At 48.0% G+C, this 570058-nt stretch overlaps 12 protein-coding genes, 6 long non-coding RNA genes and 1 other non-coding gene across 50 annotated transcripts; 12 read left to right on the top strand and 7 right to left on the bottom strand.

The window, feature by feature from the left end:
• Positions 1-4515: 4515 nt before the first annotated feature.
• On the top strand, positions 4516-39108 carry GOSR1 (golgi SNAP receptor complex member 1). 4 transcript variants are annotated; one of them, XM_006059523.4, is made up of 9 exons: positions 4516-4672; positions 7663-7777; positions 13476-13563; positions 13907-14014; positions 18042-18133; positions 22274-22348; positions 29972-30001; positions 35792-35874; positions 38549-39108. In XM_006059523.4, exons 1-9 carry the CDS (start codon positions 4642-4644, stop codon positions 38671-38673), a joined length of 747 nt encoding a protein of 248 aa, XP_006059585.1. In that variant the 5' UTR covers positions 4516-4641; the 3' UTR covers positions 38674-39108. The 4 variants fall into 4 exon arrangements, with proteins under 4 accessions (XP_006059585.1, XP_006059584.1, XP_006059587.1 ...); XM_006059522.4 differs by having other exon boundaries at positions 7663-7783; XM_006059525.4 differs by having other exon boundaries at positions 7663-7783; positions 38538-39108.
• A 953-nt stretch (positions 39109-40061) lies between these two features.
• Positions 40062-48479, top strand: LOC123332676. The gene is made up of 2 exons (XR_006549627.2): positions 40062-45877; positions 47661-48479. It is a non-coding gene; the product is annotated as an uncharacterized LOC123332676 (long non-coding RNA).
• Positions 48480-66283: 17804 nt separating this feature from the next.
• On the bottom strand, positions 66284-79876 carry TRARG1 (trafficking regulator of GLUT4 (SLC2A4) 1). The gene is given in 4 exon segments (XM_044939467.2): positions 66284-68041; positions 69723-69855; positions 78630-79109; positions 79649-79876. Coding segments are annotated over 3 exon segments (534 nt in total). The 5' UTR covers positions 79017-79109; positions 79649-79876; the 3' UTR covers positions 66284-68027.
• A 7523-nt stretch (positions 79877-87399) lies between these two features.
• On the bottom strand, positions 87400-88646 carry BHLHA9 (basic helix-loop-helix family member a9). The gene has a single exon (XM_006059527.4). The coding sequence runs from the start codon at positions 88629-88631 to the stop codon at positions 87609-87611; it is 1023 nt and encodes a 340-aa protein (XP_006059589.4). The 5' UTR covers positions 88632-88646; the 3' UTR covers positions 87400-87608.
• A 32061-nt stretch (positions 88647-120707) lies between these two features.
• On the top strand, positions 120708-120814 carry LOC112584092. The gene has a single exon (XR_003108442.1). It is a non-coding gene; the product is annotated as a U6 spliceosomal RNA (small nuclear RNA).
• Positions 120815-133218: 12404 nt separating this feature from the next.
• On the top strand, positions 133219-319426 carry ABR (ABR activator of RhoGEF and GTPase). 18 transcript variants are annotated; one of them, XM_045164930.1, is made up of 24 exons: positions 133227-134478; positions 221339-221523; positions 246834-246932; positions 254820-255005; positions 260609-260716; positions 261047-261157; positions 263498-263558; positions 268975-269027; positions 269599-269739; positions 271881-272002; positions 273664-273829; positions 277824-277946; positions 278347-278422; positions 278897-279001; positions 279727-279801; positions 282194-282291; positions 282760-282891; positions 312414-312473; positions 312721-312830; positions 313552-313691; positions 314828-314962; positions 315987-316092; positions 318247-318394; positions 318964-319426. In XM_045164930.1, exons 1-24 carry the CDS (start codon positions 133410-133412, stop codon positions 319051-319053), a joined length of 3699 nt encoding a protein of 1232 aa, XP_045020865.1. In that variant the 5' UTR covers positions 133227-133409; the 3' UTR covers positions 319054-319426. The 18 variants fall into 18 exon arrangements, with proteins under 18 accessions (XP_045020867.1, XP_045020869.1, XP_045020868.1 ...); XM_045164935.1 differs by lacking the exon at positions 133227-134478 and adding an exon at positions 177540-177899; XM_045164931.1 differs by lacking the exon at positions 261047-261157 and having other exon boundaries at positions 133229-134478.
• On the top strand, positions 177908-192022 carry LOC123332675. Its single transcript, XR_006549626.2, has 3 exons — positions 177908-184040; positions 188845-188924; positions 189714-192022. It is a non-coding gene; the product is annotated as an uncharacterized LOC123332675 (long non-coding RNA).
• LOC123332674 lies at positions 215723-219769 on the bottom strand. Its single transcript, XR_006549625.2, has 3 exons — positions 219597-219769; positions 218813-218968; positions 215723-216153 (listed from the first exon to the last, which is right to left on the bottom strand). It is a non-coding gene; the product is annotated as an uncharacterized LOC123332674 (long non-coding RNA).
• LOC123465577 lies at positions 246939-248758 on the top strand. The gene is made up of 2 exons (XR_006640817.1): positions 246939-247812; positions 248579-248758. It is a non-coding gene; the product is annotated as an uncharacterized LOC123465577 (long non-coding RNA).
• A 4081-nt stretch (positions 319427-323507) lies between the features above and the next one.
• Positions 323508-329442, bottom strand: TIMM22 (translocase of inner mitochondrial membrane 22). Its single transcript, XM_006052698.4, has 4 exons — positions 328842-329442; positions 326791-326987; positions 326098-326170; positions 323508-324073 (listed from the first exon to the last, which is right to left on the bottom strand). The coding sequence occupies exons 1-4, from the start codon at positions 329077-329079 to the stop codon at positions 323997-323999; spliced, it is 585 nt and encodes a 194-aa protein (XP_006052760.1). The 5' UTR covers positions 329080-329442; the 3' UTR covers positions 323508-323996.
• A 20340-nt stretch (positions 329443-349782) lies between these two features.
• Positions 349783-510818, top strand: NXN (nucleoredoxin). 2 transcript variants are annotated; one of them, XM_025280927.2, is made up of 8 exons: positions 349783-350272; positions 485121-485238; positions 487617-487750; positions 488254-488354; positions 490050-490156; positions 503980-504159; positions 505910-506034; positions 509199-510818. In XM_025280927.2, the coding sequence occupies exons 1-8, from the start codon at positions 349913-349915 to the stop codon at positions 509379-509381; spliced, it is 1308 nt and encodes a 435-aa protein (XP_025136712.1). In that variant the 5' UTR covers positions 349783-349912; the 3' UTR covers positions 509382-510818. The 2 variants fall into 2 exon arrangements, with proteins under 2 accessions (XP_025136712.1, XP_044796538.1); XM_044940603.1 differs by lacking the exon at positions 349783-350272 and adding an exon at positions 473416-473561.
• LOC123465576 lies at positions 391207-437955 on the top strand. 3 transcript variants are annotated; one of them, XR_006640815.1, is made up of 2 exons: positions 391207-394704; positions 436583-437955. It is a non-coding gene; the product is annotated as an uncharacterized LOC123465576 (long non-coding RNA). The 3 variants fall into 3 exon arrangements; XR_006640816.1 differs by lacking the exon at positions 391207-394704 and adding an exon at positions 394711-395219; XR_006640814.1 differs by lacking the exon at positions 391207-394704 and adding an exon at positions 399144-399805.
• Positions 510819-516439: 5621 nt separating the features above from the next.
• MRM3 (mitochondrial rRNA methyltransferase 3) lies at positions 516440-522680 on the bottom strand. 2 transcript variants are annotated; one of them, XM_006052710.4, is made up of 4 exons: positions 522358-522680; positions 521854-522098; positions 520973-521140; positions 516440-518860 (listed from the first exon to the last, which is right to left on the bottom strand). In XM_006052710.4, exons 1-4 carry the CDS (start codon positions 522669-522671, stop codon positions 518328-518330), a joined length of 1260 nt encoding a protein of 419 aa, XP_006052772.2. In that variant the 5' UTR covers positions 522672-522680; the 3' UTR covers positions 516440-518327. The 2 variants fall into 2 exon arrangements, with proteins under 2 accessions (XP_006052772.2, XP_025136698.2); XM_025280913.3 differs by lacking the exon at positions 522358-522680 and having other exon boundaries at positions 521912-522049.
• Positions 518856-521285, top strand: LOC123332985. Its single transcript, XR_006550217.2, has 2 exons — positions 518856-520363; positions 520562-521285. It is a non-coding gene; the product is annotated as an uncharacterized LOC123332985 (long non-coding RNA).
• A 42-nt stretch (positions 522681-522722) lies between the features above and the next one.
• GLOD4 (glyoxalase domain containing 4) lies at positions 522723-542222 on the top strand. 2 transcript variants are annotated; one of them, XM_025280914.2, is made up of 9 exons: positions 522723-522887; positions 526141-526190; positions 526777-526897; positions 530830-530974; positions 533749-533885; positions 534804-534890; positions 535164-535277; positions 535367-535453; positions 540959-541233. In XM_025280914.2, the coding sequence occupies exons 1-9, from the start codon at positions 522798-522800 to the stop codon at positions 541145-541147; spliced, it is 1020 nt and encodes a 339-aa protein (XP_025136699.1). In that variant the 5' UTR covers positions 522723-522797; the 3' UTR covers positions 541148-541233. The 2 variants fall into 2 exon arrangements, with proteins under 2 accessions (XP_025136699.1, XP_006052771.1); XM_006052709.4 differs by lacking the exon at positions 540959-541233 and adding an exon at positions 541873-542222 and having other exon boundaries at positions 522728-522887.
• A 975-nt stretch (positions 542223-543197) lies between these two features.
• Positions 543198-554707, top strand: GEMIN4 (gem nuclear organelle associated protein 4). Of its 2 annotated transcripts, none has more exons than XM_006052706.4 (2): positions 543198-543336; positions 551348-554707. In XM_006052706.4, the coding sequence occupies exon 2, from the start codon at positions 551371-551373 to the stop codon at positions 554515-554517; it is 3147 nt and encodes a 1048-aa protein (XP_006052768.1). In that variant the 5' UTR covers positions 543198-543336; positions 551348-551370; the 3' UTR covers positions 554518-554707. The 2 variants fall into 2 exon arrangements, with proteins under 2 accessions (XP_006052768.1, XP_006052767.1); XM_006052705.4 differs by lacking the exon at positions 543198-543336 and adding an exon at positions 547546-547678.
• LOC102397816 (diazepam-binding inhibitor-like 5) lies at positions 546375-547529 on the bottom strand. The gene is made up of 2 exons (XM_025280923.3): positions 547398-547529; positions 546375-546818 (listed from the first exon to the last, which is right to left on the bottom strand). Exon 2 carries the CDS (start codon positions 546759-546761, stop codon positions 546498-546500), a length of 264 nt encoding a protein of 87 aa, XP_025136708.1. The 5' UTR covers positions 546762-546818; positions 547398-547529; the 3' UTR covers positions 546375-546497.
• Positions 554708-555704: 997 nt separating the features above from the next.
• TLCD3A (TLC domain containing 3A) lies at positions 555705-564659 on the bottom strand. Of its 6 annotated transcripts, XM_025280917.3 has the most exons (5): positions 564386-564649; positions 563857-563940; positions 559818-560022; positions 558316-558411; positions 555705-557406 (listed from the first exon to the last, which is right to left on the bottom strand). In XM_025280917.3, the coding sequence occupies exons 1-5, from the start codon at positions 564505-564507 to the stop codon at positions 557137-557139; spliced, it is 777 nt and encodes a 258-aa protein (XP_025136702.1). In that variant the 5' UTR covers positions 564508-564649; the 3' UTR covers positions 555705-557136. The 6 variants fall into 6 exon arrangements, 5 of the variants coding, with proteins under 5 accessions (XP_025136702.1, XP_044796536.1, XP_025136703.1 ...); XM_044940601.2 differs by lacking the exon at positions 558316-558411; XM_025280918.3 differs by lacking the exon at positions 563857-563940.
• Positions 564514-569832, top strand: LOC112583767 (neural Wiskott-Aldrich syndrome protein). Its single transcript, XM_025280922.3, has 2 exons — positions 564514-565056; positions 569285-569832. The coding sequence occupies exons 1-2, from the start codon at positions 564666-564668 to the stop codon at positions 569326-569328; spliced, it is 435 nt and encodes a 144-aa protein (XP_025136707.2). The 5' UTR covers positions 564514-564665; the 3' UTR covers positions 569329-569832.
• Positions 569833-570058: the final 226 nt, after the last annotated feature.

The following is a 570058-nucleotide window of genomic DNA, read 5'->3' as shown; positions in this document are numbered from 1 at the left end:
ACTCGCTGCAACTCTGTGGACTGGGTAGCCCACCAGGCTCTTCTGTCCATGGGATTCTTCTGGCAAGAATACTGGAGTGGGTTGCCGTGCCCTTCTCCAGGGGATTTTCTTGACTCAGGGACTGAACCTGCATCTCTAAAGTCTCCTGCATTGGCAGGCAGACTTTACCACTAGCGCCACCTGGGAATGGCAGTAAATTTTTAAATTATGCCCAATGCTTCACATTTGGTTTTAAGTAAAATTAGATTATATTTATGCTTACTCATTGAAAATAGCCTTACTTAACTGCTGCGAGAAATGAACAGTAATGGTGGTTCTCTGTCCCCCAATATTTGAAGTATTTTCCTGGATTTTTGGAGTTTTCTCAGAAAGAACAAGAACCTTTTGGTTTATGTCATAAACATTGAGGTGAACATCCAGATCACTGAAAACATCGGTGGCAGCCTAAGCTACCTGTCTCCCATTATTTCACTGGAAAATAATGCAAAAAACAAGAAGGAAAAAGTAAATATACAGAAACCTCAGTGTAAGTTGAAGCCAGAGAATTTCAAAACTCCAAACTAACAATAAGATGAGAAAAATAACCACATCTCAGCATGCACTCTCACCTGCCCTGCCCCAGCCCTAGCCCAGTACCAGGCTTTGTGGAGAAAGGCAGAAGAGGAATTTCAGCACTAGGCCTAAAGTGAGTGCAAAACTACTTCCAGAAAAGTCTTTCTGGAAGTACATCTTAAGTCTGAATGGCCTAAAAAAGAAAACAAACATGTCCAAGCAGATCAGATCAGAGCACAAACCATATAGAATAGGCTTTGGAGTGAGTATAACTTAAAGGGGTCAAAAAGAGTCAAACACAGCTTAAGTGACTGAACAATAACAACAAACAACAATAACGAGTCAATCTTGGACGCACAGGAAAAAAGACAAAAGAAGAATCACCCTTTGACAATTGGGTGATGAGAACAAAAAGAGAGGACAATTTAGAGTCCTGCAAGATAAATGAAAACTGGGCTTCCCCGGCGGCTCAGTGGTGGGGAATCTGCCTGCCAATGCAGGGGACACGGGTTCAATCCCTGGGCTGGAAAGATTCCACAAGCCACAGGGCAACTAAGCCTGTGAGCCACGATGACTGAATCCACGTGCTGCAACTCCTGAAGCCTGAGTACCTAGAGCCTGTGCGCCTCAACAAGAGAAGCCTCTGCAATGAGAAGCCCACACACCCCAACTCGAGAGGAGCCCCTGCTCACCGCAACTAGAGGAAGACTCAGCGCAGACAGAAATTTTTTTAAAAAAGATAAAACCTGTCAAAGGATTGGAAAGTTACTAAAGTAACAAGGAGTTAAGGGTCAAGACCCTAGCAGAGGGAGCTCAGAGGTTAACGTGATGAAGTTTTCACCTTAAGGCATTTGTTGACTCGTAAGTCGTAAGAGTGGAGAAGGTGATGGCACCCCACTCCAGTACTCTTGCCTGGAAAATCCCGTGGATGGAGGAGCCTAGTGGGCTGCAGTCCATGGGGTCACTAAGAGTCGGACACGACTGAGCAACTTCACTTTCACTTTTCACTTTCATGCATTGGAGAAGGAAATGGCAACCCACTCCAGTGTTCTTGCCTGGAGAATCCCAGGGGCAGGAGAGCCTGGTGAGCTGACGTCTATGGGGTCACACAGAGTCGGACACGACTTAGTGACTTAGCAGCAGTAGCAGCAGCAGCAAGTCGTAAGAGAGACACAGCAGCAGAGAACCCACACAGAAGCTTTAGGCAGGTAATGTGAGTTCAGCACCTGTCAAGGAAGGGGGCACTACTGGTCATCAGACTTTCAATTAGGACACTTGCATGACTACACATTATGAGTAGCAGTAATTACAAGTAACCGAAAACAGGCCAAATTTTACATAGAATCCCACTTGGTATTAGTCCCACCCCACACTGGAGTAAACTGATCTGCACCTACAGGAAGTGCCTACAAGAAGCAGAAAATTGTGTGGAGGAAGATAACCCCTAGAGTCTCCTACGATTACTACAAATTTTAATCAATGTATAACATCCATTTAAAAGTTCCCTTTATTATCCCATCTCAAATGATGAAAGATCAAGGAAAAAATAGAAACACTGCCACAGAAGTCACAGATTTTTCAGTTACCAATCAGACTTTAAAATAATGGCAAGGAATACATTCAGAAAAGTAAAACAAGATGGAAGAATTTTAGCAGATAATTGTGCTAAGTCGCTCAGTCGTGTCCAACTCTTTGCAACCCTATGGACTGTAGCCCACCAGGCTCCTCTGTTCGTGGGATTCTCCAGGCAAGAATACTGGAGTGGGTTGCCATGCCCTCCTCCAGGGGATCTTCCTGACCCAGGCACTGAACCCACATCTCTTACATCTCCTGCATTGGCAGGCAGGTTCTTTACCACTAGCTCCACCTGGGAAGCCCTTGGCAGATAATTAACATTAAAAATTGGAGACTTTCACTTCAGGACAAAATGGATTAGATGTAGTTCTATTCCTCCTACCAAGCACAGCAAAAAAACAAAAAACTCATGCATTATACATAAAGGAGACTCAGGTAGAGAGAAGAAGGCAGACCACCCAGGAACCTCCAAGGAACCTCCAAGTGACCTGCATCTAAGAGATGACACAGTGGTGAGTTCCCTGGGTTTTCTTTTTTGCCTCATGTATATCATAATAGATGTTGCCTCATGTATCCCATAATGGATCCTGGAGACACTAACAACCCAGAAATGCCAAAGGGCACAGACAAAAAAAAAATTAAAGAAAAGCCTTCTCCAGCCAAAGAACCTGGAAAGGGGCAACCTACCAGGGCAGAACAGTCTTAGATAACAGTTGTACTACTCCAGCCAATTGCTACAGAAAAAACCGAGGCCATCTCTACCCTCCGCCAGCATAGGCTGAACGGGCAGCCTAGCACTCTTCCCCACTGCCTGGGTGGTATCAAAGAGGACCACGTGTGGAGCTAGGACTCTCACTACCACACAGTGATAATGAAGTCCCCTGTCATGGTGTCAGTGGAGGGCACGTGGGGAGCAGCAACAAGTCACTCTTCCCACCTGGGTTAACAACAAAGGCCAAGGTGGAGGGGGTGGGGGGTGTGTGTGTGTGGGTGTGGGTGTGTGTGTGTGTGTGTGTGAACTTTCACTCCCAGCTAGTAGTAACAAGATTCTACTATCTTTCCCATCAGCATAGAGCCAAAGGAGCTCTGCTTAAACAGAGGTGTTAAATAAGATCCAGAGTCTTATTGAATATAATACCTAAAATATCCAGAATACAATTTTTAAAATCACTCATTATACCAAGACCCCAGAAAATTTCAACTTGAATGAAAAAAGACAACAGATACCAACATCAAAATGACACAGACATGGAAATTATCTGACAAGGATATAATAAAAATAGTTCAATGAGCAATTACAAATAATCTTAGAATAAATGATAAAAAGAATCTCTGCAAAGAAAAACTTTCACCAATTAAATAAAAGATATAATAAGGAACCAAATGAAAATTTTTGATCTGAAAAATACAATGATTAAAGCCAAAGAAACCTATGCTAAGACCCACCATAATCAACCTTCTGGAAACTAAAGATAATGAAAAAGTTTTTAAAGCAGAGAGAAGAAATATATTAGTGGAAAAAAATTCAAATAACAGCCAATTTCTCATCAGAAACTGTGGAATCAGGAAGGAATTGGCACATTTTTAAGTGCTGGGGGAAAAAAGCAATTGTCAGCCCCAGATTCCTAATCTGGCAACGAAAATTTTCAGGAATGAAGGGGAAATCCAGACCTCTCAAATGAAGAAAAACTAATAGAATTTGTCTCCAGCTGAACTACTTTTTAACAAATGGCTAAAGGAGGTTCTTGAAACAGAACATGATACAAGGCGGAGGTAGGATGCACAGGTTGGTCTCCGGAAGAAAAGAGCCTCTGGCTCCGAGAAGAAAAAGAGGTGGCTAAAGATACACGTTTGAGAGAGGGTGAAGGAAACAGGCAGTTCGGTCTGAGGATGACTTTCTTCTTAGCCTGGGAGATAGCTCCCGCTGCAGCTCCTGCTGCTGCTAAGTCGCTTCAGTCATGTTCGACTCTGTGCGACCCCATAGAGGGCAGCCCACCAGGCTCCTCTATCCCTGGGATTCTCCAGGCAAGAACACTGGAGTGGGTTGCCATTTCCTTCTCCAATGCATGAAAGTGAAAAGTGAAAGTGAAGTCGCTCATTCGTGTCCGACTCTTCGCGACCCCATGGACCGTAGCCTACCAGGCCCCTCCGTCTATGGGATTTTCCAGCCAAGAGTACTGGAGTGGGTTGCCATGTCCTTCTCCAGGGGAAGTATCGCCTAAAGAGGGGATAAACCCGGCCAGCTCAAGGCGATGATGCTCAAGGGTTTGGGACGCGGAGAGCGAATACAGACACCAAAAAGACAGATGTTCAGGGAGTGTCAGGCGCTAAATCTGAAGCTGTCCATCTCGCTATTCAAAAGGTGTAATATGAAATATTGACCACCAGGTGGCGGTGTCTGTGGAAGCTCACGTATCCCATCGGCCCTGGCGCCCAGCGGAAGAAGGCGTGGACGTGACTCTCTGGCTCTCCTCGCCTCTACTCTCCTACCCCCACTGACGTTGGACAACAAAGATGGCGGCAGGAACGAGCAATTACTGGGAAGGTGAGGGGAGACCTCCTCGTACGTCTTGGCAAGGGGCAGAGGGGCTGAGTAAGGACGGGTCTTGGCGGAGGCAGCAGAGGGAAGAGCCTGGCCTCCAGAGTGGCTGAGTTGAGGGGTAGGGCTGGTCTACTGGGAGTCCTCGGGCCTGGGAGTTGTAGAAACCTTACGGTCTGGGGAGGAGGCTGACCTGATCGGCAGCGGGACCTGGGGCAGGTGTTGGGCAGAGAAGGCTGAGCCGCGGCCGACAGAAAGAGGGTCTGATTCTCCGGAGGAGAGCTGGGCTGAGGCGGTAGCGGAACTTGGACGGAGGGGTCTGGGGTGTGAACTCTGAGAGGAAACGAGTGTTGAGTCCAAAAGTCTGGAGGAGTCAACGCCTTAGAGTTGAGGTCGCTGTTGGACAATTGAGTAGGAAAAGAGAAAGGAGGAACTTGTCGGTCCGGTCCATCGAGGGAAGTTGTGTGAGCGGAATGACTCCCTCCTGTGGGGTCCCCTTGGCAGCTTCGGGCTGGGACTTCTAGGATTGAGTGGCGAGTCGGCGTTTGAAGGCAGAGGAAATAACTTTACCCTCTGCTCCGGAGATCGGTTTTGTTAAAAAGAGAAAGTTGAGAGAATCAATGTGAATTGTAATGATTGCATCTGCTATACCTCTTCTACCAAAAAAAAAAAAAAAAACTATCTTGTGACTTGACAAGTACGTTTATTTAATTCCTGAAAATATGATTCGATAAAGTGGTCTCAGGTAAAACTCATTTCTGGACCATGATGATGAACAGAGATCAGAGAAGGCTCACCTTTTTTTTTTTTTAATTGTCTCTTTGCTCTTCTGCAAAATATAATAGAAACTACTCTCCGAAACCCCTTTCCTTTTTACCTATTTCCTCTTGCTCCCCACTGAAGCCTGTGGAGACCACCACAAATAACATTATTGTCACAATCAGCCTCTTGGTCTCAAATACTTCATTCTAAGTTCACGAGTACTTGGCTGTCACACTTTCAATATGCTTTTACTTGATACTTTATACTGCTGCTGCTGAGTCTCGTCAGTCGTGTCCGACTCTGTGCGACCCCATAGACGGCAGCCCACCAGGCTCCCCCGTCCCTGGGATTCTCCAGGCAAGAACACTGGAGTGGGTTGCCATTTCCCTCTCCAATGCAGGAAAGTGAAAAGTGAAAGTGAAGTCGCTCAGTACTAGAGAAGACAATTACTAATTACAGAGAAGTGTGCTGATAGTTTAAAACGTATTAAAATGCTTATTTGAAATGTGTATGCTAGCTAGAAAATATTTTTCAATTATGTAGAGGTGGTTATTGGTATCTTTAATTTAGTCATTAGGCTATACTTTTTTGAAGCATCGTGCTATAGTAATTATAGCAGCCTATCTTTTTATTGAGTATACTTGCGTTACAGTGTTGTGTTCGTTGCTGTTGTACAGTGAAGTGCATCAGCTGTGTGGATACATCTATCCCGTCCCTCTTGAACTCCCCCCGCCTCTCCCATCCCACCCATCTAGGTCATCACAGAGCCCGAGCTGAGCTCCCTGTGCTGGGGCTCCCTGTTCCCACGAGCTATTTTAGGCATCTCTCTCTCTCTAGTCGCTAAGTCTGTGTCTGACTCTTTGGACCCCATGGACTGTAGCCCGCCAGGCTCCTCTGTCCATGGGATTCTCCAGGCAAGAATACTGGAGTGGGTTGCCATTTCCTTCTCCAGGGGATCTTCCCAACCCAGGAATCGAACCCAGGTCTGCTGCGTTGCGGGCAGATTCTTTACCAACTGAACTAGAGGGAAGCCCTATTTTTTTTTTTTAAGTAGTGTATTTATGTCAAACCTAATCTCTCAGTTCATCCCACCATCCCCACCTGCCTCTGTGTCCAGCACGTTTCTTCCCTGTGTCTATAGTTCTGTGCCAGGTGCTTTAAATACATGATTAGTAATGCATAGAAAAACTCTGAAGGTAAAGATTTATAAAGCAAAAAGCTGAGATTCGTAGGTTAAATCAATTGTGAATAAATCTCAGAGCCAGTTCTCAGAGAACTTTAGGCTGAGCTGAGATTGTGAGGTTTAGTCTCTGGGAAAATGTACTTCACTGTATTACCTGCATGGTGCTTCCTACATCTGGTTGCTGGTTAGTCTATTGAAATAATGTTTTATATTCTTATTCCTGAAAGATGAGATGTTTATACTATGTGTTCTATATTCCAATAGTTTTATTTTGACCTCTACTTCATCATGAATGAAAGTACTCATTTCTAGATAAGAGTTACTGGACTGGCTTCTCTCACTTAACTTAGATGCCAAACTATTACATGATGCCAGTTTCTCTCCATGTATGTTTTCTTCTGTTCTTTTCAAACTTATGCTCTTATTTCTGTCATACTTAGAGTTGACCTTGTCGGTAGCACATTGTTCATTTGCTGTTAAACTCAGCCTCTTCAAATATCTTTCAGTAAGCTTGTCGAAAGATAGTTTTTTAAATCTTTGTCAGTGATTTTTTCTCTTTAACAATCACTCACTCTGTTGTTAAGAATTTCATAAATTTCATAAGCCTAGTAAAGCTTTGACACTTAAAGAGATAGGATAATCCCTGTCAAAAATAGTGATGGTTTCTTTTTTATAAAATTAGCTGGTAAATGGATACAGTGCTGGTCATAAACCATATTCAGTTCCTTTGGTGCTTTGTTCTCTTCTGTTTTCCTGAGTTACAAAATTTTAGTTAACTGCTATAGAAATAATTTGAGGGACATTAGAACAACATTCGTTGTCTAGCTATCTTTAGTATAAAGCCGAAAATTTGCATTTCCCACTATTTCTCCCCTTTTTGCCTCATCTGAAGTTTAATAAGTGACAGTTTGTTTCCATGGGTAAGTGTTTGGTTCGCATCTTCTAGTACTCTAGATGTATGATCGTCTTCATAGTTTGTTTTCTTCAGAAGCTTTGTGTTGTTTATAGGACTTTTTGTGTCTAATTATTTGCTTTTGTAATTTTGTTAAAGATCTCAGGAAACAGGCTCGACAGCTGGAAAATGAACTTGACCTGAAACTAGTTTCCTTCAGTAAACTATGTACAAGTTACAGTCACAGCAGTGCCCGAGATGGAAGACGCGACAGGTATAGGTACTACCAGATTCTCTCTCTTTTGCCTTATAGTTATATAATATTTTTAAAGCATTAAAAAAATAAAGTAAAATATATAACTCTGTAACTTGGTCTATTGGTGAATTTTTGGTGGTTTTTAAAGTGATTTATAAAAATTATTAATTCTAGAGACTGACATTTATTTGGAATCCTTAGACAAAAATTGTGTTGGTATCAGGAGGGAAATGCTAAGGTTTAAGAATGAGTTCATCAGAAGTAAATTTCTCTTTCATCCCGTATAAGGAAATGTTGCTTTGCCCACATTGTGTTTCTTATATTTTCTGATTGCTAAATGGATCTGAGGGACTACTCAAATGCAAAGTATACCTACTGCTATTCTGCTGTTTTAGAATTAATCTAATGCAGTGGATATGTCCTCACTGTTAATGATCCAAGCTATTTTAAATTTTGGTTCTTTTTTTTTTTTTTGTATTGGGGTATATCTGATTAACAGTGTTGTGATGATTTCAGGTGAACAGTAAAGAGACTCAGCCATACATATACATGTATCCATTCTCCCCCAAGCTCCCCTCCCATCATCCAGGCTGCCACATAACACTGAGTAGAGTTCTCTGTGCTATTCACTAGGTCCCTGTTGGTTATCCATTTTAAATACAGCAGTGTGTACATGTAATGTTTGTTCTTTTTTGAGAAACTGGTATACTACTCTTTGAACAGATGTAAGTGTAGTCTTATCTTTGAATCTCACTTTAAGTCATCCACTTATTTAAAAAAATATTAGGAAATACTTAAGACAGGAAGATAGAAAGAATAATATAATGGATCCCTGTGTGACTATCTCCCACTTTAAGAAATAATCATTATCAATTCATTTGAAGCCTCTGATGGCATCCCATTCTCTCCCTCCCTATAATCTCCATATGTTTTTACTACGTATATTTGTGTTCCTGAACAATTCATAATGGTTACTTTTTAACTTGCTTTTTTGTTTAACATTATTTAAAAAAAAATTTTATTTATCTTTGGCTATGCTGGGTCTTCGTTGCTGCATAGGCTTTCTCTAGTTGTGGCAAGTTGAGGCTACTCTTCGCTGCAGTGCTGGGGCTTCTCTTGTTGTGGAGCACGGGCTCTCGGGCACTTGAACTTCAGTAGTTGTGGCTCCCGAGCTCTAGAACAGAGAGTCAGTAGTTGTGACACATGGGCTTAGTAGATGTTACTATTGTAATTGTTTTGGGGCACCGCAAACTACACCCTTGTAAGATGGCAGAGTTAATCAGTGTGTGTGTTCTGACTCCTCCATGGACAGGTCGTTCTCCCTTTTCTTTCCCTGTCCTCAGGCCTTCCTATGCCTGAGACATAACAATATTGAAATTAAACCAATTAATAATTCTACAGTGACCTCTAAGTGTTCAAGTGAAAGTGTCTGTCACTTTAAATCAAAAGCTGGAAATGATTTTAAGCTTGGAAAGGAATTCATACTGAAAATCGAGATAGGTCAAAGGCTAGGCTAAACAACCGAGTTCTGAACACAAAGGAAAAGTTCTTGAAAGAAGCTTAATACTGCTGCTCCCGTGAGCACACGAATGATAAGAGAGTGAACAGCCTCACTGCTCATACAGAGAAAGTTTTAGTGGTCTGAACAGATCAAACCAGCCACAGCATTCCCTGAAGCCAGAGCCTAATCCAGAGCAAAGCACTAACTCTGTCCAGTTCTGTGAAGCTGAGAGGGGAAGCTGCAGAAGCTAGTCGAGGTTGGTTTGTGAGGTTTAAGGAAAGAAGACATCCCTATAACGTCAGAGAGCAAGGAGAAACCACAAGTGCTGATATATTCATAGAAGTTGTAGCAAGTTATCTAGCGGATCCAGCTAAGGTAATTAATGAAGGTGGTGACATTAACTAGCAGGTTTTCAATATAGATGATACAGCTTTCTATTGAAAGGTGTCATCTAGAACTTTCATAGTTAGAGAGAAGTTGATGTCTGAAAGCTTCAAAGGACAGATTGACTCTCTTGTTAGGGGCTAATGCAGCTGATGACTTTAAGTTGAAGCCAGTGCTCACTGACCATTTCAGGAATCCTAGGGCCCTTAAAGATTGTGCTAGATCTGCTCTGCCAGTGCTCCATAAATTGAACATCAAAGCCTGGATGATAACACATGTGTTTACAACAGAATATTTTAAGCCCACTGATGAAACCTACCCTTCTGAAAAAAGATTCCTTTCAAAATATGAGTGCACACTGACAATGCACCTTGTCCACCCAGGAGCTCTCATGGGGACGCACAGTGAGGCTGACGTTATTTTCATGCCTGTGTTAGTGTCCGTTCTGTAGCCCATGGATCAAGGAGTAATTTCAACTTTCAAGTCTTACTACTGAAGAAATAAGAAATAATGGAAGCCGTTATCTATCTATCTTCCTGTCTTAAGTATTTCCTAATATTTTTTTAAATAAGTGGATGGCCTAAAGTGAGGTTCAAAGATAAGACTATATTTACATCTGTTCAAAGAGTAGTATACCAGTTTCTCAGAAAAGAACAAACATTACATGGCTTCCACAGATAGTGCTTCTTCTGATAGGTCTGGACAGAGTCAATTGAAACCCTTCTAGAAAGGATTCACCATTCTAGATGCCATTAAGAGCATTAAGATCACAGGAAGAGGTCAAAATAATGTTACCAGGTATTTGGAAGAAGTTGATTCCAACCCTCCTGGATAACTTTGAGGGGGTTCAAGACTTCTGTGGAGAAAGTAACTGCGCATGTGGTGGAAATAGCAAGAGAATTAGAAGTTAGAAGTGGAGTCTGAAGCTGTAACTGAACTGCCACAGATGATAAGATATTTCTTATATATATTTACAGATAGATAGATATAGATACAGATACATGTATACATATGGATATATATGGGCTTCCCCGGTGGTAAAGAACCCGCCTGCCAGTGTAGGAGACATAAGAGATTTGAGTTCAATGCCTGGGTCAGAAAGATCCCCTGGAGGAGGGCATGGCAACCCACTCCAGTATTCTTGCCTGGAGAATCCCATGGACGGAGGACAGACAGGCTGTAGTCCATGGGATTGCAAAGAGTCGGACCTGAGTGAAGCAACATAGCATGCACACATGCATGGATATATGTGTGTGTGTGTGTGTGTCTAAGTTTCTTATAGATAAATGGTTTCTTGAGATAGAATCTACTTCTGGTAAAGATGCTATGAAGATCGTTGAAACGACAACAAAGGATTTAGAATATTACATAAACTTAGTTGATAGAGCAGCAGCAGGATTTGAGAGAATTGACTCCAATCTTGAAAGAAGATCTGCTGTGGGTAAAATGCTGTCAAATAGCATCGCATGCTGTGGAGAAATCGTTCGTGAAGAGTCAGTTCAACAACTTCAGTGTTGTCTTATTTTTTAAAATTGCCACAGCCACCCCAGCCTTTACCAGCCACCACCCTAGTCAGTCAGTAGCTGTCAGTAACAAGGCAAGACCCTCCATCAGCAAAAAGATTACTCACTGAAGGCTCAGGTGATGGTTAGCATTTTAAAGCCATAAAGTATTTTTAAATTCCAGTGTGTACATTGGTTTTTTTTTTAAGAATAATACTATTGCATACTTAACAGATTACAGTAAAGTGTTAACAACTTTTATGTGCACTGAGAAACAAAAAAATTAATGTGATTCACTTTATTGAAATGCTTGCTTTATTGTGGTGGTCTGGACCTAAACCCACAGTATCTCTGAGGTATACTTGTACTTTTATGACTCCTTTAAAGGGGGAAACTATTCGAAAACATCCCATCAGAAATTCTACAACAAATTGAGGATGAGTTTGTGGGGTTACTTCACTCTCACTGTCCCTTTTAACAAGAAACCTAGGGCCATGGGGATCCAGTGCATCTTAAAGTGTTTGTTGCCCAGGTTGAAAGCACGTCATAATGAATAAACTCAGTGATGACCATAGTTTTTCTTCCAGGAGGTATTTTTTTTACTTTGTGTGTTTTGAGAACTATGTGGTCTGTGAATCACCACATACTTATGAAATGAATTAAATTTAACTGAGTCTCAGTATTGTGGAGAGGATGTTTTCCCTCATTTCCCTGGACTCATACCTCCCTGAGAGTGGTGAATGTAGAGATTGCCTCCTCATTCATTCAGCAAGGATTTTAATGAGCATCTGCCATGTGCCAAGCACTGTTCTAGGTGGTAGGCTTATATCTGTGAACAAGATAGAGGCAGTTTTCTTCCTGATGGAGCATACATCATTGGTCCATTGTTCTTTTTCATATATCTGGTAGGGGAGGATCTGCATTAGTAGTGTATAAAGTATTTCCCCTGGGCACATTCTAAGAGATAACCATGGAACCTTGGGTTGACTCTGACACGTAATAAAGAATGAGATATTTTAAGGTGAATGAATTAAAATTTTAAAGAAAAATTTGGACCTAAGCATCCTAAATTGAAAATCCTCCTTATTAGCTACTTTTTGGCTATTTCACTGTTTGTTACTGTTGCTATAAATGTGTATGTAGAAAAGAGAAAGAGCCAAGGTCAATTTTGCCATTTAAAAAAGAAGTGTTAGTGTTAGTTGCTCAGTCGTGTCTGACTCTCTGCGACCTCATGGACTGTAAGCCCATCGGGCTCCTCTGTCTCTGGAATTCTCCAGACAAGAATACTGGAATGGGTTGCCATTCCCTTCTCCAGGGGATCTTCCCGACCCAGAGATTGAACCCGGGTCTCCTGCATTGCAGGCAGATTCTTTACCATCTGAGCTACCAGGGAAGCACACTGATAAAGCAACTGCCACAGGGCAAGACAAAGTCTTAGTAAGAGTGGAGAACCTAGTCATTGTCTGGTATTTATCTGTGTTCAGTGTAAATAAGACCAGTATTGAGCTACAGCTGCTCATATGATAATATATTCCACTTGGGGACTTAATGAAGGTTAATGGTTTTTCAGAAGAGACAGAAACTTTCAAGACATTTGGTTTTAGAATTTGAATCTGCCAAACATAAGTTTCACTTGTAAAAATTAGGTTTGACTTTCCAGACTTTAGAAGACAGTTCAGTACATTTTTGCAAAGCAAAACAAAAGTAATTATATAATCTAAGAGGAAATGTAAAAGATTGGTATTAAAACTTCCCTGCCAGACATAGCTATCTTTATTAGACTTGAAGCCAATTCCTGATTATTTAATATTATTTACCCAGTTTGTGGATTGTTTAAATCTCAATTTTATTTCATTTTGAAAAGAGTCATGGAAGGAAGATAGAACTTAGGGGAAAAAATTTAAAGATTATTTCTCACAGATCTAACATAATCTCTCTAATACATTTATGGCTCCTCTCACATGCTGTACTATGTAGTTCTGCAGTTTTATTTCACATAATTTGTTCCTTCAGATCCAGCATTTAATTAGGCACTGTCATAGCTTAAGTTATTTTCGTTTGGGAAACAGGAAGCAAGCATTTAGAATTTCTTTGCATTATTAAGATTGGGACAGTCGTACATTCAATTTTATTTAATACTGAATTTAATATTCAGGATGTGTGATCTTTACAGGAAAACTTTAATAAAAATTACATTTTTTTATGAAACAAAAAGAATGTCTCAGGGGTTCCACTTGACCTTTTTAAAAATAATTACCTTATCATTTTAAGTATATTTTAAAGGATTAGGTTTAAGTAACAGATTCTCTTTATTTGAACTTGTCTTTAGCTCTGACACAACACCCCTTTTAAATGGATCAAGCCAAGACAGAATGTTTGAAACTATGGCGATTGAGATTGAACAGCTTTTGGCAAGAGTGAGTACCTTCTGTTAAAGGATTATTTTCCTAGTAACTGTACTTGTTAGGTATGGTGCTAGATTATATTAATGCAGACATATTTATTGAAATTACCCTTTCATTCAAGATGTGTGCCTCCCCAGGCCACTTGAGTTTTGATAACAGCCATTCCAAGGTCCTATTTTATCAGCCCTTTTGGATTATTTTGGGGAAATACCAAATCCTTACATGCTGTCTCTTGTTTTTATTTTTTTGCTGTTAGCCAGAAGGGCATATAGGCATTTAATTTGCTTTTATCTCTCTATCGTGCTTTCTCAAATGTTTGTATGGATTTTCTTTCTTTCCTTTTTTTCTGTTTTAGCTTACAGGAGTAAATGATAAAATGGCGGAATACACCAACAGTGCAGGTGTCCCCTCCTTGAATGCAGCACTGATGCACACGTTACAGCGACATAGAGACATACTGCAGGTAATACACTGGGCTTGAGGGTTTTATGTCATTATAGGAGGCTTTTGAGTTTTCTTTGCTCCACGAAGAGAACATGTACACATGTATTTAGCAGAACAAAGGGAAAAATCTTCCAAGAGGGTAAATGCTGTGCTATGGAAGTTTGTCCTGTTTTGCTTTTTTTTTTTCTTGTTACTATAAAATTCTAAACGTGTTTATTAGCTCTCTCTTTTGCCTGGTAAAATTGAATCATATTCATCAGTAGGTAAGTATGTTACTGCTGTGGAAGATCTTGCCACCTAGCTGAAGCAGTGAAGTAGCCAGTGGTCATACATAAGCAGTCATGATGGTTTCTAGTATACTTTCATCAGGCTTGGAAGATAGCAGGGAAGAGAAGTAATTTGCTATATTTAATGTATTGTTTGAGAAAAATACTAAAAGTATACCAATGAAACAAACAAACTCTTAAAAGATTTACATGGGAGGGTGCTGAAAATATAGTAGTACAAATAGGAAGGCAAATTTTTTAATACTGAAAAAATCCAGTCATTTCTAATTTTTAAAACTCATGTTAAAAATAGAAATAGAATACTTTATTTACCTAGTACAGAAATGTGTACATGAGATTAAAATCTATCATCTTGCTTAATAATAAAGCAGTAAAAGCTTTCCCATTAAAAAAAAGACAAGGATACCCCATAGTCCCCACAGATATTTATTTAACATTGTGTAGAAGTTGTTTGTAGTTCAATTACACAGTAAAAAGAACAAGATATAAATATTGAAAAGGGGGACGAAAATCTGTATTCTGTACTGGTGATAAGGTTATATAGCTAATATAATCAAGAAAACTAAACAAAAATTAGAAAAAAATTCAATAAGTTGATGACTTGCAAAATTAATATATAAAGCAAGCAGTTTTCTTACACACAAACAATAACCTGTTAGAAAGTACAGCAGAAGAAACTAAAAGTTTTACGTATAATTTAATAAGAATGTATAGGAAGGACTTACATATATAAAGTTCTCCTGAGGAGCATAAAAGATTTCTCTCTAAATCAGCCTATCCATTGAATGTTCCCTGGTAACTCAGTTAGTAAAGAATCCGCCTGCAATGCAGGAGACCTTGGTTCGATTCCTGGGTTGGGAAGATCCGCTGGAGAAGGGAAAGGCTACACAATCCAGTATTCATGGGCTTCCCTTGTGGTTCAGTTGGTAAAGAATCTGCCTGCAATGCAGGAGACCTGTGTTCAATCTCTGGGTTTGGAAGAGCCCTTGGAGAAGGGAAAGGCTACCCACTCCAGTATTCTGGCTTAGAGAATTCCTTGGACTGTATAGTCCATGGGGTCGCAAAGAGTTGGACACCACTCAGAGACTTTAACTTTCATTGAATGTTATCCCAATGGAAATAACAGGGTTTTTCTTGTTTGCTTCATTTTTTTAAAAAAATGGCAAAATGCCACCAAAGTTTATTTGAGATGGTCATACAAAAATAACCAAGAAGAAAACATGTGAAGATGAAGGTAAGTAGTAAAAGATACCTAGTTCTACCACATATTAAAACCTGTTAAGAATCTAGAATAGTGAAGACCATTTGATTCTGGAAGAAAATTAGATCAATAGAATACAACAGAGTTCATATATATAGACCCAAATATGCATGAAAATTTAGTTTCTGAGAAAGGTACTATTTTGAATCAATGGGGAAAAAAGATTATAAAATAAGAGTTGTTACAACTGGCTAATTTCTGGCAGGGGAGCGGGGAAGCACTCAATTTCTATCTCGTTCCTCCTATCCAGAGTAAATTCCAAATGGGTCAAAGATTTATATGTAGAAAAAGAAACTATAAAATTTCTTGGTGGTTGAAATTATACATTTTGGGGTAGTAAAGGACTTTCCTGCTGCTGCTGCTGCTGCTGCTGAGTCACTTCAGTCGTGTCCAACTCTGTGCAACCCCACAGACGGCAGCCCACCAGACTTCCCCATCCCTGGGATTCTCCAGGCAATAACACTGGAGTGGGTTGCCATTTCCTTCTCCAATGCATGAAAGTGAAAAGTGAAAGTGAAGTCACTCAGTCATGTCTGACTCTTAGCGACCCCATGGACTGCAGCCTACCAGGCTCCTCTATCCATGGGATTTTCCAGGCAAGAGTACTGGAGTGGGGTGCCATTGCCTTCTCCGAAGGACTTTACTAAGCAAGACCTATTACCAGAAACTTTAACAAGTGATACAGAGATACACTGATAGAAATAAGAAAAAGGGAACCCAATAGAAAAGTGGGAAAAGGACTTAAACTTATTTACAGGAAATGAGTGGCCAAATTCATAAAAAGATGGTCAGCCACATTCTCAAATGAAAAAATGCAAATCAAAATGAGATAAGATTTTTCACCTGTCAGATTAGCAAATACTGAACCATTTGTAACCCATTTATGGCAAGAGTACAGAAAAATAGACACTCTTCATTTTCTGGGAATGTAAGTTGTAGCCTTTCTAGAAAGCATTTTAGCACTATCCAAATTTTTGTGTAAGATTGTTTGACCCAGTTATTCTACCAGGCATTTACCCTTTAAATGTACCTAGCGAGTACAGTAAAATATATACACAGCTGGTTTATTGAAGCTCTTTTTAACAGCCAGAAAAAGGGAAAAAAGGCAACTAAATTGCTTATCGTAGGGAATTTATTAAATTACGGCAGTGGTGGCGCTAGTGGTAAAGAATCCGCCTGCCAACACTGGAGACACAAGAGACGCTAGTTTGATCCCTGGATTGGGAAGATCCCCTGGAGGAGGGTGTGGCAACCCACTCCAGTATTCTTTCCTGGAGAATCCCATGAACAGAGGAGCCTGGCGGGCTACAGCCCATAGGGTAGCAAAGAGTCAGGCACAACTGAAGCAACTTAGCACTTAGCATGCAGTCATAATTTAAAAATTACATATTAAATTTTAAAAAATATAGATTCAGTTTGCTAATAGGGAAAGATTACTTGATATTTTATGAACTTAAAAGATTACAGCAGACTATGAGGTTTTTTTAGCATAAATGAAAGAAATAATAAACTTGTATACACAAAAACATATTTCCTGAAAGAAACTGAAAGAAAAGGTGCTCTTTTAGTTCATGGTGCCCCACATGCTTGTATAATTTTTGCTTCTAAAGGATCAATAGGGGCTCTCTGGGAGGTGGGATTATGTTTTTTTATCTTTTTAATATATTTATCTGAATTTTTAAAAGCAATGAATATTCCTTAATAACTTAAAAATATGGTAGAAAAAAGAAAAGGAAATATTCTAAAATTATTTTATTCTTTACGATCCTCTTCATTTGATTGGTTTAGAAATAACTTTCTGCAGGAGTTCCAAAATGATGAAATTTGAAAATAAGCCCCATTGGGTACACTAATGAGTAGAAAGAGCTTCCAAATTTTTATCTTAGGCTATTTGAATTTATTTTATCTGAGGATTATTTTTTCTTTACAATTCTGCCCTGTAAGACAGGGTATGAGAGGATACACAGGATGGTGATCTAATGGCACTATTACCCTCGTGCCGGGCTTCCCAGGAGGCACTCTAGTGGCAGAGAACCTTCCTGCCAGTGGAGGAGATGGAGGAGACCTGGGTTTGATTCCTGGGTCGGGAAGATCCCCTGGAGGAGGGCATGACAACCCACTCCGGTATTCTTGCCTGGAGAATCCCATGGGCAGAGGAACCTGGCAGGCTGTAGTCCAGTGGGTTGCAAAGAGTTGGACAAGACTGAAGTGATTTCACAAACACACGTACATACATACAACTGAAGTGACTACACACACACATACCACACCACACCACACACACACACACCACTACCACCACCCCTCTGGTGCCAAACTGTTTTCACTTGAAAAAAGTTGGTCACTCTTCGGGAAACTGATTATAATGGCATTTTTACCTCTTGACAATTAGATTTCTCAAATAGCAGTTTTCTTGACAGAGATTTGTAGTATAACAATACATAACTGGCTCAATAAGGTAAAAGTTTATGTTGAGACTGGATATTAATTTATTGCAGGATTATACACATGAATTCCATAAAACCAAAGCAAACTTTGTGGCAATACGGGAAAGGGAGAATCTCATGGGATCAGTACGAAAGGATATTGAGTAAGTTACCTTTTATATTATTTTGTAGGGTGTTTACTCAGAATTAGATTGAAAGTGTATCCATGATTAACAACAAATTGAGTAGCAGAACCATGAATTAGATTTCAGGGTTTCTATTTCGCATTTCACAATTCTTTAAACATTGCTGCTCCAATATGGTCCTAATCTACTCTGCTGGTCTTATCTCCAGCTTACCCTAGTTTTATCATTGACTCTTGCCAACCGTGACTTTCCTGTCTTAATTCAAAGTCCAGTTCAGATGATGTCTTCGTGAGTTTTCCTCTGATTGCCTCCTACCCACCTTGAGCATTATGTTAATAACATCACCAATAACCAAAGCTCTGTGTGTTTCCCTTCCTCATGACCCTTTCTGTCCCTCTACCCTCTCCCTTACCACAACAATTACCTACTTAAGTAGCTATTAGAGTAGCCTTTACTGCCCCAGAATCCTAAATCTGTTTTTTCCAGGTTTTATACAGACTCATAGCTTTACGTCAAATTATTTAAGGACTCCCAGCATTTTTATGCTGCTCTTAATCCATAATTTTTGACTGTGTTCTTTTCCTCCCTCCCTTTACCTCACCTTTAATAAGCATTTTATACACAGTTTCGAATTTTTTTTTACAGCTGTTCTTGACTGACAAGGTCAGATCCATTGGGCATCTAATAAAAGCTGCAGTCCCACTTTTAGGCCGTCTGTTGAGACCTTTCCTTGTCTCACTTATGGTATTTAGGTTTCATAAGTACGATATTGATGATTCATGAACTGTGATGTGTACTACCATCTTATGAACTGTACATATCATGTGTACTCTGACAAACGTTGTCTTGGAGTTCCTTTACTTTGTTGTAACAGTAAGACAGTTTTACAGTATAAACCACTTAATATTCATTCTATTCAAAATTTTTGTCCAAAACTCTAAACCCAGAATTGTCCAGTCATCAGTTATGTTTTTACCTCCAGAAATTATCTTGGAAAATTAATTCTTATTGTTTGTCTCTGTTTTATCTGTTTTTCTTATATTTAGTCATATGTACTTTGTATAACATATAGGAGTAAAGAAAATGAAACATTTTTGCTGTATTTGGAATTTTGTATTATTATTAGTTCTCAGGCACATATAGGTCTTGTGTCTAGTTTCTTTATAATCTGTATACGTATGTATTTTAAAGAATGCATTGAGAACCAGTGTAACAGACAGCCTTTAATGTATAGTCATTTGGCTACCACACAATTTGTGGGAATTGCTAGACTATATTCCAGTGTAATAACTTGTTTTCTTAAAGTTTATCATGAAAGAAACATGTTCATCCATTTGCTAAACTATTTCTTGATTACTGTTAGATAATATGTCAGTTGCAATAGCAGGTAGAAATGAAAAGATTAACTTGGCCCTTTAGATGCTGGAGGGGAGTAAGCACATATTCAAATTAGTATAATATATGGCAAAATATAGTTAATGAGATGAGATATAGTAGTAATACACTCTGTGGATCACTATTAAATTAGAGAAAGTAATACACTGTGTGGATCATGACAAACTGAAAAATTCTTAGAGATGGGACCACCTGACCACCTGACCTGCCTCTTGAGAATTCTGTATGCAAGTCAAGAAGCAACAGTTAGAACTGGACATGGAACAACAGACTGGTTCCAAATTGGGAAAGGAGTACATCAAGGCTGTATATTGTCACCCTGCTTATTTAACTTATATGCAAAGTACATCATGAGACATGCTGGGCTGGATGAAGCACAAGCTGGAATCAAGACTGCTGGGAGAAATATCAATAGCCTCACATATGCAGATGACACCACCCTTACTGGCAGAAAGTGAAGAAGAACTAAAGAGCCTCTTAATGAAAGTGAAAGAGGAGAGTGGAAAAGTTGGCTTAAAGCTCAACATTCAGAAAACTAAGATCATGGCATCTGGTCCCATCACTTCATGGGAAATATATGGGGTAACAGTGGAAACAGTGACAGACTTTATTTTGGGGGGCTCCAAAATCACTGCAGATGGTGACTGCAGCCATGAAATTAAAAGACGCTTGCTCCTTGGAAGAAAAGTTATCACCAACCTAGATAGCAGAGACATTACTTTGCCAACAAAGATCCGTCCAGTCTAAGGTATGGTTTTTCCAGTAGTCATGTATGGATGTGAGAGTTGGACTGTGAAGAAAGCTGAGCACTGAAGAATTGATGCTTTTGAACCGTGGTGTTGGAGAAGACTCTTGAGAGTCCCTTGGACTGCAAGGAGATCCAACCAGTCCATTCTGAAGGAGATCAGCCCTAGGATTTCTTTGGAAGGAATGATGCTAAAGCTGAAACTCCAGTACTTTGGCCACCTCATGCGAAGAGTTGACTCATTGGAAAAGAGTCTGATGCTGAGAGGGTTTGGGGACAGGAGGAGAAGGGGACAACAGAGGATGAGATGGCTGGATGTAATCACCGACTCAATGGACATGAGTTTGAGTGAACTCCGGGAGTTGATAATGGACAGGGAGGCCTGGCATGCTGCGATTCATGGGGTCGCAAAGAGTTAGACACGACTGAGCAACTGAACTGAACTGAACTGAATCTTTTGATATAGATATAAATTATTAGTCCCATTTTATAAAACTAGATATTAGGAGTCTTGTTTGAGGTTTACTGGTTCATGGACTTCCCAGGTGGCTCAGTGGCAAAGAATCTGCCTGCCAAGCAGTAGACATGGTTTCAGTCCCATTCCTGGGTTGGGAAGATCCCCTGGAGAAGGAAATGGCAACCCCCTCCAATATTCTTGCCTAGGAAATCTCATGGACTGAGGAGCCTGGGTGGGGTCCGTGGGGTCGCAAAAGAGTCGGACACGACTGACCAACTAAACAACATTAGTCTTCCAAGTCCAGTGTGGTACTGGTTATATTGTGCAGCTTTCCCTGGTGTTTTCTTTCCTGCTGCGCTTTGCACATTAGAACCTGCTCTCAGGTCGTGGTTCACTTTAATGGCATGACCCCCTTTTGTCTCACTGCAGTATGTGTGCAGTTACTTGAATTTTTTTGTTGTGGTTCTTGATACTTTGTAAGTAAAGAACTGAAACATGAAAATGTTGGTAGTAACGATACAAAGCATTTTCTTGTAAATTGTAATGAACTCAAGCCAGGACAGAAATCCTGAAGTACTCCACAGTTGGCAGATCCTTAGCTTCCCTTTAGGGCAACATTCCCTTTCAGTGGCTTCCCTACCTCATGTGCTGTGTCGTAATCAATCAGGAGTATTATTCCCACTTGGGGAAAATAAAGACAAGAGGAAATAATAGAGAAAGAAAGGAAAGGCTCTAAAAGCCCCTGCTTTTCTCATCTTTTACAGTACCCTCCCAAACCTCATTCTGCAAGATGGATGATACAAAGTTTCTTGAAGCCACTCTGTTCTTCCACACCCCATGACACTGCACATGCAATCCTTCCTTCCTGAAATAATCCTCCACTTTTTACAACTGTAAATTATCACTTGTTTTGTAGGGTATTCTTTATGGATTTTCTCTGCTTAAGAAGGTTTCTGTATTTCTCACAAGCTCTGTAATCTACCTTCTGCCCTGTAGTAATGACTACTCTCTTCTTTTGTATATAAATATTATAGTATTTATATAGTATTATAGTAATAGTTCCTATTACACGGAATTAAAATTAAATAATTTATGTACCTGTCTAAACTGTGAACAACTCATGGCTAAGTAGCATGTTTTACTGTTAAAATGTGTGGTACCTAAGAGATGTTGAATAAATATTTGCCGAGTTAATGAATAAACAAATGAATGAATGTATATTCTCTTTTCATGTACTTTAGTGAGTTGGACTTTTTGGCAACTGATACAAAATACACATTTTTAGAAGTTATCAAATGTGTATATAAAATTTAAAAAAGGAAAAGTAAGATTTTTGTCTAAGAATGTTGGATTATTTTGGTGAAAAATAAATTCTTAAACTAGAAAGCCGTGTATATTTATCTATCATAGATGCCATTTTTAAAAGGAGATAAAAAGGATTATACATTTTAGTTGTATATGGAGAGGCTCAATTTGTCCACTTTGGATATTACTGGAGTAATCATTTAATCATTTTTTATAGTATCTGCCAACAAACATTCTAAAATTTTCTTTCTTCTAGGTCATATAAAAGTGGGTCTGGAGTAAACAACAGAAGAACTGAACTATTTTTGAAAGAACATGACCACCTTCGAAAGTAGGTATTATTGAATAAATGCATACTATGTGGTACATACTTATTAATTTATTTACACATATAGCAGACATTTTGTGCTGTTTATTATACCGAATGCTTTACCAGTGCTAATTCATTTAATTCTTCTAATGAAAGAATTACAACTTTTCTGACCATAATTAGGAAAGATAGGATGCTATCAAATATATACACAAAAGTCTGCATTCACATTACTTACTTGTTAATGTAATTTGTAATGTATTAGTAACTGTGAGGAGAAGGCAATGGCACCCCACTCCAGTACTCTTGCCTGGAAAATCCCATGGACGGAGGAGCCTGGCAGGCTGCAGTCCATGGGGTTGCTAAGAATTGGACACGACTGAGCGACTTCACTTTTACTTTTCACTTTCATGCATTGGAGAAGGAAATGGCAACGCACTCCAGTATTCTTGCCTGGAGAATCCCAGGGACGGTGGAGCCTGATGGGCTACCGTCTATGGGGTTGCACAGAGTCGGACACGACTGAAGCGACTTAGCAGTAACTGTGAAATGAAGTCGCTCAGTCATGTCCGACTCTTTGCGACCCCATAGACTCTAGCCTACCATAGGCTCTAGCCTACAGGCTTCTCCATCCATGGGATTTTTCAGGCAAGAGTACCAGAGTGGGTTGCCATTTCCTTCTCCAGGGGATCTTCCCAACCCAGGGATCGAACCAGGGTCTCCCACATTGCAGGCAGACGCTTTACCCTCTGAGCCACCAGGGAAGCTGTAACTGTAATATGTCTTTTGTTACCTTAATGTTTGTTTCCTTTAGCAAGTCTGTTGCTCTAATACTTTGTCTACTACTGTAGGTTAATAATAATATAGATACTGACTTATATTTGCATGGCTTGATACTACTTATATATGTCAAGAAGCTTTATAAAGGGTAATTAGCCATACATCAAATTCAAAGAAAATATCTTTTCTAAGAGCTCAAAATACCTAAAAACTTGGATGAACTGTATGTATGTGTATGTATATGTACAGACACACACACGTACACATATATATAAAAATGTACTGTATGTATATGTACAGACACACACACGTACACATATATATATAAATGTATATATATATTTTAAAATAAGCCACCATACTCTATTCCTGCTTCATCTAGTTTTCTTCTGAAATATACTGGTTTCTTTAATTATTTTCTTTGTATTTTGTTATAGAACTTAAGGATCAGAAAATTACTTAAACTCTCTGAATTCGGCCTCTAAACACTTGAATAGCTAATAACCATGATAGTTAAATGATATGAATTATGCTTTTGTTGCTGAATGTCATAAATTAGTCATGTCCATATGAGCTTAATGTACTATTCAGTTTACTTTTCTCTGAAGATCACCACTTTAAATATGAGCTGTTGAAATCAGAACATGGAAAGATCAAGACCATTTTAGTAGAACTCTGGCTACTTCTAGTGTCAGAAAGTTTTTAGTGTTTTTTTCTTAGTATGTTAAACATTACTGATTGGCACAAGGGGGCAGTCTTTCCTAGAGTAGCTTATAGTTATTTATAGCTTTGGTAGTTCTTTTTGTATTTGATAAAGACCACCACAAAAGAATTTTGCATTATATCTGAAAACATATTAATATATTCTTTGGGTACAAAGTAAGGAATAGGATACTCAAGTAGCGCAAAAATAAAGATGAGCTTGCATTAACATTTTTATATTCATCAACCCCAAAAGAAGTTAAACAGAAATGCAGTTGTTTACTTTAAGGATTATTTGATGCTGAAAAGAGTTTATCAGTTATGTAAATTAATATTCTTTATTTCAGAACACATGGTCATAAATTTTATATGAAAATTTTTACTTTTGCGTTCATTAGTAATTCAAAGAAAACCCTTCCCACTGTCCATTTTACAGGGGGAAAAATACATTAATTTAGGGTCACACAGCTTAAATGATGTATTTAGGGTTATAAAAAATAGCAGTAAGATTGGCTATCAAAAGGCGTTTCCATTTTTGTTTCTCGGGTGATTTTATGTAGGATATGTGAAGTGAAGTCGCTCAGTTGTGTCCGACTCTTTATGACCCCATGGACTGTAGCCTACCAGGCTCCTCAGTCTGTGGGATTTTCCAGGCAAGAGTGCTGGAGTGAGTTGCCATTTCCTTCTCCAGAGGATCTTCCCCACCCAGGTCTCGAACCCGGGTCTCCTGCAGTGTAGGCAGACGCTTTACCATCTGAGCCACCAGGGAAGTCCTATGTAGGATATACTTTACATATATTCCTTTCAGCATTCTTGTGAAAAAGTTTGTATGTGCTCATTCTATAAAGAAAGAAACTAAGGCAGGATGAAGTTGAGTGGAATATGAGCTGATGAACTTGAGGGGAGTTGTTAAGTTACATAATAGATTATATTGTATTGGTATACAAGGTTTTTCTAGAGATTTCAGAAACAAATTATAAAATGCTTCCTTAATATTTCATATTCTTTATGACTCAGGTAGGTTTTTATGATTTCAGTCCTTTTATACCATTTATCAAAAAACAACAAATGGGAACTGTGATTCCTCACATTTTCTCTTAGTCTTTCTGTTTCTGCTGTAAACAAATTTGTTGACATTACAAAAAAATTTTTTTACACCAAAATATTTGTTAAAATACTTTGAGGGGAGAAAAGAAGCAAAAACTGTCTCCCCATTAAACTTGACTTCCTGTGTATATTGTTTGTAATGAAGACAGTGTGGTATTGGTGAAAGAACAGACAGACAGATCAATAGAACAGAAGAGAAAGTCCAGAAACAGACACACAAATATAATCAAATACTCTTTGACTATATTTATGTAGAGTAGAGGCAGTTCTATGGAGAAGAGGTAGTCTTTTGAATAAGTGGTGTGGGAACAACCGGACATCAACATGCAAAAAAATGAATATAGACACTGACCTTATACCTTTCCCCAAAATAACTCAGAACAGATCATAGATCTAAATATAAAGTACAAAACTACTAGAAGTTTTACAACACAGGAGAAATTCTAGGTAACATTGGGTTTGGCAATGTATTTTTAGATATAATGACAAAAACATCATGAACAAAAATGTTAAGATTGAATTCATTAAAATGAAAAACCTCTGCACTGTCAAGATGATGAAGTGGACTGGAAGAACATACTTGTAAAACATATCTGATAAAGGACTGTTACCCAAAACACACAAAGAACTCTTAAAACTCAATAGTTTCAGTTCAGTTCAGTCGCTCAGTCATGTCCAATTCTTTGTGACCCCATGGACTACAGCACGCCTGGTCTCCCTGTCCATCACCAACTCCTGGAGTTTACTCAAACTCCCGTCTATTGAGTCCGTGATGCCATCCAACCATCTCATCCTCTGTTGTCCCCTTCTCCTCCTGCCTTCAATCTTTCCTGACATCAGGGTCTTTTCCAGTGAGTCAGTTCTTCACATCAGGTGGCCAAAGTATTGGAGTTTCAGCTTCAGCATCAGTCCTTCCAATGAATTTTCAGGACGATTTCCTTTAGGATGGACTGGTTGGATCTCCTTGCAGTCCAAGGGACTCTCAAGAGTCTTCTCCAACACCACAGTTCAAAAGCATCAATTCTTCAGCGCTCAGCTTTCTTTATAGTCCAACTTTCACATCCATACATGACCACTGGAAAAACCATAGCTCTGACTAGATGGACCTTTGTTGGCAAAGTAATGTCTATGCTTTTTAATATACTGTCTAGGTTAGTCATAACTTTTCTTCCAAGGAGCAAGCATCTTTTAATTTAATGGCTGCAGTCACCATCTGCAGTGATTTTGGAGTCCCAAAAAATAAAGTTGTCACTGTTTCCCCATCTATTTGCCATGAAGTGATGGGACCAGATGCCATGATCTTAGCTTTCTGAATGTTGAGTTTTAAGCCAACTTTTTCACTCTCCTCTTTCACTTTCATCAGGAGACTCTTTAGTTCCTCTTCACTTTCTGCCATAAGGGTGGTGTCATCTGCATATGTGAGGTTATTGATATTTCTCCCTGCAATCTTGATTCCAGCTTGTGCTTCCTCCAGTCCAGCATTTCTCATGATGTACTCTGCGTATAAGTTAAATAAGCAGGTTGACAATATACAGCCTTGATGTACTCCTTTCCCAATTTGGAACCAGTCTGTTGTTCACGTCCAGTTCTAACTGTTGCTTCTTGACCTGCATACAGATTTTTCAGGAGGCAGGTTACATGGTCTGGTAGTTCCATCTCTTTCAGAATTTTCCACAGTTTGTGGTGATCCACATAATCAAAGGCTTTGGCATAGTCAATAAAGCAGAAGTAGATGTTTCTCTGGAATTCTCTTGCTTTTTCAGTGATCCAATAGATGTTGGCAATTTGATCTCTGGTTCCTCTGCCTTTTTTAAATACAGCTTGAACATCTGGAAGTTCACAGTTCACGTACTGTTGAAGCCTGGCTTGGAGAATTTTGAGTATTACTTTGCTAGCGTGTGAGATGGGTGCAATTGTGTGATGGTTTGAGCATTCTTTGGCATTGCCTTTCTTTGGGATTGGAATGAAAACTGACCTTTTCCAGCTCTGTGGCCACTGCTGAGTTTTCCAAATTTGCTGCCATATTGAGTGCAGCACTTTGACAGCATCGTCTTTTAGGATTTGAAATAGCTCAACTGGAATTCCATCACCTTCACTAGCTCTGTTTGTAGTGATGCTTCCTAAGGCCCACTTGACTTCACATTCCAGGATGTCTGGCCCTAGGTGAGTGTGAGTGATCACACCATTGTGATTATCTGGATCGTGAAGATCTTTTTTGTACAGTTCTTCTATGTATTCTTGCCACCTCTTTTTAATATCTTCTGCTTCTGTTAGGTCCGTACCATTTCTGTCCTTTATTGAGCCCATCTTTGCATGAAATGTTCCCTTGGTGTCTCTAATTTCCCTGAAGAGATCTCTAGTCTTTCCCATTCTATCGTTTTCCTCTATTCTTTGCATTGATCACTGAGGAAGGCTTTCTTATCTCTCCTTGCTGTTCTTTGAAACTCTGCATTAAAATGGATATATCTTTCCTTTTCTCCTTTGCTTTTCACTTCTCTTCTTTTTACAGCTATTTGTAAGGCCTTCCCAGACAGCCATTTTGCTTTTTTGCATTTCTTTTTCTTGGGGATGGTCTTGATTCCTGTCTCCTGTACAATGTCATGAACTCCCATCCATAGTTCATCAGGCACTCTATCAGATCTAGTCCCTTTAATCTATTTCTCACTTCCACTATATAGTCATAAGGGATTTGATTTATGTCATACCTGAATGGTCTAGTGGTTTCCCCCACTTTCTTCAATTTAAGTCTGAATTTGGCAATAAGGAGTTCATGATCTGAGCCACAGTCAGCTCCTAGTCTTGTTTTTGCTGACTCTATAGAGCTTCTCCATCTTTGGTTGCAAAGAATATAATCAGTCTGATTTTGGTGTTGATCATCTGGTGATGTCCATGTGTAGAATCTTCTCTTGTGTTGTTGGAAGAGGGTGTTTGCTATGACCAGTGCGTTCTCTTGGCAGAACTCTATTAGCCTTTGCCCTGCTTCATTCTGTACTCCAAGGCCAAACTTTTACATTCCAGTCCCCTACACCTTTTTGGGGTGTTAGTTCTAGAAGGTCTTGTAGATCTTCATAGAACCGTTCAACTTCATCTTCTTCAGCGTTACTGGTTGGGGCATAGACTTGGATTACTGTGATATTGAATGGTTTGCCTTGGAAATGAACAGAGATCATTCTGTCGTTTTTGAGATTGCATCCAAGTACTGCATTTTGACTCTTCTGTTGACTATGATGGCTACTCCATTTCTTCCAAGGGATTCTTGCCCACAGTAGTAGATACAATGGTCATCTGAGTTAAATTCACCCATTCCAGTCCATCTTAGTTCGTTGATTCCTAGAATGTTGATGTTCTAGGTAACGTCATGTGATCATAAAACAAAATTTCTGTGCTACATAAACCATGAAAAATGCAAGTAAAGGTATTCCTGGGACTTCCCTAACTGTCCAGTGGTTGAGAGTCTGCTTTCCAATATAGGGGATGCAGGTTCGATCTCCTGTAGGGAACTAAGATCCCACACACTGCATAGTGACCAAAAAAAGAAAGAAGGGAAGACAAAAACAAAAAAAAAGATGTTCCTTGGGCTACCCAGACAAGAAACAAATGTGGCACTCTTTAATGGAAGAGTGGTTACAAATGATTTCTACATTCATCTTTGTTTTTTTGGTATTTTCCAAATGTTATCTATAATATAAAACTCTGTTAGCACTTAGCTTTTTGTGTCCTACTGTAGCTTAATAGTATCGTTCACATGTCTTAGAAGATATTTATATAAAAGTAAAGAAGACATAGGGTCCCTCTGGTTAACTGTAAGTAGGCGGAAGACTGAAATCACCACAGTGCTTGATGTAAATTATCTCATTTCTTGGTGACAACTTCATCAGATTGTTTTTTACAGTTTACAAAGGGATCAGTTTTTACATTTTATTTATTACATACTTGCTTGTTTGTTTTCTTGCTTGCTTACCCATTTACTTGTTTATTCTTTTATTCACCTCCTCTTTTAAAAGATTCTTATTAGTTATTAACCTAAATGGTTTTGCCAAGTTCTTATATTTTGTTAAACTGCTTTAAAATATGTGCTTGAAATTTGTATCATTTGCAGTTTGTATATTGAGGGAAATGAATTACCTTTTAAGCAGAATTAATATCTAAGTGTGGCTTTAGTGATTCCTTGGTACAGTAATTGATGACAAAATTTAGCTCATTGTTTTCAGCTAGTTTAAATTGGTTTCTTGAAAGAAACAGAAACTTGTTGCTTAATCACAGACAATAGATGCCTCTTTGGAATACCTCTGGGCTGTTATGAAGTATTTGTTTACGAAGGATGATTCCACTTGATTATATGTTATGTATCCCCAAAGGAGAGTAATTTTAAATTGTTTTTACTAGATTGTGGTGTCTTTATGGTAAATGGATACATATGTCTGGGAATTTGTTTCTGCTGTAAAGCTCCCCTTTTACCAAGCTTAGCTACCTGTGCATTCCTCCCTAAAATGGATTTTTTGGAGGTGTCTTTCTTTCCAGTATTTGACGCATAAGTGGAAATGTTTCACTGATCAACAGTGCATTGGTATCTTTATTCAGATTCTTGAATTCTAAAGTGTGGCAAGCTGAGAATTGATTTTGTTTTTCAAAAAAGGAAGAAATTTTAAGATGTAAATAATTACTGCTTATAGGCATTGAAACTATTGCCTATCCTGTCTCAACAATTTGGCTGTAATTCTGAAGTTTTGGATAGACAGTGGTGACAACTTGGAGCTATCTAGATTAAAGAAGTAGTTTTATTTTTTTGTGCTCTAATTAAAACTGTTCTGACTTTAATTATTAAGTATCTCTGTGGAAGAAATAGATTTAAGCCAACAAATTAAGATGAAAACTATATATGTGGGTTAACTAATTTCAGAGTCCAGAATTTTCTCTAGCTGCTTTCAAAAGTGTGGGTGTTTTTCACATAAATGACTGGAAAAATAATCTACCTGTAAAATATAGAAAAATTAAGTGCAAGTTTTAAATGTGCTTTTAATAATTCCAGAATTTGAATTTTCTTTTTATTTGCAGCTCAGACCGTCTAATAGAAGAGACAATAAGGTAGGAAAAATGGGGGTTTTTTGTTTATTGTTTGCACATTAATGAACAGATGAAGTTAATCCTATAACTAAAGTCAGTTAATCTTCTTAAAGATGGGAATTTTATTATATGGTAATGTATTTTTACTATGACTTCCCCTTATAAGATACTTGAAGCCTAAAACATTTGTTTCCGAACTATTGGCATTAGGGTGTTTTACCTAGGTTAATTTTCCTAGTGAGTTCATTCTCAATATTTTCAGCCTCTGTCTTTTTATTCTCACTTTTTAATGGAAAACAGTCTTGAACATGTGATTTGTTAAGTGTCTTATATGTAACATTTATATAGACTTGGTTTCTGTCATAGCAGTTATAGAAAGTCTGCAGTAATTAGTATTATCTGTAATAATAGTGAAGTAACTTCTTGTTTAAGGTAAGGGAAATTTGTTGGTTTTAACTGCCTAATTCTCTAGGTTTGATAAATTTTTAAATACCTATTTTAAGACAGTAAAAAAAAAGTTAACTAGTAATGGTCTCAACTCTTCAAAATTAAGCATTGTCTAAAGCACTTTTTCAGGAAAGGTAGCATGAAATACATGGAAACAGCAAACATTTGTATTCTTATCATAGACTTTGGTATTGTGTTCAGGGCTTCCCAGGTGGTGAAGGTCCTGCCTGCCAATGCAGGAGACGTAAGAGACGTGGGTTCAATCCCTGGGTTGGGAAAACCCCTTGGAGGAGGGCATGGCAGCCCACTCCAGTTTTCTTGCTGGAGAATCCCATGGACAGAGGAGCCTGGAGGGCTGCAGTCCGTAGGGTTGCAAAGAGCTGGACCCGAGTGAAGCCACTTAGCATGCATTGTGTTCAAGGGTTGTACATGCTATATGTTGTTTAATCTCCTCAGTAACTCATGAGATAGGCACTAATCATTAGATACTATCTTCAAAACAAAAGAGAAGTTAAGGTAAGTAATTTGCCCATAATCACATTACTAAAAATAGTATTGAAGATTCAGATCCTCAAACCTGAGTCTCTAACTCTAGAGCAAGAGCTCTGTCTAAACCACTACTACATTTCCTGCCTTACTGAAAGAGGATGAGCTTTGGAGTATGATTTGGTTTGAAACCTGACTGTGCTACTTAATTAGATCTCTGTTCTTGAACAAGTTTCTTGGAATCTTCATGTTCTTATGTGCTTAAATGAATTGATGATAATACCTACCCTAAAAGATTGTTGTGAAAATTAAAGATAATATGACTAAAAAGATAATATAAGTAAAATCCTTGAATCAAGAAGATCCCCTGGCTGCTACTAAGTTAATTTAAATGGCAGCTCTATTATTAATTTTTTTAAACTGTTTATTTTGATATTTCAGGTTTCAGAAAAGTTCCAGTGGTACTAAGAGTTTCCACATACCTTTTACCTTAGATTCTCAAAATGTTATCATTTTGCCACATTTGCTTTTTCACTTTTTTTTTTCTGAACTACTTGTAAATAAGTTCCACACATGATGCCTCTTTACCTCTGAATATTTCAGTTTCAGTGTTCATATCCTGAAATTTTTATGTTGAAATGAGCTCATGGATTCTTATTGTATTCAGTGGATTATAGTGTGTTCCTGTAATTGAAAATCATAAATTATAATTTTATAATAAGATGAATTTATCATATCTTGGAATTTTGTTTGAATTTCATGCACTCAGTCTTCTATCCCTCCACAGTTTTCACAAAATTGCTTAATTGTTGACTGAAATATCTCCCTTGTGGCTCCTTTGCTTTCATCAGAGCATAAAGTTGGGTCACATTTTATCAGGGATTCTTTTCTTAAAGTTTCCCCATAATTCTACCTATAAAGTTTTACCTTTTCCTTTTGGAGCTATATTTTAAAAACAATGTACACAACTGAATATAAAACTGGCATCAATTTGTTGAAAAGACCTAATATTTATAAGTTTATTCTTAAGCTTTAAATGTGTAATTAGTATTATCTATTGTTGAAAAAATGGCTTCCTATGTATCTCATTGGTAAAGAATCCACCTGCCAAGCAGGAGATGTGGGTTGGATCCTTGAGTCTGGAAGATCCCCTGGAGAAGGAAATGGCAACCCACTCCAGTATTCTTGCCAGGAAAATCCCATGGACAGAGGAGCCTGGTGGGCTATAGTCCATGAGGTCGCAAAAGAGTCGGATACAACTGGACGACTAAACAACAATTGTTAAAAAAAAATGTCTGAGTTTAGTTCACAAGATAGGTGAGAATGTTGAAATTCCAGTAAACATCAATGATTTATCATTTTAAAAGCATTACATGTTATTTGGAATTTGTTTTGTCCCTGCATATTTGACCCTTGAAATAACAACAGCCTACATCTCACTCCACTTGACTCCAGATGGTGAAATGAGATAGGAAAGGATATCTAGATATACTTTGTGTGCTACTGGAAATCATGCATATTCAACAAGATAATAACATAATGTATGATGATAATATCTGTTCTCCAAGGAATACAAAGTGCTTTGCGGGAATTATTTTTTAATTTTCTCTACTTCTGAGTCAGAGTGCATAGGAGATAGTGATAGTCCCAGTTTAAGAAAACAGAGGGATATATGATTCAAAGATTGTTGCTCAGCCCAGGTTTGAATTGTTACTTTTTTCAAGGCTGTAGTACCTATTTTTAAATATCTGGTAAAGTAAATTTACTATAAAACAACTACATTTTAAATGTATCATATTCTACCATAGATAGACACTTAACCTGAAAAATTAGGAATAAGAACTAGTGATACAAAGGATGTTGTTAGTTTCACTCTTCTTATGATCTTCTTGGATCTAAAATTCAATGTGAAGGCGAGGGTGGGATGATTTGCGAGAATAGCATTGAAACGTATATTACCATATGTAAAATAGATGACCAGTGCAAGTTCGATGCGTGGAGCAGGGAACCCAAGCCAGTGCTCTGGGATAACCCAGAGGGATAGTGTGTGTGCAGAGGGAGGTTCAGGATGGTGGGGGCACATATTTGCCTGCGGCCAATTCACATTGATGTATGGCAAAAAAAATCACTATATTGTAAAGTGATTATCCTCCAATTAAAATCAATTAATTAAAAAAGTAAAATTTAATGTGTTATAAAATTGACACTGCCTGCCTCTTTCTGCTTGAATCTTGACTGGTTGTGCTTTAGACCTGGTGCATTCACTGTCCGGGTCCTGGGATGTCTTTTTACCATTATCCTACAATGACCTCCTTAAATGGAATCACTTATTTCTAGGATTTACTGTCTTCTACTTTCTTAGTTTATCCCCTCATTATGTTGGGCCATGTTCTTTAGTAGCTTCCTCAGAAAGAATAAGAAGTAAATTTTTTGGACTTTACACATCTCAAAAAAGTTTCTATTCTACCTATATTCTTTTTTCAATTTTATTTATTTTCTTTTTGGCTGCACTAGGTCTTTGCTGCTTTGCATGGGCTTTCTCTAGTTGTGGTGGACGAAGGCTACTCTTCATTGCAGCGCGTGGGCTTCTCGTTGTGGTAGCTCCTCTTGTTGCAGAGCACAGCCTCTAGGCACACAGGCTCAGTAGTTATGGCTAGCAGGCCCTAGAGGCAGACTCAATGGTTGTGGCGCATGAGCTTACTTGCTCCACATGTGGAATCCTGGACGAGGGATCAAACCCATGTCTCCTGCATTGGCAGGCGGATTCCCATCCACCGGGCCCCAGAGAAGTCCCTATTCTACCCATATTCTTGATTCGTTGTTTAGCTAAAAATCAGAATTGTAGGTTGAAAATAATTTTCACATTTTTTAAGGCATTGTTTCCAGTACTGCTCTTTAAGTCCAGTGCCAATTAAAATTTTATGTCCTTCGTAAATGATGGGCTTCCCTTGTGGCTCAGCTGGTAAAGAATCTACCTGCAATTTGGGAGACCTGGGCTCAATCCCTGGGTTGGGAAAATCCCCTGGAGAAGGGAAAGGATACCCACTCCAGTATTCTGGCCTGGAAAATTCCATGGGTGGTATAAGTTCATGGGGTCACCAAGAGTCAGACACGACTGAGCAACTTTCACTTTCACTTTTTGTAAATAATGTTTTTTCCCTCTGGAATCTTTTGGATCATCCCTTTCCCCCTATATTTGTGTTTAATCTCACCATGATGAGGTTCACATGCATCATTTTTAGTCTGTTTGATGGGCTCTTACAATCTGAAAACTTATCTTTAGATCTGAGAAATTTTCTTACATTTATCATTTTCTTCTCTCCTCCTTATTGATCTTCTTTTAAAAAACGTATGCAATTTATATTTGTCAAATATTCCTAAATAAAGCAGGGAAGAAAAAGAATTCACTTAAAATACAATTACTACATTGGTTAATAATTTGGTGTGCTTCCATATTTTTCTCTCTGTAGCTTTTCATATCTGTGTAAAATGATTTTAAAAATATTAATGTATTCATTTAAAAAGGCAGACACATGTATAGTCATGCATTTAGAAAAAGTGGAATGATATTAATCACATCAAGTTAGTTTGTGCCATCACCAAACTTGTCCATGACTTAAAACAGTAAGTTGTGAGAGGGTCATATGGGTAAGTGTTAACCCCTAAAAAGGGAAGGGGGGTTGCTTGTAGAATGCTAGTTACAGACACTGCAAGTGGGGTTCCTCTTCTTGACCAAGGATAAGAACTGGGTGGTGGAAATACGTGATGGTCTAGGGAGCTGCCCTACTGTAGCCAATTACTGAATGGTGGAACAACAACATGCATTTCTCCTGGTTCCTTTTATCTTTCAATGTATATTTTTTTGAAGTGTAGTTCCTGTTGTTGTTCAGCTGCTAAGTCGTGTCTGACTCTCGTGACCCCATGGACGGCAGCATGCCAGGCCTCCGTGCCCCTCGCTATCTCCTGGAGTTTGCCCAAATTCATGTCCATTGCATCAGTGATGCCATCCAACCATCTCATCCTCTGTCACCCTCTTCTCCTTTTGCCTTCAAGCTTTCCCGCATTGGGGTCTTTTCCAGTGAGTTGGCTTCTCACATCAGGTGGCCAAAGTATTGGAGTTTCATTTGTCCTTCCAATTAATATTCAGGGTTGATTTCCTTTAGGATTAACTGAATTGATGTTCTTACAGTTCACGAGACTTTTAAGAGTCTTCTCCAGCACACTTTGAAAACATCAGTTCTTTGGCACTTAGCCTTCTTTATGGTCCATCTCTCAAATCCATACATAGCTACTGCAAAACCATAGCTTTGACTGTATGGACCTTTGTCAGCAAGGTGATATCTCTGCTTTTTAATACACTGTCTAGTTGGTTCTCCAATAGAATTTTGGAATACAATCTTTTCATAAATTAAGGGCTGGTTGTGTATAAATATTTTGTGATATATTACACATTTGGTTCTATTTTTATAATTGTAATTCCCCACTTCCCTCTCAAAGAGTTTTTCCCAATTAAAGATGTTTTGGTAGCTGGCCCCTTTTAAAACCATTTTAAGAAGCTTTTGTAATGTGTGTTTCGTCAGTTGTCTTATTTCATTTGTTACTTTGAATTAAAAAAAAAAAAAAAAAAACATGGGAAATGGTTCACTGCTTTGTCCAAAAAAATATCGGAAGATAGCATTGGGGATAAAGTGATCATTCAGAAAAAGAACAATGGGAAGATGACTTGGGAAATGATTTTTTTTTTCATGTTCCTTCCCTGGTGCTTTTCAAAGCTGGTGTCATTTACCTTGGTTTTCTGTTCATTTTTATGTGTACAATGAATCCATGCACGACTGTCTTAAACATCAATTGATGAGCTTCTCTTTTTCTCCCTTGCAGCATTGCTATGGCAACAAAAGAAAATATGACTTCACAGAGAGGAATGTTGAAATCAATTCAGAGTAAAATGAACACTTTGGCTAGTATCCTTTTGGACAGTTTGAAATCTGTGTTTTTAGGGGGAAAATCTCTGTGTGCTTCACCACTCTCTCTCTCCCCTGGGCAGATTGCTGTCAGCAGTGACAGTAGAAGTTGTCCGTAATTCTGTATTATGGATGTGCCCTGCGCTTGTACTTTGTGGAAGTTCATACTGTTAGTGCCATTTCTAAAAGACAGCACACCAGACGTTTCATACTAGTAGATCTCGAAAAAAACGATAAATATAATTTCTAAATTATTCACAAAACTATTTTGCATCTTAAAAGCTCTTGAATCCATGTTAGAAGTCTACAGTGTACACTATTTTTACACAGAGGTCATAAATTTTGTGCTTTTACTTCTTTCTTTTTTCATTTTGGAGAATAAGTCAGTGGCATATGCTTAGAAAGGGAGGGAAGTAGACAGCCATACATGTAAGTGCTGATCACTGCTGATTACCGTATTTTCATTTTGCACAAGCTGAACTCTAATATAGATTTGCTGCTTGTTTGTTGTGACCTCTACCTTTTTTAGTTCTTCAGTTTCCCAGTTTAAATTAGTACTACTCATACTCTGAGAAATCCAGCAAGGAAACTGCTAAGACCAAAAACATTCTGTTTCCTTTGAGGAATCAAGCCTTTTAGAGAAAAAAAGTTTCCTTCCCCAATTACTAATAAGGAAAGGACATATAATTTCAAAAGTTGAGTATCTTCTGACCTAGATAATTTGAGGTCACTTTTAGTTTGATCCCTTATTGGCCTAAGGAAAAGAATATCCTGAAGTATGTTGATATTTTCCAGTTTTTGGTGAATCTTGTTCTTACTTTGTGCTTCCCTGGTGGCTCAGACGGTAAACCATCTGCCTACAATGCAGGAGACCTAGGTTCGATCCCTGGGTCAGGAAGATCCTCTGGAGAAGGAAATGGCAACCCATTCTAGTACTCTTGCCTGGAAAATCCCATGGATGGAGGAGCATGGTAGGCTGCAGTCCATGGGGTTGCAAAGAGTCGGACACGACTGAGCGACTTCACTCACTTGTCACCCTAAGTATAAAACCATACATCTAAAATCATTTCTGTTTTATATAGGGCTTTGCAGTTAGTAGAGTACTCTGATATACATTATCTCATTTTATCAGTACAATAAGTTAGAATCATTTCCAAAAATATGTTTTAAAAAAATCAAATAAAATGGGTTTGATTAGTTAGGACTCCATAGAAAGATACTAATAGAAACCTAATTTACACTGACCTAACGAGGAAAAGGAGGGAATTAACTTGTTCATATGTCTGTAAAATTCAGGAGTAGAATTTGGCTTAATGGATGGCTTGGATGCAGAGGCTCAGATTTTATTATCAAGAATCTGCCTTTCCGTTCTCTGTTCCCCTCCTCCATCTCTCATTTCTGTTTACTTATGTGATAGTCTTATTCTCAGACACATTTTTTCCTCGTGCTGATATGAGATGGCTACCAGGGTCACCTCCTGCCAGATCAAAAATTATGAAATTTCTAACAGCTCTGGCACCTGTCCAAAGAGGACTGTGGTTGCCTCACTTGAGTCACTGCCTAACCCAGCCACTGGCCAAGGGGAGGGACTGTTCTCTCCTGCCAGCCCTGAGTGGGTATGCACACCTGATGGCAGAGGACAGCATCAGCCCCACCCAGTTACATGAACTGAATAGATGATTAGAGAAGGAGCAGGGAGAGTCCCCCAAAAGATAAATGAGGTAGAAATGTGTTCACTACAGACAGGGTTTCCTAATGTCAGCAGTTTTCTTCTTTCCTCTGAGGGCAGTGTTGACCCTTGTACCAAGCCAGAAAAGATTAAGTATCTGCTTTATATGAGATTTGTACCTGACACCATGTAAGTTTTTGTAGTCAGAAGCCACTGCTGGAAATGAAAACAGCACAGGACGCACAGGCGTGTGCTTTGATGACAACATACTACCAAGTGAGATACAGTACCAGGTCCAGTACGGTTGTGACTGCTGCAAGACTCCTGAACAGAATTTCCCTCTTGCCTTTTGTTGTGTTCCCCACAAAGGGCAGTCAGAGCAGTTTAACCCACCTTCTGACCCTGTTCCTGCCCACTCCTGCTAAGTGAATTTAAAATTTTTAAATAATTAACCAGTGTTTGATTATACAGACCCTTAGAGTTTGTTCCCACCAATTGTCTGAATCCAGGGGGGCTCATCACCCTGTGGGGAGATCGTGTACTCCTCAAAACCCTTCTGGAAGAACTTCCCAGTCTCCCGAGGAAAGGGATTTAAGAGAGAGAGAGAGGAAGAGAAGGAAATGCAGGATGGTGGTGATGGCTGGCTGTGCCTCCGCCTCCCTGCCCTGCAGCGTTCCTTCATTCCTGGCCACACTGGCTCCACCTGGACAGTACTCCCTCTGCACATGGCAGCAGTCATCACTGCTGCCTCCTCCTCTCTCTCAATGTTTTCCTTTTTGTTATTCCTGCTCGGGTCCTGCAGTGTACCAGGGGACTCAAATTTGCTTGGGACTTTGAGCAGTAAGGCATTGGTGTTTGCTGCAGCTCCCTCAGTGTGATTTTCTTCCCCTCTGTTTCTTATCATTTGTCTTTCTGGACTCCACTGATCTCTGTTTTTTGTGATTCCTGTGACTTTTCATTAAAGAGGCTTCTTCAACATATGACCTTAATAAAGATTCCCCAAAGATCGTTTTCCTGCTGTGAACAGCCTCATCCAGCGAATCAACCTTAGGAAGCGGCGAGACTCCCTCATCCTGGGTGGTGTTATTGGCGTCTGTACCATCCTGTTGCTGCTGTATGCATTCCATTGATGGGACATCCCAGGGACTCTTGACAGCCACCACTTTCACACCCTGATCCAGAAGAAGAAAAAATAGGAAGGAGAAGTTGACTGACCTGCTAATTAGCCTGACCAGCAGGATTCATTCAAGACTGATAGTGATGGACTCTGATGTGCTCAGGTTGAGCGGAAGTCACAGGTTTTCTGTGCTATCTTTTCTAACACACATTTCCCTCTGTTTTTAGTTTCTAAAAAAAAAGATGTTTTGTCTCCCCAAGAGGTAAGTAAACCCATCAGAAACAGAGTTTCCATGCTTCGATGATAGTGTTGAAGGCTGATGACAAGCCAGGTCATGAGGCTGGACTCTTCAAAAAACCAGGCTTCTGTATATCCAAAGACTGCTTTCCTTTCAGCCACCAGATGGAGTTGTGAATAAAAATAGCTTTTTCCTTTTATTTTACACTCATGATGAGAAATCCCAAGTCATTTCTTGATAATCTCTGCTATAAATTTCTACTCTTTGTCCCCAACTTTTTTGGTGTTCAAAGAAAATGGCAGTTTTCAAAGAATCTTTGAGATTTTCACAGGCCATCTTCAGCACAGTTGAGGTTATCTGAAACAGAAGACAAGCACTGCAAAAAAGACTTTATCTTGTCTTTTAATCATGCCCACACTCGGGTTAACTGTATTCCTAGAAAAACCATCAAGAATGATAGGCTTATTTTTGCTCAGTCATTGTTTTTTACTTTTGGTTAATTTCTTCTATTGAGTAATATTTATTACTACAAGAAAACAAAATTCCAGTTCTACCACGGCAAAAAGCCAGTGCCTGTCAGTGCCCCAAACTTTTCCTCCTCATGTCATGGTTAACACTGACAACCAAGTGAGGAATATGCTTGATTTTCATTGAGATCTCTTCAACAAGCCACATGTAAAAAGACAGTGAGGGGCCACCATCCAGATGATTCCATTTGTAAATGTTCCACATGTAGCAGCAAAAGTTTAAGAACCCCTGTCTTATGTACCAGGAATTCTGTGTTCTGTAAAAACCTATTCGTTCCAAATCTGTTAAGATTCCAAATCTTTTCCAAACATCCAGAGAATGAGGGGCTTTACTACTGAAGGAGAAAATATCAGAATCTGTTTCTATCTGCACTATCAGAATCTGTCTTCTGTTACCACCCTGGACAGTGACAAAATCTTAAACCACCCACCAGAATTCTTTTCAAGTTTAACTATTTCCCGGTTTCTGTAAATGTTACAACTTTTCTAACTGCTGCTGCTGCTAAGTCACTTCAGTCGTGTCTGACTCTGTGCGACCCCATAGACAGCAGCCCACTAGGCTCCTCTGTCCCTGGGATTCTCCAGGCAAGAACACTGGAGTGGGTTGCCATTTCGTTCTCCAATGCATGACAGTGAAAAGTGAAAGTGAAGTCTCTCAGTCGTGCCCGACTCTTAGCGACGCCATGGACTGCAGCCCACCAGGCTCCTCCGTCCATGGGATTTTCCAGGCAAGAGTACTGGAGTGGGGTGCCATTGCCGTCTTCGGTTCTAATTGAACTACCGAAATTAGGTCGAAGACTTCCAACATCTGCTGTTCTTACAAGAAAGAAAGCTACTCTTCACCTCTGAAATGTACTGTGGTATTTATAGTATTGGCTTGAGAGCACGCCACAGGAGATAAAAGGATGTTAGCATGCAGTTCTTCACTCCATCACAGTGTGTTCATGGTGACATTCAGATGAACTTGATTACAGGCTGATCGGTAGACTGACCTCTGGTTGGGTACAGAAACAGAGGTTTTTCATTCTGGCATTAGAGTTTCATTATGTTCTGGGAATGAAGAGCAATTGATATATTTTTTTTTAACTATGGGGTTTATTTTTCTAAATATGGGTTGATTGATCAGTCAGTTGATTGGGGATGCCCTTAAAAGAAAATTTAAGTTTTCCCACTGTGAACCTTGAAAGATCAGAGAAGTTCATTTATTAAATTCTCTCCTAGGAGAACAAAACTGCTCTCCCCTGACTCTATTTATCTTTGATTTTTCAGAGAGTCTTGATTGGTGGTTGTGCCTCAGCTAGAATTTGTGGGACTTTGGTTGCTATATAGTCAGCATTTATAAAATCTGAAGTATCATAAATAAAGTTATTTATTTAATTATACTACCAGTGTTTTTTACTGGTCTGATTATTTGGTGCGTTCATGAAAGCTGATGGTGGCATGAGAGTAAAATAGGACCCGCGCTCATCTAGCTGCAGCTGAACAAGTGCTTTGATAGCTGGCAAGCCTTTCCATTAGGGTTATGCTTAAAGGAAGTAATAGAATTATGTTGATTATTTTCTTTATGAAAATAAACATGTTCTTCTAAGGAAGTTGAAAAAGTGTGCTGTAGATGTTGGTGTCAGACAGGTCTGACTAACCTCCCAGTGGTGTAACCCACAGTGAGGTGACCCAGGGCCAAACGCAGGGCTCCTTTCTCCTTTACGGTTCCGTCCTTTGTGGAAGGAAGCCCTGGAGCAAGGACAGACGTGTGTGCCATTGACCAGTAGAGGCTCACTTTGGATCCCATGGTAGCTGATGTGAACTCTTTTCACATTTTGCCTTTTTTCTTTTCTTTTTTTTTTAACAGCTTACTTTTCTCAACTTTTTGCTGTCGTTACAAACCAGTTACTAGGCTCAGGGGCCAACAGTAATTTGCTTATTGGAGCCAGATGCAAGGAGTTTTCTATTCCTTATCCCAAATGTTGCCTGTTACAGGAAGTTACTCTCTCTCAGTCATGTCTTATATAAGCCATGTCTTTTAGGGATCTTAAATCACTCAGAACTTTCCATTTCACTTGAAATGAGAAACCATGGCAACAAAAAGGGCAGGAGATTCCAAAAGGTATACGTCTCTGAGGGTTTGCTTTACTCTGTGCCAGTAACTTTAGTTGAAAATGGTTAATGCATCTATTACTCAAGTTCAAGCCCAGATATTCAAGTGCTTTGGTTGATCTGTCCTGGGTATTTCTATATTCTTGTTACTATTAATGATACTGAGGGAGTCCCTATAACAGGCAGCATTGCTAACCCATATTTTTCTAATGTTAGAAAAGGGCTTTTCATCTCCATTCTTCCTTTCTCCTGCTTACCAAAATTTTCTAAAGAATGTCTTTTTACATCTTGCCCAGTACTCATATCAGACATGGGAGTATGATCCTGAGAGTGGAGATGGGTAATGAGAGAGAGAAGTCAGCATGAAGGCCCTTTTGGTACTTGGAACCAAATAATACTGACTTTAGTTCTTTCCTGTTGGATGCCGAATAGAAAAATGTACTTACTGAGCCTTTTGATGCAGTGACTTCTGGCCTCCCTGGGACTGAGGCACCTCGGCCTTGCACTCCCACCATGAATTTTTCTGTTTCATTGTTACTGATCTCAGCCTGATGAAAAGGACTTTAAAGAACTGGACTAGCCTTTTTGGTTTTCTAATACCTCATGTTTGATCACTAGCCAGATATGATTTCTTGGAAACGGACTGCATTTTCTAACTTGCAGTATGAAGCTATTGGAGGATGAATGGCCATGTCTCGTGTTACACTGAATTTTGTGGCAAATGTAAAGAGGAAATAGATTCTACTGGGAATTAAAATGATTGTGTTCCATTCTTCTTTGGGGGTAGGAGTTGTTTAGCCTGGTCTCCAAAAAATACAGCTTTTCATCATGATCTTTATAAACTAATACTACTCCTTTATGAACCTGCATACCCATAAGTTTTATAGGGCAAAAGAAAATGAGGAACCAGTGACTCTGAGGATGTTACTGGGTAAGAAGCTGAGACAGCTGAGCCATGTCCTGAGGCATCTTTCTTATTTTCTTTGTGTCTACTGCAAAATGTCACTTTCATATCAAAGTGTTTGCATCTATTCCTATCCTATTAGCTCTTAGAGAGGAAGAGAAATCAATTCCAATCACACTTTACCATGATGGAAGATGTTTCCTCATGAAAAAAAATGCCAATACAGATTTTTAAAAATCTATTCCAAATGCACTTTTTAATTTTTTGCTTCTAAAATGGCTTCTTGGAACCAGGTTTATTGTATTTGTACTTCATTTTTGTTCTCATCTAAATGTGCATTTTCTGACTGTATAGAAGAAGCTTTGTTATGTAATTTAATAATAAATTAGAAATCTGAATAGCGTGTCTGTGGTTCTTTGTATCAAAACAGTACCATTGAGGCAGTTTGGGAGAGTGATTATGACATCTTTGGTGTTAATAAGTATTTCTCACAGCATTCCGAAACCCAAGGTGAAATAATATGGACACTGGAGCTATCAAACTATCATTCAAAAACATCATAGGAACATTAATAATTTAGCCCAAGAAGTGAAGGAGAGTCTCCTATCAGAGTGAAACTTCAGGAAGTATGACAGAAATGTCCAGTTGTGGAATTTAGCAAGAAAAACAGGTTCTTGCCCTCCCTAAAGAATGACATTTTATCCTATAGATCAGGAATTGGTTCTCTACCCCCAGGAAATTGAGAATTCCTCATTTCCCATTGCCTCTCCAAACGTTGCCACTCGTGTGTTCTGCATTCTTTTTAAAAATAACAGTAAAATTGAGATATAATTCACATACCAAAAAATTCACCCTTTCGAAATGTACTGGTGGATGTTAGTAGGTTAGTTGTGCAGTCAGCACTACTGTGTGACTTTAGGACATTTACATCACCCTCAGAAGAAACGCGCTCCCCACCAGTAATGACTCCGCAGCCCCCTGTATCCCTTTGATCTGACCACACTGTTTTTCCTTTGTGGGCCACTCCAAATTTTCCCTCCCATCCACTCACATAGCCTCTAAAGCCACCTCTTTGGTTTTTTGACCCTTTTTTTGGCTTCCTAATGTGTCCAGCCCTGTGAATGTACACCTATGTAGACATACATAAAATCCAACACCACTTAGAGAGGGAGGCCTCCCTTTTACAGATCGACAAAAGAGCACACAGGACTAAGTGCTCAAAGTCAGAGTGGACCGTTAAAAAAGGATTTGAATCTTGAGGGCTCTTTTATTCAAAACCTTGCTGCAGTTCTGTCTTAGTTCTACAAAATATGTTTTAACTCATGATCAAGAAGCTATAGAAGAACTACCAATTTTGCCTGATTTTACAGGCAATGCATTTAAAATATTTAAAGCCCAGTGGCTCATTTTCAAGGAATGCTAACTACTAGCCAAGTGGTTCATAAAGGGTTCTCATTTGTAAGTTATTATTTCTTTATGAGAACTAATTCACCGAAGTTGTAGGAAAAAAAATTTTTTTTTAGTGTCTTTGAATCAAACTTCCTGCCCATTTCTTCTAGTTTAGAACCTCAGAGGTCTTCCTAGAGACTGAGAGCTGAGGCTGATCCAGAAAAAGCACCTCAGGACGGTCCTCGGTCAGTGCCACCCAGACCATGTTGTGTCTTTCCCTTCAGGTGGCGTGGCTTTCACAGTCTGCCAGCTCCTACTTAACCTGAATGTTCCTTAGGATCCGAGGTTCTCCCCCATCATGACTCCTCTTACCAGAGATGCTTAGAAGTTTTTTTTAAAAAAAGGGAATCTCACCAAAGGTGTTAGCTATAAGGACATTTTCTCTAAAGCAAGAGCCATGAGAAAAACAAGTGTATTCCTCCTCTTTCTGAAGACAGATTTGCCGACTGAGTTGAAACAGAGAGTAATACACTTCAGCCTGACACCTTCTGCTCCACTCGGCTAAGATTTCCCAACTTTGGCAGAGCTGATGAGCTTGCAAAGCTCTTTATTACTAACTCTCTGAAGACACTTAAAAGCCAAGAAGATTGGGAGCTGAAAGGCTGTCATAACTTTCTGCTTAGAGGATTCCCAGAGATCCTCAACAGTGTTCTCATCATCCTTGTAAAACTGCCTACTAATTTGTGATCCTGATCTGTGCTATTCATTTTCCCTCCTTTGAGATATACAGCTCTTTAGGAAACAGTCACTTTCTCTTAATCAGTATATTTCTTTTAGATTCTCTCAAACATCCAGTGAATCTTTTACTGGTGAAACTGCTTACAGTTTGAGGGAGAGCAGGCAACTATGGTTGGGAGCTCCTTTTAACTCAGTGCCAAGAAAATACAGTTTAAACATAATTATTTCCTGCAAAGTGACAAGTTCTCTCTTAGTAAATGTGGCACTTTTTTTTAAAACAGTTCTCCTCATTAAGGAGAACACACACAGACTTCCCTGGTGGTCCAGTAGTTAAGACTCCATGCTCCCAATGCAGGGGGCACAGGTTTGATCCCTGGTTGGTGTAATAAGATCCTGCATGCTGCCAAAAAAAGATAACAGTCTGAGAATACAGCATTTTGGGGGGTTTTGCCCTGTATCAGTTCTGAGTCCTCTCCCGAAATCTGGGGCCCTGTGATTCATTTCCAGACCGCACACAGCAGCCACCCTCTAGACAGGTGCCCTGCCTCCCATCTAACCTCTCTCTGCCCACTCTGCACATAGCTGCCTAGTTTATCTTCCTAAACAAGTTCTAATCTCTCATCATTCTGTTCAAGAATATTTGGCAGCTTCCTTCCATCCTTACCAATGTATTATAGCAGATTAACATGTGGAGTGTACATGCATGCATGCATACACACATCACACATACAAAATCCTGTACTCTTAGTGAGGGAGCCTTCTTCTTTTACATATAAACAAGCCCAAGAGATCAGGGTCCTATAGCCATCAGCTGCCCTTTGCCTAACCAGAGTTTCCTTCTCTCGCGAGAATCATTAGAGCCACCGGTTGCAATGATGGAAAGAACAAGGCTTGAAGTCAGAAATCCTATATTCTGGCACTGGATGTGATGCTCTCAGACCAAGGGCAAGTCACTATACCACTCTCAGTTCAGTTTTCTTACCTGCAAAATGGACTCAAGCAACTTGATGCAGTTGTTGAGAGCAAATCTAAGATAACAGTGGGACGAAATTGCTCAGAATGTTTTCAAGAAATAGTGTGGGCTGCCCAGACAGTAAAGAATCTGCCTGCAATGCTAGAGACCTGGGTTCAATCCCTGGGTCAATAAGATCCCCTAGAGAAAGGAATGGCTACCCACTCCAGTATTCTTGCCTGGAAAATCCCATGGAAGAGGAGCCCAGCAGGCTACAGTCCATGAGTCACCGAGTCAGACACGACTGAGTGACTTTCACCTTCACTTCACATATATAAAGATGTTGATAACAGCATCGACTGTAAAAGAAAGATGGTAAGTAACCTAAATATCCATCAGAAGGAGGATGGGTAAATAAATTATGTAAATCTCTATCATGGAATACTATGCAGCTGTTAAAAAGGAAAGGTAACTTGCTATGTACTGATATTGAATGGTCCCCAGGATATGTTAAGTGGGGAAATGATATGCCTCTCCCCCAGGGAATATTTTCAACTTCTGGAGACATCTTTGGTTGTCATAACTGGACTGGGGTGGAGTAGGGTGGATGCTTCTGGTGGTAGATAGAAGCCAGAGATGCTGTGAAAAACATTTACAGTGCAAAGGACAGCAAGAGTCAGGCCCCAAAATGTCAGTGGTGCCAAGGTTGAGAAACCCTAGCTCAAACTGCATTTGTGTTAAAGTTGACAGTATCTCCCCAGAGTTGAAGATTACTCAACTGTGTCCCAAAACCACCTATTCCCTCCTTACCACCCTTGACTCACTCGAGCTGCTTAACGGGACCTAGGTGGCACCGTGATCTTCCCCTCCCCTCCTGCCTTTCCTTCCTGCCTCATCCCATTGCTTCTTCATCTCTGCAACACACACATTTGCACCATCCCAAGTGACCTGATGTCCCAAGGGCTTTGTGAATTTCGTCTTTTGGAATGGCCTCCTTTCCAAGCCTGCCTGTGAAATGCTTGCTTCTTATTTTTAAACTCTATGTATGGGAAGTAACTGCTTATTGGGTATGGCGATTCCTTTTGGGGTGACAGAATAGGAACGACATATAGGTGATGGTTGCACAATAACTGGAATGTTTTAAATGCCACTGAATTGTGCTCTATTATTTTTTCTCCTTTTTTCTCTTTTTTTTACAGTTTTTCTTTTATATTGGAATATAGCTGATTAACAATGTTGTGATAGTTTCAGGTGGACTGCAAAGGGGCTTAGCCATACTTTTTAAAATATGGACCATTTTTTAAAGTCTTTCTTGAATTTGTTACAGTGTTGCTTGTGTTTGGGTTTTTTGGCCCCTGAGGCATGTGGGATCTTAGTTCCTCCATCAGGGATCAAACCTGCACCCCTTGCACTGGAAGGTCACATCTTAACTACTGGACCACCAGGGAAGTCCCTGAATTGTACACTTTAAAATGATTATTTTTAGTATATGAATGGCCGATCCATTTTGCTGTACAGTAGAAACTAACCATTATAAAGCGACTATACTCCAATAAAAATTAATTTTAAAATTTTAATTAAATTTCTTATTATAAAATAAATGATATATTTTATGCTGTGTTAATTTCACCTCAATTAAAAAAAAAACACACATAGATGGTCTTTCCTCTGGGAAGACTTTCTGACCTGCTGCTCCTCTGTGCCTGCTATTTTCCTCTGTGATCCCACAACCCCTATCAATCAACATAGTAGGTGCTCAGTAAGTACTGAGAAGGAGAAGGAAGGGAAGAAAGATAAATGGAAGAACCTGGTCGCCCTGCATCCAAGTGCAGTGGTCGTAATGCTAGAAATGAATGTCGTCAGATACTTCGGCCTCTTCATTAACTGCTGCCTCCCTGCTTTACAGCAGCCGAGCCCTTCAGGTTCCTTTCCCTGGGTTCAGTCAGGGAAATTAGGCACTGTGAGCTGACTGATCCACACTAGTAGAAAACTAGAGCTCTGGACTGTTCATGAGACATTGAGGATTTCATGTATCGTATTTAATCATTTATGGTGGTGACGTCTGGGCTCTCTAAGACCCCATCAAGCCGACTTGATCATTTTTATTTAAATGAATAATACCATTCCAGCTTTTTAATTTCCTCTCTTTTCCCTGCAGAAGGTGACCCATGGCGAGAGATGCCAAGCGTGGCTTTCCCAACCTGTTTGTGGTAAAGGATTTGGTAAATTTTCCTTTCTTGCAGACTTGCTGCTTCCAGCCCTGCTTCGCACCTTGGGACGTGACTTAGGCTTGTAGGTGTTGTTTTGCAGACCCCAGGTACATAAGAGCTTCATCCAAGTTCATGTCTTTTTAACAAAGCAGTAGTGAATTAATAAGAAATGCTTTATCTTCCTAGACCTCTTTGTGACTCTATTCTGGTCCTGCTCTTTGCTCCAACCCACTGATGAGTTCATAAAAATTTCACATAAGTTAAAATCCATCTCTCCAGGGGCTGGGTTCTATCAGATTAACATTTAACTCCAAGGAAATGTGGACATTTGCCTTAAAGAAGTTCTTTATCCCAGGGAAGGATCTATATTGTTGTCATTATTTGAATGTCATTAATTATGCTGTGAAACTTTATTTCAGCCTGAAACTCTGCATCTTTCTGTTGAAAATGGCAAAGTTTTAGGAATCAGTTCAGTGGCTCAGCATCTAAGCTTTTTGTTATGCTTTTCCCCTCACAAAATTAATGTGTGTTTATTACAGAAATAAAGATCAAGTAGAAAAATAAAAATAAAAACTACATATTTATCCCCAACATTCTGTGATAATTGGCTGTTAATACATGGAATGTTTTTCATTTTTAAAAATATCTTAAAACACATGCATATTTTAAAAATCGGGATCCAATGGTATGTATTATCTTGTGGCCAGGTTTTTTCATGCAATACAGCATATAGAGCCTCCAATGTCATTAAATTTTCAGCCACAGCATTCTTTGCAATGGTTGTGTTGAATTTCATTATGCAGATGCCCAACTCCTGATTATTTAATTGTATAGATATTACAATATTTAGATTGAAGACAAAAGGAGAAGGGGATGGCAGAGGATGAGGGGCTGGATAGCATCACCTACTTAATGAACGTACATTTGAGCAAACTCCGAGAGATAATGGAGGGAAGAGGAACCTGGCATGCTGCAGTCCATGGGGTTATAAAAAGTCAGATATGACTAAGCGACTGAACAACAGCAAACACTATTTTGGGAGGGGAGGTGGGCCACGCCTTGAGGCACGTGGAATCTTAGTTCCCCGATCAGGAATCGAACCCTTGCCCCCTTCAGTGGAAGCACAGTCTTAACCACTGGACCACCAGGGGAAGTCCTTGGATATAGCACTCTTTTTTAAACTATAAAGTGATTTCCCATTTTTATCCCATTATAAATAACTGAGCAACACTTTGTCTTCCTTTTTAAAAATCTTAAAAGCAGGATACCTTCTGCCAACTCCCAAGGTACTGTTATGTCTGCAACCCCATCGTTTCTTTCTGGATGAGTGTGTGTATTTGTTTGCCTTTTTAAGTTGAACCCAGCTGAGCTCTCCAGTTTGCTGTGAAGAAAGGTCTAGGCTAGTCGATATAAGAAGGGAACCCAAAGGAGAAGGTGCCAGAGTGGAGAGAGTAGCACTTGCCCACTTAGAGCGAGCCAAGGTTGGTTTTATGGAAGCAGGCCTGAGTGAGGGGAACTCAGTGACCTCCTTTGCAAGATTCCTTTTGAAAGGAACCACAGTGCTGTCCATTCTTTGGAACACTCCATCTCCTATTTGTTGATTCACTACAACGATTGTTCTCAATCCTTGTGGCATATTAGAATCACCTGGGAAGGAGACAGTTAACCATATATTGAGTTGGCCAAAAAGTTCATTCAGGTTTTCCATTAACATCCTACTGAAAAACCCAAATGAACTTTTTGACCAACCCTATATATATATGAATCAGAGAAGGCAATGGCAACCCACTCCAGTACTCTTGCCTGGAAAATCCCATGGACGGAGGAGCCTAGTAGGCTGCTGTCTATGGGGGTTGCACAGAGTCGGACACGACTGAAGTGACTTAGCAGCAGCAGCATATATATATTGTCACCCTGCTTATTTAACTTATATGCAGAGTACATCATGAGAAATGCTGGGCTGAAAGAAGCACAAGTTGGAATCAAGATTGCCGGGAGAAATATCAATAACCTCAGGTATGCAGATGACACCACCCTTATGGCAGAAAGTGAAGAATAACTAAAGAACCTCTTGATGAAAGTGAAAGAGGAGAGTGAAAAAGTTGGCTTAAAGCTCAACATTCAGAAAACTAAGATCATGGCATCTGGCCCCATCACTTCATGGGAAATAGATGGGGAGACAGTGGAAACAGTGTCAGACTTTATTTTTGGGGGCTCCAAAATCACTACAGATGGTGATTGCAGCCATTAAATTAAAAGATGCTTACTCCTTGGAAGGAAAGTTACGACCAACTAGATAGCATATTGAAAAGCAGAGATATTACTTTGCCAACAAAGGTCCATCTAGTCAAGGCTATGGTTTTTCCAGTGGTCATGTATGGATGTGAGAGTTGGACTGTGAAGAAGCCTGAGCACCGAAGAATTGATGCTTTTGAACTGTGGTGTTGGAGAGAACTCTTGAGAGTCCCTTGGACTGCAAGGAGATCCAACCAGTCCATCCTGAAGGAGATCAGTCCTGGGTGTTCACTGGAAGGACTGATGCTGAAGCTGAAACTCCAAGACTTTGGCCACCTCATGGGAAGAGTTGACTCATTGGAAAAGACCTTGATGCTGGGAGGGGAAGGGGACGACAGAGGATGAGATGGCTGGATGGCATCACCGACTCGATGGACATGAGTTTGAGTGAACTCTGGCAGTTGGTGATGGACAGGGAGGCCTGGCGTGCTGCGATTCATGGGGTCACAAAGAGTCGGACACGACTGAGCGACTGAACTGAACTGAACTGATATATATTCCATTTCTAGGGCTTCACAGGTGGCACTAGTGGTAAAGACCCTGCCCGCCACCCACCAATGCTGCTGCTGCTGCTGCTGCTAAGTCACTTCAGTCGTGTCCGACTCTGTGCGACCCCATAGACGGCAGCCCACCAGGCTCCCCCGTCCCTGGGATTCTCCAGGCAAGAACACTGGAGTGGGTTGCCATTTCCTTCTCCAATGCATGAAAGTGAAAAGTGAAAGTGAAGTCGCTCAGTTGTGTCCGACTCTTCGAGACCCCATGGACTGCAGCCTACCAGGCTCCTCCATCCATGGGATTTTCCAGGCACGAGTACTGGAGTGGGGTGCCATTGCCTTCTCCAACCCACCAATGCAGGAGATGCTAAAGACATGGGTCAAGAAGATCCCCTGGAGAAGGGAATGGCAACACACTCCAGTATTCTTGCCTGGGAAATCCCATGGACAGAGGAGCCTGGTGGGCTACAGTCCATGGGCTCGCAGGGTCAGATGCAACTGAGCATGCAAGCACATTCCATTTCTGCCCCCAAGAAGTTTCAGTACAATTGCACTGGGGTGGAGCCCAGACATCGGAAATTTTGTTAAGCTCTTTAGGTGAGTCCATCTTGCAGCCAGGGCTGAGAACCTCTGCTTTCTGACTTCCAGCAGGACTGGGATCACTGGCCTGGGGGCTGAATGTCTTTAGGTCACAGGCTGCTTTCGGGGAGTCCCCACTTCCCACTGGGCTTTACCAGAGTCATCAGCAGCTGTTTCAAAAATGCTGACACATGGAGGAAACGGTATCCCAGCTCAACAGCTCATTCTGAGTGATGAGACTGGAAGATCAGCATTTCGCTACAGCTGCATCAGCCTCCCCAGACAGTCAATTAGCCACAGACTTCAGCAGATGCTGCCTGAAAGAGCTCTTTTGGGGCTGACTTTCAATGCCCAGAAGCACATTATGTAGCTAAGCAAAACTATATTCACATCAGGCAAAAGCGTCTTGCTTTAAGTCACAGTATTTATTTCCTGAAGAAAGGGGGCCTCGCCTTGGACCTGGAACTTGGTGGTACCCAGATGGATGGAGAGGAGGGACTAGGATGGAGTCCCAGATGGGACTAGGATAGTCCTAGATAGTCCTAGATGGGACTAGGATGGATGGAGAAGAAGCATAACTAGGCTTCTGGGGGTGCAGCCAGCCAAGGAGGAGGGAGCATTAACCTAGAGTTAGAAGATGGGGGTTTGAATCTCATCTCTACTTTTGCTTAGCAACATGGCCTTGCAGTCAGTCCAGCTAATGATCAACTCCTTGGAGCTAGAGGGACCTCCCTGAGGGTCTAGTAGCTAAGACGCCATGCTCCCCATGCAGGGGGCTTGGGTTTGATCCCAGGTTAGGAAACTAGATCCTGTATGCCACAACAAAGGCCCAGCACAGCCAAGGAAATAAATAAAATTTTTAAGTGGAAATAGAGATTGCTGCCACGGTTATGTCATAATTAAAACTGAGAGGTAATGCTCATAAGTATATCAACAGAGGCAGGGGTGCAGAGCTGACTTGACAGAAGAGATTTTTGTGTTCGCATGAATGGCCAGAAACTTGGCCTCTTATGCCTCCTTAGTTCCCCCTTTTGCTGATATAGGGAAGGAGAGACCATTCACAGGGGTCTGGCTGCTGCTGCTGCTGCTAAGTCACTTCAGTTGTGTCCGACTCTGTGCAACCCCATAGACGGCAGGCCACCAGGCTCCCCAGTCCCTGGGATTCTCCAGGTAAGAATACTGGAGTGAGCTGCCATTTCCTTCTCCAATGCATGAAAGAGAAAAGTGAAAGTGAAGTTGCTCAGTTGTGTCCGACTCTTAGTGATCCCATGGACTGCAGCCTACCAGGCTCCTCCGTCCATGGGATTCTCCAGGCAGGAGTACTGGAATGGGGTGCCATTGCATCTTTAACTCTGATAAGGACAGCTAAGGGCAAGAAGAAATGTGAGCGTCTGGAGAATTCCCTGGGGGCCCAGTGGTTAAGACTCCTAGCTTCCACTGCAGGGGGCTTGGGTTCAATCCCTGGTCAGGGAACAAGGAGCCCACATGCTGCATGGAGTGGCCAAATAAATAAATAAAATAGAGCTTCTGAGAGTGGAATGGGGTATCTCATGATTTTTCCTCAGGTAATTAGCATTAAGAAGGAGACTGATGGGGGGAAGGGATAGTTAGGGAGTTTGGGATGGACATGTACACACTACTATATTTTAAATGGATAACCAACAAAGACCTACTGTATAGCACATGGAACTCTGCTCAATGTTGTGTGGCAGCCTGGATGGGAGGGGAGTTTGGGGGAGATGGATACATGTATACGTGTGGCTGAGTCCCTTCACTGTTCGCCTGAAACTGTCACAGTGTTGTTAATTGGCTATACCCCAATTCAAAATAAAAAATTAAAAAAAAATGAGACTGAAGCTTTTGGTGAAAATGAAAATCTGCAATTTACTATGGATTGAATTCACCTGTGCCCTGTATAGCTGCCCTCTATGAGCCATCCATGAAGGGGGTGACTTTTTTGTCTCTTGCTCTCCAGTTACATATCCATGTCCTCAGAGCGAAGGTTTTCTTCTACATCAGTGAATCCCTCCTTTAAGCAAGGAGAAGGCTTGTGGGAGGTGGTTTTTGCTCCCTGCAGGACCTGGTATCTCCTGAGAATGAGTCTCTGATGCTCAGCACCCGCCCTCCAAACCCCCCACCTCCACGCACCCCTGATCTGCCCTCAGGAGATGCTTCTGAGCAAGGGACGTGTCCTGGGGTAGAGGGCTCTCTGGGGACTCCAGCCTCCTGGGGTGTGGCTTTCTCAAGGAGGCTCCTAAGCCAGGGGACTCTGCCCTTGGTGTGGTTGGACCCATCGGGGCTACTGTTGAGGTTGGGTCTGAGCTGCAGGAAACTTTTAGAAACAGATCTCCCAGAAACAGGAGTGGCCATCCAGAGATGAGAACCCGAAGACCTCTCATTGAAATGACTCGGTCCATGAAGTTCCATCTGAACCAGATACACTTCTGGCTGGGTAAGTGCTGATGGCTGTGAGTGACCAGAAAGAAGACCGACGACATCAGAGGAGGCGGCTGGGACAGAGGCTGGGTTTGGGGGACAGATAGACCTGTGCTGCATTTTATTTTATTATTTTTTTACACGGACCATTTTCAAAGTCTTTCAAAGTCTTTATTGAATTTGTTACAATATTGCTCTGTTTCATGTTTTGGTTTTCTTGGCCTCGAGACACATGGGATCTTAGCTTCCAGACCAGAGATGGAACCTGCACCCCCTACATTGGAGGGTGAAGTCTTAACCACTGGACCACCAAGAAGTCCCACTTTGCTGGATTTTAAATTAGTTCTCTTGTTGGATCGCACTTGTAAGCTGTTACTGGTGGGTGACTGCAAATTGCAACAGTCATCTCAAAAGTCATTCAGAGAAAGTTTTTGGTTTTGAAAGAACAAAGACCCAGAAAAGTGAGCTAGTTTATTTTTAATTGGCAAGTGCAATTGATATATTTCATTTGAAGTGATGAATATATACAGCTGATGAACTATTACCATGTCCTGCCTTAACCACAATTTTTTCACAATTATCTCAAATATACTTTACAGACATAGAGCTTTACCTTTCAGATGGATAAAGGCAAATTCATACATTAAACCAATCTGACAGCAAGAGAATCTTTATCTTTCTGCATTGAATGAGACCAGGATCACCCAATTTAAATGCTTGTAAGAACTCTGCCTCGGTTAATTAATCAGCTAACCAGACCTCTTTGTTGAATTCAGTTCTTATCAGCAGAGACTAAGGCTTTTGATGGAACAGTGTGCAGATGACAAGGATGTGCTTCAGAGCTGCTTTTAATTAAAAGCCTTTTTAATATGAAACCTGTGTTTCTGATTTGATATTTAAAAAAAAGAAGATGAAGCTTATATTATTGTAGCTTCAGTTCCAAGTATAACTCCACTGCTGATCAGCTCTGAGGCCTTGAGCTAGTTCAGCTAAGTGCTCAGATTTTTGTACAGACAACCCCAAAGAGTTACGAGATGTAGTCCCCACACAGGGCAGATGTAGGACTCTGACATCACCATCCCTAGACCACTTTCTCTGTGTTGTTCCCCATCCTCCCTGGGCAGAGGTTTGGGCCCAGAGCCACACCACTGTCTCCCCCATGCCACCCCAACTGGCATGAAGAACATGCAGAGATCAGTATACAAAATAGCATGAACTGGGTCATCACAACTGAGTGAGAACATACACCTCATTCTGGGTTCATTCATTTGTCAGACTTCCAATAAAACACAGGTGGCTCAGTGGTAAAGAATCCACCTGCCAATGCAGGAGACCCAGGTTCAATCCATGGGTCAGGAAGAGCTCTCAGAGGAGAAGATTGCAACCCACTCCAGTATTCTTGCCTGGACGATCCCATGCACAGAGGGGCCTGGAGGGCTACAGTCCATGGAGTTGACTGAGCGTGCACACACCATCTGCCCAGCTCTCTCCTGGGCCTCGGTCATTAACTGAGTGCAAGGCAGACTTAAGACAGACTCTTTCTTGGGCTTCTGTACAACTCAACTTGTATACACTCTCTAGACACATAACTAACCAAACCCAAGAGCAGATACGTTTAAAAAAAAAAAAGGATAGAATTAAGATTGTGGTGGGAGAGGAACAGACAGTAAACCAGCAAACAAAGAAGTCAGTAAGAGGAGTTCAGTTGCTGGCCAGTGTGATGCCAAAAAGGCAGCTGGTGAAAGAGTGGCTGGAGAACGCAATTTGGAGACGTTTTTGTTTTTGTTTGATACACTTTGTGCATTTTCCAAGTGTGCCACAATGAAGGTGTATTAATTTTGCAATCAGAATGAAATTAAGGAAGGAAAAACCACTCCACACTCCAGGGAAAGTCACCCAGAAGGGAGAGGTGGCTGGTGAGAGATTTCCCCACTTTCTAGCCTGTCGTCACTGTGCTGTGTTTATACGTGACCAGCTGCACAGGGAGCAGAAGCTGGTCTCCTCGGTGCCTGTTTACCTCCGGCCCGTTCACCCAGCACCAGAGCGGCTCCCCAGGGCCGTGATCAAAACATGAGTTCATCGCACTTGGTTCCCCGGGGAGAACAAGCCGGCCCTGCCTGGAACTGCGTGTCCCCGTCTTCGGGGAATGGCTTCAGGCTCTAGAATGTCTCTCCTGGCCAACCACCCAGAGGATGCCTGGCCTGGGACTTCCCAGCAGGTGGGTGGGTTTGGGGAGGACTGTGAGGTCTGGTTTGAAGGGTAAAATCACACAGGCCCATTTTTTTTTTCCATCTGGGTTTAAGCCCATCACAGTTGACTCTACAGCATCCAAACTGTCCCTTCCATGGATGGCATGCTGCAGCCACAGGTCCCTAGAGAGGTCAGCAAAGAGGGGGGAGCTCCGACCTCAGGGGGGGATGGAGGTACCGGGGGCGTCTACCTCCAGCTGGGGTTGGTCGTGGGAGGGCAGGTTCCAGCCAGGAGGCCCGGGGCGGGGCTGAGAGGAGACTCCACACAAAAGCCAGACGGAAGTACCCAGTTCTAGGGCAAGGACCCAGACTAAGGACTGACTCCAAAGCAAAGGTCAGACGTGAGCCCTGGGGAGGGGCTGCTGGCCCTGCTGAGGGATGATGAATGGAGCCCGTCTGGAGACCCACCCGGTCACTCAGTCAGTCCAAGGAGGGGAAGAGCTCCTGAGGGCTTCCAGGACCTCTGACAGCACCCACCCCACCCCACCCCACCCCTATGGCGCCTGTTTTGTGGTTCTGACACTGGCTTGTGTGCAGAGGTGGGCTTGAAGGGACCTGTTACTTAAAAGCACTGTAGAGTCCAGCTACAGTGCTAAGAGCACTTAGATGAGCCCTTTTATTATAAAGTGACTTGCTGTATATTAAAAACAGATTCCTTTTTAAAAGCCTGGAAGAAGTATGCTCAGATATTCACATTGATTGCCTCAGCTAATGGAATATGGGAAAGATTTTTTCCTCTGTCATACATTCCTACTTTTTAAATTAAATTTATAAATTGTTCAAGTAATACAGATATAAATGCTTGCTGGAAGATTCCGAGGATATGAAGTATGTGGCATAAAAACTGAAGGCTGCCTGGCTCACCACTCCAGGGCCACTTCCCCACCCAATAGTGACTGCTGATATCAGCGTGGTGTCTAGTACTTGGATAGTTTTCATGTTTAAAAAAGAAAAAAGCTTAAAGAATGAATATTGCATGGGCCGGGGAGCACAGAAAGTTCTCATGAAGGAAGGTTGTTGATCACATCTGAGGGGCCTGAGAGTCAGGCGAGCAGACAGACGCTTCTGGGCCGTGATGTTTATCCCATGGCCCTCCTGCCCACTGCATTCCTGGGAGAGTTCCAAGGAGACCTTCTCCTCTCACCCAGAAATCTCTTCCCATGACAAGCAGCTGTGTACAAGGGGATCCTTGTTAAAACTTCCCTGAATTCAAAAGTGATTAGGAAATGTGTAGAAGATTCTCCATCCAATGAGACGGCAGGAATGTGGGCTCATCTACCCTCAGCCACCCACTTCCCTAGTTCCTGACCTCTGCCTCCCAATTTGCCCCAGCAGGCAGATTCATGTGGAGAAGGAGTCTTCTGGCTGGTAGCCTGGTGCTTCCAGCAGCTGTGAAGAAAGTAAAAGCAGTTTAGAGGCCCATCCATCATTCCCAGAGGGTCCTCCAACAGATCAGGCCGGCCTCGGGGCTCCATGGGCCCAGTCACTGGGGCTTCCTTGTGTGGTCCCACCTGCCAGCATCTTCCCTCTTCCTGAGCCTGTGGTTGCCATGGTAATGAGTCAACCCTAGGCACGGCTCTTTCTTCTCCCTGGTTCCAGAGAGCAGTGGAACCCAGTGAGCCCCCAGTAGCCAGAGCTGCTCCTAATGCACCTTCAGAATTTGCTCCCCTGGTGCTTAAGCCCTGTTTTTAAATTATAGGCAGAAAAAAAATCAGAGAGAGAAAAACTGGAGACCTAAATGCTCAGCAACAGGAGAAAAGATAGGTAAATACATTCGTGATGGTTTATAACTATTATGTGGTAGTCACTCAGTCATGTCTGACTCTCTGTGACCCCATCGACTGTAGCCTGCCAGGCTCCTCTGTCCATGGAATTCTCCAGGCAAGAACACTAGAGTGGGTTGCCATGACCTTCTCCAGGTTATACCTATTATACGGCCACTTAAAAAATGGTGTTTACAAAGAGTCTTTAATAACATAGACAAATGCTTGGCTCAGCAAATCTAAAATACTTTAGCAAGAAAACACATCTCAAAGCTTGGCAGTGCGTTAAATTTAGGAAATACCATGTCCCTACCCTCTCTTACAGATTCATGTTGCACTTCGGTGGAGTAAAGGTTCTGAGAGTCCGACAATAAAGCAGCTGTATTTAGCTTTATTTAACTCACTGTTTCCTGGATCTGTTTGACAACAGAGCCCTTTGCTGTGAAGACCCCTTTTTGGGCCGAAGCATAGTCATCCTCTGCCTCCCTGTCTCCCTGTTGGGTGGTCATGGACTGCCCACACCTCCCTAGAGACCCCCAGAGAACCTGGACATGGGGATTGCGTATCCTACCTCCTCTCCCTGCCCCTGATTCCCACCCCATGGCCTGGCACTTGGGAGTTTGCAGTAAGAACTTTGGCATTGGACTGAATAACAGTCCATGTTTGTTTCCAGTTTAGCTACTGATGATCTGCCTTTTCATTCCTTCTTCTTTAAGTGCTCCTGTTGCTGTTTATGACTATGTTGTGCCCAACTGTTTGTGACCCCGTGGACTGGAGCCCACCAGGCTGCTCTGTCCATGGGATTTCCCAGGCAAGAATACTGGAGTGGATTGCCATTTCCTTCTGCACTTCTTTAAATGGTGTTTATTGTAAGAAATGAGCACTCAGTCAACCCCAGCACTACCATTAATCTACTTTCAATAAGGGATTAATCGCCAATGGGCCATGAGCCAGGTGTATCAGCTGGCCTTACTGATATTGCGGTGTGATGAGCCCAGCACTTTCCCACCTGGACCTTGGCCTGTGCTGGCCACTGGCCTGGCTCTGCCTCAACACCTTCCCCACTTCCTCACGGGGCAGCTCCTTCGGGACTCAGCATAAATGCCATTTCATTAGGGAGAACTTCCCCGATTCCATCATCTGTGTTAACTCCATCACACACTTTCATGGACATTTCTTACCTCCTGTCATAGATCCTGATTAGGTATTCATTTGTTCAATCTCTCTAGATACTAGACTATAAAATCCTTGAGGGCCGAGATCTAGTTGGTTTTGTTCAGTATGGTATACTCAGCACAGTGTCTGGCACATAGTAGGCCAACACGTTTGTTCAGTGAATGAATTTTAACCTGATATTTCTTAGACCACTCAGCCAACACCTTGGTAAGTAGCATGGAGTGTGCGTGCATACTCAGTCATGTCTGACTCTTTGTGACCCCGTGGACTATATATAGCCTGCTAGGCTCCTCTGTCTGTGGAATTTTCCAGGAAAGAATAGTCGAGTGGGTTGCCATTTCCTACTCCAGGGGATCTTCCCGACCGAGGGACTGAATCGCTGTCTCTTTCGTCTCCTACACTAGCAGGCAGATTCTTTACCACTAGTGCCCCCTGGGGAGCCCGTGGTATGCCACACCTTAAGTTAGCTCATCTAATTTTCCCAGGGCTTCCTTAATGGCTCAGCAGTCAAGAATGCAATGCAGGAGACGTGAGTTTGATACTTGGGTCAGGAAGACCTCCTGGAGAAGGGAATGGAAATCCACTCCAGTATCCTTGTCTGGGAAATCCCATGGACAGAGGAGCCTGGCAAGCCATAGCCCATGGGGTGGCAAAAGAGTCAGACATGGACTTAGCAACTTAACAACAATTTTCCCATCTGTAAAATGGGTAGCAAAAAAGGAAAGAAATTGAATTAGGTCCATAAATCCTGAAATCTCAGGTAGCATAATACACATAAACCCAATCGGTAGCTTGGGGTTGGGGAAGGGGATGCTCTGCTCCATGTAGTAATCCAGGGACCCAGGGGCCACATCTCTGCTGTCTTCAATGACCAGCTTCCAAAGTTGTTCTGGGAGTTGACATCCAGTGTGTTTTTAAGGGCCAGGCCTGGAAATGAAGCATGTCATGTCACATCCATCCATGTTTACTTGGCCAAAACCTAGTCACATGGCCACATCCAACAGCAAGGGAATCTGGGAAATATAGCTAGGTGCCCAAGATTCAAAGGAAAATGAGTTCAGTGAAAAGCTAGACTGCCACAGAAACTAGTACATTGAGCGGATTTAGAGTAGGGTTAGCAAACTACAACCTACGGTCCAATCACTGTCCACCCCCATGTTATTATAAATAAAGTTTTATTGGAGCACAGTTATACTCCTTTGTGTATTGTCTATAGCTCCTTTGTGCTACAACAACAGAGCTAAGGAGTTGCAACAGAGTCCGCATGGCCTGCAAAGAGCTGAGACGACCAGCACTTTGCAGTTTGCTTTTAGTAGCAATTGCTGAAGAGTACAAAGTTGCTTGTTTCCTGCTTTGAAAGAGTATTTGCAATCTACTGTCAGACTTGACACTTTTCCTTATGGCCCACGGTACAGATATCATAAGTAGAACTCGTGGAGAAATCCTTCTAAATCAGAGATTGACAGACTTTTTCTGTAAGAGACCAGATAGTAAATACTTTCAGCACGTTGAAAGTTGACCCAGCAGCCATCTGCAGCTGAGGGTGACAGAATGGGGGTGCCTTGTGATGCCCCCGAGGACCAGGCTGTGGCCACTTGTGTCCTGGACACCCCAGCATGCTGGTCTCCAGGGAAAGTGGAAGGAGCTCTGAAATGACTGGGCTTAAGTTTCTGCCACTAGGCAGAATGGAGACAAAGAGATGAAGTCAGATATAAAGAAAAAACAAGCAAACATTTCTTGTACACCTGAGTCTGGCCTGAGACTGTACACAGACATTACCCTTAATAAATATGTGTTTAGGGCACCTGTGGCTGATTTCATGTCGATGTATGGCAAAACCATCACAGTATTGTAATTATCCTCCAATTAAAATAAATTAATTTTAAAAATAAATAACTACATGTTAAGTGGGACCATCGAACAGAATTTAATGCCAGAGCCACAGCATCAGGGGACGAGCAGACTCCAACACCCGCAGCCCCTCTGCCTCTCCCTGGAGGCTTTGAAGCCCCTGAGACTGTGCTTTGGAAAAGTTCAGAAGGGAAACTCCTGGAGGGGTTCTGAGTCATTCTTTTGATATTGCCCCCTTGCCCCATGTTGCCAGCCCTGCTCACCTGCACCCACATCCAGGGTTCCCACACTCTTGTGCTCCGACTACCCCCGCCACCCCAAACAGCTCATCCAGCATCCAGCAGGAGGAGAACCGGGAGAATCAGCAGGGCCTCCCTGGAAGCCCATTAAGCAGAGTGGAGTAAACCCTGAGCTGGAGGCGGGGAGGAGCCCGGATGCCTCGGATTTGCCATCCTCATGCTTCCTCCCTGATGAATTATTCATGTCCACAGCCAGGCAGCAGATCAATAATTCAGAAGGAGAAACCCTGGCAAGGCCCAGCTTCTAGCTGACCAGCCCTGCTCAGCTATCCAGGGAGGGACCCTCCTACAATGGGGCAAGGTGGGTAGGCTGGTGGGGGAGGCCATTCAGCTATGCCCGAGGCCTCGGAAATCCAACTGTTTTCAGGGCTCCAGGCTGGGATCGGGCAGCACATAAAGCAGGAAGGGGGGAACTTTCGCAATTTCCACACATCCTCTGCCTGCAGTGGGCCCATCTAATCATTAGTACAGGGGAACCACGTGTACCTGGGCCAACCCTGGGAATAGGAACTTCTGGCATAGCACTGGGGTGCAAGAGGCACCACAGCTTCTCAAAATCCCTTCCTCATGCTTCCTCCAGGGTATTCATTTTGACTGCAAATAGAAGTTTCCATCAAAGCAGATTTAAAACACCTGCTTGTCTCCTCCAGCTCTGTGCAGATTCCAGCAGGTGTGTGAGGTAGGGGTGGGGTGACAGGCTGGGGAGGGGAGAAGGTCCTGGCTTCCTAGGGAATTGTGCTTTGAGGGCACACTCACCACCCACACACACACCCATACCCACACTGGGCACATTTTCCATGCTGCAGGCTCATGGGCAAATGTAACAGAGCAAAGGGCTCGTGTGCCCACAGCCCAGAAAGCCGAACTCTGACAGCGGGAGTTTGCAGTGAAGTCAAAGTTTATTGCTTCCCAGGTGGCTCAGTGGTAAAGAATCCACCTGCCGATGCAAGAGACATGGGCTCAATCCCTGAGTTGGGAAGATCCCCTGGAGGAGGCAATGGCAACCCACTCCAGGATTCTTGCCTGGAAATTTCTATGGACAGAGAAGCCTGGTGGGCATCAGTCCTTGGGGTCACAAAGAGTCTGAACGGATTGAACACCCAGCCAACCAGTGGGAGACAAGCCTCAGATCCACTCCAACTTGGTCTCTGACTTCGTAGTTTTGTTTTGAAAGGGGAAGAACAAACTGGCTGGGGTTAATCATTGTCTTGTGACATTCCTTAATCGCAGTTTCAGGAGTCAGGATGTCTCTAGTTTACGATTCTCAGGCCAGGTGATCCGTGGCTCGGGGGTTGGTTAGCTCTTGCCCTGGAGAAACAACCTGAGTCTACAGGTTAATGATAAGCTCTGCTGCTGCTGCTGCTGCTGCTAAGTCGCTTCAGTCGTGTCCGACTCTGTGTGACCCCATAGACGGCAGCCCACCAGGCTCCCCCATCCCTGGGATTCACCAGGCAAGAACACTGGAGTGGGTTGCCATTTCCTTCTCCAAATGATAAGCTCTACACCACCAATTTTAGTACATTCGTGTTGATATCTGCAAGCAGCAGTCTGAGTCATCTGATTGCTGGTTGATTTATATTTGGTTAGCTTGGGACTCAGGTCAGAGTGTCAATAAATGAATAAGGTTTTGGGGAGAGAGTGGTCATAAACTCAGTAAGGGAATTCGGTTTAAGAGGGGACTCACTTCACAAACACCCTGGGAAGCAGAGTGAACACCTTTTCTTCTATGAGACCCCCCCTAACTTATCAGAGGGTTCTCTCAATGTCCTTCTCTTGGCTTCTCAGTATTGCCTAGATTTTCTTCATCTGTTTCAATAGATTTTTGAAAGAAAGGAATGAAGATGGAAATTCCCTGGCAGCCTAGTGGTTAGGTCTCTGTAGTTCTCACTACTAAGGGCCTGAGTTCAATTCCTGGTCAGGGAACTAAGATCCTACAAGCCAAAGGGAAGGAAAACAACTATTATTTTTAGAGGGAATATAAAAGACCACCCCACCAGAAGATACAGCCACGGGGTAGACTGCAGCCCAGCTGACCCACTTGACCCGGCTTCAGGCGTCTAACCCAGAGCGTCCCCAACTTCAGCACACATGAACCCCTGGGGATCTTGTGAAAGGGCAGAGATTCCGGTCAGGGTGTGGCCGCAGCGTCTGCATCTCTGACCACTCCTGCTGATGCCCATTAACGCTGAGTGGTGAGGCTCGAGAGCCCCGTGGCTCCCACCTCAAATGACTACTGGGGTCACCTGGAAAGCTTTAACAACTCTGAAGTTCAGGCCACACCCTAGACCACTTAAACCTGATTCACTGAGAATGGAAGCCAGGCACCATAAGCCACCCAAGCTCCCGGGTGATTCCAGTGAACTGTCTGGCTTTAGAAGCTCACTCATAGACCTGCTCAGCTCACCCTGTTACCTGGAGACTGGGGACCAGAGAGGCTGAGGCTGACCAAGGCAACTCGTCCAGGGAGCGAAGGTTTAAGGCCTGGGCCAGCGAGCTCTCCTGGGCAGGTGGGGTGGTCTCTGGTAGTGGGTCCATGAGAGGAAGGTCAGGCTGGGGCTGGAGGGGAGCAGGGTCTCCAAGGCTAGCCTGGGGTGCCCTTCTAGATTCTAGGTGCTCTTCCAGCTGCAGCATTGCCCAGGTATGTCCAGCCCTTGTGGTTCACCAGGACACACCGCTAAACCCCCGCCAGCCCTGTGGGTGTGCAGAGAACAACACCAGCCTGTTCACAGTCAATGAGTCCAGGTTCAGAGAGGACACAGCCGTCTGTGACCTGAGGCCTTCTGTATTGTAGAAGCTGCAGCTTTTCCCTTGCTGAATCTCACACACATGTCCCCATCCATTTTAAAGTTTCTAAAGCTGGGTAGTGTCTGAAAAACTGATGCCATAAAAACTTTCAGATCACCAAGCCGGGCAGTAAAGTGCCACACAGCACCACGTGGAGAAGGTATCTGGATACCTGCGTGTGATTAAATGTGCAGCAGTTCACTGGTGGCATTTCATCCTAATTTGGACCCCCCAGGTAGTGCTCAAAATGCCTTTGAAAAGATCACATGCAATGCTGAAGCAAAAAGCTGCAGAGAAATGTGACCATTTCATACCAGGCAGTGCAGGTAAAGGATGCTAAAATAGCCACCTCCCTCGGAACCGCTCGCAGACTCTCTCAGGTGGGAGAGGAAGCTCACTTCAGCAAAGCTTCCATGACTGTCCTGCCTCGTGGGTTCCTGACTCTATGACCTTGGACAAATCACTTGGCCTCGCTCAGCTTCATTTTCTTCTTAGGAAAATGGGACGACACACCTCATGGGGGGTAATGTGAGGATTAAACGAGATGTGTGTGTGTGTGTTCAGTTGTGTCCGACTCTTTGCAGCCCTATGGATTGTAGCCCTCCAGGCTCCTCTGTCGATGGGATTTCCCAGGCAAGAATACAGAGTAGGTTGTCATTTCTCCCTCCAGGGGATCTTCCCCACCCAGGGATCGAACCCAAATCTCCTGCATTGGCAGGCGTATTCATTACCACTGAGCCACCTGGGAAGCCCCACAAAATGAGACAATTGGCACAAAACACGGAGCCCAGCACCCGGCATATGAAAAGCGCTCCCCTGGACCCTGGTCTAGCTGGAAAGAATTTCCCCAAGGAGACGCAGCTAATAAGTTCAGGGGCAGGATTTGAACCCAGGCAGGCTGGTCCCAACTCCCACCGCCTCATCTACTCTGCTGGGCTGCCCTGTGGGTCCTGGGGCTCTCTCTGCTTACCTGCCCGACTCGAGCCTGATGCCCTTCTCTCCCCCTTCCTCCAGCCTCTTGCCCTCAGTATAAACAGCTTATCGGGGTCACGTGGCAATTCCTTCCTTTCCTGCTGACCGCCCAGCCCAGTGGCTCTGCCTACGCCCAGCTCCCCACTCCTAAAGCCCTTGCCCCCTTCCATCATCAAGCAGTCATCCTGGAAATAGATTCTCCCTGTGCACCCTGCCCCTACCACACACACAACTAACTCACCTTGCACCCTGCCCCCTACCACACACACAACTAACTCACCTTTCCATGGAGCTCTACTCTCCAGACAGCAGAGATGGCAGCAAGAAGCCAACTTTGGGGTCAGACCTAGGGACACAGTTCACCAACATTTCTTCACTACCTTCTGTATGGCCAAGTCCTGTGTGACCCAGGTCAAGTGTCTGAACCTCTCTGAGCCTTGGTTTACCAACTTGAAACCCAGGATAACACTCGTGACTCCCTCAGATGGCCATGTGGATTCATCAAGGTTTGCAAAATGTCCAGCACAGCCCCCTGACCTCCTCTTCAACTCCTGAGGTCTTTGTTCAGAAGGAACAACCAAGGAAAGACCAGCACTCACTGGAGAACTAAGTCTAGGCAAGGGCAAATGGTTTGCCCAAGGGAATGCTTCATGCTGGCAACAGAGCCCCTGGATTGCCAGGCTCCCCAGTGCCCCCCAGTTTGTTTGGAGCCCCTTGAGCCCAGCAGCACAAACACACAGGTCCTTGATGGGCAGTCAGCTTTATTTCTTTCCATGCAGAGAAATACAGAGATGAGAACTGGTAAGTGGGGGCTGGTGGGGGGTGGTGCTTGCTGTTCCCTAGGGGGCCTGGGCAGGGGCTGGTTCAGCACCACAAGCCAGGGGACCACGGGGTTCATGCAGCCAGTGCTGGACCCACAATGGAGCTGGGATGGCAGGGCGACTGTCCCTTCATCTTTACCAAGGCTTGGGGGTGTCAGGTGCCCTGTGGGTGAGGGGCAATGAGGGCCTTCTCTCCCCGTCTTACTTCCGAAGGGTTTCCTGTCCTCAGATCCTTGGCTCCTCTTTGCCAGAAGGGCCAGCCTCTTGGAGCCTCTGAGCTACATTCTTGGTATGAGTAGAAAACTCGAGTCATTCTTGCCCAAATGGAAGGATGCTCCTGCTGTGTCTGCTCCTGCAGCTGTCTGCAGTGGCTTCTCTCTTTCTCTCCTATTCTGGGTTTGGAGGAGGAGCCAGTGTGGGTGGCAGGAGGCAGTGAGGGTCTGCCTTCATGGGTGTGACTGTGGACAGCGGGACAGGGTGTGTGTGGTGGTCCCGGAGCACACAGAGGCTGCAGTCCTGCCTCTGCCCATGAGACCATGCCTAACCAGTCTGGTTCACCGCTGTCGTCTCCCTGGAGGGCTGAAGCTGGGGACCCCTTGCGGCCTACCAGGAGACGCTCACTCATGACCCCTCTTTCCAGAGCTGGGGCCTGTGAATGTCAGATTCACAGACCACTTGACTCCCCTGGCCAGACCTTGAAAGTGACACAAAGACTCTGGGCTCATCCCCTTCCTTCCCCAACAAACAGGGGCATCTCTGTTTTGGCTTCAAAGGTCCCATAAAGCAGATTCAGCAGGCCCCTCCTTTAGGGGCGAGAGAGGCTAGGGTTATTCCCAGGTGGGGCACTGACGCAGGAACGCCAGCCCCAGAGGGATCTACACAGTACTCCTGGGCTCTGAACCCTCCCTTCAATTCCCCTCCATCACACACACCCTCCTAGAAGGCTCAGAGCTGCACCCAGGACCCAGAGCTCCTCCCAGAATACAGAGCTCTAACAGTCTTCCTCCCCAGGAGCCTCTGAGCAGGGTGGGGGAGACAGGCAGGAGCCCTAAAAGGAGGCATGAGGGTGCTGATCAGGTGCAGAGAAAAGATGCTAGCCAACTTGGAGCCAATCTGCCCTCCCAGCCTCCTGGAACCCTGGCTGCTAGGCAGGGCATCCTGGGGTGGGGGTGGGGGGAGCCCAGAGCATCACATTACCCAGGGCTTGGGGGCTGCAGTCAGCTGGGGAAGTGGAGCAGGAAAGACCAGGGGGGAAGTCTGAAGGGCCCTGCTTCACTCCCTCCTGGTGTCCCATTATGTACTGAGACACAGGCCACGGTGTCCAGGCCCCTGATTCTGGGCATGTGTGTTCTCAAGCCAAGTTTTTGAAGACAGGACCCTTCAGCTAGTCTCTTCCCTCTCTCTTGAAATTCTCTAGACCCAGCAAACAACAAACCTTCATAAAAACTCTTGGATCCACATCCCTAAAGGAGGCAGAGACATCCCTAAGGGCCTGGGAGCCTATAGGAATTTCCCCCAGGAGTGGTCCCAGGGCTGGCTCCGGGGAAAGCCTTTGCTGTTAGTGGCTGGTCAGGGGTGCAGGGTGAGGCATAGAGCATCAGAGGCAGTTGGGGTGGGAGCTGGGAGCCATGCCCCACCTAAGCCACTCTGAGTGAGGACCTTCAGCCCCTTTGCACAGAGACCCTGAGCCCCTCCACATGGAACGCTGAGTTTGTGCCCCAACCAGGTGGTCCCTGAATGTGAGCTCAGGGCTGAGTTCCTCTTCACTAGCCAACCTGGAGATGGAGTCAGGGCCCCAGGAGTTCTTGATTGGTACCCCAGACTGCAACCCAGGTAGGGAACAAGAGGCAGACTTGGGTCATCCTGGGAGATGTTCTGGGACCGGGCTTCTCAACCAAGATGCTCCTGTGGCTGAAATGTTTGAGAAGAGGTCCATGGGTCATGCTGTCCCCATTTCTGTCTCTACCAACACTCCTCTTGGTGACCTCATCCTGTGATGAAGGATTTAAAGGTGGCTGTTGCCTCTTTCCAGGGCAGCTACATGTCCCATGTGTCCGAGGGGTTCCAGGGCAGATGCTAAGCATCAGTTCAGCCTCTGAGCTCAGGGCACTGGCTGGGATCGCTGCAGGTATGTGGCACAAGGCATGCAGACAGTCTTTTTTTCATCCCACCTCAAGAAAAACAGAAACGATAAAGTCTGTGTTTTTCTTCTTGGTCATCAGACATGCAGAGACTCTCTCCCCACCCTGGTCTCGCTGGCGGGAGTGGTTTCTTCTCTTTCTGGCAGTATAAGCCTGCTTGGCCAATCCCAGGAAACCACGGGGATAAGAAACCAGCCAGAACCCCAGGGATTAAAATACCGGGATGTGCCCAGGAGAGTGGACCACATTATTCATCTGTTTCAGAGTCCATTTCCTTTCTTTTCTTCCTCTCATTTTCCGCCATTTGATGTGGGCTAGCAATGGGGTGACTTGGGGGTTTCCCTCCAAGCTTGTGCTTTTCGAGCTGCGGGATCGTCCTGTCCTCCATGAGGCGTGTGGGTGGAGCTCTTCAGCGGGCTGGGGCCGCCTCTGCTAGCACCGCTCCATAGTTAGTTTCATTTCTTCGGAACTGTAAAGAAAAGAACAGCGATAGCACGACGGAGCTCAGAACACGGGGTCTCCCGGTCCCCTTTTGGAGGATTTGGGCTTTTGATTCCTAGGGGGAAATGGTAACAGAGGTGATTCGGTTTGAGGTTCCAGGTGGAAGTCAAGTCCTGCCAAGGAGAGGACTGGAGTCTCAGTGATTGTTTCACAGGTGGGCACGGTGACCCCTGAGACTAGATCCATTCCTGCTTGAATATTTTAGTGAAAGCTAAACAGTCCCCTTGCAAATTTGAGTTCAGCAGTTGTTACTTGCCATGGAACGTAACATGGGCTTCCCGGGTGCCTCAGATGGTAAAGAATCCACCTGCCAATACAGGAGACCCAGGTTGGATCCCCGGGTCTGGAAGATCTCCCGGAGAAGGGAATGGCAACCCTCTCCAGTATTCTTCCCTGGAGAATTCCATGGACTACACATGGCTTACATGGCTTACAGTCCATGTGTCCACAGAGTCTGACACAATTGAGCAGCTAACACTAACACAGATGGAAAGAATCCTGGGTCAGATTCAAGCAGAGCAAGACAAAGAGACTGAGGTCTTGGGAAGTGATGCTGAGGCTCATGCCCTGGGCTAGTGGGCTCCTGCCTTGCAGGACCTGCATGCCTCTCAAACTTTGTGGAACATGCTTCTGCTCAAACAGGTGAAGGAGAGGACCTGCATTTTTGAACCTAGGCCAGCTGATTACAAACCTGAACTCTTCCCTCTCATATGAGGCCATGACCCTGCAGCCAAATCCCAGCATTTCTGCCCCAAGATGAACACTCTATATTCTAGGCCAGTAGCTCCCAAACTTTAATGATGGGGTTGGGAATCTTTCTAAAGTGCAGATTTTTATTCAGCGGGTCTGGGTGGGGCCTGAGATTCTATATTTACAACCTGTTCCCAGTAGCAGCAGCCAAGCTGCTGGTCCATGGAGCACAGGTGGTAGGGCAAGGTCTTTAGGGGAAAAGCATAGGTTGGTCACTAAAAGGGCAGAGATGGTTGGAGGCTTCCAGTACGAGTGTGTGATTAGAGGGAAATGGATAATACTGACGCACAGAGCCCAGAAATTCTCAAGGCTGCTGGGCTTTGTGAGTAACACCTTTGAAAAGGTTGGTCAACTTGCTTGGATAACTTGCCTGGACCACCTTTGGGCGTTCCCGAAAGTCTCACTTCCTGACTTCCAGCACAAGCATGGTTTACTTCCAGTAAGACATGACTGTTTCAGCAGGGATGCTGTGTGGCAAGCCCCTGGTTACAAGTCAGAGTCACTTGTGCTATCTCAGGTGATGCTCACAAAAGCCTCTGTGCTGGAAGTTTCTTCCTCCCACTTTCAACATGAAAACCCCAAGGCTTAACCAGGCAGACCCTGGTGCAGGACCATCAGAGCCGAGACTGGAACTTGTGGCCTCTGCCTCCTGGGCCCGTGCTCTTCCCATGACCTTTCCTGGTCATCTACTCTCCGGCCACTGGAGAGTCAGAAAGCCAGTCCCACTCAGCCGGTCCCTGCAGGAGACTGGAGTGCTTGCTTTTCTGGGGTGTGAGGTGAAGGCTGTGGCACCCATATGCTCTTACCCTTCTCCCCACCACCGCCCCTGGCCCGGAGGGCTGGGCCACATCCTTCTGTGGTCCTCACACCAAGGGAGCTGGGGTGTCGCTGGGCCTCACCTGCAAAGTTGACAGTCACGGCCACAATGATGATGATGATCCCCATGATGATGAAGGTGATGCTGAGCGTCCCAGCCAGGCGGCCCAGCCTCCGGGCCCCGTCCAGGTCCCCCTGTTGCACGCTACTTCAAGACTGCAGAGAGAGGGTGGTAGAAACCCTGTCCTCAGCAGCCTTGCAGAGGGCCCCTTGCCTGAGCCTCTGAACACACCCCGGTCCCTGCTGCAGCCCACACTGCTGGGGAGAGGCAGAGGCCTCCTTCAGGAGAAATGGCCTGGACTCAAGTGGCCAGACCTCTTGTGGGGATCCCTAACCAAGCTTGCCCATTGTTGGCTGGGGACAGCTGGAAACATAACCGAGCAATGCCGGGCATTATCTCAGGATCTTAGTTCCCCAACCAGAGATCAAACCCATCCCCCCTGCAGTGGAAGCCCACCAAGATTCCCCCACTGGAATGGTCATAACCCCTAGCATCGTCTGAACATTTACCTCGTGTCAGGAGCTATACAAGCTCAAGTCCAGACCTCAGGCTCTCTCTGCTCCCCAGGGACATTAGGGCACCAGCTCTCCTTGGTCTTCCCACCCTCTCCTTCTTGACTGTATCTTTTTCTCTCCTGTCTTGAAGAAATCCTCTTTATCTCACCCAGTTGTAAGCCCCTCACTGCCCACAGGACCAAATCCAGATTCATTTTGTGACAGGTGGCCCCCTCCGGATCAGGCCTTTCTCCACTTCTGCAGCCGCTTCTCACACCACACCTGCATGGTGGTCTGTGCTCCAGCTCCTCATCTGTACAATGTCATAATGACAATCCCTGCCTCATAGGAGTGGTAGAGGATAAAATGCTCTAACAGCTGGCAGCTCAGGTCACCGAACTCAGGACATCAACACCAAGGCAACAATGGGAGGGAAAGGGAGCAAAATATAGAAAGACTTCTAGGATTTCTAGGAAGTTCAAGTTCTGAAATCCAGGAGCTACCTTGAATCATAATCAAGGGACTCATTGTCGGCTGTAAGTACGGCCTTGGTGGGGGAAGGGCAGGGGCTTTGAGATGTGTCCTGCCCCCCACACCCCCATTTTCCAGAAAAACAGTTGTCTGTGCACAATGATTCAGGACCATGGAGAGAGGCACACATGTAGCTTCTTGGGTATGAGAGGTGAGGAGGAAAGGTGAAAGATGTTTTTTCAGTTACACTGAACCCGATTGCAGTTCTTTATCCACAGAGTGATCAATCATACATGCCTTCAAGCATGAGGGGTGCTATTAAGGAGACACCCTGGAAATGGCCAGACGGATCAGAGCAGACCTAGTTGTGGCTGCTTTGTGGTGTCAGGCACTTTATACATTCTATCCAATGTAAATATCACAACTATTCTGTTAATCTTGGTTTTCAGATCTGTAAAATGGAGAGAAAGTAATTGCCTCTAAGTATGCAGCCCTACATGGAACAACAGACTGGTTCCAAATAGGAAAAGGAGTACGTCAAGGCTGTATATTGTCACCCTGCTTATTTAACTTATATGCAGAGTACATCATGAGAAACGTTGGACTGGAAGAAACATAAGCTGGAATCAAGATTGCTAGGAGAAATATCAATAACCTCAGATATGCATATGATACCACCCTTATGGCAGAAAGTGAAGAGGAACGAAAAAGCCTCTTGATGAAAGTGAAAGTGGAGAATGAAAAAGTTGGCTTAAAGCTCAACATTTAGAAAACGAAGATCATGGCATCTGGCCCCATCACTTCATGGGAAATAGATGGGGAAACAGTGGAAACAGTGTCAGACTTTATTTTTCTGGGCTCCAAGATCACTACAGATGGTGACTGCAGCCATGAAATTAAAAGACGCTTACTCCTTGGAAGGAAAGTTATGTCCAACCTAGATAGCATATTCAAAAGCAGAGACATTACTTTGCCAACAAAGGTTCGTCTAGCCAAGGCTATGGTTTTTCCTGTGGTCATGTATGCATGTGAGAGTTGGACTGTGAAGAAAGCTGAGCGCTGAAGAATTGATGCTTTTGAACGGTGGTGTTGGAGAAGACTCTTGAGAGTCCCTTGGACTGCAAGGAGATCCAACCAGTCTATTCTGAAGGAGATCAGCCCTGGGATTTCTTTGGAAGGAATGGTGCTAAAGCTGAAACTCCAGTACTTTGGCTACCTCATGCCAAGACTTGACTCATTGGAAAAAACTCTGATGCTGGGAGGGATTGGGGGCAGGAGGAGAAGGGGACAACAGAGGATGAAATGGCTGGATGGCATCGCTGACTTGATGGATGTGAGTCTGAGTGAACTCTGGGAGTTGGTGATGGACAGGGAGGCCTGGCGTGCTGTGATTCATGGGGTCGCAAAGAGCTGGACACAACTGAGCGACTGAACTGAACTGAACTGAACTGATGCAGCCCTAACTTTTTTTTTTTTTTTTTTTTGGCCATACCACATGGCATGCAAGATCTTAGTGCTCCCACCAGGGATTGAACATGTGCCCCTTGCAGTGGAAGCACAGAGTCCTAACCACTGGACCGCCAGGGAAGTCTGGAGCCCTGCTTCTACACGAGAAGTTCTCCACTGCTAGCTGGCCCTCATTTCTGAAGTTCCTCCCCACCCCCATGAGTTACCAAATGAAGGATCCATAAGAAAACCCTCATTTCTTTTTTTGAGTAAATTACCAGCTGCTCTCCATCCCTGTCAGTTGCATCATCTTCCTCTTATACAAAACAGCTCAAGTTGAAGGCACAATAATAATAATTGCAGTAATGGTTGTAATGACTGAATTAATAGATCGTTTGTGATCGCAGGGGTTGTGGGAATGGTGAGTGAGAAAATGATTTATGAACTCAGGTTAATACATCAGTGAGGAAAGACGCTGAAAACAAGTGTGAGTGTGGGGAAAGTACGGTGGGGGCCGGGAGGATGGGGTGAAGAGGATGCTGAGAAAGGAGGCTACAGAACTCAGGAAAGAGCTTCCTCCACCCATGAGGCTCAGGCCAAGGCCCAGCAGACCTCAGGAGAAGAGACAAGATGTGCCAGGGTCCAGGGCCCGTGGTTAAGACTCTGTGATTCCCCTGCAGGGGGCAGGGGTTCAATCCCCACTTGGGGAACTAAGATCCCACAAGCTGCACAGCACGGTCAAAAACAAACAGAAAGGATGTGCCAGGACTGATCAGTTACCAGCCCTGCCACAGAGATCAAGCATCTCCCAGCTTCTGAAAGCCAAAATGTGTGCTTCTCTGTACCTTCTCTACATCATTCTCTCTGCAAATGTGCAATTCATCCTGAAAGACCCCTGCTGTGCTATACTGTGCTTAGCCGTGTCCAACTCTTTGCAACCCCATGGACTACACAGTCCATGGAATTCTCCAGGCCAGAATACTAGAGTGGGTAGCCTTTCCCTTCTCCAGGGGATCTTCCCAACCCAGGGATTGAACCCAGGTCTCCTGCATTGCAGGCGGATTCTTTGCTGTCTGAACCACCAGAGAAACCCTGAAATGCCCTGACTACAGGTTAACTCCTCCATTGCTTGAGAGAAGGGATGGATTTGGGGGGTGGGGGCCCTAGGGGAGGAGTCAGGGTGGCTGCAGTGGTGGATGGGAGCGGCTGGGGAGATTTAGGGGCTTGAGACAGCAGCAGTTTACCAATGGTTTCAGAAGTCTGTTAATATCTTAAGCTATATGCCTGCATGCCCGCTGACTATCAGCCCTGGTCAGGGCATAGCACTCTCATTGAGGAAAGGGATAAATCATAAATGAATGAAAATGAGTCTGCAACACATCAGTTAAATAATTAACTTGTCAAAAATGCCTAAGTAAGGAAGCGTTGAAGCCACTCTGGATCTCCTCATCTCTCCCTCATGCTGTGGGAACAACTTACAGAGAGGCTGCCACCAAAACCACAGACAGGGCTGCCCACCTCCTCTGGGGATGTAATGAGGGGTGAGACTCCATTATATCCAAATTGCTAAAAGCCGCATTTGCCTGAAAGCCAGATTAGGGCAGGGCCCCAATCTCCAAGATCTAATGCCTGATGATCTGAGGTAGAACTGATGTAATAATAATAGAGATAATAATAATAATAGAAATATACACAATAATAATAACAGAATGCACTTGAATCATCCTGAAACCATCCCCCACCCCCTGGTCCATGGAAAAACTGTCTTCCATGGAACCAGTCCTTGGTGCCAAAAAGGTTGGGGACCACAGCACTGGGGGTTTGCTCTTTCCTCTGACATTGCAGTTTCATTCAGTATTAATAATAACAGCAACCACTTCCATTTATTAAGCATTTACTATGTGCCAGGCTCTGGCACACTCATTAGTTCATTTAATTCTCCCAACAGCCCTAGGAGGTAGATGGTTTTATTACACATATTTTATGGATGAGGAAACTGGAGCTAAGGCAGGAAGCTGAGTGGTTTGGATATGGTCATGTGCCTTAAAAGGGATAGAGATGTGATACACACCCAAGTGTATCTGATGCTTGCTTGGTCAGCAACTGAAGGCTCACTGCTTGGGGTCCAGCATCTCTCATTGACAGGAGTCCTTGCTGGATCAGGAAGCATGGTTATTTCTCAGCTTGACCCGGAAGTAAAATGGATGAAGCCAGCCTTGCCCTGACTATCCCAGGAGGCTTACGGGAGGTTGTGGGGCTGAGCAGGGCCAGGTCTGGACACCTGTGATCACAGCTCCTGAGACAGAGCCCCTCATCCCAGCCCTGGTCCCAGCTGGCCCCTGTCAAAGCCACAATGGGAAGAATGTTTGGTGGTCCATTAGTCTTCCACTGATGGAGTGAGTGACAGGGAGGAGGCCACTGGGAGGCAGGGGAGAAAAAGAGAGAAGGGAATAGAATTATTCCCTCCCTGCACAAATGCCCAAAACATTTGGCTTCCCTGGGAGGGACATGCCATCCTTGTCGCAGAGGTAGGTGCAGGGTGGGGCAGGTGAAGAGAACACTGGATTCAGGAGCCAGCTGATGTGCCTCTTACCAGCTGTGTGAACAAAGGCAAGGCACTGCTCTGCATGCCTCAGTTGCCTCATCTGTTAAATGGGAATGATTAACCAGACTCTGTCAGTCTCATATTACAACATGCTCTGCGGACAGTGAACTCTAGCGAGGGTGTCAGGGCTGCAGGTCTCCTTCCTCCCTGGGGTCAAGGGCTTGATCTTTCACTTGGTAACTAGCAGGGAGACATCAAATGAGGAGATTTGAAGTCTATTGCCGGACCTGGAGACATCAGCATAGAGACTTAACTCTCTTTCCACACTTTCTGGCTCTCCTTCTCCCCTGCTGCTATCTGAGTGGGACTGCGTGTTTCAACTCTAAATAAATAACTGACCCCCTCCCTCCCTGGGGCATGGGGGTGTCCTATGAACTAGAAAAGTGAATATCACAACAAAGCGACTCACACAAATGTTTTGGTTTCTCAGTGTATATAAAAGTTACGTTTATACCTTACTGTAGTCTATTAAGTGTGCAATAACATTATGTGTAAAAAAACAATGTATCGACCTTAATTTTAAAATCTTGCTTAAAAATGCTAACCCTTGGGACTTCCCTGGGAATCTGGTGGTTAAAACTTTGCCTTCCAGTGCCGGGGGTTCCTGTTCAATCCCTGGTTGGTGAACTAAAATCCCACATGACTGGAGGCCAAACAACCTAAACATAAAAACAGAAGCAATGTTGTAACAGATTCAGTACATACTTTAAAAACACGTGCATGCTAAGTCGCTTCAGTCTTGTCCAACTCTTTGGACCCTATGGACCGTAGCCCACCAGGCTCCTCTGTCCATGGGGATTCTTCAGGCAAGAATACTGGAGTGGGTTGCCATGCCCTCCTCCAGGGGATCTTCCTGACTCAGGGATTGAACCCACATCTCTTAAGTCTCCTGCATTGGCAGGCAGATTCTTTACCACTAGCGCCACCAGGGAAGCCCAGACTTTTAAAATGGTCCATGTGAAAAAAAAAAAAAATCTTAAAAAAAAAAGTGCTAATCATTATTGCTCAGTGAGTTATGATCTTTTTGCAACAGTAACACTAAAGACCACTGATGACAGATCATCATGACAAATATAATAATAATGAAAAGTTTGAAATATTTTGAGAATTAACAAAATGTGACCCCGAGACACAAAGTAAGCAAATGCTGTTGGAAAAAAGAGCACCGATAGACTTGCTTGAGGCAGGGTTGCCACCAACTTTCAATTTGTAGAAAAATGCAACATCAGTGAAGAACAATAAAGCTCAAGAGAACAAAGTGTGTCTGCTTGCGAAATGCCCAGAAGAGACAAATCCATGGAGACAGAACGAAGATGAGTAATCTACTCAGGTCAGGCAGGCAGGTATTAGAAGGAGTGATAGAAAAACGTTGCTGGGTTTCTTTCAGAGGTGAGGAAAATATTTTAAAATTGATTATGGCTATGGTTGCACTTATCTGAATATACTAAAAACTGCGGAATCGTACCCTTCAGATGAGTGAATGGTATGATAGTCGCTCAGTTGTGTCTGACTCTTTGCGACCCCATGCACTGTTGCCGACCAGGTTCCTCTGTCCATGGAGTTTTCCAGGCAAGAATACTGGAGTGGGTTGCCATTTCCTACTCCAGGAGATCTTCCCAGCCCAGGGACGGAACCTGCATCTCCTGTATCGGCAGGCAGATTCTTTACCACTAGCGCCGCCTGGGAAGCCCCGAATGGTATGATATGTGAATTTTATTTCAAAGCTTTAAAAGAAAAAACCCAACAAATGTATGATGGCTTCCCATCCTCCACCAGGGAGACACTTGCCTAATTTTCTGCCTCCACATCCTAGGGCTTACTTTGTGCTGGGTGCTTTAGCACTCTGCATGGCTCATAGCCGTGTGCTTTAGGCGCTCAGTCATGTCCAACTCTTTGTGACCCTTTGGACTGTAGCCCGCCAGGCTCCTCTGTCCATGGGATTTTTCAGGCAAGAATACTGGAGTGGGTTGCCATTTCCTTCTCCAGGGGATCTTCCCAACTCAGGCATCGAACCTGCATCACCCTCGTCTCCTGCATTGGAGGCCGATTCTTCATCACTGCACCATTGGGAAAGCCCCTTGTGTGGCTCATGCAACTCTATAATTTAGGTATTATGTTGACACCCATTTTGCAGATGGGAATACTGAGGAGAATAGCGGTTTGAGTGACTTGCCTGAGGTCGCACAATACCTGGTGGTTTTGTCTAGCGTGGGCACTTCTTGCAATGTGTTGTAAGGATCTGTTTACAAATTTCTCCCCACTGGACAGGAGGCTTGTGGGAATCGGTGATGGTGTCTGATTTAGCACCGTATTCTCTGCCCCAGGCCTGGCAACCATCAGACCTGATTCAAGAACCAAAGATGGATGTAGAAATGCACCAGGGGTGGGTTCAGCGGTCCCACAGCTGTGGGCCCAGGTTTCCTTTGACAAAGGCAGCTTTTACCCAGCTCACACTCTGCCACCCCCACCAGAAGACGGATTTCAGCTGCTGTTTTCTCCTGGACCCTTGTCTGCTTTCCCTCCCCAAAGCCAGTCTCCCCCACGGGGCTTCTCCCTGTAACCAAGAGCTTGTCCCTACCCAGAGCCACTGGTGGCAATCCCTGCAGCCCAGCTCCGCCTCCAGCTGCCCCCAAGAGCCTCAGGCAGCACAGGAATTTCCTCAAAGGCCCTGCCCAGCCCTTGCTCTTCTTCCCACGCCAATTCGCCAATCGCTGGGACCTGAGAATGTTGTCCGTTTCCCCCTAAAGCCCTGGCAGGTGGTGCTGGGGATTGGGGAAAGTGCCCTTGGCTGGAAACTGGGCCTCCGTGAAGTGGAGAGAGATGTATAAGGAAATAAAGGTTTTCTCAGTGGACAGCGTGGCAGCAGGAAAGACCACAGCTCCTGGGGACTGGATGACGGATGACTCAACAGTGGAGTCCCTCCAGGGGCAAGCAGACGGTGTCTTTCCCTGCTCCTAACCTCATTCTGAAAGTTATTCCCTGCCAGCCTCTCTCTCTGTCTGTCTCTCTCAACTTCCTGAACCATGAAATTCACTTGCCAACAGCTACCAACATTTCCTGGGGCTCCTCTGCCAGTAGCCCGATCCCAACAGCTTGGATTAGAGACGATCGAAGGTTATGTACTCAAAACGCTACAACACAAGCGTGGAAGACACAAAGACGAGCCCCCATGCCCCTCCCTGGCCAGGCCAGCCAATGCCCTCTGATACACATGCGTTCCCATCTGTGGCCCAGACCACCCCCTCCCACCCCTGCGGGAAGACAGATATTGAAATCAGTACAAAGGCGAAGCCCAGAGGGCCCCAGCAAGAAGTTCCCCCCAGAGGAGCAGCCCTGGGGGAGCTGGGCCCCGGGGCCCGCAGTCCATGGCAGGGAAGCTACTGCTCGCTCCTGGAAACAAGAGTTGCCAGAAGCTGTTAGAACACCCAGGAGGCCCTGGGGGTGGGGTGGGGTGGGGAGGTGATGCCTGGCTCCCCTCCTGAGAACACGGGGCCCTGAGACCCCATATTGGTTGCAATCTCTGCTGATTCACAGCCCCACTCAGGAATGACTCCTTGCGACAAAGCCCCCGACCCCTGCAAAGGCCAGACCCCTAAGTTGGCTGTCCTTTCTGGGCAGAATTTGGCTCCGGGCATCTCTCTGGGATCCCCTTCCCAGCAGGGATGTGTGCAAAGTCAAGCTGTGATGTCCAGGAGTGGAGATGAAGGAGGACAGGAAACTGAAGCTCTGGGGGCCCTGGACCCCTCTCCAAGGGGGAGTAATAGGCTGGCTAAGATGGGGAGTTTCCCCTCCCCTGCCCCCGGCACCCCAGCTCTTCTCTCAACACACCTAGGTAGGGTGACTGGTGCCTGCCAGGGAAGCATGGCTGCTGACCAAAACCAGCCCCCACCCTGCGATGAAAAGCAGCACTTACCATGATGGAAAAGATGAGGGGCATGAGGTTGAGGGGCCAGACGGGGCAGAAGCAGGAGGCGATGGCAAGGATGAGATAATCTTTGGGAACTTCTCTGTCCTGGGCATAGGAGGTGGTGGCCGTGGAGGACGCCCGCCTGGAGCTGGCCCGGGAGGATGAGAGGGGGTGCAAGGCCTCCCGGTGCTCCTCGGATATCACCTTGAAGGGCAGGCTGTGGCCATTCTGCTCCAGGTCCAGAGGCCCCGAGAGGGACTTGGACGGCTTCAGGGGCTTGTCATCCTGGCCCCCGACCTGCACAAGGAGCTTCTCCATCTCTGGCAGGTCCAGGGGTGAGGCAGTACCTGGCTCCCGCGCCGCGGAAAACTGAGGCTGTCCGGGGTTAGCCATGCTGGCCTGGGCTTTGGGCTGCTCCAGCTCCAGGATGGGACGAGGGGCTTCCGAGGGACCTCAGCGCACCATTCCTTGGCCCAGACTGGAGGCCTACAGATCAGGGGCAGACGTGTCACCCAGGAGAGCCAGGGCCAGCCAGGGGGCTGGGAAGGTCGGCTTCTCCGGGCCAGCTGAACTCAGAGGCAGCGGCCAGCCTGCCGCCCCGTGGAGCTCCAGGAAGCTGGAGCCTTCAGCCCCATACAAGTTTGAGGCCAACTTCGCTGGTGCTGCTGACAGCTCAGATGGGCGGGGAAGGAGCAGAAAGCAGCTTTAGGAGCGGAGAGGAGACTGCTCCTCTTCTGAGTGAGGCTCGGGCTAAGTCAGGGAGGCTGTGTGTGTGTGTGTGTGTGTGTGTGTGTGTACACAACACCCAGCCTCCCTCCCTCCCTGCCCTCCTCGGAGATGCTTTTCAATTCACTTCTCCCCAGAGAACCGCCTGGCAGCATTCTGCCTCTGCCCCAGCCCAGCCCTGCCCAGGGTGGCTTGGACCAGCCTCTGGCTCCCACTGCGGACACAGAATCCCCTCCTCTGCACTGGGGGCTCTGGATGGGGGAGAAAGGCAAAGTGGGTCCAAATGGGTGTGCCTTCACCTGTCTCGGGAGACTGAGCCCTCGGCTCCTCTTCTCCTGGAACAGGCTCCCGCTTCTCCTATCTGTTGTGAAACACTGAACTCTGGACCTATTGCATCCCACCTTGAACCTGACCTCCCCCACCGCCAAGCCCCAGAGATGTCCAGAACAGAGCGGGGCTCTGAGCTCTGGAGGGAGGGGTAGAGTGAGTACTTGTGGGGCCCCTGGAGGAGGATTGTGTCTGCACCCTCTGAATGGGTGTCTGAGCAGCTCCCAAGGGGTGGCAGAGGGGCTGTGAGGGAGGAGCGTTGGCCCCGCCTCATGGCCATTAGGGCTTTTGTGAGGTGCTTTTAAAGAGCCAGCAAAATAAAATAAAATTTAAAACAAAACAAAACAAAACAAAACAGGGATCCTAGTCCACCCTACTGGGATTTTTAGATCCCTCTCCCATTGGCTCCAGGAAGTAAGTTGGTTTTCTATGTTTGTCTTTCAAAGAATACTGTGTGGATTTGCAACTGGTTGGCCGAGGAAGCATTAGTAATGGATTTATTTCTAAGAAAGACAAGTAGCTAATTTGGATATCTCTAGAAGATTCATCCTAAAAATCAATCCTCAATTTTGAGGACTCTGACTGTATAAATATTTGCTTTGGTTTGATAAACAAATTGTGTTCTATTCATTTCCAATTATAATAAGTTATTAAGAATAAAAAATGGTCTTCTCCATTCAAAAAAAATAAAAAATAAAGAGCCAGCAAAGATCTTTCTGTTTCAGGAGCTCCTTAGGGCAGGTGCCAGCTTGAAGGGCCGCGGTCTTGGCTGCCTGTCCCATCCTTCTTAGTTCTCTCACGTCTCCTCCCTCTGTTTCTGCCACCTTCTCTATTCTCTGCATCTCTTTCTACATCCCCGATCTCCTGGCTTACGTGGTCTTATAAGGTGGCCCAGAACCACCAGGGTTTGTGTGTGAATCTGGATGCTCGTCTGTGGTTTGGAGGAGGGCGTAGATCATGTGGGATTGGGGTGAGAAATTAGAGGTGAGAAGGGGTCTCAGAGGTTGTGGAGTTCATTTGAGATCAGAGGTTAGGAAACCGAAACCCAGACTCATTTCAAACTGTATCCCAATTAGGCATCAATCCATCACATCCAGAAACTGGTTTGGAGCAAGACGAGCCATTTTAGCAGAAAGAAGTAGCTTTGAATTGTGTATCACACTGGCTTCAGAAATGCTGCTTCCAGCAAGAGCCAAGACAAGGTGGAAGAGGGTGTGACGGGCAGAGAGTGGTGAGCTGGCCACAAAGGGGAAGAAGGGAAGGGGCAAGGGGAGTGAACTGGGCCCTTCTGCCCAGGAACTTCTAGAAACATGCTTTTAAAATAAGAGACCTTCGGGAATTCCCTGGCAGTCCAGTGGTTAGGACTCTAAGCTCTCACTGCAGAGGGCCTGGGTTCAATCCCTGGTTGCGGAACTAAGATCCCACAAGCTTTGAGGCAGGGCCCAAAATAAAAAGACTAAAAAAATTTAAAAAATAAGAGACCTTCTGCAGATGGTGGCTGTTTGGATGCCCAAGAGTCCTAGACTCTAAGTCAGTGTCCAGCTTGGCCAGAATTCCAAGTTACAATCTAGGAGCTCACTCTTGGTGGGGACGACTCAGGCCCTATGGACCTATGACTAACCAGCCCGACCAGGCCAGTTCCATAGCCAGCAGCCAAATCTGGCTATAGAGCCCCTGAAATGTGGCTCATCCACACTGAGATATGCCATACATATAAAACACACTGAATTTCCAACAGTACCAAACAATTTAAAATATCTCATTAACACAGTGTATGTAGATTACATATTGAAATGATAATGTTTTGGCTATATTGAGTTACATAAACATTTAAAAAATTAATGTCACCTGTGTCCCTTTTCTCCTTTTAATATGCCTACCAGAAAATTTAAAACATGGCTTGCATTGCATTTCTATCGGGCAGCACTGGCCTGAAGGATAGAATAAACCTGACATAAAGAAGCTTTTTTTTTTTTTTTTTAACTTAATAAAACTGGAAGAAACAAGAAAGAGCCAGGAAGTCCCCAGGGTGACCCATGGTAGCAAGATTATCAGGCAAACGGGTTCCCGGACTAGGGAGCCGGCTTTGCGCTGCACTGTGAGATGCTGGGCTTGTGGCGCCATCTAGTGGCCTGATGGTGATGAGGGGAAGGACCAGAGATGAGCGTGGGGACCAGGGAGGAGCGGGAGAGGCGAGGACAAGGAGCGCCTGGTTTGGGCTCCGGGGCTGGTGAGCCCAACGCAGCCAGCTGCTCCGGCTGCAGCCTGGTCCTGCACCCACCTGCAGGTGCGACCTCCCCTCCACCCCCAACCCTCAACTGAAGTCTTCATTGGAAGCCCATGGGCCAGGTTTATTGGGCAAAGTGGGTTTGGTGCGCAACGTGTTTTGTTTTTTTTTTTTAATCCACTTCATATAAAAACGGACATTCCAGACTTTTAACGTGAAGATCTGGGAAGCCTGGGCCCACTTTCTGCAGAGCAGCCAGAAGCTAAGCCCACAGCAGCCTTCAGAAGGGAAGGCGCTGAGCTCCCCCTCCAACTCTGCCTTCACTCACGCCTGTGGGCCCCAGGTGGGGGTCTGCGCTATAAGCCCCTGTAGCTACACAGGTGGTATCAGCCTTTCTGTTCTGCTGTGGGCTGACCTCCCTGCTCCCTAGTATGTTTGCAGGTCACTGAAGAAAGTCATTCCCTTCTCTGTGCCCCCTCCTCGATGGTCTGTGAGGTCTTGGGGAGGGGGCGGGTGTGCCCCCAGCTCCCTCTTCATGTGCTTGGCTCACAGTGACGGCTGACTGGAGAAACCAGAGGAAGATAAAGGCACCAATCAAGTGCCGAGGGTGTCCACACAGCTGCTAAACCCACCTCTACCTGCCTCAACCTGAGTGCATCCTGGGCTTTGAAGAATTCCGAGGTGGAAACAACGGTATGGGAAGTGGGCCTGGAGTGGGCAGAGACACAAACCTCAGAAGGTTAGGTCAGTTTGAGCCTAATGCAAGAAGAGGTAAAAAAAAAAAAAAAGAAAGAAAAACCCTGTAACTGTGACCACAAGCCTTTTCATCCTCAGTATTGCACCGGGTTCGGGAAACCCTATGGGGCTGACAGGGTAGGAGTAATTAAGCAAATTCCACTTTTCACTGAGGTCTGCCTGGGCCCAGCTCTCCTGCTTCAGGCAGCCTTCTGGTGTCTACACACACATACACACATGATTGCAAAATGTGAGCAAAACTTGATGTCCAGTTTCACATCCAGTGAGTTATGCGTGTGCCAAGTTGCTTCAGTTGTGTCCGACTCTTTGCAACCCTATGGTAGGGACTGTAGCCCACCAGGCTCCTCTGTCCATGGGATTCTCCAGGCAAGAATACTGGAGTGGTTGCCATGGCCTCCTCCAGGCGATCTTCCTGACCCAGGGATCGAACCCGCGTCTCTTATGCCTCCTGCATTGGCAGGCGGGCTCTTTACCACTAGCGCCACCCGGGGTCCCTGCAAAGGAATCCTTGCTGTCTATGCTCAAAACATTTCCCCACTCTTCTTTAGAACGTGCCCTAAGCAAACAAAACTTTCACTTTTAAAGACAATTATCAGGAGCCGAATGGATATTAACCCTGTTTACATCCCCCAAATTCTCTCCAGGTGGGTTCCTGCGCCCACCTGTTGGTCCACACTTATAAGCAGCAGGCACAGACCAGTTTGATCTGCTTTCCCTACTCATCATTGTTGGCATCCTGTTGCAAATACCTGAGTTTGCTTTGCCCAAGCCTCTCTGGTTAAGTATCTGTGTTGTTTCAAGGCTTTCACTGTTAGATACAGTGCCACTGGGAACTCCTTTTAAAAAAAAAATTTTTTTTTCCTTTTGAATTACTTCCTTGGGGTATTTTTATTGTGATTTTGCCAAATTGTTCTCTACCAAAAAAAAGGAACAGATACACAACTGCTGCTGCTGCTGCTGCTAAGTGCTTTAGTCGTGTCCAACTCTGTGTGACCCCATAGACGGCAGCCCACTAGGCTCCTCTGTCCCTGGGATTCTCCAGGCAAGAACACTGGAGTGGGTTGCCATTTCCTTCTCCAATGCGTGAAAGTGAAGTCGTGCCCAACTCTTAGCGACCCCATGGACTGCAGCCTACCAGGCTTCTCCATCCATGGGATTTTCCAGGCAAGAGTACTGAAGTGGGGTGCCTCTGTAAATGTACCCCTTTCTCCACATCTCTGACAACATTTGGGTCTTACAATTGTTATTTACTTTTGCTGGCATGTCTCATTCATGATGCAAAAGTGCTATAATTGTTGTTATTCTCTGCCCTTTCGAAGTGAACCCTTTCTCCTTTGAACACTACTTGAGTAATCTGTTGGGATTATAACCTTATAGATACATAATTTCTGTCTTTAGGTATATCAGTCATTCATATCTTTTGGCCATGATTTTTACAGCTCTGTTTTCTGTGGGTGTCTTCTCTTTCCAGAACCTTCCTTTTTATATTCATTTAATACCTATCCTTGTACTATTTTCCATTACATTTGGATAAACCTATGTGGTCTTGGTTGATAACTTACATGTCTTTAATAACAAGGGATGTAGCTTCTTTTCACCAGAGAAGGCAATGGCACCCCACTCCAGTACTCTTGCCTGGAAAATCCCATGGACGGAGGAGCCTGGTAGGCTGCAGTCCATGAGGTCACTAAGAGTCAGACATGACTGAGCGACTTCACTTTCACTTTTCACTTTCATGCATTAGAGAAGGAAATGGCAACCCACTCCAGTGTTCTTGCCTGGAGAATCCCAGGGATGGGGGAGCCTGGTGGGCTGCCGTCCATGGGGTCACACAGAGTCGGACACGACTGAAGTGACTTAGCAGCAGCAGCAGCAGCTTCTTGTCACAGCAAATCAGTCATCTTGGAGAACGGATATGGTTTTAGGAAGCAAACAAAAAACTCAAGCAAGGGTTCCAGAAAACCTGCTGCTGCTGCTGCTGCTAAGTCGCTTCAGTCGTGTCTGACTCTGTGTGACCCCAGCCCTCCAGGCTCCCCTGTCCCTGGGATTCTCCAGACAAGAACACTGGAGTGGGTTGCCATTTCCTTCTCCAATGAATGAAAGTGAAAAGTGAAAGTGAAGTCGCTCAGTCGTGTCTGACTCTTTGCAACCCCATGGAGTGTAGCCTACCAGGCTCCTCTGCCCATGGGATTTTCCAGGCAAGAGTACTGGAGTGGGGTGCCATTGCTTTCTCCGCCAGAAAACCTGGAAGGCGCATAATTAAAGGTATTCTGGTCTAGCACACTTTAAAAAATCAGGGAAAGGAAGGGGTACCTGTTAGGTCAATAGATACACATATGCACACACAAAAATTCACATATCTACACCTTTGCCTGGAAAATCCCATGGACGGAGGAGCCTGGTGGGCTGCAGTCCATGGGGTCGCTAAGAGTCAGACACGACTGAGCGACTTCACTCTCACTTTTCATTTTCCTGCATTGGAGAAGGTAACGGCAGCCCACTCCAGTGTTCTTGCCTGGTGAATCCCAGGGACGGGGGAGCCTCGCGGGCTGACATCTATGGGGTCACACAGAGTTGGACACGACTGAAGTGACTTAGCAGCACACATTTCTGTAAACATGCCAGGCAAATATTTATCATCTTGTAAATATGCAGATGTGTGCCCTCAAACAGATAGCCCGGATGAAACAATGTTAATAACTAATGTGTTGCAGACTTTATAAAATACCATCCCATGCATTCTCTCCATTTAACAGCTCTACAAATAGAATTTGTCTTAATATTAAATAGCTTTCATGCAGTGAGTGATTTCGTAGGCCAGGTGCCATGCTAAGTGCCTTAAATGCAGTCTCTCTTTTAGTCTGCAGAACAGCCTATGATATAAGGACTTATTTAGTCCATTATACCGGATGTAAGCACCTAGGCTCAAAGCCCTTAAACGATTTGCCAAGGTCACTCAACTGATAAGTAAGGAGACAATACTTCCACATCCTCAAACTGCCTTCAGAGTCTGCGGCGCACTCCCCATTTCACCTGCAGGGGGCGCCCTCTCCCTTCCAGAGCTGAGCGTGCAAGCCAGGGAAGAACCCTCATTTCTTTTCATCCTGGAACTCCGAGAAGCAGGACTTGATGGTCATTTTTATCATGTTTCCAAAGAATACAAACCTGAAGCTGAAGCAAGGTGGAAGCACTGTCCAGGCCTGTCTGTCAGAAAATTATAATAATATGCAAACACTAACAATTGTGGAACACCTTCTAATTGCCAGAAACTGTGCCTGATGAATGAAGGTTAATATTCACAGCCATCCTGAGGCGGAGCCACCTGCGTCAGAGGTGAACCCCTCCCCCCACCCGCCCCCGCACCAGCCTTAGAGAGGTTAAGTGGGCACATATGTATTAAGTGCAGAACAGAGCCTGGATCCCAGGACAGCCTGGCTCTTTCCTTTCTGCTCAGACCATGGTACTGCCTCTCCCTGACAGGGCACGCTCAGTGGGCAGGCCTGGGGCCAGGGCCCCACATTTTGCTCCTGGTGGGGCCTCAAGAGCCCACTGCCCCAAGTCTAAGGCTTTTCATGATCTGTGACTTGGCCACCCGCCCTGTGAAATGTGGAGCCCTGGGGTCTGTGGGCCTGGGGACTGGATGCCAAGTGTGCCAGCCAGGGTCTCACTTGCAGAATTAGGATGATAAGCCTCATCTCAAGTGCTCTGGGGACCTGTCACTCCTCCCTGGAAGACTATGGGCATCTCTCCAGCCTCTGTGGGGTCCCCCATTCTGAGCTGTGGAACTCCCCCTGCCCCCAACTCTCCAAGGAGACCAGCAAGCCCTCAGGCTTTCCCTGTCATATCTGGGTCCTCATAGCGAGCAGCACCAGCAATATGAGCCCGGTCAGTGAGGCTCAGTATGAGTGAGGCCGGACATGAGTTCAGAGTGCTCATCTTAGAGACAGAGCAGCTGTCCAGACTTCTCAAGGGGGCCAGCTGTCCCTCCCACTTCTGCAGCAGCCTTGGCCCAAGGCCCCACTTTCCTGGATTCCAAATCTGCCCCTCATCACAGAGGCACAGTCCACACTCCCACTTTTCCCTGGGAGCCTCATTTCCCCATTGCTTGGGGTACCAGTGGGATTTACTGATGCCCCCCAAGTCCTTGGCCCTGCCCCCAGCTTCCTTCCCTGAGGTTGGCCCACAGTCTGCTCTCACTGCCATGCTCTCTGTGGCTCACAGCAGACAGCAGTTCTGACCACATCGTCAGCCTCCCAGTCTCGCTCCTCATCTCCAGACAACGTCCTCTCCCACAGGGCCCCTCACAGTGCTCAGTCACACCTGGGCTCTTGCAGGAACCAATGTCTCCTAGTACCTACCTGTGGGCTTCAGGCCAGGGGCCCATCATTCCAGGGTGAGGCCCCAAGCCTCTCGGGGTCTTCCTGCCACCCTGGGTTCCTGGGCCCCATGGAGTCCTGCTAGCAGACAGAGATGATAGCTCCTCCTTTTTATTTGGCTGCATCTGATGGCCTCCCCCAGACCACAGACTTGGGGCATCAGCACAAGCAGGGGGAGGGGACCCACGCTGCATCATCAGACCCTATCAGTTACCACCCATACTCCCACATAAACCCCCCACTTTGTCCAAAGGTCTTCATTTCTCCTAATTTTTTTTTTTTTTTTTTTTTGTAAAGCAAGAGACAATAGGACTCAGAGGCACCGAGATGCAAAAGTCACTTTCCAAGGAGAGTTCAAGTCCAAAGGTAAGTGCCCAGAAGAATCCGGCTCCTGGCTGGGTTCGCGGGGTTCTAGGAGGTGCGGCCCAGAGTTCCTTCCCACCGACAAAGCGCTTCCTTTCCCGTCAGGCTTCAGCCCATTCAGTTCTGCCAGGGATGGCTTTCTAATCTTCCCATTCTGTGGTCATCCTGCCGTTGGCTCCTTCCTTGCCCTTCAATGCGCTCGGTGCCCGGTCAGGAGTGTTGGTGGCCCAGCCCGGGGCCCGCTCGCAAGAGGCCCCGCGGCCAGTCCGAGGGAGCCCCGAGACTTCGGCGCCAGCTTCCGGGGGAGGCCTGGGCCCAGCCCGGCAGGGCCTCGGCCACCGCCCTAGGTCGTCCCAGGGGCGTATGCGGGTGGCATGAGGCGCAGCACTGCGCGAAGGGCCCGGCAGGCGGCGGCGGCGCCGGCGGGCTGGAGCCCGGGTCCCTCGCGTCCCCGGCGCGCGCGGCCTGCCCGTGGCACTCCTGGTGCCCGCAGGGCCAGCGGGGCGCGGGGCTGGCGCGCAGCACGAGGGAGAGCGCGGCGATGCGGTGGATGGCCCTGCGCAGCGTGGCGATCTTGGAGAGCCTCTTGCCGCCCAGGTCGTGCCGCAGCGCGCGGCGTAGCGCGTTGAAGGCCTCGTTGTAGTCCAGGATGCGCCTGCGCTCACGCACGTTGGCGGCCATGCGCCGCGCCTTGGACCGCACAGGCCGGCTGCGTTTTCTACTTCCGGCGACCTCCTCCGCTTCGCCCAGGCCTCGGGGGCCCCCGTTCTCTCTCAGCACCCCAAAATCCCTCTCGGCTTCCAGGCAAGAGTTCCCCAAGTCTTGAGGAGAGCCCTCAGCCCCCTTCAGGCCCCTGAGGCCTGGTCCTGGCGCGCCTTGGTGCATGGCCTCCTCCTGGGCCTCGCTGCCCCGGCTCCGGCTCCCAAGGCTGACAGTCCACCTTCTGAGCATGCACTCTTGCAGCCTGGACACTCCGGGACAGGCCCTCTCTAGCTGGGGCTTTATGGCACCACGTGGCTCTCCGCCCTCCTCATCCATCCATCTCCCTCCTCCTGCTTTATGACCTGCCTCCAGGTAGGTTGGTGAGGGAGGAACCCAGAGGGACGAAGCATGCAGATTCTTGTAGGAAGGGGCCAGGCGGGCAGCAGGACCCGCCCAGGGCAGTGCTCCAGCCACGGGGATACTTGGCCCGGCTTCACTCCAAGGCCTCTCTGGGGTGGCTGGGGTCCACATTCTTCGCCCTGAGTGCCAAATCTGGCCTGCGAGCAGAAGAGCTGATAGGCACACAGAAGGGGCCCAGGGGTAGTTGAGTGTGTTTAAAGAACCCTGAAAGTTTTGTCAAGGCCTGTGGGCAACCACAGGGCTGTCACAGAGGGTAGCATGACTGTTCCAGCAGGAGCCATAAGGGAGGGGGCAAATCAGAGACCACAGGGCCCTGCAGTTAAGATGGACCTGGAGTTTCTGGCTCTTTCAGCTCCCAGAGTGAGGCTGGCTGGAATTCTGGGTTTGGGTTTTGCTTGGGCTTTATTCACCCTCTAGGTTTCCCAGGAGGTGCTAGTGATAAAGAATCTGCCTGCAATGCAGGAGACCCGTTTGATCAAACTCAAAATGCAGTTTGATCCTTGAGTCAGGAAGATCCCCTGGAGGAGGGTATGGTAACCCACTCCAGTATTCTTGCCTGGAGAATCCCACAGACAGAAGAGCCTGGCAGGCTACAGTCCATAGCGTTGCAGAGACTTAAGTGACTTAGCACAGCACACACATACTCACCCCTTACATCTCTTTAGCTCTCTCTTCTGCAGGCAGAGCTGAGTGCTAACTCAGAGGGTAATGGAGATTGTCTTGTGGTCCACTGGCTTCCCTTATGGTACCCACCAGGGGCATCTTTTGGAGTCCAAAGTCATTGAGTAGCTCTGTCTCAGGACATAGCACTGCTGTGTTATGAACTCAGTTAACCCACCACCACCCCCAGGGATTTAAAATTTACATAGGGTCTCAGAAAAAGAATAACGCTTAAGCCTAGAGAAAGACCCCCCCACCACCACCACCACCCAATGGAATTTCAGGCATCCACAAGTAAGTTATGTGGAGCACCAAGGTCAATCTCATTCCCATTCACAATCCAGATGCCTCCAAATTGCCAAGACTGTGGTATCAGCTGGGATGGGTATGGAATTCACACTGATCTTGCCAAAGAGCAGACCAATAACCCTGTTATTTCAAACTATGACTTGCTCCTTGGAGAAGAAGAATAAGGCTGTTCTTTTATTTTCTGTGTTGCCTACTAGTCTCTAAGTACCCTACTGCTGCTAAGTCACTTCAGTCGTGTCCGACTCTGTGCAACCCCATAGACAGCAGCCTACTAGCTTCCTCTGTCCCTGGGATTCTCCAGGCAAGAACACTGGAGTGGGTTGCCATTTCCATCTCCAATGCATGAAAGTGAAAAGTGAAAGTGAAGTTGCTCAGTTGTGTACGACTCTTTGCGACCCCATGGACTGAAGCCTACCAGGCTCCTCCATCCATGGGATTTTCCAGGCAAGAGTACTGGAGTGGGGTGCCATTGCCTTCTCTGCTAAGTACCCTAAGGACATTGTATTTCTCTATTCCCCAAACCTGAAGTATCTGTGAAATTTAAAAGTGAATGAAAGCAGCTAGAATTGGATGTTTTGTCCTCTAGATTCAGTCGTCTCCCATTGTCCTCAAAACACACATAGAATCGTAGAGAAATGCAGACCTCAAGCACGATTCGGCCCTAAGCATGGCCACCGGTGTCATGGGTGCAGCCAGGGTCTCGTGGGTCTCAGTGTGGGAGGCAGGGAAAAAGGTCAAAGCCCAGACAGAATGGTTCCCGAAAGTCACATTCCACAGCCACCTCTGCTCCCACCCCATCCTGTGTCCCTTAGACCCCCAAGGCCACTCTAGAGAGAGCTGAACCACTTTTCAGCTCAGCGGTCTTGCCTAGCCCCTCAGAAAAGCCTGGCCCCTGGGCTCAAAGGCAGACAGATCAGGAAGCAGCAGGTGGACCTTTTAGTCCCAGAAGAGCCAGGGAGGGGTGGTTTGTTAGCGAGGCAGGGAGACTTTTCCCTTCCCAACCACCCCCAGCCAACAGCTCCTTCCAAAACTTCCCCCTTCAAGGGTACAGTTGGATATATGAATGCATACTATAGACAGGCATGGTATTAAATGTATTTTTTAACATACCTTAACTTAGTCTCATAGCAATCCTTTACAGATGGCTCTATTATTATAATAATACCCATTTTACAGACTGGAAACTGAGACTCTGAAAGTATGAAGTTTTTTGCCCCAAGTCAAAGGACTAAGCTGCTGCCAAGCTCAGATTTCAAATCAGCCAGTGTGGTTCCTATTTGGAGACCAGGCTTTTAACTGCTCTAGGCTGGGCCTGCATTCTGGGCTTCCCAACCAGCAGACCCCCACTGACTACCTGTAGGTGATAGAGGCCTTGCCTCTGCCCTTTGAAACAAGTCATTGAGATAGTCAAATAGTTTCAACCACCTGTGGAAAAAAAAAAAGTGCTTGACGGATACAGAGAAAAGTGGGAAGGGGGAGGAACCTCCAAATGAAGAGAGACAAGCAGGGGAAAGGTAGAGAATATGGGCTGGAAGCTAGGAGCAATCCACGGCGCCCAGCTGTGCCTGCCTCCTGGGCTGAGATTCGCTGCCTGGGAATCTCCTTGGCTAATTCTGTGTCCCCAGCTGAACTGATGGCTGCTGGACCCCAGGGGGAGCACCAGAGAGCAGAGGTGACAGGCCAGTGACTGCCTGCCAGCCTGACCCTGGACTGCAGGTGAGCCGGGCGGGGGAGTCAGGAGGAGCCTGAGGGGACCAAGAACAGCCCACAGCAGCCTTGGTGCAGGTGCTGGACAGGCCTCTGCCTACCAGAGTTCTGGACGCAGTTCAGCGGCCTGCAGTCGGTCACCAGCCTCCACTGCTTGCGAATCTTTCCTTCTCTAGGAAGCCTGCCCTGAACCCTTCACTTCTGTGCATTACCGCATCTTAGAATTTGGCAGAACATGTCCATTTTTCCCTTCCTATTATTTGTTTTAATTCCCTGATGGCTCAGACTGTAAAGAATCTGCTCGCAATGCAGAAGACCCAGGTTCAGTCCTGGGTCAGGAAGATCCCCTGGATAAGGGAATGTCTACCCACTCCAGTATTGTAGCCTAGAGAATCCCATGGACAGAGAAGCTAGGCTGGCTACAGTCCATGAGGTCACAAAGAGTCAGACACAATTGAGCAACTAACACATTCACATTTTTCACTTCTTTTCATTGCACTTTTTTCCCTTCTTATTTTTTAAGTTAATTTTTTTATTGAAGTATAGCTGATTTACAATGTGTTTCAGGTATACAGCATAGTGATTCATATATATATATATATATGCACACACAAACACACTTTTTCAGATTATCTTCTCTTATAGGTTATTATCGGAGAAGGCAGTGGCACCCCACTCCAGTACTTTTGCCTGGAAAATCCCATGGACGGAGGAGCCTGGTAGGCTGTAGTCCATGGGGTCACTAAGAGTCGGACACAACTGAGCGACTTCACTTTCACTTTTCACTTTCATGCATTGGAGAAGGAAATGGCAACCCACTCCAGTGTTCTTGCCTGGAGAATCCCAGGGACGGGGGAGCCTGGTGGGCTGCCGTCTATGGGGTCGCACAGAGTTGGACACAACTGAATCAACTTAGCAGCAGCAGCAGCAGCATAGGTTATTGTAAGATATTGAGTATAGTTCCTTGTGCTGTGCAATAGGTCTTTGTTGGTTATCTACATATTGTAATTTAATGTTCATGTTGCATCTGTATCCAGGTGACTTCTGTATTCCCAGTTCCTAGCACACTGCCTGGTACAGGGTAGGTCCAAAGAAATGATTGCTGAATGTTGAATAAATGGTGCCTCCCTGATATTAAAATATTTGCAAAACTCTGGAAATTTCACAGTGGTCTGATCAAACAACCTCTGTATTCAAATCCAGTGAACATTTATTGAATATGCACCAAATTCCAGGCCCAGTGCTATAGATTGTCGCATGTGTTGACAGCCACGAACATGTGCATTAAATATATAGAAATACTGTATTAAAATAGAGGGATGTAATCCTTGCAGCCGGAGAAGGCAATGGCACCCCACTCCAATACTTTTGCCTGGAAAATCCCATGGACGGAGGAGCCTGGTAGGCTGCAGTCCATGGGGTCGCTAAGAGTCGGACACGACTGAGCGACTTCACTTTAACTTTTCACTTTCATGCATTGGAGAAGGAAATGGCAACCCACTCCAGTGTTCTTGCCTGGAGAATCCCAGGGATGGGGGAGCCTGGTGGGCTGCCGTCTATGGGGTTGCACAGAGTCAGACACGACTGAAGTGACTTAGCAGCAGCAGCAATCCTTGCAGCCAAAAAGAAATGCCTAGGAATCCTCCACCGACCTCAGGGAAATTTGGAAGTTATCAAAGCTGTGTTCTCAAATGTGGCTGTAATGGCAGCAGCAGTCTAACTTCTGGGACCTCACCCCACATCTACTGAATACAAAATTCTGTGTTAAAAGCAAAGTGGTTCAAATGCTCATAAATATATATATATGCGTATTCACTCTTTCAGAATCTGGTCCAGTGGTTATTCAATTTTACCTTGCTTAAGGAGAACTGACTTCAGGATTGTATACATAATACCTTATTTAAGGTTAAGTCTTTTTCAGAGATAATTTTGACTACACACCCTTTGCTTCTTGCACATTAGCCTTAGAACATCCCCACCCATACTTTGGATGGAGGGGGAAAAAAAACAAAACCTCATGTCAGTAGACTGCAGGGGGCTTAAACATAACAAAATAGTCATAGAAAATCAGCAAGGGAAGAAATGAGATGGAACCACAAATTTCTCTGCCGGCCCCCTACCATGAATTCTCAAATCCATAGGAAAGGGAGGCTAAGGAAGGCAAAGAAAATGTCCCAAGGGCCCAAGATGTCTGATGCTGGGAGCAGGGCTGCCCTTGCACCCCTTCGCTAAAACAGTTCTGGCTTCTCCTTCCCGAGTGTCCTCCTTCTCCAGGCCGGGTCCCCACTCCCGACCCTTTCCCTGCACACTCTGGGCTCCAAATGAGTAATTCTGAGGTCACACTCTCCGGACAAATGGCCGGGGCTCGCCAAGAGAAGAGCCCCCACCCCACTCGGCCGCCTTCCCACGAATCCCGGGAATCCGGGTGGACTCGGCGTGACGATCCCCGGCAGGGACCCCCGGGACGTGCAGCTTGCAGCGGGGCTCGAGCCGGGGGGGGGGCGGGCCGACTTCAAAGGCGGGCGGCGGGGCAGGCATTTCCGCGGCACCTGCAGCGGCGGCCGGTCCTCCTTCCGTGCGCCCGGGATCCGCCCCCGCCGGGAGCGCCGCTTCTCCCGGCCCCGCCGCCGGGAGGCGTGGCCGCGGCCGTGATTTAGGGCCGGGCGATTCCGCTGGCGGCCGCCAAGGTGCCAATTACTGCTCGGCCGGGCCTGGATTTCAAAAATTCCTGCTCTTCCCCTGGAAGTTCCGGCGTCGCTCCCCCGAGGGAAGACACAACTCCCACCTTGGAGAGAAAACCGGGATCCTGGGACGGGCTGTGCGGAGAAACCGAGCCCAGGGTGGTCCCAGGAGCCCCGTCATCCCAGGAGGCTGGGCTCTAGAAAGGCCGGCAGCCTCCGTTTTCTCCCAGGCCGGGGCCCTCAGCGGTTCAAGTTAGAGGTGAACTTGGCTTGGGGGGAATTTGGAATCCGGAGGATTTGGGCTCAGTTTCAGGCTCTACCCCTTCGTTCAACAACAACAAAAAAATGTGTTGATATCTTCCTAGTCTAGATACCCGTGCTGCATAGTGAATGAAACAGAAAACACCTCCTATGAACAGTGTGGAGGGCGGATCTAACGCAGACTCCATTTAAGTCCCTTAACTGTAGGGACTTCTCTGGTGGTCCAGTGGTTAAGACTCCGCGCTTCCAACGCAGGGGGACTCAGGTTCAATCACTGGTCAAGGAACTAGATCCTGCGTGCCACAGCTAAGACCTGGAGCCGTCAAATTAAAAAAAAAAAAAAAAAAAAAGTGGTATCTCATAGTTAACTGGGGGGAGAAAAATGAGGCTGCTATAAGGATCCAGAGGAGAGAGGAGGGGCCTGAGCTATGCAGGTGGTTGTGAGAGAGGTGGACTGGTATCCACACTTGTTTGGAAAGTAGAATTGGCACATGGGGATGGCCAGCTGGGTGTTAAGGATGATGAAAGGAAAGTGTTACTATCTCCATATCCTCCTTCAAGAATCTGAGGCCTGAGATTTTTGAGCAGCCCCCTAGTGATGGGTGCTCTGAAGCGTAAGGTCCAACTTTGGATGTGAGGAAGGACAGAGAGCTGATGACATTCTGGTCACTTCTTCACAGGGGCTGGGAGACCTGGGGCACCCGGGACTTGCAGTGAATATTTTTGTTACCATGGTTTGCTCTGCAGCATTGGTTTTTGTTGTTGTTTGTTAATTTTAAACAACAACAACAAAAGAAACCTTTATTTACTTTATTTTGGCTGTGCCAGGTCTTAGTTGTGGAATGTGGGATCTTTGATCTTCTTTGTGGCATGAGAAATCTTTTTAATTGTACCATGAGAACCCTTAGTTGCGGGCTGTGAGATCTAGTTCCCTGACCAGGGATGGAACTTGGGCCCCCTGCTTTGGGAATAGGGAGTCTTAACCACTGGATCAGCAGGGAAATCCCTGCAGCATTTGAATAGTCTCTCTGGGGGAAGGGACACCTCCATGGGGGAAGAGCTTGGGTGGGAAAGACTCCTGGCAGCTAGAACAGGCAGGAGTCCAGGTTCTTGACACCTTGACTTGAATGTGGAGCAGGGGCCCCAAGGAAACAGGCTCCTGGGGAGAAACTGCCAGTAGCCTCCAGTATCCTGTGGGGGCATCCACAGGAGGTTACTAGCAGGCTGTGGATCCAAGCCACCCAGTTTCCTGTAATTCTGATCAGTTTCCCAAACTTAATTCCATTAAACTTTCCACCGATCCTGTGTGCTATCTCAGAGCTCCCCAATAACTTCCTTTTCTGCTTAAGTGAACCAAGTTGAGTTGTTTACAGCCAAAATCCTGACAGCCTAGAGCAGAGAGTAAGTAACTGCTCTGTTGCGTCTCTCTTACTCCTAAATCAATCGATGCACCTACCTTGAGACCTGCGGTAGGTAACTTAACCTCTCTGAGCCTCAGTTTCCTCAGCCCTAAAATGGATCGGCAGTGTTTTGTTCGTCACTCAGTGGTGTCCAACTCTTTGTGACCCCCTGGACTGTAGTAGCCCGCCAGGCTCCTCTGTCCATGGGATTCTCCAGGCAAGAATACTGGAGTGGGTTGTTATTCCTTTCTTCAGGGGATCTTCCCAATCCGGGGATTGAACCTATGTCTCCCACATCGTGGACAGATTCTTTACCATCTGAACCACCAGGGAAGCAAATGAATTGGTAACTGCCTCATAACTGGAAGGTGTTCAGTGCAATGTCTGGCATATAGCTAGAACTTCAAAATATTTAGTTATTGTTTTTATTATTATCCTTTTCCTGGCAGACTTAGCCCCCTCCCCCAGGGGTTCTTTCTTCCAAGTTTATACAGTGCTATGCTCCTCTTCCTTGCCCCTACTCTCCAGCCCACAGAGTAACATCCCCCAATCAACCACCTCCCGACAGCATGTTCCTACTTGGTCTAAAGCTAGAATATTTCTTGACCCTTCACCTACCCTCACCTCTGCTGTGCCTCTAACAATGAACAGGAGAATGGATGTTTGGGCTCTGGAATAAGACCATCACTTAATAACCGCATAGCGTTGGGTAAGATACTTCATTAACCCCTCTGAGCCTCAATTTCCTTATCTGTAAAATGAGGGTATAGAGTAATACTGCTTCATCTGATTTGTTGTGAGGATTAAATAAAACAGTATGTTAGACTCTCCTAACAGGTCTCAGCTCCTCTAAGGTGCTCTATGAATGGTAACTTTCTCCTGCTGCTGCAACTCTGCTCCCTTCCCCCAGGCAGTCTGGCTCTGCAGCTGTAAATCATCCAGAAACCAAGAGCATCCTCCTCCCTCCCACCCCAGTACCAAACTCCTCATCACCTCCACCCACTAATGACTTGGTGATTGGCTTCTCATTAAAGCAATGACAAAGAGGCCTCTGTGCTTTTAGCTGGGTTCCAATCGTAGATAGGCCCCAGGGTCAGCCGGGGGTAAAGTAGAAATTCTGGGCTCGGCTTGTGGAGAGCTCTGTCTTCCTGTCTCTTCCCCACCCCGGGCTGGCGGGCCAGCAGACAAGGCAGTCACTGCCCTGGCCTGGAATTCTCAGGACAGGGCACCACTACTGTGGGGAGGGAAGCAGGGCTCCTACCCAGGGTCTGGAAGCTGACAGCTGTGTGTGGTCTGCCTTCCTGAGATTCAGTTTTCTCATTTGTCAAGTGGGAATAAATGATAATACCTGCCTGGTAGGGTAGGTGTGAAGATAGAAATAAATCAAATGTAAATTTCTAAGACTGTGTAGGTGTGCATAAATGGCAGCCATTGTTATTGTTGTTGCGATTGCTTTATTACTGAATTTTTAAAAGTTGGAACCCAAGTGCCAGTTTTTCTAACTCCATTTGGTAAATAGTTTATTCTGTCTCAAGTGATTTGTAATGCCACATCTCTATAATGCCAGCTCCAGCTATCTCTGTTTAATGCCTGTCTGATCTGGCGATTGCTTGGCCTCATTGTTCATTTCCAGAGTCGTCTTGATGTTCTTGGCTCGTTATACTTTCAAGGGAATTTCAGAATGCCTTTGTTTAATGTAATCATTCATGTGATTATTCTTCTGTGACTCTTTCATATCTCTGCTGTGTATATTTCTTTCTCAAGGTGGCTTCCCTCGAGGTGGCACAATGACTGCAAGCGCTCCAGGAATCACACACATACTCCATCGTGCACAAAAGCAGCAGAGGTTTATCCCTCAAATCCTGACCCATTAGAAACTGTGAAATAATAAATGCTCATGTGGGGTTTTTTTTAAGCACATTTCTTCTTTTAATTTGTTTTTGTTTATTTATTTGGCTGCACTGGGTCTTAGTTTTGGCACTCAGGATCTTTGATCTTTGCTGCAGCACACGGGATCTTTAGTTTCAGCATAAGGATCTAGTTCCCCCAAGCAGGGTCCCCTGCATTGAGCACTGCAAGTCTTAGCCACTGGACCATCAGGGAAGTCCCTAAGCCAGTGTGTTTTGAGGTAATTTGGCACACAGCTATAGATAATGAATACCGCAGTTAACATTTCCCAGCCTTTCCTGCAGTTGGCTGAATTCTGTTAATATGAGCAGAAGTGGTGTGTGTCACTCCCAGGCCTGTCCATAGTAACTTCCCATATGCAGCCCCACACTCCTTCCCTTTTCTCTGGCTCAAAGACCTGGGGCAGCCATGGGAGCCACAAGCTAAAGATTGCAGAGTTGAGGAGAAGGAGCCAGGGCCTTCATTCTGCCTGGAGGAAAACTGCCCGGAAAAACCGCCTGACCAGGAACACTCACCTGAATGACTACACGAGTGAGAAACTTTCATGTTTAAGCCTTTGAGTTAGGGGATTTATCGCCCTTAGCACCTAGTATCATCTTCACTAGTACACTTTTCATATAGCATTTTACAGATCTTTTAAAAATACAATCAATGTTCATTTAAATGTGCTCATATATTTACTATTTCCTTTGCTCTGCATCTCAGACATTCCACGTGGAATCTTCTTTTTTTTCCTGCCTGAGTTATATCTTGTAGCATTTCCTCCAGTGAGAGCCCACTAGTAATGACTCTCTCACCTTTATTTCTCCTATATAAGTCTAGTCGGTTCTACTTTTTTATTATTATTATTTTAAATATTTACTTATTTATTTGGCTGTGCCAGGTCTTAGTTGCGGCACTTGGGTTCTTTGATTTTTGGTGCAGCTTGCAGATTCTTAGCTGCAGCATGCAAACTCTTAGTTGAGGCATGTGCGATCTAGTTCCCAGCCCAGGGATCAAACCTGGGCTCCCTGCATTGGGAGCATGGAGTCTTAGCCACTGGACCACCATGGGGGTCCCTGTTCTTTTTGAATCACTTTGAAAATATGATGTTGTCTTCCTACTTCCATTGCTGTGGATGAGAGGTCAGCTTCAGAATAACAGTTGTTCCTTTGAAGGTATTTTTTTTTCCAGATTGGTTTTGAAATCTTTTCACTGTTTTTAGTTTCTGATATATCACTATGACACATTGAAGTGTGTGGGTTTAAAAAATATATATATGTATATCTATATTCTAGGATTTGTTGGGCTTCTCAGATTTGTGGTTTGTTACTTCTCAGATTGGCAAATTTCCTCACTTTTGTCTTTTCAGATATTGCTTCTGTTGCACTTCCTTTTTCTCTTCTTATGGTTCTTTAATCATACATAGGACATTCTTTATCCTTCACATCTATTCTTTTCACTTTGCTTTACAGATAATTTTGTTGCACGTGTAAAAACAATTTTGAGTACAAATGTTTATACAAAACTCATAGTTTTTTTTTTTTTTAAGTAATTCCTAGAATTCTAAAGGGATTGATTTATGTAAATTAGTTCAATGCCCAGTTTGTGTTTAGTCAGTCATATCCGACTCTTCGCGACCCCATGGACTGCAGCCCACCAGGCTCCTCAGTCCATGGCATTTCCCAGGCAAGAATACTGCAGTGTGTTGCCATTTCCTTCTCCATATTCTACAGATAATTTTAAAAAGCATCTCCATATGCTTCAGTTTAATTTGAGCCTCCTAATTTGTGCTGTGGGCAGGACAAGATGCCTCTTTTGCCAATAAGAACTCTTTTGTCAGCCAGGCAAAGGCGTTTGCCCAAGGTCACACAGGAAGACAGTGAATCAAGTGGTAGCAAAGAGGCAGGACAATCTACTCGAAAAAGTTTAAGCTCTGGGGACAGATAGCCGGGGGTATGAGTCCTGGATCTGCTACTCAATCACCTAGTAACCCTGGACCAGTCACTTAATCGATTCTTGCTTGGATTTCTCCGTCTGCAAAATGGGAACCATAATGACTAACTGGCAGGACTGTTTGGGGAAGTTCATTAGATAATATATGGCAGCTTCCTGGCGCCGAATAGGTACTCAATAAATATTTGATGAATGAATTAATAAAGTGTTTAGCCAGCTTGGCGCACAGTCTCTCAATCAATGTTAGCTATTGCTATTATGCTTATATTTTATTTATTTGTAAATGTATTCATTTAGTACTATTAATTTTGCCATTTCAACAAGGCCCTCTGAATTTGGGATCCTCTCTGGTCTCCGGTCCTACACCACACACACCACCCCCCCAGCCAACCCCGTCACCTCTGCCCCTCCAGGCTCTTCTAGACTTTCCCATCCCCAACCATAAATCAGGCTCTGCAGACCCTGGGTCTGTAATTAACAAGCCAAGGTGGGCGGGTCAGGGATAGTCACACCCCACCCCGTCCTAGGGGCTTCCTGCTCCTCTATCCTCTCCAAAAGCAGCAGGGAGAATGCAGGCAGCTGGGGGGTCTCCTACACACCCCTGATTTACCGTGCTCTGTGTGAAGGAGATTTATGGGCTATGACCCGGAGCTGGGACTGTGAGGAGGGTGGGACGCAGAGAGAGGGGACCCAGTGGTCACCTGCCTAAATTCGGCGGGGTGGCCACATACGTCCTGCCACAATTCCGGCTCAGGGACCCCAGGTCCTGGCTCCTCCTTCACCCAGTCTCTCAGGGCCAGGTCTCTCAGGTCTCTCTGAGCTGGGTGATCCATGGGCTCACTGACTCTTGACATCCTGCAGGTTGTGGTATCTGTCGCCCTGTTTTTCAGATGAGAAGACGAAATCTCAGAGACTTCATTTGCCCTGACTACAAAGCTTCAGGGTTTTTTTTGTTGTTGTTGTTGCATCCTCAATTACTTTTTGTGAGTCGATATAAAAATTTTCCTCCAATTCAGCTGTGTCCCTCCCCCATAAAGGAAAGAGCCACCTGCTTGGGGTGGGTCAGGGAAGTGGGGAGAGGGGGCAGACATTCTCTGGGCGCTGCAGGAGCCTCCTTTAGCTTCAGGACAGCCTTTTGCCTGACTGGTTTCATGCCCAGTTCATAGATGTGGAAACAGAGCCTCCCAGAGGTTTAGCGACTCCTAGGAGGTCAGGTCAAAACTCTTCTCTCTGGCTCCCCATCTTGATGGATTGAACTAAACCATCATTCACCTGGGCTTCCCTGGTGGCTCAGATGGTAAAGAATCTGCCCACAGTATGGGAAAGATCCCCTAGAGAACGGAATGGCTCCCCACTCCAGTACTCTTGCCTGGAAAATCCCATGGACAGAGGAGCCTGGCGGGCTACAGTCCACGGGGTTTCAAAGAGTTGGACACGACTAAACACACACAAACACATACAAATATCATTATCCTAGATGCTCCACCTAAACCTCCAGGAACTGTCCAATGCATCTCCCCCACTCGCTGTCCACCACACTCCCATATACTCACAATCCAGTGGTCCAACTTGTCACCCTTGCATCCCAGTTCCCTGTCCAGTGTTTCCCCTCCTCTTCACCCCCATGGCCACTGCTCTGTCCAAGCCTCATGGCAGAAGAGCCCTGCACTGCTCTTACTGGCCTTCGCGCCTCAGTCTACCCACCTTTCATGTCTCCCTTCTCCAGTCAGTGCCCACTCCACTCAAGTTACCATTTCCAAGCAAGTATGGTCACTTGCCTCCCGGCCATGATAGCATGTCAACCCGAGCAGTTCACCGAGTTCGTTCTATGGGTGTTACTGGTGTTAACAACAGCAACAGACATTCTCTGGATAAACACATTTGGAAAATGATGGATTTGAACAAAACCAGGCAGGTTTCTTTGCTGACTCCTGGGATTCTCCAGTGTGCTAATACAGAAATGGAGATAGTTTTCAGCTTTGCCAAATTTATTGACAGAAGATCCTTTCTTCACATCTCCCAGGGCAAGCTTTCCAGCACAGAGACCTGCTGAATAATTACTAATGGGTTGATGGTTAATTGAAACCAGGTGGGAATATGGCTTAAGCTCAATAGGAAGGAACTCCAGGTAACCTCCTTAACTTACCTGAGACTCTATTTATTCCTCTGTCGATGGGATTAATAACAGCTACCTCGGAGCTGATCTGTGCATGAGACAGCACTTGAAACACCATTGGACCGTAATGGCGGTCGTGTACTCTGTCTTGCCAGTGCTTCCTTGAGGGAGGAGGCAAATAAATTAGCTCTTAGATGCAGAACTAAATTCTTTTACTTAGTTTATTATTAATTTTCTTTAATGGCCCTGCCGCGAGGTATGCAGGAGCTTAGTTCCCCAGTCAACACTCCCTTCAGGAGAAGTGGAGAGTCTTAACCACTGGACCACCAGGGAAGTCCCTAAATTCTTTTTCTTCAAAGGTGTTCCTTTGGGCTATATCAAAGAGTTTATTGTCCTTCAAATATGACTGCCTCAAAAAAGAATGTTTTACTCCTGGAATCAAAGAAACTTGGAAGAGAGAAAACTGGGAGATGGGGGCGGGGGGACGTTGGTGGTGTTTGGGCGCCCTCTGCTGGTCACGTAGTGGAACTCCAAGGAGACGGTCAAGCGAGGCCTCTAGGCCTGAGGCCCAAGGCTTTGCCTAAGGCTGCAACACAAATCTGGGAGATAAGAAGAAACTGCTTTCTGCCCCTGGTCGGCTTCTTCCTGCACTCCTCTCAGGAACCTCGCCAAAGTTTCACCACTTGCTACATTTTTCCATAGGCCCTCTCTCACCTGGTAATCCACCCTCACCTTCTGCGTCATAAAGGAAACACTGAGACCACCGGATGTGAACTCTCAACTTCCTGCCCACCGCCCACAGAAGTATCTGTCCGTACCCTCCTGTGCCTCCTTCCTCCTGCTTTCTGAAGCTGCTTCCCCGTCGGGCCGGGAGCCCCTTCCTCTCCCGTCTCTTAGAAAACCTAGACTTGGCTCCTCTCTCCAGTATTTTCTTCTTTAAAAATGAGTTTATATTTACAGAAAATTTCAGCCTAATACAGAGTTCTCATAGGCTTTGCACTCAGTTTCCTTAATTATTAACCTCTTACATAGCACATTTGTTACAATTAATGAACCAATATCGATACATTATTATTAACTCCATATTACTAATAGCTCCATATTAACTGCATTGTGTGTGTGTGTGTGTGTGTGTGTGTGTGAGTGAGTTGCTCAGTCGTGTCCGACTCTTTGTGACCCATGGACTGTAGCCTGCCAGGTTCCTCTCTCTGTGGAATTCTCTAGGCAAGAATACTGGAGTGGGTAGCCATTCCCTTTTCCAGAGATCTTCCCAACCCAGAGATCAAACCCCGGTCTTTTGCATTGCAGGCAGATTCTTTACCGTCTGAGCCACCAACTCATCGAGTTGGACACCTTATATATTTGCAATTTTTATTTAAAATATGTAAAGAAAAGAAAAAAGGCATCACCATAAAAGAAAGTAAAATAAACAAAATGCTATCAAGATACAGTTTCTCTCACTTGAAGATACAAAATAGGGAAAATAGTTGCTGGAATCCCCAAGCATAACAAACTTTTGCTGCTTTTCCTGCTTCTGGTGAATTCATAGCTGTGAAAAACGGATAGTTTCCTTTTTTTTTTTTTCCTTTCTTTCTTTAAGGGAATCTGTCACCTGGGATCAAATAAGAACTTGATTAAGAAAATAAGACCCAGGGAGATGCCTTCTAGTCACTAGGGTCCCCCAACAAAACAGAACCAATAAGAGGTTATGATATTTTGATTTTTTAAAAGTACTGAATTTTGTCATAATATCTCTTCTGTTTTATGTTTTGGTTTCTTGGCCCTCATGGCATGTGGGATCTTAGCTCTCTAACCAGGGATCAAACCTGCACACCCTGCATTGGAAGGTAAAGTCTTAATTACTGGACCTCCTGGGAAGTCCCTGTGATATTGTGACTTAAAATAAGAAGCATGTACTTGGCGTTCATCCCCATTTCTGGCACACAGCTCTAAAAACGCTTGGAATTTCCTAAGTGATAAATTGCTTTTGATGTATTAATGAGATGACTATTGGACTGTATATAAGGATAGGGGGCTGGTTGCTGGGAGAACCAACCATGTGATTAGAGTACTGGAATTTTTATTCCTAACCCCCTGACCTCTGGAGAGGGGAGAGGGGCTGAAGTTGAATGGATTGCCAATGACCAATTGTTTAATTAATCATACGTCTAGAATGACACCATCGAACTCCAAATGATTGGGTTCAGAGAGCTTCCAGGTTGGTGGACTCGAGATTTGGAGAGAGTAACACTCCATGCCTTCTGCCCATACCTTCCCCTGTGCATATCTTTCTCCTGGCTGTTCCTGGGTTATAGATAATAAGCCAGTAATATAGTAAGTAAAGGGCTTCCCAGGTGGCTCAGTGGTGAAGAATCTGTCTCCCAACGCAGGAGATGCAAGACACATGGGTTCGATCTCTGGGTTGGGGAGAGCCCCTGGAGGAGGGCACAGCAACCCACTCCATATTCTTGCCTGGAGAGTCCCATGGATAGAGGAGCTTGGCAGTCTCCAGTTCATGGGGCTGCAATGAGTCAGACATGACTGAACAAAGCACACACACACACACACACACACACAGCAAGTAAAATGTTTCAGTGTTCTGTGAACAGACCTAGCAATTAGTTGAACCCCAGGAGGCTCACTGAAACCTCCAGTCTCTAGCCAGTCAGTCAGAAGCACAGGTGACAACCTAGACTTTTGATTGGAATCTGAAGTTGGGGAGGGGATCAGTCTTATGGAACTGAGCTCCTATCCTGCGAGATCTGATGCTGCCTCCAAATATATGGTACCATAATCCAGCTAGTGTCAGATAATTTCTTGGTGTGTGGGAAAGGCCCACACATCAAAGTTGGGTGCAGAATTGGAGATTTCTCTCTCTCTCTCTCTCTCTTTCCTGGTGGTTCCATCAGTAAAGAATCCGCCTGCAATGCAGGAGACCAGGGTTCAGTCCCTGGGTCGGGAAGATCCCCTGGAGAAGGAAATGGCTACCCACTCCACTATTCTTGCCTGGGAGATCCCATGGACAGAGGAGCATAGCAGGCTACAGTCTGTGAGGATTCAAAGAGTCAGACATGATTGAGCGACTAATGTGCTCTCTCTTTGGAGTAATGGTGGGACATCCATGTGGAGATATTCACAACAAGCAGGGGGTTCTAGAAGCACAAAGCCTGAGGGAGAGGTGAGCGTGGAGATACAGATGGAGAGTCAGCAGCAGATGCTGGTGGCTGTTGATGCCAGGTTGATGCCAGTGGATCACAGTGCCCAGGGGAAATGTGTAGAGAGCAGTGGTGAGTCATTAAGATCGTGAAAGTAGTGGGTGATAAAGAGGAGTCCTCAAAGGAAGCTGAAGACAGAGGTCAGAGAGCTGGGAAGGAAACCAGTGAGTGACACATTTCAAGAATGCAGCCACAGTCGTGAGCCAGAGGCTCAAGAGAAGTCAAGTAAGATGATTAGCCATTGGGTACTGGCTGGATTATGAGGTGTTTCAAGATACAAGGAAGGAGCGATTTCGCCAGCAGTCCAGTGGTTAAGACTCTACCTTCCACTGCAGGGTGCGCGGGTTTGATCCCTGGTTGGCGACTGAAGATTCTACGTGTCAAGAGGTGTGGCCAAAAAGTAATAAAAATTTCAGAAAAAGCCACAACCAAAAAGCTAATGGAACTCATAAACAAATTAAAGGAGAAAAGCAATATATAAAGAATATGTACTTATATATAAATATATGTACATGTATTTGCATAAAGAAATTCTTGAAGGGTAAATGAGAAATTAATAATAGTGGTTTCAGAGACTGGAGTGGAGCAGAACTGGAAGGTTGGAGAACAGAGGTGGGAAATAATCACATTATGGAATACTTGTTCATGCTTTTGTTTTTAATTTATTTATTATGGCTGTGCTTGGTCTTCATTGCTCCTTGGGCTTTTCTCTAGTTGTGGCAAGCTGGGGCTGCTCTCTAGTTGAGGTGCGCAGGCTTCTCACCGTGGTGGCTTCCCTTGTGGAGGACAGGCTCCAGGGCATGCGGCTCCCGGGCTCTAGAGCACAGGCTCAGTAGTTGTGGTGCATGGGCTTAGTTGCTCTGCGGCATGTGGGATCTTCCCAGATCAGGGATCAAACCTGTGTCTCTTGCATTGGCAGGCGGACTCTTAACCACTGAGCTACCAGGGAAGCCCTTGTTCATACTTAAAAAAAAAAAAAAAATTGGACCATGTGATTCTATTATCTTTTTTAACTTTTGTATTGGGGTATAGCTGATTAACAATGTTGTGAGAGTTTCAGGTGAACAGTGACGGGACTCAGCCCTCCATATACATGAGTCCATTCTCCCCCAACATCCCTTCCCATTCAGGCTGTCACGTAACATTGAGCAGAGTTCCATGAGGATGGATTCACGTATATGTATGGCTGAGTCCCTTTGCTGTTCACCTGAAACTATCACAATGGTAGCTTCTATTATCTTTTTAAAACAGACTTTATTTTTTAGAGCAGTTTTAGAGTCACAGCAGCATTGAGCAGAAGGGGCAGAGATTCCTCAAATACCCTTGGCTCCACACACACACAGCCCCGGCCATTATCCACATCCCCTATCACAGTGGGGCGTTTGATACAATGGATGAACCAACACTGACACATCACTCCCACCCAAAGTCCACAGTTTCCATTAGGGTTCATCCTTGGCTTTGTACACTCTGTGGGTTTGAATAATTGTATGATGACATGCACCCACCATCATGGTGTCATACAGAGTAACTTCGTTGCCCTTAAAACCCTCTGTGCTCTCCCTATTCATCCTTCTTTCCCCCCATCCCTTACCCCTGGCAACCAACTGTTATCTTTTTAAAACTTAATTTTTTTATTATTAAAAAAAATAGACTAGTATCTTCAGTCTCACTGCCTGGGTTTGGATCTCCTCACTTCCATGGCTGTGTAAGCTCTGGCAAATGGACGAACTTGTCTAAGCCTCCGTTTTCCCATCTCTAAAGTGGACGTGCTAACAGTATCTATGTTGCAAGACTGCTGAAAGATAAATAAGATAAAATTTGAGAAGCGTTCAGCAGAGCACCTGATAAACATACATCCAAGTACATACAGTTATGGTTATCCTTTGTCCTCTTGTCATCTCCGAGGAAGTCACCTTCCATTGTCCCATTGAGTGTCTCATAGCCATCCCTCCAGAGGAAATCTGATTGGGTGATGTTGTTGTGATCTAGTGTGGAGCATCCCTATTGGACAGACTCTCACAGACCCATATCATGGCTGGTCGGTCATTTTTATGTCCAGCCTATCCATAGCCACTTTGTGCTTGGACTCCATCCCCAGGCCAAACCACTGGCACCAGAAGAACAGTCCAGTCATATGACACGAGAGGAAACAAGAATACTCCCCCAAATAACCACTTTCCTCGGAGGAGGACTCTGGGGGTAGTGAGCACTCAGAACTATTTGACCATGTGGTACAGTTGGTTGGGAAAGGAAAAGAATCCAGGAAGAGCCTGGAAGAAAATGAGGGAAAAGAGATTTAAAACTCTATTATTACTGGTTTAGGGTTGTTGGATTCATGGAATCAATCCACATATACTCTCTAGCAAAGTGCTGGGCATGTTGTAAGCACTCAGTACGTAGTAGCATTGAGGATGACAGTGATGATGGTGGTGGTGTTGATGATTTTGACTGTTATCATGTCTATTTGAGGCGGAAGAACAGCTACAGGTAGAATGATGGGGAGAGGGAGATAAAGGACAAGGATGGGACTCAAGACAGCGGGCATGAGGGTCTAAGGTTTCAAAGCAGGAGCAGTTTCTGGGGATGCAACAGCCCAAGCCCACGTCCTGCAGGTGGGAGTGTGGCAGGCACACTCCTGGCAGCCCCTTCCTCCCTGTACCTCCAGACAGATTCACACTGCCTGAGCTCCGTATTCTCCTGGGGTCTCACCCAGTGCTGTGGTTCCATGGGGAGCCCTCTGCTACTCCCTGATGCCTGCTCAGAGGTATCCAGTTCTCTCCCCTCCCAGGACTTCAGAGAGGGGCCTGTGTGTGAGGTTTTTCTGCCTCAGAGAAGGAGCGCTCCAGCAGAGCCACTGGGTGGCACACGCTGGGCATGAGACACCTGGTGCAAGCTTGGGCTGCAGGGGAGGTTCCAGAACATGGAGCTATTCATAGCCTGGCACAGATGCCCAATTCCCAGCTAAGGGAGGGGGCGTGGTAGATGGGAAGCAATCTTGCTTTCATCATTTATTATTTTATTAACCACTTAGGATGCTGAATGCAGTGAGCATCATCTGGTTGCGTCCCTCAGTTTTTCTGTTGGCAGTTCCTTCCTGCTTGTTACTTCAGGAACAACATCCTTCCCCAGGGGCCAAAGAGGGGCCAAGGAGAAAATGAAATTGACCAAGTGACAATGAATGAGGGCAAAGAAGGGATAAATATTCATCCTGCTCCATCAGCAGTGGGAGTGGGTCCAAAAAAACACTTAGCCTCACAAATTGCTCACTTATCCTCCCCATGGCGAGTTTGCTCCAAATGGTTTGGAAAACTATTGCCACTAATCAAAGGCATCAGGCCCGTTGCTGGAAGAGGGCCAGGATGGGCCCAGCAGGAATCTGAATTGTGCCTGGATTCATTATCTCTATCTAGTCCAGCATTTTAGTGGTAGGTTTTTTTTGGTTTGATTTCAAAGTGAGATAGTTAGATCATTATTTGTTAAATTATAGCTTTTAATTAGCAGCTCCATTGAAATGAAAAGCCTAAGAGAAACTCACATGCCTCTACGTTTTTGTTTGGAATTTATAATTGTCGCCAGTTTGGAAAAGATTAGTTGGGGGCGGTTACGTTTTTTTTAAAGAAAATCCTCAAATTATATGCTTTTGGAGGAGGAGTGACGGGAGATGCCAGTAAGCTAGATACATAGACCTTACAAGTGATGCTATCTGTTGTTATTATCCTGCCTTGCTGCTGCTAAGTCACTTCAGTCGTGTCCGACTCTGTGTGATCCCATAGACGGCAGCCCACCAGGCTCCCCCGTCCCTGGGATTCTCCAGGCAAGAACACTGGAGTGGGTTGCCATTTCCTTCTCCAATGCATGAAAGTGAAAAGTGAAAGTGAAGTCTCTCAGTCGTGTCCGACCCTCAGCGACCCCATGGACTGCAGCCTTCCAGGCTCCTCCATCCATGGGATTTTCCAGGCAAGAGTACTGGAGTGGGGTGCCATTGCCTTCTCTGACTGCCCAGGGTCCTTGTGTTTGCGGAAAAAGAGAGGGGGTAGATGTTTTACAATCATTCATATGTTTTCTCCTAGGTTGAGCCCAAGATGGCAACTGAGGCATTAATGGGGTAGTGAGTTTGACAGAAGAGTGGTTAGCCAAGCCCCTGGTTACAGAGGGAGTTTTGTTCACACTGGTCACAAAGAGTCAGACACAACTGAGTGACTGAACAACAGCAACAACCCATTCCTGATTCCCGTGGAAGATAGGGAAGATGGGGAGCCCTTGATCAGCATTGGTGGATATTTCCCCTTGACTACTTGGTTTCAGGATTTGGGAGGAACGAGGAAATTTCCTTATTCTTTGTTTCAACTTTGCAACCTTCCTCTCCCCTGGGTTTGCCCTTGCTCCGCCAGTTGCAGAATGATCTTGGATCCAGCAGGGGGCGCTCCACTGCCTGATTTAGAGCTTGCCCCTCCATCTCTAGTGAAACCACACCCCCACTGTCTGCACCAACTGTGTGCTTTTCTTCCTGTCTCTGTGTCGGTTTTCCTTCTCTGGTAAGAACAAGGATGTAGATTACAATCTTTGCGCGTTGGGCCTCGGGCAGGGAGCGGCTGTCAAGGCGAGCGCCCTGGTTTTCTTCATCTTTTCACAACCAAGGAGAGCATCACTGCCTACTGCATTGGGGGCTAAGGCAGCAAGAGCCCCCGCCCCCCAGAATCTGAACCATTTCCCTCAAGACTCCTTTGCTCTGTGCTTTGCAGGTCCTACCGACAGCAGACGGGAAGCCTCTCTAGTGTATGGGGTGAGCCCACAGCCACTGTCCCTCCTCCGATTTCCTGTGGTACTTGGACATCTTGGTACTATTGGGTCACAAATCGCATTAGAACAGAGACCAGGGTTGTCCTCTGATCTATTATCCACATTTAGCACAGGGCTAACACGGCTACATGATACATAATGAATGAATTAATTAATTAATGGAAACTGTTCTTTTCATTCTTTCTTTCTTTCATGTACTGAGTAGGCACTTTGTGCCAGGCGCTGAGGAATCAGAGATTGAAATATATAATTTCCTGTCACCAAGGAGATTATAGTCTGGAAACAGAGACAGACACACATCTTGGCAACTAGAATTTCTAGATTCCCTTAGTTAGTGGCTAAATAACTACATTTAGCCAGGAAAATCACAGCAGCCACATCGTAAGGGTACAAATTCATTGGACGTGACAACATCCTTTGAAATTCAACCACTTCTTTTTTTTTTAATTAAAAAAAAATTTTTTTAGCCGTGTCTAGTGGATGGAGGTGGAGAAGGCAATGGCAACCCACTCCAGTACTCTTGCCTGGAAAATCCCATGGACGGAGGAGCCTGGTAGGCTACAGTCCATGGGGTCGCGAAGAGTCGGGCACGACTGAGCGACTTTACTTTCACTTTTCACTTTCATGCATTGGAGAAGGAAATGGCAACCCGCTCCAGTGTTCTTGCCTGGAGAATCCCAGGGACCGCGGAGCCTGGTAGGCTGCCGTCAATGGGGTCACACAGAGTCGGACACGCCTGAAGCGACTTAGCAGCAGCGGCAGCAGCTTGCGGGATCTTAATTCCCCACGCAGGGATGAACCCACACCCCCTGCAGTGGAAGTGTTGAGTGTCAGCCACTGGACCACCGGAAAGTCTCCAGCCACTTCTTATTTTGACAGTGAACTTGACTCATACTCTTTTCCCAGCGTTGTGGGGGTGGGGCAAGGTTCCAGGTTAGATGCCCTTAGTCTCCTATTACTTTGAAGCTCCAAATTAGACTTTAAATCCCATACCTCCTATGAAATCAGGCCACCTTGCAGAGGTCACTTTAAGGCTGTCCATCAGGGTCTCTGTGAGTGACTTTTCCCTCAGAAGGGGAGATGAGAAAATAACCCGTTAGTAAATAGCATTTTGTCCTAAAGGGCTTTTGAGCTTGTGTTGTTATTGAAGTTTTGTTTGTTTATTCTGGTTTCGCTTTAGCGTGTAGATTCAATGTTCCACCTCCCCATCTTGCTTTCATCTTTATTCTTAATGATCATAATTTACTCTGCTTATAGGAGTAATCAAAGAGGTGAAACCCTCTCCCAGTGGGGGAGAACAGCACAGATATGAAGCCCAGAAATAGGAATTGTTTTCTGATGAGCAAATGTCAAATATTATAGAAGATTAGCTTTGGGTATTGGAGGAAGGGTTATCATTATGGCCTGAAGCAACTATATGTATCTCTAGAGCTCTGATGGCCAAGAAAGCCGGAATAAATGTTTGGGAATTGGTTTAATGCACATATTTTGATCTCTGAAAAAGCTAGAGCATGAAATAAGTAAATGAAAAGACTTATATGCTTTTTGACTCTTGGAGCAAAACAGGAAAAAAAAAAACCCACAAAATTTAATCTTTATAATTTCATGGTATTGAAAATTTACTAGAATTAAATTTTTTTAAATCACACAATTATTCCAGCTCCAGCTGTGTGCACTGGTGTGAATAAAATACTATCTGTATTGTAGATTACATTTCTTCCCTTCATAGCCCTCCAGCAAGGGTCCCAATGACTGTAATTAAAATCATTGTACTACATGGTTTCACAGGGGAATTCTACCAAACCTTTCAAGAGAAGATAATCCCAGGGCTTTTGTTACATGTTACTGAAATGTTCCATGTTACTGAAAAAGAATGAAAATTTCAAAAATTTTTAGAAATATGAGCACAAGTCCAGTGAAGATTTTACTAAATATATAAATATAGGTGCAACTCATTAATTAATATTAATGCAAAAAGCTCAATTACAATATTAATTAAAAGAATATAGCATATTAAAATTAATATATCACATGGAGTTCATCCCAAGAATTCAAGGGTGGTTGGACATATGGACTTCTACCTCCTAAACCCAGAACTTCCTCTTCTGGTGGTAGTGGACTAGGTAATTTAGAAGAAAACTTTCCACAAGGAAAAATCTTTGTTAGACAAAGAATAATGAAATTATTTTTTAAAGTATGAAAGGGTTAATGAGATAGGGATCAATACTGAGTGAGGTCTGGGAGAGGTTGGGAATGCAGATTGGTGAGCAAAGCACTTGGGGTTGCATTTTCCAGAAAATTTGCTAAAGGTCTAAGATGTGCTTTTTTGCAGTCCCTTAGTGATTGGGCTTGAAAGATGGAATCCACCTTGGATAGGGACTCTGGTAGACCACTCCATCCCATAGCATTTAATTCAAATAGAATCTGGAAGCAGTGAGGGGACAGATGGATTTCTTAACACGTGGTATTGGAACTAGTGGGTTGCCAGTGGAAAACAAAGTTGGATTCAGACTTCACATTACATGTGAGGATAAATTCCAATTAAATCAAAGTTTGAAGTGGAAGAAAAATGAAATCATGACAGTAATAGAAGAAAATATGAGAGGATTCTCTTGTAACCCCAAAGGAAGCAAGGTCTATCTCATTATATCACAAAATCCAAAAGTCACTAAACATAAATTGATAAATTTGGCTACATAAAAATTTTTGTGGGACTTCCTTGGCAGTCCAGTAGTTAAGACTCTATGCTTCCCTGCAGGGGGCTTAGGTTTGAGGGTTTGATCCCTGGTCAGGGAACTAAGATTTCAAATGAAGAGGAGGTTGCAGCAAAAAAATTGCAAGGCAAAACGTAAAGTCAAATGACAAATGATAAACCTGGGGAAATATGTTCAACTCAAATTATAGGCAAAGAGTTAATTTCCATAATATTTGAAGAGAAGAAGATTACTAGCCCAAGAGAAAAATGGGCAAAAGATATAAACAGATGGACCACAAAAAAAAAGAGAAATGGCTCTTATTATAAAAAGATGCTCAACCCTAGTCATATGAGAAATGCAAATTAAAACCACATTGAGATTTCACTTTTCACCCATTATACTGGTAAAAATCCATAAATTTGATATCACTGCATAGGCCAAAAAACAAGCATTCTCACACGTTGCCAGTAGGAAGGTAAACTGACTCCCCTATCAAGGACAATTTGTCAGTATTTATCAAATTTACAAATGTTTATATCCTCTGATCTAGTCATCACAGAATTTTTTTCCTTCAGATATCCTTACACATGTGCAAAATGATATTCATACAGGCTATGGACGTGACTCTGAGTGAACTCCGGGAGTTGGTGATGGACAGGGAGGCCTGGTGTGCTGTGATTCATGGGGTCGCAAAGAGTTGGACACGACTGAGCGACTGAACTGAACTGAACTGATCCGTTATAATTATGTAATGGCAAAAGAATGGAAACAGCTAAATGTTCAATAATAAGGAATAAATTATGTTTCTGCCATGTGTTAGAGTATTATACAGCTATAAAAAAGAGAGTTAAGGAAACTCCTTACGTTTTTGATATTTAATGGAAAGTTCAGCAAGACACATTCTAACAACCACAAAAAGGTCAGAGAAGTGTGCTACCTTTTGAGTTTTTTTTTAAAAAAAGGGAAAAATAATGTATACCCATAGTAGCTTGGTTTCCCTGGTGGTTTAGATGGTGAAGAATCTGCCTGCAATGCAGGAGACCCAGGTTTGATCTCTGGGTTGGGAAGATCCCCTGGAGAAGGGAATGGCTACCCACTCCAGCATTCTCGCCTGGAGAATGCGATGGACAGAGGAACCTGGCAGGCTACAGTCCATAGGGTCACATGTTCATGTTCAAAGAGTTGAACATGACCAACAACTAACACTTTTATAGTAGCTTGTATGCATATTTGTGTACACATAGATGGTTAAAAAAATAACTAAAGCCAGGAGTCACCTGTTGAAGGCCATGGCACTGAGTGGATGGGAAAACGGTGGGAGGGAGCCTTTTTACCACCTGTGCTCTGTTTTATTGGATGTTTGAACAGTGCGGATGCTTTGTTTACTGACACCTTATTTAGCTTACACTGAGGTGTGAGCTTCAGTGTCATGGCTGTTCTAACCCACTATTAAAGCAGCAACTGGATTCTATCTCCCAGCAACCAGAAGAGATTGTCCTGAGACGAACTCTCTTCTGGCCAAAGGTACTAATTTCTAATCACCAGCTGGGCTTGGGTTGGGGCTGATGAGGTTTATGAGACAAGATAGAACTAACAGGCCCCAGCATAGATTTTTATCTCTAAGTTTGATTAAGAAACCATTTTAAATTGTGTGTAAAATATACATCATATAAAATTAACCACTTTAATCATTTTTAAATCAAAGTATAGTTGATTTACAGTGTTGTGTTAATTACTGCTCTACAGCCAAGGGATTCAGTTATACATATATGTACATTCTTTTGTATTTATTCTTTCCAATCACTGTTTATCAGAGAACACTGAATATTGTTCTCTCTGCTATATAGTAGGACCTTGTTGTTTATCCATTCTATATATAAAAGCTTACATCTGCTAACTCCAGCCTTCCACTCCAGCCCTCCCTCAACCTCCTCCCCCTTGGCAGCCGGTAGACTGCTTTCTATGTCCATGATCCTGTTTCATAGATAGGTTCAATTGTGTCATATTTTAGATTCCAGATACAAGTGATATCATATAGTGTTTGTCTTTCTCTTCCTGACTTACTTCACATAGTATGATAATCTCTAGTTGCACCCATGTTGCGGAAAATGTCATTATTCCATCCTTTTTCGTGGCTGAGTAGGATTCCATTGTATAGTTGCACCACCTCTTCTTTATCCATTCCTCTGTTGATAGAATGGATAAAGTTGCTTCCATATCTTGGTTATTGTGAGTATTGCTGCTATGAACATAGGGGTGCACGTATCTTTTTGAATTATAGTCTGAATTATATTTAACCATTTGTAAGTGTTTTTCACCATTTTCATTGCATTTTAACCATTTTTAAGTGTATAATTCAGTGGCATCATGTACATTCAAAATGTTGTGCAACCATCTTCACCACCCATCTCCAGAAACTTTCCATCTTCCCAAATAGAAACTCTGTACCCATTAACAACTCCTCTTCCCTCCTTGTCCCTAGCCCCTGGTAACCACTCTTCTACTTTCTGTCTCTATGAACTTGACTACTCTAGGGACCTCCTAAAAGTGGAATCATACAATATTTGTCCTTTTGTGTCTGGTTTATTTCATTTAGGGTAATATTTTGCAGGTTCATCCATGTTGTGTGTGTTAGTGTATCAGTCGCCCAGTCGTGTTTAACTCTCTGCGACCCCATGGACTGTATCCTGCCAGGTTCCTCTGTCCATGAAATTCTCCAGGCAAGAATACTGGAGTGGGTTGCCGTTCCCTTCTCCAGGGGATCTTCCTGTCCCAGGGATCGAACCCGGGTCTCTTGCATTGCAGGCAGATTCTTACCATGTGAGCCACCAGGGAAGCTCTCTCAAAACGCAGTTAAATCCCAGGCTTTTCCTCCTTTCTATTTGTGATCATTCATCAAAGGCAATGGTGTGGGAAAACTACGTCCATTCTCCAATCCTGCTTCAGAACAATTTGCTCCCCTTTCTAATTCTCACCTCAGCCTCTGAGCTGAGACCCAAAGTACGAGAGATGGTCAGACTGCTGCTCTGTCAGCTGGTGGAATTAACTGCTCACCTTCAGGGAAAGTAGATACTCCCCCTCCAACTTTGCAGCTATTGTGAATAACGCTGCTATGAACATTGGCATACAAGTATCTGTTTGATATTTGTTTGATACCCTCGCTTTCAGTTTTTTGGGGGACATATACCTGGGAGAGAAGACAAGGACAAAACCTCGTTTTGACTTTTAACCACCTGTGCTAACTAGAGAAACACTCCTCAAAGATTAAGGACTGGTTGTAAAAACTCTTGACCACAGGAATATCAGGAAGCAAGTTAAAATACAAAAACCATAAGACAGCCAAGCACGGGCTATATATAAATGCATCACAACCAAAATGAACTTGAGGCCACTAAATGCCACAGACTTTGACGTCTCCCCGTTTTTCCCCTACAGATGATCCACGATTGTGTTTGTATCTCAGGTCAGTGTTCATCTCAGGGCTGTCAGGATTTCAAAGGATGCCTGGCACTCCTCCCCTCCCTTCCCCCATGGGAAACACAGATGAGCCTTCAGCTTCTACCTGCTCACAGGTAAATTGGAACCTGAGCTGTGCCTCTTAATATCGTGGGATTTTTGGCACTCAGCAAAGATGCTCTGTGGGGACACTAATGTATCGCTTGCTGTGATACTGAGAACTCCGAAAAAGGCTGGCAAGCTCAGTAATTTGCTGATTGTGTTCTGACCTCTTCTGAGAGAGCTTCTGGGCAGGGACATCCTAAATAGCATTAAAAATGAGCCAAGGCATCACTGGATTCGTGAAATAAGCACTCTGCCCTGCTCGCTTCTCTAGCATCCGTTTTTACTCATCCTGAACAGTGGGTGAGTGGTTGTGGTCAAGGCTGCTTCCTCCGCTCAAAACATTTCAAAACGCTCCGACAAGGACTTCCCTGGTGATCCAGCCATTAAGACTTTGCCTTCCAATGCAGGAGAAGTGGTTCAATCCCTGGTCAGAGAGCTAAGATCCCACATTCAGAAACAATATGGTAACACATTCAATAAAGACTTCTAACATGGTCCACATCAGGACTTCCCTGGTGGTTCAGCGGCTAAGACTCAGCACTCCCAATGCAGGGTCCTGGGTTCAATCCCTGGTCAGGGAACTAGATCCCAAAGGCCACAACTAAAAATCTCACATGTGGCAATGAAAAGTCGAACATCCCATATGCCACAATTAAGACCCGGCACGGCCAAATACATAAATAAAAATAAATATATTTTTTAAATGCTCCACGTCAAAAAAAAAAAAAAGTCTTAAAAACCCTCCTAGAGTGGGTCACTTGGGAAGTCCAACACTCAGCCACTAAGAAGTGTCCATTAGGAACAGCCACCACACACTCCCCCTGTGTGCAATTGACATTGTGGCTTGTTGCCAGGAGGATGGCAGAAGAGGCTCACCCTTGTCTCCAAGAAGACAGGGGAGGGATCTTGATGCAAAACTAGCTTGCTCTGCCTTGAGGAGGAGAAAGAGTGAAGCAGTGAACCCTTGGAAATGGGAGAGCTCTTAGAGGCCCCTTAGCTTAACCCAGAGGCTTTTTGTTTGCCAACCCTCTTCTGTCAATACCACCCTCATTTCTCAAGGGGGATTAACCCTTCCCTGGTTCTCAACCATGTGGTTTAAATACAACTAACCCCACCTCTCAGTTCCAGGGATGGATCCTGATTTAGCTTAAGACAGAGTGTGCTGACCCCTGGATTCAGTGATTGGTTTAAAATGGGTAGTTAACTCAAGCCAATAAGATGCAAGAAAATGTTTGCTGGGGTTTCAGGGAAGGAAGAACACCCTTTTGTGTCATGGGGGGAAGAATGCAAATAGAGAAGGATTAGCCTCAGGAGTGCCTGGCAGCCATTTTGCTACCATGAGGGAGAGCATGCCTAAGATTAAAACTGAGGATCTTGAGAAACCAGCAGAGAGAAGTTGGGTTCTGGGCACATTGTTTGAACCTATATCAAATCCCACCTGAAGTTAGTCCCATCTCCAAACTGTTCAGTTACATAAATTTTTGTTCCGTTAAATGACTTATTTTTTAAGCCAATTTGGGTTGGAATTTCTGTTATTTGCAACATAAAGTTGTCCAGCTAATTCAAGCCTCCATAATCAATGCCATGAGAAATACAGATCTTCCAGTGAGAGAAAATTGTTAGCTATCTCCATGACGTGTTACTGGATGTTCAGCAGAGGATAAGGATGGGAGAATGGAAAGCGTGTGAAGAGGAAGTTTGGTGTCTGCCCCACGGAAGTGAGAGTCCCTACTGAAGACTCCTTATTTGGGGGTAGAGGGGAGGAGCTGCTGTGCCCCAAGTGGCAGCAATAGGGCCATTCTTTTATAAATTAAAGAAAGAAGACAGTTCATCTCGATCTGATTTCCCCCTATTATTCTCATTTCCTCTACAAAATGAGGGTGTTGGAGTTTGTGAGCTCCAGCATTCTACCTATCTTTGTTTCTGCAGAAAGAGCGCAGGCCTCAGAACCTCACATACATCACATATCATATCAGATCCTGCTAACAGCTGAGCGGCTTCAGTCAAGTTATTTAACCTCTCTAAAGCCTCAGTTTCCTCAGCTACAAAATATGGACCTTGATTATACCTTCTACACAGTGATTTTTGTGACAACCAAATGAAATACAATGTATGGCCCTTCCCTGGCAGTCCAGTGGTGGTTGAGACTCCATGTTTCCAATGGAGGGGGTACAGTCTCCATCTTTGATTGAGGAACTAAGATCCCACATGCCATGTGTCAAGGCCAAAAAGTAAATATATATATATATATATATATATAACCATATATGAAGGTGCAAGTATAGTGCCTAGTGTGTGGTAAATACCCTATAAATATCAGCTACCCCTACCCCATCCTACTCCCCTTCTCTGTAAGTATAGAACACTTACAGAGGATGGGCAACCTTTGGCCAGCAGCCCATGTCTGGCTCCTGCTTTTGTAAATAAAGCTTTATTGGAACACAACTGTGCTCATTCATTTACCCATTATCTATGGCCGCTTTCTAGCCCTAAGCAGAGGGTTGAGTAGTCAGAACAGAGACTGTATGACCCACAACACCTAAAATATTTACTGTCTGGCTTTTTACAGAATAAACTTCCTGATGCAGAACGTAAGGCCTGATCTAGTTTAAGGAACGTCAGCTATTTTCTCAGCAGGGAGGAGAACTATTGGGAAGGTATAAAGAAACTTCTTGATGCCCCTTGAATCTTTCACACTGACTCTGGGGACGTGCGAGGGTGGCGGCCAGTCTCAAAGGAGAATAACCTATGGCGGGAAAACAACACCCAGGAAAATAGTCAAACATGATCTAGGATTCACCCCTTCCCCAGTACTTGAGGAAAGGGCCCAAAAGGAAGATTAGCTCTCTAGATAACACATACACCCCACCCCATCCCCCAAGGAAGTGACCAGAGATTTAAAATACCAACACAAAATAGTAAATATTACAGTAGATCTTGGACACTGTTCTGGTGAGAAGATAAGACTTCTTCCGGAACGGCATCTTCTGTGGGTGTGGCATGTAGGAGAGATTATCTATGTCAGGGTCATGTGCGTTGGTTGATCACAGGATGCTTGAGTAGCCACAGCACTGACCGTTTGGAGCTGAGCTTAATGCCCCACACAGGTCACCTGACCCACGGTCCAGAGCGACCTTTGGCTTCCTCTGCACCTGTAGCTATCTGAGAAAACGACCCACGCCACAGATCCATTCTGTTGCTCTTGGAGATGGTGCGAGCCACCCAGCTCACCATGATGGTCCCTGCAGACTGAGTGCGATTTACACCCCTCTAAGCTGCATGGTCATCCCCATAGAAGATACCATCAGGGGTAACTCAGCTTTTCCTCCTACAGATAACATGAGGCACACATGCGGTGGAACAATGGACTGTTTTTCTTTCCCTTTTAAAAACTGAAATGTGACTGACATGCAGTGTTCTGGTAGTCTCGGGTGGTGGTGTTTTTCTTAGCAAGACACGCCTTGTTGGCTGAGGCCAGGGCCTCCATTCTGTGCCCTGACTAATGAAATACCTCAAGGCACTTTATTTGGTTTGTTTTGGGTGGGTTTTTGTTTTGTTTTATTTTTTAGCCTTTTCTCTGTGAGAGAAGCTCACCTCTGTGTATTCTTGTGTGTTCAAGGCTGGAGATCACCCTCCAGCTCCATTACCCCCACCTCCTGGAGAAACAGCTTTGATTATCTTGCTCTTTCTCCTTCACTCTTTTCCTTTCTTCCTGTGTTAGAAACCGTCTGCCCACCTGATGGCAAGTCTCACCCTCTGGTGGTGATCACACAGCCCGCACTGTCCTGACCTCAGCACCTGTGGGGTCTGGACTGGGCTATGTTAACTCTTTAGCTGCCCTTTGGTCTCCCTGTGCTCAGGAGCCGGTGAACTGCTTAGGTGTCAGTCCTCTGCCAGTGACGAGAGAGAGGCCTGCTGGTGGGGACTGGAACCACCCACCACCAGTCCTGAGCCGGGAACTCAGGTGGGAGCAAATGTTTCTAAACTAGGAACTCTTCGGTGCGTGAAGAGGGAAGGGGTTGACAAACTTTGCCTTCAAACCTGGAAGAGATTTCAAGTCATTTCTCCAACTTCTGCATTTTACAGATGGGGGAACCAAGGGCTAGAGGGCGTGGGGGTGGTTTCCCCAAGACCAACAGGTGGCTCTCAGCAGCGTTGCAAATCAAGTCCCAGCTTCTCTTTTCTTCATCAGATGGTAAAACACGTTGCTGTTGGGCAGCTGCCTCCAGTGAGGGTGGGCATTTGGTCTCACTTTTTTCAGAACATGATCTTTCTCATGAAAGGTATGTGGGCGTAGGGCCATGACCAACATCTCTCCTCCCATTTCCATCACAGAACATCAAAGCCTTTAGGGTAGTGATTTCCAAAGCGTGGGGCTCACACCACAGGTGGGAAGTACAGGAGACGATTTCAGTACCTACCCACTTTTTAAACTTTAAGAGTAATGTGTTTATGTTAATGTGCATTAGGGAAGTGTGTAAGTAGACACCAAATCTATTCGTGTTCATGATGTTTGTATATGACTACTGGGGTGGGGGCTCAGAAACTAAAAATGTATTCAGTCAATAATAGCATGGGTGATTTGTTAATTGGGAAAAAAACATACTATATAAGCAAGTGGCTGAAATTCTGGAAATGCTGTCATGGAGAATACCAACAATTGGGAAGAGATTTAAACCAGGGATTTGCTGGTGATGAAAAAAAACACATGCTTAGCCTCATTAATCACCAGAGAAATGCAGAATAAAACTAGAATGAGATACAATTTTTCTCCTTTCAGTTTGGTAAAGATCATAAATTTTGGGGACTTCCATGCGGGCCAGTGGTTAAAAGTCTGCACTTCCACTCCAGGGGATGTGGGTTTCATTCCTGATCAGGGAACTAAGATCCTGCAAGCCACCTGGTGTGCCCCTCCAAAAAAAGATTATGAAGTTTGTTCTCACTTCAGCAGCACATATACCAAATTTAGAATGACACAGTGAGGATTGGCATGGTCCCTGGGCACAGATGACATGCAAATTAATGACAAATCTCGTGGGCTGTTGTATGAAAAACTAATCAAATTAGTATTATTGAGAACAGGGGCTCTTTACTGAGGAGGAAAAAGGAAAAAGAGAAAGTGAGATCATTGAGAGTAAGTAAAAATTCTGTCCTCCTGAATATTAACTTCAAATCTCACTATAAACTCATGACATAGTTTAAATATGTATTGAAAAGACCTATAAATAATGACCTGTCCAAAGCAATAAACACCTCTACCACGCTGACTGAAGTCTTCAAATGCCATCTCCCACTAAGAAGTGCTGCCATCACCGGAGCGCTCTGGAGAAACAGCTGATTTTATGTCTGGGACAGGGGATTTATCAGATAAGCCTAAAACATCTTGTGAAACAAGAAAGCAACAAAGCTATCAGACTACTGGAATGCTGTCAAAAGGCCTCAGAAGTTACCTTGAAGAATCTCCCTCTGGCCAAAGATGGGATGATTTGAATGTCAAGAAGGATAATAACTGCAGCAGAACAAAATCCCTAAATACACTTAAAATCCCTGAATTTATCATTACGCTAAAAACACTCCAAAACAAAAGAAAACCTCATTGGTTGCTGCCTTCAAGGATACAGTGAACCAACTCATTACTTTTAAAAATTGGAAATAAAGGTAAAAATCAAGTAATCATTATGTGTTTCCTGTATGAACTGTACCTCTGGGTAAACAAATAGTTGATGAGGGGAAATTTCTCTGCTATGAGAAGGAATGATGGCATTGAACTCTTTTTGCAGTCATCATGAAGGACTGCTAACATCACAAGAAAAGGCACGATGACATGATCGCCCTCTCAGGCAAGAAGACAACGCCTCTTACAAAGCAGTCCTGTTGCTGTTTAGTCGCTAAGTCTCTTCTGACTCTTTTGCGACCCCCTGGACCGTAGCCCGCCAGGTCTTCTCTCCATGGGATTCTCCAGGCAAGATTACTGGAGTGGGTTGTTATTTCCTTCTCCAGAGGATCTTCCCAATCCAACCCACATCTCCTGCATTGGCAGGCAGATTCTTTATAGCTGAACCACCAGGGAAGCCTCACAGAACAGTCCTGCCCCCTTCCCAAATTAAATCTGATCAGGATTCTAGATCTAACTACCAGTTCACAGGAGGGACATATTAAAAGATACCATGAGGTTCCTAACAGCAAAATACAGACTGGGAAACTCTACAGGACAAACCATCTAATTTCTTTAACAAATAAATCTCATGGACAGAAGAAGGAGGGGTTGAGGAGACATGGAAGGAGCACTTTTAAAAAGAGGCTTATAGACTGTAATATGGAGTGTTTTGAACCCTGATTCAAACAAATTGCCAATAAAATTATGAGATAATAGGGAAATTTAAGACTGATATTTGATGATATTAAGAAAATTTCTTTATTGAAATATAGTTGATTTATAATGTTTTTAAAATTTTTTTAATTAAAATTTTAATTTCTGCTGTACAGCAAAGTGATTTAGGTATATATGTATATACATTCTTTTTCATACTTTTCCATTACGGTTTATCACAGGATGTTTGATATAGTTCCCTGTGCTATATAGTAGGACTTTGCTGTTTATCCATCCTATATATAATAGTTTGCATCTGCTAATCCCAAACTCCCAATCCACCCCTTCCCCACCTGCTCTCCCCCAGGCAACCGAAAGTGTATTCTCTATGTGAGTGAGTCTGCTTCTGTTACCTAGAAATTCCACCTATAAGTGATCACACATGGTATTTGTTTTTCTCTTTCTGACTTTCTTTGCTTAGTATGATAATTCCTAGTTATAGCCACAGTTCAGTTCAGTCGCTCAGTCGTGTCCGACTCTTTGCAACCCCATGAATTGCAGCACGCCAGGCCTCCCTGTCCATCACCAACTCCCGGAGTTCACTCAGACTCACGTCCATCGAGTCAGTGATGCCATCCAGCCATCTGTCGTCCCCTTCTCCTCCTGCCCCCAATCCCTCCCAGCATCAGAGTCTTTTCCAATGAGTCAACTCTTCACATGAGGTGGCCAAAGTACTGGAGTTTCAGCTTTAGCATCAGTCCTTCCAAAGAAATCCCAGGGCTGATCTCCTTCAGGATGGACTGGTTGGATCTCCTTTCAGTCCAAGGGACTCTCAAGAGTCTTCTCCAACACCACAGTTCAAAAGCATCAATTCTTCGGCGCTCAGCCTTCTTCACAGTCCAACTCTCACATCCATACATGACCACAGGAAAAACCATAGCCTTGACTAGATGGACCTTTGTTGGCAAAGTAATGTCTCTGCTTTTGAATATGCTATCTAGGTTGGTCATAACTTTCCTTCCAAGGAGTAAGCATCTTTTAATTTCATGGCTGCAGTCACCATCTGCAGTGATTTTGGAGCCCCCAAAAAATAAAGTCTGACACTGTTTCCACTGTTTCCCCATATATTTCCCATGAAGTGATGGGACCGGATGCCATGATCTTCGTTTTCTTGAATGTTGAGCTTTAAGCCAACTTTTTCACTCTCCACTTTCACTTTCATCAAGAGGCTTTTTAGTTCCTCTTCACTTTCTGCCATAAGGGTGGTGTCATCTGCATATCTGAAGTTATTGATATTTCTCCCGGCAATCTTGATTCCAGCTTGTGTTTCTTACAGTCCAGCGTTTCTCATGATGTACTCTGCATATAAGTTAAATAAGCAGGGTGACAATATACAGCCTTGACGTACTCCTTTTCCTATTTGGAACCAGTCTGTTGTTCCATGTCCAGTTCTAACTGTTGCTTCCTGACCTGCATACAGATTTCTCAAGAGGCAGGTCAGGTGGCTGCATTATTTCATTCTTTTTATGGCTGAGTAGTATTCCATCATTTGTACCACATCTTATTTATCCATTCATCTAATATGGAATCATTGTTAATTTATTGAGTTGTCACCTAGGGATTATGATTATTTTTGTTAAGATTCCTTAATATAAATACATACTGAATTATTTACAGATGAAATGTTTAATGTTGTGGGATTTCCTTTAGAATACTCCAGTGGTGGTAGGAAGAGGATGGAAGTTTAGATGAAATAAGATTGGCCATGAGTTCAAACTGGGTGATGGGCAATAAGAAATCCTTATAATCATCTTTTTTTGTATATGAAATTTTCCACAACAAAATTTTTTCTAAAGGCTGAAACATCCAATTTCAGTAAGGATCTAGTGAAATGGTCTCTTTCATACACGACTGATGTGAGTACAGATTGGTACAGGATTTTTAAGGACAATTTAGCAGTGTCTATCCAAATGTCCAGGGAGCATGCACTCTGACTCAGGAATTCCACTTTGGAGAATGTAACCTAAAGAAATATTCAACAAGGGTGTTTCCTGTGACATTGTTAGTGATTGGAAGAAAATGGCAAATAATGACAACAGCCATCAATAGTGGATATTTCAATAAACTCAATAAACTACTGTTAGCATTTGCAGGAGTAGGCAAACACCTGCAATGTCTGTCAATAGGAGATGTTTAAATAAATGATGATATATCTATACAATGGATTGCCATGAAGCTATTAAAAATAATGAGGAAGGTCCATACCTGTGGTAAAATAAAAAATAAATATTTATTTTTTGTCTGTGGCTCAGATTTCCTAAAACCCTTGGAATTTATTGTCTATTGTAAGTTAGTGAGATAACTCCAGATTGGGGGCTAGATAACTTCAGGATGGGACCCGTGGCCAAACAAACCAACCACAAGATTAGAGGCTTAGAACGTTCAGTGACTCCCCTCCCCGACTAGGGAGGCAAGAGGACCTGGAGATTGAGCTTCATCACCAATGACCAGTGATTTAAACTATCATGCCTACATAATGAAACTTCCATACTACTGCTACTGCTAAGTCACTTCAGTCGTGTCTGACTCTGTGTGACCCCATAGACGGCAGCCCACCAGGCTCCCCTGTCCCTGGGATTCTCCAGGCAAGAACACTGGAGTGGGTTGCCATTTCTTTCTCCAATGCATGAAAGTGAAGAGTGAAAGTGAAGTTGCTCAGTTGTATCCGACTCTTAGCGACCCCATGGATTACAGCCTACCAGGCTCCTCCATTCGTGGATTTTTCTAGGCAAGAGTACTGGAGTGGGGTGCCATTGCCTTCTCTGAATGAAACTTCCATAAAAACCCCTAAACAGCACAATTCAGAGAGCTTCTGAGTTGGCAAGCGTATCCATATCCCAGGAGGGTGTGAGTGCCAACCCTATGGGGGTAGAGGCTGCTGCACTCAGGACTTTCCAGATCTCCCCTTATGTACCTATTCACCTCACTGTTCATTTGTATCCTTTGTAATAGTACATATAATGTTTTCTTGAGTTCTGTGGTTCATTTCAGCAAATTATCAAATCTGGGGTGGGGCATGGGAATCCCTAGACTTGTAATTCACTGGGCAGAAGTGTAGGTAGCTCGGGAACCCCATTTGTAGTTGGCATCCGAAATAGGGAGTCCCTTCCAAAGTGGCTCTGATGGTAAAGAACCCACTCCAGTTTTTTGCCAGGAGAATCCCTTTGACAGAGGAGCCTGGCAGGCTACAGTCCATGGGATCTCAAAGAGTCAGACACGGCTAAGCAACTAACGTTTCATTTTCTGAAATAGGGGCAGCCTTGTGGGACTGAGCCCTTAACCTGTGGAATCTGACTTTAGGAAGTTGGTGTCAGAATTATTAATATAAAAAAAAAAAAAAAAGGAAGTTGGTGTCAGAATTGAATTAAACTGTTTGTGTCTGAGAATTGTAAAATTGATTGGTGTCAGGAAAAAAGAAGTCACACAATGTGTATTGCCATAGAAAGATCTCCAAGACCTATCTGAGCTTATTTTTTTAATAGCAAATTTTAACTCACTGGGAAGAGTGCAAATTTTCTTATTGTGAAACAGAATGTTTACAAAGCCACAGTAATAAAAACTGGTACTGGCATAAAAGACAGACCCATAGTCCAATGGAACAGAATACAGAGCCCAGAAATAAATCCTTATATTATGGTCAAATGATCTTTGAAAAGAGTTCCAAGGGGACTTCCCCAGTGGTCCAGTGGCTAAGACTGTGCTCATAATGCAGGGGGGCTGGGTTCTATCCCTGGTCAGGGAACTAGATCCCACATGCTACAACTAAGACCCAGTGCAGCCAAATTAATTAATTAACTAATTTTTAAAAGACAGGTAAACCTAATTTTTTTAAAAAATGGACAAAGTATGTGAAGAGACATTTCTCCAGAGTAGATAGACAAATGGCCAACAAACATATGAAATAATTCTCAATATCACAATCATTAGAGAAACACAAATCAAAATGACACTGGGATATTATCTCACAACGCATTAGGATGACCACCAGAAAAACAACATACAAAAAAAAAAAACAATTGTTGGTGAGAATGTGGTGATACAGCAACATTTCTGTGCTGCTGGTAGGGATGTAAAATGGTGCAGACACTATGTAAAGCAGTGTAGAGATTCCTCAAAATGCTAAAAATAGAAATATTATATGATCCAGCAATTCCACTTCTGGATATATATTGAAAAGAATTGAAAGCAGGCTCTCAAGAGATTTTTGCACACCCATGTTCACAATAACCAAAAGGTTAAAGCCCAAATGTCCACTGATAAATGAATGAATAAAGAAAATGTGGTGTATACATGCAATGGAATATTATTCAGTCTTAAAAACAGAACTCCTGTCACATACTACCACATGGATAAGCCTTGAAGATGTTATGTTGAATGAAATAAATCAGTCACCAAATGGCAAATACTGTATGGTTTTACTTATATGAGATATCTAGAGCAGTCAAAATTATGGGAACAGAAAATAGAATGGTGGTTGCGAGGGATAGGGGAAGGGGAAATGGAGAGTTGGTCTTCCGTGGACATAGAGTTTCAATTTTGCAAGCTAAAAAGTTCTAGAGATCTGTTACACAACAATGTGAATATAGTTAACATTATTGTACACTTAAAAATGGTAATGAGAGTAATGTTATATGTTTTTATTACAATTGTTAAAAATAATAAAACACTTAAGAAGAGGTGTAAGACTTATACATTAAAAACTATTAAACATCACTGAAAGAAATTAATTAAGGCCTACATAAATTAATTAAGACCTATCCCATGGTCACAACCCACCTGCCAGTGCCGGAGACACGAGAGATGTGGGTTCAGTCCTTGGGTTGGGAAGATCCTCTGGAGGAGGGCACAGCAACCCACTCCAGTATTCTTGCCTGGAGAATCTCATGGACAGAGGAGCCTGGTAGGCTACACGTCCATAGGATTGCAAAGAGACAGACATGACTGAACTTAGCATGCATGTATTCCATGGTCACAAATTGGAAGACTTAATATTGATGGGATGATAATACGCCCCAAATTGATCTACAGATTCGGTACAATCCCTATTGAAAGCTCTGATTTTCTTTTGCAGAATGACAAACTGATCCTGAAATTCATATGAAAATACAAAAGGCTCAGAATAGACAAAACAATCTCAAAAAAGAAGAAAAAAGTTGGAGGATTCACACTTTTTGATTACAAAACTTACTACAAAGTTGCAGTAATCAATTAAGTGTGGTAATAGTGCAAAGATATATGGAATAGAATTGTGAGTCCAGAAATAAACCCATATGTTTATGGTCAATTGATTTTCTATTTTTCTTGAAATATAGTTCTTTTAAAATATTATATTAGTTTTAAGTGTACAACATAGTGATTCAATAATTTTAGGTTATACTTCATGTCAGTTTTGGTGGTTTAGTCACTAAGTCGTGTCTGACTCTTGCAACCCCATGGACTGTAGCCTTCCAGGTTCCTCTGTCCATGGGATTTTACAGGCAAGAATGCTGGGGTGGGTTGTCATTTCCTTCTCCGGAGGATCTTCCCAACCCAGGGATCGAGCCCAGATCTCCTGCATTACAAGCAGAATCTTTACCTACTGACCTACCAGGGAAGCCCTGGTAGCTTCATATTAAGTTATTATAAAATACTATAAAATACTTCATATTAAGCTATTATAAAATATTGGTTCTATTCCCTGTGCTGTAAATTATATCCTTGTAACTTCTTTATTTTATACCAAGTAGTTTGTACCTCTTTATCCCCTTTACCTCTCTTGCCCCTCCTCCTACCCTTCTTCCCTTGAACTCCCTGGTAACCACTAGTTTGTTTTCTGCATCTCTGGGTCTGTTTTTGTTTTGTTATAATCTTTTGTTTTATATTTTATTAATTAAAAAAAATTTTGGCCTGACTGTGTGGCATGTGGGATCTTAGTTTCCTGACCAGGGATCAAACCTGCACACTCTGCATTGGAAGGTGAAGTCTTAACCATTGAACCACCAGGGAAGTTCCATAGTCAGGAGATGATTCCAGGAAGCAGGAGTGAGGGAGAGGGAGACAGACAAGAATGGAAATCCAATAGAGAACCCATCATGGATTGGTTACCACTGTGAACCAACTGTCATTCCTCTTGAAGATCCCTGAGCAATGATGCAGAATATATGCCTCAGACAGGCTCTCCAAAGACAGGAGCCTGTGGCATTTATTAACCAGTTCCCATTTCCACCAGCTATGGATGCCCCAGGGATAACTTGCCCCCTGTAGAAGCTTCCATCTGGGATGCTTGAGAAACACCCTAGGGCACAAAAGTGGAGAGTAGTAGGGGTGGGTGTTTGCGGTGAGACCCCAACAGCCATGGGAACTATCTGCTGCACCTGCTGCAGAAATCCACGATGGGCCAAAGGGAGGTCGCACAGAACACAGAAAGTGTCTTCTTAGAGGGTCACTCAGACTGGGGACCTGAATAGGTGCAGCAAGCAGAAGCAATTCAAGAAATGAGATTGGACAAGTAAGCTGGGGTCAGAGGAGCCATTGTGAAGAATCTGATATGCCAGGTTACAAAGTTTAAACTTGATTTGCCAGTCTCTGGAAGTTAATGGTGCTCAACAAATATTTACTGAATGAATGAATGCTAATGACAGATGCACCTGGGCCAAACCAAAGCTACTGAGATTTAGAATCTAGAAAATTAGCTGTATGACCTCTAACCTCTTTGATCTTCCATTTCTCTCTCACACTACCTTGACAATAACACCTTCTTCACAGGGTTGTGGTGAGAAATTAGATGCAATCAAAGCCATATGGCCACTAGAAATGTGGACTCAATAAATGTCAGCCACTCTACCCTTGCCCCCATGATGACCCAAAGCCAAGTAATAAAGCTGAACTATCCACCAGCTAGAGACAATGAAGTTTGCTCCTGGGATCTGTTTACAGAAGATGAATGTTGGCATTTCTGGCTATATTGGTCCTCGTGGAAAAAAATTAGTGGTATCGGTAACCACTTCCTTTGACCAAAAGGGAATCCAACTGCTGCTTTAATTAAAGGACAGAGTTGAAACTATCCTCCCAGGGAAATTACAAATTCAGAAATTGATGCCTATAGGAACTTATAGGGTTTTTTTCCTTTGTATTTAAATATGGAAACATCCTCCAATCAATATGCTGTTGACTGGGGTTATCTGTCTCTGCTATGTTGCATTTCTCCCCCATTCTGAAAGCTTTTCTTTTTTTTCCTGCACCGTGCAGCATGCAGGATCTTAGTTCCCCGACCAGGGATGGAACCTACACCCCCTGCAGTGGAAGCTCAGAGTCCTAACTATTGAACTGCCAGGCAAGTTCCACCATTCTGAAATCTTGTTGTTGTTGTACAGTTGCTCACTCATGTCTGAGTCTTTATGACCCCATGGACTACAGCACACCAGGCTTATCTGTCCTTCACCATCTCCCAGAGTTTGCTCAAACTCATGTTTAATATGTTTAATGCCATCCAACCATCTCATCCTCTGTTGCCCCCTTCTCCTCTTGCCCTTAATCTTCCCCAGCATCAGGGTCTTTTCCAGTGAGTCGGCTCTTGGCATCAGGTGGCCAAATTATTGGAGCTTCAGCATCAGTCTTTCCAATGAATATTCAGGGCTGATTTCCTTTAGGATTGACTGGTTTGATCTTGCTGTCCAAGGGACTCTCAAGAGTCTTCTCCAGCACCACAGTTCAAAAGCATCAGTTCTTCAGTGCTCAGCCTTCTTTATGATCCAACTCTCACATCCATACGTGGCTACTGGAAAAACCATAGCTTTGACTAGACGGACCTTTGTTGGCAAAGTGATGTCTCTGCTTTTTAATACGCTGTCTAGATTTGTTATAGTTTTCTTTCCAAGGAACAAGCATCTTTTTTAATTTCATAGCTACAGTCACCGGTGGCAGTAATTTTGGAGCTCAAGAAAATGAAGTCTGTCTCTGTTTCCATTTTTTCCCCATCTATTTGCCATGAAGTGATTGGATTGGATGCCATCATCTTAACAGAGGCCAAGATGCTTGTGAACGCTGCTTGATGGAAAACCCCTGCGCTGGCTGGCTGTGGACACTGAAAGCGCTTCAGTCCCTCCCAGTGGACAAAGATAGTGGTGGCCTCAAGAAGGTAGGGACAGTGTCTTCAAAACATGAAACAAAGGTGGGAGAAAAGCAGCAGCTTGAGGGACTAGGTGAAGGACTGAGAAATCACAGGAGCTGGACACTCAACTCACGTATTTGAAAACATATCCATTTCCCCATGGCAATCGGTCACAAACAGTAATGAGTCATACCAGTGACACACTAAATTAAAAAAAGAAGAAAGAAAGAAAAAGGAAAAAGGAATGTTGGAAAACTGAGTAAACACAGACTTTGTCCAGGAAGGAAATGCCAGAGTTGAGAAGTTTCAGTGGGAAGCACATTAGCTCCCAGCCTGGAGTGATTCACAATTGGAGTAGGAATTGCAAGGTGAGAATCCAGTCATCTGCCTGTTCATTCATTTCATTCAACAGTTATCAGCTATCTCTCAATCATGCTCTGCAAGAAGCAGCAAGAATACACACGTGGAAAAGACACAATCCCTGACCTTGAGAGCAGCTGTGAAAGAAAGGGAAACAAAGATGTCACTGATAATTGCCATAAAGTGGAACAAGGGCAAAAAGATAAAGCTTTGTATAAGATGAAGTGTGACATAAAGAGAAGGGAGAGGGACCAGAAAAGGTTTCTCAGAGATACAGCCGTATCGGAGAGTTGGAGCCCCCAGGCAGCAGGTAGTTGTGCCTGTGTGGAGGGACAGGAGTTCTAAGGAAGAGGAAAACGGTACATTTAAGAACAAGATGTCTTTGCGACTTCCCTGGTGGTCCAGTGCCTTCCAATGCAGGGGCCCCCAGGTTTGATCCCTATTTGGGACCCTAAGAGCAGCAGCGGGACAACTAAGCCCGAGCGCCACAAATAGAGAGAAGTCCACGTGCTGCAAGGAAAGATCCCACGTGCTGCAACTAAGACCTCACACAGCCAAAAATAAAGTAAATAAATAATTTTTTTTTTTTTTAAAAGAACAAGATGTCTTTGGGGACAGCATGGAGTTGATAAAGCTTAAGCCTACAAGGAAGGCAGAGAGGTGGGTAGAGACCAAAAGTGGGAAGATCTCCTTTGTGGGAGAGGAGTCTGGACTCCGTCCTGGAGGTGTGAAGAGCCACGGGGTGGGGGTGGGGGGTGGGGAAGGGTTTGAACAGAAGAGTGACACTATCTCATTTGTGGTTGCATGCCTGCTCATTCACTTCAGTCATGTCCAACTCTTGTGACCCCATGGACTCATCTGTCTCATGGACCCACCAGGCTCATCTGTCCATGGGATTCTCCAAGCAAGAATATTGGACTAGATTGCCATGCCCTCCTCCAGGGGATCTTCCCCATCCAGGGAACAAACCCCAGTCTCCTGCTTTGCAGGCGGATTCTTTATTGCTGACCCACCAGGGAAGCCCCATTTGTGGTTAAGAAATATCTTTCTGATATCTTTCCATTAACCAGCCTTGAGGGACAGCCTGAAAGGGATTGAAAGGTGGAAGAAGGATGGTCTGTTCAGATGGTTTATATGAGCAGCCAGTGGTGAGAACTTGGAGAGGAGGGGTCACTGAGTTTAACTCCAGTCCCCAAAGGGCACTGTGGCCAGGAAGAATTCCTAGCTGCCAAGTCACTTAAGCCTCTTACAGGATCAAATTCCTCATCCTTAAAATGAAGAAAATGTGAGTCACCAAAAAGGTCCTCCCTTGTAGAGAGCATGAGACAGTTGATCAGGCCCTCTCTCCGCAGACAGTGGGACCTCACCAAGGACCCTGCAGAAGGGGTGCAGCCAAGTGTGAAGAGGTGGTGAGGCGGGAGCCCTCCCTCTGCCCCACTCCCAGTGTCAGCCCAGCCCCCGGTCCCCAGCTCCTTTCTTCTTCTCTTCAGAGGAATTGTTGAGGCCACAAAGAGGAAGCAAAGTGGAGGGTCCTCTTAGACGCCCAGGTCAGCGTCTAAGTCCCCTGCCAGCCCTGGTTTGATTCAGTCACAAGGAGTCACACGGGGGTATCCTCAGCTTTGAAGTCACAGGGGCCTCTAAGCAGAGCCACTTGGAGCTGTCATCCTTGCCCGTGTCTCCCCTGAAAAGCTCTAGTGAGCAGTGGAGAGAAAGCTTTAACGGATCTCAAACACACACACACACACTTACACAGTCTCATCCCGTTTTGGATTAAGGAGCTTGGTGATTTTGGACATGTTAATTGTGTGTGTATGCTTAGTCGCTCAGTTGTGTCCGACTCCTTGGGACCCCATGGACTGTAGCCCACCAGGCTCCTCTGTCCATGGGGATTCTCCAGGCAAGAATGCTGGAGTGGGTTGCCATGCCCCCCTCCAGGGGATCTTCCCAACCCAGGGATCGAACCCAAGTCTCCCTCATTGCAGGCGTATTCTTTACCGTCTGAGACCCCAGGAGGCCCGAGTTAGTAGTTCAACGCGCTCAATAAATCCAAGGCAGGGACAACCCCGCCGGTTCGCCGACGGCTCCCTTGGACACCTGCCCTCGCCGCACGGCCACACCACCTTTCCCGCACCTTTTCCTTCTCGGTCCCAGGCGCCGCCCTGACCCGGACAGGCGAGACTGCGGAGGCCCGGGCGGCTGAAGGTTGGCTGCGGCCCAGGGCGCCCCCGCGCGCTCCCTCCCCGCCGCTCTCGCCTCCCCGGCCTCGCGGCCCCGCGCTCGGGAGCGGAGAGCCTGTGCGGTCTGCGCCGGCGGCGGCGGGAGCTGCGCAACGGTACTGGCTGGGAAGGTGCGAGTCGGGCCCACGGCGGCCACCTACGGGGTGGGCTGCTATGCAGGCCCGCTCCGCCGGGCTCTCTCGCAGCCTCCCAGCTGCCCGCGCCGCCCAGAGGCGCCCGCGAGGCTCCGCCCCCGCCGCGGCTCTCCAGACGTCGGAGCCCGGGGGCCGCCGGGCACTGAGCTCCGACCGCAGACCGCGGGCTCCTCGCGTCCTGCCCCGGGGGGCGGACCCAGGGCCTCCGGGCCCCCGCCTCCGCCGCCGCCGGTGGCCGCTGACGTCAGGGAGGCGAAACCCAGAAGAAGAAAAGGGCTCGAGGGCGGAAGGGGAAAAAAACTTTATTATTATTATTTTTTCCCTTATTTTCTATCTGGAGCAGAAGTGAAGAGCAGGCGACTGCGTCAGCGCGGAGACAGCCGGGCGCGACCCCAACCCGCTGCGCGCGGAGGCGCTGGGCCCCGGAGGCCCGAAGGGGCGCCCGGCATGTGGGACCCCCAGGACTTTGAGCGCCACTGGCGGGCCGAGTTCCCTGGGGAGGAGGTGCCCGTTATGCAGCTGGACTCGGTGCTGGACATGGAACGCGAGCTGGAGCGCAGCAAACTCAAACTGAAGTGGCTGCAACAGGTGCTGGCCGAGGAGAAGTTCAAAGCCGTCTACCTGCAGGCGGCCCTGGAGAAGCGGGACCTCGGCTGCGGGCGCCCGGAGGGCGGACTCGGCGACTGCGGGAGAGCCTCCGCGGAGGAACAGGCGCCGGCCCGACCGGAGCGGGAGCCGCCGCCGCCGCCGCCGCCGCGGCCGCAGCGCGAGGAGGAGGGCGCATTGGGCGGCGGTGATGGAGACCCCCGGGGCCCCTCGCTCCCCGACCCGGCCGTGGCCGCCAAGACCGAGAGCCCCCCCTACGCGTGCCTGGACCTTCCCACGTGGCCCGGGGCGGCGGGGGCCGGGGGCGCGGTGCGCAGCCTGACCGCCGCCATCCACCAGCAGCTCCTGCAGCCTCGCCTCCTCTTCAGGCCCCGGGAGGACTGCGCGCCCCCAGGCCACCATGGCACGGCTCCCGGCGCCCGGAGAGAGGAGCGGTCAGCCGGGCTCCGCGCGGGGCGGGGCTCGGAGGAGGGCGAGGCGGACGCCGCCTCGGGCGCGGACGATGGGGGCGACAGCAGTGACCACGATTTCGAGATGGTGGATCTGAACGAGAAATTCGCCCTCAGCCAGTTGCTTGTGGCCCCTTGCCGGCTCGGGACCTGCGATGAGGCCGAAAAGCCGGCGCGGGCGTACGGTTCCCATCGCTGGATGCACCTGATCCTCGGGGGCCGGCGGCAGGTGCGCGGGGGTCGGGACCTGGAGCAACTGGAGGCAGAGGCCAAGGACGGGCGGGGCTCGCCCCCGGCGGGAGAGGAGCCCCCCCGGCGTCGGGCTCGCGAGCACCTCCCCCAGTGGCGGCGCAAGAGGTTCCTAGGGCTGCCCGAGCGGGATTCGCCCAGCCACAGCTCGCCCGAGAGGGGCAGTGACTGCAGCCGCAACAGCTCCGACCACGAGGACGGCTCCTTTGCAGGTAGGCGCACCCCTGTGTGCATCCTCGCCTCTTGTATCCTGTATCTTGAATCCCCCACCCCTTCCTGGCACACCCTGATGGTCCTGTTTGGCCTCAGACGCCTGAGCAGAAGGGAGATATGATTTACGTGTGTACCTTGAAGGCACTTGTAGAACTTAAAAATGATGGTGCAAAGTGGATTTCTGTTGGGCGAGTTTGAGAAAATAAACATTATGACGATGACAGGGAATGAAAAGATGATGCCCTCGACCACACCGTGGGAGGAATCTTTCACTTGGGGCCTCAGCCTTTCTACTTCATTGCAGCATCACCGCCACCCCACCTCCAACTCATCCTCGCAGGTCGGCTAGGTTCCTCGGCGCCACAACTGATATCCTTCCCTGCACAGACTCCAGCGGTTCCCATTTCCCCAGATTCCTCGATATGGAAGTCTCAAACTTCCACTTAATTTTCTGAACGGCTCTCGCATTTTCTCCAGCCTGTAGCTTGTGTTCTGGCCAAAATGAAGGAAGCGCTCACGTTGGGAAAGGTCCATTATACCCTCAGCACCCGCTTCCTTTGCTGACTGTCTCCTTCCTAGAAGGCAGCGCCTGGTCTGTCAGCTTCCTAGGAGCCTGAGTGGGAAGGGGAGGGCTTAGAATCATAGAGTTTTTGAGCTGGCAGAATGGCCAGAGATCATGCCTACAGCCGGGCCTTCCTTTGATAACGGAGGAAACCTAAGCTCAGAAAGATTAAGTGCTTGTTGGAGCCAGCTGGGACCTCCCCTGGGGCCTCCTGTCATTTTCTTGTTTCTCCTCATATCTGCCTTCTCTTCTGAGGACCTGGGCTTAGCCATCTTGCAGTGGAATCCCCTTTCAGTGGTCAGCACGGTGCCTTGCATATCAGTTCAGTTCAGTCGCTCAGTCGTGTCCTACTCTTTGAGACCCCATGAATCGCAGCACGCCAGGCCTCCCTGTCCATCACCAACTCCCGGAGTTTACCCAAACTCATGTCCATCGAGTCGGTGATGCCATCCAGCCATCTCATCCTCTGTTGTCCCCTTCTCCTCCTGCCCCCAGTCCCTCCCAGCATCAGGGTCTTTTGCTCAATACGTATTTATTGAATAAATGGATGATTGTATTGAATTGAATGCAGTCTTCTGCCCACCCAGCTCCCCACAGGTCAAGAATGGGAAAGGGGTCCAAGAGGAGAAGACAGATAGGAATGTGGGCTGTCCTGTGACCAACCCTCTGCTGCCCCAGGGACTGTCAGAGTCTCCTCAGCCATAGGGAAAGTATAAACTGTCCTCTGGTTGGGTCAAGCCAGGAACTTAAGATGTTTTCCCTGTTCAGTGAAGGATTAAAAAAAAAAGAAAGAAAGAAATCACTGATGCTGGGATTCTTCCAAAATCTCCATTATTAGATCTTATCTGGGTGAGCTTGCATTTGAATGAAAAACTGTCCACTTTGCTAAAAGCACATTTGGAAGGGCCATCAAGTCATCTGTTGTGATCAATTACGCTTATTCATTAGCAGAGATTGGCTGCTTCTCCCATAGGCAATGCTTTTGCTGCCCATGCTAGTAACATTTTTATGTGCCTCCTTTAACTTAGAGTCTGAAGATTTCATTCTAGTGCCAAGTTCCAAATGCCCTCCATAGAGACTACCCAAGGGGCCCAGGGCCGCTTTAGAGCTGGCTGCAATCCCGTCTCCCCCCAGACCCACATCAATCAGTCTGCCAGGTGTGCCTGATGCACTGCTTTTCCCCCAGGTAGTGGTTTGATTTCTGTTCTCTCCTCTCTCCTTAAGGGCACTCTAGCACATAGAGCACCTTGATTCAGGTTGGGAACTAATTCCCTCTGCCCTAACGATTTACAAGAGGTGGTCTCTCTGGGTGGACCAACGATAAAAAAAAAAAATTTCCCTTCCTCTGAATTGAGGACTCCAGCCAGGGCACATGTCTAGCACTCATGGCATTGGCTCATGGTGCCTGGGCTGGTTTTCAGGCTCCATTCCAGGACCCTTCTGCAGGGCAGGCTTGTGTAGGGAGCCCTTGGAAAGCTGCGTGTGGGGGCCCTGCCTCGTGTCTCCCAAACCTTCCCAGTGAGGAAGCGAATAGAGGTGGACATGCATATTCATACAGGCATGCAAAACATCCATGCACTCCTATAACAGGTATACACGCGTGCACGTGGTCACATACGAGTGTCACGTGCACAGAGTCTAGGCAGAAGAGCCTTCAGACATACAGAGGGCGCTGGAGTAGAGAGGTTAGAGGACAGGCTTTTCCAGCTGTGGGTGACAGCCAGCCCACTGGAATCAGCATGATGGGGAGAGAAAGCGTCATAGGCCTTCTCTGGCTGCCTGCCCTTGGCCTTCCCTGCTTCACTTCTCTCCATAGCTCTTGCCAAATTACCATCTCAGATGCTACAATTTTGCACGTGGATCTTATTCATTCTCTCTCTCTGGTAAAATGCAAGCTCCAAAGGGCCAGGATTTTTATCTCTTATCCACTGACATAGCCCCAAAGCCTAAGAGTGTCTAACACATAATAGGTGTTCCATAAATATTTGTTGAGTGATAGTTTTTTTTTTTTAATGGAATGGAATAAAATGGAAAACATCAGAGTGCATTGCACACAGTAATGGTGAGTAGTGGTCTACTTTAAAACTTTGTTTCGGTTCTGTATACTTGTGAATGTATACTGGGTGCTGATGTAGAATGTATTTCATGCTAAGGGCTGGTTCTAAAGATTTGAAAATGCTGATAAAGACCGTGGGCTCTGAAGCTAGACTGCTTGTATGACCTTGGGAGAAGTTATTTGAATTTTCTGTGTTTTGGTTTTCTCATCAGTTAAATGGGACTAATAAACACAGGTGACATCATACCATTGATATGAAGAATAAATGGGATATCATTTCTAGAGGGCTTTGAACAGGGCCTGGCAATAATAAGTACCCATAGTATTAACAAACTACAACTAACTACAACTCTGGGTTGTTTTGTTTGAGTCAGTGCTTCAGAGCTTTCCACTCTCAGATCATTCTGGATCACAGGTGGTTTGGGTTTTTGTGGTTTTTTTTTTTTTCCTAGCCAGGCTCTGACTCTTTCTAGAACCTTCCAGAAGGAGGGCAGGACCCAGGGCAGGGTGGAGATCTTGGCTTATGAGGCTCTCTGGCTGGATTGGCCCTTAAGCTCCTCCCTCCCCACCAGGAATCATGCCCATTGTCACTACTTAGAGAGCCTCACCCCATCGGGTTTTATTGCACAATTCAGGCTTTGCTTTCCTCTCAGAGTTTCAAGAAGAGAGAGCACGTGAGACCTCACATAAAAAGGCCCAAAGGCAGAAGTGCCTTCCTCCTTAGAAAAGGGTCGCTTTCTCTCAGCTGAGCGGCAGACCTCCATACCAAGACACATTTGAGTTTGTTCTACACATAATAGACAAATCAGGCTTTGAGTTAGAATGCCAGTTCTTCTTTCTTTATTTTTTAAAAGTGTTTATTTATTTGGCTGCCACAGGTCTTAATTGCAGTGCATGGCAAGGTGGATTCTTAACCCCTGGACCATCAGGAAAATCCCTAGAATACTAGTTCTTTTAGTATCTTCCAGTTAGCATCTTATTGCCCTGTTGGTACTGAGGCCATGGATGGCATGAATGAAGGCGGCGATGCGAATGGGGTGGGGGTGGGGGTGGGGACTGCAGAGCTAGAATCAGCCGTGTTGGGTCACATGTGCTGTGAAGACAGACCCACGTGTGTGCCCAGGCTCAGCCCCGCAGCAGGCGTGAGGCCGTGAACGAGCCGCTGGCCTTTCTACATCTCAGTCTCTAGTAACAGAAATAACAAGAATAGCAAATGCTTCCTGAGGGCTTGCTTTGTGCCTGTTCCTGTTCTAAGCATTTTACACGTGTTAACTCATGTATACCACACACCAGTTTCATAAGACGGGCCCTACTACTGTTTCCATTTTATGTATGAGAAGCATGAGGCTCAGAGGGCTTAAATAAACCTGCCCAGGGTCACCCAGCTTGGGTACCTTGGTAACCCACAAGGTTACCCTAAGTGGCACTTAGGATTTGAATGCACGCAGTCTGACTTGCAAGTTTGTGCCTTTAAACACCAAGCTATACTGCCTCCAATGATAGCATTTACATCTCAGGGTAGTTATGAAAATGACATACAATAAAATACTTAAAGAGTTGACGACTTTATTCACACACTGACCTTTAAATGCATATGTGTGTATATATGTATATTCATTATTATTATTTTGTCACTAAAGTCCCCAACAGACCCCAGTTCATCTGCTGAGGTCAACCATGAGGGCTGCCGCTTGCCCATGGGACTCCTTGTGGACTTGGCCTCACAGGCGAGCAGTCTGCCTGCTAGATTTTAGGTCTCCCCGCCTCAGCTGGGAGCTCTTGGGCTCCCAACAACTGGCCAGCCACAGGTGGAGGCCCTGGTATTTTCACTTTCATGTTGGCATGCTTCTGTATCACCCCTGCTATCTGCCCCCTGGGTGACATGTCCTTCTTCAAACTTTATGTGTTCCTTCTGTAGACTATGGCGTCCCCTCTGCCACACATGGACCAAAGTGCACTCACTCTCCCAGCAAAAGCCCACATCAGGCGTCCTTTTGATTGGCAGCACCATTCATCTGGTATTCTGATCGTCGTTCAGATGACGAAGTAAATATCACTAATATTTTAAATTGGTAACATTTTTTTTTGCTTGCATTAAACTTGGCTTAGTGGAGGACAGTCTTATTTTTGCTGGCCCTCAAAAATCCTTCGTTCATTTACTCATCCATTCCACTCAACAAGGATTTATCTGAGTCTTGCTTTGTGCCAGGTCTGTGTTAAGGGTCAAGACTGCAAAAATCGGTGACCTACCCTCAAGGTTCTCGTTGGCCTTTTTGCTTCTAGGGTAGAAACTTTTTTGCTTCTTTTTAGATAAAGGAACAACTTTCCAGTTGTTAAATCCTGAAATGAGTGACTAAGTAAGGCCTGTCATTTAGAACCTCAGTGACATGCAAGGGCCTCAAATGAGAAAGGATCTTAGATTTGGTCTGAGAGTCTTCCTGCGCCTCCCCAGTCATATGAGGATCCTCGAGCCCTAAAAGTAATAACCTCAGGGTCACACGGTCATGACCCTCAAGCAGGGTCTAGGAGCCAGATCGGGGCTCTTTCCATTGTAGCCGATGGTCTTTTCTTTCTTGGAATTTTAAGCCGAGAACGCTTAAGATGTGAGTCCTGTCGAAATCATAGTAACAGGTGCAGCAGACTCTCTCATTTAACCTCATTTAGTGGGTGGAAGTTATTCTTCCCACTCTGCAGATGAATATGTGGAGGCTGGGAGAAGTGAAGACATTTACCCAGCCTCAAACAGCTTGTAGTGGAGACAGCATGGAACTTGGATCAGTCTTACAAAGCTGACACTTTCTAGCTTCCAATATGTAAGGCTTTCCTGAGCCTGGTGTAGATTTCCAGATTTCTCTACTTGGGAGGCCCTGGCATCAGATTCTGCCAGGCTACCAAGAGAGACTTTTTATTCTTAATCTTCATGGGAAATACATTTCCTACTAGGTACTCATGTTACCTAGTTTATTTGTAACCTGATGGGTTATTTTCTCTCTTCCCATTAGTGACTAATGAGATTTTTGCTTCAGGAAGAAATTCTTGTGTTTGGTGGCTGTGTCTGAATGTCTTAACTCAAAATTTTCAGCCTTAGATGTGATAATTTTTTTCCCCCATTCCCTGTTGTGGAGAGATATTAAAAAAACTGTTAAGAGATACAGGAGCTGGTGGCTGGCTACAATTCATTTGTAACCGAAGTGACGTGGATGGCATCACTGTTTGCTTGGTTTTCTAATGCTTATTCCACCATCAGCACTGTCTACGTTTCACGAACACCAGCCAGCCAGGCAGGTGTGGGTGAGCTTGTTAACAATGTCTTCCTCCTCTGCTGCTGCTGCTGCTAAGTCACTTCAGTCGTGTCAGACTCTGTGAGACCCCATAGACGGCAGCCCACGAGGCTCCCCCATCCCTGGGATTCTCCAGGCAAGAACACTAGAGTGGGTTGCCATTTCCTTCTCCAATGCATGAAAGTGAAAAGTGAAAGTGAAGTCACTGAGTCTAGTCCGACTCTTAGCGACCCCATGGACTGCGGCCCACCAGGCTCCTCTGTCCATGGGATTTTCCAGGCAAGAGTGCTGGAGTGGAGTGCCATTGCCTTCTCCAGTCTTCCTCCTCTACAAGTAGTAAATGCACCCAAGCCTGAAAACTTTTCCATTCCTCTGATCTGTTTTTCTTCTGATGAAGAGTCTATTCACAAAGCAGTTGGCTCTGTATTTAACTCTGCATCTTTGTGTATGTGTGTGTTGTTGTTTTTAATTAATTTATTTGGCTGAATGGGTTCTTAATTGTAGCACGCAAGATCTTTTAGTTGCAGCATGTGGGATCTAGTGTCCCTATCAGGGATCGAACCCGGGACCCCTGCACTAGGAGCTCAGAGCCTTAACCACTGGACCACCAGGGAAGTCTCTGGATCTTTGTGTTTTGAACTCAGGATCTTCATACCTTTTCCTGGCTTTGAAAGAATGGTGCAAACACTTTCCGCCTCTGAAGAATGGGCTGGATGTTGCCCAGCTTGCAGGGTTGTATGGCTTCCCTTGGACAAGTTACTGACTCTATCTCTCCCAATCCCCTGTCTGCCAAATGGGGGTGATAATGATAAGACTATATGATACTCTTGTCATGAAGCCACAGTCAGATAATGTGTGTAGAGTCCATACGCACACAACAGGGCACATAAGTGTTTAATAAATCTTAGATGGTGTTATTGTTACTGTCTTAAGTCCAGGAATTTTCAGTCGGCTGACCCAGGCCACAGCTCACACTTAATATTTCTTCATGGAACAAAGTTCCCTAAGCCTCTTCATCTGCCTCTTTCTCTCCTTTCTTACCTCGCTCCAGGTCCAGTGATGTTTTGCTCCTTCAGAGGGAGCAAATCTGTGGTCCCTAATCCTTCCCCAGTCAAGCCCTGTCTCCACTGCAAAACCATCACCTGTCTTCTCCTTACTTCCTGTTCTCTAGCCTCTCAGCTTCGGCCAGTGCCCATTCTTGTCAGTGTCTTCTCCAGTGCTTTTTCTGGCGTTTGAGATGCCCTCCCTCCTTCTCTTCCCCAGTTGTGAGTCCTTCCTTTAAGGCCTGGCTTTTTCTGTGGAAACTTGTATTAGTTAAGATTTGGGTTTGCTGCATTCAACAAAACCCCCCAAAAGCAAGATAGAGGTTTATTTATCTCTCATATAAAGAAATTCTAGAGACAGACAGTCCAGGGAGAGAATGGCGAGCCTATAATTGTCAGGAATCTACGTTTCTTTTTGCTTTTCTGTCTCAAGGTTCCTCATGGTCCAAAATAGCTACTGGAAATCCAGCCATCACATTCTTGTTTCAGACATGAATTCGAAGAAAGGGAAAAAGGACATAAGACTGAGTAGCAGCTGTTGGTCTGCCTTTTAAGGCACTTTCCTAGAAGCTTCTCTTGACAGTTTTTGTTTAGAGTTCACTAGCCATCTCTAGCTACAAGGGAGGCTGGGAAATGTAGTATTTTATCTGGGCATATGGCCACCTCAAATAAAATAGGGTCTCTGTTGCAAGGAAAAATGGAAGAATTGATATTGAGTAGGCAACTAGCAGCTTCTGGCACAAGCCTTTTCCAAGTCCTCCAACCCATCTTGTGGTTCCTCGAGTGAGCCCCATACTTACACAGTTGTTTTATTATTGTGCCATCTATTGATTCATTGACCCAGTGAACAAATAACAACGGAACCACTGCTCTGTGCAAGGCACGATGCCTTTATATGTTTACTCTGAAGTGTTGCTCTCAAACTAAGAGGTTAGCTGGCTCCTCGAAGCAGGGATCATGGCTTATTCTTTTTCTCCCTCACAACAGTATCTATCTTTCACAAGGTTGGGTGCACAACAGGTACTTGATAAGTTGTTTAGTCACTAAGTCATGACCGACTCTTTTGTCATCCCATGAACTGTAGCCCGCCAGGCTCCTCTGTCCATGGGATTTCCCAGGCAAGAATACTGGAGTGGGTTACCATTTCCTTCTCTAGGGGATCTTCCCTTGATAAGTAGCCGGTTGATTTTCTAAGAGTCACAAAGGAGAAGCTCAGTGGAGACTTAAATTCCAGCGTGGTACTGTGCCCGACGATTCTGGTTATGTAAGATTTGTTTTGGGTTCAGTCTGGTTTTGAGGAACCATAGCAAGAGTGGGATCTGGGTCACCTCTAAACATCAGGGCTGGGTGTTGTGGCCACACAGACTTGACCAGGTGTTGAGGTGGATTTGGCTATTTAGGAAACGATTCTGTTTGGATTCTAAACTAGAATTATAAGCAGAAATGTCTGTGCCTGACCGACTTTCTTTACCACTGCTCTGTCTGTGTAGCTGTTTTTTCCATTGCGTGAATCGCTCGTTATTTCTGCACTGCGGAGCTGCAGAGTAAATCTGCAGTCTTTCTGCAGTGAGCAGAGCTTTGGTTCGTGTTCCTGTCTTCCCATTTGATCCCTGCTCTTGTCTGCCTGAGATAAGACTGTCTGAAGGGAGGTTGCCTAGAGCTTATGTCGCGTCTTGCGGCTGCTGTGAAAATGATTGTTTTAAAAATTTTATTGGCACTTAGGAAGAAAGAAACTAGAAGATATTTTGCTTCTACTACCTGCAAGGCACTGTGTTAGATGCTTAACCTATGTGATCACATTTAATATTCAGAACAGTCTACTGTTCTTTTCTTACTATAAAAGAGGTGATACTGTTCTCTGTTTTGCAGTTGAGAAAACAGACCTGTTAACCAACAAGCCCAAGTTTGCTTAGGGCTAAGTGGTGGGATTGTTTATTCTCCCATCCAAATAATTAACTAATTGATTACTTTTATTAAGAGATAATTCACATGCCATAAAAATCACCTGTTTAAAATGGACAGTCGAGTTTTGTACTGTATTCACCAAGTTGTATAATCGTCACTCTGTAATTCTAGACCTTTCCCACCAGTCAAGTGGGACTGTTTTGAGTCCAGGCTTCTCCTACAACTGTGCCGTTTCATCTAATTTGCCACATGCAGTGATTTAAAATAACTAGACCGGATTTGGGGCAACATCAGGGCTAGTTTGGGTGAGATATGTACATAAAAAGAGCATTGCCTGTTAAGTCGCTTTCTTTCCATTACTGTAGCAGTCCTGGTGTCCCTTTGAATTGCTGCAGAGTGGGGGTGGCTTTAATTTCTCTGGGCCCCATCCCTGCTTGTGTTGCCTGAACTTGGAGCAGGGGGCAGAAAATCCCTCATTCCTGCCCTGGGAATGTGATTGACATGGTGAGAGGCACCCTTATACTGACCTGTATCTTATTTGTCTCTGTAGCCCCAGAATATCATAGTTCTTGACATATAGGAGGTGCTTATAAATGTTCGTGAATATGCAGAGGTTTATTCCATTACCTCTAATCTAAATCACTGCCATAACTTATTGTTCTGCCCTTAGCCTTTCTCCTCCAGCCCCAGTTATCTTCTGTGTTAAAGACAAAGTGATTATTCTAGTTCCTAAATCGAATGAGATTAGACAGACTGAAGTGATCATACTAGCTGTCTGGCCCTTTAAAAGACTTTCCCCCAAGTCCTACCTAGCAACTGTTACTTCCATGCTATTGGCCAACACTGAGTAGAATGGCCTGAGCTGCCAGGAGGGCTTAGAGAATCATGAATTTTCAGTCTTCAGCATCTATAGTAAAGAATGTTAAGGGAGAAGGGGAACTGTGAATGGCTTTTGGAAAACCAGTGCAGTGTTGGCCCCACAATCCTTGCCTGAACTTGCACATTCATTTGAACAGTTGTAAAATGGATTAAAATGGTTTGCCTCTCTGTTCCCCTGCTGGATTTCAAGTCCCTAAATTGTGTACATTAGAAGATGATCATTTTAGAAAATTCTAGTATTCCTGCCTCTAACACAATGCTGGCATATTGTATTTAATGAACAATAAGAGAAAGACTGTGGGCTTCCTTGGTAGCTCAGTGATAAAGAATCCACCTGCCAATGCAGGAGACACGAGTTCATCCGTGAGTTGGGAAGATCCCCTGGAGAAGGAAATGGCAACCCATCCAGTATTCTTGCCTGGGCAATCCCATGGACAGAGGAATTTGGTGGGCTACAATCCACAGGGTCGTAAAAGAGTTAGACATGACTTAGCGACTAAACAACAAGAGAAAGATTGTTTATTTTTCAAGTAAGAATTTCATGGACAGACTACTGGGGTCTTTAGCATTTAACACCTTTTTCATTTTCTCTGCCTCTTCTTCTTTACTTCCCCTTCTCCTCTTCTTCTTTTTTTTTGGACCAGTAGGACCAATTGGTGATGTATTCTAGAGCTTATGATTCTCAAGGGCTGTGTTGTGTTTTTTTCCTGAAGCCATTTTCAAACATCACCATTTCAAACACACCCCAGGGAGATTTTGAAATGTGCCCTCTGGCTTGCTACCATATCTACCCTACCTATCGAGAATTGGCCATTTTGCATCCCTCTTTCTGATAGGAGTGTGTTGTTTCTTGAAGGTGGTCAATGCAATACTTCAGATCTGCCCAACTAGGCCTTCCCCAGCTAATGAAGATTTGTGCTTGTCATTAAGACCATAAACTAAATATTTAGATTCTCCTTTGCTGTCTAGGAACACGGTAGGTAGGATTATATTCATGATTCCTTTCAAAATGAGTAGGACTGTTTGCCTAGTTCTAACCAGTGAGTTTGAATGGAAATGATGTGTGCAACCTCCAAACCAGACCATTTAGTGTTGGAGTGAGACCCTTCAGAGCACTCTTTTTCATTGGCTACTGCAATATATGCTGTTCCAAACACTAGCAATTCCGTTATCCTGGGTCTTAGAGGGAGGGCAATACAGAGCAGAGCTCCGATTCAACCCTCAGTGGCTATGTCCTGGAGTAAGAAATAAACTATTGTTATCTTAAGCCACTGAAATGTTGGGTGCTATTTGTTACTGCAGCATTACCTCATTTATCTTGACTGATACAAACACCTGAGTTATATTCATACAGAAGAATGGCTCCCTGAGCCTCAAAAATCAAAGTAATGTCCTGGAAATCTCCAAGTTCCCTTCTCACTAAGGCCAAGTGGTAACCATAGCTGTTTGTTTATGTATTTGAGAGGGTGGGTCTCAAAAGTGTGAAAAACAATGTCAGAAATGGCTGAACAGTTTCACCATTGTTTCATTCAGTGATTTGCTAGAAGGATTTATAAGACTCAGGCTTCCCTGATAGCTCAGTTAGTAAAGGATCCACCTGCAATGCAGGAGACCCCAGTTCAATTCCTGGGTGGGGAAGATCTGGTGGAGAAGGGATAGGCTACCCACTCCAGTATTCTTGGGCTTCCTTTGTGGCTCAGCTGGTAAAGAATCTGCCTACAATGCAGGAGCCCTGGGTTCAATCTCTGGGTTGGGAAGATCCTCTGGAGAAGGGATAGGCTACCCACTCCAGTATTCTGGCGTGGAGAATTAGGGTCACAAAGAGTCGGACACGACTGAGCGACTGAACTGAACTGAACTGAACTGAGTTGGACTTGACTGAGTGACTTTCACTTTTACTTTATAAGACTCAGTAGCAGACTATACTCATGACTAAGATTTTTTTTACAGAGGATTCAGAGAAAAAGCAAGAAAAAAATGTGTGTATCAACAGACCCCACAGAGGTCCAGCACAGGCCTTTGATGCCCTTCCTTGTCTGAGGCCGTGTTAGAATGTTCTAACAGCAAACTATTAATATGAAACGTGTGGAATATCTTCCCTCAAAGCAGTCTGTTTGAATCTCAGGTTTGAATTGTTTTTTAACCATAAAGAATAGATTACCTCTATGCAAATTATTTTATTTGATTGACAGAATAAAACATAGTTTATGGTAATAATATTTTATCCTAGTATTTACTCAAATAAACAACCCAACTTTATACCTAGAGGAGTTAGAAAAAGAAGAACAAATGAAACCTGAAGTTAATGGAAGTAAAGAAATAATAAAGATCAGAACAGAAATAAATGAAATATAAAACTACATTAATTCTATAATAAATATAGAATTAATTCTATATGGAATTAAATTATAGAAGTAGAAAAGATCAATGAAACTAAGACCAAATTCTTTGAAGAGATAAACACAACTGATAAAGCTTTAGCCAGACTCATCAAAGGAAAAAGAGGACCCAAATAAGTAAAATCAGAAATGAAGACAGAGAAGTTACAGCCAATACCAGAGAAAATATGAAGGATCACAAGAGATTATTGTGAATAATTATGCACTGGCAAAATGGAAAACTTAGAAGAAATAGATGAATTCCTAGAAACATACACTCTCCATGATTGAATCAGGAAGAAATAGAAAATATGAACAGACTACTACCTGTAAAGAAATTAAATCACTGATTAAAAACAACAACAAAAAGCTCTCAATAAACAAAAGTCTAGAACCAGGAAGCTTCATAGGTGAATTCTACCAAACATTTAAGGAATTGACATGTACCCTTCTCAAAGTGAGGGCTTCCCTGGTAGCTCAGCTGATAAAGAATCCTCCTGCAATGTGGGAGACCTGGGTTTGATCCCTGGGTTGGGAAGATCCCCTGGAGAAGGGATAGGCTACCCACTCCAGTGTTCTGGCCTGGAGAATTCCATGGACTATATAGTCCATGGGGTCACAAAAAGCTGGACACAACTGAGTGACTTTCACTTCACTTCTCAGAGTATTCGAAAAATTTAAGAAGCAACACTTCTGAACTCATTTGATGAGGTCAGCATCACCCTGATACTAAAACCAGATGAAGATACCATAAGAAAAAGAAAATTATAGGCCAGTATTATTGATGAACATAGATGCAAAAGTCCTCAACAAAATATTAGCAAACCAAATTCAACAGTACATTAGAAGGATGGTACACCATGATCAAGTGGCATTTATCCCAAGGTAGCCAGAATGATTTAATACCTGCAAATCAGTCAATATGATGAACCATATTAACAAATTAAAAAATAAAAATTATATGATCATCTCAATAGATGCAGAAAAAAGCTTTTGATAAAATTCAACATCCATTTATGGTAAAAGATGTCAATGTAGTTAGTATAGAGTGAACATAACTTAACATAATAGAGACCATTTATGACAAACCTACAGCCAGCATTGTACTCAAAGCTGAAAAGATTTCCTCTGAGATCAGGAACAAGACAAAGATGCCCATTCTTACCACTTTTATTTAACATAGTATTAGAAGTCATAACCATAGCAATCAGACAAGAAAAAGAAGTGAATCCAGATTGGAAAAGAAGTGAAGCTGTCACTTTTTACAGATGACACGATACTATATAGAGAGAGAATCCTAAAGATACCACCAAAAAGCTATTAGAATAAAAGTTTTGAGGCTTTTTATGAGGAACTGGTCACATGGGCATATTTGTGCCAATCATGGCAACCAAATATAGGGACCCTCAAAATGTAGCTAGATTGCATTACCAATCTTGATATTTGTGCACTGCTGACAAGAATGGTCCATTGCTCCAGATGCAAAATCATGAAAAGGACACTAGAAGTTTAAAACCATGTGGATTATGCATGTGTGATCAGTCATGTCCACCACAGTGTCATTGTTCTAGTAGAATATTAACTTATTTATGACAATGGAATGCACAGGGATTTGGCACATTTGGAATTAGCATGACACTCAGAAAAGTTCCAGAAGTACAATGCAATTTTCCGGCATCTTTGTCTGTTGATTAGATTTGGGGGGCCTTCCTCACAACCTACTCAACCACTTATACTATTATTTCAAGTCATAAAGAATAGACTTTTTGAAACTATCAGTCTGTAATTTGGGAATACCTGAGTATAATGATATTGTTTCGCCATTCTGAGTGTTTAGTAGAAGTATATATTACACACATACTTTAATCAATACAGCCCCATGAGGCTAAGTATTATTATTCTTATTCTATAATAATAATGTCTAGAAACATTGAGTCACTCAATGAGTGACTTACCCAGTGAGTCACTCAGCTAATAAGGAACAGGGTTACGATTAGAGCCCAGCTCTTTCTGGAGTCAAAGTTAGTCTACTCCATCTCGCCACTAAATCTTCATGTTTCCAGGCTACAGCTACTCATTTCTAAAATAAGGTGATTGGACTAGCTGATGTTCCAGGCCTAATTTCATGAACACTAGTAAATTAGATGGGCTGGGACTCTGTACCAATGGTTTTAAGAGCTTGGCTTTGAATCAGAAGAACCTATTTTGGATCCAGGCTGTAGGCTGCTTATTATTTTGTGCCCTTAACCAAATTACTTCATTTTTCTATGAACCTATTTTCTTTTCTATACAACAGAGATAATCATATCTCACCTGATGTTATAAAGATTAAATGAAATAATATACGGAAAATATGTAGCATAGGGTCTGGCATACAAGAAGCTCTGCATAAGTGTACAGTCACTGATATGGTGCTCAGGAGCATGCGGTCTAGGACCACATTGCTTGGGCTTGATTCCCAAGTTTGCCACTTAACTGCTGTGTGACTTTGAGCTAACTGAAATTTTGGGGGCCTTAGTTTCCTTATCTTGGAGAATGATAATAATATGATGAATACCTAATTAAATTGGTATGAAGATTAAATAACCTGATATATAAAGCACTTAGCACCTGACATGTAGTAAACAGTATATGTTGGCTAATTTTATTATTATTATTATCACAGACATTACTGGTTTGGCCATGCGCATGAAATATGTGCATGAAATAGATGGTAAGAGGATCGTGCTCATCTTGTTGCCTGGTCATATCCTTAATTGAAACCCGAGGCTCCTGGAAATCCTGCAGTTTGAATAATCCAAGAGCTGAAGCAGTGGAGCGTCCAATTACGGATGCTTCACAGCTGCAGGCCGGGGAGGAAGGTGAGGGCTCAGCACTGTCGAGCTGAGGTTGTGGTCCTATTAGAAGAAAGCCCTGCTTTGTATGCAGCTGCCTTGCCTTCAGTTTGGCTGCATAATTGTGCCTTTTTGTTTTATTTTAAAGCATCTCGAGGAATTCAGAGCCCTTTCCCGCTGACAGTCAGCCGAGAAGGCCACAGAGTGTCACATCTCTAACGAGCCTCTCGGCCACTCTGATGGCCCCGTGGAGGCAGCCAGGCGGGGAGCGCGCACACAGGCCCGTGCCCGCAGCCACAGGCTCCCTTTGAGCCCAGGCCACCATGCCGGACTTCATTATGGGGCTCCCCATGCACCCCCAGGACCCCCACGCCTGTCCTCATTGTCTCAGAAGGGCATGGTGTTCTTCCTGAATGCCGGGCTTGTTGGTAACCTTTGTGGGCTGGCAGTGAGAAAACGGAAATTAATTATTCATATCAGCGGGCCTGAAGGAGCTGTTGTTTGCAGAGTTGACGCTTCTTCTGGCTTCCAGACCCAGAATTCCCCGGGGGCCTTTGGACAAGCGGTAGACAGTGTGGTCCTTGGAGACAGCTGTTCTGAAAGCAGGAATGGCAAGTGGCTGGCCTGGCCCCGGGCTACATGCAGTCTGCTGATATGCTTTGTTTGGGCTGTAGGGGGTTAAAATTTTTTTTAATTGGGAGATTTCACATAAAATTTGGATTTTCTGAGTTTTCTTGAAAGATAGGAAGGTCAACAATACGTGTGAGTGGCACTGAGTAGCTGACCCCTTGAGACTGGACATGATTTCACTGATTGCCTCAGCTTCATCCACCTTTATCCACTCACACTGTGAGATGTGTGTGTATAGTGTGAACAGAGCTGCCTGGCCTTGCATCCTGCCTCTGCCACTTACTACCTGTGTGACTTTAGGCAAATTGCTTAAACTCTGTGGGCCTCAGTTTCCACATCTGCTAAATGGGGGTTATAATTGTTTACCTCGCAAATCTGTGAGAACTAAGTGAGTTAGAATAAGTGCTTAGAATAGAGTGTGCTTGTTACATAATAAGAATGACCTAGGTGTTCATATACGCTAGTATGACACTACATACCTGCCTAGCATTTTAGACATTTGAGATGATAATCAGAGTTTTCCATAGAAGAAAAAATTGTATTTATTACCTAGTGTGCCTCTTAACTCACTAATAAGTGTTTCCTCCCTCTTCCAGTCCCCAGTCTCAGCACCTTGGAATTAACATGCCCACTCTAACAAAATGCGTGCCTAGTCGCTCAGTCATGTCTGACTCTGAGACCCCATGGACTGTAGCTCGCCAGGCTCCTCTGTCCAGTCTTTTCCAGGCAAGAATACTGGAGTGGGTTGCCATGTCTTCCTCCAGAGGATCTTCCCCAGGGATCAAACCCAAGTCTCCTGCATCTCCTGCATTGGTGGGCAGATTCTTTACCACTGTGCCACCTGGGAAGCCCCTCTGTAACGAAGTATCAGCGGCTTAACAGGCTAAGTGTAGTGTCTGCACGTGTTCCTGGTGGGCTGGCTTGCTTCATGGTATTGCTGAGAATCCAGGCTTCCATACCCCCGTGGATCTACCCTCCTCTGGATCCCTGTCATTCTCAGTCGTCAGAGGGCACCTGGCAGCAAGAGAGTGAAGGCACACTTGCTTCTTAACTCTCTCAGCCCAGAACAGATGCCCATTTCTTCTGTTTATGTTCCACTGGCAAAGATGAAGTATGTGGCCCTCTTAGATGCAGGGGTCCTGGCATGTGTAGCCCCTGGTTGAGTAGTTGGTCCCCAGCAGCAGCCTTACTCTGGGGAGGGGACTGGGGCAGGAATCTCTGGTGGACCCTCACTTGTCTTTGCCACCAGGATCTGATTAAATAAGCCCCCAAATCAACATCTCCTTGGGCCTATTTTCTTCCATTTCACCTATGAAATGTCTGCAAGGGTGAGTGCATTGTTTTGGGGTTTTTTTTTGATGGGGGGAAGAAGAGAAGCAACCTTTTTTTTCATTTTATGCTTCAAATTCATACATACTATGAAAGCACTGATTTAGGATATCAAAATTAGATTTGAGGAGTTGTATTTCACCCATTTTATTTATTTGGAAAGAAATAGAACTTAGGCATTGTGCTTACATATACATTGAAATAGCTGCCAAAGTAATGGGGAAAAAGACATTTACAATCAGAATTTTTATTTTCAAATCTTAAGTCTCTCTTTGCTTCAAGTTAATTGTACACATTTAGCATTTAGCCTTGTTAAGGTAGGTAACTTAAAACTTAAGGCAGGACTTGCCTGGTGGCACAGTGGTAGGGAATCCACCTGCCAATGCAGTGGACAGGGTTCGATCCCTGGTCAGTGAAGATTCCACCTGCTGAGGAGCAACTAAGCCCGTGTACCACAACTGCTGAACCTGCATGCTGTAACCACTGAAGCCCACATGCCTAGAGCCTGTGTTCTGCTACAAGAGGAGCTCGAGCATTGCAACAGAGTAGCCCCCAACTGACACAACTGGAGAAAGCCTGCGCCAAGCAACGAAGGCCTAGCACAGACAAAAAAAAAAAAAAACAAAAAACCAACAATTGAAAGGGAAAGAGAAAGAGCAATAAAATAAACAATAAATTAGTATCATAAATTCTATGATGAAAGCCAAAATAAATGTTTAGGTTGGAGCAGTTCTCTAATACCTAATGGATTAGGACAAAAAAAAAGAGAAAAAAAAAAGAAGCCCCCATAGAGCATTTCACACCTCCTCAAAATAGAATCTTACACTGATGCCTTTTTTTTTGACCAGTTTCTTTAGAGCCACAGAGCCTGACATCTTTGAAGACATGCAGTCACTGTGGGGTTCATACAGTGTCTCTGCCAGGATAGAAGAACTTCTTCTGAGTTAGGAATGATCTTCAACCTCTGAAGCCTTAATTCAGACTAAATAATATCTGCTTAGGCACCTGCAGCAGGATCATCTTCCTGCTGTTAAGTCCCACCTTGACGGACAGCTGTCTCTAACGCTGAATCACAGCCTCTGGGTGAGTTGGTTGCAGGCACCACGTGGAAAGAAAACTCAGAATCTGCAGTTTTTCCTCTGACCACTTCCCTGTCTGATCCAACTCCCACCCTGAGCACATTACAAAATCCAGAGGTTTTAGAAACTGAAAAGTGGAAATAGCCAGCTTTCTCCCTTGGTACCTGGGCTGTAGTTTGGGACCATGTCTTAAAGAAAGATCCATTAGAAAAAACTGTGGATCTGTCTCATGGTCAGAAGGGCTGATTCTCCGTGACTCCATTCCAGAATAGGCTGGGGAATTTCACAGTCCTTTCACTGGTGAAAATAATCTCCGGAGTCCAAACTCTGGTCCCAGATATGGCTCCTACCCCAGGACTTGCTTTCGCACCTCAATTTAAGACTTGTTTCATTCTGCCTCTTATTATGGTAACTTCAGTGACACCCCTACCTCACTCACAAGGCTTGCTGAAGGTAGGAACTGTTTTCTAGGGGTAAACAGGGCGGGCTCTGGAGTCAGATTTACTAGCTGTGAGGATCTTTAAAAGTTATTTCACCTCTGTGCCTAGTGAGTGCTCAATAAATAACTCATATTATTATTTGTCCTGTTTTCCTAGCATTGGCCACTGCCTTATGCGTCCTACCTGCTTGACACGTGTTTGCTGATTAACTTGAAAGAATAATTAAGGAAATTACTAAACTATCATTCTTCTACTTCTGGAATCATCTAGATAAAGTACTGACTGCAACTCAGAATTCTCTTCAGGAAAACTTTAAAAAGACAGATTGCTGTTGCCACATCGCATTGAAGTGGAATCCCAGTGGACAAAACCTGGAATCTGAATTTTAACAGGTCCAAGGGGATTCTCAGTAGCCAGCCCAGCTCCCCAGAGTCCGGGAGGCTTTGCTGGGTGCTTAATATGAGGTGGTGGTCAATGCCTGGTGTTTTTTGTTGTTGTTTTTTGATGTGCATTTTTATAGTTTTATTGAAAAGAAAATTTATTACAATTACCCCCAGATATGAAAAGGCTATCTAAATTATTTTTTTTTCAAAAAAGTTTATTGTGGTAAACTACACATAACAAAATTTATCATTTTTAACCATTTTAAGTGTACCATTCAGTAGTATTAAGTACACTCATAACATTTTGCAGCCATGGCCACCATGTATCTGTAATTCTTTTCATCTTATAAAACTGAAGCTCTGTACCCATAAAACACTAACTCTCCACCCCCTACTTTCCACTGGCTCTGGCAACCACCATTCAACTTTCTGTCTCTAGAAATTTGTCTACTCTGTGAGTACCTCCTAGAAGTGGAATCATATAGTATTTGTCTTTTTGAGACTGGCTTATTTCACTTAGCACAGTGTCCTCAAGGTTCATCCATGCTGTAGCAGATGGCAGAATTTCCTTCCTTTTTATGGCTGAATTATATTCCAGTACACACCACAGTTTGTTTATCCATTCATCTATCAGTGGACACTTGGGTTGCTTCCATGTTTTAGCTACTGTGAATAATGCTGCTGTGAAATTGGCATACAGGTCTTTTTGAGACCCTGCTTTCAATTCTTTTGTGTGTATACTTGGAGTAGAATTTGCTGGTTCATGTCTGGTGAGGCTGTTTCTGTCCATACAGCCCAAAGGTTGACATTAACTAGGAAGCCAAAAAAAAAAAAAAATCTCCAGTTTACTTAAGAACCTTAGATGCTTCTAAGCAAAAGGTGGAGGAAAAAAAGCCCTTTTGAGTTTGTGTGAGTAGATAAAGAATTGCCAGACAGTTGATAAAATAATGCATTTGTTTTTGGAGCCAGCAGGCAGTCAGAGGGAGGAAGCAGCCTATGGTGACCTTTGGCCTGAAGGCAAACACAGCAGCAGAAAGCTGAGTGAGACGTGGGCAGTGGTACAGAGAAACCCATTGAGATCTGGCCAGGTGTGCTTTGGATCATGTAGGTGACCCTCTTGCTGCCCTGAGATAATGATCATGGGGTTTGAAGGTATCAGGTTTCAGGTGTGACTGCAAACTCACATTCATTCTTCCTGCTGAGCTCCAGAAAGAAGAGTACTGAGGGAGGGTCACATCTTTCCAGCCAGGTGACAAGCGACAGTCCCAACACAGGCAGGCTGAGTTTCTGCCTTTCCGAATTCCATTACTTGCTGTCTCTCTCAAAGAGATCAGCCTTCACTGATTTCGATTTCGGTGGCATGAAATACATGTGTGTGTGTGTGTGTGTGGTCTTTGGAAGCAGGGACACATTGGTCCCTGGTATTAACATGACAGTTTTGCTGTGATGTGTAAATTTGCTGAGTTTATCAATAGCAGACCTGGTGGACTTTGATAAATGGTACTCTTTCTGGTATTTTTTGAAAGTCACTGTGAGAACATGGAGTACTTATAACCTCTACACCTGTCAATAAAAAGGTCAATAAAATACCTTCACTCTAATTTTCAATGTCTATGAGGTATCTAAATCACCAAGTATTAGAGGGTTAAAAGAGAAGAATTTGGACAATAAAACACTACCTACTTCAAAACAGGTTCCCAAGAGTAAAGCATTGCGTGTCTGATTTTTTTGGCTATGAGAGATCAATTCTGGGCTACCATAAACTCCTATCTAGAAGAAAGAGAGACAGGCACCAATAAAGCAACTTTATGGACACCTGAATTGTGCCAAGCAGTGAACCAGGAGGGGTTCAAACCTCTGCTTCAAGGGCCTTCAATCTCACTGTGGAACTAGGCTGGTAAGCTGGTTTTCACCACCTAAATGTATAGACAATAGAGATCCATGCTATGGGCTTGCCATCTTCAACTGCCTCATAAGACCCAAGGTAGGTCTCTCCAAACTGTTGGCAGCCAGTGCTGTTCAAATACTAACCACATCTTCGCTGGTTGACCAGTAGTTATGAAAGTGGTAGCACCTGCTCCACAATCTTGAGGGCACATCCTCTGGCACTTTTGCTTCTTTCTTCAGCTCCAGTGCCCATGTGCCTACCAGCAGGAAGTCCTACCAGATCCTCGAAGCTCTCCTTTACAGAGTCAAAGAGGGAGCCGTCCTTGGTGCTGGTACACCCAAGTGGGCAGAGGACGTGGGTCTCCTTAACCAGAAGGACTTCTCACTTCACAGGCCAGCAGATGCCCCTGGGACACAGAGGTGGCGTGGGAATGTACTGACCAAGACCCCACACAGGCTGCTGCTATTCTTGGAGAGGAGAACGTCCATCCCTCCACGCTGAGCTCAGCTGGGGAGCTCCTGATGCCTTCGTCCCTCAGGTCCCAGGCAGAGCTGCTTCCCATGTGTCAGTCTGCCTGGGGACGCCAGATGGGACAAGTTCTAGCCTCCACCACTACTTCCTTTCCATCCCTGGGGACCCATAGGGGGTCAGGCAACTTCTCTTTTCAAACCCTCTTCTCTTTTCAAACCCAGGCAGGCCTCTGATAATCTCTTTCCTAGACTGTAGCAGGGAGGCTGTCTCTGAAGTCGGTGGCTCCAAAGTGGTTGATCTTCCAAAGACAGGCTGCCCAAGGAATGATAAGGTTATAAGGTCTGTGATTCCAAGAGCGTTTTTTCCCCAGCACCTCTCTTACTAGAGAAAAGGCAACAGGACAGATCTCATCCTTAGCAGGGTATCCCAATTTCTGCTACTCCAAACAACGCCACAGTGGAAAACCATGTACGGTATACAGTCCGTGTGTACACCTGCCTGAATATTTCTCTAGAAAATAGGGAATTGCAAAGTTGAAAAATATGTGCATTTAAAATATTCATAGGTAGGACTTCCCTGCTGATCTAATGGTTAAGAATCCACCTTCCAATGCACGGGAGGCAGGTTCAATCCGTAGTAGGGGCATTAAGATCCCTCGTGTGTGTGCTCATGCCACAGAGCAACTAAGCCTACGCACCACAACTAGAGAGAAGCCAGAGGGCTGCAACTAAGACCCGAAGCAGTCAAATAAATGAATATTTTTAAAAAGAAATAGCTTAAAATATTAAAAAATAAGTAAAACTGTTCAGTTCAGTTCAGTCGCTCAGTCATGTCCAACTCTTTGTGACCCCATGAATCGCAGCACGCCAGGCCTCCCTGTCTATCACCAACTCCCAGAGTTTGCTCAAACTCATGTCCATCGAGTCGGTGATGCCATCCAGCCATCTCATCCTCTGTCGTCCCCTTCTCCTCCTGCCTCCAATCCCTCCCAGCATCAGGGTCTTTTCCAATGAGTCAACTCTTCGCATGAGGTGGCCAAAGTATTGGAGTTTCAGCTTTAGCATCAGTCCTTCCAATGAACACCCAGGACTGATCTCCTTTAGAATGGACTGGTTGGATCTCCTTGCAGTCCAAGGGACTCGCAAGAGTCTTCTCCAACACCACAATTCAAAACCATCAATTCTTCGGCGCTCAGCTTTCTTCACAGTCCAACTCTCACATCCATACATAACCACTGGAAAAACCATAGCTTTTACTAGATGGACCTTTGTTGGCAAATTAATGTTTCTGGTTTTTAATATGCTGTCTATTCTTATTTCCTCTTCTTTGTTATATTCAAAAAAGAAAAAAAAAATGAGTCTTGCTCAGTGATGTATTTCTTACAAACTCAAAATGGGTCTGAGGGAGTCCCAAGGGACACTGGGGTCTCTCAGCTCAGCTGTACTCTCCTCTGGCAGCTGTCTTCTGAGAGACCTGAGTGGACAGGACCTAGATGTATAATTTGAATTTCAGGCCACCCACATCTGGATTTCAGATCTTCCCTTTTGTTAGGACGTGTCAATAAGCCATCCTTGAAGTGCCTCCAGGAAAAGTTTCTGGTGCTGGGGACTCTTTTAACACTTTCCCCAAGTGCCCTGGGGGAGTCCTGGAGACCCTGAAAGTGGCTTCAGCTGGGAAGAGCTGGAGGGGAGGTAGAGAAGAAATGGGGCCGGCCTGGCGCCTTCTCCCTCACTTCCGCTCTGCTCCAGGGATTTCCCCAATGGACCCAGCACCAAGTCCAGAAAATGAAAACTCTTTAAGCTATGTATTTATTTTAAAGACAAAATAAAGGCTGGAGCTGGTTTCACCTCCCCCTATTAGTTCTGCCGCTTCCTGCTGTTTGGCCTAGGCGTGTCAAGACCCACAACAAATACTACACCCTCGGTTTTGGGGAGAGCCTAGGCCTTCCTTCACCAGCACCCCCCTCAAATGCTGAGGCCCCCAGAGCATTGTGGCATCTGGCTTCCTGCGAGAATTCATTTGCATCGCAATTAACTGCGTAGACCTCGGAAACCCAGACCGCCTCGCCTACCCGGCTGGTCCTCGAGCTGCAGGCCACCAAGGGGTTTCTGATTTGATGTCAATTAGTCATGCGTGCAGGCGGGGGCAGCGCTGGTTGCCGGTTAGGTTTAGCTGCCGGTGCTCAATTTCACATTTAAATGCCGCAGCCCCCGTCACGTGACCCGGAGCCTGCGGCCCCGCCCCCTGGAGGCTGGCGGAGAGCCCTGCTGGGGTCAGAAGCCCCATGCGAGGGGGGCCTCCCCAGGATCCTCTCCATTAGTTCATGTGACCTAATGGAGAAGCTGGTGGCGCAGGGAGCGGAATTTACCATTGCTGCAGGCGTCTGGGGCCGCCTCCTTTAAATGAGAGAGCCATTAATCTTCAAGCCAGCTGTTTTCCAGCCACCGTGTTTCTAAACCCTAAACCTAGGCAGGCTTTCATCAAGGGTCTGCGGGTTAGGAATAGATGATTATGAATCATCTTCCCTTTCTAACAGGATCATCAGATTTCACGGAATATTTACCAAGGGCTAATACGTGAAAGCATGAGAAAGCGTTATTAAGCGCCAGTGGGCACACCGTGTGGGAGGAAGGATCCTTCAAAAAGAGTGTGGAGAAGTTGGACCTCCTTGTCCACAGGGGAAATACCCTCAAATGCCCTTAAATATGAACGTGTGTGTGTGTGTGTGTGTGTGTGTTTTCCTAGCTCATTTATGTTTGGGTACTGTTCGCTGAAGAGTATATGAAAAGGCAGGAGGGATAACCTTTCCATCTGCAGTTTAGAATGAGCCATCACACTTGAAGTTCAAGCTGAGCAATAAACATTTTCTGTTTGATGTGAGCTATGGGGTTCTAGCATAGCTGAATCTGTTATTATAAGAGGTCCTTCTGGATCACATGTCCCTGTTGTAATACTCAGACATGCCTTAAAATTTATAATTTGTGTAGAAGTTTGTGTAGTGTGTGTGCGTTAAGGGGGAGGTAGATATGCAAATTTCAGATTTTAGGAAATTTTTTTTCTTGGTCCAGGATTTTTTTTTGTGGCAGCACCATGTGGCACGTGAGATCTTAGCTTCCTGACCAGGGATTGAACCTGTGCGCCTTGCAGTGGACGCACAGAATCCTAACCATTAGACTGCCAAGGAAGTACCTTGGTCAAAGATTTTGATTGAGTATTTACTTTGGGTAATACAAGGTTTATCATTTTAACATAAAATTGTTGCTCAGTCATGTCTGACTCTTTGCAACCCCATGGATTGCAGCACACCAGGCTTCCCTGTCCTTCACCATCTCCTGGAGTTTGCTCAAACACATGTCCATTGAGTAGGTGATGCTGCCTCATCCTCTGTTGCCCTCTTCTCCTTTAGCTTTCAATCTTTCCCAGCATCAGGGTCCTTTCCATTGAGTTATGTCTTTATATCAGATGGCCAAAGAATTGGAGCTTCAGCATCAATCATTCCAATGAATATTCAGGATTGATTTCCTTTAGGAGTGACTGGTTGGATCTCCTTGCTGTCCAAGGGACTCTCAAGAGTTTTCTTCAACACTACAGTTGGAAAGCATCAACTCTTTGGCGCTTAGTCTTATTTATGGTCCAACTCTCACATCCGTACATGACTACTGGAAAAACCATAACTTTGACTATACATACTTTACTTTTTTTTTTTTTTTTTGCTTTGAACACATTTTAACACTTCAGACCTCAATTTCCCTTTTTTCTCAAAGAGGGTACTCTACCTTGGTGCCCTGGAGAAAATTCTGTTTCTCAGGAAAGCTTATAAATTGTACTCAATACAATTTTCAGCTTCCGTTGCCCTTGAAATCCTTCAAGGACCTTTAGCAATGTGGAAGTTCCTGCCTCACTCAAGTATGACAGTCCTAACTTGAAGGCAAAGAGATTATGTTTTTCTTATTCCAGCTGCTATTGAATAGCAAAGTACAAGGGGACACACTTAAGAAGAATAGGGTTGCTTTGAGACTAAAAAATGCTAAAAAATTAACTCTGCAGTAACAATGAGACAACTACAGAGAACAAAAAGTGTGGTTTGGCTTTGGGGGCCTCAGTATCAGTCATCATGTCTCTGCTTTAGGCTTGCGGTAATCTTTTCAGCGGGCTGTTTCACTTTTTGCCTTGTTTTGGCTCTCAAGAGAGAGGTATAAAGTGTGTGTGTGTGCATATGCAAAATTCAACCCACATAATGTTAATAGCTATAATAACTTTGCTTGGGTGGATGGGGCAGGCACTGCCCTGGGGGTATTACATCTGTTAATCTCATTTGATCCTCTCAACCATGCTGTTGAGACAGCTACCATTACTGTTATATTACAATGAAAGAAATTAAGGCTCAGAGAGGTTGAATTGCTTAAGAACACCAGATCTTGAACCCAGGTCCAGAACCCACATCCTGACCTTCACCATTAAGCTCTGCATCCGGAATAGAAGCAGCCCAGAAGCCAACCCCTTGAGGCTGTTGCTGATGTGAGCCGCTCTGGGCAATGCAGCTACTGGCACTGACCTGGTAGCAGTGCCCCGGGGAATTAGCAGGTGTCTCTACCCCCAGGCACCTAGGGTGGGCTAGCCCAGGAGCATCAGAGAAGAGCTGCTACAAAGGTGCAACCAGACATTGGTTGTGCCAATCTTGTCAAAAGGTTCCTGTTGACAGAACTGTGTTGGCAGTTCTGTCTTTGTAAAAGTAAGTATCAGTCTCCGCCTTGGCTGAGAAACAGGAACCTTTTGACAAGATTGACACAACCAACTTCTGGCCCAAGCTGTGGCATTCACCTCCAGGCTATCAGTTCTGCCTTGTCAGCAGTCATACCCAGCGGGTAAGGTGTCCTCCTGGGACGTGTGCCCTCAGCCCAGTCTGGGTGTGTGAGTGAATTCGCCTGGACATCGCCTCACTTCACCTGAGATGGGGGCTGGCATTGCTGCCCTAGAAGGGGTTCAACTGATTTTTTTTCTTGGCAGTGTGAGGGCTTCTAAATTCAGAAATGCTTATGAGGGACTTCCCTAGTGGTCCAGTGGCTAGGACACAGAGCTCCCAATACAGGGGACCCTGGGTTCGATCCCTAGTCAGGGAACTAGATCCCATGTACCACAACTGAAAATCCTGCATGCTGCAATGAAGAGTGAAGATCCCGCAACTGAGACCCAGTGCAGCCAAATAATTAGCTTAAAAGTACAAATGCTTCTGAAGCCTGTGGCACCTTGAGAGCGTTTGTTGGAAGCAGAAAACCACCTCCTCCAATTCCTCTCCCAGAGCTTCCCGATCTGGGTGCCTAGAACTCAGTTAAGGTGTGGAGAAATATTGACATCTCAGCCTCAGGCCAAGTCATGGGGCAGAGGAATGGCCCTCCTCACCTCTGACAGCTGGCAGCTTCGTCTGCTTCCCCAGGGTGCTCTGCAAACACTGGCATTTCCTGCATGTGCCACCATGTGAAAAAGGCGCTTCTCTGTCCTGCCCTTCTCAGATGAGAACGGCCTCCACTCTTTCTGTCTCTGCCAGGGTTTAGGCCTTGGGTAGTGAACTCACGCCTGAGTTTGTCTCCCATTCTCCCTGCTTCTTCCTCCCCTCCTCCTCCTCAGTTTCCTTTGCTGATGTCACTAGGACAGCCCCTCCGAGGCAAGTGGGTAGCCCCGGGCCACCCCAGGACTCCCAGCCCCCTACCCCGACCCCAGCAGCTCTCAGCTTCCTACTCTGCAGATGAGACTTGACTTCTGGTGTCCCTGGATGGTGCTGACCAGCCACTGATGTTCCTCCCTCCCCCAAGGAAGCAGCGACATCTCCCTTGCACTGTGAACAAACCTAGACAGTGAACGAGTGCTTCCACATGGGAGCTTATCTTTGGGTCTGGGGTCAAGGAGGCCCTGAGCAGCGTGAGGTCATAGCTTATCTAGGTAGCACACTTGGCCTGCTGGACATCACAGGACAGGCAGAGAGAATGAGAGCTGGACAGACTGAGGATCAGCTGTCGAGAAGCTCCTGCGTATGCTTTGGAGAGCTGCTTTATGACTACGTGAGTGATAGTCGCTCAGTCGTGTCCGACCCTTTGCGACGCCATGGATTGTAGCCCACCAGGCTCCTCTGTCCATGGGATTCTCCAGGCAAGAGTCCTGGAGTGGGTTGTCATGCCCTCCTCCAGGAGATCTTCCTGACCCAGGGATTGAACCCACTTCTCCTGCATCGGCAAGCTGGTTCTTTATCACTAGCACAACCTAGGAAGCCTCAATATATACACTACCATGTGTGAAACAGACAGCTAGGAGGAACCTGCTGTGTAGCACAAGGAGCTCAGCTCGGTCCTCTATGGTGACCTAGAGGGATGGAATGAGGGCTGGGAGGGAGGCTCAAGAGGGAGGGGATATACGTATACATATAGCTGATTCATGTTGTTGTACAGAAACTAACACAGCATTATAAAGTAATTGTACTCTAATTTTTTTTTAAAAAAGACCCCTTTGTGCACGTACCAGCAGGGGCTGAAAAATGCTAACGGAGTGGTACATTCACAGATCACATTTTACTCTTTTATTGTCTAAATTTTTTTTAAATCATGACTTTATTAATTTCACAACAGGAAAACCAAATTGTATAAACTTGCAGTTTGAAAAAAAAAAAAAAGCCAACTGCCTATACACTTCACACCTTCCCTGAGGTCTCTGATGCCATGTGAAATGCATACAAATGAGCAAATGACAGGGTGCTAATTGCAGCGTGGCTTCTAAGTGAACAGCTTGGGTGTTCTCACAGCAGGACCTCAGCCTGGTTCCTGTTTCCCCATTCATCCCAGCCAGCTGTAGAGCCAGAGAGAACTTGTGTTCCAAAACAAGACATCTGTGACCCTGACCACTCCCCGACAGAAGCTTCACCAGCTCCCTGGGAAGAACAGGCTTGCGAAGGGAGTGTCTTGTCCTTGGGACCAGGCTCCTTTGCCTGGAAGATTAGGCAAGCCAGGTGGATGGTCAGCTGCTGTTAGTGGCCCGGGCCGTGTTCTCCCAGACAAGGCAGAATCTCTTCCCTTTTTGGTCCTGAAAACTACGTTAGAAGTCAGCAGAAATGCTGCCCACGTGTCCTGCTGTTGGCGTTCATGGTCTTGCAGGAACCTGCTGGCGTGTACAGCACCATGTGTGGCCCTGGGAGCCAGGAGCCCAGCCAGGGCTTCTCTGTGGCTGCTTCCTCATCTGTGGTTAGTTGCTGTGGGAGGCAAATAGGGTGTCATTTTACAAAAGCATCCCTCTTACCTTCAGAAAAAAGCCAGCTCAGACTCCTTGCGACCCCATGAGCTGGAGACTGCCAGGCTTCTCTGTCCATGGGATTCTCCAGGCAAGAATCCTGGAGTGGGTTGCCATGCCCTCCTCCACGGGGTCTTCCTGACCCAGGAATTGAACCCACATCTCTTGCATCTCCTGCCTTGGCAGGCGGATTCTTTACTACTAATGCCACCTGGGAAGCCCCAGCTTCCCTCAGGGTACCCAGAGAACTAACTTCCTGTGTGGAGGTCTTAGCCAACCAGCCCCAAAGCCTCCTGTCTCAGCAGCTTTGCTCCAACAGTGTATTTGCCCGAAGAGCTGGGGACCTGAAGGGCAGAGAGGGCCTGGAGCCACATCCAGCTGGTGCTAAGAAGAGGCTCCACATCCTTCCTGGACTGTAAAGAGTGGCCACTACTGTCTTCTGCTTGGGACTGCCTGGCATACAGCCCATGGGCAGAGGCCTCCTGCAAAACAGACTGCTGTCTAGGGAAACTGAAAACCCAGTCAAGACATCATTTGGGGCTGCACTGTCTTTCCTGGGTGGTCCCAGAGTGGGGAGCCAGCCCTGAAGGCTCTGGGGTCCAGAAAGGGGACTGTTCCCAGAAACCCCCATCCCTCTGTTGGTGACCTACAGGCACCCCCATGTAACAAGCATGTGGCTTCTTGGAGGAAAGAAACTTGCATAATCAGATAGAAATAGGAACCTGGAAAAGAACTCAGTGGGGCATGGAGGGGATTGGGCAACGAGCTGTCTAAAAGACTCCGGGCCATGAGAGCAGGGTTAGGGGGAGGAGCCACGTTTCATCCAAGTCATAACTAAGATCTAAGGATGTCTCCAGAGCTTGAGACTCTGGAGGGGTGAGGAGGCAGAGGGACAGCGTCTTCCTGTCTGCCACCCGTCAGACTAGACATTGGGTGTGGGGCCCACTGTAGAAGGGATGCGCAGGGGCAGACAGCTGAAATCATTCAGCAGGAAGCCGAGGCTGCTGCAGCTCCCAGTCCTCACCCTCTCCACCCAGAGCTTGAGATCAGGCCCTGTTTCCCAGTGGCTCTGGAAAAGAGTCTAAGCTCCTCTTAATAACACTCAGCTGAGTGGGTAAGACCACACTCCCAATGCAGGAGGACCCGGGTTTGATCCCTGGTCAGGGAACTGGAGCCCACATGCCGCAACTAAGACCCCGTGCAGCCAAATAAATAAATACTAGAAAAAATAATACTAATTCTCAGCTGAGCCTGGGCCAGCTAGGGCTGGGGGCTGCCTGTGTATGAATGATGTCTCAGAGACTTGCCAACCCCTGTAACACTGAAGGGGCTTCCCAGGTGACGCTAGTGGTAAAGAACCCACCTGCCAATGCAGGAGACATAAGAGATGCGGGTTTGATCTCTGGGTTGGGAAGATCCCCTGGAGGAGGGGATAGCAACCCACTCCAGGATTCTTGCCTGGAGAATCCCATGGACAGAGGAGTCTGGCAGGCTACAGTCCTTGGGGGTCTCAAAGAATTGGACACGACTGAAGCGACTGAGCACGCATGAACACAGCTCTGAAAAGTCCTTCTGGCCAAGTGGCACTGCAAGGGGAACTGAAATTCCTCAGAGCCTTTACCTTTTGAGGTTCTGTGGGAAGGTTTCTCAGAAGTACAGGGTCCTTCCCTAGGAAAGTGAATCTCTTTTCCCTCACCAGGTGGTGGTATCTTCCCACAGACATCTACCTCTGTTCAGGGAACAAAGAAATTTTGAGAAAAGTTTTGAGCATACTGATCTTCTTTCTTTTTCAGGGCCAGGACAGTGAAGATATGAAAAGTTGGATAGCATAGGATGTAGAGCTGATACCCCAGTTTCCTCCTGCTTTCCATCAAGAGGGTCTTCAAAGGTTAATTGTCCTTAAAATGCTCCTTACAATACTTGGCTGAACCTGAGCCAGGCAAGCCTGGGGGGTGCTTATGTGAGAGACATATCCCTGAGACTTGTTGTCGTTGCTCCTTCGCTTAATCGTGTCTGACTCTTTGCAACCCCGTGGACTGTAGCCCACCAGGCTCCGCTGTCCATGATGAGTCTCCAGTCAAGGATACTGGAGCAGGTTGCCATGTCCGCCTCCTATGTATTGCAAAGTACTCTTACCCCCAGGGACACTCCAGGTTCAGGCCTCATGACTAAGGAGTAGTTGAAAGACCCCAGAACTTATCAGACTTCAGTTGAGGAGAAAGAGGATGGAAACACATCTTTGTGTTTTCTCTGTGGCTTTTTTGGGGGGTGGGGTTGGGGGGGCGGCGTGCCAGGTGGCATGTAGGATCTTAGCTCTGCAACCAGGGATCAAACATGTGCCCCCTGCTGGGGAAGCACAGAGTCTTAATCACTGGACCTCCAGGGAAGTTCCTTTGTGTCCTTTTTTTGTCTGGAGAATAGCTCTCAGAGCTCTGCTGATAAATCCATGTTAGCATCAGGTGTCAAAGCTGCCTGGTATGCCTGGGAACCTGACTCCCTTGCCAGTGAAGAATCTTGTGATGTCAGAGGCTAAGATGCCTTCTGCCGCGTCAGGACTGGTAGACAGGCACAGTCATGTGGTGGGTGTCTTAGCTCAGGCTGCTGTAACAAAATACTATAAGCTGAGTGGCTTAAACAACAAGAGTTGCTTTCTCCCAGTTCTGGAGGCTGGGAAGTGCAAGATGAAGGTGCCAGCATGATCGAGTTCTTGGTGAGGTGAGGCCTCTCTCCCTGCTCGGTGCCTCCTTGCTGAGTGTCCACATGTCAGAGAGAGACCTCTGGTCTCTTCTTTTTTTAGGGTATTTCTTTCTTTTTGGGGGGGTCATGCCAGTCGGACACGACTGAAGCAACTTAGCAGCAGCAGCAGCATGCCATGAAGCATGTGGGATCTAGTTCCCCTACCCAGGGATTGAATCCACACACCCTGCATTGGAAGCATGAAGTCTTAAGCACTGGACCACTGGGGAAGTGCCTTTCTTTATTTCTTTCTTTGTTTTCTTGGTTGTGCTAGGTCTTCATTGCTGCGAGTGGGAGCTTCTCTGTGTTGCAACGCACAGGCACTAGAGCCCGTGGGCTTCAGAAGTTGCGGCTCATGGGCTTAGGTGCCCCACGGCATGTGGGATCTTCCTGGACCAGGGATCGAACCCGTGCCCCCTGCATTGGCAGGTGGATTCTTAACTACGGGACCACCAGGGAAGTCCCCCTCTCTTCTTCTTCTAAGGGTAATAGCAGTCCCATCACAGGGACCCTACTCTCGTGACCTCATCCAAACCTAATTACCTCTCAAAGACCTTCAAATACCTTCACATGGAGGAGTAGGGCTTCAACCTCTGAATTTGGGGGGACACACAAACATGGCACCCCACTCCAGTACTCTTGCCTGGAAAATCCCATGGATGGAGGAGCCTGGTGGGCTGCAGTCCATGGGGTCGCTAGGAGTCGGACACGACTGAGCGACTTCACTTTCACTTTTCACTTTCATGCATTGGAGAAGGAAATGGCAACCCACTCCAGTGTTCTTGCCTGGAGAATCCCAGGGACGGGGGAGCCTGGTGGGCTGCCGTCTCTGGGGTCGCACAGAGTCGGACACGACTGAAGTGATTTAGCAGCAGCAGCACAAACATTCAGTCCATAAAAGCCTTTGAGAGCTTGGCCTCTGCCCCCAGACACACCTGAGTGTGAAGTTGGCTCTACCACTAACTAGACTTTTGAGTTTCTTCTACAAAGTAGGGGTGATGATTGTGTCTGCCACATCGAAGTGTCATGTATCTATGGTCAGAGTGACATAAAAACGTAGAATGGTGGTGAGCAGGGCCTGAAGGACAGCGGAAATGGGGAGATGTTGGTTAAAGGGTATGAACTTTCGGTTATAAGATGAGTGAGTTCTGGGGACCTAATGTATGACATAGTAACTCTAGTCAACAATACTGTACCGAATTCTTGAAATGTTCTCAGAGGGACTTCCCTGGAGATCCAGTGGCTAGGGCTCTGAGCTCCCAATGCAGGGGGCCCTGGGTTTGATCCCTGGTCAGGGAACTGGATCCCACATGCTGCAGCTAAAGATCCTGCACGCCACAACTGAGACCCGATGCATCCCAAGAAATAAATAAATAATTTAAAAACTGTTCTCAGAGAGTAGATCTTAAGTGGTGTCACCACACACGCACAAGAAGTAACTGTGTGACAGTAAACGCGTTACCTAACCTTACTGCGGTCATCATTTCACAATGCATACTTATATCAACTCATGCCACTGTAGACCCTAAACTTACACAATGTCATTTATCAATTATATCTCAATAAAGCTGGAAAGAAAAGAGTAAGAGTTGAATGCTCAACACAGTGCCCGGAACATAAATATTGGTGAAGCCAGGGACACGTTGCGTAAAGGGCTTTCAGGAATGGATGTCTCTGCCTCCAAACTCACAGGGAAGGGAGGTGGTCCTGGGCCTTTGTGGGCACACAGAGTGGAGGAGGTATCCCAGACAGGCTTCTCTATAAGGACGGGCCTAAGAGAAGCTGTAGATTCTGTCATGTCCCTGATTCATGCTGAAGTCACATGTTAGATTAGCAATATATTCCCCTAGTTCCCAAAAGAACCTTCTCCCCAGTCACACATCTGGCCCACTCCTCACCCCATTTTTGCCTCTCTGTAATCACTTATGCTTTCCTTCCCTCCAGAATGCCCTGTCTCCTCACCCCACCATTTTTTGCCAGCGATATATGAGACGTTCTTCCAGGCCCGGGGTTCAGATGGCACTTCCTTCAAGGAGCATTTAGTCATCAACTCAGTTCCATCAACTCAGTTCTCCCTTCCCTCCATTACATACTATCCAGACCACTCTCTGGGCCCAACAGCTGCTGCCTTGCCTCTTGGTGACTTCTGGGCACATCTCAAATCCACTGTCATAGCGTCCTGGGCAAAAGAACGCAATCTGCTTTATATAGGGTTCAGGGAATATTCAATGGGGTCATGAGTAAGTTTTCTAGCCCTCAAAACCCATGGAACTTTCTGACGTCTTGGGCCACTGAGGCATAAGAAAGAAAGCTTTCCTCTCTCTTCTCAGCTATTTTCTGGTTGCTGTCTTTCAAAGACTCATAGACTGGGCAACCTTCACCCATACATGTCATGGTGAGGAAACCAAGGCCCAGAGAGGGAAAGAATGTCCCTTAAGGTCACACAGCAGGTTTAGCAGACTTGTGCTGGGGACAGGGAGTAGAGCGTTGACATTACTGTGATCATCCAGGGCCTTAACACATGCAGCCCTTAGATCAGCCGTGCCGCAGCGAGCATGTCAGTGTTATTGCTGGCTCTGTTGTTACGGTTCTTCTGTCCTTTATTGTCAACCCCTCCTCCTCCCACCAGGTCCTTTCCTTTCATTTCAGGGGAGAGAAGTACACGGTGGGTATTAACCATGCCAGAACGTCTTTACGAAGCAGTGGGTGAGAAGCTGGGCTGGTAGTTTAGAGAACTAACCATCTGGATTACTGACCCCAGTGGCCTAGGGTGATTTTCTGGACCATCATAGACCTCAGGCCCAACAAGTCAGACCTGGATAAATAATTGGGTGTTGTATTTGTCCCTGTGCTGTGCTGAAGAGAATCTGAAAGGAAACCTGCTTCCCTTTTTGCAGGTGCTGGCAGACCGGCTGAGTCTGGCATATTGCCCTCCAAGGCTCTCAGGCCTGCTCAGTGGTCACCTCGGCTCAGTGCGTGCAGCAGCCGCAGAGGGTCTGCCCAAGCTCCGTCCCTCTGTCTGTCTGTCCATCTGTCAGGCAGCCTACAGAAGCTCTCAAGCTAGGTCCTTGGGAGGAGAGGGTGTCTGGAATCAGTTTCCATTGTCCTTCTCCCATCACAGGGTTGAAAGCAAGATTTCCCATGTGTCCGGCTGTGTGTGTGCATCTCCAGTCACTTTGGTCATGTCTGACTCCTCAGCGGCCTCACGGACTATAGTCCGCCAGGCTCCTCTGTCCATGGGATTTTCCCAGCAAGAATACTGGAGTGAGTTGCTATGGCCTCTGTCCAGGGAATCTTCCCAACCCAGGGATCGAACTCACATCTCCTGTGTCTCCTGCACTGCAGGCAGATTCTTTATCACTGAGCCACTGGGTAGGAGGGGCATCAAAGTTATCACTGGGAACCGGTGAGGGACAGCTTCAGCTGACAGCCCCACTGGGACTAGGGAGTTGAGTCTCAGAGTCCACATCCTACGGGAGGTGAGGCAGGACAGGCACACACACCAAGAGACCTCTTTTTCCCAGAGGAGGACTACAATTTGCTTCCCTCGTCTAAAAACAAAATTAAATGCAAATTGGGGGCAGGTCCAGGAGAAGGACTCTGAGAATGGAGACCAAAGTTCCCTTAGTGGGCTGAACCATTTCTCAGTTTCTATTCCATTTCTGTGTTGGTGTCTGATTGGGTGAAAAAGAGTGCAGCATCCAGTTCTAGCTGCTAAGCAAGGGAGCCCTGGGCACTGGGGAGTTTTTAGTTGGGATTTCATGTGAGCAGTTAGAGAATTAACTGGAACAGCAATTCTCCTGCCCCAGATCTGACTCTAGGATCCTGCTGTTTGTGTGAGTCTTTCCGAAGAACGTGACCACTCTATTCTCAACATAATGTTCCAAACGGCCCTAACAGTTCTTTTTCAGTTGGTAGAGCTGGGTTGGCTGAAGCTTCTGTACTCACTATTTTAGGGTCTTTGTGACCAAGAGCGTATTTGGCCATTCATTCATTCATTCATTTACTGATTCATTCATTGAAACCACTATTTCAAGGTGCCAAGTGTACAGTGTGAACAAGAGAGATGAGGTTCCTACTTTCTCAGAGCTCTCAGTCTAACAGAAGAGATAGGCATTAGGTGATTTACAAGAGCACTGAGTAATCAGAAATGCAGGGCTCCCTGGTTTGATAGTTAGGGAGAGCTTCTTAGTGAATAGCCCACACACCACAGTGAAGACCCAGTGCAGCCAAAACATTTTTAAAAATTTAAAAAGACTAGAGGGAAGAGTAGGAGATACCCAGGCAGAGTCGGGTGGAACATTTTGACCAGAGATACCATCCTGTACAAAAGTTCTGAGAAAGCAAGAGAGAGCCAGGAGGAAAACGTGGCAGATGAAGCAGAGAGGAGGTAAGGGGCCAGGCCACAGAGCCTTGTGTGCCACTACAGGGATGTGGTTTTTCCTTCTGACAGCGATGGGAAGTGTTCTCAAGCTGCTGTGGGATGCTGGAAAACTGTTTCCTCCACCTGATCACTCTAGCTATGATGTCAACCTCACGAGCCTGCGACTTCTCAGACCAGCAGACCCAGCTCAGATGTGACCACTGTGGGGCTTCCACTCACCACAGCAGATGGCGTTTCATTTCTGTTTTCTACCCTCTTCCTTATAACTTACGTCATGTGTGTTGGTTTCTCATGTCAGCCGCTGGCATCAGACTGTGAGACTAAGCTGATCAGTCCGGGACAGGCAGCAGTAAGCTTGGGGGAAGGAGAAATTAGGACTCAAGAGGTTTCATGATCAGCACCTGCAAGTGCCTTATGTAAAACATGGATGTCATGGGACAGTTTAGAGACAGTGGGCTGGGCTAGGTTGAGTCACCCATGGGGGAAGGAAGGCAGGGTATTCCCTTGAGGGAAGGAGCAGCTGATTCTCTGTAATCTCTTCTCAGGATCCATCTGCTGGTTCCCAGCAGTCTGAGTCAGGCTGCCGTCCAGTCTGCCTTTCCCATCCAAGGGGCATGATGACCCAGCGCACACTGGGAGCAGGTGTGTGCCTAGCTTTTGGGGTGGGACAGCCAGGGACTCTGGCATCCCTGGTGAAGGTGTCCTGGGCCAGATCAGTCCCTCGTTCCACCTATAAAGGTAAAGTGTAGGGAGGACACCAAAGGCAGAAAGATGGGGAAAAGAACAGGGTGGATTATGAGCTTGCTAAGGAACCTCAGCAAGTTTCCAAAAGCCTCTGTTCCTTCTAACCACATAGTGTCCTTAACGCTGTTGGTATCTGGGGACAGACATTCTTTGGGATGGTGCTGCATATTGCAGGACATCTTAATATCTCTGGCTTTATAATGCTCCTCCGCATTTTCAAATACCTCCTGGTGGGGCGTGGCATGGCATGTGTGTGCTCATTGTGTCCAACCTCTTTGTGACCCCACGGGCCGTAGCCCTCTAGGCTCTTCTGTCCATGGGATTTCCCAGGCAATAATACTGGAGTGGGTTGTTATTCCTTCTCCAGGGGATCGTCCTGACCCAGGGATCGAACCTGCATCTCTTGCATCTCCTGCATTGACAGGCAGATTCTTTACCTCTAATTGAGAGCTACTAACTCCAGTGTTTATGGGGACAGGATACATAGAGCTTTGCCTTATGTCCTGCAGGTGGCTGACAGAGAGACTGGATAAGTCCCCGCATTTCCAAATATCTTAATGAAGCTTTTGTCCAATGGGATGGTTTTTCTTCCCAGGCCACTCATGGGGGCTCTTGCTGTCTCCTGGCTCCAAATGGAGCTCCCCCTGATTTTGATAGCCTCTTTGCTCACAATGGTAACCTAACAGCCCTGTGAAAAATCCAGTGGATGAAGCTGAGATTTTATTGCAGACATTTCCAGGCCTCTTGGCTGGACGGTGTCCAGGGTGGCAGGACAGTCCGCTGGCTGAGGCGCTGCTCCGTTGGACCACCAGATGGCGCTCGGGAGCCCCCCTTGTCTGCCGCAGGACCACTGGTGGCAGAGGAGACTGCAGAGGGAACTCATCTTAAAGAGGCCTGGTCCTTAAAGAGACAGGGCCACACACCGCGAACTTGAACAGTAATCCCGAAACGAGACTCTCCTGATGACAAGCGACACTGGCTAGGCTCTGATGCTCCTTTGTCCTCACTTTCTCAAATGTTGAGCCGCCACCTCTCGGAGCTGGTCTCATTGACGACCTGCCCTCAGCCCCTGCGGGCCCCCCTGGATCTCACAGGGACGGGGCCAGCCTGGCTGGTGGCGTCAGAGCTCCTGGCAGAACAGCGCGGGGCTGAGAGGCATCTGCAGAACTCTGGCCGAGACAGCAAGAAGCACAGCCAGCTTTAGGAGAATAGTGGCCACGGGAGGGCAGAGGGCCAGCCTGTGAGCTCTGGCCCCAGATGGACTTGCCTCCGCTTCACTCGGGGCTGATAAGGTTGGAGCTGTTGAACTTTGTCTCTGGGTTCTGGGGACTTGGAGAATCCTTCCGTCTCTTCTGTCTGCCTCTTTCCAAATGCTGATGGGGACGCTGTGGTAAGTCATTTAGGAAGGGGGTGGGGTGCCAGACCCTACTGTTGATCCCTCGGATCAGCTCTCAGAAACCTCTGTGTTGACCCCTGGGTGGAACAAGCCGAGCCATGTTGGATGAGGGCCACTTTAGCTAGAACTTGGCCCGAGACCCTCCCGAAATTGCAGCTTGCCTAGTATGCTCTTCCCAGGATGCTGGACTCACTGTGGCCCTAGCCATGGGAGTGGCACTTCAACTCAGCTCCCAAGAAATGTGGGGGGACGTGGGGAGAGCCTCACCACTGCAGGGACCTGGATGTCACCAGGCTTCTCTCGGCCATGGTACCGAGGGAGGCAACAAGAAGGTGAATGGAATTTTCTAGTTTACATCTTGCCATGACTCTTACATCTTTCCCATGACTCAAGCTGAGATAAACTTTGGAAGAGAAGAGGAAGAAGTGGGGAGGGCTTTCAGTAAATCCGTGCTCCCTGTAGATCTCACTGCCTGCTGGAAGAGCGAGGAGGCTGGGAAGAGACGGGGAGGAAGAGGGCAGAGGACAGATCTGTTAAGCCAGACCTGCCCACTTAGAGGTGACCCAGGAGAGGCCTGGGGCATTTTCTTCTCTTCAGGCCCAAGGGCTAAGGATGAATCTTAGAAGAGTAAGCACTGCTTTGCTCTGCTGAGCTTAAAGGAAATGGAGCAAGGAGCCAGAAACAGGCCATCCTGGGGGCTACTGGGCAGATAGGAAGCCTGAGGGACATCCATCTGGGTGCCCACCTACGGATGGGAAAACAGGCTGGCAAGGCTCAAGACTGGCCTGAAGCATAGAAGCAGTGGGGTTTGGCTGGGACTGGAGTTCAGGAAATTGTCACTGGATTGATTGCAGCCAGCTTGGCTCCAGGATCATCTGGCCCGATGGAGGAGATGTGGTTTTCTCTGGGAACCAGTTCTCGTTTTGCTTCATCACTGGTGGCTGTGGGGGGTTCTGGAGTTACATTCCTCCTGTAGCTCTGATTGCTTCCTCCCTGAGTTTAACTTCACTCTGTTTATTCATTTTTAGTCACTCATTGCAGCCCAACACAGAGATTACCCATGTGGACTCTGGATTCAGAATCTCGGCTCATTTCCTAGCTGGCCAATAGCATACCTTCCTGTTTCTATGGGAAGGAATGGAGAGAATGGCAGTGCCTATCTCATTGGCTTATTATGACGACTGAGGGAGGCAGTCTATGGGAAGCACACGGAGCAGTGCCTGGCACTTTAGAAGTGCTCAAAGTTAGCTGTCATTAGTTTTATTTATTCAGCATGTATTATTGAATGCCAGTCAGTCTATTGGGCTTTCGGCAGAAAACTGATCCAGGGGCATGGTGTAGTTATGACTGCCTTGGAGGTCTACCTGAGCCTCATTCATCCACTGGGCAAGGTGCAGTGAAAAAACACAGTCCCAGGTTTTGGGTTTTATCTTGCTGTGCTGCACAGCCATGGGTGATCCTAGTTCGCCGACCAGGGATCAAACCCTTGCCCCCTCCAGCCCAGAGTTCCAACCACCGGACTATCAGGGAAGTCCCTCGTACCAGCTTTTAAAGAGCTGATCTGCCAGGAAAGATACAAAACAGATTTTGTCTCTCAGGTCACTTTTTTGGTTTTTAATTTGAATGCAGAGACCACCCCCACCCCACCCCGACCACCTGTATATCCCTCCTGCACACCCTGGTGCTCCCTGCAAACCTCAGAGTGGGGAGAGGTGCAAGGACATCCTTTTCATCACCAGTGACCCCGCGGGGACTCCCAGGCCTTCCTATTGTTCCCAGTGGAGCTGGGTTGCTAACAGTGAGTGGGGAAGAGAAGTGGAAATACCTAGTTTTGGTTCTAAGCATGGTCCCCTTTTTTCCACCCTGGCCAAGTGGTTGGTAGAGGCAAGAGCTGGATAATGGAGAGGTGGGGCGTGGCACACCCTTGGGGGTTATGTAAGGGCAAGACTGCTGACCTCAGATGGGGTATATCTTCTTCCCACTTGGCCCACATCATCAGCCCGGTGCTCCTGGCAACCAGCCCTTAAAAGTGAAAGTGTTAGTCGCTCCAGTCATGTCTGATTCTTTGCGACCTCATGGACTGTAGCCCACCAGGCTCCTCTGTCCATGGGATTCACCAGGCAAGAATCGTGGAGTGGGTAGCCATTCACTTCTCCAGGGGATCTTCCCGACCTAGGGATCGAACCCAGGTCTCCTGCATTGCAGGCTGATTCTTTATCCTCTGAGCCACCAAGGAAGCCCAACCAACACTTAAATCCCCCTTAAATATGCTGGTGAGGCAGGAGCAGCCGCTTGCTGTGGGAGGTGAGGAGCCAAGGACAGGCTGAGTACACAGGCCAGAGGGAGGGCTGGGAAGCTGGAGTGTGTTCACCCAAAGGACTAGGCAGCAAATGGTCAGTGCAGGCTTGGAGGACGAGCTGTGATGGGTGCTCAGTGCCTTGGGGTGCATGGGCAGGTCCACACTTAGCTGAATCAGGGTAGCCTGTCCACAGGAACATCCCACAGCTACTCTGACAGAAGGGGGTTGCTGGCAGATCACCTCACCTTGGGCACAACATGGGTGAGAATGGCTCTAACTCCTTCCTTCCTAGGATGTGGTATTGGGTCTCCCCCACCGCCTCTCCAGTCAGTGCCAGGAATCTGGAGGTTTCTGTTCTGGTCTCCTGTCACCCTGCTGCTTCCACACACTTGTCCTATAGCCAAGGTTAGAGTCAAGCCCTGTGGTGGTAATGTCCATTGGAAGCCATCCTATGTAGCCATCAAGGGATCTTGATGTAACCGCCCTTTCCTGGGACACATATGTTTGAGACAGTTGTGCAGAGATGGAATAGGACTGGAAGAGTTTTCTAGAAGATAGTCTCTAACCCATGGTCCAGCAGAGATCTCCAGAGACCTCTGCCACCATGCTTTCAACCCTGACAGTGGAGATAGCATGTGTGGCCCTCCGTTTACTGACTGGATGGGTTACTTAGCTGCTCAGGGCCTCGGTTTGCTCATCTGATAAATGGAGGGGACTGAGATAATAGTGAGGCTGTTATTTAAGCAAAGCGCTCAGATCCAAGCCAGGTCCGCTGCAGGCACTCTCCATTAATTATCAGAAGTGCTCCTTCTGATCGGCCTCTAAGGTCCCACTCCCCTCCCCCTATATTGCGTTCTGCACTGGAAGGTTTGGAACAGGATTGGACAGAATGTAGGGGGAAAAGCAGAGCTAAGGAGAGCAACTAACATTTTAGCTTGAAAAAAAATGCTGAAAATAGCTTGTTTAAGCCTTTGTAGATAAAAATGTAAAATGTATGCAAATGTATGTGACTCACGCAGAAACATACATCCATGGCCTCCTCACAGTCAGTGCCCAGATGTCGCCATCAGGCAGTGTTCAGAGAAGGCCCAGGCTGCCTTGGGGAGGGGCAGAGGGTGCAGGGGGGTGGGAGGTGGTGGAGATGTTGGGGAGGGGGCAGTATTGCTGCTTACCCGGGCTGGTATCCTGCTTGCACCTTTCTTCTGGGTTCTGTGCCTTCCGTGTGGGAAGAAGAGAGGCCTTGGGCCCCTCTCTGCTCCTCCGTCTCATCGTCCTCCCTCTGGTTCCTCCAGGAGCCCGTTTGCTTCCTCTCCCATCCCAGCTCTATTTCTGGAGCATCTCATTGGAGATGCACGCCCCCCTCTCTGCCAAGCTCCAGGTGCCTGCTTGCTTGGACCTCCCAGTCTTGTGTGCAAGTCAGAGATGGTGGGAGGGTGACAGCTGAGCAGGGAGACCCACAAGAGCCAAAGTCACAGCCGGAGCCAGGAGACCTGGGGTGGGGGAGAGCCCAGTGGATGCAGGGAGGGGCCAGTGTGACCTCCAGGTTGAAAAACACCCACTGTAGCCACCTGTGGATGCTTTGCACCCACAAAGCATCTTCCCTTGCATCTTCCCCAGGGGCTCACCCCACCTCTGTGAGCCCAATGGCCCCCACCTCCCCTGGGGCAGCTCTGGAGGTGCTTCCTAAGCTGCTGCAGGGGCTGGATTCAGGCTTCCTTTCAGCATCATGCAAAAGGGTCTGCTTCTCCTTTTAAGAACAAGATCCGAAACTAATGCCGTACTGCATGTCAATGATACTGCTTTTCATTTTTTTTTAAAAAAAAAGAATTAGATCTGTGGTTGTTTGGAATGATGAGAACAGCACTCCCCCCCCACCCCAAATGCTCTGGGATGCTGACAACACACCCCCATGTAAAGCCACAGGTGAGCTTCATCTTGTGGGCCTGTCCATTGAACTGGGTCCCCTACAGTCACTGCCGTTAACGCAGCTTGGGGATGAGGGGTGGAAGGGTTTGCTGCATCAGCAGAAACCTCACTCTCTGAGGTGAAAGCAGAGTAAGTGGCCCAGGGCGGGGGTTCCCTTGTGGGCCCACTGCCTCCCTTCCCTGGGGTTCAGGAAACAAGCTTCGGGCCCCCCTGCCCTGGACCACCCTAGCCTGACCCTCCGGCCCCTCCAGTCCCTTCTTCAGGGTCCTTTGGTCCAAGGAGGCCTGCAGCTGAGTTGCCTTGGGTCTCTTAGAACCAGCACCCAGAGGAAGGTATAAAACTCCCCGACTCCAGGTTCTTCATTGCCTGTTTTTGGGGGGGGGGGGAGGTGGGAGGGGTGGTCTTAGAAGGAATTTTGTTTCTAAAGGTCTCTTCTCAGAGGCATTTTGAGCCCAGACTTCCCTCAACTTGTGATTAGACACCGTTGGTGTCGGGGGACCCAGCGGAGACCCTGGGGTCTCTCCTCTAAACCCTGTTTGTCCTCCACGCCCCTCGACGACCCCCTCGGCCTCCTGCCTTCCTCTGCTCGCCGTCTCCCTGGTGTGAAGGGCAGGGAGCAGCCTGGCTTTTAGGTCAAGAGTGTCTAAATAGACGAGGCAATGTTAAGGTTTGGAAGGAAAGAGTCCTTGGGCAGCCAGCGCTTCCCGCGGGCGGGCTGGACGTTAACCCCGTCCGCGCCGCTCCCCGGGCTTGCCGAGGGGAGGGGCCTGGCAGCCGCACTGGCCCCTGAAACTGCGCTTAGAGATCCTGGGGTGGCAGGTGATGTCACCCCTGCGGGCCCATAGGTCTCCCCAAGACACCTAGTCTGCGGGTTGCCAGAATTTGGCCAAGCCCAGCGAGGGGAAAGAAGAGGAGTCTGGGTCTGCGTCGCCCCCCGGAGACCCCCGGAGACCCCCTCCTCGGTCACCCGCTGGAGTCCCTCTCCGGGTGGGGGACACCGGCTGCTCCCCGCACCTCCGCCGGGGGTCTGGAGGCGTGCCGCGGCGGGGGAGGGGGCGCGGGAGCCTCGCGCCGATTGGTCGCGGCCCCCGCCCCCCGCCCTCCGCCCCTGGGCTCCGCGCAGCCCAGGGGAAGTTGCTAGTTGGCTGGCGGGCTGCGGGGCCGCAGCTCCGGGATCCGCAGCGGGGCTCGCGGCGGCCGCAGGGGCCGGAAGGGCTCCCGGGGGCGCTCGCCGGCCCTCGCCCGCCCTCCCCCTCCTCCCGGGCGGCTCCAATCGCTCCTCCCTGCTACCTGTTTCCCTGCCTCCCCCTCGCCTCCACCCAGCGCTCGGCAACTTCGGCCTGCGGGGCCCACCGCCCGTGCCCTCCCTCCTTTGTTGTGCGATGAGGGTCGGGTTTCCGATCTGACGGAGCCTTCGCCGCCGCAGCCACGCGGAGCCGCGGGCATGGAGCCGCTGAGCCATCGGGGCCTGCCGCGCCTCTCCTGGATCGACACCCTCTACAGCAGTACGTGTGTGCGCGCGGGCCGGGGAGGCCGGGCGGGAACGCGTCCCGGAGCCCCGCGTGGAGCCCCGACGGCCCCCGGGGTTCGCGTTGCCCGGCTTGGCTGGAGCGGGCTGGGAGCTGCGGGCACGGCCGCCCAGGTGCCTGGCGGGCCGGGAGGCGGGAGGAGCGGCTTGGCGCCCCGCGATCAGTCGCGGATGGCGTCCCCAGAGTGGACTTCCAGCGGGAGCGGGGGTGAAGGGGGCGCAGTGGATCGACGGGGCCAGGAGAACTGTGTTACCCCTCTCCCACCTGTTGTGTAACCGAGCTCTCCCCAACCCTGGAGCGGAGGGGAAGAGCCCCGTAGTGTGTTGACCCCCGCTCCCCGACTGGCTGCTCCTTCTGTGCACGCCGAAGCAGAAAGGCCATTTTGGTGAAGTCCTTGGCGCCTGGACTTGCCATCTCAGGGACACCCTCAGGCCAGGGTGTTTCGGGGTGGGGGTGGGGTCGTATGGTAAGGGAGACTAGATGTCGATCTCCGTGGGGGCCGTTTGGATGAAGGACCTGAAAACCCCCAGCTCAGCAGTCTTTCCTGCCAGGCTCATCATCATCCCCACCATCACCCTCCTTCCTCCCCTACCCCACCCCCTAAAAAAGAAAAAAAAACAAAAACAAAAACCCTTCTCCGCGTCTCCACCCGCCTTGTTCCCAAATCTGTCTCTATCATGTGATTGCTCTTGCTCTGGTTCTGGGGATGTGTAAGTGATCACGCCTACCTTCTGGGGGCTTACGCCCAGCCTTGAGCGCCCCCTTCCCCTCACCCCTTTCCCCCCACCCCACCCTCACTCTTGCTTAGATGGCTAAAGCACTGCATTTTGCCCACCCCTCCCTTGAGACATCGTCCCCAAGCTTTCAGTGGTATAGGAAGAGACAGGGTTCTACTGGCTCCTGAAGAAGGTAATAAGTGGATTTTGCCCTCCCTGGTTGCTTCAGTGGAACTGGCCCACTTTCTCTTGCTGGGTCTCCCAGCCTAGGGTCCCATGGGGGAGGCAGGTGGAACCAGGTTCCCCCTTCTGGACTCTAGATGCCATGGAACAAGGCTACATGTCAGGGTTAACCTGGTTTGAATGGTGGGGAGAGTGGACAAGTTGATGCCTTGAACCCCAAATTCTTGCCCTGGAGGCTTCTCAGTACTCATTACCCAGCCTCTGACCTCTGTATCCCCTTGGGTCCCCATCATTCCCCATAGCTTTTTCTCCCCCATCTTCTCCTCCTCCCCCTCCATCCTTTTCCCTCCCCCCTCCCAATCTGTTTTCCCTTCCTTTCCTCCCCCCAGCAGCTCTCCTTGTGATGGTTCATTCTGCTTTGGTTTTTCAACATCAAAAGAGCAAAGCTGGATCCCCTGGGTGTCAGTCCTGCGCCAAGCCCAGCCACTCCATCTGCTCCTTCCCCTGCAGAGGCCAGCACCATTGGGTGAAGGTCAGGGTCCACGGCTGCTGTGTGGCGTGTGTGCACGCATGTGTTTGCCTGAATGGGGGCACACATCTGCTCAGAGCCCGGCTGCAGATCAGCTCCTGACCCCAAAGGGAGGATTAGTGACCTCCTCTTCACTGTGCGCTTGCAAAAAACAATCATAACAATGCCTCATATTCACATGCAGCTTATGTTCCTGAATATTTCTGGCTCTTTGCAAAACCCAGTCCTTCTTTCCCTATTTCCCAAGGCATAGAATCCTATGAAAAGCTGTCTCTGGCTTTCTCTTCATTGCCTTAAAGAAGCCTCCCCTGCCTGATCATCTGATCAATTCCAAGTTTCCCTGACATCCTCCACTCTACCCCAACACCTGTCTCTCCACCCCCCCACCCCCAGCACATAAACAACCTGGAGCAAAGCAGCAAAATTGCTTTGAAAATGTCCAACTAGAGGAAGGTGCAATTGGAAAAGGGAATTTGACTGAGGGCTTCTTTATGGGGGGTGCCTGTTAATCAGCCCTGACTCAGGCAGTCTGGCATCTGAGCTGTCTACCCTTCTGCTGCTGCCTTGGCCTCTGGGCTCCTGGGGCAGCCTGGATAGAGGGAAGGTGGGGGGCACTGGCTTGGCAGCAGTGTGAGGAGTCCTTTCCTCCTTCTTCCAAACAGCTTATTGGAGAGCTGTAGAATGAGGTTTCCTGGGGAGGTGCTGTGCAGTCATGTTTGGGCTGTTAGCCATGAAGTTTCCTCTTGACAAGAGCCTAAATTAAAACAAATACCCGAGCTGTCATTTACCTGGCGGCATGGTTTTATGGCTCCCCGAGGAAATTCCCATGCCTCTCGGGAAGCCATTTGGATACAGGTCTCACAGTCTTGGGATGGCAAGTCCCCACAAAAGCCAAATCTATCAGGAATCATAAAGCGGGTGTACACAGGGCACAGGGTGCCCAGGATACTTCTCAGGGATGTGAAAGACCTGGTGGCAGTGATAGTAGCATCTCCAAGGACCTGCCGTGTGCTAGGCACTGTGCTGGATGCTCTCCATCCAGTCTCTGCAAACCTCACAACTCTGCTAGACGGGTAGTCTTATCTCTCTTTTACGGGAAAAGCGGCTGGCTAGGCTCAAATCATTACCCTAGGTCACATGACTGATAAGTGACAAAGCTAGGATTCAGATCCTACCCTAGGATGTTGAGGAAGACTCTTGAGTGTCACCCAGATATGTCTGAACTTATTCACAGTCTTGGAATGGGGGACATCTGTCACTCTGGTCCTCTGTCTCAGCGTTGTCCCCAAAATGGTCCAGCAGGATAAGGGGTCTCAGTGATTCTGAGCCTCACTTGACTCTATGTCTCTTGGAGGAACTGGAGACTGGTCCTGAAGCCAAGGCAGGGGTGTTTGAGGCTCTGTCTGATTTCACTGAGGTTGGTGGTTCTCTATGCCTAAGGTGCCAGCCCCTCCCTTCACACACTTCTTGCCTTTGGAATTGTCAGCTCATTCTTTCTGGCTTTAGCATCTGTACACACTTCCATGGCAGGTTGATGGTCCCTTGATAAGGGGTAGACAGCAGACTCCCTCTTTCCCCTATAGTTGAAGTCCTGAAGGTCTGCAGTGATGGCGTAAAGAGATGGGTTGGCTCCCAGCTGCCCGTGTGGATCTGGGACAGACTGGAGCAAGGTCTTGGCCTGTGGTCAGCTAGCGTGGTGGATGAGGGTTCCTGCCACCCCACTCCCTGTCCCTGGACCATTCATTTTCCTACATTCACGTCATAGCATCAGCTGTGCCTCTCAATGCCTCGCCTAGATTATTTCCCTGAAGCTGGTGTGTTTCTCTCTGCACGAAGCTGTTGTCTTTCTCTCTGTATGTGTTCTCTGCCTGTGTTCTTCATTTTATCTTCTCTCTTTCACCACTCCTTCCACTAAATACTTACCACTTTCTCTTGGCTTCCTTCTGTACCATGGGATCAGGTTGGATCAAATTAAGTTCTATAGAATAATAAAAATGGGGGGTGCTCTGAAACTTTCTCTTGTCCCTCTGAGTGGAGATGAAAATCTTTCACTATATGTTCAGGATTTCTTTAAGAGAGAACTGAGGACTAATTTAAGGTACATTTAAGGTATCCCTTTGCCCTTCTAGCCTCTTTTTTGTCCCAGGAGATTTAACTCTGGCCTTAAACATGCTGACTCTATGGAGCCAAGCAAAAGCCTCTATTATTGGGATGTCATAGAAGGCAGAGCATGATCATCTGTTATTAGAACCTGCCTTTCGGAGCGCACTTCTGTTACCTGAAACAGCATTTCCAAGGGAAATTTCTGTCTCTGGTGATATTTTTATGCCCCTTACAGACTCGGTGCCCTGTCTAATGGCCAGGAAACCATTTGAGGCTATGAGAATACAAACCCATCTCCAGATGACCATGAACCTGTCTCAGTTTCCCATCATGTTCCTATGTTAGCTGCACCAAAGACCAAGCCACTGACCTGACAGTTGGTGTGGGCTTGATCAGGGCAACTCTCTTACCCAGGCCCCATCAGACTAACCCAGTGTGTGCCAGTGAACACCTGCAAATGGATGCTTTCTTGTCCCGTGGCTAAGCCCCAGTCATTTATTCCTATCTGTCATCACCAGCCCGTAATTGACATGACTGCTGGAGTCCCATAGGTGGGCCTGGCAGAAGAATTAAGTCTCCTACTCAGAGAAATGTAGTTTTTCGTCATTGTTGTGATTGCTGGTGTTACTGTTCTTTAGAGATAGGAAGGAGTGACAAGAACATTTGTGAAGAATCAGCTAGGTGGGTAGAAGATGGGAGGAGAGTGGGTAGGAGGGAAAACTTGGGTTGATCTCTGGGTCCGGGGGCGATTCTGACACCTTTGTTATGCACACTCCTCTTTAGAGTGAAGCTCTGATGTCTCACGTGGGTGCAATGGAGATTAATTGGTTAATATTTCTCGAATGTTTTGAAGAGGAGGAGTGCTATTGAACTGCTCAGCTGTCCAGCTCATCCCAGCTTTTGTCACTGAGCAGATCCACGAAAGGCTGCCTGAGGAGTTTGGAAGGGGCTGGGAAGGGTGCAAGGGGACGGGCAGGGGCAGAGTGTTGAACCAGGTTCTTCGCTGGTGCCTGGCCCAAGGCCTTGTGCCGTAGTAAGCCCACAGTAAGTTTTGGTTGCACGAGTGAGTATGAGAGGGAAAAGAAGACTTCTGGGTTCTTGGCTCCTTTAACTCCTTACTCCATCCGAAACCCCAGAAACCCATTAGCTGGCCCATTCACAAGTTTCTGGCCGTGTGGATTTGGTAATTGTAGTAGCTTGTAGTGGAGTCGGAGACCCCCAGGGGAGTCCCACGCATTGCTGGGGCTTGTGACTACGTGATTGGAAGCCTCGCCATCAGCGTTGGTGCTGCAGCTGTTTGGCTCGGCTTGAGCCCTTTGGGGTAACAGGCAGCTTCGGGACAACCGCGTGTCATCTCCACATCATCAGCTGCCTCGGCCAGGCCCCTGGCTCTGGTAGGCTGAGGTGATCCATGGGGCTTGGAGGACCCACCACATTCTACCTACAGGGTCTTGGCACTTTCCACTGAGTACCAGGGAAGAGGCCTGCAGGCTCACTTCTCTCAGGGGCTGCATAGAAGCAGCTGATTTTTCTTTTGATTTGTGGCCTTGGTCCGCCCTTGCTTGCATTCCTTTGGGCAAGATATGGCCGGATGGAGCAGTGGGAGGGATATGCCTGGGGGCAGTGGGAGCATTCTGCTTGTCCCCGCAGCTGGGGGAGAACCTGATCCTGTAAATGGGGGAGAAGAAAGAAGTCAGGGCTCCAGGCAAATGATAGGATGCACCTGGATAGGAGGGTTGGGGATAGAGGCCCAAGCCTACCCCTTGCCCAGGGCATCTGGCACAGAGCCCGCTGAGATGGGGCCAGCTGGACCCGTGACCCACTGCAGATGGGGCCCCCAAATCTTTTCCCCCAGGCTCAGACTTCATTTGGGCCCCTCTTGGTTTTCTGCCCTTGCCCTTTATTCCTGTCTTCTCTTCCTGCCGTTTCTTCCCTACCACACTGCTGGATGAAAAACGAATATGGGTTTACTGGCCACATAGAAACTGACAGGGTCAGCATGGTCTTTGGGAGACAGGGTGGGCTCCGTGATGACCTAATTGGTCGCGTGCCCTTCCCCCTTTCCTCCACCCTCACCTCTGAGGTCTTCATGCTCCTCAAGACCAGTGATCCTCAACCTTTTTGGCACCCTGGGTGGGGAAGATCCCCTGGAGGAGGGCATGGCAACCCACTTCAGTATTCTTGCCTGCACAGAGGAGCCTGGTGCGCTATGGACCATCACAAAGAGTCAGACACGACCGAAGCAACTTGAGCACGAACGTGAGCTGTGGGTGTACTCAGGACTGCTGGTGAAGAATGTGACCATAATTACCTTCAAGGGATTGAAGGGCTGATCCTATTAGTGTGCTGGGCTAACCCCTTCCTCCTGGGCATTGCCTCCTGGCCAGCTGTGAGGGTTTAATGGATCAAGATCATGGAGACCGAAGATGTTGTATAATTAAGCCTAGTTATTTTCCGAGCTGGGGGTAGCCACTCCCCACAGCAGCAATTGATTTCCTCACTTGTGGTCACCCTATTCAGTTGCAAGTTACCCTGGGCCTAAGCGGCATACAGTCCGTAGTTTTGAGTGAATGTCTCCCTTTGAAGGTACAGCTTTAGGAGAACAATCCCTTTCTGAGAGGTCAGGGGTCTGGGTGACTGTGTGCTCTATGTGATGGCACCTCTGGAGTTGTGCTGTGGGACCTCTTAGGGACATATGTCTGAGCTCTGCAAAGCCACATGGAAACCTCATCCATGGGTCTCTTGCAACCACTGGGCCCAAGGAAAAGAAAGCCCAGTAGTCCAGCCAAGCTCATAGATATTAGGTTTCTCTGTTTGGTTTGGGAAGAATGGAAGAAGCCATAATGTTTAACTAGTCCTACTGTATATCAGATCCTGTGCTAGGTACTTCCTTACATTACCCTAACAACTCACCAAGGCACCTTTTATCATCCCCCAGGCCTATGGATGAGGACTCCGAGGCCTTGGGAGGTTAAGTTATTGCCGAAGGTCTCCTGGTTTGATCCAGGTCAGTTCTCAACTGTAGTTGAGTTGCAGATGTCTACACCTCTACCTATAGCCGATTCAACTGCCAACAGCAATAACAATCTTAGCCAACGCCCATGAGGACCTACTATGTGTCAGCACGCCCCTGGGCACTGCCCATGTGTTACCAGTAATCCTCAACAGTCCCTACCTTATGAGGTAAGAAGGAATTATCACTACAGGGAGGAAACTGGGACTCAGGGAAGTTAAGTAATTAATTCAAGGTCCTAGAGTGCAAGCCAGGAGTTGAGCATAGGATTGGCCTCATTTATTATATATATATATATATATATATATATATATATATTTATTTTGGAGAAGGAAATGGCAACCCACTCCAGTACTCTTGCCTGGAGAAACCCACGGACGGGGGAGCCTGGTGGGCTGCCGTCTATGGGGTCGCATAGAGTCGGACATGACTGAAGCGACTTAGCAGCAGCATTTTTATTTATTTGGCTGCTTCCGCATCTTAGTTGAAGCATGCAGCGTCTTTGATCCTTGTTGTGGCACTCAGGATCTTTAGTTGCAGCATGTGAACTCTTAGCTGTGGTATGGAGATCTAGTGGCATGTGAGATCAAACCTGAGCCCCCTTCATTGGGAGCGTGGAGCCTTAACCACTGGACCACCAGGGAAATCCCCTGGCCTGACTCTTAACCCCTCTTTCTCTGACTCCCTTGGGTTTCATGGCAGCTGGTGTTTTGTGGAGATTGATTGATCTGTTCATCTCTCTAACTAGAAGGACAGCTATGGAGACGGTCTTGGTCCCCCCATGGTATTCAGACAGCTCTCAGCCTTCAGGTGCCCTGTAAGTGCCCACTGGCTGGGCTGCCTCTTCCTAAAAATGGATCCCAAGGAACCCTCCCATGGGTACTTGGAGCCCCTATCCCAGAGTTACCTCGTCCCTGGATTCCTGGCAAGAGGTACTCTGTGTTAACCCCAAAATAAATAAAGAGGAAGGAGAGAAAATAGACTGGGGGGCAGGGGCGGCAACAGCTAAGGCCCATTTTCAAGAGCCGAGCAAGGCAAAGGACAAGTGGGTGGGGACTAGGGAAGGCGAGGACTTGGCTGAGCCCTGGCGCATTGGCTCTGATCTCAGGCCTTTTTAAATTCACCTTCACAGTTTCCAAAGGGAAATAAAGCGAGCTCTCGGCCATAAATCAGGCCACCATGCACCAAGGTCCTTTTCTGAGGCCCAGGGCCAGTTGAGCCACAGATCCAGCTTCTGCATTTGAACTCACCCACGCACAGCATGCTAATGACGGGGTGGCTCCAGCGCAGGCCCAGAGTCCCCTGCCCAGAGTTCAGGCCTCTGTGGAGGCCGGTATCTGGGGTCTTCCACTGTAGCAGGCCCCTCTTTGGGTGGAGCCAGAAAGGCTAGGACATGATCTGAGGGCTTGCTGCAGAGGGTTGGTATGTGGAGAGTTTCAGGGGTGATGATAAAGGGGGTAAAAGCCTGTCCTGAGCTGACCACCCAAGCAGGAGGATAAAAGTGCAGATGAAGGGAGGGGAGGGTCGCCTCCATTCTCTTCCTTTCCCTTGGCTGCTCAAAATGTCAGTGAGCTTCCTTCCTTCTTAGTCTGCAGTCGTTTTTAGGAACTCCTTCTTGGTAGGGTGTAGGGACCCATAAACCACCCCCCTCACTGGCTCTTCTGTTTGTAGAGAGGCTAATGTGAAATTACAGCTGTCCCACGGTCTTAGGCGTTCCTGACTCCTTCCTTCCACCACCTTGAACTTGCCCCAGCTTTCTTCCTCCTGCTGCCCTGGTGTGCTCCTGCCCTCCGCGTGAGTCCGGGATGCAAGCAGACCAGAGGCTCCACCTTGACAAGTGCATCCTTCAAGTGCCACCCGGTGGTGACCTCTGTCCCCTCCCCCACCCAGAGCTTTCTCCCGTTCTTCCGGCCCCGCCCCCAGCCTCCTTCCCCCTCTCCTTCGCTGCTTGTCAAGGGAAAAGGCACCTTTCGGGGAAGGCCAATGAAACAGGGCTGCCCAAGCCGGGGAGGGTTGAGAGGGCCTGGAGAGGGGATCCTGTCCCTCCAAAAATGGCACGTTTCACACTCGAGCGTCTCCACTCTTCGTTCTGGGTTGATGCTTGAGCCTTTCCTCACCTCAGCAGGACCGGGAAGCATCCATTTAATAGCTCGTGGGAGGGGCTGTTGTTATCAGTTCTGTCGTGAGAGAGGAGCCAGAGAGCTGTGATGGGACCTGGAGATCTGCTCATGGGTGGCCTGGCCAAAGGAGTCAACTTCCCGCCTCCCCCACTCCCCTCCTCCCCCACTTCTCCCCCCTTCCCCCTCTTCCCCACCCCACCATTGGAATTAAATTAGCAGAGGCCAGGGGCCCCTACCAAAGGGAGATTGGGGTAGATGTGTGTGTGTGTGTGTGTGTGTGTGAAAGTAGCTCAGTCTTGTCCAACTCTTTTCGACCCCATGGACAATACAGTCCATGGAATTCTCCAGGCCAGGATACTGCAGTGGGTAAGTTAGCAGAGGCCAGGGACCCCTACCAAAGGGAGATTGGGGTAGATGTGTGTGTGTGTGTGTGTGTGTGTGTGTGTGTGTGTGTGAAAGTTGCTCAGTCTTGTCCAGCTCCTTTCGACCCATGGACAATACAGTCCATGGAATTCTCCAGGCCAGGATACTGGAGTGGGTAGCCTATCCCTTCTCCAGGGGTTCTTCCCGACCCAGGGATCAACTCAGGGTCTCCTGCATTGTAGGCAGATTCTTCACCAACTGAGCTATCACGGAAGCCCTGGACTAGATGAGTGACTCACTAACTCTTTGGACTACTGCTCGTACAGAATACAGACATTTTACATTGTGAGCCAGGGCGCACAGAAACTGAACAAAAGTTTATGGGATAGTACTTACTGTTTCATCACATTTGCAATGTACTCATCATTTTGTGCCCTTCTAGTCTGTTCCAGCCCACTGCATTAAAAACAAACCCGAGAAGTGTTGGTCATGACCTACGATATTGATTTCATGACCTGCAGTATGAAAAAAATAAGTGGACGAGATGCACTGTAAGGAATAATGTATATACCACTGTTGTGATTTTTGCCAGATTCACACACTTCTGTCATTATGGACTGAACTGTTTTTCTTTCCACTTGATTCATTATTTTAAATATCATTTACCTAGAAAGAAAAAAATCTGTATCTCTTGCAATAGTTTCCTTGCAAATAAATAATACTCAACAGTGTTATTAGTTCTAGTTATACACTGTTGCCCTTGGAAGGCTCTAGGTCTGAGCCTCCTGCGTCTCTGTTTAAACGGAAGGACACAGAAGATAGATATTAAAGACATACTGGTACCAAACAGTAGCAGGAAAGATTGAAAGAAATCAGGAAGGGAGTAATTTTCTCAACATGTGCTCTGGTGTGCTTCAGTGCAGCATGGCAAGCAAGCAGGTGCTAATTAGAGGGCTGTGGCATCCGCATCCTCTGCCTCTATCCACCTGGCATCCTGGGCCCCATATTTCCTGAGCTGGGAGAGGGGAGGGGAGAAACTGGTTTTTCCTAGGAACAAATATACTAGAGCAGATTCTCAAACTCTATTGTGCATTTTTTTAAAGATTATTTTTTTATATGGACTTTCTTTTTTTTTTTTTTTTGGTCTTTATTGAATTTGTTACTGCATTGTTTCTGTTTTGGTTTTTTTGGCCACGAAGCATGTGGGATCTTAGGTCCCCGACCAGGGATTGAACCTGCACCCTCTGCATTGAAAGGCGGACTCTTAACACTGGAGCGCCAAGGAAAGTCCCTGGTGTGCATCTTAATAGCCTGTGTGTGCTTAGTGGCTCAGTGTCCAGCTCTTTGTGACCCCATGGATTGTAGCTCACCAGGCTCCTCTGTCCATGGGGATTTTCCAGGCAAGAATACGAGTGGGTTGTCATACCCTCTCCAGGGCATCTTCCCAACCCAGGGATCGAACCCAGTTCTCCCACGTTGTAGGCGGATTCCTTACCATCTGAGCCACCAGGAATAATGGCCTGAGGCTCTTGTTAAGATGCAGATTCTTACTCAGTAGGACTGGGCTGAGGCCTGAGCTTCTGTATTCTAGCAAGTTCCCAGGTGATGCCAGTGCTGCTGCTGCTGCTGCTAAGTCGCTTCAGTCGTGTCCAACTCTGTGCGACCCCACAGATGGCAGCCCACCAGGCTCCCCCGTCCCTGGGACTCTCCAGGCAAGAACACTGGAGTGGGTTGCCATTTCCTTCTCCAATGCATGAAAGTGAGAAGTGAAAGTGAAGTTGCTCAGTTGTGTCCGACCCTCAGTGACCCCATGGACTGCAGCCTACCAGGCTCCTCCATCTAGGGACCACAATTTGGATAGCAGGGCCCCAGGGTTCTTTATACCCTCTTCTAGGGGACTGCCTTGCGGACCCTGATCCAAGTCAGACCCTCTGTTTCCCAATCAAAATGATGAAGCCATTGATGGGTCATCTGGTGAGTACAATACCTGAGCTGGTGCTCCCACATTCACAATCTCATTTCATTCTCACAATAAACCTGTGAAAGGCTGTTACTCTTATTTTAAGGTGGAGAAGAGGGAGTGGCCATTGTGACTGGCCTCTGCTGGGGACTTTGCCAGGGCAGCGGGGACACCTGCCATGGGGAACACCCTAAGTCCCCTCTGCCTACCCTCTTCCTGGGTGACAGAAGCCCAGGCAGCTGGCCTTCATGAGTTCTTCTGTCTAGACAAAACCTTCCCTGTCCCCACCCCCCAACACCCCTTGCCCAGAGCAAACTTTGGTTTTAATGGAGCAGAAAACCTCAGTTGTTAATTTTCTAGTGCATCATTGAGAGGGTTAATGAGCAACCAGCTGGTGTGCCACCCAGCTCTATGGAAGGGCTGTGTTTTCCTTTGCATTTGGTCTGCAGACGTTTTGCAGACTCTGTGGCAGCTCCTGACTTGGATGAGTCAGTGGGCATCTTGTGCCACTTTTGGGTGCAGAACTTTTAGAGACCCAAAGCAGGGGCTTTTTTTTTTTTTTAATTAAGTTACTGTTGGCTGCACTGGTCTTGGTTGCTGCGTGCAGGCTCTCTCTAGTTGCCAGGAGCAGGGGCTACCCTCTAGTTGAGGTGTGTAGGCTTCTCATGGCAGTGGTTTCTCTTGTTGTGGAGCACGGACTCTAGGGTGTGGTCTCAGTAGTTGTGATGCACAGGCTTAGTGACCCCATAGCACGTGGGATCTTCCTGGACCAGGGATCAAGCCAGTGACCTCTGCATTACCAGGTGGACTCTTAACCACTGGACCGCTGGAACTTTGGGTCCTGTCTTCACTCTCTGGAAAGGATGGACGGGATGCAAATCTGATGAGGAGCTGTTTCTTGCCTGAGGACCCATGACGGCTGGTCAGCTGCCATCACAGCCAGGCCCTTGCTGCAGACACCCGAGGAAACTCCCTCCCTGACCCTGAGACGCCACTCTCTATCCAGTTGGCTGGTACTACACTCAAGCTGGGGGCTTCCCAGGTGGTGCCTGCCATTGCAGGAGACATAAGAGATGCTGGTTCAATCCCTGGGTTGGGAAGATTCCCTGGAGAAGGCCATGACAACCTACTCCAGTATTCTTGCCTGGAGAATCCCATGGACAGAGGAGCCCAGCATGCTACCGTCCATTGGGTTGCAAAAAGTCAGACATGACTGAAGCAACTTAGCACGCACACATGTGCCCACCCACACTCAACCTGCTTCCATCTACCTCTTCTCTGCCCAGCATTCCTCAGTGGGGCATTTTCTTCCCCATCCAATCCAAATGCCTTCAAGATATTCCCCATGCTGCGGGACACCTCGCACTATCCATTCAGATTTGCCAGCATCCCAGCACGCGCCCCCTGCTCTAGCCACTAAGACCCCTCACCATTCCACAGCCAACCTCTGTGCTTAAGCCTCAGCCCTGGTTACCACCACCTCCAGGAAGCCCCTCTGCCTGATTATGCACTGGCCTCAGTGAGCATCCCAGCTCAGAACCTGAACACTCCTTGCTCAGGCCAAGTCACTGAGCCCTTTTATCTATTGTTTCGTAGTGTTTACCAATGTAGGCTTTGTGCCTGTTGTCATTCCTTCTCTGCCAGACTGTAAACTCCTTAGAGGCAAGAAGAATAACAAAGGCTGCCATTTATAGGGTGTCAGACAGTGGCCTTAAGCACTTGACAAACAATGTCCCATTTAATCTTCAACCCCCCTGCAGAGTTCTCAACTATTTTTATCCATTTTTTCCCCCAAGATTCTGGAGAGGGTAAACAGTTTTCCTAAGGTCACCTGGCCTAGGAAGAGCTGAGCTGGGCTCTAAACCCAGGTCTGTGTGATGCCCTGGCTTATGCTCCTCACCAGAGATTCTCAAATGCCAGGGCCCTCAGCCTGAGAACCTGGGCTTGGCCGCTGGCATCTGTGTGTTTGCACAGCTCCTCTGCACACCCAGTCTGATTTGGGGACTGACTCTTAACCACTGCATGCACCTCCCTTTTCAACACTCAGCAGTGCCCTGAGCACTTGAGAGCTTGGAAATGCATTATAGGGGGTGAGGGGGTATGAAGAGAAGGACGCTGTAGGGGGAGATGCTCTAGGAGAAGGATGTGTTGTTTTAATATAGGGGCCACCTAAGAGAATCACGGGGCAGGGAGGATGCAAGGAGGCAGTGGAGCTGAGCAGGGGGAAGACAGATGGGGAGTTAGAAGAGGCTATTGGAGGGACCTCCCTGGTGGTCCAGTGGTTAAGAATTCACCTTGCAATACAGGGGGTGTGGGTTCCATCCCTGGTCAGGGAACTAAGACCCCACATGGGATCCCACATGGTTGGAGCAACTAAGTTTGTGTGCTGCAGTAGAGAAAGACCATGCACTGAAATGAAGAGCCCAGACAGCCAAAATTAAAGTAAAATAAAATGTCTCTTTTAAAAAAACAGAAAGAAAAGGCTATTGGAGAGGTCAAACCATCGACCCTGTCTCTGCCCCAGCCATAATTCAGGTTGACCCACTAATCAGGTTGACCTCACCTTGACCCACTAATCAGCTGGGGGCATCTTGTAAGGATGCAGATCCTGGTACAGCAGGTTTGGATAGGGCCTCCTGTTTGGCATTTCTAACAAGCCCCCAGGTGATGCCCATTCAGTAGGAAGGCCCTGGACTCCTCAAGCCCTCCTGGAGGATCTGATTCCATCACTCACTAGTCTACCATCTTCTCGCCTCCCTTCTCCCTAGAGGGTAAAATCTAAACTCCTTAGCACGCATGGTGGGAGCCTTTTCAGACACTGTCTCCAGCCATCTCTAGCCTCACCTCCTGCTCTCTTTATCACACTCCCCACCCTGCAGCCCCACTGAATTCTTCACAGCTCCCTAGACACACCACCATCCCCAGTCAGAGCTGCCTGCTTTTTGCACAGGCTGTTACTTTGCCTGGAGGCATGCGCTTTGGCCTTTCTCAGCCAGGTGAGGATGAAGCTGAAGGTCACCTTCCTGGGAAGTTACAGACTGGGGAGTGGGCTCTAGACCCCTAGCTCTAAGAGAAGCCCCCTGGAGGTTCTTAGAACCCTTCTTGTCCCTGCTCCCAGCAAAGGTTGGCCAAGGTCCCTGACCCTACAGAGGAATCAGGTGATTTCATTGTCCTGCTTTGAACATTTGTTGTGTCTTGTCACCTTCTGCTAAAAATAGAGCTGAGAATGACTGAAGTGGAGCCCCAGTCTGGTCTGGGAGAGCAGAGTGGAGCAGGTGGGCCATTCTGCGGAGCCCACGAGGCCAGACCATCTGTGGCGGCTCTGGGAAGGGGGCCGTGTGACCTGGGCCGGGACTTCCCAGACGCTGTGGTCATGCCCTGGGCTCTGAGAGGCCAGCCCATAGCTGCTTTCACTTTAAGCTTTTCTCTCCTGGCTGTTGAAATATTTCAGGACTTCCGGAGAAGTTTCCTTTGGTGCTTCCTGAGTTTTCTCCTGGGCTCTTTTGCCTCCAGATTTCAGCCCCAGCCAGGGGCAGCTCCCGGAAGAGCTGCGGGTGCCGCCCTGGCTGACCACAGCCCCCACAGGGACTGCCTCCCGAGCTCCCTCCCCTGCAGGAAGGCCCCCCAGTGCACTGGTTTTGGGGAGCAGTAGACCCCTCTCTCTGGAAAAAAATAAAAATATGTCTCTTCCTGCATTCAGGCTCCTGCCTGGGGGCTGAGGAGCAGGTTCTGGATGCCGCTGGCAGGTGATGGAGGGCTGTATCTCTGATTCCTGAGCCCTTCTGAGCGCAGAGCAGCCAGAGGGCAGGGGACAGAGCCTTTGAACGCTTGCTGGGACAGTCACCTCGGGTGATTGACTTCACCTCTTTGAGCTTCCTTTTCCTCTCATATAAAATGGAAACAATCTTATCAACCCCACCAGTAGGGTTGCCCAATTTTTTGGCAAATAAAAACACAGGATGCCCAGTTAAATTTGAAGTTTAGTTAAAACAACAAATACTTGTCTTAGCAGAAGTATATCCTATGCAATATCTGGGACATGCGCATATGTGCTCAGTTGTGTCCAACTGTGACCCCATGGACTGTGTGTAGCCCACCAGGTTCCTCTGTCCATGGGATTTCTCAAGCAAGAGAACTGGGGTGGGTTGCCATTTCCTTCTCCAAGGGATCTTCTTGACCCAGGGATCAAACCTGCGTGTCTTGCATCGGCGGGCAGGTTCTTTACCACTGAGCCACGAGGGAAGCATTTGGGACATACGTACGCTCAAAACTTGTTACTCATCCAGAGTTCAAATTGTACTGGGTGTCTTGCACTTTACTTGGTGTCCCTACCTCTGGATGAAATGGTGTGTATGTAACACTTAACAAGAGACCCAGCTAAATGTTCCTTGCTCATCTCATTACTTCTTTCTCTCCTCTGCCATCCCCTGACCCCGAGAGGCTGAGCTGTTTGTTTCTTTGGAGTAGTCATAGAAATATAGAGGTTGTTTTTGTACAGCTGACACAAAATGTAATGAACGACTAGTGAGAAAATGCCAGTAAAAATAGCTGTCACTTACCGAGCACTAGCTGAGTGTCCCATGATGTTCCAAGCACTTTCTGTATGTTAACCCCCTTACCCTTCACAGTAACCCTATGAAGAAGACACTTATCTCCACTTTACAGATGAGCACACAGAGGCAAAGAATAGATAAGTAACCTGCTCAAGGACACCCAGCTAGTAAGTGATGAGCTGGATATGAACCTAAGCAATCTGGCCCTCATATTGTTGGTGTTAAATGGAACGGTACACTGTATCTTGCCTACCGACTGCCACAGCTAAAGATGTAAAGTTCCTTTAAGGCCAAGGACATGGAAACCTCCAGAGATGGTTTCCCAAAGCAGGTGATAACACAGCGTGCTCCCAGAGCCGGGTGTGACTTCCCAGGTTCCCCTGAGATCCTTGGATGGAGACAGGGTTCAGTCAGGCATGAGGAGCTCACGCTGGGGTTTATCATTTCCTCCCCCCACTACCCCTGAATGTCACAGAAGTACTGGCCGTGTACCAGCCTGTCATCTGGGGGGCATGAGCTGGCCCCAGGGGATAGTTCATTCCTGGGGTCCTGCAAACCCTAATCAAGTCCTTTTTAATCTTATTAGTTCACAGATAACTGTGTCACAATAGGATGTCTTCTTGAAATTCTTCATGATTCTCTAGGATAGAATGCCTTTCCTTTGATAAAGAGAATGTTAGCTTCCCTGGGGGCTTAGCAGTTAAGAATCTTCCTACCAATACAGGTTTGATCCCTGGGTCAGGAAGATCCCCTGGAAGAGGAAATGACAACCCACTCCTGGTATTCTTGCTTGGGAAATTCCATGGACAGAGGAGCCAGGAGGGCTATAGTCCATGGAGTCATGAAAGAGTCGGACATAACTGAGCGACTAAAACAACAGCAACATTCAATAACAAAATGAAGTTATTGGGGACTAGAAAAATACCTAAGGGGCTCAAGTGGCAAAGAATCTGCCTGCAGTGTGGGAGACCCAGGTTCAGTCCCTGGGTCGGGAAGATTCCCGGGAGAAGGAAATGGCAACCCCCTCCAGTATTCTTGCGTGCAGAATCCCATGGACAGAGGAGCCTGGAGGGCTACAGTCCATGGGGTCGCACAGAGCCTGACACGACTGAGTGACTAAGCAGCAGCGGCAGAAAAAACCTAAGAGTAGAAGGAAGACAATCCACGTGCCACTGCCCCAGCCCTGAGATGACACCTTCCTCCTTGCTCTTCCCTTTCTGGCCTTGCTCCTTGCTCAGGGTCTGGCCTAGCAGCCTGACTGTGCATTCCCACCAAAACCTAGGCTGCGGGCCAGAGCATGATGGAACTTCGAATGTCCCAGCACCACCCCTGGATGCTTATGCCAAGGGGAATGGTGAATCGGAAAGAGCATCTGGAAACCAGGAGGTGCTATCCTGCCTTTTCTAGAGTCTTGGCTGGCTCTTCACCCCCATCCACCCCAGGAGCAGCAGTGCGGAAGTGCCTGTTGTTGAAAGGGGCTGCCTGGCCCCATCACAGCTTATGACTGGAGCTCAGTTTCCAGCATACTTTGTAGGTAGCTCTAGAGGCTCTACTTGGCCTGAAGCCCAGAATCCAAGTCTTCCCGCCTCTTTTCCCACCACAGGCCTCCCCCAGGCTCAGCTTCTCAGTGTTGTGGTCTTTCCTCACTTTCTGAGGGTTAACTCCAGTTCATTCACAGAGAAACGCGAGACCGAGAGCTTTGCCTATTGCTTCTGCTCCCAGCTCCTTCCACGTATCTGCTGTCTCCCTTTTCTCCCTGTCCCCCAGGGACTACTCGGTAGGTGCTTGTTGGCAGGTTCAGAGAGGCCCTGGTTCATTCATCAGGAGATCAGTGTCCCCAACCTGGTAACTTAACTGCTGTATTTGTCAGGGCAGGAGAACACAGATGGCACACTCAGCCTGGGGGTTTGGAGAGAGCTTGGAATAGGACTACGACCAAAATGTGGGCAGAGCGAGGGGAGGGTCTGGATCCCGCACCTGGAGACACAGAGGCCCCGTGGGTGGCTTCCTGGCAGGAGCTGCAACCTTCAGGGAAAGCACGCAGCCTGGGTGGCCCACAGGGAGGAGCTGCTGGGAGAGAGAGCCCGGCCTGGCACCCCTCCCTTCCTGAGGCCTCCGGCTGGGGCAGAAAACAGGGTGGAGAGCCAAGGAGAATGGACCTGGAGGGGTGTGCTCCAGGTGAAATGACGCTCTCTGGATTTTTCCCCATTTGCAAAGGGAGGGTTAGAAATACCTACCCCAGGATGTCCCTGGTGGTCCAGTGGTTAAGAATGTGCCTTCCAATGCAGGGGACTTGGGTTTGATCGCTGATTGGGGAACTAAGATCCCACAAGATGCCCATCTAAGATGGCCACTAAGCCAGTGCCTGCAACTATTGAATCCGCATGCAACAAATAAGACCCAATGCAGCCAAATAAATAAATATTAAAAGAGAAAGAAAGAAATGCCTGCCCCATGCGTGTCCTGGAGTTGTTGTAAAAATCAGCTGAGATAATGAACAGTGACGATGTGTGCTCATTGAATCATTTAATACCAGAGTAAGGGATAATTGTTGTTGTTGATAAACACTCACTGGGTTCCCCCCACAGGATGTGTCTTACACATTCTCACTTCTTCTGGGGAGTCTCATTTTCAAGGGACATATGGGTAAAGGAACGAGAAATTGCAGAATTGCAAGAGCCTGGATTTGAATCCCAGAGCCCCTGCTTAATGTTCATATGCATCGAGCAAGTCATTTAATGAGCTTCCCTGTGGTGAAATATGCCTCACTGGGGTTCAGAGGAGAATGGATGCTGTCATTACCATTAGCCGGTGCTCAGAGGATCTACGAGCATCCCTCATCCCTCAGCTGATGGGATGAGGGGTTAAGTTTGTCCCCCCGAAAATGTGTCAGTCTTAATCCCTCACATTCACCCTCACTCATGTGAAAAAAAAAAAAAAGTGAAAATGTTAGTTTCTCAGTTGTACCCGACTCTTTTCAACCCCATGGACACCAAGCTCCTCTATCCATGGAATTCTCTGGGCAAGAATACTGAAGTGGGTTGCCATTCTCTTCTCCATGGGATCTTCCCAATTCAGGGGTCAAACCCAGGTCTCCCACCGTGCAGACAGATTCTTTGCCATCTGAGCTACCCGGGAAGCCCCCCACCCGTCACAGACTGAGGTAAAACCACCATCCTAAATTTTGTGTGAATCATCCCCTCTTTTTCTTTAGAGTTTTATTACTCAGGCATGTGTCCCTGAATTATATAAATGTAGTTTTGCCCGCAACTTATATAAATAGACTAATAGTAGAAGTTTTTCTGTGACTGCCTTTTTCTGCTTTAAAGTATGGTTTTGAGATTGGTCTTTGTTCTTACCTATAGCTCTAGATTATTCATTGTCAAAGCTGCGTAGAATTTCCATTTTAGGAATAAACTACAGCATATTTAGTGGTAATAATGGTACACCTCCGTTTTTGGACAAAATCCTAAATCGGAGAATCATTTTACTCTACAACGCAGCTCACACACCTTATATATATGTACACATATCTATTTGAATTAGTTTCATAAAGTCATCCTCCCTTAGTATGTGAGGTGCTCCTTTTCAGTCCGTTTTAAAAGTGACTTGCCAGGTGAAGAATCTGCCTGCCGGTGCTGGGGACACAGGTTCAGTCCCTGGCCAGGAAGATTCCACGTGCCATGGGCAGCCAAGCCTGTGAACCACAGCTGTTGAGCCCCTGCTCTACGAGAGGAGAAGCCACCATAATGAGAAGCCCATACACCACAATGAAGAGTAGCCCTGCTCACCGCTACTGGAGAAAGTCCACTTCCAGCAACAAAGACTCAACACAGCCAAAAGTAAATAATTAAAAAAAAAAATGACCTGCCAAACTGACTGCATGATCCACTAATGGGTCAAGCTGCAGTGGCTGGATGCTCTCCCCCAAGTGTCCAGTTTGGTGGCCACTTGCCCAGCAGACATGCCCAGGGCATGGCCCTGCTGCTTCCCTCAGGGCTCTCTGCCTGCCCACTGCTTGCCACGAGACCACGGTGGTTCTCGTCCTTCCAGCTGTCCAGGCTATAGGCTTCTTCCCACTCCTGCTGGGGGTGTTCTAGCTGTGGCCTTGCCCTTGTAGTTGCTGCATCTCATGGACCATGGCGTGAGGGACACCAGACCCTGGGAGCGTGTTAGAATTGTGTGTGCAGTAGAATTACTGATTTAGTCAGGTAGCAAGAGTGGGTGTGGTGTGTGGAATCAGACTGTCTGGATTCCAAGCTTAGCCATTCAGTAGCTGTGTGACCTTGGGTCAGACATGTGAGCTGTGTCTCAGTTTCCTCATCTGTAAAATGGGGAGATTACGACCGTAGTACCTACTTCATAGGGTGGTGTGTGGCTCACATGAGTTAGTTCATTGTGTAAGTGTGGGCTATTATTACTACAGAGCCCAGCTGGGCATCGGGGCTAAAATCTATCCACTTCTTTGTTAGCATCTCTGGGTACAGGAGCTATATTGGGAAGAGGTCAAAATACCCAGTTAAAAGGAACTTGGAGGTGGCTAGAAGAGCTGGTTCTGCGCTCAGGATGCGTGTATTCAGATCTCAGCGCCTCTGTTAACTAGCCATGTAGCCATGGGGGATGGGGATTGAATGCATTACTACGTGGACCAGGCATATGGTAAGTGGGTAACTGTCTGCCCACCAGATAAAGCCTCCTGAGGGTGGAGGCTGAATCTGCTTTGCTTCCCAGTTGTGTCCCTACTACGTGGCACATAGTAGGTGACATCAGGTTATCTGTCAATTGAATGAAGGGAAGCTGTGTTTACCTTCCTTGGAGAAAAGTTTATTCAGCTCCTTCATCTATATTTTGATTAAGTTGGGTTATGTGTCTTTTGACTGTAGAACTGTGAGATTTCTTTATATAATGTAGCTACAAGTCCCTTATCAAATATGTGATCTGCAGATTTCCCCCATTCCTTGGGTTGTCTTTTCACTTTTTTCTCTCTATGTTATGCGTATTTTATTTGTTTCATTTTTGGCTGTGCCACTTGGCATGTGGGAATCTAGTTCCTCTGCTAGGGATTGAACCCGTGCACCAGCAAGTCCTTCTTTTCACTTTCTTAATGGTGTCTTGTGAAGCACATGCGTGCTCAGTTGCTCAGTCATGTCTGACTCTTTTCTACCCCATGGACTGTAGCCCACCAGGCTTCTCTGTCCATGGGATTTTCCAGGCAAGAATACTGGAGTGGATTGCTATTTCCTCCTCCAGGGGATCTTTCTCACCCAGGGATTGAAGCTGCTTCCCCTGGTCTCTTTCAGCTCCTGCATTGCAGGCGGACTTTTTCCCACTGAGCCTCCAGGGAAGTCCCCCTGTGAAGCACTGAAGTTTTCCATTTTGATGGCGTCTAGTTTATCTCTGTGTTCTTTGTTGCTTGTGCCTTTGGTGTCTTATCTCAGAATCCTTAGCCGAATACAAGGTCATGAGCTTTACCCCTGTTTTCTTCTAAGAGTTTTGCAGTTCTTCGATCCGTTTTGAGTTAATTTGTGTGTGTGATATAAAGTAAGAGCCCAGCTTCATTCTTTCGTGGGTGGATATCCAGTTGCCTCAGTACCATTTGTTGGAAAAAACTATTGCATGATCTCAGCACCCTTGTCAAAAATCAGCCAACCATACATGGATGTGTTTATTTCTGGACTCTCGAGTCTACTTCATTGATCCGTATATCTAGAGAACCACCTCCATCTCTGATAGTTTACCGACTCTGCCCATCTGCTCTCGATAGTCCTGGAAGCCCCCCCTGCAGGAAGTGCTAACGGAACATCCCATAGCCCAGCTCGATCTCCCTAGTGGCCCCTGAAATTAATCACTTTCCGCATCTGTCAGGGTGACCACGGGGAGGGCCCAGTGTGACCGGCCCTTAAAGGCACACGGGGGAGGGTTCCATGGAGATGTGCTTTCCCTCCCCGCACTGGCAAGCCTGCACATCTCCTCCCAGAGCAGGGTGCAAGGTCCCAGAGCAGGGCTGTTTGTGCTGAGGCCCATCTCCTGATTGGGTGGATGCCCTTGATGCGGGCCAGGTAGGAGGGAGCCTAGGGCGGGAAGTGGCCGTTGGGATGGAAGGGAGGGAAGCATTCCTGGCACTAGAGGCATCTTCGGCAGGACTGCGGCCTCAGGAGGGAGAGCCTGCATCCATGGGTAGGCACGGGGAGGCTAGAGAGGACCACTAGTATCGTCAGGCTGTGGCTTCCATCCCCATTTCCTTATGTGTATCTGTGTGTGTGTGTGTGTATGTGCTGTGAGCCGGTGACTCAACTCCCATCCTTTCTGAGGGCTTGTTTCTTCTGGTTGCAAGACTTTTGTGCTCTAAGAGGTCAGTGGCTCTTGGCCAGTATGTCCTTGGTGGAGTACTTTGTTATCTCACATTGACTCCAGCCAGTGAATGAGACTCCCCAGGGCAGCCAGAGACCCTTGTGGCGTGGGATGGAGAGCTGGGAGGATGGCGCTCCGTGGTACCCTGGGGATGTTCTAGCTTGCACAGAGGTCCAGGTTGATGGAACCCAGGCAGAGAACACACCTGAGCAGAGAAGTGTAAAGTTGTATTAATGCCGTTGGGTTTGGCAGGGCAGGGCTGCCTGTGGGCTGAGCAAAGTGGGCATGCCTAGCCGGGGGGTGCCGGCTCAGAAGGGGGAAAGGGCGCCGCATGTGGTAGAGAGGCCCAGGGTTCGGTGTGTCCCCTGCCCCTCCAGGTCTCCTGAGGCTTTGGAGATGAATCTTCCCCGAATGACAGCCACTGCAGTTACACTGTATTTGTTAGGGACCTGGGAGGAGAAACCACTTCTTTCTTCCTTAGATCCCTAGAGGCAGCACTGGGGGAGAGCAGAGATGTCTGTAAAGTGCGCCCCTCTCTTCCCTCTTCAGTTGTTCTCCCCCCTTGCCCGCCCCCGAATGGGAGCAGAGCGGTGTGAGCCGAGTTGGAATTGCTCACTGCCTGAGAATTGCATCAGCCCCGCCTGGCAGGCTGGAGCGGGAGCCAGTTGCTATGGTGACCACTAGGCTTCAAACCAGTGAGAAGGATGGGTTAGTCGCAGGGTGTGGTTTTCTTGCCTTGGGATGATGACTTGGGATAGGCACACGGGGTCTGAATTCCCAGCCCTTCCAGGGGAAGATGCATCATCTGCTCAGGTGGGCTTGATAGACAGCTGCTCCAGAAACTGACATTGCCCAGGTTGGGTGTGTGTGACGGAGGACACAAGTGACTCCCTTCCACCTCATACTGGGGGCTGTGGGTGATTTGACCAAGTCCGCCAGCTTCTAGGGGAAGGGAGGGGACCAGGATGCAACCTTTCACCCAGAATGGAGGGCTCCTCTGAATCCCAGCCAATGAAAGCTGCTCAGGCTGCATCATGATTTTTTTTCCCCCCCAAACCACCTGACAGAGCTCATCGTCTTGCTAAAGGTAATGGCTGCTTGGCCAAGCCAGCACCATACTCTTAATACTTAGTTCAGATTTTGCCTGCAGTGGGAAAGGAGGTCAAAAGTCCACATTCTAGCCACACTGAGCACCTTCTGTGTGCTGGGTGGCGCACTAAACACTGCCTCCTCATTTCATCGTCTCCTTACCGCTACACTGACTAGGCTGTAGGTGATGCTGTCCCTGTTCCGCAGGGGAGCAAGCCCTGTGGCCCGGAGAGTTTAAGTCACTGGCCCAAAGACCTCAGCCTAAATCTTCACATTTTATGTCCAGCGTTCTTTTGGATTCTAGACGCCCTTAGGACCAGGGATTCTTAGGATGTCCAGTGAAGAGACACGCAGTACGTCTTCTAGTGGAAAAATCTTGGCCATCTCTCTCCCCAGAGAAAAACAGTTTCTAGGTGGGGAATGGTTGACTGGAGCTATTTCTGATTTCTGAACGGGAAGAATGAGAGATGTGGGTGTTGCCTGCGGACAGAGGCAAACTCAGGAAGCAGTTGGTGAGGTCAGGACAGGGCGTTGACAAAGTCCAGACTTGGTATGGAGACAGCCGGGGATTTCTGCCTGGGGCCCTCGAGGGGTGCGGACCAATTGCCAGATGAGTTCTCAGCAGAGAGGGGTCTGGTGGACTGGTCTGGAGTAACATGTAGAAGCAGAGGACAGCTAGACCCTCAGGGAGAGCCTGCCAGTCAGTGATGAGATCTGACTTGCTGAGCGTATGAGGCAGAGTACCTACCGGCAGTTAATACCCAGAGAGGGGCGCCACTCTCTTAAGTGCACTTTAGATGTTACTTATTTCATTTTCACAGAATCCCTGGGAGTTTGGTTGGTACTGTTCCATTTTGAAGATGAAATACAGGCATAGAGAGGTTGAGCGACTTGCTCCAGGTCACACAGCGGGTTAAGAGGTCGCGCTGGGGATTCCAGCCCAAGCAGTCTGGCTCCAGAGTATGAGTTCTTGACCAAAATGTTCTACCATCTCTGCTTGTACCTTCTGGAAAGCTGATAGTGAGTTAGCTTGTGTGGCCCACCCTGAGGAGTGTGTATGGGCATATGTGTCTGCACACACATGCACACACACACGCGTGCACCAGTATGGTGGCAATGGGAGGGAAGGCTCGTGGCTCTACTTGGGAGCTTCTCTGTGTTGGTGGCGGCCCCTGTGTATTTGTCGGGGGCCCAGGGGGACCTGTACCTGTGTGTGATGCCCTTCCTCCTTCCCTGCCTCCCTGTGTGTCTCCCAGGAGGCCGGGCGCTCGGTGTAGAGCTGTGGAGGATATTAAACTGCAGACCTTGAGCCTGGATGGCTGGCCTAGTTGTATCAAAGGGCCCAAGGTTCCAGGAAGGAGCTCAGATCTAGGGCTGAGGGTGAAGAGTGGCCCCAGGAGGAGCAGGCAGGGAAAGTGGGAGCACAGTTGTTGTGGGGAGGGGCCATTCCCTTGTGCCTCTTTTGGTGCTTGGGTCACCTGTGTGCTGCCCACACAACGTGCAGCTGCTCTCAGACCAACTGAGCTGCCTATCTTCCCCAGCGGCAGGATTGTAGGGAGAAGTAAGATAATAATAAAAATAATGAAATCAACAATAACAACAACCAACCTTACTTGCTACATGGCAGGAAAAGGAAATGGCAATCCACTCCAGTACTATTGCCTGGAAAATCCCATGGACAGAGAAGCCTGGTAGGCTACATACAGTTCATGGGGTCACAAAAAGTCGGACACGACTGAGCGAATTCACTTTTCACTTTCAGGCAATGGTCTTAGCGCCTCTACTTGGACTAACTCATTTAACTGTCCAAAAGCTCTATGAAATAGTTTTATTATTATTATCTTCATTTTATAAAGGAGGATGCTAAGGCCCAGAGAGGTTAAGCAAGTTGCCTGACATCACACAGCTAAAACTGGGATTTGTGTTCCCAGAGCCAAGCTCCAGGTGGCGCTAGTGGTAAAGAACCCACCTGCCAATGCAGGAGATTTAAGAGATTCGATCCCTGGGTAGGGAAGATGCCCTGGAGGAAGGCATGGTAGCCCGCTCCAGTATTCTTGCCTGGAGAATTCCATGGACAGAGGAGCCTGGTGGGCTACAGTCCATAGGGTCAAAAAGAGTGGGACATGACTGAAGCAACTTAGCATCCACACGCAGCCAGGTTCCAGAGCAAGTGCTAGGAAAGCACAGGACACAGCTGTGCCGTTTCATGGCTCCCAAGGCAAGCCTCCGGATCTTGTAACCCTTTTCTGCCTCCAACTCAGAATCTTGTTTTTATTTTTCTGAGAGGCTGGGCTGCGCACACTGCCTGCCAACAGGTCCTGCGGGTGAGATGTGGCCTCTGACATCAGCCAGTTTTTGTGGGAGCTGTGCCCACTCCCCCGCCCTCCCCCTTGCTCAGATGCTCAGGCACGAAGGGACATTTTCAGGAACTCTCCAGGGAGCCGAGGTAATTAACAGCCCCTGCAGCTCTGGCCTCACCCAACGTCTGCCTGCACACAGGTAGCTCCAGGGGTAGGGTGGGTCCCGCCAGCCCTGGAGGCTCGCTGCCTTTCTCTCTCCTATCCTGTCTGACCTGTGGTCTACAGCCGCCCTTGTTATGAGCGCCAAGTTGAAACATCTCTTTATTCCTTGCCACCACTTGCCCCTCCTAATCTCTGCCCCCGGCCAGCCTCTGGGCCATGTCTGGTCCTGAGCTCGAATCTCAGAGGAGGCTGCCTTCCTGTGTGAGGTAAGGCATCTCTTGCTTCCAGGTGGGAGGAGGGAGCTGTGTGATGTGAGTGGAGGACTTGGGGGTGGCAGAGGGGTAGGGGTACAGCCAGGGGTGACCTGGGGCAAGTATCATATCTGGCTGTGACCCCTGGGGTTCTGCATGCTCCCTAGGACATTGCCACTGGCATTGGCAGGTTGAACCTGTAGTGGGCGCCTGGGTGCCGCCTGGTGGGGGAAGGAGTATTGAAATTGGAGCTGACAAATGCCTGGCAGCCCCTACCTAGAGCAGAGCCAGGCTTGCCTTGTGCCAGGAAGTTGGCAGCATAGTTGAAACAAGCTATGAAGATGGAACGTGGCTTTGTAACTCAGAAGGTGGCTCAAAGGCCGTGTTTGGAAGCTGATGGGCTCCGGGTCTAGTTTAGTCCCCTTGTGCTATGCTCTGCTTAGTTGCTCAGTCGTGTCCGACTCCTTGCGACCCCATGGGCTGCAGCCCACCAGGCTCCTCTGCCCATGGGATCCTCCAGGCAAGAACACTTGAGTGGGTAGCCATGCCCTCCTCCAGGGCATCTTCCCATCCCAGAGATCGAACCCAGGTCTCCTCCATTGCAGGCAGATTCTTTACTGTCTAATCCACCAGGGAAGCCCAAGAATACTGGAGTGGGTAGCCTATCCTTTCGCCATGGGATCTTCCCAACCCAGGAATCAAACTGGGGTCTCCAGCATTGTAGGTGGATTCTTTACCAGCTGAGCTACCAGGGAAGCCCTCTGCTAATTCCCATGAAAGAGTTTCTCTGCTGTTGCTCCTTCCCTTTGTGCTCTTTTTTTTTTTCTTTCTTTTTTTAAAACAATGTTTATTTATTTGACTGTGCTGAGTCTTAGCTGTGGCATGTGGGATCTATTTCCCTGACTAGAGATCAAACCTGTGCCCCCTGCATTGGGAGTGCAGAATCTTAGCCACTGGTCCACCAGGGAAGTCTGGCTATGTGCTTTTTTTTTTTTTTTTTTAAGTTATGTTTTATTCTAGTTTTAAAGTTGCAGTAAAACACATATAAAATTTACCATCGTAATCATTTTCAGGTATGCAGTTCAGTGGCATTAAGGACATGGTTGCACAACCATCACCACCATCCATGACCAGAACTCTTTTCATCTTGCAGAACTGAAAGGCTGCACCCACTGAGCACTAACCCCCTCTTCTTTCCCCTCCCCTAGCCCCTGGCAACCATCATTCTGCTTCCTGTCTTTGAATTTGACTACTCTAAGAACATCATTGTAAGTGGAATCCTACCGTCTTCTTGTGACTGCTTATTTCATTTAGCGTGATGTCCTCGAGGTTCATCCACATCGTAGCACATGTTGGAATTTCCTTTGTTTTCAAGGCTGAGTAATATTCCATAGTGTATATATGCCACGATTGGTTTATCCATTCATCCATCAGTGGACGCTTGAGTTGCTTCCACCTTTTGATGGTTGTGCATAGTGCTGTAGTGAACATGGGTGTTTCCTGTCTACGTGGGGCTTGCTTCAGACATCAGCAATAGGCCATCCTTGGGGTTTGGCCAGGGATGGGCCCTCTGACTCTGCCCCGGGAGAGTGGGTGGTTCACCAAGCTTGGCGCCCTGGTGTCTATTTCTACCAAAACTAAGACGTCAGCACTCCTGGCCTCAGCCTGCTGCTTGAGGACATTCCGGATTTCCTTCCCCTCTGCCTTTGGAAGAGGGTGCTGTGTCCCTGGTTCTCTCTCGGAACAGGAGGAGAGCAGCAGGGGCGCACCGTGAGCCCGGCATGGGTCGTCCTGGGAGGAAGGGACTGTCAGGCGCTGGGTAGGGGACATGGAACCTTTCTGAGACTAGGGTGGCCGACTGACCTCCCATGGAGGAGCTGGAGGGCAGGCTGGTGATACCAGGGAACCAACGTGGTTCTGAAATCCCCGTGACTGAGCACAGGCAAGGTTTGCTGCTTGCTCACGCTGGTCCACGGCAAGTATGGCAGGGTCTGCTCCACAGGGTTACTCAGGGACCCAGCCTGATGGAGGCTATAGCGTCTGGAATCCTTGGCCTCCAAGGTCACTGCCGCAGGGGAAGAAGAAAGAGAATTGTGTACAAGGGCTGATCAGAGCAGGGGGAGGCAGAGGTGTCAGAGCCTGAAGGAGGTGGGCGTGTCTGTGTATGTGTGTGTGTGCATGTGGGCAAAGAGCAGAAACGAGCTGGCTGGGGGAACCCCATTGCCCTTCCCCAGCTTAGCCCTCACCTGGCTTTGCACCACCCAGAGGAAAGATGACTTTGGTGTTTCAGGAAGCAGCCATTGATTTGGGGAGTTCCCCTCATCTCCCGTCAGTGGGTGACAAAAGGAAGCTGGAGCAGGCGAAACCCCTGGTCCTCTGAAGGGAAGAGAGAAGGAAGTGAGTTTTGAGGTACCTTCTTATGACCCTGGACAATCATAGAGATTTTTTTTAGGGTCTAGGGAGACTCTGTGTGGAGCACCAGCAGCTTGGACTGAATACCAGCAAGCCGGGCAGCGATGCACAGAGGTGCAGGGTGTCTGAGGATGTCCGGGTGAGGGTGTGCAAGTGTGTGCAGGTTGGGAATGTCTTGGCTGATTCTGCAGAGAGAGGCGGGAGCCTGGAGTCGCCAGGCTCTGGGATTGAAGGGATGATGTCAAAGGTGGGGGCAGAGATTCTGATCCTGGCTGCCACCAATGTGTGAAGGCCTCTTTAAACGTCTTACCAACCTCTCTGGACCTTGTATTAGATATTTGTCCTCTGAACTGGCCCTGCCTTCTTCTCAGCATTAGATTGAGAGTCATTTAATTTTTCATAAATACCCCCAAGGACTCATGAAACCATATATGGGAGAGGGGCCCTGATGAGGCCAGCCCAGGCCGGTGATAAGTGGACTTGGATCCGAAGGTCATTGTCATAATGGTCCTTTGATTCTTCCTCGTGCGTCGCCTCCTGGCTGCTGCTGCTTCTCCCCCTTGGGGGCCCAGTCGCATTTCCTACCAGCAAGCCGGGAGAGAGGAGGAGGAGGAGCAGAGCCTTAATAAATCAGATCAGTCCAGGATCATTACTTGTTATCAATTCATGACAGTTCAGAGGGGAAGCAGAAGGCAAGGGAAAGCTGTTAACTCTATCAAAGGTTAGAATTCCTATAGGATTTATCAGTGACCTCCTGGCCTCAGACCCTAAGTAATTGAAATGGCTATTATGGGAAGAGATTAGAGGATTTTTAAGGGAGTGTATCAGCCGGTTGACAGTTATCCAGGATCCACTGTGTGTGAATGCTGTCCTGAGTGCCATGAATAAAATGAAGTGAATAGAAGACGGCCATCTTTGTCTTCCAGACTTCTGCCACCTAGTGGGGAAGCCGGAGTATGTGCTGTGCTGTGCTTAGTCTCTCAGTTGTGTCCGACTCTGTGACCCCAGGGACTGTAGCCCGCCATGGGATTCTCCAAATAATACTGGAGTGGGTTGCCATGCCCTCCTCTAGGGGATCTTCCCCACCTAGGGATCGAACCCTGGTCTCCCCCATTGCAGGCAGATTCTTTTACCATCTCAGGAGGACTACATACCAAAGACCAAATGAATATGAACTTGACTTTCTTCGTAGAATTTTTTTTCTTCTTTTTTGGGTCTGATTGGCTAATGTACTGTTTGTGAATACTCTCCTTGTTTGCTATCCCTCCCTGATCTTCAGGGCAGCCCTGTGGATTGGGCAGGGCAGCCGTATCATCCCATTTTACAGTGAGGAAGGAGAGGCTGTGTGGGGCTGGAACCAGAACCCAGATCTGACTTCTGGCCCCAGTGTCCACTCATTATATCCCATTGACTGGCTGATGGTAGCACAGCTGGGGATACTGAGTCCTGCTTGGGGTCTGTTCCTGTCACTGTGTCTGGTACATAATTTAGGAGCTGTTTGTTAAACGACTGTTGCCCATTTATACATGAAGTAGGTTTTTCTCCACTGTGGTGAGGTCATCTAGTCATTCTGCACCGTTATTCCTATATGTTTTGGTGGACATATAACTGCATTTCCTACAGGATAATTAGGAATTTTAGGCCCCTCTACCTGAATGGGGAATTAGGTCAAGTACAAAAAGCAATAGACTTGGTCCAAAGAGCAGGCTTGATGGTGTGGTTCAGTTGTTTCTTAGCCAAGTGGCTGTGGCTGAGACCCAGAACCTCTTTGAGCCTCAGTCTTCCCCTGTGTAAAATGGGCGAGTAATATCTACTCTGACAACATCCCTGGGTTTTGAGAATGAAATGAAATCCTGGCTGTGGGCTTGATATGTACTGTTAAACATGGTGCAGATAATAGCATTTCTCATTTGTCTCTCTGAGCCTGGACACTGTGAAGCCGCTCTCCTTTTTCTGCCCAGGGCCGGCTTTGGCGGGTTCCCTATCCCTCTTCCTGCCTGTTCGGCCCTTGCTACGGTTGCCCCCAAACCTAGGACTCCTTTGTTCCAGGCCTTGGAGTCCTGGCTTCTCCAGGCGGCCACGGTCTCTGCCTCCTTCCCCGGGGGAGCCGGGAGGTGGAGGAGAGGATCGCGTCACCATGGCAACCAGAGAGGCCGAGCCGCACCCCCGCGGGGGGTCTGAGCCTGTTCTCAGCAGCGGGGGCGGAGCCAGAACCGAGCGCTCGGGCTGAGCGGCCTGCACCTCCTGGAACCAGCTGTCGGGGCGCCTCTGCTCTGTCTTCCTGTTGCTCCTTCGCGCGGCTAGTCCACCTGCACCAGGCCTGCCTGGAGGCCTAGGGGTGAGGAGGAGACCATCCTGCGGTCCAGGCAGCTGCTGCAGGCCGAGGCTGAGCCCCCCAACCCCGCCGTGTGAATGGGTCAGGGGCTGCCCCCTGTGCCCGCCCAGAGTAAAGCCCTGACTGTGCACCTCCTTCGCCTCTTCACCAGCAATCCTTCCAGTCCTTAAGGGCTTAAGTCAAACCGTGCCTCTTACAAGTCACCTTTCCTGTACTTGTCAGACAGCCTGGCTGATGGCTTCCTGGGGCTGTTTTGGAGTTGGGTTTCATTTGACTTTAGGGGCTGTGACCTCGGGGTCCTTGTCTGAAACTGGTGATTCTCAACCTTACAATACATTAGAATCACCCGGGGAGCTTTTAACAGCCCTACACCCCTGGCCACCCCTCACCAATTTAATATGGACCTCTTGCTTGGGAGCCAGACACCAGACTTCCCAGGGAATTCCAATGTGTAGAAAAGGTTGGAACTGGTGTCTTGAAGTTCAAATTTTATTTTATTTATTTTTTATATATATTTTTAATTTTGGCTGCACTGGGCAGCTTGCAGAATCTTAATTTCCTGAGCACAGATCGAACCTGTACCACAGTAGTGAAAGCGCCGAGTCCTAACCACTGGACCACCAGGAAATTCCCAAGTTCAAATTTTAAATATTCCCGTGGCCTGTGATGCCTTGCTTGATGCTAAGCCTACTGAGTGCAGGCTGACCAATGAACAGTTGGGTCTACTGATGAAGCAAAGCCTGCTGGAGCCTAGCCCATTTGTATGTTTTCAATGCTCCGATTTGCTTTGTTTGTTTGTTTGTTTGTTTTTCAAGGACTAGGAGATCCCGAAGGGCCCTTATTGCTCAGCAAGAAGACTGGGGTAGTGAGGATAATAGTTACTTTTTAATTTAGCACCTGTCGTGAACCAGGTGCCTTGCTTTGCATTTATTTTTTCATGTTGTTGTCGTTTAGTTGCTAAGTGGTGTCTGACTCTTTTTCACCCCCATGGGCCACCAGGCTCCTGTGTCCATGGAATTTCCCAGGCAAGAATACTGGAGTGGGTTACCCTTTCCTTCTCCAGGGGATCTTCCTGACCCAGGGATCAAACCCACATCTCCTGCATTGCATGCAGATCCTTTACCACTGAGCCACCAGGGAAGCCCCTTATTTTTTCATGCTACATGCTGGGTTGCTTTAGTTGTGTCCAGCTCTTTGCACCCCTATGGACTGTAGCCCACCAGGCTCCTAGCTCCGTGGGATTCTCCAGGCAAGAATACTGGAGTGGGTCGCCATGCCCTCCTCCAGGCGATCTTCCTGAACCAGGGATAGAACCAGTGTCTGTTGTTTCTCCTGCATTGGCAGGCAGGTTCTTTACCACTAGTGCCACCTGGGAAGCTCTATTTTTTCATGGGGACCCCGCAAAAACCTCATGAGGTATAGGCATTGTCTGTTATCCCTATTTCACAGATGAAGAAACTGAGGCTCTGGAACGTCAAGTAGCTTGCCCAAGGTCACATGGCTTTTAAGTGACAATACTGGGATTGGAACCTGAGTCTGACTCAAAGCCCAGGCCCTTGACCTCTGTCCTGTCCTGGCTCCCAGCTCCCTCTTCCATCAATTGTGGAGCAGGAGGTGCTGAGAATGAGGCGACTTGACCTGTGGGAAAGATGCTGGTCTCAGAAGGCCTCACCTTGGTGCCATGCCACCTCTGAGGGGACTCCCAATGGGATATCTGGGGTCACAGGGCCCTGAAGGTGTCCAGCCCGCTCTCTGGTGCCTTCAGCCGACCTCTACTGAGGATTGCTCTGCCCAGATGCTGTCCAAGTTCTTTCACCCCCATGACGTTTAATGTCCCACAGCCAGCCTGAGACATGACACTGTTATTCTTGTTTCAAAGAAACTGAAGCTCAGAGAGAGGCCAGAGCCGACTAGCTGATGATCCGCAGAGCCGTTTTCCGGGTTCTGTGGCTGCTCAGCTCCAGACTCCGAGTCTGCCTTGACTGTCTTAGTTTCCACCAGATTGTGGGGGGAGGGGAGGACAAGGTTCATAGCCCTGTGTACCCCTCAGCTGTGTGAAGGAGATGAGGGCCACCATTGGGGGTCGTCAGCCTCAGAACCGACCCCACTTGTCGGAGGTGTCCTTGCTTGCTGGGAAGGTGGGGGAGTTTGAGGATTTGGGGGGAAATGATCCCTTGGATGGGGGGCATGGCAACCCACCCCTCTGTCCAGGAGAGCCCCATGGACAGAGGAGCCTGGCAGGCTCTAGTCCATAGTGTCACAAGATTGGCCATGACCAAAGTGACTGAGTGCGCACGCGCAGCAGCTCTGCGTACCTCCTGGGGGAGGGGCTAACATCGGGAAACCACCTGCGCATGGTTTCACAGCAGCGTCAGCACCGGCCTGAATCAGCGCCGGCCTGAATCCACTGCCCAGCATCCAGGGGAGGTCTGAGAAGGGGGCAGAACCATTTGCTGAGAGATAGTGACAGGAATGGGCTTCCCTGGTGGCTCAGCGGCAAAGAATCTGCCTGCGATGCGGGAGATGCGGGCTTGATCCCTGGGTCGAGAAGAACCCCTGGAGGAGGAAATGACAAGCCACTCCAGTATTCTTGCCTGGAGAATCCCATGGACAGAGGAGCCTGACGGGCTACAGTCTTTGGGAGTCGGACACGACTTAGCAACTTAACAACAGTGACAGGAATGGCAAATTGGAAGGACTCTAGTGGTGCAGGAGGAGGGATTCCAGGACCTCAGCTTCAGCTTCACCAGCCTGTTCATCAGTGCCCCGAGCAGAAGGGTGTGGTCCTGCCCCGTTTTGAAGCTCTGTCCCCTCAGGGAACGGCCTCTTCCTTCTCCTCTTCTCTCAGTTCTTCAAGGCGCCCCCAGACCCTTCGCCAACTGGCCCTCTCCCTCAGGCTTTGACACAGGTTGCCTCTTCCCCTCATGGGCCCTGAGAGCAACCTGCCCAGGTGGTGGTTTTTTCTCCCCTTCCTATTTGTACAGGTCGTACCTATTATAATGGTTGAAGCACAGGTCCTAGAGTCACACCACTAGTATTCAGACTGGTTCTCCATTTAACAGCCTTTTAAACTGTGGGCAACTGAATTAGCCCCCTATGCTTTCACTTCCTTGATTATACATGAGAATCATAATGGTACTGCTTAATTTGTTTATTTTTTTCTTTTTAATTAAAAAAATTTTTTTAAATTTATTCAGTTATGCCGGGTCTTAGTTGTAGCATGCAGACTCTTTGTTGTGGCATGCGGGGAACCTGGGCCCCCTCCATCAGGAGCTCAGCATCTTAACCACTGGACCACCAGGGAAGTCCCTTAAAAATCTTTTTAAAGTGCACCAATGTTAAGCATGTGGTGGTGGTTTAGTTGCTAGGTAGTGTCTGACTCTTGTGACCCCATGAACTGTAGCCTGCCAGACTCCTCTGTCCATGGGATTATCCTGGCAAGAATAATGGAGTGGGTTGCATGCCCTACTCCAGGGGATCTTCCCAACCCAGGGATAGAACCTGCGTCTCCTGCATTGCAGGTGGATTCTTTACTGCTGAGCCACCAGGGAAGCCCAATGTTAAGCATACAGTTTAATATGAACTCTTACATACCTCTACTCATGTACCCACCCAAATCAAGTTGTAGAATGTTTCCAGTAACCTGGAATGTTCCCTCATGCCCCTTCCCAGTCAATACCCACTGCCTCCCTCAGCCCGCCCCCAGGTAGCCTCTCCTGTGAACTTTCATCACCATCGGTTTGTTTTCCTGCTGCTGAACTTCATAGGAATAGAATCATGCAGTGTGTGCTCCTTTGTGTCTGGATTCTTTTGCTCAGCATATTGTTTGTAAGATTCGTCTATCACAGAGTTGCTCTGAAGGTGAAAAGAGGTGCGTGCACAGCCCAGGGCTTGACAAGGCATGGATGGCAGTGATGCTAGAACCACCCTGCGAGGTCGGGAAGCGGGGATGGAGTCTGTGCCCCTGGCTCTGTTACCACCTGACACAGTGAGTGGCATACGGAGACTTATTTTTGGCTGCACCGGGTATGAGTTCGGCGATCTTCGATCTTTGTTGCTGCAGCACTCGAGATCTTTAGTTGCGGCATTCAAACTCTTAATTGCAGCATATGGGATCTAGTTCCCTGACCAGGGATTGAACCTGGGCCCCCTGCTTTGGGAGCACAGAGTCTTAGCCACTGGCCCACCAGGAAAGTCTCTACATACAGAGACTTTTGATGCTCTCTGAAGATGTTTGATGCTGCGTTAGTGGGAAGCATGGTCAGGCCTGAGCCTCCCTCTGCTGTCTCCAAAGGTTTCCCCACCCCCACTCGCATTGTCAGTTCTAAGGCAGAAAATGAGTTTATCAGCCTTTGTCCCTCCCCTGCTGGTAGGGAAGGACCATTCCACACCTGGAACTCATCTTTATCCTGTACCCACAGATTCTTAGAGTGTCCAAGAGGAGATGGGAAAGATCCCTCAAGCTGTCCTCAGCATCTCTTACGTGGGTCGGGATACCAGGATAGATTCTTGGCGATGTCCATCGGTCGGTCACTGGACATTCTCAGGACAAGGTTGTAAATAGCTTGACACCTGTGTGCCTCCAGCCATCTGGGTGCCCTTTCCTCCCCCTTGTGCCCACTAGAGCTGGAGGTGGTAGAAGTGAGGGCTGGTCATTTGGGTTTGAACCTACCACCTCTGGCCACCTCTTCACATTACCCAAAAGGAGCGTGTCTGAGATGGTCTGACACTGGTTGGTTCATATCCTGGCATCTGGCAGACTCCATCACAGGCCTGAAATAGGTTAACTCTGTGATCACATGTGGTCCCAATCTGGGTGATTCTTAGGCAATCTGGAGGTCACAGGATGCTGCCTGCATTGTAACTCGACAGGAACATACGCATCAGGAAGAATTATCTAAAGTTAGCGATGCTTGGCAACAATGTGGCTGGTGAGACCCCACTGTGGATAATGGTTCAAATCAACTCTCCCCAGTGGGTCCTGCCTAACGCTTAGCTCACAAGGCCCTCGGTGTGCTGGTCTGTGCCCACTTCTCCAGCGCTATCTGCCCCTCACTCCCTCTGCTCACTCAGTTTTCCAGCCAGGCCAGGCTATTTATAGTCCCCCTAAGGGGCCCTGCTGTTTCACACTTTGTGCCTTTGCCAAGCCTCTTCTCGTTGCCTAGAACTCTGCTCCTGTCCCCCATCTGCCTGGCAAGCACCCACACATCTTTATTCAATTAATTATATTAATAATAGCAGCTAAGCTTTATTGGGTGCTTACTATGTGCTAAGTGCTTTGCCTGCGTTATCCAGCTTAATCCTCCAAGTAGCCCTGTGCGTTCCATCTCTACGTCATCCTCTTTCACAGCAACCAATTTCCATTTGTAAGTGGCTGCCTCTGAGCACAGAGCAGTTAGGAAGTGATGGAGCCCGGATTGGAGCCGCACCTGTGTGAACCCAGGGTTCTTGTTCTTCGCCACAGTGGTAAACTACCTTCCTTGGAGTATCACCCAAGCCCATCCAGCCACTCCCTCATCCATCCTGTTTCTTCCTCCCACCTCTCTGCCTTGCCTGTGAGGTGCTTCTGTCATAGCATTTAGGACGTTTTTGTGCTTACTGGACTGTCTTCCTCTACTGGGCTGTAAGGATTTCACTTAAGACTGTGTTCGTTTTAATTGGCAGGAAATCCAATATATAGGGGCTTATAGTTCCTGTTTAGCAAGAAATGAGGTAGGCTGTTTCTAGTGTGGCTCCTAGCTCAGTGAAAGTGAAAGTGGCTCAGTAGCATCAGGGAAATGTCTGTGTTCTTTCTTGATTATTTCCTCAGAGCAGCGGTACGGCCGCTGTAGCTCCAGTCATCACATCTGAGTTGAAGGTGAAAAGTCCCTTTTTAATTGTTAAAGCAAAGGCTTTGCCAGAGGCCTTCACTAGCATCTCATTGACTAGAACTATGTCAAGTGGCCATTCCTGGTTGTAAGAGAGGCAGAGAAAGTGGATATTTCGCCTGGGACTGGGTTCATTGTCACTTCATAGAAAACCAGCATGAGGGAAGCTAGATACCGAGTAGAAGACAAGCAGTGTCTGCTAGTAGCGTAGAGAACAGAGACTATGAATTATTAATGATTTCTCCCAAATCCTCAGAATCTGAATGCTTTATAATTGTTTTGTGTTGTTGCCTTTCAGGCAACATACAGATATAAGCATATAAACTTTTTTTTTTTTTCCAAATACTTTGGCCATCTGATGTGAAGAGCCAACTCATTGGAAGAGACCCCGATGCTGGGAAAGATCAAGGGCAGGAGGAGAAGAGGGCCACAGAGGATGAGATGGCTGGGTGACATCATCGACTCAAAGGACATGAGTTTGAGCAAACTCCGGGAGATGGTGAAGGACAGGGAAGCCTGGTGTGCTGCAGTCCATGGGGTGGCAAAGAGTCAGACACGACTGAGCGACTAAACAACAACATTCTGTACATACTATTGTTAATTTCTTTTTTTACTTAATAAGCTGATGTAAATCATCCATATAATTTTTAATGACTACATAGTAGTTCATCTTGATGAAATACCATAATTTACTCAATAATTCCCTATAATTAATCATTCAGCTTGTTTTTAATGTCACAATCATAAACACCCCTGTGATTAATAATCTTATAACTTTATTTTATGCACATTTACAACTAATTTCTTAGTACACAGTCTTAGATTATGCTGGGTTAAAATCTGTACCAGGACTTTCCAGGGCGGTCCAGTGGTTAGGAATCCATCTTCCAGTGCCGGCGACTTGGGTTCAGTTCCTGGTTGAAGAACTAAGATCCCACATGCTGTGGGGCAACTAAGCCCCTCACCTTAAGTGAGCCCTTACTTACACACCTCAAGTAAGCCCATCCTGTACAACTGGAGAATCTCATGCACCGCAACGAAGACCCAGTGCAGGAAAAAATAAACAAAAACTATACCAACTATTAAAGCTTTTGATACCAAACTGGCTCCAGAAAAGTGCCAGTTGTACATATCCTCCAAGAAATTCTAAGAATGCCTGTCCCCGTACAAGTCTGGGTATTTTCCTTGCTGATTTGATAGGAAAATTGCAAAGTATAGAAGTTTGCATTTTCTTTGGTTACAATTGAGGTTACATTTAACATTTTATATATATATATATATACACACACACACACACATATTACTCACTGGGCACTTAGAGTTCTTTTAATTTTCTGTTCATTTCTCTAACTCATTTAGCAAGTTGAGTTTTTCTCATTGGATTGCAAAAGCACTTTCTATATGAAGGAGACAAGGAGTTTCATAGGAGAAGGGTTCATATTGAGCTGTATTTGAAGGCTAAATAGGACTTTGCCGGGCGGACAAGGGGTGAAGAGGGGGTTCTAGGTGTAGGAGCAGCACGGGCAAAGGTTCAGAGGTAGGAAACAACGAGCATGTTAGGTCACTGTGTTAATGACATAGGGCTGCCAGTAGAAAAAATTAGCACAAACTTGGTGACTTAAAAACAACAGAAATTTAGTTGCTCAGAGTCTGGAGGCCAGAGTCCAAAATCAAGGTGTTGGCTGGGCCATGCTCCCTGCCAAGGCACTAAGCTGGGGAGAATCCTTGCTTGCCTCTTCCAACGTGGCTCCAGGCGTCCCCTGACTTCTGGCCGCATAACTCCAATCTCCGCTTCCGTTTGCACGTGACCTTCTTCTGTGTGTCTGTGTCTTCTCCCTGCTTTACCTACAAGGACACGTCATCTGATGCAGGTCCATCTTAGTCTAGAGGGCTTCCGTGGTGGCTCAGCGGTGAAGAATCCACCTGCAATGCAGGAGACACGGGTTCGATCCCTGGGTCGGAAAGGTCCCTTGGAGGAGGGCATGGCAACCCGCTCCAGTGTCCTTGCCTGGAGAATCCCATGGACAGAAGAGCCTGGTGGGCTACATTCCATAGGGTCTCAAAGAGTCAGACACGACTGAAGCAACTTACCACGCATGCATGCAGTTAGTCTAAAATCATCTCTTCTAGAGATCCTTAACTTAATTACATCTACAAAGAACTTTTTCCTAAATAAGGTCACATTTATCAGTGCCAAGGTTAGGATTTGGATATATATCTATCTCTAGGGGCTTGCAGGAACATACCTAGAAAGTGTCTGATATTACAGAACAGCAGAATATGACTCTGTAAAGGGAGAGTCACATGATGACCATGAAAGGCCTTTTGCTGAGGAGTTTGGCTTGTGCCCTTGAAGTGAATGGGGAACTGTTGAATTTTGAATCATCAGATCTGTAGTCTGGCACTCACAGGGAAAGAGTGTTGGTATTGTCCTTGTAAGAGTTGATGGGGATGGGAAAAAGGATGGGGAGTGGGGATATCTCAGGGTGTAGAATATGAACAGGAAGAGGGAGGAATCTGGAATGACTCCTTGGTTTCCAACTTGAGTAATCTAGCACATTAACTTCAGGGAAAGGTTGGGTTTGAATTTCCTGGGGGTGGAGATGTGCAGGAAACAATCAAAGAGATGGGTCTGTAGCCCAGACCTCTCCCTGGAATATAAACAAAATTTGGGAGAGGGGAGTAAAAGAAGTGACAGAAGCCTGGAGAACATAAATTTCTCCCCCTCATTTTCTTGTGAAAAATTTCAAGCCTACATAAAAGTTTAAAGTATCTTATAGTGAACACCCATGGACCCACCATCTGGAGTCGATAATTATCATTTTTCTCCACTTGCTTTATCACACATCTATCCATCCCTCTTGAACATCATCAATACATCTTGTTTTGTATGTATTTCAGGGTAACTTGCAAACATTAGGTATGTTTCACTTCGACACATTAACACGCAAATCAATCACTAGAGTTCAACATTTAGTGAAATGCACAAATCTTAAGTGTACTATTTGATGAAGTCGATGAATGCATCACTGTGTACCCACATATCCCTGTCAAGATACATTTCCATCTCCTTAGAAAATTCCCTGTGCTCCTTCCAGCCAAATCCTGTCCCCACCTGACCCCTACAAGCAACTGCTATTTTCTTTTTTCTTTTTTTTCAAGCATAAATTAGTTTTGTCTGTTCTAGAACTTCATGTAAGTGGAGCCATACAAGATGTGTTCCTTTGTATCTGGCTTCTTTCACTTAGCATAATGCCTGTGAAGAATCATTTCTTTGTGTCTCAGTAGCTTTCCCTTTTATTGCTAAGCAGTATTCTATTATAAAGATGTGTAGTTTAGTCACTAAGTCGTGTCTGACTCTTTGGGACCCCATGGACTGTTGCCTGCCAGGCTCCTCTGTCCATGGGATTTCCCAATCAAAAATGCTGAAGTGGGTTGCCACCTCCTTCTCCAGAGGATCTTCCCGACCCAGGGATCAAACCCACGTCTCCTGCATTGGCAGGCAGATTCTTTACTACTGAGCCATCAGGGAAGCCTGTAAAGATGTGTAGGAATAATAGTTTGGGGGAATTCCCTGGTGGTCCAGTGTTTAGGACTCAGCACTTCCACTGCAGGGGGCATGGATTCAATCTTTGGTTGGGGAACAGAGATCCCACAAGCCAAAGGTGTGGCCAAAAAAACAAAAGAAAAGGAATTTTTTTTAAGGGATGGACAGAGAAAGAGGATTCTACCAAGGATACTAGAAGGAACAGTGAAGGCAGTAGGAAAAGCACCCAGATAGAATGTCAAGGAAAACCATCTGGATCAGTTATAATTAGGTTTGACTACATATAACATAAAAAATAAATAACAGTGACTTAAATAACAGGCATTTTTCTTCTCTCATGTAGAAGAAGTCCAGAGATAGACAGCCCTGGGGTGGTATGTTGGCTCCCTGTACCATCACTGGCCCAGGCTCCTAGCTTTGTGCTCAGCTGTATTCAGCACTGGCTTCTATCCTGAGGGTCACCTCATGGTTCAGTATGGCTGCTGGAGCTCCAGCCATCCTATCTGCTTTCCAAACTGGTAACAGAAGGAGGAAGCATGGGGACGGGGGAAACATACATTATAGGTGAAACAATCTCAGAAACTTTCCTCGAAGTTCTACACATATCCACTTAACACTCATTGGCCAGAACTTCATCACATACCCTGTACCGCTAGGAAGAGCAGCCACTGAGCGCACTGCCACTCCAAGATAATGAGATTTCTGATACTAGGAGGGGAAATGGATATTGGCTGTCAGCAGCCTCTTCTACCTTCTCTCTCTTTTTTATAGTATTTATTTATTTTGCACTGGATCTTAGTGGTGGCACGCGGGATCTTTGATCTTCATTGCAGCTTGCAGGATCTTTAGTTGTGGCATGAGAACTCTTAGTTGTAGCATGTGGGATCTAGTTCCCTGACCAGGGATGGAACTTGGGCCCCCTGCATTGGGAGTGCAGAGTCTTAGCCACTGGACCATTAGGGAAATCGCCTTCTCCCTCTTTTGACACCTGGTGGCCTAGCCATGTCCACTCAGCCTTCCTGTCTGGGGACTTACGCAGACTGAAGGCTGTGCTTGGCAGATTTACATCCTCCAAGTTCCTAGGGCTCCTTCCTTCTCGAAGGGGTGGTGTCTCTATCTTTTCTGTAGGTCTGTCTTCTCTGGTAGGAGTTTCCAGGGTCTCTGGCTGGCTTCTTGGGCTGTTGGGGTCTCCTGGAGTGTGAAATGAAAGGGGCAGTATCCAGGAGAATTTGCAGAGAGCTCCATGGGCATTCTCTTCCACCCCTGGGCATCCCCGCTGCTGTGGCTGGCACTCTTCCCTCGCCTATTTGGTCAGCCTCCCCTGACAAGCAGGGCTTCTTCTCCAATCCTTGTACTGATGGAAAGAGATTCCTCTAGAAAGTAATGAGATTCAGAAGGGGAAAGATGGCATTTGGAGACAGACAGACTTGGGTTGAGATCCTTTCTGTGCAAAGCTCTCTGAGACTCAGAGACTCCGTCTGTGAACTGGTGGTAGTGAGAGCAGCTTCACCCATGTGTCTGGGCTGAGCTGTGGTCCATGGCCCCCACTCTGATAAGGATGAATTGGGCACACATCGGGGAAGCTGGCAGCAAACTTCCCACCCTGTCATGACCCAGGCAGTTCCAGACTGTGCAGTAGAGTCCAGCCTCACCACCCTCCCTGTGGCCCCTCTGCCCTTGCCCTGGGGAAATATCCTGAGAGTGAAGGCGCTGGTCCTGTGACCCCTGGGAATTGGTCAGTGTAGAGGAGAATCAGCGCAGCCTGCTGGAGTCTGAACTGTTGCCCAGAGCAGGGTTCACCATGGCTCACACCCCTTACCTTGACTCCAGGCACTAATAGGGCAGCCTGGAGCCTCCTGGAGGACAGACGGAGGGTTAATGTGGCGTTTCATTCCCTTGTGCTTCTCCAGAGTGAGTGCATCTCACCAAACAGCCAGGCTCCTTCACAGTGCCAGACTCCGGCAGGCTGAATGCTGTGGCTTTTCTTCCTCCCTCTCGGCCCCTGGAAACAGGAGAATTCCTGTGCGCCCCCATCAGTGGGTCCCATTTCCCGAGTGCAGGGCACACATATCCCAGCGGCTGGGTCGCTAGGTCCTGTGGTTCTTCACGTGCGTGCCTGTCCTGAGAAAAAAAAAAAATAATAGCTCAGGGCCCTGACAGCTTAGTGGGCCGTCGGCACAGGAGAGGAAGTCAGCAGGAACAGGTGCAGTGAGGCCGTTGGGGGTGGGGGGGCGGCCTCAGCTGCCAAAGGGCCAGATTGGATTGAGTGTGGCCGTGGCCGGCGCCCTGGTGACCCGTTGACACCATTCTCAGGCTGCCGGCTGCCCCGGGGGCCGGCGTGTTGTGACAGCAGAGGAGCCAGGGCCCCCACCGAGAACTTGGCTCCAGCCTTGGACCCGAGCAGCACAGTGCATTCCTCTGCCCATTCACTCTCTGCACATGTTCCCAAGGCCCTGCCGCGCGTTAGCCGTGGGTGCTGGGCCCTCAGTGAGGGCTGACACCCAGTCCCCACCCCAGGGGTTCAGGGACAAATGGGCAGGATCACCAGGGGCGCTAGAAGGTCACACGCTGTAGGAATTCTGAGCTGGGACACCAGGGAGGGCACCCTGGAGGAAGTGATGTCCGAGCGGGTGATGGGACAGACCCCGCCAGGGGTGGGGGTGGAGGAGGGTCCTTCAGGCCGCTGCAGGAGAGACCCCCCCCCACCCAACCGATGGAGTCAGATGGAGGCCTTTCTCAGGCGCTGTCCTGTCCCGGCTGCGCCACGGACCCGGCCTGCTGTCCAGGGAGGGGGTGTCTGTGCGGGGGCCCTGGCCTCCGAGTGGTGCTGGCAGTGCCAGCAGGGTTAACGGCAGCTTGACTTCCCTACGGCCTTCTTTGCCCTCCTTCTCCGAAGGAAGCCTCCATGGAAATTACAGAAATAAGTGCCGGCTTTTGAGGACTCTGCTGTTCCACCAGGTCCCTGCCAGGCCCGGGCCGCCTTCTCGCCCACGTTCTGTCAGCCTTGGGCTCTGACCTGCGCGGAGCCTTGTTCAGAGGGCCGAGGGCTCCCTTGGGGGCCCTTCCTCAGCCCCCACCCCCTGAACCCAGCCCTGCTCCCCACCAGCCAGGGATGGGGCTCCGTGTACAAATGGTACCCAAGGAGGAGGGGCGCAGGAAGTGACATCGCTCGGCCCGCCCCCACCTCCCTGCTCCCTATAAAAAGCAAAATGGTGACTCAGAGAGGAGAGTTGGAAGCGTCCTGCCTCCTGCTCCCACTGCTAATTTTTAGACTTGGAATTAGGCAGGAGGCAAAGGAAACAGCAGCTCGAAGTACGCGACTGACATGTTATTAAGCGGGTGGCAACCGCGGAGCCGCCCCCCCTGGACTCCCCGCGGCCCCTGAACCGCAGCGCCGGGTGCCTGCTGGCGCCTCGGGCCGCGCAGCCCTGCCTGGGCCGGGCGTGGATGGTGGGGCCAGGGCCATGGCAGCCGGGGGCCGCCGCCGCCGCCCACTGCGCTACCAGTCCCTGGCAGCCCTGGTGGAGGACTCTCAGTGGCCTTTCTTGTTCCTTGTCTCAGACTTCAGTTACGGGGCGGACGACTACGACGCAGAGGGGAATGAGGAGCAGAAGGGGCCCCCGGAGGGCTCGGAGACCATGCCGTACATCGACGAGTCGCCCACCATGTCGCCACAGCTCAGCGCCCGGAGCCAGGGCGGCGGGGACAGCATCTCCCCCACCCCACCCGAGGGGCTGGCACCTGGGGTAGGTATCCCTGCTTTTCCTTCCAGGTTGGGGAAGAGGGTGTTTTGTCGGGAGGAGGGGTAGGCAGGCATGGTGCCATGGGCCAGGCTCTGCTTGGGGTGCTCCTGGGGTGCTGGACTTGGGAAACTGGGGCCTGGCCATTCTTGGTGCCCTTGGGTCTCATTCTGGTCCTGGGCTCTCAGACTAGCCCTCCCCCATCAGCCCTCGCCTCCGGCCACCACCTGCTGCTCTCTGTGCCACCCCGTACCTGTCCCTGCCTCTCTACCAGCCATCTGCTTCCCCCTGTCTCCTGGGCCCCTCAGCTCTTTCAGCCTTCTCTCTCAGCTCCTCTCTAGCAGGATGGGGCCTCGTGGAGGGAACAGGCTCTCCTCTCTGGGCCCCGGGCCGCGCACTGGCTCCATATGTGACCTAAAGGCTGTAAAGGGCACAGATGTTGGCTCAGCAAACCAAGGCTGGCCTGGGTGCCGGCCATGGGTGGGGGGCGGTGAGCAGCCTCTGTAGCATTCCCTGAGGACCCCGGCCCCATCCATCCCTCGTCTGCTGACTCTGGAAGGGAATGAGCCCTCATGGTGTCCTCCTCTCCTCTTGTCCACTGGTGAGAGCTCTGCTCCAAAGAGAAGCGTTTCACGAGCAGTACTGAGGATGGGCTCTGAGACAGGCCCGGGGACAAGACGTGTGGAGGTTTGCAATCCTGGTAGTTAATGATGTTCCTGGCCACAGGGACCGGCTTTGTCTGGATCCAGCTTGTGCCACGTGTCTGATACACAAGACAAGTGAGACAGAGGGGTTACTGGGGGCTGTTCTTCTGAAATTGGGAAGAATCAAAACCATTTCTTCTGCCCGGGGCGGGGCTTGGATTGCTCGGTCCTACTTGGTAGGGGCCCTGTCCGGCTGTGTTTTGTAGGGAGTCCCCTTTCTTCCCTCTAATACCCTTGAGGAGCAGTTGCTGAGATGCCGGGAGATACTTGTTTCTCTCCTTCAGGGCCCAGTGCTGCTCGCACCAGCCGGAAGGCTGCCTGTACTCTACCATTTCTTGAGAAACCCCTGCTTCCCTTCCTCCCAACCTCCTCGGCCACCCTCCACCCCTGCGGAGAGCTCTCACCCCCTCTTTGCACACCAGGGTGGCTGTTATAGCCTTTGGCAACAAGGGCCTTGGCAACCAGCTTCCCACTTGGGGGAAGCCACATTGTTGCCATGGCAACAGAGGCCTAGGCAGAGCTTATCAGCTGCCAGGCAGTACAAGTTTGGAAAGGGATGAGGGGGGGGCAGGTGGGAGGAGGAGATGATGGGCAAGGGTATTGGTCAGGCTCAGGCCCCCCACAACCAGCATTCTGGGGTGTTGTCCTGTGGTCCTAGGGAAGGGTGGCAGGTGAGAGACAGCCATCGTGGACTTGCAGGGCAGGATTTGCTACTAATGGAGGAGAGGGTGCTCTGGGACCTGAACTGACTCCAAGCAGGGGAGGCAAGGTGAAAACTGCTTTCCCACACTGCCTTTAGGTCTCTGACCACATCAGGGCTTAGAGACATCCTGGGGAGTGTCCGTCATTGCCCCTGTGAGCAGACACAGAAAGACTCACTGCAGGACTCAACCCAGCACCAGGAATGCTGGTTGAGAGCTGAGAACGTGTGGCCAGATTAGAACTGCTTGCTGGAGAGAAAAGCCGTTTCCTTTCCCCTCTCTGCCTTCCTCCTCACTTCCTGTCTTGTCTCCTTCCCTTGTCACATGACTACCTTGCAGGAATGCTTGTCCATCAACTTTTAGATGCCCTGGTGAAAGGTACTCAGGTGCTTTCTCTAGTGAAACAGATCCCAGGCATAACAGGAAGATGCCCCCGCCTGGAGCCCTGGGGCTTCGGGGCAAGGACTTCCTTTACTACAATACTGCCCATTTTGCTTGGTGACTCACAAGAGAAGAACTAGGTTTGAGGACTAAAATCCAAGAGATGCTACAGTGAAAACTGACCAAAGGGCTTGGAAACCCCAGGATTAACTTTTGCACCATTGGCTAGAAATGATACAAGATAGGGTTGGGGAGCATTAATCCAACTTGAAGATCCCAACTGAAGATTCCAGCCCCATGCAACCCCCTGCCTGCCTACCTTCTCTCCTGAGTTGCCTTTCTGCCCTTTCTGCTGTGCCACTGGCCCCATCTAGTGGACACAGAAACTATTGCTGTTTATAATGGGGTGTTGGAGAGTTCACACACTTCTTCCTGAGTCCTTAGGAACTGTTTCAGCATTATAAAAAAAAAAGAAGAAGGAAAGAAAAAGAAAGCCAAGGTTTCTGCTACTTGGCTCTGCTCATTTGGCCAGGCAGGTCCCCTCCCTGCCAGGCTTCCTGTTGGGGCGTTGGGAACAAGGGGATTTTTGGACCAAGTCAGATGATTGTTCTAGACATTCAGAGATATGGCCTTTCGCAGCCGGGCATTCCACAGCCAAATATGTAGCCAACTTGTTCCTGGAAGCCCAAGGAACAAGTCATTGCATTAGAGTTCTCCAGAGAAACAGAACCTTTAGGATACAGAGGAAGAAGAATTGATGTATTAAAGGGAACTGGCTCACTAAAATCATGGAAGCTGAGAAGTTCCAAGTTCTGCAGCCAGCAAGCTGGAGGCCCAGGTGAACTGATGGAATAGTTAGTTACAGTCCAAGTCCAGGAGAGTTGATGGTGGAAGTTCTAGTCCGTATTGAGTCCAAAGGCAGGAGAAGACCTATGTCCCGGCTCGAAGACAGGCAGAGAGTAAATTCTCCCTTGTGCATGCATGCCCAGTCACTCAATCATGTCCGACTCTTTATGAACCCATGGACTGTAGCCCACCAGACTCCTCTGTCCATGGAATTTTCCAGGCAAGAGGAGTGGGTTGCCATTTCCTCTCCAGAGATCTTCCCCACCCAGGGATCGAACCTGCATCTCCTGCATTGGCAGGCGGATTCTTTCCCACCTTGAAGTGAATTCTCCCTTCAGTTCAGTTCAGCCGCTCAGTCGTGTCCGACTCTTTGCAACCCCATGAATCGCAGCACACCAGGCCTCCCTGTCTATCACCAACTCCCGGAGTTCACTCAAACTCATGCCATCCAGCCATCTCATCCTCTGTTGTCCCCTTCTCCTCCTGCCCCCAGTCCCTCCCAGCATCAGGGTCTTTTCCAATGAGTCAACTCTTCGCATGAGGTGGCCAAAGTACTGGAGTTTCAGCTTCAGCATTAGTCCTTCCAATGAACACCCAGGACTGATCTTCTTTAGGATGGACTGGCTGGATCTCCCTTACAGTCCAAGGGACTCTCAAGAGTCTTCTCCAACACCACAGTTCAAAAGCATCAATTCTTCCCTTATGTCACCCTTTTGGGCTATCCGGACCTTCAACTGATTAGCTGAGGCCCATCTGGACCTTCAACTGATTGGGTGAGGCCCATCCACATTGGAGAGGGCAAACTGCTTTGCTCAGTCAACTGTTTGAAGCATTAATCTCACCCAGAAACACCCTTACAGACATACCCAGAATAACATTTGGCCAAATGTCTGGGCACCTGTAGCCCCATTGGTTTGGTTCATAAAACCAATCCTATGGTCAGACTCTCCTAGCAGCTCAGAGAATGGTGGGGCCATGAGCTTTTGATAGATGAATATGTGCTACTCTCTAGCAGTGGGACCTTAGACCAGTATCATAACCCCTCTGACCCTCAGTTTCCTCATGTGTGCTGCTGCTGCTGCTAAGTCACTTCAGTTGTGTCCGACTGTGCGACCCCATAGACGGCAGCCCACCAGGCTCCCCCGTCCCTGGGATTCTCCAGGCAAGAACACTGGAGTGGGTTGCCATTCCTTCTCCAAGGCATGAAAGTGAAAAGTGAAAGGGAAGTTGCTCTTCCCTTTGGTCCCTTTGTGACCCCATGGACTGAAGCCCACCAGGCTCCTCCATCCATGGAATTTGCCAGGCAAGAGTACTGGAGTGGGGTGCCATTGCCTTCTCCATCCTCATGTCTAAATAGGACTAAATACCTGAAGGGTTGTTGAGAGGACAGCCTGAGATAGCCCCGGTGAGGCCTGTAGAGCTGGGCCTGGTGCGCTGTGGGTACTCAGTTCTTGGTGACGACGGCCCACAAGACTCTCTTCACCAGCCTTAAGAGGGGTAAGGACCCAGTCTTATGAATGTTTGCGGGACAACGACTGACTCTGCTTTTGCAGTCTCCTTTCTGGGGTTGGCTCTGTCCTCGCAGGTGCAGGAGCCCAGATGAAGCTGGGTCTCTGGTGTCGGCGGGACACATGCTCCTCGCTCCCCAGCTCACCGCTGCAGCCTCATTGTGCTTCGTGCCTTAGACGTGCCCCAGTGTGCAGCCCAGTGAGGTGTCAAAAGTGAAGCCCAACGCCCTGCAGAGCATTCCTTTCCCCCGAACCCGGGCTGAGCACAGCGCCCTCTGGTGGCTTCAGCAGAGGGCCTGCTTTCACCCTGGGAGGGAGGGGCGGGGCTCGCTCTCAGTGACAAGCGGGTTAAGTGTTTCTCCGCCAGGACCCTGGTCTTACAGAAAAGCGTGCGCCCTGCAAACCATGGACTCCTCTGACTCCCTTCTCCGGAGGCACACTGCAAAGGGGCCACAAGGCAGAGAGAATATCTGGGTGTTCCTTCAGTGCCACCACTTTCTAGCTGTGTGACCTAAGGGCTGTCCCTCAACCTTTCTGAGCTCCAGTTGGCTCATCTATAAGGTGAAGATACTGAGAATTTCCTTTCTCTTGACCTCACACAGCTGTCAGGAAGCTCCCATGAGATGGTGCCAGGTGGAGCGCTTTGTAAGGTCTGTACGTGTTAGGACTGCACTAGCTGCTGAATTGAGGGCTTCACTCTCCACAGGGCAGGATAGTTTAAAGATGGGTGGGGGATATTTGAGATGATCACCATTGTCGTCCTTCTCATCCCTCCCCATCCCCCAATACCCTTTCTTCCCCACAACTACTTACCCTGAGCCTTTTACATGGGTTGTCTTGCGTAAGGCTCACCACAACCCTATGTGGGCTTCCCTGGTGCAGATGGTAAAGAATCTGCCTGCAATGTGAGAGACCCAGGTTCAGATCCCTGGGTCAGGATGATCCCCTGGAGAGGGGAATGGCAACCCACTCCACTATTCTTGCCTGGAGAATTCCATGGACAGAGGAGCCTGGAGGGGTACAGTCCATGGGGTCACAAAGAGCTGGACACGACTGAGTGACTAACACAAGAGCCCTAGGTGGCAGGTGCAATGATCATCATTTTTACTGCTGGGGAAATGGAAGATCAGAGAGGTGACATATTTACCCAAGACCAGCCAGAGGAGCCAAAGATGTATTTAAACTTGCGTCTTTCTCTTTTTCTTATTTTTGGCCCATGCTGGCATGCGGGATCTTACTTCCCTGACCAGGGATTGAACCTGCGCCCCCAGCACTGGAAGCTCAGTCTTAACCACAGGACCACCAGGAAGTCCCTAAATGTGGGTTTTTCTGACGCTGGAGTCTGTGTGGTACTGCCAAGTCCAGTCAGACAACACCTCCCCTTGAAGATTTCCCAGCCCATGGCTGAGCCCTCTGGTGTTTGGAGAGTGTGCACAGTTACTTGAGGGGCACGTCTGCCCTGTGACATCAAGAGCTCTGATCCCCAGTCATCTCTGTGGACCCTATCAGCGCCTGCTGGCCGCCTAGGGGTGTTCACCCTGTGTTGTAGAATTGAACCAACCAGCACCAGGATGGCTGGGGAGCAGGGAAGTTAGGTGGATGCAGTCTCAGGGAATGAAGCTGGGATGAATTGCTGCCCCCTCTTCCCTTCCTGGTCTGTTCGGAGGCTTGTAGTTTAGGATTTGAGGTTGCAGGACAAGGAACTTCCTTCTAGGTGAAAGGAGAAGCCACGTGGAGAGCCAGGAGCCTCTCAGCTGGCTTCCCAGTATGCTCCTTTCAGATCATGTATGAGGCCTGGGTTGGGAGGCTTTGGGGCTGCCCCTGATCTTTACATCTCTCAGGGGTTTCCAGCTGCAGATAAAACCAGGCATCACTCCTCAAGTTACCAACCTCCTGCCTCAGCAGCCTTGCTCCTCATGGCTCCTTTCTAGATCTTTGGTCCCCGCTGCAAAGAGAAGGAGCCTGCCTGGCCCTGCTACTTGACAGGTGCTGCGCCGGGTGCCCGGCTTCATTGCCACCCAGCCCTCCAACTGCTGGAGGAGCCCCCATTTTATAGATGAGGCATCTACGGCTCAGGCAGTTGCTTGGCTTATCTGAGTCAAGGAGGATGTAAATAGGAAGTGGGGAGACAAAGTGCCTTGGTTGTGGCCCTCAGCCCCTCCACAGCTGGCCTTCCCTGGCCTCTGTGGCTCATCGCCGCCCGCCCCCGCCCACCTCTTCACATCTGGATGGGATTTGGGCTTCCCTGATTTGCCACACCTGGCCAACCTGGAGCATCCCTGTAGCGCTCACGGCCTGTCTGGGGTCTCCCTCTCCCTGCTAGTGTGCTGAGATCGTGGTTCATTAACATGCTTCACACTTGATAGAAAGGCTACTTCCAAAGCAGCCTGTATTCGGTGAAGGTCGGTTCATCTCCTGCAGATCCCAGGACAGTGGATAGGAGAATGAGCCCATCCAGACCCAATGTCTGCCCTTGAAGCTCTGGAGTCTTTGGGGGTGGGGCAGGGAGGCCAACTGACCTGCATAATTCACACAACAGATGTGAAATTGCCCCGAGAATGCCTTCACTTTGAGACGTTTGGCCACATAGTTGAGCCGCCAAGGGGCAGAGGCTAGATGGCCTCTGGGCTCCACCAGGGCAAAGAAGGGCAGGGAATATCCCTGCGGCAGGCTGGATCTTACCCACGGACTCTCTTTTCCATCATCTTCACCCAGTTCCTCCGGTTTCCCGGGTGGCACTAGTGGTAAAGAATCCACCAGGAGATGTGGGTTCAATCCCTGGGTCGGGAAGCTTCCCTGGAGAAGGAAATGGCAACCCACTCCAGGATTCTTGCCTGGAAAATCCCATGGATGGAGGAGCCTGGTGGGCTATGTAGTCCATGGAGTCACAAAGAGTCAGACAGCTGAGTGACCCAGCACACCATGCACGCATGCACCTGGTTCCTCCACTAGTGGGCGCTAGCGCTTTCTTTCCACCGTGATGCTCTGATGATGCGCTCATGCAGGGGTCCCCAACCTCCGGGATCTAATAACCTGATGACCTGTGGTGGAGCTAATGTAATAATAATTGGAATAAAGGGCATAATAAATGTAAAGTATCTGATTCATCCCCAAACCATGTCCCCCCACCTGAGTCCATGGAAAAATTATCTTCCATGAAACTGGTCCCTCTGTACCAAAATGGTTGGGGACCACCGCTCTTGTGGACTTTTCTCCCACACGGTTATGAGCTGGTCGCTTCTATCTGGAAGGCCACACAGATTTCCCCCCCACCTCCAACCCTCCTGCCTGTGTGACAGAAAGAAGAGAAACACTTGCACAGCAGTTACAGAAGGCTGGGCCCTGTTGTAGCACTTTATAGACACTGACTCATTTAGTCCTCACCACACGCTGGGAGGTAGGCACTGTGACTGCCCCATTTTCCAGATGTGAAAACTGAGGTACAGAGAGGTGAACACAACCCACCCGAGGCCCCAGAGCTGATGAGTGGTGGCTGCTCATCTCCGTGCTTCTCTGCCAACTGTCCAGGACAAGCCTTCGTGCGCTCGATTGACGTCTTCCTGGCTCTGTAACTTGAAACAACCAGTAGAGTCCCAGTCCCACAGCTGTAAATAAGGATAAATCCCTCCTATCTGGAAGGGCTGCTGGGAGGACCAAGAGACACAGCAACTGTGCAAACACAGTCTGCATCCCCAGGAGAACAGCTCCTCAGATGATCGTTGTCTTTGACCCTCTCCTGGGATGTGAACCCGTTCTCCGTGGGTCCCCAGCTCTGGCTGTCCTGGGGCCCTCCCACCCCCACTCTAGTCCTAGCAGAGGTGGCTCAGCACCCCCCGCTCCCGGCATGCCTGGGAGGCAGAGGCCCGTCTGGAGGGTGTCACGGTGGATGCCCAGTTTCCTCAGGTGCCATCCACCCAACCTGAACCTCTTGATTTATCTTCTTGGGAGACCCTTTGTCTTGCCCTGTAAACCTCCTGAGGTTAAGTCTATTCACTATGTGTTTTTCTGAGCACCTACCCTTTTGTGTTTTTTTTTTTTGGCTGCACCTTGCAGCTTACAGGATCTCAGTTCCCTGACCAGGTTTTGAACCCAAGCCATGGCAGTGAAAGCCCAGAGCCCTAACCACTATACCACCAGGGCACACATTTTATAAGCTCTTGTTCTGGGTGCGGTGGGATAAACAGGAATTGCCCCTCACCGCCTCCCCCCCACACACACATATGCACACACATGCACACAGTCCCTCAACTTCAAGGCTTGAGAGATGTATTAATACAGCATCTCAAGGAAGAAGCCATGTGGCCTCAGGTGGGGGAATCAAGGAAGGCAGCATGGAAGAGGCAGCCTCAGAAAGTAGGTAGTGTTCTGCCTGGGCACTGGTCAGGAAGGACATTCTAGATAAAGGGGGCTGTTTAAGTTCTGGAATGTGGGAAGACCTCTGGAGGTGTGAGAAGAGGGGAATGGTCTGGTGGGGCTGGAGCACTGGGTTCACTGGACGAGGTGGGAGGTGAGGCTGGGATTGGGCTAGGGCTCCCCTTTCCTGCACTCTCCACACCCCAGCACCCCTGCCAAAGGCGAGGAGAATAGCTGGTGCCTGCCAAGGACTCGACACATGCCAGACACTGCCCCATGTGTACAAGTCCTCCCAGCAGACCTAGCATATATGCTATGCAATATGCAAGTTGCTCAGTCGTGTCCGACTCTGTGCAACCCCGTGGACTGTAGCCCACCAGGCTCCTCTGTCCATGGGATTTTCCAGGCAGGAATACTGGAGTGGGTTGCCGTGCCCTCCTCCAGGGGACCTTCCTGACCCAGGGATCGAAACTGCATCTCTTATGTCTCCTGCATTGGCAGATGGGTTCTTTACCACTAGTGCCACCTGGGAAACCCTCAGCAAACCTAGAGTTGGTGTTAGAATTATCCCCATTTTACAGATGAGGAAACCGAGGCCTAGAGAGTTTGAATGACTTGCCTATGGTCACACAGCTGGTAAGAGGCAGAACAAGGATTCCAGTCTAAAATCCAGGAGAGTTTTTTTTTTTGTTTGTTTTTGTTTTACTGTATAAACAGTGTTGTGTGCTGGCTTATATCCAACGTTTGCTTCATGTGATTGAACTCTCTGGGATGTTTGTAGTGACTTCTGCTGTAGCAGAAAAAGGGAAGTCAGAGGGAGGAGGCTGGTTATCAAGATGATGATGAACCTGATTGTATCTGTGGTGGATGCTGGCCCTGGGTCTACTTGTGGCACCGGCCCCGGGGTCAGTTCTCATTGGCCCAGGGTCTGACGAGCTCTGGAAAACATAGGGGTGGGTCTTGAGTTCCTGCTAAGGAAGTAGGAGGGGCCAGGGATAAGCAGAGAAGAGGGAGCGGGGGCTCCAAGCCAGCATCAGGCCTGGCCCTTTCAGGGGACGGCAAACAGCAGAGGTGGTTGTTGTCAACAGTGTGATCAGTTGAGTCATCAGCAAGGGCCCCACTGTCCTTGTTTGGGCTGACTTGGTGGCTTCCTGCTGGACACAGAGTGAGCAATGTGTTAGAAAGAGTAATCTGATGTCAGCGGGAGGGACACATTGAAACGCTGTCTGGTCACTCCCAGTCAGATTTTCCCATGCCTGCCCTTAGCAATGCTGTCAAGGCCATGCCTAACCTGACCACTTGACTGCTGCCCACCTCTGCAGCCTCATCACCAGTCCTCCAGCTAGAAGGTGAGCTCTGCCATGGAGCTTTGTCAGTTTTGTACTGAAATGTTTGCTCATTGCAAACTCTAGTGCCTAGAACTGTGCCTAGCATGTCAGAGATGCCCAGTAAGTACTGGTTGAATGAATGAAGCCTTGCCACCCAGACCGAACTCGTTTCACCGTGCCTCATGCTATCCTGCCTGTCCGCAAGTCACCGCGGGCATGGCTGGTCACTGTTCATTTTCAGGGAGGAGTTTTGTTGTTGTTTTAATCTTTTGGCTGTGCCCTGTGGCCTGCTGGATCTCAGTTCCCCAGCCGGGGATCCTATCGCCCCCGCTGCAGTCGAAGTGTGCAGTCCTAACCACTGAACCACCAGGGAAGTCCCAGGTAGGAGTTTCAAGGCTACCTTCTCTGGAGAACTTCCTGTGACTCCCCTTGCCGCATCAGATGTGCGTGTCTTATGCCCCCAGAGCTCAGTCTAGTTTCCCAATTGTAGCACTTAACACACTTCTTTTTTTAACTTCTTTATTTTTTGGTTATATCATGGAAAATTCTAATTTTATAGAAATGTATAATATAGAAAGTGAAAGTCTCCTTAAGTCTCCTTTTACAGACAGAATATCTGTTAAGAGATGGTTGTATATTTTTCCTTATTTTTCCAAGTGAGATATTATATACATAAGATACATTTTTATGTATATTTATAAATACATTATACAATATATATGTATTTACTTATACATTATATATTAATATATAAATACATTATATATGCATTATACATATATAAGCACATTCTATATATATGTGTATATGTATATATTGTTGTTTAGCCGATAAGTCGTGTCCAACTCTGCGACCCCAAGGACTGTAGTCTGCCAGGCTCCTCTGTCCATGGGATTTTCCCAGGCAAGAATACTGGAGTAGGTTGCCATTTCTTTCTCTAATATGTGTATATGTGTGTGAGCATATATATATTTTTTAAAGTTGGATCATACTATTGATACTTTATGCAATTTGCTCTGGTTATTTTACTTAATAAGTCTTGGGCATCTTGCATATCAGTAATTAAAGACTTACCTCATTCTCCTTCACAACTGTATGTAGTGTTTCTTTTAACGGATGTACCATAATTCACTTGGCCAGTCCCCTTCAAATGGACATTTGGACTGTTTCCAGTCTTTCACTGGTTTAGCCATCATTGCAGTGAACATCTTTGTGTAGAGATCTTTGAGCCCTTGTAGAAATGTTTTTGCAGAAATATCCCTTAAAGTGGAGGTGCTGAGTCAGAGGGTGTGAACATTTTAAATCACAATAGATATTTCCGAGTTATTCTTTCTGAAAGGGTTGTACCTCAGCCCGATAGTTCTGAGATTGTACCCTTCCCCTGGCCCTACCTTAGCGAGCAGTGGCCAGTCTGTCCCTGAGACCGTCAGCTCCACGGAGGTAGACAAATGCTCTTGCCGGTGGCTACGTTCTGAGTGCTACCCCAGCGCCTGGCAGGCACTGCGGGAAATGAATAGATACTTGTTGTTGGAGGGGGTAAGGGAATGAGGGGATGGAGAAGAGTGTGAGAGAAGGCTGCTGGGTTTGGGGAGAGTAAACTGCTGTTGGTGGCTTGGAAAAGTGTAGGCTTGGGGGGTGTCCGAAATCTCAGTCCATGCCCCTTGCCCATGGGGGAGCCCACGCCCCTCGCCCTCCATGGAGTGGTTCCCGCTACCCCTCCAAGTTCATCACCTGCCTGTTTTCTCTTCTGTCCTCCTGCTGTGTTTCCTGGGGTTCCTTGCAAAACATTTTCCTCCCTTTGCCTGGAAACCCTTCCCTTTTCAAGATGCTGCTCAGAAACCACTCTCCTGTGAAGCTTTTCCTCTCAGGCAGGATTAGTGCCTTTGTCCTCTGTTCCCGCTGTGTTGACCAGTGAGAATACTGCCTCATCTGTTTATAGGCCCGTCACCCTCTCTGAGTTGAGTTGAGAGCATTCCTCATTTTTATTTTTTTGGCACGAGGCATGCGTGGGATCCTCCCCAACCAGGGATTGAACCCATGGCCCTTGCAGTGGGAGCTTGGAGTCTTAACCACTGGACCACCAGGGAAGTTTGAGTTGAGAGCATTCTAATAGCAAGGGCTGTGTCCCCCAGGTTTGTGTATTTGTAATGCCAGGCCTTCTCTGGGTATGAATGAACCATCAGATGGACAGACAAGATCAGGAATCAAAGAGGAATATTATTGCAGCTGTGTAGTGTGAGATGCTGCAAACCCTGGTTGGGGTGGTGGCTTTGGAAAAGGAAAAGAAGGAAGCACTAAGTGACTTGGTAAAAAGGATGTGGGACCTGAGGGAAGGAACAGTCACAAGATGGTGACCCCACCAACAGAAGTGGAGGAGCCAGAAGGGGAAGCTGGGTGGGAGAGGGAGAAGGCTCGTTGGGTCTGGAGAGGTGGCGTTTGAGGGGCTGCCAGTGGGGCTTCCAAGTGAGAAGAACCAGCTGACAGCTCAGATATCACGCTGGGAGCAGAGCAGGACGCTGGGGCTGCAGATAGGGACAGGCTAGCAGCGACAGGGGATGAGTTCCCCAAGGGTAGAGAGCAAAGTGCAGAGGCCTGGGTCCGACTGGGTGACTCCCATCTTCTAGGGGGCAGGAGAGAGAAGGGCCAGCCTAAACCAGAGTGGTCAGAGGCAGCATCGACATGGCCATGGGAGCTGAGGGGTTTAAGAGCGTCCAGACCACAGAGGCCAAGGAGTAGAGAAGGGGGCCTGTGACTTGGGAATACAGCAGCTGCGAGGCCTTTGGAGCAGGCGGCTTCTCTGGAGAGGAGGATCGGGAGCTAGGTGGAGCAGGCAGAGCTGCAGAGGACACAGGGAGGAAGCCCGGTCCAGGGCTGGCTCAGGGCACGGGCCAGGGAAAGGGAGGGGACACCCCCTGGGACTTGTGAGTCATTCCCACCAGGGGCAGGACTGAGGGCTTCTGAGTGGAGTCTGTGTGCCCAGGGGAGATGGAAGGGCACTCGAGTTACTCACTGGAATTTCCAGCCAAGCCCAGGACTGGTGGAGTGGAGATATTTGGATATTCAGGGAGCAGCTTTTGAGGTTTCAGGCTTTGGAAGAAGTGGGTGTCAATCCTGCCCTGCTGGGGAGGAGCCTGGGGAAACAGAGGGGGATACTTCTAGGAGACCCCTCAGGGCCCCTCATGTTCCTTTGGGTGGGGGAAGGCAGACGGGGGGTCCCCGGGCTGTTAGGCCCTTCTCCCATGCCACCTGCTTGTCCGACCAGTGACGGCAGCCCCATATGCCATGCACTCAGAGCCTGCAGGGTGGGAGACTGGCACAGAGCCCTGGGCTGGCACATTTTTGCCCTGGGGAATGCCAGCCCTGTTTGTTCCCAAGCCCTGAGAACAGCCTCACCCGCCCAAACCAGATGAGGAATTGTGGCCCTTCTGATGTGCCCCAGCTATATATAACCCAGCCAGGGCAGGGACCAGGACTGATGGAGAGGGCGGGTGTAGGGTGGGGTGTGCCCATGTGGAACCCCGTCAGCCTTGAGGTCCCAGAGAACTTACGCCAAATCCCTTGGTCTGTATTTCAGTTATAGTGACAGGGAGAAATCTTTTACTGGAGAAGACAGGTTTTCAGCTATAATAGAATGGCAGGAGCCCCACCTAGAGATCATAACTTTCAAAGATTTTGGGGGAATTTGGGATGAGAAACCACGTCCACCTCTCTCCTTTTCCCTCCTCGCTCTTCCTCAACCTCTCCACCCAGCCTGGAGGCTCAACCAAGGACCCTATTCTCAGCTGAGATACTCAGTCGGAAGGAGAGGTGATGACCCCAGGTGGGCCCAGGGTGGCCCATGGTTGACCCCACTGTGGAATGCATTTCCAAATGAGTCCCAAAGAGCTGGACTCTTCCCTCTCTGGCCATACACCTGCCACCAGACGGGGATGCACTATCGCATAAGGAGGTCCTGGTAGACACACAAGGCATTAGGGACAACTCAGACACTGCATCATTAAGAACCACACTGGCTGGTCCTGGCAACTGTGTACTGAGAGTCACTTGTGAGCTAGAAGCACAAATCCCTGACTACAGACATAGTTTGGGGGGCTGGTGGGAGATTGGCAGGGTGGGGGCAGGTGGGGGGTGCTTGAGAGGAGTTGGAGCTTCAGGGCTCATTACGCAGAATCCAGAGTGTTCACTTGACCTGCCTGGTTGGTGGCACTTACTATCCAGGTTTACAAAGTGGTAGACTGATCATGTGTGAAGCTGAATTTGACTCCAAGATACCAGGAGGAAATGGGACAGAAGTGATATTCCAGGACCATCCTCCAACACCCTCTCCCCACCCCCCCACCCTCACCCACGCGCGTGCGCGGGCGCACACACACACACACACACACACACACACTCCCAAACTTCTCTCAAAGAAAACAACCAGTTGTAAGAAGGCAGCAGTCTTGTCTGTAAAGCCTGATTCAGTGCACAGATGTTTCATTTAGACTGCACCTTGTTTCTTGTTTCTTCTGCCATGGTTTATTTTTTATTTTTATTGTTTTGATGTGGACCATTTTTAAAGTCTTTGTTGAGTTTGTTACAATATTGCTTCTGTTTCATATTTTGGTTTTTTGGCATGTGGGATCTTAGCTCCCAGGCCAGGGAACCCGCACCCTCTGCATTGGAAGGGGAAGTCTTAACCACAGGACTGCCAGGGAAGTCCCTCTGCCATCATTTTTAAATTGAGAGCTCTCACTTAAGAATCCAGATTCCAGCTTCTCTGGAACAATCCAAGATCTGGGGTGGAGGGGGTGGGGGCAACCGTGAGCCTGCACTGCCCCTGGCAGCCAGCAGCTGGAGCTGAGTGACATTTTCTTGAATTCACCTGGTCCCTACCTGGCTCACTTCACTAACCGATCTTACCCACACCCTCCTGGGGCCTGGAGTTTGCAACCTTTGTCCTAGATGTTGTGTTGTGAAAGAGCTTTTCCCAGCTGCCGCCCTGAAACTCCTTCCCGGCAAGAGTAGGTGGATGTATTGATACATCTCTGGATGGGGCCAGGGGGACCCGGGGATGTGCGGATGCATTTAGCTTCTGGAAGCATGGGAAGCCAGGGGAATCAGGCTGGGATGGGCAGGGCTGGCGATGCTCGTGATCCTGGCTTCAGTGTACCCTTCTCTGTGGGGCTGGTTCTACTGGGCCCAGAGGCCCTTCTTGAAGGAGAAGAGCCCCAAAGAGGTGTGGTGCTGCTAATCTCAGCAGCATCTGTAAGAAGGAGGTGTGGTACCTCTGGCGGCCCCAAGCGGTCCCCGCTGCAACCCCTGGCTGGCACTTGTGCTTCTGCCTCGGGAAAGCAGGTCAGGCCTCCTTTGCACAAAGCCCCAACCACGGGGGCGATGGAAACTATGGTTTCTCACCAGGCCTAAAGGTGTCAGAGCCTGGGGCGGAAGTGACTAGGGGCTGGTCGGCATCCCAAGGTGACACCGAGGTTGGCCCGGGGGCCTGCGAGGCTCTGCGGGCAGCTGCTTCTCCGCTCCGCCCCCGCCCGCCGGCCCGCCCAGCCCGCGGGGCCGGTGAGGGGCTGTAAATAAAAGCCTGTCTCTGGGAAGCGGACCTCCCCTCCGCGCCCGGCCCGGCTGCGGCCTCGTCGCCCCTCCTCCGCGCTCCCGGAGCCTCCCGCCGGCCGGCTGGCCCGGCGACCGCAGAGAGGGGAACGGCTCCACCTCGCCCGTCGAGTCGTGCATTTCCTGCCTTGAGAGCGAACGCGAGCCTCGGCGTCCAGGAGGGCGGGATCCGAGCGGCTGGCGGCGGCGGCGGGGCGCCCGAGCCGGGCTGGGAGCGGCGCGGGGAGCGGGGCCCCGCCTGCCCGGAGAGCCGGCGCGCACGGCGGGCAGGGGCGCGCGGGCCCCAGGATCGCGGCGGCGGCGGCTGGAGCTCCCCGCAAGAGGCGGCCGGGACCCGCGGGGCCTCCCCGCTTCCCCTTTCTCCGGGAGGGCCGGGAGCCGGCGGCCCGAGAAGGTTCATAATGGACCCTTTCATCGGCAGCCGGTGGCCGGGCGCCAGGACGGACTCCGGGGAGGCCCGCGTGCTGGTGTAGGCCTGCCCCGCGCGCTCTTCCCGTCCCCGCCGGCCCGCCCCGCTCCCTCCCGGGCGCCGGCGGCCACGGCTGCTGCCGTTGCTGCCGCCGGGACCCCGCTTCCTGTTTGCCCTCCGCGGCTCCGGCTGCCATGGAAGAGGAAGAGGAGGCGATAGGCTTTTTGGACAAGGTCCTGGAGGATGAAGATGTGTTTCTGCTGGAGGAGTGCGAGCTGGGAACCCCGACCAGCCCCAGCTCAGGGTCCCCCTTCTTGGTGACTGTGAAGGTGGGAACGTGACACGCCCTGGATGCTTGTCGGGGGAGGGGGCAGGGCTCGCAGCTGTGACTGCAGAAATGGCTGGTTTGCGCACCAGCCTCGTGGCTGAGCTGGAGCACCCCAACCGGAGAGGGGGCCGGCGCCCGGCCGCCCGCCGGTCAGGGGATGCGAGGGGCTGTGCTCTGGGAGTTTTTCCCGGGGGAGAGGTGCAGTGCCGGCCTCCTCCCCTTGGACCAGTTGTCCTCGGAGGGGAGTGGCTGCTGGCTTTCCCCAGACCAGCTGGGGGGCGGGGGGGGGGGGGGGGGGTGGCTTTTTCTCTGACAGTGACATGAGTCACCTGGGGGGCACGCCAGGGGTGTGAGCCTGCTTGCCCATCCCCCCCCCCCTCCCCAGGAGCCGACTGACCTGAAACCAGAAAGCTATAATTCCTTGTTTCCATGGCAGCAGGGGGATAAGTGCAGTGGGAAGTTCAGGCCAAGGGGACCCTTGCTCTTCCCAGCTAGGAGACTTGGAGCATCTGGGCCAGGGCTCCGGGTGTTTGGAGGGATCCAGAACCAGGGGTCACTGGGCTACCTTGAAGAAAAGAGTTGGATGGGCTGAAAAGGGAAGGAAACAGCCCACTTGGAGGCCGGAGCTGGGTGGACAAGGCACTTTACCCAAGGTGGGCACTGGCAGGAAGCATAACAGCCCACCGACGCTGGGCTGTGGGCATTCTCTGCAGTGGTGCCCTTGTGTTGTTGAAGAAGTTGCCTTGAAGGTAGAGTGGGAGGGGCAGGACTCCCTCAGACCCCCTCCCTTCTCTTCACCTGCGCCCCAGGGGCTGGGCTTCCCCTTGAAAGCACACCAGTGCTGCACACCACACTATATTCTTCCTTTCCTTCACCTAGGCCCGCTTCTAAGAGCTCTGACCTCAGTGTTTTGCTCACCTCCTCCCTATTCTGCGGCTTGAAGGGAGGGCCAGTGAGAACGTTTGGCAGGGAGTTTGCAGGCTGCAAGCCAGGCTACCTAACAGAGAGCGCCTGTCTGTGGGCCCCGGCCCATCTGCCCTGGCAGCACTTCACCCCAGAGGGCATGGTGCACAGAGCCTTGCTGTGGGCAGGAGGCAACTGTCACTGAGCCTCCCTGGGCCCCTTTGTCCCTCCTGTAAGATGGGCATCAGAGCCCTGCCCCATCCGGGCTACAGTCTGGTTCCGAGGAGGAGCTAATGGAGGTAAAAATAGACTGCAGGCCCACGGTAGATGGCTGATGTGTGGAAGGGGTGGAGCAGTAGCTGTAGGCCTGAGTGTGGGGCAGAGAGGAGCTATAATGGAAGGCTGGCAGTGGCTGATGCCCCACCCCTGGGCTGCTCATCTGGTGCTAGCCTGGCACACTGGAGTAAGTCATGTCTCGCATTGGGCCCCTGAGGCCTTGCCCTTGGGGTCTGACCAGCCATCCGAGGAACAGGATGGGGAAAAGTCTGGTTATGAACCAAGAGCACCTGCTGGGAGTTTAGTGGTGTGTGGGATGTGACCTACATGGGTTCCTAATGGTCCTTCCCTGAGATGCCCTCCCCAGCACAGATGGGACCCCACTCCTGTGCTGCCTTATGGGTCTCCTCCCTGGTTTATACCGGCCTAGCCCATATTTCATTCTGTTTGGAACTCTAGACTCTGCCTCCTTGATTCTGTTCTTGAGGGCAGAGCCCTCTTGTATTCATGGTGGGCACTGCACAGAGCCTACTGTGTGGCTGGTGTCCAGTGGATTGGTGGGTTGAGTGAGGCTCGATGTCCCTGGCCTTGTAAGAAGGAAGCATGTGGATGCCATGGGGGCTTAGGTACACATCACACCTAAAAATGCTGTTCTTCCCGGAGCGCTGTGAGTGCCTGGCTGAGTCCTCCCCTCTGCCCTGCCACTGCACTGTTCCTGGACCTACCTGTCTCCAGGGAGAAGGGCCCTTTCCTGAGTGTTGGAGAATTCCAGGCCCCCTGTCTCAGCCTGAACACATCTAGGAAGCCCTTCACCACCACAGGCTTGGCCATCTATAGAGGGAAAAGCAGGCAGAAAGCTCGCTGATTCATTCAACAAACACTCAGGTTCTGTTCTAGTCAAAGCAGGATGCCTGGCACTGGGGAGGATAGGAGATGAGAAAGACTTGATCCTCTCTCATAAAGAGTTCAGAGCAAGGGGGCAAGTGCCCAGATAATAGGAATATAAGGAGAAAGTAGGCAGAGCCAGGAGAAGGGTTCTGGTAAAAGGGTGCTAAATTCAGATTAGGAGAGAACGCTCCTCATTGAGTCAGGGATGGGTGTGGGTGTGTGGGTGGGCATGTACACCTGTGAGGTCAAGGCTCCTTTCCGGACGGTGTGCTCCTGTCCTGGGCTTGGCACACTCCTGCTTGGTAGACTCTTCTTGACAGCTGCTAGGAGTCCAGGGCCGTTCTCTCTTTGCTGCTATTACTTTACTTCAGGAGTACTTACCTTCAACAGTGTCCAAACACCAGTCCTATTATAGAGGTCAAATCAATCCTGTTTTCAGTGTAGTTTCTGAGATGCTTCATCCTGCCCAGGGGACAGGTATGAAGATGGCCGTGGTTTTCTCCATGGAGCTTGGGGCTGGAGCTTGGAATGTGTTTCAACCCACACCTCCCTTTGGGGAGTTAATAGTCTATAAACTAAGAATAATGTATGAATACCGAGAGCAGCATCGCCCCCCCTCCATAAGGTGTTATGAACCTCCTCCAAATCTTGCATATTCTATTTAAAGGTACCTCGGGCTAATAGAGGCCTTGCTATGTAAAAGCTGCTATTTAAAGGAACTCAATTGTCAGGAATTTTTTAATCCTTTTGTAATGCAGATTAACTCCTCTGGTGAATTCTGTGCCAATTTTTAATGGATTATCAACTGCCTGTGTTTCTGTTTCACTTGTCCAAATCTCTGCTCCCCCGCCCCGACCATGTGTAGCCATGGCCGTGCCTGGGTTTCCTACTCAGGTTTTTCCCTGAAGTGTGAACCACAGATGAGATGATTTGAGAGATGATTTTAGGTAGCACCTAGATATAGATTTTGCATTTTAACAGTTAGGCATACATTTTAATGTATCTTAGAAAAAAAATAAGAACTTGATTGGTGGTCCAGTGGTTAAGACGCCGAGCTTCCACCACAGCTGGTACGGATTTGACTTGTACATCTTTCCTGTGCTTTCAAATATAATGCTTGGGATAAGGCTGTGTTTTTGTTTTTGTTTTAATTTTACTTATTTTATTTATTTTGGGCTGTGTGGGTCTTTGTTACTGCACAAGCTTTTCTCTAGTTGCGGCGAGCAGGGGCTGCTCTCTAGTTGTGGTCTGTGGGCTCCTTATTGTGGTGGCCTCTCTTGCTGGGGACACAAGCTCTAGAGCACATGGGCTCCAGCGCTTGTGGTCCCCGGCTCTAGAGGCAGGCCCAGTGGCTGTGGTGTAATGGGCTTAGGTGCTCTGCAGCATGTGGGATCTTCCTGGACCAGGGATTGAACCCGTATCTCCTGCATTGGCAGGTTGATTCTTTATCTCTGAGTCACCAGGGAAGCCCAAGGCTGTGCTTTTAAGAAGCCAGTTGTAAAGAACAGTATTAAGCAAGCATGCTGGTGGTATGTGAGTATGACACAATTGCAGAGATGTGGGATGTGAAGCATTGCTGGACCCCGTGGGGCCTGCCTGTGGCTTCAGACAGCAGGGAGCCCGGAATATGGGGCTCCACCTTTCAGGAGAGTCCCCCAGCAGTGGCCCCTGTCCTCTGCCCTCCATTCTGCTGAGGAACTAACTGAAAGAGAACTTCCCCGTGCCTAGGGCTGGGAAGAGGAGAGAATGGCCGAGTTCCCTGCATCGACTCAACTCAGGGAGGGGCCAGCTATTCTGAGGCTGATGCTCGGCATGGACACAGCGCCTAGACTCAGTGGCATGACTCTGGCCAGACAGCCCCACCGCCACCTCCTTACCCCTTGCAGACTGGTGTGGCCAATGGGCTGAGTTCTGCTGTCTGCAGAGCCGCTTGGCCTAAGGTGGTCCTGCCTGTTCAGCCCACATTGCTGTCTTGGAGGAGATTAAGGCTCCTGGAGAGAGTGTCTTGATTTGGCCTGGAGCCAAAGCCTTGGAGGCTTTATTTAGCCCAGACTGTAGAAGACCAGGCCGGAGCCAGCTGAGCCTAACTTGCAGCTACTGTCCCCTTCAGAGTGACTTGACCTCTTGGATTTGGGGCCTCAGGCTGTAACAGCCTTCCAGCCCAGCAGATTGTGTAAAATGCTGGCCATGATCGAGCCCACCATGGCTGCTGAGTTTCATAAGCTCTGCTTGGGGAGGAGGTGGGGACAGTGTCGCCCAGAAGGCAGCTTCCCCGTGTGCAGGACTGGCAGGCAGCCTGGCACAGGCTGTGGGGGCCCTGAACTCCCGAGAACTCCCCCCAGTGATTCTGGGCATGTAGGCGCCTCTGGGGGGGTCTTTGGGGCTCAAGACTGTCCTCTCCCCTTTTTTCCCAGTGCTGGGCACACAGTGAGGAATGAGTGAATGGATGCTGAGCCCTGGTGGCTTTTTTGTTGTGTGGCCACACCGTGCGGCAGGCGGGATGTTAGTTCCCTGACCAGGGATTGAACCCAGGCACCCTGCAATGGGAGCACAGTCTTAACCACTGGACCACCAGGGAAGTCCTGCGGCCTAGTGTTTTATGGGATGAGAGTAGCCCCAGGAGGACTGAAAAAGGAATTGTGAATTTCCAGGTAATTCCAAACCAGGAACAGGTGGGGTCTGAGGAAAGTGAAGATGGAAAAGGCTTGGGGTGTTAACTGAGAACAGGTTAGCTGTTGGTAAAATGGTTAATTTCACATCCTTTTCCATCGCCTCCATCCCCTCACCAGCCAAAACATCAGAATGAATACAGCCCAGAGTGGGGCTGCTTGGGAGTGACTACTTGCTGCATCTGGGGGGATTCTTTCAAGATTGGACTCCGAGGTTGGAGTCTCATGAGGAGGGGGTCCTGCTGCACTGGGCTGTCATGGGGGCTGACCCCAGGGCCTGTGCTCGTGCCTGGGGTGGAATGTAAAGGCTTGGTGGGAGCCATGAGTCACCAGCTCTTCACCCTGGACTTTGTCCAGCCAGGCCTACAGTTAAGCTCACACTGTGCCCCCAAGTGACTTCTTGGGAGCGTGTTTGCCAAGCCCTTGGGCACATCCCAGGTTGGCAGGGAACAGGAAGGGAATGGGATACAGGAGGGAAGTGCTGGCCCCCAACATAGAGGGCTAGTTCCCACTTGTCAGGCAGAAGCAGCAGGGTCTGACCTTGACCTCCACCTCCAGGGCCTGTGGGCCCTGCTCCAAGCTCCAGTCTCGGAGGTGGTGCTGCCTGCCTGCGATTCTCATGGCTCTAGACAGCTGGCAGTTTCCTTTCTCTGTGCCTCAGAGGGATAATGATAACACCATCCAGACTGCAGGATTCCAGAGAGTTAATCCTCGGAAAGCACTTAGAACTGTGCCTGGTACTTGTGAAGCCATCAATAAGTAACTATTGTTTTCCCCTAAACCTTGGCACCCGTACTGGTCTCCTAATGCTGCTGAAAGCAACTACCACACATTTGGTGGCTTAAAACTGCACAGATTTATTCTCTTGCAAGTCTCAAGGGTCAGGAGTGCTGCATTCCTCCTGGAAGCTCTAGGGAAGATGACCTGTTCCCTTGCCTTTTCTGGCTTCTAGAGGCCCCTGCATTCCTTGGCTCATGGTCCCATCCTTTGTCCTCAAAGCCGGTAGTGTCACATCTTTCAGTTTCTCAATCTCTCCCTGTCCCCGCCCCCATCCCCTCTCTCTCTCCTCCTGTGAGCTAGTCGCCTTTTCTCTGACCCTGACCCTCTTGTCTCCTGCTCATAGGTCTCTGGCATGCATGCTGTGCTGTGCTAAGTTGCTTCAGTCGTGTCCAACTCTTTGCGACCCTGTGGACTGTAACCCACCAGGCTCCTCTGTCCTTGGGATTCTCCAGGCAAGAATACTGGAGTGGGTTGCCATGCCCTCCTCCAGGGGATCTTCCCGACCCAGGGATCACACTCGTGTCTCCTGTGGCTCCTGCCTTGCAGGCAGGTTCTTTATCACTGAGCCACCGGGAAGCCCCAAAAGGTCTCTTACCTGGGCTCTATCTGATAATCCCAGGATAACCTCCCCACCTAAAAATCCATAGTCACATTTGCAAATTCACTTTTGCCACTAAGGTGACATAGTCGCAGGCTTTGTGGCTGAGGAGGTGGACATCTTTGGCAGGATGTCCAATTATAAGATCAGGTTTTATTTCAGAGACTCTGGGAAAGACCGCCTCCAGCAAAGTTGCTAACTGATTTGCTGATAGCAGGTCGAGAATTAAGTTCCTCACCTGGGGAAAGGGTAGCAAGGCCTGTGAGAACTTGCTGGGCAGCCAAGCAGCAGGGAGGAAGCAGCTCTCCTGGGACCTAGGAGATTTCTGATAGCTTCAGAAATATGAAGCTTAGCATAGCTTCAGCTTATGCTAAGGGTGTGTGCTTAAATGCCCAAAGAGGGAGCTGTTTGAGATTCTAGGTAAGCATCTGAAGCTTGACAAAGGAACACAAGAGTGAGGGCATCATCAGAGCAGGAGATGAGCCCTGAATTTGGTGTTCAAGGACCTGGGAGGAGAAGGGAGTCCCAGCTCTGCCACTTTCTGGCTATGTGATTCTGGACTGGTCCCCTCCCTCTTTTTAAGTCTTATTTGTTTGTTTCCATTTGTATCATGGAAAAATATAGTACCCCCTTCGGAGAGGTATTTGAGAGGGCAATGAAGCTGAATGAGAGAGTGGAAAGAACTTACAAGGCTTAATAAGTGTCAGGTGCCCACATGTCAGGAGCATCACGTGGTGCTGGGCTTTGTGAGGGGAGGGGGCGGATTCCGGAGGAGGAAGATACAGGTGGCCCTGCAAAATCACCGGGCAGGTAACAAGATCAGGCACGTGTCAGGGGCAGCGGAATGCCTCCTTGGGAGCCGAAGCTGCAGGGCCAGGGCCTTCAGCTGTGCCCTCAGGAGAGAAGTGCTCACGTGGGAGAAGGCATTATAGGCAGCAGGGTCGGCTAGAACCAAAGTCTGGAGGCTGGAGCACTCTGGCCTGTTGGAAAGGCAGACGGCTGTTGGAGAGATCAGACGAGTGGGGAGAGGTGCTGGGAGCCATCGCAGGTGTTTAAGGAAAGAATAAGCTGGACCCCATCACACTTTATAGTCATATATTGATACTTACTCGGCTTTTGTTTTTGTTCGTTTGCTTTAATTTATTTATTTTCGGCTGTCCTGGGTTTTCGCTGTGATAAGCAGGGGCTACTCTCTAGTTGCGGTGTGGGCTTCTCTCTGCAGTGGCTTCTCTGTGTTGCAGGGCACAGGCTCTAGGTCAAGTGGGCTTCAGCAGTTGGAGCACACAGGCTCAGTAGTTGTGGGCTTAGTTGCTCCATGGCATGTGGAATCTTCCCAGACCAGGAATTGAACCTACATCCTCTGCATTGGCAGGCGGATTCTTATGTACTGTACCACCAGGGAAGTCCTTGGCTTTGGTTTTAACATGTTTCTTTCCCACTAGATTATAAGCCATATGAAAGTAAGGGCTATTGAATGCTTGTTTCCCATTGTATCTACGGGATAGGTGGGCATGTGTTGCATGAATAAACGAGTGAAGAACCTACTTGAATTCCCCAGTAATCACTTTTTGCAGTATTAAGTCTTTGATAAGCATCAGGTGTAGGCTGGCATTCTGGGAAGACGGATCTGACTCTGAGTGCAGTGGAGGCAGGAGAGAGAGGCAGAGGGCAGTCCGAATCCAGTGGGGACTAGGTTGCTGTGGGCCTCAATTACAACAGCGAAGAGGGTGGAGCAGAGGAAGGAATCCTCCTAAGAGATGAGCTAGAACACTTTGAAGGGACTGGGGACTCCGTGTGGCAGAGGAGAAGGAGAGAAGAGGCTAGGAGTGACTTGGGGATCTTAGATGACAAGAAGAATTATATGTCTTTTCACTCAGAATGTTCAAGCATTTTCTCTGTGCCAGGAGCTGTTGGTGGCACTTAATACTGCAAAAAATGATTACTGGGGAATTTAAGTAGATTCTTCACTCATTTATCTATTCATTCAACACATGCCCCACCTATCCTGTAGATACAACGGGAAACATTGGCTAGTTGGTGGCCATTCAAAGCTAAATGGGGTATGATCTCTGCCATAGAGGAGAAAGAATTCTGGAGCGGGGAGGAGGCCTGTTGGGGTCAGGAGATGCTGGGGGCGGGGTGGGTACAAGGGGTAAGGTTGAGGCCCACAGCCAGCACCTTCCATTGTGGGATTGAGCTCCCAGGGGCAGGAAGATACAGTCAGAGGTGTAGCTGGAAGGCTGCTTAGCCGGGAGTCCCATGGCCACTTCCATCCCGTCATCTCTGACCCTACTCCTCCTCTCTGTTCATACATGTCTTCATCGAGCACCTTCTCTGGCCCTTGCTATGCTCTCCAGGTGACTATTCCCATCTCAGTCATGACTCTGATTTCCCTTAACTGTCTCTTTCCCCTCCTCCATTAAATTGCTCTCACACATGGGCTCAGGTTCTTTTTTACCTTGCTCACTATTAATAAGGGAGAAAGTATGTAAGTCACTCAGTCGTGTCTGACTCTTTGTAACCCCATGGATTGTAGCCCACCAAGCTCCTCCGTCTGAGGAGTTCTTCAGGCAAGAATACTGGAGTGGGTAGCCATTCCCTTCTCCAGGGGATCTTCCCAGCCCAGGGGTTGAATTCAGGTTTCCCGCACTGCAGACAGATACTTTACCATCTGAGCCATCAGGGAAGCCATTATAAGGGCGCTGTGCTAAATACTTCAGTCGTGTCTAACACTGTGTGATCCTATGGACTGTAGCCTGCCAGGCTCCTCTGTTGGCTGTGGGTTTGAGCTCCTGGAGGCAGGAAGATATAAGGGTAGATGGGTATCAGATAAGGAAGCATGGGGGAGAAAAGGATGGAAAAGAAATTAAGCAAGAAGGGAGCAGTAGGAGTATGGATGATTTTTTTTTCCTTTTATATTTCTGTGTTTTCCAAATTTTCTATAATAAGTATTTGGCTTTTGTCCCCTTACAAAAATGTTAAAGAAGAGGGGGGAAAAAGCAAGAAAACAGGCTGCTCAGATTCTGATCTGCTTTTACAGGTGGAAGCAGGGAAGGGCCTGGAGATGAGGAAGCTGGTTCTCTCGGGGTTCCTGGCCAGTGAAGAGATCTATATTAACCAGCTGGAAGCTCTGTTGCTGGTAAGTATGTATTTTAGGGTCTTTGTGCTCTGAGACTGTGTTTGGAGTTGGAGAGAGAGAGAGGTGGACCAGTCCTTCTCGGGGCCGGGGTCTGTGGAACTGCTCTGCCTACGACTTGGCAGCCAAGGTCATTGCCAGAAGAGGCCCGTGCCTCTCGACCCCAATTCTCCATTACTTACCCTGGGAAAGGTGGAAGAAGAAGCACCACCTGGTTAGGGGTGGCAAACACGCCATTACCCCTAACTACAGTGCAGACATTACTAATGGATCACAGTGCTCTGTCCAGGTGGGATCTTAGCCTCTGCCTCCAGCTGATGCTGTGGGCAGTCTCTGCCAGTCAATCACGTTGAGGCCTCTTTGTCATCCCTGGTTCCAGTCCTTCCTCCTCCCTGGAATGGTGAACTATTAGCACCATCCTGAGGCCTTCTGGCAGGAAATGAGGTGGAAGGCTGTCTGTGTGGTTCTCAGAAGCACCATAGCTCTGAGGCGTTAGACATACCTCCGCCCTCTGTGAATGTGCCTTAGTTTCTTCTCCAAGCTGGAGGCGTTGTTGTGAGAATCGGACCGGGAGGGGAAGAATACAATGTTTTCAAAAGGTAGAGGTAACCACAGATGTAAGATGTTTTTGCCTCTGAAGAAAGTGCGTATTAGATGCGTCTGGATATTATGCAGAGTAATTGTGCGTGGAAAGTTCTCTTCCCGGGGTGTTTTGCAGACTGAGACATCAGATGATACCAGAACAAGGAGGAATAAGAAATGAAGATGTAGATCAGTGGAAAGTACTGTAAGATCTGCATTTATGTGCTTGCTGTGATGTGAGCTGCTGTCGTCAGGAATCCCAGGGGGCTTACCATTTGCTTCCCCAGGAGTAACTGTTGAGGTGTGTCGCTGCTTTGTAACACAGGGAAATGAGTTGGTGGTCAATCTTACTGGGAATCTGTTGGTCTTCACAGTTATTTCTTCAAGGGAGGAACAGTTTGGCAGGTCGATCAGGACTCTGGTCTGGGGCCGGAGCTGGGGCAAGACTTGACGCTGCCATGAATAGTGGACTTACTGCCCTGCCTTTCAACTACGCGTCTTGATTGCTAGTGGATTGCTCAATCAGCAAAGTGGAGTGAAGCAACATTTTAAAACAAATGAGAAAGAAAATGTCAGCATGCATCCCACGTAGTAAGAATAAGTACTGTTTCAGGCAGCTTTTGGTTTGTGTGGATATGTGTATGTATGTACTAGGCCATGTGCCTTCTGACGTGTGTTGTTGGTTTTAAAAACCACTGATGGGACTTCCCTGGCTGTTCAGTGGCTAAGACTCTGAACTTCCAATGCAAGGGACATGGGTTCAATCCCTGATTCGGGAATTATAATCTGACATGCTATAAGACACTGCCCCTCACCCAATTAAAAATATTAAATAAAAAAAAAATTTTTTTTTAAAGCCATGGATAATCTCCTTGAGCCTCAGTTTTCTCATCTGAAGATGAGAGCAATGCCATTACCTTCTCTCTGTCCTTCAGGGGGTTGAGAAGATCATTTTGAGGACCTAGTACAATGCTAGGTTCTTAGACACTCAAATATCAGTCAAAGGAAGGGGAGGACAAGCAACCAAAATCCACCTTATAGCCTTTTTTTTTTGCCTCACTGTGCAGCATGCAGGACCTTCATTCCCTGACCAGCAATCGAACCCAGTCCCCCAGTGAAAGTTTGGCATCTCAACCACTGGACCGCCAGGGAAGTCCCAGAAATAACACCTTATAAACTATGAATTGCTGTGTTAAACAAAGGGGCATGGCTGTCATTACTATGAATAAAAGGATGCATATTTGAAAGAGGCTCAGAGGAACGGCTTTGAATCCCCACCTGACCGCCTGCCGGCTCTAGACCTTCAGCAGATTAATGGACCTTTGTGCCTCATTCTGTCCATCTGCAAACTGGGTATACTCATATTCATCCTCTCTCCTTGGGGTCCTTGTGAGGGGTGAGTGAGTCTGTAGGGGAAGCTCTTTGAGCCCAAGTGAGAGCGTATTCTATTATTTTCTCCCATTCTGGGAGAGAGCACAGGTTAGAACCTGTTTGTTTCTGTCCACACACCCGTTCCCTGAAGGAAGGGGAGGTGCATGTTCCCATCGGAAGCGGGCCCCTCTTAGACTCCAGCTCGGTTCTCATCTGTCGTTGGGCCTGATTTGAGTTCAGTTTGGGTAAAGATAACAACAGATTTAGGGTCCAAGACACTCCCTCCCAGCTCGCCTTTCTAACAGCTCATGCTCTCAAGACAAAAACCATGAGGCTGGGGCTCCCACTCCCAGGGTGTGACCCAGGGTAGGTCCCTCCACTTTCCCCCAGCTTGTTCATCCTGGGTTGGCTCTTTCTTGAGCAGAGGCAAGGGTGAGGGAGAGACGAGCTAGGCGGCCTGGGCTGTAACTGGTGGGCCCCCCCACAGCACAAGTCTCAGCTGATAAGCCTCGGTTTTAAGGACTCAAGCCCTCTTCTCCTAGAACTGGGGCCCTTCCAGGAGCTAAGCCCTTGGCTCTTGAGAGGTGATCTGACAAAGGGGTTTGGAGAAGAAAACCTGCCTTCCCGAGCTCCCTCCTCCTCCTACGCCCAGCGCGCCTTCTCTCTACCCCGCCCCCGTTCCCACAGCTCCACTCCTCTGTGTGTTTGTTCTTGGTTTAACACTTCCTGCTATGCAAACGGCTGGGTGTGTACACCCAGGACTGGGGACACACAGCAGGAGCCTCTGTTCACGCTGCCTGGTTTGCTGGCTGGGCATGGTTTGGTAACCTCCCAGAACCTTCCAGTTCCTGGTGGGCTCAGGTTACAAGGAAGAGGGTCTGGGAGCCTGGGCTGAGGTGGAAGAAGGGAGGCAGGAGACCAACTGCACGTCCTGCTGCGTGTCTCCAGGCTGGTTAGTGAGCTGGGTGCTGCGGCTGGGCTTCCTGGGCCTTCAGCACCTCCCACCGCTGGGCCCCTCTCTCAGACTCCCCTCTGGAGTTTGCTTTGTCTCTTATCTGTAAAATAGGTTCAGGATGCCCCCCCTACCCCCAGCCTCTGGTGACAGTTAGCAAAGTTGCATGTGGCAGCCTCCAAGCCTTTTGGAATCAGAGGTGGAGGAAGTGGGCCGATTTCTCTCCCCTGTTTCGAAAGGCAGAAGGCAAATTGCTGGGGGACAGAGCGAACAAATGACAGTGTGAAGTCACAAACAAGTTCAAGCCTGCCTGGCCCGCCTCCCTGAGGAGCCCTTCTTGGGACACCCAGTTTGTTTCGGAGCATGCGTGCTGAGTCGTGTCTGACTCTTAGCGACCCCATGGACTGTAGCCCGCCACACTCTTCTGTCCATGCAATTTTCCAGGCAAGAATACTGGAGTAGATTGCCATTTCCTTCTCCAGGACACCCAGAGCCAGAGTTAACTGATCAGATGGGGAGCCAGCACCACATCCTCTGTTGCAGGATTCTAGAAGCAGGGCTAACTGGGTGTGCTCTGTCAGGAGAGCAGGACCGGAGCCCAGCTCAGTGTGGGGCCGCCTGTGCCTTTCAGCCAGCCCTCCCCTCCTGAGACCTATTTTCAGAGCTTCACCAGATAAAAATAACTGCCTCCAAGGGTCTCAGGCCAGCCAGGGGCACGCATACAGCACTTCCCCTCCCCTAAAGGCCCCCAACCTTGTCCTGAGAAGCCGGCCTGACGCCCCAAGAGCTGGCCCTGTCCATGTGACCCGCCCTGCTGAGCGCCGGCTCTTCCCCTTTTGCAGACGGAGTGGGAGTTTAGGAGGAAGCAGAGTGGTTGTGTCTTGTCTGTTCATAGCCCTGAGTGCTTCCCCTGCAGTTTCTGAGAAATCCTGACCACCCCTGCCTTTCCAGGGCTGTTCTTTCCTATTTCCTTTATTCCCACCCTGGGTGGGATTACACCCCAGCAGGAACAGGGACTCTGTGGTGACTTGGCCCCTCACCTGGACCTGGGTTGTGGTGGTGGTTGTTCAGTCGCTCGGTCGTGTCTGACTCTTTGCGACTCCATGGGCACTGCAGCACACCAGGCTTCCCTGTCCTTCACCATCTCCTGGAGTTTATTCAAACCCATGTCCACTGAGTCAGTGATGCCATCCAACCATCTCATCCTCTGTCATCCCCTTCTCCTCCTGCCCTCAATCTTTCCCAGCATCAGAGTCTTTTTCTAATGAGTCGGCTCTTCACAGCAGATGACCAAAGTATTGGAGCTTCAGTATCAGTCCTTCCAATGAATATTCAAGGTTGATTTCCTTTAGGATTGACTGGTTTGATCGCCTTGCAGTCCAAGGGACTCTCAAGAGTCTTCTCCAACACCACAGTTCAAAAGCATTCTTCGGCGTTCAGCCTTCTTTATGATTCAGCTCTCAACATTTGTACATGACTGCTGGAAAAACCATAGCTTTGACTATATGGACTTTTGTCAGCAAAATAATGTCTCAGCTTTTTAATATGCTGTCTAGGTTTCTCATAGCTTTTCTTCCAAGGAGTAAGCGTCTTTTAATTTCATGGCTGCAGTCACCATCTCCAGTGATTTTGGAGTCCCCAGAAATAAAGTCTGTCACTGTTTCCATTGTTTCCCCATCTATTTGCCATGAAGTGATGGGACTGGATACCAAGATCTTAGTATTTTGAATGTTGAGTTTTTTTCACTCTCCTCTTTCACCTTCACCAAAAGGCTCTTTAGTTCCTCTTCGCTTTCTGCCATTAGGGTGGTGTCATCGGCATGGGTAGATAGAGGTAAAAAGGGACAAAGTCTGGGACTTTCCTGGTGGTCCAGTGGTTAAGACTTCACCTTCCAATGCAGGTGGTGGGGGTTCTGTCCCTCGTCTGGGAGCTAAGATTCCCATATGCATGGGGGCCACAAAACCAAAAACACAGAACACAAGCAACGTTTTAATAAATTCAATAAAAACTTTAAAAATGGTCCACATCAAAAAAGTCTTAAGGATAAACTCTGATCAGTCCCGAGAGCCAGCTCAGTCTCCTTCACAGAGCACTGGGGCCATGAGCTGGATGGGGCACCTGTCTGCAGTGGGGACAATGCTCTTCCTTTCTCTTGGCCCAGATTCCCTCTATCTCCTTCCTGCCTGCAGGCTTCCCCAGGCCCCGCTTCTCCACCTGCTCAGAGCTTCCCTCCGAGGCTCTGTTCCCATCACCTCCTCTGTGAAGCCCTCTCCAAGCTGGGCCAGGACAACCTTGGCACCAGTTGGTTGGTATTTGCAGTCCATGTTGAGTAATAACCATATCTTGCTTTGTGCACAAGAACGTTTCATTTGTGTTGGTCCACCTTACCCAAATAGATTATAATGTTCTGCAGAACAAGGACTGTGAGTCATACAAATAATCTCCAAAGGGAAAATTGGACCCTGTCAATCCCTCCAGGGAAAGCCAGGTCATTTCACGGGCTTTTTAGCCGCATTCCTTCCCCCGTGTGATCCATGCCTTGCTCACCCCTCCAGCCCTGCTTTAGGGCTGTGCTTGCCAACCGCCTCGCTCGCTGCACGCAGGGTCACCAGCCTGCTTCCAGCTCCTCTCTCTTCCCAAGCTATTTCTGCCTCAGTCTCAGGCATTGGGGAAATCTGCCTAGAATATTGTCCCCTTTGCCCCATGCTTCCATTTCAAGTCAGCATCCCCTCCTTGTCCTTCTGCAAGACGTCCCCTTCTTATTTCTTTCACTGCATTTATGTACGATCTTGTGTTTGATCGTGTCCTTGTGTTTTGTCTGTCTCTGCTTCTCCATGGGAGGCTTCATGGGGGCAGTAACTGGTGAAACGCTGAATACCCTTCCACACACCCCCGGTCTGGCCCCACGTAGGCACTTGGTCCATTATTTGTGGAGTGAATAGTAATCATAGTAGCAGCTAGCATTTATTGATTGCCTCCTATGTGCCAGGCATATGCTCAATATTTTATATAAATTATGGCTTATGGATTTGATAATATTATCCCAGTTCCACAAATAAGGCTGCTGAGGCCCAGAAATGCTAAGTGACTTGCCCAGAGCTATCAAGTGGCAAAGTTGGGACTCTGGCCCACACTGCCTGGCCTGCACCAGGTCAAACCCCATCCAGCGTTCCCAGCAAAGGGCTGGACGTGAAGGCCTTGTTGGTTCCAGCACTAGGAGGGTCAGAAGGAGGACTTCTGCTTTTTCTTGACTTCATGCTTCTGTCTGGACTTTTTAGAGCTGGGAGGACGGGGAACCAGAAGTCAGAGCGTTGTCTGGGTTTTTAAGTAGATGGGACTTCCTTATGTGGACAGATAGATGGGAAGATACAAGGAAGCCTGGCTTGGGCATCTGGCTGCTGCAGCTGGCTCAAGCTTGGGTTTGGGGGGCAGGTGTCTTCTCTCAGGGTGAGCCAGCAATAACTTGGGCCTCCGTCCGGAGGAGGTGTTCCCTGAATCCAGCCTTGAGTTGCCCATTCTCTGCTTGAATGCTTCTCTTATCAGAAAGCTCACTACCTAATCCTGTGAGATCATGGAGGGCGGCTTTGTGAGCCCATACCTGCTCCTGCAACTTCTGCTTTCTGCTCCTGGGTCTCCAGAATGACCCAGATTAAGTCAAAAGCCTCTCTCCACCCAGCCCTCTACACAGGAGAGGAAGAACACCCACCATGTCTGACTCAGGCTTCTCTCTCCCAGGTAAACTTCCGCCCCCCACACCCTCCCCCCTTGTGCCTTCTCTGTGGGAAAGGTTTCCAAACCCTGTCCCCCAAGGTGGACAGTCTGGGCATCTCTGGGGACTTTAGGGCTGAAAGAAGATCAACCATGGAGGAGCTCCTTACCCTTCAGTATCACTTTTTGTTTGTTTCAACTATGCATTTTAATACCTATTTTTCCCTGATTAGAAAATAAATATTTACTCATTGGAGGTAATTTAGAAAATACAGGGACTTCTCTGGCAGTCCAGAGGTTAAGACTCCATGCTTCTGGTCCAAGGGGCATAGGTTCAGTCCTTGTCGGGGAACTAAGATCCCACATGCTTCATGGCAGAGCTAAAAAAAATAAAACTAAAATACCGAAATCACATTGAAGAAAACATATCCAAGCCTCCTTTTCCCTTAATGCTGGGCTTTAAAATGATGATTTCAGCTCTCAGCAAGTGTTGGGAATGGTCTTGAGTTTCTGTCTGTCACCTCACTCTCTCCACCAGCAGGCCTGGGAGCATCTTGGTGTAGACAAGCAGAGATAACAGATTGTCTTGCATGTCAGCCTTGGCATTGAGAACAGGTCTGAGGCTACAACCAGGCTCAGTGAGAAGGATGTTGTGATCGCTTAGTAATGTCTGCCACGGGTCCAGGAGGTGGGACAGTGGTGTGGGTGCCACCTGCTCGCCCTCTGTATACTGAGTGATGGGAACTTAAGATGTCAGTGCAGCTGAGATCGGTTTGGTCCCTTAGAAACTCTGTCCCCCAAGTCCTAGAATCATGTTCTGTTTCTTGAAAGGAAACAGCTAAGGGATTGAGTTCTCAGTCAACCCTCCTTCCCACTGAAGCACAGCAAGGGGGTTTATAACTCCGAGCCTGAGGCCATTGTGGAAGAAAGCTTTGGATCCTGTTAGACCCTCAAGCAAACCCATGACAGACTGGGAACCTGGGCCCCCTCGAGGGACAAGGGTTGGGAGAAGTGTGTCCAGGTGCTACCCCTTGGGCCTGGCAGAGCTGCTGGGCCAGGCTCTGGCCATCAGGTGCCCTCTTCTTGCAGTTGCTCGTGGCTTTCTGGGGCCTGTGACATCTGCTGCTAGATCCAAACCGAACTTTGGGTGTCCAGCCCTCAGTGGCCTTGTCTGGGGAGAACTTGGGCAACAGGAAGGCCTAACCTGGACTCTGAGCCTGCTGACCCTCCAGTTTACTTGCCTCTCACCTCTGCTCTTTCTTCCTTCTCTCTTCTAGCCCATGAAACCTCTGAAGGCCACTGCCACCACCTCCCAACCCGTACTCACCATCCAGCAGATCGAGACCATCTTCTACAAGATCCAGGACATTTATGAGATCCACAAGGAGTTCTATGACAACCTCTGCCCCAAGGTGCAACAGTGGGACAGCCAGGTCACTATGGGCCACCTCTTCCAGAAGCTGGTGAGTCTGCTGTTGATGGAAGGCGCTTACCTGGGGCCTCAGTGGAGCCGCTGGTGTTGAGAGAGAACCGATTGGCCCCAGACCTTCCCTGGCTTTCTTGAAGGCCTGGGTTGTCAGTAATGCCTAACACAGCTCCCGATAGGCATTACTAACACTGGGTCATTCTGAGTCCTGGAGAAAAGCCTGGGCTTTTGCCTTGTGGGGAACCTGCCTTGTGCCTGGGCTCTCGGCCTCCCCAGGGAAGCCCTAGAGTTCTTCTAGGGCTGCCAGAGACAGGCCATGTGCGTGGGTGCCCCTGGCAGGGGGCTTCAGGGCTGGACCGAAGGCTCCCCTGTGGGCCTCAGCTGATGGAGGGGCAAGTGCCGGGTGGAGGGGCAGGCATCACTCCCCTGAGACCTCAGATGTTCTCCTCACTTCCGTGGTGCCTATGAAGTGAAGAATTGGGGTGGAGGGAGACAGTGTCAGCTAACGATCCTCTGCTGAGGGCCCTGGATGGAAAGCACTAAGAGCCCAGCCCCCCACCATGGCCGGGCAGGGAGAAGGAAGGAAGAGGCAGGAGTATCGTGTGGCTTTGGTGTTGGGAAAGGCTACCTGAGGTCTTAGCTCCCGGGGCTTCCATGACACTGTCTGCTCCAGCTCAGTGTCTGTCTCTGGCCATGTCCCCCGAGGACCCCCAATCAGACCCATGGACCCCCCCCATCTGGCTATGCCCCCCATAACTTCGCCAGCCCAAGAGGCAGGATGGAGCATAGGAGTTGTGGTCCTGTCCTCTGGGTGTAAGTGGTGAGGGGCAGGGAGCAGGGGTAGGACCTCTCTGCAGGGGTGGGACCCGTTGAATGGATAGGCCTCTGCTTTTCTTACCCAGAGAAGACTCTTGCTTGGATGCTCCGGGGCCACAAGCTCAGCATGCTCAAAACTGAACTCATTGGCTCTGAGGTTCTTTGCTGTCTTCCCTGCGTCTGTCTCAGTGGGTGTGGCCACATCCCATGGATGTATATCCGTGACTCCTTAGGACTCATCCTTGGCACCTCCCCTCCCTGCATCCCTTGGAGTCCACTTCTTTAAAGCTCACAGCCACCTGCTTCTCTCCACCTGCTGGTGCCCTCATCTGGACCACTGCTGTGGGCTCAGGAATGCATTCTACCCCAGGCCTGCCTCTACCTAGCAACAGGACAATGTTTTCTAAACTCCTGCCTGGACCTCACTTCCTTTCTGCTCACATCCCTTCAGGGGGCTCCCCCTTACCCATTGAATAAAGACCAGCCTCCGCTGTCTGGTTTATGAGACCCTTTGCGTCCTGGCCTTGATCCACCCTGGCCTCTGGCTATTGCCTTCCCCACCCCGACCCTGAAACCTCTGGTCTCTCAGTTCACACCGCAGATACTCTTGACCTCTCTGTACTTGCGGCTCTAGCCTCAGATGTCCTTCTCTGTCTTGTCTGGCATCTCTGGTCAGTTTCCAATTTAAAAGTGACCTCTGTGGAGAACGCTTCTGCAGCCCCTTGAATGCAGCTGCTGTGCTTACACCCTCCATGAACATGAAACTGCCTGACTCCCCAGAATATGCTCCAGGAGGACAGACTGTGTTTTCTTCAGTTTGGAATCTCAGAACCAGTCTAGAACTCAATATGTGAATGAGTGAGTGAGTGTGTGAATGAATGAGTGAACAAATGACCCAATGAATGAATGGGTGAATTGAGTACACCTTGTTCTTGGCCCCTGGGGCCAGGTAGAAGTTGGAAGGGCATTGAGGAGACATCACAGGACCTGAGGTCCATGTCCTGAGGGACACACAGAGATAAACACAGTTTCTAGATCCAGGTCACAGCTGAGTTGGAATCCAGGCTCTGCCACAGGTTAGATGTAAACGTGTGACATTGGGCAACGTACCCAGTTTCTCCTGACTCAGCTTCCTCGTCTGTAAAAATGAGGATAATAATAGTGTTTACCTTGTTGGAGTGTGAGGACTGAGTGAGTTAATACCTGAAAAGTTCTTGGAACAGGACCTGGAGTATAGTAAATTAGGAAATACTTAATACTTAGTCATTATCATTACCATTATTACTATTATTACTGCTGTTATTACTATTGTTAGGAAGAGGCCCCCGCCAAAGGCATTCTTGCCAGGGAACCCCACACTTCTGGTTCTGGCAGCCCCAGAGTACTAGCCCCCGTTCAGGGATGATGAACACCCAGTCATCACCGCCCACCTGGTCCAGGAGCCTGTGCTGACTGGCTTGAGGGGGAGCCTCTCCTGGCCCTCAGGAGGGCAGAAGAGAGGAGGGCGGGGGTGTGGGAGGAGTGAGTAGCTGGGAGCATAGTGGAATGCCTGCCCGATTTATCTTCGTCACTTGGACCCTGCTGTCACCAGGGTTTCCCCCTTCTGGTTTGAGCTCTACTGGCTTGGCCATGTATTTGCTACCCCAGCCCCCAACCCCCACTTCTCTTCCCATGCCTCATGAACTGACGTCTGAAGCCCCTGAGGCTACAGGCTTGGGAGAAGGCCGGGGCAGCCCAGGCATCTGGAGGCAGTTTCTTTCCAGCTGGCCTCTGGGTATTTGATTATCCATTACCGAGAGAGGGGAATTAGCATCTCTGTTATTTGTTTTATGAGATCACCCCCGTGCCAAGCTGCTGTTTCCAAAGCAACCTCCACTTCCCAGGGAATGGCCCAGGCAGGCCAGGCGTCAGGCCCAGCAGACTCAGGTGCTCCATGGAGATGGCGGTGCCTGGATGGCCCGTGACCCCTGCACACAGGCCTTCTGCCCAGGGGGCTCCTGCTTGCAGCCTGTTTCCGGCTACACCCTTGGCAGTGGGTTAGGAAGGTAGCATTCCACCCTGAGCACCCAGCCTTTATCCCTTTCATGGAAAGGTGGACAAGGAAGATGTGTACCTGGAAGGATATCAGTAATCCTGGTTTAGGAAGCAACTGTCTAGCACAACCCCTGTAGCCTAGGACACCAGAGGCCAGGACAGTCCCTGGAAGAGGAAACGAACTCCATCCCTTCCCACCCCTGCCCATTTCCGAAGTCTGGCCCATCTGGGGCTGAGACCTGCATGGCTCTGGCCCTGGCTTCTTAAGCATCTCGGGTCTCACTTTTTCCTCTGGCTTTCCTGGGCCCCACCTGCCAGCTTCCTTGAGCTGTCTCTGCCCTGGAGGGCTCCAGGTTCCCTAGCCCACCTCTTTGGGTCCTTGAGGAGTACAGGTATTGTGCAGAAAGCAGAGTCTGTCTGGGCAGGCCTCAGGGGCAGCAGACTTCCTCCCCTACCCACCCCTCTCCCTGCACCTTGGTGGGTAGAAGGCCCCAGCAGCTGAATTTCCTTGCTACTTCATTGAAAGACAACTTAACCAGAAAATCTAGAGAATAATGTAGCAAACAACAATACACTCACCTCCCAGAATTAATAGACACTAAGCTCTGAAAAATTCGTAGTAGTAGTGTTAGTCACTCAGTCGTGTCCCACTCTTTGCGACCATGGACTGTAGCTCACCAGGCTCCTCTGTCCATGGAATTCTCCAGGCAAGAATACTGGTGTGGGTTGCCATTCCCTCCTCTAGGGGATCTTCCTGACCCAGGGATCGAACACGGGTCTCCTGCATTGCAGGCAGATTCTTTACAGTTTGCACTACAGCAGCTCTCTGAAGATACAGGGAAAGACTTTTTTATCAAGAAGCTAAAGCATTACAAATGAGGATGAAGTTAGTCTCTCTGCCACCCTTTCCTCTTGCCCTTCCTCTCAATCTGGAAGCAGCTACTGGCATGAATTTGGTGTATAGTCTTTTAGGCTGAAGTTTGTGGTTTTTGCTACATATCTGTATCTTCTTAAAGCATTGCATTTACTTTTAAAGTGTATAAAAAATATGTATATATGTATCATATTTTGCCATTCGATCAGCATTCATTTTGAAACTTGTCATCGTTGCTACACAGAGATCTAGTTCATTCATTTTAACTGCACAGTGTGTATGGGTTCCTTTCTTTGTGAGCATTGGTCTGCAGTCTTTTCACAAAAGGAAAAATGAAGTGGGTAAAATACCCATGTTTACATTTCCTTGGACACACACACATGCCAGTTTCTCTAGAGCAGTGCTTTCTAGTAAAAATAATAGTGTGAGCCACATATATAATTTTTCTAGCAGCAGCCACACTCAGTAGAAATAAACAGGTGAAATTAATGTGAAGAATATATTCTATTTAGCTTAATAGAGTCAAAATATTACCATTTCAACATGCAGTCAAGATTAAGGAATTAGTTAATTTACATTCTCTTTTGCATATGAAGCCTGTGAAACCCAGTGTGTGTTTTACACTCACAGCCCACCTCCGTTTGGACTAGCCACATTTTAGGTGCTCAGTATCCATGTGTAGGGCTTCCCTGGTGGCTCGGATGGTAAAGAGTCTTCCTGCAATGCAGGAGACCCGGGTTCAATCCCTGAGTCGGGAAGATCCTCTGGAGAAGGGAATGGCTACCCACTCCAGTATTCTCGCCTGGGAAATTCCATGGACAGAGGAGCCTGGCAGGCTACAAGTCCATGAGGTTGCAAAGAGTCAGACACGACTGACTAACATGTGTTGCAAGTGGCTCCCGTATTGGACAGCGTAGCCCTGGGGTCTGTATGTAGAGAGGATATGCTCAGTAGTAGGCTGAACTGAACATATTTTCAACCTTATTAGTTATTGACAAATTACTTTCCCAATAATTATACCAATTTACACCACCCACAGGCAGTCTTTAAAAGTTCCTGTTTTCCTACATTCTTTCTGACTCTTAATATCATTAGACTTTAAAATTTTGACCAGATTGATGCGTATGAAATGGTATCTCATTGTGGTTCAATTTGAATTTCCACCCTTTGCTCCTGTAAGAGGAAACACACATGCACAGCACAGAGAAGGCTTTCCATAAATACATCTGCAGAATTGAATTAATGAAACTTGGTTTCCCCTTTTGCAGTAAGGGCTGATGGCATCTCTTCTGCCTCCCCGAGAAGGCGAGGCCCTGTGTGGTCCTAAGCCGGGGAAAGCTTTGTGTTAGGTGCAGACTGACATGCAGATGTGTAGAGGAGAAGGCCCTCTGGCTCCTCGAAGGCTGAGGAGGTGGGGACAGGGACCTGGAGGCCAAGGGAAGTGGGGACTGTGCCTTTAAATGCAGTTCCCCAGTCTCAGCATGGGGAGTGGAGCCCTGAGCGGGCCACATGTGCCCACCCCCCTTCCCTGTGCTTCAGCTAATTCCAGGATGTGAAAGACGTGTGAGGCATTAAGGGGCTTCAAACTGTGCAAGACTTTGATGATGCTAAATAAAGCCAAATGCTGCTATGAGCTGAGTTTTAGCAAGCCAACAAAGGCCCTGCCCTGCTCCCCCCAACCCCACAAACCCCCTTGTTAACCTTATTGGCTGAGCCAGTTTCCATGGAAACTGTGGAGTTCAAAGGGATGCCGTAGTATGTTCATTCCTGCCTTTTCTCTCTGCTCCCAGCTAGCCATTTGGACTGAGTTAGAGGTTCTGAGTGCTAAGGGAGCTCCAGGTGCTCTGGTTATGCTTTCATCCATTCATTAATCCTTTCTCCCCATCCCACTCCTGCCCTCTCTCTCCACCCTGCAGGCCAGCCAGCTTGGTGTGTACAAAGCATTTGTGGATAACTATAAAGTCGCTCTGGAGACAGCTGAGAAGTGCAGCCAGTCCAACAACCAGTTCCAGAAGATCTCCGAGGTGGGCAGCTCCCTGCACTGCCACCCCTATGGCTCAGGGTTTTGAGGGGCTGGTCAGAGCCTTCCAGACTTAGAGCCTCTCCTCTTCTGCTTGCCCGTGAGAAAAATAGTTCTCCTGATGGGTAACAGCCTGACATTTGCTTTTTTGCCCTTGACATTTTCCTTCTTAATATAATAAGAATATCGATTTCTATATGATTCTGTTATTTTGATTTAGGTTATTCTGTGTTAGAACAGGGGAAGCAAAAAGAAAAAAGGCAGCATTCTCCCACACTGGGGTAACCTTAAGCAAATCAGTTCCCTTCTCTTGGGCTTACTTCCTCTGCTGTAGAATGAGCTATCTGGATTGGTCCAGCTTACCCCAAGTCTGCTTGACAAGAACCACCTGCACAGTTTGAAATGCAGATCTTCAGGCACCTTCCCTGGAGCTTCAATTCAGAAGGTTTGGGGCAGGGCCCAGGAGTCTATTTTGTTTTTAAACAAGCTTGCCCAGGTAATTTTTATAATCAGAGAGGCTCGAAGGAGTCTGGACTAGGTGATCCTTTAAGATCCTTGAAATCGCACAGAGAGAGGACAAGGGCCCTTTATCTGGAGAAGAAGCTCTAGACCCTCTGGCTGGGAATATGCCTGTCCTCCCTGGGGAGCATCCAGCCCCAACTCCATCCTCCTCTACAAGGCAAAGATGTGGCATCATCTGCCGTCAACACTTGTGTCCAGGAAGTGTCCTAGAATTCTTCAGGAGCACAGCCCAGCTCACCTCCTGAGCCAAAAAGATCTCAGGGATACGCCTTAAGGCACTGGCTTTACAATCAAAAGTTCCCAGCTCCAAGCTCAGGGTAAGAGAATGTCTGGTTCCAAGGAGAGGGAGCTCTTTCTGCAGTTTTGGAAGTCCTTCTTTATAGGCCTCTCTCGATCCTTTGCTTTCTCAGCTCCAATGCTAGAAAAGTTGGTGAGATGCAGGATAATTTTCGGGAAGCTACAGGGTTATACCCAAGTTTGGAATCAGCCGAGAGGGAACACACGTGTTGGGCAGATGGAGATGAAAGTGTGAGCTTGATTACCCATCAAAGCTGGATTGGAATAACGGATGTGGATCTGTAGCCGCACTGGGTTTGCTAACACTTCCCTTCCACGTTCAAACACATTTCATGGGGGCAGACAGAGGAGAGCTGAGCTCCGTTTTGTCTCCAAACCCAGGGGTCAGGTGAGTCACCCTCTGCCTGGAAGGATGGCGTGGAGCGAGGGGTAGGAAGGTCCCAGTACATGGAGCAGTGAGGCTGGAGAAAGGGTGGTCCCTATCTGTGTTCGAGTGGGCCTGCCAAGGCTGCCTGGGTGCACGGGTCATGTACTGTCCAGAGAGTGGGAGAGGGTCTCCTCTTAGCCTGGGCTGGCTGCCTGTTCTCTGTTCCCCACCCCCAGCAGCAGCAGAAACCCCTGTGCTCATCGCCAAGCCCCCCTCAAAGCTAGCCAGCCCTCTTCAAAGCCAGCCAGCCCCACAACGGCAGAGCGAGGCCCATGGCCGGCTGCCAGTGGCTTCTCACCCTGACTCATGCGCGGTCGCAGTCGCTCCCTACTAGTGCTGCCGCTTCATTACTGCGATTAGGCCCTTCTCCTCTGCCGCGGAGTGATTTTGTACCTCTAGGCTGCACTGGAAGTGCGCATGGAGAAAAATTCCCTAAAGCTGGGAATCTAGACACCAGCCAGAGACACAGCCTTGAGAAGCTGAGGAACCTCACTTTTCCCCAGCCCCATGCCTCAGGCTCATCCCTGGGGGTTTTCTCTGTCTAGAAACAGCTTGAGGCAGGAGTAGCAAGTGTAGAGTGCCCGTGGCCTGGGCATTTCCTCCCAGGGGGAGCAGACAGCATCACCTGGTACCTGACCTTGGCCTCACCTCACCCCCGCCTTCCTGCTGACAGTCCCCTGGGAGCCCCCACTCCATGTACTCAGTCTTCCAAGATGGGGATTGCGTTACGACTCCAGTTACAGGCCACACTGGTCCACTGGCAAAGGGCTGGAGCTGGAACCTCTGTCCTGAAGGCAGATGAAAGAGGTTAGGATCAGATAAGCCATCCCTGGGGCCTGTCGCCAGCACCCCTGTCCCTGTGTGTGGCATCCAGGAGGGGTGTTGCTGTTTCCTTCCTGGCAGTTTGTGGGCTCGGATGTCCAGCCCAGGCACAGTAGGTGGGGAGTACAGCTGGGGCTGGTGGCTGGGTGAGTCCCTCTCGATATGGGTGAAGTAGAGGTCGGACTGCCCTGCACCTCTCAGCCCCAGGCGCACCACTTCCCTGCTGCCCCCATAAAGGCGTGTGGGACCCCTGTCTCCTCCTCTCCAGGGCTGCTCATGCCCAAAGACCAGCTGGTATGCTGGTGCTTGTCCACTAAAACCCTGTGTGCCCTGAGCTGCTGTGCAGCCGTGGCTGCTGCCGGGGTGGGGAAAGGGTGGTCCCATTCTTGCTCATCCTCTGAAGGCCCTCCTAGTCGCTGAGGAGGGCCTTTAGGGGACAGGCCTGAGGAGCACCGACCGTGATCACAGTCCCCTCTGGTCCCCAGAGCCCCTCCTCCTTGCCTGCATCAGCCACTGGGCCCCAGGAGGCTCCAGAAGTTGTCAGGTGTGGCCAGGGGCTCTGGAGTCAGAGAGGCAGAACAGAGCCCACCCATGTCTGTCAGTCTTTGCCTCTTTGCTCCTGTTTGCACCCCTGGGTCTCAGAGCCCACCATGGGGAATGGGGAGGCCCGGGGTGGGGCTGGGCCTGGTAGAGTGATTCCTCTCCTCTGTTTGGCAGGAACTCAAGGTGAAAGGTCCCAAGGACTCCAGGGACAGCCACACGTCAGTCACTATGGAAGGTACTATGGGGAAAGGGTTGGATTAACAGTCACCTTCCTTTGTCTGGCTTTGTGCCCTGCTTGTAGGTGTGTGCACACGTACTCGCACGCACGCGTGTGTGTGAGTGTGTGTGTGTGTGTGTGTGTGAGCGCGTGCACGCGAGGAGGAATCCAGCTTCTGTCCCCAGGCAGCTGGCCAGCTACAAACGTGCTCCTCCTCAGGATGCCAGCAGGCGCCTCGCTCCCCTCCTCCTCCCCGCTCCACGCGCGCCGCCCTCCCTCCCCTCCCCCTGGCTAGAGGCGCGCTCTGAAGCGGCTGCTTGGTTCTGGAGGCTGTGCAGCCGCAGCCACGAAGGTGGCTGAGTGGCCGGGCCGCTGAGGGGAGCCGGGGAGCCCGGAGCGATGGCCGCACGCTCCTGCCACGGGGACGCAGGCTGCCATGGAAATCCTTGTCATCATTCGTTTCTGCTGTAACTGCACCTATGGTAACCCAGGCCCCCTCTGGCGGGAGGTGGGGGTGTCCTCCCACCTCTGGGGGCTGGATGCAGGGGGTGGATGGAAGGGGCAGAAATGTGGCCGGCAAGGGGGGCAGGGGGCAGCAGGGTAGGGAGGGGGAACAAGTGGCTGGACTTGTATTAACCCCCGGGTGGCCAGCTTCCAACCTGGAGTTGAAGTCTGGGGGCCGCTCCAGGCAGAGGGGGCTTGGAAATGGGAGGACCGGGCTGAAGGGGCCAGGCTCCTCCGAGGATCTGTGGGGGAATTCGCGGCTCAGCTCCAGAAGCTGGGAGCAACTTCCTGGAGAGGCTGTCAAGGAGAAAAAGTGACAAGGCTGCACCCGCAGGGGTGTCCACCCCGGGGCTGGAGAGGGGTCAGCAGGGGCCGATCGGAGAGGGCCAGATGGTCCAGATGGCAGTGCCTTGGGCCCGGAGGGTGCCAGCTCCTGCTGGAGGGAGAAGTTGGGAGTCTCTTTGTTTCGGGCGAGAGGAGAGGATGGTGAGCGACTAGGGTATTGTGTGCTCAGAGCGCACACGCTGCCTTGGCTCTCTCCTCTGTGAACAGGCGACGGGAGAACGTGGATATGGTTGGGAGCAGGAAGGAATTGGGTAGCCCCCAGGGGGTTTGTTCCAACCACTGGAGGCCCTTGAGCTGAGGTCTTGTCGCTTAGTGCAGAAGGTCGGCGGTGAGTGCTGGTGGGAGAGGGGGGCGTGGCAGGTTGCTGCTTTGTGAAGGTCACACCCCCGCCGTACAATGGGTGGGGGGCCAGGGGGCAGACGAAGCATCCTCTGCTGCTCCCTCGGGGACAGGGGTCCCGAGACAGGTGTGTGCTGCCACCCAGGTTCTCGGCTCAGAGGAGGCTGGCACCAGCCTAGGCGAAGAGGTAGGTGTCCGGAAGCCGGCAGACCCCGCCTTCCAGGGCAAGAGGTACCTTCGGGATGACCCAGGCTGCCTTTGGCAGGGGCATAAGGGTCAAGTGATGCCCCCGGCCTGCTGCTCTGGGCCCCTAGGGCAGGCGGCTGGTTTCAGGACCGTCTTCCCTCCCACCAGGCAGGCGTTTTGTCTCAGCTTCTCTCAGTCACTTTGCTTTCATGTCTCCGTGGTAACCTGGAGCTCCTTGTTGAAGGCTGAACAGAGGGGGGCGGCAGCTTGCTGGAGGAGCAATGCTGAGGTTTTACCGGCTCTTCCCTGCGACCTCTGTGCACAATAAGCTGTCCCCTCCCCTTCTTAGATGTCCTGTATAGAAGACTTCTCATGATGGAGAGAGACCCTGAGGTCACCCCTCTCTGGCTGTCCCAGCTGGACAGCACGCAGAGGCTGCCCTGGGCCCCACCCTCAGCTCAGATCCTGACAGTCTGGACTTGAAGCTGGCCTGGTTGAAGATCAGAGGGGAAATGCCCTTCTCGATCTGGCCAAGGAGTTGGTCAAGTCTCCACTCTGCCTCTCTGAAGAGGAAACGGTCGGCCCTTTGCTTCCTCTTTCTTCCCCAAAAAGGAAGCTTAGTTTTAGTGAAACAGACCCAGGACCTGAAGTTCAGGGTTTCTTCCGCCCCTGAGATGAAGTCAGCTTCAAAGTGTGAGGGGTCAGGTGTGAAGGGGCCCTTACTGACCACACCGTTTGAACCTTCTCAGCCCCTCCAAAGGGTGCTGGTCTGAGGTCCCAGGGAGGCTGAGTGACTTAGGGCTCACTCTGGGCTTGCCTCGTAGCCCAGTCAGTAAAGAATCTGCCTGCAATGCAGGAGACCTGGGTTTGATTCCTGGGTCAGGAAGATCCCCTGGAGAAGGAAATGGCAACCCACTCTCCAGTATTCATGCCTGAGAAATCCCATGGACAGAGGAGCCTGGTGGACTACAATCCATGGGGTCATACGAGTCGGACAGGACCTAGCAACTAAACCAGCACCGCTGCAGATGTCTGCCTTAGTGGTTATGTACTGAATGTCCACTCTCCAGGGCTCCATGCCAAACATGGTTGGGGGGGTGGGAGGCAAAGGGAGTCTGACTCAGGCCCCTAAGGAGGGGGCTCACCTTGGCAACAAGAGAGGCCAGCTCATCCACTCCTTGATGAATCTTTCCCAGAACCCTCTCAAGGACCACTGGGCTTCTGCTGGTGCTGCCCTCCCCCATGGAGGGGGACGGCTCAAAATTAGGGAGCACTGGTAGACCTACATTCAAAACCCAGCTGCCTCTTACAGCTTTGTGATTGTGAGCAAGTTACATAAAACTTCTCTGTACTTGGGAGACTTTTCTGCATATGTAAAATAGGACTAGTGATCATTGCTTTCCTTTTTTTTAAAAAAAAAAGTGTATTTATTCCTTTATTTGTTTATTTGGCTGTGCCTGGTCTTAATTGTGGCACATAGGATCTTTCGTTGCGGTATGTGGGGTCTAGTTCCCTGACCAGGTGTTGAACCCGGGGCCCCATGTATTGGGAGCGTGGAGTCTTAGCCACTGGACCACCAGGACAGTCCCTTCCTTTTTTAATTAAAAGGAAATAGCACATGTAAAACAGTGCCATTGGACACGGAGTAAAGTACTCAGCAAGCTAGAGAGAGGCCCACCTCGCACAGGTCATGGTTTGTCTTTTAGGCAGTGTGAATGTTGGTTGTGAAAGTCCTGACTGGGGAAGGCTTTTAGGAGGACGGGGAGAGACGGGCATTGCAACTTGGTCAATGGTGTGTGCCCCAGAAATGGGAACCACACATTGAGGAGCAGGGAGAGGGGGAGGAGCAGAGGCAGGGAGCAGGTGTGTATGGGGCGAGGGGTGAGCTGTGCACTCTGCATTCTCAAGGGAAGCAGGTGTGGGGCATCATGGCCGCCCTGGTTCCCTCCATATCTGACCGCGGCTCCGGGGCCTTGTCCTTGCTCTTGGCCTCTCCCCACCTTCCTCCCAGCTGCCCCTCCCCAACCTGGGGCTGATACATTAGGACTCATTCCATGGCCACAATCAAGTGGACTCTTGAGGTGACTCGAGGCATATTAATAACCCCTCTGAAACCCAACCCGCCATTTGTGCAGACCTCTGAGCTTAGTCAGAAACCTCTTCCTCCTGGGACCCAGCAGAGGGATGGAGGGGGCTGACACTGCAGTATCAACTTTCTCTGGGCGGGAACTCGAGGCCCACCCTGGCTGGTGTCTGCTGAACTTGCATTTTCTCTGGGTCTCGGGTTTTCAGAGAGTGATTTCCCCCTGCCCTGCAGATGGGCTGAGCCACAGGTGGGTACCCTAGACCAGGGGTCCCCAACCTCCGGGATCTCATGCCTGATGATCTGAGGTGGAGCTGATGTAATAATAATAATAAATCAGAGTACACAATAAATGCAATTCACTTGAATCACCTTGAAACCATGCCCCTCTTCCCGTCTTCCAGCAAACCGGTCCCTGGCGCCAAAAAGGTTGGGGACCGCTGCCCTAGACAGCCTCAGAACTTGCCCCTCCTGGGCTGGTGACTGATCTGTATCCTCACTGGCCCAGGATAGGCCAACCTGATCTTGTCCATTCTAGCACCCATAGCCCTTGGATGGGGAGGGGTTCTAGAAGTTGCTAGATTAAGAAAGGGCTGCAAATAAATCATGGGAGGTGTGTTTGCATGAAGCAGTGGTTTTCAACCCTTATGATATCTCAGAATCCACAAAGGAGCTTTGTAAAAATGCTGATGCCTGGGTTCTGCCCAGCAGAGCCTGCTGTTTAGCTGATGGGAGAGGGAGAAGGAGACATCTGAATCTTTTGAGAGTTCCCCACTGATTCTAATGGGCAGCCAAGCAAAGCCAGCAGATGAGGCTCAGGGCACACCGCTGAGACTGCATCTTCTCCGTAGCCAGCAGTTGTTTCCAAGTGACCATTTAGCAACGCGCAGGGTATTAATATCCAGGGCCTTGGGGAACTCTTTGGTTTGGGGGCTGGCTGGGGCATGAGTGTCAGCCCTGGTACCTGTCACAGCCTGATCGAATGGGACACCCACTCTGGTCCTCCTCCCCAGACCAGCATCCTGCCTCTTACTGCTCCTTCAGCAGGGGGACAGAGGTCATGACCCCGTGGGCAAAGGTGCAGGACCGGAGCTGAACCACCCAGGCTGGGAGGGGCAGGGCGCAGCTGCCGCAGGAGCTTTGTTTGGAAGTGTTGGTCGGCCAGCTGCTGCCTTCACCTGTTCCCTTGAATCCTGGCGATCCTCATTTGTTTTCCTGGTCGCCGAAGGGTGGGTAGCCCGTGGTGTTGCGGGGAGGGGAGGTCCTGCTGAGCTTGCATTTTCCCAGCCTCTTCAGGGGGTCTCTGACTCGAAGCCCCACCTGAATTCCTTTCAGAAATCTTTACCCCATCAGCTGCCACTTGAGAACAGAGCCTCTCCGTGGCCATCAGGCAGGCCTCCCTGGTCCTCAGCCAGGAGGGCATTGAGGGCACGGACAGGGGTCTTCCTCGTGGAGATGAGGTCAACTGCATGGGTCAGAACGAAGCATGACATTTCCAGCTGGCGGGGCCAGGCCATGGACCAGAGGAATATGAGAATGATGGGGTATGGGGACACCTCCCTCCCTGGGAAAATAGTGTCTCCTTCCTGCAGTCTGGGGTCCCAGGTGTGACCCCCATTGTCCCGGAGCTGTTAGGGGTAAGGCTGTGTGATTTCAGCAGAGGGTCCAGAGGAGCATCTGTGTCTGCTATGAGCCTGGTCAGGCTGGGACAGGCCTGGGGGACAAATAGCCCTTCAAGAAATCATGTCTAGTGGGAGACAAGATGAGGTGGGTGGGAGGGGCTGAGGTCACCAGGGCTGTGTGTCCATCTTTTGGGGTGAGAATGGAGGCGTGGTTGCTGTGGAATCCACTCTGGCCTCCTGTGAGTGGACGTCCATGCAGGGGAGGGAGGCGGCTCGGGGCACAGGCTGGCCCCTCAGGTCTCCAACTCCTCCCTGTCTTTCATCTGACCTGTCCCTCTTCCTGCTTCCCCAACAGCTCTGCTCTACAAGCCCATTGACCGAGTCACCAGGAGCACCCTGGTCCTACACGTGAGTGTCTCCCCGCTGAGTGGCCAGGGAGGGCTTAGGAGTGGGTGGGAGACTGAGCCCAGGGTGCACAAGCGCCGGAGTCACTGACAACAGCCCATGCGGGGAGTTGGGCAGAGGGTCCCTGGGCCCTGACTGCACCTGCCGGGCCTGTGGTGACCATGCTGATGGGCCCAGGGCCTAAAAATAGCTTGGCCACTAAGCTTGACTTTTGGCCAAATGCTCCCTGGGAGGCAGGCACTTCCTGCCTCCTCATTCCTTGCCTGGTCTCCAGTGTCCTTGGAGCAGCTGGAGGGTAAGTGGGGGGGGTGTCTCTCCCAGCTGCTTGGTGAGAGGAGACTCCACCTGGTCTGCACCACCAGGGAGAAGAACAATGACTGCAGCGGTAATAAAGGGCACCACTGCCCTGCTGCTCTGACCCTAATTCTTAGTTCAGCGTTTGCAGGCATGAAGTTAGAGTAAGGGTCCCTAGTTGGCCCCCTTGGAATTCTTTCAGTGCGGATTGAGTTCTCCCCGCTGTCTTCTCGCTAAGCCCCACCCCGCTCCCCCCGTCTCACCACCCCATCCTTCCCAGGACCTGCTGAAGCACACACCTGTGGACCACCCAGACTACCCGCTGCTACAGGATGCCCTCCGCATCTCCCAGAACTTCCTGTCCAGCATCAATGAGGACATCGACCCCCGCCGGACTGCAGTCACAACCCCCAAGGGGGAGGTGAGCTCAGGACCCACTGGGGCTTGGCCCCCAGGGTGAGGAGGGTGCCCGGCACCAGCTCGCCCATTCCTGCTTTCCTGCACACATGGGCACCACCGCCCGATGCCCAGTGGCTCTCCAACCCTGACCCCTCAGTCCCAGCCAAGGACAGGCCTTCAGGTCCTGGGCCAACAGCTTAAAGTCCAGCATCTCATTAATCTTCATAATGGTCCACGGAGGCAGATGAGGAAACTGGGGCCTGGAGAGTCTCTCCTGGTCTCCCGCACAAGGTCTCTTGGCTATCAGTGTCGGAACTGGATCTTTTAGCTCGGGGTCCCTGACCTCTGGGCCGTGGACTGGTACCTCCTATCACATCAGCAGCAGCATTGGACTAGAAATAAAGTGCACAGTAAATGTGACGAGCCTGAATCATCCCGAAACCATCCCCCTCACCCTCGGTTTGTGGAAAGTTGTCTTACACAAGTCCCTGGTGCTGAAAAGATTGGGGACCGCAGCCATAGCTGGGGTGTTCTGTCAGCAAGCCTCAGGCACTGACCCCCACACCAGGGCTCTGTCTGTCTCATTCTTGAATGCAGCCACCTCCTCTGGGCAGCATGGTGTCCTCAGGGTCCCCTGGAAGATAATGGCTCAGGCTGAGGGAGCTTGGAGAGTCAGGGAGAGGTGGCTGAAGCTGCCAGGAGACTGAACTGTCCCAGGTGGGCGCCTGGATGTGGCTAGCAGCTCCAGTTCCCTGGGGGCCCTTTTTGCTAGAGGAGTGGGGGTGCCTCAGTGAGGGGAAGCAGTTTGAAGAATCAGAGGGACAGTTAGCTGCGTGGGTCAGCAGCCTGACCCACATATGGAGCTTCCTGTCCAGAAGAGGTAATTAAGTGGCGTTCAGGAGTGAAGGCTGGCTGCCTTTCTGCTCCTTTGTAGTGTTTATGAAGTTCCAGTGTCTCCTGGGGAGGGAAGTAATGAGGGACAGGTTCTGGGGATTGGCTAATGGGACCAGCGTGCTGTCCCTGCATGTAGCTCCCAGCCCCAGTTTGCAGACCCTGGAATGTCACCAGCTGGTTTGACTCTGGGGATGTCTGAGAGATCTCCAGAGGCCCTCGAGCACGACCAGTTTGGGATCGTTTTAATAGTGTGCTCTCTACGTGCTCACCTACATACGCAGCATATATAGGTCACACAGAGAAGCCTGAGACAGACCGTGACAGCCCCACAGAGGCCCGCGGGCTCAGGATGGTGGGGAGGAGGCTCTGGAAGTTATGCGTGGAGCGAAATGCTCCAGACCAGCCAGAGCCCAGGGTAGAGACAGCTGCAGGATCCCCAGGACACTGCAACAGCCCCACGGAGGGAAGCCCAGGGTCCCCCATCCAGCCACCTGAGACGGGCTGCAGAAGCCACTCAGAGGCTGAGTAAATGGGCCTGAGTGGTTCTGCAGATCAAAGTTCCACTGTAACAAGATCAACATCTTAGGCAGAGTTAGGGAGGCGTTTCTAGGGTGGAGGTGGGTGGGGTATGTATGACCCAGGGTGGGTCCATCCAGGGATGAGCTGTTGAGGGCTGCAGAGAAATGGAAAGCTACCACTTATGGATCATATATTATATGCCAGGCACTAAACTGACTGTTCTACATATACCATGACTCCTATGCTATGGGGGCCAATGTCATTATCTCCATTTTACAGATGCTAAGACTGAGGCTCAGAGAAGTCGGGGAACTTACCCCCAAGATCTCAGCCAGGAAGCGGCAGAGTCTGGATTCAAGCCCATGTTAGATTAGGTGTTAGGTATGAGCTCAGTCATGTCCGACTCTGCAACCCTATGGACTGTAGCCCGCCAGGTTCCTCTGTCCATGGAATTTTCCAGGCAAGAATACTAGAGCTGGGTGCCATTTCCCACTCCAGGGGATCTTCCTGACACAGGGATCAAACCTGCATCTTTTGCGTCTCCTGCGCTGGCAGGTGGATTCTTTACCGCCGTGCCACCTTGGAATCCCCAAGCCTGGGTGCCTGACCCCAAAGCCAGAGCTGCTAACCACCGGGCACTACGGTCCCGCCCCGGAGCCCCACCCCCACCCCCACAGCCGGATGGGTGCAGGCTGGGCCGTGGGCTGACCCCCCCTGAGCAGGCGGGGGTGGGTGTGCCATCTCTCTCAGACGCGGCAACTGGTGAAGGACGGCTTCCTAGTGGAAGTGTCGGAGGGCTCCCGGAAGCTGCGGCACGTCTTCCTCTTCACCGACGTCCTCCTGTGCGCCAAGCTAAAGAAGACATCAGCGGGGTGAGTGTGCAGGGGGGTTGGTGGGTGGGGGGAGCTAGACCCCGCCCCCCAGTGGAGCCCGTCAGCAGCCTGGGGCCATCTGCATTTTTCCCCCCTTTTTAAAAACATATTAATTAATTTTATTTTACTTCATAGCCTTTTTCTAAAAATAAATCATGGTTTTAATTATAAATATAATACAACCAAATTACAGGGGGTGGGAAATAAACCCTGTCACCCACCCGAACATAAGCATCAGTCTCCTGCTGCTATATTTCCTTCCAGTTTTTTTTAAATGTTCTTATTTTTTTCATATACTTGTAATCAGAGTGAATACCCAATTTGGGGCTCTGCTTTTTCCATTTCACGTCATAAGCATTTTCCCTGTTGCTGCTTAATCTTCATAATCATCATTTTACTTTCCTGCATGATGTTACAAGTGGATATGCCATAATTTACTTAAGCATTCTCCTTTTATTAGACAGCTCTAAATTTTTGCTAACTGCAATTCAGTGAATATTCATTAAATCTGATTCTACCATTTATTGAGTGCTTGTGCCATGCCAGGTGCCATGACAAATGCTTTGAATATATTATTTCTAATCGCCCCAGTGACTTCACAAAGGAGGTATTATTATCCCCATCTCACAGATGAGAAAAAAGGCTTAGGAAAGTGAAATAAGTTGCCCAAGGTCATAGAACTAAAGTAGAGGAGACAGGATTTGAACCTTAATATGACTTGAAAGCTGCTTTTGAGCTCCATCTCTGTACCCAGTGACTAGAGTGTCTCTGTCACAAGCAGAAAAGGTTCTTCAATATGTATTCCTACGGTCTTCCACCTTTATTTTCTTACCACCTATGGTGTGCTGAGGGAGGCAAGCCACAGGCTTAATATTGCAGAGAGGTACAAAGCGAAGTCCTGGGGAAAGAGAGAGAAAGAGAAGTTATTATTATGAGTTTCAGTAGAGGGGATGACGTTTGAGATGATTCTAAAGCAGAGGTGACAGTCGTAAGCATACATACCTCTGCGTTAAGTCCTTTGCCCACGGCAGACATTACTAGTGGACCACAGCACTATTTTATTTCTCGTTGGACTTGGATGTGGCTTTATAATCCTCAACTGATTATCCCATGTGACTTCTATTGAAAAGAGGTGGCATTCAAAATTACATCTGTATTGTATCTCTAGCTAAGAAGATAAAGAATGTAAGTTATGTATAGAGAAGCTGGAAGGGAAGGAAGAGTTGGATGGGGAACAGGAGAGACCACTCTTGCCGAGACACTAGAGGTTTGGGCTGCTTAAGAATGTCAGTCGTCTTGGGCCAGAAGAATGTCAGGCCCGAGGTCCAGAGCCCTTACCACTGCCTGACCCTGCTGCTGCTGCTGCTAAGTCGCGTCAGTCGTGTCCCACTCTGTGCGACCCCAGAGACAGCAGCCCACCAGGCTCCCCGGTCCCTGGGATTCTCCAGGCAAGAACACTGGAGTGGGTTGCCATTGCCTGACCCTAGAGCCTGACTATCATTATTCCACAAATGTTTCCTGATCAGGCTCCTCAGGGCAGGGATCATTCTTGCCTGTGACAAGTTCTCAGTCAATCCCTCTCAGGTGGTTTTGGTTCCAGCGATTCGGGCCTGAAGATCCAGTTCCTCTGTGGCTCACATCTCCCTCTGACCTGTTTGCAGGAAGCACCAGCAGTATGACTGCAAATGGTACATCCCCCTGGCTGACCTAGTGTTCCCATCCCCTGAGGAGTCTGAAGCCAGTCCCCAGGTGCACCCCTTCCCAGACCACGAGCTGGAGGACATGAAAATGAAGATCTCTGCCCTTAAGAGTGAAATCCAGAAGGAGGTGAGCAGAGCCTGGCATCAGCTGGGGCTGAGAAGTTGGCCGTTTTCATTGTGGACCTTGGAATTGGGTGTGCCAGGGAAATGGAGGAAGAAGTGATAAAATTTGGGAGTCTGACAAGGGAGGCAGGATGTAAGAGAGGAAGGCCTTTCTTCACAATCTTCAGGATAACATGTCTGACCATGACAGATGAGCACTGGGCAGATAGAGGTTGGGCCAAGGAGTCAGTGCTCAGAATTTAGTGGGGTTAATTATGGGACGTTTCCTGGGGAACAGTGTATGCCAAACACTGCAAAAGCAAGAGGAGAAAAAGTCCTTCTTAAGGAAAAGCAGGATGTATAAGAAAGGAAGGGCCTGGGAGTCTCCTCAGAAATTGACAGATCGAGTAGGCAAATAAATAAACAGAGGCGGCCTTGGAGATCACTTGGTCTAAAAATGCACAGAAGCTTGTATCCCGATAGAGAACTGAGATGCTGTCAAACACACATGGAACGTTTACAGATAATTTATCATGTATTAGGCTGCATTTTGCTGTTGTTCAGTTGCTAAGTTCATGTCCAGCTCTTTGTGATCCCACGGACTGCAACATACCAGCCTTCCCTGTCCTTCACTGTCTCCCTGAGTGTGCTCAAATTCATGTCCATTGAATCAGTGATGCCATCCAACCATCTCATCCTCTCTTTCCCCCTTCTCCTGCCCTCAGTTTTTCTCAGCACCAGGGTCTTTTCCAATGAGTTGGCCCTTCCATCAGATGGCCAAAGTACTGGAACTTCAGCATCAGTCCTTCTAATGAATATTCAGGGTTGATTTCGTTTCAGATTGACTGGTTTAGTCTCCTTGCAGTCCAAGGGACTCTCAAGAGTCTTCTCTGGCACCACAATTCAGAAGTGTCAGTTTTTTGGAATAGGAAATCTCAAGTTTAAAAAAAAAAAAAAGTGTACTGGTCATGTTCACAAACGACAATGCAGTAAATTAGAAATCAACAACTAGAATATAGTTAAACTATATACCTGGGAAGTTAAAACTTTCCAGGTAAAGAGGAAATCAAAAGGGAAACTGCAAATTATTTAGACCTGCATGAAATGAGAGCACTCCATATTAAAACCCAGGGGATACAGCCAAAGAGCTCTTTAGAGGAAAATGTATAGCCTTAAATTCATTATATTTGAAAACAGTGGCCAGAGGAAAATACCCCAGAAGGAGCCTTCCCCAGGAATGGAAAGAAGAGCATGGCAGGGCTTGGTTAGTTGGCCTGGTCACTCCTCTTTACCCATCCAGGCTTGGCTTAGGCCTCGCATCCCCAGATGAGCCTTTCCTGTTGTCTCCCCATTGTTGGGGGTCTTGGTTGGGTGCCTGGCTTCCTGGTTCCTGTTTACCTCTTTGCTTGGCTTTATTGGTGCTGAGTTGTTATTGCACACTCTGCTTTCTGTCTTCCCCACTAGAATTTCAGCTCCAGGGAGGGGACTGTTTTCTTCAGTTCTGTGTGCTAATACTCAGTTGCTAGCCTGCCAGGCTCCTCTGTCCATGGGACTCTCCAGGCAAGCATACTGGAGTGGGTTGCCATTTCCTACTCCATGGGATCTTCCAGACCCAGGAGTCGAACCAGCGTCTCTTGCATCTCCTGCATTGGCAGGCACATGCTTTATCACTGTGCCACCTGGGAAGTCCCCTATGTCCTTCTACTTAACATGTAATAAATAGGTGCTTTATGAACAGTTGTTGAAGGACACATGCCCAGATGGCTTCTAAGGATTCTTTCAACCCAGATATCTTTCTCTGAACAGAGGAGAGGAAAACCACAGTAATAACCCGGGGATGTTTGGGTCATGAGAATGTCCTACCCCTGTGGCTCAGCTGGTAAAGAATCCACCTGCAGTGCAGGAGACCTGGGTTCGATCCCTGGGTTGGGAAGATCCCCTGGAGAAGGGAAAGGCTACCTGCTCCAGTGTCCTGGTCTGGAGAATTCCATGGACTGTATAGTCCACCGGGTCGCAAAGAGTCGGACACGACTGAGCGGCTTTCACTTTCACAGTGTCTAGGACTGAGGTACACCTGCCCAGAGGGAGCCCCCTGAGCAGCACAGGTGTCCTCCTAAACAGCCAGCCTCAGGGGAGCCTATTTCCTCAGTTGGGTCTGCCAGCATCTGCACATCAGGGGCATCCTGCATGCGTGTCCCTCACCTGGTCCTGGGAGCTGCAGGCTCTGGGCCCTCCGTCCTGCCCCAGGTGTGCAGACATGGCCTTCTGCTTCATTGAATCCGTGCTTACTGAGGGCTGCAGGGCTGTGCCAGATGCTCCCAGACCTCCTCATCCAGCGGAGGCACACATTCTTCTGTGTGACCGCAGCACGTGACACAGCGTGATGAGAGTCACTGGAGATGCACGGTGTTGTTCTCTGAGTCACAGAAGCGGCAGCAATTTCTTCTTTCAATAATATTTTTAAGCCTAATTTTTTCCCTAATCCCCAGTGTCACACTGACTTCTTGTAACAAGAAATACAATACCAAAGTGCGTAGAATAGAACTTCTTACCTTCCCCCCATGATTCCTAGTTTGAGATATATTCTTCTAGACGCTCCTGTGTTTACACGTGTGTGTCTATGTATTTTTTGATGAGATGAGACTACACGTGCCGTTTTGCAGTTTCATCTGTCAGATCCTTTTTCACAACTGTATCCTGTTCTCACTCGACAGCACAACATATTTGGGTCTTGAGATGGGTTCTCATTCTTTCCTCGGCACTTCTATTTCTTTCCGGCAGATCCCCTACAAGCGGGATGTCTGGGGCAGAGGGCTTGCGCATTTCATCGCCAGGTTTACGTCTGCAAAGTTTGCATCCGATCATGTTCCCTCCAGCAGCGTGTCTTCGTCTGTTCCCCCCCAATGTCACAGCACCGGCTGTGAGCACTTGTCACAATTCTGCCAGTCTAGTGGGTAAAAAAAAAAAGCAGAGATGAATTCTAGCTGTAGAGCTGGAGGATGGCATTGGCACTGAGATGTGAAGCATAATAGCGGTTCATAAAAGGGAAGGGATCCTTTATACGATACAGACTGGAAAAACTGGAGACAGCTGAGATGGGGAGCAGCTTGTTAGAGAGCAGGGAATAATAGTGTGAGCCTGGGGTGGAAGATGCAGGGGACGTGTGGCAGGCGTGGAAGTTAGAACCGAGCCCTGGGGAGGCCCCATGGGGCCAGAGGCAGTGGGGGCTTTATGCTGAAAGGTGTCTGCTGCTTTTAAGCAGGGCGTCTCAGTGGTACCCAGAATTTAATTTATGGAGATGACTGAGTGATCGCCCAGAGATGTTGATGCCACTGGAAGATTTTTATTTCTTAGATTTATTTTATTACTTATAGCTTCCAGGAGTAGGTGGCATATGCCACGCCATGCAGGGCTATGTGGGAAAGCATGGGGTTCAGTCAAGAGACAGAAGGAGGGACTTCCCTGGGAGTCCAGTGGTTAAAACTCTATGCTTCCAATGCAGGGGTACAGGTTCCATCCCTGGTCTGGGAACTAAGATCCCACATGCCATGCTGAGTGGGCAAAAAAAAAAAATAAAGAGGCAGAAGGAGCATGGCAAGTGCATGGCCCAGAGCCTAGATTGTGTTTTCCACAAGAAACAGCTTAGGACTGGCAAATTGAATAAGTCAGCAGGCTCTGGGCTAGAGCGGTGGTATCTTGTTGCCCTGGGTTACTTAGGGTAGAAGAAATCCTGGCTTGTGTTAAAGGAGAGGGTAAGGGGTGTGGACTCCAGACTGACTGGTTTGCACATGAAAGATGCACTCACAGGGAAGTCATTTAGTAGCCTAGGAATTAGCATGTCCTGCGAGGAGCATTTTTTTCTGTGGTCGATTGGCCCTCCCAAGACATCAAATTGTCATAAAATATAGGAAAAAAATAAAAAATGATGACTGTACAGAGGAATGCTGTATGTAGAACTACAGGGTGACAAGTGGAGTCCGAGTGCAAGGAGAACCGCCTGTGCCCTCTGTCCCCTGCAGAAAGCCAACAAAGGACAGAGCCGGGCCATCGAACGCCTGAAGAAGAAGATGTTTGAGAATGAGTTCTTACTGCTGCTCAATTCCCCCACAATCCCGTTTCGGATTCACAATCGGAATGGAAAGGTCAGGAAGGACGGGGATAGGACAGACAGCCCCCTTCCTCTAGGGCTGCCCACTCGCTATGGCTCACTATGGCTATGCCCAGCTCTGGCCCTGAACCGGAGCTGTGGAAATCAGGGCTTCAGGTGCCCCCCCACTCTCCCATTCCCAACAAGGCTGCCAGGGCTCCTGCCCTGGACTGCCTCTCCTGACTCGTGGAGAGCCAGTGCCCTCTGCTGGCCATCACTGGCACTGCCACTCCCATCACCTGGCTTCCTAGGAGGAAGGCTTTCCTCCCACCTGCCTTCTTCTCCAAGCCTAGGGGTGCCTGGGTACAAAGGAGCTTTATTGGGGGCCCCAGAATCCAAAAATGTCCGGAGTCTGACTGTGGTCACTCTAGTGAATTCTCATCTCCTCTCTTCAGAGCTACCTGTTCCTACTGTCCTCAGACTATGAGAGGTCAGAGTGGAGAGAAGCGATTCAGAAACTACAGAAGAAAGGTAATGCCCCACCTCTACTCTACTGCGCTGCTGGTGTCCATGGCAAGAGAGGGCCTTCTGTATTTCCAAGCACTTTGATGTCCACTGGCTCCTCTTTAGCCCTCCTAGTTACTCTATAAAATGCCAGGGCAGGTGGTTCTTAACTGATGTTACTGATCAGTTGAGACCCAAAGAATTTAGGTGATTTGCTTAAGAATGTATAGTGAATTGTCAGCAGGACTGGACCCAGAGCCCAGAGTTGCCCATTGTCTTGCTGTCATGTACATAATTCATGAACCTCTCCAATTAGACCCTGCGCTTCTTATCCCTCTGGCAGCACCCCTGACCCTCCCCAGCTGAGTGTCTACTCCCCCTTCCAATGACCATCTCTGCCCTTAGAGCTAATCTTTTTTTCCTGAAGTAGCCCTCAAAGAAGAGCGGTGGGTCCTAGTGGACCTGTGATGACATTCCTCTCTCTCTTGGCTCCTCCTACAGATCTTCAGGCCTTTGTCCTGAGCTCGGTGGAGCTCCAGGTGCTCACAGGATCCTGTTTCAAACTTAGGACTGTACACAACATTCCTGTCACCAGCAATAAAGACGGTAAGATCTGGAATCCGAGGTTGCTCAATCAGCGGGTCCAAGCCCCCGGGGTATTGCCAGGGCCTTCCACAAACACCTAGCTGGTCACTTGGCTACCAGTAGCTGACCTCTGCTCTGCTGGGCTGGGAAGACTCAGTTGCCAGATACACAGGGAGTTTGAACAGATGTTTTTCTCTGCTGAGTCCCTGGATGGCGCCCAGCTCCTCCCTGGCGACCTCTGGCTGAAGAGAAGAATCTGGCGTCCTGGTGCACTGGGACTGTGATGTCAATATGTTCGTGGAAGCAGAAGGCTAAGCCTGGGGCAGGGTGGTGGTGGAGCGCAAGGTGTGGATTAGAGTAGTGTGTGAGAAATAAGGCTGGACCCGCTCTTTGGCACAGAGTGACTTATGTTGGTTAATTTCCACTTTGGAAGGCTAGACTGAGGAGGGCAGCAGTGGGATAGGCAGGATTCATAGGAGGAGGGTAAGTGTTCCCAGGCATCGGGACTCCCAGCCCAGGAGGAAGGTGTGGACTGGCCACCCAGGCTGAGTGGAGGGAGTGCATCAGCTCGCACTCCAGGCTGCAATGGACTGTGGACGCTTCTTCCTCTGGCCACCAGGTGGTGCTGTCGGACAGAGGCGCAGACTTGCTCCCATCCTTTGTGTAACCAACCAGCCAGGGGTGAGGCCCAGGAGGAAGCAGGCCTCTCATCACCCTCTTCCCTGGGGGGCTTTTCTCTCTTGCAGACGACGAGTCTCCAGGGCTCTATGGCTTCCTCCATGTCATCGTCCATTCTGCCAAGGGGTTTAAGCAGTCAGCCAGTAAGTACCCATGACTGCCTGCCCCAGGAAGAGGCTTTGTTGTTCATCCTTCCTGTGGACCCATTGCATGGGGCCTCCCACCTGCTCTGCCTTGGTCTGCCCAGGCTGGGGCACTGCCAGCTGCTTAGAGGTGTGGCATTCCCCTAAAGGCCAGGAGCTAACTCCTCTTGGCAGGGGTTCATCCTTGCTCTCTGTCTCAAGTCTGCTCTGCCCTAAGCCCTTCTCTACCCCCAGGTATCAGAAATATGGGGCTCCAATCCCACATCCGCAGATCACAAGCTGTGTGACCTTGGGCAAATCTCTTAACCTCTCTGAGCCTTCTCTTTTTTCTACGAAAAGGGCAATCGTGCTTGTTAATACTTACCTAAGAGCCGGCTTAAATATGACCTCTATGTGTAGGGCCACCGCCCTGCTACCACACATTCTTTTTCCTTCTTTATCTGCTGTGTCCGTGCAGTTCTTAGTATTTTACAAGATACGGTTACATTTTTATCTAACTTTTCTCCCTGAGTTAGGCAGCTAATAGTTTCTTCCCATTTCCCAGATGAGAAAACTGAGTCACAGAGAAAGAAAAGGACTTAGTATTATATAGGATCAGAAACCCGACTCCTCTCCCTCCCTCCTCTTCCCCTCTGGTAAGATCTGCCCTCTGCCTCTCTTCCTACAACGCACCACGCAGAGGGTATGCCATTGACTCGCAAACAGTCATTCAATTAACATTCTCTGTCACACCTGGATTCCCGCAGCAAATCTGCCTCCCTTCTCTGTGTTCCCATCACCCTGGGGCAGCGCCTGTCGTACTTTTTTGTCACTTAAAATGTGCTTCATGCACTGTGAGTTCTGAGAGGACAGAAGCCACGTCTCCTTCATCGCTGAATGAACAGGAGCTCAAAATGCTGAACGAAGTAGTTTATTTCCAGATGCCTATTGTGCTGCCGGGTCCCTTACTAGGTGCTAGAGAAAATGCAGATGTGGCCAGTGAGCTGACAGTGGTTGGCACATTCAGAGCTTTTTCGGGTGCATTATCTGCTCTGAGCCTCCTGGCACCCTTTCTAGGTCCCTGATGCCATTCCCACTTGTCACACAAAGAAGCTGAGGCCAGAAAGCTCCAGGGACTTTTCCAGGGAGGCCCAGCAGGGCACACAGATGATGGAGTTGAATCCATGCCTTCTGACACCAAGGCCCACGCTTTCCCCTCTAGAGCACCGTTTCTCTCAGTGTGGCCAGGACCCCCTCACGCATCACTCGGGCTGTGCTGGCGAAACAGCAGCAGTTTCCTGGATGCCCCCAGACCCACAGAATCTGCTGGTGGGGGCATTGCCTGGGAATATTCCTGATCAGTCAGCTCCTTGGGGCTGCTCCACACACCAAGTCTGCAGCCCACTGAGCTGGACGGGGGCCCTCGTGTCTCCATGGTGACCAGATGTCTCCCCCTTCCTGTCTCTCTGCCTCCTGTCAGCTGGGATAGGCCTCAGGAGCAGGCCCATTAGGGTGGGGTGTCCCACTCCCCCAGAGCAGGGGTCCGACCTCTCAGACTGGGTTGGGGTGCTCAGACACGGGGTGAGTTACGGCTCCAGAGTCTCCCCTTGCCTCCAGCCAGTCCTCACCTCCCTCCGCCAGCCCCCTGACCCGCTCGGACATTCCTTCTGACTCAGGCTCGGTGAATCTTCAGTCACGGCTGCTTGTCCTAGTAAACTGATCAGGTCCGCACAGTCCAGCCTGGCCTGCAGGCACCATCGTCTTGACCGGAGGAGAGCAGTCAGGCACAGAGAGGGGATTTGACCCAGACAGGCCGACTCCAAAGCCCTCCCTTTTATCCCAGAACTAGTCCCTGATGGGGATTCCCTCACAGGGGAGCCAGTGAAGGGACACTTCACGCCCATCCATCTCTCAGCTGCCCAGACGCGCTCTCTGCTCTGATGGGGGCCCGTTAGGCCTTCTGCTTCATTCGCCTGTTCACCTGCACCCTGCTCAGATACCTGCTGTGCTCAGATACCTGGTTACATCCAGTCGCCATCACACACAGTGAGGGACAGTTCTCCCCAGTCTTAGCTCTGCAGGAGAGTCCTGATGGAGAACAGCCCAGCTGGGTAGCTCATGGGGCCTGGGAGGGGCATGTACAGCCACCCTCTGACCTCCGCACCCTGCATCTGATTCACACTAGAGGACTGGCTGTGGTTCCCCAAAGTCACCCCCCAGCACACACCATTGCCCTGGGAAACAACCTAGTCAGCGCCCAGGGAGGGGCAGGCTGTGGGGCCTGAGGCTGGGTGGGCGTGTGTGGATTTGCAGAGCGCCCACGGGAACCCTGGGAAGACTGATGCGTGATCCCCCTTCCCTCCTGGGTTCCTGAGCCCCGGGCCTCATTAGGTGTCTCTGCCTGTCCCCACAGACCTGTACTGTACCCTGGAGGTGGATTCCTTTGGCTACTTTGTCAGCAAAGCCAAAACCAGGGTGTTCCGGGACACAACAGAGCCCAAGTGGGACGAGGTGAGTGGTCCCCGCAGGGACCCCGGGCTCATCCCCCACCGTGCCCACTCTGCTCCCGGCGCTCTTGTCCTATTGTCTGGGGATGGCCAAGCCTGCTGCTGGGCCAGCTCTGTCCCTCTGACCCCTCTGCCCTCCCCTCCCTGCTCATCTGGCTTCTGATCGTGGGTTTGCGTCTAGACACAGGGTTATAGTTCGGGGTCTCCCATCCAAGCACTAATCAGGCCCGACCCTGCTTAGTTTCCAAGATCAGATGAGATAAGGGGCGTACAGTTCAGGGTCTATACTCCCCTTCCTCAGTGATTCCCAGGCCTCCGGAGCTCCAGAGAATGAGGAAGCTGCTCCAGACCTCATGACGTGGTCTTCATGGGCCCGCCTCGCCCCCTCTCACCCTTGCAAAGGTGGGGCCCACCCCTGCTGGGAACCCAGGTCAGCTGCAGGCGTTCAGCATCCTGTCTCGTCTTTCCCTAGGAGTTCGAGATTGAGCTGGAGGGCTCTCAGTCCCTAAGGATCCTGTGCTACGAGAAGTGCTATGACAAGACCAAGGTCAACAAGGACAACAACGAGATCGTGGATAAGATCATGGGCAAAGGGCAGATTCAGGTGAGAAGCAGGCGCAGCCAGGGCACCAAGGCAAGGGTGCCTGGGAGGCAGTGCCAGTTGGGAAGGTGTCCTTCTCTTCTACCTTCTCGGTCAAGGTGATTGGCCTTTGTGACTTGGGTTCACAGCTATCTTGAGCAAAGTTCCCCGAGGTCGTCATTCTCCCCCTACTGGAGATGGTGTCGTATTCTAGCCCCAGAAGTCCGTGTGTGCCTGGTTCCTTGGGCTTCCACGTCGGGTGCACTTGGCTCATCCACACTCCTGCAGGGTAGCCTGGAAGGATGACAGTGCCACTGTTGACACATCCAGTCTGTGGCCTTCTGATGGCTCTTTTCCAGAAATACTGTGTTAAGAAGGATTCTGAGGTTGTATCGTGAATGCTGTGTTAGATTAGTACTGTCTGCCATGGAAGCAGTGAGACCCCAAGCATGTGCCACTATACTGGAAGGGCTGAGGATGTAGCTGGGCTGCTAGGGGCTGACCTCTGACCCCACTGCAAGGTTTGCTGGGCTTGACTCGCCTGTGCCAGGAGCTTGTTGGCTTAGGGTGGGTCTTGCGGTCCAAGCAGGTCCAGATAGGTCCTGAGTCCAGATAAGGTATATATGCACCACCCCAGCTGTGTTTCTTTGCCTTATAAATGTACATAGGGAAAAGGGCTTTGTTTGCAGCCTGTGATTTTGGAAATTCTGCTAAAGATGGTTGCTGTTCACTTAGCCTGTCAAGGGGATGTAGGCCTGGAGGCGTGGCATTTGGTGTGGAGCCATGCACATTCTGTCTGGCACCTTGTGTGGCCTTGTGCTTATCACACAAGTGGCCTGGTTTGGGTGTGGATTCTTTGACCGTGCAATCAAGGGAATCCGTAACTGACACGCCCTGGGATTGACCTGTGGGCATTGGGTGCTCTGGGCTCCTTAGCAGCTGTGTCAGGTGTCCTCTGGGTGCGGGAGCTGAAGCTGAATGATGCTTTTTCCCAGGAAGCGTTTGTTCTCTGATGCGCTGCTGAGGCCGCAGAGTTTGGTATCTGACTCTTGGCTGGGTGTCCTCAGAGGCAGTGTCCCCTTGGGGACTTGTGTGCTCCCCCTACCCTGTCTCAGGCACCTGTGTTTGAACAAGGAAGATGGCACTATTCGGTGGGGGCCCGGCCCTCCGCCTCATGACACCCCGTGTTCCTGAGCATATCCCTTCTTAATGCTGAGGACCTGCACCTCACCCTTCAGCACCGTCGCCAGGGAGATGGTGCTGCCAGGCAACCAGGAGCCAGTCCTTCATTATTTAGGGAACAGGAGCTGATGGGAGCGAGCTCTAGATTTAGTCCCGGGAAGCGACTTCCTGCAGAATAAGGACTAGGAGCCCCATGTCCACGTCCCTGGGCTGCCTATCTAGCCCCACGAGGTGCCCAGCCAAAAAGCATGACGGGTGCCCATGCCCTCCAGGCCATTAGTGGCTGTGGAATGGAAGGGTTAAAACGGTGTTCTGAGCAGCCAGCTCAGGGAGCACCATGGACGCTGACCCCCAGGGCTCCGCAAACCCGGATTCCAGGACTCGATGGCCTCGTCCCCCACCTGGACTCACAGTCCTGTTGCTTTCTTCCCTCTCGCTGCTGTCAGCTGCATGGGCCCAGGGGAAACACGCCATAAATCATTACATCTTGGAGACAGGAGCAGATGGAGGTTGTGGGGGAAGGGGAAGAAGCCAGGTTATGTTTGGCAAAGCCGAGAGCGCAGTCTGGTAAGGAAAATGTTTCTGTTTAAGCTTCGAGGAATGTTAAACGCCTGGGAGTTGGTATTAAAAGAAACACAAACCTTCCTGCTGCCAGCTGACCTGGGCCTGTGAGTGGCCAGTTCAGAGCCAGCGTCCTCTGGAGGGCTTTGAAGTCGCCCAGCCCTCAGCCCCCTGAGGCCCAGCCCTTGGTCTTCAGCCATGGAACCATCTTGCCCGCCTTCTTCCTATGGATAGGGTGTTGAGAGGGGGTGGTCTGTCCCCACCAGGGGTGCGCCGTGCGTGTGAAGTCCACTCACCCTTCTGAGGATGCCTGGGCTGGGTTGGAGAGGCTACACGGAGCCATTTCCACGTGGCCAGGCCCCACAGAGCCATGGAATGGTCTGTTTCCACAGCTCGCTCCCACCTCCCTTTCGCACTGGTGTCCAAGGAAGGGAGTTGGCACCGGCCTCTGGCACTTGGTTCCGTGCCCCTTCAGCAGGCGCCAAGGATGGCACTAAAGGTGGCCTCACAGTAGGGGCCGAGGCCTTGGGGCCGTTCAGCTGGTCTGAAGGAAGGGCAGGGGGAGAAGGCCCGCCCCCTGTGGCCCCCACTTCTTCCTAAGGCCCTCCTCGCTCAGCCCATCCAGGGAATAGCCGGAGACCCCAGGCATTTCCCCCCAAGTGAGCCTCCCTCTCTGGTTGGCGGTGGGGGCAGGGACCCCAGAGCAGCAGGCTGGGCGCGAGGAAGGGGCGGCCTGTAGTGACGTTCAAACGGCAGTGCTAATCACCAGCGTGTGTGTCCAGCATTTGCACTCTTGGAGGCTTGTTCCCAAATGTTCTCATGTGGCCTTGCAACAGCTCTTCCGGGAAAAGGACAGTCGCATCCGCCCCATTTACAGACAAGGACGGAGCGGCCCTGGCATCTCCACCGGCAGTGCAGGAAAGGCCCTGCTCTCCTCTGCGCTGTGTCCCTGTGGGCCAGGCCTTCAGGGAGCCCCCCAGCCTGGGTGAAGGGCACTGCGTGGCTCGTGGCCTGGGGGAGGAGCTGGGGCGACTTCCCCTCCCCACATCCTGCTCTGTGGCCTATGTGTGTGCTCAGTCACTCAGTCGTGTCCGACTCTTTGTGACCCGCCTGGACTGTAGCCCGCCAGGCTCCTCTGTCCGTGGGATTGTCCAGGCAAGAATACTGGAGTGGGTTGCCATTTCCTTCTCCAGGGGATCATCCCGACCCAAGGATCGAACTCATGTCTCTTGTGTCTCCTGCAGTGGCAAGTGGGTTCTTTACCACTGCGCCACCTGGGAAGCCTGCTCTATGGCACATGGTGAGCAAAGGGCTTCCTTAGTCTGGAGTCCTCTTACCTCCCAGCAAGGGACATTTATTGCTGCCTGGTGTACCTGGAAGGAAGCAGAATGAGTGTTCACGGAAAAGAGCAGAGGAGGGGGACTTCCTCTGCTTCTGCTGCGTGCCTGGCACTGACTGGCTGCTCTGAGGTGTGGGCGCCCAGCCTCAAGGAATCTACTGCCAGATTGGAAAGACAAGTGTATCCCTATATGCCATGCCACTCGGCCATGAAGCAAGACGCCAGAGACGATGATGGAGAGGGTGATGATGATGATGGGAGGGGCTTGGGAATAAGAGCCCTCCCATCAGAGAGCTTTCTCTGACCCCCACAGTGGGCTAATACAGCGGTTACCCCAGGGGACCTTCATAGTCTCCTACAGGGTAGGAAAGTAATAACAGTTTAATTTTCTTGGTTTTCCTTTTTGGCTGCACCGGGTCTTTGTTGCAGTCTGTGGCTTGTCTGCTTGTAGCCTGTGGGATCTAAGTTCCCTGACCAGGGGTTGAACCTGTGTCCCCGGCATTGGGAGCTTCAAGTCTTATCCACTGGACCACCAGGGAAGTTCCCTTCACAATTTCAAAGTTGAGAAAGCTGAGGCAGAAAAGTGTTAAGGAACCTGCCGAAGGCCAGGCAGCTAAGTAGGAGAGTTGGAACTCTGCAGGGCCCCTGCCTGGCCCTCCCCAGGGCTCTCCGTTCCCCCACTGTTCCCTGCATAATAAGACACAAACTTATGCCCCAGGAATTCAAACGAGGAGAGATCCTGGTGGGCAGGAGTTAGGGAGGCTTCCAGGAGGAGGTGGAGTGGGAGAGGTTTGAGATCTGGGTTTTTTTAATTCCCAAAGCTGTGTTTATATTAAAAGGAAAATTGCAATAATAATAATGAGGCTTGAAACACAATCACAAACCGTCCTGACTCCCACTCCTCTGAACCAGCCATTTTATTTTGTGCCTTTTCCCTTCCTTGGGATGTAGATTTTTATGTGGTTTTAATGATAAGTGCATATTTTATCTTGTTTTTTCTATTTTCACATAACATTATCATAAACCTCCTTTTTTCTAGGGCTGAAGGTAGTCTTTATAATTGCCTTGTTTTGGGGTTACATTGTCAAAAGTACTTTATAAAAATCATTTTACATAATGGCCAGCCCATTAATTGCCATTTTAAGGCTCTGTTATTCTAACAAGGTGGGCAGGCTCTGGATCAGCAGAAAGGAGTGGGGATTCTGGGGGAAGGGCCCACGTGGCCCAGAGCAGGGAGGCAGGAATGCACAGGGAGTGTCCCAGGAAATTAAGGAGCCCGCCTGCCCTGCGCTGAAGTTATGGTGAGCAGTGCCAGTAAGAGGGAGGTTGAAGGAATGAATAAAAGGGGAGGGATTCATAGCATTTATGTCAGCAGGAATCCTGGAGAGTGTTTTTTCAATTCTGATTTGTGGGGAGCAAGAAACTGAGACCAGAGAGGGTGAGGGACATAGCCGCAGTCACACAGCTCGTTAGTGGTTGAGCAGGGGCCCCAGATTTGGGATCCTGGTCCCAGTTCGGTCTTGCTTGGTCGGCTGCTGGCCAGATGAGGGAAATGAAAACTCTCCTGGATGGGGCAGTGGCAGGCTGGGATGTCAGCCCATGACTCAGGGGTCTGCCCTTTGTCGCTGCAACTTTGGTAGAAGATCCCCCCGCCTGGAGCGTCTCTGGGCACCCCCTTCCTTCCCCAGACCTCCTCCTTGCTGCCCCGCCCCCACCCAGCCCAGGAACCCCTCAGCCAGGAGGCCCCCCTTCCTCCGCCTTGGCTCCCCGGCCCCAGGAGACTCCTGTGTGTTTATCCCCGTCTATTTCCAGCCCTGCCGCTCCGGGCTCCAGATGTGCTGTCTCAACTGGGACCTGCTCGCTGGCCCGTTAGCTTATTCCCAGGATCCAGCCCTGGTTGACCGGCCGGGCCAGAGGGGAGAGTTCTCCCGAAGGATCTCACAGCTCAGTTCCTGCCACTGACTTCAGACCGGAGAGGGGTCCGAGACCAAGGAGCCCCTTCATGCCTCTGCTCCCCCATTCCCAGTTCAGCCAGAAGCCTGGGGACGGGCCCCCAACCTTCAGTTCTACTCTCCCTGGTGGGAGGCAGCTACACTCCTGTGAGCTGACTCGGGCCGCCCTTCCCGGACATAGGAGAACTCAAGACCCCAGCGTGAGGCAGGGGCAGGGCTCCAGGCCCAGAAGGAAGCCCCAGCCGTCCTGATGCCTGGAGGGATAACTCCCTGCCTCCCCACCACCTCCCCGACTCCCCCAGCCCTGATTGCAACATTCAGGCCTGATGAGAGCCTCCGCCCTCTCGTCTTCCTCCCACCTGGAGCTTCAAGCCTGTGTCTGAAGCGGGAAAGGAGAGTAATTTCTTTGACATTCTTGACCTGGCTACTTGGAAGCTTGTGAGGGGTTAGTTATTAGAAGTGACACTCAGGGAGTAGGTCATGAAGGCCAGTCCCCTGCCTTCAGAACTAAGAGTATTCTTAGAGCCCAGATTGGCTCATCTGACAATATAACCCACTTACTTTTTGGTTCAACAGTGATAAAATATATATATACTGTGAAATTTTCTATTGTAATAATTTTTAGGTGTACACTTGAGAGACGTTAAGTCCATTCACATCGTTGCATAGCCGGCATCACCATCCATTTCTAGAATTTTTTCATCTTCCCAAAAGGAAGCTCCATACCCATTACACAGAAACTTTCCATTCCTCCTCCCCAGCCCCTGGCAACCAGCATTCTATCTTCTCGGAATTTGACTATTCCAGGTATCTCATGTAAATGGAATCCTGCAGCGCTTACCCTTGTGTGACTGGCTTACTTCATACAGCCCAGTGTCTTTAAGTTTGGTCTACGTAGTTTGATAGAACAACAGACTTTCCTTCCTTTTTAAGGCTGAACAACGCTGTATGTGTAAACTGCATTTTGCTTATCCGTTCATCCATCGATGGACGTTTGGGCTGTTGCCACCTTAGACTTTACTTTTTTAAAAATTAATTTGGTTGCATTGGGTCTCAGTTGCGCCACGTAAGGTCTTCACTGCGTTATGTGGGATCTTTCGTTGCCACTCTCAGGCTCCATAGTTAGGGCACAAGCCCCGTGGCATGTGGGATCTTAGTTCCCCAACCAAGGATCAAACCTGTGTCCCTTGCATTGCAGGGCAGATTCTTAACCACTGGACCACCAGGGAAGTCCCCGACTCTCTTACATTAGTTTCTGAGGATGGAGTTTCTCAGCTCCTTCCCTCCAGGCCCAGGGTCACCATGTCCCTCCTCCACCCATAGTTGCTCATCTCTCTCCGGATATAATAGGAGAGCAGGCCTCCACACCCCCAGGACACAACTGGTCACCATTAGCTTCTTTTTTTGAAAAAGCATCATTTCTTAAGTTGAAGTATAGTTGATTTACACTGTTGTGTTAATTTCTGCTGTGTGGCGTAGTTCCATGATGGTTTATTATAGGGTATTGAACGTGGTTCTCTGTGCTACACAGTAGGACCTTCTTATGTATCCATTCTATATATAAAAGCTTATATCACTCACCATTAACCCCTTCTAGTTAAAGAAAAGAGCTGCCCCACTGCTTTCTCTCCCCCCACCCCACCCCCACCCTGGCTAGGCCCCGTCTCCTTGGGTCTCCTTTCCTTCCTTGGCTGCCCTCCCTTTGGTCACTGGTTTAGAAAGATTGAGTGTGGAGTGCGGTTTACCCTGACAGTGTAGGAAGAACCCTGGACTGAGAGTCGGAGAAAGCATCCAGGTCCCTTGACCTCTGGGGGCCGCAGTTTCTTCATCTGTTAAATGGGGACAATTACCCCCACGCTGCCTCTGTCACAGGCTTGACATGAGGCTCAAAGGATGGAATGTCCCTGAAAGAGCTGGTCAGTGCACATCCACGCTTTCGCTGGTTTATCCCTGCGTTTCTGCTTGTTGAGCTCCCTCTAAGTGGCAGGCACTGTGCAATAGATGCAAAGAATGAACGGGACCTCCCCACATAGTGAAGAGAGCAGAAGAGAACTGGGATCATTCAGTCAGCGTTGGAGGGGCTTCAATCTGGCTTTCTCCATTCATTAGTTGGGAGAACTCGTTACTTGACCTCACTGAGCCTCAGTTTCCTCACCTGTAAAATGGGCTGTCAAGAGAACTGAATGGGAAAGTGCATGAGGCCCTTTGCAGGGCCTGGCACAGAGTCTGTCGAGTGATGTCAGCCTTTTGCCTGAGCCAAGCAGGACCAGGTCCACTGTCCTCCACCTTCCTCTGGGGATTCTGCGTGTAGCTTGTCAAAGCATTCCTGCCTCCAAAGGCTGTCACCTGCGAGTGCCCCTGTGTTTGGGCCTTAGGCTGGCCGAGGCCACGTCTGTTTTCTTAGGCTGGTGGATCCAGACGGGCTTTGATGAACCAACCTCCGAGGGGGTGGGAGGTCAAGGTGGGGTCCTCACTGCCTGCCAGCCTGAAGTTTCCCTCCTGTGCCCCCACCCCAAGCTAATTAGTTCCAGGCTTGTCCCCTTGGAGCTGTGCTCACCTCGGCTTGGTGTGGTCAGGCCCAGAGCGAGTGATGAGCTGGGAAAAAGGGGTCATTGTTGGAGGGAGCTGCGTCTGGTTTCAATTGCTCTGCAGGGCATGCGGGAGTTGGGAGTGGGCATGGGTCAGGAGCCTGCTGGGGCAGCAGTGCAGGGCTACTCCAGCCCGGGTCCCTCCCTCTGGTCCCCCAGGGATCTGTTGTCCCCATTTGACTCTGCCCGAGGGTCTAGCGTGCCAGCTGTATTGCCCGGGGAGCTGGGCTCTGGGGTGCTAGCTGGGTTGACCTGGAGCCCCTTCTGCTCTGGTTCCTCAGAACTAGTACCACAAGATGCCTGGGTCCCTCCCTGGGTGGAATGACCAGAGGGGCGTTACGGTGGGTCCTTGGCACCTTCTCCCAGGCATCCTTCAGGGCACACCTACCACAGTTGCGCCCTGTCCCCTGAGAGTGGCTGGTCTTGGCTAGGATGGGGGGCAGCTGCGAGAAAACCTTGCCTGCAGGGGCAGTCAGAGCTCTCATCCCAGCCCCAAATGCCCAGCCTGGCACCTCGCAGCTCTAGGCAGCTCCCTGTCCTGGGACACCACAGTGGTCGTGCCGGGTGCGGCTTTCCAGGCTCTCCACTGGGAGAGGGGCCCGTCCCTGCCCCCAGCCTGGGCTGGGTGTGCGGGTCCTGGGAACCGTCTGCATCTGGAGTCCGTGCTTTAGATCCCTGCTGCCAGCTGCTCTCAGCAGGTCCCCGGGGGGCCCCCTCCCTTGGCTGCCATCATCACCCTGTGCCAGCCTGGAGGCACCAGGACTGTTCCCCTCCCTGCTTCCAACACCCTCCCCTCCTCCTCCCAGGGCCCAGGTGATTAGAGCTGTTTCGGATCCATTCTCTGTTCAGTGCCTCACCTGCCATCTTCACAGCAGGTCTGGACGGCTCAGTTGTACTTGGAGCAGGCAGTGGGGTTGGGGAGAGCCAGGGCCAGGATCCCCTGAGAGGGCCTGTCCTGCTGTCCACAGGCCTCCCTGAACTTGTAGACAACCTCTCTTCCAGCCCCTGCTCAGCCGCCTTCGTCTCCCGGGTGTTCCTGATCTGGGGAGCATGGGCTCTGCCAAGTGGGTTCTGGAGACAGGAAACATTGGGCAGGAAGCAGATGGAGGCTCAGGTCTCCTCTCTCCCTCCTGCCCCGCATGGGAATGCCCCCTTGGCAGGCGGACGTGGTGCCCACTCTCCCGCCCGCCTGGCAGGGGTGAGAGACAGCAGAGAAACTGATCCAGAGAGGACTTGGGAACTGATTCCGGCAGGCCCTGAGAACAAACAGTCCCGAGTCTTAACAAACCAAGGGAGGTTGTTGTCCCCTAGACTCAGAGGTGAAAGACTCAGGGTTTATCGCCCTCCACCACCTAATAGCAAAGTGGCCTCTCCGAGTGCTTCCTCTTGGACCCGTGTGAGGCCTGGGTGAGTCCTTGCGGTGGCAGCACCTGGCTTACTGCGTGCTCCAGGAACCACTAACCTCCCTGCAGGCGGAAGCTGTGACTCCATCCTCCTAGGATGGTCCTGCTTTTGATTTGATTCAAAACCTTTGAGAAGAGGATTTAGTGGGGGAATTGCCAAGGACTCCCCAGGTGAGGGCTGAGGCTGGACATGAATGCAGATCAGGGGCACCTTAGGTGGTCTCTGCTGGCCCCCCTCACCACAGGTGCAGCAGAGCCTACCTCCACCCCTCATTCAGCCCAGCCTGGCAGTGGCAGGAGCTGTGTGGTAGCTCTCTGTGAGGGTCTGACCCCCAGGCACAGCCCATTCCGTGTGGGCTGACACAGGGGAAGCTGGGCATAGCCTGTCACACCCTTAGAGGCAAGAGCTGAGCTGTGCTGGCTTCTGGGCAGAGGTGACCCAGAAAACACCAGCTAGACTGACTCCATGAGATAAGTGTTAACCCTATTGTAAGGCCGCCAAAGGGAACCCACACCAGCAAAGCAGAGACCCAGAGCTTTGTCACAGCAGAGAGAAAAGTAGAGCTAAGACGTAAGTTTCAGATCCAGTAGTCTGACCCAGAAGTTTCCTTAAAAAGCCCCTAATCTACCCACCGTGGAGGGGACCGAGGGGCAGTGGCTGTGGTAGAGGAATAGTAGTTCTCATGGGAACGGTCCATCCGCTTAAAGAAGGACCAGCGGCTTCAAGGTCTGCAGGCCTGGGGGCTACTGAGGTGACCTGAAGTGCCCCCAAGGCAGGGAGTGGTGGACAAAGGCGGTGGGAGTGGCAAGTCCTGTATTCCCATTTCAGCCAGGGGCTCCCTGCTTCTGCCCTTAATTGATGGGGGCAGGCATAAGAAAAGAAAGCAGGGTGTGTCCTCTGCTTTAAAAAAAATTCATCACTGCCCACTTGTCCAGTCCGGACTCCTGTTTGACAGGTGTGAAATCTTCGTCCAGAGAGAGGGAGTGGCTGCCACAGTGACTGGGCAGGATTCACACCCTGGTTCCCTGGCTCCCAAGAACTGTCTTCTGCTTGTTTGGAGCTCAGTGTTGGGTGGGAAAAAAAGAGTTGTTTAATAATAGGGAAAGAGAAAAAAGCATGGAGGCTCAAGGGACCCTGAGCTCCTTTCAAACCCTCCTGCCTGAGGCTCTTATGTTTTCAGTACACGGCCTGGGGGGCCCCATGGAGTGCTCTGCCCACCCGCTGCTGTGTGGGAGCCCCCCCCCGGTCAGGCGCTTCCTTCCTGGGAGCAGGAGCAAACAGGTGGCCAAGGGGGTCTGGGTGTCAGTCTGGCCATGAATTACATCATGACTTGTGCGGTAAGGAATGGATCGAATGGATGTGTGGTGGGCGTGCTCTGCCCACTCTGTCCTGGGTGGGTTTTGTTTGAGGTAAGCAGGATGTTCCCAAAGGCTCAAGTGGATTTTCCATCCTTTTCCGTGACCAAATGTGCTGTGAGAATCACTCGGGGTTGCCAGGGACGCACCATCAGGACAGCCTGGCAGTGGACAAACTCTGTGGCTCTCTCATCCTCTCCTGGAGCCCCCAGACACTCCAGAGACACACCGGCCTGGGGTGGCCGGGCAGAGTGCATGGGGAGCTGCGCTTGATTTGCACTGACTTGTGACTCGGCTGGGCCTTGGGAGACAGGAAGTACACCTTGAGGTTAGGCTGCGGAGCAATGGCCTTCGAATCCTGGTGGCCCCCTGACTCAACACCTTAAACCTCGGGTCAGAAGCTGCTCCCCACCCCTGCCCTGGGTGGCCATCTAAAGCCACCAGTAGCCAGTTATCTGCAGAGTCGAGGTGCCAGAGCTCAGAGACCTGCAACCCTATGCACACTGTTAGCAGGCAGGACTCAGGCTCGGAAGTCCTGGCCTGGATGCCTGGGAGAGTCCTCCGTTGCTGACACTTATCTCTTGCGAGGGCAGGTCAGTGGTGGGGCAGCCAGGGCTTGGTTTGGAGCTCCGAGTGAGCTGCGTCCTGAGTCCTCCCCATCTGGCATGTGGTGGGTGTCTATTCAGTGATGGGTGACTGGGTAAATGAGTGAAAATGTAGCTTCTAGGCTCAGCTCTGCCACTGGCTACTTGGAGACTTTGAGCAAAGTGTTCCCATCTCCAGTCCTAATGCAGGCCTGGAACATAGAAGATGCTTGGAAAGGATGGAAAAACGTAAAGGTGTCTCCCTTTCTCCTTCTCTGGTGATCTCTGCCCTTCCAGTCTACAGTCTGGGTCAGGATGGGTGCAGAGCAGGGTGAGAACACCCATGAGCAATGCAGGGACCCCCGAGCTGTTCATCTTAAGGGCACTCTCTGCCTCCCTTTCTCCTAGTTCTCCTGTGGTGTGCCGCCCTCCTTGCCAACTCACACGCCCTCTGTGTGGGCTCCTGGGTGCTGCGTGCCCTGCTGGTTCTCTCTCTGGCTGGACTTCTCTCCCGGTCCTTAACCTCAGTGCCAGCCCCGGCTCCTCTCAGGCTCCAGCGCCAGCACCTGGCCTCTCCAGGTCGCCCCTGGGGCCTCTCTCCTGCCCCCACTCCCAGGCTGTCCTCGCTTGAGTGCCCGTGGACTTGGTCTAGCTGGCCGCTCAGGAACCCCCTTTCCTGCCCTCGAGTCATTCGGCTGGAGGACAGGGATGGGGAGTCAGGGTTCCAGCCTGCAACGAGGGGAAAATGAAGGCCATTCCAGTGGGGAAAAGGAGGTCAGTCCAGAGAAGCCGCAGCAGCTCCGCAAGGTTCTGAGAAAGAACTTTCCTCTTCGTGTTCACGGGCTGGAGGACGTGCCTGGAGCCATCCCTGCCCCCCTCTGTCAGCAAGGCAGCCTGGTGGCAGTCCCTGCCTCACCTGCCCACACAGCTCAGCTGCTGCTATTCCCCGTTGACCTTTTTTTCTTCAACGATGCCGCTGCTGATCACTTCAGCCCGATTTTTGCCTCTATCACCGCTGTGCTGGGTGGCCGGTCCCAGCCACCCCAGGTGTCTCCCCCTCCCTCGGGGTAACCCGGGGTCCTGCCCGCACCTCCCTGAGGACGGCCCCTCTCATTGCTCTGGCGGAGAGCCTGGGGAAGGGGGTGAGGAAGGATGGGATGGTCTACTAGGAATGTTTTTAATTCCAAAGGCAGTGACATCTGTTCGTGTGGGCCTTCCCACCCAGGCTCTGTTTATCCAGACAGGGGGCCCTTGCTCGTCCTCAGAGGCCGGTTCTGCCAGGTGTGGTGGGATGGACAGAGGGGGAGGGGTTGCTGTCACTTCCTGGGTGGCCGGGACACCCTGAGCCCAGCCCACCCAGCGAAGCTGAGGAAGGGTCTGTGGTGCGCTGGAGGGACCAGAACTCAGACGACCGCTTTTGAGGAACTTCTCAGGAACATTTGTCTTGCACAGCCCCCCACCCCACAGCCTGCTCCTCGACCATTGCTTCCAGGAAGGAGTGAGTCAAGCTTGGGGAAGAGAAGGCAAATCTGTGCTGTCCCTGGAGGAGAACCCCCAGCCCACGGGGAGGAAGGAAAGATGAGCATCTCAAGGGAAGAGCCTCCCAACAGCTACCCATCTGCTAAGGCGCTTATGTCACCATGGAGACCAGTTGGCCATCTTTCATCCAATCAGAGCTCACTTTACCCAGACAAGTGTTGAGCCTGGAGTTCCTGAGACAGACGAGTATAAGGCTTTGGGGACAGGATCTGCACCGTCCCCCTTCTCCCACACACCTGCTGGGGGACGCACCTTGCACAGCATCCCCTACCTGCACCCTGTGGCATGTGACCCAGATAGAGGGCAGAGAACCTTAGAAAGCCAGCGAGGGGCCAGTTCTGAAGTTAACAGCTGGCAGTGCCCAGCACCGTCCACGTGTCTGCAGCAGGTGAGCATGGTCAGCAATTATAATGGCACCTTACCAGCCAGTTACACAACCAGCTGAGGGATGCAGAACAAAGCTGGGGAGGGTGACCTTTTTTTTCTTCTGGCCCAGGCCAACCCCTCCTTCTCCAGGAAGCCTTCCCTGATGCCCTCTGGCTAGAATTTTTCTCTCCTTTCTCTCAACTTCCATGGCACTTGATCTATACTTTCCTTGTGGCCCAAGACGGGGTTTTTGAGGGCAGAAAGACTGCTTTGTCCATCTGGGTATGGCACGTGGTAGTTGCCCAGCTGATAAATGCTAAATGTATGAACGCCTCTCTGTCTCCCATTTGGAGGTGTTTAAGCCTTCACCTCCTCTCCTGTCTTGGGCTGTCAACTTTATCAAGCACAGGCCTTTTTTTTTTTTTTGGCTGTGCTGGGTCTATGTTGCTGTACTTGGGCTTTCTCTGTGGCGATCGGGGGCTACTCTTCGTTGCAGTGATCAGGCTTCTCAAAGATGGATCCTCTTGTTGTAGAGCATGGGCTCTAGGCGCTCAGGCTTCAGTAGTTGCCGCACACCGGGGCTCTGCTGCTCTGCAGCATCTTCCCGGACCAGGGATCGAACCCAAGTACCCTGCATCGCCAGGGAAGTCCCAAGCACAGGCTTTTGGTTCTTCTTTGTGATTTCAAGAGTCAGGCACATAGCCAGGCTCTAAGGCAGTGCCTCTTGAATGAAATGACTGGGATGGAGAGGTGAAGACCCCAGGAATGAGTGAAGCCTAGGAGGAGGTGGGTTTTGTGCGGCTGGTGGGGGAGGAGGGGAAGCTGCTGGCCCCTCATGGGGCTGGAGGAAGACTCTCTTCCAAGGTAGCACCCAGGTTCCCTGGGGGAGCAGATCAAGACATAGGCACATCCCTGCCTCAGTGGGCTTCTTCCCCTCACCCTCAGGGGTTACTGGGAAAACTGTGGCCCCACTGAGCTGCACCGGCTTGAGCAGCTTGGGCTTAAGTAGGGGAAGAGGGTCTGTGCAGCCTTGGCAGCTCAGCCCTGTCTGTGCTGTGCGGAAAGGGGTGTGAATAGTGGAGCTCTGGTGGCTGATCCAGCTACCCTGCAGGGACCACCAGAGCCCAGCAGAGTCCCAGGACCCTGCCTCCACCACCAGGGCACAGGGCAGTGCAGGGCCAGCCCCCAGCACACTGGAACATCATCCCGATGGCGAGGGCCTAGCCAGACCTCTGTTCGTGGCCCAGCCTGGTCTGGGCAAGTGCTTACCTTCTCTGAACCCTTAGTTTCCTCAAATGGAAAATGAGGGTGCCAAGACATACTTCCTAAGGTCAGGGGAGCTGTGAAGGGTTAGCGTGTGAAGAGCACGTGGAGGGTTAGCGTGGTACCTGTCGCCTAGTAAACTCAGTGAAGGGTTGCCTTGTCATGACCAGGTCTTGGTTACCTCTGCGATGAAGCCCCTGCTTTTTCCAAAAGCACCACGGGCTCCGATGTTAACCCAAAGACCTGCGTGCTGGTTGAGATTCAGCTGGTGTATTCTAGATGCCGAGGGGCTGATTCTGGGCCCCCACCTACCTGCCCTGGGGGCCTGACCCAGCTCTTCCCCTCCCCCCCCAGCTCTGTCCCCCCATCCCCTGAATCCAGAGAACCAGCCACCCTTCAGTGGTAGGGAGCCCCAGGGTCTTTGGAGGAGACCTGTCACTTGCCAGCTGAGTGTCAGTGACCTCAAGCAAGAATTTCACCTCCCTGAGTCCCAGTCCTCACAACTCTAAACGGTAACACCAGCGTCACAGAAGTCATGAGGCTTCCACCTAAGCGGATATTTGAACGTCCTTTGCACGGGACTCGGCTTATGGTTGGCACCGCTGGTTTCCTTCCTCTGGAGGGTGTGACGTCCCGATGACTCTGGCTTGTTTGGACCCTAATCATCTGGGGTTCAGGCCTTTTGCTAAATGAACACTGATCAACTTGAGGGTGGAGGAGAGCAAGTTCTTCCTTTGCTGTCCCAAGGCACCCGGCACACACTGGCTCCCTGCCCCTTTGTCAGTGGGCCTTCTCCACCCCTCGCAGCACAGCCCCTTTTGTGGCTTTTCTGGTGAAGGCAGCAGCCATGGTTAAAAACCACCGTGAAAGAAGCACCTCTTGCTGGACATCCGTGACCAGTGTTATCCTTGGATTTTTTCGCTCAGGTCCGCAGAGAAAACCTGTAGTAGCCAATTCCTTCGGGGCTGCGAATGCCCAGGAAGCTGCCCAGCTAGGGGGTCTTCATTATTCTTTACACAGGAGGAGGTTTGTGAGTGCCAGTCCATGTGGGTCTGGCCCCGTCCCTGAGTTGGCATCGCTGGAGGCGTCTGGGACCAGAGTTGGGGGAGGGAAAGCAGAGCTCCAGGGCAGTCCCAGTTCTTTGCCCCGGGACAAGGGCAGCTGTTGATGGCTCCTGGCGCTGCAGACCCCCTCTGGCTTCCCCCAGCCGCCTCCTCAAACAGCTCAGCCGCAGGGCGCCGCCGTCTGGTGGGGAAGGGGTTAACCCGGGCTCTAGTGGAGAAGGGACTGGCTGCTTTCGCCGCTTGTCAAACTTTATTTAGTAGGGGCTGAAGGGAGGGCCTCGGGGTGGGTGAGGAGGAGGCCCGGCCTGCCAAGAGTTAAAAGCGGGAGGTTGGGTGTTTTGGAGGGGGCAGCCTCCCGCGCCTCCTTTGAGTCACTTCCTCCGGTGGGGGCGGTGGGGGCGGGGGCTCCCCGGCGGCCTCGGGCGCTGCCTGCTCGGAGAGCTCGCGCTGGCAGCCCGCTCGCCTGGCCGGACCTGGCCGGACGGCAATCCAACCAAGCGTCTGCGGGGAGGGAGGACGCAGAGGGAGCGGAAAGGGGCGTCCCGCACCATGCGCTTCCCTGCGCGGCGGCTCGAGTAACTGCGCCCGCCTGCCCGCCCTCCAGCGGCTCCGGACCCCCCGGCCGCCCGTGCCTCCCAGTCCTCGGAGCGGAGCTGGCCCCGCAGGCTGGGTTGCCCGTCATCGGGCCCGGCTCTGCCGCCACCACCGGCATGACCGACGTCCTGCCCCAGCCCGACTGCAGCCTGAAGGCAGTGTGCGAGCCCCTGGAGCGCTGCTGCCTGGATCCGCTGGAGGAGCCGGGGAGCAAGCGGCCCCCCAACAGCGGCACGCGGCTCTGGGGCCGTGTGCGCAGCAAGCTCCTCCGCCAAAAGGTGCGCGAGGGGCCCGGAGCGGGTGGACAGAGAGGGACTGAGGTTGGGGGGGGGGTGCTGGGGCCCTGGGCATCCCCTTTTGGGAGCTCATTGCGCCTCCTGCCTGCCCGTGGGGTCCTAGGACAGAGACTGGGGTGAGCTGTGGGTTGGCTCTAAATGGCCTCAATATGAGTAATGCCGTTGCTACCCACAGCCCTACTTTCTATGCATCCATCCCTGTCTTAGGAAAAGGGGAATGCCTGTCCCCTTTGGGAGAGGACTGCCTGGCTCCTTTCTGAGTCTCTGTGGACTCAGAAATACGAACTGACAGAGGCGAGGGGCCCCTGAGTCTCAGTTTCCCCTCCTGCGCCCAGCCCAGACCCAATCCGCTGTGTCCAGAATGCGGTTGGCCGCACCTTTGCTGAGAGGCAACCTCAGAAACACCTCAGTGCCACCGGCCAGTGTGAGGTTTCTTTGTGTGAGGTTGTGGGGAGGTCGTGGTGCTGCCGGGTCTGGGGGCTCTAGGCTGCCTCTTCAGGGACCACCCAGAGGCCTGCTGGCCCAGTGCCAGCCAGGCACCAGGCAACTCAATCAGTGTGCCAGGGGTTTCCTGACCCAGCGGGCAGCTCAGACCAAGCCAGGGCAGACTGCCCGTCCTGCCTGTCGCCCCAGACCTTGGGTGGGGATGAAAATCTGAGATAGAAGCTGACTGTCCTGCAGCTGGGCAGGCTGCCGCTGGGCTGGCTTTGGGCCCTGGCATGGGCATCTGAGCAAGAGCCAGACCAGCACCAAGCACAGTGAAGCGCTTGATAACTGTAGACCAAATCAGGCACCTCAGCAAGTGTCGCAGGGTGCCTGCCCTTCGAGGTAGTGATAAAGGAGGCTTGGGCTGGTCTGTGTGACTTGGTGGGGATTTGCACATCCTCCTGTAGCTCCAAGAGGGACCCGCTGCACAGATTCTCACTGCCAGGCAGCATAGAGGCTCTTGGCACCTGTAAGAAAAAGTGATCTTGGGGCCTGTTGGCTCCTTGTCTAGTTTCATCCCCTGCCAGTGGGGTATACGTGACCTCCCAGAGGTGACATCAGTCCTGGAGAGTGCTGGGCAGCAACTTGAGCTGGCCCGCAACTGGCCCCTGTGTCACCTTCAGCCTCTCCAGGGACCAGACTTGCAGAGCCCTGCTGGCCTCAGCGGCTCCCAGAGCCCCTCTGTGCTGAGACAGCTGTCTGTGCCCGGCAGCTCGGAGCCATCCCCTGCCTGGACCCCCTTCTCACCCCCTGCTGAGGCCAGCAGACACCAGTCCTAAGCTCGTTGTCCATTTCCAGACCTAGAGGTTGGCAAGAAAGGGATCCTGCAGTTTCCTGGCCTAGTGCCAGCCAGAGACTTTCTGGTTTACCTGCCCTTTTTTTTTTGCGGGGGGGGGGGGGGGGGGGGGGAGGAGGCGGGGAGAGGGCTGGCAGGTAGGGGGCAGTTTGTCAACCCAGAAACTCCAGACTTTGAGTTCTTCCCTTGTGCATTAGTGAATAACAAAATGAAAAAGTCACTTGAGGAATTTTTCAGCCAGCTTCGCCTCTTTTGGTATCTGATAGCTCCTTGGGCAAAGGGTGGCGGGCCAACCAAACTGGGCTGCCAAGCTGATCAGTGTCCGTGCAACTGCAGGGTGGCTGTGGCTCTGGGATGCTCCGTGGGGCAGATGACTCAGTCCCCTAGCCCCTGCTGTGCGCCAAAGTATGTATCACGGACACAAGGGTCTGTACTGTGGGTGACAGAGGGGCATCCATTCACCCTGCTGTGCCTGGGGCTGGTAGATGAGCAGGCAGGCTTGTGGAACCAGACCTGCTGCCCACCTTTCTTTTCCCAGCTGCATTAACCTATTTTTTTTTTTTTTTTTCAGTGCAGTAGGCTCACTGCCAGATGAGGGGGCTGGACTCAGACAGCAGCTTAGGTGGGTGGGGGAAGGGAGCCAGGTACTGCCCAGCCTGGCAGGAGGGGGTCTCCTCATTAACTCCTCATCCAGCTTTTTGCCACAAGGATGTGATGCTGTGGATGCCAGAGACTCCTGTGGCCCTCCTGCTGCCTCTTAACTAAAAGATTCAGGAAGGCTGGAGGGGGGTGCAAGTGACTCATCTGGGGACCCAGTGCTGGGGCTGAAGAATCTGTTTGAATGGAAAAAGCCCAGTGTTATCAACCTGTAGAGCCTCTGGCCCCAGGAGTCTGCAGTTGCTGGAAGAGGGGCGGCAGGAGCCACTGGCAGACTCTCCTTTGGGTCCTGGGTGGGGGCTGTGGTTGGGGTTGTGCTTGTCCCGGAGGGTAAAGGCTCCTGGGGCTGGAGCTTTACACTAGCCTCTTACTTGGCAGTTGGCTTGTTGTGCAAGCGCTTAGCAGAGGAGACACGTGGCATTTGAGTTTGTGGGTTCTGCCAGTGCTCTCTGTGTTTAACTTCACATTTCTACTTTCCTTTTCCTTTTTTTTTTTTCCCCTTGGCTTTAAATCACGCTCAGGGAGACCAGGCTCAGTGCCTGATCTTCCTCCCATTCTGCTTCTTTCTAGATCCTTAGATTGCACTTTAGAGGGAGAAGGGCTGAAAGAGGAATCCCATCCTGTCCCCAGAAGTGTCCACAGGTTTTAATGGGGTCACTTGTGGGAGCCAGAGAAGCTAGTAGATCCCCATGGAGGCAGTGGCCAGGCCAGAGCTTTTTGTCTCAGGAGTGGGGGGTGTGGGTGGGCAGGAATCCGCAACCCTGCTGTAGCCCTGCAGCCCAAGTGGAGATGTCGAGACCCACACCAGGCCAAATACTGGCTGGAGGTGGAGGCTTCGGCTGAACTAGGAGGGTCCAGGGGAGTGGGGGAGAACTGAGGATGGTTCCTGATGACCCTACCTCTGCTTCAGGGGTCTGGGAATTACCCACTCCGAAGAGCGTCTCTCAGGAAGGCAGAGGCCAGCAAGGTGAACCGAGATGTTTCCTGCTGAGCTCCAGGATAGGGTCACCTGCTCTAAGATGGGGTTTGCTCCCCTCTATTGCTCAGGAGGGTCAGAGGTGCTACCCGAGAAAGGATGGAGGGGGTGCGGTTTGGCCCGCTCGTCTGGGGAACCTTAGGGTTCAAGAAGGTCCCTTTCTTCATCATCTTGAAGGCATCCACTGGTCAGCTCCTGGCACCTCCCAGAGTCTGTCATTTAACCTGACAGCTTCCTTACAGGTAGCATCAGGTATGCAAGCCACGTGCATGTCCCCAAGGTTCGGTCTGCCATTTACTGGCTGTTCCAGGCATGGAGAGTACAAGGGTGTTGGGGTAGAGAGATGTCTCAGGCTCATTTACTCTTACTCCATCATCATTTCCTTCAGCTTCTGGCTGTGGGCATCAAAAAAGATCCTAAAACCTTAGGCAACAAGATATCTCTCCTGCCCCAGCTGCCCACCTCCCGGCCCCCTTGCCCCCATCTGGCACCCACCCCACACACCTTATCTGCTGGACGTAAGGGACCTGCATCCTGTCTTCACCATTCACACGCCCATTCACACCCCTATAGTCATCCCTCAGCTGCAGGAAAGGGGCAGTAGCACTTCTCTTGAGGGCTGGAGACCCCCCATGGGCAGCCCATTTTCTCCCTGTCTGGGCCTCTGTGTGGGCCCAGGATGGTGTCCACCCTGGCTGGTTTGGGGGCTTGAAGGGCAGAGTAGAGAGATCTTCCTGTGCTCCTGCAGCCATTATATTAACACATATTCCCCAGAGGGAGAAGATCTTACTCCTGGGGCCTCACAGGTGGTCTCCGGACCCCTGCTGCTCCCACTTCTCCCCTAAGCTGGCTCCCGAGAGGCCTGTTTGATTCCACAGAGCAGGAGTCCTCCACTCAGAGAATCTGATGACAATTATGGAGCCCCGCCTAGGCCCAAAGCCAGACATATGCACAAACTCTGTGCTGTTTCGGGCTTCCCTGGTGGCTCCGATGGTGAAGAATCGGCCTGCAGTGCAAGAGATCGGGGTTTGATCCCTGGGTCAGGAAGAACCCCCGGAGAAGGAAATGGCAGCCCACTCCAGTGTTCTTGCCTGGAAAATCCCATGGACAGAGGAGCCTAGTGGGCTACAGTCCAGGGGGTCGCACAGAGTCGGACACGACTGAGCGACTCCCACTATCCTGTGCTGTTTCTGAGAAGGTCACAGATCCCTTCACAGAGGAGGAGCCCCTGCTCTTAGTGCACTTGGCAAGCTGCTGTCTCTTGGCTCCTGGGGAGGTTAGAAGGGGCGCCAGCCCTCTCCAGCATCTCCACAGTCCGCAGGTGGCTTGGCCAGGCAGCCATGCCGGGCTTGATGCCCCTGGCTTTTGAATGGCTTCAGCCCCATGGACTGTAGCCTGCCAGGCTCCTTCACTGGCAGCCCCATGGACTGTAGCCTGCCAGGGTCCTTCACTGGCAGGAGCTGAGCCTGCCAGTGCTGCCCAAGCCCAGTAGTGCAGAACTAGCCAGAGGTCGCGAAGCCCCAGGAGAGCAGATATTTTGGGAAGAGCCCAGAAACTTCTGCAGGTGTCCATTTGGGGGAGTTGCCAGGTGCGGGTCAGGGCACACAAGTGTGGCCAGGCCCAGTCCTCTGCTGAGTGGTCTTGCCGTCTGCCCAGATTATCGGGAGCTAATCAGCAGGTGCTGTTTGGGCTTCCTTTTCCCTATCAAATCACGCTGGGAGTTGTGTTCTGATGTCTTCCTAGCACCCAAAGGAACACACATCCCCATATCTGGAACCCACCTGCCCCAATCCCCAGGAGAAAGCCAGAGTCAGGTCTGAATCCTAGTGAGCCTTAGACTAAGGCCCCATTTTCCCTGCCCACCTCCCCCCCCCAAAGGTGGGCATAGAGAGGCGGGAAGTGACCGTGGAGTGCTAGGGGAACTCTGCTGCAGACAGGCCGGGAGGGCCCCCTACTCCCTCAGCGCTCAGTCGTGTCCGGCTCTTTGCGACCCCATGGACTGTAGCCTGCTAGGCTCCTCTGTCCCTGGGATTTTCCAGGCGAGAGCACTGGAGTGGGTTGCCATTGCCCTCTCCAGGGAGCCCCACAGTGGTTTCCCTGATTCTGCTTTGGCTAAGAGAACGTGGAACTCATGCCTGAGCCAGAAGCTGGAACCCCCTCTCTCCTGGACGGTGACCAGAGCCAGGGTCCCATGGCAGCGACAGCTCCTCTTCCCTTTGAATGTCTGGGTGTCCCCTCTGTGCTCTGGCCCCCTCCTTGGAGCACCCCCACCTCCAATCCAGGAGGCCAGAGAAAGAAAGGCATTGGGCCACTAGGAGTCACGAGGCCTTGTTTTTCTAATCCTGAGTCTACTGTCTTGCTGTGTGACCTTGGGCAAATCTCTTCACCTCTCTGGTTCTCTGGCCTCAGTGTAACGAAGGATCTGAACAGGATGATCTCCTAGATCCAGTTCATATGATGATTTTGGCCACGTCTCAAGATTCCTACGCCTAAGCCTTAAAACTCTCAACAGGCTGGGAAAGTCTGGGTGGAAGAGGTCGCAGGGCTACCCCTGGGCCACAGCCAGCCATTCACTGACCACAGGAGGAGAGAGCTGAGCAGGAGTGTGGGGCTTCTCAGCCCCTGTCCCGAAGGACCCCTGGTTGAAGGACATTGCTTTCTCCAGCCTATACACCCCGATTCATTCATTTGGCCTTGGAATACTGATGGGGCACCCTCATGTGCTGGGCACTGCAGAGGCGGCCCAGGGCAGAGAGGCCTTGCCCTCATGGAACTTTCTGTCCATAGGATTAGTCAGGCAATAGATGAGATCATTTCATGCTGCACAAGTACTGTGAGGGAGATAAAATTGGGTAATAGATCAGAGAACAAAGCGGAGGGGAGAGGCCTCACTTGAAAAAATAATTTTGAACTAAGACTTAAATGACACAGATTCTTGAAAGATCTGGGAAGGGCGCCTTCCAGGCAGAGGTGAAAACCCTGAACTGGGGCAACCATGGTGTGTTTGGAGGCAGAGAGAGGCTGCATGGAGCATAGGAAATGACCTTGGACAGAATGGGCAGCGGCCTTGGAGGAGTTGGGCTTTTAATCTAAGTGTGGTGGGAAGCCACTGGGGAGGTTAAGCCCAATTTTAGTGATGCAGACACGTTTTGAGCATGTACTGAGTTCCAGACATCATTCTTATCTCTCGATGTGATAATTCCCAAGATGCTGATAGGCTTAGAGAGTGACATGATGAGGTCCCATGAGTGGCCTAGTGCAGGAAGTACTTTCACCGCTCATGCCCCTGTGCAACCCAGGGCTCACTTGAGTTTTCGGCTGTTTCTTCATTGTCCTGGTTGGTCACAGAGCCCTGTCGGGATCAAGGCTGTGTCTCTGGGTGGGGAGCTTCCGGAGGTGTGGAGCCCCACCTCGCAAGCTGAGCCTACAAATGGGCCTGCAAGTGGGGAAGACCTGGGGAGAATCCACCAAGGGGCCCCTCAGAGTGGGCACAGGCCGGGGGATTGCTGTGCCTCGTTCCCACCAGCAGGCTCTGTGCCCAGACAGTGTTCCTGGAGGGGCAGAGAGGATGAGGTCAGTTTCAGAGGAGGACTTTTCATAATTCTTACCAAACCGCTCCAAGTCCAGAGGCAGGTCCCTGAGCCCACAGCAGTCCCAGAAGCCCTTGGCCTCTCTGTGGCTGCAGCATGACACTCCCCGGATGTACCTCGGGGAGCCTCTCGCTTGGGACTCTGACCGCTAAGGTGGCCCCTTCCCTTTGGAGACAGAGCTGCTGGGGGCTGCCTCTGTGTTGCCTTAGCCCTGTGTGTGCATGTTCAGTCACTTCAGTCGTGTCCTTACTCTTGTGACCCCCCTGGACTGTAGCCCCCCAGGCTCCTCTGTCCGTGGGATTCTCCAGGCAAGAATACTGGAGTAGGTTGCCATGCTCTCCTCCAGGGGATCTTCCTAGCCCAGGGATGGGGCTCTTTTATGTTTCCTGCATTGGCAGGCGGGTTCTTTACCACTAGTGCCCCCTGGGAAGCCCTGATTTAGCCCTGACCAGTTCCTTTTCCTAAGAGTGACCCAGCTGGTGTCCCTGAGCTGGGGCGGGGCAGCTTCCTGGCTGTTGGTTACAGGCCTCATTCTGGGGTGAAGTCTGCAGGCAGGGCGGGCAGTGGAGGGCGGGCACGGAGCTCTGTGGAGGCCGGGGCCCCAAGGCTCGGGGAGAGATGTGCCCACTCCAAGTTTCAGCCTGAGGGCTCGATGGCAGCGCAGGGCAGGCTGAGCCCTGGAACGCGGGTCACCGTGGGTGCTACAGGGCTAACCTGGCTTCAATAAAAGCCGCATTCAGAGCTGCCGACCCCTTCATACGTGGGCCTCTGGGAACTTCAAAGCTCTTGGGGGAGGGGAGGCGAGCAGAGGCCAAGTGGCCTCATGCCGGTGCCACAAGCCGTCGGTAGCTCACCCTGCAGGGCGGAGCCGGGGGGCGGGGGGACACAGCTTGCTTGGCCTTATGGTGGGGGGCCTGGCCTCTGGGAAAACAGGGTGAGTTTACTGAGCCTGACCCTGGTCTCCCCCTAACACAGCAGGGTGCAGGCCCGACGCCCCTCTCCTGCTCCGCCCTGCCTCTCTGCAAGTGTCTCTCGGACGGCCACGTTGACAGAAGCCTCCAGTGCCCTCCCGGGGGGTGAGGGGGCAGGGAGGCAGGCTCTTTGCAGCGCCATTGTTCCGCCCGTTGCCAGCCCATGCTGCTCACGCCTGTGGTCTGCCCCAATGACAGGCTGGCTTCAGTGTCCCAGGGGGACCAGCCCAGAGCATGTGGATGCACTTTGGGGAGGGCAGGGGAAGGCCAGCCAGGACCGCCACCGTGGCCACTGACCGGGAGCCCTGGGAAGCGTACGCCCATCGGACAACACACCTGGCTCAGGGCCTGGTCTTCACGACCCAGCGCTCAGCCTCCGTTCCCCAAGACACAGCCACACACCTCTGCCTTCTGTGTGTTAAGTTGTTTATTCATTTTGACTACACTGGGTTTTCGTTGCTGCGTGTGGGCCTTCTTAGGTGTGGTGAGTGGGGGCTACTCTATATCGTGCGGCATCAGCGTCTCGTGGTGGCTTCTCTTGCCGTGGAGCACAGCTCTAGGTGTGCAGGCTCAGTGGTTGTGGCACGTGGCCTTCGTTGTCCGATGGCATGTGTGGAACGTTCCCGGACCAGGGATCGAACCTGTGTCCCCTGCATTGGCAGGTGGATTCTTAACCCCTGGATCACCAGGGAAAGTCCCGCCTCTGCTTTCTATTCAGTGTCCTGTTCACCTGTGAGGGTGACAGCTTCGGTCACTGCACTTAATTTTCAGTAGCCCTAAAAACAACTCTGGGCTTCGAGTGAAGTCCACGCCACCGCCCAGGACAGGGCCCGGATGCCAGGCCCCGGGTGCAGAGGGCAGAGCACGTGCTCAGTGAAAGAAAGGGTGGGAGAGGGCCCAGGGAGGCGGGCTCCGCAGGACCTGTGGGGCTTGTGCTGGGGAGATAACAGTGATACGCTGAGGGAAGGGGCCCAGCGCCACGGGGCTGTGGGCAGGGAGGTGGGGGCCCCTGTCACCTGCAAGCCCCCCACGTAAGCTGCCAAAGTAACCACCGCTGCTCTGCGCCCCCCTCTGCTGGGATGGCAGCTGCCAGTTCTGACGCTCACCACCCCCCTCCCCCGCCCCCTCCTCGTGGATTAAATGCGCCCACGTGAGGCCCGGGATGGGAGTGGGGGAAGGGGCGGCAGCAGAAATCACCAGGAGAGGGTTGAGCGAGCTGCGTGGTGGAGGGAGTGTGGGATGGTGGGGGGACAGTGCCCACTGTCAGAAGGACTCTGACTCGAGGGAACAGGAAGGGGGCCCCCAAATTCGCCGATGACTCCCAGGCACTGGGAGATAGCCGTGAACAGCCCTCGAGCCAGAGAGAGGGAGGGCTTTGGGGGCTCTCCTGTCCCAGGCTAAGGAGAAATGGGCAGGAGGAAGGGCTTAACCTCTCACAGGGGACCCCTGAGGGCATTTCTGAAATGAAGGTGGCACCCACCACCCGGAGGGAGTTTGGGTGCCCACAGGGCAGCCTCCTCTGAGCCCCCTGCCAGGCTGGGGAGCCCGTTTCCTGTCCTGAACGTGAGGCTGCTGAGGCCGAGAGAGGGGAAGGCGGCCTCCCAGCCACCTGCCAGTTCTCTGAGAGACTCTGCGGACGCCTTGCCTGGGATGCGGCCTTCCCTTCGGGGATGGCGGTTCTTTCGGGGACATCAGTCCCAGAGGGCAGCAGGTTCTCCCTGGGAAAGGTCTGAACATGCAGCCAAGACCTCACCAGGTCTAAAGGCAAAGGCAGAAAGGACATGGTTGAGCCGCTCCCAGAGGCTGTGTTCGGCCGCTCATTGGTAATGTTCTCCAGGATGTTCTGGGACCTGCTTCTGTCTCCTGCCTGTGCTCCCTGGGGGTGGGCCCATGGCATTTTTGTGACCTGTGTGGTGAAGGAGGCACTCTGATGGGGGATCTCCCCAGCCTGTCTCATTCCGCAGGTGATCTAGTGCCCCCTGGTACCTGGTCCCCAGGTGAGGGGACGGCACCTATCTGCTGGGACTGGATGGTGAGCCATCAGATGTTCCTATCCACTGACATCCAGGAGGCTGGCTCCTCCGCCCCCAGCACTAATCTAATCAGGAAATAGCAAAGTCCACTTTTCCCAGGGGTTATAAATAACCACAGCAGTTCAGACAGCATCATTTCTCTGGAAAATGTGCCATGTCCGTCTCTACTCCGCACCCTCCCTTCTCTGTATTTAAATGACATCCTGAAATAGACTTGATTTCTGGAGTTGTGCTGGCCTCCTAGGAGACAGGGCTGTGTTGTCGGGGCGCCGAGGGTCTGGGTCAGCCTCCCCACCGCGGGTGCCAGGGCCGCACCTGCAGAGGGAAGTCGGGAATAGGGTGGTGATGGGACTCCCGGTAAAACATGACGGTGCCACCTTACCCAGACCTGGCCTGGGACAGACTGCAGCAACAGCAAATGGTCCAGGGGACGGGGTGGTAGTGTGGCAGGGAGGCAGAGGGGAGTGAGCATCCCTGAGGCCTGGAGTTAACCTGGGAAGGCTCTCGGGAAGAAACAGGGCTGGGACTGAGCCTTCGCATCAGGCTTGCGAAGGTCCTGTCTCAGATGCTTCCAGGAACACATGGGGTTGCTACTTGGCATTTGGAACAGAAGCGAGGGGGAGGGAAGGAATGAAAGAATTGTACTGGAGACGACCTGCCAGCCCCCAGGTCAGCCTGTGGTGCCAGACGGTGGAGGCCTCATGTCTCCCTTCCAGATAAACACTGATCACAGCAGCTGCCAAAGGCGAGGGCGCCAGACTGGGTGCTGTACATGAGACCTTGCAGGTCTAGCCAAGCCGAGTCAGGGAGATTTGAATTTGCACACCAGCTCTCACTTCCTAGACATGTGGCAGTGGGCATACTCCTCATTCTTTTTAAGCCTCGGTGTTGTCATCTGTAGTATGGAAACAGCTAGGAAGACTTAAACCTCATGGGCCTGATGATTGATCGAGATGCTGTAGGTAAGGGGTTTGTCCTGGAGCCAGACTTACAGGAAATGCTTACAACATGTCCGGTCAGTGTTACTGTTTTCCATAGCAACACTGAGGCAGGTGTGGACACCCTGCCCCACCGTGGGGAAACTGAGGTTCCAGTTAAGTGACCTGCCCAGATTCACACAGTTGAGTAGAAGAGTGGACGTTTGGACCCAGATCAGTCTTATTCTCAGTCCTTGCACTTTCCCCGCCTGGGCTGTGTCCACATGCCACTTCAGGACCAACCCAGGGGAAGCTAGGGCAGGGGAGGGGCCCTAGGGGCCAGGACCACGGAATTGACTTGAGGTTTACGCTGATGCCAGGAGAGACCTACATGAGAAGGGGGTGGTCGTTCCAGAGTGTGTGTCCCAAGGGCAGCAGCCGCTTCCGCCGGCAGAGGGCAATGGAGATCTTTCTGCTCCAGGTGGCCACTGCTGGACGACAGGGCTGGGGATGCCCTGAGGCTCTGTGTCCGAGACCTGGCATTCTGGAGGCGACAAAGAAGCTGTGAGGGGCAGCCCGTGCCACAGGCCGTGGGACATAAAGGTTAGGGGAAGGAGGTTCCAGGGGCCTTCCAGAATAGAGGACTGGGGCAGCAGCCAGCCGGTGAGCCCCGCACTCTTCCTTTGCATGTTTGAGGAGATGCTCGGTCCTCTCCGTCTTTCCTGCTCTCCATTTCCCCCCTTCCCCAGGCAGGGGACTGCTGGCCAGAGGCAGGGCCTGGGCTCAGATGCAGGCCCCCAGACCCCATTGCAGGCTTAGGTGCCCCTGTCCCCAGCAGGTGTGTGGTGATAGAAGATGGGGAGAAGACTTACCGATACCTCGAGCTGTTAGAAGCCCCAGGGCCCAGGCCACACTGGGCAGACCCAGACTCTAGTGAGGGGCCTGTTAGAACAGAAGTGTTCAGACTACGCTATACAGGCTCTGGGGGTGGGAGTTGTCCAGGGGTACGAGGGCAGGAGCTTTCTAAGAGAATCAGCTTGCAGATCCTCAGCTCCCATAAGTGCTGCTGCCCCAAAAGTGACTTGCCAGCGAATGGCCTTACCCCACCCCTTGCTCTGCAGAGGAGCGCGAGGCCCCCTGGAGACCCCTGCCCAGGGCTCCAAGGGCCCCTCGGTGACAACAGGGGGGCCCCTTAAAATGTTCATGTGGGAGTTGAGAAAGTAAAAGACTCAAAAGGCTGGGTTTCTGATCCTTTCACAAATCACGTGGTTTCCAGTTTTTTGTTTCCACAAAAGTGGCAGAATTGTCAGCTGAGAGACCATTTAAAATAAATATTGATAATATGCAATTTAAAGCAAACACCGAGGAAAGAGGTTAAAGAAATGCAAACATTGCTATAATGAAACTATTTTCAAAAACAAAAAGAAAAAAAGGACTTCTCTGGTGGTCCAGGAGTTCAGACTGTGCTTCCACTGCAGGAGGGGGGTGTTCAGTCCCTGGTCCGGGAACTAGGATCCTGCATGCTGTACAATGCGGCCAAAAAAAACCCAAAAAACTATTTTGAGCCCCATCTGTTTTATGTGAGCAGATGTTTCATCTTTTACATCTTTAAAAACCAAACCAAAAAAATAAAAGTATTGAACTGAAACCCATTTCACCCTAGCAAAAAATAATATTCATGTACATACATGAACTAAAACAGAAAAAGCACTCTACCCAATCTCATTAAGAGATGTAGTTCCACCAAAATGGTACTTTGCTGCTGAATGTTTATTAAAATTTTTAATATGTTGGTTAAATTTTTTATTACATACTGCTGATCATTGTAATAGTGAATCCAGAATATGTTTTGAACATTTGGAGCCTTGTGGTCTCAGGAAATTTCTCATTTCTATTTACACAGATGTTTTCGTTGAAGCAAAATATAATAGGGTGAAGAATAAAAGACTTTAAAAAAGAAAAACACAAACGAGGGCATAATTCTTTGGGTGAAATAGACTAGAAACACAAAATCAAGGAGAAAAAGGAATGTTACAGGTTTCTACAAGGGAAAGAGAACTTATGTGTTTTTTAAATGGATGATGGTGGGTATCAAATCATTATGGCATTTGGATTCCACTGAATACATTTAAGAGAATGATGTAACAGTTTTGTTTCAAGATGTAAATATTTACATTTTTCTGGAAATTATGTTCTTTGCAGCTATTTAAACTTGATTTGGAAATATTCAGATGTTGACTTAAAAATGTGCCAGGGTGTACATTGTTTTTCCAAGTCACTTTATGGATGGACAAGGAAAAACAGTTCGAAGGCCCCTGAGCCAGAGGAACGAGCCCTGTTTGGTCACCTGTGAGGGATACCTCTGGGCCTCCCCTGCTGTCTCCACCTCCCTGGGGCTCCTGCCCAGTTTGGGGGCCCCCTCTACAGCGTGTTTGCTTCCTAAGAGACCAGCCACTTACCTGTTATCTCAATGAGTCTTCACAATAATCCAGCAAGGCAGGGTCTTTACTGGCAATCAACAGACCAAAGAAATGAGGCTTAGCAAGGTAGAAACTTCCCAAGGTCACCCGGCCAGAAGTGGTTGAGCTGGGGTTCAGACCCAGGGCTCTTCTTTACTTCTGCGTGGCACCGCCTCCTGTTTACCACCTCCAGGTACATGGGCTGTGCTCACAGCGTCCCTGACTCCAATTCAGGCAGTTGAGCAAGTTTCTGATAGACTGTGAGCCTTAGTTTGTGCATCCATGAAATGGGGTGATAGTACACCTCTCCCAGGGCAGGGTCAGGAGTGAATGAGAGGTGATAGGTGAATGCGTCTAAGAGCACACCCCACCTCCTTCCCAGAGTGGGGGGAATCCTTCACTAATGGGCAGGAAGGACCTGGGGCGTGGAGCCTCTGAAGGACTGATGTCAAGATGAGCCCCCAGTTCCATCTTCCTGAACTTTTAGCCAACGTCTGGGCCTGAGGAGCAGGGAGGCACTCTGGTTTGGTCTCTGCTGTCACCGCTCTCTCTCTCACCCTTTCTTTCTCTGCAGCTGGATCCACAAACTGTAGAAACCAAGAACTGGCACACCGATGTGATTGAGATGAACGGGGTGAGCGGGGCGAGACCGGAAGTGTCTGCACAGTGGGTGGGTGGCCGGGCCTCTGGCTGGTGCCCTGGGGTGCTGTCCCTCCCCCAACCCGCCCACCCCCTGCTCCCTTCATCCAGCCCCCCCCACCACCTGCACCCTTCCCATTCCCACCCTGTGAGTGTTTCAGGGAGCCCCCGGGTGCAGTTCTGGGGTGCACTCCTTGGGCACTCATGCCCTGGGGGGTTGTGCCTGCCTTGCCCCCAACCAGATCAAAGTGGAATTCTCCATGAAATTCACAAGCCGAGACATGAGCCTGAAGAGGACCCCCTCTAAAAAGCAGAGCGGCGTCTTCGGTGTGAAGATCAGCGTGGTGACCAAGTAGGTGCTGCGTCTGGGGTCCCTGCCAGCCCCGCTTTCCAGGGTCCCCGCCTTCCAGGCCCCCTACCCATGTCTGGTACCCCAGCAGTCACCCTCCAGTTCAGTAGTCACAACGGCCACTTGGATGGGCAAAAGTGGCCGGCAGAGGTGTGTTCCCTGCCTCACACAATGCTTTAGAAATAAATGAGCCAGCTTAAAGACACTTAAAGACACTGGGAGGTTGCACGTGAAAATCCCAGATCCTCTGCATCCTGTAATAAGTGGGGAGATATGACAGATGTACGTCTATGTCTTGGTGTGGCAGCGGCCGGCTGGAATCCAGAAGTGGCTGCCCCCCAGGAGAAGGCATCCTTCAGCCCCCTCCCCTCCCCTTGTCTCCAAGGTCTGGCCTACCCTGCTCTGTAGGTGACCCACTGGGTCCCCCGTAGTATTTAAATGTGAGCCCTCTGTTCTGAGGAAAGCTCTTACTTCAGGCTTTGATCTCCTAAAACTTCCCGCCTTTGTCCCCCGCTGTCCCTCAGCACCCAGGCCTGGGGTGGGCTGTGGGGGGTGGTAGCATGGCCTCTTTCTCAGCCCTTTCCTTGTCCCCCATCTCCTGATTCCAGAGGCCAAAACGCTCCAAGGCCACGGTTTGCAGAGAGGGAGGAGCTGCATGCAGGGATCACTGGGGTCCCCTTCCCCCTCCCTCCCCTCACATCCCCTATCCCACCCCCACCCCCAGGCGGGAGCGCTCCAAGGTGCCCTACATCGTGCGGCAGTGTGTGGAGGAGGTGGAGAAGCGGGGCATTGAGGAGGTTGGCATCTACCGGATATCAGGGGTGGCCACAGACATCCAGGCGCTGAAGGCCGTCTTTGATGCCAGTGAGTCTGGGAGGCCCAGCCGGGCGGCTGTGGGGAGGGGGTGCTCCGGCAGGTTCCTAGAGCTGGTGGGAGAGCGTAATGAAAGCAGGAGGCTTCTCCATGGAAAGACCCTGACCAGCTGATGGCAGAGGAGCCTTGGACTGTACGCTCCAGCCCCGCATGGCATGGGGTGGACCATTGCTGAGTCCTTGTGACATGGGCCTGCCCTGCATTTTCTCATGTAATCCGTTGTGCTCCAGTCTTGCCTCCATTGCTACAGATAAGGAAGCAGAGCCTCAGAAAGGCCAAGTACCTTGCTTAGGATTACTCAATTCATAAGCTTTGAGCCTGATTTAAACTCGGATCTTGCTGACTCCAGAGTCTGTGTTCCTGGCTTTGTTGCTGGCCTCCCGGGCTGCAGGGAAACTAAAGAGCTTTCAGCCGGGCTGGCTGGCTCTGGCACCCCCACCTTCTCCGGTTCCCCAGTGCCCTTTGGGAGGGGCGCTGCTGCCTTTCACTTTGACTGAGCCCCTCGGTGGGAGGGCCTGACCTTTCTGGTTCTTTCCCCCATCTTGCCGTTCAGGCAGCAGCAACAGCATTGCTAGCAGTCGGGACCCCTGAACTGGCTGGGCAGTGCTGATCCTATGGGAGCTGAGAGGGGGCCTGGTTGGTGTCCCCAGGCAGCTGCCAAGCAGACGTGTTCGGGGAACCTGGGGGTGGGGGGGAAGCTGGGGACAGGCTGGCACATGGCTCCTCTGTGCCACCCGGAAGCCAAGGCTTTGTCAGAACATGATTTTAGGCATAAAAATGTGCAGTGCCTTCCAGAGAGAGGCTTAGCGGCGGGGAGACTGCAGCTGGAAGGGGGGCATGTGACACGCGGTGTGAATGTGGCTCCAGGACTCTGGATGGTGAACTGTGCTCCCCTCCCCTTCTCCCCCACGGAGCTGAGTCACAGACCACCTGTGGGCACTACCTACATCCCACCTTTGCTGGGGAGACCAGACCAGAGACAGAGTGGGTTGGGGGTGCATGCCCTGAGCAGGCTGTCTCAGGGTGGTTGGGGGTACAGATCAGGGCTCCCTGCCCTGCTGAGGGCTGCATGGGGGGTCGGAGGGGGCTCAGCCAGCACAGCCCCTGCCCTCCCGCCCCCCCCACAGATAACAAGGACATCCTGCTGATGCTGAGCGACATGGACATCAATGCCATTGCCGGCACCCTCAAGCTCTACTTCCGGGAGCTGCCCGAGCCCCTCCTCACAGACCGACTGTATCCCGCCTTCATGGAGGGCATTGGTGAGCAGCGGCAGGGGTCTGAGGGCTGGGCTGAGCCAGGCCTCCCTGACCAGCAGAGAGAATGAGATATCTGTGCCCACCTGCCCACCCCCCACCTGGCGTGTCCATCTGCCCTGTGCCTTGGGCCCACATGGCCTGCTGGTGCTCCAGAGGCTGGGTCCACTCTCCTCTTGCCCATCTCTCCTCTTGCCCCTCGGGGCTGCCCTCTGTGCTTCCTCCTTGAACACTGACCTCCTTGTTTAGAAGCCCCAGGACCAGGGAAATCTGCCCCGAGGGTGTGGGGTCCAGGACCAAGGAGAAGCGAGCCTGGAGTGCACTCAACACAGCGGTACTGAGCCTTCCAGAAGGAGTGCGCTCTCTTCTCTGACCGGTGCCCAGGGTTGGAAGGAAGCCGAGGGCCCCGCCTGGCAGGACTGTGGCCTCCCCCCAACCTGGCCCAGATCCAGGCCTGGGCGCATCCCTCCTGCCTTGCCTTCTCCTGGGCCAGTCAGTGGAATGAGGAGCCTGCAGAAGGCGGGCCACTGGCAGGCTCTGGCATCAGAAGTGCTTAAAAAATAGAACATTTAGGGAGTTAATTCCCTGGTTGTCCAGTGGTTAGGGCTCCATGCCCCTCACTGTCCAGGGCCTGGTTTCCATCCCTGGTTGGAGAACCAAGATCCCGCAAACCGAGTGGCGCAGCCAAGAAAAAAGAACATTCACACCAGTGGCATCCTTGTATCCTTACAGACCAGGGATGGAGTGGCTCCAGCCCCAAAGGCCCACACCCTGCAGGGAAGAAGGGTATCTGCTCCCCACCTGCCCACCTCCTGGCTGGGTTCCAGGTCGTGAGTGGGGCCTCCTGCAGAAACCTGTTAATAGCCCACCCTTGGGAAAATACCAGCCCCATCCCTGCTGGGTCTGCCCTCCTGACCCCTAGCAGCCCAGGCTTTCCCCCCAGGCTCCCTCAGCCTCCTGACCCCAGGGTGCTGGCCAAGGCCTCCCCACCTGGAGCCCAGCCCCACCCCAACCCCTCGTGTCCCTGCAGCCCTGTCAGATCCTGCTGCCAAGGAGAACTGCATGATGCATCTGCTCCGCTCCCTGCCCGACCCCAACCTCATCACCTTCCTCTTCCTGCTGGAACACTTGAAAAGGTAACGGGCAGGGGCCCTGCCCAGTCCGCTGGGGGAGGTGGGGGTGGGCTCCAGCTGGGCAGGACACATGCCCTGGGAAGCCACATCCTGGGTGCCTCCTCGTGGGTGCTGGTCTCTGCTGGGCCACCGCAGCCAGGTGAGAGTTTGCCCTTCAGATTCTTGGCATTCAGATTCTTCTATTTGGAGAAATATTTGGATCCCAGGGGCCACCTCAAACATTGGCCATAGAACACTTAGAGAGGCAGGGCTAGAGCCAAGGACTGTAGGTGGAGTTTCCAGTCAGTGGGCCACTCAGTCCACTTCGCATTTTTTAAACAGAATAGGAGAGACAGCCCCAGGGTGCGCTGCCAAGGGCAAGCATGCATATTGTTCTGTTCAGTTACTCTTGTCACGTGTGCTGGATGATCGTGTAAAGCGTGTGTGTTATTACGGGTCACAGTCCAAAAAGCCTGAAGCCCACTGGTCTTGACCCACACCTCATCAAACAGGTAGGGAATCTGAGTCCCCAGCTCGATGGGGACTTGCTTGGGTTTACCAGTAGCTCTGCCCTTGGAGTCCACATCTCCCAGATCCTAAACTGTGGTCCATCCCACCTTCTGCTCTGCCCCTTCCACAGTCCGGTCAAACCAAGAGCTGCCAAAGCTGACACCACCTAAGTTAGAAACGGAAGCTAGCCCTGACTGTGACCTCGTCACTCACTTTGGAGCCCAGGACTGGCCCCAGGTGTGAGTGGGGAGGAGACGTCCCCAGGCGTCCCTTAAATCCACTTGCCATCCAGGACCAGGGCACCCCTGGTGAGGGGCTCTGAGCCCTCAGGCCCCCGGTGGCGGCTCGGCCAGGCCAGGCCAGGCCAGGCTCTGGAGGGCCAGCGGAGACCTGGGAACGCCTGGGCTGCCGTCTTGTTTTTCCCATTATGAGACATTTTCCCTCTGGTTTGGCCGGGACCAAGGTCCCAACCAATCCCCAGATAGTTTGGCGAGCACTGTGGGGAGTTCATACAGAGGAGTGGGGAGGAAAATTCATTAGGTTTTCCACCCTGGGAACCGGGCACAGTCTGTTCCCACATCTGGGCGCCTGGCGTGTGTGTGTGTGTGTGTGTGTGTGTGTGTGTGTGTGTGTGTGTGTGTGTGTGTGGTGAGGGGCAGGGCCAGCTGCACAGCTGCCTCCTGGCATGGCAGTGTTTGCTCGTTTCCAAGGCGCTCAGCAGGCGCATCCATGGCTCCTGCCTGGAGGGTGGGGTGACGCTGCAGTGGGAGTTGGGGTCAGAGGTGCTGCCTGGGGCGGCTGGGTCTCACCCCAAAACATTGCCTGGGATCGGGGGGAGGCGCAGGGTCTCCGATGTGTTGGGTGGTACCGAGCCTGCTGGACCCCAGCCCCACATGGCAGCCCCTGCTGTCACTCGGGAAATAAGCTACAGAGCATCTGGCTGACCATGCAAGAGAAGCAAAGGAAGATCCAGGAGGAGGCAGCTCCGGGATCCCAAGAGGCAGACCCTTCTGGAAAAGCTTGGGAGGACAGCCCCTGGGCTCCATCTGTGACGAGGGATGTTCCTGCCACAGCGCAGCAGGCAGAGCCTCTGGCCTTCGGCCCCCGCCCGCTGGGACTCCTTCTCTGGGCCCCTCTCCATGGCTGGGCTGATTGTGGACAGTGCACAGGGTGGGGAAGAGCATGGGCTCAGGAAGCAGACCCCTTGGGTTCAGATCCCTGCTCTGCCACCTGCTGGGTCACCTTGGGCAGGCCATTTGACCTCTCTGTACTCTGGTTTCTTCATCTCTCCAGGGGGGATGAAACTGTTACCTACCCAAAGGCTTGCTTGTGATGAGCATGAGTTATTACAGGGAAAGTTCTTGGACCTGTAATAGTCTCTCTGAGGCAAGGGAGAGTTGGAGTGGGTCCTTCTGGCTCTCGCAGTTTACCATCAGTTCAGGGGGTGGCCCAGGAGCTGGGACTCTGTCAGTGGAATGTACTGGAACGTAGCTGGGAACATGGGCCCTTGGCTGAGTCCCCTCCTCCCGGAGCAGTCTCTACCCTCAGGAGAGGGCGGGCTAGTGACCCCCTCGGGGAATCCTCCCAGGAGCGATATTAGCCAAGGGTCTGGAGCTCCACGTGGCGGCCAGACGTGACTTGTGTTTCCACCCCTCCCATCCCTTTCAGGGTTGCTGAGAAGGAGCCCGTCAACAAAATGTCCCTTCACAACCTGGCTACCGTGTTTGGCCCCACGTTACTGAGACCCTCAGAAGTGGAGAGCAAAGCACACCTCACGTCGGCCGCCGACATCTGGTCTCATGATGTCATGGCACAGGTACCTCCACGCTGCGCGGGCCTGTGGCAGGTGCAGGGGTCAAACGAGCCCCTCCCTGAGTGGTGGACTCCTACCCGCCTCCTATCCTGAGCAGCGGGGCTGACAGGTCTGTAGGCTGCCACCAAGGAGTCAGGGCTCTGGACGGTCCTGCTAAAAAGTAGGCATCTGGACCAAGAGCCCAGAGGATGGGTGTCCCAGATACTGGTTGCAGTCCCGGGAGCTGCCTGAGCCTCGGGAAGCAAACCCAGGGGTGTCAGGAAATCTGGGGCCTTGCCCTCATGTGTGGAAGTTGGGGGGAGCCCAGTGAGACCCAGGGCAGGGTCTGGTCTGGAACAGGACTGAGGTTGGGGAAGTGGCCCTGGACACCCTACCCTCTGCCCTGCAGCACCCCCTACTGCCACAAACGGGCAGCCACACCTGGGCTTCCAGGGAAGGGGAAGTGGCTGGAGCCAGCCAGAGGGGAAGCAGGGAGCCACAGGAGCCCAGGCCAGACAGCATGTCTTCTCAGCCGGTCGGAGGAGGCCCTCGGGGTGAGGACCCCAGCCTCAGTCTCCCCTGTCTCCCCACAGGTCCAGGTCCTCCTCTACTACCTGCAGCATCCTCCCATCTCCTTCGCAGAACTGAAGCGGAACACACTGTACTTCTCCACCGACGTGTAGCCCGAGGTGGGAGCGGCTGTGGGAGGGCAGCTCCGAGCCAGCCTCTCCAGCTAGGGACCCAACCCAGACTTGAAGGACTGCAATAGAGAACTCCCAAACCCAGCGCTCCACACTCCAAGGGACACAGATTTCCAAGAACTGGAAGACGTGTATCTTTTGTGCCACCTTGTACAAAGCCAGCCAACCCGGCCCCGGCCCCGCCACGCACCCCGGCTCTGCCCTCCGTTCCTCTAGTCATGTCTAATGCTCCGTGCTGTTCAGGAATTGTTTTATGTCTATTTGTCATGCAGAAAAGGTAGTGGCCGACCCGGTGTGGGCACACAGGCAGCCTGCTTTGTTCTTTGATTTCCTCCAACACTTTCTTTCCTCCTGAGTCCGGTCCAAGGGCTTTTATTTTGCGCTCTGTAACTGCTGCCAGCTTCGCCTCTCTTGGCCCTGCTCCCAGATCGCAGTCTCCTGGCGGCCTCCCCTCGGTCTTCTTCCACCCCGTCCTCCACCCCTCCCCGCCCCAAGCCTGCCTGCATGCATTTGCAGCTTTGGTTTTTGACCCATCACCTCGAAAGCTCTGAGGCGGCCCTGGGCAGCGGTAGCAGGGGGCGGCCGGTCCGATGCTGCCGCCCCCCACCTGTGGAGGCGCACCTGTCCACCTTGCCGCCTGTGCAAATGTTGGACAAGGAGACAGACTCGCACTGATCCTCGGCTCAGCACAGGCTGGAGAGCAGATTGCTGGGATTTTTTCCACCTGAGAACCTCCGTTTCTGGGGTGTGTCTGTTCTGTCTCCAGTCCCCGTGAGGCGCCTTTGACTGTTTCTTCTCCTGCTTTTCAGTTTTTCTCTTGCTGTTCTATTTTGAGTGTAGAGACTCACCAGAGACCTGCTGTCAAGGCAGCTAGAGGGTCAGGAAAGAATCGGGGGAGGTGGGAGAGTCAGGTTGCCAAGGAGACAGAGCAAGTGGGCTGTTGAGAGGAGTGCCAGGGAGCGCTGGGCATCCTGGGCTGGGAGTAAGGAGTTGTCGTGGTGGCTTTTCTGGTGGAGCCAGGCTTCTGGGAGGGCAACCACGAGTGTTGAAGCAGGCGTCTTGAAACAGGCAGGCTCCGTCTGAGAGGGCTAGCCCTTCCTGGTGCCTCCCGTACCTCGTGGTACCTTTGCCTTAGACGTTACACACTTTCTCCACAGCCAAGCACTGCCATGGGGCAGCCCCCACGGCCACGTGCGCCCCAGGGCCTGGGAGAGTCAGGCGCAGTCCAGCAGTAGCCAGCCGTCACGGTGCTGCCTCCCGCCCCTGGCTTCTGAACGCAGCCTGGTGGGTGAACTCGGGGGAACTCTAGGAGTTGGGGTGTTCCAGGTGCCTGCCTCTCTCGGGACTGGGTTTTGCAGGGGACCCTGGTGGTGGATGCTTGACTCATCCGCAGGGTCCGATCCCCATGTTGAGGGCCGCTGCTCAGTACTGGAAAGGAGAGAAGCGCCCGCAACGTGCAGTTTCTTCTCTCTTGAGCAGTGCTGCCGGCCTCCAGCAGTTCACCTGGGAGGACAGACAGCCCTGGCAGCAGGGGCTGGAGCTACAGGGCATGGCTCCCTGGCTCTCCTCTGTGGCAGAGACTAGATTCCAAGCCCTGGGGGTTGGGGAGAAGAGCTCCCCATAGCTCGAGCTCAGGGCGGTTTTAAAGAAGGGTTTGGGGCCCTGAAGCCTTAGCACCGGCTCAGTGAGAGGAAGAGCCCCTTCTTGTCTCGTTTACACCTGTGGCCCCGGCGTGGGCAGAACGGTACACATTCTGTGCACATCGGAGGATAGATGCCCGAGAGGAGAGAGCTACTGACGCCCTGGCTGCCTGCTAAGCAGCTGAGCGAGGAGCCCCACTCCCTAAGATAAGGGCCTTGGGCCACAGGTGGAGAAAGAATGCTGCAGTCTGAACATCCCCCATGTCTGACCATCCCTGGAGCCTGCTCGACACTCGGGAGCCGGCAGGTGGCCTGGAAGGTTCTTGCTTCCACGGCCACTAACTGGAATGAATTGGAGCCCCACCTAGAGCTATTTACAGCCCCTAACGGGTGCCTCCCACCTTCAGCGTCAGGTAGCTACTGCAGCCCCCCAACCTCTTAGGTGATGAGAATGGGAGGAAGGCTGGAAAGGCTGAGAAATGGACAAGGCTCAGCATATTTATCAACTCGACCCCCAGAACCGGGAGGGGTGGGTACCAGACCTGGACTAAGCTGCGCTGAGGGAACAGCCCGTGGGTTCTCCTGAGTGTCAGGGACTGTACAGAATCCCAGCCACTGTGCCCAGCAGGGCAGGCTGTGCCAACAGGAGCCCACAGGCTACAGGAACCACACAGCTGTCCTTGCTGGCGACGGCTGCGGGCTGCCGGTGTTGTGCTGTTACAGGTATGGTGGGACCCTTCATTAATATTTGACTTTCATAAGTTGGTAAGGATATATTTTTCTTTGGTCTATGTTCTGTTTCAACTTATGTAGATTATTATAAATTGATGTAAGCCACGTGAGAGGAAAATGTTAATAAAAAAAAAAAAACCTGCAAAGCCCTGACATTTGCACACAACTCAGCCCTGCGGTGTGGACGTTTGTGTTCCCAGGAGTCCAGGGAAGATCACCAATCTAAATATTTAACTCTTCCAGCTGCATCCAGATGTGAGTTTCCAAGAATCTCCGTACTAGTGAACTCCCCCTGGTGCATCCCTTCGGCCTGTGGGGACCGTGGCAGTTTGGGAGATGAGCCCACGCCCTCGCCTTGCTCTTTCACAAATGCCCGCAGCCGTCACCAGCCAGTTCTTTTCATGAAAATACAAGTGCCCCACCAGAGACCTGGCCATCGATATGCCTCAGAGATGGCAGGAAGTTGTCTATTCAAGTGGAGTTTATTTTATGCAAACATCTCTACAATTTCCTTGGAAGTTGCAGGTCTTTGGGGCAGCCTGCTGGCCTAATCTCTGTTGGGGAGGCTGGATCCTCTAGAGGGCCCAGCCTCCCTCAGGAGAGCTAGCGGGGTTAATGTCGGCTCCCACCAGCCTCGGCCATTGGACACTGTGTTTATTCTGGAGATCGGGAACAGATGTCTCTGAAAATTGGTGTTTGGTTTATGAGCTCATACTGCCTCCTTAGCCATCTAAAACAGGAAACTATTCATCTCCTCTCCTGACTGAATAGTCAGAGTGGACAATGCTTGGCTTATTGAACTGACGGCTACTGACAGCCCAGGACTTGTCATTCCCAAGGCAGTCGCGAGGGCAGCGGTGCTTGTTCTTGGTCGTTTGACCCCATGCACTAGACTGGATTGTAGACGCCAGGCTTCTGGCACTGTTGACAGGTGGCAGGTAAGAGTGTCTGCGCGTGCTCTAACTGCTTACAGGTGCCTTGTTTAGGGACAGTGGAGGACCCACTCCAACATTTGTTCTCAGACCTGTGAGGATTCTCCAGGCAGCCTAGCAGCAGTGAAGCCTCTTGACCGAGACTGGGACAGGCATTCTATAGAACTACCCCACCTCCTCCCCCGAGAAGGGCATGAGCCTCGTGCACTAGCTCATGCTCATTCCAAAGGCAACAGCAGACAAGGCCAGAGGAAGGTGTTACCAGCTGGGCTTGACATCATCACTCATGTACACACACACACTCACACACACTTAGGATGTCTGGATGGTTCAGCTGAGTCTGAGTTCTGGTTAAGGGTGGGCAAGCTTTAGAAGACGGCCCACAGTGGGGGAGACCGCCAAAAAAGGCACAGGAATGACTCTCCAGTGGGATAAAGGAGACAAGACCACTGGCTGCAGGCGGCTGGAATTACAGGCCCCCACCGTGCTCCCTGCTGGTCTTAAGTTCATCTTCACCCCACCACCAAGGCACCAGAGCAACGCAGCATCTGCAGCAGGTCCCGATTATAAAAGGGCGTTTTTTTGTGTACAGCACACAATTAGGCTGAGCTGCTACTGTCAGAGAAAGGCTACCAGGTCAAGTCAAAAACACCAATGTTTAAGTAAGGAATAAACCCCTGACATCAGAGGAACAGGGTGCTGGTGAGCAGCTCCTGAACAGGGTCTGGTTGTAACCAGCGGCTGCTGGGACTGGGTCATCAGGATGACCACAGCAACACAACCCTCACAGTCTGTCCTCGAGGCGGGCCTGGGCCGATGGTCACGGCAGAACACCCACATGTGGCTCAGACCGCGGTAATTCCCACCGTCCAGCCCGAGGGTTTCGCAGACGAGGCCAGCAGGGTTACGCGTGGACTGTCACTGCGTCCCAGGACACGGTTAGGCCAGGCTTCTTCAGCGGAAGGCTGGCCACTGCAGCAATCTCTCTCAGTGAGGATAGCGCTGCTCTGCGGACCCTGGGAGTCGAGCATTCCCAGGCTTCTCAGGAGCTGGCTCATGCTTTCTCTTTGGATGTTTAATCTTTGGGCCACCTGGTACTATTTTGGGGAGTTGTGGAATTTGAAAATAAAAATAAGCCAAACTTTTGAACTGTAATATAAATACATATACACATACATCTATGTAACAAGGATAGCAGGGCACTCAACAAAATGACATGACTGGTCGGACAGCATGGCTCCACCCGGCCCTGCCCTGAGGTCTGAGATGGATGGCTGCAGGCGTGGGTCAAGTCCCCTCCATCCCCACAGCACCACAGGCTGCGGGCTGAACCTTTGTGGGACTCAGTTCCTACAGGTCAACACACTGACTCCTTGACTGCCCAAAAGAGAGAGTCTGGCATGGCATCTACCCCGCACAGACTGGCTCGAGTCCAGGTGCAGAGAGCATGGCTGCTCAGAGGTAGCCGGTTGCAGCCAGGCGGCTCCCTCATGACACAACTATGTGAGAGAAAACAAATGTCTTCAGTCTCAAGCAAGTGCCCTGGAGTGGTGCAGAAACTGCCCTCCACAGAGCAAACTTGATCTTGGGCTGCCATCGTCCTTGCTGGACACCAGTGTTCTCACCGTAGGTAATAGTCAATCGCGGCGGAGAAAGCAGCAAAACCTCCACAGCCGATGACCCCAGCCTTCAAGCCAGCTGTAAAGCAAACACAAATGACATTACCTGTGGTGACAGACGCTGGGTCAAGCTGCTGAGGAAGAGTCTGGGTACTTAGAGATGTAAAGAAGCTGGCGAACATGTTCTCAGTCGTTCAGCGTAGCAGAGAGCTGAAGACTTCAGTGAGGCTGTGCACACGAGCTGATCCAGTGTACTTTTATCTAACTGTATGTTCGTTTAATTTTCTCATTCCAAAGAACTGCTATTTCTAGTCTTGTGAAAACAGCTCCTCACAGGCAGGAAAGTGGTTAACAGAACCAGCCCTTGGAATCAAGTGAAAGCATATGGCCTGTTACTCTGATTTGTTTATGGAATAAATTCCTGGGAAGGTGATCAAAGCAATCCCAGAGGGAGCTGAGCCTCTCAAAGGCCCTGACAAAGCTGAGAGCTGGGAAGACCAAAGGAGAAGTTACTCCATAAATCACAAATGGCTGTGTGAGGAGGAGAATCAGGTTTTAATGACAGAAAATCATCCTGTCTCAGAAAAGGAGAAAACAGCCTTTTTGCTTTGGGTAAGTCTGGGCACAGCAGATGGCGAGTGGCCCAGTGATAGACACTGTTAGGGAAGTTAAGTCACTGACGCCCTGCTCTGCACTCTTGATAGATACGCCAACAGGGAGAAGTGGCAGGGAACCAGTTTCTTGGTTGCTTACAGTAGATAATCCAACATTTCTAGGATACCTATATTTGGCTTTCAAAGGGTGGAGATCTAAGAACCCTAAACTGCAAAAACATTACTGTGAGAACTTATACATAGAATTAAAATGGCGACTGCACAGTATGAAGAAAGATGTCTGTCTGAAATGCATGGAGCTGAAAGTTAAGCAGAGCTTGCTCTTTGGACAAATGGGCTTCCCAGGGCTGAATGGGGTCCAGCTATGCTTCTGTACTATCCTGCATAGCAACACATTCCAGAGATTAATTATTATTATGAAGTTCTTCCCATATGTTCAATATGGGTACAGTTCTTTATTCTAAGATATAGTTCTCCGTGGGTTTCACCTGGGGCGATTTGTCCCCTAGCATTTCTCATGATGTACTCTGCATATAAGTTAAATAAGCAGGGTGACAATATACAGCCTGATGTATTCCTTTTCCTATTTGGAACCAGTCTGTTGTTCCATGTCCAGTTCTAACTCGTGCTTCCTGACCTGCATACAGGTTTCTCAAGAGGCAGGTCAGATGGTCTGGTATGCCCATTTCTTTCAGAATTTTCCACAGTTTATTGTGATCCACACAAAGGCTTTGGCATAGTCAATAAAGCAGAAATAGATGTTTTTCTGGAACTCTCTTGCTTTTTCGATGATCCAGCTAATGTTGGCAATTTAATCTCTGTTCCTCTGCCTTTTCTAAAGAAGATCCAACCAGTCCATCCTAAAGGAGATCAGCCCTGGGTGTTCATTGGAAGGACTGATGTTGAAACTGAAACTCCAATACTTTGGCCACCTCATGTGTAGAGTTGACTCATTGGAGAAGACCCTAATACTGGGAGGGATTGGGGGTGGGAGGAGGAGGGGACGACAGAGGATGAGATGGCTGGATGGCATCACCAACTCGATGGACATGGGTTTGGGTGGACTCCGGGAGTTGGTGATGGACAGGGGGTCCTGGCGTGCTGCGATTCATGGGGTCACAAAGAGTCGGACACGACTGAGCGACTGAACTGACTGATTCATCCCCCAAGGTACACTTCTACTTGTCACCACTAGGGGGTGCTACTGGCACCTAGTGGGGAGAGGCCAAGAACAAAACTCCCCTCCGCCAGCAGACGCTCCTCTGGTCCAAAATGTCAACAATGCCAAGGATCAGAAACCCTGATCTAGATACTAGAAGTTTCCAAAACTGAGTTAACACAGAAAATGTGATTTACTTGTCAGGAGAGGAGAATATCAAGTTCCACATATGCCTTGAGCTGTCCTTGGAACACTCATGTGTTTGGAAATCTCAACTTCAGCATGTTGTCCAAGGCCACAAAGAAAAGCCTGTGAGAATTGTTTACTAACCTCTGAAACCAATGGCTCCTCCAGTGATGCAGCCACTAATGACACTGTTCTTCCAATCTGATTTTCCCCGGTACTGTGGGTGGAGAAGAACAGTTCAGAGCCAAAGAAACAAGCCAGACAAGGAAACTAAGGAAAAAAGACAGGGTTTCTAGCTGGCTAATTCAGGCCCTCCCCAAAGGAAACCTATCTTTTTTTCTTTCAAAAGTATAATTCCTAAAATTTGAATGTGTTCACAAATGCTTCCTGCACACGGTACCAAAGCGCTGAGCCAAGTGTCACATTTGAGAAGTAATCAGAATCTCTTCTCAGGTTCCCCAGTCAGTCTCTTGTTTAGAATTATTAACCAGGAATTCTCTGGTGATCCAATCACTAGGACTCCATGCTTGCTCCCACTGCAAGGGGCCTGGGTTCCACCGCTGGTTGGGGAACTAAGCTACTACAAGCCGCGAGGCGCAGCCAAAAGCAATAGTAAAAAAATAATTAGCCAACTTCTGGCCTATAAAAACAAATAAAAATTAAGGCAAGCCCAAATCATAAATTCACAAGAAGTGTACATTAGGGACTATTTAATGGAAACTGAATCTAGCGAGTACCGGACACCTCTGACCTGCTTTCTAGTAGCACTGGGTATTTCTCTTGAGAACTCACAGGATGGAAACAGGCAAGGCTTTCTCAGGAGGCAGTGACACTTACAGATTCTACCAAACATTCAGTGCAAGAAAACATGGCGCCCACAATGGCAAAATTTTTGGCATAGGACATTCCTCTCTGGCCCATGTCTTTAAGAACTTCTCTGGCCGTCGGCGTGCGGTAAGGATCCTTAGGGTCAAAGCCCACGTTGGTATCGATGCCAGCGGTGAACACCCCAAATGCACCTCCCAAGACAAATCCTAAAAATGAACAGAGATGAAGATTTCCTTGGCACGTTTTTCAGATGACTGTAATAGGGTCATACTCAAATTGCACCTTTTGGATGGCCACCAATGAAGAGGATACCCCATCACCTTCTTGCCTCAGAAACTCTCCACTGGCCTGGTTTCCACATTACAAAATCCAAGATCGATCTAGTTGGCAGCTTCTTCTCTGACTCTTTTTGTATTTCTTCTTCCTTTCATTTTCTAACATTCTTCAAGATTCCATCTTTAACCCTCTTTCTCTCTCTACACTCTCACACGTAAACCCTCAAGTTCAGGTATCAACTTTGCAAATCACTCCCTTGACAATGGTGACATTCATAAAAGTCATTTGGTAAGTACCATATACCAATCATTGACACTTAACTGTCCCAGCCTTACTTATTCCTTGCAGTAATCCTGTGAGGTAGATACTATTTTCCATTCCTTTCTGTAGTCGAAGAAACTGAGGCTCAGAGAGGTAAACTAACTTCCCTAGGGTCACAAAGTTCCCAAATGGCAAATGCCATGCTGTGGTCCACAGCTGACCTTCCTGAGCCTGCTGGACATTTCCACATGGATGTCCTCTCGCCACCTCAAGGTCAGTATGTGTTCAACGAAATCATGGGCACCTCTCCTCCAGACCTCCCTCCTCACGGCTCCTGTTCTCCAGTCACTCCCGTGCCAAACTTGAGGCGCACTTAAGGCTGTCCCTCTGCTCCGTCCTGTGACACTAAGTCCACAATTATCATCCAGTCTAGGGCCTTCATCACTTCCACCCTGGAGCCCTACAAAGACTCACTCGTTATTTCAATAAGATATGTAAGAGATATAGGGTCGGACACAATGATGAACAAAGACCCAGTCCATGTCTCACTGAGCTTCAGTCTAGCAAATTCCCTATATGGTCTCCCTGCCTACTGACTTTCCTTCCCTTTGCCTCTCCACCATGAGTCATCAAGCTCTTGGTAACTCTAAAAACCCATCAATGACTGCCTGAATGCCTAGAGGCAAAAAGCTCAACCTACACCACTCCACCCCAACTTGAAATGCCATTTCTGTCTACCCTCATTCTCTTAATCCTTCAAGACACAGGCTCCAGTCTCACCTCTTGTGGCCTTCTCCCAACCAAAAAGATCTTTCTTTCTGCTCAACTTCACGTTTCCACCCTCACTATATTCGTTTCTTAATTTCCTTTCATTCTCAATGAGACTTCAACTCACCTGCAAATGTTAGCCTCTTAGCACACAGGAGGGACACCTACATTCTCGAATCCTCAAAGGATTAAAAAACAAAACAAAAACATGCCAAATCCAGACTTCTTTCCCCCTCGTTCCAGCTGTCTAGTCACATTGGGCTCACTGGCCTTTCTGTTTTTTCTAGCCTGAAGTCACTTCCGGCCAGACCTTTGCAAGTGCTGCGCCCCAGGTCTGCAGCACTGTCCTCCTTCTCAACACTCTCCTTTCTGTGTATGTTAAAATATTAGCTTTATGAGAACAAGCTCTTGTCTCTCATTCTGTCTTTCCACCGCCTGGCACGTGACAGCTGCTCAGTAATAATTTGCTGAAAAGTAATTATTTTATAGCGAACGAATGAATGAATGAATGAATGAAGTCAACCATTTTATAATCCCCAGGTCCCGACCCAGGACCGATTCTCTGATCGAATTTCCAGAGGCGAAAGCCAACCTCGGGGTCTAGGGAGGCGCTGCCCAAGTTCACTAACAGGCGGGGGTGGGTCAAGGTCGCGGCCCAGGGCCCCCTCGCCTCCTAGGTGCGTGGTCTTCTGAGCAGTGGACCCCGCTGCAGCCCAAGCCCTCAGCCTCCCAAGGGGCCCCTGGCCCCGCCTCACCTCCCACGCAGGCCAATGCAGCCTTGAAGGCACAGCTTTCCATCGCCCTCTCGATCATCTTCTGCTCCTCACTCTTGGCTGGACTCGGGATCCCGCCCAGGCTCCCAGGCTCCAGGAGCCGGGGCTGACGCTTGTCGCCCACCAAGTACTGCAGAAGAAGGCTGTACTGCAGCGGAGGTTCGGCGGAAGCCGCCGCCTCAGGTGCGGAGCCCCCAGCCCTGGGGGCGGTCGCTGCCATGACTGTGGCTGCCCAGGAAACCCGGCGTTCTTCTTCCCGCAGCAGAGTCCGTCGGGCTTCCCGTCGGGCCTTGCGCGCCCAGCCACCGTGCCGCAACGGCAGATTCGCCACACCGAGCGAGCTCGAGGAAGCCGCGGAAGTCAAGTCAGTTCGTGCACACCCGGCGGAAGAGATATCATGTTCTCCCAAAACCTCCTGTGAATACTGAGTCAGGCTTGTGAGTCATTCCTAACGACACTGACAAAAGATTTCGAATCACCAGACAGCGTCCTCTTCGCGGCTGCAGCGCGGGGCGTACTGGAATTTGTAGTTCTGAGACACTTACACCCCAGACATTTCCCAGGAAGCCCTGCGCGGATACGCGCGTCTCCGCCACCTCTCGAGCTCCTGCCGGGCGGGAGGGCAGGAAGGCTGCAGCGTGCCGGAACACCAGCAGGGGGTGCGCGCGCCTCGCCACTGTCTTTCCAGCCTAGAAATTCCCAGAGTGTGTTGTGAGATGCGGATGGGGTGAGGTGCTTTGCAAATTAACATGAAAACGTGATATGAATGTAAGGAATAAATGTTTTATTCAGTAATTGAGCCGTTGAGGGGAGAGAGAAGGGGCCAAAAAAATGAGTGAACAAATGAGTGAAGTTTAAGACAAAAAAAGAAGAAAAAAAAAGGAAATCCCCTGGCTATCCACTGCTTGTTGCTGCTGCTAAGTCGCTTCAGTCGTGTCTGACTCTGTGCGACCCCATAGACAGCAGCCCACCAGGCTCCCCCGTCCCTGAGATTCTCCAGGCAAGAACACTGGAATGGGTTGCCACTTCTTCTCCAATGCGTGAAAGTGAAGTCGCTCAGTCGTGTCCGACCCTCAGCGACCCCATGGCTTGCAGCCCACCAGGCTCCTCCGTCCATGGGATTTTCCAAGCAAGAGTACTGGAGTGGGGTGCCATTGCCTTCTCAGGACTCCGTGTTTCACTTCTTAGAGCCCTGGTTCCAGCCCTGATGGGGGAATTAAAAATCTCTCGAGCCGCGCAGCCAAAAAAAAAAAAAAATTAGTGAAGCTAGCCGAGTTTAAGCACGAGGTGGTTATGGCCAGATGGAGAGCGAGGGAGGCCGAGGTTGCTACTCCCTCCAGCCAGTTGTTGTCAATGGAGTTGACGATGTGGTACTAGCATTGCGGTGAAAGCCACTTACATTATGCTGAATCAGCTCAAGTGTTTACTAGCTTGCAAACTCAGAACCTGGAGGTTAACTGAGAGATAGCACCGTGTATGAACCCAGTAGTTTCTGTGGGACCAAAATGGATCCCAAACTATTGTATTGATCCAGACTTGCAGCATATCTGGTTGTATCAGCTAAGAGAAACATAAATGGAAACAGAAGATGGGGAGGGTAGCCAGTCAACAGAGACTGAGAGACCCCTTTGGCAGCCAGAGTTGTCTGAGTCACCAGGCAGAACCTACAGTTCACCCTGCTTCAGCTCCCACCAGACCATGAACCCACTTGTCCTAACTGGTAGCTTCCCAGTTGTTGAGTCCAGATCTCATGGCACTTGATGGCTCAGCTGCATTTGCCGCTGTTGACGCATCATTGCTTTGAAGTTTCTTCAGTCTCTCTCCTCGTTTTGCCAAAGCCTCTCCAGCTTGTCAGTCTTCTGTGCTGACACCTCTCCGCCTGACCCTTTCCTGTTGGTCCCCTCGGGGCTTCATCCTTTATCCTCACTCTGCCTGGGCAGCTCATCCACGCTCCTGACTTCTACTACCACCTGTACTGCAGGGTGCACGCAGGCATGTGTGCTAAGTCTCTTTAGTCATGTCTGGCTCTTGGCGACTCCCTGTACCGTAGCCCACCAGGCTCCTCTGCTCATGGGATTCTCCAGGCAAGAATACTGGAGTGGGTTGCCATGCCCTCTTCCAGGGGATCTTCCCTACCCAGGGATTGAACCAGTGTCTCTTCTGCATTGTCGGGCAGGTTCTTTACCACTAGTGCCGCCTGATAAGCCCCTGTACTGCAGCAGTGACTCCCAAATCTTCATGTCCAGCTCTAAGCCTTCTCATCGGCATGGGAGCCAGATACTCCCTACAGGCATCTTTAACTCAGCACACCCTGCCAACCACCCATTCCTTCCAGAAGAGCGAGGGGCCCAGGGTTCTGATTCACGCAGAGGTCTTAAGAGCCAAAGTTAGATCTGAGAGAAGTTGGGACAGACCCCTAGGCAAAGTCTCAGGCAAGGTGGCCTTGGAAAGCAAGGAACGATCTAAACAATTAATCCCTGGGATGAGTTAGAGAGCAAGAGTCAATCCCACAATGAAGAGTCTGCATCAGAGTGCAGGTGAGATCAAAGTCAGCAAGTGAAATCAAAGTCACCTGCTTGCCGCAACTAGGAAAAAGCCTGCACGGCAACAACAAAGACGCAGGCAAAGATAAAAATTTTTTTTAAAGCTGTGGTACCAGTGTGACCATGGTGAGGCGGGGAGAAGCCTTTTCTGGAACATGATGGCCTGGATCACAGAAGGAGACACAGATACCCTGATCCGGTACCTCTCTTCCCCCACCCATCTCCTTCCATAGGTGGAATGGGTTCCACCTGATGGAAAGCTTGAACCTCTTCAAGCATATTCCACAAGTAAGAAGTGGTTTCCCATGTCTGTTTCCCTGGCCTGAACCTTTGCCTGTACTCTAGGGACTTTATCTGGCCACAGCCTCATGGGAGTCCAGTCACTCTCATGTTACAGGTTGTCTGTTCTGGCCATGGGGATACAGGGTTGAGGCAGCATCTCAGTGGGTCAGAGAGAATAGGAGACACTTCATGATAAATGAGATTCACAGAGAAGTCAGAACGCTCTGAACTGATGACCCATCACTTGGACTGATGGGTAGTGGCATAGTTGGGGAGATGCCACACGGGAGGAGGGCCTGACCATCTCTCGCCCTGGGTGTCTGGGAGAGCCTGGCTGGCCTGTAATTGCCTTGGCTTGTCAGGAGCCCGGGAGTAAAAGAAATAGCACGAGTGGGATGGAATGAGGAGGTCCGAGCTGAGAAGCACAGTGTGTCCTGTGTGGATTTGAGTTGTATGTGAATTTGGTAACAGCGATTAGTCTGAATAGTCCCATTGCTAGCAGGAGGTCTGGCCACATAGGTAACTGAGTAGCCAACTGAGTCACCCTGGATGGTGGGTACTGGATAAGTGACTAAGTATTTAAAGGGCCCTGATCCATGTCCTTCAAAATCAGAGGACAGCTAGGAGCTAAGGATGGAAATATGGCAGCTGAGAAACTCATGGAAGAAGATATTAACAAGAAATGCCTGGTGCTTGACTGGAGCAGATGCTCAGGAACCCCGAGAATGTGACAGTATCCACCAGCATCCCCAGGATGGCTTTGTCTTCATGTGAGGAATGTAGGTCAGAGAAGAAATCCAAGGATATTTGAGAATCAAGATTTGGTAGATCCTGGACTTCCTTGATGGTGCACTGGGTAGGAATCTGCCTGCCATGGGTTTGATCCCTGGTCCAGGAAGATTCCACATCCTACAGAGCAACTGAGCCCTTGTGCCACAACTGCTGAAGCCTGTGAGCCTAGAGCCTGTGCTCCACAACAAGAGAAGCCACTGCAGGAAGTCTGAACACCACAACTAGAGAGGAGCCCCCACTCGCCACCACTGAAGAAAGCCTGCTTGCAGCAACAAAGACGCAGTGCAACCAATACATTAAAAAAAAAGACTTGGTACAATTCTGGCACCCCCTGTCACACGTGGTCACATAAGGCAGTGGGTGAGCTTTAACAGAGGGCCACCTGAAGCCTGGCACACCTGTTTGGCTAGAGTTTCTGGTTAGGAAGGAATGACGGTGAGACACCCCATCCGAGCAGAGGCTGCCCCTACCTGGATGTACTGCCATATTGCTTCACTCTCCGGGCACAAAACTGTCAGTGATCCCTTTACCCACTCACCACCATCCCCAAAGCCAAAGTTTTCCATGTCCTGATAGATGAATGAGAAAGCCTGGAGTGCTCTGGGTTGAAGAAGGAACTTTCCTAGGAGGAGTACAGCAGGCATGCAGCTTTGTTGGGGCCTGGTCCAGGCAGGGCAGGTATTATTTTCGCTTGTAAATAACTTCTTTAGCCACAGCTCAGTCACTTGTGAGCTCTGTTGATCTGCAAGGAACACTGGCAGGTAGGCCTCTGAGCAGACGAAAGAATAAGAGCCTGTCATTGAATGCATTGCTTGGGCGTCAGTGCCCTATATGGACAAGAAGAAGCTATAGCATTGAGAGCTGGACCGGGACTCAGGATGCTGAGGCCAGCCTGGGTTTTAGAGGGAAACTTCCATCCTTCCATCCAAGAGAAGAGACTTTGGCCCCACATGGGCTCTGTGAGTACTCAGGAGGCAGCACCAGTGTGAGGTTGGCAGGAAATGCTTTGGACTGTAAACCGGGAGCGAAAGGGCAGAAGCCTCTCGCCCCAGTAGGAGACCTCAGAAAGCAAAGATCAAAATAAAGAAAGAAACACACTAAACTTCGAAAAAGAAAAAGAGCAAAGATCAGCCTGAACCCATCAGGGGAACAGTTAGCCAGGAAAAAAAAAAAACTATCAGATTTCCAAATCAGGCTCCCCAGGGTCAAGGAAGCAGATCTGAGAGGCAGAAGAGAGGGTTCATCTAAGGGGGTGTGGCTTTAATCGTGCACCCACAGGCAGATCCTGTTATAGGGCTACAGGTTTCAGGTGGACCTGAGTTAGAACTTATTTTCCTCCTCAAACCTGCTCATCTTGAGCTTCCCACCGGGGTGAATGGTGCTTCCATGTGCTTCATTAGTCTTAGATTCCATTCCTCCTGCATCTCCTATACACCTTTTAAATGTTTTTTTATTTTTTAATATAAATTTATTTTAATTGGGGGCTAATTACTTTACAATATTGTATTGGTTTTGCCATACATCAACATGAATCCGCCATGGGTGTACACATGTTCCCCATCCTGAACCCCCCTCCCACCTCCCTCCCCATACCATCCCTCTGGGTCATCCCAGTGCACCAGCCCCAAGGATCCTGTATCCTGCATCGAACCTGGACTGGCGATTCGTTTCTTATATGGTATCATACATGTTTCAATGCCATTCTGCCTAATCATCCCACCCTCTCCCTCTCCCACAGAGTCTAAAAGACTGTTCTATACATCTGTGTCTCTTTTGCTGTCTCACATACAGGGTTATCATTACCATCTTTCTAAATTCCATATATATGCATTAGTATACTGTATTGGTGTTTTTCTTTCTGGCTTACTTCACTTTGTATAATAGGTTCCAGTTTCATCCACCTCATTAGAACTGATTCAAATGTATTCTTTTTAGTGGCTGAGTAATACTCCATTGTGTATATGTACCACAGCTTTATTATCCATTCATCTGCTGATGGACATCTAGGTTGCTTCCATGTCCTGGCTATTATAAACAGTGCTGCGATGAACATTGGGGTACACGTGTCTCTTTCCCTTCTGGTTTCCTCAGTGTGTATCCCAGCAGTGGGATTGCTGGGTCATATGGCAGTTCTATTTCCAATTTTTTAAGGAATCTCCACACAGTTCTCCATAGTGGGTGTACTAGTTTGCATTCCCACCAACAGTGTAAGAGGGTTCCCTTTTCTCCACACCCTCTCCAGCATTTATTGCTTGTAGACTTTTGGATAGCAGCCATTCTGACTGGCGTGAAATGGTACCTCATTGTGGTTTTTATTTGCATTTCTCTGATAATGAGTGATTTTGAGCATCTTTTCCTGTGTTTGTTAGCCATCTGTATGTCTTCTTTGGAGAAATATCTGTTTAGTTCTTTGGCCCATTTTTTGATTGGGTCATTTATTTTTCTGGAATTGAGCTGCAGGAGTTGCTTGTATATTTTTTAGATTAATTCTTTGTCAGTTGCTTCATTTGCTATTATTTTCTCCCATTCTGAAGGCTGTCTTTTCACCTTGCTTATAGTTTCCTTTGTTGTGCAGAAGCTTTTGATTTTAATTAGGTCCCATTTGTTTATTTTTGCTTTTATTTCCAATATTCTGGAAGGTGGGTCATAGAGGATCCTGCTGTGATTTATGTCGGAGAGTGTTTTGCCTATGTTCTCCTCTAGGAGTTTTATAGTTTCTGGTCTTATGTTTAGATCTTGAATCCATTTTGAGTTTATTTTTGTGTATGGTGTTAGAAAGTGTTCTCGTTTCATTCTTTTACAAGTGGTTGACCAGTTTTCCCAGCACCACTTGTTAAAGAGATTGTCTTTTCTCCATTGTATATTCTTTCCTCCTTTGTCAAAGATAAGGTGTCCATAGGTGCATGGATTTATCTCTGGGCTTTCTATTTTGCTCCATTGATCTATATTTCTGTCTTTGTGCCAGTACCAAACTGTCTTGATGACTGTGGCTTTGTAGTAGAGCCTGAAGTCAGGCAGGTTTATTCCTCCAGTTCCATTCTTCTTTCTCAAGATAGCTTTGGCTATTCGAGGTTTTTTGTATTTCCATACAAATTGTGAAATTATTTGTTCTAACTCTGTGAAGAATACCGTTGGTAGTTTGATAGGGATTGCACTGAATCTATAGATTGCTTTGGGTAGTATACTTATTTTCACTATATTGATTCTTCCAATCCATGAACATGGTATATTTCTCCATCTATTAGTGTCCTCTTTGATTTCTTTCACCAGTGTTTTATAGTTTTCTATTTATAGGTCTTTAGTTTCTTTTGGTAGATATATTCCTAAGTATTTTATTATTTTCGTTGCAATGGTGAATGGAATTGTTTCCTTAATTTCTCTTTCTATTTTCTCATTATTAGTGTATAGGAATGCAAGGGATTTCTGTGTGTTGATTTTATATCCTGCAACTTTACTATATTCATTGATTAGCTCTAGTAGTTTTCTGGTGGAGTCTTTAGGGTTTTCTATGTAGAGGATCATGATATCTGCAAACAGTGAGAGTTTTACTTTTTCTTTTCCAATCTGGATTCCTTTTATTTCTTTTTCTGCTCTGACTGCTGTGGCCAAAACTTCCAAAACTATGTTGAATAGTAGTGGTGAAAATGGGCACCCTTGTCTTGTTCCTGACTTTAGGGGAAATGCTTTCAATTTTTCACCATTGAGGATAATGTTTGCTGTGGGTTTGTCATAATAAACTGTGGAAAATTCTGAAAGAGATGGGAATACCAGACCACCTGATCTGCCTCTTGAGAAATTTGTATGCAGGTCAGGAAGCAACACTTAGAACTGGACATGGAACAACAGACTGGTTCCAAATAGGAAAAGGAGTTCGTCAAGGCTGTACATTGTCACCCTGTTTATTTAACTTATATGCAGAGTACATCATGAGAAACGCTGGACTGGAAGAAACACAAGCTGGAATCAAGATTGCCGGGAGAAATATCAATAACCTCAGATATGCAGATGACACCACCCTTATGGCAGAAAGTGAAGAGGAACTCAAAAGCCTCTTGGGGAAAGTGAAAGTGGAGAGTGAAAAAGTTGGCTTAAAGCTCAACATTCAGAAAACGAAGATCATGGCATCCGGTCCCATTACTTCATGGGAAATAGATGGGGAAACAGTGGAAACAGTGTCAGACTTTATTTTTCTGGGCTCCAAAATCACTGCAGATGGTGACTGCAGCCATGAAATTAAAAGACGTGTACTCCTTGGAAGGAAAGTTATGACCAACCTAGATAGCATATTCAAAAGCAGAGACATTACTTTGCCAACAAAGGTTCGTCTAGTCAAGGCTATGGTTTTTCCAGTGGTCATGTATGGATGTGAGAGTTGGACTGTGAAGAAAACTGAGCGCTGAAGAATTGATGCTTTTGAACTGTGGTGTTGGAGAAGACTCTTGAGAGTCCCTTGGACTGCAAGGAGATCCAACCAGTCCATTCTGAAGGAGATCAGCCCTGGGATTTCTTTGGAAGGACTGATGCTAAAGCTGAAACTCCAGTACTTTGGCCACCTCATGCGAAGAGTTGACTCATTGGAAAAGACTCTGATGCTGGGAGGGATTGAGGGCAGGAGGAGAAGGGGACGACAGAGGATGAGATGGCTGGATGGCATCACTGACTCGATGGATGTGAGTCTGAGTGAACTCCGGGAGTTGGTGATGGGCAGGGAGGCCTGGTGTGCTGCGATTCATGGGGTTGCAAAGAGTCAGACACGACTGAGCGACTGATCTGATCTGATCTGATGTTGAGGTATGTTCCTTCTATTCCTGCTTTCTGGAGAGTTTTTATCATGAATGGATGTTGAATTTTGTCAAAGGCTTTCTCTGCATCTATTGAGATAATCATGTGGCTTTAAAAAATTTTTTTTTATTATTATAATCATATGGCTTTTATTTTTCAATTTGTTAATGTGGTGTATTACATTGATTGACTTGCAGATATAGAAGAATCCTTGCATCCCTGGGATAAAGCCCACTTGGTCAAGATGTATGATCTTTTTAATGTGTTGTTGGATTCTGATTGCTAGAATTTTGTTAAGGATTTTTGCATCTATGTTCATCAGTGATATTTGCCTGTAGTTTTCTTTTTTTGTGGCATCTTTGTCAGGTTTTGGTATTAGGTATTTGGTATTAGGGTGATGGTGGCCTCATAGAATGAGTTTGGAAGTTTACCTTCCTCTGCAATTTTCTGGAAGAGTTTGAGTAGGATAGGTGTTAGCTCTTCTCTAAATTTTTGGTAGAATCCACCTGTGAAGCCATCTGGACCTGGGCTTTTGTTTGCTGGAAGATTTCTGATTACAGTTTCAATTTCCATGCTTGTGATGGGTCTGTTAAGATTTTCTATTTCTTCCCGGTTCAGTTTTGGAAAGTTGTACTTCTCTAAGAATTTTTCCATTTCTTCCAAGTTGTCCATTTTATTGGCATATAATTGCTGATAGTCTCTTATGATTTTTTGTGTTTCTGTGTTGTCTGTTGTGATCTCTCCATTTTCATTTCTAATCTTATTGATTTGATTTTTCTCCCTTTGTTTCTTGATGAGTCTGGCTAATGGTTTGTCAATTTTATTTATCCTCTCAAAGAACCAGCTTTTGGCTTTGTTGATTTTTGTTACGGTCTCTTTTGTTTCTTTTGTATTTATTTCTGCCCTAATTTTAAAAATTTCTTTCCTTCTACTAACCCTGGGGTTCTTCATTTCTTCCTTTTCTAGTTGCTTTAGGTGTAGAGTTAGGTTATTTATTTGACTTTTTTCTTGTTTCTTGAGAACATTTAACATGCCTGTTAAATGTTTTTTAAACCCATCCTTCCTTTTTAGACTCAATGCTCTGATTTAGCCTCTAGTCAATTTTCTTTTTTAAAAATAATTAATAAATTTTTGGATGCCCTGGATCTTCATTGCTGTGTGTAAGCTTTCTCTAGTTGCCATAAACAGGGGCTACTTTCTAGCTTCGGTGTCCAGGCTTCTCATTGCAGTGGCTTCTCTTGTTGTAGAACACGGGCTCTAGGTGTTCAGGCTTCAGTTATTGTGACCCACAGGCTTAGTTGCCCTGAAGCATGCGGGATCTTCCCTGAGCAGGGATCAAACTTGTGTCACCAGCATTGCAAGGCAGATTCTTTAACCCCTGGAGCACCAGGGAAGCCCTCTAGTCAATTCTCACTTAATAATGGACTCATAATTGTTGGGCGTGCCTCCTCCCTTGCTCTTCTCCAAACCATCCACAGGATGGTCTTTCAGCACCAAAGCAATCATATGTCCTGCTCAGAATTCTTCTCTGTGTCAGGGTAAAGTCTAAAATCGATGTGTTGCTTCTGCAACTTGTACCCAGGAAGACATATGCTTCTGTCCAAGCTTAGTGCTTTCTTGAACATTTCCATTTCCAGTGGTCTGCTTTCCACAATCTGTTTTGGATCTGGAAGTGGTGGCTCAGAATCATTCTCAATAATGTGTGGTCCTTAGTGTTTGTGAGGTGAGTTTGGACTTTAGGACTCCTTGTCATTTCTTTGATTTGTGCCCAGTTCTCAGTCAAGTATAAATATATACAGTATTCTTGCCTGGAGAATTCCATGGACAGAGGAGCCTGGTGGGCTTTAATCCATGGGGTTGCAAAGAGTTAGACACAATTGAAGTGACTTAGCATAGCACAATACATATATATATATACATATATATATGTGTGTGTGTGCTGCTGCTGCTAAGTCACTTCAGTCGTGTCCGACTCTGTGTGACCCCATAGACGGCAGCCCACCAGGCTCCCCCGTCCCTGGGATTCTCCAGGCAAGAACACTGGAGTGGGTTGCCATTTCCTTCTCCAATGCATGAAAGTGAAAAGTGAAAGTAAAGTCACTCAGTCATGTCCGACTCTTAGCGACCGCATGGACCGCAGCCCACCAGGCTCCTCCATCCATAGGATTTTCCAGGCAAGAGTACTATATATATATATATGTATGTATGTATGTATGTAGGAATTCCCTGGTAGCTGAGTTGGTAAAGAACCTGCATGCAGCGCAGGAAACCTGGGTTCGATCCCTGGGTCAGTAAGATCCCCTAGGTAAGGAAATGGCAACCCACTCCAGTGTTCTTGCCTGGAGAATCCTATGGACAGTGAAGCCTGGCAGGCTACAGTCCATGGAGTTGCAAGAGTTGGACATGACTTAGTGACTAAACCACCACCGTATATTTAAATTTTATTTTTAATTGGGTAATAACTTCACAATATTATGATGGTTTCTGCCACACATCAGCATGAATCAGCCATAGGTAAGGCTGTATATTGTCACCCTGCTTATTTAACTTATATGCAGAGTACATCATGAGAAACGCTGGGCTGGAGGAAGCACAAGCTGGAATCAAGATTGTCGGGAGAAATATCAATAACCTCAGATATGCAGATGACACCACCTTTATGGCAGAAAGTGAAGAGGAACTAAAAAGCCTCTTGGTGAAAGTGAAAGTGGAGAGTGAAAAAGTTGGCTTAAAGCTCAACATTCAGAAAACGAAGATCATGGCATCCGGTCCCATTACTTCATGGGAAATAGATGGGGAAACAGTGGAAACAGTGTCAGACTTTATTTTTCTGGGCTCCAAAATCACTGCAGATGGTGACTGCAGCCATGAAATTAAAAGACGTGTACTCCTTGGAAGGAAAGTTATGACCAACCTAGATAGCGTATTCAAAAGCAGAGACATTACTTTGCCAACAAAGGTTCGTCTAGTCAAGGCTATGGTTTTTCCAGTGGTCATGTATGTGAGAGTTGGACTGTGAAGAAAACTGAGCGCTGAAGAATTGATGCTTTTGAACTGTGGTGTTGGAGAAGACTCTTGAGAGTCCCTTGGACTGCAAGGAGATCCAACCAGTCCATTCTGAAGGAGATCAGCCCTGGGATTTCTTTGGAAGGACTGATGTTAAAGCTGAAACTCCAGTACTTTGGCCACCTCATGCGAAGAGTTGACTCATTGGAAAAGACTCTGATGCTGGGAGGGATTGAGGGCAGGAGGAGAAGGGGACGACAGAGGATGAGACGGCTGGATGGCATCACTGACTCGATGGATGTGAGTCTGAGTGAACTCCGGGAGTTGGTGATGGGCAGGGAGGCCTGGTGTGCTGCAATTCATGGGGTTGCAAAGAGTCGGACAGGACTGAGCGACTGAACTCAACTGAATACATATGTTACTCTTGAACCCCCCTCCCACCTCTCTCCCTATCCCACCCCTGTAGTTGTCATAGAGCACCCACCAGCTTTGGGTTCCCTGTGACATACCACAAATTCCAGCTGGCTATCTATTTTACACATGGTAACATATATGTTTCAATGCTACTGTCTCAAATCATCCCACCTTCTTCCTCCCCAACCCTCCAAAAGTCTGTTCTCTATGTCAGCATCTCTATCAACCTTAAATAGGTTCATCAGTACCATATTTCAAGATTATATATATATGCATTAATATATGATATCTGTCTTTCTCTTTCTGACTTACTTCACTCTATAATAGGCTCTAGGTTCATCTACCTCATTAGAACCAACTCAAAAAGCTGTAGAAATACAGCGAGTAATATTCCATTGTGTATCTGTACCACAACTTCTTTATCTTTTCATCTGTCAATGGACATCTATGTTGCGTCCATGTCCTAGCTATTGTACTTAGTGCTGCTGTGAACACTGGGATACGTGTGTCTTTTTCAATTATGGTTTCCTCAAGGTAAAAGCCCAGTAGTGGGATTGCTGGGTCATATGGTAGTTTTACTCCTAGTTTTTTAGGAAATTGCCATACTGTTCCCCATATTTAAAAAAAAAAAAGCTTATTTAGGCTACACTGGGTCTTAGTTGTGGCATACAGGATCTTCAATCCTCACTGTGGCACACAGGATACTTTTTAGTTGGGGCAATGCAGGATCTTTTAATTGCATTATGTGGAATCTTTAGTTGTGGCACGTGAGATCTATTCCTTCAACCAGGGATCGAACCCAGTCCCCTTGTATTGGGAGTGCAGCGTCTTAGCCACCGGACCACTACGGAAGTCCCAGAAAAATGTTTATTATTATTTCTTAATTCTTTATGCCTTTGACTTACAATATAGCCATGGTGACAACAGAGGTATCCTGTACTGTCTCCAGTGCCAAATCCTTAGACTCCAGCCTGATTCTAAAGGGTGGTCGTAACATTCTGGAGCAGATTTCTTCCAGAGCATAATTGTTTGGAGGTTTTATTGACTAACAATCAGACTTGCTTACTATCTCTTCTGCTGTTGCTTTGGCTTTGCTTATGAAAAGCTGAATTGGAAATTTGGCCTATAGCCTGGCAGCCTGGTGGATGGTTAGAGCCTACTCCAGAATACTTGCGTCATGAATCACACACACTGCTATATCTGCAGTAGGGTCACATCGATGACAAGTTGTAATCCTGAGATTTGCTCTGAAAAGTGTTGGCGGCAAACATAAATATGCATAATGTGTTTGTAGCACTTTGCATTTCTGACTCAGACAAGAAATACAAGGCTTGAAAAATGAGAGACCAGACTCCTGCTTTGCTGAGGGATAAAATGAAATCTAGAAAGAACTATGATGGTGAATTCCTAAAATTACATATCAAGAGGGTGCCAGAAAGAGAAGGAGCACGCTACTCTTGTAACCAGGGAGGACAGCACCCCTCTTTCCCTTCCCCTGTCTTTTTTTTTTTAATATTTATTCGGCTGCACTGGATCTATGTTTCAGCACATGGCATTGTTGAGCTTCATTGTGGCATGCAGGATCTTTTTTAGTTGCGGCACGTGGAATCTAGTTCCCAGACCAGGAATGGAAGCATGGAGTGTTATCCACTGGGCCACCAGGGAAGCTCCTCCCTTCCCTCATCTTGATCTTTGTCAAACCTTGCCTCCATATTTTGCTTCTTTCACCTCTCCATCAAACAATTTCCCTTATCAGTACATCTGCCACCAAAGACCAGGTTTTAAAAAAGGAAAAGATAAAGGAGATGCCAAAAACTGTACTAGAGAATTAATTTACAGGTAAAATCTTTTTACAGGGAACTTCCAATTAAATGCAATACATTTTTTAGGGAATTCCCTGCTGGTTCAGTGGTTGACTCCAGGCTTTTCTGCCGAGGACCCAGATTCAATCCCTGGTCAGGAAATTAAGATTCTGTAAGCCTTGCAGTATGCCCACCCCCCTCACCCCCGAAAAGTAATACTTTGTTTGAATCAGTTTTTACTCAAATTTTGTTGACTCAATTATTTCTTGAAGTAAGTGGACTTGGAAAACTTTTATAATCAAAATGTTCTTTGTGTGCTAATAGCTTTGTTTTAATGGCATCTGAATGTGTGTGTGTGTGAAACACTTTGTCTCATTTATTCTGAGATGTCCTGATATTCTTTAAACATTCCTTTCTCCACTTGTAGCATCTTAACCTTGAATAGGTTCTTATTTGAAAATTCAAAATATACTTTCTTTTTGGACTAGAATAATACCTTCCAGATTTTCCTCACATTTATTCCAAAGTTCTTCAATTTCCTTCCCTAAGCAACCTTACTATTTTTAAATGTCCTTCCAGATATATTTCATCCATATATAAACTTTATATTTATGTATATATATGCATTTTTCTCTCCACTTAAAAATTTATAAGTGGTTGCTTAGTATTTTCTACATATTCTGCACCTTACTTTCTCTTGTGTTACATCTTAGAGAGATGTCATACCGGTGTATGTGATGGTGAATTTTGTGTGTCAACTTGACTAGGCTACAGCATGCCCTGGTATTTGGAGACAGTATATTTCTCATTTGGGTTTCCTTTTCTGGCCCATTTTTTAAAACTTTTTACTTTGTGTTGGGGTATAGCCATTTAACACAGGGCTGCCCTGATGGCTCAGTGGCAAAGAATCTGCCTGCAATGCAGGAGACTCAGGAGACACTGATTCAATTCCTGGATCAGAGAGTCCCTTGGACTGCAAGGAGATCCAACCAGTCCATTCTGAAGGAGATCAGCCCTGGGATTTCTTTGGAAGGAATGATGCTAAAGCTGAAACTCCAGTACTTTGGCCACCTCATGCAAAGAGTTGACTCATTGGAAAAGACTCTGATGCTGGGATGGATTGGGGGCAGGAGGAGAAGGGGACAACAGAGGATGAGATGGCTGGATGGCATCACCGACTCGATGGACATGAGTCTGAGTGAACTCCGAGAGTTGGTGATGGACAGGGAAGCCTGGCATGCTGCGATTCATGGGGTCGCAAAGAGTTGGACATGACTGAGCGACTGATCTGATCTGATCTGATCTGAAGATCCCCTGGAGGAGGGCATGGCAACCCACTCCAATATTCTTGCCTGGAGAATCCCATGGACAGAGGAGCCTGGCGGGCTACAGGGGGTGCAAAGAGTCCAACATGACTGAAGTGACTGAGCATGCACGCATAGCCGTTTGACAATGCTGTGATGGTTTCAGGTGAACAGTGAAGGGACTCAGCCATGCATATACACATGTATCTGGTCTCCTCGAGACTCCCCTCCCATCCAGGCTGCCACGCAACATTGGGCACTCTGGCCCATTGTTAAAAACATATGTATTTGGCTGTGCTGGGTCTTGGTTGCGGCACTCAGGATCTTTGTTGCATTATGCAGATCTTTTTTGGGGGCTCCAGTGCAGCAGTTGCAATGCGTGGGCTCTAGAGCATGCAGTCCTGGTAGTTGCAGCTTACCAATTTAGTTGCTCCGTGGCATGTGGGATCTTAGTTCCCCGACCAGGCATCGAACCTATGTCCCCTGCATTGCAAGGCAGATTTTTAACCAGTGGACCACCAGGGAAGTCTCGCTCATTTGTTGAGTGACCACAAAAGTTGCTGGTTTTGAGTGGAGTCCAGAAAAAGGGATGACTCTGCAGAAGGTCCAGGCTGCTGTAGAAGCTGCCCTGTCTCCCGTCATATGGCCCATGAGATCCAGTGGTGCTTGAGGTAGGTCAGTGGCAGATAGGGATGCTGTTTGGAGCCTTTGGCAGCTGCTACAGGTGAGACAAAGAAAAGTAGTTATTCACATTCTCTGTGGATAGCTACTCTCCTTTGGAGAAACCACACATGGCCTGCTACTGGGTCTTCACAGAGGCTGAATGCTTGGGCCATGAAATTACCATGCTCCCTGAGCTGTCCATCATGAACTGGGTGTTATCTGACCCACCAACCCATAAAATCAGACGTGGACAGGAACACTTCATCATCAGGTTGACGTGGAATATGTGTGATTGGGCCTAAGCAGGCCCTGAAGGCATAGGCAAGTTACATGCTCACAGAATTCACATGGTCTTACCATGCTCTTACCACTCTGAAACACCTGGTTTGATGGAACAATAGAATGGCCTTTGGAAGATTCAGTTACAGCACCAGTTAGGTGATAGTACCTTGCAGGGCCAGGGTGAGATTCTCCGGAATACTGTGTATTCTCTGAATTAGCATCTAGTGTATGGTATATATACTTTATATTGTAGTATTTAAATATTGTTAATTTTACATGATCGTGTTTAAGTCATGTGCCATCAAGGTGAGTAAACATCCTCAAGGAATCACTATCTCTTATGGGGAAGGAATGAGTGCAGTTTTGGTTGCATACAGTCAAAGCTCAGTTCTTCATAATCCATATACTTGTATCATATTTGGCGGGATCATGATCTTAGTATTATCTTTATTTAGAGAGAAAGTGTAGTTTAAGGAGATGCATATGGGTGACAAGTTGATAAGGGGTAGGCTTGTGATTTCTACTTTATTGACTATGTCAAAGACTTTGACTATGTGAATCACAATAAACTGGAAAATTCTGAAAGAGGTGGGAATACCAGACCACCTGACCTACCTCTTGAGAAACCTGTATGCAGGTCAGGAAGCAACAGTTAGAACTGGACATGGAACAACAGACTGGTTCCAAATAGGAAAAGGAGTACGTCAAGGCTGTATATTATCACCCTGCTTATTTAACTTATATGCAGAGTACATCATGAGAATCGCTGGGCTCGAAGAAGCACAAGCTGGAATCAAGATTGCCGGGAGAAATATCAATAACCTCAGATATGCAGATGACACTACCCTTATAGCAGAAAATGAACAGGAACTAAAGAGCCTCTTGATGAAAGTGAAACAGGAGAGTGAAAATTTTGGCTTAAAACTCAACATTCAGAAAACAAAGATCATGGCATCTGGTCCCATCACTTCATGGGAAATAGATGGGGAAACAGTGGAAACAGTGTCAGACTTTACTATTTTGGGCTCCAAAATCACTGCAGTTGGAGATTGCAGCCATGAAATTAAAAGACGCTTACTCCTTGGAAGGAAAGTTATGACCAACCTAGATAGCATATTCAAAAGCAGAGACATTACTTTGCCAACAAAGGTCCATCTAGTCAAGGCTATGGTTTTTCCAGTGGTCATGTATGGATGTGGGAGTTGGACTGTGAAGAAAGCTGAGCGCCGAAGAATTGATGCTTTTGAACTGTGGTGTTGGAGAAGACTCTTGAGAGTCCCTTGGACTGCAAGGAGATCCAATCAGTCCAAGAACTGTGGTGTTGGAGAAGACTCTTGAGAGTCCCTTGGGCTGCAAGGAGGTCCAATCAGTCCATTCTAAAGGAGATCAGTCCTGGGTGTTCTTTGGAAGGACTGATGCTGAAGCTGAAACTCCAGTACTTTGGCCACCTCATGCGAAGAGTTGACTCATTGGAAAAGACTCTGATGCTGGGAGGGATTGAGGGTAGGAAGAGAAGGGGATGACAGAGGATGAGATGGTTGGATGGCATCACCGACTCGATGAACATGAGCTTGAGTGAACTCTGAGAGTTGGTGATAGACAGGAAGGCCTGGTGTACTGCAATTCACGGGGTCGCAAAGAGTTGGACACGACTGAGCGACTGAACTGAACTAAACTGAGGCTTGTGATACTTAATTTTATGTGTCAAATTGACTGCGGTATGATATTTGGTTAAACACTATTATAGGTATGTCTGTGGGGGTGTTTCTGGATGAGATTAACACATCATATAGTAGACTGAGTAAAGCAGATTGCCCTCTCCAATGTGGGTGGGCCTCATCCAATCAGTTGAAGGCCCAGATAGAACAAAATGTAAGGGAGAATTCACTTTCTCTACCTGCCTTCGAACTGGGACATAGGTCTCCTGCTGCCTTTGGACTCAGTAGGGACTAGAACTCATACCTTCAGCTCTTCTGATTCTCTGGCCTTTGGACTCAGACTAGAATTAATTATACCATCAGTTTTCCTGGGCCTCTGGATGACTGACTGCTGATTTTGGGACTTCTCAGCCTCCATGATCATGTGAACCAATTTCTTGTAGCAAATCTCTGTGTTGGTTCTCTTTCTCTGAAGAACACAGACTGATACAGTGTATACAGAAATCTTAATTCTTTTCAGTGACTAGATTATATTCCAAATGATGAATGTGCCATCTTTTATTCCTCCTCATTGGTACATAATTAGGTGCTTTCCAGTCTTCCAGTCTTTTTCTAAGTTCACCAATGTATCAGTAACTATCTGTACATATACATCTTTTTTTTCCTTTTCTTTTTTTTTGACCTGGCCCATGTGGCATATGAGATCTTAATTCTCTGACTAGGGATCGAACCTGTGTCCCTGCAGTGGAGGTGCAGTGTCTTAATCACTAGACTGCCAGAGATGTCCCAACACAGATATATTTTTGTGCACATATGCTTCTAGTCCTGAAGACCAAGGAATGTGATTCGTGAATCTTACGGATTACAAATATGTATTTGTCCAGTGCATGTTTTGTCTGATATCACATGCCTTAGAATGCAATTTCTCAAAAGGAAAACTCTGTAATGTGTATGTGCTATAAATGTCAGGCATGTTGTGGTTCCTTAACACATATTTTAAAACAATAATAGTTTGCAGAATAGCCAGTAAATTCATATGACATAATTAGCTAAATACCAGTAGGGGTATTTTCTTTAAGTGGATCTCTTGAACTGCAGATTCAGAGAGCGTGCTCTCCATAAGTCAAAGGATGTTGGCTGTTCTTTACAGGAAGCCCAGAGAGTCCTTCAGGCTTCTTCTTATAACAAACACCCACTCGAACTATGATTTTGGAATCATTTCCATTGCAAATCCCCTGTTTCCACACCCCTTTAAAAGGCAGCTGCAATATTTGGCATGTAACCAGGGCCTGCTGCACCAACAATTCTCTAAATTTTATTTATATTTCATGCACAGTATGTTCAAACTCTCACTTTCCCAGGTGCCAGATGCTGGTTTGGACACACTCCAGTGGAAAGTGCTTTCCTGTAAAATAATAAAAGGAAAATGCTGAACAAACCACCTCTTTATACAGACTTGCACCTAGTATACCAGAGTTAAGTACTGTAATAATGACTTCACTATTTCCCCCAATTTGCAATCCCCCAAATTCCCTCCTCACCTCCCTCCACAACAAATTCTTTGTCTCTAGGCATCAATAAGATGCTATGGTCCTCCTACATCTCTTCAGCGTTCACTTGAAAGCATCAGGGTATAGGAGTCTATCTTACATGCTTTGGATCGCACCTGATGCAACCCATCCACGGGCATTTCAACTATACGATTTGGATGAGAAAAGAAAACATTTTAACCCACTTCCAGAATTTTAAAAAGATATCTAACAAATTAATGTCTGTTATGTTAATGGCTTTTATATGTTTTCACTAAAAAGTGATGCTTTCCATGTGTTGGTAATAATACTGTCTCTGCAGTCACAGAGAATTTTGCCAGGACACTCAGAATGAACTCAGAATTCGTCTTTGTCATAGGGTTCTTGCCTGCCTAAAGGCAATCCTCAACCCAAAGAGCCTACTTATGAAATGAGCAGCAGTGTTAGGTGGATACTGAGAAAGTGGCTATCATTCAAGAGATTTCCAGTCCACCCGTTGTGTCTACCTCCACCTCTTTCACCAGTTTCTGTGGTAACATTTCACTGAGCTGAGAACCAGTACAATTCCTTGTTCTATTCCAGAAAAACTGGGAACCTCAGGCATGAAAATTTATGTTTGTGCCAAAAAGCTTGTGGTTATATTATGAGGTTTAAATGAACTCTTGTAAAGCAGGTTATGATTTGTGTGTGTGTGTGTGTGTGTGTGTGTGGAAAGCAGCTATAAAATACAAATATTCTGCTTGGTTGCTGGTATGCCTTTGTCTTTTCTTGCTCTTTCCACTAGATGGCGGTGGATGCCCAAGAAATAACTTGCAAAGGGCTGGTGGAGGGCGGTGAGAGGGGTGTTCTTTTCTTTCACTGGGTTGTTGGTAGCTGAGCTGGCACGTTCTTGTTCCTCTGTTGCGAGTGGGCATGATATTTTTCTTTTTTCGTGTATGTGTTGGGGGGAGGCCGGAAGACTTGCCACAGACCACCTGTTTAATCCAGGTTCAGTTTAAGCATAGGGCAGCATCTCGCCAGCTGGCAAAAAAAAAAAAAAAAAAAAAAAAAAAAGAAAGAAAAATCCATAGAATTTCTCTCAACTATCAACAGACTTGGGTAGAAGCTATGGAACCGTTTCAGGAGAGCAGCCAGCATCGATTTAGAGATGCTTCGGCATCTGTTGCCTATATTTGTGGAGATGGAAGAAAGCCACTCGCTGGTGAGGAATGACCGCGGCGACTGAAATGCACACTGCGACCTGCGATCAACTCACAAGTACTTATGGATGCCCTCCCATGTGCCCATCACCGGATCAGAAGCTACACAAAAAACATAAGAGGTGGCGTCCTTCCGGCCTCTTGTGGTAGAGAACACAAAACATACACACAGAGAGATCAGCAAGACCTAGCCGGACCAAGTTATCATTGTGTGAAGACGGTTAAGTCCTACAAGTATTATGAGATCAGTGGGGGTAAAAACGGCCAACGGGATAGCCTGTGGGTAGAGAGAGTGCAGGGAAGAAGAACAAGGAGGGATAAGAGAACTCGGGTGGGAATCTTTGGAGAATTCCGGAGAGAATTTGGAATTAGGGAGCGAAGAGGAAATGGGAGGGAGGGGTGAGGCCAAGCCCGGCCCTGCGCGGACTGCAGCTTCGGAAAGGCTGGCTCAGCGGCCCCTTCTGCTTTCTTCACTTAGGTCCCAGGCATTTCCGACAGACCGGAGAGTCTCGGGTCAGCCTTCTCGCCGGGGCTATCTCGGGAGCACTTCGGCCACGCGGCGGGAGTGCCCGCGCACTCCCGCAGCCAGTGCTCTGGAGGCAAGCGCGGCTACAAAGGGGGCGTGGCGTGGTGAAGGGGCGTGGTGTGGGCGTGGTAGGTGGGCGTGGCTCGCCTCCCGCCTGTGCCCGCCGACGCCGCCGCAGCTGCCGCCTCCGCCCGCCGCGCGGACCGAGGGAGCGGTGTCGCCGCCGCCTGCCCGCCCGGGTGCCCGCGAGCCCGGGCTGCGGTGGGCCAGGATGTCGGGATTCCTGGAGGAGCTGCTGGGCGAGAAGCTAGTGACTGGCGGCGGCGAGGAGGTGGACGTGCACTCGCTGGCCGCCCGCGGCATCTCGCTGCTCGGGCTCTACTTCGGCTGCAGCCTGAGCGCCCCCTGCGCGCAGCTCAGCGCCAGCCTGGCCGCCTTCTACGGCCGCCTGCGGGGGGACGCAGCGGCCGGGCCGGGGCCGGGGCCGGGGGCCGGGGCGTCGGCGGAGCCCGAGCCGCGGCGCCGCCTGGAGATCGTCTTCGTGTCCTCGGATCAGGACCAGCGGCAGTGGCAGGACTTCGTGCGGGACATGCCGTGGCTGGCGCTACCCTACAAGGAGAAGCACAGGAAGGTGAGCGGCGCCGGCCTCGCCGCGCGTTCCCGGGAGCCGGTCCTCACGGCCCCCGGCGCCCCCGCTGCCCCCTCCTGTAGTGCACGCGCTTCCCCTCCTGCTCCTCAGCGTCCCCTGCCTCTCTGCCCGCCCCGCGTCCCGGGACCCTGCCGGCTCGGGGTTCCCGCGGCGGCAACTCGGTGTCGATGCCAGGCCGCGCCCGCTGGGGAAGTTTGAAACCCCTCGGCCCCCGGGACCCTGACTCACGTCCTGGGGAGCCGAGGGCCGGGTCCCCCCATGTTGGGAGCCTCCTGTGGCGGGTGGCTGCGGTCGGGGGGGGGGTTCCGACTCGGTGACCCCCAGCCCCGGGCAGAGGCGCGGGGAGGGGGCCCCTTCCTTCCCTCAGCCCTCGACTCCCCGCGGCTACCTGTGGTGGGGGGGAGGGCGCCGGCCCCCTACCCATAATGCCCGAACCAGGAAGTTTTCTCTCTTTCCGAGAGAAATCTGCTTTCCTGAGGCTACCTCCTGCTGTGGCCGAAGGCGGGTCCCCCGGCGCCCTGGGGTGGGGGTGTCGGGCGCTGACCGTGGCTTTGGGCGAGAAGGGAGCTTGGTCGTCTCCCCTTGCCCTCCGTTCGGTCCCCCTTTTCCCTCCCTCGGACTAAACTAGAGGCCATCAGGGAGCCTTTCATTGTCTGGCTGTCCAGCCAGCCATCCCCCCTGATACCTCCCGGGCACTGGACCAGACCCGTCCATGTGGCTGTTAGTGGCTTGGTTGGTGGGCCACTGGTGTCTTGGCATCGAATTAAACGCTGAACCGATTCCTTAAGTGTAGACTGACCAGAAGAATGAGGTTGGGGGAAATTTACACTCCTCTGTCAACTTCTCATCCCCTCCTCTCCCCCGGGTTTGCTGCTGAAATTAGCTTGGATTTTTGAGTGTGTCTGTTGGATGAAGATGTCTGTTTTAATAAAACGAATTCAGGAAATTTTGCCATGAATCGAAACAGAAAAAGTTTTGGAGCGCTCTTGCTTAATTAGTATGCCTGCTGCAACGTGTGAATCCAGCCGAGTTCTTTCCTGAGGAGAATCTCTGTTTATGGAGTGGACAGAAGGGCTCTGCTGGGGGCGTTTAGATTCCACTCTGGAGGATGGTAAGGGCATGCCATGTGTTTCTTTAATGCCTATAGAATCTTGTTGAGAAGCATGATTTGGATTTAGTGAGAGTAAAAGGCTTATACTGTGGCCCCAAATGTCTCAAGTAAATCATCCACAGAAGCAATGTAAGGTACACAGACTTGGTATTCAAAGTATGAAACACAGTTTAACAAATAGAGTTTGTAAATTTAGCATTGGAAAAACATGGATTCACAAACCACACAGAGGCAACACTCTGCGTTTTAACCACTTTTTAGATGATCTTGCCCATATTTGACTTATCTGCTTGGTACAGTGCAGGAATATGAATAGCCAGTCCTTTTTTGCTTTAAAACATGGGAATCCTTTGTTTTCCTTGGTGGTAGTTTTTATGATTCTTTTGGGGAGGAGTAATGTCCAGAAAGTGATTTATCAAGAAATATTTTCATTATTATGGCCTATTTCTATTGTAGACCAAAGTCTGTGTAAAGTACTGTCCTTATTGGGCAATACAAATGATTTCTAGCTTTTGCAAATACACAATGATGGTAAAATGTTACAGACTTAAGGCCTATTGTTATGTTTTCCCCCGTAAGTGATGGAAATAAATTTTCTGGATAGTAAAATAAGGAGCAAATTGAGATGTTTTGCAAATGCCTAAACCTTTTTTTTTCCAAAAAGAATATTTAACGTGACAAAAGACCCTGATGCGGGAAAGATTGAAGGTGGGAGGAGAAGGGGATGACAGAGGATGACAGGAGGCTTGGCATGCTGCAGTCCAAGGGGTTGCAAAGAGTTGGACACGACTGGACAACTGAAGAACAACAACAGCAACAACAAGCCATGCCTGCTTCACTATGTCTGATCAAGTCCTTTTGCACACACACACACACACAAAGTGGTTTGTGACCCCAGCCTGGACCTGTTCATTTCACCAAGATGAGGGTCTAGATGATACAGGGTGGACCCTGATTTGAAAATGCATTTCAGTTTGCTGGCACATGCCCTCACCATGGTGTGTTAGCATCTTACAATTTATTTTTTGCTCAGAGTTTTTCTGACTCACATTCTATAGTTCACTTTGTTCTCTAAAACAAGTCCCGTTTTTGAGAAGGTAGTTTCTGCCCCTGGATATTCGTGAATAGGCAACTTAAGATTTGATCCTAGAAACATTCTTTTTCGTGATGACATACCAGGTAAAAAAGCTCTATCCAGCTGGGTTTCTTATGGAAAACATACTCTTGGAAATTATAACAGCTGTGTACTTACTTTGGAAGAAATTATTCTCTCCCTTGAAACCAAAGAGATGTAAAAACATTCCTTTTCTGTAACTTCGAGTTTTTGTCTCTCTTGTTTGAAATCGGGGTGCTGAGAAATCTGTGTGCTTGTGATGCCAATTCTGCGATAATAGTGAAAAACCCAGGGCACCCCCAGTTCAGGGTGCTGACTCAGTGGACACTTACCTTCTTGTTGATGGACCCTGTCCCTGTTGTTTCACCCAAAGATAAAAATAGCATTAAAGGTAAGGATTTTGTTTTTACATTGAAGGGAAACCAAAGTTCCAGATTACTAATTTTTTTCAAGTTCTCATTAACATTTATTCTTAAAACCATTCGTATACTTCCCATTGGGATAACAAAGGATATGGTTCTAATTACTTATTGGCTGGCATTTCTCTAAAGAAAATTGAAAAATTATGGTGGAGAAAGAAAATGCCATGTGGTATTTTTTTCTTCTTTTATTAATTTCCCCCTTATTTAGTAAGAAAGTCCAGGGATAACCATATATGTTAAAACTGCATTTTGCCTGGCTTCTCTCACCTTGATTGAAACTGAGAGAGAACACCAGCTAATAGGATTCCTGCATCTTTGAAAAAAAAAAAATTCTTTATGGAACATTGTCCTGTTTCTGCTTGCTTTCGTGGTCGTTGCAAAGGTAATTGAAGCTTCATTTTTTGGCTTCCAAGCACACATATAAATAGCTGTGTAGAAATTATTAGATGACAATAGAACTTTGAGTGCTTTCGTAAGAGCTGTGTTGTCAGGAAACATAATCCTAAAGTTAAGGCAGTTAGATTTGTTTTAATAAGTAGGTTTGTTTTTTGTTTTGTTAATAGACATTTTTCAGATTTCTGGAGAGAAAATGTGATGAATAGTTGGAAAGTGGTGAAGATTTGGACTTTGGGGATTTGATCTACCTCTTTGCATGTGTGCTAAGTCGTGTCCGGCTCTTTGTGACCCCATGGACTGTAACCCACCAGGCTCCTGTGTCCATGGGATTTCCCAGGCAAGAATACTGGAGTGCCATTTCCTTCTCCAGGGGATCATCCCAACCCTCCCGACCCGGGGATGGAACCCAAGTCTCAGGGATGAAATCTGAGTCTCCTACATTGGCAGGTGGATTCTTTACCACTGAGCCACCAGAGAAGCCCATTTATTCCTGTGCTGAATGCCTGATGGAAAACATTTGATCGGGGTGTGCGCCCTGACATGAAAAGATGCAGTACCACTAGTCTTGCTCTGGACAGGTTTGATGGGCCCTGGCTTGGTCCTAGAACTTCCTACCCCACAGAAAGGGGACAAGAAAGTTGGAGCAGGGGAGTGTCAGAGTCAGGGGTTCTGGTCTAGCATCTCTGGTCTACCCTCTTCAGCCAGGGCAAGTGGTATCTTCCTGTACCCTGTGTCGGTTGTTTGCTCTGGGTGATTGTGGTTCAGACTGAGTCAGAGACTTGGCTTAGGATTCACCTCAATCCCTTGGCTCTTAGGATGGGCCAAGATTTGGTACCATTCCTCACAGTCTTACAGCTCCATCTCTCCGAACTCTTCCTCCCTCTAATCAAATACCCTAAGCCACCAAGAGAATGATTTCTGCAACACCGACACACCGCTCTGCAGGTGACAAAAGATGGTAAAAAGGCACGGCTGTGAACACTGGACTTTTCTGCCTTCCTCATAAGAAGCCTGGACCAGCCAGGACAGCTCCCTCTGTTGACTGTGTTTCCAGGATCCATCTCATAAAAGACAACAGTCTGATTAAAGTAATAGGAGCACTTTTCCTCAAGAGGCTTTTTCCTCATTCCATTATTTGTAAAGAATTTTTTAGTCTTGTTTTTCTACTCTGCATAACGAAGCTGTCTAGTGTAGTGGATGAAAATACAGACTCTTGTCCATCTGCCTGAGTTTAGATCCTTCCTCTGCCATTCATTAGCTGTGTGACCTTGTGCAAGTTACTCTACCTCTCTGTGCTTCAAGTTCCTTACCTGTAAGATGAAGATGACAACAGGACCCGCCCTACAGGCTTATTGTAAACATTATACAAGATAACATACATGCGCCTCGTGTATAGTGCGTGCTCAGTAAGTGCTAGCAATTGGTATTTGTTAATAAATGGCCGTGAACTTTTTAGTCATTCATTTTATACGTGAGCCTTCGGTATATATCACATTACATACTCACAAAACTGTGACGAGGTGTGTTTCTAACTTTTCAAATAAATGACTTTTATAAGCATACAAGGATCCGATCAAGAATCACTCTCGAAGAGATTACAATCGAGGAGAAAGATATAGAAAAATGAAAAAAAAAGCAAACAAATGTTAGAAACAACATTCCTGAAAGTACTTATTGTGCTGATATTTACTGAGCTTCGTACTTGTATTTGCCAGTGAAACTTGAGACAGCCAGGCAGGGAAGCCAGGCATGATAAAGGATAAGAGCTTTCAGATGATGGGGCACCCTTCTTGAGAGAGATTAATTACGCACTTGGATGGTCGTTTTTGTGGTTTGCCAAAGCCATTAGGCGTGTCTTCTGCGGATCCTGACTGCTCAAATCTGGGCGGCATGGGGGCGGCAGGATTACTGCTCTTTCACGTGGGAAATGGATGGTGCCTGGTCCCCGGAGCTGTAGAAACCTCACCCCCTACCTTGGAGCCGCCTCCCTTCCCAGCTCTGGAATGTTGTAGGATAGGTTTGTTCAGACCTGTCGCCATTTGGGGTTTAGTACTCATCTTTTAGTTAGCGGCTCAGGCCTGACCCGCTGGCTGTCCACAGCTCTTGCTGATTGATTCCTCTTCTGATACAGGTTGGGAGGGAACCAGAGCACAGAGGAAAGCAGTGGGTTTTGAGGTTAGGGTCATTGATTTCATTTACTCATTTCTTTCCCCCCATCCCACCCCCTTTTTATCACTGTGCCTTGTGGTTTGAGGCCTTGTTTTAATATCTGAGCAAATTGGAGAAAGAAGGCTTTGTATTGTATACAGCTGGGGTCGGGGGTGAGCAAGTCCCTCAGTCAGGGGGGCGGGCGGAGAGGGCCGTGGAAGGGGCGGTTCTTCTTTATTTCCTATGAGGACCTGGGGCCCCAGGGCTGGCCCCATTCTGAGCTAGTCTGGGCTTCTTACTGTTGATCTTGTTTCGGGGGGAAACGGAGAGGAGGCTTGGCATAGGATGTGTTCTTTCTTCATGTTCTGAATTCCCAACGGTGCTCAGTGTTAACCACCAGGGTGCTTAGGTTTCTGTATTTCATTAACTTACCATTATGCTTATTCAAAGACACTCAAAGAAAATGGCTTTGAGTTTAGAATCTTTCTGCTGATCCTGACTTTGACGAAGCTCTTGCATACTGTTCCTTTACATCTTGCCATTTAAAAAGTGACTAAGAGTTTTTGAGTCTCAGGAGTCATCCTTGATTCTCCTGCACTGCTCCCATCAAAAAAGGCTCCGAGCCTTGTTGCTTCGGTCTGCTTAACAGCTCTCAGCTCTGACCCCTTCTTTCCTTCCCTTGCTTGAGTTCACTTTTCACACAGACCACAGCAGCCTCCTCCATGGGCTCTTTGCTTCCAGTGCTGAGCACTGATTCTCAAGACTAGAAACTTCTCAAACTGTCTGTAGTCAAGTATTAGTTTGCTTTTGTTAATTTCTAATCAGTTCACACACACACACACACACACGTGGCCCTATTATACATAACTCCTGTACAGCTTGAACCACATACAGCTCCTCACTGAGTTGACAGCACATGGATTGGTCTCTGTCCTATTCAACAAGATGAGACTATTGATCACAGGCTTATATGTTGCTGGAATGTCGAGCTGCTATAAACCATTCTAGGTTCACACTCTCCACTGCTGTACCTGCCTTGTCGTGAACCAGTCACAAATAACTGATGGATAAGCACATGGCTACAGACCCTTCTTGAGCCCAGTGCTGCTCTTGACTGTTTCCAGAATGGAAAGACAAGTTCAAAAACACAACTCTGATTTTGTCATTCTGCTGAAGAATTCTTCAGTAGTTCTTCATAGCCTCTGGGGTCAAGTCCAAACTCTGGAGCATGATCCCCAACTCTTCTGCCTCATCTCCCACCTGGGTAATATCTTCTCCGACCTGGCTGAGTTTGGATCTCTCTAAAATCAGCCCTGGTTTCCTTGCTCGAAGAAATTTCCTGTGTCTTTCCTCTCTAGGTGGGATGGTTTTGTGAGCATCCGTAGATGGAGTACATGGTTAACAATTAGCCTCGTGTGTGTGTGTGTTTTGGTCTTTTTTATTTGACTCTAAAGCTGCTTTCGCTTAAAAATTTATTTATTTATTTCTGGCTGCGCGGGCTGCACATAGGCTTTCTCTAGTTGTGGCAAGCGGGGGCTACTACTCTGTTGAGGTGTGTGGGCTTCTCATTACGGTGGCTTCTCTTGTGGCAGAGCACAGGCTCTAAGTGCACGGGTTTCAGTAGTTACAGTTCGTGGGCTCTAGAGCATGGGCTCCGGAGAAGGCAATGGCACCCCACTCCAGTACTCTTGCCTGGAAAATCCCATGGATGGAGGAGCCTGGTAGGCTGCAGTCCATGGGGTCACTAGAGTCGGACACGACTGAGCGACTTCATTTTCACTTTTCACTTTCATGCATTGGAGAAGGAAATGGCAACCCACTCCAGTATTCTTGCCTGGAGAATCCCAAGGACGGGGAAGCCTGGTGGGCTGGCGTCTATGGGGTCGCACAGAGTCGGACACGACTGAAGTGACTTAGCAGCAGCAGCAGCAGCAGAGCATGGGCTCAGTAGTTATGGCCCACAGGCTCAGTTGCCCCATCACATGTGGAATCTTCTCGGACTAGGGATCAAACCCATGTCCCCTGCACTGGCCACTGAACTCCTAAGGAAGTCCAACTGTAAGCTTCTTGAGGACAGAAACCAATCGAAGGGGAAGATGATCAGTGTTTTGGTTCTGAGGATTGAATAATATGGTCACAGAAAGTAATAATATGGTCACATGCAACTTTGAGATTGGTAACTTGAAAACAGTATTTTCCACATTGTGTGAGTTGAATGTGCACTTTCACTAGTACTTAGCTTGATTTTAACATTTAATATTAGAGTTAGGCCCTGACTGGATTGTATAATTGTATATACCCACAGTATGTGGGTGTTTTTGTTTGTTTCTTAATGAATGCTTTCAAGAGCACTTCTACAAGCAAGTAGATGTGTAACTCCATTGCCCTATAATTCTGTGCTCAAAAATAGAAAAAGACTAGCCTCTCCTTTTTTGAGATGTCTTCCCAGGTGGCACAGTGGTAAAGAATCCGCCTGCCAAAGCAGGAGAAGCGGGTTCAATCCCTGGGTTGGAAAGATCCCCTGGAGTAGGAAATGGCAACTTACTCCACTATTCTTGACTGAAAAATCCCATGGGCAGAGGAGCCTAGTGGGCTACAGTCCATGGGGTCACAAAGAGCTGTACATGACCGAGCATGCATGCATGCACAAAAATCTCAGTCTGTTAAAATAGTCCCCTGTCTGCAGGCCTATCCTTCCATGTTTTTATATTTCCTAAATAATTTGTGTTTCTCTAGCGTCTTTCTTCCAAGGAACTCAAACTACATGTGTATTATTTTTACAGCAACTAGTCATCAGTAGGTATTAAGCATTTTAGTTTTTCAAAGTATATTTGAGTTGGAGCATTGATGCAAAGAGAACCGATTATTATTAATAGATCAGGGTCACAGTGTTGAGGATGAAAGCGCACAGCTGAACTCTCTTAAATTCAACTCGGTCCTTTCTGTTCAAGAAATTGGATCTTAAAAAGTGTGTACATCAAACATTCTCCAGGGAAGAGGAGGGAGCCTAAACTGCTCTTTCAACACATCACTTTCCGAGTGGATTCACTCTAGATATGCATGATGGACTCTGAAATAAGATAGAGGTGGTTTAACCACTTAAAACGTTTGCTATTGCCAGGAAGACAGGAGAGTTAGAACTCTTTTTCTGTTGCTGCCTTTCCATGGTGGTGGTTTCTAAGGGCCTTTTAAAGATCTGGCTTTTTTTAGATCAGCCAGTGAAGTGCCCCCAACTCCCCTTCATCCTATGCAAAGCCTTGGGGCTGCTTTCGTGCTTTTGTTCAGAGACACAATTGAACTTCAGGTATCCTGCAGAGATCCTAGGACTAAATCAGTCCTCCCTTTTATGAGGTTTTTCAGAAACTGTGGTTCTAACTTCTAGTGAAATCTCAAACATGTGCTTTCTGCTTTATGACAAGTAAGAAGTATAGTAATTGAAAGTTGCTTGAGTGCTGTTACTCTGGAGTGAAAGCCTGTAATGGAAACTTTTGTTCTGTGGCATCTGTGATTAAATGCAAACATAAATTTTATGCTGCTTGCTGGTCATATAACTCTTGGAGCAGATACACAATGGATTTTTGTATGAGCTACACCTCAGAAAAACCCTTTTTTAAAAGTTTAAGCTTAAAGTTCAGCATTCCTTTCTAGTACATCTGTTACTCACTCCCCATTAGATTATTTTGAGACATCAGTTAACAGGTAAATTTAAGTAATATTTCCACAGTTAATAATGCTTTTATCTTGGAGCATTGTTGAGTAGTCATAAAATAGGGTGTGGTCAGTTCTGCTGTTCTAGAGGTAGAGTTTCCCACTTTGTTTTCCTAGGAGAATTTTATCCAGCTGAATCGGGTTTTTTTGTTTTTTTTTTTTTTACAGGTTTTTTTTTTTTTTTTTTTTTTGTCCTTTTTGGTCAATATCCCTGGGATAAAAATTTGAATGGATTGAGTGTGTTTAAAATCAGAAGATGCTGCCTTCCTGCTCCAGCCTCCCCCCGCCGCCCGCCGCCTGCCCCCCACCACAACCCCCCATACATGATCAGGTCAAGACAGTTTTCTTTTGATCGTGGTGGCTTACAGTACAGCTGCCTCATCTGTTACTCATTTTGGGGGGGGTTTGATGTGAAATACAAAGATTGGGCAGAACAACGTGCACTAGACAAAAATTACAGTGTAGACTTCTGAGCTCTGAATGGCAGTGGATGTGAGTCTGAGGACAGTGTTTGTTGACCTTTGGGCACGAGTTTGACTGCAACTTAAAAAAGTGTTTAAACCCACAGACCTTCAAAAATACCCCCATTATAAGTGGATATTTAAAATCTGTTGCACAATGAGTAAAAGAATGGACTCTGGATGGAGTTTCTTAAATTTGAGTCTCATCTCTATCACCCTCTAGCAAGGTGGCTTTGGTGCAGATTACCTAACTGTGTGTCTCTAAGTTCCTGGTCAGTAAAACAGAGATGATCATATCTACTTTATAGGGTTGTGTTGTTAAGGATTAAATGATTTAATATTTGAAAATTGTTTCAAACAGTGCCTGGTACATAGTCAGAGTCCCTGAAATGTGTACCCCAGGTGTTTGGTTATGCCATTCCATTTTTTTCTTAAAAATAGTTACTCGGCTTACAGGAGAGAAGGATCCTCAGCCTTTTTTGTTTCTTTGTATCCCTTTACTTTCAGCACCTGGCTCTTTGCTTCTAATAACCTATCATGTAATCTGGTTTCTCTTCAGTTTCTAACTAGGACTATAATCATTCTTTGTCAGTTGTTGACGTGATGACATATCCTTGTCTTTGAATGTGGGTATGATTCTAGACTATCTCTTTGACTAATTGCATGCTCAGTTTTACTGAGTGGATTCTATTTTCACTTTTGAGCTGGCAGAGGAGAGGGGAGAGATCTTGGTCTCTGCCTATTCCCCCTGCCATTTATTTATTCGTTAACTTTTTACTATGGAAAACTTCTAACATCACACAGGTGGGGAAGATAGTACAGGGACCATCCCCCGGCTTGCGCACCCTGCACCCACATACAATAATCAACTCACAGACACCAGCTCCCCTCATCCCAACTGGGTTATTTTGAAGCCACTCCCAGACATCCTATCGTTCCCTTCTTAAACATTTCACTAAGTAAGTCTTTAAAAAATAACCACAATATCATATCATATCTTAAAAATCTAGTGATTCCTTTATATCAGCATACATCCAGCTAGTAATTCAATTTCTCATGAGGTTTTTTTGTTTTTTTTTTTTAAAACAGTTGGTTTGTTTGAGTCCAAATAAGGTCTACACATTGCCCATTTGCCTATGTTCCAAATATTTTCCCCCCTCTCCCTGACCATTTTTCAGTTGTTCCCTTTCATTTAAACTTGCTCTGACTCTGGGTCTTCGCACTTGCCACATCCCTTACCTTTTCTTAGCTGTGTTTCCCTCTTTGTCTAGGTCTGTGGAATGCTAACTCCTGGGTTGAAAGGGTCCTAGCCGTCTGTATCTAAGAGGCCCAGGTGTAGGTCAGCTTGTAGACACAGGTGGCTCCGAGGCTGTCCTCAGGACCACTTGCTGGTGGTTTACTCGCTAAGTCATGTCCGGCTCTTGGAATCATGGACTGTAGCCTGCCAGGCTGCTCTGTCCATGGGATTTCCCAGGCAGGGATATTGGAGTGGTTTGCCTTGCCCTTCTCCATCTCTGTGCTCTGCTGGCCTCTGTGTAGGCCCTGACCTCTTCCAGGGCGTTCCTCACAGTGATGTGAGGGCCCCCGGCAGCTCTGGGCTTCCCTCCTGGCCTCTCAGAACTCTTGCAGGTGGAGGCCAGCTTGGTCCTCTCAGGACCAGTCACCATGGCCAGGGTGTGTAATACTCTGGCGAAACCTAAGTTACAGCTGCACCTGTGTAGTGAGAGCATGGGGGTCAAGAACTAGGCAGACTGAGCATCAGGAAACGGGGGACTCATGCCGGAGAATTGAGGGTGTATAACTAGAGGGAGAGGCCAAGTATGCTGGGCCAACAGCATCATGGATGCCCAGTAGAGTCCTCTACACCAACCCCATGAGAGGGTGCCCAGCATGTGGTCATCTAGCTTCTGCTAGAGCATGTCCAGTGACTGCAACGTGCCCCTTCCTGAGAAGCCCTGAGATGTCAGAAAGGATTCTGACATCCGCCATCGTCTCCCTGGGGACTTTAAAGACCTGCAAACAACTCCTCTCTCTTTCACAGGAAAGATCTCCTTGGTCCTTTGACCATTTCTCAGATAATGTGTATTCCAGTTTCTGCACCATCCTGGTCTTTCATATCCGAGCTCTCTCCAAGTTTGTCTAGGACCTCACTTAAAGAGTAGTCCCACACTATGAGCACAGACTCCAGTTCGGTCTGCACCAAGCACAAGGGTAAGCTTAGCACCTCCTTTGTTCTAGATCTTATCTAGTCTTATATTATCATAGTCTGAGATTGTATTCTCTGTTCTGATAATCACATCACACAGTGTTGATTCACAGACCTCCAAAGTCCTTTTAACAAAACTTGAAAAGTCCTTTTCACCAATCTTAATGTCTGAACAGAAAAGAACAGAGTCCCAAGTATTGTGTCTGTCACCTTAAAGAGTCAGTTTATTTATGTTTGATGAGTTTTTGCAGGCTGTTGGAATCTTTCTTATGCCCTTGCGGTTATTCACAATGATCATTGCCCTTTCTGGCCTTTGAACTATGGGATCCCTTTCTAGACCTTATCTATGTCTGGTGATGGAATCCCAGAGCACAGGGACCCCCTCCAGGCTAATAGCAGCCTGTTGGTCAGCGGTTCGACCTACTTCAAATCCAACCAGTTCTAAATCAGCCTAATTGTATCTCTCTTCAGACCACATTTCTCCATCTGGTTAACATGTTTATCCTAGGAGACCTTAACAAACAGCTTGCTATCACTTAGGTATTTGCTGTTTCCCTTTCAAGGAAAGAGGGTCTGAAATGCTTTGTGTTCCGTAAGCCCATGCTCACTTCTACATCCATCACTTTTCCTAAGTGTTTAGTAACTGTGATAACCTGTACGGTTTTATTTAAGGGTCACTGTCAACTTCGCCAACCTGTAGGTTGCATAATCTCCCCCTTTCTGCCCTTTTGAAAATTGATAGTCCTTCCATCTGTTGATTGCAGTTAGCTGATACACTGGTCACTTTTTTCCCCCCTCTGATGTAATCCACACCTTATAGGAGGACTTGCAAGATCAGCTAGGCAAGCATGGAGTGATGGAACATTTGTTTTCTGCGGAGGACCCTGTGGCCAGACATTCCCAACAGTCAATACATAGTTGCTGCTGCTAAGTCGCTTCAGTCGTGCCCGACTCTGTGCGACCCCATAGACGGCAGCCCGCCAGGCTCCGCCGTGCCTGGGAGTCTCCAGGCAAGGACACTGGAGGGGGTTAATATATAGTTGGGAGCACTCAGTTCATCCAGAAGGCCCAAGTCCTGTGCTTTCTGAAGTAGTGTTTCTATACTGATTGCTTTGTCCGCATCCCAACACCCTCCCCCCACCCCCCACCCCTCACCATCTGATTAGGGCACTAATAGAGCCTGAGGGAGTCTTTTCATAAAGCCACTTCTCCCCTTCAGGCGCAGGCAGGATGAGAATCTGCTGGCTAATTAATTAAGTGTGGCATTTTGTTTCAAAATGAGCAAGAGACAATAACTAGTGACAAAGCAACCCAGCATCCTTGTGTTGAAAGATTTTTTTTTTTATACTTGACTTTTTAGGATGAATTAGCCCATTTAATTTGAACAGTTTACCTTGCTTTAAAATGGATTTGCTTTCTTGCCCAAGTATATTTGCACACTTACAATTACACATGAGTCTGTAACATGTTTTGCAAGCTTGGCCCCTAAGAATTCGGACATTTCTCGTGTTAGGCACAAAGATGAATTGGAATTAAATGCCTAAGACACTTTGCTGGTGGAAGTGACTTGCCTAAATTTGCAGAAGGTCGCTGGCTTCAGCCCTTGGCTGTATTGTTTTAAGCTTTTACAAATGTTCTTAAGAGTAAAATACTACTTAATACCACTTGAACGTCTTCTCTTTCATTTGGATTTGTGGGAAGTATTAATTGGCAGGGGCTGTGGTGTAGAACACCTAATTTTGAAGCACTGCTTTCCTGTGAAGGCTCAATTAATGACTTTTTTCCCTGAGATCATCTGAGTCTGTTCTTCAGTTGATACAGCCACAGAGGCAGTAGTTACCAGGTGAATCCCAATCCTCGGACCAGGACATGGTGCTCTTTCATGTATGGGAGTGTGCTACATATGCAGCACAGATCATGGCTTCACTGCTGCTTGCAATAAAAAGCCATTTATATTCCTTCATTCAGTATATACTTAAACACTATTTTTCCACTTATTAACTTTTCGTCATTCCCAAGAGAAAGCCAGAGTTTCATTGGTGAGTTGTAAGAATGACTCTTTCCAAAGATAACCCACTGCTAATAGTGTCTTGTATATCCTGCCAAAAAGAGTAGGCATAGACTGCCTATAAAAGTGTAGATGTTTAGATTTTTTTTTTACACAGATTTTAGCATTTGAAATGATCAATATTCTGCAAAAGATAGTGCCTTCACATGTTGGAAGAAATTTCAAGTAAAATGAAAGGCCTGTGGGGAAAAGGAAGAGTTACGATGGGCCATCGTTTGCTTTCCCCGAAGCAGCCACCGTGGTCAGTTTCTTGTGTGTCTCTTCAAAGGTATTTTGGGAAAACAGTATGAAGGTTGCTCAATAAACCAAAAATGGAACTACCTTATGACTTGGCAATCCTACTCCTGGATAGATATCCAAAAAAAAGCAAAAACACTAATGCAAAAAGACATATGCACCCCAGTGTTCATAGCAACATTATTCATAATAGCCAACATATGGAAGCAACCTCAGTGTCCATCCACAGATAAATGGATAAAGAGGATGTGATATATATACACAATGGAATACTACTCAGCCGTAAAGAAGAATGAAATTTTGCCATTTGCAGCAGTATGGATGGATTTGGAGGGCATTATGCCAAGTGAGGAAACACAAGTACTGTATAATATCATTTGTATGTGGAATCTAAAACAATACAACAAACTAGTAAAGATAACAAAAAAGCAGACTCAAAGAGAACAAACTTGTGGTTACCAGAGTGGAAAGGCAATTTAGGGGTAGAAGATTAAGAGGTAAAAACCATTAGGTATAAAATAAGCTACACGGGTATATTGCACAACATGAAGAATATAGCTAATATTTTATTAATAACTATAAATGGGGTGAAAGTTAAAGTTTCTCAGTCATGTCCGACTCTTTGCAACCCCATTGACTATAAAGTCCATGGAATTCCTCAGGCCAGAATACTGCAGTGGGTAGCCTTTCCCTTCTCCAGGCTATCTTCCCAACCCAGGGATTGAACCCAGGTCTCCTGCATTGCAGGCGGATTCTTTACCAGCTGAGCCACAAGGGAAGCCCAAGAACATTGGAGAGGGTAGCCTGTCCTTCTCCAGTGGATCTTCTTGACCCAGGAATTGAACCAGGGTCTACTGCATTGCAGGTGGATTCTTTACTAACTGAGCTATGAAAGAAGCCCATAAATGGAGTTCAGTTCAGTTCAGTTGCTCAGTCGTGTCCAACTCTTCATGACCACATGGACTACAGCACGCAAGTCCTCCCTGTACATCACCAACTCCTGGAGTTTACTCAAATTCATGTCCATTGAGTGGGTGATGCCATCTAACCATCTCATCCTCTGTCATCCCCTTCTCCTCCTGCCTTCAATCTTTCCCAGCATAAGGGTCTTTTCAGATGAGTCAGTTCTTTGCATCAGGTGGGCAAAGTATTGGAGTTTCAGCTTAAGCATCAGTCCTTCCAATGAATATTCAGGATTGATTTCCTTTAGGATGAACTGCTTGGATCTCCTTGCTATACAAGGGACTCTAAGAGTCTTCTCCAACATCACAGTTCAAAAGCATCAATTCTTCGGCACTCAGCTTTCTTTATAGTCCAACTCTCACATCCATACATAACTACTGGAAAACCCATAGCTTTGACTAGACGGACCTTTGTTGGCAAAGTAATGTCTATGCTTTCTAATATACTGTCTAGGTTGGTCATAACTTTTCTTCCAAGGAGCAAGCATCTTTTAATTTCATGGCTGCAGTCACCATCTGCAGTGATTTTGGAGCCCCCCAAAATAAAGTCTGACAGTTTCCACTGTTTCCCCATCTATTTGCCATGAAGTGTCTGGACCAGATGCCATAATCTTAGTTTTCTGAATGTTGAGTTTTAAGTCAACTTTTCCACCCTCCTCTTTCACTTTCATCGGGACGTTCTTTAGTTCTTCTTTTCTTTCTGCCATAAGGGTGGTATCATCTGCATATCTGAGGTTATTGATATTTCTCCCAGCAATCTTGATTCCAGCTTGTGCTTCATCAAGGCCAGCATTTCTCATGATGTACTCTGCATTTAAGTTAAATAAGCAGGGTGACAATATACAGCCTTGACATATTCCTTTCCCAATTTGGAACCAGTCTGTTGTTCCATGTCCAGTTCTAAATGTTGCTTCCTGACCTGCATACAGGTTTCTCAAGAGGCAGGTCAGGTGGTCTGATATGCCCATCTCTTTCAGAATTTTCCACAGTTTATTGTGATCCACACAGTCAAAGGCTTTGGCATAGTCAATAAAGCAGAAATAGATGTTTTTCTGGAACTCTCTTGCTTTTTTCATGATCCAGCGGATGTTGGCAATTTGATCTCTGGTTCCTCTGCCTTTTCTAAATCCAACTTGAACATCTGGAAGTTCATGGTTCACATACTGTTGAAGCCTGGCTTGGAGAATTTTGAGCATTACTTTACTAGCATGTGAGATGAGTGCAATTGTGTGGTAGTTTGAGCATTCTTTGGCATTGCCTTTCTTTGGGATTGGAATGAAAACTGACCTTTTCCAGTCCTGTGGCCACTGCTGAGTTTTCCAAATTTGCTGGCATATTGAGTGCAGCAATTTCACAGCATCATCTTTTTAAGATTTGAAATAGCTCAACTGGAATTCCATCACCTCCACTAGCTTTGTTTGTAGTGATGCTTCCTAAGGCCCACTTGACTTCACATTCCAGGATGTCTGGCTCTAGATGAGTGATCACACCATCATGATTATCTGGGTCATGAAGATCTTTTTTGTACAGTTCTGTGTATTCTTGCCACCTCTTCTTAACATCTTCTGCTTCTGTTAGGGCCATACCATTTCTGTCCTTTATTGAGCCCATCTTTGCATGAAATATTCCCTGATATCTCTAATTTTCCTGAAGAGATCTCTAGTCTTTCCCATCCTGTTGTTTTCCTCTGTTTCTTTGTAATGATCACTGAGGAAGGCTTTCTTATCTCTCCTTGCTATTCTTTGGAACTCTGCATTCAAATGGGTATATCTTTCCTTTTCTCCTTTGCCTTTCACATCTCTTCTTTTCTCAGCTATTTGTAAGGCCTCCTCAGACAACCATTTTGCCTTTTTGTGTTTCTTTTTCTTTTGGATTGTCTGATCCCTGCCTCCTGTCCAATGTCATGAACCTCCATCCATAGTGTTTTAGGCACTCTATCAGATCTAATCCCTTGAATCAATTTCTCACTTCCACTGTAAAATTATAAGGGATTTGGTTTAGGTCATACCTGAATGGTCTATTGGTTTTCCCTACTTTTTTCAATTTAAGTTTGAATTTGGCAATAAGGAGTTCATTATCTGAGGCACAGTCAGCTCCTGGTCTTGTTTTTGCTGACTGTATACAGCTTCTCCATCTTTGGTTGCAAACAATATAGTCAATCTGATTTTGGTATTGACCATCTGGTGATGTCCATGTGTAGAGTCTTCTTTTGTGTTGTTGGAAGAGGGTGTTTGCTATGACCAACGCGTTTCCTTGGCAAAAGTCTGTTAGTCTTTGACCTGCTTTGTTTTGTCCTCTAAGGCCAAATTTGCATGTTACTCCCAGGTATCTCTTGACTTCCTACTTTTGCATTCCAGTCCCCTGTAGTGAAAAGGACATCTTTTTTAGGTGTTAGTTCTAAAAGGTCTTGTAGGTCTTCATAGAAGACTTCAGCTTCTTCAGCATTACTGGTCGGCACATAGACTTGGATTACTGTGATATTGATTGGTTTGCCTTGGAAATGAACAGAGATCATTCTGTCATTTAAAAAAAAAAATACTTTATTATTTTAATTGGAGGCTAATTACCTTACGATATTGTAGTGGTTTTTGCCAAAAATTGCCATGAATCAGCCATGAGTGTATATGTGTTCCCCATCCTGAACCCCCCTCCCTATTCTGTCATTTTTGAGACTGCATCCAAGTACTGCATTTTGGACTCTTTTGTTGACTATGATGGTTACTCCATTACTTCTAAGGGATTCTTGCCCACAGTAGTAGATATAATGGTCATCTGAGTTAAATTCACCCATTCTAGTCCATTTTCATTCTGATTCCTAAAATGTTGATGTTCACTCTTGCCATCTCCTGTTCGACCACTTCCAATTTGCCTTGATTCATGGACCTAACATTCCAGGGTTCCTAGGCAATATTGCTCTTTACAGCATCAGACTTTACTTCCATCACCTGTCACATCCACAACTGGGTGGTGTTTTTGCTTTGGCTCCGTCTATTTGTTCTTTCTGGAGTTATTTCTCCATTCTTCTCCAGTAGCATATTGCGCACCTACCGACCTGGGGAGTTCATTTTTCAGTGTCCTATCTTTTGCCTTTTCATAACTGTTCATATTGAGCTATGAAGGAAGCCCATAAATGGAGTAAAACCTTTTTAAAATTATTAATCACTATATTGCATACTTGTAACTTATGTAATATGGTACAGCAACTATACTTCAATAAAAGGAAAAAAGATACTTCATACATACATAAGTAAGTACAAAATGAACCTGACACAACCCTGACACATACACAAGCTTTTAAACCAAGCTTTTCCGAGACCTCCTTGGCAGTCCAGTGGTTAAGACTCTGTTCCCAAAGCAGGGAGCGTAGGTTCAGTCCCTGTTTGGAGAACTATGATCTTGCATGCTGCACACTGTGGCCAAAAAATTTAAAAAAATAAAACTAAACCTTTTATGTAGATCTTTCTCATATTCTTGGCTGCCCTGACAGGTGCTAGTTTTTTCTGTCTCAGGTGTGCAAAGACTAGAAATGTCATTTCATAGCCCTATAACACCTTGGTATCTTGTCTGCCTTGATATTGAACCCAACAAAAATGGAGACAAGGAACAGACCACCCTTTCCACAGAAGGAAAATGACTTAGCCTGACATGCTTATTGGGTACACTGGGCTAAGGAGAACTTAAAAGCATTTTCTCTGTCTGAGAGGGCCCCCCCTCTTGAGGACTAACATAAAACAATGAGAAGACAGTGTCTGTGAAATTCCCACTGCTCTGCCCTACGGTTTGGATAAATTCAGAGTTTTGTTCTCTGTTTCTCCTTCCAATAGTATTCAGATTTGTACAGGGACAAAAGGCTTCCCCAGACCAGTCAATTGTATTATGCTGTGCCTTTTGTGGGGACTGGTATTAGGTAGCTTGTATTCAGTATAACTTTTTGTTTATTAAAATATGCTGTACTTTTAGAAAGTCTATCACCTCCATAATCCAAAGTTATGGAATAAAGGGGCATGACGACTATTTTCATTATAGAAGGATCTCTATTTTATTAGGCCAAATTGTTTTAGATTGTGCACTCCTAAGAGGTGTTTGAAGTGTGATTTCTGCTGCTTAGCAAACTCCCCTACAGCATCGTAGGACTGCATCTATTGCTTTGAGAAAAAGACACAAATATTACACCTAAAGTCTTCTTTCGCAGATCACACACACACACACATTCCCTTTCCCCTGAATATTCCTTATTCTCTTCTGTAGGAGGCAGCTGAAAATACTTATTACTCATTCGGTGGTAGATTCATGTAGGCAAGTGGCTTATGAAAAATCAAAGGGTTGCTATGGGAATGAAATAGGTTTATTAAATAGATAATAGAAATTGTGGAAAGCAAACTTCACAAAGATCTGGTGAACCTTTAGAGGGACCTTGACTTAAGAATGGAAAGGGAATTAGTGTCTGTTTAGAATATTTTCTCAATCGTTAGTCATAAATGCAGACTAAATGTGTCAGAACAAAATGATCATGCCTCATCTTACTTACCTTCTTGAAGGTCTTCTTTAAAGCTGTATATAATAGTCAGTCGGAAATGTCCTCAGTGTTCATCCCCGGGTGGTTGAGTAAATTACAGTGCTCAGCCTCATGTTGAACATGATTCAGTGGCCTTTGCGGGAACACAGAGCTATACTTCATATATTGTATTCAAAAAAGCAAGATCCCAAATTACACAGATACCATGATTGCAACACTGTTTGAACAGTTGTATAAGAAGAATGATTGAAGCAAATACCCCAAATTGCTTAATGTTGTCGTAGGGTGGTGGCGCCTATGGTGTTGGGTCACTGATCTTCAGGGGTTCTGAATGTAACCATTTTTTTGGTAATGAAAACTTAAGTACATGTGAAGAAAATAACAGGACTCTTGCCTGAAAGAGCGTGTATCCAGTTTTTGAATGCTTCGTCTGAGTGCAGGGTTTTTCCTCCCAGCACTGGATCTAGCTAGCAGAGGCCTCTTGAGAAGGATGGGTAACTTGCTCATTGTTTCTTATCAAGCCAAGAGACATGGGGGGAGAGAATCAGCTTGCCACCACCTACTTCACGAAAGCTTTCTGGAAAGAATAAACTCGAAAGTGACCTTTTAAAAAGTGGGGGAGGGTAGTCCAGTGAGTTAAGAAAGAAAGATATTCTGGATATAAATAACCATGTGGGAATGAAGCGGGGGGGAAAGCTGAGAAGGAGAAAGTTCATTTGATCCAGCTTGGAAAGTGAGTATGGGGAGATGACGCGTGTTGTAGAACCGATGAGTGATGGAGGTTTCCCGTGCTCGGTGGGGAACGTTTCAACCTTTTCTTAGGAAGACAAAAGCTCCTTTGGCAGATGGTCAGGAAAATACACCGTAGGTGATGCTGATTTGGAGGTGCAATTCTGTGGGTGCAATTTTGGAGATGCGACTCCGGGAAGCCGACAGCAGTGGTCTGTCTGCAAGGTGATGGTGGCCTCTCTCAGGGGGCTTGGGATGAGAAAGAAGGTCTGGATTCCAGACGTGCCGCATAGTAAGAAACAGATGATTTTTGTACCAAGAGGCCAAAGTGGGACTAAGGAACCTCTTCCTGGGCCAGGTTGCAGAAATGTGTTTTGTATACGCTTCCATAGATCATAAAGCAGAAACTCTGGGTTAAGGGCTTCTGTTTGTTAAATATAGGGAAGGAAATTCCTCTGGGGATTTTCCACTCCTGGACAGCAATGAGGATCAGGGGGGAGCGCTGACAGGGACTCAGACGCTCCCAAACTGGACTTCTTACTTCATGTGTGCTCATATTACAAAAATCAAGTTTGCACTTTTCATTGCTTTGTATTGGCACTGCTCAGCCTTGGTCAGTCGCATGTGTTTTGAGTATCTCATTTGCCTGGGGGACAGTGTCAGGATGCTGAGAAATTAATGACAAAACCCCTGCTCTCAAAGACATTGATAATTTAGCTGGGGAGACACGACATAATATATATGAGATTTACATATGTATATGTGAATGATCTATATGGTATAAACAGATTCAGAGTCTATAGGATGACATCTGGTGTGTTGGTTCTAATGGGACTGGGTGCCACCCGGAGCTCTGAGAACCAGAGCTCTGAGAACTGAATGTCTCATGACCTCATCAGACAACAGCCAGAGAGGCCAACCCCTGTCGTGGATGATCTGGTTCAGATTCATTTCTCCTTATTCTTTCCCTTTGAGACCTTGGGCAAATTACTTTGCTCTTTCTGAGCCTCAGTGTCCCCATCTGCAAAATGGAAATGATAGTAGTACCTACCGGCAGGATGGCCTTTGAATTTTGCAATGGCTCGTAATGTAAAAAGCCTCAGCCTAGTATGGGCCACTGGTCATCCCTCAGGAAGGGGTGACTGTTCTCTAATGCCAGACCAGAAGGTTTCTGAGGGACCCCTGTGCTCTTCATCGCTGTGTCATTCATACAGAGTACATATGGTAGATCTGATGAATGCATATTTAGCACAAATATTTATTGAAAGAAAGAATGAACAGTTGGCAGATAGAAAGTGGAATGGAATTCCAGACATAAAGGTGAGTCTCAAAGTTAAAGGCATCCATTCTTTTGTATATTTGTGCTGCAATCACATTAAACAAAAGCTCTTGTTACATCACATTAGCCAGTGTGATCATTGAGGGTAAACTGGAAAGGATGTTGGGGATTGAGTAGCAGCAGCCCCATTCTTTTACTGATGAGGAAACTGAGGCCCAGAAAGGAGGCAGCCACATGGCTGACCAGCCTCTGGGCTCCAGCCTCTAGGGTCCTCATTGCTGGGTCAGCAGTGTTCCTTGGCATTCTTCCTGGTGGCCCTAAAAAAAAGAGACTAACTCGTGCCTGTAAACTGTTGCCAAATTTTGCTCAGAGAACAGAGATAAGCATCCTGAAAAGAGGGAAATGCCACAGTCCTAGTTTTTCCGAGTAATTTTGTGTATCTTGGCCTCTAGGACATGGGACGATTTTCCAGGTCCCAGGAGCCTGTTCCTGAGAGCAGAGCCGTTTTCCTGTGGGAAGGCTGGGGTCAGGTCCAGGGTGCCGGCCAGACCGCCTCTGTGAAAAGCCTCAAGTGGCTGAAAAAACAAGCATGTTACCCCACTGAACAACAGCTCTTAAGGAGGGGATTACCAGGGCTGAAACGTGAAATGTAAAGAAAGGATTTAAAAAGAGCCAGGTGCTTCAAGTCCTGTGTCTGGGCTGATGAGGCTCCAAAGTGTTAAAGAGAAATTCCATTCGGATGAGTCTGCGGCCACAGTATTTGTTTCTGCTGGGCCAGCAGGGAAGGGAGAGGGGGCAGCTCCCTGGGGCCTGTTCAGGCAGTCAGGGCCCTTCCTGGGTGGAGGGATAGTCTGGGTCTGAACCCTTGGCACTGGGCCTGGGTCCTGGGTCACGGGAATTCGCCCTGTGTTCCAAGGAGGTCATTCCAACCTGAGCAGGAAGATGGAAGCCACCATGGAGACAGGCACAACTCTGGATACATACTTGGCTTACGGCCTCGAGCACTTGGAAAGGGGGCCGCTGGGCCAGATCAGCTATTTGACTGTTTTCCTAGAGAGAGAATTGAGATGTTCAGAAAATGGTCTCTAAAGTCAGTTCTTATTAATGCATCATCTTGGTGTGCTTTAAAATACTGTCAGAGCGACTTCCCTGGCAGTCCAGTGGTTAAGACTTATAAAATACTGCCAGAAACCCAGGTCGCCTTGAAGCTGTGGTTTGTAGTGTGCTATGTACCAGGAGGAGATGAGGTGTGGAGGCTGTGGCGACCCTGCACACGGTCACGCCTCCATGGTGACCATATGCAGAGCTGGTTTTAAGTGTGTTTCTCTTTGAAGACACTTTATTCAGTACATATTGTTGGCTCAGTAATGCTGAACTTATGACCCAGCTCTGTAGCCCTTATCTGAAGGAAGCTTATCTAACACACGTTTTCTTCTTAGGAAACATCATACCTTTCTTGCATTTGGGAACACTAGACAGCCCTTCAGCACGATACTTGATACTTGGGGGGCCATTTCAAACAGTGAAATGACCAAAAAAAAACACACCAAGCACAAAAATGCAAAAAATGTGGCACCAAACAGACTGCGAAAAGGACGCTTGTTTATAGTAGGAGTTGATTCGAGCAGAGTGAGGCCTTGCTTGACTTCAGCTGGGAACACGTGTGGTGGGTGGGTGACTCGTATTTTTCACCACCCTGTGCACATTTGAGAATGACCACAGAAGTGTCGCCAGACTGATTGGGGGGTTACAAATAAATTTTAGCAAATGGGCAAATTCACAAACATGGAACTCATGAATCATGAAGATTGACTGCACCCCTTTCTCCCACATATTATGCTGAATGTACACCTATTATGCTAACCCCCACCTTTTTAATTGTGTTATTTTAAAAATTAGGAGGTACAAATTTGCAAAAGGAAGAATACTAAATTTTACCCACAGGGGACTTCCCTGGTGGTCCAGTGGTTAAGATTCCATGCTCCCATGCAGGGGACATGGGTTCAATCCCTGGTCGGGGAGCTAGACCCACATGCTGTGCAATGGGGCCAAAACATTAAAAATAAATAATAAATTCCACCAACCAGAGATCACCACTGTTTACAGTTTAGTGCCCGTGTCTTTCTGGTGTTTTTTTCTTTGCAACTGTGTACCCATCTTGTAACTATGTACTTTGCAACTATGTACCATCTTGGAGAAGGCAATGGCACCCCACTCCAGTACTCTTGCCTGGAAAATCCCATGGACGGAGGAGCCTGGTGGGCTGCAGTCCATGGGGTCGCTAAGAGTCGAACACGACTGAGTGACTTCACTTCACTTTACTTCATGTATCCATCATCTGTACTTTTATTTTGTATGTGTATATACATAAACGTGTGTGTTTAAAGCAAAATTAGTATCATACCATGCTTATTTTATAGTTACTTGTTGTTGGAGTCTAAAATTAGAGGCAGGGGAGTGGTGGTCCAGTGGTTAGAACTTGGTGCTTCCAATGCACGGGGCTTGGGTTCAATATCCTGCCTGGGAACTAAGATTCCACAAGCCTCACAGTGCAGCTAAGAAAAAAATAAGGGCCACAGGGATATCAAGGTGTGGACTGTGTCCTGTTGGGGACCACTAATGGGTTCTAAGCAGTGACAGTCCGTAATCAGATTAGACATGCAACCATGGTAGTCAGGTAGACAGTGGACTTGAGGGAAAGAAACCAGGGTCAGCTGTTCAGTATGGTGGTTACTAGTTACATGTGGCTGTGAGCACTTTGAATGCAGCCAGTGCTTGTTGAGATGTGCTGAGTTAAATATACACTGGATATAAAAAAATGTGCTACCAAAAAAATGTAAAATATCTCTTTAATAACTTTTTATACCAATGACATGTTGAAATGATCATCTTTTAGATAAAGTTAAGTAAAATGTATTATTGAAACTAATTTCACTTTTTAAAAAATTTTGGCTGCACTGGGTCTCATTTACAGCATGCAGGATCTTCAATCTTCATTGCAGTTTGAGGGGTCTTTAGTTGTGGCATGCAAACTCTTGGTTGCAGTATGTCAGATCTAGTTCCATGCCCAGGGATTGAACCTGAGCCTCCTGCATTGAGAACGAGGCGTTCTAGCCACTGGACCACCATGGAAGTCCCTCACTTTTTTTTTTTCTTTTCTACTTTTTAATATGGCTACTAAAGTTCTTTAAATGGCGTATATTTGTATATTTCTATTGGCCAGCACTGAACCTGAGGGGGAAGGATGATGAGGGCCACCCCTGCCCCAGGGTCATGGGGATAGGGATGGGGAGGAGCAATGTATTTGAGAAACCTTAGGAAATACAGTCGATGGCTATGTTTTGGCTTTGGAGGGTGCTACAGACTGAATAGTTGTGTCCCTCCCAAATCCATGTGTTGATTTTATTTGGAGGTGAGACTTTTAGGCGGTACTTAGGTTTAGGTGAGGTCATGAGAGTGGAGCCCCTGTTCTGGGATGCGTGCCCTGATAAGGGAAAGGGTCCAGAGCTCACTCCCTAAGCCTCCAGTGTGTGGACACCGCAAGAAGGCAAACTGTCTGCAAACCAGAAAGAGAGCCCTCCTCAAATGCTAAATCTGCCAGACTCTTGATTTTGGAACTTCCAGCCTCCAAAACTGTGAGAAATAAATGTCTGCTATCTAAGCTGTCCAGTCTCTGGCATTTGTTACAGCAGCCTGAGCTAAGACAGGGTGAGACAGGAAGGAGTTAATGTCACCAGTGGAGGCAGGGAAAGTGGGGGCTGGGGGAGGAAAAGCAGTAGAGAAGCTCAGCTGTCTGGCTACTTGATTCCAGCTCTGTGGAGAGGAAGGTCTCTGCCTGGGAAGGATCTGTGAGTCATCGGCAAAGAGAGCCGTGAGAGGGACTGAGAGCCCCAGAGAGCCTGTGGGGAGAGAAAAATCAGTGGCCTGAAGGGGAGGTGCGGAGGAGAACCAGTGGTGATCTGGGGCCAGGACAGCACCAGAACAGAGGGGCACAGATGGGGGCAGGGTGCTCACAGAGGCCAAGGGAGGGTGCATCAGAGAGAGGGTGAGTGATGCTGAGAACATGAAATGTCAGAAAAGCTGGAAAACTACCTCATGGATCCATCTGTTTAGGAAGGGTACTATAAATCTTCATTGAGCCATGTCTATGTGTGCGTGCGTGCTCAGTCGTTGAGTTGTGTCTGACTTTCTGCGACCCCATGAACTACAGCCTGCCAGGCTCCTTTGTCGGTGGGGTTTTCCTGGCAAGAATACTGGAGCGGGGCCCCCAGGAATAGGAACTGCAAGGGATCTTCCCGACCTGGGGATCGAACTCACATCTCCTGCATTGGCAGGCAAAATTCTTTACTGCTGAGCCACTGGGGAAACCCAAGCCATTTCTGTATTTTATTATGATTAATAGTAATAGTTCACTTTTGAGAGCATTTACTTTATGCCAGGCACAGCACACAGCACTGCAGGCTTCAAACAATGAATTCCTAAGTTATTATCCCCATTGTACAGATGAGGATACTGGGGCCTGTGGTCAGTGGCGCCTGCCAGGTTCCAGCCTTGATCTGTCTGACTGCAGCCCCCACAGTGTCACCTAAACTTTTTTTGCAACTCCCTTGCCCTGGCCAGGAAGTGTCCCTCCTGCCCCAGACATGAGTCTCTTAGGCCACATGGAACTGCTCACCTCCCTTTAGTTCTGGCCTTGTAGGGGCCATGACCATGGCCGGAGAGTGGGGGGATTTCTGCATTCCAACGTGCTGAGGTCAGCGCATGCATGCAGGCACCCAGTGGGACTGATTTCTAGGGCCGGGGCTTTTCTCTGGAGATAGCCTGGCCCCCTCTGTCCATGCTGTCTGAGTGGATGAGCCTCCACATCCAGGTACCCATTGTTTTTCTGTTTCCCATCATTTCTGCCCTGATGGCTGTTCCCTGGAAGAATTCACTAAAGAATCCACAGGATGGACAGGATGCAGGGCAGAGTCCTTCCATCCCTCTGGGCCAGGACTTGCTGCACGGTGAGGAATGCTGCCCCCACCCCCAGCCCTGCCCAGGCTCATGCCTGAGGTTTTACTGCTTTCGTTCACTTCCATACATGGAAGCAGGGTTGCCAGCTTCTGCCGGGAGCGCGCCCGAAGCAGGAGGTTTACCTCCCCACAGCTGACAGACAGCCCCCTGGCTCACATGTAAAAAATGTATTTATTGAAAAAGACCCTGGATTTAACCATACGTGTCTGCCGAAAGAGAGCTCGGGCATCTCTACAGAGAAGAATTGTAAAAATTGCAGTCTGGTTCCTGAGTGCTGGGGTTACAACAATTAGCTCCAATTCTGTGATGGTTAGAACGCTCTACTGATGGGGATGATAAGTTTTTAAATCTTCAAATAAATAAAGAAGCTTTGGAAGAGAGGCAGAGATCCATTTTAGAAATATAGATATGCAGGTCTTTGTTAACATATATGAACATACATACATTTTTCTCACTGATTGGAGGAAAAGGAAAGAAAATCTTGGACCAAACCAAGAGGGAGTAGTGCTCAAAAACAACCCAAACCTGGGCTGTCCATCATGGCCAAGCAGCCAACTGATATATATCAATTTTAAAGAACTTCGATTCTCTTCAGTTCAGTCGGTCAGTTGTGTCTGACTCTGCAACCTCATGGACTGCAGCACGCTAGGCCTCCCTGTCAATCACCATCTCCCAGAGCTTGCTCAAACTCATGTCCATAGAGTTGGTGATGCCATCCAACCATCTCATCCTCTTTTGTCCCCGTCTCCTCCTGCCTTCAGTCTTTCCCAGCATCAGGGTCTTTTCTAATGAGTTGGCTCTTTGCATCAGGTGGCCAAAGTACTGGAGTTTCAGCTTCAGCATCAGTCCTTCCAATGAATATTCAGGACTGATTTCTTTTAGAATGGACTGGCTTGATCTCCTTGCAGTCCAAGGGACTCAAGAGTTTTCTCCAACACCACAGTTCAAAAGCATCAGTTCTTTGGCGCTCAGCTTTCTTTATGGTCCAACTCTCACATCCATACATGATTACTGGAAAAACCATGAAAGTAAAAGTGAAAGTCACTCACTTGTGTCCGACTCTTTGCAACCTCATGGACTTACAGTCCATGGAATTCTCCAGGCCAGAATACTGGAGTGGGTAGGCTTTCCCTTCTCCAGGGGATCTTCCTGACCCAGGAATCGAACTGGGGTCTCCTGCATTGCAGGCGGATTCTTTACCAACTGAGCTATCAGGGAAAAACCATAGCTTTGACTAGAGGGATGTTTGTTGGCAAGGTAATGTCTCTGCATTTTAATATACTGTCTAAGTTGGTCATAACTTTTCTTCCAACGAGCAAGCGTCTTTTACTTTCATGGCTTTCTTGAGGAAATGCTTTTTATATGTTTAGTACTAGGGTCCTGGGTCGTTTGCTTTTGTTGCATAAATGATCAAGGGTCGGCATAAAAGTTAGACTTCTAGAAAGAGCAGTTTGGGGAAATGATGAATGTGCATTTCTTACAGAGCTGTCTCTACGGGTTCTCTTGAGCCAAATTTACCATATCATCTGGTTCTTTGCCCTGCTACCATTTTGGGTACAGTTGTTTGGATATATTTTACAGGATTTTCTTTGTAGTCTGCCTCCCCCTCTGAGATCTGCTGTAGTGGAATCTGAATTATTTGAAAGCTGTAATTCAAGATTGTAAAATTCTGGAAGCTTGGGACAGAGTCTGCTTTTGTTTTGGGGGACTTGATGAAGGGGTGAAAAGATTGCTCCCGGCCTGACGGTTTGCTCACCCCACCCTTCCCCCAAACACTAGATGCTCTTCCGGCCTTAGATAAGATCTTTTTTTTTTTTTTTTTTTAAAGAAAAGCTCCTAGTTCTTTCTTACCATGATTTATTTTGAGCTTAAAAGAGCAAACCTTAAACTTCTTGATCTCTGTCCTTGCTCCCTTCCCCCACAGGATCCCTTTCTCTAATTGTATAAAAAGATTTTGAAATTCTTCCTTGATTCTTTCCTGCCTCAAGGGGAAGGGGTGAATCGGCACCAGCTTTATTGCTCCGGTCCGTGATGTTGATCTGAATTCCTTCTCTTGCTTTTTCATGAGTTGAAAGATTTCCTGCTGTGACTGATGGATGTGTATTCGGAGGGTATTGAATTTGAAAGGTGGATGGGACTGCCTTCTGAGTTAAAGGGCTCCTTTTAAGCAACCTTTTCTCCCCTCTTCTGTTTAAAAAAAGTGATTTCTCAAGCGTCAGGCTGTCATCAACCCCACTAATTGTTTAGCCTCCAAGCTGGGCCAGTAGTTGGGGCAAATTACTTCTGGCTGTAGAGCAGTTTAGCCCAAGCATTACCCTCCCAGAAGCTGCTCACCAAATGGTTGTTATCACAGGGTGTCGAGCCTGCGCACGGGGTGAAGGATGGATAATGTCTGCCTGCACCAGCCCCAGCTGCTGCTCCCAGGCTGGAGCTCAGGCTAAGTCCCAGGCCTCCCCAGTGGGGTGGAGGGTCCTCACTTCGCTGCTCTTTCCAGATTGAAGAAGGGAGGTACGGTAAAAGAGGCCAGTGGAGGGAATAGGAGGCTCAGTCTCTGCTCTTCCTATTCTCTTGGGTGATTCCACATCATTGTAGGGAATACAGGTCTCAGCCTCCAAGTGCAGTGGGGAGAGAAGACAGGGAATGGTGCTGGCATCCCAGTTTTGTTAGGCTTCCCTCAGGTGCTTGCTCCAAGTGCAACATCATGGGGTGATTTTCAACCCTGGCTGATAAATTAGGGTCACTGGGGAGCTTTTAAAAATGCAGATTCCTGGGTCTTGTTCACTGCTCTGTCCCCAGCATAGAGCACATGCCTGGTACAGAAAACATGCCATATGTAAAATGAGTGAAGTTCCTGAGCAACCCGTTCTGTCTGCCCATCATGTCTAGGAGAGTGAGTAGGTACCAACTCTCAGCCCGTCATTCATACACAGAGTCCAGACTAGGCTGGAAGGTGTGTCCTTCCTTCCCACATCAAGTCCCCAGCATTCAGACAGCTCTGTACCATCCCACATAAGGTTCTGATGATGATCAGGACTAACATGCTTTTAGGTTAGTACTACGCTCAGGTATTTAGTGGTTAGTGATCTGGAAAGACACAGAGAAGGAAGGATGCTGAGAATAAAGAGTCATAACAAAAATAAAAATCACAGCTTTTATTTGCATATCGGGCGTGCCAACTTTGCCAGGCCCTGTCTAAATGCTTTGTATTAAATTCTCACCCAGCACACTGAGTGAGGTACCACTGGCCTGCGTCATTTTCCTAGAGGTGGAGCCAGGAACTGAACTCTGCCTCTAGCAGCTGCCCTGGAGATGTGCTGAGCTCCCTAATAACAGACCCAGGCTGTCGCTTAAGGTGGAGTCTTCCAGTTGCCAAGCACTGAGATGAAAAGGACTTCCCATGTGCTGCCTCATTTAATCTTCACACAAACTCTGTGAAGTAGGCATCATTACGCCCGTTGTAAAGATGAGGAAACTGAGGCCCAGAGAGATAAGAGATGTGCCCAAAGTGGCAGAATCAGTCAGATGGCTTTCTTTCTAAAACCTATTCTTTCTCCCTGTGTCCCACAATGGCTTATGGGGGCATAGTTTTGGAGAATTGGGAAGCAAATATGGCCTCTTTGACAGGAATGTCTTAGCCTAGGTGTTACTGGAGATAAGGCAGGCTAGAGAATTGGAAAAGGGAGAGCTCAGAATAGCGATTGCATGTAGACTCGGTCAACCTCTTGTCTCCTTTTTGTTAACCCAGCTGCCCCAACACACACACATACCCAGCTACCCCAGCATACACACACACACACACACACACACACACACACCCCCCACCCAGCTACCCCAGCATACACACACACACCCAGCTACCCCAACACACACACACCCAGCTATCCCAACACACACACACACGCCCAGCTACCCCAACACACACACGCACGCCCAGCTACCCCAACACACACACGCACACCCAGCTATCCCAACACACACACACCCAGCTACCCCAACACACACACACCCACCCAGCTACCCCAACACACACACACACACCCAGCTACCCCAACACACACACACACACACACAGCTACCCCAACACACACACACACACCCAGCTATCTCAACACACACACACACCCAGCTACCCCAACACACATGCACACCCCCAGCTACCCCAACACACACACACACACCCAGCTACCCCAACACACACACACACACCCAGCTACCCCAGCATACACACACACACACACACCCAGCTACCCTAGCATACACACACACACCCAGTTACCCTAGCACACACACACACACACACACACCTACCCCAGCACACACACACACCCACACACACACACCCAGCTACCCCAGCACACACACACATATACATACACACACACACACTCTCCTGGCTACCCCAACACACACGCACACACACACACAGCTACCCCAACACACACACACCCAGCTACCCTAGCGCACACACACACACACACAGTCTCTCCCTACCCCAGTGCACGCGCACACACACACACACACACACACTAACATGTGGCTGCCCCAGCACACACACACACACACACACACACACACACACACGAGTCTCTCCCTACCCCAACACACACACACACACACACACTCATGCACAACACACGCATGCACACTCTCTCTCTCTCCCCCAGGGAAGAATGTCTGTAACAGCAAAGAAAGAGCCCTTTGAGCAGCCAACAGGGTGAAAACAGCCAAGGTCCCAGGACCCCAGGGACATTTCCAGCCTGTGGTTTGCTGACCTAACCCAGAGGACCTCCTGATTGGTTGGTCATTTCTGAAAGATTAGCATTTCTATGAAAGGGCAGAATTGATAAGATTCTAGAGAAAGAGGGTAAGAAATGAGATAAGCAACTGGTAACACATAGAAGGTGGCTGCCCCAGACACCCTGAATGAGGAAGGTGCTGTTGGGTCACCTCTGCCCCATGGCTCCTGTAATCTGCTTTTAGGTACTGGGTCCCCCTGTTCATTATCTTGGGAGAAACATCCATACCCTTAGTAGCCACTGGCTTTTCAGTATCCAACTTCTATCTCTGTGATCTTAGTGGCCACTGGCTTTTCAGGGTCCAGCTTCTAACACTGTGATCTGGGAAACACTCATTTCCCAAGGTTCCTTGAAGACCCACTTGGGATTCTAGATCATGCCATTGGGCAGCAAGTTCAGATACTGACTGCCCCCTGATTGCATGAAGCTCATGGGGAATTTCCACACGACGTTCTGTGCTTAAGAAATGTATAGGAATAATTTTCTTTTCTACAAAGAAACATACTTCTTGTCTGTTTTTCTGGAAACATAGCTCCCTTTTAGTGTATCTTCTCTTTTCTAACCTTTGGTAGAGACTTAGGAGAGAAGAGTAATTCCCTTTTGTCTCAGCTCCATCCTGTGTAAACTGATAAGTGTGAGTCCAGAGGAGACAGGGAGAGCGGCGAGCCTGGGGCAAATGGAAGAGGAGTGGGGAGAGCATTCTCATCTCAGAGCAGCAGCCTTGCTGGAACGCAGACCTGGATGATCAGATCTTGCAAAATGTTTACAAACTGTGGGCTCTTCTGATTTCTAAGTGCTGTGCTGTGCTAAGTCGCTTCAGTCCTGTCTGACTCTGTGTGACCCAATGGACTGTAGACCCCCAGGCTCCTCTGTCCTTTGGGATTCTCCAGGCAAGAATACTGGAGTGGGTTGCCATGCCCTCCTCCAGGGGATCTTCCCGACCCAGGGATTGAACCCACGTCTCTTACGTCTCCTGAATTGGCAGGTGGGTTCTTTAGCACTAGTGCCTCCGTTGTTAACTAATTGAAATTTAAAACATTGTGTATGTGTGTCAAACAACACATCTGAGGGCCCGATTTGGCCCTTGGTGGGCTCTTGGTGATTTTAGCTTTAAGGATAACTGCTGGGGTGCAACTCCCAATGCTGCACTCTGTACCTGGTCTGTACCTGGCAGACTGGGAGGGGCGGGGGCAGAGGGGGAGACATTCACGAGTATGGATGAGTGGGTTCCAGGGAATTTAAAGAGAAAAGAAGAAGAGAATTTTCCTTTTTAAGGAGAATTTCTCTTTCTCCTTAAAGAGAAAAGACCCTACCTGGGTCAGAGAAGCAATAAAGAACAAGAGAAGATGGCACTCAGTCCTGTGAAAGGAATCAGAAGGCAAGCCCAGGACCCCTCGCATTGGTCATAGAAGCTCCCCCAAGAAGGGCAGGGCTTGCCTCCACCTGGAAGGCAGGGAAGAAGGAACATTTAGGGAGATTTCCCAACAGGACTCAAAAGTGGTCATAACACTTACGCTCCACATAGCACTGGACTGGTTTCAGAGTACTTTCTTAGACTTCCCTCGTGGTCCAGTGGTAAAGAATCTGATTTGCGACGCAGGGGATGCGGATTCAATCTGTGGTTGGGGAACTAAGATCCCACGTGCAATGGAGCAACTAAGCCCAGGAGCCGCATTGAAAAAGATCCTGCATGCTGCAACTAAGACCGGATGCACTCAAATTACTTAATTAATAATAAAAAAACCCCAAACTCAAAATGCTTTCCCCAGTATGTATTCCTGACAACAGTGCTGGGATATGGCAGAACTCACATTTATAGAGACTGAGGAAAAATAGGCCAGAGATCAAGCCCCATGCCCACGCTTTGCCTGCTCTTTTCCACATTATCCACCGAACCACCCTGTGAGGTAGGTGCTATTTAAATCCTCTTTCTTCACGTGAGGAAGTTGAGGCTCAGAGAAGTAAAGTGACTTACTCAAGCCATGCAAATTAGCAAGTGACAGAGGCGGGCATCAAAGCTCAGACCTGTCCCCTAAATCCAGCCTCTACATTCACATAAGTGTCGTGGACTACACAGCTGTAAAAGTCAGACCGGGGACTCGCACCCAGTTCCTGGGAGGGCCTGGGATGGATGTGCTTGCTGGGAATAGAAGTGAAGAAGTCTGCACTGCGGGTAGGGCTGGAGAAGCAGACTAGAAAGTTTACACTGAATATAAAATGATTAAAGCAGCTCTTAAAGGGTTTTGAGCAGAAGCATGAGATGATGATTGTGGCGTGTGAGCAAAATTATTACGGTACAGTTTTGTTGGAGGCACTAGAAGGGGAAAGACCGGCCTGTGAGGCTAATGCGAAGGCGTGCGTCAGGGCGGTGACAAAGTGAGTGGCTTGTTACAGGGACAGGCCTGAAGACTGCAGAAGAGGGCTTTCGGCCTCTCTTGGCAATTCCACGAGTTCTTTAGGGAGAAATCCTCCCTGTTACAGATAGTACGTTGTGGATTATCGAGACCACCATTCAGAGAGCTTTCTGGCGAGCCCGGGGCGCGTCCGCTTCCATTTCAGAAAAATCCATTTTTCTATTTTGTGCCATCTTCTCACTGTGTTTCACAGTTGGTAGGAGGTTTATCACTGTTGGGTTTGAAATTTTCCCCTGTGTGGCCCTCACCTGGAAGAAAACACTGACCCCACTGGCCACAATTTAAGACATTTTGACCTCTGCCCAAGCATTCCTGGATTTTTCTGTTTAGTTTCTAGCAGGAAATCCCAAAACAAAGCCTGATGTTTTCGAGGTGGGAATGAGGGAGAGATTTCAACCTTCCCTCCCCACATCTCTCACCACTTTTACCCCAACAACTGACAAACCCAGTTAATTTGTCAGATAAAAGAAAAAAACTCTGGTCATTTTTAGCTACTTAAACCACATAAACAAATACACAAAGATCCACCAGACTCTTGGCCCTTTGCCGGCTGTTTAACTGGAAGAACCCTCCCATGGCTCACAGCATCACCACTGATTGAAGCAGAGAGAACAGGTAAGAGAAGGTGCCTCAGCTCATAGGAGCACAAAGCAAGGCTTTTGCAGCTGATGGGAAAATCACGGCTTTATTTTTTTTTTAATTTAAATATTTATTTATGATTCATTTTTCTTTTGCTGCTCTGGGTCTTAGTTGTGGCACGTAGGATCTTTAGTTGTGGCCTGTGAACTCTTGGTGGTGGCCTGTGAGATCTGTTTCCCTGACCAGTGATCTAACCTGGGCCCCCAGCATTGGGAGCACAGAGTTGTAACCATCGGACCACCAGGGAAGTCCTGACTCCTTTACTTACTTATATTTAAAAAAAAATTGTTTTGGTCATGCTTGAACCCGGGCCCTTGGCAGTGAAATCAGCACTGAATCCTAACCACTGGCCTGCCAGGGAATTCCCAGAAAAATCACTCCTTTAGAAGGTAGCCCTTGTCCATAGAGGTCTGGTATAAACTTTAAACGTCAAAGTCAGAAGTATACTTGATCTCCTTGGAATTTGGGTCTAATATGGGTGATATTGGAACAAGATATAGATTCCAAGCTCTCTGTAGAGAAGTTTTAGCAAGTTATGTATAAAAAAAATTTTTTTTAATTTTTTTTTAGTGGAAGAGTTGTTGGGCTAAATGACCTTTCAGAAGGCTTATTTTCTGTTGCAGTAGAGCACCCCTAACAATGGACCGTTTTAGGCGTTTTTAAGTGTGTTGTCCAGCTGTCACCATCATACATCTCTAGAACTTTCTCATCTTCCCCAGCTGAAACTCTGTACCTAAAGCTGTGTGCCTGTTAAACAGTAACTCCTCATTCCCTCCCCTTCCAGCCCCTGAGAACCAGCATTCTACTTCCCGTTTCTGAATTTGACTCACCTAGGGCCCTCATCTAAGTGAAGCCATGCGGAATTTGTCCTTTTGTGTCTGGCTCATTTCACTGAGCATCATCAGTCATGTTCATCCATGTTGTAGCATGTATCAGGATTTCCTTTGTTTTTAAGGCTGACTAGAATTCTGCCATCTTTTGAATGTACCACATTATTGCTTATCCATTCACCTGTCAGGAGACATAGAGCTAAATTTTAAGGTCTTTTCCAGCGTTGTGATTTTATGACTATCTGATTTTCCTTTTCTAACCTCTTGTTGTTGTTGTTGTTGTTCATGAAACAGGACAAGCAATAATAGATTCTTTGGGCAGGGTTAATTTCATATTTGTTAGTAATGTTCTTTTAAAGAAAGATATATGATTTAATGACAAGGTATTATTGCTTAGTATGTTCAGTGACTGAGGGCTGGGAGAAGTGAGGTGGACAAAGTATGTTCAGTTGTTGAGAGTGTTGAGAGTAGACCTTCCTGGGAGTGAGAGCAGAGGACCTGGCCAGGGAATCCTTCCGCCTTCCCACTGTGATCTCAGAACCCTCCGTCAGTAGATCTCCTTGGAACCTCCATTTTCCTCTCTGTATCTTTTCTCTGGAGGTCCGTGCACCAGAACAGTTAATATGGAGCTGGGAGGCAGTTGCCCACAGGGTAACCTCATGCAGGACAAGTACCTTGGTTGAGAGATTTAAAATTCACAAACATTTGAGTCAAGAGAGAATTATGACGCCTGAGAAGGAGCTAACCCTAATATTTACCTTTAGCAATTGACAGCTTATTTTAAAGCAGTGAAGTATGTTGGCACAGGGAAGGGAGGATGGAGTCTCGCGCCTGTCTTCCCCGTAGTAAATTCAAGGAGGCAAACACATGCTGTGAATTTATGGCTGTGCAGTGGAATCCTGTTTTTAGGTGTTCTGGAAAGCCCACTGGGTTGTTGTACAATAAGACAAGTGGTGAGGTGCCAGTTCTGAGTAGTGGTGGGGAGACTTGTCCAGGCGATAGTTTCGTGAGGGGAGCTGCCTTTGACCTCAGTGGAATTGATTTTTGGCAGTCCTATTGTTGCATTTTCTTTTTTTTTTTTTTTTTTGGCCACACAGCGAGGCATGCAGGATCCCCATTCCCTGACCAGGGATTGAACCTGCACCCCCTGCAGTGGAAGCATGGAGTCTTAACCAGTGGACCACCAGGGAACTCCCACTAATGTTGCATTTTAAAGTTGCTCAAGATTTTTTTTTTTCTTCTTTTACCAACACATCTATTGGGATTATTTTTTCTTTTTTAGGAGTAGTACAGGATCATTGTAGAAAATTAGAAAGTACAGAAAAGTGCATAGAGGGGAAAATCACCTACAGGTCTTGTACCAGAGGTAACTGATGTTCCTGTGTCACAAGGCAGCCTTATCTGTTTTCTGTGTATGCATATTTCCATGTAAGAATATAGTCTTCTAAAAGATGATCTTCAGTAGCCACATGGTATTCCACTATATAAATGAGCCATTTAGAATTTAACAATTTATAATTTAGCATTTAACAATTGCCAGTCATGGGAAACAGACCAGTTCCAAATTTTGTTGTAATCAATGCTGTTAGAAACTTGCCTTTTAAAAGATTTGTTATTTATCTGTTCATCGGCTGTGCTGGGTCTTCACTGCCGCATTGGATTTTCTCTAGCCGCGGCAAGCAGGGCCGCTCTAGTTGCGGTGGGCAGGCTTCTTGTTGCAGTGGCTTCTCGTGCTGCAGAGCACAGGCTGTAGGCGCGCAGGCTGCAGCAGTGCGGGTCCCAGGCTCTCGAGCACAGGCTCAATAGCTGTGGCACATAGGCTTGTTGCTCTGTGGCATGTGGGGTTTTCCTGGACCAGAGATCAAACCTGGATCGAACTTGTGTCTCCTGCATTGGCAGGCGGATTCTCTACTGCTGAGCCACCAGGGAAAACCCTGAACTTACTTCTGTATACGTCCTTGTGCGTATCGTTGGTTGGTTTGGTAGGATAAATTCCTAAGAATTACTTGGTGGAAGAGTCTGTTACATTTTAGTTATTATTTCCTTTTCATTTGTTCTAGCCTCAATTTTATCTTCTTTCATGTTTTCTTTCCCTGCTTTCATTGTGTTCTTCTCAATGCTATTTGTTCATTTATTTGACCCCACCACACGGCAGGCAGGTTCTTAATTTCCTGACCAGAAATTGAACCTATGCTCCCTGCACTGGAAAGCAGATTCTTTTTATTTATTTATTTATTTTAATTGGGGGATAGCTACTTTACAACATTGTTGTGATTTTTGTCACATATTGACATGAATCAGCCATGGTTGTACATGTGTCCCCCATCCTGAACCCCCTTCCCTCCCCATCCCGTCCCTCAGGGTTGTCCCAGTGTACCGGCTTTGAGTGCCCTATTTCATGCATCAAACTTGGACTGGTGATCTGTTTCACATATGGTAATATATATATTTCAGTGCTATTCTCTCAAATCATCCCACCCTCGCCTTCTCCCGCAGAGTCCAAAAGTCTGTTCTTTATATCTGTGTCTCTTTCGCTCTCTTGCATATAGGGTCATCATTACCATCTTTCTAAATTCCATCAGTTCAGTTCAGTTACTCAGTCGTGTCTGACTCTTTGCGACCCCATGCGCTGCAGCACGCTAGGCCTTCCTGTCCAACACCAACTCCCGGAGCCCACCCAAACTCATGTCCATTGATGCCATCCAGCACCAACTCCCGGAGCCCACCCAAACTCATGTCTATTGATGCCATCCAACCATCTCATCCTCTGTCTTCCCCTTCTTCTGCCTTCAATCTTTCCTAGCATCAGGGTCTTTTCAAATGAATCAGCTCTTCGCATCAGGTGGCCAAAGTATTGGAGTTTCAGCTTCAGCATCAGTCCTTCCAATGAACACCCAGGACTGATCTCCTTTAGGATGGATTGGTTGGATCTCCTTGCAGTCCAAGGGATTCTCAAGAGTCTTCTCCAACACCATAGTTCAAAAGCATCAATTCTTCGGTGCTCAGCTTTCTTTATAGTCCAACTCTCACATCCATACATGACTATTGGAAAAACCATAGCCTTGACTAGACGGACCTTTCTTGGCAAAGTAACGTCTCTGCTTTTGAATATGCTGTCTAGGTTGGTCATAACTTTCCTTCCAAGGAGTAAGTGTCTTTTAATTTCATGGCTGCAGTCACCATCTGCAGTGATTTTGGGCCCCCCAAAATAAAGTCTCTCACTGTTTCCACTGTTTCCCCATCTATTTGCATGAAGTGATGGGACCAGATACCATGATCTTAGTTTTCTGAATGTTGAGCTTTACGCCAACTTTTTCACTCTCCTGTTTCACTTTCATCAAGAGGCTCTTTAGTTCCTCTTCACTTTCTGCCATAAAGGTGGTGTCATCTGCATGTCTGAGGTTATTGATATTTCTCCTGGCAATCTTGATTCCAGCTTGTGCTTCCTCCAGCCGAGCGTTTCTCATGACGTACTCTGCATATAACTTAAATAAGCAGGGTGACGATATACGGCCTTGACGTACTCCTTTTCCTATTTGGAACCCGTCTGTTGTTCCATGTCCAGTTCTAACTGTTGCTTCCTGGCCTGCATACAGGTTTTTCAAGAGGCAGGTCAGGTGGTCTGGTATTCCCATCTCTTTTAGAATTTTCCACAGTTTATTGTGATCCACACAGTCAAAGGCTTTGGCATAGTCAATAAAGCAGAAATAGATGTTTTCCAGAACTCGCTTGCTTTTTCAATGATCCAGCAGATGTTGGCAATTTGATCTCTGATTCCTCTGCCTTTTCTAAAACCAGCTTGAACATCTGGTTATATAAATTCCATATATATGCATTAATATACTGTATTGGCGTTTTTCTTTCTGACTTACTTCACTCTATATAATAGGCTCCAGTTTCATCCACCTCTTTGGAACTGATTCAAATGCTTTCTTTTTAATAGCTGAGTAATATTCCATTGTGTATATGTACCACAGCTTTCTTATTCATTCATCTGCCAATGGACATCTAGGTTGTAAAATTAGCCACTGGACCACTGGGAAAGTCCCTTCTCAGTTCTACAGGATTGGTTCTGTTGGGTGTTTTAAATTGTCTTTAAATGGAAATTTTAAAAGTACAATTGCATTTTTGGTTTCCTTATAATATTTTCTCATCTTAGTCAATTAAAAAAATTTTTTTTTTGGTCTGAAAACAAGCATACATTTTCCTTCTGTTTCCACTAGCCTACTCTTTGTATCTTCAATGGAACATTTTTTTAGTGGAACTTTAAATATATATATAATTTATTTATTTTTGGCTGTGCTGGGTGTTCTTTCTGTGCAGGCTGTCTCTAGACGCAGAGAGTAGGGGCGGCTCTAACTGTGGCGCTCAGGCTTCTCATTGCAGTGGCCTCTCTCGCTGCGAAGCACAGGCTCCATGCTGAGAGGGCTTCAGTAGTTGCGGTGCCAGCTCAGTAGCTACAGTTCCCGGGCTCTAGAGCACAGGCTCAATAGTTGTGGCACACCAGTTTAGTTGCTCTATGGCATGTGGGGGAGAAGGCAGTGGCACCCCACTCCAGTACTCTTGCCTGGAAAATCCCATGGACGGAGGGGCCTGGTAGGCTGCAGTCCATGGGGTTGCGAAGAGTTGGAGATGACTGAGCGGCTTCACTTTCGCTTTTCATTTTCATGCATTGGAGCAGGAAATGGCAACTCACTCCAGTGTTCTTGCCTGGAGAATCCCAGGGACAGAGGAGCCTGGTGGGCTGCTGTCTACGGGGTCGCAGAGTCGGACACGACTGAAGCGACTTAGCAGCAGCAGCAGCAGCATGGCATGTGGGATCTTCCTGAATCAGGGATCAAACCCATGTCTCCTGCAGTGACAGGCAGATTCTTTACCACTGAGTCACCAGGGAAGCCCTTCAGTGGAACATTTTATACATTACTGTTGTGATGCTGAATATTTCTGGAAGCTTCGTAGTCTATATTGTTTGTCCTGGAATGAAGGAAGTTTTGTTAAGTCCTGTATTTGCCCATGGAAAGGACAAATTTCTTACTTGGTTCCCCTCTGCCTGCCTTGTTGCTGACAGAGCCTCCCTTTGGATCTTGAGTGTGTTAGTATAAATTTATGTCACTCTTTCGGCCCTCCAGTCTCCCCATGGGGGGTTCTAGCAGGGAATGTCTCTTTTCTCTTTCTTCTGTGTTTGTTGTAGCTGCTGAGATGAGGTCAGCTTTATGCTTGGGGCTTTTTTTTCTTTTTTCTTACTGACAGCTGTAAGCTGTGACCTTGGCCAGCCCACCAGTTTGTCACATCCAGGCAAACTCTTGCCGTCCTGATGTAGATACCACACCTCTGTCTTTGGACCCCCATCCTGGGCTTTTCAGTTACTGCTTATTCTAACTCTCAGGCCACTCTGTCCTCTAGTGCTGGCCCCTGTATGTCAGGGATCATTGGCTGGGTTTCACCAAGGTCCCTTTCACTTATTTACTCTTTTTGTTCTGCTGCTGATGCTTAGAAGGGCCATCGCAGGACTTCCCTGATGGTCCAATGGTTAAGAATCCACCTGCCAGTGCAGGGGACACAGGTTAGATCCTGGTCCAAGAAGATCCTACATACCTCAGAGCAACTTTTAGCTCGTGTGCCACAAATACTGAAGCCCACGTGCCTGGAGCCCACTTACTGCAACTAGAGAAAGCTTGAGCAGCAACGAAGCCCCAGTGCAGCCAGAAATAAATAAATAAATAGTTGTTGTTGTTGGGGCTTCCCTGGTGGCTCAGCGGTAAAGAACCCGCCAGCCAGTGCAGGAGACAAGGGTTCGATGCCTGGGCTGGGAAGATCCCCGGAGAAGGAAATGGTAGCTCACTCTAGTATTCTTGCCTGGGAAATCCCATGGACAGAGGAGCCTGGCAGGTTACAGTCCATGGGGTCGCAAAGAGTCAGACACGATTTAACGACTAAACAACAACAGCATAAATATTAAAGAATGAAAACAAAACAAAAAGAAGGGCAATTGCAAGTCTGGCCTTGGTAGCCTTTTCAAATCTGGCCCCAGCCACACTATTTCTATCTAGCAGCAATTCCTTTTCCTCCTTCCCTCCCTCCTTCCCTTCCTTCCTTCCTGTCTGTTTAGCAAGCATAAATCTTCCAGGTTGTTATTTAGGGAGGAGAGACTAGCCCCCTCAGCCTGCATGGATCCCTCTGTTTTTTTCCGCTGGGTGCAGCATTTCCCTTCCCTGCTGGCCTGCCGCTGAGTGCTGCTCTGGGCCAGATGACTTCAAAGCCACCCCTCCCTCCCTGAGGTAGCTGTCCTTAAACTAAAACTCAAACGAAAGACATTTCTGAGCTCTTTAAAAATAATAATAATAACAATAATAAAACGTCCTGTGAATTCTCTTGCTTTTCATGTGGTTCCTTGCCTCTCTCTGACAGCATGACCTGTTCTGGGCTGCCAGCTCCAATTCCTTTGATGTCTGTCTCCAGGATACCTCCCTGGAATCTGTGCAGAGCGGAGTGAAATTGTCTGGCATGTGTGTGTTGAGGGAGGCGGTAGGGAGAAGCCCCAGCAACTTTGTGTACGTGTTCGGAAGGAAATGAGGTTTCACTGGCAATAACCTTGGAAGAACATATGTTCTTCTTGATTATGGAGAATATTCCAGTTTTCTTGTCTTTTCACCACCCCACCTCCAATTTTCCCTTCAGCCACTGCTTCAGTATTCATGGTGCCCTGATCATCCATCGTCTAGTGGTTTCCTTCAGGTAATTTTGTTGTTTTCCAGATTCTTCAAAGCAACCTGTCTCTCCTCTGGCCAGTGCCTGGGATCTTCTTTTGAGGCATGCCTCTCCATTAAGCACAACAAAAAATTATTTATTATTACAGAGAATTTTAGATTACACAGAAGGGTCATAATCTCATGAACTCCATATACCCATTATCCAGCTGAAGCAATAGTCAGTTCACAGCCAATTTGGTTTCATCTATATCTTTCACAGCCTCCCTCCCCTTCTGTTATTTTGAGGCAGATCTCAGCTGTTGTATCATTTCCGCCATATTGAAATATGATATATAGAAGGTTAGAGTTTGAAGAACAATCAGTAACACTGTTACTGTACCCCCAAATTAATAATTCCTAAATAATATTAAGTATCTAATTAGCATTCAAATATTTCATATATCAAAATATCATATCTATATATATGTCAGCATTTAAAATGACATGTATATCTTGATTCAGTCTCAAGATTTCTTAACTGTTTACCTAACCAAAACCTAAAGAGCTGCAATTAGACATTTCACCTCCAAACTAGCTAGGGGAATTCTGTGCAGGGCACTCAATTTGGGATGTGTGGCCAGGCACTTACCCAGAAGGGTGCTGGCCCCATGCTACAGACCTTCCTAGTCAGGCCCTATGGCTGCAGCTCTGGGTTCTTTCTCCCCTTGGTCGTGGAGCCCCTGGGTATAGACAATTTCCTCATAAACTTTGAGTCTCTGGGGTCACTTCAGATTTTTGTTCCGTATGTTATACAAACCTAAAGCATTTAAACATGTTGTTCCTTTTTTCTTATTTAATTGACTTACATAGCATTCAGTGCACCTAACATTGTTCTAAGCATTTTTGCATATTAACTGTCTAATTATCACAATAACCCTAAAGATAAGCTTATAGGGACCAGAGGAAAAGGGTGGCTTTTTGTCTCTCTTATATCAGTAGGTTTTGTGATAGTGAACACATGTCCCATATTTTCTGGGACACTCCCAGTTTTATATCATTTTAACTTTTTTAGAAAAAAATGTGAGTTTATACATGTGTGAACTGTGATGCCTTTGTGAAGTATTCATATGTACTTGCAAGTTAGAAACTCTCTTCCAAGCCACATATTCTGAAAACCAGTTCAGTTGACATTCCCTGCACCCTTGAAGTCAGGTGTTGGCAGCATCCTTCTTTCCTCACTCTTTGCACGTGAGACCAGGGTTTGGCGTCCCAGAAAGCAGGCAGGCCAGCATACCTTGCTGTCCTCTCCCTGCTTCTCGCCAGCTTAACGCTTTTCATCCAGCTCTGTTCTTTTCCACAGCTGAGTCCAGTCTTCAGGTCACTCTGGGGACTGGGAGGCTTAGAAGGAAAGAGTCACTGGCTGAGTGTGTCGTTTCCCAGACAGGGCTTTCCTGGGGATGAACGCTGCCGGGTGTGAGGGCTGCACCTGCCCCACAGCCACGCTCCAAGCACGCATCACTGTGGTGCTCAGACAAAGGGCAGCTCTTCCACTCTCAATGGGGGGAAAAGGTAAAAGAGAACCGGAAGGCTTTGTCACGAGAACATGTTTGGTCTAATGAGAGAAGATTGCTTTAACCATGCATGTCCTCTGTACTGGGGCCTGATCAGATGAGTGGGGGCAGGTGATACGGAGAGACCCCAGCCATCCTTTGGAGGCCGATTGATGTGAGCCGAGGGGATTTGAGGATAGTGTAGCCTTGTGGTTAAGGCTGTAGGTTTTATCTAGGGATGTTTGAAGGATGCCAAGCAGACCCTTGTGTGGTTGGTGTGGTATGAAAGGTGTATGCTCCCAAGAACCACAGCCATCAACACCCACATTAATAGCCTTCTCTCCCAGGGCTTCGTCAGAGCAGTGCCTTCTGTTAAGGTTGTGTTCTGCATTGCTCAGGACCTCATACGCAGAAAGCGCTCGATATATTCACAATGGGCTTCCCTGGTGGCTCCCCAGTAAAGAATCTGTCTGCAATGCATGAGACTCGGGTTCCACCCTGGGGTTGGGAGGATCCGCTGGAGAAGGGAAAGGCAACCCACTCCAGTATTTCTTGCCTGGGAAATCCCATGGACAGAGGAGCCTGGTGGGCTACAGTTCATGGGGTCACAAGAGTTGGACACGACTTATCGACTGCACAACAACTCACACTGAATGAGCTGCACATAGCTCATTGGTTGGAATACTCGTTCACTGCAGTCCTCCATGGACCCCAAAGCTGGTGTCTGTTTCCTTTCACACGACCTCACCAGATCTTCTCCAAACATTATCACCTAAGTTCTTCCTTATTCTGCCTTAACCAGAAGGTTCACAGGCTGAGGTTTCCCTCAGCCACACCTGGACCCGATCAATTTCCTAGGTCTCAGTTTCCAAGAATTGCCCTTCCCCAAACCTCATTGCCTGGTCGGCTACCCACGAAATGGCCTCTGGTTTCTCATCGTCCTGTCGGCACCCTCATCAAGTGGGAGCCCCCCACTTCTCAGTGTTGTTAAGCTGAGGGGGGCTTGGCCGTCAAACAGACCACACAGTATAGCAGAGGTGGTGACTTCTTGCCAGAGAAGAATCGGAGCAATTGGGGTGGAGACCTGCGGTTCTTCTAAAGAGCACAGAAGAGTGATGCAATCGTGAGTGGCAGTAAACGGTACTCTGCCCAACTAGAAAGTCAGCTTGGGAACGGGTTAGGAGAATGTTCTTAATTGGGTTGGAATTTGGCCTGACTTGGGACTTTATTGACCATCAGTCATCAATTCAAGATCTTTTTCAGAAGTGACTCCCTGGTTTTCTTCTTATTGTCCTGCCTGAGTTTCCTGAAGTCAGCACTTATTGCTTTTACAAAGTTAAGAAGAAAAATGCCATTGAAATAGAAGCAAGAACGTCACATCATTTGTTGCATTGTATAGCACGGCATGTGATCCCGTCTTCCCCCATCTGTTTGTTTTTCAATTAATTCAGGGTAAAGGCTGTTTGTGCTCAAGGCTTAAGGACCTTAGCTGCTTGCATTGGAATCTGTGAATTTTGTCTGAATTGATAGCTCTCTGCTATTCATGACAGCTTTTATTTATTTATTTTATAAGAAGCCGCTTACACGAAGGCAGATTTTCAAACTGGCCGTGTATCATTCAGGATAAACAGCTTGCTAGTAAGTGCATAATGGGGATATGGATTTACTGTAGGGGTCTTGAGTATTTTTTATAGGCATTGTTTTAGGTCAGTGGGAGGCAGAGATGAAAGGATGTTTCAAGATAAGCCCTGTGAGTAATTTTGTGTTGCAGTGAGGACTTGAGATGGAGGGGATTGGCTTTGGCATTCATGCTCTGTCCTGCTGCAGAAAGCGTCCTGGAGCAGAATGTGCTGCCCAGCACGCATCGGCAGGACAGGGGCTCTCACTTTGGCTTGGATTTGGGAATCGAGCATGTGGTGAGTCTAACGTTAGACAGTCAGTTCTGACCCTCCCCCAGTGCCCTATCTTTCTTGTGTCCCTCTTTGTGTGCACCAAGTCTCCCCCCACACCCCGCCTCCTTTCTATTGTGCTCTCTCTCCGAGCAGTTGTTTAATTTATTTCTTGGCTGCTTATCTTTTTATTAATCAGATCTTCTGCAGCGGCCAGGCTCTTCTCCCAGAGGCCTTGCCTCGGTCTTGTGATGCACACTCACCAGTTAGGATGGTTCTGTGTCTTAGACGCACATGTGGGCTTCTGTCGGTAGTAAATGCAACCTGGAGGATAAAATCGTATCGGGAAAACCGAATTCCTCTTGCCTGATTGTGACAATATTGTGTCTTGGGCCCAGCGGCACCCAGAGTGAGACACTTAAGTCATGTTGCCTTTTGGAAATTTTGAAGATGTGGAAAGGCGTGAATTTTAAGTCCTCCTGGGAGATTCAGGTTGCAAATATTAATGGGAAGGAGCTGTTACAAGTGGTCGTGAAGACTGGAACGGTTTAAAGAGGGAGCCTGGATGCTCCATCTCTAATTTCTTTTGTGATCTTGGACCATTCAAACCAGTGGAAAGAATATTTTTACTAAGCACTGACATAGCTTTCCTGTGTCTTATTGCTCATCTTTAAAAGAGGGACTGAATAATTCTAAGTTCTCTCCAGCTCTAAAATGCTAAGCAAATATCCAGTGGTTACGTGGATTCAGATGCAGTTGAGGATGTGTAGACTTTCTAAGAAAAACCAGTGTACCGGTTGACTTGAAATAAATAATCCATAAAAAGAATCTTAGAACAGTATAGCTAATGTGTTGTATAATACTGCTGCTGCTGCTGCTGCTGCTAAGTCGCTTCAGTCGTGTCCGACTCTGTGCGACCCCATAGATGGCAGCCCACCAGGCTTCCCTGTCCCTGGGATTCTCCAGGCAAGAACACTGGAGTGGGTTGCCATTTCCTTCTCCAATGCATGAAAATGAAAAGTGAAAGTGAAGTCGCTCAGTCATGTCCGACTCTTCTCGACCCCATGGACTGCAGCCTATTGGGCTCCTCTGTCCACAGGGTTTTCCAGGCAGGAGTACTGGAGTGGGGTGCCATTGCTACTACTGATAATAGCCACATATGCTATGCTATGCTATGCTAAGTCGCTTCAGTCATGTCTGACTCTGTGCAACCCCATAGACAGCAGCCCACCAGGCTCCCCCGTCCCTGGGATTCTCCAGGCAAGAACACTGAAGTGGGTTGCCGTTTCCCTCTCCAATGCGTGAAAGTGAAGTCGCCCTGTCGTGCCCGACTCTTAGCGACCCCATGAACTGCAGCCTACCAGGCTCCTCCGTCCATGGGATTTTCCAGGCAAGAGTACTGGAGTGGGGTGCCATTGCCTTCTCTGAGCCACATATAGTGAACACTTATGTGTGAGACATCAGCCTAATTTTTTTTGAATTTATTAATCTACCTAACAACCCTATGAGGTAAGTGCTGTTATTGGCCCATTTTATAGATGCCTTAAACTAAGGTGCAGGGAAGTTAGATAACTTATAAGATCACAGATTGGTAAGTGATACAGCTGGGATTCAAATCCAGACAGGCTGACTCCAAGCCCAGCCTCTTCACCAGCATACCCTATTGCCGCTATGGTTCTTTCATTAAGAGTATGTCACATAAGACCTCTGGCGTAATTTCCCAGCCCTCAAATAGCTTCGAGGAGCTTCGGGCCCTCTTTCATGGCAGTGAGAAGAAATGCCACGAAGTTGTTCTGAAATCCTTATCTTGTGGATGGCAGGCAGGGAGAGACAACAGGCCCCTCAGTGTGGCACCCAGAAGAGACCTAAGAAAGTGGACCACAGATGGGGATCTCCTGTTGTTCCTTCCCAAGTTTCAGTTCATCACTTACACTAAGATGCTAATCTTTCTCCAACACCACTGCCACTCAGCAACTAACTTGAGCAATACTTCGGGTTGCCTGCAGGGCCCATCCCTCCCATCTGGGTGCTGCTCCACCCTTGCCCAAATTCAGTTTTAGTCTTCACTACTCTCCAGGGCATTCCCCTCTCCACTCCCACAGGCAAGCCTGTGTCCTCACAGACCCCACGCCCCGGCTCATTCCCACTCCCCTCTCTTTGCCCTGGTTGTTCCTCCTGTCTGGAATGTCTTCCCTTCTACACTCTGCCTGTCCAAACCCAATTATGCCCTCCACAAAGCCTTCTTCAACTCTCAGATATTCCATCCTGGGAACCTTTGGTGTTATTTTCTTATCGGCAATTGGGCACTTACTTATGTTGATTTATAATTTTCCTTTTGCTTTCCAAGCTGTATTATAAGCCTTTTGAAGGAAGGGAACAGGACTGAAAATGTAGATGACTCTGTTTTTGTTCAGGTGGGACTCTGACCAGTCCTAATTTGGTTTCTGGAACTTCCATTTTAATTTCCCTGATTAAGGCTAATTAGGCACACACATCGGCTCATCAGCCCCCAGACCTAAATCCAGCAAGTCTTTTTGTTGTTGTTTAGTCTCTGAGTCATTTCCAACTCTTTGCGACCACGTGAACCATAGCCTGCCAGGCTCTTCTGTCCATGGGATTTCTCAGGCAAGGATACTGGAGTGGGTTGCCATTTCTTCCTCCAGGGGATCTTCTCAACCCAGGGATGGAACTCGCATCTCCTGCATTGGCAGGTGGATTCTTTACCACTGAGCCACCTGGAAAGCAACAAGGCTGTTTAAGAGAAAGGAAAATGAGCCCTATTTCATTCAGCCAATAATAGGCTCCTGAAATTCATTACCATAAGAAAGAAAATATGTGGAAAATTATAAATCATTAATGACAGTCACCTGTTTCTACTAAGAGACGCTAGGGTAACTTTGGGGCTTCTGTTGATGACAGAATTCATGGGTGTATTGAACCAGGTATGATACATTTCATCCTGCCAACAATGATTAGTGGTAGCTTTATAAACAGAGTGTTAAGAAGGATTCTGAGGCTTTGTTTGCTTGTTGCGTCTGTCGAGGCCGTCATGAAATACTCTCTACTTTCCTTGAACTCTGACTCCCTTCAAATAGAAGCAGAAGAAAGGAGCTGCCAGAGCATATACCCTGGAGCCCATCGTCAGAGTCTATATAGGATGCAAGATCTTGCCTCCCCCTCCCACTTTGGTCTATTTTAAGCCAGAAATAGCCAGAGGATATCCGAGAGCTCTGTTCAGAATGTCAGGAGCCAGAAGTGAAGTGGTTGTTGCTTCCTTATAATAGCAGATGACTTACACAGAGCCATCCACGGGGCACTCCCACCCTACTCAGCTGCTCAGCCACCGGGTTGCCCGGCACGTACTCCTCCCCCTCGATGGCTATGGTAAATGATACCTCTCACAAGACTCTTCCTAGGTGGGTCCTGGCTGCTGGCTGCCACCAGCACTCACACAGGGCAGAGCTCACTTCCTTGTGGCCCTAACCCTAGGGAAACTAACTCCAGAGATTCCTTTAAAATATATATTTTCTGCGACTTCCCTCATGGTCCAGTGGTTAAGTATCCATCTGCCAATGCAGGGGACGTGAATTCGATCCCTGGTCCAGGAAGATCCAATGTGACGCGGGACAGCTAAGCCCATGTGCCACAACTACTGAGCCAGCGACTACTGAAGCCCACGAGCCTAGAACCCGTGCTTTGCAACAAGAGAAGCCACTGCAGTGAGAAGCCCGTGCACTGCAACTAGAGAAAGCCTGTGCAAGGCCATGAACACCCAGTGCAGCCAAAAATAATGTTTTTACTGCATAGTTTCTTAGAAGGGGCTCAGGCCTTCACCTGAAATGGCCTGAATGGTTTGTTAACACTGGAGCTGAGGAGGTGATAGCACCAAAAAATGCTGTATTGTTTTGCTCAAGCCCTATGGTTTCCAAATAGGAGCCGTCATCAGAACCACCTGGAGGGCTTATTGATCTACAAAATTGCTGGGCTCCACCCCTGAGCTTCTGACTAGTTAGGGTTAGTGTAGGACCCCCAGATTTGTATTTCTTAATAGTTCTCAGGTGATGCTCCTGATAGGCGCCTGGTCCAGAGACCAGACTTTAAGAACTGCTGCTCAAGGTAAAGGCTTCCCAGGTGGCTCAGCAGTAGGGAATCCGCCTGCCAATGCAGGAGATGCAGTTTCCATCCCTGGGTTGGAAGATCCTGGAGGAGGAAATGGCAACCCACTCTGGTATTTTTGTCTGGAAAATCCCATGGACAAAGGAGCCTGGCTGGCTGCGGTCCATGGGATCACAAAGAGTCAGACACGGCTGATAACTGATCATGCACGAGTTCAAGGTAAAACCTTGCAACATTGGTTGGTAGCTAGATTGGGAGGCAGACTTTTTTAGGTGGTCTTTGCCTTATCTTTTCCCCCCTGGGTTTCTAAGTAGATAAAATATTTTTAAAATTATATACTATATGCTTGTGGTCCAAAATAAATCAAATGATGCACATAGGCTTATAATAAAAAGTGATCTTTCTCTGTCTCTTCCCAAGAGATACCACTTTTAAGTTTTGTGACCTTTTTCTTTTTTTAAATTCTGGTAATTATATCCATATCTCTAAATTAATATATGTTCCTGCTACTCATTCTCTATCAGTCCTTTTTCAATATTATTTATTGCTTTTCTGCTAAGATAGATGATTATTTAGCTCACTTAAACTGACCTTGCTACGGACTTCCCTGATGGTCCAGTGGATAAAGCTCTGCCTTCCAATGTAGGGGGCACAGGTTTGATCCCTGGTGGGGGAACTAAGGTCCCACATGCCATGGGGTGCAGCCAAAATTAAAAAAAAAAAAAAAACCAACTCCCCAGTCTTACCTCACCTTCCTGGTTCCTTTCATATGATTGTACCACTTATTTATGGATCTCTTGATCACATTTTTAGCTTTAAATAACATGCTTGTACCTTTACTTGTCCTCTGATGAAGACTTTTTGTGATTTGAGAATGTTGGTATCTTCCTACTCAGCCCTTCAGTTCTCTATCCCCTGCCCATCCTATTTTCTGTACCGTTTACTTTGTCGAAGTTGATCATATTTATATTCTGTTATATGACTGTGATTCATGCTTTGTGTGTAGTTGAAAATCTGTAATTTTGTTCAGGGCAAATCCAGGTTGTATCTTATAATTTTCTGGACAGCTTTTTGTTTTTCCTGAAGTTAGTACCTGCCCTTTTTTTCTTGTATTATTTATGACCTCAATACTACCCCAACTCAGTTCAGTCAGGCATTCAACTGAGTTTCCCTCTTTCTTCTCTCTCTCTCTCTTTTTTTTAAATTTAAAAATTTTTTGGCTGCACCACACAACTTGTGGGAACTAAGTTCCTTGACCAGGGATTGACCCTGAACCCTTGGCAGTGAAAGCTCGGAGTCCTAACCACTGGACTGCCAGGGAAGTCCTCTGAGTTTCCCCTTTTACCTTGGAGAGTCCCCCTTTCCTGGGACTTCCCGGTCCTTCAGTATGGACTGGTTATTCTCTGAATCTGCTACACAGCTGTCATTCTGGAACTTAGTTGGATTTCCAATTGGATTTTAACTCCAGTCACTGATTGAGTCCAAGCTTTTTTTTTTTTTTTTCCTCTCTTTGTGGCCCAGATAGCAATTATGAGTGTTGTTACCAAGGAGATCTTAAAGAACAAAATGCATTTTTCGAGAGCAGAGCTTTAAAATTTAGTACGTGAGTTCAACACAGGTTAAGTGTAAATGAGAATCAGCTGTCTTTGGATTAAACAGTACTATACAGGTTTTTTTTTTTTTTTTTTTTAAGAAGATTAAAAACGGAAGTATAGCAGAGATTCCAAATACTGGCCGCTTTCAGAACAGCCCAGCAGTTTTCCAGTTTGGACTTAATCTCCTCTGACTGGGTCAGCCTGGAATCAGGGCTGTCTCCTGAGGTTGAGGGGGTACATAGTATGGTGGGAGATAGTAGATGAAGATTTGACCCAAGACCTGAGTTGAAATCTTGCCTTTCACCCCTGTTAGCTAGTTGATCTCCCTTATAGTACAGACAATAAACTCAGACTTCCTGGAATATTGGAGAGACTCAATAAACCAAAGGACACTCGAGCACACTGGAAAACTGAGATGTTCTGTATGCACAGGCTGTCACTATGAAATTGTGATCACCTGTCGGATCTTGCTGCAGGAGCAGAACCCTGCAAAGACTGAGAGTGGGAGAAGATTAAATTAACATTTAACGCACAATCAAGTCACATTTACACTAAATTGGAAACATTTAATAATATGAACCAACATTTACTGCAGAAGCCACCAAGTCAAATGCCAGTATGGGCCTGGCCAGTGAGATGGGGTGAATTGGGCCATGGTGGGTACCCAAAATGGAGGCACACAGCTCATCCAAGAGTTTGGATGGCAACACTCACCTCCAGCTGATGTTGCCCTGCAAGAATGAGGTTGGCTTTTTGAAACTGAAAGTCTGGATTTTTATGTGAAACCAGCTAGGTTCTACATGCTACTAGCCAGTTTAAATTTTTTCTCAACGTTGAGTAAGCTAAACAAAACACAAGTCCAGTTCATCAATTTAAGGTCTCTGGTTTACTGTATGGGGATTAAATGTAACTTGCAGACATAAAAATTATTCTGAATTCCACACTTTGCTGATGATAGTGTTTGTCTTCTGCTGGTTTGGCAATAACTGTACGAATTTACACTATTCCCCGATACCTTTTTTCAAGAGAATTGAGAATAATGTTGAGCCAGACATGGCTAGAATGGATCCTTTAGAACCGAGAGAGAAACCTCCCTCTAGATTAATATTCATCTAATAATCTGCACTTTGGGGCGTGTTGGTTTGGCCACTTACCAATACACCTTATCCAGCTTTAGGTCTCCATCTTATGCACAGGATTCCATGGAGAAAATCTCATAGACTGATTTCCTTGTGAAGTCACATATGCCAGGTGTAACCTCTCTTTTCTCAAACTGCCACTCTTACTTTTGAAGTAAAATAGGAAGTTAAATGTCACTTTTTTTTTTAAAGTGGTGCTGGGCCATTAGGGCTTCCCTGGTGGCTCAGCGGTAAAGAATCTGCCTGCAATGCAGGAGACACAGGAGACATGGGTTCGATCCCTGGGTCAGGAAGATCCCTTGGAGGAGGGAATGGCAACCCACTCCAGTATTCTTGCCTGGAAAATTCCATGGACAGAGGCGCCTGGAGGGCTGCAGTCCATGAGCCACAAAGAGTTGGACACAACTGAAGCGACTTAGCATACATGCACGGGCCATTAGGATTCCCACTTCTGCACTCTGTACCTTTGGGTAGCACTTTATTTGCAGGACACTGTCATCGGCATCCACATTAGTTCCTGAGAGCAGTCCTGTGAAGATGATGGTGTTTCCAGATTTCTGGTCACAGTCTGCTTGAAACTTGCAGGCAGTAGTTTTCCTTTATCTCCAGTTATCTTCTCTCTCTCAAAATTACCACCAGCTCAGTTTCTCAGAGGAGTTGCCTTTGTTAACACAAGCCTCTTGGCTGGTGAGATTCTAGATAGAAGAAGGAACATGAAGTGCAGACTTGAGTCATTGAAGGACAGCTAGTGAGGAGGTGGAAGGGGCTATCTCTAGGTGATTTTGTAAAAAATAATTTATTTTTAATTGGAGGATGATTACTTTACAATATTGTGTTACTACCACCAGATATCAACATGAATCAGCCATAGATATAATCGGGAGGGAAGTATGTCCCCCACCCTCCTGAACATCCTTCCCACCTTCCACTGCATCCCACCCTCTAGGTTATCACAGAGTACCAGAGTTGAGCTCCCTGTGTCATACAGTAAATTTCCACTGGCTCTTTAATTTTACATATGGCAGTGTATATGTTTCAGTAATACTCTCTCAATTCATCCCACCCTCTCCTTCCCGCCCTGTGTCCACAAGTCTGTTTGCTATGTCTGTGTCTCCGTTGTTGCCCTGTGAATAGGACCATTTTTCTAGATTCCGTATATATGCATTAATATACAGTATTTGTCTTTCTCTTTCTGACTTATTTCGCTTTGTGTAATAGGCTCATCCACCTCATTAGAACTGAGTTAAATGCGTTCCTTTTTATGGCTAAGTAATATTCTATATTATATATGTACCATGATTTCTTTATCCGTTCATCTGTCGATGGGCATCCTAGGTGGTATTTTGAAATTAGCTTCACCCTCTTAACTTTCAGCCTGTTTCTGAAAAGGACCTCCCTCTGTTCTCTGCTCCTAGGAGCCCGGTGCCCTCTATGCAAAGCTTCCCACATAAGAACCCCCGCCTTTCTGCCAGATCAACCCAGCCCCTCTGACTGCCTTATGCTTCTTTTACATCCTGTCCCTGTACCCCTTCTAGCTCTCCATCAGATCACCCATTCATCTTCAGCAGGGCAGGGTGAAGTCATTATAAACCATTTTCCTGGCTGCATTGGGTGGGAAGATGGACAAGTGTATTTAACAGCAGTTGCTTTTATTATCTACAATCAATCATGTTCTCCAAATTCTAAGAAAAGTGGAATGTGCTGTTAATAAAAGAGAGGAAAGGGTGGCGTTTGGGGATGGGAATCATGTAGTTAGTATATACCTTGCATTTGCAGATCTAACAATGCTCTGATTTTTCAAGAGTTTTCAGCAATCTCAAAGGTTCTTGACAGGTAGTAATTTTTCCTGAGACACAGATTTGACTTGCAAACTCAGTTGTAACTCTCAACTAATTAAAACTCCTGTTGTGAAAAATGGCCCTTTCAAAAAGAATATCAGCTGCTCATATTAAAGATGTTAGGAAAGAAAAAGCAAAGATATCTAAAGAAGGGATAGGTCTTGGCCAGGAGGGGGAAAAAAAAAAGAGTTTGGGGTAAATGAAAAACTAGAATGATAAATTTTGCTGTGCTGGGAATAAGTCCACTGTCTACTGTACTTCATAGAGAAACAAGGAACGTTTTCCCAGTTGCTTGAGCCAGGACAACATTTTTTCTGGTGAGATAGTTTTGGAGAAAGTTGAAAAGGGAGTTAACTTGCAGTGGGAGGTGAGACATTTGAAAAAAAAAAAAGGCAGGGAAAAGCCAGAAGCCTCTGCAATCCTTTCTGTATTTATGTGTTTGGGGATTTATGAAGCTGTCTGGATGTTCTCCGGAATGTCAGGGCTCCACTGGAGCTCTGTCACTGGATGTATTCAGGCAGGTGCTGCACGGCCAGCTGTTAAGAGTACTGTGAAGGAAATTCCTGTGTTTGGTTCCTAGGAGGCGTGATTCTTTGAGGTTTAACTTTCTGTCCCTTTTCCACTCCATCTTTATATACACACAGACACACACACACACACACACACACGTGTGTGTGTGTGTGTGTTACCAGCCAGGGACAATCAGTGTTGAACTGAAAACTGAAGTTCAGTTTATGGTTGGTTGGTCCTTGCACCAGAATATGCTGGCTGCTCTCAGAGTGAACTTCAAAGCCTGCAGTTCCTTCACCTTCCCATCTCTGTTTTAGAATCTCCTCCCACTACCACACCTTCCACCTCCCATCTTCTGATCACCCAAAATTGCCACCTAGACCTGTCTCTCAGCTCTATAAAACTCTGGCTCCGGTCTGATGGGCTGTCTTTTCTAGTTATAGGAGTTTAGCAGATGAAGTAGTTGACATTGAAAGGATGAATGAGGCTTGGTCTTTAAATGTTTGAACTTTAAAATTAAATGACGCTTGATGGTTGCGAGGGAGGTGGTTGCTGGGGGAGCTGGGGCGGGGGTCTGGATATGGTGGTGGGGATGGGTGTGTTAGTGTTTTTTTTTTCTTTTCTAATATTTGTTTATTTTTGTGCACTGGGTCTTAGTTGTAGCATGCGGGAGCTTTAGTTGAGGCATGTAGGATCTAGTTCCCTGACGAGGGATCAAACCTCGGCCCCCTGCATTGGGGGTGCAGAGTCTTAGCCACTGGACCACCAGGGGAGTCTCTAATGGGCATGGAGTTTCACTTTGGGAAGGTGGAAAAGATCTGGAGATGAATGGTGGTGACGGTTGCAGAACAATGTGAATGTACTTAATGTCACAGAATTATATATGGTAAAATGGTGAGTTTTGTGGTATGTATACTTTACCAGGATAAAAAAATAATTAAAAAAATTGAGGGACTTCTGTGGTGGTCCAGTGGCTGACTCTGTGCTCCCAATGCAGGGGGCCCAGGTTTGGTCTCTGGTCAGGGAACTAGATCCCACATGCTGCAGACCCAGTGCAGCCAAATAAATAAATATAAATAAAATATATATTTTTTTAATTGAATGAGGTTTTCACAAAGAATATTGCATTAGTAATATGAGATCTTTAAGAGAATTTGGAAAATACAGAAGCACAAGAAAACAGAAACTGTAACTCTCTCTATGGCTAACATTTTGCCCTTTACTGGATTTGTATATCTTTCCAGCCTTTTTTCTGTGTAACTATAATTTTTATACAAAAGTGATACTAACCTATACACATTGCTTTGAAGTTTTCACTTACTATGTCACACATATGCTATGTCATCAAACATTCATCCACATAGCCTTAGTTTGAACAGTTGCTTGATATTCCATCATGCTGATCCCCAGATAAGGCTCTCTTCCCAGTATCGTATTTCTGCAGGAAGGGTGACCCCTTCCAGGGCCGAATGTGGCCTCTTGTCTAACGCTCAGAAATGAATTGTCTGAGGAGACACACGTGTTGACAAAGCAAGAGACTTTATTGGGAAGGGGCGCCCGGGCAGTGGGGTGAGGGAACCCAAGAGAACTGCTCTGCCGCGTGGCTCACAGTCTCAGGTTGTATGGTAATGGGGTTAGTTTCCTGGTGGTCTCTGGCCAGTCATCTTGCTTGGCCCATATCTAGTCTAACGCAGGGTCCTTCCTGGTGGCACTCACATCTCTCAGCCAAGATGGATTCCAGCAAGAAGGATGCTGGGAGGTTGGTAGAGCATATTATGGGCTGGTTCTTGGGCCCCTCCCAGATTCTCCTGGTTAGTTTTTGACAGCAGGCCCGTGTTCCTTATGAGGACCTCTTGTTGCAAGATAGCAAGTGCCTGGCCAAGGTGGGTGATTTTGCTCGATGGTTCACTAGCAATATGCACTCTCGTTGTAATCTAGGTATTTAGTACCACTTTTCAGAGCTTATAATATATATAGTTTGGAGATTAGTTCATGTCTGTCTGCTTACAGGAGTATAAACTCCATGAGGATAAGTACCACGCTTACTCCGCTGCTGCTGCTGCGTCGCTTCAGTCGTGTCCGACTCTGTGCGACCCCATAGGCGGCAGCCCACCAGGCTCCCCCGTCCCTGGGATTCTCCAGGCAAGAACACTGGAGTGGGTTGCCATTGCCTTCTCCAATGCATGCAAGTGAAAACTGAAAGTGAAGTCGCTCAGTCGTGCCCGACTCTAGCGACCCCATGGACTGCAGCCCACCAGGCCACTTTATCCCGAGTGCCTGGCTCATTGTAGGTCTGCAGACTGAAAGTGAATAATATGTTGCTGGACATGTCATTTTCTGATTGTTGTTCAGGGATTATCTGTAAAAGCTCCTTCGCCTATAGATAAAACTTTGTACAAATCTGTAATTGTTTTCTTATGAAAATTTCCCATAATTTGAATGGTTTGTGTTTCTTTCTGATACAATAATACACACTCTGTGTAGAGTTTCAGAAAACATAGAAAAGAATAAAGGAAAACACAAAGCTCACCCCCTCCCCAATCCTTTTTCTGGGCTCTGGAATTAGTAGCATGAGGACCATGGTCTGTTCCTTCAGAGGTTTGGAATTGCCTGTGAACCTGTCTGAGCCCATTGCCTTTTGGGGCAGGTGGTAATTTGACAAGAATGTATAGATATTCTGCAATTATTACTACATTTAAGTTTTTTACTTCTTTGGTGAGTTTTGGTCTTTTATGTTTTCCTCAGATGAGCTATTAATTGGTGGAATTCTGAGGACATATTTTGTAATCAAGGTTCTCACCCATTACCAGTCTGTGAGGAAGTAACTAGCATTGCAGGCCCCAGGTAAAAGTGAGGCCTCCGAGAAACCGCATTTCTGGGGAGAGGGGCACCAAAGGGCAGGGTTATGTGAAATGCACTCTATGCAGGAACCTGAGAATCTCTTGGAAGGAGCTGCCAGAGTGTTTCAAAATTTTCTGTTGTATGCAGCAACGGCCAGGAACCTTTGTCTCCTTAATGACCCTGGCCTTGCTGAGGGTCTCTTTAGGGCTGAATAGCTGCAGCCTTTCACCAGATAAAGTCAATTTGTCCTTCAGGAACATTACTGAGCTGCAGGCCAGCCTCCCTCACTCACCTGGAAATGATGATATTAGCATTTACCTAGTTCATGTGAGGATTAAATGAGATATTGCCTGTAAAAGGTTTAGCGCTCACTAATGGTGAAGGTGTAAAAGCACCCCTGGGGGATATAATCTGGCTGGATAAAGCCAGAGCCCTTGGGGGGCCCACTGCGTGCAGGGAGACTGGCTGACGGGGAAAGGAGCAGCTCTCTGCCTGAGGAGGAAGCCACACTGCTGAGCAGACTAAGTGTGGGCTAAAGAGGGGTGGCTGCAGGCAGCTGTAGGAGGGGCGATCCAGACAGCAGAGATGGCCTGACAGCGGGCAAGGGCTCAGCACGGCGTGCTCCGGGCAGCAGAGGGCCTGCCGCTGGGGGCAGCGGTGGTGATGCCAGCTGGACAGGCAGTCTGGGGCTGTATCATGAAAGCCAAGGAGTTGCTGCTTATTTCCTCATAGCAGTTAGGTGGGGGCCACTGAGAATTTTCAAGCAGAGAAATGGTATGATCACAATTGTGGTTTAGAAAGATTGAGCATGAGAGAGAGGCTCAAGGCTGGATTTCTTTCTTGGACCCAGGTGGTCTCTTGGACCACCTTAGTAGGTGGTTGTGGTTTGTAAGGTGAGAAACAAGTCCCAGGCTGGTGGGATAGTGGTGGCAAGGAAGGTAGAACAGGAGAAGTCTGGAGGAATTTACAAATGGTGGTATCAGAGGTTTTTTTTGGTGTTTTTGTTGTCATTTTTGTTTGTTTGTTTTGGTTGTGCCATGCAGCTTGTGGGATTTTTAGTTCCCTGACCGGGCATGGAACCTGGGGTCTTGGCGGGGAAGGCATGGAGTCCTAACCACTTGACCACCAGGGTTGGAGAGGAGCAGGGAGGAGGTGAGCAGAGCTCAGGCCGTGGGAAGTCACACACAGCACCTTGTAAGAACGGAGTCTTCTTCCATCTCTCTTGCTCTTAGCTCCCAAATTAACCCCCTCCCCATCTTTCATTGGCTTCCCTGGTGGCTCACATGGTAAAGAATCTACCTGCAATGCAGGAGACCTGGATTTGATCCCTGGGTTGGGAAGATCCCCTGGAGGAGGGCATGGCAACCCACTCCAGTATTCTCGTCTGGGAAATCCCCATGCACAGAAGAGCCTGGCAGGCTGCATCCATGGGATCGCAAAGAGTCAGATGTGAACAAGCGACTAAGCACAGCACAGCACCATCCACCATCTTTTGAGCTGACTAGATCTTGTGTTAAGCTCTTGCTTTGAGAATGTACCCCTTTGATTTTATTTTATGGCCTCATCCCATTTCTGACTAATGATTCTTACACTTGGAATCAATGTCCACGAAGACAGGGTTAGCCCATTTATCTTTACCATTGTGGTCATAGGGACCCACTTAAAATGGGTTTATGAGAACTGTGCCCTACGGAAGGTTTGAAGCAGGGAGCTGCATTGATAATGATGTCGTCAGACTATATAAGAAATACAGAGGAAGAAGTGGGTTTGGGGAAAGCAATGGCCTCAGTTTAGACATGCTGAGTTTAAGGCTCCCTTGAGATAACCAGGTGGAGACAGCAGGCAAAAGAGGCCAGAAGGGAGGGGCCAGGTGAGGAAGGAATGAGCAGTCATCAGCACTCCAGGCATGGTCCAGGCTGTGGGGCAGATGAGCTCCTCTTTGGGGAGTGGGTAGGAGAAAGCCAAGGATGGAACCAGCAGTTCTGGCATTTTAGGGGCAGGCAGAGGGGCTGGTGTAGGAGACTCAGAAGAGCAAAGCACCAAAGCAAAACAGCCATGAGAAGCAAGTGAAGAGCTTTTCGGAAGAGTTGGAGAGCAGTGGTTTCAGATCACAGAGTGGACTGGAAACCCGACCATGGATTTGCCATTAGAAGTTATCAGTGACCTTGCTGAGTGCTGACTCTGTAGAATTCCCAGGGCACCTATGGGGAGTCCAAAAGCAAGCTAGGGTAAGGAAGAGGAGACGGTAAGTCAAAAAGGATGGTGCCAAGGAAGAGTAAGAGAGCAGTGGCTTGAGGCTAAATGGCTAGTTTCTTGGATGACAGTGACCAGAGTCAGGTCAGAGTCAGCTGGTAGGTTGAAGAGAAGTGGGAGTGTAAAGGAAAATTCTCCCCTGTTCGTGCCAGTCACTATCTCAGTGCTTTACATATGTGTGTCCTCCTCCATCTCCACTACATGCACGAAGGTGCTCTTCTCACAAAGAGGTGAAATAACTTAACGGTCACAGGGCATGGAAGTGGTGGGTTTGGGATAACAACCAGAGCGCAGCTGGAAGAGTTGGTTGTGGGAGGTGGGGCACCATCTTCTGAGACTGGATGCCCTCTGCTTTCGTGGTGAAGATGAGACAAGACTGTTGAGAACAGAAGACCTGGTAAACTTTTGAGCAGCTGCTGGGGCCCCCAGGAAGGGAGCTAGAGGAGAATCACTGAAAGCATTTCTGAGATGTAGAATCCTCCCGATGCCACTGAAGGGGAGAACTGGAGGATGGATTAGCAAGGAGAAGTAAATCAAGAGCAAGCTGAGGCTGTATTGATATAGTAGATGCTACCAATGGAAATGTAATTGATGAGACTGACCCCTGGGATATAGGCTAGCCAGTACGTCAGTCTGGGTAAGGGTGGAGAACCTGAGAGAGCACGGCAGCTCTGGAGGGAGCTGGTGAGGGCTCGTCACTTGGGGGCAGAGATTGCGGGGTGGGGAGCTGGACCCTGGGACTGGGAATGTTGGAAGAATTGGCATAAGAGACAATGCCAAGCCCAGGCAGGCCTGACTTGCATCAGGGCCAAGGGATTTGTGCAGGTGCTCTGCTGAGTTGTGAATTCAAACTCCAGTGAGGCCTAGGTGTCCTCAGGTATCCCTGGCTGAGAGGGTAGTCGTGTGGGCATGTTGGCTCATTGGGCTGAATCTGAACAATCATAAGATGTCAGATTGCCCAAGGCCAAAGAGGTAGCTCACTGTTGAGATGAAAGAATGGTAAGCAGGATTTCTGAGTTCGCAACTTTGGATTTGGGAGTATTGGGGGGTGTTAAAGATTCAGGATGTTGTCATCCTAAATGAATGGAAGTAAATGTCCCTAGCATGGAGGATGTTATGGGACTGGGTGGGCAGTCTTGATGGGTGATGGAGAGTTAGGATGCCCATGTGTGTTGAAGCCTGGAGATGAGTGAATGTCAGTTTGTAGGGTGGGCAGAGGCAGGTATAGACAGATGAGCTCAGAGATCACTGTGGTCTGCTAAGAGTGAGTGGTGGGTATTCCCAGGTGTTTCCTGAGGACCATTTTACATCTAGTTGGATTTTCTGAATTCTGTCCAACATTATTTTCCCAACTGTTTCTTGCCTTCAGAGGTATGCACTACCAGATAAATGTTGCTTCATGCTGTTCTCTGTCCCATCTAAGGACCAAGTGAGATGAAAGCAGGGCTTTCAACAATTGAGAGCTGGAGGATAGAGATTCTGTAACCTGCAGTAAGAGTAGGTGTGTGGGGAAAAAATGGGGCTTCCCTGGCGGCTCAGATAGTAAAGAATCTGTCTGCAATGCAGACCTGGCTTTGATCCCTGGGTCGAGAAGATCCCTTGGAGAAGGGAATACTCCAATATTCTTGCCTGGAAAATTCCATGAACAGGGGAAACTGGCGGGTTACAGTCCATGGGGTCACAAAGAATCAGATACGACTGAGCAACTAACGCTTTCACTTTCATGAAAAAGAATTTGACTCATTCTTCAGAAAACTGGCTGTAGTAATTTAACTTCAGTCGTGCTGAGATTATAGAGGTTTTTCATTGTTGTTATAACAATACTCACATTTAACAGCATTGTGGGATTGAGGAATTACACACTACATTGAAAGAACTTTGTAACAAAGCCTGTTTGATTGAAATAATTACCCCAGAAACTTGATTTAATTTATTGTATTATCTAAATCTTAAATTCACCAAGAGTTCCACCAGACCTTTTTAAAGTCAAGAAACTGAGACCATAGGTCTTCAGAACTGAAGTGAATTATGGACTCAGTAGCCAAACAAATATTGGAGTTATGAGCTCCCTGAGTCGAGTTCACAAAGGAAATAAAATGCTGTGATGAAACTCGCTGATACATCTTGGGCTCCTCCAGTTTCCTTTTCGATCCTCCTTCCTTTTGCCTCCAATCTGAATGTTACAAAGGAAAATAACCTTAATCAAGACCAGATCCCTTTGGGCCCAGGGGTCTGTGGCTCTGTCTCCGGTGCAGAGGACTGGGCCTCTCACAGACTCATTTGTCATTGCATGATTGATTACAGAAGGAAAGGCTCTGTTGTCTTGGGAGAGGTGATACTGAATTTTCTGGGTTGTTTTAGTTTGGGGTACTTCTAGTCGGATAACGTTATAGGTAGTTTTGGTGTTTCACTTCGTCCGTATACTTAATGAGTCTCTGTTTTGTGGTCTGTCCTGGGCCATGTGCCTTCCATAATGTAGGAGCTCAGTAAACAATTTATTGTTATCCATTAGGGGTTCTGTCCACAAAATCGATTACAAAACACATTATTTTTCTTCACTAATGAGCTCTGTGCTTTGTTTGGGATGTTCTCTCCTCCCTTTCCCATCCTGCTCATCCTCTGAAACTCCATTTTGCCATCATCTCAGCAAAGCTTTGCTAGAAAGAGCTGCTCCCTCCCATTGCTCCCATGGTGTACTTTGTACCCGTGTCCTGTTGAGCTGGAAGCAGAGATTTACCTCCAGGAGTTGAACCAGACAGGAGTGTCCGCAGGGCATGGGTAGCCAGAATTGGGCTGAGATGGTGAAGTGGGTCTGAGCCATGTTCCTGAGGTGACAAGCCAAGGCATGCAGAGGTACCGATGCTAATAAGTTCAAGGAGTAGGTGAGAAATTTAAAAATGGGGCACGAAGACAAGGGTCAGGAAGGAGGTGGCAGCATGGCCAGAGGACTGGGAGCAGGTTGACGAGGAGCAAGGAGGATCTGGGACAGGTGGCACAAGCGACAAGGGGGCACCTGTGACTTGGCTTTTGATTCATGAGTGAGAGAGTCCCAGACCCAGAACACTTCATTCTTTTGTTCACAGAAGAATAAGCTGTCTCACTGGAGGCAAAATCTATTTGATTTGTATCTTCAACATGTGTAGTGGAACAGGATACAGAGTGTCTGATAAATGTGAGTAATGAATGAAGATGAAAACATGTGGAAAATATCTGCCTTCTCATAACTGCCTGCCTTAGAAAATTTCTAAGGAGGAGATCTAATGTAAAGCCTGGTGACTATAGTTAATACTAGTGTACTGCTTGCTTAAAATTTAGTAAAAGAGTAGATGTTTAAATGTTCTCACCACATGTGTAGGGTCATAGATGTGTTAATTAGTTTAATTATGGTACAGGTCATAATATATATGTATAGAAAATCACTACATTGTATACTTTAATATATAAAACTTTAATTTGTCAGTTGTTCCTCAATGAAGTTGGAGGAAAAAGAAGTACAGTGAAACACCAAAAAAAAAAAAGAAAGGAAGAAGTTAAGGTGGTGATTGACCTAGAGGCCTGTTGGCTGCTGTAACTTACAAGGGTGCGTAATATTAAAGCTGTCAGTACTTTGCGATAATTTCAGAACTCCAAGATCACTCTCCCATCTTCTCTTCCTTCCTCTATAACATTCACTTCTGGGCCACAGGGATCCCTGGAATCCCTGAAAACTGAAGAATTTTGATTCCTTGGGTATTTACAGTAACTAATCCAGCTGGGATGTATTTTTACTACCAGGAGGTACTATCATTTAACTATGTTCTGAAATTGTAATGTTAAAGTTTTGGGATATGTTTATGCAGATTTTTACTCTGCTTATTTAGCTTAGTAAGTTTGGAATTTAATATATTAATGTTACTTAAAGCAAGAGATTTGATCTTTAAGCATTTTAAAAGCCCCCTTCCAAGGAAAATTATATTAAAAATAACTTTGTTTACAGCAGGAAGAAATAGAATAAAAGGGATCCTGAGCCACAGGAACCTGAAAGCTCGTCACTCCGTGTGGTTTTTCCTATTTGATAACCATGCTTTCTGGAATATGCAATTTTCTGCTTCCATCTCTGTTGTCGGCATGCCAGGATTTCCAGCAAAGTGGGCCCAGTGTTTTGCTGGAGGTTACTTTTCCTTGGAAGCAATTCAAATAAAATCATCATTCTGTTTCTCCCTTTTCATTTGGCTAAAACAATGCTTTGGCAGCTAGACAGGAGCTCTTAAGAGCTTCAGTATTTTTCTCCCAATCTTTGCCTTTCAAGAAGTGCCTTTTCCCCAGTGTGGTTTAAAACTGAGCCTAGAAACAAAAGCACAGAACTGATTGCTTGGAGACCAAAACTCTAGGGAGGGGAAAAGACCTAGAGGAGAAACACTGAAAGTTCCAGCTCTGCCCGCTGTGCGTGGCTGCCCATTTCAGTATGGTATGTCCTGGTCTCTGAGAGCTGTCACCCTGGCTTTGTTGGGCCTGCCACCATGCCAAGTTCCCAGCCCCACCATACTCTTGTTGGTCGGGTGCTTTCTTTGTTCCTGCACCCAAACTGGTAGCATTATACTATGTATTAATCCGTTTTCACTTTACCCTTCTTAGAAACAGTTCCTAGAGGTCATCCAGAATTTTACCTTTTTATATTCTGAAGTTTCTGATCATAATCCCACTTATTTATTCTCCCCTATATTGGGAGCCCAGAGTCCTAGCCACTGGACCACCAGGGAAGTCTCAATCATTATTTTTGAACTATCGCACTTGTATAGACATTAATGTGGTACCATCATGTTCAAATTGCAAGAACAAATAGAATGATGTTAAAACCTTCCCTGAATTTGGGAGGGCACACCATTCTTATTAATGTTCTTGCCATAATGTAAGTGACTTTAAGATAGTGTAGGTGAAAAGAAGAACCATTTTTATTTTTTTTTCTGCTTCATTTTACTGAACAGGAGAAGAGGAAGGTGCCAGGAGAGAAATAGTTTTCTGAGCACATCTGTCCTCTCTTCATTGCCTGGGGACTTTGTAGGTAGTTGAAGAACCTGCCTCATTGTCATTTTTTCCTGGTCTTGGGTAGGGCCATAGTCTCTCTGGGAAATTGACCAAATCTCCTTTCTTTGCCCATTGAACTGGGTGTCGTGTGGAAGAGTCTCTGCTGTGACTAGGCAGGGGTCAAAATCTTCATCTGTAATCACTTCTGTTCTGAAGCAACTAAGCCGAGACATCTTTTACTGGAGGCAAAAAGGGTGCTTGGACTCTAGGAAACTGACAAGCATATGGACTTTGCAAACAAAAGAAGAAAATGTGCCTTTCCAGGGATCTGCAGATGCTCTTCCCGTGAAATTACGTCACTGGGTGCTGGCATGGTTTGGTTACCAGCTATTTGCGCCTCCAAATTCTCCCAAATTCAAGGAAAGGATTTTTGGTGACTGTTAATTTTTCTACTCTGACTTCACTTCTTATGGAAGGAAGTTAACATATACTTGTGTTCAGAAAGTTAAGCTAAATTTTGTTGGTGAATATAAAAGAGATGAATATCATATAAAACTTCTGTGTGGTTCAAAATACCAGAAACGAGATCTAAATGACAAGCCATAGACTGGAAAAGGATATTTCCAACACAGACAACTGAGGAAAGGGCCATTTCCCGCCCTGCTTCATGCATAATGAGCTCTTAAAATCAATTTGACTTCAGTTTAAACAGAGAAGGAAATGGCAACCCACTCCAGTATTCTTGCCTGAAAAATCCCATGGACAGAGGAGCCTGGTAGGCTATAGTCCATAGGGTTGCAAAGAGTTGGACATGACTGAGCGACTTCACTTCACTCACTTTAAACAGAGAAAGAAATATAAACATGTTTATAAACATGAAAAAATGCTCAGTTCCACTTATGACAGAAATGCAATTGGTAAAATGCGGTACATCACTAGTTGGTTGGCAAAAAGAAAATTTGATAACTTATGGTGTTGGACGGAGAAGGCAATGGCACCCCACTCCAGTACTCTTGCCTGGAAAATCCATGGACAGAGGAGCTTGGTAGGCTGCAGTCCATGGGGTCGCTAAGAGTCGGACACGACTGAGCGACTTCACTTTCACTTTTCATTTTCATGCATTGGAGAAGGAAATGGCAACCCACTCCAGTATTCTTGCCTGGAGAATCCCAGGGACGGCGGAGCCTGGTGGGCTGCTGTCTATGGGGTCACACAGAGTCGGACACAACTGAAGTGACTTAGCATTATGGTGTTGGAAAGGCGCAGAGAAGCAGGCACTGACACATGTAAACTGATACCATTTCTTTGGCAGTGTCACTCAACACATATGAAACCTCTGACCTCCTGATTCAGTTTCTAGGAATTTATCCAACAGAATTTACAAAGATAAACAAAGATGAGATGGTTGGATGGCATCACCGACTTGATGAACATGAGTTTGAGCAAGGTCCGGGAGTTGGTGATGGACAGGGAAGCCTGGCGTGCTGCAGTCCATGGGGTGGCAAAGAGTGCAACATGACTGAGCAACTGAACTGAAACAAAGATGTCTTCATTGTAGCAATATTAGCTCCAATGTGAAACAGTGTAAATGCCTGTGAGTAAAGGACTAAGTAAATCATGATGTTTCATCTCCACAGCAGAATACTGACTGTTCAGTCATTGAAAAGATTTGTAGTTGGTGCTGCATAGAATGTGCTTATAGTTAGCTTCTGTGCCCAGTGTCAGTTTCCTGACTCTTGACTCCAAATTTACTCTTCTTGCCTGATCTATGAAAATGGTTCTGATCCTTTTATTTATTTTTGGCTGCACTGGGCCTTTGTTGTCACGCACCGGCTCTTTGTTGGTGTGTGTGGGCTTTCTCTAGTTGTGACGAGTTGGGGCTACTCTCTAGTTGCCAAATGCAGGACTCTCATTGCCATGGCTTCGCTTGTGGAGCACAGGCTCTAGAGTGTGCGGGGTTCGGTAGTCACATCTCTGGAATGCATGCTCAGTAGTTGTGGCCATGGGCTTAGTTGTCCCATGGCATGTGAGATCTTCCTGCACCAGGGATCCAATCCATGTCCCCTGCATTGGCAGGCAGATTCTTAACCACTGGACCACCAGGCAAGTCCCAGTTCCGATCCTTTTGAATGATTTTTCTTTGCCAGCTGAGAAGTAGTATATTGATAACAGGCCCAGTTTCTAAAAACAAGGGAGTGGGGGAAAGATGATATTTATGCTTATTTAAATATACATATGCCTGAACATCCTCTGGAAGTTACATGAGAAGGGGTTACCTCTCAGAATGAGACTGGAATCTGGGGGGTGAGAGACTCATGGGAAGGCTTTTTTTTTTTTTTTTAAACCATGTGTGTGTTTTGTTTTTATAGAGAAAATGACAAAACTTTGGTCAGACATTAAAGGAAAAAAAACTTGCATTAATGGAGAAACAGACTAGCTGGAAATATGAAATATTGTAAAGATGTCATTTAATCAGAATAAATTTATAGGTTTAATGCAGTCATAGTAAAGAAAAAAAAAAACACCCAAGTTGGAGGCAGGGCATGGTTTTTATTGTTAAGAAGCTTAGAGTACAGTTTGGGAGACAGAAACATAGTGTTCACCAAAAAATGCCTTGAACACTTACAAAGCAATATATCAAGCACAAAGCAATAAAATTGAATACATATGTATTGTGGGAACTTGGAGTCCTTTGAGAGAATAGACAGAATGGAGTTAATCAGCAAAGGATACTTAAAAAAAAAAAAAAACTAAAAAAAGATAAGCTGTAACAAGAAGGAAAGACTTTCCTATATTCTCTCAAATGTAGGAAACTGGCCTTCCAAACAAAGGCTTTTGCATGGAGTGAGGGAGTTCTTTCTCTAGCATATTTTGTGTTGAGAAGACCTATGTGAGAAAGTCTATGAACTGTGCCCACAATTCTTGTTCTACTGCTGAATAAAGTGGCTCAAATGCCTCTACATTTTCACTTTTGAGTTTGCAAATGACTGAAAATTAAGTAATCAAGGACAGACGTGGGATTGGGTTGACCATGCATGGAGTACAATGACTTGAAGAATCTGGAAACAATACTGACCATATTTGTTGGCATTAATTCATCAAAGCAATAATACTGTATAGAGAAAGTTTTTTTTTTTTTTTAAGTCATCAGTTCTGAGTATATATTGCAACTGAACTCCAACTTGGAACTGATGATAAATTCTTTTTAAACACACACACACACACTATTATGCACTGGGAGCTTTAAAAAAAATTCCCGCAGTATTTGGAAGACATTTTATCATCTCTCTGTGCCAGTTATAAGATTAGAAGTTAAGCCATAGATTGATTTAGAAGATGTGACATGTTGCTCCAGCCGAGAAGTGGATAAAACTTTTAGTAGAAAAATGATTGCTTTTGTAGGTCTTCACGAAATCTTCACTGTGAACAGGTGAAACGACTTTTAAGATTTTTCTCCTGGCAAATATGATAGGAGTATTTCATGATGATCCTCTTATAATGTCCATAGGAGATAGAAACAGATATTAAAGGAGACCTTAACTTGCTAACATTTCTTAAGATATGTTATCTATTGTGTGCTATTTCTCATTAGTCTAGTTTATAAGCATCACTCACAGTGGTGCTTTAACTTTCATTTCCTTTGGAACACAAGTGTATAAAGCCTCCATTTTTCATCCTTTGAGAAACTTCCCAGAAATAAAGAAATGCTGTTTTTGTGAATCATCAGAGGTCACCATGGTTTCTGTGGCTTTATTTTTCTAATTAGTGTAGGTCTGTCAAAATGTTATATTGAGGCTTTATTCTAAAGCTTCTTCTGTTTGGTGTCACTGAAAAGTAAACACAAAATCCACACACAAAAAGTAAACATGAAATCTTTTCCTTGCCGAAAAACAGAAAATTGTAGACTTTCAAGAAGGATGGTTGGGTAATGTTTGGGTTTAGAAGCATTTGTTGTGTCAAATTTTGCCATGTCTTATGAGATTATGACTGAGAAACAAAGATCAAAGAATTTTTTAAATCATTTCATTAATCTGTAACTTAAAAGTATATTGAGTTATATTATTCTTTTGCTAATTAGGACAGATTACTAGCAAGGGGTATATTTATTAAAAGTGCTAGTTTTGGTTTCCAGTTTTTTTTTAAAACACAAGGATCTCTTTTTAACATCAAAAGATAGAAGTTATCCTCACATAATAGAAGTTATACTTTTGACTTTTTGATCTGCTGACAATTTTTGGTGCTCAGGTGCTTGGAAAACCTTTGAAATGACCCTGAGACCCTCCTCGAGGGGCCCTTGGCCCATGTTTGGGAACCACTGCCGTTCAGTTTTCAAATTTAACCATGACGGCTTCAGTCCAAAGAAGTAGAATATGGGTTTTTGAAACAGCCCAATTGAATCTAGAAGAGAAAAGTCAGGGGTCAGAACTGAAATGGTTCTTTCTTTGTTGTTCCTATTCTTAGCAAGCTCTGTGGAACAGGAGATTAAGACAGTAAAAGTTATTTTGATTGTATCTTATTCTCAGATCTTCACATCTTTTATGTCATAATGTTTACACCTTTTCTATCCGCACCTATAGGTGCAAAAGCTGGAATGCCTTTGATTTGGGGCTGCAGTGTTTATACTGGGGAGGCCTGGGGTCGCCTGGGAGGTGGAACAGAAATTACAGGCAGGCAGGCGAGGCTACTGCTGTCAGAGCAGTGGGTGCTGTGTCTGGCACCGCTGAGGGTCAGCTTTGATGTGCAGTTACTTCTACAAATGTGAAAACAACAAAACAGATTCAGCTGATTGCTGAATCAGGTAGGAGGGAACCTACTTTTCCTTTTTTTCTGCCACTCAGTATATTCTGAAACTATTTATGAAAGTGGAAGTGTCTGAAGATGTGATCACATCCCCTTAAGGATGCTCCAGATCTGATATCTGGAAAAAGGTGCAGTTCGTTGTGGGATTTCCGTCTCCCACAGGACACTGTCATGTTAAAGGCTCTGAGCAGTAGAAGAACTTGCTGAACTTCATGTGGATCCAGGATTTCCCAAAAACTCATTTGGCCATGGTACTCCTGCTTATCCACCCACCCAACCCCCAAACATGAAATGCCTGGAAACATCATGCCGAGCACACTTTGGGAAAGGCTGATTTTATAAAAAATTTGGATTTTAGAAACCTCAGAAGCTGTAAGTATGTCTGAGCTGTACTGTGAGGATGCTGTTAGTAATGGTCTTTGACCATCTCCAGGTGAGGGGTCTGGTGTTTTCAGGAAAGCATACCTCAGATGGCCTTTAGGAAAGCAAGGATTTGTTCTCTGCTTGCAGTGAATTCTCTAACACAAAACCTTTCTCTCATTTCTCTTTGTATAAGTCACCGCCTTCATAAAATAATTACAGGCTTCCCTTGTGGCTCAGCTGGTAAAGAAGCAGCCTGCAATGCGGGAGACCTGGGTTTGATCCCTGGGTTGGGAAGATCCCCTGGAGAAGGAAAAGGGTATCCATTCCAGTATTCTGGCCTGGAGAATTCCATGGGCTGTATAGACTATGGGGTCTCAAAGAGTCAGACACGACTGAGGGACTTTTACTCACTCGCTTATTCACTTAATCATTCCTCACGGCTCCTGTTATTGTCTTCATTATCATAACATTATCATAACATTGGGAAGGGTTCTAGAAGGTCTTGTGTCCAACCATCAAGAAATATTTAAACATCAGCTCTCAGTCTTAAAATAGCAATTGTTTCTAACCACCTAAATTCATAGATCATTTGGAAGAACTCTTTAAAAAAGTTAGAAGGCTGGAGGAAAAGAAACAAGATGGGGTGGGTGGGTGAATTGGGGTGGTGGTCTCCATCTTTGTTCACTAGCTCAGAAGACGTCTTTTGAATTGGATAATTTTCCTGGAGGCAGGGCTAGTTTGTTCCCTCTAGAATTTGCTGACTAGGGATGTCTTCCTGTTTTTAAGGCAGGGTTTTCATTTTAACAAAATATCTCTTCCACAAAACAACTTAAATATCACTTGGAAATTCCGATGGGATTTTTCTTGTAAAATAGGTTTATAGCTTCTTAGAGGGTAACAGAAATGTGCATTTCTTACTGTTCTGAAGCCTCTGGGAAGGAAAGACAGCTGTGGGCAAAATATTTACAGACTGAAAAGAACTGTTATTGATGTCCATGGATGAGCTGTTCTCTTACAGGAGCTGTAATAATGATTATTAGCATTTGCACAGCACTGTATACAACACTTTTGTATGCATATACCATAGGATCCTTACAACAGCCCTGGTAAGGGGAATCAGATTGGCATTTTTTCATCTCCATTTACAGTTGGTGAAACTGGAGCTCATCAATTTCAGATGGTTTTCAGTTTCAGGAAGATTGAAATTGCTCGTCCAGAGCCATTTAGTATTAATAGGCAAGCACAAAGCTAGCGTGTTTTTTTTTTTTTTTTTTAGAAATCTTTTAAAAACATTCATTACCTACATGCCAGTCATTCAGTTCAGTTCAGTCGCTCAGTCATGTCCAACTTTTTGCAACCACGTGAATTGCAGCATGCCAGGCTTCTCTGTCTATCACCAACTCCCAGAGTCCACCCAAACCCATGTCCATCGAGTCGGTGATGCCATCCAACCGTCTCATCCTCTGTTGTCCCCTTCTCCTGCTCTCAATCTTTCCCAGTATCAGGGCCTTCTCAAATGAGTCAGCTCTTCACATCAGGTGGCCAAAGTATTGGAGTTTCAGCTTTAACATCAGTCCTTCCAGTGAACACCCAGGACCGATCTCCTTTAGGATGCACTGGTTGGATCTCCTTGCAGTCCAAGGGACTCTCAAGAGTCTTCTCCAACACCACAGTTCAAAAGGATCAATTCTTCGGTGCTCAGCTTTCTTTATAGTCCAACTCTCACATCCATGCATGACCACTGGAAAAACCATAGCCTTGACTAGATGGACCTTTGTTGGCAAAGTAATGCCTCTGCTTTTTAATATGCTGTCTAGGTTGGTCATAACTTTCCTTCTAAGGAGTAAGCGTCTTTTAATTTCATGGCTGCAATCACCATCTGCAGTGATTTTGGAGTCCAGAAAAATAAAGTCAGCCACTGTTTCCCCATTTATTTGCCATGAAGTGATGGGACCGGATGCCATGATCTTCATTTTCTGAATATTGAGCTTTAAGCTAACTTTTTCACTCTCCTCTTTCACTTTCATCAAGAGGCTCTCTAGTTGTTCTTCACTTTCTGCCATAAGGGTGGTGTCATCTGCATATCTGAGGTTATTGATATTTCTCCCGGCAATCTTGATTCCAGCTTGTGCTTCCTCCAGCCCAGCGTTTCTCATGATGTACTCTGCATATAAGTTAAATAAGCAGGGTGACAATATACAGCCTTGACGTTCTTCTTTTCCTATTTGGAACCAGTCTGTTGTTCCATGTCCAGTTCTAACTGTTGCTTCCTGACCTGCATACAAATTTCTCAAGACGCAGATCAGGTAGTCTGGTATTCCCATCTCTTTCAGAATTTTCCACAGTTTATTGTGATCCACACAGCCAAGGCTTTGGCATAGTCAATAAAGCAGAAATAGATGTTTTTCTGGAACTCTCTTGCTTTTTCGATGATCCAGCGGATGTTAGCAATTTGATCTCTCATTCCTCTGCCTTTTCTAAAACCAGCTTGAACATCTGGAAGTTCACGATTCACATAGTCAGCTCCTAATCTTGTTTTTGCTGACTGTGTAGAGCCTCTCCATCTTTGGCTGCAAAGAATGCAATCAATCTGATTTTGGTGTTGACCATCTGGTGATGTCCATGTGTAGAGTCTTCTCTTGTGTTGTTGGAAGAGGGTGTTTGCTATGACCAATGGGTTCTCTTGGCAGAACTCTATTAGCCTTTGCCCTGCTTCATTCTGTACTCCAAGGCCAAATTGCCTGTTACTCCAGGTGTTTCTTGACTTCCTACTTTTGCATTCCAGTCTCCTATAATGAAAGGGACATCTTTTTTGGGTATTCTAGAAGGTCTTGTACGGAGAAGGCAATGGCACCCCACTCCAGTACTCTTGCCTGGAAAATCCCATGGACGGAGGAGCCTGGTAGGCTCCAGTCCATGGGGTCGCTAAGAGTTGGGCATGACTGAGCGACTTCACTTTCACTTTTCACTTTCATGTGTTGGAGAAGGAAATGGCAACCTACTCCAGTATTCTTGCCAGAGAATCCCAGGGACAGAGGAGCCTAGTGGGCTGCCATCTATGGGGTTGCACAGAGTCGGACACGACTGAAGCAACTTAGCAGCAGCAGCAGGTCTTGTAAGTCTTCACAGGACTGTTCAACTTAAGCTTTTTCAGCATTACTGGTCAGGGCGTAGACTTGGATTACCGTGATGTTGAATGGTTTGCCTTGGAAACGAACAGAGATCATTCTGTTGTTTTTGAAATTGCATCCAAATACTGCATTTCAGACTCTTTTGTTGACTATGATGGCTACTCCATTTCTTCTAAGGGATTCCTGCCCACAGTAGTAGGTACAATGGTCATCTGAGTTAAATTCACCCATTCCAGTCCATCTTAGTTCACTGATTCCTAGAATGTCGATGTTCACTCTTACCGTCTCCTGTTTGACCACTCCCAATTTGCCTTGATTCATGGACCTAACATTCCAGGTTCCTCTGCAATATTGCTCTTTACAGCATCAGACTTTACTTCCATCACCCGTCACATCCACAACAGGGGGTGTTTTTGCTTTGGCTCCGTCTCTTTATTCTTTCTAGAGTTATTTCTCCACTGATCTCCAGTAGCATATTGGGCACCTACCAACGTGGGTAGTTCATCTTTCAGTGTCCTGAAATGACTTAACATGTATTACCATTAATTAACATGTATTACCTACCATTAATTTCACCTCTTTTTGACCTGTTTTTTTACTGACTTATTTGGCTGCATTGGGTCTTAATTGTGGCATGTGGGTTCCAGAGTGTGCAGGCTCAGTAGTTGTGGTGCAAGAACCTAGTTGCTCTATGGCCCGTGGGGTCCCAGCTCCCTGACCAGGGATCAAACTCTCATCCTCTGTGTTGCACAGCTGACTCTTAACTACTGGACCACCACGAAAGTCCCTCTTTTTAACCTTTTTAATGTGACTATCAGGAAATTTAAAATTACATAAGTGGCTCACATTATATTGGGTTGGCCAAAAAGTCCATTTGTGTTTTTAACATATAAAGCAGCAATGGCTAGAACGATTTTCTGTGGTGTTTTAATAGCATAATTTGTGTCTTATACAAATAATATGCCTTTATGTTTTATTCTCCTTCTGGCATATAATCACACCCTCCATTATTTTGGGTGGGGGTGGGTTGATCTGTTTTGAAGACTGCTTTAAGAAGCTTGTAAATTATGGAACTTCCCTGGTGGTCCAGTGGTTAAGACTCTGCACTTACACAGCAGGGGACACGGATTAGTGAGCTAAGAATCCCACATATTGCACGAGTCATGTGCTTCTTTCTTCAAAAGAATTATATGCTTAAAAAAATTTTTTTTATTATTTTAAAAAGAAGCATATAATTTATTTTATAATTTTAATGTAATTTATACGATTTTAATGGCACCACCTTCCAGGGAGGGCTGATTGATTAGCACTGTCCTTCTTTGGGAGCTGTCTATTAGACCCACGGTGCCTCGAGTGTGAGAGTATGAGTTTGTGTGTGAACACACATACATGTGTATGTATGCGTTTGTGTGTGACCAGGAGAGAGGGGGAAGGAGGATGGGAAACAGATTCTCCAGGGCTCTGCCAAATTTTGTGGTCCCCACCCTTTAAGAGTCTGATTCTTGACTGGTGGGGAGTAAAGATTTGGATTCTACCCCCACCTCCCCCTCCCCTTAAAGAAATCCGCCCTGTGGATGAGTCTCTGTGGCTGATGGGAATACACTGAACCAGAGCAGGGAAAAGGCTGAAAATCACCACATTAGAAAGGATCACTTTATAGCCCTCAGCTTGCAGTAGAAAGGACCATGGGGAAGGGTTTTCTTTTATGAGCATTTCCTGATTGGTTTCATCCCGTCCTCTGGTCCCTGGTGGTGATGGGAGGTTAGGGAAGCAGAATCGGTTGTTCACCAGATGGGAGGCCGAAGTCCGGGGGCTCACAGGTGTCTTTCTCCACTAACTGTCCCCGTTCGCAGCCCTCGAGGCCAGGCCTTCCCGGGCTCAGCGGGGCTTACAGCTTAACTGTTAAATCAGCAGATGTTGTGAGGCATGTACAGACAGAGTTTGGTCTAATTCAGTCTAATTATTAAAGTTCTTGGCAGGAATTCTGCGTGAATCACCTCCAGAAAAATTTATATTAAAGTTAATGCTACACCTCTGACTCTGAGCCCACAAAACTGAGAAAACAACTCACGAGTTCTAAGTCCACAAGTGTGGCCTTAAAACCCCCTTGTCCATAGGTGTAGTGACTTTTTCCCACCAACAAAAGCATGTGAATTTTATTAAGAACTTGGAAGGGTGGGGGAGGGCTCCAAGGGGACCTCTCCAGCAGGGAGTTACTCTGATCCTTGAATTGAAGCAGATGTCAGGTCCGCAGGCCATGGGGTCAGACTGCCTGACTTCACATCCTGCCAAGCCCTCTCTGGGTAGTGTGGTTTGGGGCAGGGTCCTTAATCTCTCTGAACCTTAGTGTTCCTCCTGGCAAACGGGCATGATCAAATGCAGAGATTTGTCTAGATACTGAAAATCCATACCGGATACATGAGCTAATGCAGATCCCGCTCATGGCAGAGTGGCAGAGGTGAGCACCTGACGTTGTTAGCACTTGTGTTGCTGGTTGTTGTTGTCGCTCACTGGGCTGCACTGTTCTGGGTGGCAGCACACTGGGTCCCACTCCTGGGCATAGACCCCGAGAAGACCATAATTCAGAGGCACGCGCAGTACACTCCAGTGTTTGTTGCAGCACAGTTGACAATAGCCAGGGCATGGAGACAGCCTAAATGTCCATCAGCAGAGGAACAGATAAAGAAGATGTGGTGTGTGCATTGTGTGTGTGTGTGTGTGTGTGTGTGTGTATATGTTTGTATGTATATACACACACACACAATGGAATATTAGCCATAAAAAGAATGAAATTGGGTCATTTGTAGAGACATGGATGGACCTAGAGTCTGTCATAAGGAGTGAAGTAAGTCAGAAAGAGAAAAATAAATATTGTATATTAATGCATATATGTGGAATCTAGAAAAATGGTACAGATGAACCTAGTTGCAGGGTAGAACTAGAGATGCAAACATAGAGAAAAGATGTGTGGACATGGCAGAAGGGAAAGGGGGGTGGGATGAATTGGGGAATTGACATATATAGCTGCCATGTATAAAACAGCTAGCCAGTGGGGACCTGGAGTACAGTGCAGGGAGCGTAGCTTGGTGCTCCGTGATGACCTAGATGGGTGGGATGGGGCAGGGAAGGGAGATATGAGAGGGAGGGGACGTATGCATACATACGGCTGATTCGCTTCACTGGACAGTAGAAACGATGCAATGTAAAGCAACGATACCCCAATTTTAAAATGGTACGTGTAGACAGGCACCAGTATATGCTGTGCTCCCCTTTCTTCCCTTCCCTCCCTCCTCACTTCTTTATAAACAGCTTTTGGGGGAAAGAAAACGAGCCCTGGGAAGCCCGTGGCATTGCCACCCAATGACAGTTGACTTTGAATAGCCTCCCTTCTCTTCTCAGCCTTGGGGCTGGGGCAGGGCCCAGTGAGGCCGCCTGCTTTTTTGTGTGTCTTTTGTCATCACTGCTCTCCCACTAATCCGTTGGTGCCAGTCTCTATGGAGGGATGCTAAATTTCACCACGATTTTCAGGGTTCAGAGAGACTCTCTGATGACTTCTGCTTGTTGAAGGTCATGAATATCAAATGTTGATGCTTGAAATTAAAAAAAAATTTTTTTTCTATTCCCTTTATAGTTTCTAGCATGATAGAGCTAATGTTGATTTATGCCTGGGATGCATTATAGATATTTGTTCTTTGAATGTGTGGGAGCAGTGAATAACATAAGATTGGTGAGAGGTAAGTGGATAGCAGTAAGACTTGCTCTTGGTTTCAGGTTCACTCTTGACTCATCAGCTGGGGCAAACGCTGCAGGGGTATTTTTGGGAGATGACCATGGAGGCCTGACTGGTCTTGCTGTCCAGCTGTCAGACAGATGGAACTTTCTTAGACCAGGTGTAAATGACAAGTTGAAGGACAAATCCAGTTGAAGTCATATTTAGTTGATGTTTGTTGGGTGCCTACATTTTTGCTGGGCATTGTTCTGGTTTTAATGATGGCGTGTCATTTGATCCTATGACTATGGTCTGAGGTAGGGACCAGAAAGGAAATCAAGATGAGGGCATGTGAAGTCACACCGAGTCAGGACAGAGCTGGGAGGTGAAACCAGGTCTCTTGTTTCCCAGGCCAGGGTTCTTACTTGGCATAAACTGCAGGAGAAGTCAGTGACCACTTCTATGCCAGCTATTGTTATCCCACTTAACTTAGATATCACACCCCCTCCCTCCAAATTGCTGAATTTGGAGAGGCTAAAGTAGAGCTTTCCTGGTAGCTCAGCTGGTAAAGAATCCACCTGCAGTGCAGGAGATCCCAATTCGATTCCTGGGTCAAGAAGATAGGCCTGGAGAAGGGATAGGCTACCCACTCCAGTATTCTTGGGCTTTCCTGGTGGCCCAGATGGCAAAGAATCTGCCTGCAATGAGGGAGACCTGGGTTCAATCCCTGGATTGGGAAGATCCTCTGGAGGAAGGCATGGTAACTCACTCCAGTATTCTTGCCTGGAGGATTCCCTTGGACAGAGGTGCCTGGCCTCTGTCAAATTAGTCCATGGGGTCAAAAAGAGTCAGATACGACTGAGCAGCTTAGCACACACCAAGTAGATGCAAATTAGAATATAGACCTCAGGGACTTCCCGGGTAGCCCAGTGGTTAAGACTTCACTTTCCAGTTGGGGTGGGGTGGTAGACGCGGGTATAGGTTCCATCCATGGTCAGGGAGCTCGGATCCCACATGCCTTGTGGCCAAAAACCAAAATGTTAAAGGGAAGCAATATTGTAATGAATTCAATAAAGACTTTAAAAATGGTCCACATTTTTTAAAAAAAAGAATAGAGACCTGTCTTCTCAAAGTCTATGCTCCTGCCTCAGAACCATCTTGCCTCTCAGAAGATGCTTCCAACCTAACAGATTGGGTCATTTTTAACATCTGTGTAGAGCGATCACAAGCTTTTCAATATTACAAACCTTTCTTTCCTCAAAAAGAAAAAAGGCCGACATTCTTGGCTGTCTTTTTTGTAGACGTTAGCTTTGGAGTGATTTTTGGCTTTGTAAGTAAAGTGCTGAAGTGGAGGCCCAGTCCCAGTGGTAAGAATTTGAAAAATTAATGTCATTCATATTTTCTGAACTGGCAGCTCCCTTTTGCCTGTAAATAAACTCACCACCTCCCCATTCCCACCCAGGGAGGATCCCCAATGCTAGCCAAGGTTTGCCAACAGCCTTTTGTCAGGAAAGAGATTTCCTCCTGACTTTTTTTTTTACCTAATCTGTGACTGGCTGTTTCTACAAGAGGTGGGGAGTGGAGGTGAGGGAAGAACTTAGGTTTCAGAGCCCGATGCCTAGTCCAGTTTTCTGCCTGTGTGACCTTGGGCAAGTCTGCTGCTTCTAAGTCTGTTTGGCCATCTCTGAAACGCTTGTCTGTCCTCTTTAGCTTTTTAGCTATAGCTTTTTAAAAAAGTATATATTTATTTATTTTTGGTTACACTGGTTCTCAATGTGGGGGAACAGCATTGCCCTCCAGGAAACCTGTCATGACCAGGAGAATGTCCTTCAGTGCGCTAGGCAGCCCACACCACAGACACACTATTTGGTTCCTTAAAACCCAGGTTGAGAAACCTTGAGATAGAGGAAGAATGGCCTGGGAGGCTGGGGCGGTACACAGGGGGAGGGAGTACAGGGTCAGGTTGAGGTGGGAACAAAGATGAATCGCTAAAGGAAAGAAAGGGGCAGCTGTGGGCAGGGAGTTATTTGAGAATTGAGTATTGTTCTGAGCTTCTGGAACTTCTAGACGCACAATGTCAAGTCATCCTTAAATAATCGTGCAGCAAAGATTCATTTAACACCGAACTGCAGAGCACCCTGTATTGAAGACGTCTTTGCTAATTACCCTGGGACTGGGCATTATGGAGCTAATAGCTTATGCTGCCCTGTACTTTCTCTATTTTCTTTCAACAATAGCGGAACAAGCAGGATGTCAGTAAGACAGCCCAGCATTTTCCTCCTCTTACTAAATTGAAGTGATTGCCTTTCTCTACCTGACTGATGGGAGAAGAACACATCCGACCCTGGAAGGTGCTTTCAAATAAGAGTGGAGTTTCTTTTTTCTTTCTGGACCACATGGCCCATCCTGTTAATTGAGTGTCCCCAAAGCAGTGTTGAGGAGCCCGTGGTGGCTTTGTTTCCACTTTCCCAGGACGAAGCCAGGCCTCTGTGCTGCAGCCAGGGTGCTCACCCAACTGTGGCCCTCACACCTCCGCCTCCCCTTCCCCAAGACAGAGCATTCAGGTTCTCCAGTGCGCCTGGCTCAGGCTTGTCCGGGACCTGCCAGGAGCTGAAGGTTGTTTTCTTTCTCCCACAGGAAATAATTTTCCTGGGCATGGCAGTCCCGTGTTGCCAATCCCTTGCTTTCACGAAAGCTCACGTGTGTGTGACAGGGGCATTATTGTTGGGCGTGCTGCAGTTTCCATTCCAGATTCCATGTTTATCTGCTGCAGGGATTTTTCTCTGAGAGGCATAATTTAAACAGTAAGGTAGAAGGAGGGACAGATTTGAAAAAAAAAAAAAAGAATAGTCTGCGATTCTGGCAACTAAGAAATGGGGTGAGGGGCAGTCGAGTGGCCACATGCCAGTGGTTGAACCTGGGTCAGCTTCAGTGGCTGGGGCTGTGCTTGGTTCTTAAGGGAGTTTTGAACTAAATGAGAAAGTCCTATTACCAGGAACAGCTTTTTCTATAAAAACAAATGCCAATTCCAGAGAAACTCCCCTGGGCTAGAGTGGATGAGATGGAACCTGGTGGGGACCGGGTAGTTTAATAAATGTTTAGATTCAGTTAAAAATGAAGTCAAAATACAAATAAAGAGAAGAGCTGAAACCATTTAGAGAGCATGGACAGTGTGCCAGGTGCTGGGTTCAGTACTAGAGACATACTTAATCCTCCTCACAGCCCTGAAAATTGTAGGAACGATTCATGAGGCCCGTTTACCAAAAGGTTTAGCCTTGGAAGAAATCGACAGAATGATGTTGGGAGAAATGAGGTCTCCTTGAGCCAGGAAGTATTATTGTACGGGCTTCTGGGTGGTGGTTAATTTCGTGTTGTCCCCACGCTGAGCTTTGTCATGGCAGCGCATGACAGAGCCTTTCAGCACAAACCAGAGCACTTCTCCTGGTTTATGTGTTACCTTCTTACACTTTTCTACTTCTTTGGGGAGCCTATTTTCCCCCTCTTTCTTTTAAAGAAGATGAACTCTAAAGGGAACTATAAAGGGAAGGAGTGAGCAGAAAAGAGGAGAAAGGAAATCAGGCCAGAAGTTAAAAGAGAGAGCTGGTCCTTATTAGTTACCTATTTTATATATAGTAGTAGGTATATGGGCTTCCCTGGTGGCTCAGTGGTAAAGAACCTGCCTGCCAAGGCAAGAGACACGGGTTCAATCCCTGATCCAGGAAGATCCCCTGGAGAAAGAACTGGCAACTCACTCTAGTATTCTTGCCTGGGAAATCCCATGGACAGAGGATCCTGGCAGGCTACAGTCCAAGGGGTAGCAAAAACATCGGACATGACTTAGCAACTAAACGACAACAACAAAGTGTGTATATGTCAATCCCAATCTCGCAAGTTATGAAATACATAACTAATAAGGGCCTCTGTATAGCACAGGGAACTCTACTCGATACCCTGTAATGACTTAGGTGGGAAGAGAATCTAGATCTGCACGTATGTATAACTGATTCACTTTGCTGTACACCTAGAACTAACACAGCATTGTAAACCCGCTGTACGCCAATAAATTTTTGTTTTTAAGTGAGAGCTGGGACTCCAGGGAAAACTCTGGAGTGGCTGGCCGAGTGGGCTGCAGGGGAACCTGTGTTTGTCCTCATTTCAGGTGTGGCGCTGCCCCGCTCTGCCAGGTGGATTTAAATTTCACATGGTCACATCTCCGTTATGCATCCTGCCGGGAGGGAGCATGTTAGCACAGGTCTTATAAAGCAGGGCAGAGTAGACGGGGGCCCCTCTTTCCATCATAACTCTGCCAGAGCCATGAGAGCTGCCAGCAGGAGGATCCCGGATCAGGGAGGGTCAGGTATAGTATTTCGTGTGGCCTCCTGAAAGCCTCAGGCTTGGCTCAGGCTGCTGGACCGTAGAGAGAATTCTTGACAAAGTGAACAGCAAGGAGGGTGTTCTTACCAGAGACTGAACACAGTGGAGAAGGTGTCCCCTTTGAGGCCAGGACAGGAAGGTGGAGTCTCTGTCCAGCCTCTGCCTGGATTTTCCTCAGAGACTTCCTTGCTTTCTCCTCTAACAAGATGTCATTTCAAGGAGTCTCCACAATCCATGTACACTCAGAAAGCTCACCTTCCCACCCTCCCCCTGGACGTGTGACCTGCTACGATGGGACTGCTGCAGTCAACTCAGCAGTGAGCGGGACTCCGTCTGCCCTCCGCAGCAGGGTTCTCAACCCGACGTTTTTGCCCTTTAGGGACATATGACAATGTCTGAAGACTTTTTAAAAAATATTTGACTGCACTGGGTCTTAGCTGTGACACGTGGGATCTAGTTTCCTGACCAGGGATCAAACCCAGGTCCCTGCAGTGGAAGTGTGGTCTTAGCCACTAGATCACCAGGGAAGTCCCTGTCTGGAGACTTTTTTAAAAATTAAACTTTATTTAGGGCAGTTTTAGATTTATAGAAAAATTGAGCAGAAAGTAGGAAATCCCCATTTATACCTTTTTTTACCCCAGGTCTTCTGTTATTCAGTTCAGTTCAGTTGCTTATTCATGTCCGACTCTTTGCGACCCCATGTACTGCAGAACTCTATGCCTCCCTGTCCATCACCAACTCCTGGAGCTTGCTCAGACTCATGTCCATCGAGTTGGTGATACCTTCCAACCATCTCATCCTCTGTCATCTCCTCCTCCTCCCGCCTTCAATCTTTCCCAATATCAGGGTCTTTTCCAGTGAGTCAGTTCTTCACGTCAGGTGGCCATAGTACTGGATTTTCAGCTTCAGCATCAGTCCTTCCAATGAATATTCAGGACTGATTTCCTTTAGAATGGACTGGTTGGATCTCCTTGCAGTCCAAGGGACTCTCAAGAGTCTACTTCAACGCCACAGTTCAAAAGCATCAATTCTTTGGTGCTCAGCTTTCTTTATAGTCCAACTCTCACATCCATACTTGACTGCTGGAAAATCATAGCTTTGACTAGATGGACCTTTGTTGGCAAAATAATGTCTCCTCTCTGCTTTTAAATATGCTGTCTAGGTTGGTCACAGCTTTTTTTCCAAGGAGTAAATGTCTTTTACATGGCTGCAGTCACCATCTGCAGTGATTTATTCCTGTTATTAACATCTTGCATTGAAATGGTATATTTTAAATTTGTTTTCTTTTTAATTGGAGTAAATTGCTTTATAATGTTGTGTTCATTTCTGTTGTACAACAGCATGAATCGGCTATATGTATACATATATACCTTCCCTCTTGAGCCTCCCTCATTTGTTGAACAAATGTCGTACAATGTGGTACAATTGATGAACCAACACTGATAATTTATTTAAAGTCCATTGTTTACCAAAGGTAACACTTGCAATTCTGTAGGTTTAGGTTTTGACTGATGCATAAAATGACATGTACCCCCCATTACAATAAGTACAGAATAGTTTCACTGTCCTAAAATCTCCCATGATTTCTGGAGACTTTTTTGGGGGGGAATGTGTCCTTATTGCAGCATGAGGGATCTTAGTTCCCTGACCAGGAATTGAACCCTTGCTCCCTGCAGTGGAAGTGCAGAGTCCTAATCATTAGACCACCAGGGAATTTCCCCCGGAGACATTTCTGATAGTCACAACTGGGAGAGTGCTGCTGACATCCAGTGGGCAGAGGCCAGGAATGCTGCCAAATGTTCTGTAATGCACAAGACGATGCCCTAATGAAAAGCCAGTAGTGCCAAGACTGTGAAACCCCGCTGTACACACTTGTGCAGGTGGTGTTGTGTGTGCGGTGGACATGAGGGTCGTCAGGCTCCAGGGCTGCAGAGGAACCTGGCATTTTGGATGGTGGGAGGCCTGGCTGTGCATTGGCAGCGAAGAGGGAAGATGTGGAAAGTCCTGAGGAGAAAATGAACTGTAACTTGCAGGCAGCATTTCAGCTGTAATCACTCACACATATTGCTTTAACTCTCACCCTCTTAAATTCAAACCCTGAGGCCTGAGTCCAATTAAAATGCCCCAAATTATAATTACTGGGTTGTGCATGGTGGGGTTAGCTTAGGTTACTCTCAAATTAAATGCAGTCGGAGCATCCAGAACTAAAAGCCCAAGTCTTGGGTTCAGATCCCCTGTATTTAAGCAATGTCAGTGATTTCTCACTGCTTCCGTTTCTTCTTCTGAAAAGGAAAACAGTTGTCTTTCTTGTCTTGACTTAGAGTGTGTTTATGAATTGCTCTATGCTGTGTACTACACTGTGCTTCCCTCCTAGACCAGTTGGTAAAGAATCTTCCTGCAATGCAGGAGACCTGGGTTTGATTCCTGGGTTGGGAAGATCCCCTGGAGAAGGAAATGGCAACCCACTCCAGAATTCTTGCCTGGAAAATCCCATGGACAGAGGAGCCTGGGGGCTGCAGTCCATGGGGTGGCAAGAGTTGGACACGACTTAGCGACTAAATCACCACCACCACTGTGAGCTTTTGTGACGCCATTGTGTTATGGGCAGCAAGACATACTGTTAAAGAATTAATTAATTAGAAATTTCCCAAGGAGTGGCATTTTTATTCTGGAAAGGGCTTATTCGGGGCTTCCCTTCTGGCTCAGTGGTAAAGAACTCACTTGCCAGTTGAGGAGACACAAGTTTGATCCCTGGTCCAGGAAGATCCCACATGCCACAGAGCAACTAAGCCAGCGCATTGCTACTACTGAGCCCACTAGCCACAGAGCCTGTGCTCTGCAGCAAGAGAAGCCACCGCAATGAGAAGCCCCCTCTGTCCACAATTAGAGAGCAGTGCCCACGCAGCAACGAAGACCCAGCACAGCCAAAAATAACTAACTAACTAAATAATATATATATATATATTTTTTTTTTAAAAGAAAAGGGCTTACGTGGATGCTGAGGTTTGTGGGCGAGAGTGGTAAGCTATAAGATGACTGCTTTTCAAGACGAGATTTATAAGGGAAAAAAATACAAGGTTTATAAAAGTCAGCAATTCCTGCAAATGGAGGGCTTGTGCTCAAGAATCGGGTGGCGTGGCTTACACGGGTCCTGCAGACCTCTCATCGCTCCCTAAAGTCTTGTCATGTGGCGGCAAGGCCTTTATTCCTTTGATAGGCCTGGGAGGAGAATCAAAAAACCAAGCTCACTCCCTTAGAGAAAGTAAATATGGATAAAGAGAAATTGTCCTGTTCCTAAATTACCTCCTCCACCCTCATCTTCCTGAAGTCATAAAACACTAAATATAACCAGAAAAATGATCTTTTAAAAAAAAAAAGAAAAACTTCTTTTGTGGGTGGGTCTTTGGGCTGGAGAGGGAAAAGCTTTACAGAACAAAAAGCTTCCAACCAAGGCATGTAAAACAAATTTTATTAAAACATTAATTATCTCCCACCTGCTGGTACCTTGTGAAGTTCAGAGGAAAAGGGCTAATTGAGAACAGCATTTGATGTTCAGGAGAGTTGCTGGGCTCTTTCCTCTCCTTAAAAGGGATTTGTTCTTAATCAAGATTATTTCCTAATAAGTAGGTCCACACACTGAGTTCGCGTTTGCATTTTTTTGATAGTTTAATTAAGATCCTTCACACGTGCGGTGTCGACTTTGGTTGTTTCAAATTTAATGTCTTGGAAGCCTAGACCTTAGGTTTGAGGCATCGGTCTTTAGTGATAAGGGCTCATGAACTGGCCGTAGTCACGTCCCAAGTATCCTTGGCCTTAAACTTGAAACCCCAGGCTTCACTCTCATTTTGCATCCTGCAGCCCCACAGGAGTCACCCGTCTGCATTTCTCATGTAATTCCACCTTCCCACCGTTGGCCTTTTGACCTGAATTGCAGAATCAGTCCAGGTATCCGGGCTCAGAGCTTTTCAGTGTGTTGCAACTACAGTATCTTCAGCTCCTATTCAGCACTTAGTGGTCAGGTGACTGATGGGCGGAGGAGCTGAGATTTGAACTTCTTTCCTGACTGGAATCAAGCCTTTAGCCAGAAGGCTGTCCTGCTTTCTCTTGCTGTTCCCCACAAAGACTTAGAAACTAACTCCCACTTTCTGAATCTTGTTTTTATGAGTCTGGAATTTTGAGTGGATCCATCAAAGTTTATTTATATTCCAGTGTATCAAGAAAGTCCTTTGACATCCCAGCTGTATTTTTTCATTGTGATTGATAATAACAGTTGTCTAAAGACTTTGGAGCTCTCTCTCTTTTTTTTTTTTTAATCTCGCTGAACTTTCTCCAGCCTTGTTCTAAGACGTGCATTCTCTCTCCTCTCTCTCCCTTTTATTACAAGCTCCTTTCGCCCAGTCTGGTCTCCTTTTCTATGCCTTTGAATGGCATCTGTGCCACATCCCTGATAGGTGGTTATCAGCCCAGGTTGAAGGGGAAGGAACACTTCCTGAGCATCTGCCATGCCCCAGACACTTTCTGAACATGGATTATCGCCCCTAGTTTCCTCAGCAACCCTGTGATAGCTGTAAACTGTCTTACGAACAAGGGAACTGAAGCTTGGAAAGGTTCAGTGTTTAGCTCAGGACCTCATGGCCGGTGCGGTGTTACCGAACAAGGATTCAAAACCAGGGCTCTGTGACATCAGCCTACGTTCTTTCGACTTGACTCTGCTTCTTTCCACTTGACTGTGCTTCTTTCCATTGCATGGGAATTGGGTTTAATGGCATTTTGCTTTTCCTTAGGGAAGAGAGGCAGAGAAGGCTTATAGAAACACATGGAAGACCTTGTTCTTCCCCACCTCCCCAGAAGCCAGAGGCCATCTCAGTAATGGAGGTTCACTTCCATCAAGGGGGTGGAAGCACTGGGTCATGTAGCTGCTAGGCTAGCATACGCGTTCTTTGTATTTTTGTTTATCTATGGCTAGTGCTGACAAAACAGATTCTTTTCTTGGCCTCATCACTCAGGAGAAGTGAGCTGTAGGATTTTAGTGAACAGAGTAGAGGACTAAAATGCCTGTGATTTGAAAAATCTCCAAATACCTGGTGCAGAAGAATGTGTCCTTGGTGACTTGGTGACAAGAGCTTCCTGCATCCCACTCGTGAATTGCACACTGCCCTGTTGCACAGAATTCTGCACATACCCTCTCCTCCCCGCCATCCATCCCTCACTGCTGTGGTCTCTTCCCTGCGAGGGTACCAACCAGTCCACCAACCAGTATTTATTGAGCTCCTGCTAGATAAAAGTTGGTTTGTTGTGCCCAGACTGTCTGGCAAAAATGTCAGAATACATAATAGACCATGATCAAGGCATTCTTCCTTTTGATTTAGGTCAGGATTCAAAGCGCCCAGAGGAGTAAGAGCTATTATTTCTCTACCTTCTGTACGTCATGTCTTTCAGGATCACAGGAAAGGATTTTGATCCACTTTCTAGAACTGAAGCCTTCAGGATCCAGCCATTTCCCTTCAGAGCCTTAAAAGTCATTGTGCCATTGAGACTTGATTTCCTGCCCTTGTGTCCCTTTTTCCTGCTGATTTACCCTGCTCCTCCCTGGAATCCCTGGCTGTTCCCTCACCACAGTGACTTCTAGTAGCCTAGCAACATTGATCTCGTGGAGCAAAGCCACCCAGGTACTGCTGGCCCTGCCAAGGAGAGATCACGTGAAGGTGTCAGGTAGCCAGCAAAATATATCTCCTTGGACTAGATATTCCTTTGGCTTGGTAAGGGCAAACCTCTTTAGTCCAGCCTGGATGTGAGGGGACCTTCTGCTTGTTTTATTGATTTTTTTTTTTTTAGCCAAAGCAATGTTAGCAGAGCCAAGAATAATGCTGGAAAGATTATGCACAAGATCATGGTCTTGCACAGTTTCCTGACAGTGGTCCAGCCTGCCGTCCACTTGGGACCCGAGAGCTTCGGTTGAGAAACCCTGCGCTGCGATCAGAATGTGATGGATCTGAACACAAGCCTTTAGCTTCTGATGGACCCTGCCTCATGCCAGCCTCTTGCTGCCTTTTATGTGGCTCCCAGCCAGGAGTTTTGAGCTGTGTTCAGAGTCTTTGTTTAGGATTTCCTAAGGGACATCAGAGGCTTCCCAAGTGAAGCAGTGGTAAAGAACCCACCTGCCAACGCAGGAGACACAAGAGATGTAGGTTCAATCTCTGAGTCGGGAAGATCCCCTGGAGAAGGAAATGGCAACCTACTCCAGTATTCTTAACTGGAAAATTCCATGGACAGAAGAGCCTGGTGGGCTATGGTCCATGGGGTAGCAAAGAGTTGGATACAACTGAGCGCGCGTGCACACACACAAGGGACATCAAAAGCATGTCCCCAGGTGGGCACAGAGCCTGTCTTCAGAATGAAGCATCTGCAAAAAGAAAAGGAAAAGACTGTTTGATTCCAGAGACTATTCATGGCTGAGAAATGGAAGACTGGAAGCAAGTGATGCTGTGTGGAATCCTTAAACCCTTCTTAGTGTCTGCCTCCTGCTCAGACCTGCACATCTTGTGACTACAGTCACTATCTAAGCCTTGCCCGATCTGTGTGGGACCTGTCATCCTGGGAAGACCCTTTCCTTGGGACTCTCTCTTGTACCCCCTCATCCCACCCAGTAAACATGGCTTAGGACTGCTTTGTCTGAACTGTCCCTCTTACCCCTGAGATGACACTTGCCAGACTCCTCTTTCATACACACTTCAGTTATTCTTCCTTGTCTTCAGCTGTATATCTGTTGGGAAAACCCCACGTGTTAATAAACAGCGAGTTTTAAAACATCATTTTCATCGTGTCTAGAAATTACAAGTACAGGACAGTGGGCAACCCTGGCAAGCAGTGTGTATGACTGTTACCAAACTAGGATCAGCCAGCTCTCCACGAGGATCTGCAGTTTACCAGCTGACTTTATTGGGGTGGATTAAGCAGATGTGAGAGTGTGGCAACTATGTTTTTGATTTCTGGTCCCCTAGGATTTAGATTGGTGCTTTGGATACAGCTGCTTACGAATTTTCAGCACATGTTCTAGAAACATGTTTTACTAGGACCTCCAGAGGCGATGAGACATCATCTCAAGCTGGTTCATTGAGTCATAAGGGGCCATCCTTCCCTTTTCTGGTATCTGACTGTCTGTATCCCCATCCAGGACACTGTGTTTCCTCATTATCTAGGGGACTAGAATCCAGATTAGGAACCAGAGGGATTTTTAGAAAGGCAGGTGGGTGGAGAGGTGGGGGTATATGACCACTGAATTTCTGTCCCCCAGGCTGTGCTGGGCCTGCTCCTGGTACTTGCTTCTGTGAACCCTGATTTTCTCTACTTGTTGCTGACCACACCCCACATCACCACTCACAGTGCCCCAAGTCTTTCTTTAGATGTACAGTAAGTCCCCTATATATGAGTTCAGTTCCAAGAGCACCCTCATAAGTCCAATTTGTTCTTCAATCCAACAAAATTAGCCTAGGTACCCAACTAACACAATTGGCTACAGAGTACCTGGTGTCTCAGGCAGTAAAGAATCTGCTTGTAGTACAGGAGACCCGGGTTCGATCCCAGGGTTGGAGAGATCCCCTGGAGAAGGAAATGGCAACCCACTCCAGTGTTCTTGCCTGGAGAATCCCATGGACAGAGGAGCCTGGTGGGCTACAGTCCATGGGGTTGAAAAGAGTCGGACACGACTGAGCGACTCACACCGTACTGTAATAGGCTTACAGTACTGTTTACACAGATAACACATAAAAAGCAAAAGCAAAAACTGTAACACTTCTAATCTTACAGTGGAGTACCTTGAGAAGTACCGACTGCTTCTATGCCTGCTTCTGGACATCCTGGGCTTGAAATAAAGATACTGTACCACTGTGTGATACAGTATACCATACGGTTGCTGCTGCTGCTAAGTCGCTTCAGTCGTGTCTGACTCTGTGCAACCCCATAGACGTCTGGCAGCCCACCAGGCTCCCCCGTCCCTGGGATTCTCCAGGCAAGAACACTGGAGTGGGTTGCCATTTCCTTCTCCAGTGCATGAAAGTGAAAAGTGAAAGTGAAGTCGCTCAGTCGTGTCCGACTCTCAGCGACCCCATGGACTGCAGCCTACCAGGCTCCCCCATCCATGGGATTTTCCAGGCAAGAGTACTGGAGTGGGGTGCCATTGCCTTCTCCATACCATACGGTACTGTACAGTAAAGCACACAAAAGCACAACCACCTGCAGAGGGTGCATGCTCGTGACAGTGTACGCCAGACGTGTGAACTAAGGGGATTAGACACGTGAACCGCGTGTTCAAACCTCTGAAAGTTTGCAACTTGAAGGTTCACATGTAAGGGACTTACTGTGCTCACCCGACTCACCAGGTTGAGGTCCGTGGCCTTGCTGCCCTCGTTTTTGTACCTTGACCTCTGGGCTTCCGTCTCCCCTGAACTTGTCTGTTCAGGAATTTCTGGTTTTCCCGGGGTTGTGACTGCTCTGGGGACAGGATTCCTGAGCTTGTCCTCATAGGTGGTCTCCCTGGAGGGGAGGTTTAGTGTCTTCACCCAGGATGTTTATGGCCACCTTTTTTCTTTCTTTAGCCTGAGGTCAGGAAGGTGCTGTAGGAGTTTGGAGCTGTGGATGTCATCCAGGAACAAAGACTACTTTTACAACAGCCAGGCTTCTGCCCAGGGAGCTCAAGGGAGAAAAGGAGAGAGGAGGAGAGACCTCAGCTGTGAACAGGGTGTTTCCATGACTGAAAAACTAAGATTCAGTAACAGAGGGTCAGGCTCCTTTATCCAGATCGGCTCTCTTCTTCACCACAGTCTTTCCCTTCCTGTTCTTGTTGGCCCAGTCCCTGCACGTGTTGGTATGAAGGACCAATGAGTGGGAAGCAAAGAGAAAAATAGTCCTTTTTATTTTTTAAATTTAAAAATGGGAAATTTATGTTCTGTGAATTGATATCCAAGACCCAGTGGAGGGAGGAAGAGGCGAGATCTTTTCTTAGAGATCTTTCTCTCACCCACCCACCCTTCCTCAGGAGAGATGAAACCATCCACTCCCACCTTCCTCCTGGTGCTCCAGGGCCTGGCTTCTAGGGACTGTGCTGGCTTGTATCTCATGGTCACCCATGACCAAGCAGAGTCCAGTTCTCTTTCCTCACAAGCTCTGGGTTCTGCAGGCTCCATGCTCCATGGAATCCCAGTTCCAACGGCCCAGCTCTGTGCTTCCTATCACCTCTCGGGAGGATGCGAGCTGATTGCCTCCTCATGTCCTCAGCGGCCAATAGAATCCACCTCGCCTTCAACAAACAGCTTCCCACAAGTGTTCTCTAGGTCCTCAAGCCTCCCGGCTTCTCCTCCCAGAATGACCTGCAGCACACCCCCGTCCCTTCAGGCGATGCTCACGTGAAACATTCTCTCCTGGGTTCTCCGTTCTTACCTGCTGTAAACATACTGTGATTATATCCCTCGTTCTCTCGAAATTCGATACATTAAGTCCAGTTCTTCACTCTAACTTGTAGCCCCAGGATGGGTCTGAGCAGGTAGAAATGTGTGATGTGTGGGGTAAGCAGAGTTGGAGACCTGCTATTCAGCCCTTTGGCAGCTGCCTGGTGGCACAGAACAGACCCCACTCCGGCCTCTCTCCTGTTGCTGCTCATTGAGCGACCTCAGCAAGGCCATCACAGAGTCACAGTGAGTCATGGTTTCCCATTCTACAAAAAGGGGATCTACAGCCATATAGAAAGCGAAAGTGTTAGTCACTCAGTCGTGTCTGACTGTTTGTGACCCCATGAACTATATAGCCTGTCAGGCTCCTCTGCCCACGGAATTCTCTAGGCAAGAATACTGTAGTGAGTTGCCATTTCCTTCTCTAGGGGATCTTCCCAACTCAGGGATCAAACCTTCGTCTCCTGCCTTGCAGGTGGATTCTTTACCATCTGAGCCACCAGGGAAGCCCACATCCATATAACAGTGACTCAAAAAACATTGTCTCAAGTTTGGGATTGACTTGTCACACTGCTATAATTAAAATGGATAACCAACAAGGATCCACTGTATAGCTCAGGGAACTCTGCTTAATGTTAGGTGGCAGCCTGGATGGGAGGGAAGCGTGGGCTACATATACATGAGGGAATGGATGCATGTATATGAATGGCGAGTCCCTTTGCTGTCCCCTGAAACTGTCACAACATTGTTAATTGACCACACTCCAGTGTGAAATGAAAAGTTAGAAAAACGTTGTCTTGGGGGAGCAACAAGGTTTTCCATTTTGTCTTCTGGGGAAGCAATGTGGTAATGGGCAACAAGGTAGGTTTTTGGCATCAGAACTCCTTTCTGTTCTACTTTTACTATTCCACGGCTCTGATTCCTTAAATAAAGTTACTTAACCTCTCTGAACCTCATTTTTCTTGTCTGTAAACATGGGGCTGATGACGATGTGGCAGCGGTTAAATTATGTGAGAGGCCAGGGCAATGCAAGGTATACAAGAGGCACCTCATACGAGGTGATTGTAAGGAGCTTGGTTGTTGGGGCACTAGAGACACTTGACAGTTGGGTGTGGCAAGTGACTTAACCCTGGAAAATCTTTTGGGTACTGTTGAGTTTTGCCAGCAAGCCAGGTAACAGTATCGGTGTCTTCCCTGGATGTCCTGGATGTTCACTTTGCTCTTCAAGGTAAGTGAAGTGCAAGTCACTCAGTTGTGTCTGATTCTCTGCGACCCCATGGACTATATAGTTCATGGAATTCTCCAGGCCAGAATCCTGGAGTGGTTAGCCGTTCCCTTCTCCAGGGCATCTTCCCAACCCAGGGATTGAACCTAGGTCTCCCGCATTGCAGGCGGATTCTCTACCAGATGAGCCACAAGGGAAGCCCAAGAATACTGGAGTGGGTAGCCTATCCCTTCTCCAGGGGATCTTCTTGATCCAGGAATTGAACTGGGGTCTCCTGCAATGCAGGTGGATTCTTTACAAACTGAGCTAACAGAGAAGCCCAAATGACATGCAAACCATTTCAGGCCTTCACTATGCAACCTTCATTCATTCACCAGAGTTAAGCTAGTTCCTGTATTTTCCTAGTGCTTGAAAAGGTACTGGCTGAACACAATAACCACTATTTATGGTTGAGTCCGTATGGACAAAAGAAGCCCAAGCATCACTGTGCAGAGTGATGATTACTACTAAATGAGCTCATGTGTGTAACACACTCACACCAGTACATGGCCTGGTCATGTGAGCTGTTTTGTAAGCATACACTCTCCATTCCAGCGTTAAGAGGATGTCTAAGGCTGAGGACCAAGGAGGGCTGCTTTGGAGAGAGGCTTGTGCGAATAGGTGGTGCTTGATCTGTCTTAGGGAAGAATAGGGGCTCAACAGGTGCACAGGTGTGAAGATGGGGGTGGGGAGCATTGAGTGGGAGGAGGGTTCTCCAGGCAGATGTAACTGCCGAAGCAAAGAGCTGTTTGATGCACGAAAGTGATGGACTGCCTTCACTTATCTAGCTGAGGAATTTGGTCTTTATCCTCAGGGTGTCTGGGGATGATAAAAGGATGTTTTCTTTTTTTTTTCCTTTTCTTTTTAAATTATTTTTTTAATTAGAGTATAGTTGCTTTGTAACGTGTTGTTTCTGCTGTACAACAAAGTGAATCAGCTATTTGTATACGTAAATCCCCTCCGTCTTGAGCCTCCCTCCTCCCCCCAGCCCCATCCCACCCCTCTGGGTCATCACAGGGCACTGAGCTGGGCTCCCTGTGCTCACAGCAGCCTCCCACTGGCTGGCTGTTTTACACATGGCAGTTGTATATACATCAATGCTACTTTCTCAAATTCGACCTGCCCTCAATAAAAGGATGTTAAGTAGAGTTTTGTTTTTGGATAAGGACAGATTGGGGGACCAGCCTGGAAATGGTTGGGAGGCAGATGTAGTAACCTGGATCCAAACTTCCACTAAGGCAGTTGGGGTGGAGGGCAGGCAGGGGATGGGGTCATGGGGGTAGGGTGGATTCAGGAGGGGAAGTGACTGAGTAGACAGGAGGAAGAGGGAAGCGTGGGGCTGGACTCCCGGTCTTCTGGCGTGGGAAACCAGGTGGAGGCTTGTTGGTGCCATTTACCGAGACCAGGAACAATAGCAGAGAAACACAGGGACGGGAGGTGTTCACTGGTGGGAAAGGGAACACGCCCAGCTGGAAGGTGCCACGTGTTCACTCTGCAATTCTCAATTACTTACCCCTGTGTGCTTAGTTGCACAGTCGTGTCTGACTCTTTGCGACCCTATGGACTGTAGCCCACCAGGCTCCTCTGTCCATGGGATATTCCAGGCAAGATACTGGAGTGGGTTGCCATTTCCTCCTCCAGGGGATCTTCCCGGCCCAGGGATCGAACCCACGTCTCCTGTGTCTCCTGCATTGTTGGATGGATTCTTTACCACTGAGCCACCTGGGAAACCCCACTTACACCCAGACCAAGGAACAAATGTTTGGTTTTTCTTTTTGGCATAAGTTTGTGTGTGTGTGTGTATAACTTAATACAATAAAACACACAGGTCATAAGCATTCAGTTCAATGTGTTTGGACAACTGTTATGTAAATATCATTCAAAACAAGGTGTAGAACATCTCCGATTTTTGTAGAAAGTGCCCTGACACTCCTCTCCCCGACCCTTACCCCATCACTTTTCTTCTCCTGCCACTATACTTTAGTTTTCCCTGTTCTAAAATGTCATGTAAATGGAATCACACCTAGGCATTTAAGGTCCATAAGGATAGTCCCTGTTGTTGCGTCTATCAGTAGTGTGCTCTTTGTTATCCCTGAGAATATTCCACTGAATGAGCACTCAGGTCACAGCTTCTCCGTTCTTCTGCAGATAGAGCTGTGAATTATTTCCAGTTTGGGGTTGGGGGGGACTGCTATAAACATTTTTCTAGAATTCTCTTTATGGCTAGGTTTTCCATTTTCCGTGGGTGAATAACATGAGTAGTATGGTAGGGTTATAGAGTAAATGTATATTTATGTTGATAACAGTTCTTCAGGGTAGTTGTACCATCTTATCCCCCCACCAGCAGTGTTTTCGATTTGTTCCAGCTCCTCACCAGCATTTGGTGTTGCCAGTCTTTACTTTTTGCTGTTCTGTGTGTGAAGTGGGTTTAATTTGCTTTTCCCTGATGACTAATGATGTGGTAAACCTTTCCATATGCTTATTTGGCCATCTGCCTATCTGTTTTTTGAAGTGTCTATTCAAATCCATTGCCCATTTTTTATCAGGGTGTTGTTCATCTTTTTATTGTTGATTTGTAAAAGTTCTTTATGTAGTCCGGGTAGGAATTCTTTGTCAAATACACATTTCATACGTTTTTGGTTTAAATTTTTTTGTTTTTTTTTGGCTACACCAGTCAGTATGTGGGATCTTAGTTCCGTGACCAAGGATAGAACCCTCACCCCTGGCATTGGAAGTACAGAGTCTTAACCACTGAAACACCAGCGAAGTCCCTGTTTTTGGATTTAATATCACTTGGTTCTACCCATTTAGAGGCACTAAACACTAGAGGCATTTTCAGATTCTTGTCAGGAAGTTTTAAGATGTCACATACTTTAGTTATTATAATCACTTATTTTTATTGTTGGAAATAACAATAGAATGTAGATTTTGCCTTCTGTTCTAGCTTTGCCATTCAGTGACTCTAGCTCCATAAAAGTCACTTAACCTCTCTGAACCTCACTTTTCTCATATATGAACATAGCAGTGGTGATGATGCCCATCTCTCAGGGCTGTTTTGGAGATTAAATGCAATTATGTGTATGAGGGCCACTGTTCCTGACTCTTGCAGGTGGGGATTTGGGCTGAGCTCTGCCCACGCAGGCACAGCTGGGAGGGGGGTTCAGGATGGGTTTTAATATAATAAAATTTTATAAAAAAAAAAATGGATTGTAAATTCCAAACTTCAAATCTCACAGTGGAGAAAATATTGTAATTGAACTCTCATGTGTCCAGCCTCAATGGTTCACAGCCCAGTACTATTTCATTCATAGCCACCTACACTAACATTTCCTCCCTGGCTTACTTTGAAGCAAGTCCCAGATGTTATATCATTTCCATCATGACTGTTTTGGTGTGTATTTCTAAAAGATAAGGACTCCTTCAAAACATACATGCACACAACCAAAATGTCATTATTACACCTTAAAAATTAATGACTCTGTAGTAATACTGTGTTATTTTTTATGGTTTATTTGAATGACTTGTCTAAATTTTGATCATCACAACAAGCTAGCTCCCTTTTATCCTTATGGCTCTTCTTTTTTTTTTATCAAAAATTTTTTAAAAAGTTGAAGTATGGTTGATTTACAGTATTGTGCCAATCTGTGTGGTATACTCAGATATACACATACGTCCATTCCTTATTTCTTTTCTTTTCCATTATGGTTTATCCCAGGAGACTGGATATAGTTCCGTGTGCTATACAGTAGGACCTTGTTTATCCATTCTAAATGTAATAGTTTGCGTCTACCAGCCGCAAACTCCCAGTCCATCCCTCGTCCCCACTCCAGCCCCGCTGCACCACTCTCCCCCTTGGCAACCACAACTGTGTTGTTCTCTATGTCTGTGAGGCTGTTTCTGTTTTTGTAGATAAGTTCATTTGTGCTTACTGGTGCTTCTTGAACTTGTATATAGGCTCTTTGGAGTCATATATTCTGCAGTTCAGCTGTCTGATTCCCCTTCACTTTTGAAAAATATTTATTTAACTATGAAAATTTATGTATATATGTAGTATTTGGCTGAGCTGGGTCTTATTAATAGTTGCAGCATGTGCTATCTTTAGTTGCAAACTCTTGGTTGTGGCATGTGGGATCCAGCTCCTTGACCAGGGATTGACTCTAACCTGGGCCGCCTGCCTTGAGAGCATGGAGTCGTAGCCACTGGACCACCAAGGAAGTGCCTCTTCACTGTTTTTCTTAAAACCTTTATATCCAGTATAACATACATCCAGAAAGGTACAAAAGACATAAATGCACAAGTTGATGCATTATTATAAAGTGAACTCCCAGGTTCAGTTCAGTTCAGTGGTTCACTCGTGTCTGATTCTTGGCAACCCCATGGACTGCAGCACACCAGGCCTCCCTGTCCATCACCACCTCCTGGAGTTTACTCAAACTCATGTGCATTGAGTCAGTGATGCCATCCAACCATCTCATCCTCTGTTGTCCCCTTCTCCCCCCACCTTCAATCTTTCCCAGCATCAGGGTCTTTTCAAATGAGTCAGCTCTTCGCATCAGATGGCCAAAGTATTGGAGTTTCAGCTTCAGCATCAGTCCTTCCAATGAATATTCAGGACTGATTTCCTTTAGGATGGACTGGTTGGATCTCTTTGCAGGTAACTGCATCTAAATCAAGAAATAGACCCTTGTCAGACCCTCAGAGCCTCCTGTGTACCCCTCTCCTTGCACAAACGCCTCCTCGCCTTCACCCTGACTTTTATGGAGATCACTTTCTTGCCTCCCTCAAGAGTTTTCAACCTAAGTGTGCTTCCCTAAGCACTGTGATTTAGTTTTGCCTGTTTGGAAGCTTTATATAAGTAGAATTATTTATTAATCTAAGAATGAAGTCACATTTGTCACCCTTTTCATTTAGAATGAGTGCTTTTGTGTCAGAACTCTTTCAGCACACTGAGATTTTCATTCCTGTTTTTTCTTTCACCTTCTGTTATTTTGGACAAGCTTCATTGTCCTGCCTTTCACGTTTAGGCTCTTTTTCACTTTTTGGACCTATTTTCAACCTCACTTTTCACAAGAAGTCATTCCACAACCATTCAGACTCTAGCTGATTGTCCTTTGTTCTCACACCTCACTCCAATACCTGACACTTTCTGAGTGTGAGCAGAGGCGGGGTTTATGCCTCCTGGCAGAGAAGGAGCAGAAAGGGAGGGAGAACTTTTGACATGTTTGAACCAATGGACCCTGATCTGAGCACTGGCTCCATAACCCTGGTTATGGGACCTAATGGAGAAGGGGACTCATGTCAGATAGCCATATCCTATTTTCATATTTTAAAAAAATCATTTGACCATACCACATGGCATGTGGGATCTTAGCTCTCTGACCAGGGATCAAACCCATGTCTCCTGCATTGGCAGCATGGAATCTTGACCACTGGACTTCCAGGGAAGTCCCTAGCCTTATCCTATTTTCAGACCAAATGCCCTGATTAGTTTCCAGTTGGAAATACCTGTTTTTCATAGTCAGCTTACTCTTTTGGCAGAAAGGATGCTTGGTTCCTGGAGAAGGCAATGGCACCCCACTCCAGTACTGTTGCCTGGAAAATCCCATGGATGGCGGAGCCTGGTAGGCTGCAGTCCATGGGGTCGCTAAGAGTCGGACACCACTGAGCGACTTCACTTTCCACTTTTCATGTATTGGAGAAGGAAATGGCAACCCACTCCAGTGTTCTTGCCTGGAGAATCCCAGGGACGGAGAACCCTGGTGGGCTGCAGTCCATGGGGTCACACAGAGTCGGACACGACTGAAGCGACAGCAGCAGCATGCTTGGTTCCTGAATTTGTATAAGGAATTTGACCAATAGACCCCCAGCTCTGCTCCCTTGGGGAAGGGGGGTTCACCTTCTCTTTTCCTTGCTTTTCCCTTTCCCTAGCCCCTTCCCCTCCTGCCGCAGCCCTCCCATTATTGGGTCTTTATGTGTGCAGCTCACAGTCACTTGGAGGGCTCCGTGGCTTTTCTGTGGCCTCCTTATATTGAGTCTGATTGTTTGGTTTTAATCAGAAAAATAAACACTTATTTTGAATTTTCTCCCTGACCTATCTGAGCCAGGTTCAAAAGATCTTTTTTTTTTTTTTTTTTTTTTTTAACTCTACCACATGTGAATTACAGGAAATGATCTCCTGTTGGGGAAATGGGTCATTTCCAAGATTTTTCTCTCCAGGAAAATTGTAACTTATTAGTTTACTAAGAACTGCTCAAACAGGCAACAAAGAAGCACTTATTAAGATATTTTCTCCTTTTATGTGTTCCTAATCACAATCTAATCATAAACCTCACTCCTGGTAGTTAATCCAAAGTTATTTAATTAAATTCTTTAACTTTACATATGAGGAAATTAAAAAAAAAAACAAAAAACCCTATACAACATACACAAAAGAGAGAGAGAATGGTTTTCTCAAGGGTTTGGGTTGCCTTCAGAGACCAGGATTAGGAATTTTGCCCTGAACAATAAGACCATCCCCTTCGCTCCGTAATGATTTTTTAAAAATCACCATGAACTCATTTTTTAAAACATTTCTTGCATGAAACCTCATCCTTGAGTTTGGTGCATCTAAAGATTTGCTTGGAATAATAGTGGAATTTCTCTCCTTAACCAAACAAAATATGGCTCAGAGATTCTACTTGAAAGATGAATTGGTCTTAATGTCATTTTGTTCGTCATTTTCTTCTTGGACCTAAACAGTGCTTCACCACAGTGGGTATTGTGGTTGAATTCCATACCTGTGAGAGAAGCTTCTAGAGACCTTTGGCTTAAAACGCACATACTTAGCCAAGTTCTTTCTTCTGAATCATGCTTTTTGCTGACCCTCTTGCTAGAGGCCAAAAAGAGGCAGTTACAGGAAGCACTTCACTAGGAGCTCAGAATGTAGCCACCCAAGTGGGGAAGGGTGACACCCCACGCATCGCTCAGCCTGTGGTGTCCTCAGCTGGTTGCTGGCGAGGCCTCTGGTTGTCTTACTCCGCTGCCTTTACCTGTCTGTCTTCCACTTTGTTTTCTCCTCCTCTCTCTACCCACCCATTTTTTCTTTCGTGCGTTCATTCAACAAATAGTTGAGCTTTCAACTGGTTCTACTGGCTTTTTTATTTTTTAATAATTGTATTTGTGTGTTGTTTATTTTGGGCTGTGCTGGGTCTTCGTTGCTACGCAGGCTTTCCCCTGGTTGTGGGGAGCAGAGGCTACTCTTTGTTTCGGTGTGCAGGCTTCTCATTGCGGTGGCTTCTCTTGTTGAGGAGCATGGGCTCTAGGGCACACGGGCTTCAGTCGTTGGGGCACGTGGCCCACTAGGGTGGTCCCCAGGCTCTACAGCACAGACTCGATAGTGGTGGTACACAGGCTTAGTTGCTCTGCAGCATGTGGGATCTTCCTGGATCAGGAATTGAACCTGTATCTCCTTCATTGACAGGCAAATTCTTTATCACTGTGCTACCAGGGAAGCCCTCTACCTGCTTTTTAAGGCTCTGGTTAGCTCTGATAACAGGGTTATACTGACCGTTTACCCAAGCTACAAACCTTGGCATTTCTCAGCTCACTTCCCCCATTCTCCGAATCTAACTAGATCCCAGCGCCGTTGTTTCAAGTAATCTCTTAACTAGTCCACGACCTCCATTCTCATACACTGCACAAGTCCTAGGATGACCTTTCTACAACATCAGTTGTCCATATCACTGCCCTGCATACAGACCTTTATTGTTGATGGATTAAGTCCAGAACTCCTTGGCATGGATGCCAAGGCCTCCTACCACTGAGCCCACCTTGACACCACCCTCTACCATGCAAATCTGCTCCAGAGAGCCTCAAACCACCTCTGTGCCTTTGTGCATGCTGATTCCTCCACTGGGAATGGCCTTCTCACCTGCTCTGTTCAGTGAAGTTGTGCTCAAAGTAAGCTGTATACATTCATTGTCCCTGCATCTGTCACCAACTCTAAGAAGCCTTCCCTCCACTGTGTTTATCCCTTGGCTCTACAGATCTCCATTAGGCATTCATCGCCTGTATTCTCATTAATTCTTGTCTGTCTCCCCATCCAGACTGTGTCCCCAGTGTGCAGCCCAGGTTTTCTAGGTCTGGCTTCATTTCCTATACTTGGTTTCACTGATGACATCAATTAGAGTTAGGCTCGTCAGTCCACATGGCTTCGGGCTCACCCTGTCCCACTGCTCCCCACCCTCCTCACTAGCCTCTAATGCTTTGTATTCCACCGTCCTGAAAACTTGCAGTTCCCCTCAAACGTGCTGCACTTTACCCTGTCTCTTGCTCTGTCTTGGATGCCTTCCCCCGTCCTGCTCATGACCTGCCTAATAAAATCCAGTTCATTCTTCAAAAAGCAGCTCAGTTGTCTCTTCCTCCTTCCCCTTCACTTGCTCTAACTTGTAACAAGATTAAATAATAAAAATAGCTAATACTTAACATGGCACTAACTCTTAAGCCCCAGATACTATTCTAGGCATATGGTTCTTGACACAGAGTAAGTGATCAGCCAATGATAACTAATATTATTTCTCTTTTTAATTATAAGTTGCATTATGTTAATTACACTGTTAATGTGTTTCTTCTTCTTTTGTCATTTTCATCTTTTGTTCCAGCTAATTTATTTACTTATTCATCTAGAGCAGATTCCGGTTCTCATGCAGGACTCTCTCTGCAGTGATGACGGGTTGCCTTTGTGAAAAAGGGATTTTGTGTGAAAGGAGAGAACTCATGCAGAAGAATGTGATTCTGTGTTAAGAGTGAATGTTGGAGAATTAGAAGAAACAGAAGTGTTCGTTCTCATGAGACCCCCATTTGCTTCCCCCGCCTCCATCCCACCCTTTCATTGTCCTAGATGAAAAAATGACTGCCTCCTGTTTTTCCCCCAGCTGCTGCTGCTGCTGCTGCTAAGTCGCTTCAGTCGTGTCCGACTCTGTGCGACCCCAGAGACGGCAGCCCACCAGTCTCCCCCGTCCCTGGGATTCTCCAGGCAAGAACACTGGAGTGGGTTGCCATTTCCGAAATGGTTTAAGTGCAGGTTTAAACACTTTTCCTTAATCAACTGTGGGAGAGTTTGCTTTTTCTTTGGTGGAGGGAGGCAATTTCCTACAAACTCATTTGGATATTATCATCATTAACGTGAACAAAGCTTCTAGAACTTCACTTCCCCTAGCCCATCAAGCACAGGGGCTCAGAAGGTCTCAGATAAGCAGAAGCTAGACGTTTCCAGTAAGAGTCTGATGTCATCCAGTGTATCAGCTTGAAGGTGATAGACTCTTTCTGTGATGTGCAAAAGTCATTGATTTGGGCTTTGTGTTACTCTTGGTTCTCTAAAGAAACAGAACCAATAGGATCTGTCTCTCTAATATAGTTAGTGTGTGTGTGTATATATATATGTATGTTTCTAAATAAAAAGATTTATTATAAGGAATTAGCTCATGGAGTTCTGGCGGCTGAGAGGTCTCTAGATCTGTATTTGGCAAGCCAATGATGTAAGTTCTAGTCTGAGTCTGAGTCCCCGAAGCAGGATAAGATCAATATCCCAGCTGGAAGACAGACAGAGAATGAACTCTTTCTTAAGCAGCCTTTTGTTCAGTTCAGGCCTTCAATGGATTGGATGAGGCCCACCCACATGGGGGAGGGCAGTCTGCTTAGTCAACAGATTCAAATGTTAATCTCATCCAGAAACAGACAGACCCGGAACAATGTCTCACAAATATCTGGGCACCCTGTAGTCTGATCAAGTTGACCCAGAAAATTAGCCACCATAGGTGTGGTGCTCACACATGCTGGCTCACCTGTCTATCCCTCTTTTAACCCTGTGGTTCACTGTCCTGGCCTTGAGAGCTTGGCAGCTTACCTGAAAGATCAGGACTTGGTATTGGAACACTCCATATCATCCCAGGCTCTTCCATTTACAGCTGGTATTATTTCAGGCCTTCTTTGTTCTGTATTAGAACCACAGCCCCTCCACATTTTTTTTTTTTTGGCTGCAGCACACATGGTGTATGAAATTCCACGCATAACATACTTCCACAGGCATGTCCAAATTTTGACAATTCCTCCCCCATGCCCCCACCCCCATGTTTCCCAAGAAATAAAACCAATAGCACCACGGATGCCTTGTGACGTGTTGTTCATAAAAGCATTTTACAAGCTCGGGAGTAACTCATAAGAGTTCATCAGTAATGGAGCAGGGCTAGATCAGGCATGGCTAAAACATGTAGTTCCCATTTAGCTGGTGTACTTGAACTTTTTCCACTCGAGGAAGCTTATGAAAAACAAATGCATGTGCTGTGATTTACATTTGAAGAAGAAATGATTTAGAAACTTGTGTTGGAGTGGTAGCAGTCATAGATTTTATTGTTTATCTCATCACTGAGGTGATGATCCTAGACTAGTCTTCAGCGATGATGCTGCAAGGAAGAGGCCTGAGAGGTGTATACGCTTTTGATTAATGCTGGTTGCAAACGTGTCTTCAGAATTAGAGCCGTGAAGATCACTGTGCTTAAAATCAAAGCCTAGGACTTCGCTGGTGGTCCAGTGGTTAAGAATCTGCCTGCTAATGCAGAGGACACAGGTTCGATACCTGGGCCCAGAAGATCCCACATGCTGCAGGGCAACAGGGCCTGTGCACCACACATACTGAACCCATGCTTTGCAACAAGAGAAGCCACCACAATGAGAAGACTGCACCCTAACAAAGAGGGTACACAACTCGAGAAAGCCGGCACACAGCAACAAAGACCCAGCATGGACATAAATAAATAAACAAATCAGTAGAAGGGTGGTGACATTTAAAAAACAAACAAAGCAAAGCCTATATCAAAGCTCTGAAGGTGCGGATGATTCCTATTTGCTCAGAAGGAAAGACTAAGGGGCTAGTATTCTCCTTTCAACCTGGCCTTTCCTAGTCCATGATGTCCCTTGAGGCCTCCTCTCTCTTCAGGTCAGTTCAGTTGCTCAGTCGTGTCCGACTCTTTGTAACCCCATGGACTGCAGCACGCCGGGCCTCCCTGTCCATCACCAACTCCCAGAGTTTATTCAGACTCATGTCCATTGAGTCGGGGATGCCATCCAACCATCTCATCCTCTGTCGTCTGCTTCTCCTCCTGCCTTCAATCTTTCAATCTTCGGTCTTTTCACATAAGTCAGTTCTTCGAATCAGGTGGCCAAAGTATGGAGTTTCCTTCAGCATTAGTCCTTCCAATGAGTATTCAGGACTGATTGCCTTTAGGATGGACCGATTGGATCTCCTTTTTTTTTTTTTAAATTCTACTCTTTTGTATTCTGTGGGCAATTGAGAGCTAAGTCCTGCCAATGCTTCCTCCAAGAGTCTCTGGGAAGGCCAGCTGTCAGTGAGGGGCGGTGCTCGGCAGAGGGACTAGTGTGCTAGTCCAAGGGACTTCTATCTCTTACCAGATTATAAAAATGAGTCTGTGAAAGCTTGCTGGTGAATCTTCCAAATCACACAGTAAATTCAAGGTACTTTGTTGCTGTCACATCACAGAAGTAGCACTTGGCCGAGTTAACATTCCCTTTCTTTCTCTGTTAACCTGTGTCCCTGTGTTGGAGAACTAGGGTTAGGAAGTGATTCAGGAGCGAGTAGAAGCCAGAGTTCCAGCAGAGGCTTAGAGCAGGGCTTCTCAACCTTTGCATTGTTGACATTTTGAGCCAGATGATTTTCTGTTGTGGAGGTGCTGGCCTGTGCGTTGTAGAACATTTCACAGTGTCCCTGCCTTCTGCCCACTACATGCCAGTAGCAACCTCTTTCCCAGTTGCAACCACCAAAAATGAAATTGCCCTCGGTTGAGAATGACCAGCTAAAAGCAAGCCCTGTGCCTAGCACCATCCCTCGCTGACAGCTGACCTTCCCAGAGACACCTGAAGGAGGAATTGGCAGGATTTAGCTCTCAATTGCCGACACAATACAAAAGAGTAGAATTAGTTTAAAAAAAAAATTAATATTTTACCTATTTCACATTTTCTCCTTCCTTTTCACTCGTTTCTCCAGATAATTTACAGAACTGAACATTTGAAATGAAGGGTCTTTTCCTGGTGGGTAGAGGTAGAGAGCTGTGTTTCCATTGAAACCTACATACACCAATTATTTTTACAGCCTCTTTATAGAGTATTAATTTTAAATGCTGCAGAAATATTACACAGGGTATAAAATACGTGGAAGTGAACAGGGATAGGAACTCTTGCCCAAGTGCCTTGAGGAAATGATCCCGTTTGCAGCTCAGGGCCATTTCTGGCACTCCGGAAACCTTCTTCCACTTTGTGATCTGTGTAGGTCTGAAACCCTGATTGGATCAGAACAGAGGCGTGTCGGGCTGCCCCCTGGAATCTAAAGCCGCCTGCCCTAAGCTTCCTGATCAGAGAGGCCGAGTGGGTACCTTGTGAATCAGAAGCTGGGACGCTTTGGTGTCAGTGTCAGGAGCTGCAGGAACCAGTGTCTTCTGGATACCTCTCCAAGGCACTCTGGCCTTTGATGTAGCCCTGTCTGTGTGTTAGGGCTGCCTGTGCTGTAGAGAGGAACAAATTGGTGATTGGAAATTAACAGATAATGGAACAGAAAAAGAGACATGAGGAATGGGTCTGCCTTGCAGATGGGGTTCACCCAAGTCTCAAGGTTCGTCTTTGAGAAGGGCCAGACTTGATAAAGGCCCCAGGCTGGGTGTGTTGTGCTGCCTGCCCGCCTCCTTGTTTCTAGAACAACTGGACAGCCTTGAAAAGACCATCCAACCCCAGGCAGAGCTGACAGCCTGGTTTCTACATGCTCTGCACCTTTCATTTGTGGGGTGATTTCTGAGATGAAAGCATCTTTCCTCTTTGTCCTTCCTGGATATTCCTGTCTGCTCATTTACTCCTTCTGCAAACACATGCTGGATGGTGAACCTGGCACAGGGCCTGTAAGGCACTGGGGCAACCAGGGTGTCTTCTCTTGCGGGGGAGGGTCTCAGTGTCGGTGGTGGCAGGAGAGAACTGTGGCATGCATGATGCAGTGGCATCAAGTACAAGGATGAGGGCCAGGGTGCATTCAGTCGTCCTCACACTGCTGGCTGGACGGGACTTTTGAGAGAGATGAGGTCAGGGAGATTTTAGAGATTCTCATCAAGCCTGGAGAAGGGATAGGAGTCAGATAAATGGGACAGAGAAGGGGAATTCAGAGAGAGGGAATAGTATCTGCAAAGGATAAGATGGGGTGAGTTCAGAGAACTCTGAGGTGCGTGCATGCTCAGTTGCTTCAGTCATTTCTGACTCTGTGACCTCATGGACAGTAGCCCACCAGGCTCCTCTGTCCATGGGATTCTCCAGGGGAGAACACTAGAGTGGGTTGTCCTGCCCTCCTCAGGGAATCTTTCCGACCCAGGGATTGAACCCGTGTCTCCTGCAGCTCCTGCATTGCAGGTGGATCCTTTACTGCTGAGCCACCAGGGAAACCTGAATGCTGAGGTATAGCTGGGCAGTTGGAAAGAGTGACAAGAGCAAAAGTTTTGTATGGTAAGGAATGGAGACTTCATCTTACAGGTGTCAGAAGGGTTTGAAACAGAAAATGGTTTGAAACAGGTGTTTTAGTAAGATGACACAGCCTTCAGGTGGCTGCTGGGTAGGAGATGGAGATAAGTGGTATCAAGAATGGCAGTAGAGGTGGTCCCGTGGTTAAGACTCTGAGCTTCCACTGCAGGGGGCACAGGTTTGATCCCTGGTTTGGGAAGTTCTGCATACTGTGCAGTGCCCTCATAAAAAAAAAAAAAGAGACATGGAGCTACTGCAGAGGTCCAGCTAGGAGACCATACACAGCCAGACCCACAGCCTTGCCCACAACAAAACACATCACCCACTGCGATCCTCAAAATAGGGCCAGGTTCCTAGAACTCTGAGGATCTTTCATAACTGGGCAGAGTCCTCATCTAGGACATTCATTTAACATTCTGACATATCCTGCACATCCTTTGCAAGTTAATTGACTATTAATACAATTTGTTTAAACTTGAATCTCCCACATTAAGCTGTTTTTTTCTTAATCACGAATTTGGGATTATCCAGAAGACCAAACCCAGGCTTTGAGAAAAAGCCAGTTTTACTGAATTTTTCTTTCAACAAAGGGACGGTATTTTTTTTTTTTTTTTTTCCTTTTCTTTTTGTTGCTGTGCATGCCCTGAACACAGTTTAAGGGACTGGAAAGAATTCCCTGGAGAAGCCAGGGAACTTGCTGACCAAGCTGGCATCACTTTTCTTTCCTGTAAAATGTTTCCACTCAAATGTTCTGACTCCAGCCTGAGGCTGGCACCAGCTGAGCATTCACAGCAAAGTATCTGAATGTTGGCCTTGCCCTGACCCATGTTCAAATCATTTGTTTCACTAAGAGTATGTATTTTGAGATAGCAAACTAGATTAGCTTGTATCCAGCAGTTTAATTGCTGATTCAGTTAAAAAGTCTTTACTTGATGGGGCCTGGCCTGAGATGGAGTGACCTCCAAGGCTGCCATGACTTTTCAAAAGAAAAAACCTTCCCCTTTTTCCTTAAATTATACAAGCAGAACTACATGCACATGGTTAAACCTTCTAAGCTGTACTTACTGAAGGATACAGCAGAGGTATAATTTGATAACCACACATCCCCCTAAAATATGAATATAAATGTATAATATATCCTTCTCTGTGTATTTTTGCATACATGTATGAGTAATGCCTGTTTTATAGGCTTCCCAGGTGGCTCAGTGGTAAAGAATCCGCCTGCCAGTGTGAAGACACAGGTTCAATCCCTGGGTCGGGAAGGTCCCATGAAGGAGGAAATGGCAACTCACTCCAGTATTCTTCCCTGGAGAATCACTTGGACAGAGGAGCTCTGTGGGCTCCAGTCCATGGAGACAGTCCATACAGTTGCACAGAGTCAGACACCACTGAGCACGCATGCATGCACACTGCCAGTTTTATTTACAAAAAGCTTTGATTTGCAAAAAAATTAACTCTGTATCTTAACAACCTTTCCCTTTCAGCCCATGCTGACTTGCTTCAGTCTTTGAAATCCTAGCATTGTTTTCCATTGAGGGAATATAGCATGGTTTACTTGCCCAGGCCTCTGTAAAGAATGTTTCTTCCCTCCTCTAGTCTTTTGATATTTCAAATAACACTATGATAAACATCCTTTTTTAGTATAATTTAATTAGTTTATTTGATCACACCGGGTCTTGGTTGCGGCATGTGGGAATTTTTAGTCGTGGCATGTGGGATCTAGTTCCCTGACCAGGGATTGAACGTGGGCCCCCTGTGTTGGGAGTTTAGCCACTGGATCACCAGGGAAGTCCCTAATAAACAGTCTTGAAGATACATTTTTGCATACTTATGCATGTGTATCTGTAGAATAAACTCCTAGAATTGTTAGGCCAAAGGATGCAGCAGCAGTGACACAGATCGGATTTAGCACTCTGCAGCACTTTTTTCCACATTCAAGAACAAACAATTTGAAGACCCTCGGTTTAGATCCTTTGACAAGGAAATGGCTTAAGACTTACTCTCTCTGTTCCCATCTTTTTTTTTTTTTTTATTTTAATTTTGACGGCCCTGGATCTTTGTTGCTGCTCTCAGGCTTTCTCTAGTTGTGGCAAGTGGGAGCTCCTCTCTGGTTTCGGTGCATGGCTTCTCGTGGTGGTGGCTCCTCTTGGTGCTGGGCGTGCTGGGTGCACAGGCTTCAGTAGCTGTAGCAAGCGGGCTCTAGAGTGCAGGCTCAGTGGCGGATGGGCCTAGTTGCCCTGCAGCATGTGGACTCTTCCCAGACTAGGGATCGAACCCATGCCTCCTGTGTTGGCAGACAGATTCTTAACCACTGGACCACCAGGGAATCCCAAATTCAGTCTTCTATTTTGGGAAATTTCAAATCGACAGAAAAGTTAAAGACTAGAACAATGAATGCCCGTTGTCTACCCCTCACCTAAATTTACCAGTTATAAACATTTTGCTGCTTTAAGGTCCTTAAGTGATGCTGCTGCTAGGCCAGGGAGCTAATTTTTTTAAGAACGTCTGACATAAATCTACACATGAGTATGAATGGTGGGTATATCTTTTTTCCCCGAATTATTTACCAACAAGTTGTACACTTCATGATGTTCTATTCCTAGCCATTTTAATCTATATCTCCTAAGAATAGGGATGTTCTTGTCATAACAACATTATTATCAGGCCCTGTCTGACTCTTCTCCTTGTGTCATCATGAGGCCAAAAGAGGCAAGGGAGCTCTCTAGGGTCTGTTTTATAAGGGCACTAACCCTATTCATGAGCGCTCCAACCTCGTGGCCTAATCACCTTCCAAAGTCACCACCTCCTAATCATATTCAGTGTTAGGATTTCAGCAAATGAATTTGTCAGACATAAACATTCAGTGCATAACAATTGGTGATGCTGAGTTTAAACACTTGGTTTACATAACTAGATCTCTCTCTTATAAAGGTATTTTCTCCTCCCTAGTTAACAAGGAACAAATGGTATGACACTTTAGGACCATAGGAGTATGTGTTCTGTGTCAGATAACCTGTCATTCTGTGGCTGAGGCATCCACTGATATATTGATGATCCTTGCCAAAGTCTGTTTTTATATTGGTCATTGCAGAATGTTGATCTTCAAATTCTGTTACTCATCTACATTTACTAGCTTGCATTCTTTTGTAAAGAAGAGACTTTTGTGGGCCCCCCTCCTTTTTCAGTATCACTTCAGACTCTTGGATTTTTTTAAAAAATGATATAGTACATTCACTGCATTATTATTATTTTTTTTAGTGCTCTAATTATTCCCAACTCAGTAAATGAGAATCTTTGCAAGATGGCCCCTGGGTCCTGTTAACATGTCCCCAACTTTCTATGAGTAGCTCCTTGCTTTTCTGACACTGTAAGGTGCTCAAGGTCAACTTTCCTTTCCTCGGCCTTCGTGGAATCAACATTTCCTTTTGGTGGAGAAATGGTATTTAGAAACCAAAATCTGGGCATGAACTGTGCTTATTGCTAGGGTTGTCATTGCTTCCAGATACTTTCAGTAGAAAGAACTAAGAAATTTAATTTTTTAAAAGAAGTCTTGTGTTCATAGTGATATGTTCACTTTAGAACCAGCGTCACGGGGTACCTCCTTACTGTGCCCATGCATATTTATACCCCTAATGCCACACGGTGAGATCCTTGTTTACAGATCTACAACACTGGTATCATGGCCAGCAATAAACTTGTTAAGTTCAACATTTCTTTTTCTTTTTCCTTTCAAGCTTAGTGCAGTTTATTAAGTCAGCTGCTGATGTGGATCTTTTCAGTTCTTTTTGTCCTTTGACTACATCCAGATAAGAGTGAACAGTCAGAAAACTGTACCTAAAAGTTTGAATGACTTCACTTTTTTGTGCAGAGCATGTAATACTTGTAACAGGCTCATGTTTCTGTTCATATTCAGATTTAGGATTTGCCTTTTCCTTCATACATTTAAAACATTTTATTAATACATAAAATATTTTATGGTGCAAAAGCCAAAGTTGTACAAAACAATGTACTAAGATAAGTCTCACTTCTGCTGCCGGAAGTAACCATGTTCATGAGTTTCCGTCTTCCTTATTTTGAAAACAACCAGTATCAGTCTGTATCAGGACCTCTTCTTAACGTTAACACACCCACAGGAATGGTCCGAGATGCTGCTGCTCAGGGTCAGCCACAACCAGAGAAAACAAGTGAGAAACAGTGATTGTGGTAGTCCCTCTCTTACCTCACTCTGTTAATTTGCTTAGCTTTGTCTGTTGCCTGGTAATCTGTGCAAAAGGCAAAGCTCTCCACGGGAGGGTAATTACCCAGTGACTGGGAGGCCCTGAGATGCAAGCCTTTCAAAGTAGAATGAAGATGTCTGAGTTTGGTTTTGATGGTCCGTTTAATCGCCTTTGACAGGGGTGGAACCGACTCTGTATCCCTGAAGCAGATCTGGGATCCGTGAAACAGATTTTGACTAAGCAGATAAGTTGCTTCTCTGGCGGGCCTTTTGGTGCAGCTGTTGTTTTGCACTTGAGTAATTTGGGCTTCCTTTTCCTTTTCATACAATATTATGTAGTTTTAATCCCCTCCTGCCTGAGAGTTGCTGGGAACAAATTTTTTTCTTTAGAATAAACATTTTGGGGAAGTTAACTTTTCACATTTGTTGTTGTTGTTCTATACTTGACATTAAGAAGCTTTTATAAGCAATTAAAACTAGGAGAAAACCCAAACCAAAAATTCCCCCTAAACTCCCGATGACCTCAGTAGAAATCTCTTCCAGTGTTTCTGGTCTTAACTCCTTGGTAAGCTTAGGGAGTGATTCTTTGTCCCACTTCCAAATGACAACTTTGAACTATCAGTAAATGTGGGTGAACACTTTTAATAGACTCCATTAAACATGATTTTGGGGTGAGACTGAGAAGAGTTAATCTTAAAACTAGATCTGGACAGGAAACTTGACCTGAAAGCATTTCCTGGAATGGGTCCTTTTCTTGAATGGTGAATGTTCTTGGTAAAGAAACTCTCTGAGACAGTGGTGATGGGATGGCCTTTGAACCAGATCCTTCCAATATTGAATCATTTTGTCAGTTCTTCCTTGGGATGATGAAGCCCATTTGGATCATGGCAGGGTGCTCAGAGTAGAATAAATAAACTCTGAAAATTGACTACTGCTTGCTCTTGGCTAGATATGGGATAGAAAGGAAGTATGAGGTATTCCCTGATTTTTTTCCTTCATTCCAGGACCACCTTTGTGGTTTTTTCATGTCACAATACCAGCTGTATTACCATTTGCTTCATATTTTTCTTTAAATATACTTACTTTAAAATTTTAGATTTATGTCATTATTAAAAAGGGAGATGAGCAGGTGCTGGAAAAAATGTTAATCACCTATTGACATCACACTAAGACTTCTCCCCTAAAGTAATGGGAAGTGCTAGAAGAAAAGGGAGAATGGGATAACATTTTGGCTTAGTATTATTTACTGGGGAATACTTGTGCCACCTAAGAAAATATCTCCATTAGTTATAGATAAGGAATTCCACTTAGAGAAACACTGCCCAGTGCCATATTTGACTGCCCTGGTTGTATTTGGGAAGCAGGGCGAAGGAGGTAACCATTGATACAGATAGCTTCTATGCTCAACTTTTTAAAATGTCCTTCAAAACTAGGAATTTCACAGGAGTTTGACATATGTCTTAAAAAAAAAAAAACCCTCATTCTGAATCAAGGCACTGAGGTTTCCTCTAGAAACAGAATGCATGCCTACTTATTCTAATGGTTATTCCAAAAAAGATTTAAGTTGACTTATATGGAAGCATAAACCATGGTGCCGAGGTCCAGCCCCAGCTGATCCAGGGTATTCGAAGGAGAGACGGCATAGGCGAGGGTCAGGGAACAACTGCTTAATTAAACGTTAATTAAGGATATAAAGAGTAATAAAATGAGGATAGCTCAGTAGGAAAATTCAGTGGAGAAAAGAGGCTGAGTAGCTTGGTTTACGCGGGGGACCAATAAAACTTCAAGACAAGAAGCTTGCACCACTTACGTAGGCCGCAGGCGTCCTTCCGTTCTCCCGAAGGAGAGGAGACACTGAGGCCTCCCCGGTCGGATCTTAGAAGCCCAGGCAAAATTAGTAAGCTTGGTGGGTTCCGCGCTCCAGATGGAGACTCAACCAGAGTGAGAGAGAGAGAGACATGGGGAGACCAGTATTTCGAGAAACTGATCCCAATTCTTTATTTTCCATGGTCTACTTTTATACACTGAGATGTTATGCAAAAGTCACGTGGGGTCAGCAGTCCTGACTTTTATCAAAGTCAGGTGCTTCATACAAATGTATACAGAGGTCTTAGGGGTGTTACATCATCTTCTGGCCAGGGGGCCTGCTGACAATTTACGACCCTCTCCTTGTGACAGCGGTCAGTCAACCAGGACACTTATTTCTCCAGGGGTGATTATTCTTAAAACAGACGCCACCCAAATAAAGTTACATTCCTATAGGGTGAGGGTGTAGTGGGTTTTAGTTAAGGAAAGAATTTACTTAGCCTAAGGTCTAACGTGATTTATATCAAAGGTTAATACTTATTTCTTTTATATATTCATTAATGTGTGTAAGGGCAGGGGATATGGAGACTTAGCAACAAACATTGGCTCAACAAATGAAAAAACCCTTCACCAATACAATTTCTAATCAGCCCATTATACTTATACTAATAGCTTTCTAACTTTTCTAAGGAACCTGTTTTTAGAAGGTTTAAAGCATCTCGTGCCTCTCACGGTTGGGAGGCTGTGAGCAATCACATGTGGCCGGACAAGCCTGTCAGGCAGACTAGAGAACCTTCAGAGGAGTTTGTAGGTTGAAACATTCCTATCACACCCAGGAATTATTATTAACTGGAGCTCTAGGTTAACTCCTTCTCCGAAAGAGGTGGTGGGGGACAGCCCCCCATAAAGTCAGAGGTGTAGGTAAGAGCACAAAGTAGTAAAGTAGGCAGGCTCTGGTTATGGGGGTAGATGCTCGAGGATTTCCAGGGGGACTCCTGAGGCTCGATCCCGCCTTTGCGTATGTCGAGCCTCCTTCCTCATGACCTTTGCCATGGGCGGAGTGCCTCACACCGGCCCCCAACACCATGGCATGATAAAATAAAGGTGAAGCAAAATAATTTAGACTTGGAAATAAGATAGATGAATGAAATAGGAAAAATAAAGAAGGAGGGGACAAAGTAGAATTAACAGTTGGTCATGGTGACCTGTACACCTGCTACATGGGAATATAAGGTTTTGCATGAGCTTCCTTTTTAAACAAGAAAAAAAAATTATTATTTATTTGGCTGCTCCAGGTCTTAGTTGCAGCTTGTGGGATCTAGATCCCCAATCAGGGATCGAACCCAGCCCCCTGCACTGGGAGCATGGAGTCAGCCACTGGCCTGCCAGGGAAGGCCCCTCACAAATTTCCTAATGGCCACTGAGGAAAGGGAAATTGTGTCTGTTCCACAATCCCCAATATCTGTAATATAAAATAAAACCAGCTGCTTAGGAAAAACATGAGCATTTCTTCCAGGAACCTCATAGAGAGGAATTTCTGTGGTCTGTTGAGTGATGCCTTCAACGAAAGAAGAGAAGCCAGAATGAAAACCTGTTCTAATCTGTTGAAACATCTCCCCCAGGAAATATTTCCCATAGTGACTCTTGAACTGTTACAGTACAGGTTGTAAATAAGCCTCCACAGCCCAGACTTGAGTTCATGCCCTTGTCCTATGACCTTTTTCCTATTCGAAGAAGGGAGAGGTCCCTCAAAGCCACAGATCATCTGATGTTTCTGGTCGATGTCTCCATGGAACAGTGGTAAAATGTTTTAAAAGGGGTGTGGGGTAGCCTGTCCCTTGTGTAAAACTTCAGCCTAAGAAACCCTGATTAATTAAGCAAGTAACTAATCAGTATTCTCTGTTGTCTCTTGTACCAAGGATGAGTCAGTTTCACTTTACTGTGGGTGATATGGCTGGGCCTCCTAGACTAATTAGCTCGGATTTACCTTGGTTCAAGTGAATTGGCCATCCAGATGCATGGCAAGCTCAGCCACAGAAATTGGAGTTTCTAGTGAAAGACAAGTGCTGAATGAGACCAGCAGAGCCCTACTTTAAACCTGGTAAGATGGCAGCCTGGAGCATGCTCCACAATGACTTAAGATTCTTCTCTCACTGGAGCACGTCCAGTCCAGTCAGGTTCCCAGAGGTAAAGACCTCAGTGAGAAAGCTTTCCTGAGGGGTTTGAGGTTTGTTTTGTGCTTACAGATGCCTTGACTTTAGAATGTCTGCATTCTTTTATTGAGAGTTTTAGGCCTCTTCTTTCTTCAGCCATCATGGAAAAGAATTTTGGCAGATGCAAGGCTAGATTGGACCCCCTTATCTGCATCTCCCCTCGGGGACTGCTGTTGACTGGCCTGTCTCATATGACAGGAATCATTTTCTGCTGGTTTTGATTGAGTTCTCTGGCACGGCGGCTAGGATTTGTTGTAGCACATACATTCCCCTTGCCAAGGTACACAGCGTCTTTAGAGGCTTGTTTTATGTTTCCCCCCCAAACTTAATTTATTCTACATATCCCATGGCAGAGCTAAACATTTGTGGGTATTTGGCTGCCAAAACTGGAGGTGGATCCGATGGGGCCTATGTCTATACTTGTTGAAGAATGGGAGAGTTGCTTTCTTCTGGGGCATATTTTCAGAGAAAGTTGTACTAATTCAAACAAAGCTTTTCAACAAACTTATTTTGTGAATAGCACTTACAGAATAAATTGATTCTAGGGGAAGAGTCAGTTATTTTTTATTAGCCTTAGGGACAACATTTTGGACTGGGTAGAAAGTGATGCCCTTCCTCTGCCTGTAACGTAATGCTGGGCGTAGCTGTCCTGTTAGGACGTGGTGGGACCCAGGAAATGTAGGAGTGAAAAGAGCGGGGGCCATAGCCTCTCCTCTTACTATTTGCTAGTGTGTGAGAAAATTGAAACTTTTTTTTTGGTCATGCTTCAAGGCATGTAGGATCTTAGTTCCCCAACTGGGGATCAAACCCACACCCCAAGCAGTGGAAGCTCAGAGCCTTAACCACTGTACCACCAGGGAAGTCCCTAGAATTTTACAGTTCTAGTCAGCTAAGCACATTGGAATCCTTTAAAGGATCTCAGCAACAGTCTCCACTTCCCAGGACCTGCTGTGATGGGGACTTTCAAGGAGCTGAAGAACGTTATTGAGAAGAGTAAGGTAGGGTGAGAAATGAGAATTAGAAATAATGATTCCAGATTTGTTCATGTGATCAATGAATATCTTTATTGTGTGCAGACTCTGTGCCAGGCACTGTGCCAGAGGCTCCATGGTCAGCCCTGCCCTCATGGAGCTCTGCCGGCCAGTGGGGAAGACAGACATGATTAGACAAGTCATACAAATAGATCATGAAAATGGTGATCGGGGCTATGAGGGAAGTGCACCTGGGGGACTTGGTCTAGACTTGCTGGGGGCAAAACAGGGCAGTGGGTTCCCCTGAGGAAGTGATATTTGATCTGAGATTTCCAGAATGAGTAAGAAATAACTGGGGGTACTTGCCTGTTCTGTGTTAGGATTCCGAACTTCCACTGCAGGGGGCGCAGGTTGGATCCCTAGTTGAGGAACTAGGTAGATTCCCCCATCTGCCAAAAAAGAAAAATAACTAGGGAAGTTGAAGGGCTGTACGGGCAGAGGGACTCAGACTCCAGTGGACATAAGCATTTCCTGGGCGCTTCCTTAAGATTTGCATGTTTGCATCTTATCCTCAGAGAGGTCAGATTCAGTGGGTCAGAGGTGGGGCCCCCAAATCTGCATCACCCCAGGGGCTGCTGCTGCAGGTCTTCTGGGGAAATACCAAGTTCACTGTTGTTGGGGAAGCTCTTTCCTGCCAATGTGCAGTGTTTGCCGAGCTCCAGGCCCCCTTCCTGTGGGTAGATGTACTTAGGTTTGGCATAAGTGTAACCCCAAGTGCTCAGGGGAACCTTGCCGGTTTCCTGGTAGGGAGAGTTTTATGAGGTTCCTTGGTGGAGACGCCACTGGCTGTGGCCGAAGTGAGTTCTCCCTACGTGGTCTCCTGGGGGGAAGTCATCACAATGCCCCCAGGTGGCAGGAAAGCTGAGATCAAGCCAGGAGGTTTTCCTCCCTGGTGAAGAGCTTCCTGGAGACTGTGGGGCCCCAGCTGGCTTGCAGGGGTAAGCCAGGCCCACTGGATTTCCATCCCCCTTTCTCGCCACTGCCTCGGTTGGCACAGGACCTGAGGAATTTGAGGTGGCAGGGCTGTTACTGGGATCGGAGCCGCTGGTTAAACTACATCATGTTTTTTCCATTCTGTGTTTCAAATGTCTGGTTAGATCAGGAGGAAGTGTTGACGTACACCCCTTCTTTACAGCTCAGGAACACTCGCTCATCTCCTTTTCAATAGAGAAAGCAGACCTCAGAGCCTTTGGCAGCCAACGGGAGTCTAGATCCAATGTAATAATTGTTTGGGCTTTTGCTCTTTTTATTTTGACACTTACCCTCTATTTATGGTAAGCAATACTGGTTTTCTGTTTACAACAGCAAGATCAAATTTCCTTTCAAAAAAAATTTTTTTTACAATAAAGTCTTATTTAAAGCAAACTAAGTAAGAGAATTGGGGATATAAACTGGAAATGATATATGTGAACAACTGAGTCTGGGAAGTATGGGGGGCCTGGAAGAAGCCATCTGGATTTTCCATCTATGTTTAATCCTCATAGCAACCCTGTGAGGCAAGAACAGTCTTCTTCACTGTTTGCAGCGGAAGTGACTTTTTCAGAGAAGTGAGCTAACTGGCCCAGCCTGGCCGGCTTCCCTCTGCTCTCACAGATTGCCCTTCTCAGTGACTGGGGGACACGGAGAACCAAGTACTCACCCTGCTGGGCCCCTCGGCTCTCCAGCTCGTTCTGTCCCCCCCACCCCGCTCCCTGGGCCTTTCTCTGCCATCTGCAGAGGAGCTGGGCCTCACCCTTGGTCCTGGCCTCCGTCACCTCAGCCTGGGGAGCTCTGGGTGTTCACTGTTGCGAGCAAAGAGCAGAGCTGGAGGGCACTGGAGCCCGGTGTCTTGACTGAATTTCCCCGCTCTTGGACACGGATGATTCCCTGGGTGGTCTGGAGCCTGGTCTGAAACTTGTTGACATTTAACAGTTCGGTCCGGCTAAAGGCTGACAGGATTATTGTGCTCTTGAAAATGGTCAGCGTGTCCCAGAAAGTCCGTGCTCCTCCTGGGGAATCAATTTGTGTGTGGTTTCTATTCAGAAGGCCTCAGCAGTTTATATTTCCCAAGCAAGTGATCAGTGGCATATTCAAGGTCTGATTCACCGGGATATTTGCATCCGGAGGAGAAAACCAGTCCAGTTGCAACCGCAGAAACTTGACACACTCTGTCCCTTTGGGTTCTGCGGCCCTGGTGGCTTCTGGCTTCAGCCCACGGGAAGGTTCTGGTGTGTTTGGGCCTGGGAGTGTCTGCAGAAAGTTGGTAAAGACTTGCTGTGTCTGCTCCTCAATGTCACACGTGCTGTTACACCTTGGGAATGTGGAGGACATGGGTTGTTGTTTTTTTTAAAGTAACCATTCATCTTGTCTGTAGAGGAAACCTCAGGTTTTCTTCATTCTTGACTCATCTCAGGGCAGAGTCTCCTGGAGCCATAGAGAATGCAAAACCTTTCTGGAGGGAGGGCCACCCTTGCCTTGGGAATGGGGGGCGGGGGGGAAAGATATATATATTCAGTTCAGTTCAGTCACTCAGTCATGTCCGACTCTTTGTGACCCCATGGACTGCAGCACGCCAGGCCTCCCTGTCCATCACCAACTCCTGGAGTTTACTCAAACTCATGTCCATTGAGTCAGTGATGCCATCCAACCATCGCATCCTCTGTCGTCCCCTTCTCCTCCTGCCTTCAATCTTTCCCAGCATCAGGGTCTTTTCAAATGAGTCACCTCTTCACATCAGGTGGCCAAAGTACTGGGAATGGGGGGGCGGTGGGAATATATATATATATATATATATATAATGGGTTGTGGGATGCTGGGAAAAATTGAGAGCAAGAAGAGAAGGGAAAAGAGGATGAGATGGTTGAATGGCATCACTGACTCAATGGACATGAGTTTGGGCAAACTCTGGGAGATCGTGGAGGACAGGGAAGCCTGGGGTGCTGCAGTCCAGGAGTCGCAAAGAGTTGGACACTACTTAGCAACTGAACAGCAACAATATGCACACACACACACTTTTTTTTCCAATTAAAAATGTACTTTGGGACTTCTCTGGTGGTCCATTGGCTAAGACTGCAGGCTCCCAAGGCGGGGGCAGGGGTTCGATCCTTGGGAACTAGATCCTGCATGCTGCACAGTGCAGCCTAAAACAAACAAAACCTTAAATGTTTATAAAAAAAATACTTCATTGAATGTAACTTGTTGCATTTCCCAAAGGAAGATATAAAATAAAATTTAAAAATAAAGAAATATGCATAGATATAAAACAAACCCCCCCAAAAAAGGCCTCTTCTCTGCAAGTTTGTGACAGGTTGTCCACTACAGCCACCGTCCCTGAGACCCACACGTCAGAGAGGCAGGCTGGTTTTTCTCCCATCTGCATGCAGTATTTTAGGCTCATAAGCAAGAAGCACTGTATTTTAAGTCCATGGCTGGCAGAGAGCAGAGGCCCTTGTCCTCATTTGCTCTATCATCTTAGGTGAGTCATCTTGCTTCCATTTTTGCATCCATAGCATGGGGAGGAGTTTGTTCCCCGGGGCCCCAGGATCCCATGGGGACAACAGAAGGGGCTCCGATAAGAAAGAGACTGGAAAGAGTTAACAGCATACTGTCATTCTGCTTTTCTTTCACCAGAGTTTGAAGCAGTGAGGGCTCCATGGTACACAGAGCCCTCCGTGCATGCATATCCCCACATCTGTCTTAGCTAGGAGTTGTTTACAAAGGACAGAAATTCGCTCAAGCTGGCATCAGTGGTTTGGGGCAGGCTTTCAGTTGTTAATCACATGAGCATCCAGATTCAGGAAATAGGGTTCAGCTGGGATGCGGTGGGACCAGAATGGGATTTCAGAAACAGGTCCCTCTCGCCCTCAGGGGCTGTGCAGTTTCGTTTGTTTCTCGGTTCTCAACTCCCTGGTGTCTGTCTCCCACTCTGTCCCATTTCTGTTCCTTTGTGGGGATAAGAGTCTGTAATACTATGTCTCTTCCTTGCTTGTCCCTGGTCCACCAGGGCTACTCCTGTCTCCATTTTACACGAGTTTGTGTCCCCACTCCACCACCGCCTAATCAGTCAGTTTAGTTCAGTTCAGTTGCTCAGTCGTGTCCGACTCTTTGCTACCCCATGGACTGCAGCACGCCAGGCCTCCCTGTCCATCACCAGCTCCCGGAGTTTACTCAAACTCATGTCCATTGAGTCAGTGATGCCATCCAACCATCTCATCCTCCGTCGTCCCCTTCTCCTCCTGCCTTCAATCTTTCCCAGCATCAGGGTCTTTTCAAATGAGTCAGTTCTTCAAATCAGGTGGCCAAAGTATTGGAGCTTCAGCTTCAGCATCAGTCCTTCCAATGAACACTCAGGACTGATTTCCTTTAGGATGGACTGGTTGGATCTCCTTGCAGTCCAAGGGACTCTCAAGAGTCTTCTCCAGCACCACAGTTCAAAAGCATCAATTCTTTGGCACTCAGCTTTCTTTATAGTCCCAACTCTCACATCCATACATGACCACTGGAAAAACCATAGGTTTGATTAGACGGACTTCACGTTTTTCACATCCCTGCCACGCTGAGGAAGTGACCGCTGTGTGTCTTCTGGGATAAAGGGACAAGGCAGTTTGTCACCAGAGGCCAGGGACTCGGGCAGGGTGGGGTGGGCATCTGGCTGCCCCTAGGGCTGAGAGGATCAACATGGCACCTCCTCTAACCTCTTTGCAGATCACTGGTCGGGGAGCTCTGCCCTTACTGAATCCAACTTTGTGTTCACTTTCTAAATTCCCAGGAGCAAGTGGGGATGGTCTCAGGTCACGTGTCCACAGCTGCTGCAGTCACCTGTGGCCTGAGGCCGGCACCAGACACCAGACATGTCCCGGGGGTCCCTGCTGTGGGGACGGTGAGGGGGTGAGCAGGACAAGGACTGCCGTCCAGGTGGAATGTCCACATGGTGAGCAGGTCCAGGAACTCACCAGACTCCTTTTCTCCTTTGAAGGCAGGGAACTTTGTCCTCAATCTCTATATCCCCACAGCATCTGGCATAAATACTTGGTAAGTTTTATAATTAATTGATTTTCTCTTTTGGCCACACCACGCGGCATATGGAATTTTAGTTCCACGACCAGAGATTGAACCCTCGCCCCCTGTAATGGAAGCACAGAGACTTAACCACTGGACCACCAGGGAAGTCCTTGGTAGGTTTTAGGCGCTTGAGAAATGTCTGTTGTTGAATGAGCACCTAGGCCTGTGCGGGGTGGGGAGAGGCGTGACGTCCTGCTGAGCATGACCTTGACCGATCTGGGAACTCAGCCTCCAGCCTCCTGCGTCACATCCTCAGACCCTGCTTCACCCCTGTTTCTCCAGGACACCTCACAACCAACCGGGGCCTTCCTGCTGTTTTCAGTGTTTCTTGTTACCATCTGAAGCCCCAAACCGAGAGCCGTTAAGCAGCGAGGCAGGCCGCCCGTGTTTTTTTTTCTCAGAATGAGGCATTTGGAACCAATTGTGTGGTGGCCCCTTGGAGTTAGCTGTTTGGAAGTTAAACGACACACACTAACTAACATAGCTTTGTAAAAATGTCTTTCCGGACAGTGTCTTGGACTTTTGTGTTTCTGTGAAAACGCCCATCTAAATTTCCTGCTTGATTTTTTTTTTTTTTTTCCTTAATGGTCAGACATTAACTTGGCAAATACAGCTATTTTTTAAAATGCTGCTGATGTGAAAGCAAACGGTGACCATACCTTTCAGAGATAAGACGTCAGCATTCAGTCATTGGAAATAAATGGGTGGTGGTTGACATCCTGCTGAGAGTGTAGAGACCCTTGGCTTAATTAATAATTTCATCTCAGATCCTGCACTCACCCTGTTTTGTGACAGCTTTATTTAGCAGAGAGAGCGACGTGAACGGATGTTTCTTTGCAAGAATAGAGGGATGTAATACTTTGTTCTGTGTTGACTCCCATATTTATTTCTGTATCGGGTCTGTAGCTCTTTCTTATTCTACATGAATCACTTGGATGCATAAATTCAAGGACATATGTTTGCAGCTCTCACACATCTGTCTTGAATTTCATCTTTTCCACCCTGTCTTCTACTTTCCAAACAATTTACCTCCCTCCTTCTCTCTCCCTGCTGTTATTTATTTCATTGTGCTGTGGAACCCTTTCATTTCAAGAGCTGACGGAGGGGAACAATGCAGGCCACACACTCCATTTCTATATAAAGGCATCTTGCAGCATGCTGAGCACAGCTCTGTGTCGGGTGCGAGTCTTTCTGCTCAGGACACAGCTGGTCCGGAGCACATGGCAACCTGGCTCACCGGGTTCCTGGTGAGGTAATGTTGCTCCCATCATGGACCACTCCAGCCCAGTTGATGGCGGGCCTTCACGTGCCTGACTCCGGGCAGAATGGGCCCTTATGCCTATCGTCTTTGATCTCTTTTTTCCTGCCTGGGAATTTCTCACATCACTGTAAATGTTTCTTTTCCTCCCCTTGTCATTTGGCTCCGTGGGGACTTCCTGAAGCAGGAAAGTGGTAACAAGGGGTTTAACTGGGCACTCAGAAAGTTCTGCCAAGAAACAGAGCTCTCTGTGCAGCCAGGGCAAAAACAGAAAAACACCAAAGAACACCAAACAAAAAACCCTGATGAAATAACAATCAAATAGGAAATTGAAAGGAGTAATGTGCTGAGTGTTAATAGCTCCACGGTGGAGCAGGTACGGATGGTGCTGAAATGATAAACATCTCTGAAATTCTCACAAACCATACTTCCGGCCCCTATTTCATTGGGAGAGAGGACAAGGAAACCCTGCTCACCCCTCTGACTTGTAATTTACAGCACTCAGGTTCATAGGTGTTACACAATCGCATTCCTGATCTCCTGGAAGCTGAGGAAAGTTCTGAGCCTATCTGCCTGATTTCTTTTTTGGATAGTAACTTATTTAGTAGCTGTTCCCTGGTGGCTCAGAGGTTAAAGCTTCTGCCTGCAATGCGGGAGACCTAGGTTCGATCCCTGGGTCGGGACGATCCCCTGGAGAAGGAAATGGCAACCCACTCCAGTATTCTTGCCTGGAGAATCCCATGGACGGAGGGGCCTGGTGGGCTACAGTCCACGGGGTCACAAAGAGTCAGACGCGACTGAGCAACTTAAGTTTAGAAACCACGATGAATACGTGAGAACAAAATACCAGCTTGCTTATTTTTCATGCTGCATCTATAGAGTCAAAGGTGAGAAGCTAGTAAATGTACTTCCTTGGCCTGAACATCACCATCATTTTCGTTGTCATCATCATCATCGTCATGGTCATCAGGATGTACTGAGTACCTGCCAGGTGTCAGGCACGTCTGACACGCAAAAGCAGTGTAAGGTTTGTGCCCTGGAGGGAGTCGTCAGATGAAAGAGCTACAGTATGGTCTTTGGTTTTGAGCCCTGAAAGAATGAACGCAGTAGGATTCTAGAAGGGTGGGGATCTCTTTTGCTGTTGACTTGCTGGATCACCTCACATCTTTCAAGTTCTCTTGTTCCCATAATTTGTGACATGTCCCTCTCTCTCTCTCATTGGATCTTTTCACTGGTACCTGGCCCTAGGGGTTCACTTGTGGACGGTAGATCTGTAATGGATATGTCATGCAAGTGCTGCGTTTGAGAGTCAGTAGAGAATCAGAACCTGGATCTCAAAGGTCATGGCTTGCCAGCCAACCCAGAACTAAGTAGGCGAGGGGAGTTCTGTTGTGCTCCTGCGAGAACCTACACTAACACGGTCTCCTGAGGGAAGACCTATTTTAGATGAAGACAGTTTGCTAGTATGGATTTTAATTTTGTTTGTTTGTTTGTTTATTTGACCAGCCCACATGTGTGGCTTTCGGAATCTTCGTTCCCCGACCAGGGATCAAACCCGTGCCTCCTGCAATGGAAGAGCGGAGTTGTAACCATTGGGCCTCCGGGGAATTGCCTGTGTTTTTATTTTAAAAATTTTTAAATTAAAACCTTGCTGGTGGTTTTGTTTGTTTTGGGCAAGAATCCTTTTATCAGCCATAGCCAGTTCCTAAACTTGATGTCCTTACGTTTTGTGTTGAATCATGAGGGTGACTGGTTGTGGGGGGATGAATCGATGGCGTCTACCGCTTTGGGCTAAGGAGTGGGCAGAGCGGGAGATACCGCTGCTTTGATGTGCAGCTTCTGCCAACAGAATCCCCAACCCACAAGGAACAGCCCTTCTCCTTCCCCAAAGTCCTTATTCCTAGGGTTCCTCTCTTTCCTTTTTGTTTTGTTTTTAACCTTTTTTTTTTTCCTCCCAGAATTTATTTCTCTTTGGTATGAACTTAAACATTCTGGGTTGAACCTATGAGGCGACACATTTCTCAAAGGAGGTGGCAGACCCCAAGAGCCCAGCGTTCCAGCAAAAACACACTGCTCAGGGCGAATGTGGGCAGACTTTCCTAAGAATGTCAACAGAGGGGGGCTCCACCATGATACAAACCACAAGAACCCTGTCCCCCCGCAGAAGCGATGGCCTCAGGACATGGTCTCTTCCATTGCAAACCAGTTCTGGCTCCTCATCCTCTTTCCTCTGAAAACTCCCGGGCCCCCGTCTTTATTTCTGCTTCCTTGCCAGCATCTGTCATTCTTAGCCACCCCCTTGCTGTTCCAAACCACTCCGGCCCAGTAGAGGCTTTCATACCAGATGGGGCTTGAGGAAATCCCTCCGTCAGCTTGTGAAACTGCAGCACGGGGAAGCGGAGCAGCCTCTTCATCTGTGGTGTCGGCCAGAAAGAACTTGGCAGCCATATGTCCCTTTGTGCTCCCAGCAACTGCTCATCTCCTGGCCTGTTGAGTCATTAGAGCAGGAAGTTGTGTGGCAGAGTCAATGAACCTCTTTAATTGGTATTGCAAGTGGAACCAGGTTCCAAGTGTTCGGGGACCAGGACTCTCCAAGCCCAAGGTGAGTGAGAGGGATCAGGAAATATATTGCAGTTCAGCGCTTTTGAAAGAGTAAGAAGAAAACATGTACATCTTCTGTCTTTATATTTGTGGGCATCATTTTTCCCAGCTTTTACCTTTTTTAAAAAATTAAAAAAAAATTTTTTTTTAATGTTTTGGCTGTACCTCGTAGATGAAGGACCTTAGTTCCTTGACCAGGGGTCTAACCCTCCACCACCTCCCCTCCTACCCCCACCTCCAGCCCCCAGCTTTGGAAGCACAGTCTTAACCATTGGACCACCAGGGAAGTCCCTGTAATCATTGCTTATCCCGTTCATTTGTTGTTGGTGGTGGGGGTGATTGAAGCCAGTCCAAAGGTGCAGTTTTCTGAAAGGAGATTTAGTCGCAGACTTGTCTGGTGAGTGACTCCCAGGAGGAAAGGAGATGGAGGCCCTGGCCACTGTGTCTTAGAGCGCTTCTTAACTGCTAGTTGTAGACAGGACGCAACCTCTTTCATGACCACCCACTGTGGCTTCCTCACCAGAGTCACAAAGCTGCAGCCCACTGCTGGAGCTGGCAGCCAGGCCCCAGGCCTCCAAGTCATGTGAAATACCACTTTTTAAAATGTTTATCTTCTTTCTTTTTTATTATTATTTTTTTTTTTGGCCACACCACACAGGCCTGTGGTATACAAATTCCCTACCAGGGATTGAACCCAACCCCTCCCCCCTCCCCAGTGAAATTGTGGAGTTCTAACCACTGGACTGCCAGGGAAGTCCCCATTAAATGTCTTATCCTCTCATGCCCACTAGCGTGGCCACCATCAGCCCCTTTTGTCCTGGGTAGTCATGGTTAGACTTAGTGGGCGTTTCTTAGTTGTTCTGCCACTCTCCAGTTAGGAGAAAGAAGGATCCACAGGCTGGATGCTGGTCTGGAAAGTGTCTGTGTTTACTTGAAGAAGGGGAGATTTAGCCCCTCCCAGAGCCACTGCCGGAGAAGCAGAGCCTCCTCTGCCCCACCTCCTTCCTCAGAGTCCATCTGCTTACCTTCTGTCAGGAGGTCTCTTATAAACCATTCTGTATTTATTTGTGTGGATTATTCTGGGCCCCATCCCTGGCGGGTCTGGTGGCCCTGTGGTGTCCTGATTGTTACTGTCAAACACTGCTTTTCCTTTTTTTTTAAGGAATTTTAAAAAATATAGTTGTGTTTCAGCTGTACAGTAAAGTGATTCAGTTATAGATAGATATAAATATTCTTTTTTCATATTCTTTTCCCTTATAGGCTGTTACAAAATATTGAATATAGTTCTCTGAGCTATATAGTAGGTCCTTGTTAGTTATCCATTTTATGTATAGTAGGGGAATGCTGCTTATTAAGTGCTCTTGGAGTTTGATTATGTGCAGGGCTTGTTGCTGTAAATGGACTTTGGTCAGAAAGATTTCATCAAATTCCATACCAGTAGAATCTGGAAGGACACACGTTAGCAGCGTTCTCATCTGAGTGTTTACTGTATCCAGGGATGGTTCTAAGCACGTCATGTGTGTTACTTATCCTCACGGTAACTCAAGGAAGTAGGAACGACAACGCCATTTTGCCATTGAAGAGAGCGAGGCTCGAGAGGCTGTGTAGTTTGCCCAAGCGGCAGAGCCAGCATTCAGACCCAGGCCACCTGCCTGCGGAGCCTGTGCGCCCAGCCGCTACATGTGTTTCCCTCCTGTGCTGATGCAGTGAGGATCGGGGGGCCCTGGAACCCAGAGGTCAGCCTGGAGGAAGGATGAAGGGGCAGGGGTGGTTCTGTGTCGGCCCTAAAAGAAGCACAGTGTGCACCCCGCATCCTGGGGACCGGCAGGTCTTTGACAAGTTAAAAGGAAGCAGAGCTTGCTGTCACCCCATGAGGCGTGTGTGGTGGATGGCTGGCTGCTGACGAGGATAGACATTTCTTAGATAAAGAGATAAAAGGAAGAAGTAGCATATCAGATCCGTCACCTCATACTAGCAGCAGTGTGATTTCTGTTGTAAAAAGAGTATCTTGCGCAGCAAAGTGAGGCTGTTACGAATTTAACATGTTCCCACAGCACCAGGCTGGGAGTAGGCAGCACTTACTCTGTAGGGCGGGCTTCCCAGGTGGTGCGGTGGTAAAGAATCCACCTGCCCAATGCAGGAGATGCGAGTTCCATCCCTGGTTCGGGAAGGTCTTCTGGAGAAGGAAATGACAACCCACTCCAGTATCCTTGCCTGGGAAATCCCATGGACAGAGGAACCTGGCGGACTACAGTCCATGGGGTTGCAAAAGAGTCAGACACAAGTTAACAACTAAACAATGAAGACAGCCCTACAGGGCTGTCTCCTGGCCTGGGTCCTCTGTCTGCGGGCGTCCCAAAATGGCACAAGGCGTAAGAAGTTATTTCTCCCATCCCTCCTCTGCCAGAATGAGAAACGATAGCTGATGTGGGTGCTACATGGAGTTAGTGGGGTCAGCACATTTTCCCACTTGGTGTCAAGGAGAAATGGCAGTGTCCTCTTTAGACCTCATCATCATTTATGACATTTATTGAACACTCACTGTATATCAGGCAGTGTTCTAAGTCTTATATGTGTATTAATCATTAATTCATTCTAACAACAGCAATATGGAGCAGGTTATTTTTATCCTCACTTGACTCAAGAATTAGAAGCTCAGAGAGGTGAAGAAATTTGTCCCAGGTCACCCAGCAGGCATGCAGCAGAGTTGGGATTTGTACCCAAGCATTCTGGCTCCATAACTATGTTCTTAACCATTTTACCTACACCATACTGTGCTCTGATAGACAGAAGTACTGAAAAAAGATTTGAGTGACCCACAGGGACCAAACTCAGCCCAGAGCTGTTGGTTCGTGGGGCTGCCCCTACTTGGAATCACAGTGGTTTCATGGAGGATGTTTGAAACAGTTAAGCGTGTTTGATTGAACACACAGAGCCATTCCTGGCACGTTCCCTAAACTAGGATGGAGCCAGGCTTCCTTCTGGCCCCTTTTGCTCACTTCTCCTGGCAGTTGCTGTGTGTTAATGCCTGTACAGAAGTAGTTGTAAAATAGCTTTGACGTTGACCGTTTTTACCATTTTCTACTTCTAAACAGTAATGTTCCTAAAGGCGGGCCTGGTATCTCACCCGCTTCGTGTCCCCCACAGCACTTTGATTAGTGTTGAATATTATTCACACCTGATGAGTGTCTGGTGGATTGGACAGCCCACCTAGGTCAGCTGTAAATCAGCTGGAAAACTTACCATTCTGAGATCTGGGGAAACGAAGAGTAGATTTCTAACATCTCTTCTACCCAGTTCTTCTACATCTAGTCTTTTTCTTTCACTGCAGCCTGGAGTAGCAGAGACAGACCCAGAAGGACGGTGTGCAGTATACTTCACACCTGGCGCTTTGCGCGAAGCAGTGTGGACGTGTTATTTTGTAAACCTCTTGCTCTATGACCCTTAGGGCACAGGTCCTCCTTCTGAACGCAGCTGTAGTGAAGGGGAAATTGATTGTTAATCTAGTTTCAGAGATATGTCCACTGGGAGGGCTTTGATTTCTCAATAACCTGGTGCAGGTTCCAATCAGCCCAGCCCAGCCCACCCGCCCCTCTTCCTTGATCTCACCAGTCCTTTCTCTGTGTTGGCTCCAGGCAGAGGAGAGCTGGAGAAGGGAGGGAATCAGAGTCACTGTTAGATAAAGGGAGACGAGCTCTAAATTCCACCACACTGGCTTTGAGTGATGTGTTCTGCAGTTTAAAGAGAATAAGGAACGCCTCTCCAAGTCTCCCAAAAGCACAAGGAAGAAGCCCTTTAAATGGCTCAACTTGACTGTCGCTGGGCGTCCAGTCTGGTTGGCCTGTCCACAGTGTTTCCTCTCTCCCTTTCTTCCTTCCATTCAATCATTTCTCCATTTGCTCACCATCATTTACTGAACCAGGTAACATGTGCCAAGCACTGTACTTGGCCAGCTGCTGTACCAGGCTGGGGAACTGCAATCTTAGGCCAAATCACACACTGGGACTCCTGCCTCAGAAGCAAGGCTTGGTCTTAACTCCGGGAATATGAGGACAGGGTCCTAGTAGAGCATTTAGAATGGCCCTGGAATAACAATAACAACAGCAACAATAGAAGCTAACGCTTACATAGTACCTAATCTGGGTCATGTGCCCTATTCCTTTTTGTCTTGGCCCTGCCATGTGGCATGCAGGATCTTAGTTCCCCTACCAGGGATCAAACCTGTGCCCCTTGGCATGGAAGCGTGGAGTCTTAGCCACTGGACCACCAGGGAAGTCCCTGGCCCTATTCTAAACACTTTATACATCTACTCTTCACAACAGCCCGTGAAATGTAGGTGCTGTCATCTCCATTTTGCAAGTGGCAGGAGCAGAGTTGGACCTGGGCTCCCGAGCCTGTGCTGAGCAGCCTCCAGTGTCCACGCCATCTTGACACTGGGCAGTAGGGCCTGGGGTGGGGGGGTTTCCTCTGACTGTGCGTGTATAATGGGCTGTGGTCGTGTTTGGTGAGAAGGGGTGGGACACTTTTGAGGCTCTGTTTTCACAGACTGCTTACAAAGAGGATGGCGTTGACTGTGGCCAGCCTTCGGTGGAAGGGCTGGGGTGAGGTCTGCCTGAGAAGGTTCCGGCTGACCTTGCCAAGGGGCCGGCTGATGAATCCTCCATCTGTGTTAGCTTTGGCTTGATCCCACAGTTTCGCAGCAGCTGTTGAGAAATAAAAACTTAGACCCCCAGTCAAGTGCAAGACCCAAGCCTCCGAATGAGAGGCGGATTCCACGTCACCCTCAGGAGCTGGGGCTTCTCAGAAATGGCCGGGTGGCATTTCCCTGTGGCAAGCGCGGGTGCTGACTAATCCCACCAGGGTTTCTGATCAGCTCGGCTTCAGAGTCTGCATTTTTACAGTTTACCAGTTCCCAATCCCATCCCTTTTGATTTTTGCTTCGTAGTTTCGTGGGTCACTGTAACAGCGTTTCTGGACAACATTCCTGGGACGATAGTTCCAACCACAGCCCTGGATTGCTAACCAGAACCAGCCGCTAGGCTGAGGAATGGGAACTGTTAAGTAACCCGATAGCCTGGTTTGTCATCCTTTTTTTGCTTTTGGCCAAGTCGAGCTAATCTTGTCTCCTGTTTCTTTTTGTCTGTTTCATCTGTGCTTCTGGATTCTAGGCTCTGGGCATTTGCTGGGAACCCATTCTCTCGGTTGCCTGGCCTCTGGGTAGCTATGAGAGGAGGTGGAATGTGGCATGGAAATGAACTCTGGATGGACATTGTGCCAGGACAGTCACTGGAGAGAGAGAGCTTTGGATGGAAGAGTCACGGGGTCTCTCCTACCTGCAGCGGTGCCGGTCACTGTGGCCCTTCCAGTGAGCCTGTTCAGTAGCTCTTCGTCTTTTCTGCCCAGATCACCTGGAAGGAGTTCTTGCCCTCAGTCCACCTCCCTGGTCCAGGCGTTGGGACGGGAACCTCCTGACTCAGCTTGTCTCCCTCCTACGCTCCTTGGTAGCAGACTGTATGGTATTTCGCACTTTCAAGCAGAATCAGACGCGGGGTCAGAGTTCTCTTAAGAGAGAAAAGCAAAATCCAGAGCGTCCGCTTAAAAAATAAATATCCAGATGCCCCTTAAAATCTGGAAATCCAAAATGGGAGGTGGACGAAAGAAAAAGGGGAGGGGCGAAGACATCAGACCACATAAAACTGGCCCCCAAATATGTGTGTGTTTGTAGAAGGTGCTTATGGCAAAAAGACCACTGGCTACAGAAGGAAATCCCCGCTTTCTGAGGAGCAGCCTACCCTATGGTTGATTGATTTAACTTTAAAATAGAGTTGACAGAAAAATGTTTTTTGAAAAGGATGCTGACAAGACAAGGGGGAAATAAGCATAGATTTGATTCAGATATTAATGATGTGCCCCATGTGTGTAACGCTTTAGTTTTCAGAGCGTCTCCACACTCGTTACCTCGTTTAAGTTCGGTATTCATCCTCTGGGGTGTGTATGACCGTGCTCGGCCAGCAGGTGTGACCTGCCCAAGGTGTGCTACTGTGTCACCTACTGACATCTGTTGAGGCGTCCGGGCAGGATGGAAACCCAGCCCCTCCGAAGCCTGTTGACTTACTCCACCACTGTTTTTTTCCTCCCAAGAACTTTGAGATAATGTAGAAGCACTTATGCTCCTGACTGTGTTTAAATGCTCTAACATCATACCAAGGAGGACTTTGAACTCATTTCTTGGGGATCCTTAAAAAAGAGTGACATTAGCATTCTGTCCCAGGTGGTTCTTCTCTTTACCATCCTGAAGGCAAAGGGATGAATCAGAGACCACCGATGGTACTCGGCTCTGAATGAGTTGGGGAAGATGGCAGCCGCATAAGTGTGGTTTTAACGTCCCGCCTTTCACCATTTCATCATCTTAGAGTTTAGGCAAATGCTGATTCTCATTAGGGGAAATTTTCACAACAAGAGTAAAGATGGAGCAGTATCATAGTTCTCCCAGTTGAATCAAGGTTACGCCATGTACTAAAGTGAACTGTTAAAAGAAGGTGATCTTTTTCTGGAGCCCATAGAGCTCTTGGAATCAGACAGGTTCAATCACAGGCTTCAAGAAATTCACAAACTCTATGAAATTACAGACTTTTTCATATATGGGTATTTTCCTCTGGGGAAAGGATCTGTATGTAGCTTTTATCATCAAAAGTGATTGTGACCCCAAAATGGTTATGAAACCAGAGTCTTAAGAGGGCTTTTTGGAAACCTTGAGTGGACTTGAGATGTCACCCACACTTGAAAAGGCACAGAGATGAATCTTGGTGATCATTTCTTTAGCGCATTTCCAGTTGGCATAAAAGAATCATCAAAGTGGGCCTGTGGGACTTTTCTAACACAAGGTTCTCTTTCTGATTCAGGTATCAAAATGAACATGGTTGGAATGATCATTCCTGTGCCTCCTGCACAGTTTCAGAGCAGAGTAACCAGGAGACTACAACCTGAGACAGATCGTCCCGAGCAAATATGATATGACAGTAACTTGTGCTTAGTCGTTCAGTTGTGTCCGACTCTTTGTGAACCCATGGACTGTAGCCTGCCAGGCTCCTCTGCCCATGGGACTTTTTCCAGGCAAGAATACTGGAGTGGGTTGCCGTTTCCTCCTCCAGGGGATCTTCCCAACTCAGGGATCAAACCCACGTCTCCTGCAGCTCTTGAATTGCAGACAGATTCTTTACTGCTGAGTCATCGGGGAAGCCTGATATTACTGTACCTCCCATCTTTAAAATACCCTCCCTTTGACCTCATCAGGTGTTTTTCTAGCTACCGTCCCATTTCTTTTCTCCCTTTACAGCAAAACTCTTAAAGAGAATTGCCTGTAGTCACTACCTCAGCCCCTTATCTGCCATTTTCTCCTCTTTGTATAACCTCTCTTCTTTCTGTTGTTCTCCTCTGGATGTTTCACATGTCGGCAGGAGTACTCGGGCTGGTCTGGGTCCCAGGCCCGCTGTAGGCGTGTGTGTTGGATAGAGGTGCTGTCCCTTTTCATTCCAGTGTGTCTGTCAGCTTCACCCCTGCACTGACTACCCTCCCCCCAACCCCAAAGATCATGTGTGACCACAGGTCAGTCCTCTATTCTCATCCTACTCAACATCTGAGCAGCATTTGACCCAGTGACCTACACTCTCCTCTCTTAAACACTTTCCACGCCTGCCTATTGGGACACCAGAGTCTCCTTTTTTTCCTATGTCTCTCATCACTCCTCAGCCTGCCATGGGTGTCCCTGGCTGTCCCCTAAGGGTCCCTTTTCCTCCAATGCCATGCCTTCTCCTTGGAATGACCTCACCCGGGGCCCATGGCCCCTAACAGCATCTAGGCACCGAGGATCCCTGATTTGTATCTCATACCCTCCATCCCCTAGTCTGGATTTCTTTTTATTTCTTTATTTTTAAACAGTAACTTTTCTTATTTATTTGTTTGCCTGTGTCAGGTCTTAGTTGGGGCACGCAGCATCTTCGTTGCGTCACGTGGGATCTCTTGTTGTGTCGCATGGACTCTCTAGTTGTGGCACACGGGCTCCAGAGTGGGGGCTCTGTAGTTGCATTGTGTGGTTGCCCTGCGGCATGTGGGATCTTAGTTCCCTGACAAAGGATCAAACCCGTGTTCCTTGTATTGCAAGGTGGGTTCCTAACTACTGTACCACCAGGGAAGTCCCTACTCTGCATTTATAAACCAGGTGCCTACTTGAAATCTCCACTTGCATGTCTAATAGACACCTCAAATGACTGTTCTATCTTGATTTTTCCCCTCTCAGACTTCTTGCTCTGCCACTGTCCCTCATCATGGTTAGTGGAACTCCTTGGCACATTTTTGCTCAAGCCTCCAAGCCACAGTACAGTGCCCCCTTGACATTTTTCTTTCCCTCACGCCTTCCTTACACCCATTTGTCAACCTGCCCTATTGACTGTCTTCAAAATCCACAGCCATGTCCCCACCTTCTGTGCTGCTGCAGCCCAGGCCCTTGTCGCTGCTCTCCACTCCTGCCTGGGCCCTTGGCAGTGCTCTCCACTCCTGCCTGGGCCCTTGGCAGTGGTCTCCCCAATTGGTCTTCCCCTGATGTCTGTCTGTTCACAGCAGCCACAGTGACCTTTTAGAAGATAAACCAGGCTGCACCACTCGCCTTAACCCTCAGCAGCTTCCTGTTACATTGGCCCTGAGTATCCTGGATTGGTTCCAGGATCCTCACAGATACTAAAATCCATGGCTGCTCCAGTCTCTTATACAAAATAGCATGGTATTTGCATATAACCTACGCACATCCTCAGGTATACTTTATATCATCTCTAGATTGCTTATAATTCCTAATACAGTGTACATATAACACACATAGTTATACATATGATGTAAGACTATATAAACAGTTGCCTGTGCTTGGCAAATTCAAGCTTTGATTTTTGGAACTTAATTTTTTTTTTCTGAACATTTTTGATCTATACTTGGTTGAATCTGCATATATGGAACCTGTAGATATGGAGAGCTGACTGTATGCTTAGAATAAAATTCCGTTATTTTTACCAGTCTACAGGGCCTGAAACATCCAGTCTGTGAGTGCCCTTCTGGCCTCACTGCGGCCCCTGACTGTCTGGCTGCATCCACTCTTGCCTTCCCTATTCAGCCTTCCCCCATTTGCACATGACTTTTTCATGCTATTACTGAGGTCTGTGCTCAAATGCCAGTTCTTCAAAGATTCCTTCCAGAGCACTCACTAAAACGTGTGCTGCTCCAGCCAGCGTACCTTTGCTCTTACCCTGCCCTGGCTTCCTTTTATTACTATAAGTGCTTGAAATTATTTTCATATATATATATATATATATATATGTAAAATACATATTCATATAATATATATATATTCATATTATGTTGTAGCTGCATTGGGTCTTAGTTGCAGCACACAGGATCTTCGTTGCAACATGTGGGGTCTCTAGTTGTAACGTGCAGACTTAGTTGCCCTGTGGCATGTGAGATTTTACTTTCCTGGACCAGGGGATTGAACTTGTGTCCCCTGCATTGCAAGGTGGATTCTCAACCACTAGACTGACTGCTGGAGCACAAGCCAGGGAAATGCCCCTGCTCTGTTCTTTCTTGTATCCCTTGTGCTTAGACCAGGGCTGGCACATAGTAGGTGCTCAGATAATATCTGTTGAATGAATTTCAGCTCTCTTGTAAAAAAAATATGTAGGGAAAAGCAGTGTATTTATAACTGTGAGATATAGGTATATCTCCTAAACATCAGTAAGTAGAATAAAGATGAGCAAAAAAATGAGGCATCATTTTTTTTTCCTATCCAATTGAAAAAAACCAATGGTAGTGATAACAGTTGGTGAGGGTACCAGGAAATGGGTGCTCTGATTTACCATTGGTGGAAATATAAAATCGTCTACGTTTTCATAAATGATGAGTCATGGGTGATTTTTATCTCAATTTTTGTGGCTGTGTTTTCCATTTTTTTGCATAGTTACTTTTCTCTCCCAATAATTCCTTTTTAAATCAGAAAAATCTGATAATTTTAATCCCCACCCCTTTCCTCGCTCTCTCTTTTTTTTTTATTAACCTGGCTGGATCCTGGTACGAGCAAACTTATAAACCTGATTCCAGCAGTAGGATGGTCTTGTTTTGTTGTTGAACCTCTCAGAATGTTTCATCTGAATCCTATATCAGGATTCTCAGGAACGGTGCAAAATCAGTCACGAAAATTGTGTGCGCAGAGTCACTCTTGATCGGAAATCCTGGCTGGTTTGGGGTGCCCATCGGAAATGTGGGGCTGGGAAAAACATACAGCCTTAATGGGGGCCCACCCAGTTAAAGGTGGGGTCCCACAACACTTCCTGCCAAGACCCGGGTCTCCATAGGAAGGGGAAGCCTCCCATTTCTTGTCTGATAGATACCCTGCCTGACTCCCTGGCTGCTTGGGACTGAGTTGAAAACAATGATCACAGCCACACACGCCTTTCCGTCTGCTGTGCGTGGCTGATGCCCGTTTCCCTGGACACCTCCACACCCTGTTCTGCCAGTGCCCACACAGCCAGCCCTCACACAGCCAGCCCTCCTGTCTGGGCCCCAGATCCCCAGAAGGGAGGCTTGCAGGTGACTCGCCAGCGGGCCATCCTGCAGCCTAACCCTTGTTTCTTTCTTCTCTGGAGCTGCTCTGTTAGTTTGATGTTTCATTTCGTTATGTCATTTCTGGACTTAGCAGTTCAGTTCCAGAGTACCCGGCGGCTCACCTGAGCGGCGTCCACCCAGACGTCTGGGAGCTCACCAAAGAGCCAACACTCACTGGGCTGCGAGCCCTGGGCTGTCGCCTTTATGCTTTCTTTGCCTCAGTCCTCTTCGACCTTGGCCCTCTGACAGTTGGCACAGCTGACCGCAGGAACCTGCCAAGGACCAGGGGTTGCTTTGAGTGGCACAGGGAACTGAGGGTTGGGGCTGGCTGAGGGTTGTGCTTCCCTGGTGTTCGCAGGCCGAGTGGCACACGCTTAGAGCGACTACTGATATTCCCTGTGCAGGGACCTGGTGAAGTGGGGAGAGGGGCTGATTTCAGTATTGGTCACCTGTTGGATACCCTTGTCCCTTCTCCCTTGGGGCCAAGGGGACACAGCCCAGCACCTGCCTGCTGATTGGATGGAGAGTCACCAATAAAAAGCCCTGCTTCCTGCCTCAACCACCTGGTGGATATCTGATTGTGTTTGAAAAATGCCTGATCCATCTTCATTATGCTTCTTAGAGACAGTGCCTGTCGGGGAGGTAGGAGTGAAGAGACCACCAGGACAAGTGTGGTCTTCTGTTGGCGTCTGCTGTGACTTGAGCCTGCTTGGGACTCAGACCCAGGGTCCCCTCCATTGTCTCAGACCTCAGGGATAAGTGGGATTGTAGCTTCTCTTGTCCCTTTTGCCCAGCCAGTCCTGCTCTTAGTCAGTAATTCATTTATCTGTACCTTCGTGTTTTCCAGCCTACTTCAGGAGGCTCCAAAGAACTCTGCCATCTTGGATTTAACCACCTTCTTTTACTTTTCTTCTCACAGCTTAAACTTTGGAACAAATACCGAATTTCCAACATTCCATCGCTCATATTCTTAGACGCCACTTCCGGGAAGGTCGTGTGCAGGAACGGGCTGCTGGTGATCCGCGATGACCCAGAGGGTAAGACCTTGCCATGTCTTCCCACCCTGCCCTCCTCCCTGTTGGCAGAGAGCGTAAAAAGGAAATGCATGAGTGCGGGGTTATTTGGCTAGAGAATATTGTCTTGATGAAATTATAGTATTCTCCAGGCCATGGTTAAGGTTTTTACAGAGATCAGAATGTCTCTCATGGGGGCTTTAATTCATGGGCCGAAGGAGAAGGAATCTGAAATAGGAAGTTTAGCTTTGAGGGCTGAGGAGGCCGTTGAGAAGCAGCTTGAGCCCAGCTACTGACTTCTATTGCTGTTTCAGCAGCAGCTCTCACCTCCACAAACAGAGGCAGCCTGTGTGGTTTGGGGATTTTTTTTTTTTCTCTTGAAAATATTACCGTAGCAGGGGGCAGGAAGGAGAGGGTGATATGAATGGAGAGAGTAGCATGGAAGCATATACACTATCATATGTAAAATAGATAGCCAATGGAAATTTTCTGTATGACTCAGGGAACTCAAACTGAAGCTCTATAACAACCTAGAGCGGGGTGGGAAAGGGTGTAAAGTGGGAGGGAGGCTCAAGAGGGAAGGAACATATGTATACATATGGCTAATTCATGTTGATGCGTGGCAAAAATCTAACGAATGTTGTAAAGTAGTCATCCTTCAATTAAAAATAAATAAATTAGAAAGTATATATTACGATAGCAAAGTTGCAGTCTCTGTGTTGCTCTCCTGGCCCTAGCGCCCCTCATTTCTTGAAGTGAAAAAGTGAAAGTGTTAGTCACTCAGTTGAGTTCAGCTCTTTGCAACCTCATGGACTGCAGCCCATCAGGCTCCTCTGTCCATGAGATTATCCAGGCAAGAATACTGGTATGGGTTGTCATTCCCCTCTCTAGGGGATCTTTCTTACCCAGGGATCGAACCCGGGTCTCCTGCATTGCAGGCAGATTCTTTACCATCTGAGCCACCAGGAAAGCCTCATTCCTTGGTGTTGCCCAAATCCTGAGCCTTGGTCTTCCTGTCCAGCTGGGTGGATGGCCGTGTCTGGGTGACTCTCGTCACCTTGCTCAGAGGCTGTCCATGGCCTCTTTCTTTCCCCTGGGCACTGGAGTCATACAAAGGCTATAAGATCTTCCGTCCCTCATGTATTCATCCAATTACAGAGTTCAGCCCTGATCACAAATTTTCCCAGTAAAAATTTCATCTTCTTCAAAAAATTGCCCTCAGTAAAAACCAGGGCAGTTACAATAGAACCAGGTCTTTATCTTCTGAAGTGTAAACACACAGGCACGCACATGTGCACACCCCCGCCCCCAACTCTGAAGCTTGTTAAAAACCCAGCTTCCCCAGCCCTACCCCCAGAGATTTTTGGTTCCATGTGTTTCAGGGTGGACTCAGCCACCTGCTTTTCCAGCCAGGATCTGCTTCTCCCTCCCGCTCCCCACCCACCCCAGGCGATTTTGAGCCAGTGGTCCCTGGACCACCCTGTGAGAAAACGCTGTTCTGTTGAGCGGGGAGCATATTGTGTGCTCTTCCTGCCTGGGGCTTATGTGTCATCAGAATGTCAACCATCTGGGTTGAGTGGTTTTGCACTTTCCTTTCACTAGACTGAAATTCTCCTCTCACTTGGTTCCCTGGGCCCCAACCCAGACCAGCTGAATCAAAATCTCTGGAGGTGGGACCCAGGAGCTTCAGATTTTAAAACCAGTTCCCTGGCTGATTCTAAAATGTAAAGTTGGGAGCCACTGAGAGCCCGGGGTTGGAATTGAAGAAACTCAGAATTAATGGGCTTCCCTGGTGCATCACTGGTAAAGAATCCACCTGCCAATGCAGGAGATGCAGGTTCTATCCCTGGGTCAGAAAGATCCCCTGCAGGAGGAAATGGCAACCCACTCCTGTATTCTTGCCTGGGAAAGTCCTGTGGACAATGGAGCCTGGTGGGCTACAGTCCATAGAGTCACAAAGAGTCGGACATGACTCAGTGACTGAGCATGCACGCATACTTGGTTAATACCCAAGGCAGTGATTCCCCAACTGTCCCATCATCACAGTTACTTGGGGAGTCATTTGGCCTTGTTTTGGCCATGCATCTTTAGCCCTGCCCCAGGATCCTGAGATAGGGGTGGGGAAGGGGGTGGCGGGTAACTTTGGCTTCTGTACTTTTCAGAAGCTCCCCAGGAGATAGGTCCTGTGATCCTCCAGGTTCAGGAACCATGGCTTTGAGGATAGGTAGGGCTCTGCCATGAATGAGTCCTGCTTTTATTCCTGCTCTAGCTGCCAGTCCTATGGATATGTTAGCCAATACCATTTGGTGATAAAGTTGTCGCGCTGTGCATCCTGGAAGCCTCTTGGGTCAGAGGCCCCGAGGAAGAGTCTTAACCTTCTCGCCATCTGTTGCCTGTTTCAGGTTTGGAATTCCCCTGGGGACCTAAACCCTTCAGGGAAGTCATTGCAGGGCCCTTGCTTAGAAGTAACGGGCAGTCCCTGGAGAGCAGCAGCCTGGAGGGGTCTCACGTGGGAGTCTATTTCTCCGCACACTGGGTGAGTGCTGGGTCCCTCTTTCATCCAGACAGAAGGGAGCAGTGATGTCACCACCGAAACTAGCTGGGGCTGGCTTCTGGAGGTGTGACTGCTCAGGTGTCATTTCCTGGCATTCCTGCTCTCTCCTGGGCCTCGTGCATTGCTGGCATGCTTCCAGTGCTTACTGTTACGAATGATATTAGCAGCAAGAAAAGGACTTCTTTGGACTGGCCTGAAAGGAAGGTCCTTCCCCCTAAAAAATACATAAATAAAAAGGGGAGTCCTCCTAACCCATTCTGATAAGGCTCCCCATGTTCCCTTAGGGGATTCATTTTAACAGCTGCCCGCTGACCCCACATGCTCACCATCACAAGAGGCATATTTATTTCTGCCTCTTCCATAAACTGGAAATGCGATCCACATTCAGTGTGGGTCTTGCTGAACCGGGCTCTGCTGGCAGGCGGCTGGGACTGGGGCAGGAGAAGGCAGGACGGAGGCCGCAGGCTCCCACTCATTTCTTGCAGTGTCCACCCTGCCGAAGCCTCACCCGGGTCCTGGTGGAGTCCTACCGGAAGATCAAGGAGGCAGGCCAGAAATTCGAGATCATCTTTGTTAGTGCGGACAGGTAACGTGTGCTGACGGGTTGGCGGACAGGGTGGTGGTGTGTCTCCTCTTTTCCACAGGTGGATGGATGGCTCTTGCCTTTCATGCTCTGTAGCTGAGAACTTGGGGCTAGGGCTTGGGGAAGACCTATCTGGGATGATTGGCAGAAGGGCAGATATATTTCATATTTAATCATGTAATTGTCTAAAGGGGAGCCAAGAAAAACCCATTCTTGCTGTCAGTATTAAAGGACATCCTTATTCTGGCCTGGGGCATTGGAGATTAGGATGCCTTTTTTTTCTGGTCAGTTCAACTTTTTGGATGGTGGTGAGTAGATATGGAAGAAGGAGGATGTAAAGAAAAGAGCCAGAGACTAATGGAATATGACACCTGTCTTAGCTGGCTCTGCATTCATTTTTCTTAGCTCTGGCCACATGCTTTTTCTGGGGTCTGCCCACAAAACAAAAAGTGCAGACTTTCTTCCCAGAGTATGTCAGGGCCTTTTAGCCTTAATTTCCTCTGTTTCTTGCCCTCTCGCTGGCTTTACTCATCAGTGACCTTCCTTCGTCACAAAACTCCAGCCCCAGTTCAGACCGAGCCACCAGGCTTCCTTTTCACAGAAGGATCGCTGAGATGCCAACACACTGAGGGCCTTGTATGCACTGCCGTATCCTTAATGCCTGTATGATGCTGTGCTCAGTTTTACTGGCCCCTGGGCCCACCCCTCTGCTCCCTAGGGCAAGCTTGAAGCCATGTCACAGGGCTTTTTAAAGCTTAAAAAAACTCATCAACTTGGGAATTCCCTGGCGGTCCAGTGGTTAGGACACTGTGCTCTCACTGCCAAGGGCCCTGGTTCAATCCCTGGTCGAGGAACTAAGTAAGGTCCCACAAGCTGCACCACCAAAAAAAGTAAGTCTTCTTGAAAATAAAAATAAGTTAAAAACATCAACTTTATTGAAGTATGATTTACATACAATAAAATACATGCATTCTAGGTATGCAGTTCAGTGGATTTTGACTAATGTATGTACCTGTGTCACCAACACAGTGAAGATATAGAACATTCCCCTCAATGAAAAGAATCCCTCGTGGGATTCCCCTGTGGTTAAGAATCCTTCCAATGAAGGGGTGTGGGTTCAAACCCTGGTCAGGGAACTAAGGTCCCATATGCAACGAGGTGCAGCCAATTTTTTTTTAATTCTAAAAAAAAAAGAACTCCTGTACCTTTTCTCAGTTGCCCCCAAATTCCAGCCCCACAGATCTCTGATCTGCTTCTATCACTTAATTAGATTTATCACTCTTAGAGTTTCTTAGATATGGAATCATAGGTGTATGCTTGATTAAAAGTGTTCTGTGCATATCACAGTTATATGCACAGATTACAAGCATTACAGGGAAGGAGATGTCTGAACATCTAGGCTCCTAATTAAAGGAAGACCTGTCCATGTTGAAAAGAAAAGCTGAGCATGAATTGACTGGGTAGGCTGCAGAGGAGCAGTCTGTTGAAATGCCTGGCGTTTCAGCCTGGCGTCCACCTGCTGTGTGGGGCCTTGTGCACTGGGTCGGTCCTTCCCCAGCCTGGCATCCGGGGAGCACAGTGATTAGAAGCTGGGGCGTCTGTAGGACCCTGGATGCAATTTAGTGGGAGGTGAGGAGGACCCAATGGTGGTGCCTTGAGGAGTAATAGCGCTCTGTCTCTGTGCATGTGTCTCTGTAGGTCCGAGGACTCATTCAAACAGTACTTCAGTGAGATGCCGTGGCTTGCAGTCCCCTACACCGACGAGGCCCGGCGGTCGCGCCTCAACCGGCTGTATGGAATCCAAGGTAGGCGCTCCCGACTCCGGGGCTCCTTGGAATCCAGCTCATCTGGGTTCACCACCTCTTTGGCTTTCCTTCTGGAGGGGAAAGAACATCTTTATTTCCATGAATGTTCACATTCTTCAGCATCTTAAAAATATGCGGTGGGTTTTGTGGTATGTAGATTATACCTCATTAAAGCCATTTTTTGTAAAGAAAAAGTGCCTGTCTGGGTGAGACAGCTACTTCTCACCACCCAGCCTAGTGGGTTCTGACATGCTTGGGCTACAGAGCTCACACGCCCAAGTGACCGGGTCGAAACCTGTCAACAGACCTGAGAGTGACCTTTGGTTCCATCACTCAGGTTCTTTGAGCCTGGGTTTCCTCATATGCAAAATGCAGGTGATAAATTACCACAAAGAGTTGCTGGGAGCATGAATTGGATAAAGCAGATCCAGTACTTCTCACCATTGCTGAAGCCTCAGAGTAAAGGGTGAGGAGGGGGCACTGCCTTGTAGGTGACAGAACAGATTTCCTGAGAGTGTCGAAAACTTGGACTTGAAGTACTGATCATGGTGTTCTCAGAAATAATGGTTACTAGAGAAGGCAATGGCACCCCACTCCAGTACTCTTGCCTGGAAAATCCCATGGATGGAGGAGCCTGGTGGGCTGCAGGCCATGGGGTCGCTGAGGGTCGGACACGACTGAGTGACTTCACTTTCACTTTTCACTTTCATTCATTGGAGAAGGAAATGGCAACCCACTCCAGTGTTCTTGCCTGGAGAATCCCAGGGACGGGGGAGCCTGGTGGGCTGCCGTCTATGGGGTCACACAGAGTCGGACACGACTGAAGCGACTTAGCAGTAGCAGCAGCAGCAGCAGCAGCAGCAGTGAGACAATATGCATTTTTATTCTTTGTTAAATGAATACCTCTTTTCCAGCCTTCATCCAACTCACTGGAAAAGACCCTGATGCTGGAAAAGATTGAGGGCAGGAGAAGGGGGTGACAGGATGATGGTTGGATGTTATCATTGACTCAGTGGACATGAGCTTGAGAAACTCCAGAAGATGGTAAAGGACAGAGAAGCCTGGTGTGCTACAGTCCCTGGGGTTGCAGAGTCAGACACAACTGAGCAACTAAACAGCAAGTCTTCACCTAGCCGGGTTTTTTTCTTGGTGGCCTATTAAGAGTTAAATTCATTCTGTTTGTATTAGTGGTACCAGATCCTGGTCAGCCCTAGACAGTTAACAGCTAATATTTGAGTTCTCAGTATTCCTTGTTTTATAGGGAGTGGGAAAAAAAGAGACAAACCAATATCTACCCACAAACCCCACAGCTTGTGGGGACTTATCAGGTTCTTTAACTTTTTTTCTTCACCATTTAGAGTACGCATATTGCTTTGTTAGAAGCTAGTTTCAAGCAATTGATATTTCATCTAAAACTGGTGATTCTTGGGACTTCTCTGGTGGTCCAGGGGTTAAGACTCCATGTTTCCACTGCAGGGGGCTCAGGTTCATTCCCTGGTCGGGAAACTAAGATCCCATATGCCCTTCAGTGTGGCAAAAAGTAAATAAATGACTCTTAATTTCAAATGTACGCAAGAACTCCCTGGGGCTTTTGTGAAGATGCAGATTCGGACTCAGTGGTTCTGGGGTGTGGCAGAGATCCTGCCTTTCTAGCAAGCCCCCAGGTGCTGCCGGTGCTGCTTGTCCGGGCTCTGCACTTGGGCATGAAGTCGAGGTCTGTGAATCCTTGAGAATCCTTTGAGAATTTTGGAGCTTTAGGTCTCCTAGTAATTAAAAAGATGAAAGCAGTTTTCCTTCCAAACAGAGGTGGAGTGACATGACATGGTTTACTATTCCAGCAGGATGGGTACCAGTTGGTTAGTTTAAAGGAGATGGTGCAGGTGTATTTCCTTCCAGCACTCTGCTTGCAGAGAGGCTTAAAACATGTGTGCCTTAGCATAGGAGCAGTATTTCTTGAGATAAGGGATGACCCTAGACCAAGGGTTAAATTGCCACTTGATGGGGATAAGTAAAACTGCATGTCTCTCAATTCACTTATTCATTCATTCAACAAGTATTTGCTGAAGGCACTCCCCTACTGTTGACTGACCTTGAGCAAGTTACTTTATCCTTTTTTTTCAGTAAAATTGGGAAGTCTCAGTGTTGGTTACAGAGTAGGCATTTAATATTTAACTGACAGACTTAGGGAGAAAGGGGAAAATCTTTTATTTTACAACCTAAAAAAGATAAAGTTTTGGATGTCCGAAAACTTGCTAACAGAAAGGCAACTAACAATATGGCAAAGAATCTATTTCCTTTATAGAAAAAAAGAGCCCTTTCCAGATTTGTTCAGTCACTCAGTCACGTCTGACACCTTGCGACTCCATGGACTGCAGCACGCCAGGCCTCTCTGTGCTTTACTCTCTCGGAGTTTGCTCAGATAATGTCCATTGAGTCAACAATGCCATCCAACCATCTCATCCTCTGTTGCCCCCTTCTCCTGCTGCCCTCAATCTTTCCTAGCATCAGGGTCTTTCCCAGTGAGTCAACTCTTCACATCAGGTGGCCAGAGTATTGGAGCTTCAGCTTCAGCATCAGTCAAAAAAAGGGAAAGAAACAATTTAATTAAAAATATATATGTATAGGATATGAGGTGGGCAATTCAGCTGATGCATAGTCAGAATGGATAAGAAAAATATTCAGGATAATTTTAATTCATGATTTACAGATAAAAACACTGAATTTGTACCTGTTACATTTGCAAAGAACTCTACTCTCCAAAAAAGGATAATCCCCAGTGTAGGGAAGAGAGCAGGCTGCTGCTGCTAAGTCGCTTCAGTCGTGTCCAACTCTGTGTGACCCCATAGACGGAAGCCCACCAGGCTCCCCCGTCCCTGGGATTCTTCAGGCAAGAATACTGGAGTGGGTTGCCATTTCCTTCTCCAATGCATGAAAGTGAAAAGTGAAAGGGAAGTCACTCAGTCGTGTCCGACTCTTAGCAACCCCATGGACTACAGCCTACCAGGCTCCTCCATCCATGGGATTTTCCAGGCAAGACTACTGGAGTGGGGTGCCATTGCCTTCTCCGAGCAGGCTGCTAGGAGGAATCTAATCAGGACAAAATTTCCAGGAGAGATTGGCGATGCACACCAGAGGCCTTAAAAAATCTACAGAACCTTTGATTTCAAAATCCCACTTGTAGGAATTTATGTTCAGGAAGTTACCCTATAGCACCTAGCAGAAACTGGACTTCTTTGCAGTTGGAGGTGCATTTTTGTGTTTTCTCTCATCTTTTGTATACTTTGGATTTCCTCACAGACCACAATTCTTTCCTTGCTTTAGCCCTGAGAAAACTCAGAACTGAATTTGTAACCACGTTTAGCAGTTTTGCAAAGCTGACAATTTCTCTGCATGCCCTAGATCCTAGCTTTGTTTTCTCTTCCTGCCTTGCTCTCTTCTCAGTGGGATGTTTTCATTTATTTAAAAACTATTTTATGTATTTGGTTGCACCAGGTCTTAGTTGTGGCATGCAGACTCTTAGTTGCACCATCTAGGAACTAGTTCCCTGACCAGGGATCAAACCCAGCCCCCTTGCATTGGGAACATGGCGTCTTAGCTACTGGACCATCAGGGAAGTCTCAGTTTTCATCTGTTTTTTATTGAATTATATCATTCACTTTTTAAACTGCCTCCAATCCTTTTTGAAAAAAAGGTGGGGTAGATTTAAATGGATAGGTTTCTATTTCTTGAGTTTCCACTAACCACTACTATACACTGAATTTGCTGGGAAATAAAAAACCGGAAGGTTATCCCAGTGCTGCCCTGGAGTGGACAAGAGGAGATCCACTTTGGGAAATAACTTCAGTAGGGTGATGTCTTTTGAAGAACTAGAATGTGTTGGTCAGATAGGTGACACTTTGTATGACGACTCAGGAAATCAAACTCATCCCATATAGCAAAGTGTGTGCTGGGCCTCGCTTGGCCACTCTGGTCCGTCAGGTGGGCTCTCATCTTCTTTCCAGGCACAGGTCCTCAGTGCAGCATAAGCTTTTTCTTCTCTGAGGAGGGGAGTTGCCCTTTCTTGGATGCAGAGGCCAGTGAGGTGCAGATCCTGTTCTTAGGGGTCGATACTAAGGCCCTGAGATCACCTGAAAGTATTAAATTACCAAAGGATGGCCTATATCACGCACAGCCAGTTTGAGGGTGGGGGTCTCTCCTCTCCCTTTGCTCCATGAGATGCCTTTTGGGGCCCTTGGGGCCCTTGGTAGTGGAGGAGACACAGAATAGCAGTCTCCTTGAGGAGAGATCACAAGGCCTGTGAGAGTCCACGCTAGTTTTAGACACACAACTGAGGCTGGAGGGTGCCCTTCCAGCAGATGTTGGCAGGGCATGAAAAAATTGATTGTTTTCTGTCTGCCTTCCGAGAGCAGAGAAGGGAACTCTCCTTTCGACTCCTCCAGCTGTCAACATACAAATAGAACAGCGGTCAGAGCCCTGGTTGTTAGGTGTGGCCCAGACAGCCAGCACGCGGGTGACCACAAATGAGCAAGGAGAGAAAGGAGCGTTTTCAGAGATGCATTCATTTGGCTCAGCCTCTTAAGGCCTGGCAGTGTGTGGATAAGCACATATGTGGTTCCCAGACTTCAAGGAGCCCTCATCTGAGGATCAGAAAGCTGATCTGGAGAGGCCCTGTGCCCAGGCAAGCAGCGGCCGGGCAACCACACAAAAGAACCCAGCTCTGCACTGGCCCGTCCCGCTGCTCCTTGTCTGCTGGCTCCGCGGAGCGCTTGCCCTGCTGTCTGCGGCAGTCCGTCTTCAGCTTGGACCTGCCTGCTTTCCCAGCTCCCCACCTCCCCCTCCCTGACTCTTGGGTTCTCCCCCTGGCAGAGCGTTTTGTGCCAACTGCTCCTGATCATTGGCCTCTTTGGGTGGCCTTGGGATTCAGTCCTGTAAGCAGCCTGTCTGACACTGCTGGTTCACCCTGACCTCTGACCCTATCTAGCTAGAAATGCACTGAAGCACAGTGAAGGGAGTGGAAGAGCCTCCCAGGGTCCTTCTCAAGGCAGCGTTTAATGGAGGGCTGCACAATGGAATAATCTAAGTTCACAGGAGACTCTGGCTTGGGACTCTGGAGCCAGGAAGGTTTCCTGGAGGAGGTGACTCTCAAGCAGGGCCTTACAGAATGTCTGGGATTTAGGCAGAGGGCTTGGGACATTCCAGGCCAAAGGCCAGAGCAAGATGTCCATGGTGTACTATATAGGGAGACTGAGTGATAAGGCCAGTGAGCACCAGGCCGTGGTCCTTGAACTTGGCCCTTTGGACTTTGGAGCTTTTGGAAAATTTTAATTAAAGGAAAATCAGTGCAGTAGAGACATTTAAGCTAGACTGGAAGAGAAATCCCAGAGGCACATTGTTTGTTGGCGTTGTTCAGTCGGTCAGTCGTATCCAACTCTTTGCAACCCCATGGACTGCAGCATACCAGGCTTCCCTGTCCTCCACTATCTTCTGGAGTTTGCCCAAGTTCATGTCCATTGAGTTAGTTATGCTGTCTAACCATCTGGTCCTCTCCCACCCTCTTCTCCTTTTGCCTTCAATCTTTTCCAGCATTAGGGTCTTTTCTAATGAATTGGCTCTTCTCACCAGGTGGCCAAAGTATTGGAGCTTCAGCATCAGTCCTTCCAATGAATATTCAGGGTTGATTTCCTTCAGGATCAACTGGTTTGCTCTCCTTGCAGTTCCAGGGACTCTCAAGAGTCTCATTATCCCCTGGGGCACGTTATCCCCTGGATTTCTAATGAATTCTTTGTGCTCCCACTGCGGCCAGGTCTTAGGCTGTGGCTCGTGACAGGCCTGCCTGTGGGGAGAGAGAGGCCACTCCCTCGGGCTCCAGGGTCAGCGGACCTAAGAGGATGCAGGCAGCCTCTGCATCCCCGGGTCTAGCTCCAGCCTCACAGGGTCACTTTCACTTCATGACATTTTTGGGGTCCCCTGAACATTAAGGGTCCAGTAGCTTAGTAGAAGCGCATGTTGTTAGTAAAGTCTCGTGCTGCTTCTTCCTGTGATCTTACCAGTCAACATTCCACTGCCTTTGACTACCAAAATACAAGATTAAAATATAGATATACTTCTCTACTTCATATAGATATATAGAAGAGAAAATCCATGACTTGTTCTAGGGGTCTTGGGGATGGGGTTACTGAGAAGATGCCTTTGCACCCTTGCACAGGCTGGCCCACGAACAGGGTAACAGGGATGTGGAGGGGTGATTGTCTGGGGAACTGAGGTCCCAGGGCCATCACTTTCCTCCCTGTTGGCATCTCCCATGGCCCAGACTACCCCCCGACCCTAGGTGTGTGTCTCTGTCCTTAGCAGCCCTGCTTTAGTGGGGGTGCGGAATCCTCCTGAACTCCCTGTCTCCCTCCTCTCTGCCATGGAACCATCTGTTACATCATTAAGTCTGTAACTTGGAATGTCTGTGCATCTGCCCATCTCCTTTCTTCTTTCTTGCTCCATTACAGCTCCCATGTCCTCTCCAGGTGCCTCACCCTCCCGGCACCTCCACTGTTCACCAACCTGGAAGCTCTCTGCACCCCATCACTGAGGGGCCTTTATGGAGGTCTCACTATGTAGGCATGAGTGCTTAAATCACTGGCCATCAGTGATTCACTCAACCTCCAGCTCTTCTCCCTTCCCCAGATGTTGAGGTCCAGGGGTGGATCTTAAAATTCCAACCTTCTAACCACGTCTCTCTGGTGACCCACACCCATCATCTTAGCATCCCAAAAGAGGCTTTTACTCCTTCGATTGAAAGGGTCTTGGAAACTCTTGTGTCAGGATCTGGGACTAAGACCAAATAGTATAACAAAAGATGTTCCTATCACCCCTTTCATTCAGGAAATCGTAAGAGTCTTAGGAGCTCTGTTCCAGGAACTGGGGGTGAAGGCCAGATATACACGCCTTATTATGTTGCAGTATCACAATGTGCACAATCCATACCATACACTCCATGCACGCACAGAGTCCTTGGAGAGTCCCGCCGCCTGTCTGGCTCGGCAGATCCATGGGGCTGTATCTGGGAGAGCTCGCGCTCCCTGCTTGACTCTGTCCTCAGCTCTCACCCCACTTGCTGTGTCCTCCTGGATGTCTTGGTGAGGATTCTTTCACAGCGTGGAGTCGGGTATCTTCCACTGCCTGCACCCAAGCCGAACCCCCTCCACCTGGCCTGTCTTCGTGCCGGGCAGTGCACAGATGACTTGATCAGATTGTCACTTTGTACATTGAGGCCCATGAGGGCAGAGCTCCCCTGTGTCACCCGGACAGGCTCAGACTGTGCAGGAGAACCCAGAATCCTCTGGGCACCTCGGGAGCTGGGCTCGGAGCACCCCTGGATTCTGAGTGTCCCCCAGCGTCCCAAGGAGGCCTTGCACAAGATGCTGCCACTTCATTCAGGTGTCCATCCAGGTGGTGCAGGGAGGGTCTGGGACTTGAGGAGGCGTCTGCTTCTGGGCTGGGTGCTGTTCCCTCGAGTGATCTAGCCTCAGTTCTGGCTGCCTGAGTTCACCAAGGCCTGGCATGTGGCCTCCACCCACTTCCTTTGCCTTGGGGAGCAGAGGGGTTGGCCTCCCTCCTCCCAGCATTTTGTGCAGACCGGGGAATTTGTAGCCCTATAAGCTGTTGACAAATGCGTTTCTAAGGCAAGGGTTTGGACACACTTGGCGAAAGGCAAATCCCATTAGCCATTGTCTAACGCTAGCTGTTGAGAACACAGTGTTCTCCGCAGGGAGGCTTGGAGCGCATTCTCTCCTGGGTTAGGGGCCCTCGCTGGCTTTGTTGTCTCCCCTCCCCTTCCCCCTTTGGGGCCAGTGGACAGGGCCCAAAGAAGCCCTGGAGGCACTGCCGAGAGGCCCTTGCTCTCCCAGCACCTGGTTTTCTTCTGTTTCTCTCATGCCCTCTTGTTCCTTACCCTCATCCTCTAGCTTTCCTCTCCTTTTCCCTTTTCCCCCACCTTCCTCATCCACTCCCTGCCCTTCTCCCCTCTCTCTCCCTTCTGAGCCCCTTTTCAGAAAATGGATGTGAGGCAGTGTCTATTTTCTATAGAAATGAAACATTCAGCCATAGCGGTTTTCTTTTTTATTATTTATTTAATTTTTGGCCGTGCTGGGTCTCCGTTGCCTCGCAGGCTTTTCTCTAGTTGCGGCGAGTGGGGCTCCTCTTCGTTGCAGCGAGCAGGCTTCTCCTTGCAGTGGCGTCTCTTGTTGCGGAGCGTGGGCTCTAGGGTGCTCGGGCTCCAGTAGTTGCAGCACGCAGTCTCAGGAGTTGCAGCGTGTGGGCTCTAGAGCACAGGCTCAACAGTTGTGGTGCACAGGCTTAGTTGATCTGTGGCATGTGGGATCTTTCCTGGTCAGGGATTGAACCCATGTCTCCTGCATCGGCAGGCAGATTCTTTACTACTGAGCCACCAGGGAAGTCCTCATTGTGGTTTTCAATGAACCGAGGATAAGGGGCTGACACTGCTGTATTTGTAGGCAAGTCTCAGGATTTAAAGGGCTGGTGCAGGCTGGTGCACCCGCCCTGGGCCTGGGGAGGGTGGCTGGGGGCTGCCTCGGGGCCTCCAGAGCAGCCTCAGTGCTCTCCTCTGCTCATCTTGTTTCATTTTGAGAACATAAAAAAAGAAAAACCAGGGAAGGACAAAGAATAATATAACAAACACCCCTGTGGCCACCACCTAGAACTGACACCTTTGCTTCCAATATTTAGTATAGAAATGAATAGGAGCATTAAACAGACACCAAGCTGGGTTCCCTCCACTCCTCCTCGGAGCCCCGTCCTTCTCCCCGGGGTGCTGGGGGTGCCCAGCAGTGACCCTACCACCCATTCAGTGTGAGTCTTCTTCAAATGCTTGCTCTGTGGCTGTGAATCCATGAGTAATGTAAGGTCGTGCTGGCTGTGTTTGTAGAAGTGTACTTAAGTGCTGACATGCTGTAATAGCGTTCTGCAGCTTGCTTTTCTCTCTAAACATTATGTCTTTGAGATTTATCCCTGTTGATATTTACATCTGGTTCATTTCAGTGCCATGAAGTGCTTTGTTGTACTACAGCCTGTTTATCTGTTTATCAGTTCCACTCTTGGTGGATATTTGGTTGTTTCTGGTTTTTCTATAAGAATGCTGCAATTTTAAATGTCTTCTTCGGGACTTCCCTGGCAGTCCAGTGGTTAAGACTCTGCACTTGCCCTGTAGAGGGCACGGGTTTGATCCCTAGTTGGGGAACTAAGATCTTGCCTGCTTTGTGGTGGCACCAAAAAAAAGGTCTTTGTGCCTCCTGACAGGGCCACGCGGGCCTTCTGGCCAAGTTCAAGTGAGCCTAATCCCTTTGACCTCCCTTGGGTTTTTCTGAGCTTCACCTCCCAAACTAGCTGCCTTCTTCCTTTCCTAATATTAGCTGTCCCAGCAGGGGAAGATTTCGGGGAGCAGGAGAGAGAAGGGGGATGTGATGAATGAAATGGGTGGTGGACGTGGCCAAAGCATGGTCTGTATTTGTCATCCCACCCCTACTGCCCCTCAGTTCTTATTTGATTTTTATTTAACTTGAATGAATTTATCATAAGACAGTTTAAGAAGAATGTATATCTCACCCGCATGCCTGCCTTCCTCACACAACTGTTTTCACTTTTCCGGGTCCCTTTTGGTCTCTGTCTACAAGCATATTTCTGCACAGTTGTAATTGTACACATAGCACTGTGTATTCTGTATTTTCGATTTAACCACATATTACAAACATTTTCCATCCTGCTACAGTCTTCATGATGACCATGTATTTCCATGATTACCTTTTGTCCTGCCACGTGCCCTAACCTGCTGTATCCTGTCCTGGGGCCTGCTTTTCCTTGCCTTTCTCTTCCCCAGTCCCAGCAATCTTTGTGCTCACACGGTCATCTATCAGCAGAGAAACAGCCCTGCCCGGCTCCTCTCCCACCCGCTGATGGTGCTGCCCCCAGACCCAAGACCTCCTTCGAAACTCCCTTTCTTTGGCGATAGAAAAGCAGCCAAACGCAACCATGGGACAGTCTTAGTACGCGCGACTTTGAGATTGTTTTACATAGTCACAAATCGGCTTCTCCCAAGAGGGAACAGCATGGAGCCAGCTCCTTAGGCCTTTTCTTTCTTCTCTAGGTTTTCAGGGAGATGGTGAAGGGGATTCAGAGGCTCTGGCATGGTCTACCCGAGCTCCCCAGGGAGGTGCCTGGGGCCGAAGCCCTCTCTCGGAGTGTAGAGTACGTGTCTACGCCCAGAGGTTGAGCTTGGGGTGGTGCGCCTAAGGGAACACCGTCTGGAGGCGGCAGCATCACGCCGGCCCTGGAGCCCGCCCTGTGGTGTTGATCTCACCTCTGTCTTCTGTTTCTTGAGCAAACTCCCTCCAGCCACCGTGGAGGTTCCCGTGTATATCACTAAAGCAAGTCTTCTCCTTTTACTTTTTTAACTTATTTTTATTTTTTGGCCGCACCGCACGGCTTGCAGAATCTTAGTTCCTCAACCAGGGACTGAACCTGGGCCCTGACAGCGAAAGTGTGGAATCATAACCACTGGACCACCAGGGAAGTCCTCGGCACTGGTCTTCTATCCCTTCTCAAGAGCCAAATGATCAACCTAGGGATGACTAATAATAATAATAATAATAATGGACTTAGTTATAATGAGAGCTGATATATATAGAGTGCTTTGTGCCAGATATCCTGCTCAAAAGCATTTTCTACTTGTCATCTTTTTACTCCTTCCTACACCCAAGTAAGATCAGAAACCCCCACTACCCCCATTTGACGGTGTGTAAATGAGGCTCTGAGCAAGTAAATGACTTGCCTGCATCTTCCTTGGAACCCACACTGTAGTCTCCCCACCCCCACCCCCCCCCCCCCCCCCCGCACTGTCCTAGCTGGGAAACGACAAGTTCAAGAGAAGCAGAGATGAACTGTTCCCTCTTCATTCCCTTCAGAGAAGCCTCTTGCTGGTGTGGAAGTTATTTTGTACAAAGGCATCAATTAGAAATTTTCCATTTCCTTTAAGTTTCCCATTAGAGGCTCTGCCCTATTTTCTCCTTGGAAGTCTCTGCTTCGGGGAACCTGCTTCAAGGGACGGGGGAACAGGGAAGGCAGGAGGGGCTGGATGGGGAAGCGGGTGAATGGGAGAGAAAGGGGAGAGGTGACCATATCTCAGCCTCCTTCCCCCACAGCCTCAGAGAAGAGGGAAGTGGGTGGTGCAGAAGGTATGGATGCAGGAATGTGCCCTGCCCTGCCCAGCTCCTCCTTGGGGATGACCACCCTCCAACCCATGGTGCTGTGAGAGTCCCCACCAGCAGACTGGCCTGGTAGAAAGAGCAGCAGTTTGCCAACAAGCTGACCAGGCTTCCTGTCCCAACTTGGCCCACTTACTGGGCAGATGACCTTGGGTAGGCAACTTGACCATTGGCAGAAGGAGGATAATCTTACATCCCAGGGTGAGGTCCCCACACTGGGTGGAGCACTGAGCAGATGCCACAAGATTGAGCTTCCTTCTGGCTGGTTCATCCCCAGAGAGGTGTACACGCTTAGGGCTCTGGGGCCAAACTAACCCAAGATCCGGTCAGTGATAGGAAAGCAACTGGTGCTTGTCAATTCTTTTTCCCAGTCCATGTGCTCGAAGTGGGCTTCTCTGGATTGAACTCTGTGGTCACTATACCGAGTCGCTTTCTGTTTGTGCTCCACAGTCAACCTAACCTTGTCACCTTGGGCTTAAAGCACCAAATACAAGGGGCCTTTGCTTTTGCATAGCTGTTGGGGAGGGGTGGGGAGGGTCCAGGGGAGCTGTCCCTCCATGGAATCGGCTGAGGAACCCCCAGTAGTCACCTGGGGGCTCGAGTCCCTGCCTTGCTGTCCTGGTGCCTCCCCCCCACCGGCAAGGACTGGAGACAGGCCTTAGCCATGGCAACAAAGAAGCCCATAAGTCACCTGGAGAAACCAAAGCCCCAAACCAGAAAGCAAGCCTCTCTGCCTTTGGATTTTACTTTTCCTCCCTTCTCCATCCTCTGTGCCTGCCTGCCTGCCACAGACCAACCCAGCATCCTATGTCTGGGCTACAAACAAGCCTGCTGCTGTGTCTAATCATAGCGGTGGGCAGGGACCTGGTTTAACCCAACACTAGAAATTGCCCAATTTCAGAAACTGATTAAACAACTTTGCCAAAGCATTTTTGAGATGGGGCATGGCACTGGGAGGCGTTCATCTGCAGCGGGCTGGCCCTTCGTGTCATGGGCCCCAGCCCCAGGCCCCTACAGGCTGCTGACTCAAGCCCAGCCCCATCTGGGATAGGGAGACCCCTGATGTGAACTGCAGGTCTCTGGGAGATGCCAAGCAGATATGAGATGAGGCTGAAGATGCCCCGTGCCTCTTGTGCTCTGGGCGCGTCCTAAAAGCCCCAAAAGTGCTGGCTCTGGCCATGTGCATTTGTATGTGATGTGTGTGGTGGGAAAGGCAGTCCCTAGGGGGTGCTTCTCTCTGGACCTGCTCCCCAACATGCCAAGCCTCTCCTTCTCATAGATGTGAACATAATGCACTCATTTTTCCTTTTGAAGGCAGGTCCACCCCTGCATGCCTGTTGCCCCGGCCACCACACAGGTTACAAAACACCACGGCTGTGTTTCTGGTACCTCAGCATCCCTCCCCCCTCCCACCCCCCACAGAGAAGAAAAATGTCAGTGAAGCAAACTACTGACTCAAAGCTGTAGAATTTATAAATATTAAATTGCTCTGGCTTTCCCTGGCCCATCTAGCTCCGGTCAGCTCCAGTGGGGAGGTGGCTGGTTACTGCAAGGAGGGGAGGGACCAGTGGGGAGACAAGTGTCCTCAGAGGTCAAGGCCGAGGCTGCCTCCATGGGCTGAGGTCCCTGGCTGGAGGAGAAGCAGCAGAGAGTGGGGCGCAAGGAGCAGGGAGCTGGAAAACCCACATGCCCCTGTAACCCAGAAGGGGTCACCTCTGATTCTTCCATTTGAGGCTTTATGGTTGTAGGGAGACTGTGGTTTGTGGGGAGCTGGGTGTTGCATCTCTGACCCCAGCCCAGGACTCTCATGTGAGGGCCGCAGCACTGCCAGTATGTTCCCTCCAGGGACTGTCCTCCCAGAGCGGGCACTGGACCCGCCCCAGGCAGCGGGGCTGGAGGTGGTGGCCAGCTGTCCTCTCCCGTCCACTGCCCCAGGCTCCTCCCCCCACAGACCCCCTGTGCTCCCCCGGGGGGGCCCTCCTGCTGTGATCTGTGCTGGTCTATACACCCTTGCGTGTGCACTGCAGGGGAGTATGCGTTCATACCACCTGCTGAGGTTGAGAATTCCTGCAGGCGGGGGAGCAGCTCCTGTTTCTCTGGGACCTCATGTTGTTGCTCAGTTGTGTCCGACTCTTTGCGACCCCATGGGCTGCAGCACACCAGGCTTCCCTGTCCTTCACTATCTCCCAGAGTTTGCTCAAGCTCATGTCCATTGAGTTGATGATGTCATCCAACCTCTCTAGGCTTTCTCATTTTTCTTCTATGTACTGAGACCCAGGGCTGAAGTTCTTAAATGCACAGCCTCATTGATCCTTCCATAGTGGGATAAGGTGGGAACTGCAGTGTGTTTACCACATGGCAGTGGAGGGTCTGAGGTCCACAGGGAGGACGTGACTTGCTCGGGGTTCTGTGGAGAAGTCCCCTGCAGACCCAGAGGGGTTCCGTGGCTCTTCCAAGGTGGAGCCCGGATTCCACTCGAGGACTAAACCGTGTCCGGGGGTGCTGTCCCATGGACTGTGGGGCCATAGCCAAGCTCGCTCGCTCTCTCTCTTGCAGGCATCCCCACCCTCATCGTGCTGGACCCGCAGGGGGAGGTGATCACGCGGCAGGGACGGGTGGAGGTGCTGAACGACGAGGACTGCAGGGGCTTCCCGTGGCACCCCAAGCCCGTGCTGGAGCTTTCCGACTCCAACGCTGTGCAGCTCAACGAGGGCCCCTGCCTCGTCCTGTTTGTAGGTAGGAAGCTCAGCTAAGGGCCCCAGGTGGAACAAGATGGGCAGAGCTCACTAGGGGGCCAGGGGGGTCTGTCCCTGCAGCTTCTTTCAGTCTCCAGCAGCGCAGAGCCTGGGCCTTTGTCTCTGGCTGCCGTGCTTCTGACCCCGGTGATTTATTCATGCTTCTCCCCTGTGGTGGCTGTGCAGGGAGCTGCTGCTCTGCTTTCCTTCTAGCTGCTCCCGGCCACCAGCTGGGAAGAAGAGGTCAGGCAGGGAGGAAGCCCTCGCCCGCTGATGAACAGACCCATTGTTGGAGGCGGGGCTGCTGCACAGAAGCTGAGGGGGGATGGGGGGTGGGGTGGGGCTGGGCCCCCTCAGGCCAGGGCTCACCCCCAGCTGCTGCTGCTTCTTTCCTGTGCTCTGAGGAGCTGCCCCAGGGTGGCATCTCTGGGGCTGAGAACCCCTCTGTCTCCCTGCCTCTCCCTCTCGTGCTCAGTGTGTAACCAGTCTGCCCTGCAGGAAGACACAGGAATACCTGCGGCAGGCTCCCAGCAGGCCCGTAGGGTGACCCCTGGTTCCTTCTGCAAACGGAGTAACTGCTGGCCAAGGGCCATCTCACCCTCTGTCTTAGGTCTCATTGCTCGATTCCACTTAAGTCTGGGTATCAGGATCATGGCCGAGCTGCTGCCGCCTGTAATGAAGGGGCTGGAGAATGTGTGTAGCATCCAACCCCCATTCTCTGGAAGTCTGGTTTGGGGTCCCCCAGGTGGGGAGCCCATATGTGGACTGGAGGGAATCCTGGCTTGCAGGCTGGCCTTGTACTTGGAGGACAGTGGCCCTGGGAAGGGATGGCCTTGGGGACCCATTCCCCTTGGGGCTTTACTGCCTGCTGCAGGCTCACACACCCCCAGCCTGGAGCCTGGGAAGCTTTTATGAAGGAGGGACAATTGGGAACATCACTGGCCATCTGTAGATGTGGAAACAGGGTCCCAGGGAGGCAAAGCAAGTTTCCAGCATCACCAAGCTAATCAGAGGTGAATCTAGAGTGTATGGGGCTGATCCTGCACATTGGGCCTCCTGGGAGGACTTCTGGGTGAAGGTCTTCTGCAGGCACCTGTCCCCCCTCCCCTGCTTTGCACTGGGTCTCGGTTATGGGGTTCAGCAGGGGTGAGGTGCTCCCATGCTGCTACTTCGCTGGAAGCAAGAGATGCCCAAAGGGGGTTCTGGGAGCCTGGTTGGGGGTTCCCTACAGTCAGCCTGTCCCCTCCCAGGCAAGTCCCACTGCCAGCTATGAAGTTGGCATGCCAGTGCCCCAGTGCTTCCCAGCTGCCACCAAAGCTGATGATCAGACTGCAGTCCTGACCCACCACCATTAGGAAGTCAGGGATCCAAGGACAGAGCATCTTATTCCATGATGGAGAGAAGAGCACCAGGGCCTCAGGTTCTGGCTTAGGAGAGGCTCAGCTTCCAAGGTGGGTTTGTGAGGAGTTCAGTGAACAGGATTTCATTTGCCTGGGCATGAGTGCTAGAAGGTGAAGTGAGTTCTTCCTGGGGGCATGATGCAGAACAGCCTGCCTGAGAGAGCAGTGAGGAAACTGGCCTGTGCCTGGGGACACACCCTCGTGCATCCAGGAGGCGAGGTCGGTGTCCCAGGGCAGGCTTTGCTTCCATTCAGGGGCCGCCCAGATGGGCGTGTGGGGCCTGGACCTGGGCACCACTCCATCTGATTGACAAGCCAGTGCTGCTTTGTGTCTTTCTCTCCCTTGTCACAGATTCTGAGGATGACGGCGAGTCGGAGGCGGCCAAGCAGCTGATCCAGCCAATAGCTGAGAAGATCATTGCCAAGTACAAAGCCAAAGAGGAGGAGGCGCCGCTCCTGTTCTTTGTGGCGGGGGAGGTGAGTGCCGCCGGGGCCCCCCGGGCTGCCTCCGCTGGCAGACCTTTAGAACACGAGTGATGTAGCCCTTGGGGATGTCTGAAGGGGCCTGGGGTTCTGGGGTAACGGTGCTTCTACAAGAGCCCACAGACAAATGGAGCATGAAAAGGTGTCATCAGTCAAGGAAAACCAGTTCCGGCCCTTGCTGCCTCCTTCTTCCCATCTCTTACCCAGCAGTCCCCGGGCAGCAGGGGGCCCTCCTAGAACAGAAGCTCTCTCTTGCACCCACCCCGGCTGCTAGGGAGCCACAAAGATAGTGGACAGCACTTACTCCTTCCGGGCTGGGTCCCAGCCAGGCTCTTGATACTTTACAAAGAGACTGGTTAGTCTTCGGACACCCCTCCGCCCAAGGGACCTTTTCCCATCACCGAACGCTGATGGGGATCGGATTATCACTCCGACCTGCAGTTACCCCGCCAGCCCAGGGAGAATGCTGACGTTACTAGCATTCCTGCCTCTTCCACCCCAGGCCTGTCCCTAGAAGGCCTCCAAGCTGGTAGGGGAGTGGCTCCCAAGGTTGGGGAGCCTGGGTCCCGCAGACGCGGAATCTCGGAGATCGCGTAGGTTGCGCAGCCACGCCCCCTCGGTTCCCCACCCCGGAGCCACCCTCCACGCATGCGCAGCTGCCTCTCGCCCCCCCCCCCACCCAGGCACTGGCCTCAGTCAGTTATTGACAGACACGCATTTTGAAGCCAGTGCGCCCCCCCGACCCTGCTCCACCCGCCCTCCTTGCTCCCATCTGTACCTCTAGTCGGTCCGAGCCCCGTGCTCATTTCACGCTGTGTTTGGATCCCAGGGGCGGCCAGACACCCTGAACCACCCATTCATCACCTCAATAGCCGCTCCTACCCGGTGGGCCCCTGGAAGACAGCTGGAGTCACCCTGCCCAGCCGTGGTGTGGAAGGAACAAAGCCGGTTCACAGGGCCCTGCCTTGGGCTACACAGCCCACTCCACACAAAGCACAAATGGAAGCCGCACTGAATGTATTAAACTCTAACCCCTTCGACCAGAACAGCGGCTTGGAGAGAAAAGATGGGCTCAGGAGGGGGAAAGGGCTGAGCCGGGGTGGAGGCGGGGCTGCAGGGCTCCAGTGGCCGCCCTAGAAACAAGGCCAAAAAAGAGCGCTGGCAGGTTTCCTATAGGCCCGGCCAGGCCAGGTGCCGCACCTGCACCATCCACGTGCTCGTCACCTACCCATCCTTAGGGGTTCACAGATGAGGAAAGTGAGGCTAGGAGAGGGTAAGGCTGCTGCGAGGCCGGCCTGGCAGGGCTGTGCGCCCAGGCTGGCTCACTCTCCCAGAGCCCCATGTGAGCCATTATTGAATCCCTTTTATAGGATTTATGAGACCTGGCCTCTGAGAGGTTTCTTGCCAAAGCCTCGCATTAAGTAGGTGGCAGAGAGAGGAGTGAATGTGAGATCAGGAGTGACTCTGGAAACAAGCTGTCACTCCCTCTGTCCACCGGGTCCCGTACAGGGCTGGGCCAGCCTGGACCAGGATGTTAGGCAGAGGCCCAGGGGCATAGGGGCATCCACTACTCCAGCTCCACACCCCCCAACCTAACCTTCTCTGCCCTGAACCTGGGCTCCTGGCCTTGGCAACTCTCTTGGCCAATTCTCTAACCTCAGAAGCAAGACAGTGTGGGAAAGGAAGTGGGCACAGGGCGCTGGAACCGTCAGGCACCACCTGGGTGCCTCTGAGCCCAGGACTCCAGCCCTTCACAGTCAGCCTGTGGCTGGGGCCTTTGTCTTGATCCCGTCCTCACCCACAGACAGAAGTTGTCCTTTCCCGAGCCTCAAAAGACATTAAAATTCATCTCCCCATGTTTGCTCAGAAGGAGGGGAGGCAGCAGGCACTGAGCTTGGCTTTCTAATGGGAGTTGGATGGATGGGATTTGTCCCGGTCTCTCCCCTCTGTTTATCATGAAGATTGTTTATTAACCCAAATGGAGGGCCTGAATTGGGTGAACACTGCCAGAGATGCTGAATCACCCGGCATTGCTGGGAAGTGCGTGCTGTTTGTTGGGTGGAGAAAAAAAAGACGATCACTTATCTTTCCTAAGAAATTGCCCTTTTAGAAAGAAACGTTTTTTGTCTCAGAAACTGCTTGCCAGCCTTTAAGGCCCAGAATACTATGAGCTCTTTTTCTGCAGGTCTTCTCATTCAGTGGAGAATTTTGCACATTTTATAGTGAAACAACCTGGGGATGGGTATAGAGCGTCCATTTCCTGTTAACAGCAGCATGAAGAGTAACCTCAGATGGCTGTGTGTATGCATGCTCAACCCTATTCAACTCTTTGCATCCTCAGGGACTGTAGCCTGCTAGGCTCCTCTGTCCATGGGATTTTCCAGGCAAGAGTACTAGAGTCGTTTGCCATTCCCTTCTCCAGGGGTCCTTCCTGACTCAGGGATTGAGCCCAGGTGTCCAGCGTTGGCAGGCGGATTCTTTAACATGAAGCCACCTGGGAAGCCCAATCTCAGATGGCTGCCCCCTTACAAATCTTTCTGTCTTTGGATTTCTGTTTGCCTTTATATTTACTAAAGGTATACCTCATACTAGAGAAATTTATCAGGACAGTCACTGGGAACCTACGATTACTATAGTACTGGTGTTAAACCTCAGTAGTACTGCAGAAGCCTGGGCTTCTGAACTGGTTGTGCAACTCCTGCCCGCCCCCTACAGCTGTGGGGATGGGGGTCGGGGGTGGGGGGACTGAGCTGTTTTGTTATAAACATTCCGAAGCTGAAGTCCAGATAGCCCTCTGCCCGCAGTGGGGCTGCAGATAATTGAGAGTGGGTTGCAAAAGTAAGTAATCAAAAGACATCCCATTTTTACAAGTTAAAGTTGCTTTCATGCTAATAAAGCAAGATGACTTGCCTGGGGTTTGAGCTGATGCAGAGAGTGAATTTGATGAACTAGCTCCCCCTCGCCCTGGTAGGGCAGGGTCCCCTGCTCCCCAACTCCATGCTCCCCGTTCTGAGAGCCCATCTTGCCTGGAGGCCACGGCTCTCCAGGATGGTGGGGTGGGGTTCCACTCCATGGTGTCTGGGGAGTCTGGGCCCACGGGATTCTCTACCCTCTTTCTTGACAACTCATTGGTTTTCTTCCCCTCTGATGACTTCCAGGATGACATGACTGACTCCCTGCGAGATTACACCAACCTGCCCGAGGCTGCCCCTTTACTCACCATTCTGGACATGTCAGCCCGGGCCAAGTACGTGATGGACGTGGAGGAGATCACCCCCGCCATTGTGGAGGCCTTTGTGAATGACTTCCTAGCAGAAAAGCTCAAACCAGAGCCCATCTAGTGGGGCCCCAGCTTCCCGGGACCTTATTTAAAACTCATTCTTCTCCTCCCCCTCCCCCCTCTTCCCGTCACCCTTGGACTTTTCCAGAGTGTTCCGAATCACACAACCCAAGTGTCCAACCTCTCTGTGGTGCCTTGTTTTCTGCATTAACTCCTCAGCTAGCACCCTAGGGTGCGCATACTCTCCAGCAGCAGAAGAAACCACCGTGTTTGGAGACTCTATTCGGGGATTCGTGGGGCTGGCATAACCGGCCAGAATGAGGGCTGCGGCGCGCTCTTGGTCGCTGGCTCTGGGTGAGGTATTTTGCGCGCCCCCGGGTGTTCTAACGCCGAGTGGGCACAGACCTTGGGTGCGCCGGCTCTGCCGCGGGTGCTAGAACGCATGCGCAGAGCCCCAGCGGCTCAGAGCCACGCGGGCGCTCAGGTGGAGCCGGGTGGGGGCACGGCCCTGGAGGTCTTGGCGCAGAACTTCTGCCTGCCAGGACAGCCTTTCCTCAGTGACTTGGTCTGTCTTGATCTGAGGAGAAAAACACCAGCTTGTCAGTAGTTATCTTGGGCAGGGGAGGAGCTCCAGCTCTCAAAGGTAACTTGTGTTCTTTTCTGATGAGAAAGAGGAGCTACAGTATTGGTTCACGTAGTAATTGCTTACTTTGATGGAGCACCTCCCATGTGATAAGAAAGAGCTGCTCCTTCCTTCCTTCGAGCTCTTTCTCCCTTGATCTTGACCTTCCCCCAGTTTCTGCCTTCTCAAATGGACAGCCCCTCCCATCTTAGAATGTTGTTAGTAAGTTCTCGCCTCTGGCCATCTTCCCAAGAAGAGGCAGTGACGGACCTGCATTGCCAGAAGAGCACTGTGCCCCCAGCACCCTGTGGCTCTGGGCCTGAGGCCCCTGGAGCCTCTGCCCACCCTTGGTTACCCCTGCGTTCCCTTTTCTTCTCAAAGCAGAACTTTTAAAAAGAGACAAGGAGTTGCCAGAAGCCTAGCTTTTCCCTAAGAACCTGCAGAAAGGGCTGTGCCCTAGGGAGTGCAGGCTGAGGACAGGTCAGCTAAAAATGGGCCCTGTGTTGGCTCTGCTGGGCCCAGCTCAGCCCCTTCTTTGGGCTGAACTGACCTCAGAAAGGAAACTAGCAGCTGTGCTCTTAGGATTTGGGGTAGAAGGCTTCCCCGGGTTTCAGCCTATCTCAGTCAGGTGTCAGGGCCTTTCGGATCATCTCAGGCCTCACCTCTGGCTCCACTCACAGCCAACCAAGACCATTTATTTGGAAAACCCAGCCCCTTCCAATTAGCTGTTGACAGCATTGCTTCTTGCTGAGTGGGATTGTTCGTTTGTAGTTCAGAGGGACAAGTTGAGTTGGTCATTAGACTATTACTGTTACCAGCCTGAAATGCAATCACCTAGTAAGAAATAAAACAGGCATCTCTGGACGTTATCAACCATTTGGCCTTTCCTGTCCTTCATAACAAAAGTCTTCTGGCTGGTACTGTGCTCCATGGGGTGGGCAGTGAGGGCATGGGTGGCATGTACAAGATCCTCTTGACTTTCACTGGGTACTTGGCAGCTGTGCTTCAGGATTTTTGAGAACCAAGCCCTAACATGGTCATCTGTCGAATCCTTCAGAAGCCAGGATGCTCGTTTGGATGAGAGTGCCAGAGGCAGATCCCTGCTGGAGCTCTGGCCGCCATCGCTTGGGGTTTGACTTGCCATGGCAGGGAGTGGAGTCTCAGACATCATCCTTGTGGACTCATGCTCATTCCCCCTCCACAAGGGAACATGTGCTCAGAGAGCCTGAGAAGGCCAGTTGGAGAAACACAAGGAGTCCCACAGGGGTCCTCCTGTGAAGAATGAGGTTGGAGACCCTCAAACCTGGCTCTGTCCAACCCCCTAGGACTAGGGGCTGCTCCAGGAGACCTGCCAGTGTCTCCCTGGGGAGATGGGAGGGTGGAGACAAGATGAGGTCAACCTCACTTGGAGGATAGTTGGGATTTCTGTCTGTGCCCTGTACCATGATGGCCTTGGAGGAAAGGTGGTCTCTCTCAGCAGCTACTTATTTTCTGAGGCAAAAGGAACAAAATCCAGTGAGGAGTCCTCATAAATCATTGCAGCAGGAAAATGAGGTCATCTGTGATCCTTCTATGCCCATACAGGGCCAGCTGAACTACTTGCCACTAATGTCAACTGGACCCATGACACCAGAATTCCCCTCTTGAAGGGGGTGTGGAGGTTAAGATCAGTGGGAAGTTTTACTAAAAAGGTACGTCTGGTTTATACAGTGGCAACTTTGGGGGGAAATGCCAGGGGAGAGTCACTTCGCCAGTGAAGAATCTCTATAGTGCAAGATGCTAGAGATCTTAAAGGTTATTGATGCAGACGAAGTGGGTGGCTTCTTAATTCCTACTAAGCAGCTCCAAAATACCTTAAAATTCTGGTCGCTAATTAGAAGCAGGTTAAAACACCAGCTGTGACATATTCAAGGGCTTCCGCCAGCAGCAAAGGAAACCGGGCCCTGCAGCCTGGGACAGGATGGTGGCTGTAAAAACGCCACCCTGGGGTTACAAGTCTGTGGTCACAATGACTTCCAGATCTGATTCTACCCTTTTTTTTTTTTTAAACGGAGTTGAGATTTTTTTTTTTAAAACCTATCTTCAACAGTAAAGATCTCCTTAAGAAAAAAAGAAAGGTATGTTTGGGGGATAGGTATTTATGTGTGTTAGTCACTCATTCGTGGTGGACTCTGTGACCCCATGGACTGTAGTCCACCAGCCTCCTCTGTCAAAGGAATTCCCCAGGTGAGAATACTGGCATGCATGCCCAGTCACTTCAGTCATGTCTAATTCTTTGTGACCCAATGGACCATGGTCCACCAGGCTCCTCTGTCCATGGAATCCTCCAGGCAAGAATACTGGAGTGGGTAGCCATTCTCTTCTCCAGGATAATCTTCCCCACTCAGGGAATCGAACCCGAGTCTCCTCCATTGCAGGTGGATCCTTTACCATCTGAGCCACCAGGGGAGTCCAGATATGTATAGCAGGTCGCTGTAAAAGCTGGAGGGTGACTGAGAACCACCTTCTCTTCCAGGAGCGGGGTGGGGGCGCTGGTTGCTCCCCTAGCCTCAAGTGAGTCCTTGGAATCAGTGCCTCCCACTTATCTGAGCACAGTGAGTCTGTTCTGCTGTTTTTGGCATTAGCCAAGCTTCAAGTGGTAATTTTCAGCCAGACTGTGTTTTTTCCTGTTGCCTAATTAAAGACACTAAAAAGCTGTTCTCTCCTCCTGCTGCCTTGTTCCAGGGCAGCAAAGGGAATTCTGCAGCGATAGAGACATGGTAGAGTCTGCTGGACCCAGTAAGGTCACCGGAGGGAAAAAGCTACACACACGCACAGGCGTGTCCACGCGGAGAGGCCTTGGAATGGCAGCTCTGGGAGGGCCCAAGTGAGTTCCTGGTCCAGCCCCTCCAGGGTGCCGGCGTTGTTTCACTGTGGACCTCCACCCCTCCCTGGGCAGGCCTCTGCTTGCCTGCCAGGACCAGGACCTCAGCAGGACAGAAGTGAGGGCTGTGGGTTGTGGCAGTGCCCCTGCAGCTTCTCTCCAGATGCTGCTGTGTGGACCGAGGACGGGCTGGAGCTCAGGATCTTCCATTCACCCTGAAGCAGCTGCGTTCAGTGAGCCCTAATCCTAAGTCGCTCTTTGCTCAACACCAACCCCTGTTGAGCGAGCACCCACTCCTTTCCTCCAAGCAGGCTGCTCAAGGGGAAGTTCTCTGCAGACAAATGGCTATTGTTTGTTAGCTTCAATATTGGTTATTCGTTATTAGCAAGTAGTGCATGTGTGAAGGAAGGAATATTTTCCAGGAAACAGTAGGCTCAGATGTAGGAAAGTATGATATGGAGTCCACTCTATGGCTGGGATTTCTCCTTCTGGAGGAAGTCTGACATCAGGATGTTCTAGATACACCTTTAGTGTGAAAGCATGAAGAGAAGTCATTATATTTCATTGTTCAGCCTGTGTCCCACCCCCTGGGCCTTCTGGAATACTTTCCCAAGGCAGGAAATGTGTGGCTAGATTTAGGTAGGATGGTTCTGAGGAGCTGTTGGGTTTCCATGCAATCACACGCCTCCTCCCAAAAGCCTCTGTCCCCCAGCCTGTAGGCCAGTGTGCAGCCAGCCTCATGTCTGATTCCTGGGTGCACTTGCCTCACACAAGTAAGCCAACCACACGGGGCTAGAAGTGGGATACAGGAGGAGGCATGGTTAGGGCCCAGGCCCCCAAACCAGATCGCCTTTGACATCAGAGGATATGAAGTCCCCAGCTAGCCAAACCATCCTCCGGGCCTGCAGTCACAGAGGTGCAAGCAAGGCTGGGAGGCCAGACCCTCATCTCCTCCTCCTGTATTCTCTCCTTGCGTTCTGAGGAAGCAGCAGCTGTGGGGATGGGCCTCTCCAACTTCCCTGTAGCTCAAACTGTGAAGAATCCGCCTGAAATGCAGGAGACCTGGGTTCGATCCCTGGGTCGGGAAGATCCCCTGGAGGAGGACGTGGCAACCCACGCCAGTATTCTTGCCTGGAGAGTCCCAGGGACAGAGGAGCCTGGTGAGCTACAGTCCATGGGGTCGAAAGAGTCGGACACAACTCAGCGACTAGCACTAGCACCTCTGCAACCTCGAGGCCTCAGTTGAAAAAAGTTGCTCTTCCCTACAGATGTGGCCAGCACAGAACTGATGCCATTGCTACGTGCAGATTTTTGGTACACGTGCTTTGGGCAGCGGCCTGGCTTCCTGAGGCTTTCAGTGCAGCTGAAAAAGCAGCTTGCAGCTGCTCCAAGGTAACTCGGGACCCTGGTTTAGGGACTGTCAAGTCACCCACAGCAGCGCATCAGCTTGTCTGTTCATCTGGCTTCTAGCATATTTCCTTTGCATGTTCATTGGTGTAAACTAAGTAAGATCTTGGAGGTAAAAGGTGTTTACATGAGTGTTTTCTTTAAAACACATTTTCCAGGTGAGCCAGCCAGGTCAGCTCCCACAGAGGGTGCAGGCTGCTTGGCCAAGAGGGGTCCACAGCGCAGCAGATGGTTTTCAGTACCAGCCAGGGTGTGGTGCTGTTTCTGGGGTCATCACGTGATGTAACAACAAAAGTGGAGCTAAAGGCAGCTCAGCTTGTGGTGACATCTGGTGTTGTTAATAACCCTGGGGAACGTGCTAGGAGGTTCCAGGTGAAACGTAGAAACCAGTTCCTCAAGGTTGGCTTATCCTCTGGGCCTTAATGACTTTTTTTCCTTAATTGGTGTGTGATTGCTTAATACTGCCGTGTTTCTAGGAGAAGGCAATGGCACCCCACTCCAGTACTCTTGCCTGGAAAATCCCATGGATGGAGGAGCCTGGTAGGCTGCAGTCCATGGGGCCGCTAAGAGTCAGACACGACTGAGCAACTTCACTTTCCCTTTTCACTTTCATGCATTGGAGAAGGAAATGGCAACCCACTCCAGTATTCTTGCCTGGAGAATCCCAGGGACAGAGGAGCCTAGTGGGCTGCCGTCTATGGGGTCGCACAGAGTCGGACACGACTGAAGCAACTTAGCAGCAGCAGCAGCAGCAGCCGTGTTTCTGGTACAGCAAAATGCATCAGCCACATGTATGCATATCCCCTATTCCTTGGATTTCCTTCTCATTTAGTTCACCACAGAGCACTGAACAGAGTTCCCTGTGCTATACAATAGGTTCTTATACCATGTATGTCCGTCTACCAATTCATCCTATCCACCCTTCCCGCTTTGGTGTCCATACGTTTGTCTGTGAATGACTGAAATTCTAAGGTGCGATAGCAACCGAAGCTGGGGAGGGGTAAGGGCTTTTATGCCTCCCATCTTGAAACTCCTAGAGGGCGAGGTGGCGGGTTCCCAATGGATGTTCAAAGAACCTGGGGACATCAGCGTTTGCTGAGAGCTGCTTTTCCAGAGGCTCCATTCAAAAGAAAAAGATGTGCTAGTTTTTTTCTGTAGCAGCTGCTTCCCATTTCTGTCCATTTCCTCCTTAGTTTTTGGTCCAACTTTCTGTACTTTTAAGATTTTTGCCGAGAACAAATGACAATGTGGATGGATCTCCCACTGCAGCAACTCTGAGCTTGCCACAGGCCCAGGGTGGTAGAGGGAGACTTGACTCCATCCTCTTGATTGCTTTTGAACTGTGGTGTTGGAGAAGACTCTTGAGAGTCCCTTGGACTGCAAGGAGATCCAACCAGTCCATTCTGAAGGAGATCAGCCCTAGGATTTCTTTGGAAGGAATGATGCTAAAGCTGAAACTCCAGTACTTTGGCCACCTCATGCGAAGAGTTGACTCATTGGAGAAGACTCTGATGCTGGGAGGGATTGGGGGCAAGAGAAGAAGGGGACGCCAGAGGATGAGATGGCTGGATGGCATCACTGACTCGATGGACGTGAGTCTGAGTGAACTCCGGGAGTTGGTGATGGACAGGGATGCCTGGCGTGCTGTGATTCATGGGGTTGCAAAGAGTCGGAAACGACTGAGCGACTGATCTGATCTGATCTGATCTTGATTGCAACAACTTGCATCCAGGAGAAATCTCCACCCCTCCCTTCAGCGTTGGGAGTCGTTTTGAGGTGTGACTGCCCCCTTGTGGCAGATACCACCACTACAGCTACGTGCAGCACAAAGGCAAGGGGCAGCCTGGCCAACCTTCTGAAGGCTTCTTTCAGCCGAGCAATGTTCTTTACTTGTCATGTGCTGCTCAGTTTCATCCCTGTTTCCTGGCGAAATGGTGACATAAATATTGGTAAAAAACTGAGAAGGATTCAAGATAGCTAATTTCCATCAGTAGGTAAAAAACTTCACCACCACTTGCTCCCCCATGATCATTTAAAAGGAAAGACTGCCCCTTCCCTCTGTTAAATTATACCCAGAAATATATAAAGAACTCACAAGGCATGGTATACAAGTCATTGATCATAAAGAGAAGGGGACGCAAATTTCTTTTCCTTTTTACAACCAGGATAAAACCGGCGTAGGCTCTTTTGCAGTACTGTTTTTCTGAACAAAGACAAGATACAGGTATGTTGTTCTTTCATTGGTTTTTATTTTGCGACAAAAATCAGCAGGGACAAAAACCCAGGGATAAAATTACGAGGAGGCTGGTTTCATGCTGAAAAGGCATGGAGCCTCTTTTCAGTGATGTATGTTTCTTTAGCACTTTTCCAAGGTGTCGGGAGACTGTCAGTAGAGTGGTATTGTTCTGTGGGTTGTCCGCCCATTTCACCTGCAGGCATTGTGGCTGTGAGGCTGGCAGAGAAGGCCACACGCAGCCTTTGTGGGCTCAGCACAGTACAAAGGCTGCGGGCTCTTCTAGTTTCTAAAGGCCGACGGGGATAGACGCTCTCAAGGACATTCCAGGGGCTGCTGTCGCCCAACATTTACGTGGGGCTCTGGGCAGGTCCAGACCAGAGCAGCTTCCAGCCTGTCAGCCTGAGAGAGCACAGCCAACCAGAGAGATTGCTCCTGCAAAACCCACTCCTCTCCAACATAACAAAGCAGTCCCACCGGGGCCACTTGGGCACAGCCATGCGTTACCTTTTGGTTTACCAGGGACCTGGGCGAGGTGAAGGGGTTAGGAGAGGTCCCTAGTTCCTCTGGGGCATGCTGCAACTCATTGGACCTCCCTGGGACGAGCAGCTGAGGGGCTCCCAAGGAAGCCCAATCAAGGCAGGAGCCACCATATGGAAGGGAGGTGCTCACACTACACTGCTGGCATCTCGGTCTCCAACCATATTCTCTGTGGCTGCAAAAAAGCCAGTCCCATACTCGAGTCCCAACCCGCCGCTTCCCATAGTCACTTACAGTGATCACCACCTGCCCCTGTCCTCATGTCCCTGGCTACATCCCACAGGTGCTCAGTAAGGATTCAGCCTGCCCTGGTTTAAGAGAACAGCAGGGTCTTGCTGCCGAGCTGTGGGCTCAAGGGCCCCCAGTGTTCATCCTCAGAACTTCCGCCCCTCTCCGTGCAGGAGCCTGTGTTCACACAGCACCAAGAACACTAGTGTTCTGTTTATGCTGGACGAGGGGTTAATGTAAACAAGTCATTCCATTTAACCAAAAGGGTTACACAAAGCAGGACTAACAGCAGGAAGCTATTACAAAGAGTATGGCTTTGTTGAGAGATGCAGGATTAAGCTGAAGATTTAAAAACTGCTTTTTCCTTTTCTGAACTGAGAGTCTTCAAATATCTGCAGAGATGCTAAGAAGGTATAATACCAACTGATGAAATGAGCTGTTTCACCAGAAATGGGGGGAAAAAACTGTGTCATACATAAACAGTGTCTAAGTCATGGCCTGAATGAACAATCCAAGAGATCAACACAGCCGAGCCAGAAGAACCACTATTAATACTACTGAATGCCTTAGCTGTACCCTGAGCTTCCTGGGTCATTAATCTCTCAGCAATGTCCTCACCACTAGGCCAAGATGAAAAGATGGGCATTGAGACCCACTGACCGCACTGAAATAAACAAAGCATTTTAACATAATCTACTGGTCTGCACTTCACAGGGGCTTACTTTCCATTGACCAATGATCAGAGGAGTAAGTGACCAAGCCTGGTCACTCTAACCAGCCCTCCCTGATTGCAAACACCTGCAGCTGTGGAAGGAGGGGTCCTCCTGCCCAAGATGATGCCTTCAGCAACTTTCTGGGCACAAAGATGCTCTTTGGTGGACAATTTTTAAAAACATAAGAGCCACGAGGAGCACTTACTCCACAGAAGCACTTACTGTTGTCTCTTACCCACCCACACACATATAAAAATCAGTGGGAAGATGGGAGACCTCAGGAGGAATTTTGACCTTCCTTATTTTTGAGGCTGAGCAGAAAGTCATGGAAGTTCTTATTTTTCCAGTAACCAGACACAACTTCAAGCTGAGGATGGCTTCCACATGCCCTCCTCTCAGTGTTAACGCCTGTCCCTGCTCAAGTGTTCCACCCTCACCCGCAGCTGTCTTTTGCCTTCAAAGAGCAGGATGCTCGCGGCCATGGCTGAATTCAGGCTGTCCACGCCGGGCACGATGGGGATCAGCAGCCTCCCGCCCCCTGTGCTCTCGGCCAACTGCAGGGACTCCAGGCTCACGCCGTGGGTCTCCCCACCTATCACCACGGCCGCCGGTGCCTCTGTCCAGTCTGAGTCGTAACTCTGGACCTCAAGTTCAGGGAGCCAGTCTTGATTCGCTCCACTCTCTAGATCCTCTTCCTCATACTCATGAAACTTCAGTGGGCGTTGGTCACGTACCCAGCCGTAGTCACTGGCCTTGTTAGACCTCTGGGCCTGGGCCTGCACGTGAAGGCCACAGTTGTCGGCCACGTAGACGCGGGTGTCAGTGGGCAGGTGGTCGGGCACTGCTTCCCAGTCCAGGTTGTTGATGATGGGCACCTGGAAGTGCGCGCCCATACCTGCCCGCAGCACTTTGGGCTCCCAGGCATCCACGCAGCCTAGCAAATTAAAGAAGATTCAATTAAGATTATGAACCTTCCCAGACAAGGGGACATTGAAGGAAGTCAGATTAATTCTGGATCAGGATAAAGCAAAAATGTCCTATCGTGGCCTTGGTGGCTGGGACCTCTGCCTCCCCAGCTGTGGCAGCGTCCAGCAAAGTGCTAAAACAGCTTTTATTCGTTCCTTCAACATACACCACACAGAATTCCCTGGTGGTCTAGTGGTTAGAACTTCATACTTCTACTACAAAGGAGCATGAGTTGGATCCCTCATCCGGGAACTAAGATCCTGCAAAGCATGTGGCATGGCCAAAAAAAAAAAAACCTCCCACACATGCCAGACATTTGGACAGGAGATGGGAGAGCCTGGAAGTCCCCAACCTCAAGGAGCTTGTAATAGAGTGGGCAGTGGTGCTGGGACGACATTTCAGCAGGTGACTATATCATCAGTAACGACTAAAGTTAAAAAAGCATGAACAGGGTAACAGAAAACCCTTGTGCACAGAGTGGCAATCAGGGAAAAACCACCGGGAGAACACGACCCTGCGCTGGATCATGAAGGACAGGAGGGTATTGTCAGGGAAAGACCAGGGCAGAGGAGAGTTACAGAAGCGGCAATCGCACCACAGTCCAAACACTAAGTATGATAATCGAGCCAATTAATGGGGGTGAGGTGGGAGATGAGGCAGGAGGCAGGAAAGGACCAGTTTAAAGGAGGCTGGTGTGCCCAGGCGAAGGGTTTAGGGTTTCACCCAGAAGACAATGTCACCAAAGCATTTTAAGCAAAATAGGGACAGAATCTGGTTTATATTTTAGAAAGACCCATTTGGCTTCAATGTTGAATCTGGACTGGAGCAAGGAGGACACTAGTAATGGGGAAATTACAGCAATCCTGGGAAAAACCAAGGCCAGAGCCCCTGTCCTGCACACACCCCGTCTTTGCAGTCGTGCTAAATCCAACCGCCTCCATGCATCAGCAGACACATGGCCCTTCCCAGTGCCACAAGCCAGGAGACAGCAGGACTGGGGCACCACATATCTATTACCCTCCCTGACTTCTTAGCACACATCTCCTCATTATAAGTTATCTTAGAAGCTAATCTGTCAAACTTCAGGAAGGGTTAAGTAGGCAAACCAAGTTCAAAAAGGAAAAAAAGACATGGAGAAGGTAACACTGTCTATGTGGGTCCCCAACCACAGGCTCTCCCGAGCACTGTGGGGAATGGGCTGGGATGTGGGCTGTGTGCCAAGAGGCTGGCAAGTCGGGACAGAAGAGGTGCCATCTAGTCTGACTTCTCCACCCAGTTAGGAGTAAGGGACAAGCTGAGATTCCCCCTCATCCTCGGGTCCTCTATGCTGGGCACCACGTCAGGTGTTCCCCGCCTTTCTCTACCTCTCCCATACCAGCCACCAGCAACAACGTGAAAACCTCCTGCCTGGGTGATACAGGTCCATTTCCCCAAACCACGCTTGCTCTCAGAGCTCTCAACAGCAAGGCAGGTGAGTGGGGTATGGATATAGGGACCCCGAGCCTCACTTTCATGCTGGCAGAGAGATGCACCCCAGGGAGGGATGATGGGGGGAAAGAGCTGGGAAGAGCAATACAGGTAAGTCTCAGCAATGGGACCACTTCTGTTTACACCGAACGGCAGCTTCACTGTTTCTGATGGATGATCCTCTCCCTCCTTCTCCTTCCAGGCTGTAATAGGTCTGTTGGCATGTCCCAACTGTCAGGCAAGTCTGTTTGGAACCAAGGCTACAAATTTCTCTTTATGATGAGAGGACAGAACCAAGTGTTAAAACCAGCATCTATTTCTTTTAAAAACCTAGCAGGTGTCAAAATAATTTTAAAGATAATCAACAAGAATGAGCATGCCAGGCATGGTGCTGAGTACTTGACGTTCATCTCACTTAATCCTCAGAACAACCCTAGCAGGTAGATTCTGTTACGCCTGCCTTCCAGATAAGGGAACTGATGGCTCACAATGCTGCTCACTTACACAGAGCTACCAAGGGACAGATCCAAGAACCAAGTCCATACACATCTGCCCACGGAGCCAGCTCACTTACAAACAGCCACCTACTCCACCCAGTAACAGGCGGTCTTACCTTTGGTGAGTAACACTTTGCTGCAGCCTGCCCCAGCAGCAGATCGCAGAATTGTCCCCAGGTTCCCAGGGTCACGGAGATTGTCACAAATCAACGATATGGGCAGTGTGTGGCAAAGCTGAGTCTCAGGGTATGTCATCTTAACATGGTCAGGTTTGGCAAAAATCCCTGAGGAAACAAGAAATGTGATTCATTTGTCTCATGTGGGTATGGGGAGTAATTTGACGTTTTGGTTATTTATCACTCTTGGTGTATTTGTAATTACATCCATGTAAACATTCTGATGGAATAAATTCAGTGTGCCCCCCGCCAACTCCCTCATAACTGCTTTCAGTAGTGGAATGTATCCTTTCAGAACTTCTTCCATGCACTTCCCTACATGTATGTCCTTCTACCCATATATAAGTGCTTTTTCTTTTATAGTACAGTCACACTCTATGTAATTATTCTGTGATCTAGTTTCCTTTTTTTGGGGGGGCCAGGCTTAAGTGGCTTGCAGGATCTTAGTTCTCCCACCAGGGATTGAACCTGGGCCACAGGCACTGAAAGCACCAAGTCCTAACCACTGGACTGCCAGAGAATTCCCAACATTTTCTTAAGTTTTAAATGAACATTAAAGGTTGAAGTGACCCCCAAAACATAAGGTCTGAGGAGGAGTGGTTATTCCCTGCAGACTATAAAAACTCACAACACAAATGATGACAGACAACTGGCTTCAGTTTCCACTTAAAATACAAGATTCACAGATTCGAAAACTGTGTTGTAAGAAAAGGTTTGGCCCAGTAATATTTTGAATTTCATTTAAATTTGTTGCCCTGAGACAAGTATGAACAAATGGTCCCAAGCCTCCCCTTCTACAGACACAGTGAACAACCACTGACCCATTATTCCCTGTGGTGTTACCAGGTCGGACCAATCCTTGATATCCTCAAATTTCACCTTAATGAGGCTAACACCTTTCAGCTTTTCAATGGGCAGCTCTTTTATGTATTCCAGACGGCTGAAGAAGAAAACTTTGGGCACAGCACCAGCCTTGAGAGCGTCTGCAATCAGCCTACGACCTTCCAGCAGGATCTTCCCCTGCTTTTCTCGAAATGGCCTGGACTTAACTATGGTCATCACACTGCTGTGGGTGGAAACAAAAAGATGGGTAATTACCAACATCCTCATTACGGACACACATCGAGTTCTAGCAGACATGAAGAGCTTCGTAGTGAAAGAAACAAACGAACTGTTAGAAAGACACTTATTCTGCCCTCTGTGCACAATAAAAACCAGAGAGGTGTGCTGCAAGAAGTCCTCCAACGCAAGGGAAAGAGGTCAAGCTCTCGCTATGAGGAGGGAGGAGAAACGAGAAAACTCGACAAGCCTCGGGAACACATCACCTTAGCCTTTTGTCTCCAGGGAAAGCCTTATCATAGCGAAGCCCCGACTCTTTCCAGGTGCTGGGCGTCTGGGATGCTGGCCCCTGAATCTGCTGCTTCTGTCGCTGCTCCCGGGGACTGGCCTCTGCCGCTGCCTTCCGAGGCTGTTTTCCGGGATCGAGCTTCCGTTCCACAACCTCACCAGATGGAAACAGCACTTTCACGGGGCTCCGCCGCAGTGCCCGGACCCAGCGCCGCGCATCGAGGTCCCAAGCCTGCACCACCGGCAGCAACGGTCGCGTACCCAATCCCACGCGCTTCACTAGCGCCGCCATCTTCCCCCGCCCCGTGGGTCGCGTCACGAAGGCGCGCCGGCGGCGGCCAGTGACGTCACTAACGCGCCGGCGTCAGCTGTGGTTTGTGCGCCACTGTACGCGTGAGCGGTGGTAGTGTAGGTGGTCATGGCGAGTCGTAGAGCTCTGCACTTCGTGTTCAAAGTGGGAAACCGCTTCGAGACGGCGCGTTTCTATCGCGATGTCCTGGGGATGAAGGTGCAGGCGGGGCGGAGAGGGGCTGGAGCGCGAGGGGGGCGCGAGTGACTGAACCCCACCTGGCCGAGGGAGGAGAAAGGGGTGCGATGTGAATTTCACTGCGAACTCGGGTGTCGGACCTTAGCCCCAGGACTTCCCATTAACTCTGTGGTTTTCAGGTTCAGGAAGCATCACGAATTGCAGCTTGGGTTAGATAGACTTTGAAAGGGGGCTCACACTTCCTAGTTGCCGACTGTGTGCGCACACAGGTCCTTTCAGTTTAAGTTGTTTAACGAATGTTTATTCCTGTCTTTGCGAAGTTTCCAGTCTGTGAGAAAGATAGTAAATAAAAGGTTACGTAATACTCTTCCAGTAAACAATGACTCTTCTGATTTGGAGCCTTTTAGTTTTAGATACCACTATAATTCAGAGCTCTACTTTTCTTGGGGCTGGTTTGAATGGATCACTCACTCTGTCTAGGTGAACGATCCAGCTTGTCTCAGAAGTGTGAAATCAGAATCCATTCTCCTTTCCAACACCTGGAAGTGGCATCTCCCCAGCTGTGATTCTGCAGAGATCACCTGGGTGGCAAGCACAGGTGGAAGCTGTTGGAAGGCTCCGGCTACGGAGGGACTTTAGATGTTGTCAACTGAAAGAAAAATTAACAACCTAAGATTTTTGAGTTAATTTTTATTTGGGGACCTTCCTAAGGACTCTAGTGTGGAAGACAGCCTCTCGATAGCTCTGAGGAACTGATCTGAAGAGGCAAGGGAGGAGCTAGAAGGTATATGAATTTTTTGCTTGAAGATGGAGAAGAACCCAAAACCATGTAGGAACATCAAAAGATTACTGCTAAGCACAGAAATAGACAGCTCAAGTTAATGGTTTTAGTGCTTTTCTGTGCATGGCAAGATGGGTTCTGAGTACCTTGAAAATTTTCCTTAGAAATGTATCTTAAATGTCTAGGACCAGAATCCAAAAGCAGAGAATGCTTCTTATTTTTCCATCCTGAATTCCCCTCAGGGTAAGCTGTTGGTGAGCAACTGCATTAGCTGATGGTTTGATCCTTGTTGAAATGGAATTGCAGGCAACATTGTTTACAATGTGCAAGAGTAAGACTTAATATAGAGACACTGCAGAGTACAAAGTGAATTATAAATTCATCAGTCATTTAAAGAATATCACCTATTTCATGGTTCTCCTTTGGGGTTTGGTGACAAAGGTGAAAATGACCCTGTTATCTGTCCTCAGTTAAGATCCTGGTTTGGTGGGAATTGTATTTGTACTTTGCAGATGGTAATGGAAGTTAACATGTGGTGATAGAAAACCACAAAACACTCCCTTAAAGTGTTTCCTCATTGATTAAAGGGTGGTTGTAAAAATTAAGTGTTATTATATATGTAGTATTTGACATGTGGTTTGTATTATGTAAGTATTAACTATCATTATTATAAAAGTACAAGAGGAGAGATTTAACTCTGACCTGGGTCCTCAGGAAATAATTCATAGAGACCTTGTACTTGAGTTGACCCCTAAAGATAGGATTTCCACAGACCTACATTAGAGGTCTGAACAGCTAATGCACAAGTAAGACATGTTTGGGAAGCGTCACTAGTTTTACGTGCCTTTAGCTTAGATTACTTAGTTGAAGTTGAGATGGGATACCAGGACAAATAGCTTGGAACTGCTTCTTATAGTATCTTGAATAATATGCTAAGGAATTTGGATTTTATGTCATAGTAAATGGGGAGCTCTCTTACATTTTGGAACAGGGCAGTGATGTGATCAGAGCTGTGCTTTAGGGGCTTAATTTTATGGTGGCTTTAAGGAAAGATCAGTAAGGATGATTTCCAGTAGTCTGTGAGAGCTGTGGTGAGAGCTTGAACTGCAGCAGTAGCTGTAGGACTCAAAAAGGAAAATGGAAACTGACACGTTGAGGGTGTACTGTGTAGTAGCCTCTGTGTCAAATGCTTTAATAAATTATCTATTTTCATAAGATATTAGACTCAGACCCTAATATGTTGTTCTCAGAGTTATGCAACTGAAACCATTTGATGTCATTTCGGGGTGCTCCAATGAGCTTCCAGTACCCTAGTCCTTTATGTCTCTATGCAGGAAGAATTCAACCAGAGGCAAAGTGATAGATAAGAAGCAATTTATTAGAATAGGATGCTTGTGAAGTTTACAAGCAGGCAGGGAAGGGATACCATGCCCCAAGAACTCAGTGGGCTACAGTTTTATAATCAAAGGAAAACTGGGGAGGGAGGGAACTTTGTGTTTCTTGGGTAGACATCATGCTTCCATCATCAGCTCCTCCTCCAGGTTGGGCAAGGGGGTTTTCTTGTCTCTAGGTGGTCAAGCTAGGTCCACAAATTATTATTTCTTGTGTGTGCAGAGAGCGAGTCCTAGGGATCTTTAACTTACTGACCTTGTTGGGCAGAATGTGGCTCTCGTGCCACCATTGTTTTATTGTTGGGGGCGTATCTTGTGCTTCTGTGGCATGGCTTTGTTACTGAGCAAGCCTGCCCGGTTTTGTGGTTATGCAAACCTGCTTTCTTGAGTAAGCATTTACAGGGTCTCCCATATTTTTTCTACCTACAGTCCCGTAGTGGGATTCACTATTGAATCAACTACTTTGTCCCTTTACTTTGTCCCTATCACAACTAAGTGAAGGCCACGCTTTTTTTTTTTTAACTACACATTCCCACTTCCTGATGTAAGTAGATTTCACAACTTTGCTTGGCTGCCTGCCCCTTGCTATAAAGCTATTCCTTTTTTTCCGGCCGTGCTGGGTCTTCATTGCGGCCCGGGCTTCTCCCTGGTTGTAGCGAGTGGGGACCGCTCTAGTTGTGGCACAGTGGCTCCTCGTGTCGCAGAGCACGGGCTGTAGGGCGCGTGGGCCTCAGTAGCTGCAACACGTGGCCTCGGCAGCTGCAGCTCCCAGGCTCTGGAACACAGGCTCAGTAGGTGGGGCCCAAGGTTGCTTAATTGCTCAGCAACATGTGGGATCTTTCTGCACCAGGGATCAAAACTGTATCTCCTGCACTGCAGGCGGATTCTTTACCACTGAGCCACCAGGGAAGCCCAGTATCAAGCCATGCTCTCTTACCTCATCTTCTAGCCTCGGAACGATATCCAGTTCGTCATCTTCTGTTCATCTTAAATGTAAAAGCCTGCAAATGATGATGTCTGTGTTTTGACATTTTAGTTTGTGCTAAATATGCTGTGTGCAGTATGAAGAAAACTTTACCATTTATTCTAATTCCCTTACCAGATTCTTCGGCATGAGGAATTCCAGGACGGTTGCAAAGCTGCCTGTAATGGGTATGACACTTTGTTTCTTAACATCTCCCTAAGGTTTGAATACCCCTGGAGAATAGAAAGCAGTTTCTCAAAGAAGGTAGAAGGCAGCAGTGGAAATTAAGGAGGCAATAAAAAACAGAAATAAGAAATTAGGGAGGCAGCTTCAGGGTCACAAAGAAATGTATTCTGTGGATGAAGCAATGTCTTATCGAGTATCTCTTAGTTAAGCTCAGTAGTCATGGCCTGAAATTCCAAGGCCTGATGGGAGTTGCATGCTTGTTGACAAATACGCAAAACGTAAGTTAAGGTCAGGTGGGAAAACTGTCCCTACAGGATGCAGCTCCCTGCTTTCAAGGAAGGGTAGATGAAGCTTTCCCTCAAGTAAGTGCCAGACGGGTGGTCCTGGGAGCCTTCGTTGACGGGGCTCCTGAGCACTGTCCACAGCTGCTCTTAGCACGCGAAGGCCGTCATGTCCTTACGGGTACTTGGAGGGCCAGAGGGGACTGCCCACTTCTTGTTCCAATAGCTCTCTGAGGGCGGCCTGAAGCCCACAGATCTTTGTCTGTGATCACTGGGTTGGATTTTTTTTTTCTTTTCACTTTTCTAGGCCTTATGATGGGAAGTGGAGTAAAACAATGGTGGGGTATGGACCTGAGGATGATCACTTTGTCACAGAGCTGACTTACAATTACGGTATCGGCAGCTACCAGCTTGGCAATGACTTCCTGGTAAATACCGTTTTGTTCTAGCCAGTTTTTGGCTTTATGTTTGAGAGGTCACTGAGACAGCTGTAGATAATGATGACTAACTGAATTGATGACTTTGGGCATGGTTTAGTAATCAGTTTCATGATTTCTATTTAAAAAAGAACTAAACTGGGGTGGGGTGTGGGAGGGAGGCTCATGAGGAGGGGATCCAGGTATACAGTTAGCTGATTCATGTTGCACAGCAGAAGCTTAACACAATGTGGTGAAACAGTTATATTCCAATTTTAAAAATAATGATAATAAAAATGGATTGAATATTAAAAAAAAAAAAACTGCTTGGCATCTTGGCTCCAAGCTGACTTCAGGATGAAATGTGTTCTCCCAGCATTTAGAAATCAAGTTCGAGATGTAGAGACAGCTTTGAAGGAGACAGGACTCCCCCTGGGGAATGGCTGAACCATGGGAGGTAGAGGGGCCAGAGTCATTGGTTCATCAGATTCCCAGCACCATCCAGAGAAATGTTTTCTCTCTAGTGGACAGTTGTGATTGGTCCAGGCGACTACAGTCAATCCCAGCCACAGAAAAATCTGACAAGGTTTTAAGGATAAAAAAGTGGCATTGCATACACTGTATTCATTCATTCAGGACCTCAAGTTATTGTGCATCTATTATAGTAACAGTATTGAAACCATTGGGTGTCGTTCAAGAGGCTCTGAAGAGCTCTGGTGCCATAGTCTTTAATTACTCAGCACAGAAAAGAATTCAGCTCCAGCTAAAGTGATAGATAAGAAGCGTTTTATTAGAACAGGATACTTGTGAGGCTTACAAGTGGGCAGGCAAGAGATGCCACGTCCCAAGAACTTAGTGGGCTACAGTTTTGTAATCAAAGGAAAAGTGTGGAAGGAGAGAACTTCTCTGTGTTTCTTGAGTAGACATCATGCTCCTATCATCAGCTCCTCCTTCAGGTTGGGCAGGGGAGTTTTCTTATCCCTACATGGTCAAGCTAGGCCCACAAATTACTGGGGGTTTCTTGTATGCAGAGATCTTGTCCTAGGGATCATTAACTGACTGAGCGCACTGGTCAGGGTGTGGGTCTCGTGCCACCATTGTCTTATTCTTTGAGGGCATGTCCCACACTTCTGTTGCATGGTTTTGTTACTAAGCAAGCCCTGCCTGGTTTTCTGATTAAGCTCACTTGCTTCCTTGAGTAATCATTAGCTTACAGGGGTCTCCCATATTTTTTTCTCCTTACAGTCCCCTAGTGGGATTCACTATTTAATCACCTACTTTGTCCCTTTAGTCTGTCCTATCTGTATCTACCACTTGCTAATCAGTTACTGCGAGATACAGTGTCACTGGGCCCAGATACACAGCAGGAGTGGAGTAATTCGTTCTTACTCAGGATCTGCCCAGGAAATCTACCTCATGTTATTTTGGTCATTTGCTCTCATTATTCCTGTTAACTCATTCATTAACTCATTGACACATTAAAATAAAGGTAACCAGATGGAAGTTTGTACGAGGCTCTGATACGTGCAAAAGTGTTTTGTAAATGGAAAGAATGGCTCAGACTTAACATACATAATTTATTTCTGTTTCTTTTTCTCACTCTCCGTGCTACTGACTAATTCATCTAACATATTTCTTGTGACTTGTTCTATGGCATATCCCTTGTTAGATGCTGGGGATACAGTAGAGAGTGGAGCATGTTTCCTGGCCTAAGGAGCTCCCCGTCTGATGGGGGAAACAAGTAAAGAGACAACAGGAATACAGTGTGACAAGTCTCAGATTGGGGTAGGAACAGGGGGATGTGGAAACACACAGGAGGAATCTCCAGCATGTTCTCTGATGGGTGAGAGTTCAGGGAAGGCTTCCTGGAGGAGACATCCGAGCCAGGTGAGGGAGACGTGCACAGGCCTGGAGGTGAGGGGGAGCCTGGCGGTGAGAACTGTGAGTCATGCAATCTGGCTGGAGCTTTAGTGTGTGGAGAAGAGAGAGGGTAGAGTTGAGGCTGGAGGAGTCCCCTGGGGCCGCATCATATCAGGACACTTAGATGTCCTTCTAAAGGCAGAGTGGAGCCATTTTTAAGCAGGAGCATAACACAGAATTTGCAGTATCCAAGAATCCCTGGCTAGAGCAGGGAGGTTGGGTTGGCAGGGAGTGAGACTAAAAGGGAGGCAGCCAGTCTGAAGCTCATAAGTGACAGCAGTAGGCAGGAGCGTAGATGGATTTGAGAGCGGTCAGAGAGAGCAGTCGTAGGACTTGGTGCTTCAGTGCATGTGAGCAGCTCTGTGTTTCCTCTTATCTTTCTATTTATGCTCCAAATTTAAATCAGGCAGGAAAAAAAGGGGAAAACCAACTTGGTGCCGTGAACCAAGGAGAGGGGGCCCAGAGCCTGACAGACGATAAATAATAAATTTGAATGAATGAATAAATAATCTAATATCATTTTAAATATGATCATTGCAATGGGCAAAGAACGGAGAGAGAAAAGGAACTTGGGGGTAGGTGCAAATGACCAGTTTCAAGTAGGGTGTCGAGAGTAGCTTTCCGTGAGAAGGTGACATTTGAACAAAGGCTTGAAGAGGATAGGAGTTAGCTGCGTGAGTATCTCAGGGAAGAGCATTTCAGCTAGAAAACAGCCAGTGCAAAAGCCCTCAAACAGCATGTTTGAGAAAATGCGTAGAGGACGGTGGAGAGGGGTAAAGGGGGAGGAGCCGGGCTCAGAAATGACCTGGGTCAGGGGTGAGGCTGCCCTGGTGACGCAGGGGTAAGGAGTCCACCTGGTGGTGCAGAAGATGCAGTTTCGATCCCGGCGCAGGAAGATCCCACATGTCTTGGAGCAGCCAAGCCCGTGTGCCACAGACGTTGAGCTTGCACCCTAGAGCCTGGGAGCTGCGACTACCAAACCCACGTTCTGCAACTGCTGACACCTGCCCACCCCAGAGCCTGTGCTTTGCAACAAGAGAAGCCACCACAGTGAGGAGTCCTCACACCACGTCTAGAGAGGAGCCCCTGCTCCCCACACTAGAGAGAAACTCATGGCAACAAAGACCCAACACAGCCAAAAATAAAAAATGACTGGGTCAGATTGTCTTGGCCCTTTTAGGCCATCGTAAGCCATCCCAGGGTAAAATGAAGGGCCATCAAGGGTTTTAAGCGGAAGAATGACAACATGGGATTGCCGTCTTGAGGACAGACAGTAGGGTGGGTTTCAGAATGTTTACTCCAGTCGCAGAGTTGCTGATGGATTAACAAGACTGAAGGTAGAGGCTGATCTACCATCCAAGCTAGAAACAAGGCCAGATACATTGGAAGGCATAGTGTATATTCTTAGGTATTTTGATTACACTTAAATAAAGGATGCCTTGATAGTTGGTTTATATTTTTTGGTTTTAAAAGTAAAAATAAAAGCAAAAAAGTTTAATTAGGTAGCTGTCAAGCCAAGGATAAGATCAAGATTTCTCTGACCAGATCTTGAAAATGAAGGGGAATTTTCTCTGTTAGTGAAAGTGAAAGTCGCTCAGTTGTGTCTGACTAATCTTTGCGACCTCATGGAATTCACAGTCCATGGAATTCTCCAGGCCAGGATGCTGGAGTGGGTAGCCTTTCCCGTCTCCAGAATATCTTCCCAACCCAGGGATCGAACCTAGGTCTCCCACATTGCAGGTGGATTCTTTACCAACTGAGCCACAAGGGAAGCCTGATTTTTGTTATTCAGTGGGTCTAATTTCTCTGGCATTTGAATTTCTGGCCTACCATCCACAACGTTTGGAATCTTTGTGGGAGAAAAATGTCCAAGACTGACTTCAAAATTAGTAGCAGAAAGTTTTGAGTGCTGCTTAAATCTTAGGTGTTTGACATAAAGGCAGTGGGGTTTTACTTCATTACATTCTAAAGGAGATCTGTTGTGATTATGCTCTCGGATGATTATGTTCTGTCGTCTGTCATAGGGTATCACGGTGGCTTCCAGGCAAGCTGTCAACAACGCTAGGAAGCTGAAGTGGCCGCTCAGTGAAATGAGAGACGGTGTGTTTGAAACCAAAGCCCCTGGAGGATATACGTTCTATTTGCAGGACTGTAGTCCACCTCAGTCAGGTAATTATATCTGGACTGACAAAAGCCCTCTGTCTAAAGCCATCTGGAGGAAGGAGAGAGGGAGCTTGACTTCAGTCTCCTGTGGAGTCTCTGTGTTGACATGACTCATCTTTCCCAAGCCAGTGTTGTTTCTTGTCCTCTAAGAAATTATATGCTCGTGTCAGAACTTCAGTGCATCCCTATCAGTGTTCTGGACTGGTTCGGTTCTACTGGTAACTTGTCGATGTAGGATACTTTCAGCTGCAAATATCAGAAAACCTACCTCTAGGTTGAATGGTTAAAAAAATGTCTTAGTTCATAGAGCAGGTGTTGTCTTGGTCGGAGAGACTTCAGGGTTTGTTGATCCAGCAGCTCAGCAATTGCATCAAAAATCCAGATCTCTCTCTCTACCCTCTTGTCCTCAGGGGTCTGCTTCTCCCCCTCATGGTGGTAGGGTGACTGCCAGTAGCATTTGGGGCTACCCTCCCGCACACTCTCATCTGGTAGGAGAAAGAGAAACTGATTTCCTGTGGCTCTTCTTTACAAGCACAGCAAAACTTCCCTAGAATCTTCTAGCAAAACTTCCTGGTCAGAGTCGACTCACACACCCTGCTCCTGAACCAGTCACAGGCAGGCAAGAGAAGCAGATTTATCCTTAGACCAGTTAGTCGTCTCCACTGGCTGAGGACAGTTTCCCAGATTACAGGGCTGGCTCTCAGTGAGTGCAGGTGAGTGAGGTAAGGAGCCCACCACGCTGACCCCCACAGTGAGCAGGAGAGAAACTGCGCTACACTTCAGGTGCCTCAGAGGCATCCTCATGCACCATACTTCTGCCACCTGCTTTGCCAAGAAAGAACCAAAAGCAAGAAAAGGAAAAGAAAAAAAAGCTGGCGAATAGCAGGGGCACTTGTGCCAGCCATTCCCTCCGTGAGCACAAGCCCCAAAGTGGAGACCTTCTCTTCACCCACGCTGGTCTGCCTCAGCTCCCAGATGCCCCTCAGACTGAGTCTGATGGCTGTGACTAATGTTACATGCTTTTCATCCAGAGCTCAGAAGAAGAAAGGGCAATGATTCCAGTGTGGGAAGTTAGACTGGTGCTGTGGGACTTACTGAGAGATGGTATTTTGAAACTTCCCAGGTGATGTAAGGGATTTCCATGACTATTTTTATTGATAGGTGATTGGTGCTTGAAATACTAACTTTGATACCTAACTCCTGCCATGAATTTTGCTGTATACTTTTTCCATAGTCTTCATGATACTTCAGTGTGTAAAATAATGGTGGGCCCCAGAGGCCTGAGATGTTTTCGTTCTTTGCAGTGATAACACCTTGGGAGCCTTAATTTCTGGTTGGTAGTATAGTCAGATCTCTCAGTCTGGGTAGTGTCCATCCTTTGAATGAATCACTCTTGTGTAGTCACACCCACTGCAACTATTCCTGTCCCTGCATCCCTTCAGGATGTGAGTCTGTTGGAATTTGCTGATTTCTCAATGAATGGGGAACACTTAAATCTGCCAGGGAGAGGTTCCTGTGGCAGACATCTTGCTGTAGTCATGGTATTGCTAGTCTTAGCACACAGGGCTAAGGCAGTGAAAACTGAAGAAAACTACATTGAGTTTACCACAGTCAGATGTAGACTTGGAACAGCTCTTCCAAAAGTCACTTTACAAGATAGAAGTTTCCAGTAATACTAAGCGTTTTAATATAACTGTTATTCTTTTTTACAAAAATACAGATTTTTTTCCTCCCTAGACATACAGGCAGAAAGAAAAAAACAGATAACCACTGTTAACATTTTAGAGTATATCCTTCCAACTTTTTAATCCAAAGAACTAAATACATAATCGGATACGTACGGGATTCCACTGTGTGACATCATAGGAAGAGAAACAGTTGGCTGTTGTTAGAAATTCACTTTGTCCCTGGTGTCTCGTTGTCATGAGCAACTCTGTGATAAGTGTCTTTGATGAAAGCCCTTCACACATCCACAGTTATTTCCTTAATTGCTGAAAATGGGATTGTTCTTTCAAAAACAGGGGACATATTTTAGACACATTCTGTCAAAATTGTTGCCCAGAAATATTACTAATTTACACTCTGCCATTATGGTTTTTCCCATTGTACTGTAATAGTTAACTCTGTGAACTTTTTAAAATCATTTGCTGATTAGATAACAAAATGTTTTATTTGAATTCTAACTTTGTGAGGTTAAATGTGCTTTTGCATGTTCCTCCTTTTATTTTGTGGATTGCGGCTTCATGCCTCTTGCTTATTTTTCTAGGATGGGCATCTTTTTCTTATTAATGTTGAAAGGTGACTTAAATATTAAGGACTTCTTGCTCATTTTTGTTGTTAAAAAAGATGTTTCCTACTTTGTAGTTTAGTCTTTAATTTTGATTGTAATTCTTGTTTTGGTTGTTGTGTACAAGTTTTCCATTTTGTGTGATTAACCTAGCACATTTTCTTCTTCATGATCTTTCTATCTTTGATGTCAGATTAAAAAAAAAATCTTTCTCTATCCCAAAATTGTTTAAATAATCACCTGTTTCGAGTATTTTCATGGTTTCATTCTTTCAACTTAATCCTGTAACCCATCAGGAATGTGTTTTGCTGTCTAAGGTGTCACTTCTTCCCACCGTAAGAAGCCAGTTATCTTAATGCCATTTATTTAACAGTGCCCTTTCATACTGACCTGAAATCCCTTTCTTATCATAAACTAAATTCTTACACGTACCTGAGCCTGTTCCATTCCTTTGCACTGCCCTGTCCATTTCTGCTGTTTTGTTACCTTACAGATCCTGTATTAAAAGTAACTCTAGCAGTGTCTGACCTTCAGAAGTCCTTGAACTACTGGTCTAATCTACTGGGAATGAAAATTTATGAAGAAGATGAGAGGGAACAGAGGGCTTTGCTGGGCTATGCTGATAACCAGGTGAGCGATCTTGGAAAGAAATAATCTGTTACTTTAGGTTTGACTTATAAATGAGGTTGACATGAAGGTTATTCACATAGTTTCTTCATAGTAATTCAGTATTTAGAACAGAAAGGAGAAAATAAAAACTGCCAGGAAACTCATCACCCAGATGTTACCTTTATTTATATTTGGAGATATATCCTTTCAGGAGTGGATTTGCTGAGTCAGAGGAGATGTAGGCAAGACTTAATGCAGTGATGATCATCTATTTTCCTCTTTTTTTAAAAAAAAGTAACATTTGAGCATGATTTAGTCCTTGTACTTTGACCCAGCAAGTCTACTAAGAATTTATTTCATAGACCTACTCATCCTACATGTACACAAAGGAGTGTGTACAAGTTTATCTCTTTGGCGTTATTTGTAATAGCAAGATACAACCTAGGGAATTCCCTGGTGGTCCACTAGTTAGGACTCCACGCTTTCACTGCTGAGGGCCTGGGTTCAGTTTCTGGTAGGGGAACTAAAGCCTGCAAGTGGCCCGGTATTAAAAAAAAAAAAAGAAAGAAATAGCCTAAACGCTCCAAGGATTCAGTAGTTGAGTGATTTATGGTTCATGCATAGAATGGACTACTAAAGCAGCCATCAAAAAAATGAGTCTTTATGTGCTGAGATGGCAACGTTAATTAGAGAAAAACAAAGGAAAGCATAATATATAAAATATGTTACCATTCGTATGAAAAAAAAAAATAAAGGATACATGCCTGTGCTGTGTGTCTAGAAGGATACACAGGAAACTGCTGATTGGTTGCCACTGGAGTGACAGTGGAGGGAGACTTAGAATTTACTTTATTCCTTTATCCTGGTTTGAATTGTCTGTTTTTTTTTAATCACGTGACCCGTTCTGAAAAATAAACCCACTTTCTCATGTCTTTTCAGTGTAAGCTGGAGCTGCGGGCCATCCCGGGGAAAGTTGATCATGCAACAGGTTTTGGACGCATTGCCTTTTCTTGCCCTCAGAAAGAGGTAATGTTTGGTACCAGGTCTTCTGTTGAAACTCTGTGACTCGGGACTTCCAAGAGCTAGGAACCCTGGCCCTCCCTGCTCCAGGTTCATGCTCGTTGTGGCTTTGGTCTGAAGTTCAGCAGTTGTCTCGAGAGCAGCTGAGATAATAGAAATCAAACAGGTGGTGCCAGGGTTCTCTCTGGCTGACCTGAGAGTCCTCCAGGGCTGCCGGGGACCATGGCCCCAGCATGGTGTGGCAGCCCTTGCTCACTGTGCCTTTTTGTTTTCCTCAAGTTGTCAGACTTAGAAGACTTGATGAAAAGGGAGAACCAGAAGATTCTGACTCCCCTAGTGAGTCTGGACACTCCAGGGAAGGCAACCGTGCAAGTGATCATTTTGGCCGACCCTGTAAGTATCACCCAGGAAGGGGACAGGCTGCCCCCAGGGTTTTCTTCTGAGGTGTCTCTCTGCCAAATTTCTTTTCTCTCTTGGTGTAGGATGGACATGAAATTTGCTTTGTGGGAGATGAAGCATTTCGAGAACTCTCAAAGGTGGATCCAGAGGGAAACAAATTATTGGATGACGTGAGTCTCATTTCTAAATTCCTGTCCCCTCTGACCGAAGGGGAAAATGTGTATGGAGAAGGGCCAGTTCTTACTTTCAGAACTCTGTTATTTTGCTGTTGGGGTGACTTGAGCCAGAGATTTGTGTCAACTTCATGACCACCTATGAGACTCTTGGCGGGGTACAGCATCTGCGCCTTCCCTCCCTTCGGGCTGCCTTGAGGAAACCACTGCTGCTAAATACATCACTGTTCTGCTCAGAGACCGGAAGTGCCCGACCGCCATCCGTTCTCACTATCTTAGCCCCTTGGTCATATCTTCTCCATTCTACAGCATCGTCCTCTTCCTTCCTGGCAAATTGTTCTCACCAGCATACAAATGAACTCCAATATCTTGAAAAACTCTCTTTATTCACCCCATATCCATTCTCCAGGTTCCTTCTAAAAATCTCCCTGCATGCCATTTCTACTTCTGTGTGCGTGTGTGTGTGTGTGTGTGTGTGTGTGTGTGTGTGTGTGTGTGTACTGTCTAATTTTGTTGGGATAGTGATTGATGGAGTAAGTCATCCCTTTTTAATGAGAAACACAGAAGCTAGTTGTTTGCAGGTGGTGAGAAGGGTGGGGTGAGGGACAGCAGAAGAAACTTCACTGGAGTTGTTTTCTGAGGCAGAGGGGGTATTTTGCTTTCAGAATATGAGAAGGGAAACGGAGGAAGTACATCAGATTGTGCCTCATAGTGACAAGACTCCTGAGGAGGGGAGTGAGAGCTGCCACTCCAGATGAAGCTGTGTGGCCTGGGGATCTCAGCACAGTTTCCCAGCATCTCTGAACCCAGATTTCCTGCCTGCAAAATGGAGGAGACAGTCACAGATTTCTTTGGCCATGAATGCTATGATCTCATAGTTCTTTTTTTTTTTTTTTTTTTGAAGTATAGTTGATTCATAATGTTGTGTTAATTTCTTCGGTACCATTTCTACTTCTTGCCTTCCATTCACATTTCACTCTGTCCCGCACTGGCTCCTATCACACGGTGAAACGCTCGCGTTGACGTCATCAGTAACCTCCCTCTTGCCAAATCCAGTGACTGCTTTTCATCCTCGTCAGACATGATCTAGCAGCCTGCGAAGCCGTTGTGTATTGTCGTTCCCCAGCTTTCCGCTCACACCTCGTAGGTAGGCGGTGCTCGGTGAATGCGTTGCTGCTGCTGAAAGGAATGGATCCACCAGTCCTGGTTTCACTTAGTATCTATGTGACTGACCTTAAGAAATTTACTTCAAGTCTCTAAACTGCAGTTTTCTTATACAGAAATGCGAAGAAATAAGGTTATCCTCCTCCCAGGATTTTTGTGTGGTTTATAGTGCTTGGCAAACTCCTGACATAATAACGGACACTCAGTTGAGGTTTGTCAAAGCCAGAAATGTACAGAAGCTTTAGTGTTTCTAAACATTACCACGAAGGAAAAACAGAATCTCCGGCCTCTCAGTTGCCAGACTGGCTAGACTGTTCTTACTGTTTCCTCACTGACCGACTTCCTCATCTCTCTTCTCCCTTGATGTTGGAGACTCCGCCATCTTGCTGTCTGTCTGACGGCTTCCCCTCAGCCACAGGCACCTTTTTCTGTGACTGGTCCTGAAGTGATGTTGCCCACGGTCCCAGTCTGGCTGTCTTTTACTCTCCTCGTACATTCTTTCTTTTCTCTGAGAAGTTACCTACTCCTCTGGTTATCTCTTTTCTGAGCTTCAGCCATCATCTGTTCTAGTCTTCTTAATTTCTAGTTCCCACTCCCCTCTAAGCTCTAAACAGGCATTTTTGATTGTTGTTACTGAGGTAAAGAATACATTGAACTTAAGTGTACAGAAATTTGGTGTTTATGTTGATAAATTTTGATACTTTCATAAACTCATATTCACTACTCAAAATATAGAACATTTTCATCATTATAGAAAGTTCTCTTATGCCCGTTTTTAGCTTCCAACTCCTCCTCCCAGCAGCAACTACTGTTCTGATTTCTGTCATACTGGCTTTGTCTATCCTTAGACTTCATATAAATGGAGTGGCTTCTTTCGGTAACATTTTTGAGATTCCTCCATGTAATTGCACATTCCAGAGTTCTCTTTTTTTCCTTTAGCTGAGTGGTATTCAGTTTTGTGGATGTAGTAATCTGCTTATCCATTCTTCCAGTGGTGGACATTGGAATTTTTTTCCAGATTTTTATCTATTATAAGGAAGACTGCTATGAACAGTCTCATGTAACTCTTTTGGTGGACGTATGTTTCATTTCTCTTGCGTAAATGTGAAGGGAGGAGAATTGCTTTTACTTTCTAAGAAGCTGCCAAACAGTTGTCCAAAGTGATTGAATATTTTAAACTATGGGGCATGTATGTATAGAAGAGTTCCAGCTGTTCTAAATCCTCACCAACATTTGTGTGTTCTCTTTTTGTCTATTTCTTGCCATAATTTTATTTGTAATTATTGTTCAGTCACTAAGTTGTGTCCGACTCTTTGAGACCGTGTGGACTGTGGCGCTCCAAGCTCCTCTGTCCTCCACTGTCTCCTGGAATTTGCTCAGATTTGTGTCCATTGAGTTGGTGATGCTATGATTAAAAATTCCAAATATACACAAAAGAGAACAACAAATCCCTATGTGATTATCACCCATCAACTCTGCCATAATTTTTCATCATTCCTTTCCACCCCACTTTTTTTTGTCAGTGAAGATGTTTGTTGGAGAATTTTAAGGCAAATTTCAGATGCCCTGTCATTTCAACCGTAAATATTTAAATGTTTTACACATTTTAAGTTAAGGAATTTTCTTGTATACCACAGCGACATCATCACACTTAAAAAATCAACAATGTGGGACTTACCTGGTGGTCCAGTGGTTAAGACCCCATGCTTCTGATACAAGGTACATGGGTTTAATCCTTGGTCCAGGAACTAAGATCCCCCATGCCACATGGCGTGGCCAAAAAAAATCAACACTATATCCTTAATGTCACCTAAAATCCAGTTCTTATTAAATTTTCCCTGGCCATCTAAAAATGGTTTTATATATTAGTTTGTCCCATGTATTTTCTTTGTTTCTTTACTGCTCTGTGTATTTTTTAATTGGTTTTAATATGATTGGACTATATCAATATGAATAACTTACCTGATCCATTGAGTTTCATGAAAAACCAACCAGTAGACACACCAATGATGTATTTTACATTTTAGCCATTCTCTAACCTCTAAATATGAATTTATTTTCACTCTGTGTGTCTTTGCTTACATTATTTTATTATCCTAGAATGTCCTTTTTCTCATTTGAATATTTGCATATTATTCAAGGCCCATTTAAATCCACATTTTAAGAAAATTTGACTCTTTCTTATCGATGGGTTGGACTTCTGGATACGAGTCATTTGTTAGGTAATCTGTAAAGATGAGCACTTTTCCCATTCAGTGGTTTGCCTGTTTATTTTCTTATAGAGTCTTTTGAAGAGAAGACGTTTCTTTCCATCCAGTTTATCAACTCTTCCTTTCATGCCTCGTACTTTTTGGGTCACACTAGTATTACAGCCAGAGAACCTCTTACCTGGACAAACCATGAACAGTACAACTCCACATGCCTGTAACTTTGTCTTACTTCAGATCCATTCTTCGTTAATATTATAGGAAAACCAAAGTTACCAATTATTAAGCATCTCCTATATTGACCTGTTTTTAAGTGTCTTACCATCTGTAACTCTTACCATAATTTGCAAGGTGGATGGATAGCATTCCCCTTTGAGATAAGGAAACTGAGTTTCAAAAGAATAAGTCACTCAATATTATACATTCCACAAGTTAGCAGGGCAGGGGCCCAAAGAGAGGTCTTTCAGGTTTCAAAGGCAGTTCTTTTTTCCTCTTCTGTACTCTGCTTCCTCCCCTGGTAGTTACTGTATATCCATTATCACAGTTGTTTAAGCTAGAATCCTCAAAGCCGGTTTTTCTTTTAACATTTAATATGCTTTTTTAAGCATTTCTTTATTTGGCTGTGTCGTGTGGTGCATGGACTCTAATTGGTGGTGTGTGGGCTCCAGGAGTTGCGGAGCACAGGCTTAGCTGCCCCCGGGCATGTGGGATCTTGGCTCCCTGGCCAGGGATTGAACCTGTGTCCCCTGCATTGCAAGGCAGATTCTTAACCACTGGTCCGCCAGGGAAGTCCCTAATAGGCTTTTTATTTTACAATACTTTTAGATTTACACACAGAGCCATTTCTGAATACTGTTGCTCCTCACCACTACATTCTCTTAAGCAACAAGTCACCAGGAGCTGAGAGTTCTCCCTGGGAAATCCTCTGTCTACTTCTCTTTTGAAAAGGCTCTCATTTTCACCTCCAAATTCTGCACAAACCTCCTCCCAGCTTCTAGTTAATCTCTGAGGCCAGCAGTAGGCTTTCTAAAGCATAAATCCAATAAGTTAAAAAAAAAACAAAAAACTGTTAAATCTTCTGATGGCCCTTTGTTGCCTCCAAGATAAGCTCAGAGCTCTGGCAGAGCACATGACGTGCCGGGCCACCGCGTGTGCTGCCCCCCCCCCCCCCCACTCACCCCCTTTCAGTCCCACTGAACCGTTTATATTAACCAAGGTAGATCTCTGGCCTCCGCCCAAGGGCTGCTTTCCGTTCTCCCTTCCCCACACACTCCGCTCATCCTGCAAAACTCAGAAGCTTTCTTGGGTTTTTCACACCAGTTTGTTGTTTTTCCCTACTTTCCATGGCTCCTAGAAGACAGAAACATCTGTCTTTGGGATATGGGGAGGTTTTGGTCTTCTTTGGCATAGTTTTGATTTTTAAATTCACCAATGTATTTTTAAAATGCGTTTAAAAATCAGAAACACACAAAACAAATAAGACCTTTTATTTTCGTCAAGAGCTTCCCAGGTGGCTCAGTGGTAAAGAATCTGCCTGCCAAGGTAGGAGATGCAGGTTCAGTCCCTGAGTTGGGAAGATCCCCTGGAAGAGGACATGGCAACCCACTCCAGTATTCTTGCCTGGAGAATCCCATGAACAGAGGAGCCTGGTGGACTGCAGTCCATGGGGTCGCAAAGAGTCAGACATGACTTAGCGACTGAGTGTGTATTTTCATTGAAATGAAAAATCAGATAGTTCTAAGATTCTGTATAAATGCAGTGGTGCCATCTCTGAGTCCCGCTGCCCATGGCAGCCACTCTCAGCTTCACTTTCTTCGTGTTCAGTTGCAGACAACATCTTTTGACTTCCTGAAGTAGATTAATGACTTTACACTAGTTCTTCAGCCAGTTAGTTACTCGTTTCCCCTGGTCTGATCTCACGGTTTTGTGGTCCTGTTACACACCAGGACACACACACGCACACACATCCACCTGCAAAAGAGTTGTTTCCACATCTGAATCCTCAACTATTTCATGTGCTCCTCAAAGTGTCAGACTTGATCTCTGCTGCCACACCTGAACCCAGCAGAATGCCTGCCTCACAATGAAAACTGGCATTTTTAAAGGTACAGTTGTCACTTGGTATCCACAGGGATCGGTTCCAGGACCCACCAGGAATACCAGAATCCCAGGATGCTCAAGTCCCATAGTCAGCCCTCCATATCTGCAGACACAGAACCCGTGGAAACAGAGGCCTAACTGTGATTCAGTTCTTGAATGTATTTCCCTTCCAAACACTTGGTTATACTGGACCTGGCGTTTTAGGAGACTTCTGTTGTAAACCCTGCTCCTGCCAACTCCCCTGCCCCCTTCTAAGACCTCAACCCCATGGACTAATACAATAAAAGGACTCTGGTGGAACCAAAGCATACTGTTTCTTAACAAAGCTTTTTTTAGTTAAGCAGCCCCAAATGAAATAGTACCAACATCAGTGAAATAGGAAGGAGGTGTGGGAAAAGGAATCAGTTCCAAGCTCATGACTAAAATGTCAGAATAACTTTTCACATTTGGTCTCATGATTAGACTGAGTCTCCTGAGCACTAAAGATTCTTGAGAGGGGGCTTCCCTGGTAGTCCAGTGCTGAAGACTCCGTGCTTCTGCTGCAGGGAAGCATGAGTTCGATCTGCAGTGGGGGAACTAAGATCCCACGTGCATTGTGGCACAGTCAAATAAAAATAAGGATTATCTTGGGAGCCCACTGAGATGCTAAGAGTGCCAACACTTTCTGTTCCAAAGAGCCCACAGCCTGGTGTGCTTGGCCTTGCTCTCCAGCCAGCCGTCAGCCACATTTCCTGGCTGCAGGCTCTGCCCTTTACTCTGCAAAGTGAGAACTGACAAGCAATTGCTCGATACCCAACAGCAACCTCTGTCAAAGTAAACACAAGATTCTACTGAATGAACATCTTGTAATCATTAATTTCTTGATTGTGGGCAGTAAGGTACGAAGTAGATCGTAAGTTTTATTTTCTGGATTGAGACTAAGTAACTCCAATTTCGTTTCTACAGGCAATTGCAGGAGATAAAAGTGATGAATGGTTTGCGGCACAAAAGAAACCAAAGGCGACAGGTTAACCGCAGACATCACATGCAGCAAGCATCGGTGATTCTTGGCCAGCACCCGTGAGGCCTGCTGTGCGCATCACATGATGAATGCTCTCACAACTTGCTGGTTCCTGTACAGGCAGAGAGGCTGGGGTGGTGACGTATTTTAATCTCTAAAAGCTCTGATACATTTTAGAAAATCCTGTCGTCATCACTTCATTTAAAGAACTCTGGCTGTCATCTGTGCTCTCACTGCACGGGTGCAGTCTGCATGTAACTATTAGATCAGTAATAAATTCTTCTCCGGGCTGGGACAGCTGTGTGGAACATGACTTTTGATGGAGGGTTGAGGGAATTTTGATAAGCATGTAGGTTTAATGAGAACAACCAAATCCAGATAAATCCAAATCAGTTACTTATAGCAGGAGTCCTTCCAGGACCTGGAGACAGTATGCTTTTCTAATGTCTTACTCTGGCAGGCCTTGACATACAAAAACTTGTAAAGAAATTTCGTGCCTTGAACCAAAAGATTTGGTTAACATTCCGATATTCCTTGCTTTAATTTTTTTAGTCAGAAAAAAACAGAAGGATGTAATGTGTAATGTTGCTACACGCCTGGCTCTGTGTTAGTTTCTCTCTTTCTCTCTCTCTCTATATGTGTGTATTTTTTTGCTTTTAATCCTCTTAAGAGACCATGTTAGATTTCTTAGAGATGGATTAGATGATTTCTTCAGTATGAAAAACTTTTAAAATATTTTCTTGTTTTCTTTTTGATTCTGCAGAACAAATCACTTTTTATCACTGGAAACAAGTTGTGCATTTTTATTATGAAATGTTTTTTGGAAATTATGCTTCTGAAGTCAAGCTGTTACAACCAATTTGTAAGAATCATTATTTAAAGGTGGTGGTCAGTTTCACACTTTAGGGAAGAAACTAAGGAGATTGGAAAGGACTGACTCAGAAGTTACCAGTTCCTGTACAATATACATGAAATTACTTGTAAATCATAGCCTCTAAAACCAATTGTGAGTTTCAATGCAAACCAAACTGTTCCTCCTGTCCTCAATTGGTTCACCTTTTTCCTATGCATTGGGAAATTATCTGAATTTTGAATAATCAAGTAAATGCCTCATCTGTCTTCTTTAGACTATGATTCATTAATTCTCAGATTTTCTGTAAGATTATTAAGTAATTCTTGATGGTTCTCTCTAGTAATACTGTTTTCCTGAAAAGAAACTATACTTTTCCCAGTGTGTTAGACTGCTTTCTTGTAGCTTTCTATTTTGCAAGGCATGTGGAATCTTTGTTCTCTGACAAGGATGGAACTCACGCCCCCTGCAGTGGAAGTATGCAGTCTTAACCCCTGGACCACTAGGGAAGTTCCTGATGTGGCCTTCTAAGATTGTTATAGTAAAACAAGTGGTTTATGTAAGTACTAAACAGATGGTAGATTCCTCTTTATCTTACCCCCAATTTTTTCTCTTAAATGTTGAGCTCTGCACAAGAGAACTGAATGCTGTTTAGCTATCTGGGACATTTTAGCTTTATGATATCAGCCCCCTTTTATTTCTCTCATTGCCTGTCATTTTTCCTTTGTTGCAGCCTTTAATATTTTATTCATGCTAAAACCATTTACTGTACCACTTTCACCTTTTATCAAGCAGTCCAAAAGTTGACCTCTGCACAGGGCAGCTGCTAATTTTAAACCAGAAGTTATTACTTTCCCTCCCCTGGGGATGTAAAGGTTTAAAGATGGTTTTGTCCATACTGGTGTTTTTAAACAGATGAAATTGGAAAGTTCCTCCGTTTCTCCAGAGTTGTGTTTTCAGAGTAGTGATTTTGTTTTTTTGACCTTCAGGGTTGTGGTCCTAATATATTAAGTTGAAGTTCAAATCTCTCGGGTTTAAATCCAGAGAGACTGTGATATGGGAGTTCTCCCAGGTTAGCCTGGAGAGTTAGTATGAAATCCCCATTTGTCTGACATTGGGAAGGAATTAGCAAAGCTAGGGACTTTCAGTGCTCCTTAATGTGACTTTCTGCCTATCTCACCTGACCCATGATATCATTGTGGTCTAGCAGAGTTTCCAGGAGGGTTCCCCCTTGTCCACTGAAATTTATGATAGAAGTTGATGGGAAATTTCAGTTTGGTCTAAGATAGCTTTCCTTTACCCTTGAGAAATCTGTAGAAAACTTATTTACTCTGTCCTTAAAGAGAAGTAAAGAAGCACCCTTGCCTCAGACCTCTTTATAAGGTAATAGAGTCAGTGGTTCAAAAATAAAAACAGTATAAAAAGGTACTTACTGAAAAGCCTTGTTCCTCCCCATCAATCCTATATCCCCTTTCTCCTCATTAAGCATACACATATGTTCTTTCTCTCCCTTTCTCCCAAAATGTTAGCACACTGTGTATACTATACCTTACTTTAAAAAAAAAAGTATTCTGCAGTTGTTGTCTAGAGTCCTTATAATTTATTGAGTTTTATAATGATTTACGGAATGGTATGGCTATATACTACAGCACCTAAATTGACAACATATTTTGGAACAAGGTGTTCTATTATTATTTTTACTATTAATTCACATTTAATGTGAATCATGGTCCTAAAAGCATCAAAATGTGTTCATAGTATCTTCCAGAGAGAACAGTACCATTGTACAGCGTGGGTCTTGTCCAATTTATAGTTAAGAGGAATAGTCCTTTATAGTCACTGTGGTATCCTGAGTAAACGTGATTCTTAGGTAATGCGGTTAGTCTGTGGCAACTTTCTGAAAATATGTAAACACAAGTTCTTGAAGGAGATACCTGGCCAGATCTGGTTTCCTTTACCCTTTGAAGTCTTCTTTATGGTTGTTGCTTCTGTTGTTAAATAGTCCTCCATGAACTGGAGCTGGCCTGATATCATGAGCTAGGAAAATAGTTTGAGGAGAGTATTGGGAAATTCCATGCCACAGCTGACTTTCTTCTCTGGAATGTCTTTAATAATACCATTTAGCACTCCTGTCTCAGGGCACCATTGTGCATTGATGACTCCATGAAAACACTAAGAAGAGACGCTGAGCTTAGGTGCCTTAGCCCCAGCACAGGTCAAGGGATGTGTTGTGCTCCCCAAACAAATCCCACATACATATGTATACACACTGTCCCACAAACATCCCCAAGCAGAAACCAAGGCTAGCTAAGGGACTGGGCCCAAGAAAAATTTGGTTGCATGGTCTTAAATTTATCTTTCAGAGTCTGGGATTTTGAAACCATCTATTCCAGTGTTTCTCAACTGCTGTGTTGTGATGCATCAATTCATCAATTTCAAAGCGTGACTTCCCTCAAAACATTAACTTCACCAGGCCTGTGTTCAGTAGGAGCTTTTGGTAGTGGGACTTGACCTCAGCTTTTTGGAAGACCAGGCCCCACCCCCACCCCCAACACTATCAGTTCAGTTCAGTCACTCAGTCATGTCTGACTCTTTGCAACCCCATGAATTGCAGCACGCCAGGCCTCCCTGTCCATCACCAACTTCCGGAGTTCACTCAAATTCACGTCCATCGAGTCGGTGATGCCATCCAGCCATCTCATCCTCTGTCGTCCCCTTCTCCTCCTGCCTCCAATCCCTCCCAGCTTCAGGATCTTTTCCAATGAGTCAACTCTTCGCATGAGGTGGCCAAAGTACTGCAGTTTCAGCTTCAGCATCATTCCTTCCAAAGAACACCCAGGACTGATCTTGCAGTCCAAGGGACTCTCAAGAGTCTTTTCCAACACCACAGTTCAAAAGCATCAATTCTTCGGTGCTCAGCTTTCATAGTCCAACTCTCACATCCATACATGACCACTGGAAAAACCATAGCCTGGACTAGACAGACCTTTGTTGGCAAAGTAATGTCTGCTTTTGAATATGCTATCTAGGTTGGTCATAACTTTCCTTCCAAGGAGTAAGCATCTTGTAATTTCATGGCTGCAATCACCATCTGCCGTGATTTTGGAGCCCCAAAAAACAAAGTCTGACACTGTTTCCACTGTTTCCTCATCTGTTTCCCATGAAGTGATGGGACCATATGCCATGATCTTAGTTTTCTGAATGTTGAGCTTTAAGCCAACTTTTTCACTCTCCTCTTTCACTTTCATCAAGAGGCTTTGGGTTAATAGTGAATCAACAGTCCTTGGAGAGACAAGGGGCCTCAGACTCCTTTCCTTCCTTGCTCCCCCTCTCCTTCCCAGAGGCTGAACCTCAGGAGATCGGTCTCACTGACCTCAAGTCAGAGCATGATTCTGCCCCAGCTCCTCTGCTTCTGAATATCTACATATGCTCTGGGGAAAAGGAAGGCTGGGAACTCAATCCTACAGAAAGCCAGTTTTGACAGAACTTCCCCCTCAAGGAGAGAGCCTTTTCATACATTTGGATGCCACCCCCCAGGACTCGCACTTGTTAGCACACAGACACCACTCATCAGGTGTGCAACAGCAGTCACTCTCGTGCAGTTAAAGTGATTTATTGAGGTCTCGGCCTCGGTGTTGTTACAGCCTCAGGACATTTCGGCCCTCAAAAGGTCTTTAAAGTGCTTCCTTCCCTACTAGAGCCGCCCTGCTACTCTCCTCCCTAACCAGCTTCATTTTTCTTTAGTTCTTCCACTTTGGCAATGTAGATCCTCATGGCATCCATCTTGGACATCCCTTTATTTTCATTCCATGCCTCCCACTTGGCCTTGGCTTTCAGGTCGGTGGCAGGTGGGGCCGGGATGTTGCAGTCGCCCTGGGTGGCCTGTTTGTAATAGCTGTACACCAACAATTTCTCCTGATCGCTCACCGGCCCCTTCAATTGCTTGATGGCAGCGCAGGCCATCTCAAACTCCACTTGGCTCATTGGGGGTGCTGAGGCTGGGCCCTTCTGTCCTTTCTAGGTGGTGTCCGGCACTAAAAGCTGGAGGATGGAGAGTTAGAAACATTAGAGGCTGGTGATTAAGGCTGGGAAGGAGGGAAAGGGAGACAAGACAATGTGTGGGAAGGACAGTGGATATGCGTGGATTTTCTTACAGTACAGATTACAAACAGGGGCCCCTTGGATTAGATCTCCCACACAGACATTCTGGCTCGCACCGTGCATTTTCTGCGAAGAAGGACAACCACTAACATTTCAAAGGTGTTTGTGATGCCAGAAAATAATGGAGCAACTGCTGCTGTCAGAAGGAAGAATGCTGTGGTCCCATACGTTGGACAGGAGCCCCGCTGCGGGGGAGGAAGGCTCTCAGGGGGTGGTGTGTCCATGCAGGTTAGTGGGCAGCCTGGGGAGGGGTATTTAGTGAGAGTGAACAGTGGCGGGGGTCGGATTACAGGATGTTGGAGAATGCGAGGCCAAGGACAGAGCTAACGGGAAGGACCAACTGGAACCCAGGAAACGGGGGTTGCACTGACTCCTGGCTGCGCGAGGCGGGGACTGGGGGTGGGCGGTCCTTTGGGGGCGGGGCCCGGGGAGAGGGAGGGGCGGAGCACGGGTACGTGCCTGTTCGTTGGTGGGAGGACTCCGGCCGGTAGGGGGGCGCTGTGGGCCTGGCGGGCCTGACGCCGCCGGCGGTTAGTCGGAACCGCGCTTGCGCGCGGGGCGGCGGAGGCCGGGTCTGTACCGCCCGGAGCCTGAGCTGAGACTGCGGGCTGGGGCCGAGGCACGGCCTATTGTCCCGCCCTCCGGGGCCGCCCATTGTGCCGTGACGCTTACGTCGCCCTCTCAGCGCGGAGAGGGAGGGGCGGCCCGCGCCGCCGCCGGAGTCGCCGCCATGGACCTAGGTGGGTGTTCAGCTTCCCAGGCCCGGACGCACGTGGGCCTCGGTCCCACAACCGGTGACCAGGCAGTACTGAGCGGGCCTGGGCTCAGGGAGGCCTCCGGACCGGGGAGGGAGTTGGGAAGGCGAGGGTGTCCTGGAGACCGGGGGTCGGGAGGCCGGGCTCTAGCCCACCACTCCTCCGCCCGCCACTGGCCAGCTCCAGGCCCCTTTCCTCGTGAAGGGCCCAGCGGATAAGAAGTTTGCGTTCCCGAGAGTTGTCAGGTTCGGGCACGTGCTTTGGAAAAGGCCGGGCTCCGGGAGCGCCTGGGAGAATCCGCTTGGATCCATGACAGTCTCATTCATTGAACGTCTGCTGAGTTCTTGAGCAAGTATCTGACTCTCTTGAGGTGCTCGTGGATAGAAGGAGATGATACCATATCCGTTTCACAGAGTTTGAGCAACTTTTCACTGAGGTCACGTGTGTACAGAGTCGAGCCTGGTGCCTTTGCGCAGGAGTAGCGTTCTTCAGACCAGCAGTTGTGGGCGCAGGTTGCAGCAGCCGAGGTGGCACGTGCCTCTTGAATACTCAGAGGCCAGGTCTCGGAGAAGGGAGTGGGGAGCTGGTATAAATATGCAGCTGCTTGCCCAGGGCCACCCCCCTCCTGCCAGACGTGCTCTTAAGGGCCTGAGACCCAGAGGCTGTCCTGGAAGAGCTGAGGTGAGGCTTCCTAAGGTGTGCCAGTATTAGGAGGCTGTAGAGGAATGTTCTGGTCCCTGCCTCCAGCCAGCTCCTCCATGGTGGGAGGGTAGAGTTGGAAGAGTTTGGAGCCTGCAGCTGCGGTGATCTCTCTCCCAGCCCCACTGCTTTGCAGTTCTGACGTCCTGAGCAAATTGCTTCTGAGTCTTAACGTTCCCATATCTGAAACAGGAATGGTCCTCAAAAGGTTGATGTGACCATCAAAAGAGATCTTATATGCATACCAACCAGCACAGTGCCTGGTACAGAGTAAGCACTAATCAACATAAGGAGTGGGCACTCACAAGCACCAGTTAACCATAAGTGATAAAACACTTGGGATTTGCCCAACTATTAACTGCTTCTGGGACTTATTCTTTCAGGTAACACAAATGTCCCTGGAAGGTGAGTTTCCAGTTCCAAACATCTCAACTGAGCAGATAGTGCAATAAAATTGAATTTACAGAGTCAAAAGGGAGCCTATTTGGGGACCTTGGCAGAGCAGCCTGAGCCAGAAAGAAGGCCCAGAACCCCCAGGGATACTCCTCGGCAACCCAGCTCTTCCTGGGAGCCTGCCTCTACCTCTGCACAGCCAGGAGGAATGCCCTCAGGAACAGTGGGTTGCAGCAGAAAACAGTGGGTTTATGCTCGTAATGGAAAGGGCAGGATAGAACCCTGGCCCATGAAGATGGAGAAGCTGTGTCCTTGGGGGCACGAGGGACTGGCCCTGAGAAAGAGGGGAGAAGTCAGGAATATTAAAGAGTGAGCAGTGTTTGTACAGTGATTTAGGAAAGTGTACAGTGATTAGGAAGGTGTGTTTCTGTAAAGGAAACACACCTTCGAGAGCTCTGTGTCATGTTTCTGAGCTGGAGGAAGGCAAAGAATATGGGCAAGATTCTAGTTCTGCCCACGGTGGAAAGGTTTGGGGGAACCAGAGTTCATCAAGCACCTAATCGGGGTTTGTTCTTTTTTTGGTTGCACCCAGTCTTGGTTGTGACATGGGAGATCTCTTAGCTGGGGCATGTGGGATCTAGTTGCCTGACCAGGATTGAACCCTGCCTGGCCCTCTGCATTGGGAGCCTGGAGTTGTAACCACTGGACCACCAGGGAAGTTTCAGGCTCTTTGTCCTGACTCTTATTGTTGTTCAGTTGCTCAGGCATGTCAGACTCATTGTAGCTACATCTTATCTAACCCTGAGCAGCCCTGAGAGATGGGTTTGGGAGCCACCAATGGGCACAGACCCAATGCCAAGGGCTTGACTAGTATATACTGTTAATATTTGACCCTCACAGTCATAATGTGCAGTCTGTATTGTGCCCACTTATGCAGAAGGGAAGCTCAAAGAAGTAATCTGTCCAAGATGATACTGCCTTTGAATGGCTGAGCTAGGATTTAATATATGTCTGTCTAAACATCCCCTTCCTTGCTAAGTCTATGTCAATTCATGGCTCACTGAAGGAAGGATTCTTCTGAATCAAGTGCAGTCTTTTTTATCTATTTTCCTCTTGGTTTCTACAAAAGAAACCAGGACCCTTGGCGGCTTATTCTCTTCGATGGAAAAAAATGTAGGAATTGAATTGTTTCCTTAAAAGGCAGACCATTTGAAATCCATTTGCAAGACAAAATGTTTAGAGAAAAGTAGGAGGCAGGACTTGTCTGAGTGCAGCTGTGCCCGCAGCCCTGGTCCAGGCCCCTCCTAGTCTGTACTGTTACTTAGAAGCTCAGTGGTGTGTCCTGCAGTACGTACTTGGTGGCTGCTGTAGTTTGGTCCTGTCCTTGTGTTTTCTTTCTCTCTCTCAGCACTTCCTCTCCAAAGCCTCTGCTGGTCCATCCTTTGCTGGAGGGCCTCACCTCCAGGCAGATGCCTTGAGTCTCATTTCAAGGCTGACTTTCCAGCCCTCTGTTTCCATTCAGTCAGTTCAGTCGCTCAGTCATGTCTGACTCTTTGCGACCCCATGAATCGCAGCACGCCAGGCCTCCCTGTCCATCACCAACTCCCGGAGTTCACTCAAACTCATGTCCATTGAGTCGGTGATGCCATCCAGCCATCTCATCCTCTGTCGTCCCCTTCTCCTCCTGCCCCCAATCCCTCCCAGCTTCAGGGTCTTTTCCAATGAGTCAACTCTTCACATGAGGTGGCCAAAGTATTGGAGTCTCAGCTTCAACATCAGTCCTTCCAATGAACACTCAGGACTGATCTTTAGAATGGACTGGTTGGATCTCCTTGCAGTCCAAGGGACTCTCGAGTCTTCTCCAACACCACAGTTCAAAAGCATCAATTCTTCGGCACTCAGCTTTCTTCACACTCCAACTCTCACATCCATACATGACCACTGGAAAAACCATAGCCTTGACTAGACGGACTGGTGGACATCTCTAATGTTCTGCCTTCAAACTCCAAATGAATAAAACTGATCAGTGTTCCCTCCCAGCCCATTTCTTGTGTTCCCTGTGTTCAGTGGTGCCTGTTGTCTTCCCAGTTGCAGGCTAGAGAGCTTTGTTGTTATTTAATCGCTAAGTCATGTCCAACTCTTGTGACACCCCCTGGACTGTAAGCCTGCCAGGCTTCTCTGCCCATGGGATTTCCCAGGCAAGAATACTGGAGTGGGCTGCCATTTCCTTCTCCAGGGAATCTTCCTGACTGAGGGACTGAACCCAAGTCTCCTGCATTAACGGGCAGATTCTTTACCACTGAGCCGCCAGGGAAGCTTCTAGAGAGCTGGGAGTCCTTTTGGATTCCTCAGGTAAATCCTTTGACTCCAGCTCTGCAGCGGCTCCTGGAGCCACCCCTTTTTCCCCGCTCCCACCAATCTCACTCAGAACCCTTATCATCTGTACCCCTAATCATGACAGCCCTAATCAGGACAACCAACTGCTGTCTCTCCCTAACCTCTGCTTATTGTTCTGGAAATGTTTTCACCACGTTCTATCCTGCTGGACTTCTGTCTTCACAGGACCTTTGAATATCTGTGAGGAAATGACTATCTTGCACGGGGGCTTCTTGCTGGCTGAGCAGCTGTTCCGCCCCAAAGCGCTGGCCGAACTGACCAAGTCTGACTGGGAGCACGTTGGGCGGCCCATTGTGGAGGCTCTGAGGGAGATCTCCTCTGCCACAGCCTGCTCCCAGCCCTTCGCCTGGAAGAAGAAAGCACTGATCATCATCTGGGCCAAGGTGCTACAGCCCTACCCCATCACCCCTTCCGACATGGAAACCCGCTGGCAGGAAGATGTGTTCTTCTCTGTGGGCAACATGATCCCCACCATCAATCACACGGTCCTCTTTGAGCTGCTCAAGTCGCTGGAGGCCTCTGGACTCTTTATCCAGCTCCTGATGGCCCTGCCCACCACTGTCTGCCGTGCGGAACTAGAGCGCTTTTTGGAGCACATGACTATCGACACTTCTTCCAAGGACGTGGCCTTCTTCCTCGACGTCTGGTGGGAAATGATGAAGCACAAGGGCAATCAGCAGGACCCCCTGCTCTCCCAATTCCGGACAATGGCCCACAAGTACCTGTCCTCCTCCGATGACTTCTCCCACCCCCCGAAGAGGTTCAAGTCCGATCCAGATGTGTGTCCAACCATGCCCCTGCTGGCCATGCTGCTCACAGGGCTGAAACAAATCCAGGACAGGATCCTATGCCCCGGGATGAAGTGCTGCGCCTTAGCCAACTTGGCTGACATGCTGACCGTGTTTGCGCTGATGGAGGAGGATCCCCAGGAAGTGTCTGCGACCGTGTACTTGGACAAGCTGGCCACTGTGATCTCCGTGTGGAACTCGGACACCCAGAACCCGTATCACCAGCAGGCGCTGGCAGAGAAGGTGAAGGAGGCGGAGCGGGACATCAGCCTGACCTCCCTGGCCAGGCTGCCGAGCGAGACCATCTTCGTGGGCTTTGAGTTCCTGCGCAGCCTGCTGCAAGAGTGGGGGGAGGAGCTGCAGGCCTTGCTCAGGAGCAGCCAGGGGACCAGCTACGACAGCTTCCGGCTCTGCGACAGCCTGACCTCCTTCAGCCAGAACCTGAAGCTCTACCTGGACACCACCAGCCTGGCCAAGGAGGAGAGGCAGGTGGTCTCCGAGCTGGCAGAGTGCGTGGGGGACTTCCTGAGGAAGACAAATAGGGTGGTGAGGAGCAAGGGCGGTGAGCAGGACATCACCGCCTCCATCGCCATGGCCATCATCGAGCAGAAGATGGACCGCCACATGGAAATGTGCTACATCTTCGCCTCCGAGAGGAAGTGGGCCTTCTCGGACGAGTGGCTGTCCTGCCTGCTCAACAACCGGGCTCTCTTCCGAGAGCCGGGCCTGGTGTTAAAGCTGCTGGAGACGGTGATGGAAGTTGGCACGATAGACAGGGCCGTCTCCGAACCTCAGATCAAACAGGTGTTCGACTTGATCCTGGAGTGTTACACACACCTCTCTCTGCCAGATAAAAATAAAGTCCTCTCGGGGGTCCTGCTCTCCTGGGGGCGCAAGGGCCTCTCTGAGAAATTGTTAGCTCACTTGGAGGGCTTTCAGGAGGACCTCAACACGACTTTCAACCAGCTCACACAGAGCGCCTCTGAACAGGGCTTGGCTAAGGCTGTTGCTTCCGTGGCCCGCCTGGTCATCCTGCACCCGGAGATCACGGTGAAGAAGGTATGCAGCATGGCTGTGGTCAACCTCGGCACCCACAAGTTCCTGGCTCAGATTCTCACTGCCTTCCCCGCCCTCCGGTTCATGGAAGAGCAGGGGCCAGACCGCTCCACCACATTCATGGTGTCCTGCCTCAAAGAAACCGTCTGGACCAAGCTCTCGACACCCCGGGAGGAGAAGCAGTTTCTGGAGCTCCTGAGCTGCCTGGTGAGTCCTACAAAGCCCCAGGGGATTCCAGTTGCTGCTCTGCTCGAGCCGGATGAGGTACTAAAGGAGTTCGTCCTGCCTTTCTTGATGCTGGAGGTCAAAGAGGTGGACCTCAGTCTGAGGATCTTCGTCCAGACTCTGGAAGGGAGCACAAACCTGGAAGAATACTGGCTGCAGTCCTGCTCTCCGTTCCCGCTCATCTTCAGCCTGTGCCAGCTCCTTGATGGCTTCAGCAAATACTGGCAGCTCCCCAAGGAGAAGCGCTGTCTCCCCCTGGACGGGAAGGACCTGGCCATCCACATCCTGGAGCTCCTCTGTGAGGTGGTCTCAGCTAACGCCCACACCTTCTCCCCGGACACCTGGGTCAAGTCCCTGTCCTGGCTCCACCGGAAGCTGGAGCAGCTAGACTGGACTGTGGGCCTGAGACTGAAGAGCTTCTTTGAGGGCCACTTCAAGTGCGAGGTGCCAGCCACGCTCTTTGAGATCTGTAAGCTTTCTGAGGACGAGTGGACCTCTCAGGCCCACCCTGGGTATGGGCCTGGCACAGGCCTCCTGGCCTGGATGGAGTGCTCCTCCATCTCCAGCAGCATCTCCGAGCAGATGCTCGCACTCCTGGTGGTGGATGTGGGCAACCCTGAGGAGGTCAGGTTGTTCAGCAAGGGCTTCCTGGTGGCCCTGGTGCAGGTCATGCCATGGTGTAGCCCCCAGGAATGGCAGTGCCTTCACCAGCTGACCCGGAGACTGTTGGAGAAGCAACTCCTGCACGTCCCCTACAGCCTGGAGTATATACAGTTCGTTCCTCTGCTCAACCTGAAGCCCTTTGCCCAGGAGCTCCAGCTCTCTGTCCTCCTGCTTAGAGTTTTTCAGTTTCTCTGCAGCCAGAGCTGCCATAACTGGCTCCCCGTGGAGGGCTGGAGCCATGTGGTCAAGCTCCTCTGCAACAGTCTGACCAATCTCCTGGACTCCGTTCGGTTGATACAGTCGGTTGGCCCTTGGGCTCAAGGACAAGAGCAGGACCTGGCGCAGGAAACCCTGTTTTTCTATACCCAGGTCTTCTGCCATGTTCTGCACATCATGACCATGGTCCACCAGGAGGTCTGTGAACCTCTCTATGTCTTGGCCCTGGAGATCCTCACCTGCTACGAAACCCTGAGCAAGACCAACCCTTCCGTCAGCTCCTTGCTCCAGAAAGTAAACGAGCAGCGCTTCTTAAAGTCCATCGCCGAGAACATCAGCCCTGAGGAGCGGCGCCAAACCCTCCTGCAGAAGATCAGCAACTTCTGACCTCCATGGGTCAGAAAATAGCCGGGCCTCCGCTTGGCGGGCTGGATGGGGACTGGAGCAGAGAAGCAGAAACTTTTCAGTCATGTGGAATTGTACACAAGCCCCAAAATAAGACAATAACAGTGTAAAGAAAATAGTTTCTTAGGTATTTGTAACATACAGGTTGTAATAAAATTCTTTTTGAGTTTCACCTTGCCTCTTTTGAGTCTTTCTCAGTGGTCTTGGCTCCTCAATACACTCTGAAACTGGGCTCAGCTTGACCTTATCACTTAGCTAGGGGGAACATGTTCATCATTGGACTTCTCCCAGAAATAAGTCTAAAGGTGAAACACTCAGGTAGACAGATTATAAGGCACATGTGTTCTTTTGCACTGAAACTCTTAAGAGACACTTTGTGGTGTCTTGGAAAGGGCAGGACCTAGGAAAAGGACTCTCTTTCTTCTACCACTTAGCCAAGTGATTTGTGTGCCCACAAGGCCTGCAGCCACTGTAAAAGGAGGAGGTTGGGCCAAGAACATTAGATGTTGGGGGGTAGGTCAGTGACCTCAGGAAAATGGGTGTCCTGAGTTAAGAACTTCTGCCCCGCATGTTAACTCCATCTATTCACTGGGTCCCTAAGGGGCTGTACTGAGACTGGTAAACACAGCACAGACGAGTTCAAAGGATGGATGCAGTTATCTTCTGCCTAGGATGGGTTGTCATGGTTTTGAAAAACATGGGAGCGGAAGATGGTGTGTGTGGAGGCATGAAAAGGCAAATTTAAGGCTGTCCAGGATGTATTACAGAACTTGGAGGACTGGTGAGATGTTTAATTGGGAGGCAAGGAAGGACAGATCCATACTCCCCATCATAGTGAGGCAGTATTCGGGTTCCCTCCTGCTTCCTTAAGGTTCGGGTTCGGGTTAGTGGGCTGGCTCTGTCTGTGGCCTACAATCGGGTTTCCACCCTCCTGACTCCTAGTTGGGATTCACCTAGGAAGAGAAGAAAGGGCCTGAAGTTATGTGACCACTGGGTGTGAAGTCGAGAACCCTTGGCACCATGAATTACAGAAACACTTTAGAGTGAGGTATGAACGAGGCCCTCCTAGAGGCTGAAAGTGTTCACACATCCCTTCCCCGCAACAGCCCACCTCTGCCAGTTGCATGGATAAGAACACAGACCAGAAACACAGACACACAGTCACTTACTGGAAGTCGGCATGAATGTATTTCACAAATGAGAATTAAGTTGGAAAATATTAGTGCAATTTAATCACCACAGGGGTGATTAGTAAAGATATACTAATAGTAAACAAAACAGTAAAAAAATTACAGCATTTTTTTTAAATGGCACCCATTAAAGACCGAAAGAGTCAAAATTTGAGACACTGTCACACATTCAGTACTTTAAAAAGTTCACAGACAACAATGAATTAAAAGGCACTTTTAAAAAAAAAATCTAGATTTTCACTACCATTTGGGAAGAAATTCTATGGTAGCAGTTTCTAAAATCCTTTCTTACTGTTAAGGAATAATTAGTGTTGGCACCAGAGGATGCTATTTGCAAATGGTAGGTAGGAGTCAGTCCACAGGACATATTTGGGCCAGGGCTGTCTTGCCCTCTTGCTCTCCAGCCTTCTGTGGCTAAATGGTGGTAACTCAGAGAGGAACAGGCTTTGGACCACAAGCTCTGGCTTATCAGGAGGCCGTCTAGATGAGACACCTCACGGTTTGGAATACTGAAGTCCATCCTACTCCATAGGAAAAGGAGTGTCAAAGAGTGGGGTCACCCAGTGAATAGCTCAGCAGCCGTCATCTTGTGTTACCCCTGTAGTTTTTAACAAGAGCATCCTGTATGTGTGGATATGGGGGAAGCTGGGCTTGAGGGTGCTTAAAAAGGGAACAGTATCTTACCCATTGACAACAAGCTCATAAGTTTGACATTGGTCTTTCCAAGTCAGCCTGCAGAGGTGCTGACCCATGGGCCTTCCTACCTATTCAGGTGCTTCAGGCTCCCATCCCTGCCTCCTACTGCACCCCGCCAGAGAGACTTCTGATTGGAAGTCAGTAGACAGGATTTATGTTGGCACATGGATGAGAGAATGAGGCAAAGGACCCAACGGGTTATTTAGTAAACAATAAAAAAAACTACCTACCCACAGTGATTTTTCCCAGGCCAGCATTACAAAAAATTACATAAAGAACCAAGTCATCACTTGCTTCTGCTGGCCCAGCTTGTAGATACTGCCCTGAGTGGTTGGAAAGGTGGAGAGCCACCAATATTAGGACCAGGCAGGTGCCCAGCTGCTTAGCACCTTGGTACCCCTTTCTCCACACCCCCTGTTTCTACCTCCCAGAGCCCTGGAGGTAAGACCCAAGGAAGGATCCTTGGGCTTTGCATTAAAACCACCTCGCTGCCAGTGGAGCTCTGACAGGATCCAACAGTTGTTACTAAGGGAAAAAGTGCTTTTGCAAAAGGGGCAGGTTAGAAGAGGGGGGTGATAGTGAATATCCTTTAGAAAAACTCAAATCCATCTGCTGAACAATACCCAAAAGGCTGAGGCCACCCGAGACACAATTTGCAATTTGGTCCAGGGAATACTGAGTGGAGGCGGCCTCACTGCCTGACTCATGGGAGCCGTCAACTGTCCTTTTTGGCTGGAGGAACATCAAAGAGCCGGGCTGCCTTTTTGCACAGCAGAGAGAACCAGTAGATCTGTGGCGCGATGAGGAAAGCATTGGCCACGTTGCAGTGGAAAGGAATGTGGAAGGGCACTCGGAGCAGGCTCAGGCCCTGCTGCCGGCCGTAGGACCAGTACATGAAAGGGAAGAGGAGGATCCGACACAAGAAGAAAGTGGTCAGCGTGAGGATTCCGTTCACCTTGTACAGCAAGGAGTGCTGCCGCTGTAGCTGCAAAAGAAGAGGGAAGGAGAAAGCAAGGTCACCTTCGGGTTGTGACTAGCCTGAGTCCCACAATGTACAGGCCAAGCGTCTCCTTTTCCAACACTTGTAGAAAAGATGATTAAGTACTGCTGTATTGATACATGCTTACGGCCCCATATTTTTTCCGGCAGTGATATGAAAGCCACCCAGCTGACAGGAGCCCGGAAACAGCAGATTAGAAAATCTGTGGACTTCCCTGGTGGTCCAGTGGTTAAGAATCCGCCGGCCAATGCAGGGGACACGGACTCAATCCCTGGTCTGGGAAGATTCCACATGCCTCGGGGCAACTAAGCCCGAGTGCCACAACTACTGAGTCCTCACACAGGAGAAGCGACAATGAGAAGCCCACGCACAAGGCTGAGTAGCCCCCAGCCGCTGCAACTAGAGGAAAACAACTCGAGAGCACCAGTGAAGACCCAGTGCAACCGAAACAATTTTAAAAACACTTACGACCAGGAAAAATTATATATAAAGTGAAAGTCACTCAGTCATGTCCGACTGTGCGATTCCATGGACTGTAGCCCACAAGGCTCCTCTGTCCGTGAAATTCTCCAGGCAAGAATACTGGAGTGAGTAGCCATTTTCTTCTCCAGAGGATGTTCCCCACCCAGGGATTAAACCTGGGTCTCCTGGATTGCAGGAAGATTCTTTACTGTCTGAGCCACCATAAAGAACTGGATCAAATGTGAAATCAAACATACAATTTCACCCCCACTGGCTTTGAAGACCAACTGACCTTTAAGTCTGTTCAGGGGGTCTCCTACCCCACTATTCGTAGCACTAAAGGGATTTCTCCAATCACTCCCACTCCTAATCTCCAAGGAAAAGCAGAGTCAGTTCCCTTGGCATTATTTCTGCCACCCCACCCATACATGCCTGGATCAGAATTCTGCCCAGCGATACAAATGGAGTGCTCAGTTCTGCTGTGAAGATGCAGCCGACAAAGAAGTCCCCAAGCTCTCCCCTGAGCTTCTGCAGACGAAAAGAGGAAAGGGGAAATAAGTAATGGAGGTTGAGGAGCCACCGGAAGGAAGGTTCTTAACTGGGGCTATTGGAAAGGGTAACCTTGAGCAACCGTGTGGGGGCGGGGATGGGGAGTGGGGGGAAGTACTCAATGGGCTGGTGCAGACCAGCTCACACTGGGGGGCCTCCACAGTGCCTGGAATCCCCAGGGTCCAAAGGCAACCGCTGGACTTTCGGGTGTCCACTTAGTCCTGCCAAGGGCACTGAAGCCAGATCAGTTCCATAAAATGCGTGCCAGGCCTCATGCTTGATGTTAGGGTCCCAACAGAGAGTCTTGTCAACATCACGCCCTCTTGCTTCTCCTCTTATCCTTTCAGGAAAGCAGCACAGTGTACCCCCGAGAGGAGGTATAGAAACTCTCAGAGCCCCACTTTCTTCATCTACCATAGAGGGCTAACAGTCTCTCTAATTATCACGTCTGATTGCTTGAGTGTGTGCTAAGTTGCTTCAGTCGTGTCTGACTCCTTGCAACCCCATGGACTGTAGCCGCCAGGTTCCTCTGCCCATGGGATTCTCCAGGCAAGAATACTGGAGTGGGTTGCTGTTTCCTCCTCCAGGGGATCTTCCCGACCCAGGGATCAAACGCTCGTCTCCTGTGGCTCCTGCATTGCAGGCGGATACTGCTGAGCAACCAGGGAACTCATGTCTAATTATTTCTAATAATTTCTAATGATTATTAGAAAGCTGTGAGTTTTTAAACCAAGCACCTGTCACCCGGTAGGTCCTCGGGAATGACTCATTACCCACTCTGCATTCCCATTTCTCTTCCTTGTTGGGTGAGGTTTTTTATGGGGGGAAAAAAGCAGATTGGGGAAGAAATTAAGAGACTGTTTTGAGAGTCTCTGCTTTTGTGACATCAAAATAATGTATACAGCCCTCTCTGTGTACTATTAGGGCAAATAACCAGTTGATGGAGCTACTCTCATTTCTTTAAACAGTCTTTATGTTGTATATTGGTTTTTATCTTTAAAAAAATTTTTTTTTATTATTTTACCATGCCAGGTCTTAGTTGCAGCATGTGGGATCTAGTTCTCTGACCAGGGATCGAACCCAGGCTCCCTGTACTGGGAGTTTGGAGTTTTAGCCACTGGATCACTAGGGAAGTCCCTTGTTTTTATCTTCAATGAACTAAAGGCAGACCCTTTGACAAATGCTGGAGAAGCCCTGAGGGCTAGGGGATCACCAGTGAGGAGGACCAGAAGTTTCAGATGTAATTCCTCCCTACACTGTGGCAGCAGCTGGCAGGAGGGCGGCAGGTGAGGCAGCAAAGGGGAGGAAAAGGGGGAATCTGATGGTCGGGGTGCCCGGTTCAACAAGAGGAACGAGTGACCTGGTGGCTGTCGGGAGGCCATTACCTGGGCAATGGGCACAAGGACAAGCAGAATGAACACGTGGTGTGTGATCATGAGGCGGTTTTTGCTTAGGAAGTTTCGAAAAATGGTGAGGGAATGTTTGCTGCTCTGGTCCCCGGCTCGATACCATTCACAGAGGTACATGGCGTAGGTGTCATAGATCATGTAGGGAATCAAAAACCAGACATACTCTCGAGCAAGCCAGTGCCTGAAAGAAAGCATATACACGGTCCAGGAAGTAATTATGGGTATCAACTCTGAAGGCTCACAGCCAGCCTCCACTTAAACACATTTGCTTTGGCTTTGTACCTCATCAGCTGTCTTGACCCCAGATATTTTACAGTGAAGATGCTGGAACTGACAGGGCGAGTGAACAACTTTCTTTAAATTTACAGGGCAAACTTCTAAGTGCCAAAGGCTTAGAAAGCAAGGATTCCCTCAGCACCCTGTGTTTCGGTGACTTGCCATCACTATTTGCCTACTCGTTTGTAATGGATTTTCTGGTACTGCAATACAGGCTGACTTTGAGGTAGATACCTCTAGCAATGATTCAGTCACCCCACCAAGAAACTGGTTTGGAAGGTGGCCCACATCCCAAATCCAATATTTCCAGTTTTACTCCACTTGTTACTCAGCAGTTGAGTTTCTCTTAACATCTGTTTGCAACCCCACTCTAGGGAGTTTCTGGGAAGTGGCCCTGGCCATTTTCTTTATAACTGCACAACTGAACTCAGTGTCACTCATTAAGAAAAACGTGTCTGGAAACGAGCCCAGATCTCAAGGACTACCTTACATCGGACAGATACCCAAAGAGAACCCAGGACAAAAGACAAGTGTTCCCATTTACTTGTCCAAAGGGGTTGAATCAATATTTGCTAAGTCAAAATGATAGTTTTATCACTGTCCCAGAGCAGATTTGAAGGGAAGTCTCTACATAATTTTGGAAATTTTGGTCCCAAAAGAGCCATTCTACAGAAAATATATGTGAAAAAAAATTAAAATGATGTACTATCTGGAGAAGGATTAGACTCACCAAATCAGCTAAGTTTAACAGCGCGCCCACGTGTTTGGTAGATGAAACATTTCACTGTTATGTGGCTGAGACTACCCAAACATCAGAATCGCCTGCAGTGATTGTTCAGGGCTTGATATCCCAGAGACGACACATGGTGTGCCAAGGGCCTCACATCTGTATCTTTACCTTTGTCCCGGGTGACTTAACCAAAGGAGCCCATCCACTGAACAGGGAACATTGGGAATATAGAGAGTGCCATTCACATTCCGGTTCCTGAATCATTCCACACTTACCACAGCAAAACTCAAGAATGAGTAAGCTGTGAAAGAGGCAAACAAGTAATGGCAAATTTAATATTCATGCAGGTAAATTAACAGCCAAGTTCCACGGAGGTAAAAAAAGATGCAATATTTATTCTACTGCCCATCTGTGGTCTCCACCCCTTTCTTGAAGCAATCCCAATTAAAACAACTATGAACAGCTACTAGAAGCTCAGCTGAAATATAACTGACCTCTCCCCTTGAGCGAATCCCAGGGTTTTAAAATTTTGCACACGGTACCAATTCAATAAGATGAGAAAGTGTGGCTGTCAGAAGAATTCCCCAAAGATTTACTAGCAAGCAATCTGGATTATAATCTTAGCTACCACTAGCCTGGACCTGAACTACTTCTTTTATTAAATGAAGATAATAATCCTTGTCTTACTTCCCTGATAAAGTCATTGTGAAGATTAGAAAGTCAAAAGTATGAGAGTCCTTTTATTTATTTACTTATTGGCCATACCGCCATGGCTTGTGGGATCTTAGTTCTCCAAGCAGGGGTTGAACCTGGGCCCTTGGCAGTGAACGCATGCAGTCCTGACCACTGGACCTCCAGGAAATTCCTGATGAGAGTCCTTTTATTTTACTTTTTAAATTATATGTGTTTATTTTGGGCTGTGGTGGGTCCTCATCACCGCGCAGGCTTTTCTCCAGTTGCGGTGAGCTGGGGCTACTCTTTGCAATGGTTCTCGTTTCAGAGCTTGGGCTCTAGGGCTAGAGGACTTCAGTAGTCGCAGCTCCTGGGCTCCAGAGCACAGGCTCTACAGGTGTGGTGCATGGGTTCCGTTGCTCCGCAGCATGTGGGATCTTCCCAGATCAGGGATTGAACCTGTGTCTCCTGCATTGGCAGGCAGATTCTTTACCACTGAGCCACTGGTGAGCCCTGAGAGTCCTTTTAAATGTAAAAAGTACTGTCCAAATGTAAGTGCTTAGGGAATTCCCTGGTGGTCCTCTGTTTAGGACCCTACGCTGTCACTGCTGGCAGATCACTGGTCAGGGAACTAAGATCTAGCAAGCCTCACAGTATGGCCAAAACAAACAAACAAACAAAAGTAAGTGCTTAAATAGAGAAACTGCCTAGAGTTGTGACTCTCAGCCCTTTTAAGGATCTGGATCTCTTTAAGATGATGATGAAAGCCCTGGCCCCACACCACATTCTGCATATAATTTGGGAAGATTCATAGACACCTCCTCCTACCTACAGACATTCTATATGAAGGCCTAAAGTTCAAGGGCATATGATAGAAACATATTTGGATGAACAGACTATGAATCCCGAAGGCTTATTCCCTGCCCCCAGATGATCTAGGTGCCTTTAGAGCATCCTTGTACATCCATGTAAGGTGAGGGTGGTGTCTGTCTCCATTCTGCAAGCAGAGAATGAATCTAAGGCATAAAGTTACACAAAAGAAGGACCCTGAAAGCCAAACGCAGATGCCCAAGCTCCTGAGACACAGGGCTAAAGAACTGAAAGGTAATCGTGTGCAGACCTCTTTTCTGAAATGTGTAGCAGCTCTCTGCAGCTTGCCCAGGAGTGCTGTGGGGCTGCATCTGCCTTTATCTCTGCAAAGGAGGCGCGTGTCAAGTTTGACCTGACAGACTAGAGTGAGGGAGCTTGCTCCACCATCAGAAAATGCTCAATTAAAATACATATTGAATCCAGCCAAGCAAAAGCTGTTAGCCTTAGATGTATGCAGTCAGTCACTTGACCTGTCTTCTCTCAGCATCTACAGTGTGTTGCCAATAGCTGGTCTTGTCTAAAAAGAGGCAAAAGAAGAAAAGCACAAACATTACGATGGCAGGACAAATCCCAAGTAAGATCTGGGCATGGAATCTGCAGGCCACAGTGAGTTAGATGCCCCACTCAGGCTCCCCTGCCATTCCAGTCCAAACAGGTAAAAAGCAGGGCATTAAAGCAAGTCACCATGAGAAAGGGATCAGGACAGGCTATTAACTTTCCCCGCACATTTGACAGCCGCTCTTCAATTTATCTGTGAGGAAGAAAGAGTGATTCTGAGAAGACAAATGAAAAGGATGGCTTTAAAAGTGGGGGGTGAGATGGTGGGAACCACCATTGCACAGGTCTAAATACTATACAAAGTAAAGTCCATGTCTTTATGATATGTTTTACCAGATGCACATTTGCTGCCCCAGCCCTGGACTGAGCTCTAACACACACAGGAGTCAGTTTTCCAAAAGCTCCAGAAAACTCTTCATCACCTTCATCTTTCAGAGGAAAGAGGAAAGTAGCATTTATAAGGAAAGGGATGAGGTGTTTTGTTCCTTTCCTTAGGAGGGCTCTGCTAACCACCCTGGACATACCTTGGCTCTGGAGTCCAGAGCAGAACCCCAGGGAGGTCATTTAAAAGCATCAAAAGCCTTACTTTCACTTGTAAGTAATTTTCACATGTATCAATCGCATAAAGAACTTGGGTCGATAGACCACACTGTCCTCTAATACACCTTAAATGAGACTCAAGTCTCTAAATGGCATTCTCTAGCATTTATTTCTAAGCTGGCGATGCTGAAGAAGGTGAGGAGAGGAGGGAACGAACTATGGTGCCCAAGTTTCACCCATTAATCAGCTGTCTGCTGGCTTACGCTGATAAAGAACCAGTGCCTGGGAGCCACTCAACTGTGGAAACCTCCAAAGAGTCTGGGGCTGTGATTTGTGTAGCTTTCAATCGGCATCCGCATCAGATGTTACCTGTCGGTGATCACGTCGCTGCAGGAGCGGATGACGATGATCCCAGACCCGGTGGCCAACACAGCCTGTGCTGATGAAACCAGCCTAACGTGCGGCAGAAAAGAGAAACGGGGTGGGGTAGGGTGGTGAAGAGCGCCCTCAATCCAGTCTCACGGACAGCATGAAGCCAGAACCCTGCAGACTGACTTTCCCCAGGCTGCCGGGGCAGCGAGGGCCGCCACCCCGCTCCCGACCCTCAAAGCCATTGGTAGATGGCCGAGGTCGGGTCATCAGCGCGGGCAGCCGACCCCCGCTTCTGGCCACCCCCACCCCTCCCCGGCAACCGCCTCCAGACACCTCCGTCTTCCTCCGTCCCTCCGGGGCAGGACGCACAGGGTCCTCGGAGCGCTCTGGCCGGCACCGCGGAGGGGCGAGGACCCGGGAGGCAGCCCCCTCGCTTCCTGTCGCCCCCCTTTTCCGCCCTGGGCTCGGCGCGGGGCGGGCGCGGCCGGGGCGGATAGCCGGGTGGCGACGCGGGCTCGCCCCGTACCTGGTGCTGATCATCACGCAGTCGTGGTGGGTCCAGGCGGGCCGCGCGCGCCGCAGCCCCCAGGTGCAGACCCCGAAGAGCCCCGGGAAGAAGAGCGAGCCCCAGGCCAGCGGCAGCAGCATGGGTGCTTGGGCTCTGCCGCCTCGCTCGGCGCCCTCGGCGTGGCTCGGTTGGCTCCGCGCGCGCGGCTCGGGGACTGGCGCGGCCCGCCCGCCCCTATTTCTACCCCCCGCTCTCCGCTCCCGTCCCGGCCCGCCGCGAATCTGCCCGCCGCCGGGCGATGGCCCGGAGCTCGCGGCGCCACTCCCCGCGTGACCAGGCCGCGGACCGCGATAGGCGCGGGCCGGCCGGGCGGGGCGGGGTCTCGCCGCCGCCGCCCCTGGGCCGGAGGCTGCCCCGGCTTCCTCGGCCGGCCGGCGAGTGGGCGGCGGCGGGACCTACTGCCCGCCGGGCCCTGAGCGCGCCGATGCTGCGCCCCCGACCCGCGGCGCGCCAGTGGCCGCCGCCCGGCCGAGGCCGTGGGGGCAGCGCCGAGGCTCTCGCGGCTTCTGTTCCGTCACTGCGGACGCCTCCCCCTCCCGCGGGGACCCGCGCGGCCAACCAACCGCCTCGCACCTGCCCTCCCCAGCCCCGGGCCAGGCAGTGGGTGGGGGAGGACCCGAGAGAGCCAGGTAGGAAAAGGCGCCGGGCCGGGACCCCCAGAGCAGCGGGGTGGGGTGAGCCGCGGGCCAGGGGCGTGGCCCGGCGCTATCCGGGCGGTGGGCGTCTCTCAGGCGAAGGGAGGAGAGGGCGGGTGGGCTGGTGGCGTCCGCCTGCGCGGCTTGTCTATGAAGCACTCTAGCTTCCAAGTGGGATTCTTAAGGAAATGGTCTCTCTGCCGGCCAAAGATGGCTTTTCCACGTCCTGCCAACTGCTCAACTTTCTCCAGGGGAGCATCGCTCCGAGAAACATGAAATCCTGAATCCAGCAGTTCCTCTCTCAAACCCCACAGGGCGGTGGGGTCTCAGTATTGCGGTGCTGTCTCTTGGCTTAGGGGCAAGATACCATCCCGCCCTGGTGACTGTTGTTGTTATTGTTATTGATAACGTCATCCTTATTTCAGAGTTCTTGGTCAGATGCCTTGGAATTGAGTGGAGTGAATCAAGCTGTTTTCACTCAGCACCAAACACAGAGCGCCAGTACATTAACTTGAGTACTACCGGCTTCTCTTCTCTTGGGATTTGCCAGAGTTTTACTTTGGTCTGTATTTTCCTCAGCTTACAAAGGGGAGCAAGACAATTCACTTACGTCTACAGCAATCGAAAGGTGCTATAGATCTCTTCAAATCACCATCATGCAAAATGCTGACCAAAGCCCTCTCAGAGGACTCTGGAAGAGATGGGCTCAGCCTCCCTGGGCCATTTTGCTCATTTGTGAAATTGAAGAGGCTGTATTACAAACCCTCTTAGGTTCTTCCTGCCTCCAAATCTTTAAGATTCTATGACTTTTATAAGCTAACATGATTTCTGTTAGATGCCAATTAAATTTTCTCTAACATCGCAGTTGCTGGTGTAGAAGCAGATATAGAATAAACACAGCTTTCAACATCTTCCTATATGTAGTTAAACTGAGAGATTTAGCTAACAGTAAGGAGAAGGCAGTGGCACCCCATTCCAGTACTCTTGCCTGGAAAATCCCATGGATGGAGGAGCCTGGTAGGCTGCAGTCCATGGGGTTGGGAAGAGTTGGACACGACTGAGCGACTTCACTTTCACGCATTGGAGAAGGAAATGGCAACCCACTCCAGTGTTCTTGCCTGGAGAATCCCAGGGACAGGGGAGCCTGGTGGGCTGCCGTCTATGGGGTCGCACAGAGTCGAACACGACTCAAGTGACTAAGCAGCAGCAGCAGCAGCAAGGAAGCAGAAGGGGGCTTCCCTGATGGCTCAGCAGTAAAGAGCCTGCCTGCAGCCTGCAGTACAAGAGACCTGGGTTTGATCCCTGGGTCAGGAAGATCCCCAGGAGGCCAGCATGGCAACCCACTCCAGTACTCCTGCCTAGAGAATCCCAGGGACAGAGGAACCTGGCAGGCTGCACTCCATAGGGTTGCACAGAGTTGAACACGACTGAAGTGATAAGCAGCAGCAGCAGCAGCAAGAAAGCAGAAAACCCAAAGAAAAGTCTGATATTTCTTCTACTGAGGGCAACATCTCTGACTCCCCCATTCACTGCCAACACATTGGTAGAAATGTGAAAGATACTTCCATTTGGTAGCAAGTTATCTGGCAAATAAAAAGCTATCTGTATATTCTTATTTGCAGCTATCTGTAAACCTTCCATTCTCTCCGGAACAGCAAATCCTTCACTGCAATTTCCACTCCCTGCCCGTTTATCCCAGTCACCTCCAGCTCTCCCAGAGAGGGACAGTGGTCATAAGTCCTTGCTACTATCTCTTCTTAAAGGTATCAGCAACCTGCATCAACAATGAAATACTTCTAAGTGATGGGAATCAACAAGTTGTTTGTAGGGCTCTTAAGGAGTCTATGAAGGGAAAACAAAACAACATGTTTCATGCAGAGAAAATAACCAGTAAAATCAACTTCGAAAACCATGCTCATGAAGTCACTAAAATGTTTAGGTTGAATCACCAGAAGGGCAACAAGCATAAACATGAGCCTTGGCTTTTCAAGTGATCCAAAAACCCCTATGGGCAAATGATAAAGTTGAGTAAAAAGTATCAAAAAAAATTTTTTTCAACACAAACTTCCACTATCCCTTCAAAAGTCTTGAGCCAAAGGATTCTTCCTGTAAGAAGGAATCTGTCTCCAGGCAGGTTTCTAAGTTCATTTTCTGAACTGCCTTTGCATTTGTGTAGTATGCATATTGGTTTTTATTTATACACTCTTTCTTCAAAATAGGACCACGTCGGGAATTTCCTGTCTGTCCAGTGGTTAGGACTCGGTGCTCGTTTGGGGAACTACAATCCCGCAAGCTGCATGATGTGACAAAAAAAACACAACAAAAAAACAGGATATTTTTGTTTTGTTCCCTAAGTTACACCTGGCACATTGCAAATGCTCGAGAAATGTGTGATACTTTTTAAAGCTAATGCTTATTGAGTACTCATAATATGCCAGGTACTGGATCCAACATTTTGCATGCATTATCTCATTGTTCGTCATGAAAAATCTATTACCCTCACTCAGCATGAGTGAGTGAGTGAGTGTATGTGTGTCTGTCTGCAAAATGAGACCCAAAGCAACTAAAATATCGCTAAGGTCAGACTGCTGGTAGCAGCGCTGGGATTTAAATTCAGTATTTTCTGCCTTCAAGGTCAATGTACTTAATGATTATTCTGCCATCAAACTTGATAAGCAAGGAGAGAGTAATTCTTTTTCACAATGTGGTTTTGGATTAGTAAACATTGTTCCTAATTGTTTTCCCACAAACAGAAATGTATGGGGTGGAGTTTATGGGCTCTGATGCCATTATTAACACCATTTTATATTTATATATAACTATAATTTTTCAAAGCATTTTACATGTATTATCTGACTTGGTTCTCAAAATAACCAACCCAGTGAGGTAGATAAGCATATTATTTTCACTTTATAGATAAGAAAACTTAGGTACAAATGGTAAATAGAATTGCCGCTCTATGAAGTGGCAAGACTCAAATTAGGAGCAGGACTCCTGATTCATGTTCCAGTGTGATTTCAACTACTTCACGCCATAGGGTTGGGAAGAAATTTAAGGAGGTTTTAATTATACTTCCTTTGTGGGTTTCAGGAGTGAGGTTTGGGTTACTGGATGTTAAGACTTATTTACCTGATCAGAATCACACCCCTTGAATGGGAATCAATAAAGCTTCCAGTTTTGGAGGGCTGTGGTGGGATTTCTCAGTGGTTTCTTCTGCCACTGATCCTGCTTCTTGGTCCCCATCTCTCCCAGTACTTTAGATCCCAAGCTGGATACTGTCAGGAAGTAAGATACATGACTCTCCCCATATCTGCTCCCTGGCTTCTCCAGCCTTAAACTGAAAATTCCATATTTACTTGTAAAATACTTTGAGAATACTCAAGTGAATAGATTGCTGGGAGAAATATCAATAACCTCAGACATGCAGATCACACCACCCTTATGGCAGAAACCAAAGAAAAACTAAAGAGTCTCTTGATGAAGGTGAAAGAAGAAAGTGAAAAAGCTGGCTTAAAACTCAACATTCAAAAAACTAAGATCATGGCATCCGGTCCCATCACTTCATGGCAAATAGATGGGGAAACAATGGAAAACGACTGAGATTCACACATGAAACATCTTCACATTGAGCTCCTGAGCCAAAAGGGAACTTAGAGGTCTCCATCCACTCATCTACTTGAAAAATCACAACAAAGAAAATGGAAGTCTTTTGAAATAAAAATTGTTTTATTGAGAACCACACTTCCTTTCTGCATTAGGGACAGGTGAAGCAGAGACAGGGCAGGAAGGAGGATAAAAGGAGAAAAGAACTGATGGGAAGAGACATGGTAAGAAAGATACAGCACAGGAAGATCCATCAGAGGAGACTGAGATAGAAACAGTTACTGGGAATAAAAAAGGCCAAGCTCCAGCCTTCCACACAGGAAAACAGACATGGAGATACAGATCCAGAGATTGCAATTCACAAGAGGCGAACAAGGGGAAAAGGGCTGTAAGACACAGAGAAAAATGAAATGAGGTGGACAAAGAGAAAGAACGTGACTGCCGTTAATGGAACATCTCTCCCTTTAGGCTACCACCAGCAAAAGTGGCAACTTGGTCTTAGGACTCAGAGTGTGACCAGGAGGAAGTTGGTCACCTTCCTCTTTTTTCCCTCCTGTACTCTGTGCTCAGTAAGAACACCTGGTCAACGTGTCCACAGATCCCTATGTTTCTCCTACAGACCGAATGCTCCCGATGAGCAGGAGGGACCCGTCTATCCACTAGGAAGCCAGGACACCCAGCACCAGGGTTAGGATTAGAGATACCTGAGTGCCCCTTCTGGCTCTGCTGCTCCGAAGCTGTGTGACTTGGAGAAAACTACCTACTCTCCCCTGCAAATGGGCGTGCCTCTCTACCTGTCTCACAGGATGGCTGTGAGAATTAGGTAAGGTGTTTTCACAAATACATGTGAACTATATGCAACGCAGCAAACAGAATTGTTCTTTCTCTTGGTATCCCCACAGCACAGTAACTTGCTGTTAAGCTTCTCAGTAAACATCTATTAGGTCGGAGATGCCTGGCCTGAGCCAGCTTCCAGACTGCAGCTTCCTCAGTTTCATCCTGGACTGTTTGCAAAAGCAAACTGGGAGTCTGAGAAGTACAGTCACACTCAAGCACGTGGCTTCTGCAAACAGAGGCCACAGCTACACCCCACAGGGAAGTCTTTGCTTCTGTACACACTGATAATGATCCCTGTCAATAAAAAACATAATTTACACAAAGAGCTGATTATATAGTGCTTGCCTTTGTGTATTGCTTTATATTTTTCAAAGTCTTTTCACATATGCATTTCCTTTGCTTATAAACGCAAAACTTTGCTTGTTTGCAGATGGCCACACCTAGCTAAAGGTAGTCAACTTAAAACAATATTCCAGAATGTTGATCCATTAAGGAAATTAAAATCAGTTAAAACCAGCAAACAACAGATCAACAATTTTCAGTGTCTTCATGTCTC

Source organism: Bubalus bubalis, chromosome 3 (assembly GCF_019923935.1).
Source record: "Bubalus bubalis isolate 160015118507 breed Murrah chromosome 3, NDDB_SH_1, whole genome shotgun sequence".
NCBI lineage: Eukaryota > Metazoa > Chordata > Mammalia > Artiodactyla > Bovidae > Bubalus > Bubalus bubalis.
This window is presented reverse-complemented; position numbering and strand designations above follow the sequence as displayed.

Excerpts from the sequence above, each read along its gene's own strand:
- MRM3 (XM_006052710.4), bottom strand. The coding sequence starts at position 522,671 with ATGGCGGCGCTAGTGAAGCGCGTGGGATTGGGTACGCGACCGTTGCTG. Across the intron at positions 522,099-522,357 it reads CCTGGAGACAAAAGGCTAAG|CAGTGTGATGACCATAGTTA; the intron begins GTGATGTGTTCC and ends TTCCACCCACAG. Across the intron at positions 521,141-521,853 it reads AACACCACAGGGAATAATGG|GGATTTTTGCCAAACCTGAC; the intron begins GTCAGTGGTTGT and ends TTGTTTCCTCAG.
- LOC112583767 (XM_025280922.3), top strand. The coding sequence starts at position 564,666 with ATGGCCCGGAGCTCGCGGCGCCACTCCCCGCGTGACCAGGCCGCGGAC. Across the intron at positions 565,057-569,284 it reads GGAGGACCCGAGAGAGCCAG|ACCGAATGCTCCCGATGAGC; the intron begins GTAGGAAAAGGC and ends TTTCTCCTACAG.
- GOSR1 (XM_006059522.4), top strand. The coding sequence starts at position 4,642 with ATGGCGGCAGGAACGAGCAATTACTGGGAAG. Across the intron at positions 4,673-7,662 it reads AACGAGCAATTACTGGGAAG|ATCTCAGGAAACAGGCTCGA; the intron begins GTGAGGGGAGAC and ends ATTTTGTTAAAG. Across the intron at positions 14,015-18,041 it reads GACATAGAGACATACTGCAG|GATTATACACATGAATTCCA; the intron begins GTAATACACTGG and ends AATTTATTGCAG.
- TLCD3A (XM_025280917.3), bottom strand. The coding sequence starts at position 564,507 with ATGCTGCTGCCGCTGGCCTGGGGCTCGCTCTTCTTCCCGGGGCTCTTC. Across the intron at positions 563,941-564,385 it reads TGCGTGATGATCAGCACCAG|GCTGGTTTCATCAGCACAGG; the intron begins GTACGGGGCGAG and ends GCCGCACGTTAG. Across the intron at positions 560,023-563,856 it reads AGCGACGTGATCACCGACAG|GCACTGGCTTGCTCGAGAGT; the intron begins GTAACATCTGAT and ends GCTTTCTTTCAG.
- ABR (XM_045164930.1), top strand. The coding sequence starts at position 133,410 with ATGTGGGACCCCCAGGACTTTGAGCGCCACTGGCGGGCCGAGTTCCCT. Across the intron at positions 246,933-254,819 it reads AGCTGGAAGCTCTGTTGCTG|CCCATGAAACCTCTGAAGGC; the intron begins GTAAGTATGTAT and ends TCTCTCTTCTAG. Across the intron at positions 316,093-318,246 it reads CTGCTGGAACACTTGAAAAG|GGTTGCTGAGAAGGAGCCCG; the intron begins GTAACGGGCAGG and ends CATCCCTTTCAG.
- BHLHA9 (XM_006059527.4), bottom strand. The coding sequence starts at position 88,631 with ATGTGGACCCCAGCCACCCCAGAGAGGCCTTGGAGTGAAGCCGGGCCA.
- TIMM22 (XM_006052698.4), bottom strand. The coding sequence starts at position 329,079 with ATGGCAGCGACCGCCCCCAGGGCTGGGGGCTCCGCACCTGAGGCGGCG. Across the intron at positions 326,988-328,841 it reads TGCATTGGCCTGCGTGGGAG|GATTTGTCTTGGGAGGTGCA; the intron begins GTGAGGCGGGGC and ends GTTCATTTTTAG. Across the intron at positions 326,171-326,790 it reads CTGAATGTTTGGTAGAATCT|TACCGGGGAAAATCAGATTG; the intron begins GTAAGTGTCACT and ends CTCCACCCACAG.
- LOC102397816 (XM_025280923.3), bottom strand. The coding sequence starts at position 546,761 with ATGAGCCAAGTGGAGTTTGAGATGGCCTGCGCTGCCATCAAGCAATTG.
- GLOD4 (XM_025280914.2), top strand. The coding sequence starts at position 522,798 with ATGGCGAGTCGTAGAGCTCTGCACTTCGTGTTCAAAGTGGGAAACCGC. Across the intron at positions 522,888-526,140 it reads GCGATGTCCTGGGGATGAAG|ATTCTTCGGCATGAGGAATT; the intron begins GTGCAGGCGGGG and ends TTCCCTTACCAG. Across the intron at positions 526,898-530,829 it reads AGCTTGGCAATGACTTCCTG|GGTATCACGGTGGCTTCCAG; the intron begins GTAAATACCGTT and ends CGTCTGTCATAG.
- NXN (XM_025280927.2), top strand. The coding sequence starts at position 349,913 with ATGTCGGGATTCCTGGAGGAGCTGCTGGGCGAGAAGCTAGTGACTGGC. Across the intron at positions 350,273-485,120 it reads ACAAGGAGAAGCACAGGAAG|CTTAAACTTTGGAACAAATA; the intron begins GTGAGCGGCGCC and ends TTCTTCTCACAG. Across the intron at positions 490,157-503,979 it reads CCGGCTGTATGGAATCCAAG|GCATCCCCACCCTCATCGTG; the intron begins GTAGGCGCTCCC and ends TCTCTCTTGCAG.